Raw genomic sequence first — 558,635 nt, 5'->3', positions numbered from 1 at the left:
AAAATGAGTGAAAATAATGGATAGTGGTGAAAGGCCTACAGATTTGGGACTTAACATCTTAGCTCAATATATCACTGCCTTTCAATTGTATATACATACATACATGCATGTACATATCTATTTACATTTCTTAAAGGTAATCCACAGGGTCAAGTGTGATTCACTGCAGATATATAAAACTGACTATTCAAAAATTAAGGTAATCCATCACATCATCAAGACAAACAGAAAAACACATAGTTACAACAAAGCATACATAAAGCATACACGATAAAATCCAATGTCCATTCATGATGAGCAAAAGTCTCAAGCAATTAGGAATAGAGTGGAACACTCTTGATTTGGCAAGGTTATCTGGAGAAAAGTAAACAGCCAACATACTTAATGGTAGGAAGTTAGAACACGATTCTGAAGTTTATATACAGATTCAGAATATCTAAAACAGCTAACACAATATTAAAGGATAAAAACACAGCTGAATGAGGTTTACTTCAAGACTCATTCTAAAGCTGCAGTTCAAAAGAAAAATGTGGGTTTGGTAAAAGAGTAGACAAATAGATCAGAGGAGCAGAGGAGAGCCCAGAAACAGAACAATATAAATACAGACAACTGATCCTGGACAAATAACTAAAGCAGTACAACAAAGCAAAGATCATGTTTTAAATACCTGTACTAGAGCAGTCTGTGCAAAAAGGAATCTAGACAGAGATATTTTATAGTTTCCAAAAGGGCATTGACAAATAGCTATAGGCTTAAATAAAACACAAAGCTGTTAAGGTCTTAGATTGTAGAAGAAAACCTAAATGATCTCAGGAATATCAATAACTTTTTAAACATAAAAGCAAAGTCACAGTCCATGTAAAGAATATTGGAATATTAGGCTGAACTTTATTAAAATTACAAACATCTGCCCTATATAAAATAATATAAGAAGCTGACAAGAACAATAAAAGGCTAAACTCAGGTTTGAAGTAAATAATTTCAAAAGAAGTACATAATAAAGGACCATTATCTAAATATAGAAAGGTCTTTTTTTCAGAGTCACCCCAATATAAAGTGGATTTATGGAGTGCTTTTGTTAGCAGACAAATTATTACAATTTAGGACAAGGAATATCATTGATAGCAGCTATCCTGAGATATCTATGATTATAAATTCTTTAATTTTATTTTTTATTAGATATATTTCTTTAATTACATTTCAAATGTTATTCCCTTTCCAGGTTTCCTATCCATAAACCTCCATCCCCTCCCCTCCCCCATAAAGGTGTTCCCCCATCCACCTCCCTAACCCCCCCTCCAACATTCCCCTGCACTGGGGATCCAACCTTGGCAGGACCGAGGACTTCCCCTAGAAAAGTTTTAAAGCAATAAGAGACTACAGATTTTCTTAAAAGGCCAGATATTCCAAACCGAAGAATACATACAAGTGGCAATCAGGTACACAAAATCATGCATCATATGTCATCATGGAAGTAGAAATTAACAATAGAGTAGTAGTAACAATGAGATATCAGTATAGAAGCCAAAATTTGGAACATTGACAAGGATGTGAAGCAACAGAAGTTCTCATTCATTTTTTATGGGCCTCTAAAATTATAGAGCCACTTTGAAAGACAGTTTGGTGGGTTTTTATAAAAATAGAAACATAACTATACAGGAAGGCAATTGTAGTCCCTGGTATTTACCTGAAGGAAATGAAAACATGGTTACAAAAACAACTGCAAACAGATATTGGTAGCACCTTTATTCACTATTGACAAAGCCTGTAAGCAACCAAGGTGTCCTTCAGTAGGCAGATGGAGAAATAAACTGTTATACATTGAAACTAGAATATTACTCAGAACTAAAAAATATAAGCTACCAGGCAAAAGAAAGATAATGAGGATGGTTAAATGTGCATTACTAAGTAAAGTCAATGTGAAAAGGCTACACACTATATAATTCCAATTCTGAACCATTCTCAAAAGACAAAACTATAAACATAGTAAAAAGATCAGAGATGGCAGGAGAGTGAAAAAGGATTAATTTGAGGAACACCACAAGTTACTCTAAATATGAATATATATATATATCTAAATCCAGAAAAAATATATCTAAGTTGGCCCTAATATCGATTATAAATTTGGGGATCCTTAAAAAGATTAATAAAATAGAAATGCATTAAATAATTCAATAAATAATGTAAGATTCTTTCATGTAATTGACTGTGTGCAATTTTCCCACTCTACATTTACATATATTAATATCAGATTCATAAATGTCCATCTACTCCCTGCTTTCAACAACCTGCAAGTGATAGCATTTGCATTTCTTAAATACATATCTGTACATATGAATGCATATACGTACAGACTTTCTATGTACAGAGAGAAATACAACATCATAAGTTTCCATTTTTAGCAGAAAAGAGGAGATACTATATGCATTGTTCTATCTTCTTCAACTACATAATTTGTCCTGGTTATCATTCATTTCAGAACAAAGAGACTGTCTTAAATAGCAGCACAATATTCCACTCTATAGTTGTTATTATGGCCTTTTAAATATCTAATAAACTTCATTATTGTTAGAATAATTTCATGTTTTGTATTTCTGATTTACAGATGCTTTGTTCAACACATTTATTAGAAATTCAAAGTTGAAATGCAATAATTACAGGATGAGTTTACGATTTCTTGAACACAATTTCTGAAATGTCAGGACTCTTAATTTAAAAAAAAATTCAAAAATGTCAAAGTCTTCTTGATGGAAAATACCAAGAGTAACAAACTACAGATTACCATTTCTACTAACAGAAATGAAATAAGCTCATGCCAGTGAGCACCCACAACACATCAACAAATATGTCATGTTCTTGTGTGCTTGGGCTTTAAACCTTTCCCTAGGCTAATGTCAAATCACATAAAGCACACTCTTGCATTTCATTTTCTGTTAAAATTCTAGGTGTATGGCTTCAGTTTCTATGGGTATTTTGGGTCATATTTTCTTTTGTTTCTATCCATCCCAGGGCACCATCTGGAATTGGATTCATGACTATTCAAACTCTTCCTTTGGTAAGATCAAATTCTCTGCTTTTCAAAAACTTAAAGGTTTTAAAAATCATACCCAGCTAAAACCCTTATTCTTTTTGATGATTAAATCATAAGTATAGTTTGGTCTCTAATAAATTGCAGCCATTATTATAAGTATTTTAGTCATCAATTGCCTGACAAATTTCACCAACATGTATCACTTCAAGACAAAGATTTTATTTTCCTCACAGTTTTGTGGAAGGAGAACTTAGGAAAGGCTTCGCACAGAAGCTCCTCTGTGATCCACATGATAACATGATATTAATAAGGGAACAGGAAGAACTGAGGATCTATATTAGTAAGAAGGTCTGTGCATCCAGGAAGCTCTGGATACATCCTTAACATAAAAAAAATTAAAAAACTTCAAGGGAGGAAGGTCAAAAACTGTGCATCTAAAATACTTTCATTCGTATCTGGAAGCTTTAATTTCCCATGTAGCCTATGCTTCTCAGCATGGCAGTATATAAGTGAAAAAGTTTCTTCAGTGGCAGCTCATACAGCAGTGTTCTTGGGCAGGATACAAAACATGCTCTATCCTTTAGTATAGAGCCCACCTCTTGATAGAGATACAAAGTAGATATAATCTATTTTTGTCGTATAAATATTTGCTGCCCTTCACAGTTATGCTTAGAAATAAAACATCTTCATCAAACTTAGTTGGGTTGCAAGATGGTTTTATTCATTTACACATGTCTATACAATAACAAGCTGTAAGGAGCAGTCTTATGTGCTTATGGATTTACCTCAATCACATAGCAGGGCATGCACATTCAGTGTCTCAAAATGAAATCCTAGCATGATATTCAAACATTCCAGATTGGAGAAATAATAATGGTAAAAGATAAAATAGCATAACATGAAGTAACTTTAAGAAATTAGCAAACTTTAAGAAGTTATGTTTATGATAACTTCAGCAAAGTGGCTGGGTATAAAATTAACTCAAATAAATCAGTAACCTTCCTCTACACAAAAGAGAAACAAACCGAGAAAGAAATTAGGGAAACAACACACTTCATAATAGTCCCCAAAAATATAAAGTACCTCGGTGTGACTTTAACCAAGCAAGTAAAAAATCTGTACAATAAGAACTTCAAGCCTCTGAAGAAAGAAATTGAAGAAGACCTCAGAAGATGGAAAGATCTCCCATGCTCATGGATTGGCAGGATTAATATAATAAAAATGGCCATTTTACCAAAAGCGATCTACAGATTCAATGCAACCCCCATCAAAATACCAATCCAATTCTTCAAAGAGTTAGACAGAACAATTTGCAAACTCATCCCGGTATAACAAAAACCCAGGATAGCTAAAACTATCCTCAACAATAAAAGGACTTCTCAGGAAATCACTTGGTCCTGCTAAGACTGAACCCCCAGTGAATGTGATTGTTGTGGGGAGGGTGGTAATGGGGGGAGGATGGGGAGGGGAACACTCATATAGAAGGGGAGGGGGAAGGGTTAGGGGGATGTTGGCCAGGAAACCGAGAAAGGGAATAACAATCGAAATGTAAATAAGAAATACTCAAGTTAATAAAGAAATAAAAAGAAGTTAGGTTTAAGAAAACCCATGTAGCAATTTTACAATTTGGAGACTGAAAGTAGGAAAGGATAATGCTCTGTTCTACTAGTCATTCAAGTTTGGAAAACTGAAGGACATTCTTTTAGGTTCTTCAATAACCCTTTAAGTCTACCTTGGCTGCTGACATTCAGCTGTCAGAAGAGAGAATAGAATAAAGGATCTTATAATATAAGTCAGTTCCAGCTATAATCATTTCCATTGACTAATAACCCCATTAAGATACCAAGGTATCTGTGAAATGTGACCTTTGGCTTGAAAGACACTTTCCAGTAACTCTCCATTAGGAAATGGAATTCACAATTAGCTGGTGAACAACTAACATGTCTACCATGATCCATAGTAACCTTTACAATGTAGTACAATGTCTTCCACACCACCACCACCGCCACCACCACTGCCACCATCACGCCACTGAGTGAAGCCAATAGGTCAGATCACTCCAGGCTATGCCTTCTGTCATACCTGATTGTACCATGACACTTGAATCTCAACTTTAAAACCTTGAACTTAATCCTCAATAGCTTCTTAGCTATTAATAAAATGAATTCTTCCTAGTCAATTTAGAATGATCCAGAATCTTTACTGAGAAGGTCAAAGATAAAGTGAGGAAGAATGATTTAAGGACAAAACAGGCCTTTGATTTGCAGGTAATTTAGAGGAAGCCAAGAGTTTTCTTTTTCTTTTTTTCTTTTTATTGGATATTTTTTAAATTTATATTTCTCGGTTTCCGGGACATAAGCCCCCTATCCCAATCTCCCTCTCCTTCTTCTCTAAGGGTGTTCTCCCTCCCCATCCACCCCTCCTTCCCGTCCCCACCCCCCCCCCCGACATTCCCTTTCGAAGACATTTTCCCAACTGATACTGAAAACTGTTAGAGGAGATTAGCACTAGTGATTCAAAGTATGACTGAAATAATATCTAGGTTTCAAACTTCAGACTTACAGATTTATTTGAGTAAGTAGAATAAACAGAATATTTTTGAAATCCAGATGTATTATTATATATTATTGAGGAAAACCTTCTGTCTGTATTTGTAATAATAACTTTATTTTCATGTTTTGTAGGAGATTCTGGGTCATTATACATCAAGGGGTCTGTACATATGTTGAGTTTATGTGCAAATATAAGTAGATCTTTAGCTTCTGGTGAGTAAAGGCCAAATATCCTGCTAAACACTGTACAAATCAGCCCCTCTACAAGTAACAACAAGCACATCTGAAATAACAATATCAAGGTTGAAAAACCTTGCATTAGATATACTTTCTGACTATGACAGTGTCTCTCCAATAGGTTGAAAATTTCAGCACCTCAGCTCCATTCCCTGTACCTGACTCTGTATGAACGATACACATATTCTTTCCTGATTTTAGATCCCTTAAAAAGAAAACCTGAGACAAAGCTTGTGACACAGTGTACACTCAGGAAAGTGACCCAGAGAGATTAAAATTTGGGGTATGAGAAAAAAGGAAAGAGAAGGATATAAAGGGCACACTATTAAGCTATCATTTCTGTGGACAATTGGAATTCAATCTTCTGAAAAATCCCCTGAGGGATAATGCAGAAGGTGCCTCACAATTATCTGCTCTAGGGACCAATTTGTATCTACTGACTGTCATTCCCAGTGGTCAGGAGTTTCCCATGGGTGTTAAATCCCTTTGGGTTCAAATGTACACTCAGAACACATAAACTGCAGGGAATCCATGGATCAGATTATTAGTGTAGCTAAGGGAAATGTTTAGTTTCCACCTGCACACAGCTGGTTGCCATCACAAGGAGGTTGGTAGGCCATAGCCTGCAAGATATGTTCAATCCATTTAGTCTACCTATTCACTTTGTATCAGACATTGAATTCTCTCCATGAATGCCTTTAATTGAGATGATCAAATCAAGTGATCAAATTTCCAGCATTTTATCTATCAGTAGTGAGTGAAATACTAGTCTACAGAGAGCATGAATTCCTCTTCTTGTAATGTACCCTTGCTAATATCATTTTTTTTTCAAAGATCCCCTAAGTAACATTCAGGGTGCCCATAGCTTCCCACATAATCACACTGTGGTATCACACTTTCTTTTTTTCCATATTCCTTAACACTCAGGTCTCTAAGAGCCTGGGAAGAGGGTATGGGCTGAGAGCTGGTGTATGCATACCTGACACTACCCTTCAGTACCCAAGACTCTAATCCCATAGTGAGCCCACCACTCTATAACCTCCAATAGAGAAATTTTCAACTCCTGGTCATATTGTGATATATAAGAAACTATGAGAACACTGGCCATTCTGGAGTTAAAGACCTGGCTCAGCTTTTCAGTGGCTATGGTGATGAGACCACCCAAATAAACTTGTTCTCCTGTAGATTGTATATCTTTTCCCCCAGAGGAAATATTATTTTCATCTATAAGTGGCCCACTGTACAATAGAAATTTCTTTCATTTAATATACAAAGTTGAAACATTTGTTGTCATCACTCCTATGTTAAAGGGCTTCAAATAAATTCCACAATATTACCTTACATAAAAAAAGAAATTTACTAGGCCAGGGTATTGAGAGCAAAGAAGGCATACATGTCCCAGGATCTCATTGGCTTCGTGAAGAAGCATCTCAGGGCCCAGCCAGGAGTGGGAGTTTAATATAAGAAATCTCTGCTCCTTTCACTCTCAGTCTTAGAACAAATGCAATTTATAAGTGACTATCCATTCCTGGGCACCAAGGTACTATGATCTCAGTCCTATTTAGGCATAAGCGCAGCCTTGGAAATCCCAGCTGGCTGTTTTATGGAACCCAAGAAAAACTAAGCTTAGATACAATGTTCCTATTTGGGAAAAACGGCACTGACTAGATTGACTAAATCTTCATATTTAATAAGATGATAGCCAGTCCAAAGTGGCCCTTTCTCATTTCTGAGAAATATAATTACTTATTTTATATGTTCTATGCCCTGTTCTTTTCCTAGTTATACTGTTAAGAGACATATAAGTTGGTTTTTCTTTGATGGCACTTTAGTTACCTCCACTATTTAAGGAATGTTATAACCAATTTGCTCTTTAACATACTAGATGACATGATTGGATTTATGTCTCCAAAATTATCTTATAAGTAAAGATAAAGAATAAATGACCAAGCATATAATGTACACCTGGTGAAAGAAAAAGAGCATACCTGTCCAGGGGTATCATTTTTCTGGGTCGTTATTGTGCAATCTAGTTTTCTACACCCCAGAACCATTACCAAACACTATTATGTTAGCAATGTCTCGGTGCACAATTTCAGCAAATAGTTCTAATCCTACTGCTAGGAACTCACTCAAACTAATATGTACCATTCATATCTTCTGCTTAAAGTATTTTTCCTTGTTCTGTACACACAAGCACAAACACACAGAGATACACCAACACAGACACAAAGACACAAACATGCACACATACACACACACACAAACACACACACACAAACACACACACAAACATACACACACACACACACACACACACACACACACACACACACACACCAGTTAAAACATTCAGCTAACTGCACTGATTCATGAATGGAATGTAAGCATTGAGGACACACATTTTTTAAGAAACTGTATGAGCATGCAGCCCCTTAAAAATAATTTCAAGTCTAAGTAATTAGATAAGAGAGATTTGTCATCATTGCAAGTAAGTGTTTGCTTTTTGTTGCTACAATACAACCTAGAGGAATCAGAAGGGTCTAATGCTGACTTTTCATACTGTGCTGTGAATCAAGGAGGATATACTGACAAGGAAAACATTGCCTCTGTCCACATTTGCTCTCTAGCCACTACACTGTGTCTATTAATTTTCTGCCCAGATGACAGCAGGCCTCCTAATGTTTGTCTTGCCACTTCTATTTTTCCAAATCAGTTACAGCAATCTCCTCGAAAAAGGAAAGGGAAAACAAATGCTCAGAAAGGAAAACACAAACAAAGCTTCATTGATCTAGACAGACATGTGCCATCATCAGCTTTGACAGCATCCTTAGAAGAGGCAGAGCCAAAATCTTTTCCCCTCTACTCCTCAGACACAAGAAATAGAGGGGAATGGTAGAAGAAGGAGACCAGGAAGGAAAAAAGAGGAATATAGGAAGGGAGGGTCAGAGAGAGGGTGTGAGTGGAGGAGGGAGTAAGAGTATATGAATAACAATGAATAAAATCATAATGCATATTGGGGAGTTTTTTTCCAAATAAAGGATGAAGTAACAAAAAAATTCATTGTTTTTAAACACAATTGATTCCCAGTATGTTTATAACACACACACAAAAAAAAAACAAACATGAAGAACTGCAGGGGAACAAAACTGCATATGTCATTTAGTCCAGAAGGATGATGCACCCAAACAGTCCATAGCGAGAATCAGTAATCACGTTTTCTTTCAGCCTGTGGTTAACAAATCAGATAGACACACAGGGCTCTCTAGGTATAATGGTGTGCTAAAAATAATCTCCTTGCCTCTTTATGTAACCCAAAGGCAATCTCATTCAGTTCCTATATTTAGAGCCCTCAGCAAAGGCCAGTCTGGTGGGGAAGTGGCTGGTGGTGCCAGTTAGCAGAATGACTCATAGCTCTCAGCTAATAAAAATTAAATTTATCTCTCCCTGGAATAATGTATGAAGGGATACAGGTATAGGAAGCAGTTTTAAGAGCCCTAAATAAGATAAAGAGAGTTTCACTTTTGTAATCAGGGCAAGAGAGGATGAAAGGGGGCCACTTAGACTCAAATTATCTTGTAATAGAAACAAAAATTATGTTATATTTATCTGCTAATCTTATGAGGTAGAAATCTGAGAGCCTCAACAAAGCCACAGCAGGCGCACTGTTTCTATGTGTGCATAAAGAATTGAAGATGGAGTGACAATTTCTGAAGCCAAAACAAGATTTACTGGCTTTGAAGTTTTCCATTAAACAGACACAAGCTTTTCCTCCTCTGACTCATTCTGCTTCCCATCTCCTATACCAGCTCTCACATCTAGTTTATAGAAGAAATTGCATGTGTAGAGACACATACCACACAATTATCCCTCCCTCATAACTCACTGGGATGACTAAACAATAAAGCTATCTTTGTTTGTAATCTCTAATCAAACTATTATTTGCTCTGATACTATTTCCATTCGTATAACATACACGGTAACAAAATAATGAGCAGAATTGTTTTTCAGTAATATCTTGCAATAAGAATTGCTGACAATAGTGGTCGAAATGTTATACTTTTCAGAAGTTTTCTTTGAATTCTGAGACTTTTATGATCAAGGTGAAGACTGATTGTGAATAGGAGCTAAGAAGAAAACTGGAACTGACTGCAAATATTCTGCGATCTACCTCACCAGAATTCACTTAAGTATTTTAAGCCCTTACCTGTAAAATGACACTGGAAAGTACACACACACACACACACACACACACACACATCAGAACAAAATACTGCATATTTCAACTGAAATAGTATATACCAAAGTACTTCGGAAATTATATCCTACAAAATTGTTTGACATTTTTTAATCTGCAAAAATTAGGTTGATATAATATTTATCAGTGTAACCCTTTTTCAAGAGAACAAATATATTTAGGAAATATTTATTAAAGAGGCTAAGTATTCTTACACTTAAAAATTAAACTAGAACAGATATTTGATTTTTTTGAAAATGCTTCACTATCTTTAACACATGGACAAACCACTAGAATCATTGAGAAATTTAAGATTAAGTAAGTGAATTGCCTATTTTTTTAAATCACTTCCTACATGCCACTAATAAAATGGACAAGAACCCCAGATAAATATGTTTAATAATCACATATTTTTATTTTCTAAGAAAATCTAGTCCTCATGTCAAATAGCCTGTCTTCTTGCCAATGAATGCTGGCTACTCTATAGTAAATTTCAGCATGTAAGGCATCTTGACCAATGATGACACTGCAGACACTCAATGGCTGGCTCATTCTAATATGCTCTGATTAAAAACAGCAAATCCTCACATGAGTAAGTTTTAAAAATGTACATTTGCAATCACAATGCTCTTCTTTTATGTATGCATCATTTATCTGGAGCTCGTCAAGGAGGTAATTTCCATCTTTGCTAATTATGTTTTCTTTGGGAAAGAACACTTAATGTGAGGCCCACTGTGTTACATTGTTCAAGTGCACAATACAGTATGACGAACTATAGACACTATGCTGTAGAACAGACCTCTAAACTTACCTATCAGCATGACTGAAGCATAATACCTGGTTTAAAAAAAAAACAAGTTCCCATTTACCTTTCCCAAGCCCCTAGTAACTACAACTCTATTCTTTTTTTCTGTGAGATGAACAGTTTTATATCTCTTAGATAAATAGAATCACAAAAGGTATGTTGCCAGTACTTACTTAATTCATGTAATTGAATGAAAACAAATTTGGAAATGCATCCACAAGGAAAAAAACATTAATCAAATTCACAACTTGAACTTTGATTTATGTACCCATTCTCAAAGCTAATTATTTATTCTAATATAAGCATCTTCCATAACTAGGACCTGCACGTAAATATGCTAGGAAAGAAGGAAACTAGAGAATAACAGTTAAAACTGATATCTCCCTTGCATTATAGCAAGTGTCATTCTGTACAAATATCAAAGCACTAAATCTTCCTAGCATCACTCTGAGTAAGGACTATAATTTCCATTTTACGGATGGAAAATTGCAGTGCTGAAAGGTTAAAAGCAAATTTTCTAAAGCTTGGCAGTCTCTGTTCTGCAGATGAGAAAATCAAACCGGCCCTGAATCTACACTATGTGGTCTGAACCCTCAATTTTCTTTTTTATCACAGGGAGACTATCCATAGGCTGCTAACCTTAGCTTAATCCTCCATACAGAGTTGTTCTAGATGTTTATTTTTTCTATTAAGGGTAAGTATGACTTATGGAAAATCTTCCTGGATGGTCATACAACCAATGGTAGAGTATTCATGTATAACAGAAAATGAAGTTCTACTAGGTGAATAAGACCATCTTTGTTTAAAAACCAAATATAACACAGGATACTCTACTCAAGTGTCCTGCACTGATGCTTTTCTTTTCTACCTATGTCCCCTAATTTTATGAAGCTTTTGGTCTCCAAGTAAATACATCAGGATTTTTTTCAGTTTGGTGAATGTGAGTCTACTACCATTCTGAGTTGACGAGAAATCATCACCCTCACGTCTTCCTAAATTTTACAAGTATTTTTCTTTCTCCACATCACTTGAAAATTCTACGAGCCTAAAAATCCTAAGGAAAAGCCAATATGAATAATATGCAAAAATACTAGATAGCAAAACCAATCTGGAATGTGATTCTGTCTTGTCTCTATCACTAACTAGGGCTTGGAAGTAATGGCTCATTTAGCTTCAGAACTCCTGCATCACCATCACTAAACTATGTTCATTGAAGAATTCAAGAGACTTTTATATCAAACATGGCACATCTAAAAACTCAATCTTTACTAAAACAAATGAATCAAATAGTAGAAATATGTACATGAGAGAGAGCATGATCATTCCTTTCGTTTCAATCAACATTACTCAAAAACAATACACTTCCTCAAAGATCCTCTGGTCCTCAAGGAAAACAGAGCCCAGAAACACATTGAGAAAGTCTGCCATAATAACCACCTTTAATGTGTAACGGCCAGTATACTAAGGGGCATTTGTGACTGTTTCTTGCCCTAGTTTCCCGTACTGTCTCAGCAAGAGTCACAGAAGTAGCTCATTCAGTGAAGTATGTCAGGCAAGTACTGGTGAGCATTAAGGCTTAAAGACATTTATTTGTTTTGATTTTTGTTTTTTGTTCTTTTTGGGGGGGTTGGAGAAAAAGAGTGACAGAAAGAAAGAGAGAAACAGTAAGAAACAGAATATGAGACAGATGGAAAGCAAGAACATGAAAGAGGATAGGTAGGGAGGTGGGAGGATCTGGAAAGAGTGGGATTAGGGGAAAGAATATGAACAAAATATATTGTATAAATACATTTTAAAATCACAATAAAAATACAAAGAACAACCTCCTCCCCCAAAATAGAGAAAGAAGTACAGTAAAGACACAAACATAGAAATATCAGAAAATGGTACTAACAAATCCAGTTGCAGTAGGACTAGATGCATCCTCTTTCATTGAGACTAGAGGAGACAGCCCAGTAGGAGGAAAGTCTCGGAAATGCAGGAAACAGCATCAGAGATAGCTCTGCTCCCATTTTAGGAGTCCCACATGAAGACCAAGCTACACAATTGTGACATGTGTATAGAGGGCTTAGGTCTATCCCATGCATATTCCCTGGTTGGCAGTTTCATCTTTATGAACACTATAGGCCCAATTAAGTTGATTCTATAGATTTTATTGTGGTGTCCTTTACCCCTCTGGCTCCTAAAATTTTTCCTTCCCCTCTTCCTCAAGATTTCCCAGGCTCTGCCTAATGTTTGGCTATGGGTTTCTGCATCTGTTTTCATCTGCTACTGTGTGAAGCTTCTCAGATAACGGTTATGCTAGATTCCTGACTACAAGAACAAAAGCATATCATTAGCAGTATGAGAGGTGGGCTTTCTTTCATAGCATGGATCTCAAGCTGGACCAGTCTTTGGTTAGCCACTCCCTCAATTTCTGTTTCACCTTTATCCCCCCACATCTTATAGGCAGGAAAAAATGGTGGGTAAAAGGTCTTGTGGTCAGGTTGGTGTCCCAATGCCTCGATTGGAAGTCTTGCCTAGTTACAGGAACAGAATTTGTATATTCTAACTTTACCTGCTATTCCAATGACCCCCCACCCCTACCCCCCTCAAAAAAATGAAAAAAGTTTTAAATGGAGAATGAACGAGCAGAAACAGGCACAATGACAGGAGTATACACACAAAGTTTAAAGGGAAAACTCAAGTAGTACTCAAAGACAGACATGATAATGTCCTGGCAGGTCTCAAACCAATGCTATTTAATACTCTTTCACTGCATTCAGTGGAATTTGGAAACTCAGCCAAACCTATTGCTATTAGTGATGACCATAAATCATCTGAAACATTTCCACTGCATTCAAGGTTCAGAAGTAAAAAAGTTAAAAAGGAGGGGGATACGTTATTAAATATTCCTATCAAATAATTAAAATAAGTGAAATGTTAAGATGTATACAATCTATCTGTAAATGGAAACTTTTTAACCAGATCAAATAATTTCTTTATAACACATGCCCATATACATACATACTGGTTCATAATCTTAAGAGTGCTTGCAACGTTGAATATCCTAGTAAGATCATCAATGTAAGGGGAAGCCCTGGGTCCTGCTAAGACTGAACGTGATTGTTGGGGGGAGGGCGGCAATGGGGGGAGGATGGGGAGGTGAACACCCATAAAGAAGGGGAGGGGGAGGGACTAGGGGGATGTTGGCCCGTAAACCGGGAAAGGGAATAACACTCGAAATGTAAATAAGAAATACTCAAGTTAAAAAATAAAATAAAATAAAAAATTTAAAAAAAAGAGTGCTTGCAACGCACCATACTAAAAGCTTGAAGCAATGCCATGTAAATTAAGATATTTTTGAAAAAATATAAGAAAGGGCTTAGGAGTTGCTTTTTAGGTCACAAATGAGAGAGGAGTGAGAAAGACATTTATAGTTAGAACAAATTATCATTTTAGATATAAAATCCCTAAAGTGGTGATAACATTATCTAAGCTTTGAAATCCAAATCAAATACCTTATCACATGTGAAGAGATGCTATCTCCAAATCTCTGAAATTTAAATCTCTGGACAGCTTTGCTTTTGATTTTTGAAGATTGTAGCATCCACATCTAAGTTTTCAAGGGATGCTTAAAAGCCTCTGGAAAACTGTAATAATCTATAAAAATCCAATTCCACTGTGTTTCAATGAAGTGAAATCTCATGTGGAATGCCTGCTGTTATACAAGCACCTTTAAAGGTGAGTGATGACAGACAGGAGCTTTGGGGGGTACAGGGCCTGCCTGAACAAATCTTCCTTCTCACTTCAACCTGGACACAAAGTACCAAGAAATGTGATGCATTTTTCTGCAGCCAGCTCTAGGAAGTTCAACACACACACACACACACACACACACACACACACACACACACACACACACACACAAAGTTGAGTTCAATGTAAAGATGTTCTTTAGTTCCTCTAGAGATTCAGAATACCTATTCAAATACTGTCTAAGCAGAAACAGAACTGAGTTTTCTTTTGCTTGCCTTTGTATAGAAATGCTTTCCATCCAGTAGGAGATAGAAAAAATTACCAATATGACCAGGCACAAGTACTTCTTCCCTTCCTTCTTTTTGCTTTTTACTTTCCTTCTTTCTTTCTCTGGTATCTATACTATCTGTACAGGGTTGAATGTACAGCACGATTTCCCTCCCAACTATACTGAATTACAAGTTGGAATAAGGCAATGGAAATTCCCCTTACAGAAATCCCTACTGTCAAACACTATCTCTTACTGAGTCATTTGCTCCTCTAACTGCCTAGAAAATGGCCTCTTCCAGTGAACTAAATGGCATCTTAAGTTGCTTGAGAAATCTAATGCACCTCCTTCTACCACGCAATCTGTTCTCTTTTCATATGTAGCATTAGGCCCATTATCCTTAATTCTACACCCACACAGGCTGCTACCTAGGCAACAGCATCCCCAGATAACATTTTGGTCAAACCAAAAATTTATCCATCTTTGTGAGTCAAATGGGTGGCTAGTATAATCAAAGGTATTAAAATTGACTCTCAAAAAAAGCTATACATGAAAATTTGCAAAAATAGCTAGAACCTCAGTCAGTGTTCAGAAGGTAGGCAATGCATGTGTAGGGAGATGTTTTGTCAGCTGTCAAACCATTATGAGAAGATCTCCATATGCCAGTTTTGTCTATCCTCACAATTCAAGCAGCAACTGAAAGGTTCCAGAGGATTTTTCTGTTCTTTAGAAGAAATGTCAGTTTGGGATCTCCCAAAAACAGATACCAAATTATGGATTTGGATACAATTTGTTTGGTAAATGGCCCTGGGGTCCTGGAAAGAATTCTAAGAGTAAAGGAAGGAAGACATGAGACATTGATGGGGGTTGGAGTGGGGACTTAACAGTGCACAGTACATTAATTAGCTCTTTATTGCTGTGAACAACTGGGACATAATCCCACTGGTTATCCTCTAAAACAGTGTGCATCACAGCTTAAAATTGTCTGACTAATAGTGGGGAAAAGTCTTCCTATTCCTAACATGAAGGTTGAGGGTCATTATCATGGCCTTAATGTCAGACATTTGTGGCCTGTCATTCAAAGGAGAGAGAGAGAGAGAGAGAGAGAGAGAGAGAGAGAGAGAGAGAGAGATCCTCCCTGAGCAGAGAAATACAAAAAAAACCTCCAATCAGCTACTGGAGCCATTTGCAGTGACCTCCAGAGCCTCTACTGCAGTACTGAAGGCAACTAGAAATATAATGAAATTCCCAACCAATTTCAACACTGATCAATAAAATTTGCAAGAGTTTCCAACGTGCAGCCAAAAGAACATGACTTGAGATGGGACAAATGGGAAAAAAAGAGTACAGAGGTTTTATCAGAGCCTATACTAAGTATATTGACTTTTTTAACAGCTCAGGAAAAACTATAATTTATTCTCTAGGGTGACATTTTGACAATAGCAATGTATGTACTTTATGTTTTTACAGATCACAAAAGTGGGTGGTATATTAAGAGGAAAAAGAAGCTACCACATCAACAAAAAGTCAAAAGAAGGTTCGCCCTACCAGACTTCCACTCAAGAAAGGCAGAAACCTCTACTTTTCCCCATTGAGATGATCTCTGTCATCTGGGTACTAAATGGTTGCCAAAAATAACAACAGTGAAGAAGAGATACAATGTACCAAAGATGGAAAGAAGATGATTCTAGGGTATTGTCCAGACGAGGTAAGCATGTGACTCAACATCTGACCTAACAAGACTATTGGTAAGCTTTCCCCCATTAACTTTATTTACCCTTACTTGATTTGGCCTACATAGCAGAGTGACTCTGAAGAACACGATAATGTGAAAGGAAGACTGTGGTCACCCCAAGTTGTGGAAAGCAGAAATATAGTCAGAGGATGCAGAGACTGATGGAAGAGAAGATAAATGATAACCTGACTAAAGCACAAGATTTTGAGTAAGACTTTCCTTGCTTTCAGCAAGTTTCCTAACTTTTCTGTGCTTTACTTGTACATCAATAAAATGAGGATAACACTAACACCTACCTCAAAACGTTTACAAATTAAATGAACTGATATTTATAATGCTTTCAGTGCTACATCCAGCATAGTATATAGTAGCTTTGGAAGAGCTGGGGAATTAGGCCTTGTGAAGATCTGAAGACAGACACTGTAATGGATGTGAAGAGTGAGATGTTGAAAACCAATATCCTAGACAGAAAGGAAAGAGGTAGTATAAGTAATCAAACACAATCTCTAGAAATTCTGTTTAACAATTTCTAATGATGATGTAAATTATTATATCAGGATTGCTTGCATAAGTGTGAATTCTCTACTAGACTCTACAGTCCTTTATGAACCTATTCTTGGTGAGCTCAACCTATGTGTCAGGCACTGTTCTAGGCACTAAAGTAGAACATGTAACATAGGGTTTTTGTTACAGAGAAGGGTTATACAGAAAGACACAGACAAATGTAATGCAAGAAAAGTGGTCATGAATGCAAGTGGAAAATCTTAAGCAGTAAAAATAAATAAGAATGTGGGGATGACCTGGGAAGGCTTTACTAACAGTGATATTTGAATTCAGGTCACATGAACGTGGAAGACTGCATAGTGAAAGGAGCAGCTTTGACAGCATAATCACTAAGAGTATCAAGAAGAATGCAGGGGCCAGTGGGACTGGAGGATGAAGAGTTAAGCAAAGAGGGAAAGTGTATCAGGCAAACCCCAGGACATAACACATTCACCTGGCAAGCTTTGCAAAGGACAAATTCCAGGCTACAACACTATGAAGTTTAATCTGCATCTGAAGATGAGACCCAGACAGAAGGAATGTCTTACAGATTCCTCAGATGATAGACAAGAAGCAAAATATAAGAAACACTGACCTCGGGTTTTCAAGGTCATTTAAGAATACTGGCATTTTGTGAGATGAGACACAACAGAATGTTTTGAACAGAGAAAGAACATGATTTGTAGTTTCTAAAGCTCTCCGGCTGCTACATACAGAATGGGCTAGCTGAGAGGAATGACACAGCAAAACCAGTTAGGAAGCAAAACAATGTCATTGATTTTTCTCTAGTCTCAGCACTGAGCACATTTACAGCCATAAAATTAATATCCCAAAGACAATCCCTATGCCTGAAACCTCCAGATCTGTGAATTGTTTAGCACTGCGGTTCCTTCAGAGAGTTGCCACATGAAGTCAAGGATGTTCAGTGAAATTCAAATTATAGATTGAAAACTCAGCAGTCTCAGCATTGCCAGATAGACATAAACTAAAACATGTTTGATTCCAATTCAAGTCTCTCTCTCTCTCTCTCTCTCTCTCTCTCTCTCTCTCTCTCTCTCTCTGTGTGTGTGTGTGTGTGTGTGTGTGTGTGTGTGTGTGTGTGTGTGTGTGTGTGTGTTTTGACTGGAACCTGCTTTTGTTTTCTGTATCTGGCATTCCTACCTCCAAGTCTTACTTAGAGGAGGATTTTCCCCCTACTTATTAGATGCAGAATAAAGCACTGTTTTTTATGGATCTCTATCAGGTTTATCCTACATTATATTTAAGTGTCCAATGCCTAGGACTATATACACTGACGCATCCTTTTCCTGTCTCAGAGGCTAGCATGGGACCAGAAGAACAGGAATTATTTGACCATCACTCTGTTACCTACACTCCTGCAACAACACAGCGTTCATGCTCAGCAAATATCCATGGCAGGAAGGAAGGAGGACATAAGCATGCTTGGGAGGGAGAGAGGAAATGAATCAATACTGCATAGGAAGAAAATGAGAAAAAAAGCGATGACAAGACAGATGGTTTCTGCAGAAGGAAAAGAAGTTTAGAAAGCTCAATTCTGAGGGGTTTTTCCACCCTCAGGGCTTAGGAATGCAGGTGATACTCCTAAAACTGTAGGAGATAGAACTGGGCAGAAATTTCAATGAGAAGGAAGAACCTTTAGAAAGGTCAGAATTGTAAACAGGGAGCATAAGTAAACAGTGGAGGGAAAATTGTTGACAAGCACGATTAGGAAGGAGGCTCACTTGGGTGAACTTGCAATTATCTCGAAGCAGGTTCAGTATCTGGGGATGGCAGGCAGTTTGGGTAAGGGGCTAGGGCTGAAAGTGGCAAAGGATGTAGGAACCCAGAAATTGATTCCGAATTCAAGATAACTGCAGATTCAGGCTTTATTAGAAGATAAGAGTATCTAGGGGGTAAAGTATTAGATTTATCCCTTGAAGAACAAGCTAAAAACTGAATCTCAGTGCAGAAGGCTATAAAGGAAAAAATATTTCAGTCAGAGAAAAAAATTGAGAGTTCAAGTCATTGGAAAGGGTGAAGTGGTATCATAGCAGTTAAATTCCCATCTCTGAGGCAAATCCATCCGTTTGGATGCCACCCGTGACATTTAATAACTGTAATTATGGTCAAGTTGCTTAAAATTTCTGTGCTTCGGTTCCCACATCTGTTAAAGCAGATCAATAACTTTACTTAGCACATAAATTATGCTAAAGTATGTATAGAACTTACATCGGGGTATATTGGGTAGTTGATGTCCACTTATGGGCCTCGATTTTTAAGTGAAAGTGAGCATGATAGAAGCAGAAAATAAAACAAACAAACAACAACTACAACAACAAAAATCACATATGTTTCCTTGTAAGCAACATACCATAAAAAAATCCAATGAAAAACTGGAAGTGAAACAAACTTATAGAACACAAACAAAACACTATTGCTGATGCCAAGAAGTGCTTGCTGACAGGAGCCTGATATGGATGTCTCCTGAGAGGCTCTGCCAGAGCCCTCCTGATACAGATGAGGATGGTTGCAGCCAACCATTAGACTGAACAAGGGAACCCCAATGGAGGAGTTAGAGAAAAGACTGAAGGAGTACAAGGGGTTTGCAACCCCATAGGAAGAACAACAATATCAACCAACCAGACCCCCAGAGCTCCCAGGGACCAACCAATGGGTACACATAAAGGGACCCATGACTCCAGTCACATATGTGGAAGAGCATGGTATTGTCCAGTATCAATGGAAGGAAAATCCTTTGATCCTGTGAAGACTTGTTTCCCCAATGTAGGGGAATGCCAGGGCGTTGAGGTTGGAGTGGGTGGGTGGGAATGGGAGCATCCTCATAGAAGAAGGGGGAGGGGTGCTGGGAGGGGGAAAGGGGATAACATTTAAAATGTAAATACATAAAATATCCAAGGAAAATAAAATTATTTTTAAAAAGAACACAAACAAAATCTTTTTGAACAGAACTGATTAATACGTATTTTAGAATATCAGCAATTCTATTTTCAAAGATAAATTTTTAAATAACACTGCTTATAAAGCACCAGATAGTTACTGATCATAGTAAATTATTGTTTTGACACAAGGTCTACAGACTCGCCTGTGGCTGGCTCCTTCTAGTCTTTTAGTATGTATGTTTGTGATGTTTGTGCCTGTGTTTACATTTATAAGTATGGGTATAGATACACACGTACCATGGTGTACTTATGGTGGTTGTAAAATAACTTGGGGTGACAGCCCTCACCTTCTACCTTGTTTGAGACAGTGTGTCTGTTGCTGTTCACTACTAGGTACACCAGGATAGCAAGCTTTGGACTTTTATAAATTCTCCTGTATGTACCTCTCTCATCTTGCCTTAGTAGTGCTAGGATTACAGATGTGCAGCAATGTCTGGCTTTACATGGATTCTATGGATCTGAACATAGGTCCTTACACTTGCTCAGCAAGTACCTAACACACCTTTTCATCTCCTCAGACTGCTTCAAAGAACTCTTTTTTTTTTGCATGATCATACTGGTTTACTGATTTTTTTTTAAAGATCTATTTTTTTTTTTGAGGTTCTTTTTTTTTTATTAACTTGAGTATTTCTTATATACATTTCGAGTGTTATTCCCTTTCCCGGTTTCCGGGCAAACATCACCCTCCCCCCTCCCCTTCTTTATATGTGTTCCCCTCCCCATCCTCCCCCCTTGCCGCCCTCCCCCCAACAATCTAGTTCACTGGGGGTTCAGTCTTAGCAGGACCCAGGGCTTCCCCTTCCACTGGTGCTCTTACTAGGATATTCAATGCTACCTATGGGGTCAGAGTCCAGGGTCAGTCCATATATAGTCTTTAGGTAGTGGCTTAGTCCCTGGAAGCTCTGGTTGCTTGGCATTGTTGTACATATGGGGTCTCGAGCCCCTTCAAGCTCTTCCAGTTCTTTCTCTGATTCCTTCAACGGGAGTCCTATTCTCAATTCAGTGGTTTGCTGCTGGCATTCGCCTCTGTGTTTGCTGTATTCTGGCTGTGTCTCTCTGGAGAGAACTACATCTGGCTCCTGTCGGTCTGCACTTCTTTGCTTCATCCATCTTGTCTAATTGGATGGCTGTATATGCATGGGCCACATGTTGGGCAGGCTCTGAATGGGTGTTCCTTCTGTTTCTGTTTTAATCTTTGCCTCTCCCTTCCCTGCCAAGGGTATTCTTGTTCCCCTTTTAAAGAAGGAGTGAAGCATTCACATTTTGATCATCTGTCTTGAGTTTCATTTGTTCTAGGCATCTAGGGTAATTCAAGCATTTGGGCTAATAGCCACTTATCAGTGAGTGCATACCATGTGTGTCTTTCTGTGTTTGGGTTAGCTCACTCAGGATGATATTTTCCAGTTCCAACCATTTGCCTACGAATTTCATAAAGTCGTTGTTTTTGATAGCTGAGTAATATTCCATTGTGTAGATGTACCACATTTTCTGTATCCATTCTGCTGTTGAAGGGCATCTGGGTTCTTTCCAGCTTCTGGCTATTATAAATAAGGCTGCAATGAACATAGTGGAGCACGTGTCTTTTTTATATGTTGGGGCATCTTTTGGGTATATGCCCAAGAGAGGTATAGCTGGATCCTCAGGCAGTTCAATGTCCAGTTTTCTGAGGAACCTCAAGAGTGATTTCCAGAATGGTTGTACCAGTCTGCAATCCCACCAACAATGGAGGAGTGTTCCTCTTTCTCCGCATCCTCTCCAGCATCTGCTGTCATCTGAGTATTTGATCTTAGCCATTCTCACTGGTGTGAGGTGAAATCTCAGGGTTGTTTTGATTTGCATTTCCCTTATGACTAAAGATGTTGAACATTTCTTTAGGTGTTTCTCAGCCATTCGGCATTCCTCAGCTGTGAATTCTTTGTTTAGCTCTGAACCCCATTTTTTAATAGGGTTATTTGTTTCCCTGCGGTCTATCTTCTTGGGTTCTTTGTATATTTTGGATATAAGGCCTCTATCTGGTGTAGGATTGGTAAGATCTTTTCCCAATCTGTTGGTTGCCATTTTGTCCTAATAACAGTGTCCTTTGCCTTACAGGAGCTTTGCAGTTTTATGAGATCCCATTTGTCGATTCTTGATCTTACAGCATAAGCCATTGGTGTTTTGTTCAGGAAATTTTTTCCAGTGCCCATGTGTTCCAGATGCTTCCCTAGTTTTTCTTCTATTAGTTTGAGTGTATCTGGTTTGATGTGGAGGTCCTTGATCCACTTGGACTTAAGCTTTGTACAGGGTCATAAGCATGGATCGATCTGCATTCTTCTACATGTTGACCTCCAGTTGAACCAGCACCATTTGCTGAAAATGCTATCTTTTTTCCATTTGATGGTTTGCTTCAAAGAACTCTTAATCTTCCTTTCTCAGCTTCTGGATTGCTAGAACTATAAACTTCTACTCTCAAATCTTCTAAAGTATTATAATTATAGATGAGCTTCTAGCAAATAATGGTTTTAAATCTTAGTATTAGTTGTGTATTATAGTAGCAACTCATTAAATATTTCTCAGATAAATGGGTAAAATAAGAAAATATCAAGGATATTTATAGCCTTTAGTGTTTATTGTTTATCAAATAGAATTTATTTTGATAATATGTATATACCCTGTTCATATGACCAAAGAATTTATTTTTAATAAGATATATATGCATATATATGCATCTTGTGCACAGGAATATAGGTGCACATGAGCGTAGGTACTCATGAATGCCAAAAGTGAGCATCATATCCCCTGGGGCTGGATTTACAAGTGGTTTTAAGCTGATATGGATTCTGGGAAGAGATCTAAGGTCATCTGCAAGAGCAATACATGCTACCCGTGCAAAAATAGGCTGAGTACAAGCTTGTTGCTAGGAAGCAGAGAAGCAATCAGAATTTTGAAGTTTTAGGAGCCCATTGAAAAGGTCCAGTGATCTGAATCTTCTACTTAACAGGTTTTCCTCCCATCCCATTTGCTGAATTCTGATGCTACACAGGACAAGAAACTAAAAAGGAAGCCTATGAATGGCAGAAGGATCAATTTGACCAGATTTCCATGGTGAAGAGTTTACAATTTGAAATGTACCACAGTAGAGGAGCATCACACGATATCACAAATTCTCAGCTAGAACCCTTGGAGAACCATTTTAGAAACATTTAATAAAACAATACAAAAATAGATACTTAAGAAACATAGCCCACAACCTAATTTTAACTGCATTTTCCCAGTTACATTGGTAATCATCCCCCTTTATCCACTTTGAAGAGTAGAAAATGAAATCTCTGAGAAAAAAAGCAGAATTACTTGGACCTTCTAAAACTTCTCATGTGCAGTATCTGAAATTTAATCAAATACTATCAGACATAAAAAGCCCTGTGTGTGTGTGTGTGTGTGTGTGTGTGTGTGTGTGTGTGTGTGTGTGTGTGTTGTACTTGTTACTTTTTTCTGATTCATTTGAGGGTGGTTTTTTGGTTCTTTTTTTTTAAGAGAGAGTGTGTGATAAGTAATAAATAAAAAAATAACAACTCATACATTTAAATATCTTAGTATACTCCAAAAATACAAAAGACAAAGAAAAATCAAAGCTGTATACATAATAGTAAAACTTGCAAAAATCAAAGACAAATAGAAAACCTTTAAAAACCACACATGGAAAACTACATGAAGGTCATATATTATGACCTACAGCTAACTTTTCCAAGGAAGTGATAGATCCCAGAAGGTAATGGAATGGCTCTTCTAAAGTGCCCAGAGAAAAGAACTGCCAACTTCAAAGGCAAATCAAAGTAAAATATTCATTAAATGTGGGTGAAATAAATATGTCTACTGGCAAAAACTGAAAAATATCCATCACCAGAAGGTCTACTATTCAGAAAACACTAAAAATAAATTATCTTAAAAAAGGAAAATAGTTTCAAGAAGAAATGTGGAATACAGTACAGAATAAAACAATGTAACTCTAAATGAGTTCTGAAAAAATATATATGTAATGAAAAATAAATTCTGTGTTCATATGCATAGAATGCATATATGTATATACCTAATTAAAATAAATTTGATTTTATAAATGATAATATAGATTCATATATTATATGTAGAATAAATAAATATATATAAAACAACATAAATACTTTCTTGAGTTTAATGTATATGGATTATTAGATTGTGTAATAATACTCTGAAAGACAAAAAGAAAGAAAACAAATGTTTAATTATTCTATGATCCTAGCACTGTCAAAAGTAGGCAAAATATAACACATTTTAAACTATTTAAATCAAGGAAGCATGCTGTAGATTTTACAGTACAAAAATCATTAAGCAAATAGTAAAATTGCCAACTAGCTTGCTAATTGCAAAGGAGAAATTATATAAAGTAATATAGAAAGAATATAAATCCAAATGTATCAATAATGACATCATGGTTTAAAAGAATAAATCCCTAATATATGCTGCTGACAAAGTAAATGCATCTAAAGGTTATGGTTGAAATTATGTAGAAAACAAATACCACAGAACTAAAGAAAAGGAGTATTAATATACTGAGATCAGATTAAGTATATATTAAGGTAAAATAATATTTGAGATTAAGAAAGATTTTTATATCAATAATAAGGGTAATATTCCAGGATGGCATTAAAGGAAACCAATAGCACAGCTTCAAAATATGCCAAATAAAAATTTACAGAACTAAAAGAGAAATAGACAAAGACATAATATTAAGAGAACTAGACTTAATTAGTCATTTGTACAGTAGAAAGTTAAACTTTTCTTTTTTAATTTTAATCTTTTTTTTACAGTCCAGTGGTTATCCTCTTCCCAGTCTGCTCTCTGACAGTTCCACATCTCATTCCTCATCCCCTGTCTCCAAGAGGATGTCCCCACTCCCCACCCCCACTCCACCAGACCTCCCCACTCCCTGAGTCCTCAAGACTCTCCAGGCTTAGCTGCATCTGCTCTCAGTGAAGCCAAACCAGGCAGTCCTCTCTTGTATATGTGTCAGAGGCCACATGTAATAGTCTACTTGAAAAATTTCCCCAGTCCATTGGTTTTTATTTACTGTGTATATTTGCTGTATGTATTCCATTCATTTAAGGCTGCATGTCAAGTGTTTTACAAGCAACAAATTAAACAGAACTGCAATTAACAGTGCCATAATAAACAGGAAAAAATAAAATATAATCAACTTAAATCAAATGGTGAAATGAGGTAAGAAAGGAAACCAATAAATCTTTCTTAAAATAAAAGATTAATAGTTTCTTTCTGATGAAATATTACATTTAGAAACATCATGTAAAATTTATAATTATAGAGCAAGCTACAAAACAAGCACATGAACATGTCTAATTATGAGAACACACAAGAAAAACAGTAGAGAAACTTTAATAATATGTAAACCAAACAAGTTAATTATAACTCAACATAAGATTAGTAGACTTCTGCCAACAACAAAATATTAATTTTGATAGATTCTTCCCATAATAATCACTAGGAAAAGATTACATAAATGTTTCTTAGTTTTTATTGTTTTAATATGGTCTCATTGTTACCTCAAACTCACAGCAATCCTTCTATCTCAAGTTTCCAGAGTGCTAAAATCACAGGATGTCACTACAAATATTTTTTTAGTCTGTGTAAAGGTTTCATTTTCTTTCGGAGCTGGGGACCGAACCCAGGGCCTTGCGCTTCCTAGGCAAGCGCTCTGCCACTGAGCCAAATCCCCCAAATGTTGGCAAGTATTACCCGAGCAAAATTCAGGTGAGAATGGATGTCCTCTGAAATGAATCCTGTATTTAGAGCCTATATTATAAGAAATAAATGACAGTGCTGATAGGAGAAGCTGAATCGTAATTCATTAAACCTAGTGAAGGTGAATGAACAGACAATGACATATAGATCATCTATGAAGTCCAGGGTGGAGTTAAGGAAATACCAATTAACCTTCTTCACTGTGTTATTCATCTCTACTATGATTAGCATGAATGGGAACATATAGGCTCTTCCATGGACATCTTCTAATCCACTCAATCTCTGAAACTAAACTGCCATGATTTTCACTGCTAGTGGCTCTAAGCATCTGACTAAAGCAAAGAAGAATCTTCTCTAGAGGAAATAATATTATCTTGGATCTAAGATTACTTCTACCAACATTTTTTCCCAAATAAGTTGTCTAATATGCATGCAGAAGCAGGCAGGCCAAAGACAAGGCAACATGAATTAAGATGAACGAGAGGAAGAGAATAACAAGGAAAGATATTAGAGTTATCAAACAAACATTTTGAAGTAAAAAAAAAGTATGCCATGTTTGGAGAATTGTTGAATACAAGTATAAGCTAGGCAAAAGAATCAAAGTTCTTCTCTATACATCAAAAGTTGATGTGTCAAATCCAAAATTGTGGACAATCTCTGAACATTGATATGTAAAGTTATCAATTCATTTTTGTAATAGGCATATACTATTTACTTTTTTCTATATAAGCTATAATTAGAAGGAAGATGGGAAGATAAATTAGACATTGACTCTCTGTTATCAGGGAGTATATGGTTTGTAGCCACATTCATCACAGAAATTATTCTCGTCAAAAAAGCTCTAATTGGAAATGCCTCAAGGCTTTCCTTATTGTCTTCTAAAGGGTGAAAAAATAGAAGTAAGTTGTGATGCTAAAATCATATGCTCCTAAATCAGTTCTGGAAGATAGTTGCTAAAGATGGATGGATGGGAAAGAGAGCATCATTACTATAGATAAGACTCAAGACAGTGCTATTTTCCTCCAGAGAGAATTCTCATGAGTGCAAGAGGTGGTCACCTTAATCTTGAATGCCAAGAGTAGAGGCACAATCATTCAACCCCCAGAGCACTATAGCTTTAATGTAAGTACTGTGAACACCTAGCACTTCAGGTCAGTACCATTCTTCAGCCTACAAAAAACACATTAGAAACATGGTCCCAAGTACATTTGAAGCTGTATTGATTTGGGGACTGTGAGAGCACTATTCTTCTTTTCAATTTTTTTTAAAATGAAAAACTGCCTGAAAAATCCTCAGATAAAATAACCCAGTATGAATACTGAGTAGATGGTTGACTTAAAGTATAAGTTACTTAATGCCCAACATAAATATTCTTTCTAGCATTTGGAACTTGGAAAGGAACAGTTATTTCTCAGAATCATGAACTTCTCTAAGAAACATTCATGAACAAAGAGGCTAAAAGCTAGTCTGTAAAAAGAAAACTTGCATTATATATTCTTGTCATTTGTTCCAAATATACTACAGTCATGTTGTTTATAAAGGAGCAGGAGGGGCTAGCAATGTGACTCACAGGCATGTCACTTGTCTTATCATGCATGAAAATTCACATTCAGTTTGAAGTATTGCATAGAAAGTAAAGGGGGAAAGTACCCAGAAAGAGTAATCCTGAGCCCACAGTCTTTCCCTGGGGCCAGGGCAGAAATGCATGCACCATCTACAATTATTGACCTATTTTCAGATACTGAAGGAGTCAGCTAAGGTTTGGGAAATAATCACTGATGAACTAATATCATATTCCCATGGCATATCTGTGGCCTGCAAGCATGACCAAGATGTATCACATGCTGAGCCAACATCCAAGAGTGGATTAGGATTAGCCTACTTCAACCAACCACAAGCAATGCTAGATGATTTTAGCTAGAATCAAACTCTATATACTAGAGCTATTCCAGAACTTCATGACATGCCTAGGTATAGGCATTGTCTTAGTTATGGTTTCTATTGCTATGAAGAGACACCATGACCATGGCAACTCTTAGAAGAAACACATTTAATTGGGACTGGCTTACAATTCAGAGGTTTAATACATAATCATCATGGCAGGAAACATGCTGGCATGCAGGCAGAAATGGTGCTGAAGAGGAAGCTGAGGGTTCTACGTCTTGATTAGCAAGCATCAGGAAAAGAAGAACTACTGAACCTGGGCTTGAGATTTTGAAACCTTAAATCCCACTCCCTAATAATGTACATCCTCCAACAAAACCACACCTATGTCAACAAGGCCACACCTCCTTATAGTGCCACTCTCTACGGACATATAGGGACATTTTTATTCAAATCACCACAGGGAAGTTAGCATATGCCCAGATTTTACCAGCCTGAAATTAAATTCTAAGGTCTTAGAGTTATGATTCAGTACTATTCCCATTTAGTAGGAGCTGTATACCATGCTATACTGCCTGATATTGTAGTACTGTTGGTAAAGGCAGGCCTGTGTCTTCATAGACCAATATTGAACTAGATTATCTCTTAATCTCACAGACACAGGGACCTGCACAACTTCAGGGCACATTGAGGTCCATGACACAGTTATCAGTGAAGCAGCCTAAATGTGAGTCTGCTTATTGGAGTACAGATCTTTGCCTAGTACAGGAGTTGATCTGGAACTCCGGTTATGAGCCTTGGCTCCTGTGTTGCAGCTACAGATGTGATACACTTGGTTAGAGAACAGGAAGTGGAGACAGCCAGGTCACCAAAGCTGATAATAAGCTGGGTTGCACAGCCACAGGAGGCAGTATGGTATATGAAAAGAGTTAGAAGTTCTCCAGGCTTACTCCAAGGATAGATATGATTCAGGGTGAAACACGTGTTTAGTCCACAGAGTGCAAGTTTCAGGCTACTTCTGGGGCTTGTCAGGAGCTCCCTGAGCCTTGGCTTGCATCTGGGGTCTTCACATTATACTGAATGCTTGGTCTCATCATAATGGGCTCTGTACTGGGACTTTAGGCAAAGTCATGTGTTAGATTTTGTGTGCTACTCTTCAGAAGGTGAAATCATGAGCCTCACTCCACCACTGAGGTTGAAGAAGGGATTGTTCAGGCAGTTTCTTATTGTCCCCAGGCCTAAGACAATTCCGGATTCTTAGTCTATACATACACATTGACCTAGTAGGAGAGACTTCTCGCTTTGCTCATCTCTGAAATTTATTGTTGCAGTCATAGTACTTGATTTTAAGTCTAAAGCCTAAATTTACATCTCCTTCCCTTCCTCATAGGAAGGTATCTCTCTATTTGGGGCTTATTGAGGTAAAAATTATGTAGACAATATTTTCATTTCTACCTTCTTTTATGCCACCTTTTTGTTTTGTTTAGTCAATTGATAAGGATTAAATTGAAGGTAAAATCCCTTAGAATTTGGTTGGATGCAATGTGGATATATATAGTACTATCAGACTAAATCAACAACCTCAATAGCTCATAAAATTCTGCAAGTAATAGTAATCTGGGCTGTCATATTTCCTCTAATCCATATGGAAAGTAAGGCCAGAATTAAGGCAGAAGAACAAAAACAATGAGAACAAGAAGACCAAAAGGAGGAGGAGGTAAAGATAGAATGTCTAGGTGTGATAATTGGGAAAGGGTTTGGTGAGAATAGAAGTTTGACAAAATACATGTAAAAATATCTGCATTAAGTCAAATATTTTTATGATAAATATATGCTTTAAAACATTTTAAATTGTCCCCAGAACCAGAACACATAATGTACTGTCTTAATATCATATATGTGGTTAAGAATTGTGAATCTTATGCTAACTTTGCCAAGTTTTTACTCAAAAATAATCTTCCATCTATTAAAACCACAATACTTACTCTTTTCAACATGCTTAAACTAAAAGGATTTTTCTGGCTAATTCCAATGGAAAAGGTGCAATTTACCTGGTCTTTCCATTTTATGGAAAATGACTAGAAATATCAAATGCTCATAGCTAATAAATGTTGCCTTCCTTAAAGATATATTAGGATATCTTTCAGCTTAGCTTTAAAAAGACTTTTTAAATTCAGTATTTATTTTATAGTACAGAAGAAACTCAACTTGATTAATGCTTAAGAATATTACATAAAGAGCTATATATAGAGATATAGAACATACATACCCACAGAAAGATTCAGCAGGGTTAAATGGATAAAACCATCACTAAGGGATACAAAAGAAAGTGTATTCAAGTTGAAATTTACTCTAACTCATCATGTTACTGGATCAGTATCTACAAATATATTTCTATATTGACCAATGCAGGTCCAATCAGATCCTGCTGGACTGGCTCTTCCCTTCTATCAGAGGTGACATATTTTGCATTTGAATATAAACAAATGGTGCTGGTTCCACTAGAGGTCAACATGTAAAAGAATGCAAATCAACACATTCTTATCGCCCTATACAAAGCTTAAGTTCAAGTGGATCAAGGATCTCCACATCAAACCAGGTATACTCAAACTATGGAAGAAAAAAAATGAGGAAGAGCCTCAAAAATGCAGGCACCAGGGAATATTACCTGAACAAAACACCAATGGCTTATGCTCTAAGACATAGAATCGATAAATGGGACCTCATAAAACTGCAAAGCTTCCGTAAGGCAAAGGACATTGTCATTAAGACAAAAACAACAACCAACAGATCAGGGAAAATAATCTTTACCAATACTACATCTGATAGAGGGCTAATATCCAATATATACAAAGGAATCAAGAAGTTAGACTCCAGAGACCCAAATAACCCTACTAAAAATGGGGTACAGAGCTAAACAAAGAATGGTCAGATGAGAAATATCAAGTGGCTGAGAAGTAACCTAAAGAAATGTTCATCCAAATAGATTAGAAGAGAAAAGAAACTCCTCCCATCACATAATGGTCAAAACACCAAATGCACAAAACAAAGAAAGAATATTAAAAGGAATAAGGGAAAAAGGTCAAGTAACATATAAAGGCAGACCTATCAGAATCACACCAGACTTCACACCAGAGACTATGAAAGCCAGAAGATCCTGGAAAGATGTCATATAGAAACTAACAGAACACAAATGCCAGCCCAGGTTACTGTATCCAGCAAAAATCTCAATTAACATACATGGAGAAACCAAGATATTCCATGACAAAACCAAATTTACACAATATCTTCCTACAAATTCAGAGCTACAAAGGATAATAAATGGTAAAGCCCAACGTAAGGAGGCAAGTTACACCCTAGAAAAAGCAAGAAACTAATTGTCTTGGCAACAAAACAAAAAGAGGAAAAGCACACAAACATAACCTCACATCCAAATATGAATATAACAGGAAGCAATAATCACTATTCCTTAATATCTCTTAACATGAATGGTCTCAACTCCCCAATAAAAAGACATAGATTAACAAACTGGATCGCAATGAGAACCTTGCATTCTGCTGCCTACAGGAAACACACCTCAGACACAAAGACAGACACTACCTCAGAGTGAAAGGCTGGAAAACAACTTTCCAAGCAAGTGCTCGGAAGAAGCAAGCTAGAGTAGCCATTCTAATATCAAATAAAATCAATTTTCAGGGGAGAGCTACACCTTCAGAGAGGCAGACACGCCTGGGAAACCAGAAGAGACTGCACTCTGCACACACATCTCGGACGCCAGTGGAAAACACCAAACGCCATCTGGAACCCTGGTGCATTGAAGCTCCCGGAAACGGCTGCACAGATCTTCCTGGTTGCTGCTGCTGCAGAGAGCTCGAGGGCAGCACCCCGCAAGCAAACTTGAGCTTCGGGACCACAGGTAAGACCAACTTTTCTGCTGCAAGAGACCTGCCTGGTGAACTCGGGACACACAGAGGCAGAAATCCTCTAGGACCGGGCACCTCCTGTGTTTACCGGGAGTCCCACAACCGCGGATCTCGGCCCGCAGCAGCTCTCTGCTCCCAGACCCCGTGGGAGAGAGACCCAACCACCTGGTCAGGTGGGCACTCCTGAGGCTGAAGAGTGGAAGAGACCACCAACACTGCCCACCCCTACCCACATGCCTGGCCCAAGAGGAAACTGTATAAGGCCTCTGGGTTCCCGTGGGGGAGGGCCCAGGAGTGGCAGGACCCCTGTGCCTGAGACACCACCAGAACATGAAGGAACGAACCGGATAAACAGTTCTATGCACCCAAAACCCGTGGGAGGGAGAGCTAAACCTTCAGAGAGGCAGAGACGCCTGGGAAACCAGAAGAGACTGCACTCTGCACACATCTCGGACACCAGAGGAAAACACCAAATGCCATCTGGAAACCTGGTGCACTGAATCTCCCAGAAACGGCGGCACAGATCTTCCTGGTTGCTGCCGCCACAGAGAGCTCAAGGGCAGCACCCCGCGAGCGAACTTGAGCCTCGGGACCACAGGTAAGACCAACTTTTCTGCAGCAAGTGACCTGACTGGTGAACTCAAGACACAGGCACACAGGAACAGCTGAAGACCTGTAGAAAGGAAAAACTGCAGGCCCGAAAGCAGAACACTCTGTCCCCATAACTGGCTGAAAGAAAACAGGAAAACAGGTTTACAGCACTCCTGACACACAGGCATATAGGACAGTTTAGCCACTGTCAAAAATAGCAGAACAAAGTAACACTAGAGATAACACTGATGGCGAGAGGCAAGCGCAGGAACCCAAGCAACAAAAACCAAGACTACACGGCATCATCGGAGCCCAATTCTCCCATCAAAACAAACATGGAATATCCAAACACACCAGAAAAGCAAGATCGAGTTTCAAAATCATATTTGATCATGATGCTGGAGGACTTCAAGAAAGATGTGAAGAACGCCCTTAGACAACAAGTAGAAGCCTACAGAGAGGAATCACAAAAATCCCTGAAAGAAATCCAGGAAATCATAAATAAACAAGTAGAAGCCCATAGAGAGGAGTCACAAAAATCCCTGAAAGAATTCCAGGAAATCATAAATAAACAAGTAGAAGCCGGTAGAGAGGAGACACAAAAATCCCTGAAAGAATTCCAGGAAAACACAATCAAACAGTTGAAGGAATTAAAAATGGAAATAGAAGCAATCAAGAAAGAACACATGGAAACAACCCAGGATATAGAAAACCAAAAGAATAGACAAGGAGCTGTAGATACAAGCTTCACCAACAGAATACAAGAGATGGAAGAGAGAATCTCAGGAGCAGAAGATTCCATAGAAATCATTGACTCAACTGTCAAAGATAATGTAAAGCAGAAAAAGCTACTGGTCCAAAACATACAGGAAATCCAGGATTCAATGAGAAGATCAAACCTAAGGATAATAGGTATAGAAGAAAGTGAAGACTCCCAGCTCAAAGGACCAGTAAATATCTTCAACAAAATCATAGAAGAAAACTTCCCTAACCTAAAAAAAGAGATACCCATAGGCATACAAGAAGCCTACAGAACTCCAAATAGATTGAACCAGAAAAGAAACACCTCCCGTCACATAATAGTCAAAACACCAAACGCAAAAAATAAAGAATATTAAAAGCAGTAAGGGAAAAAGGTCAATTAACATATAAAGGCAGACCTATCAGAATCACACCAGACTTCTGGCCAGAAATTATGAAGGCCAGAAGACCCTGGACAGATGTCATACAGACCCTAAGAGAACACAAATGCCAGCCCAGGTTACTGTATCCTACAAAACACTCAATTAACATTGATGGAGAATCCAAGATATTCCATGACAAAACCAAATTTACACAATATCTTTCTACAAATCCAGCACTACAAAGGATAATAAATGGTAAAGCCCAACATAAGGAGGCAAGCTATACCCTAGAAGAAGCAAGAAACTAATCGTCTTGGCAACAAAACAAAGAGAAGAAAAGCACACAAACATAACCTCACATCCAAACATGAATATAACAGTAAGCAATAATCACTATTGCTTAATATCTCTCAACATCAATGGCCTCAACTCCCCAATAAAAAGACATAGATTAACAAACTGGATACGCAACGAGGACCCTGCATTCTGCTGCCTACAAGAAACACACCTCAGAGACAAAGACAGACACTACCTCAGAGTGAAAGGCTGGAAAACAACTTTCCAAGCAAATGGTCAGAAGAAGCAAGCTGGAGTAGCCATTCTAATATCAAATAAAATCAATTTTCAACTAAAAGTCATCAAAAAAGATAAGGAAGGAAACTTCATATTCATCAAAGGAAAAATCCACCAAGATGAACTCTCAATCCTAAATATCTATGCCCCAAATACAAGGGCACCTACATACGTAAAAGAAACCTTACTAAAGCTCAAAACACACATTGCACCTCACATAATAATAGTAGGAGATTTCAACACCCCACTCTCATCAATGGATAGATCATGGAAACAGAAATTAAACAGAGAAGTAGACAGACTAAGAGAAGTCATGAGCCAAATGGACTTAACAGATATTTATAGAACATTCTATCCTAAAGCAAAAGTATATACATTCTTCTCAGCTCCTCATGGTACTTTCTCCAAAATTGACCATATAATTGGTCAAAAAACGGGCCTCAACGGGTACAGAAAGATAGAAATAATCCCATGCATGCTATCAGAACACCACGGCCTAAAACTGGTCTTCAATAACAATAAGGGAAGAATGCTCACATATACGTGGAAATTGAACAATGCTCTACTCAATGATAACCTGGTCAAGGAAGAAACAAAGAAAGAAATGAAAAACTTTTTAGAATTTAATGAAAATTAAGGTACAACATACCCAATGTTATGGGACACGATGAAAGCTGTGTTAAGAGGAAAACTCGAGTCCCACACCCGCGGATCCCGGCCCGCAGCAGCTCTCTGCTCCCAGACCCGGTGAGAGAGAGACCCAACCGCCTGGTCAGGTGGGCACTCCTGAGGCTGCAGAGCGGAAGAGACCACCAACACTGCTCACCCCTGCCCACATCCCTGGCCCAAGAGGAAACTGTATAAGGCCTCTGGGCTCCCGTGGGGGAGGGCCCAGGAGCGGCAGGACACCAGCCTGAGACACCGCCAGACCCTGAAGGAAACAGACCGGATAAACAGTTCTCTGCACCCAAATCCCGTGGGAGGGAGAGCTAAACCTTCAGAGAGGCAGACAGGCCTGGGAAACCAGAAGAGACTGCTCCCTGCACACACATCTCGGACGCCAGAGGAAAAAGCCAAAGACCATCTGGAACCCTGGTGCACTGAAGCTCCCGGAAGGGGCGGCACAGGTCTTCCTGGTTGCTGCCGCTGCAGAGAGCCCCTGGACAGCACCCCACGAGCAAACCTGAGCCTCGGGACCACAGGTAAGACCAAATTTTCTGCTGCAAGAAAGCTGCCTGGTGAACTCAAGACACAGGCCCACAGGAACAGCTGAAGACCTGTAGAGAGGAAAAACTACACGCCCGAAAGCAGAACACTCTGTCCCCATAACTGACTGAAAGAGAGGAAAACAGGTCTACAGCACTCCTGACACACAGGCTTATAGGACAGTCTAGCCACTGTCAGAAATAGCAGAACAAAGTAACACTAGAGATAATCTGATGGCGAGAGGCAAGCGCAGGAACCCAAGCAACAGAAACCAAGACTACATGCCATCATCAGAGCCCAATTCTCCCACCAAAACAAACATGGAATATCCAAACACACCAGAAAAGCAAGATCTAGTTTCAAAATCATATTTGATCATGATGCTGGAGGACTTCAGGAAAGACCTGAACACACTTAGGGAAGCACAGGAAAACATTAATAAACAAGTAAAAGCCTACAGAGAGGAATCGCAAAAATCCCTGAAAGAATTCCAGGAAAACACAATCAAACAGTTGAAGGAATTAAAAATGGAAATAGAAGCAATCAAGAAAGAACACATGGAAACAACCCTGGATATAGAAATCCAAAAGAAGAGACAAGGAGCTGTAGATACAAGCTTCACCAACAGAATACAAGAGATGGAAGAGAGAATCTCAGGAGCAGAAGATTCCATAGAAATCAATGACTCAACTGTCAAAGATAATGTAAAGCGGAAAAAGCTACTGGTCCAAAACATACAGGAAATCCAGGACTCAATGAGAAGATCAAACCTAAGGATAATAGGTATAGAAGAGAGTGAAGACTCCCAGCTCAAAGGACCAGTAAATATCTTCAACAAAATCATAGAAGAAAACTTCCCTAACCTAAAAAAAGAGATACCCATAGACATACAGGAAGCCTACAGAACTCCAAATAGATTAGACCAGAAAAGAAACACCTCCCGTCACATAATTGTCAAAACACCAAACGCACAAAATAAAGAAAGAATATTAAAAGCAGTAAGGGAAAAAGGTCAAGTAACATATAAAGGGAGACCTATCAGAATCACACCAGACTTCTCGCCAGAAACTATGAAGGCCAGAAGATCCTAGACTGATGTTATACAGACCCTAAGAGAACACAAATGCCAGCCCAGATTACTGTATCCAGCAAAACTCTCAATTAACATTGATGGAGAATCCAAGATATTCCATGACAAAACCAAATTTACACAATATCTTTCTACAAATCCAGCACTACAAAGGATAATAAATGGTAAAGCCCAACATAAGGAGGCAAGCTATACCCTAGAAGAAGCAAGAAACTAATCGTCTTGGCAACAAAACAAAGAGAATGAAAGCACACAAACATAACCTCACATCAAATATGAATATAACGGGAAGCAATAATCACTATTCCTTAATATCTCTCAATATCAATGGCCTCAACTCCCCAATAAAAAGACATAGATTAACAAACTGGATACGCAACGAGGACCCTGCATTCTGCTGCCTACAGGAAACACACCTCAGAGACAAAGACAGACACTACCTCAGAGTGAAAGGCTGGAAAACAACTTTCCAAGCAAATGGTCAGAAGAAGCAAGCTGGAGTAGCCATTCTAATATCAAATAAAATCAATTTCCAACTAAAAGTCATCAAAAAATAAGGAAGGACACTTCATATTCATCAAAGGAAAAATCCACCAAGATGAACTCTCAATCCTAAATATCTATGCCCCAAATAAAAGGGCACCTACATACGTAAAAGAAACCTTACTAAAGCTCAAAACACACATTGCACCTCACACAATAATAGTGGGAGATTTCAACACCCCACTCTCATCAATGGACAGATCATGGAAACAGAAATTAAACAGTGATGTCGACAGACTAAGAGAAGTCATGAGCCAAATGGACTTAACGGATATTTATAGAACATTCTATCCTAAAGCAAAAGGATATACCTTCTTCTCAGCTCCTCATGGTACTTTCTCCAAAGTTGACCATATAATTGGTCAAAAAACGGGCCTCAACAGGTACAGAAAGATAGAAATAATCCCATGCGTGCTATCGGACCACCACGGCCTAAAACTGGTCTTCAATAACAATAAGGGAAGAATGCCCACATATACGTGGAAATTGAACAATGCTCTACTCAATGATAACCTGGTCAAGGAAGAAATAAAGAAAGAAATTAAAAACTTTTTAGAATTTAATGAAAATGAAGATACAACATACTCAAACTTATGGGACACAATGAAAGCTGTGCTAAGAGGAAAACTCATAGCGCTGAGTGCCTGCAGAAAGAAACAGGAAAGAGCATATGTCAGCAGCTTGACAGCACACCTAAAAGCTCTAGAACAAAAAGAAGCAAATACACCCAGGAGGAGTAGAAGGCAGGAAATAATCAAACTCAGAGCTGAAATCAACCAAGTAGAAACAAAAAGGACCATAGAAAGAATCAACAGAACCAAAAGTTGGTTCTTTGAGAAAATCAACAAGATAGATAAACCCTTAGCCAGACTAACGAGAGGACACAGAGAGTGTGTCCAAATTAACAAAATCAGAAATGAAAAGGGAGACATAACTACAGATTCGGAGGAAATTCAAAAAATCATCAGATCTTACTATAAAAACCTATATTCAACAAAATTTGAAAATCTTCAGGAAATGGACAATTTCCTAGACAGATACCAGGTATCGAAGTTAAATCAGGAACAGATAAACCAGTTAAACAACCCCATAACTCCTAAGGAAATAGAAGCAGTCATTAAAGGTCTCCCAACCAAAAAGAGCCCAGGTCCAGACGGGTTTAGTGCAGAATTCTATCAAACCTTCATAGAAGACCTCATACCAATATTATCCAAACTATTCCACAAAATTGAAACAGATGGAGCCCTACCGAATTCCTTCTATGAAGCCACAATTACTCTTATACCTAAACCACACAAAGACACAACAAAGAAAGAGAACTTCAGACCAATTTCCCTTATGAATATCGACGCAAAAATACTCAATAAAATTCTGGCAAACCGAATTCAAGAGCACATCAAAACAATCATCCACCATGATCAAGTAGGCTTCATCCCAGGCATGCAGGGATGGTTTAATATACGGAAAACCATCAACGTGATCCATTATATAAACAAACTGAAAGAACAGAACCACATGATCATTTCATTAGATGCTGAGAAAGCATTTGACAAAATTCAACACCCCTTCATGATAAAAGTCCTGGAAAGAATAGGAATTCAAGGCCCATACCTAAACATAGTAAAAGCCATATACAGCAAACCAGTTGCTAACATTAAACTAAATGGAGAGAAACTTGAAGCAATCCCACTAAAATCAGGGACTAGACAAGGCTGCCCACTCTCTCCCTACTTATTCAATATAGTTCTTGAAGTTCTAGCCAGAGCAATCAGACAACAAAAGGAGATCAAAGGGATACAGATCGGAAAAGAAGACGTCAAAATATCACTATTTGCAGATGACATGATAGTATATTTAAGTGATCCCAAAAGTTCCACCAGAGAACTACTAAAGCTGATAAACAACTTCAGCAAAGTGGCTGGGTATAAAATTAACTCAAATAAATCAGTTGCCTTCCTCTATACAAAAGAGAAACAAGCCGAGAAAGAAATTAGTGAAACGACACCCTTCATAATAGACCCAAATAATATAAAGTACCTCGGTGTGACTTTAACCAAGCAAGTAAAAGATCTGTACAATAAGAACTTCAAGACACTGAGGAAAGAAATTGAAGAAGACCTCAGAAGATGGAAAGATCTCCCATGCTCATGGATTGGCAGGATTAATATGGTAAAAATGGCCATTTTACCAAAAGCAATCTACAGATTCAATGCAATCCCCATCAAAATACCAATCCAATTCTTCAAAGAGTTAGACAGAACAATTTGCAAATTCATCTGGAATAACAAAAAACCCAGGATAGCTAAAGCTATCCTCAACAATAAAAGGACTTCAGGGGGAATCACTATCCCTGAACTCAAGCAGTATTACAGAGCAATAGTGATAAAAACTGCATGGTATTGGTACAGAGACAGACAGATAGACCAATGGAATAGAATTGAAGACCCAGAAATGAACCCACACACCTATGGTCACTTGATTTTTGACAAAGGAGCCAAAACCATCCAATGGAAAAAAGATAGCATTTTCAGCAAATGGTGCTGGTTCAACTGGAGGGCAACATGTAGAAGAATGCAGATCGATCCATCCTTATCACCCTGTACAAAGCTTAAGTCCAAGTGGATCAAGGACCTCCACATCAAACCAGACACACTCAAACTAATAGAAGAAAAACTAGGGAAGCATCTGGAACACATGGGCACTGGAAAAAATTTCCTGAACAAAACACCAATGGCTTATGCTCTAAGACCAAGAATCGACAAATGGGATCTCATAAAACTGCAAAGCTTCTGTAAGGCAAAGGACACTGTGGTTAGGACAAAACGGCAACCAACAGATTGGGAAAAGATCTTTACCAATCCTACAACAGATAGAGGCCTTATATCCAAAATATACAAAGAACTCAAGAAGTTAGACCGCAGGGAAACAAATAACCCTATTAAAAAATGGGGTTCAGAGCTAAACAAAGAATTCACAGCTGAGGAATGCCGAATGGCTGAGAAACACCTAAAGAAATGTTCAACATCTTTAGTCATAAGGGAAATGCAAATCAAAACAACTCTGAGATTTCACATCACACCAGTGCGATTGGCTAAGATCAAAAACTCAGGTGACAGCAGATGCTGGCGAGGATGTGGAGAAAGAGGAACACTCCTCCATTGTTGGTGGGATTGCAGACTGGTAAAACCATTCTGGAAATCAGTCTGGAGGTTCCTCAGAAAATTGGACATTGAACTGCCTGAGGATCCAGCTATACCTCTCTTGGGCATATACCCAAAAGATGCCTCAACATATAAAAGAGACACGTGCTCCACTATGTTCATCGCAGCCTTATTTATAATAGCCAGAAAATGGAAAGAACCCAGATGCCCTTCAACAGCAGAATGGATACAGAAAATGTGGTACATCTACACAATGGAATATTACTCAGCTATCAAAAACAACGAGTTTATGAAATTCGTAGGCAAATGGTTGGAACTGGAAAATATCATCCTGAGTGAGCTAACCCAATCACAGAAAGACATACATGGTATGCACTCATTGATAAGTGGCTATTAGCCCAAATGCTTGAATTACCCTAGATCCCTAGAACAAACGAAACTCAAGACGGATGATCAAAATGTGAATGCTTCACTCCTTCTTTAAATGAGGAAAAAGAATACCCTTGGCAGGGAAGGGAGAGGCAAAGATTAAAACAGAGACTGAAGGAACACCCATTCAGAGCCTGCCCCACATGTGGCCCATACATATACAGCCACCCAATTAGACAAGATGGATGAAGCAAAGAAGTGCAGACCGACAGGAGCCGGATGTAGATCGCTCCTGAGAGACACAGCCAGAATACAGCAAATATAGAGGCGAATGCCAGCAGCAAACCACTGAACTGAGAATAGGTCCCCTATTGAAGGAATCAGAGAAAGAACTGGAAGAGCTTGAAGGGACTCGAGACCCCAAAAGTACAACAATGCCAAGCAACCAGAGCTTCCAGGGACTAAGCCACTACCTAAAGACTATACATGGACTGACCCTGGACTCTGACCCCATAGGTAGCAATGAATATCCTAGTAAGAGCACCAGTGGAAGGGGAAGCCCTGGGTCCTGCTAAGACTGAACCCCCAGTGAACTAGTCTATGGGGGGAGGGCGGCAATGGGGGGAGGGTTGGGAGGGGAACACCCATAAGGAAGGGGAGGGGGGAGGGGGATGTTTGCCCGGAAACCGGGAAAGGGAATAACACCCGAAATGTATATAAGAAATACTCAAGTAAATAAAAAAAAAAAAAAAAAAAAAGAGGAAAACTCATAGAACTGAGTGCCTGCAGAAAGAAACAGGAAAGAGCATATGTCAGCAGCTTAACAGCACACCTAAAAGCTCTAGAAAAAAAAGACGCAAATACACCCAGGAGGAGTAGAAGGCAGGAAATAATCAAACTCAGAGCTGAAATCTACCAAGTAGAAACAAAAAGGACCATAGAAAGAATCAACAGAACCAAAACTTGGTTCTTTGAGAAAGTCAACAAGATAGATAAACCCTTAGCCAGACTAACGAGAGGACACAGAGAGTATGTCCAAATTAACAAAATCAGAAATGAAAAGGGAGCCATAACTACAGATTCAGAGGAAATTAAAAAAATCATCAGATCATATTAAAAAGCATATATTCAACAAAACTTGAAAATCTACAGGAAATGGACAATTTCCTAGACAGATAACAGGTACCGAAGTTAAATCAGCAACAGATAAACCAGTTAAACAACCCCATAACTCCTAAGGAAGTAGAAGCATTCATTAAAGGTCTCACAACCAAAGAGAGCCCAGTTCCAGACGGGTTTAGTGCAGAATTCTATCAGACCTTCATAGAAGACCTCATACCAATATTATCCAAACAATTCCACAAAATTGAAACAGATGGAGCACGACCGAATTTCCTTCTATGAAGCCACAATTACTCTTATACCCAAACCACACAAAGACACAACAAAGAAAGAGAACTTCAGACCAATTTCCCTTATGAATATCGACGCAAAAATACTCAATAAAATTCTGGCAAACCGAATCCGAGAGCACATCGAAACAATCATCCAACATGATCAAGTAGGCTTCATCCCAGGGATGCAGGGATTGTTTAATATACAGAAAATCATCAACGTGATCCCTTATATAAACAAACTGAAAGAACAAAACCACATGATCATTTCATTAGATGCTGAGAAAGCATTTGACAAAATTCAACACCCCTTCATGATAAAAGTCCTGGAAAGAATGGAAATTCAAGGCCCATACCTAAACATAGTAAAAGCCATATACAGCAAACCAGTTGCTAACATTAAACTAAATGGAGAGAAACTTGAAGCAATCCCACTAAAATCAGGGACTAGACAAGGCTGCCCACTCTCTCCCTACTTATTCAATATAGTTCTTGAAGTTCTAGCCAGAGCAATCAGGCAACAAAAGGAGGTCAAGGGGATACAGATCGGAAAAGAAGAAGTCAAAATATCACTACTTGTAGATGATATGATAGTGTATTTAAGTGATCCCAAAAGCTCCACCAGAGAACTACTAAAGCTGATAAACAACTTCAGCAAAGTGGCTGGGTATAAAATTAACTCAAATAAATCAGTAGCCTTCCTCTACACAAAAGAGAAACAAGCCGAGAAAGAAATTAGGGAAACGACACCCTTCATAATAGACCGAAATAATATAAAGTACCTCGGTGTGACTTTAGCCAAGCAAGTAAAAGATCTGTACAATAAGAACTTCAAGCCTCTGGAGAAAGAAATTGAAGAAGACCTCAGAAGATGGAAAGATCTCCCATGCTCATGGATTGGCAGGATTAATATAGTAAAAATGGCCATTTTACCAAAAGCGATCTACAGATTCAATGCAATCCCAATCAAAATACCAATCCAATTCTTCAAAGAGTTAGACAGAACAATTTGCAAATTCATCTGGAATAACAAAAAACCCAGGATAGCTAAAACTATCCTCAACAATAAAAGGACTTCAGGGGGAATCACTATCCCTGAACTCAAGCAGTATTACAGAGCAATAGTGATAAAAACTGCCTGGTATTGGTACAGGGACAGACAGATAGACCAATAAAATAGAATTGAAGACCCAGAAATGAACGCACACACCTATGGTCACTTGATTTTTGACAAAGGAGCCAAAACCATCCAATGGAAAAAAGATAGCATTTTCAGCAAATGGTGCTGGTTCAACTGGAGGTCAACATGTAGAAGAATGCAGATCGATCCATGCTTATTACCCTGTACAAAGCTTAAGTCCAAGTGGATCAAGGACCTCCACACCAAACCAGACACACTCAGAATAATAGAAGAAAAACTAGGGAAGCATCTGGAACACTTGGGCACTGGAAAAAATTTCCTGAACAAAACACCAATGGCTTATGCTCTAAGATCAAGAATCGACAAATGGGATCTCATAAAACTGCAAAGCTCCTCTAAGGCAAAGGACACTGTGGTTAGGACAAAACAGCAACTAACAGATTGGGGAAAGATCTTTACCAATCCTACAACAGATAGAGGCCTTATATCCAAAATATACAAAGAACTCAAGAAGTTAGACCACCGGGAGACAAATAACCCTATTAAAAAATGGGGTTCAGAACTAAACAAAGAATTCACAGCTGAGGAATACCGAATGGCTGAAAAACACCTAAAGAAATGTTCAACATCTTTAGTCATAAGGGAAATGCAAATCAAAACAACCCTGAGATTTCACCTCACACCAGTGCGATTGGCTAAGATCAAAAACTCAGGTGACAGCAGATGCTGGCGAGGATGCGTTAAAAGAGGAACACTCCTCCATTGTTGGTGGGATTGCAGACTGGTACAACCATTCTGGAAATCAGTCTGGAGGTTCCTCAGAAAATTGGACATTGAACTGCCTGAGGATCCAGGTATACTGCTCTTGGGCATATACCCACAAGATGCCCCAACATATAAAAAACACACGTGCTCCACTATGTTCATCGCAGCCTTATTTATAATAGCCAGAAGCTGGAAAGAACCCAGATGCCCTTCAACAGCAGAATGGATACAGAAAATATGGTACATCTACACAATGGAATATTACTCAGCTATCAAAAACAATGACTTTATGAAATTCGTAGGCAAATGTTTGGAACTGGAAAATATCATCCTAAGTGAGGTAACCCAATCACAGAAAAACACACATGGTATGCACTCATTGATAAGTGGCTATTAGCCCAAATGCTTGAATTACCCTAGATGCCTAGAACAAATGAACCCCAAGACGGATGATCAAAATGTGAATGCTTCACTCCTTCTTTAAAAGGGAACAAGAATACCCTTGGCAGTGAATAGAGAGGCAACGATTAAAACAGACACAGAAGGAACACCCATTCAGAGCCTGCCCCACATGTGGTCCACACATATACAGCCATCCAATTAGACAAGATAGATGAAGCAAAGAAGTGCAGGCCAACAGGAGCTGGATGTAGATCGCTCCTGAGAGACACAGCCAGAATACAGCAAATACAGAGGCGAATGCCAGCAGCAAACCACTGAACTGAGAATAGGACCCCCGTTGAAGGAATAAGAGAAAGAACTGGAAGAGCTTGAAGGGGCTCGAGACCCCCTATGAACAACAATGCCAAGCAACCAGAGCTTCCAGGGACTAAGCCACTACCTAAAGACTATACATGGACTGACCCTGGACTCTGACCTCATAGGTAGCAATGAATATTCTAGTAAGATCACGACTGGAAGGGGAAGCCCTTGATCCTGCTAAGACTGAACCCCCAGTGAACTAGATTGTTGGGGGGAGGGCAGCAATGGGGGGAGGATGTGGAGGGGAACACCCATAAAGAAGGGGAGGGGGAGGGATTAGGGCGATGTTTGCCCGGAAACCGGGAAAGGGAATAACACTCGAAATGTATAAAAGAAATACTCAAGTTAATAAAAAAATAAAGCAATAATAATAATAATAATAATAATAATAATAATAATAATAATAAAGAACATTCCCCTTACCTTTTCCACCCTACTTTCTCGACCACATTATTCCAATCCAGCAAGGTAATAATCATATTAAAAGCAACGATAACATTTTAAACTGAAGAACTAATGGAAAAAGGAAAGCTATAAAGTCAACCTCTTAATTACACTTCAATAGTTTGGGGGAGGAAAGGTATCTAATGAAGACACAGCTATTAATCACACCTGTCTTAAAATGATTTTAAACCTTGATTTAGGGACTTACTTCAAGATCTATGCTGTAATATGGATAAATGTTTTAATTGAATGGATCTCTATTTGAAGAACTTCGTTCCACTCTTGTGGAACATTGACTTACAGGTGGTCTTCTTGGATAAGATTTTTTAAAAATAAATTTGTATTGTTACATCTTCAAAAGCATTTTTTCAGAAAATTCTCTTTTATTAATATAATATCAGTGGGGGAGGGAAACTGGGCGTAGCCACTAGAAAGTCCCAGATGCCAGGGACCCAAGAGGTTCCCAGGACCCAATGTGAAAGACTTTAGCCAAAATACTCAATGAAGGGGAGATAGAACCTGTAGAGACCATGTCCAGGGGATAGGCACGGCCTCCCATTTGAGGGATGGGGCCACCCACTCACCTCAAAAATATTAATCAGAATTCCTCTTATCAAAAGGAAATGCAGGGACAAAGAATGGAGCAGAGAGTGAAGAAAAAACCATCCAGAGACTGCCCCACCTGGAGATGCATCCCATATGCAGAATCAAACCCAGACACTATTGCTGATGCCAAGAAAAGCTTACTGACAGGAGCCTGGTATAGCTGTCCCCTGAGAGGCTCTGCCAGAGCTGGACCAATACAGATATTAATGCACACAGCCAAACATTGGACTGAGCATGAGGACCCCAACGGGGAAGTTAGGGCAAGGACTATAGGAGCTGAAGGGGTTTGCAACCTCATAGGAAGAACAACAACATCAACTAACCAGACCACCCCAGACCTCCCAGGAACTAAACTCCAACCAAAGAGTATACAGGGGGTACTGGTCAAACATTTCAACAAAGCTCTGGCTTTCCAAAAAAGCAAATCAATTACTGTATTTTTAAGGGAACTACATTTTGTTCATTTCTATAAAAGGATGTTATTTTAGTATAGTAGTAAAAATGCCAACTTAATGTGAATTTAAGCATAATCACACGCTGGTTTTCTTGAAACTGTGTTTTACCTCTAACTTTGGGAACAAAGAACAGTAAGATCTTAGAAGTTGAAATTTTCTAGAATGTACTGGAAGGTGAACAGCTAAATGGTAGAGAATTATCTGACATGTTAGGAACCAAGTATATAATGCTTGGATCTGTTTTCATTTTCACTAAGCTCCAGAATTACCAAATTATGTGGAAGTTCCTGTACTGCGACAGATTTATGTTGTGATGGTAAAAGGAATTACTAAATCACTTTAAATGATATGTCCAGAGTCATTGACCCTGGGGGCTTCAAGCTGGTGGGAATGCTGTTATGTGTTGATGACTTTTAATAGAATGACTGGAATCATCTAATGAAAGTCATTTATTACTTTTAAGTAACATTTTCTATATTAGTGTTAAATGGTGACATTTAGATGAGATGTGTCCTACTCTGCTCTTTGTCTTAAGCTGGATATTTAAGGTTAAAAGAGTTTGTTGTTATTTTTCCTTTCACAGTACAGAGTGATCCTCTTCTTTTTTATTGGGGTTAAAAGTGCAATTTGAATGTCATGGAGGAATTTGGATAATATATTAATGAGGGAGCAGTCATACAGTCAGAAATCCATACTTGATTATGTTCTATTGTTGTAAAATAAAAATTATTTTTTCTGGTGTTGAATTAGGAAATGTTCTTCTTCATTTGTTTTGTTGGTTAAACAATTTAAACTTGGAACAATAATTATAAAGTTAACTTAAGGGCTACTACATCATTTCTTATTTAAAAAGTGAAAATAATGCCTAAATTATAAGTTTCCTTGTATGGTGGTTTTAATAGATATGATCCCACTATAGATTCATGTGTTTGAATGTTAGGCCATAGGGAGTGGCACTATCAGGAGGTGTGAACCCATTGGAGAAGGTGTGGCCTTATTCAAGAAAGTGCATTACTATGTAGGTGGGCTTTGAGGTCTCCTATCTACAGGCTCCTTGTAGTGTGGAATCTAGTCTCCTCCTGGCTTCCTACTGGCTCCCTGTGGAAGCCAATCTCCTTTTGCCTTCAAATTAAGATGTAGAACTCTCAGCTTCTTCACCAGGACTGAGTCTGTCTGGATGCAGTCATACTTACCACCATGGTGATGATGGACTAACCCTTGGAAACTATAAGCCAGTCTCAATTAAATGTTTTCTTTATAAGAGTTGTCTTGGTCATGGTGTCTCTTCACAGTTGTCGAGTCTTAGGGGTCTTATTTTTATAGAACTAAGTATAGCACATATACTTATATGCAGAATTCACAGGTACTAGTTAATATTTTGCAGTGATAAATACTTTAATAAATCCTAAGGAGTTGTACCTTTTGCTGAATGGTTTGCAATATGAATATAAAATACTTAGATATAGATAATATTTTCTAGTTTCCAGTGTATAAATTTAGAACTTTTTTTTTTTTGCAAAAAATGAACTGATTACTAATTTGTCACTTTATTGTCAGGTTCAACCAAATTAAATTGTAGTCTCATTCATAGATATGAATATATCTGTGAACTTGGAACTCAAGTTAGAGAAAAACTATAAATAACCATTTAACCTAGACACGTCTATTAGTTATTTTAAATCACTCAGAATAACTAATAGACTTTAAGTAATCAATTTTGTATACCTATTAATTTACGTTTGCACTGTTAATGCAATATATCCAATGAGAAAACATTGTTATTAGAAAAGTGGAGTGTGGTAGTAGAAGTTGCCAGTGGTAAATGTTTCTACTACATTGTTGTTTTTAGACCGATGAACACATCATTTCTTCCTTTGAGCCTGGTTAGGAGACACTGCTATCATACTACAATAACATTCTTTGTGTTTTGTAATAAAACTTATTCACCATTTTAAAATTTATTCATTTATTTAATATGTGCAACTCTACACATATACGGGCCATAGTGTGTATAGTCATTTATTTTCCTCTACCATGTGGACCACAGGTATAAACCTCAGATCATTAAACTTGGTAGGAAATGCTTTTACCTCACAAGCTATCTCATTTGTGCCTTATTTATCCTTTGTAAGAAAATTACTAGCATTCAGTGTTGTACGAAACCACTTAGGTAATGGATTGGACAAAAATATCACTATTATCATGAAATTTCACATGTTCAAATAAAGATGACTCAAAATGCCTTATATTTCATTAGCTTTAAGAGGTGCATGATATAGTAAAGCAGATCAGATGAGTACGTTGTAGGAGACAGATATATATTTAAATATCACATATGGCCTAACTTAGTTATTGTCTATAGGATGGTGATGAGTAGAAAAATTAAATTAGTATTAGAATTTCTTAAAGGGAAAAATAATGTAATCCCTGCCTTATACCAGAGAAGTCATAATTACATGTATGTAATTGTGTTAAAGATTAATTCTTTGAAAACATATTTTGTTATTTTTAGTTATATGTATTTTTATTTGGGGTGCATGCAGATGAGTGCCAGTTCCTATGGAGGTCAGAAGAGGAGGTGTCTGATATTCTGGAACTAGAGTTACAGGGTGCTGTGGGCCACAGACATGACAGCTGAGGGCCTAACTCAGAACCTCTGACAGAACACTAAGAACTCTTAACTACCCACTCATCTCTCCAACCCTTGCACATTAATTCTTTAAAACAAGAAGTCGAATGTGTAAATAATGAAAAAGTTGAGAATCAGAAAAAGGGAAATGACTTGATATAAATAAAAAATTGAGCCCTAGTTGAAGTTAAAACCAAAGAAATGTCTGAGGTGCTTAGACATGCTTTGATTGATATTAATGGTGGATGAATTGGGTTAAACATAGGGTGGATGAAACAATATCCATTTCAGGGAGAGTGTAAGTATCACATTGAACATAAATTCTCCTGTGTGTCATTGTAAGATGCTCAGTATATCGTTTAAGGTTGTAGTTCCTGATCCTGTCCTGAAGGAACCCCTTGGAGAATCTGTCCTTTTCACATAAGATTCACAATCAGTTATATTTGGAATATTTAGCAATTCTGTAAGCACCTTTAGGTGATCTGGATACAAGTGCCTCTCAATTGAATCAGCTTCCATTCTTGGTGGCTTGCTATCCATTCTGGATGCAGTAACAACCAAGGAAATTATTTCAAAACATAATTAACCCTTAAATTTTTGATTGTATTCCTTTTTCATGACTATATAAGATTAGATTCCTGATAATTTTCCAAGTTCATGATCTATATTCCCTTTCCTGTCTCTGGAATCTAGCCATAGGCTTTCAGATATATGTATATATGCATGCATATGTATATGCATACACATACACATATGTTTCAACTGTCTTCCCACAGACCTTTCTAAAACTGGCTCTGCTGCTACATGTTTGCTAAAATGCTGTCTCTTGCTACTGTGTATAAAACAATACCTTATTTCACCCCTACATTTGTTTCTCTTTAGGCTTTATTACTGCCTATTATTATGTCATTATTTGTTTTTTATTTTTGTTTCTCCATGAGAGGTGTCTTTGTATTTGTTCATTAGAGAAGGAGGAAGAGTAGTGTGTAATTTTAAGCCAAATTTGTTTCCTGTTTTTTTTCTTCATTTAAACACATTATTCTGCTTGATGTGAAAACTTGGGACATCTCATGGCTTTTCTTCATACTCTTAGATAACTAGAAAGTCCTCGAGACTGTTAATTAAAATGTCCTATTCTCTGTGATGCTCAAAATATGGGATTTATTTAGGGATGATACTTTTCTCTGCTTCCCTAACTATGGCTAATTGAAGAGGTTAAAGAGAATGTTGGGGCCAATATTATTTAATTGGCTCCCTAGAATTCAAGTGCAAGTTATTAGAGGAAGAAAGGAGAAGTAAAGATTTTACTTGATTAGTACTATATGAAACTGGGTTACTACTTCTAGGCCTGACTGAAGATTGTAAGAATTGATTCTTTCATCAGTGTTTTTATGGTTGGTAAGAAATGTTTTCATTGATCTCTATCTCTGTCTGTACAGTTTCCTTGATGAAAATAAATATATCACTCTTCCAAAGTGATTTTCTATCCCTTCCTGAGCCCAGAGAAGGTGGCAATAACTACAGCTGCTCTCTGCTGAGTAGTTCATTCCTCCAGGTGGCCCTCTGAAACAAGACCTAAGTAAGATGGCCAAAGTTGCTTCCTCTAGGGAGGGGCAATATCTGTTTTACAGGAAGCATACCTTCTCATTTAGAAACTCTAGATTTAATGGCATAGATATTACCAACTCCAATTTCCTCAGTGATCAGAGAAATTACTCAGCTTGTATTTGGTAGCTTACTTTTTTTTTTTTCGGATAGTATCAGTGCCCCTAATGTTTCAGAGGACACATATTTAGCCCACTATGTGGTTTCATTAAAGCACATCCCTTCTCTTATAACTTGCACTATAGCAAAAGTCAAGGTCAGGCTGTGTTCTTACTGGTCAGTGTCCCTGCTTTTTGGGTTAAAATTTCATTATTTCTTGGCATCAACCTACGATCATTTTGGGGAGGGGACAATTTATGTATTTCTTATTTATTTCTAAATATTTTCACTTTTTTACTTTTATGATTATATACTTTCCCTTTTCTCTTTTCTCCCTATAAACTCTCCTATATACCCTTCCTTGCTTTCTTTCAAATTCATGGACTCTTTTTTTCATTAATTATATATATATATATGTTTATATATATACACACATATATAATATTGTATATAATATCCTTCTCAGCTCATGTGACATTACATCTACAATATAACTCTTGCACCTAAGACTTGGGGATCCTTTCAGAAGAAGGGCAGGAAGATTCTAAGAGCAAAGAAAACAGAACTTTTGTCTCTTAGTCATGTCACAAGTTGCTAACTACTACTACCACCACCATTATTATTTTATTGGATATTTTCTTTACTTATATTTCAAATGTGATCCCCTTTCCTGATTTCCCCTCTGGAATCCCCCTATCCCTTCCTGCCTTCCCTGCCTTTATGAGTGTTCCCCCACCCACCCACCCACAATTATTATTTTTTTAAATTGAAGGTACTCATACCTGTGTTCAATGTATCACACTATGCTGCAGTGAGAGCTTGTTCTGTAGCTTGCATGGGGCGGTCAAAGGAGGTAGCCTCAGACATTGGGCCCTACCATCTACTTTTCGGGGGTCAGGGTCTCTTGTTTTTGTTTTGCTGCATATGCCAGACCAAACAGCTTGAAAATTTCCAAGGATTCTCCTGCCTCTGCCTCCATCTTGCCAGATGAACACTGAAAATATGGATGGCCCTACTGGTGTCTGGTTTTACTGCAGGTTCTAGGGATTCAGAGTTGGGGTTTTAAGTTTCTGTATCAAGTGTTTACACACTGAGTCATCTTCCCACCTCTCAGTCCAACTACTCTTGATATTCAAATCTGGAGTCCCTGATTGGAAAATGTAGAATTCTTGAATTGTATCTACAAAAAGAAAAGAAGATAAATAATTAGGGCATTAAATGGATAACTGAGAAAAAATTTTCAAGTATTAGAATTTTCTTGCCAAAGTTTTAGTATCTGAATCACCCTGAAAAGTGTCAGAATTTGGCACATCTAATGATAGTTCCAACCGCGTTAGGCTATGTAAAACAATACATGTTTATGTGTATGTAGTATTTTCATTATGCATGTTGCAGACTGGTTGTAATGTTAACCTTAAGTTTTCATCTCTTCATGGATCCTGTTTTAAATGTACAGAGGTCTCTTTTCTCACCTACTTGAATGTGACCTGGCCTTATGATTTGCTTTTGGCCAACAGAATATGGTAGATGTGTCCAAACTTAAAATTATGTGTCTTGTCAAACCGTGAGAATACTGCCATTCTGAACAAATTTGGCCTTCCTTTCTGAAATACTGAGGAGATGTCCTTTCCCCCATCAAGCACTCACCTGTAGTCTAAGTATATCAAGAAGACACAGGTAGGATTAGAGTAAATATTCACAGAACACAAAGTTGACTGAAAACTCACGGCATGAGTTCTGAAAGCAATAATATAAATATAGAGAGTTTTAAGACCCTGCATTTTTATTTTATTTTATTTTTTATTTTTTTATTTTTTTATTAACTTGAGTATTTCTTATTTACATTTGGAGTGTTATTCCCTTTCCCAGTTTCCGGGCAAACATCCCCCTAATCTCTCCCCCTCCCCTTCTTTATGGGTGTTCCCCTCCCCACCCTCCCCCCATTGCCGCCCTCCCCCCAGCAATCTAGGTCACTGGGGGTTCAGTCTCAGCAGGACCCAGGGCTTCCTCTTCCACTGGTGCTCTTACTAGGATATTCATTGCTACCTATGGGGTCAGAGTCCAGGGTCAGTCCATGTATAGTCTTTAGGTAGTGGCTTAGTCCCTGGAAGCTCTGGTTGCTTGGCATTGTTGTACTTTTGGGGTCTCGAGCACCTTCAAGCTCTTCCAGTTCTTTCTCTGATTCCTTCAACGGGGGACCTATTCTCAGTTCAGTGGTTTGCTGCTGGCATTCGCCTCTGTATTTGCTGTATTCTGGCTGTGTCTCTCAGGAGCGATCTACATCTGGCTCCTGTCGGTCTGCACTTCTTTGCTTCATCCATCTTGTCTAATTGGATGGCTGTATATGTATGGGCCACATGTGGGGCAGGCTCTGAATGGATGTTCCTTAAGTCTCTGTTTTAATCTTTGCCTCTCCCTTCCCTGCCAAGGGTATTCTTTTTCCTCATTTAAAGAAGGAGTGAAGCATTCACATTTTGATCATTCGTCTTGAGTTTCGTTTGTTCTAGGGATCTAGGGTAATTCAAGCATTTGGGCTAATAGCCACTTATCAATGAGTGCATACCATGTATGTCTTTCTGTGATTGGGTTAGCTCACTCAGGATGATATTTTCCAGTTCCAACCATTTGCCTACGAATTTCAAAAACTCGTTGTTTTTGATAGCTGAGTAATATTCCATTGTGTAGATGTACAATATTTTCTGTATCCATTCCTCTGTTGAAGGGCATCTGGGTTCTTTCCATTTTCTGGCTATTATAAATAAGGCTGCGATGAACATAGTGGAGCACGTGTCTCTTTTATATGTTGAGGCATCTTTTGGGTATATGCCCAAGAGAGGTATAGCTGGATCCTCAGGCAGTTCAATGTCCAATTTTCTGAGGAACCTCCAGACTGATTTCCAGAATGGTTGTACCAGTCTGCAATCCCACCAACAATGGAGGAGTGTTCCTCTTTCTCCACATCCTCGCCAGCGTCTACTGTCACCTGAGTTTTTGATCTTAGCCAATCGCACTGGTGTGAGGTGAAATCTCAGGGTTGTTTTGATTTGTATTTCCCTTATGACTAAAGATGTTGAACATTTCTTTAGGTGTTTCTCAGCCTTTCGGCATTCCTCGGCTGTGAATTCTTTGTTTAGCTCTGAACCCCATTTTTTAATAGGGTTATTTGTTTCCCTGCGGTCTAACTTCTTGAGTTCTTTGTGTATTTTGGATATAAGGCCTCTATCTGTTGTAGGATTGGTAAAGATCTTTTCCCAATCTGTTGGTTGCCGTTTTGTCCTAACCACAGTGTCCTTTGCCTTACAGAAGCTTTGCAGTTTTATGAGATCCCATTTGTCGATTCTTGATCTTAGAGCATAAGCCATTGGTGTTTTGTTCAGGAAACTTTTTCCAGTGCCCATGTGTTCCAGATGTTTCCCTAGTTTTTCTTCTATTAGTTTGAGTGTGTCTGGTTTGATGTGGAGGTCCTTGATCCACTTGGACTTAAGCTTTGTACAGGGTGATAAGCATGGATCGATCTGCATTCTTCTACATGTTGCCCTCCAGTTGAACCAGCACCATTTGCTGAAAATGCTCTTTTTTCCATTGGATGGTTTTGGCTCCTTTGTCAAAAATCAAGTGACCATAGGTGTGTGGGTTCATTTCTGGGTCTTCAATTCTATTCCATTGGTCTATCTGTCTGTCTCTGTACCAATACCATGCAGTTTTTATCACTATTGCTCTGTAATACTGCTTGAGTTCAGGGATAGTGATTCCCCCTGAAGTCCTTTTATTGTTGAGGATAGCTTTAGCTATCCTGGGTTTTTTATTATTCTAGATGAATTTGCAAATTGTTCTGTCTAATTCTTTGAAGAATTGGATTGGTATTTTGATGGGGATTGCATTGAATCTGTAGATTGCTTTTGGTAAAATGGCCATTTTTACTATATTAATCCTGCCAATCCATGAGCATGGGAGATCTTTCCATCTTCTGAGGTCTTCTTCAATTTCTTTCCTCAGTGTCTTGAAGTTCTTATTGTACAGATCTTTTACTTGCTTGGTTAAAGTCACACCGAGGTACTTTATATTATTTGGGTCTATTATGAAGGGTGTCGTTTCCCTAATTTCTTTCTCGGCTTGTTTCTCTTTTGTATAGAGGAAGGCAACTGATTTATTTGAGTTAATTTTATACCCAGCCACTTTGCTGAAGTTGTTTATCAGCTTTAGTAGTTCTCTGGTGGAACTTTTGGGATCACTTAAATATACTATCATATCATCTGCAAATACTGATATTTTGACCTCTTCTTTTCCGATCTGTATCCCTTTGATCTCCTTTTGTTGTTTGATTGCTCTGGCTAGAACTTCAAGAACTCTATTGAATAAGTAGGGAGAGAGTGGGCAGCATTGTCTAGTCCCTGATTTTAGTGGGATTGCTTCAAGTTTCTCTCCATTTAGTTTAATGTTAGCAACTGGTTTGCTGTATATGGCTTTTACTATGTTTAGGTATGGGCCTTGAATTCCTACTCTTTCCAGGACTTTTATCATGAAGGGGTGTTGAATTTTGTCAAATGCTTTCTCAGCATCTAATGAAATGATCATGTGGTTCTGTTCTTTCAGTTTGTTTATATAATGGATCACGTTGATGGTTTTCCGTATATTAAACCATCCCTGCATGCCTGGGATGAAGCCTACTTGATCATGGTGGATGATTGTTTTGATGTGCTGTTGAATTCGGTTTGCCAGAATTTTATTGAGTATTTTTGCGTCGATATTCATAAGGGAAATTGGTCTAAAGTTCTCTTTCTTTCTTGTGTCTTTGTATGGTTTAGGTATAAGAGTAATTGTGGCTTCGTAGAAGGAATTCGGTAGGGCTCCATCTGTTTCAATTTTGTGGATTAGTTTGGATAATATTGGTATGAGATCTTCTATGAAGGTTTGATAGAATTCTGCACTAAACCCGTCTGGACCTGGGCTCTTTTTGGTTGGGAGACCTTTAATGACTGCTTCTATTTCCTTAGGAGTTATGGGGTTGTTTAACTGGTTTATCTGTTCCTGATTTAACTTCGATACCTGGTATCTGTCTAGGAAATTGTCCATTTCCTGAAGATTTTCAAATTTTGTTGAATATAGGTTTTTACAGTAAGATCTGATGATTTTTTGAATTTCCTCTGAATCTGTAGTTATGTCTCCCTTTTCATTTCTGATTTTGTTAATATGGACGCACTCTCTGTGTCCTCTCGTTAGTCTGGCTAAGGGTTTATCTATCTTGTTGATTTTCTCAAAGAACCAACTTTTGGATCTGTTGATTCTTTCTATGGTCCTTTTTGTTTCTACTTGGTTGATTTCAGCTCTGAGTTTGATTATTTCCTGCCTTCTACTCCTCCTGCGTGTATTTGCTTCTTTTTGTTCTAGAGCTTTTAGGTGTGCTGTCAAGCTGCTGACATATGCTCTTTCCTGCTTCTTTCTGCAGGCACTCAGCGCTATGAGTTTTCCTCTTAGCACAGCTTTCATTGTGTCCCATAAGTTTGAGTATGTTGTATCTTCATTTTCATTAAATTCTAAAAAGTTTTTAATTTCTTTCTTTATTTCTTCCTTGACCAGGTTATCATTGAGTAGAGCATTGTTCAATTTCCACGTATATGTGGGCATTCTTCCCTTATTGTTATTGAAGACCAGTTTTAGGCCGTGGTGGTCCGATAGCACGCATGGGATTATTTCTATCTTTCTGTACCTGTTGAGGCCCGTTTTTTGACCAATTATATGGTCAACTTTGGAGAAAGTACCATGAGGAGCTGAGAAGAAGGTATATCCTTTTGCTTTAGGATAGAATGTTCTATAAATATCCGTTAAGTCCATTTGGCTCATGACTTCTCTTAGTCTGTCGACATCACTGTTTAATTTCTGTTTCCATGATCTGTCCATTGATGAGAGTGGGGTGTTGAAATCTCCCACTATTATTGTGTGAGGTGCAATGTGTGTTTTGAGCTTTAGTAAGGTTTCTTTTACGTATGTAGGTGCCCTTTTATTTGGGGCATAGATATTTAGGATTGAGAGTTCATCTTGGTGGATTTTTCCTTTGATGAATATGAAGTGTCCTTCCTTATTTTTTGATGACTTTTAGTTGGAAATTGATTTTATTTGATATTAGAATGGCTACTCCAGCTTGCTTCTTCTGACCATTTGCTTGGAAAGTTGTTTTCCAGCCTTTCACTCTGAGGTAGTGTCTGTCTTTGTCTCTGAGGTGTGTTTCCTGTAGGCAGCAGAATGCAGGGTCCTCGTTGCGTATCCAGTTTGTTAATCTATGCCTTTTTATTGGGGAGTTGAGGCCATTGATATTGAGAGATATTAAGGAATAGTGATTATTGTTTCCCTTTATATTCATATTTGGATGTGAGGTTATGTTTGTGTGCTTTCATTCTCTTTGTTTTGTTGCCAAGACGATTAGTTTCTTGCTTCTTCTAGGGTATAGCTTGCCTCCTTATTTTGGGCTTTACCATTTATTATCCTTTGTAGTGCTGGATTTGTAGAAAGATATTGTGTAAATTTGGTTTTGTCATGGAATATCTTGGTTTCTCCATCAATGTTAATTGAGAGTTTTGCTGGATACAGTAACCTGGGCTGGCATTTGTGTTCTCTTAGGGTCTGTATGACATCAGTCCAGGATCTTCTGGCCTTCATAGTTTCTGGCGAGAAGTCTGGTGTGATTCTGATAGGTTTCCCTTTATATGTTACTTGACCTTTTTCCCTTACTGCTTTTAATATTCTTTCTTTATTTTGTGCGTTTGGTGTTTTGACTATTATGTGACGGGAGGTGTTTCTTTTCTGGTCCAATCTATTTGGAGTTCTGTAGGCTTCTTGTATGCCTATGGGTATCTCTTTTTTTAGGTTAGGGAAGTTTTCTTCTATGATTTTGTTGAAGATATTTACTGGTCCTTTGAGCTGGGAGTCTTCACTCTCTTCTATACCTATTATCCTTAGGTTTGATCATCTCATTGAGTCCTGGATTTCCTGTATGTTTTGGACCAGTAGCTTTTTCCGCTTTACATTATCTTTGACAGTTGAGTCAATGATTTCTATGGAATCTTCTGCTCCTGAGATTCTCTCTTCCATCTCTTGTATTCTGTTGGTGAAGCTTGTATCTACAGCTCCTTGTCTCTTCTTTTGGTTCTCTATATACAGGGTTGTTTCCATGTGTTCTTTCTTGATTGCTTCTATTTCCATTTTTAATTCCTCCAACTGTTTGATTGTGTTTTCCTGGAATTCTTTCAGGGATTTTTGCGTTTCCTCTCTGTAGGCTTCTACTTGTTTATTAATGTTTTCCTGTGTTTCCCTAAGTGTGTTCTTGTCTTTCTTGAAGTCCTCCAGCATCATGATCAAATATGATTTTGAAACTAGATCTTGCTTTTCTGGTGTGTTTGGATATTCCATGTTTGTTTTGGTGGGAGAATTGGGCTCCGATGATGCCATGTACTCTTGGTTTCTGTTGCTTGGGTTCCTACGCTTGCCTCTCGCCATCAGATTATCTCTAGTGTTACTTTGTTCTGCTATTTCTGACAGTGGCTAGACTGTCCTATAAGCCTGTGTGTCAGGAGTGCTGTAGACCTGTTTTCCTCTCTTTCAGTCAGTTATGGGGACAGAGTGTTCTGGTTTCGGGCGTGTAGTTTTTCCTCTCTACAGGTCTTCAGCTGTTCCTGTGGGCCTGTGTCTTGAGTTCACCAGGCAGCTTTCTTGCAGCAGAAAATTTGGTCTTACCTGTGGTCCCGAGGCTCAGGTTCGCTCCTGGGGTGCTGCCCAGGGGCTCTCTGCAGCGGCAGCAACCAGGAAGACCTGTGCCGCCCCTTCCGGGAGCTTCAGTGCACCAGGGTTCCAGATGGTCTTTGGCTTTTTCCTGTGGCGTCCGAGATGTGTGTGCAGGGAGCAGTCTCTTCTGGTTTCCCAGGCTTGTCTGCCTCTCTGAAGGTTTAGCTCTCCCTCCCACGGGATTTGGGTGCAGGGAACTGTTTATCTGGTCTGTTTCTTTCAGGTTCCGGCGGTGTCTCAGGCAGGTGTCCTGCCGCTCCTGGGCCCTCCCCCACGGGAGCCCAGAGGCCTTATACAGTTTCCTCTTGGGCCAGGGATGTGGGCAGGGGTGAGCAGTGTTGGTGGTCTCTTCCGCTCTGCAGCCTCAGGAGTGCCCACCTGACCAGGCGGTTGGGTCTCTCTCTCACCGGGTCTGGGAGCAGAGAGCTGCTGCGGGCCGGGATCCGCGGGTGTCTTTCCAGGACTTTTATCATGAAGGGGTGTTGAATTTTGTCAAATGCTTTCTCAGCATCTAATGAAATGATCATGTGGTTTTGTTCTTTCAGTTTGTTTATATAATGGATCACGTTGATGGTTTTCCGTATATTAAACCATCCCTGCATGCCTGGGATGAAGCCTACTTGATCATGGTGGATGATTGTTTTGATGTGCTCTTGGATTCGGTTTGCCAGAATTTTATTGAGTATTTTTACGTCGATATTCATAAGGGAAATTGGTCTGAAGTTCTCTTTCTTTGTTGGGTCTTTGTATGGTTTAGGTTTAAGAGTAATTGTGGCTTCATAGAAGGAATTCGGTAGTGCTCCATCTGTTTCAATTTTGTGGAATAATTTGGAAAATATTGGTATGAGGTCTTCTATGAAGGTGTGATAGAATTCTGCACTAAACCCATCTGGACCTGGGCTCTTTTTGGTTGGGAGACCTTTAATGACTGCTTCTATTTCCTTAGGAATTATGGGGTTGTTTAACTGGTTTATCTGTTCCTGATTTAACTTCGGTACCTGGTATCTGTCTAGGAAATTGTCCATTTCCTGTAGATTTTCAAGTTTTGTTGAATATATGCTTTTTAATATGATCTGATGATTTTTTTAATTTCCTCTGAATCTGTTGTTATGGCTCCCTTTTCATTTCTGATTTTGTTAATTTGGACACACTCTCTGTGTCCTCTCGTTAGTCTGGCTAAGGTTTTATCTATCTTGTTGATTTTCTCAAAGAACTAACTTTTGGTTCTGTTGATTCTTTCTATGGTCCTTTTTGTTTCTACTCGGTTGATTTCAGCTTGAGTTTGATTATTTCCTGCCTTCTGCTCCTCCTGGGTGTATTTGCTTCTTTTTGTTCTAGAGCTTTTAGGTATGCTGTCAAGCTGCTGACATATGCTCTTTCCTGCTTCTTTCTGCAGGCACTCAGCGCTATGAGTTTTCCTCTTAGCACAGCTTTCATTGTGTCCCATAAGTTTGGGTATGTTGTACCTTCATTTTCATTAAATTCTAAAAAGTCTTTAATTTCTTTCTTTATTTCTTCCTTGACCAGGTTTTCATTGAGTAGAGCATTGTTCAATTTCCACGTATATTTGGCCATTCTTCCCTTATTGTTATTGAAGAACAGCTGTAGGCCGTGGTGGTCTGATAGCACGCATGGGATTATTTGTACCTTTCTGTACCTGTTGAGGCCTGTTTTTTGGCCAATTATATGGTCAATTTTGGAGAAAATACCATGAGAAACTGAGAAGAAGGTAAATCCTTTTGCTTTAGGATAGAATGTTCTATAAATATCTGTTAAATCCATTTGGCTCATGACTTCTCTTAGTCTGTCTACATCTCTGTTTAATTTCTGTTTCTATGATCTGTCCATTAATGAGAGTGGGGTGTTGAAATCTCCTACTATTATTGTGTGAGGTGCAATGTGTGTTTTGAGCTTTAGTAAGGTTTCTTTTATGTATGTAGTTGCCCTTGTATTTGGGGCATAGATATTTAGGATTGAGAGTTCATCTTGGTGGATTTTTCCTTTGATGAATATGAAGTGTCCTTCCTTATCTTTTTTGATGACTTTCAGTTGAAAATTGATTTTATTTGATATTAGAATGGCTACTCCAGCTTGCTTCTTCTGACCATTTGCTTGGAAAGTTGTTTTCCAGCCTTTTACTCTGAGGTAGTGTCTGTCTTTGTCTCTGAGGTGTGTTTCCTGTAGGCAGCAGAATGCAGGGTCCTCGTTGCGTATCCAGTTTGTTAATCTATGTCTTTTTATTGGGGAGTTGAGGCCATTGATGTTGAGAGATATTAAGGAATAGTGATTATTGCTTCCTGTTATATTCATATTTGGATGTGAGGTTATGTTTGTGTGCTTTTCTTCTCTTTGTTTTGTTGCCAAGACTATTAGTTTGTTGCTTCTTCGAGGGTATAGCTTGCTTCCTTATGTTGGGCTTTACCATTTATTATCCTTTGTAGTGCTGGATTTGTAGAAAGATATTGTGTAAATTTGGTTTTGTCATGGAATATCTTGGTTTCTCCATCTATGCTAATTGAGAGTTTTGCAGGATACAGTTACCTGGGCTGGCATTTGTGTTCCCTTAGGGTCTGTATGACATCACTCCAAGATCTTCTGGCCTTCATAGTTTCTGGCGAAAAGTCTGGTGTGATTCTGTTAGGTCTGCCTTTATATGTTACTTGACCTTTTTCCCTTACTGCTTTTAATATTCTTTCTTTATTTTGTGCGTTTGGTGTTTTGACTATTATGTGACGGGAGGTGTTTCTTTTCTGGTCCAATCTATTTGGAGTTCTGTAGGCTTCTTGTATGCCTATGGGTATCTCTTTTTTTAGGTTAGAGAAGTTTTCTTCTATGATTTTGTTGAAGATATTTACTGGTCCTTTGAGCTGGGAGTCTTCACTCTCTTCTATACCTATTATCCTTAGGTATGATCTTCTCATTGAGTCCTGGATTTCCTGTATGTTTTGGACCAGTAGCTTTTTCCGCTTTACATTATCTTTGACAGTTGAGTCAATGATTTCTATGGAATCTTCTACTCCTGAGATTCTCTCTTCCATCTCTTGTATTCTGTTGGTGAAGCTTGTATCTACAGCTCCTTGTCTCTTCTTTTGGTTTTCTATATCCAGGGTTGTTTCCATGTGTTCTTTCTTGATTGCTACTATTTCCATTTTTAATTCCTTCAACTGTTTGATTGTGTTTTCCTGGAATTCTTTCAGGGATTTTTGTGTCTCCTCTCTATGGGTTTCTACTTGTTTATTTATGTTTTCCTGGAATTCTTTCAGGGATTTTTGTGTCTCCTCTCTATGGGCTTCTACTTGTGTATTTATGTTTTCCTGGAATTCTTTCAGGCATTTTTGCGATTCTTCTCTGTAGGCTTCTACTTTTCATTAATGTTTTCCTATGTTTCTCTAAGGGAGTTCTTCATGTCTTTCTTGAAGTCCTCCAGCATCGTGATCAAATATGATTTTGAAACTAGATCTTGCTTTTCTGGTGTGTTTGGATATTCCATGTTTGTTTTGATGGGAGAATTGGGCTCCGATGATGCCATGTAGTCTTGGTTTCTGTTGCTTGGGTTCCTGCGCTTGCCTCTCGCCATCAGATTATCTCTAGTGTTACTTTGTTCTGCTATTTCTGACAGTGGCTAGACTGCCCTATAAGCCTGTGTTTCAGGAGTGCTGTAGACCTGTTTTCCTCTTTTCTTTCAGCCAGTTATGGGGACAGAGTGTTCTGCTTTCGGGCGTGCAGTTTTTCCTCTCTACAGGTCTTCAGCTGTTCCTGTGGGCCTGTGTCTTGAGTTCACCAGGCAGGTCTCTTGCAGCAGAAAAGTTGGTCTTACCTGTGGTCCCGAGGCTCAAGTTCGCTCGCGCTGTGCTGCACACTAGCTCTCTGCGGAGGCAGCAACCAGGAAGATCTGCGCCGCCGTTTCTGGGAGCTTCAGTGCACCAGGGTTCCTCATGGAGTTTGGTGTTTTCCTCTGGCGTCCGAGATGTGTGTGCAGAGTGCAGTCTCTTCTGGTTTCCCAGGCGTGTCTGCCTCTCTGAAGGTTTAGCTCTCCCTTTCACGGGATTTGGGTGCAGAGAACTGTTTATCCGGTCTGTTTCCTTCAGGTTCCGGCGGTGTCTCAGGCGCAGGGGTCCTGCCGCTCCTGGGCCCTCCCCCACGGGAACCCAGAGGCCTTATACAGTTTCCTCTTGGGCCAGGGATGTGGGCAGGGGTGGGCAGTGTTGGTGGTCTCTTCTGCTCTGCAGCCTCAGGAGTGCCCACCTGACCAGGCGGTGGGGTCTCTCTCGGGGAATGTTCTTTTAATACAGGCTTTATGTTAGGACTTACTACATCTTCTTGTCTAAATGGATGGCTCAGTTTCCTAATCATCCTTCAATGGGTGTTAGAAAATTTATAGTGGTAAAGAGTAAATGCACTTCCATATGAATCACCATTTTTATATCAGTGATGTCCTGGAGAATAACTCACATGATGTCCTGGAGCATAACTCACATAAGGTAATATCACCTGGGCATGAATAATATTGAAGAAAATATGTTATCATGTGTTTATATGGTAAACCAGATATTATGGGCAAAGGTGGTCTTTTGGGCCATAAAACAATAGACACCTGAATCCTCAGGAGAATATGTCATACGGTGCCTTCCTGGCCATAGAGAAGATAAGAGTGATGATAATATTGCTTTTTATACCACTAATAAATAGAATAGAGTGTGATAACATTTGTTCACTTTGGTATGCAAAATGCTGACAAGAGAGTGATTGGGCAGGAGGAAATTGTTCTCTAGTACCCACATTAGAGCAACCTTCAATAAGAGCAAAATAAAATTCCTATATGCTGTTGAGGAAATCAGAGTTGTTTCTGCTGAACTAAATGATGCAGATTTATACATACTTCTGCTGAAGGAGTATCAGTGTATCCCCAGGAAACTGACAATACTTGTACCTGTACAGCAAATGTCCCATAGATTGAAATGGTATCATGGGGAGGTTCTTTCATGGAATGTAACATTTATGACACTATTTGTGTTGCCACCTTTTAGACTTTAAGGCAATTGTAGTTGGTTGAGAAGCTTTATGGTAACAAATTTCTTCATTCGTACTGTATTTGACAACTGTTTTATGGTGATAGTTGATATAAAACTTAAGAGACTTTATGGTGATAGTTGATAGAAAACTTAGTCTCTTGTATCCCTGACCTGTGCAACAGATAAAGATAGAACTCTATGTATACTCAATTCTAAGCATAGGATTTCTATAGCCTCTACATACCTTACCTCCATGGTTTTCATATGAAGTCACACCATCACAGCAAAAAAGAAAAAAAAATAGTGGGACAGGATCCTCCCGGTCTCCATCTGTGCCCTCCATACCCAAATCCTGCCTGGAGAGAGCTGGTCTCCCAGGAGTGCTTTCACTCCTAAGCACACAGTGAGACCACCACTTTCCCTCCACTAACTATTCAAGGAGGGAACGCCTAGGAGCGCACAGAGCACAGGAAGTGCAGAGTATCTTTGTCCAAAGCTAAGGCTGTCCCACAGCCCTCTGAACCCAAATCCTGCCCCAAGAGTGCTGGTCTCCCAGGATGTAAATACATAAAATATCCAATAAAAATGCAAAAGAAAAGAAATGTGATTTCATAGAATTGTTTATCCATAGATTTTAATGAGCAATCGACATTTATCACAGAAATTAACAGTAAGCCATCCTTTCCCAAACTCTGTCTTATACTCCTCCCAAAGGTGTCCAGGAGTTCATTTCACCCTCAATGGTTTATTTCCTTTATAGTCACATCATCTTTCATTGTGTTCTTTTACAAACAGGCATCTCATTCAGTTCTTGGAGTCTTCGTGTTGCTGGGGTTTTTTCTGCCTTTCTCAGAAATGAGCTTTGAAATTTTTTATTTGTGCATTCTAAGCCGCCCAACAGTCCAGAACCATGAGCACCTGACAACCATTATAGTGTCAGCACTATAGCTATTGGTGAACATATGCCAGATCTTCATGAACCCAGGGCAAGGCAGTCAAGTCAGTAAAGTCATCGCTCCAGTGACGTGTTTTTACACTCTAGAGTTTCAACTCTTTTCACCTGCTCTAACCTACAACTATAGAAAAAAGTCAGAAGAGAGGAAGTGAATGTGTTTAATTTACTAAGGCTTCTCTTCAGTGCTATAAAGGGAAATAAGTCACTAGCTGCTGAAAAAGATGAAAGGGAACTGTGAATAAATTCTCTGAAAGCAGTTCAGAATGGTACTAAGAGAGTGACTTACTTTTAAACTATCACAGACAATTAAATGGCCTTAAGTCTTTCATTGTAATGGGATGCCATAGTGTGTCTATCAATGTACACACACACATACACACACACACACACACATACACACACCACACACACACACACACACACACACACACACACACACACACACATAAAAACATAAATACATATATCTCCTTAAGGTTGTTATTTCATAGTAGAGTCAATTTTAATTCACCTTTGTCTGCAGGAAAAGAGAATCCATCACCTAAAAATTAGTGGATATGGTACCTGTATTGAACTAGACATTTGCTGGTTCTTGCTTAGTTTAAAGAATAGTTAGGGAGTTGGGGAGGGGAACCACAATCAGCATATATTGTATGAGGGAAATCTATTAAAAAGGGGGAAAAAAGGTTGGGTGCATCAAGATTACTCAGTAGGTAGACACTTGCCACCAATCCTAAAAACCCCAGCTTGATCTGTAGAGCCTATATAGTAGAAGGATAGAAACTGATTCCTGTAGGGTGTCATCAGATGTCCACCTATCTGCTCCCCATACACAGAAACTAAAGATTAATTAGGATTAAGTAGAAGCATTTATGTCACATCTCTAAGCCTGCCTTGCCTGCAAAGAGAAACTAACTCTCAAAACTAGCAACACATCAGGTTGTTTTGGCTCCTGGTATCTCTAGTCCTAAGAGAACAGCCCCTGAATATGCTAATTTACCCACTTGTCTGTCATCTATTATGCTCTGCAACGAAAGGAAGGAAGAAGGGAGAGAGGAAGCTATCAACACATTGATCAATCAACAAACTTTTAGGTTTCCAGAGATAGGCGTGAACTTAATACTTAATAGAGTTTAAGTATTGTCTCAGAGGAGAATAGCAAGGTAGGACATTAGAAACTAGGACAGGTGATCTTAGGTCATGTCTTGATGAGACGGCCATCTAATTTGGATCATGTAGATTTTATGATATGATATCTATAGACTGGTGAGCACAGGGAGTTTAAAAGTGAAGTGAGTTTCAACAAGGAATATTACTCTTGTTAAATAAACTCTTAATTGGCTTGGGCTTTATTTTCATGAAAGTATTTCCTAGAACAAGTAGAAATTTAACCTCACAATTGGTTAACATAGAAACAGAAAATTATTCCCAGTTGCATTATTGTTTTAGATGGTGACAAAGAATTATATTGGTTTCAGCACTCAGTTACCATGTTGAATGATCATTCTTTTATTTTGGATCTTGCATACTAAATTGATTTTGGACTACACTGATAGTAAAAACACAACAACATTCAGAAAGCAACTTATCAATAATCATCAATGGCCAACTTCTGCTGCACTAGAAAAGCCACAATACATTCTGAAATTATTACTACATCTAAGAAGATGAATGGATTTTTCTTCTTGTTTTATTTTACTTCATTATATGATCTACAGAGAACTCCAAAGCTATATTTCCCAGCACATTAAAGATTTTTTTCTGAAATAGTTCTTTTAAATTTTACTTACTCTTGGGTTCTGCTAGCACATAATGGTTGCTGATTTAAGTTTAATTAAACAATGTCACATTTTTAATACCCTCTCCCACTTCATGAACCATTTCAAGTATCTAAACAATGCTATTCTCTTGGGGTTTTATTAATCCATTGGTGGCATATCCTTCTCACATGCAGATCAATCAGTATGAGCATCTCAGTTCATCAGAAACACATCTAACCTATTTACACACCAACAAATGCACATTTTCCTCTCAAACCACACACCTCTGAGAAAGTATGAAAGGTTTATGTTATTTGGAATTCTGCTGGCTTAAAAAGGTTATATTTTAACATTTTAATTAATATATTAATTGTTCATCACTATGGGACATGATGTGTTTTTTCAGTACATACGTGTATTGATCAACTCAAATAAATTAGGTTGCACATCATCTCAAGCATCTGTAATTTCTTCATGATGAGACTCTTCTACAGTCTAATTCTTTTATAGCTATCATGAATTCTATGACACAGTATTTATTACTAACTCTAATCACTGTCCAATAAAATCTCGGAGCATATTCCTACTTTCTGACTGTGACTTTGTAACCATTAAAAAAGTGATTCCCATTCTACTTCTTTCCCTGCCCTCTGGTAATTACTCTCTTCTCTTCTCTGCTTCTATGGCCTTGACATTTTATTTTATTTTTAATTTTTCATACACATGTTTTGAACATATCCTTTTCCTCTCCCAACTCCTCCCAGATACCTTTTCCTATTCACCCAACGTTATGTTATTTCTTCTCTCAAAACAAAAAAATCAAAGCAATCTAAAACAAAAAAAATGAGCAAAAAATGGAGTCTGTTTTATGTCTATTTCAAATTTCATAGGCATAGTATAAGTGAAGATTTAGATTATCATTTATTAATTATGTGTAAAAATGGATTTCACTTTAACATTTCACACACATACATATATGATATTTACCCTAATATCCTACCTTTTTGTAATGTGGTATATGTGTTTTCATATATGGGCAGGTATACGTTTCAAAGTGTGGGTATGTTTGTGCATAGGCTTGACTGTTTCCACTTTAGTTTATTGAAATTGGGTTTCTCAATGAAGGTAGAGCTCACCAATCCTAGTTAGTCCATCTAGTCAGCTTGCTCCCTCTACCCAGGGATCTCATTTTTGTCCCCACAACACTAGCTTATAGGAAGCTACCATGCCTGCCCAGGATTTCCATGGGTTCTAGAGATCTGAACTCTGGTCTTCATGCTTCCATGGCAAGTACTAAGCTACTCAACCATCTCCCAATTCCTCCATTAGTCTCTCTTGTCTAGTTCACACTACCACTGATCCCATCCCACTTCCTAACATGCCTCCATATTAAATTGTTCTGTCTGTCTCTCTGTCTTCCTCTCTATCTCTGTCTCTTTGTCTTTCTCTCTACCTCTCTGTATGTCTCTGTCTCTCTCTCTCTTTGTGTGTGTGTGTGTGTGTGTGTGTGTGTGTGTGTGTGTGTGTGTGTGTGTATCACAACTAGCTTAATCAAGGTTGCTTAGAGAAGATGGGTGAGAGGTTATTTATGGGAGCATGGGCAATTAACCAGTGGCTAAAGAATATGTCTCTCCTTCCCTCAGCTACCAATAACTGCCCACAGACCCTTAAGGAAAGGTAAGTATTCCTTTCCCTCCACTCCCCAACAATATCAACTGCCTATAAAGTCTCAAGGAGAGGCAGAGTCTTATCAGCCCCTTCTCTCATCCATGATAGATCTTTGAAGGGCCAATTCTTGTGAAGGACTTTTGCAGGTAATCACAGTTCCTGTGCAATAATAATGTCATGCTCCAGAGACAACATACCACACCCCCACCCCCAACTTCCCCTCGTTCCTTGACTTTCATGTTCTTTCCATCACCACTCTTCCACTATGTTCTATAAGCTCTGGAAGGTTTTATTTACTTTTTGAGACAAGATCTTATGGCACCATGGCTGCCCTCAAAATCTTTTTCTAAATCAATGAATTTATGAATTTTATTAAACCAAACTGATGAAAATTTTGAAGTATTGGTATGACAACATGTAGTATTTCAAGGTACACATTTTGTCATTTCTGATCTTTGTCCAATTGTACCTTGTGTTAGCATTAATTTAGTAATTTTCTGTTTGTGCCTCTCTTTGACAATAAGGTGGTTTTTTATTTGTTTTGCTTTTTCCATTTTTATTAAATTGGTTATTTCTCATTTACATTTCAAATATTATTCCCTTTCCTGGTTTCCAGGCCAACATCCCCTTAACCCTTCCACCTCCCCTTCTATATGGGTGTTCCCCTTCCCATCCTCCCCCCATTACCAACCTCTCCCCAACAATCACGTTCACTGGGGGTTCAGTCTTGGCAGGACCAAGGGCTTCCCCTTCTACTGGTGCTCTTACTAGGCTATTCATTGCTACCTATGCAGTTGGAGCCCAGGGTCAGTCCATGTATAGTCTTTGGATAGTGGCTTAGTCCCTGGAAGCTCTGGTTGGTTGGCAATGTTGTTCATATGGGGTCTCAAGCCCCTTCTGCTCTTTCAGTCCTTTCTCTGATTCCTTCAACGGGGGTCCCGTTCTCAGTTCAGTGGTTTGCTGTTGGCATTCGCCTACGTATTTGCCATATTCTGACTGTGTCTCTCAGGAGAGATCTACATCCGGTTCCTGTCAGCCTGCACTTTTTTGCTTCATCCATCTTATATAGTTTGGTGGCTGTATATGTGTGGGCCACATGTTGGTCAGGCTTTGAATGGGCGTTCCTTCAGCCTCTGTTCTAAACTTTGCCTCCCTATCCCCTCCCAAGGGTATTCTTGTTCCCCTTTTAAAGAAGGAGTGAAGCATCCCCATTTTGGTCATCCTCTTGAATTTCATGTAGTCTGTGCATCTTGGGTACCTCAAAATCTTTATGACCTTCAACTCATGCTCTTCCTGCCTCTACCTCCCAAGTGTTAGAATTTTAAACTCTATCACCATCCATGGCTTATGCATTGTAGGAAATAGAATCCAGTATGTAGTACAAGCTAGCAAGCCCTCTAACAAATGAGCTACAACTTTATTCTATCTTTTGCTGTTAAGTAATGGAAATATAGCTATTACAGATAACTGATAGCAGCTTCTAGTTCAGAAATCCCACCTTCTGGAAACATCCTCTGTCTTAGTTAGAGTTTCTGTCTTTGCACCAAAACACTACCATGACCAAAAAGCAAGTTGGGAATGAAATGTTTTATTTGGCTTACACTTTTACATTGTAGTCTATCATTGAATGAAATCAGTACAGGAACTCAAACAGTAGGAATCTGGAGGCAGGAGCTGATACAGAGGTCATGGAGAAGTGCTGTCTACTGGCGTGCTTCATATGGCTTGCTCAGCCTGCTTTTTATAGAACCCAGGACCACCAGTCCAGAAATGTAACCACCCACAATGGACCAGACCCTCCCCCGTCAATCACTAATTAAGAAAATGCCTTACAGCCAGATTATTTTTTACATTTTGTTCCACATCCTTTTTTCTTCTTTTTTTAATTTTACTTTTCTTGGATATTTTATGTATGTAAATTTCAAATGTTTTCCACTTTCCCCCTTTCCCAGAACCCCTCTCTCCTCCCCCTGCTTCTTTTTTTTATTACTTTTTTTTATTAACTTAAGTATTTCTTATTTACATTTCAAGTGTAAAACCCTTTCCCGGTTTCCGCTCCCCCTGCTTCTGTGAGGATGCTCCAACTCCCACCCACCCACTCAAACCTCAATGCCCTGGCATTACCCTACATTGGGGAAATGAATCTTCACAGAATGAAGAGCTTTTCCTCCTATTGATGCTGGGCAATGCCATCCTCGGCTACATATGCAGCTGGAGCCATGGGTCCCTCCATGTGTATTTTTTGGTTGATGGTTTAGTCCCTGGGAGCTCTGAAGTTTGGTTGGTTGATATTGTTCTTCCTATGGGGTTGCAAAACCCTTCAGCTCCTTCAGTCCTTTCTCTAACACTTCCATTGGGGTCCCCATGCTCATTTCAATGGTTAGCTATAACCATCCTCCTCTGTATCAGCAGGGCTCTGGCAGAGTCTTTCAGGAGACAACCATATCTGGCTCATGTCAGCAAGCACTTCTTGACATCAGCAATAGTGACTGGGTTTGGTTGCAGCATTATGTGAAGGATCCCCGGGTGGAACAGTCTCTGGATGGCCTTTCCTTCAGTCTCTTTGTCCCTGTATTTCTTCCCATGAGTATTTTGTTCTCCCTTCTAAGAAGGACTGAAGCATCCACATTTTGGTCTTCCTTCTTCTTGGTCTTCATATGAAGCTTACAGCCAGATCTTATGGAAGCATTTTCTCAGTTGAAGTTCCCTCCTTTCAGATAACTCAAGTTGACATCCAGCACACCCTCCATAGTCACAGTGAATGTCTCTGGTTGGAGAATTTGCTTGTTTTTAGTGGTGAAATCTAACATGAAAGCCCTTTGTAATTATTATTGGGTGAAATTTTTGATAAGACTAAAGGCATTAACCTTACATTTATCCTCTGTTTAAGAAGGCATCGTGCTATGCTTGAAAAGCTGTCTTTACGATTAATCTTTATTTGGTGCCTTTAAACAAACAAACAAAAAATTAAATTGGTTTCCATTCAGATATCTCTATTAGGGCATAGTGATTCTATCCTTCAATCCCACTGCTCTTAAAAATTGCAAGACCTAACATTTGATTGTCAAAAGGGAGATTCGGTATCTGTCAGGCTGTAACAGTGATTGGATAGAAAAGGGTTTAGGTTTGGAGATTTAAGGAGATGAACCTTTTGAAATTGCTTGGATTTATGGATGTCTGTTAGACTGTGGCTGCTTCTTAAAACAAAAGAATAAAATCTAAATGGAACTGACAATGAAGAGCTACATAATGCACAATGAAGGAGTATCAACATGCACAATTAATAGCAAGAAACAGGCTGAAACATCCCCCTTTAAGCCACATGCCATCTGGCTCAGAAGCAGTCATTCTACGAGACTGACACCAAAGGTCGATAGGAGCGAGAGCCGTATGTCCCGCTGCCAGGCTCCTGGATTTTATTTCTCATTTAAGGGAATCTGATCTGTCATTCCTCTGGCTCCTGTGGGCTTTAAATTCACATAATCAACATATCACTGCCAGAGACTTAGTAATAGCTGAGGCAGTTTAAAGGTGAGTGGAGAATAATCATACTCCCATGCCAGATGCCTTCAGTTCTGCAAAGAAATAAAATGTCCATCTCTGGCTCCAAAAGTAAGGCAAATTAGCCTGTGTGAAGGAGCTCGTTCCTCTCTTTTCAAATGAGCTAGTAGCTATATTTTACTTCCTGGGAGGGCTGGCCCTTCACAGAAGGTTAGAGCAGTTGTTCTCCAAATGTGGTTCTTGGGCCTCTGAGGGTGCTTAAGGCCCTTCCTAAGGGACCTAAAGGTCATAATTATTTTAATAATAATGCATCCATTTGCCTGTTTCACTGTTTGACATTTGCAGGGTGATCTGAATGTGAAGATCAGTAGAGTGTGAGTCAAAGCAGCAATATCAAGTTATATGGGTAGAAGCTACACAGGGAAAGGGGAACAAACACCAGTTTGTTTAAGGATATTCTTGATGGGGCTGTAAAGATTGTTTATTTCCTTATATCTGAATACTGAATTATATATCCTGTTCATAGTTTGTGTTCATTTCTCTTCTCAAATGAGCTAGTAGCTATATTCAGTTCCTTGGAGAAGTAAATACACAATGCTCTTTCACTACATGCTACGTGGTGACTTTATACTTCTATTTTTTATTTGTGTTTGAGTTTTCAGAATTTTTATCTTTTTATTACTTTATTTATCTACATAAATAATCCATCCTCTCTTCCCAGTCCCTCCCTCTCACCTTCCCACTCCCTATGCCTCCTCCCTTTCTCCTACAGTAAGGGAAGACCTCCCATGGATTAGTAATAATGGTTATTTTAGGGAAAAGGATTTTATGTTGTCATTTTAGTTGGAATGAAAGTTATCTGTCTTTTTCAAGGATACTACTTTTATTTGAAGTAATTGAGAAATTATGACTAGACAAAATTAAGTGCATTTCAAAAATAAACTAAGGCCAGCTGGTAGTAGTGCATACCTTGAATCCCAGCACCAGGAGGCAGAGGCAGATAGATCTCTGAGTAAAAGACCAGCCTGGTTTACAGATGGATTTCCAGGACAGCCAGAGCTACACAGAGAAAGCATGTCTTGAAACAACAACAAAAACAAAACAAAAAACTAAGTAATTCAGTCACTTGAAAAAATAATCAACAGTATTTGTTGCCAAGATTAAAATTAAAGTTTTCCAATAAAAATTGGAATTTTGATAATTTTGTACCTGCAATCATGAGTGTGACAGCTTCCAAGCACTAACAATTCATCTGATAAGGTGAGTGATGATGAATAATGAGCTCAATTCTTTTTAAATTTTATGGTAAAATGTGCTAATGTTTGGAAGATCTGTATAAAGCAAACAACCAATATTTTCCCCATGTGCATTTACTTGGTGTTAGAAAAACAGGAAGAATTACATTACCCATTTTAGGCCAAAAATAGTAACACAAAATGAGAATTCTGATATTATATTTCAAAGTCCATATTGAAACTTACCATGTTGCATCTTGGTAGGTTTTTTTTAAGATTTATTCATTTTAGTTATATGAATATAATGTTGCTATCTTTAGAGACACTTAAAGAGGGCATCAGATCCAATTACAGGTGGTGAGCCACTATGTGGTTGTGGGGAATTGAACTCAGGACCTCTGGAGGAGCAGACATTGCTCTTAGCCACTGAACCATCTTAATATCCAGTTACCCAAAAGATTAGTCAAATATCCTTCCTTCTCCTTTTCCAATAATATATCAATACAAACTTGGTTTTTCTTGCTCTATTTCACCAAACATTAATGTTTGATGCCCCCAGAGAAAGGGGATGCCTGAAGGAGCACTCTCTCAGAGGTGAAGGCGAGGGGGGGATATGGTGAAGAACTCGAGAGGGGGGACAAAGAGGGGACATTTGGGACATAAATAAACAAAATAATTCATTTTAAAAATATTTTAAAAGACATTAAATTCAGAAGCAGGTATGAGAATCCAACCATCTTCTATTGAACACGAAAGAAATTAGAAAATAATTAAACCAGGATGTCTCTGGAAGCACATAATCCCAACTATCAGGGAGGCTGAGGTAGGAGGACCACAAGTTCAAGGCATGCTAAGATTATATAGTGAGTTCAAGGCCAGCCTGAGAAAGTGAGACCCTATCTCAAAATATCTACTAGTATAGCTACATGGCAGAGTTCTTACCTTGCATGAGTGAAGCCCTAAGTTCAGTGCGCAATACCACAGAACTGTAAAAATAAATAAATAAATAAATAAATAAATAAATAAATAAATAAATAAATGAATAAATAAATAAATAAATAAATAAAATAGAAGGAGGTAAAAGGTTCAGTGAGTAAAGTTTATTCCCTGGAATCCATAGGTTGTCTTCAGACCTCCACACATATACAGGCTTAGTAAATTCATAAAAGCTTTTGAACATTATAATAGTTTTAAAAATTCTTTCAATAAACAACATGCATACAATTTCTTTATTTTCTCTCTTATGGAAACAATCTATTTTCTTGTATTTTCACATATACATAACACAGAAAACAGTAGAGTTTGTCATTTTGTTTTAGTTAAAAAAACACTAACATAGATGCAACACAAATCACAGTACAATGTGCATTTCTGTGTATTCCTCAGTTCTAGTAACCAGAGAGTGTTGTGCTTAGTTTTCCCATATACAATTAGCTTTAAATGTCTTAGGCGGTAAAAGGTGTATATTTAAGAAGAGCTCATAAAAGTTTCATGCAATATCTGTCATCTTCAAAATTTTGACAATAAAAAGATAACAAAGTGATCCTCAACTTGAAATGTACTGAGAAGCACTGCACAGTTTAATATAAACAATATAAACTATAACTATTGCAAACTCAGTGCCTTCAGAATGGATGCTGTGTGGAATAATACTTTTAACCCTATAGGCCCACCATGACCATCAAAATATTTAAAGTAAAACTCTAATAACTAATGTCTTTTAAGAGCTCATGAGGCAGGAAAGATGGCTTAGCAGTTACAAGATGCATACTACTCTGCAGAGGACTGGAGTTCAGTTGCCAGAACCCATGTAAATTGACAACTACCTGTAACTCCAGTTCCAGGGAATCTGAGGTGTCCATGGGCACAAACTCATATGCATACCCATGCATAGACCAACATACATAATTTAAAGGAGTAAATTAAATCTTAAAAAAACTTGATAACCTGGTATATAGTACTAGTTCAATGAGAGAACACAAAAGAAAATTTTATGAGACCTCTAGGGAAGACGTGGACCCTGCTATGCAATCATTCTATGAATGCACTAAACACCAGGTCAGTGGATCTGCATCTTGTATACTCTTGTGTTAGAGATCAAATCCAGAGTCTGGCACATGGGACCAAGCAAACAGTTTAACAATGAGCCAAGGTCACCCCTTGGATCTACATTCTTAAATAAAATGTAAATGAGCAGAGAGGAGAGCAACTAGTCTTCTAGATCAAGGAAACAACACTAACAAACACACATGGAAAGGGCAATGCACTAGATACAGGAAAAGGCTCAAGGAACCTGTGAGATACACTTAAGAAAGGGATTTTAGAGCCAAAGGTTAAAGGGGTGGATGGATTAAGAAGGATTGTAAGTTTTTGCAAACAGCAATTCATAACCATTGAGTAAGAAACAAAAAAGAGCAGCAGACAGATCTTCCTGGTTGCTGCCGCCGCGGACAGCTCGTGGGCAGCACCCCACGGGCAAACTTGAGCCTCGGGAACAGAGGTAAGACCAACTTTTCTGCTGCAAGAGACCTGCCTGGTGAACTCAGGACACACAGAGTCAGAATTCCTCTAGGACCAGGCACCTACTGTGTTTACCCGGAGCCCACAACCCTGGATCCGGGCCCACAGCAGCTCTCTGCTCCCAGACCCCGTGGGAGAGAGACCCCAACGCAGGATTTGGGTATGGAGGGCACAGATGGAGACCAGAAGGATCCTGTCCCACTATTTTTTTTCTTTTTTGCTGTGATGGTGTGACTTCATATGAAAACCATGGAGGTAAGGTATGTAGAGGCTATAGAAATCCTATGCTTAGAATTGAGTATACATAGAGTTCTATCTTTATCTGTTGCACAGGTCAGGGATACAAGAGACTAAGTTTTCTATCAACTATCACCATAAAGTCTCTTAAGTTTTATATCAACTATCACCATAAAACAGTTGTCAAATACAGTACGAATGAAGAAATTTGTTACCATAAAGCTTCTCAACCAACTACAATTGCCTTAAAGTCTAAAAGGTGGCAACACAAATAGTGTCATAAATGTTACATTCCATGAAAGAACCTCCCCATGATACCATTTCAATCTATGGGACATTTGCTGTACAGGTACAAGTATTGTCAGTTTCCTGGGGATACACTGATACTCCTTCAGCAGAAGTATGTATAAATCTGCATCATTTAGTTCAGCAGAAACAACTCTGATTTCCTCAACAGCATATAGGAATTTTATTTTGCTCTTATTGAAGGTTGCTCTAATGTGGGTACTAGAGAACAATTTCCTCCTGCCCAATCACTCTCTTGTCAGCATTTTGCATACCAAAGTGAACAAATGTTATCACACTCTATTCTATTTATTAGTGGTATAAAAAGCAATATTATCATCACTCTTATCTTCTCTATGGCCAGGAAGGCACCGTATGACATATTCTCCTGAGGATTCAGGTGTCTATTGTTTTATGGCCCAAAAGACCACCTTTGCCCATAATATCTGGTTTACCATATAAACACATGATAACATATTTTCTTCAATATTATTCATGCCCAGGTGATATTACCTTATGTGAGTTATGCTCCAGGACATCATGTGAGTTATTCTCCAGGACATCACTGATATAAAAATGGTGATTCATATGGAAGTGCATTTACTCTTTACCACTATAAATTTTCTAACACCCATTGAAGGATGATTAGGAAACTGAGCCATCCATTTAGACAAGAAGATGTAGTAAGTCCTAACATAAAGCCTGTATTAAAAGAACATTCCCCGAGAGAGACCCCACCGCCTGGTCAGGTGGGCACTCCTGAGGCTGCAGAGCAGAAGAGACCACCAACACTGCCCACCCCTGCCCACATCCCTGGCCCAAGAGGAAACTGTATAAGGCCTCTGGGTTCCCGTGGGGGAGGGCCCAGGAGCGGCAGGACCCCTGCGCCTGAGACACCGCCAGAACCTGAAGGAAACAGACCGGATAAACAGTTCTCTGCACCCAAATCCCGTGAAAGGGAGAGCTAAACCTTCAGAGAGGCAGACACGCCTGGGAAACCAGAAGAGACTGCACTCTGCACACACATCTCGGACGCCAGAGGAAAACACCAAACTCCATGAGGAACCCTGGTGCACTGAAGCTCCCAGAAACGGCGGCGCAGATCTTCCTGGTTGCTGCCTCTGCAGAGAGCTAGTGTGCAGCACAGCGCGAGCGAACTTGAGCCTCGGGACCACAGGTAAGACCAACTTTTCTGCTGCAAGAGACCTGCCTGGTGAACTCAAGACACAGGCCCACAGGAACAGCTGAAGACCTGTAGAGAGGAAAAACTGCACGCCCGAAAGCAGAACACTCTGTCCCCATAACTGGCTGAAAGAAAACAGGAAAACAGGTTTACAGCACTCCTGAAACACAGGCTTATAGGGCAGTCTAGCCACTGTCAGAAATAGCAGAACAAAGTAACACTAGAGATAATCTGATGGCGAGAGGCAAGCGCAGGAACCCAAGCAACAGAAACCAAGAGTACATGGCATCATCGGAGCCCAATTCTCCCATCAAAACAAACATGGAATATCCAAACACACCAGAAAAGCAAGATCTAGTTTCAAAATCATATTTGATCACGATGCTGGAGGACTTCAAGAAAGACATGAAAACTCCCTTAGAGAAACATAGGAAAACATTAATGAAAAGTAGAAGCCTACAGAGAAGAATCGCAAAAATGCCTGAAAGAATTCCAGGAAAACATAAATAAACAAGTAGAAGCCCATAGAGAGGAGACACAAAAATCCCTGAAAGAATTCCAGGAAAACACAATCAAACAGTTGAAGGAATTAAAAATGGAAATAGTAGCAATCAAGAAAGAACACATGGAAAAAACCCTGGATATAGAAAACCAAAAAAGAGACAAGGAGCTGTAGATACAAGCTTCACCAACAGAATACAAGAGATGGAAGAGAGAATCTCAGGAGTAGAAGATTCCATAGAAATCACTGACTCAACTGTCAAAGATAATGTAAAGCAGAAAAAGCTACTGGTCCAAAACATACAGGAAATCCAGGACTCAATGAGAAGATCAAACCTAAGGATAATAGGTATAGAAGAGAGTGAAGACTCCCAGCTCAAAGGACCAGTAAATATCTTCAACAAAATCATAGAAGAAAACTGCCCTAACTTAAAAAAGAGATACCCATAGGCATACAAGAAGCCTACAGAACTCCAAATAGATTGGACCAGAAAACAAAGACCTCCCGTCACATAATAGTCAAAACACCAAACGGACAAAATAAAAAAAGAATATTAAAAGCAGTAAGGGGAAAAGGTCAAGTAACATAAAGGCAGAACTATCAGAATCACACCAGACTTCTCGCCAGAAACTATGAAGGCCAGAAGATCCTGGACTGATGTCATACAGACCCTAAGAGAACACAAATGCCAGCCCAGGTTACTGTATCCTGCAAAACTCTCAATTAACATAGATGGAGAAACCAAGATATTCCATGACAAAACCAAATTTACACAATATCTTTCTACAAATCCAGCACTACAAAGGATAATAAATGGTAAAGCCCAACATAAGGAGGCAAGCTATACCGTTGAAGAAGCAAGGAACTAATCGTCTTGGCAACAAAACAAAGAGAATGAAAGCACACAAACATAACCTCACATCCAAATATGAATATAACGGGAAGCAATAATCACTATTCCTTAATATCTCTCAACATCAATGGCCTCAACTCCCCAATAAAAAGACATAGATTAACAAACTGGATATGCAACGAGGACCGTGCATTCTGCTGCCTACAGGAAACACACCTCACAGACAAAGACAGACATTACCTCAGAGTGAAAGGCTGGAAAACAATTTTCCAAGCAAATAGTCAGAAGAAGCAGGCTGGAGTAGCCATTCTAATATCAAATAAAATCAATTTTCAACTAAAAGTCATCAAAAAAGATAAGGAAGGAGACTTCATATTCATCAAAGGAAAAATCCACCAAGATGAACTCTCAATCCTAAATATCTATGCCCCAAATACAAGGGCACCTACATATGTAAAAGAAACCTTACTAAAGCTCAAAACACACATTGCACCTCACACAATAATAGTGGGAGATTTCAACACCCCACTCTCATCAATGGGCAGATCATGGAAACAGAAATTAAACAGAGATGTAGACAGACTAAGAGAAGTCATGAGCCAAATGGACTTAACGGCTATTTATAGAACATTCTATCCTAAAGCAAAAGGATATACTTTCTTCTCAGCTCCTCATGGTACTTTCTCCAAAAATCGACCATATAGTTGGTCAAAAAACGGGCCTCAACAGGTACAGAAAGATAGAAATAATCCCATGCGTGCTATCGGACCACCACGGCCTAAAACTGGTCTTCAATAACAATAAGGGAAGAATGCCCACATATACTTGGAAATTGAAAAATGTTCTACTCAATGATAACCTGGTCAAGGAAGAAATAAAGAAAGAAATTAAAAACTTTTTAGAATTTAATGAAAATGAAGGTACAACATACCCAAACTTATGGGACACAATGAAAGCTGTACTAAGAGGAAAACTCATAGCGCTGAGTGCCTGCAGAAAGAAACAGGAAAGAGCATATGTCAGCAGCTTGACAGCACACCTAAAAGCTCTAGAACAAAAAGAAACAAATACACTCAGGAGGAGTAGAAGGCAGGAAATAATCAAACTCAGAGCTGAAATCAAACAAGTAGAAACAAAAAGGACCATAAAAAGTATCAACAGAACCAAAAGTTGGTTCTTTGAGAAAATCAACAAGATAGATAAACCCTTAGCCAGACTAACGAGAGGACACAGAGAGTGTGTCCAAATTAACAAAATCAGAAATGAAAAGGGAGACATAACAACAGATTCAGAAGAAATTCAAAAAATCATCAGATCTTACTATAAAAACCTATATTCAACAAAACTTGAAAATCTGCAGGAAATGGACAATTTCCTAGACAGATACCAGGTACCGAAGTTAAATCAGGAACAGATAAACCAGTTAAACAACCCCATAACTCCTAAGTAAATAGAAGCAGTCATTAAAGGTCTCCCAACCAAAAAGAGCCCAGGTCCAGATGGGTTTAGTGCAGAATTCTATTAAACCTTCATAGAAGACCTCATACCAATATTATCCAAACTATTCCACAAAATTGAAACAGATGGACCACTACCGAATACCTTCTATGAAGCCACAATTACTCTTATACCTAAACCACACAAAGACACAACAAAGAAAGAGAACTTCAGACCAATTTCCCTTATGAATATCGATGCAAAAATACTCAAAAAAATTCTGGCAAACCGAATCCAAAAGCACATCAAAACAATCATCCGCCATGACCAAGTAGGCTTCATCCCAGGCATGCAGGGATGGTTTAATATACGGAAAACCATCAACGTGATCCATTATATAAACAAACTGAAAGAACAAATCCACATGATCATTTCATTAGATGCTGAGAAAGCATTTGACAAAATTCAACACACCTTCATGATAAAAGTCCTGGAAAGAATAGGAGTTCAAGGCCCATACCTGAACATAGTAAAAGCCATATACAGCAAACCAGTTGCTAACATTAAACTAAATGGAGAGAAACTTGAAGCAATCCCACTAAAATCAGGGACTAGACAAGGCTGCCCCCTCTCTCCCTACTTATTCAATATAGTTCTTGAAGTTCTAGCCAGAGAAATCAGACAACAAAAGGAGGTCAAGGGGATACAGATCAGAAAAGAAGAAGTCAAAATATCACTATTTGCAGATGATATGATAGTATATTTAAGTGATCCCAAAAGTTCCACCAGAGAACTACTAAAGCTGATAAACAACTTCAGCAAAGTGGCTGGGTATAAAATTAACTCAAATAAATAAGTTGCCTTCCTCTATACAAAAGAGAAAGAAGCCGAGAAAGAATTTAGGGAAACGACACCCTTCATAATAGACCCAAATAATATAAAGTACCTCGGTGTGACTTTAACAAAGCAAGTAAAAGATCTGTACAATAAGAACTTCAAGACAATGAAGAAGGAAATTGAAGAAGACCTCAGAAGATGGAAAGATCTCCCATACTCATGGATTGGCAGGATTAATATAGTAAAAATGGCCATTTTACCAAAAGCGATCTACAGATTCAATGCAATCCCCATCAAAATACCAATCCAATTCTTCAAAGAGTTAGACAGAACAATTTGCAAATTCATCTGGAATAACAAAAAACCCAGGATAGCTAAAGCTATCCTCAACAATAAAAGGACTTCAGGGGGAATCACTATCCCTGAACTCAAGCAGTATTACAGAGCAATAGTGATAAAAACTGCATGGTATTGGTACAGAGACAGACAGATAGACCAATGGAATAGAATTGAAGACCCAGAAATGAACCCACACACCTAAGGTCACTTGATTTTTGACAAAGGAGCCAGAACCATCCAATGGAAAAAAGATAGCATTTTCAGCAAATGGTGCTGGTTCAACTGGAGGTCAACATGTAGAAGAATGCAGATCGATCCATGCTTATCACCCTGTACAAAGCTTAAGTTCAAGTGGATCAAGGACCTCCACATCAAACCAGACACACTCAAACTAATAGAAGAAAATCTAGGGAAGCATCTGGAACACTTGGGCACTGGAAAAAATTTCCTAAACAAAACAACAATGCCTTACGCTCTAAGATCAAGAATCGACAAATGGGATCTCATAAAACTGCAAAGCTTCTGTAAGGCAAAGGACACTGTGGTTAGGACAAAACGGCAACCAACAGATTGGGAAAAGATCTTTACCAATCCTACAACAGATAGAGGCCTTATATCCAAAATATACAAAGAACTCAAAAAGTTAGACCGCAGGGAAACAAATAACCCTATTAAAAAATGGGGTTCAGAGCTAAACAAAGAATTCACAGCTGAGGAATGCCGAAAGGCTGAGAAACACCTAAAGAAATGTTCAACATCTTTAGTCATAAGGAAAATGCAAATCAAAACAACCCTGAGATTTCACCTCACACCAGTGAGAATGGCTATGATCAAAAACTCAGGGGACAACAGATGCTGCCGAGGATGTGGAGAAAGAGGAACACTCCTCCATTGTTGGTGGGATTGCATACTGGTACAACCATTCTGGAAATCAGTCTGGAGGATCCTCAGAAAATTGGACATTGAACTGCCTGAGGATCCAGCTATACCTCTCTTGGGCATATACCCAAAAGATGCCCCAACATATAAAAAAGACACGTACTCCAATATGTTCATTGCAGCCTTATTTATAATAGCCAGAAGATGGAAAGAACCCAGATGTCCTTCAACAGAGGAATGGATACAGAAAATGTGGTACATCTACACAATGGAATATTACTCACCTATCAAAAACAACGACTATATGAAATTCGTAGGCAAATGGTTGGAACTGGAAAATATCATACTGAGTAAGCTAACCCAATCACAGAAAGACATACATGGTATGCACTCACTGATAAGTGGCTATTAGTCCAAATGCTTGAATTACCCTAGATGCCTAGAACAAATGAAACTCAAGACGGATGATCAAAATGTGAATGCTTCACTCCTTCTTTAAAAGGGGAACAAGAATACCCTTGGCAGGGAAGAGAGAGGCAAAGATTAAAACAGAGACTGAAGGAACACTCATTCAGAGCCTGCCCCACATGTGGCCCATACATATACAGCCACCCAATTAGACAAGATGGATGAAGCAAAGAAGTGCAGACCGACAGGAGCTGGATGTAGATCTCTCCTGAGAGACACAGCCAGAATACAGCAAATACAGAGGCGAATGCCAGCAGCAAACCACTGAACTGAGAATAGGACCCCCGTTGAAGGAATCAGAGAAAGAACTGGAAGTGTTTGAGGGGCTCGAGACCCCATATGTACAACAATGCCAAGCAATCAGAGCTTCCAGGGACTAAGCCACTACCTAAAGACTATACATGGACTGACCCTGGACTCTGACCTCATAGGTAGCAATGAATATCCTAGTAAGAGCACCAGTGTAAGGGGAAGCCCTGGGTCCTGCTAAGACTGAACCCCCAGTGAACTAGACTGTTGGGGGGAGGGCGGCAATGGGGGAAGGATGGGGAGGGGAACACCTATAGGGAATGGGAGGGGGGAGGGGGATGTTTGCCCGGATACCGGGAAAGGGAATAACACTCGAAATGTATTTAAGAAATACTCAAGTTAATAAAAAAAAAAAAGAAACCTTACTAAAGCTCAAAACACACGTTACACCTCAGACAATAATAGTAGGAGATTTCAACACCCCACTCTCATCAATGGACAGATCATGGAAACAGAAATGAAACAGAGACATAGACAGACTAAGAGAAGTCATGAGCCAAATAGACTTAACAGATATTTATAGAACATTCTATTCTAAAGCAAAAGGATATACCTTTTTCTAAGCTCCTCATGGTACTTTCTCCAAAATTGACCATATAATTGGTCAAAAAACGGGCCTCAACTGGTACAGAAAGTTAGAAATAATCCCATGCGTGCTATCAGACCACCATGGCCTAAAACTGGTCTTCAATAACAATAAGGGAAGAATGCCCACATATACGTGGAAATTGTACAATGTTCTACTGAATGATAACCTGCTCAAGGAAGAAATAAAGAAAGAAATTAAAGACTTTTTAGAATTTAATGAAAATGAAGGTACAACATACCCAAACTGATGGGACACAATGAAAGCTGTGCTAAGAGGAAAATTCGTAGCACTGAGTGCCCGCAGAAAGAAAGAGGAAAGAGCATATGTCAGCAGCTTGACAGCACACCTAAAAGCTCTAGAACAAAAAGAAGCAAATACACCCAGGAGGAGCAGAAGGCAGGAAATAATCAAACTCAGAGCTGAAATCAACCAAGTAGAAACAAAAAGGACCATAGAAAGAATCAACAGAACCAAAAGTTGGTTCTTTGAGAAAATCAACAAGATAGATAAACCCTTAGCCAGACTAATGAGAGGACACACAGAGTGTGTCCAAATTAACAAAATCAGAAATGAAAAGGGAGACATAACTACAGATTCAGAGGAAATTCACAAAATCATCAGATCTTACTATAAAAGCCTATATTCGACCCGCGGATCCCGGCCCGCAGCAGCTCTCTGCTCCCAGACCCGGTGAGAGAGAGACCCAACCGCCTGGTCAGGTGGGCACTCCTGAGGCTGCAGAGCGGAAGAGACCACCAACACTGCTCACCCCTGCCCACATCCCTGGCCCAAGAGGAAACTGTATAAGGCCTCTGGGCTCCCGTGGGGGAGGGCCCAGGAGCGGCAGGACACCAGCCTGAGACACCGCCAGACCCTGAAGGAAACAGACCGGATAAACAGTTCTCTGCACCCAAATCCCGTGGGAGGGAGAGCTAAACCTTCAGAGAGGCAGACAGGCCTGGGAAACCAGAAGAGACTGCTCCCTGCACACACATCTCGGACGCCAGAGGAAAAAGCCAAAGACCATCTGGAACCCTGGTGCACTGAAGCTCCCGGAAGGGGCGGCACAGGTCTTCCTGGTTGCTGCCGCTGCACAGAGCCCCTGGACAGCACCCCACGAGCAAACCTGAGCCTCGGGACCACAGGTAAGACCAAATTTTCTGCTGCAAGAAAGCTGCCTGGTGAACTCAAGACACAGGCCCACAGGAACAGCTGAAGACCTGTAGAGAGGAAAAACTACACGCCCGAAAGCAGAACACTCTGTCCCCATAACTGACTGAAAGAGAGGAAAACAGGTCTACAGCACTCCTGACACACAGGCTTATAGGACAGTCTAGCCACTGTCAGAAATAGCAGAACAAAGTAACACTAGAGATAATCTGATGGCGAGAGGCAAGCGCAGGAACCCAAGCAACAGAAACCAAGACTACATGCCATCATCAGAGCCCAATTCTCCCACCAAAACAAACATGGAATATCCAAACACACCAGAAAAGCAAGATCTAGTTTCAAAATCATATTTGATCATGATGCTGGAGGACTTCAGGAAAGACCTGAACACACTTAGGGAAGCACAGGAAAACATTAATAAACAAGTAAAAGCCTACAGAGAGGAATCGCAAAAATCCCTGAAAGAATTTCAGGAAAACACAATCAAACAGTTGAAGGAATTAAAAATGGAAATAGAAGCAATCAAGAAAGAACACATGGAAACAACCCTGGATATAGAAAACCAAAAGAAGAGACAAGGAGCTGTAGATACAAGCTTCACCAACAGAATACAAGAGATGGAAGAGAGAATCTCAGGAGCAGAAGATTCCATAGAAATCATTGACTCAACTGTCAAAGATAATGTAAAGCGGAAAAAGCTACTGGTCCAAAACATACAGGAAATCCAGGACTCAATGAGAAGATCAAACCTAAGGATAATAGGTATAGAAGAGAGTGAAGACTCCCAGCTCAAAGGACCAGTAAATATCTTCAACAAAATCATAGAAGAAAACTTCCCTAACCTAAAAAAAGAGATACCCATAGACATACAGGAAGCCTACAGAACTCCAAATAGATTAGACCAGAAAAGAAACACCTCCCGTCACATAATTGTCAAAACACCAAACGCACAAAATAAAGAAAGAATATTAAAAGCAGTAAGGGAAAAAGGTCAAGTAACATATAAAGGGAGACCTATCAGAATCACACCAGACTTCTCGCCAGAAACTATGAAGGCCAGAAGATCCTAGACTGATGTTATACAGACCCTAAGAGAACACAAATGCCAGCCCAGATTACTGTATCCAGCAAAACTCTCAATTAACATTGATGGAGAAACCAAGATATTCCATGACAAAACCAAATTTACACAATATCTTTCTACAAATCCAGCACTACAAAGGATAATAAATGGTAAAGCCCAACATAAGGAGGCAAGCTATACCCTAGAAGAAGCAAGAAACTAATCGTCTTGGCAACAAAACAAAGAGAATGAAAGCACACAAACATAACCTCACATCAAATATGAATATAACGGGAAGCAATAATCACTATTCCTTAATATCTCTCAATATCAATGGCCTCAACTCCCCAATAAAAAGACATAGATTAACAAACTGGATACGCAACGAGGACCCTGCATTCTGCTGCCTACAGGAAACACACCTCAGAGACAAAGACAGACACTACCTCAGAGTGAAAGGCTGGAAAACAACTTTCCAAGCAAATGGTCAGAAGAAGCAAGCTGGAGTAGCCATTCTAATATCAAATAAAATCAATTTCCAACTAAAAGTCATCAAAAAAGATAAGGAAGGACACTTCATATTCATCAAAGGAAAAATCAACCAAGATGAACTCTCAATCCTAAATATCTATGCCCCAAATACAAGGGCACCTACATATGTAAAAGAAACCTTACTAAAGCTCAAAACACACATTGCACTTCACACAATAATAGTGGGAGATTTCAACACCCCACTCTCATCAATGGACAGATCATGGAAACAGAAATTAAACAGTGATGTAGACAGACTAAGAGAAGTCATGAGCCAAATGGACTTAACGGATATTTATAGAACATTCTATCCTAAAGCAAAAGGATATACCTTCTTCTCAGCTCCTCATGGTACTTTCTCCAAAATTGACCATATAATTGGTCAAAAAACGGGCCTCAACAGGTACAGAAAGATAGAAATAATCCCATGCGTGCTATCGGACCACCACGGCCTAAAACTGGTCTTCAATAACAATAAGGGAAGAATGCCCACATATACGTGGAAATTGAACAATGCTCTACTCAATGATAACCTGGTCAAGGAAGAAATAAAGAAAGAAATTAAAAACTTTTTAGAATTTAATGAAAATGAAGATACAACATACTCAAACTTATGGGACACAATGAAAGCTGTGCTAAGAGGAAAACTCATAGCGCTGAGTGCCTGCAGAAAGAAACAGGAAAGAGCATATGTCAGCAGCTTGACAGCACACCTAAAAGCTCTAGAACAAAAAGAAGCAAATACACCCAGGAGGAGTAGAAGGCAGGAAATAATCAAACTCAGAGCTGAAATCAACCAAGTAGAAACAAAAAGGACCATAGAAAGAATCAACAGAACCAAAAGTTGGTTCTTTGAGAAAATCAACAAGATAGATAAACCCTTAGCCAGACTAACGAGAGGACACAGAGAGTGTGTCCAAATTAACAAAATCAGAAATGAAAAGGGAGACATAACTACAGATTCGGAGGAAATTCAAAAAATCATCAGATCTTACTATAAAAACCTATATTCAACAAAATTTGAAAATCTTCAGGAAATGGACAATTTCCTAGACAGATACCAGGTATCGAAGTTAAATCAGGAACAGATAAACCAGTTAAACAACCCCATAACTCCTAAGGAAATAGAAGCAGTCATTAAAGGTCTCCCAACCAAAAAGAGCCCAGGTCCAGACGGGTTTAGTGCAGAATTCTATCAAACCTTCATAGAAGACCTCATACCAATATTATCCAAACTATTCCACAAAATTGAAACAGATGGAGCCCTACCGAATTCCTTCTATGAAGCCACAATTACTCTTATACCTAAACCACACAAAGACACAACAAAGAAAGAGAACTTCAGACCAATTTCCCTTATGAATATCGACGCAAAAATACTCAATAAAATTCTGGCAAACCGAATTCAAGAGCACATCAAAACAATCATCCACCATGATCAAGTAGGCTTCATCCCAGGCATGCAGGGATGGTTTAATATACGGAAAACCATCAACGTGATCCATTATATAAACAAACTGAAAGAACAGAACCACATGATCATTTCATTAGATGCTGAGAAAGCATTTGACAAAATTCAACACCCCTTCATGATAAAAGTCCTGGAAAGAATAGGAATTCAAGGCCCATACCTAAACATAGTAAAAGCCATATACAGCAAACCAGTTGCTAACATTAAACTAAATGGAGAGAAACTTGAAGCAATCCCACTAAAATCAGGGACTAGACAAGGCTGCCCACTCTCTCCCTACTTATTCAATATAGTTCTTGAAGTTCTAGCCAGAGCAATCAGACAACAAAAGGAGATCAAAGGGATACAGATCGGAAAAGAAGAGGTCAAAATATCACTATTTGCAGATGACATGATAGTATATTTAAGTGATCCCAAAAGTTCCACCAGAGAACTACTAAAGCTGATAAACAACTTCAGCAAAGTGGCTGGGTATAAAATTAACTCAAATAAATCAGTTGCCTTCCTCTATACAAAAGAGAAACAAGCCGAGAAAGAAATTAGGGAAACGACACCCTTCATAATAGACCCAAATAATATAAAGTACCTCGGTGTGACTTTAACCAAGCAAGTAAAAGATCTGTACAATAAGAACTTCAAGACACTGAGGAAAGAAATTGAAGAAGACCTCAGAAGATGGAAAGATCTCCCATGCTCATGGATTGGCAGGATTAATATGGTAAAAATGGCCATCTTACCAAAAGCAATCTACAGATTCAATGCAATCCCCATCAAAATACCAATCCAATTCTTCAAAGAGTTAGACAGAACAATTTGCAAATTCATCTGGAATAACAAAAAACCCAGGATAGCTAAAGCTATCCTCAACAATAAAAGGACTTCAGGGGGAATCACTATCCCTGAACTCAAGCAGTATTACAGAGCAATAGTGATAAAAACTGCATGGTATTGGTACAGAGACAGACAGATAGACCAATGGAATAGAATTGAAGACCCAGAAATGAACCCACACACCTATGGTCACTTGATTTTTGACAAAGGAGCCAAAACCATCCAATGGAAAAAAGATAGTATTTTCAGCAATTGGTGCTGGTTCAACTGGAGGGCAACATGTAGAAGAATGCAGATCGATCCATCCTTATCACCCTGTACAAAGCTTAAGTCCAAGTGGATCAAGGACCTCCACATCAAACCAGACACACTCAAACTTATAGAAGAAAAACTAGGGAAGCATCTGGAACACTTGGGCACTGGAAAAAATTTCCTGAACAAAACACCAATGGCTTATGCTCTAAGATCAAGAATCGACAAATGGGATCTCATAAAACTGCAAAGCTTCTGTAAGGCAAAGGACACTGTGGTTAGGACAAAACGGCAACCAACAGATTGGGAAAAGATCTTTACCAATCCTACAACAGATAGAGGCCTTATTTCCAAAATATACAAAGAACTCAAGAAGTTAGACCGCAGGGAAACAAATAACCCTATTAAAAAATGGGGTTCAGAGCTAAACAAAGAATTCACAGCTGAGGAATGCCGAATGGCTGAGAAACACCTAAAGAAATGTTCAACATCTTTAGTCATAAGGGAAATGCAAATCAAAACAACCCTGAGATTTCACCTCACACCAGTGCGATTGGCTAAGATCAAAAACTCAGGTGACAGCAGATGCTGGCGAGGATGTGGAGAAAGAGGAACACTCCTCCATTGTTGGTGGGATTGCAGACTGGTAAAACCATTCTGGAAATCAGTCTGGAGGTTCCTCAGAAAATTGGACATTGAACTGCCTGATGATCCAGCTATACCTCTCTTGGGCATATACCCAAAAGATGCCTCAACATATAAAAGAGACACGTGCTCCACTATGTTCATCGCAGCCTTATTTATAATAGCCAGAAGCTGGAAAGAACCCAGATGCCCTTCAACAGAGGAATGGATACAGAAAATGTGGTACATCTACACAATGGAATATTACTCAGCTATCAAAAACAACGAGTTTATGAAATTCGTAGGCAAATGGTTGGAACTGGAAAATATCATCCTGAGTGAGCTAACCCAATCACAGAAAGACATACATGGTATGCACTCATTGATAAGTGGCTATTAGTCCAAATGCTTGAATTACCCTAGATCCCTAGAACAAACGAAACTCAAGACGGATGATCAAAATGTGAATGCTTCACTCCTTCTTTAAATGAGGAAAAAGAATACCCTTGGCAGGGAAGGGAGAGGCAAAGATTAAAACAGAGACTGAAGGAACACCCATTCAGAGCCTGCCCCACATGTGGCCCATACATATACAGCCACCCAATTAGACAAGATGGATGAAGCAAAGAAGTGCAGACCGACAGGAGCCGGATGTAGATCGCTCCTGAGAGACACAGCCAGAATACAGCAAATATAGAGGCGAATGCCAGCAGCAAACCACTGAACTGAGAATAGGTCCCCTATTGAAGGAATCAGAGAAAGAACTGGAAGACCTTGAAGGGGCTCGAGACCCCAAAAGTACAACAATGCCAAGCAACCAGAGCTTCCAGGGACTAAGCCACTACCTAAAGACTATACATGGACTGACCCTGGACTCTGACCCCATAGGTAGCAATGAATATCCTAGTAAGAGCACCAGTGGAAGGGGAAGCCCTGGGTCCTGCTAAGACTGAACCCACAGTGAACTAGTCTATGGGGGGAGGGCGGCAATGGGGGGAGGGTTGGGAGGGGAACACCCATAAGGAAGGGGAGGGGGGAGGGGGATGTTTGCCCGGAAACCGGGAAAGGGAATAACACTCGAAATGTATATAAGAAATACTCAAGTTAATTAAAAAAAAAAATAAAATAAAAGTGTATGCCTCCAGCAAAAAAAAAATAAATAAATAAAATAAAATAAAATAAAATAAAAAATAAAAAAATAAAAAGCCTATATTCAACAAAATTTGAAAATCTGCAGGAAATGGACAATTTCCTAGACAGATACCAGGTACCGAAGTTAATTCAGGAACAGATAAACCAGTTAAACAACCCCATAACTCCTAAGGAAATAGAAGCAGTCATTAAAGGTCTCCCAACCAAAAAGAGCCCAGGTCCAGATGGGTTTAGTGCAGAATTCTATCAGACCTTCATAGAAGACCTCATACCAATATTATCCAAATTATTCCACAAAATTGAAACAGATGGAGCACTACCAAATTCCTTCTATGAAGCCACAATTACTCTTAAACCTAAACCATACAAAGACCCAACAAAGAAAGAGAACTTCAGACCAATTTCCCTTATGAATATCGACGTAAAAATACTCAATAAAATTCTGGCAAACCAAATCCAAGAGCACATCAAAACAATCATCCACCATGATCAAGTAGGCTTCATCCCAGGCATGCAGGGATGGTTTAATATACGGAAAACCATCAACGTGATCCATTATATAAACAAACTGAAAGAACAAAACCACATGATCATTTCATTAGATGCTGAGAAAGCATTTGATAAATTTCAACACCCCTTCATGATAAAAGTCCTGGAAAGAATAGGAATTCAAGGCCCATACCTAAACATAGGAAAGCCATATACAGCAAACCAGTTGCTAACATTAAACTAAATGGAGAGAAACTTGAAGCAATCCCACTAAAATCAGGGACTAGACAAGGCTGCCCACTCTCTCCCTACTTATTCAATATAGTTTTTGAAGTTCTAGCCAGAGCAATCAGACAACAAAAGGAGGTCAAGGGGATACTGATCGGAAAAGAAGAAATCAAAATATCACTATTTGCAGATGATATGATAGTATATTTAAGTGATCCCAAAAGTTCCACCAGAAAACTACTAAAGCTGATAAACAACTTCAGCAAAGTGGCTGCGTATAAAATTAACTCAAATAAATCATTAGCCTTCCTCTACACAAAAGAGAAACAAGCCGAGAAAGAAATTAGGGAAACAATACCCTTCATAATAGACCCAAATAATATAAAGTACGTCGGTGTGAATTTAACCAAGCAAGTAAAAGATTTGTACAATAAGAACTTCAAGACACTGAAGAAAGAAATTGAAGAAGACCTCAGAAGATGGAAAGATCTCCCATGCTCATGGATTGGCAGGATTACTATAGTAAAAATGGCCATTCTACCAAAAGCGATCTACAGATTCAATGCAATCCCCATCAAAATACCAGTCCAATTCTTCAAAGAGTTAGACAGAACAATTTGCAAATTCATCTGGAATAACAAAAAACCCAGGATAGCTAAAACTATTCTCAACAATAAAAGGACTTCAGGGGGAATCACTATCCCTGAACTCAAGCAGTATTACAGAGCAATAGTGATAAAAACTGCATGGTATTGGTACAGAGACAGACAGATAGACCAATGGAATAGAATTGAAGACCCAGAAATGAACCCACACACCTATGGTCACTTGATTTTTGACAAAGGAGCCAAAACCATCCAATGGAAAAAAGATAGCATTTTCAGCAAATGGTGCTGGTTCAACTGGAGGTCAATATGTAGAAGAATGCAGATCGATCCATGCTGATCACCCTGTACAAAGCTTAAGTCCAAGCGGATAAAGGACCTCCACATCAAACCAGACACACTCAAACTAATAGAAGAAAAACTAGGGAAACATCTGGAACACATGGGCACTGGAAAAAATTTCCTGAACAAAACACCAATGGCTTACGCTCTAAGATCAAGAATTGACAAATGGGATCTCATAAAACTGCAAAGCTTCTGTAAGGCAAAGGACACTGTGGTTAGGACAAAACGGCAACCAACAGATTGGGAAAAGATCTTTACCAATCCTACAACAGATAGAGGCCTTATATCCAAAATATACAAAGAACTCAAGAAGTTAGACCGCAGCGAGACAAATAACCCTATTAAAAAATGGGGTTCAGAGCTAAACAAAGAATTCACAGCTGAGGAATGCCGAATGGCCGAGAAACACCTAAAGAAATGTTCAACATCTTTAGTCATAAGGGAAATGCAAATCAAAACAACCCTGAGATTTCACCTCACACCAGTGAGAATGGCTAAGATCAAAAACTCAGGTGACAGCAGATGCTGGCGAGGATGTGGAGAAAGAGGAACACTCCTCCATTGTTGGTGGGATTGCAGACTGGTAAAACCATTCTGGAAATCAGTCTGGAGGTTCCTCAGAAAATTGGACATTGAACTGCCTGAGGATCCAGCTATACCTCTCTTGGGCATATACCCAAAAGATGCCTCAACATATAAAAGAGACACGTGCTCCACTATGTTCATAGCAGCCTTATTTATAATAGCCAGAAACTGGAAAGAACCCAGATGCCCCTCAACAGAGGAATGGATACAGAAAATGTGGTACATCTACACAATGGAATATTACTCAGCTATCAAAAACAACGAGTTTATGAAATTCGTAGGCAAATGGTTGGAACTGGAAAATATCATCCTGAGTGAGCTAACCCAATCACAGAAAGACATACATGGTATGCACTCATTGATAAGTGGCTATTAGCCCAAATGCTTGAATTACCCTAGATCCCTCGAACAAACGAAACTCAAAACGGATGATCAAAATGTGAATGCTTCACTCCTTCTTTAAATGAGGAAAAAGAATACCCTTGGCAGGGAAGGGAGAGGCAAAGATTAAAACAGAGACTGAAGGAACACCCATTCAGAGCCTGCCCCACAGGTGGCCCATACATATACAGCCACCCAATTAGACAAGATGGATGAAGCAAAGAAGTGCAGACCGACAGGAGCCGGATGTAGATCTCTCCTGAGAGACACAGCCAGAATACAGCAAATACAGAGGCGAATGCCAGCAGCAAACCACTGAACTGAGAATAGGTCCCCTATTGAAGGAATCAGAAAAAGAACTGGAAGAGCTTGAAGGGGCTCGAGACCCCAAAAGTACAACAATGCCAAGCAATCAGAGCTTCCAGTGACTAAGCCACTACCTAAGGACTATACATGGACTGACCCTGGACTCTGACCCCATAGATAGCAATGAATATCCTAGTAAGAGCACCAGTGGAAGGGGAAGCCCTGGGTCCTGCTAAGACTGAACCCCCAGTGAACTAGACTGTTGGGGGGAGGGCGGCAATGGGGGGAGGGTTGGGAGGGGAACACCCATAAGGAAGGGGAGGGGGAGGGGTACGTTTGCCCGGAAACCGGGAAAGGGAATAACTCTCGAAATGTATATAAGGAATACTCAAGTTAATAAAAAAAAAAAAAAAGAGCAGCAGAGAATAAAATGAGGAGTAGATTGGTAACCTAGGGCAGGTATCAGAAAGTTCTATTAGGAAGCACAATCTAAGACTGAGATTGTTCAGAATTGGCTAAGAGATGCAATGAAGGGTCATAGTTTGGTAATCAAGGCAATTGAGAGACAGGAAAGACAAAATTCCAAAACTTGAAGTCCAGAAGGGTCACCTAATACAAGTACATAGGAACCATTTGTTCTAGGGTGAACTACTTACTCTGTATCCTCCTTCATTTGGTGCTGATCCACTGGAAGAAAAATGAACTGGGTTTCCTGTTGTGGAGAAATTTTGACTGTACTGGCCAGTGTAGAGCAACATACTGAATTTACCACTGGCCGGTTCTTCAACTGTTTGCAAGATTTTTGCTTCATTTTTAACATAGGGCTGAAAAACCTGAGTTTCTGTTCTTTTTTTTAAACTTCTTTTAGAATTTGCTTTTTCATTGGATTTTTTTATTTACATTTCAAATAATATCCCCTTTCCTGGTTTCCCATCTATAAACCCCTATCCTGTCTCCCCTACTCAAGCTTCTATGAGGGTGTTACTCCTCATACACCCATCCCTTCCTGCCTCCCTGCCTGACATTCTCTTACACTGAGGGGTCCAACCTTGGCAGAACCAAGGATGTCTCCTCTTATTGGTGCCCAACAAGGCCATCCTCTGCTACATATGCAGCTGGAGCCATGGCTCTGTCCATGTGTACTCTCTGGATGGTAGTTTAGTCACTGAGAGCTCTGGTTGGTTGGCATTGTTGTTCTTATGCAGTTCTTCAGCTCCTTCAAACCTTTTTCTGACTCCTCCAATGGGGACTCCGATCTCAGTTCAATAGTTTGCTGCTAGCGTTCACCTCTGTATTTGTCGTGCTCTGGCAGAACCTCTCAGGAAATAGCTATATCAGACTCCTGTCAGCATGCACTTCTTGGCATCAGCAATATTGTCTGGGTTTGGTGTCTGTTATGTTTACGGGCTGGATCCCAAGTTGGGGCATGCTATGGATAGCCATTCCTTCAATCTCTGCTCCAAACTTTGTCTCCTTATTTCCTGCTATGAATATTTTTGTGGCCCCTTTTAAGAAGGACTGAAGCATCTGCACTTAGGTCATCCTTTTTCTTGAGATTCATGTGGTCTGTGAATTTTATCTTGGGTATTCCCAGCTTTTGGGCTAATATCCACTTATAAGTGAGTGCATACCATGTGTGTGTGTGTGTGTGTGTGTGTGTTTGTGTGTGTGTGTGTGTGTGCGTGTGTGTGCATGTGTGTGTGTGTGTTTTTTTTTAAGATTGGGTTACCTAACTCACGATATTTTCTAGTTCCATCCATTTGCCTACAAATTTCATGAAGTCGTTGTTTCTGATAGCTGAGTTGTACTCCATTAAGGAGATGTACCACATTTTGAGTATCCATTCCTCTATTGAAGGACATCTGGGTTCTTTCTAGCTTCTGGGTATTATAAATAAGGCTGCTACGAACATAGTGGAGCAGGTGTCTTTGTTGTATGTTGGAGCATCATTTGAGTATATGCCCAGGAGTGGTATAGCTGGGTCCTCAGTAAGTACTATATCCAATTTTCTGAGGAACCTCCAGACTAATTTCCAGAGTGGTTGTAGCAGCTTGGAATCCCACCAACAATGGAGGAGTGTTCCTCTTTCTCCACATCCTCGCCAGCATCTGTTGTCACCTGAGTTTTTGACCTTAGCAATTCTGACTGGTATAAGTTGAAATGTCAGGGTTGTTTTGATTTGCATTTCTCTGATGACTAAGAATGCTGAACATTTCTTTATGTACTTCTCAGCTATTCCATATCCCTCAGCTGAAAATTCATTCTTTAAAGCTTGGTACCCCATTTTTCAATAGAGTTATTTGATTCATTGGAGTCTAACTTCTTAAGTTCTTTGTATATATTGGATATTAGCCCTCTATCTGATGTAGGATTGATAAAGACCTTTTCCCAATCTGTTGGTTGCCATTTTGTCTTAATGACAGTCTCCTTTGCCTCATAGAAGCTTTGAAATTTTATGAGGGCCAATTTGTCTATTCTTGATTTTAGAGCATAAGTCACTGGTGTTCTGCTCAGAAAAATTTCCCTAGTGCCCATGTGTTCGAGGCTCTTCCCCACTTTTTATTCTAATAGTTTGAATGCACCTGGTTTTATGTGGAGGTCCTTTATCCACTTGGACTTGAGCTTTATACAGGGCAAAAAAATGCATCAATTTTCATTCTACTACATACTAACCTTCTCAAGTTGAAACATGACCATTTGTTGAAAATACTATCTTTTTTTCCAATGGATGGTTTTAGCTCCTTTGTCAAAGATCAAGTGACCATAGGTGTGTGGATTCATTTCTGGGTCTTCAATTCTTTTCCATTGATCTACCTGCCTGTCTCTGTACCAATACCATACAGCTTTTATCACTATTACTCTGTAATATAGTTTGAGGTTGGCAATGGTGATTTCCCCGGAAATTCTTTTATTGTTGAGGATAGTTTTCACTATCCTGGGTTTTTTATTAGTCCAAATGAATTTGCAAATTACACTTTCTAACTCTATGAAGAATTTAGTTGGAATTTTGGTGGGGATTGCATTGAATCTGTAGATTGCTTTTGGCAAAATAGCCATTTTTACTATATTAATCCTGCCCATCTGTGAGCATGGGAGATCTTTCCATCTTCTTTGTTCTTCTTCAATTTCTTTTTTCAGAGACTTGAAGTTCTTGTCATACAGATCTTCCACTTTCTTGGTTTGAGTCACAGTGAGGTACATTATATTATTTGTGACTATTGTGAAGGGTTTCATTTCCCTAATTTCTTTCTCAACCTCTTTATCCTCTGAGTAGAGGAAGGCTACTGATTTGTTTGTGTTAATTTTAAATCCAACCACTTTGCTGAAGTTGTTTATGAGGCTTAGTAGTTCTCTGGTGGAACTTTTCAGGTCTCTTCTGTATACTATCATGTCATCTGCAAATGGTGATATTTTAACTTCTTCCTTTCCAATTTGTATCCCTCTGACCTCTTTTTGTTGTCTGATTTCTCTGGCTGGGAATTAGAGTACTATATTGTATAAGAAGAGAGAAACTGGGCAGTCTTGTCTAGTGGGATTTTAGTGGGATTGCTTCAGGTTTTTCTCCATATAGTTGGATGTTGGCTACTGGTTAGTCATATGTTGCTTTTACTATGTTTAGGTATGGGCCTTGCATTCCTGATCTTTCCAAGACTTTTAAAATGAATGGGTTTTGAATTTTGTAAAATGCTTTCTCAACATCTTATGAGATGACTGTGTGGTTTTTTCCTTGAGTTTGTTTCTATAGTGGATTACATTGATGGATTTCCATATATTGAACTGTCCCTGAATCCCTGGGATGAAGCCTCCTTGATCATGATGGATGATAGTTTTGATGTGTCCTTGTATTCAGTTTAAGAGAATTTTATTGAGTATTTTTGCATCAATATTCAAGAAGAAAATTGTTCTGAAGTTCCCTTTCTTTGTTAGGTCTTTGTGTAGTTTAGATATAAGCATAATTTTGTCTTCATAAAAGGAATTTGGTAATGTTCCTTCTGTTTCTATCTTGTGGAAGACAGTATTGGTATGAGGTCTTCTACAATGGTCTGATAGAATTCTGCATTAAACCCATATGATCCTGGGCTTTTTTTGGTTGACATTCTTTTAATAACTGCTTATATTTCTTAAGGAGTTATGGGATTGTTTAGATAGTTTATCTGATCCTGATTTAACTTTGGTACCTAATATCTGCCTAAAAAATTGTACATTACATCCAAATTTTCCATTTATGTTGAATATAGGCTTTTGTAGTAGGATCTGATGACTTTTTGAATTTAGTCAGATTTTGTCGTTAGGTCTTCCTTTTCATTTCTGATGTTAATTTGGATACTCTCTTTGTGTCCTCTGGTTAGTCTGGCCAATGGCTTATCTATCTTGATGGTTTTCTCAAAGAATTGGCTCCTGGTTAGGTTGATTCTTTGTTTAGTTCTTTTTGTTTCTACATGGTTGATTTTAGCCCTGAGTTTTATTATTTCACGCAGTCTACACTAGTCTCTTGGGTATATTTGCTTCTTTTTGTTCTAGAGCCTTTAGGTATACTGTCAAGCTGCTAGTGTGTGCTCTCTCCAGTTTCTTTTCAGAGGCGCTCAGAGCTTTGAGTTTTCCTCTTAGCACTGCTTTCATTGTGTCCCATCCTTTTGGGTATATTGTGTCTTCATTTTCATCAAATTCTAAGAAGTGCTTAATTTCTGTCTTTATGTCTTTCTTCACCAAGTTATCGTTAACTAGAGCATTGTTCAGCTTCCATGTGTATGTGGGCTTTCTGTTGGCTTTGTTGTTATTGAAGACCAGTCTTTGTCTATGGTCATCTGATAGGATGCATGGGATTATTTCAATTTTCTTGTATTTGTGGAGGCCTGTTTTGTGACTGGGTATATGGTCAATTTTGGAGAAGGTACCATGAGGTTCTGAGAAGAAGTTATACTCTTTTATTCTAAAATATTCTATAAATATCTGTTAAACCTATTTGATGGATAATTTCTGTTAGTTTCTCTATGTCTCCGTTTAATTTCTGTTTCCATGATCTGGTCATTGATGAGACTGGGGTGTTGAAGTCTCCCACTATTATTGTGTGAGGTGCAAGTGTGCTTTGAGCTTTAGTAAGGTTTCTTTTATGTATGTAGGTGCCCTTGTATTTGGGGCACAGATATTCAGGATTGAGAGTTCATCTTGGTAGATTTTTCCTTTGATGAATATAAAATGTCCTTCCTTATCTCTGGTTGTCTCTGGTGTTAGCTATTCTTACTGTCTCTGACAGTGGCTTGACCCACTGTAAACCTTTTTGTCACCACTCGTGGGGACAGACTTTTTTTCAATGGGATCTGTGTACAGATAGCTGTGTCATAGGGTCAGCTCTGGGTTCAGGCAGGGACCAGAAGGATCCTATCCCAGACTGCTCCTGGTTTCCTGGTTCCTGAGGGCTTTAGGTGTGTCCCTTGGAGCAGAAGTTGTGGTCTTACCTCTGCTGTTAGGTGTGTCAGAGGTCCTGTCGACTGGCTTCTAGCTCTGGGCACAGACAGAGACCAGAAACAAGACCGAAGTTTCTTTATAAGATGGAAGTTGCTTACTTCAAGCCCTCATCCAAGTGTCTCCCATCACTGTAGTTCTTCTGCTGCCTTCTTCCGGAGTTTTAAACTGGCAATGTATTTGTGCATGGATTTTATTGTTAAGACTATTACATTGCATGCCAGGACTACACATTCTGACCTAATTGTCATCAGCTTTACTCCACAACTATAGACCATCAGTGCCTGCTTTCAATCTCCCTGTGGCTTTTTTAGATTGCTCAAATCTAAGTTGTCCCATTTGGAGAGACAGAACAGAGAGCTTCTTTTTTATAGCATTAAGGCCAGTTAAGAAAAGGTGTTAGCAGTAAATAAAAGGAAAAGAAGGTTTAAAAGTGAGAAGGCTGAAGGAATCAGAGAAAGAACTCGAAGAGCTTGAAGGGGCTCGAGACCCCATATGTACAACAATGCCAAGCAACCAGAGCTTCCAGGGACTAAGCCACTACCTAAAGACTATACATGGACTGACCCTGGACTCTGTCCCCATAGGTAGCAATGAATATCCTAGTAAGAGCACCAGTGGAAGGGGAAGCCCTGGGTCCTGCTAAGACTGAACCCCCAGTGAACCAGATTGTTGGGGGGAGGGCGGTAATGGGGGGAGGATGGGGAGGGGAACACCCATAAGGAAGGGGAGGGGGAGGGATTAGGGGGATGTTGGCCTGGAAACTGGGAAAGGGAATAACACTCGAAATGTAAATAAGAAATACTCAAGTTAATATAAAAAACTCATATTTAAAGTTCATAAAGTATATAAGATACTTCTGCCTTTCAATTTCCAATTGCTCGTGACTAGACTACTAAATTAAAGTGCATTTTGTATATTAAAAAAAAGTGAGAAGGCCTAAGGGAATTATTAAATGGCAAAATGTTTGCCAAGGAAGCCTGTGGCTGAAAAGCTGGACATGGTGGTGCACTTATAATCTCAATGCTGGTAAATTAGAGACAAGTGAATAGTTGGGGCTTACTGGCCTGCTGAGCCTAGCCAAACTGTGAGCACTGGGTACCAATGAAAGAACCTGGCTCAAAAACCAAAATGGAAGACTCCCCAGGAATAACAACCAGAGAGAGAGAGAGAGAGAGAGAGAGAGAGAGAGAGAGAGAGAGAGAGAGAGAGAGGTGGGGAGAGGGAAGGGAAGAGAGAGAGCACTCAAAAGTACATATGTGCACATGCTTGTATGTGTGAACACACACACACACACACACACACACACACACACACACACACACACACACAGAGTCAAGAAGTTGGTGCCCTGAATGGTGAACACTTTCAGCCTGGAGAACAGGAGGTTGGGATAATTGTCATTAGTTACAGAAAGGACTCTGCTGGAGAGAGGAAGCCTGGTTGTCCTCCCATCTGTCCAAAGGCAGACCAAGGGCTTTGTTACAGCAGTGGAGTTTTACATAACATCAAAGGACTTCTTGAACAAATATAGAAATGAGTTTCAGAGGGTTTTCATGTAATTGCCTTTTCAGAAGATGGCTAAAAATAGTATAGTTTCTCAACAGCCAGAAGACCAGGAGGTATTCTATGGACAAGTAGGAAATAAGCTTTGCTTGTCACTCATCCAAAGCCCCAATCTTCACTCTTTTCACATTCTTGGATCCCATGGAAGAGCTCTTAACCCTTCTACAGAGCAAGGCTTCTTAGACAATTTCATACACATACATATATATATACATATATTATATAATATATATACATATATATGCATATATGTATATATATATATATATATTAAACACACACACACACACACATCAGTGATGAACTCTATTGACCCAATGACCACCAGCACACGTAGAGCTATAATAATTCCAAAAGTCATAGAGGCAATTTATAACAAAATGATATACTAGGCAGTCTCAAAATTGTTTCTTTAAATGAAGGGTTGCATGGATGGTTTTTAATTAGGATGGATTAATGCAGTGTTCTCATCTATAGAAACCTAAATTGAAAGGAAGGAAAACCAATGAGGTAATTTGTAAGGGGAAGTAGCCTCTTCACCTTCTGATTTCTAAATATAACTCTGAGAAAGAAGGAAATTTGTATTAAAAATTGTCATTCATTACAAACCCTAATAATTCGTGTATTTAAAACCTCAAAGATGTCACAAACTTTACAGTGTTTGTATACATATATATCATGTACATGTATGTTTATAACCATGCACATGCACACATTTATATGAATATATATATATATATATATATATCCCCTGCTTTTTCAGTTTCCACAATGTCATTAACAGAGGACTAGTCAGATAAATTATCTCTATCTTCCTTCTGCTTCATTTGGCAAAAGCAGGAAGCTTGCACATTAATATATAAGATAACATTCATAATGCTACACTATAAATTTTGTCCTTGGATTTTTATTCTAAGAAGCAAGAAGAAGCAATTGGAAGTTTATTTTCTTTGTCACAGTATCATCCTTTGATGTATCCAACTGTGGTAAAACATTAAAGAAGAAAAAACAGAAAGAAAACTAAATGTTTTTCATCATCAAAGAAGAGCCCTACCATCTCTTATTGGAAAAAAATATGACCATGCCCACATATCAATTCTAGACCCATCAATTACCAACTCTTGTCAGAACAATTCTGTCTTGATGATTCTCACATCTGGCAAGATGATCCTCACTTGTCTCTCCCAAACCATCATCATATCCTATCTCCAAAGCATTATTCTAACAGCCTCCTAGCTGAGCCCCCAGCCTTTAGCCTCCTCTCACTCCAACTATTCTCTCACACACAACCATCAACAAATGTGGTTTAAACAAAAACCAAATCATGTAAACAATTCAATTTAAATCATTCAGTTGTTCACAGATGCTTACAAGAACCAAAGTTCAGCATTTTAGCATTTGCTAGCTAGTTAGAAATTAAACCACTTCCCAAAGACTATACATGGACTGACTCATGGCTCCAGCTGCATATGTAACAGAGGGTGGCCTTTTTGGGCACCAGTGGAAGGAGAAGCCCTTGGTCCTGCCAAGGCTGGATCCCCCCAGTTTAGAGGAATGTCAGGGGACAGGAATGGGGGTGGTTAGGGAAGGGGTAGGGATAGGAGGCTTATGTCCAGGAAACCAGGAAAGGGAATAATATATGAAAAGTAAATAAAAAATAATCCAATAAAAAAGGTGTTAAAGGAGCCAAAACCATCAAATGGAAAAAAGATAGCATTTTCAGCAAATGGTGCTGGTTCAACTGGAGGTCAATATGTAGAAGAATGCAGATCGATCCATGCTTATCACCCTGTACAAAGCTTAAGTCCAAGTGGATCAAGGACCTCCACATCAAACCAGACACACTCAAACTAATAGAAGAAAAACTAGGGCACCATCTGGAACACATGGGCACTGGAAAAAATTTCCTGAACAAAACACCAATGGCTTACGCTCTAAGATCAAGAATCAACAAATGGGATCTCATAAAACTGCAAAGCTTCTGTAAGGCAAAGGACACTGTGGTTAGGACAAAACGGCAACCAACAGATTGGGAAAAGATCTTTACCAATCCTACAACAGATACAGGCCTTATATCGAAAAAATATACAAAGAACTCAAGAAGTTAGACCTCAGGGAGACAAATAACCCTATTAAAAAATGGGATTCACACTATCCCTGAACTCAAGCAGTATTACAGAGCAATAGTGATAAAAACTGCATGGTGTTGGTACAGAGACAGACAGATAGACCAATGGAATAGAATTGAAGACCCAGAAATGAACCCACACACCTATGGTCACTTGATTTTTGACAAAGGAGCCAAAACCATCCAATGGAAAAAAGATAGCATTTTCAGCAAATGGTGCTGGTTCAACTGGAGATCAACATGTAGAAGAATGCAGATTGATCCATGCTTATCACCCTGTACAAAGCTTAAGTCCAAGTGGATCAAGGACCTCTACATCAAACCTGATACACTCAAACTAATAGAAGAAAACCTAGGGAAACATCTGGAACACATGGGCACTGGAAAAAATTTCCTGAACAAAACACCAATGGCTTATGCTCTAAGATCAAGAATCGACAAATGGGATCTCATAAAACTGCAAAGCTTCTGTAAGGCAAAGGACACTGTGGTTAGGACAAAACGGCAACCAACAGATTGGGAAAAGATCTTTACCAATCCTACAACAGATAGAGGCCTTATATCCAAAATATACAAAGAATTCAAGAAGTTAGACCGCAGAGAGACAAATAACCCTATTAAAAAATGGGGTTCAGAGCTAAACAAAGAATTCACAGCTGAGGAATGCCGAATGGCTGAGAAACACCTAAAGAAATGTTCAATATCTTTAGTCATAAGGGAAATGCAAATCAAAACAACCCTGAGATTTCGCCTCACACCAGTGAGAATGGCTAAGATCAAAATCTCAGGTGACAGCAGATGCTGGCGAGGATATGGAGAAAGAGGAACACTCCTCCATTGTTGGTGGGATTGCAGACTGCTACAACCATTCTGGAAATCAGTCTGGAGGTTCCTCAGAAAATTGGACATTGAACTGCCTGAGGATCCAGCTATACCTCTCTTGGGCATATACCCAAAAGATGCCCCAACATATAAAAAAGGCACGTGCTCCACTATGTTCATCGCAGCCTTATTTATAATAGCCAGAAGTTGGAAAGAACCCAGATGCCCTTCAACAGAGGAATGGATACAGAAAATGTGGTACATCTACACAATGGAATATTACTCAGCTATCAAAAACAACGGCTTTATGAAATTCGTAGGCAAATGGTTGGAACTGGAAAATATCATCCTGAGTGAGCTAACCCAATCACAGAAAGACACATAAAGAAGACACATAAAGAAGGGGAGGGGGAGGGACTAGGGGGATGTTTGCCCGGAAACCAGGAAAGGGAATAACACTCTAAATGTAAATAAGAAACACTCAAGTTAATAAAAAAAAAATTTAAGATGAAAGGGTTGCCCCATCTCCCAACCAGGGGCCATGCCTAACCTCTGGAAATGGTCTCTACAGGGCCTCTCTCCTCTTCGTTGGGTATTTTAGCTAATGTCATCCCTGTTGTGTCCTGGGAGCATCTTGCTTACCTGGCATCTGGGACTTTCTAGTGGCTACCCCCACCCCCAGTGCCACCTCTCCCACTGCCGCACAGCTCTGTTCAATTTCCTGACCCTCTGTACATTACCGTCTCCTCCCATACCTGATTCTGACATCTTTTCCCCTTGCCCCTTCTCTCTCCCTCTTGGGTCCCTCCCCACTCTACCTCCTGTGATTATTTTGTTCTCCCTTCTAAGTAGGACCGAAGCACCCACACTTTGATCTTCTTTCTTCTCGAGCTTCATATGGACTATGAATTGTATCATTGGTATTCCTAGCTTTTTGGCTAATATCCACTTATCAATGAGTACATACCATGTGTGTTCTCTGAGGTAACCCAGTCACAATTAATCTTTTATTGTTAGTCATTCTTAATTTCATCTTCCTCTTGATATAATATAGAGATAAATATTTTAGTGTATAAGGTTTCTCCTCTTTCTTCTTTTATTTAGAATAGGTAATAATGAAGTTACTTGACCATAGGAGACCTCCGTATACTTTACTGTGCTAAAAATAGCATCCTAGTAAAACTGTATTGAGCTGTATTGAGTTGTAACCTAGTGGTCTATCATGTGGAAGGCTCTGGATTCCAACCTTAGCAACACACAAACACACACACACACACACACACACACACACACAGAGAGAGAGAGAGAGAGAGAGAGAGAGAGAGAGACAGAGAGAGAGAGAGAGAGAAAGAGAGAGAGAGAAGTAAAAACAATTTTATGTATAAAGAAACCTGTCTTGTATTAGAACAATACCCAAAATAGAACCTGTCTGTAGGAAAGTAAAAATATAAAAATATGGTGGGAACTCACATGTATAAATCAACTGCTACATTATAAAGTACAATAAAAAAATAAAAGAAGTACCACAATTATACAGCCTTAAATGTTTCAGTTTTAGTAATATTTGCTTCTGTTAAACATCTAGGAATGTAGCAGGCTAATTTTATTAATGACATTTATTAGTTCTTACCTCTCTGGTATAAATTATATTATCGATGTTCTTTGCCCAGTACAGTATTAAGATACAAAAAGAATCTTAAGTCTTTCTTTACAATTATATTTATTTTTACACTTTATATTCACTTACTTTCAGGGACAACTTCTACCATTGTCTATCTCTCAACTATGTACAGTTGTGACTACTGTCATTCTCTTGTGACAAAGTAGGGCAGGGGAAGAGTGCTCTGCTTCATTCCATTTGCAATGCTGGAATAAGCATCATACAAATGAATAGCATCATACAAAAATAGAGTTCACACAAATTTAGAATATAATGTAAAACACATTTCAGTAAACTGGACAAATATTTATTGATCATTTTAGATATTAAACTGGAGTTATGAGTACAGAGGTGAACAGTACTTGTAGTTCTCAATTATTTAACGACCCCAAAATTATTTAGTAATTTGAAGGAGATATGTAAATAAAACTTCAGTATTGTAATATATAATTGAGTAGAGTCAAATACACAGTTCTTTGGGGGATAGAACTGAATCAAAATATTTATAGATCTAAGCAATGAAAGAATTATGATGCCTTCAACTGTGAAATCAAAATAGTAATAAAAATGAATGAGACAGTGAGCCAATACAGAGTTGGGCAAATGACTTAAGATTCTCTATAGAAGATATGCAAATTATGAAGATGTGTAATGTACTCAGCTTCACTAGTCCTTAAGGAAGCACAAATGATGGTCACAGTGTGATCCAGTTATACTCACCTTCCTCCTCAGAAGGACTGAGACAAACACAACACTTATCTATTAAAGGTGGGAGTACAAGTTGGTATTGTAACTTGGAAAACTATTTTGTTAGGTAGATATTTTATAATTCTCAGGCTTGAAGGCTATTGAGGATGGGTACTTCTCTCACAGTCATCTTTGAGACCTTCCTCCTGTGTTCTTGGTAACACAGATTGTGAAAGTGAAAACGAGGAAGGGAAAATTATCATAACTGCCCATCTTTAGAATTTAAAATATTCAATAAGAGAAGGGGCAAGCACTATACAGTTGCCTTTAGTTTAAAGTGACATCTGAAATGATAAATGTTAGAGAAAACAAGGGGAAGGAAGGAGAATGTAGCAGGACTTTCTTGAGCTCCATTATGGGAAGGCTTCATGGAAAAGAGGGAATATTTTTATAGATTTCTTTTTGTATTTTTCTTTCTTTAAAAATCTGCTCTGTGATATGATTTTTGGCCAAAACAATGAGTTGTGAGTTATATTTCTGGCTTTAGATTAAGGTATGACTTTCTGTATTGCCAAAGATTATAAAGTTGTTATATAGCAGGGGTCTTCCTAGTCAAGAACAAAGACAAATCATTGTCTTGTTCCTTAAGGGTGAATCTAGTGAGTGGATAATAGCTCAGTGGTTAAGAAGACTTGCTACTCTTACAGAGGCCCAGAATAAAGTTCCCAGGACCTATGTTAGATGGTTAACAATACATGTAACTCCAGCTCCCGGGGATCTGATGCCCTCTTCTGGCCTCTGAGGACACATACATATTCTCTCTCTCTCTCTCTCTCTCTCTCTCTCTCTCTCTCTCTCTCTCTCTCGCTTTCATGACTGCCCTCCCCCACACACATGGGAGGGAAGGTGGGGAAAGAGGAAAGGAGGGAGAGAGAAGAGAGAAGAGAGAAGAGAGAAGAGAGAAGAGAGAAGAGAAAACCTTTAAAAGAGTTAATCCAGATGGGCCTGTCAATCACCTGAATGACAAATCTGTTCCCAGCCTTTGAGAGAAATAGTATAAGGACTCACTATTTATGTCAGGGCAATGATTTCTTTGGCCATTGTCTACTCTCACCCTTGAGGATGTTTTCCTCCTTTGCAATGGCCCCATTGATCACCACCTACTCTAATTCTTAAGAGTGCCTCATGTTATGTAATAAGATATCTTCAACATTAAATTCTGCATCTTGTTTGAATTCCTCTGATAAAGCTTATAAGGAGGCCAGAGAGAAAACCAGCAACATATTTGGCAATATCTCCAATGCAGAATTTACATGCATGCTATGATTCTGCTATTCCATTTCCAGTTGTCATTTTACTAGGTCAAAAAAAGGTTGAATATGTCAAATTTTTATTGTTCTACCTAATATATGCCTGAATGAAATGTATGTTTATCATTGTCACAAATATAGAAGCACCAATTGTTAGAGCTTAAAATTAGGAAGGATCCAAATGCCTATCATCATCCGAATAAGCAAATAAGGAATATGTAATTAACAAATTAGAGTTGTATGCAGCATTATGTTTCTCACAAACATAAACAAAACAACAGAACATACGTCATGATCCCACTTACATATAAAACTATGCACTGTGTGACTTTTCTTGTGAGAACTGTAAAGATATGTATCTATTCTCTCCAGTCAAAAAGTGTACCAACAGACCAAAGAAAGGATTCTGTCCAGGTCCACATTGATGAAGCAATGAGCTTTTCATGAACACTCACAAGATCATGGGCACCTTAAAAGTAGTTATACCATCAGTAAGTCCATCCCCAGCATATCTGACTAGAGGAAACCTGCATCAGCCAAAATTTTCCACCTTCCACCTCTTATACAGGAAAACTGTGGACATGAAAGAATGGTGACTGGTGTGTTGGATCCCAACTCTTTCCCTAGGGAATGTTAATAGTCTCAATTCCTTTACCGTAGACTTAGCTGCCCACTGAATTGAATGATAAAGTTCTGTATTCACCACCACATCTCTGTTTCATGATGGTGATTGTTATGTCAAGCTAGGAGAAAATAGCTACTCTACAGTATATTTCACCAACAATATTTCTTAAAAATGAGAAGAAATGGGATTAATATGGTAAAAATGGAGAAAACAATCTACAGATTCAATGTAATCCCCATCAAAATTCCTACTCACTTCTTTGTAGAGATAGAAAGAGCAATGTGCAAATTCATTTGGAATAACAAAAAACCCAGGATAGTGAAAACTATACTCAATAAAAAAAAGAACTTCTGGGGAAATCACCACTCCTGACTTCAAGCAGTATTACAGAACAATAGTCATAAAAACTGTATGGTATTGGTACAGAGACAGACAGATAGATCAGTGGAACAGAATTGAAGACACAGAAATGAACCCACACACCTATGGTCACTTGATCTTTGATAAAGGAGTTAAAGCCATCCACTGGAAGAAAGATAGCATTTTCAACAAATGATGCTGGTTCAACTGGAGGGCAGCATGTAGAAGAATGCAGATCGATCCATTCTTATCACCCTGCACTTAAGTACAAGTGGATCCAGGACGTCCACATCAAATCAGATACACTCAAACTAATAGAAGAAAAAGTAGGGAAGAGTCTCGAACACATGGGTACTGGGGAAATTTTTCTGAACAAAACACCAATGGCTTATGCTCTAAGATCATAAACCGACAAATGGGACTTCATAAAACTGCAAAGCTTCTGTAAGGAAAAAGACACTGTCATTAGGACAATACAGCAACCAACAGATTGGGAAAAGATCTTTACTAATCCTACATCTAATAGAGGGCTAATATCCAAAATATACAAAGATCTCAAGAAGTTAGACTCCAGAGAGCCAAATAACCTTATTAAAAATGGGGTACAGAGCTAAACAAAACATTCTCAGCTGAGGATTATCGAATGGCCAAAAAGCACCTAAAGAAATGTTCAACATCCTTAGTCATCAGGGAAATGCAAATCAAAGCAACCCTGAGATTCCACCTCACACCAGTCAGAATGGCTAAGGTAAAAAACTCAGGTGACAGAAGATGCTGGTGAGGGTGTGGAGAAAGAGTAGTAACACTCCTCCATTTTTGGTGGGATTGCAAACTGGTACAACCACTCTGGAAAATCAATCTGGAGGTTCCTCAGAAAATTGGACATCTCCTGGGCATATACCCAAAAGACACTCCAACATACAACAAAGACACATGCTCTACTATGTTCATAGCAGCCTTATTTATAATAGCCAGAAGCTGGAAAGAACCCAGATGCCTTTCAACAGAGGAATGGATTAAAAAATATGGTACATATACACAATGGAGTACTACTCAGCTATCAAAACCAATGACTTCATGAAATTCATAGGCAAATGGAATCAACTAGAAAATATCATCCTGAGTGAGGTAACACAATCACAGAAAAATACACTTGGTATGTACTCATTGATAAGTGGATATTAGCCCAAAAGCTCGAGTTACCCAAGATGGAATCCACAGACCACAGGAAGCTCAAGAAAAAGAATGACCAAAATGTGGATTCTCCCACTCCTTCTTAAAAGGGGAAAATATCCATAGGAGGCAATATGGAAGCAAAGTTTAGAGCAGCGACTCAAGGAATGGCCATGCAGAGCCTGACCCACATGTCGCCCATATATATACAGCCACCAAAACTAGATAAGATTGATGAAGCTAGAAAATGCATGCTGAAAGGGCCTGGATATAGATCTCTCCTGAGAGACACATCCAGAGCATGTCCAATACAGAGGTCAATGCTTGCAGCAAACCAATGAACTGAGAACAGGACCACCACGGGGTGAATTAGAGGAAGGATTGAAAGAGTTGAAGGAGCTTGCAACCCCATAGGAACAGGAATGCTAACAAACCAGAGCTTCCAGGGACTAAACCACTACTGAAAGACTATACATGGACTGACCCAGGGCTCCAACTGCATGTGTAGCAGACAATAGCCTTGTAGGTGCACCAGTGGAAGGGGAAGCCCTTGGTCCTGCCCAGGTTGGACCCCTAGTGCAGTGGAATATGGGGGGGGGCAGTAAGGGGGATGGAATAGGGAATACCTGTATGGGGGAGGGAGAGGAGATGGGGGCTTATGGACAGGAAACCGGGAAAGGGAATACCATTTGAAATGTATGTAAAGAAATATATCTAATTAAAAGAAAGAAAGAAAAAAATGAGCAAAAACACAAACTCCAAGTAATTTCTGATTTTTTGTTCCAAATAGTAACTTCTTAGATACTTTTAAAGATAATAATGAATGTTGAATTCAATTCTTTCCAGAATATTTTCTTTCTCATTTGGGCACTAATTTTGTTGATATTCTTAGGCAGTCTCACATTTGTTAATGAAATGCAGGTAAGAATCTAGACTTGGTGTGAGGGCCTTGGTTTTCTTGAAAACATGAAAGAGAACATTAATGTTTTCTTTGTTTCTATGCTGCTGGGATGAAACCACAGGACTTTGTCTATATTAAACAAGCACTTCAGTGCTCAGTCACCTGTATCCTTAGAGCAGAGTTTTATAGCATGAATGGTAGGTAGCCAGGAAAACAAGTAGAGAGCTGACAGTTGGGCAAATAGTTCAGCCTTGCAGAAAGCCACAGAAGTATAGTTGGAAAAACAACACAAACCAAAATAACAGAACTGGGAAACTGAAGTGAGAGTTTGAAGAGTGGCAGAGAAGTGGCTAGTGATAAGGAAGAGTTTGGCAGATGTCTGATAGGAATGGTCCTGAAGTGCCACTGTTTCTGAGATCACACTCTGGATTCTCAGTCCTCTGATCCTTGTAATTTCTGTTAAATGATTTCAGACAGGTGCAGTGTAGAAGCCATTTGGGCTGATTACATAATGAAATGAGACATGTTCAAAGTGTGAAGATGGGCAATGACTGAAAGGACCATTTATTGCAAAGGAGGAAAACATCCTCATGGGGTAACTTACTTTCAGAGAGACCATTGTGCTGACCTATATGCTTAGTTGGATTTCATCCTGTTTTCCCAAGAGCTCTAGAACAGATAGGTTTCCTGAGGGGTACTTTCTGCTTCAGGTGATTTACAGGTTTATTTGGATGATGTCTTAAGGAAGGAGTCAATTCTATGGCTTTGTTCTTTACCAGAAAGCCTCCCATAGTTAGATAATAATCTTAGGATATCTTAAGTTTAGAATCTCATGTCTGAACCCAGAAACCCAGGGCCAACTTCTTGACTCTGTGTGTGTGTGTGTGTGTGTGTGTGTGTGTGTGTGTGTGTGTGTGTTTGTGTGTGTGCACGCATGTGCATGCATGTGCAAACATGTACATGTGCACTTATATGAGTGCTTTCTCTCTTCCCTTTCTACTCCCCACCTCCTCTCTCTCCCTCTCTCACACACAGGTACATGCCAAAGGATAGCCTTGGTTGTTATTCCTGGGAAGTCTTCCATTTTGGTTTTTGCGCCAGGTTCTTTCTTTGGTACCCAGTGCTCACAGTTTTGGCTAGGCTAAAAATCCTGACATAACCCACGTCCTGTTTTGATCAAAATCATATAGCAAAGTTAAAAAGAATTAAATAAAAGATAAAATAAAAACAACCATATTTACCAGGAGAAAAATATCCATTTTTAAAAAAAAAATATGAGGATGAAGAGGTGGCTTGGCAGTTAAGAGTATTTTCAATTCTTGCATAGGGCTGGGGTTCTGTTCACATGGTGACTCATAACCATCTATAATTTCAGTTTCAGGGGATGTGATACCTTCTTCTATCCTCCACAGTCAGCAGAGATACATGTGTACATATATGTACACATATTCAGTCAAACACTCACACACATAAAATAAATCTTTAAAAAATGTTCATTTAGTGTGTGTGTATGGGCATGCTTGTCTGATTGTAGAGGCCAAAGAATAGCTTTTGGGAGTTGGTTCTTATTTTTCACCTTGTAGCAAGGTCTTTCTTGTTTCAGCTACTACTCTGCAAACTTTAGGCTAGCTGGTCTGTGTGCTTCTGGCCCATTATCCCACCTCCTGTCTTGATGAAGGAGTTGTAGAATTACAGATGAATGTCATTTTCTCTGGCTTTTTTTTACTTGTGTTGTATAAACTCTGGCCAGGTTAGTAGACTTAACTCGTTCCTCCTTTCATATGATATTTAAAATTGTAAAACGGGTCAATTGAGATACTTCCCCTTTCTTAAATTAATGTGCTATCCATGGTGCAGGAGGTGGGACCCAAAACTGATTAGGAAGGAAGGGTCACACATTAACAATCTGTGAATCTAATTTCTTTTTTTAACACTTTTTTTTATTAACTTGAGTATTTCTTATATACGTTTCGAGTATTATTCCCTTTCCCGGTTTACGGGCCAACATCACCTAACACCTCCCCCTCCCCTTCTTTATGGGTGTTCCCCTCCGCATCCTTCCCCCATTGCCGCCCTCCCCCCAACAATCACGCTCACTGGGGGTTCAGTCTTAGCAGGACCCAGGGCTTCCCCTTCCACTGGTGATCTTACTAGGATATTCATTGCTACCTATGAGGTCAGAGTCCAGGGTCAGTCCATGTATAGTCCTTAGGTAGTGGCTTAGTCCCTGGAAGCTCTGGTTGTTTGGCATTGTTGTTCATAAGGGGTCTCGAGCTCCTTCAAGCTCTTCGAGTTCTTTCTCTGATTCCTTCAACGGGGGTCCCGTTCTCAGTTCAGTGGTTTGCTGCTGGCATTCGCCTCTGTATTTGCTGTATTCTGGCTGTGTCTCTCAGGAGAGATCTACATCCGGCTCCTGTCGGCCTGCACTTCTTTGCTTCATCCATTTTGTCTAATTGGATGGCTGTATATGTATGGGCCACATGTGGGGCGGGCTCTGAATGGGTGTTCCTTCTGTGTCTGTTTTAATCTTTGCCTCTCTCTTCCCTGCCAAGGGTATTCTTGTTCCCCTTTTAAAGAAGGAGTGAAGCATTCACATTTTGATCATCCGTCTTGAGTTTCATTTGTTCTAGGCATCTAGGGTAATTCAAGCATTTGGGCTAATAGCCACTTATCAATGAGTGCATACCATGTGTGTTTTTCTGTGATTGGGTTACCTCACTCAGGATGATATTTTCCAGTTCCAACCATTTGCCTACGAATTTCATAAAGGCATTGTTTTTGACAGCTGAGTAATATTCCATTGTGTAGATGTACCACATTTTCTGTATCCATTCCTCTGTTGAAGGGCATCTTAAAATTTTTAACCCAGAACTGCCCCTGTCTAAAGGAAATGCAGGGACAGAGTGAAGCAGAAACTGAAGGAAAGGCCATCGAGAGACTGCCCCACATGAGGATCCATCCCATCTGTACACACTAAAGTATCGTTTAGTAATCTAAATGACCATGAGTCCTCCTCACACCAGCTCATGTTTTATTCTTCCAGATCCTCTGACCACCCTTAGCAGACTTGCTCTTATGCAAAAGGCTTAGGGCCATTTCTACTCCAAGCTATTTGTACTGAGTTCTACCTCCATTTTGGAGGCTCTTGTCTGAGAGATCATCTTTGTTCAAATATTGTCCTATCTACTCTGTTTAAATTTCCAGTGCCCCAACCTACATACATTATAACTTCCTTCCACTGTTCCCTATGATAATAATTGCCATCAATCAAATCATCTTTTCACTCATTTCTTGTTTTCCTTTACCAGGTTAAGGCCTTTTAACTATTTTGTCTGTTACAATTTTCTCAGCACCTAAATTATAAAGCACACAATAATGACAAATAAATTGACTCAGCATATGTTCAAGGACATTTAACATGTTAGACACTATTCTAATTGCTAGAAATAATAGTAGCAAACAAGACAACTATCCACTTTATGAATCTTACAAGATAGTAGAGGAAAACAAATAGGAAGGAAGAGAGGGAGGGGGATACTAAGAAAAAGGGGATTAAAAGGCAAACAGAATTCTGTCAGCATGTACTTCTTGGCTTCGTCAATATTGTCTAGGTTTGGTGGCTGTGTATATATGGGCTAGATCCCCAGGTGGGGCATGACAAATATAGACACGTATGCTCACAGAAAACCACTGAACTGAGAACAGGGTCCCCATTGGAGGAGTTAGAGAAAGGATTGAAGGAGTTGAAGGGGTTTGCAGCCCCATAAGAACAACAGTAGAACCAACTAGAGCTCCCAGGGACAAACCACTACCCAAAGAGTACACATGGACAGACCCATGGCTCCAGCTGCATATGTAGTAGAGGATGGCCTTGTTGGGCACGAATGGGAGAAGTCTATGGTTCGGCCAAGACTGGAACCCCCCAATATAGGGGAATGTCAGGGCAGGAACTGGAGGTGGTTGGGGAGGGGAAACACCCTCATAGAAGAAGGGGGAAGGGGGATGGGATAGGGGGCTTTTGGATGGGAAACCAGGAAAGGGAATAACATTTGAAATGTAAATAAAAAATATACAATAAAAAGATACAAAAAAAGGCAAAGAGAGAAGAGGGAGAAGAGGGAGGAGAAAGAGAATGTACCAACTGTGGTTAGATCCAGGAAGTGGTTAGATCCAAGTAAAGTGACAGACATTCAAGGTAAGAGCCTTGAAATGAATGGGCAGTCACATTAAAAAACACAAGGAAAATTTCAAGCACAGCAACAAAGTCCCTGAGATTAAGAAGACAGAAAAAGGTTTCATAATGTAAGAGAGGCAGAAAAACACTTCAAGGAAAGAGAACTGTTTTGAATTTTATTGTAAATTCAATAAAAAGAACACTGAAGGGTTTTCAGGTAAAGCAATGACAGTGCCATTATAAAACTTTTGTTTTGGAAGTTGGAATCCAAAAGTCATCAATGTACTGGATTAATCAACATCGAGTACAGCAATTAGCACAGTGTCTCATACGTTGGTGGGCAGACATTAAATGATGGATAATTTCCCTTTATTCTTTAACAACCTTCATACATATTACCAATTGTCTAGGTTAAGCAGAGTGGGTTTGTTTTGTGGAATAATCTTAATATGCTAAATGCCTTGAAATGTTTTTCAGTCAATGATTACAATAAAATTGTCACACTGAGTGTTCTAAAGAACAATTTGTTCTTTTTAATTTACATTTTACTTATTCATTTTACATCCCACTCACTGCCCCCCTCGTCCACCCCTTCCTGAAATCTTTCCCCCATCCCCATCCCCTTCTCCTCTGAGCAGGTGGGGCCCCTCTGAGTATCCTCCTCCCTGGCACTTCAAGTCTCATGAGGCTGGGCATATTCTCTTCCACTGAGGCCAGACAAGACAGCCTAGCTAGAAGAACATATCCCACATACAGTCACCAGCTTTTGGGAAAGCCTCCACTTCAGTTGGTCAGTACCCACATGAAGAGTCAGCTGCACATCTGCTACATATGTGTAGGGAGGCTTTGGTCCAGCCCCTACATGTTCTTTGGCTGGTGGTTCAGTCTCTGAGAGTCCCAAGGTTCCAGGTTAGTTGATTCTGTTGGTCTTCCTGTCGAGTTCCTATCCTCTTAAGGGCCTGCAGTTCTTCCTCCTGTTCTTCCATAAGAGTTCCAAAGCTCCATCTACTGAACAATTTGTTCTTAAAAAGACGTTTGATTGATTTCTTTGCAACAAGCTATGTGAATCTAAATCAAACTCAATCGGCACCAGAGTCTATATAAACACACAAATGAGAGTTGAAATGTTACTCTCTGAGGACTGAGCTTGGCCTTTGTTGATAAGTAAAACTTTCCTCTAGAGCATTCATGACAAATCTACTCTACCATTCCCCTGTATGTGCTCCATGCAGTCGTGGAAGGTGGACAGACACATTTTTTCCATCTAAAATAAATTCTCCATGGGGTTATCTTCCATATGTCTTCAGGAGAAGCAACAACAAAAAGTTTATTCATGTTTTTATTAAAATAACTAAAAATAGGTCAACATATATATATATATATTACAATGTTCAACAATTTTAAGGTATCTTTTAAATCCTAAGAGATGGTGCTAGATAAAAGCCATCAATTAGTATAGACTATTTCCTACAGAAGCAATTCCTTTAAAAAATAAAATATATACTTATAGTTAAATGTAGGGGACAAATATAGATCTCCTTTCCTTCCCATAAAATGATTATGGATTTATGGGTGGGTATGTGGGTGTGTTTGTGAAGAAAAAATAGAGAGAGAGATTTTCAGAAGAAAGTGTAGGTCCCTCATGGACAAATAATAGACCAGAAGGCCTTGGAACTCAGAAACTTATTAACAGTCCTGATCAGAATGCTTGATAGGGATTAAAAAGAAGCCCCTCAAATACCCCCAGGCAGTATTTTAAAGTTTTGTTCTCTGGCTAAAATAACTTGGAGATAGTATGAATGTGTGAGACTAAGCTGGAGGCAATCACAGGGCTGGATGCATGTAGATTTGAGGAACAACATTGAGGGTATACCCCGACTGGTAAATCTTATGTAGTGTAATTAAGGCACTCAGTTTAAATGCAGCATGTAGTACGTGCTCAATAAACAATTGCAAGTATTATCACTATGAAGCAACTTCTCACTTCCTTCTTGAAGAATTCAAGGTGGAAACTATCATTAAATACAAAATACCATAAACTTACTCCATTATTTTTAACAGAATATTATAAAAATATAACCTATAATCTTGAATAAGTCACAAAATTATGGTTGTTAACATCCTTCAATGTCCAATACGGTATTAGAGAACAGACTCTGGAACTGAATAAAACTGACTAGTTCTGCCTCCTCCAATTGCTAGCATGGATGGTCTTAGCAAGTCCCAGATGTATCCTTCCACTATGCAGTGAGAATATTAACTATGTGCATGATTGCTGTGAAAACTCGCTCTAGCAGAGTACTATAATGTGAGTCAACAAGCAGAGGCTCTTTTCATTATGATTATTAGGCAAAAAGAAATCAACAAACACCCATTGAAATGCACTCAATTTGGGAATAGGTAGGTTCTGGGATGATTTTGTTACAGATCAGATGCCATGGTGATTTAATGGTTGTCTCTTAGCTATGTCCTGATTCTATTTGCCTCCAAAACACTTTGTACATTAATCCAATACACTTTTGGAGTGACAAACTATGCTTTTCTTTTTCTCAGAACATTTGCTGATAGTTAGTCAAGTTCTAGTGTACATATTATACAATATTTAAGATAGCTTTAATTATTCATTCTTTTTTTCAGACAGTGTTTCACATAGCCTAGAGTGGTTCCTAATGCTTCCTAATGCTGCTACTCTTCATACAATTCTTCAGGTTGTGGTGACCCCCAAACATAAAATATTATTTTTGTTACTAATTCATAACTGTAATTTTGCTACTGTTATGAATCACAATATAAATACCTGATATACAGAATGTCTGATATGTGACCCTATAAAAGGGTTCTTTGAGCCCAACAAGAGTCGTAACTCATAGGTTGAGAACCACTGGCCTAAGCTGTCCTTAAACTCACTATGTAACCAAGGAAAAAGTTAAATTTCTGATCCCTGTCTGCCTCCTGAGTACTGGTATTATAAGTCTTTGCTACCACACCCAATTTATGCAGTGCTTGGGATTGAACCCAGAACTTCCTGCATGCAAGCAAGTGTTATACCAACAGACATACAGCCATGACCACCAAATTGTGGGCTTTTACCTGACTGGTACTTTCTCTATGAAAACAAGAGTCTCAATTCAGAATTGATTAGAAAACAATGTTTGTGGCCTATAAATGAACAATCACCTTTCTAGGACACATTCAGGGGAGGAATCATGAAAACAGAATAGGCTGAGTAACATATTTCATAATAGATAAATGCAAATGATTTTATATATGTTTTCTTTAAGAAATGGAAAATACTGTATTGTTTCAGCAATATTTTACTTCCTAGTATAGTTCCATTCTCAATTGGATATACTTTAAAAGCATAGAACTTATCTGTAAATCGATGACTTAACCACAGATTCTTATATTCAGTTACCTTTTAAATTGATCCAATTAACAAAACAAAATACACATTTAAATTAAACATGCATCTAAACCATTGAGGAATAATTAAAATTATAGATCAGGTTTTCTTTCACTGATCAGAAATTATTATAATGCTTCTGTGGTGCTTAGTTCCAGGCTCACTTTGGTGTGTTATTAAAGCATAGGATTGTCAGATCACAGGGAGTAGCTCATTTTCATGTTCATATCTTCAATTCTAAAGGGGATTAAATTATCCAATTAAGCTGTTAATTAAAAAGACTCCTACAGAAGAAACTGCAGGCTACCAATAGCATTTTCAATTTTCATTGTGGTGTATTCAAAAGCAATTTTCTAACTTCAAAAGAGCACAAAGTTACTGCCCTAGATTACACTTCCAAAGGTATACCTGCTATCAGCTGAGAGCCCAACCCACTTCCTCTTTTTTTCTTGGCACATGCCTGGACTATGTGATTCACCCACCCCAAAGACTGGGTTGAGCCACATGACTTTTATCCAGTGGAATAGAAACAGAAGTAATGTAAGCCACGCCCCAGAAACAGAACAAATCTTACATTTCATATATTCTGTGGCCATTTCTCTCCTATCAGTCTATTGTTTATGAGCATGGCTTAAATCATGTCTTGAAAATTGTATAAACACAGTACTGAAGCCTGGGTTGCCAAGTCACCAAATGGAGGAGAGATGTTAAATGGCCATTAATACCCATCGTGCATGTAATGAAAACAAAATAAACTGAAGTTGAGCTAAGCCTTCAAGATTGTCTATTTCTATAGCTAACATGGTCTTAATTACTAAAAAAACAAAAACAAAAACAAAAACAATCAAGTAAATTGGAAAGGCATGAAATATTTCTTAACTAACTGAACACGTCAGCCTGAAAACATTCATATTTTGATAGGTCTACTTAGATATGTACCTGAAAATCTAAGCAAACTTAGTACCCCTTAGGTCTCTTGAAATCTAAGTTACTTAAACCATTGTAAGGGAGATTCTGTATCTCTTACCTCTGTCTGCCACTACAATGTCTCTCATTCCTGCCCATAACCTAGAGCTAATTCTAGGACAAACTCTTGTCATTTATAGTCATCTTTCCTTCTAAACATGATCACACCCAGACAGGCATATGCACACACACACACACACACACACACACACACACACACACACACACACACATATTTTGTGGATATGTTCACAAAATAGAAACTCACCCAATGGGGGACTGATCAGGCCATGTCCAACCACTTATTACCCACTAACTCTAGAGCATCTCACTTCAATATCAAATACAGGATGTTATGACACAGTAGAATGACTTAGGACCCTGTTGACCAATACATTACCAGATTTTAGCATATACATGCTAGGAATTCATTTTAAGGTAATTAATGGGCAATTCTATTAGCATTATCAGCCTGATCCCAACAGGCTCCGGTGAGAAATTACTGTGAACTGTATGGTATGGCTATAGATTTGTTTGGATTCAGGCAAAGTTGTCAACCTTTCAGATTCCTATATAACTCAGTTATTGTACCAGAGTTACCAGGAAATTACAGTTCACTGAAAGTGGATTGGACAAAGAGGCCCCAAGTGCATGAAGGTATGTATCTAGAAGGCCATAACCAATTAGAAACAAAGGTACACAAAAGGTAAGTTAGGGCTTCTTGTCAAAAAAACTTGGGATCTTGGAAAAGAGTAGACTGATAATGAACATCATAGAAGAGCCAAATAATTTTTCCATGTGTACCAAACCACACTCTAATGTACTCACATATCAGATATGACTCAGTAGTATAGTTATACCCATTTACAATATCCATCTCTCATGTTAAACTAAACAGCTCACTGAAGCCAGAGACTGTATATTGTCTTCCTAAATATATCTGGCTTGAGTTCAATAATAGTAGATGCTCAGTTACCATGTGCTGAGTGAATGACTATAAATTGACTGTATTGTTAAGGCACAGTAACAGCGCATGGAAATTCGCTGCTTCAATAGGAATGGCCTTGTACATTATCACTTTCATGAGACCAGCCCTACCACAGTAGATAATTTTCTCAGAGGCATCTCTTTCCCTCAGCAGGAATATTATTACAAAGGTAATAAAACCACATCTGCTGACTTATATTCTAGAAGGAATGTAATAACCAGATTGCAAATCTATCATTGTCCACAGAAAAAGTTTCTGCATCTAAGTCTTACTTTCCTGAAGCAAGACATCTAGTTTGTTGTAGTGGCTTGCACCATTTTCTGGCAAATATATTTTAAAGCAGACCTGAATGTTCACATATATAATAGATTGGGGTTGTTTGAAAAAAAGGAGAGCAACAGAAAACCTTCAACAAATGTTTTATTGTCCTTAAAATGATGATTGTCCTTGTTTCACAAAGGAAAAAAATCACAACCAAACCAGTCTGATAGTAGCAACATAGATTGTTTTTAAACTGCAAATCCAAGGACATCTTTCTTAAAACCAGTAAGGCACTGCCACTAGTGATAAAGATGTTATTACATGAAACAATCATGCAGTTTTCCATAATTTAAGGTGTACTGTGACATTATGTTAAAAAATATCAAAGGCAGTGGCTACCAAATGATAAGTAACTTTAGAAATACTGGTGGAATAAACATATCAGAAAAGAAGATCTTCTAAGAGATGCAAGTTAATTCAAAGGTCAGTAGCCCAAAGCACAAAACCTGTCTTCCCATGCTCTGAGATATTTGATAAGCAATTCTAAGCCTTCCCATTCCTCTTGGCATGAGCACCCTCTGTCTGGTGAGCCTTGGTTCCTAGTTTCGTCTTAGTGATGCTCCAGGGCTAAATAAGATAAAATTTATGGGCTATGCTTTAAGCTCCATTGAGGTAAGGCACTAAATAAGCTCAGGGATAATTTATGAATTCTCATTTTACAGCAGTCGTGTACCAATCCATCTCATAAAAGGGAGTGAGTCAGGAATAGGAGGCCTATGCTTAGTGAAAAACTCAGCAAACTTTGGACAATGGTAGTAAGGCCAAACAACACAGCTTTAGATATACCAAATCTCTGACTCACGAAAGAGAATTTCCCACACATTAAAAAGAACTAAAAACTCCTTCAAAGGCCCAGTTAATAATCCACTTGCAGAACAGCTGTTATATGAGTCAGAGCAGTGTGTTGCTGCAGCCCTAGTCTGAGATCCAATATTTAATTTCCTTTTGATTTACCATAATTATTTTTAAAAACTTTCTGACTTTCCTCCAGTGAACATGTATATCAAGGAAGACCAAGATCCTGTCTTGTTTCCTTAGGCCAGCTCCCCCTGCTTGCCACACTTCCATTCCTCCACTCATGTCTGACCTTCTCTATCATTTAATCGGTGTCTCTTTAAGAAACCAAGTCACACAGAGAACAGTATTGTGATTTGAAAGGTTTAACAGAAACACTTAAAAAGTTAGTACTTGTAGAAGATGTATGTGGCTACAAGAAGAATTTAGTATCTCTTGAAAATCTTAAGTTGATCAAGATACTTAGTTACTAATCTTGTCATCCAGAAACTGGGAGAACTCTAACTGATCACTAACCAGCTGTCCTTAACCAATAAACCAATACCATTTCCAAAGTCATAAGTCTGTAGTTTTATCAAACACTCTCTCTGACCTGCAGGAATGTGTTTCTTTGGAATTGTTAAAAAAGGAAACCTAGAAGGAACCCACTATTTATATAAGCATAGCAAACTTCAGTGTTCAGGAGTAAAATGAGGATTATCAAATCAGAATGGTTACACCAGAGAAAAGGCACACATATTTCTAACATCTCACATAATGCTGTTTGTTATTAGAAATACAAACCAAGGTCACATTAAACCATGGTTAAGCGGAGGAAAAGGCTGCTGCCCTTCAGAAGTGTATCCATTCGGAGAGGAGGAAGTCAAGGGGAAAATCACTCTCCTCAGACTAATGCAGTGTAATTGTTTTCCTCATGATGGTGCCCTTCCATTTTTCTCTCTTTGGAAGTTCCCATGGTTACAAAAGGATATGGTTCACACTTACTTTTTTTTTTTTTTTTGCAAAAGAATGACAAGTCACAAGGATGCAAAATGAAGTCCTGCGGTTCATCTGATTTTGTCATTTTGCTTTTGAAGTTTTTCTATTGGCCCACTTAACCCAGCACCCCATGTATAATGAATTATGTAATGGGGGGGTAGAAAAATGGCTATACTAATTTTTAAAACAATAGAAAAAAACAGGAAATACTCACCACTTCAATGCCATTATAATTTTATCCTACATACACTCTTAAATGTGATAACAGTTATCCTACATAAATACACACTAATACTGTTAATTAATTAACACTATAGGTGATGATTACAAAAATAATGCTCTAAAGATCAAAATACAGTACTGTTTTTAGAAAAATTAAACCCTTCATAAGACTTGAAGAGTAAAGTTATGTCCTTTAGATCTAGACAGGATTGCTTAAATTGGATTCATATATACCAAAATGCTTTCTTTCTAGAAACTTTTGCAAAAATTTTCTTTTAAGGAGAGGTAACATAAAGTGGCTGAGAAGGAAGAGGCTTTTTACTCCATCCTCAGTGTGGTGATTATATCATCATGCTGAAAGGAAATGAAAAGCATATGTTCCTGACATGGAAACAGAATATTATTTCCTCAATATCTACTCAGTTCAGTCAGGATATCTGAGCAGAACAAAACAAAATCAGAACTGCTCCATGATTGTTATCCGTCAGATAGATGTCCACTGATGTATGGAGGGACTGGATCAACGTTTGCAGATTTCATTTCCTATTATCTTTATTGTTGTGTGATTAGTTGTTATTGTGGTGGTTAATAGTTTTTAATACTGCTGGCAGTTAAAGATGTGTTCTTTTTCCCTATTTTATAGACCCAAATCCTTTACCAAATTGACTGTATGCCATCTTTGTTCATGATTACTTAAACAGGGCAGTTAGCTACATCTGAAGAAAGTTCTGAGATAATTGTCCAATAGACTCCAAACCTGAAGAGAAAAACTTTATCATAAACTGTAAAATGAAGGTCCAACGTATTTCTAATTTAACCACCTTAGAATTAAGAAATGTTGTATAATCACTGTACACCAAAGGGCACACAACTTTATCACTGAGGGTGACAATTTTCATTGACTGATCCTTTCTATGGATACACTCTCCTCAGGCCCCCTGCAGAGCTATAGATTGAAATGTTAGGTACCACCTAGCCGTGGCTAACATAAAGGGATGATAGGGGAGATCAGCCAAGAGCAGTTTAACCAAATAGCCTTGACACTTGTTTTCATTGGTTTGGCTTACTTTAAAAAGATGTATTTCCCTCAGTTCTTGCATTCCTTTTATAAACCCAATGACTTTGAACAGATACTGTTTAGATCCAAGCAAATCATCTACCCAAATAATAGAAATGCATTAAAAATAAAAGTCTTCGACAAAATATAGGCAAAAAGCAGTAGGTGCTGAGTATGTGAGTGCCTCCTCTACCGGCACTCCTCAGCTCTGTCAGGATGGCAGAAACCAGCACTCCAGCTACCAGAGTCGGCAGGAATCTGCACCTCTGTTCATGGTGGAATTTGCCGGACAGTTAAAAGCTTTCTGAAATTCTTCAAAGTTGCTAATGGCACCATTGACTCTGAAAAAAGATGACAAAGAACATGTCATTCAATATCTACATGTCCACAGGCTCCAGATGGAACAATCCATTGCTACAAAGGGGTCTTGCATTCACCTAGTCTGTTTACAGGGAAGACACCTAAAGCTCTTAGATAATTAAGGAAAGAAATTAATGTCGTTGAGAACAAAAACCAGCATTTCTTCAAAGGCCACCCCGGGCTCTAGTACTCTTCCAAGAGTCTACAAATTCCTGTACAAGTGTATCACCCCCAAGACTTTGTTTTTCTAACTTTTGAAAAAGATACTTCCAGCAAGTGTAAAGATAGAAGAATATAGGCAATAATCAAAAAGTACACTATGTAAATTATTAACAAAAAGATCCAACATTTCAAGCAACTCGTTAATAAAATGACATTAGTTTCTAAGACTTACATAGTTGGCACAAAGGGCACAAATCATAAGTGTAGAAACCACTATTTTTTTTTTAACATGTGTTCCTGTTACTGCCATTCTGTGATCAAGACAAAGCTTTTCAAGCTCTCCGAAGTTTCCTTTGTCTTCCCCGTCCAAACCTCCAAAACTAATTACTACTGAACCACCATAGAACCAGCTGCCTTTGAACTTGATGTGAATGGAATGTCCACTACACATAATTTTGTCTTTAGCTTCTTTCTCACTCACACTATTATAATATTGTAAAAGTCAATGCTCTTGCTGCATTTCCAATTAGTTTTTAACACTTCAATTGATGTACCAAAATACTTTCTCTAAAATCCTACCAATTATGATATGCACATCTACCTAGAATTTGGCTAATGTAAGAATCAACTAGCTGATGGACAGATGCTACCCGTTACAGATGAGTCATTCTGCACTGGATTTTTAGCTTCAGAATCTGCGACAGTCACAAGTTCCTGACTGCAATGAAGACTGCAGATTCCTACTCAGCACTTTCATTGGAGATGCCTTTTGCAAGCGATGTTCCCACGGTGTGATTTCTCTCTGCACTCAAAATCTATGCTGACCACAGATATCAATAACAAATCAGGCAAAATCCTATCCATCATCAGTTTCTTACTCAACTGAACATTCAAAGGGGGGCTCACTAAAAACTGCATTCTCAGTCACTATTTCTTCCCTAATGATTGTGTTACCTCTGGGCATTTGAATGAATGGTATGGCCTGGATCCAGCAAATCCCCATAAACTCTTGGGTTTAGTTGGGATGTTTGGACAGGGATTGATATATCACAGTGTGATTCACCTTAGGCAAGAATTCAAGGTGGAATATAGATGAAAATCAGTAAGTATACTCTGCAAATTATTAGCAGAAAAAAATCCAACAGTTCAGGCAACTAGTTAGTAAAATACAATTAGGTACTAAAACTTATCTGTTGATTAATTAATCTACTGTGTGACTTCATCTGCTCCATTTGTCTGTGAGATCACATTTTAGTCCATTAGAAACTGTCGGCCTTCATGACAGTTCAGCCCAGTGGGGGAGAATTTCCAACACAGTGATTAGATTTTTATGCTAGTGGGTAATTTATAGTCATTTTTGAAGCATTTCTAAGGCAAGGTTTTAGGAATAAGATTTTAAAATATAGAGGAAATCCTAGATGACTTTCTTATGATATGCTAATGGATTCATTTAAATATTAAACATAAAGATATTCAGGTATAATATGTTCTAAGCAAAGAATAACTATAAATTACCATGACTTCTTGAATTTCTCTGTATAATTAACTGTCCTCTACTGTAGGAAATTTTCTTAAGCCATAGAACCTAGTCTAAAATAAGTAATATCAACATTAATTTTGTTTTTATTTAATATTTTATGCATTTAGAAAATTACAGTTGTTAATCCTTTCCCCTTCATATATATAAGCCATTGTTTCAAAGAGTGTTTACAAGAAGAAAACCAAAATGCACTCTCTCTGACTCCAGATATGAATCGTAATTACTAAAGATAGCCATATATCTTACGTTGTGTTCAGGAAGGGGACAATTGTTTATGTTGGTTAGTTTTCAGTGTGTGGGAAACAACAAGAGATATTACACAGAATACTCCTAAACAGAAAACAGACCAGAATAAACTGGAGTTCTTGAAGCTTAAAAACAGAATAGTATATCCGATCACATCCTCTTCTGATATAGTAAAATCCATTTTAAATTTTTTCTTTTGCCTAGACCTTCCTGCTAAAATAGATAGCAAGACAATTCAATATTCTCATTATTAAGCATGGATCTAACATACTAATGGCATCCATCACTATTGCCCTCCAAAAGCAGTTATTATTCTGTATAATACATAATTCTTTTTATTTTATATGTATGAATGTTTGACTATATGTATGTGTACCATGTGCATTGGAGACTGCAAGAGGAACTCAGATCCCCTAGTATTTGAGTTTCAGGTAGTTATGAGCTCTTATGTGGGTGCTGAAAACTGAACCTGAATTCTTTACAAGAACAACAATGCTCTTAGCCATTGAACCATCTCTCTGGTCCCAAGCAGTTCTAATTCTATACCTGAAATTTAATACTAAAACTGTGATTTGTATTGCAATTACTTTTGAAGCCTCACCAGTCTCTTGATGCAATACTAAGCAGAAATTGAGTTAAAAAGACACTGAGAAGATCACCTTGGTACAATGAAACAAGAGATGCTTGTTGTCTGCTTGGCTAAAGTTCTGTTTTCTACAAAACAGAGAATATAAATTTCATTGTGTAGACTCTTGTTCATATCTCCCATCTGGCAGCACATTGGTATGGCTGGGGGCACGAAGTAGAGAGATGCAGAATTAAAACCTAGGGTCACCCATTCACTCATTTACCTAAATTGTGGAGGACTGTGAGCACCAATTTGGACTTGTTCTCTGGCAGCTTCCGGTCTGTAGGAATTGCACCTCACCTAAAAGGTAAAGACACCCCAGTAAATACACTTCTACTCCAATTATACATTTTCTAGTTTCTTAACTCATCCAAGTTGGACTGTAAAATAATTGTGGGATTCATAGAGAGCAAGAAGTTTTAGTGAATCAGATATAACTTTGAACAACAGCAATATCTATTATTCAAGTCCCCAGAGCAGAAAGTTTTATCAATGTGAATTACACAATTTGAGTAAATTAGGAAAGTTTTCAGGCAAATGATTTAAATCAAGAGAATTATATGTAGCCAGGAATTAGTGAAGGTGTTCATCTTATTAAGTTAGTGTTTTAAAGAACCTTTATCAAATTTAACCATATACATTTCAATGAAAAAATAAATAAGACATATCAAGGTTTAGTACAATCAGGAGATTTACTGATTATAGATGTGCCTGGGTGTCTTTCTTGCCTCATCCTAGACTGGACTTGGAAAAGGAATACATGTCTCTATTTTCTTTGACGTTAGACATGACTACCTAACTTTTTCTGACCAATAAACATAAGAGTTATATATTCTATTTACCAATAAAAGTTTAAGAAAATTTAGCATCAATTTTAATAATTTTAAGAGTAATGTAAGATGCTACATTAACAGTCAATGGGGCTGAGTAGATGGCTCAATCTGAAACTTGCCTGGAACAAGCCTGGGGGCCTGAATTTAGATCCCTAAAAGCCTCATTAAAAATCTGGGCATGATGGCATGTACCTGTGCCCCAAAGCAGGGCAGAACATAGGAGTGGTAGTAGAAAAAAAGTGGAGTTCATTAGCAAGACTAATTGATGATGTTTAGATTCAGTGAAAGACCATTTATCAAAAAATAAAGATGAAGAACAACAAAGGAAAGACACCTGACAACAACTTCTGGCCTCCACACACACATGCATACATCTATATTAACAAGTACACACACCAACATAGAAATACACTCACAACAAATAAGAAGTATTGTTTTGTGTCCACAAAATTGAAATGATGAAATACTCCAAATGAAATACTGTCAAGAAGAACTCTTCAAAGCCCAATTCCTTCAGTAAAAACTATGGTCAGAGCCCCACTGATGATATATGCCAAACATGGTGCAAAGACAAGAAATACACTCCTCTGTTATTTGTTTATGATGTATAACCTACTTAATACTCATTTGAAATATTTCTTGAAATATGATATAAGCTTGAAGTATGAATACCTCTAGGATACATGAATATATAGGAAAGCATTTGAAATTGAAAGGAAAATTATAAATGATTGAGAGATGGGGAAAACGTTCAGCTTGGTTGAGCATCAGAGTGCAAATGCCCAGGGAAAGTAAAGCTCATGTCAGATTTCTGAAGTACTGATCATCAAGCTTAAGTTATAACTAGGTTTAAACAGTGTTCTTGAACAGAAAAATAAAACCATATTTTTGAAGGATTTACCTGGCAGAAGTATATAGGGGAAAAAAGGAAGTAAAGACTATATTTAAAATCTATTAATGTCTATTAAATAAGTAGAAATAGGCCTTGAAAGAACCAGAAGGATAAAAATGCATGGAAAAATACATGAGAAACAAATTTAGCAGGTCATAGCAACTACAGGTATAGAGAGGGCAAGAAAGCTAATGGTTTACTGTTATTTTGATATTGATATATCATCTCATATCATATTTATGGATATGACTTACAGATGTTTTTATAATGTGAGTCCTTAATTTTCTCAAAAGCTAGGCCATGGTAGCATGTGGTGGTTTGAATAATGATGATTGGCCCTCATAGACTCATGTGTTTGAATACTTGGTATAGGGAAATGGTAGTATTAGGAGGCGTGGCCTCAAGAAGGTGTGCTACTTGGAGGAAATGTGCTACTGTAGGAGTGAGCTTTGAGAGCTCAGATGCTCAAGCCAGTTTACTATCTTGTTGTCTGCCTATCAGGATGTAGAATTCTCAACTCCTTCTCCAGCATGTCTGCCTGTATGCTACCATGCTTCCTGGTATGGCAATAACAGGCTAAAATCCTGAAACTGTAAGCAAGCCTCAGTTAAATGTTCTCTGTTATAAGAGTTGCTGTGGTCATGGTGTCTCATCACAGCAATAGAATCCCTAAGATAGACCTCATTTTTTCCTGTTCAACCTTATATCTTAGGTTATTTTGTCATATATATTGGGCTTGCATTATTATGTAGCATTGATTATGTTTCATAAGATATTTCAGAGAATCCTGAACATTAAGGTTGTTACTGTTTTCTAGTACATTTCCAGGATAGAAAAATAATATGTACCATGTAAACAGAATTCCTCCAATGCACAAAAGAGTAAAAATATCCTCATTCTGTAAGATTGGGGGATGCTTGAAGAGAAATTTCTCAACGGAAATTTTTAGAAAACAGAATTATTCTTTTACCACCAAATTTCTTTAGTTTGACAAAAATGTTGTATTTAAAGATGACATAAAATTTAAATGACAAAATCTCTCTCCATTAGTTTATTTCATTTACAAAGAGTTGTTATTTTGGACTAAAATGTAATAGTAGGAATAGATAGATCCTTGTATTTTATCTTCCAGATCAGAGCTCAGAAATCTCCTTCTAGAAAAAGATAGATTTGAACATTTGAAAACCATAAGATACCTGTTTCAATTATTCAGTTCTGCCATTGTAACAGAAACCTAACCACAGATAACATGTAAGTGACAGAGTATAGCCTTTTTCCAATCAAAATATTATTTATTACTTTTAAATAAAAAAATTATTTGGTCCTGTTTGTCCATTCTAACAGGAAATACTATTTTGTGGGTATGCTTTTTTGGTACATATTCTTATATCTGATACAAAATTAAATGTTGACTATAGTCAAAGTCATACCAGTGAGGTTTTCCACCAAATCTTTGATTAAAGCCACAAGTTAATGGCATACATTTTCCCCCTTGGTGCCCTATCCTCAGTTTACTCACGTGAGCATAACTCAGGAAGAAGAGCTGATTGTTGGTGAATGTGATGCCTGGTAGGAGGGGCTCTTCAACTCCCTGTCTTCTATCATTTATCCATTTCCTGTAAGCCTAGTGACAAAAGCAGAACAGCTCATCATCATCAATAATAGCCTTTCTCTTTTCCAAATCCACACAAAAGTACTAAACACATATTCCTGCCATGTGTAAAATGCACTGTGTTGTTTTCCTTTAAGAAAATAAGCACCTGGAAATGCAACCAAGTGTCACTTCATCTAATAGTAAAACAGATGCATCTTCAAAAGAACTTTACACCTTATGCTGCTATCCAGGCATGGTGATCTATCAGCCTAGCATTTGGGAGGCTGTGGCAGGACCACTTCCATAAGGTTGAGATTAATCTGAACTACAGAATGAGATTGCCTCAAAAACGAAAAAAGAATTCAAACTGACAAATAAGGAACCTTATACTCTATAAATAACAAAGCAATTGAACCACAGTAATCAGATATTAAGCAGCTCTTTAAAAGGTGTCCCTCCCATTCCAAGGAGGAACAAAATAATTTAATACCATGCACAACTGCTTCAGCAATAAATTTGAGTGGGATCAACATATTGTTCTTTTAATCAACAAGAAAAGGTATTATCTTTTTATCATCACTTAATAAAACAAAATATGTTTTAACCAGAATATAAAGAAAGATAACATTTAGAATTAATCTGGTTTTTTAAAGTGAACATATTCAATTTTATGCAAATCTTTCTATGTTTTTCCTATGTTTATTTTTTAACTATACACTGAGAGATTATGCAAATACTTTTATAGACTCTCACTGGCCCAATATATGAGAATGAACAGCCTCTAGCCATAAGTTTGAAATATAAGGCCTTAAGATAAAATGATAAAGAAGGATAAAGATAAATCTTTACTTCAAGAAAATTCACATGAATTTAGTCCCAAGAAGAGTTCTATAGCATTCTTTAATATGATTCTGAGTACATTGTCTGAAAACTCTATTTTAAATATATAATTCTTAATAACCATTATTATTTAGGATGACTTAATATTCCAAAAAAGAAAAAACTACAACTCTGTCTATTAGAGTATAACAAAGTTCATGTAGAAACACAAACATATCTTAGTGAATCAAAAACATCAAAGTACTCAACACTGAGTTGGTACTGTACACTGAGTTGCAGCCATGCATGCTTTCACAACTTTTAAAGCCCAGTAAATGTAATGGTAAGTACCCTAAAAGCTTCTCGAAGACCTCCATTATCAGCAATATTTTCTCCCAAGGTCCTTTTCCCCTTCACCTAAGAAAAAGGAAAAAAGAAAGTGTTTCACAGTCAAGTACCATTCAGCAAAAGACATGTAAATATTATAGGAAGCAAATGTCATATTTTAAGGAGAAAATTACATGCAATAAAGAAAACATAGACATGATGAGTTTTGAGATGGCAAACTAGTCCCAGCAAGAATCTTCTGAATGTGGTCATTTTTATCTTGATCGTTTCTGCATTACATTCTCAGCCACCTCTTTATTCACACTAATTGAGCCGGCTCCAATAAAACATTAACAATGTTCTCAATGGCTCTGGTTTAATGGGAAAAATAGAAATGTCAATATCCAGATGACTGTCTTTGATTGACTCACATAATTTGACTGTTTTTCCCATTGTCTCTCTGTCTCTAAAAACTTGCCATCTATACAGGAACAAGATTTTAGAACCAATCATTATCATTTTACCTTCAGCTCTTTCTATGAAACATTGAAAGGAAAGTTGTTCTCTTGGGGAACAAAAATGAAATAGAAGTAGTACAGACTACAAGGTCAAGGTTTGAAATATGTATGACACCCAGCGAAGCATGGGGAGACATTCTTCTTAGCTGTTTCTTAAAACTGTAAATGAGCTAGGATGGAAATAGTCTAAGTTTATACACCCCCAGCCAAAGCTAACCTGCCATTTGCTTTTGTCTAGACAGGATTTTCCACTTGTCAGTGACTGAAGGAAAATCAAAAGAACCATATTTTGTGGCATATAGAAATTATATGAAATTCAAATCAGTATCTATAAATCAACTTTTATTAGATCATAGCCAAGCCCTCTAACATACACAGTCTGTGTTCCCTCGCTACAAGAACAGTTTAGTATTTGCTATCTAGCTTAAGGGTATGCTAACCCAGTATAGTAGGCAGAATTATGGCTTCTTAAAGACATCTGCATCAAAATCTCCAGGCTTTCAGGAATCAAGTTACCCTACAATGGCAAAATTGACTTTTAAAATGTGAATAAGTCCATATCATAATTATAAGTGTTCTTATAAAAGGAAAAGGAAAACAAGAGTATCAGTGGTCATTGTTGGCTTTTAAGAAGAAAAGTATCTTAGTTACTCTTCTATTGGTGTAACAAGATACTATGACCACAGCAACTCTTATAAATGAAAGCATTACAGTTCAGAGGTTTTGTCCATTATGTCATAATGGGATGCACAGTGGCATGCAGGCAGATACAGTGCTAGAAAGGTAGTTGAGAGTTCTACATTTGACTCAGTGGGTAGCAGGAAGAGAGAAAGAGACAGTGGGCCTGGCTTGAACTTCTGAAAACTCAGTCAATGCCCCAGTGGCATATTTCCTCCAACAAAGCCACTCCAACAAGACCACACCTCTTAATAGTGCTACTCCATATGAGTTTATGAGGGTCATTTTCATTTAAACCAGCACAGAAGGGGTCATAAGCCAAGAAATATTGATATCCTCAAAAACACAGAAAACATAAGAGATGGACTCTTCCCTAGTACCCTCTACAAAGGAAGACATCCATTCTGATGTCTTTCTTTTAGGCTACAGAGACTTAAGTCACACTTTTGAAATACAGAATCTTGTGAGAATAAATTTCTGTTGTTTTAAGCAACTCAGTTCATAGTAATTTGCTATATCAGCAAGAGAAAACTAGTATACCCTACTCCCAATCCAGGAACCCTACCAAAAACTATCTTTTAAGTTAGCCCAACTACTAATTTACCAAGCAGTGTAATAAAGATGGAGAAAAAAAAGAAAACAAGATTCAAAGTGATCACCTAGAACCCCTATCACCCTTGGCTTTACTCTCCTAAAGTTAACAATTTGGCTCTGCTTGTATTCTTTTCTACAGTCCAATTAGGTAAGAACTATGGTCAACACTTTTGTTTAACAAACAAGCATTTGAAACTCAAAGCAGTCCATGTATTCAAAAAAACTAAAATATAGTTGCATCATAAGCTTTTTCTCCTTCCAGCCCTCCCTATGCATCCCCCTCTTAGCTGCCTCTCAAATTCTTAGCCTCTGCTTCTCTAATTGCCAATTCATAGAAAGTTACTTGTATGCATATGATTTCAGAGCCACCCAGAGCTTTCCCTTCTCTACCAAGAATTTGCAACCACCTTAGCCTATGGAAGTAGCATAGCTCACCTTCCAATGACTGACAGATGTGATGGTAGAGCTTCCCAGCCCTTTGTTCCTGAGCTGAACAACTTCTGGGGTACATTCTCTAGTATCTTACTTAGTATCAAGAGTGACACTCAGTTTTCCTAAGAGCCAAGTAACCCCTTCTTGGATTTTGCTTATAAAGAAGTTGCTCTAAGACAGAATGATTAAGAAAAATACTCATATTAATCAGGCATTCAAACCCAAGTAGACCTCTGTCTCTGGAGCTTTTGTTGTATAACATATCCCTTCTCAAGTCTCATTTATTTTTTATTTATATCTATGTACACACATGCTTGAATCCATCTCCTTCCTTTTCATTCTAAACTTTACATCTAAATTACAGAATTCTGGAGTGGCCTCATCCCTCTAAATGCCTGACATTCTGAACCACTGCAGTAGAGCACAGGAGACCAGGCTTGACCTCTACATTGTACACTGTGGTGAATCAACTAAGTTGCTCCCTAGTCACTGCAAAGAAAAATCAGGCACAGAGAACAGACTCATACAAATAAAACCTGAAAATAAAGCCTGGACATTTATGTCTACAAAAGAATCACATACACATAAACACACACACAGGCACACCCAAGCACGCACACCCACACACATACCCACACAGGCATTTACATTTAATTCCTTCTATGGGAATGAGACTGAAGCAGTTTTCTGATAATTGAATGAATTTGTATTGATACAGATATGCTTTTATGATCATTGTCCCATTTTCAAAATTACATCTCTATATCTGACACTTTGAGCAAACAAACAGAAGCTGAAGTACATAATAAATATATATTTGATTATGTAATCATATATATGGATAAACATAAAATAAGTGAATGAGAGCATGCTACAGTCATGTGTGAGTATGACTCTGAAGTCATACAGTTCTAAACTCTAACACAGACTCTACAGTGAGTTATATTAAATTCCACAAAAAATAAAACTCTCATTCATAAAGATTTAAATACAAAATATCAGAACAATTTATAAAGCTTTCCTGGGAGGAAATAAGCATCTCCTAAGATGGTTTGAATACGCTTACATACTTGAATACTTGATGGAACTATTTAGGAAGGGCTGGGAAGTATGACCTTGTTGTAGGAGATAGGTCATCAAGGGATGGACTTTCAGGTTTCAAAAGCCCATGCCATTCCCAATTCCCAGTTAGTTCTCTCTCTCTCTCTCTCTCTCTCTCTCTCTCTCTCTCTCTCTCTCTCTCTCTCTCTCTCTCTCTCTCCTCTCTCTCTCTCTCTCTCTCTCTCTCTCTCTCTCTCTCTCTCTCTCTCTCTCTCTCTCTCTCTCCCCCTATTGTTGTCTCAACATGTAAACTCTCAACTATGGTTCCACTATCCCTGCTGCCATGCTCCCCATCTTGATAGCCATGTGCTGTGATAGTCTGGACTGCAATGCCCAAATTAAATTCGTTCTTTTCTATAAGTTGTCTTTATTGTAATGTCTTATCAAAGCAAGAGAAAAGGAACTAAGTAACTTCCTATCCAATCTGAGTAGAGGAGACATTTTCATAGGCCTGAACACAAAGACAAAGGTAATTTTAAGAGAGATTAAGTATCTTGGAATTTTTTAAATGTTTTGATTTTGTGTGTCAAAAGATAGTACAGAAAAAGAAATTTTAAAGGATGAGTAATACACTTGAGGGAGATACATATAATGTGAACAACAGAAGTTTAAGAGCCCTATTATTTTAAAGGTTCTCATAACTGACAAAAAAAGGTAAAGTTCCATAGATAATATATTATTTCATCCATCACTGGTGAAAATATGAAATTTTATTCTAGTGACAATAGAAATGAATCCCACAGGAAAAAAGCATATGCCTAATAAAGTATTTATTGCATCAGCATTTCTAACTGAAAATTGTCCCTTTGGGTAAGAGGTTACTTGACTAGGTTATGGTATTCACACCAGGAATTCTTAGACCATTGCCAGAAGCAATTAACTGAAGCTGCATGTGTCTGAACACTGGAGAAAGTATATCAGGGTTATTAACACTGACTATTGTCAGGGTAGATAAGAGAGAAAAGGAAAGGAGACAAAGATAAAGGCAAAAAAGAAAGGAATAAAATTTTACATCCTCAAAATATGGATAAAATTTCATTTTGTCATCATGGAAGACTATATACATACATATGACACAAAATGAACATTTCAAAAGTACATTTCTTTTGTTCAAATTTTTATAAATAAATGCTTGATTCTCAGACCCTTTGGTTCAAAATGAGGCATTATTTCAGTTAATTAAGCCTAAGAATGGTTTACATAGAAGCTTTTTACAATATGAAGTGGGAGATTTTTAAGAATGTTATTGTTTATTTGTGCTAGGGGCTTTGTGATGTCATTAATGTATAGGCCTGTGATCCTCCAAATTCAAAGTCTGTAAGAACTACCTGAGCCATTGTGAAAGACTCCCAGACTATAAGGCCCCACCCCTAGAGATTGAGCAGGTCTGGGCAGGAATCTTCAGCTGACGCCCCCATGTTTGTGATGGGTGTGAATCACGAGAAATATGACAACTCCCTCAAGATTGTCAGCAATGCATCCTGCACCACCAACTGCTTAGCCCCCCTGGCTAAAGTCATCCATGACAACTTTGGCATCGTGGAAGGGCTCATGACCACAGTCCATGCCTTCACTCCCACTCAGAAGACTGTGAATGGCCCCTCTGGAAAGCTGTGGCGTGATGGCCGTGGGGCAGCCCAGAACATCATCCCTGCATCCACTGGTGCTACCAAGGCTGTAGGCAAGGTCATCCCAGAGTTGAATGGGAAACTCACAGGCATGGCCTTCCATGTTCCTACCCCCAATGTATCCATTGTGGATCAGACATGACGCCTGGAGAAACCTGCCAAGTATGATGACATCAGGAAGGTGGTGAAGCAGGCATCTGAGGGCCCACTAAAGGGCATCCTGGGCTACACTGAGGACCAGGTTGTCTCCTGCGACTTCAACAGCAACTCCCACTCTGCCACCTTTGATGCTGGGGCTGGCATTGCTCTTTGTAAAGCTCATTTCCTGGTATGACAGTGAATACAGCTACAGCAACAGGGTGGTGGACCTCATGGCCTATATGGCCTCCAAGGAGTAAGAAACCCTGGACCACCCACCCCAGCCCAGCAAGGATACTGAGAGCAAGAGAGAGGCCCTCAGTTGCTGAGGAGTTCCTGCCCAACTCAGCCCCCAACACTGAGCATCTCCTTCACAATTCCATCCCAGAACCCATAATAACAGGAGAGGCCTAGGTAGCCCTCCCTTCTCTCTTGAATACCATCAATAAAGTTCGCTGCACCACCCCCCCAAAAAAAAGAATTTGTATTTTTCACAAGTACTCAGGGAAGGCAGATGTTGTGGATCCCAGAAGCCTGCTTGGAAAACCAATGGAGTAAAAAAAGCTAATGTCTAAATGAAGAAAAATGGCCCACAATGTTTCCCCCACGCATGCACACAACCACAGCTGTACTCACATTTAAGCCGGCTTTCTTCCAATAATAGTTGCTATACTGGTTAATCATGCATTTTGTTTTTTCCTTAAACTTTTCTTCAGAGTCCACAGACCACCACGGATCAAGGTTTCCATTTTTATCATATTTTCTACCTAACATAAAGGAAGGTTACAAGAAATCTGTGTTACTTCATAGAAGCTGAAATCATCAACTTTCCTTTTCATTACCTCAACATACTTTCCAAACCAGTCCTGACACCACAGGATGCTGTCCCTGAGATTAACTCCCACAACATCTCCAATGTCATGGATTAATTTAATTGTAAAAAACAGAGAAAGGAAGCAAAGAATTGAAAGAGTTCTTGCCTTGAAACGAACAAAGGACATTTTTAAAATGAGATTCATCAATTTAACATATACACCAGTCTTCTCCAATCTTGGCTTCCTTTTTTCATCTCCTCTGACCTGAAATGTTCTCTGGCAAGCAAAATTAGTTTCCTTCATTCAAAAAGCAGAGGTAACTGAAGAACCGCTACCAGTGAAATTCCAAAAAATCCATAGGAACAGCCCTAGTGAGTCATCCAAACCATAGGGCCACGGAACCTGACTCAGCCCTATAGCAACCTGCTTCCTCTAAGTTGCCAGGAGCCAAGAGACACATAACCCTCTGTTATGAATCATTCCACAGTCATCAATGTGGATAGAAGACCCATCTGTCCTGCTTGGATGAGGAATGTTGCTTTAAAATGAGAACTTGGAATAGGGATGGAAATCTCCAAAATGTAACAGGGGTAGGGGTGGGGTGTTCTATGTGGTCTCTCGTTCTTCATCTTCTCTATACTTCCAGAACAATGATTCTGGTTTAAGTCTCCTATTTTGAAGGACACTACTAGAATCAAAGGCGTGATTTGAGTTTAATTTCACAAAGAGTTCCCCACCTAAGAGTCTCCAAAGAAAAAGACTGTAAGAAAAAAAATACATGAAAGACCCCCTAAGCAAAAGTGTTCATTGAAACAGTCCAAAGTTCTTCAGCAAGGTTGCTTGCTATTAACACTACACTACCCCCAGGAATAGAGTTACTGTCCTCCACCCACTAACACATCAGTTGTCAGTTACTAGGCTTGTATTCATACGTGCAATACATTGTAGTAAGCACTGTTGATAGGATGAAACCACCACCATTAGATTCTATCGTGAGGGAAGACCCAAAAGAAAGGTCCAGAACTAATTGAGCACCACGTGCCTTTGTTTCTTAGTTAAGCATCTTCTCTTAGAAAAAAACTAAATACTCAATTGCAAAAAGGCTGGCTCTGAGAACTCTGGTGATTACAAGGCAGCTACACTTTAACAGGGAGAAGACCAGAGGAGCATGGGGAAGTGAGACAAAGAGGGGATTAAGGAAGAGTTGGTGAGGATATAAGAAGAATTATTCAGAAGAAAAAGAAGCCAATTTCTCTCTTATCCCAGAATGGGTATCCAGGAAAGGTTGTTGGAGATTACCTTGGTCTTGCTAGGTTTTTAAAGCTGTCTACAAATCATTGTATTAGTCTGAATTCTATTTCAGGTCAAAGGGGGAAAAGGGAGGGAGAGAGGGACAGAGAGAGAGTGTGAGAGAGGGGTTGTTCTGTAATACTCTGAAAATTAAGAAAAAAATTGATGATTTAAAATAACAACTCTTGGCCTAGTAAGATGAGTCAGCAGGTAAAGCCACTTACCACTATACCTAGTGACTTGATTTCAATACCCTGAATACACATGGGAAGGAAGAACTAATCCTGCAAGTTGTCCCTTGATACACACACACACACACACACACACACACACACGCACATACACACATACATGCACAGGCAAGCATGCACACACACATGCACATGCACACACACAAAGTGTGTCATTAAAACTTTAAAAGAGATGACAACTCCCAAAGGAGATACTTTGGGTTGTTGTTATCTCGCCTTTCCCTTTTGCTGAAACAACACCAGGATACAGAGCACATTTGTATGTTTTAATTGTGAATATGTGCCGATATAAAGAAAAACAGAAAAGAAGCACTTGAAATTATACAAAGCAATCAGGCAGCCGAGTTCCCAAGGCCAACTTCCTAATTAAGCAGCACATATAATCATCTCAGGGGCAGAGCTCACACCTCCAGGGAAAACATCCTAAGATGGCAGAGAGGAAAAAACAAAGAGGGAAAGCTACAGTATCATTCCTGGAGCTGCTGCAGCAGCCCCAGCAATACTGTTCTGAATGCAAAGGGGCTTTTATGGAAACTACAGTCTTTCTCTATTTTCTTTTTCTTTTTTTTTTTTCATTTTACCCTGATCACCAACTGGAATAGTTATTTATTGCAAGCTATCACAGCAAACATGAGAAAAGTTTGCAATCAGCAATCATATTTCTTGGGATAATCGTCAATCTATGATGATGCCACTACAGAAAGATAATAACAACAATTAACACCATACAATCAACATTATTATAAAAGGGAACAGCTTATGAAAGGAACTAGTACTTACCATTATTATCAAATCCATGTGTAAATTCGTGCCCCACAATTACTCCTATAGCACCGTAACTCAGAGATCTATGTCATGAATAAACAATTTGGAAAAATTATAGGTATGAATTTGACAGCATAATCCTTTAATTTTTTTAGTGAAAAACCAAGATTATAAACAGTTTTTAGTAATGTTAACAAAAATATCTAACAATCATGTACAAAAATGTATAAAGCAATTTTTCTAAACATATCCTTCTAATCAAAACAAAGAAGTATAAATTCTAACTTTGTCACAGTGACCGTACGTGGGCCTTAGTGTCCTGCTCCATGAAATGAGGAATGTGAAAAACATTTCTAAAGTCCTTTCTAGTCTCAAGATGTCTGTGGTTCTATATCTGTTGCAGTGGTATTTTGTATTTGAATACCTAAAACAGGACTTGAAATATAAATAATATAAATATACTATTTATTTTTTCCTGAAAACTTGCTGCAAAGTCACTATTATCTTAGAAGTTAAATTGTTTTCTAAACATAGTCATAAAAAAAGGAATAGAGTGGAGCTTAAAAGGGATCTATCTGTTTGGAAATTAGTCACGTTCCTCTGTTTCTGTGGCAGACAAGCTGACAGCTGAATAGCAAAGACTGTGAAGTCTTAATCAGATTTGGGGAAAGTGTTATATTATTTCTCTTCACTTCTGAGGAAGCATGTGGTAGATTATCTATAAGTATAGCCACCAACAACATCACCTACCCTTAAGTACAAATGTCCCCTCTTCTAGCAAAAAGTGATCTATTTCCTGGCCCTTCAATCTGGACTGGCCATGAGATGTGTGACCAATAAACTATATAGTATAAGGGGCCAAGGAGGCTTCTGGAACTAGACCTTAAGACACTTGGCACTTTTCACCTACAGCCTTTCTTTAAGTTAGCAATAATGTAAAGAAATGTGACTGCCTGATTGAAGGGCAAGAGACCTGATAAAGCAATGGAGAAATTCTGAGATGTAAGGGACTCTCTCTCTCTCTCTCTCTCTCTCTCTCTCTCTCTCACACACACACACACACACACACACACACACACACACACACACAAAGAACCAGAAAGGCCCTTCTGGGCCCCACCCATCAGAAGGGGCAAGAAGGAATGGAAGCAATCTAAATGGTCTAGCCCAGTGGAGCAGGCCCAGACCAAACAATAGAATTGGAGAGCCAGTAAATGGCTGTTTGGTGGTAGTGATAGTTTGAATATGTTTGGCTTCCATAGCTTCATGTGTTTGAATGCCTGACCCATAGGGTGTGCCCTTGTTGGAGTAAATGTGGCCGAGTTGGAGAAAGTATGCCACTGTGGGTGGGCACTGAGGTTTCAGAAGCTCAAGGCAGGCCCAGTAGTGTGGTCTTTTTCTGCTGCTTGCTGATACAGATGTAGAACTCTCAGCTTCTTCTCCAGCACTGTGTAGGGTTTTGTGCTGCCATTCATCTCACCGTGATAATGGACTGAACCTCTGAACTGTAAGCCAACCCCAATTAAATGTCCTTTATAAGAGTTACCATTACCATGGTGTCTCTTCACAGCAAATAAAATCCTAAGACAGTAGTGCTTTATTATACAGCATAGATAATTGGAGCAAAGTACAAACAGAAAAATTGAGCAAATCAATGAACTTTCCAGATGCATGTGTCTAGAATTTTCTAATATAATCTCCATGAAGACCAAATCCTCATCTTATTCATCCACCACTAAATTCTCTGTTCCTAGTAAAACAATAAAAACATTAACAATGATTTAATTCATAATTAATTAGCCTTACCATGTCATGTAAGGGACACATGTGTCTTATATAGAAACTATTTAAGTCAGTTAACCTATAGGTAAGAATTACAGACAATTTAGAATCTTTATTGTAAGATTTGTAATTATGCCAAAAATATATCACAGTTGGTCCCTGGCATGCAACATCAAAGTCATTCAGCAAACAGATAGGACAAAAGTTATAAAGAACAGAATTTTTTGAAGTAACATGTTATTACAGGACGTAATGATCCTTAACATGCTAATTGTTTGTCTCAACTGTACCCAAGGAAGTGCTGTAAGATTTAATTTTTCCCCTTGGTGGCAATTCTTTCCTTTGTTATTTCTTTCCTGCAAGGTAATTTGCATTTGAAAAAATGTTTCCTACTGTTTTTCCATCATTACAAACCTTCATTAAAGAAGTAAGAGTAAAATTAGACATTTCAATCATAGAGCTATCATAGCCTATGTGGGACAAACTTGTAATTTCACATGGTGCTAATTTTTTTTGCAGCAGTAGCTAGCACTGTGTGACCTACAATATTTTGATTTCCCAGATTTCTCAGTTTTCCACACACCCTCGGTCAATGCTATTGATTGGGTAAATTTAAGGGATGGACAATGGGAACATATAGAAAGTACTCGGCGACAAATATCCCTTGAAAAGGACTACTCCAACAAGCTTTTTATTTGCAAAGGATAATAGGGAATTCAAAAATGATTGAATCATTGTAAATCTCAATTCTCAGTCACAAAATCACAATCCTTTAGAAAAGAGACAAAGAAAAAGTAATTTTGTATGACCAAACCTTATAATGATAATGTTTTATAGTATTACATTGATATTCTGTACTTTTTCCAATGCACATTATTTAAATTAGCATGCCATAAAAAAATCAATTCATGTGTCTCTTAGAATACAACTGGTTGCGCAGAAACTGGAGGGCTTCCTGCATTAAAAATCGAGCTCTCCAAAGGAGATAGGAACAGCGTTACTTTACTACCTATTCAGTTTCTCTTTTATTATCATCTGAGGCCTTTAACAGATACACAAGATTTGTTTCAATTACAAAACAATTATACTGCTGTCTGGATTCACTGTGACCTCAGGCTGTTATCAAGTAAGGGTTACCCTATTCCTGTATCAGAAAATCATAAAAAAAAAAAACCTCTGAGATGAAAGTAGTTATAAAATCCTGCTCAAGTCCCTACCAGAAACTTGGGAAGCAGAGATAATAAGATAAAAAGTTAGAGGCCAATCTGGACAACTTAGTAACATCTTATTTCAAAAACAGTTTTTAAGCTGGAGCATAGGAACACACACCTATAATCCTAATCCTAGCACTGCATTTGAGAGACTAATAGGGTCGTAAGACCTGCCAGGGCTATATAGTGAGCCTGTTGCATAAATAAATAAATAAATAAATAAACCGGTAAAACAATCAAAAAGTACTAAGAGACCTGCTTTTCTTTACAATGACTAGTAGCTCACTTGTCTGATGTGACCCATTATGTCTTAGCATAGTTCCAAAAAAATTCCTTCCACATATTTATCTAAAACTGAACTGTGCTTTCAAAATCAATAAAGTTGCTAGCTGAGCACTGGCTGACTTCCCTGAACACAGAAAACCATTCTGCCACTTAATTTTCCTTCCAAAGGATAAAAACACATCATGTCTATAACCCCATCATTTAAGGGGAAAGGACAAGAAGGTTTCAAGTTCAAGGCCAGTCTTACCTATGTAAAATTTCCCACATCACCAATTTTGAGGCTGCCAAAAAAATGCCAAACCCCATCTCTAAATTTTGGCAAGTTCTTTGTAATATTTATTTTATCTGTATGAGTGTTTTGACTGTGTATATGTATGTGTACCATGTGTTTACCTGGTACCCACAGAGCGCATTGGATCCTTGGGATCTAGAGTTAGAGATGATTGTGAGTACCATGTAGGGGTTAAGAATTGAACCCAGATCTTCTAGAAAAACAACCAAGTATTCTGAACAGCTAAGTCATCTTATAGCCCTCTTTCATGTTCTTGTGCTTCAGGCATGGACTAGAGAACAGCATTTCCCACAAAAACATAGAAAGAGTCATCAAGCCTTGATGTTAAATATAGCAAATAAGTTTCTTATAGAACTTGAGGAATGAGGATAATGGAAGAGAAGGGAAGATATCATCAGTTTCATGACACTTTTAGATTGTGTTGTTTAAGGTTATTTACATCCCTGACTCTTTCCCTTTGAAGTAATTTGGCTTGTTTCTGTCCTCAAAACTAGACAAAACTCTCACATGTACACCACACTGACCCACCTGGGCAAAAAGATATCTATTCCTTTGATTCTCATGGCATTTTATCAATTAAGACAAAATAGATGACTATCTGGGAAGCCAACTCACTGAAGAAATTTCTACCATTTCTATATTCCAATACAAAGTAGTCAAACAATGCTTAACATCTATCAACTGAAGTGATTCATTAAAAGAAAATGGAGCACTCAAGTATCAACTATGTCTCCACCTAAGTTAATACTAACAAACGCTAACAAGAATTCTTAAGTTTTTGATTTTTATGTTTCTATAAAAATCTCATGCCCATGGACCAAATAAACAAATCACTAAATCAATAATTTCCAAACATAAGCAGACCATTTCCAAGTCTTCAGTTATAGTTATATAACAATAGAAAACTCCATTAAATTGTCTGGGATAAGCAGAATCAAAGAATGCCAGGATTTTTTCAGATTAAAGAACCCTTACAGAATTACTTAGACTTTTAATTTTATAAACTAAGTGCGCATGATTCTAACCTAATTAACTATGGGGAAAAAATGAATCCAAATTCCTGAATACTGAAGAAAGCTATTCAGCTAAGGACCAGGATGCTACTAATAGATTTGATTAGATGCTAGCCTAAGATTTTGCATTTACACTAATAATAGTATTTCCTTGTAGTAGCCTCTATTGATACTACCTAAGTTCTCTCAGCATAGAGCATGTCTCATTGCACTGATCACACTGCTTCTGAGGGCCAACTTAATACTAGTTGTCTAGCAAGTTTCTCCAGCCATCAGAGATTATTTCACATAGGAAGGCCACTGATAGAATGTGAGGTAGAGAATAAATAACCTTTATCTTGAAGCATGCTCTGTAATTTACCAGCAAGATTGATTTCCAGTTGCCCATGATGTCACGTTAGCTTTGTAACACACATATGGCTTCCCCAAGATTCCCTATTGCTAACTCCTGGAACCTGTGAATGTGTTATGTCATGTGGCAAAGAGGAATTAAGGTTGCAGACAGAATTAATGTTGCTAGCCAGTTGACCTTAAAAGAGAGCAACTACCCTGACTTAGCTATGTGGGCCCAGAGTAACCACAAGTGTCTTTAAAAACAAAAGAAACAAAAGATAAGATGTCAAAGGAAATACTACACTGACATTTTTAAGATGGAAAAAGAAGGCCATAGGGAAAGTAATGTGCCCCCCCTCTAAAAGTCAGAAAATCTAAGATAGTAATTTATTCCCTACAACTTCAAAAAAAGGATCACACAAAAATAAGCTAACTTGTTTGGATAGTTTTAGTGGTAATTCATTTTTACCAGGCATAGAAGACTCATAGAACACAACATATCATTTTCCTTTGAACTATGCTCCAAACTACTTACATCCTTATGGCAAGAACAGCTTCTGAAGAAGCCTAATCAGACAAAAACTATTATATTTCTCTGAATTTTAACTGTATGAGATATTGTCTAATTTTACCTACATAATTATATAGAAGTTCTTATATACCCAAATGTAAATACAAGTAACACCTTCTGAAATCATGACTACATTTCCCATGCATTAATAGATCACAACCATATAAAGGCATATAAAGAAGTAAAAGGGCCAAATTGGAATCCATCTCAAGAGGAAGCGCCAAGGTTGGACACTATTACTGATGCTATGGAGTGCTTACAGACAGGAGCCTAGCATGGCTGCCCTCCAGAGGCCCAACAAGCAGCTCAAAGAGTCAGATACACATATTTACACCCAACTAATGCACAGAAGCTACAGCCCCCTGTAGCTTCTGTTGAATTAGAGAAAAGCTGGAAGAAGCTGAGGAGGAGGGCCCTATAGGGAGACCAGCAGTCTCAACTAACCTGGATCTCTGGGGTCTCTCAGACACTGAGTCACTAACCAGGCAGCATACACCAACTGACATGAGGCTCCCAATACATATACAGCAGAGGACTGCCAGGTCTGGACTCAGAGAAGATGCACCTAACCCTCAAGAGACTTGGAGCCTCAGGGAGTGGGGAGGTTTGGTGGGATGGGGATAGAGGGTGGGGACATCATCATGGAGACTGGGGGAAGGAGGTGTGGAATGTGGAACAGTTGGAGGGTAGACCGGGGGGGCGGGAGGGATAAAGTCTGGACTGTAAAAAAAAAAAAAGAAAATAAATAAAAAATAAAAAAGTGGGGGAGGAGAAAGCTGGACTCTCAGAAGTGCAGACAATCCTGAGAGCTCAGGGGAGACCACCACTTCTGCTCACATTCCTGGCCCAAGAGGAACCTACCTAGTGCCCTCTGGATATAGGAACCTAGGAGAAGAGAGGACCCTTCCTATTTCTGCCTCAGCCCAGAGCTGAAAGCCAGTCACCTGGAGGACTGACACATCAGAGAGCAGAGGTAAGACCAACTCTTCTGCTCCAAGCCACCCACCTCAAGGCTTCAGGACACACAAACCCAGGAGCAGCTCTCTGTTTCCAGATCCAGCTGAAATAAAACAGGTCTACAGGAGAGCTGACACACAAGCTTAAAGAGAGTCAAGCCACTGTCAGAGACAGCAAGACAAGCTAACACCGAGACAACCTTATGGTGAGAGGCAAGCACAGGAACCCGAGCAACAGAAACCAAGACTACTTGGCATCATCAGAGCCCAGTTCTCCCATCAAAGCAAATACTGAATGTCTGAAAACACCGGAGCAGGGGGGGTGGGGTTAGGGTGATGTTGGCCCGGAAACCGGGAAGAGGAATAACAATCGAAATGTAAATAAGAAATACTCAAGTTAATAAAGATGGAAAAAAATCACATCTCATGATCATGATAGAGGACTTTAAGAAGGACATGAATAACTCCCTTAAAGAAATACAAGACAACACAGGTAAACAAGTAGAAACCCTTAAAGAGAAAATAAAATATCTCTGAAAGAATTATAGGAAAACACAACCAAACAGGTGAAAAAACTGAACAAAACCATCGAGGATTTAAAACTGGATATAAAAACAATAAAGAAAGCTCAAAGAGAGACAACCCTGGAGATAGAAAACCTAGGAAAGAGATCAGAAGGTGTTGCATGCATCACCAACAGAATACAAGAGATAGAAGAGAGAATCTCAGGGGCAGTAGATACCATAGAAATCATTGACACAGTTACCCTGTACAAAGCTCAAGTCAAGTGGATCAAGGAAGTCCACATCAAACCAGATACACTCAAACAAATAGAAGAAAAAGTGGGAAAAGAGTCTTGAACACATGTGCACTGGGGAAAATTTCATGAACAAAACACCAACGGCTTATGTTCTAAGATTAAGAATCAACAAATGGGACCTCATAAAACTGCAAAGCTTCTGTAAGGCAAAGGACACTGTCATTAAGACAAAACGGCAACCAACAGATTGGGAAAAGATCTTTACCAATCCTACAACTGATAGAGGGCTAATATCCAAAATATACAAAGAACTCAAGAAGTTAGATTCCAGAGAGGCAAATAACCCTATTAAAAATGGGGTACGGAACTAAACAAAGAATTCTCAGCTGAGGAATATTGAATGGCTGAGAAGAGCCTAAAGAAATGTTCAGCATCCTTAGTCATCAGAGAAATGCAAATCAAAGCAACCTGAGATTTCACCTCATACCAGTCAGAATGGCTAAGATCAAATACTCAGGTAACAACAGATGCTGGCAAGGATGTGGAGAAAGAGAAACAATCATCCATTGTTTGTGAGATTGCAAATTGGTACAACCACTCTGGAAATCAGTCTGGAGGTTCCTCAGAAAATTGGACATTGAACTACCTGAGGACACAGCTATACATCTCCTGGGCATATACCCAAATGATTCTCCAACATACAACAAAGACACACGCTCCACTATGTTCATAGCAGCCTTATGTATAATAGCCAGAAGCTGGAAAGATCCCAGATGCCCTTCAACAGAGGAATGGATACAGAAAATGTGGTACATCTACACAATGGAATACTACCCAGCTATCAAAAACAATGACTTCATGAAATTCATAGGCAAATGGATGGAACTAGAAAATATCATCCTGAGTGAGTTAAACCAATCACGAAAAACCACACATGCTATGCACTCACTGATAAGTGGATATTAGCCCAAAACCTCGAATTGCCCAAGATACAATCCACAAACCACATGAAGTTCAAGAAGAAGGAGGACCAAAGTGTGGATTCTTCACTCCTTCTTAAAAGAGGGAACAAAAATATTCATAGGAAGTGATAAGGAGACAAAGTTTTGATCAGAGACTTAAGGAATAGCCATTCAGAGCCTGTCCCATCTGGGGATTCAGCCCATATACATACAGTCACCAAAACTAGACAATATTGATGAAGCTAAGAAGTGCATGCTGACAGGATCCTGATATACCTGTCTCCTGAGAGGCTCAGCCAGAACATGTCAAATACAGAAAATGGTGAATGCTATCAGCAAACACTGAATTGAGAATGGGGTCCACATTAGAGGAGTTAGAGAAAAAATTGAAGGAGCTGAAGAGACTTGCAACCCCAGAAGAACAACAATACCAACCAACCAGGGCTCCCAGGGACTAAACCACCATCCAAAGTGTACACATGGACAGACCCATGGCTCCAGCTGCATATGTAGCAAAGGATGTTCTTGTTGGGCACCAATGGGAGGAGAAGCCCTTGGTCCTGCCAGGGTGGACCCACTAGTACAGGGGAATGTCAGGGGAGAGACTGGACAGAGGGATGGTTGGGAAGGGGAAACACACTTATAGAAGAAGAGGAGGGAGATGGGATAGGGAGCTTATGGCTGGGAAACCGGGAAAGGGAATAATAACATTTGAAATGTAAATAAAAAATACCAAATAAAATTTTAAAAAGTAAAGAAGTGGTGAAAAGATCAGTTAAATAAAATAAATCTGGAAACTCTATAAAAATTATATTTACAATATTTAATTATCATGTTAAATTAGTAAAAAAACAAATATTCTTAAACAAAAATATTGAATATTTTGAGAAACTACATTATGTATAGAAATTATGACTTATATTCACCTACAATCTGTTTGTAAACAGCTGTCCTTAAGTCCAGATCTGTCAATTTTGACCGATATATAGTTATATGGTTATATTTCTAATGACACTTTTAATTATCTCATTTCATAAACTTCAGCATTTTGTTTTAAATTTCCTTGTTTGACATTCAGAACACTCCAAAATCAAACTAAAATCATTATAACTTCTCCTTGTATATTTCTCAACCAAGCTACCCTCTGTCATTCCATAAATTATAAATGTGTAAAAAATAAAATTCCATGTAGAAATTAGTTTTGCCACCTAATCAATCAAATAGTCTGATAACAAGGATCTAAAAACAAATACCTACCCAAAACTACAAAGATCTATAATCCTTTCTTTCTGCTGAATAACCATTGACTTGGAATTGACTCTTTAAGAACCTGCCATGAGGGCTGGAGTGATGGCTCAGTGGTTAAGAGCACCCGACTGCTCTTCCAGAGGTCATGAGTTCAATTCCCAGCAACCACGTGGTAGCTCACAACCATCTGTAATGTGATCTGATGACCTCTTCTGGTGTGTCTGAAAACAGCTACAGTGTACTTATATATAATAAATAAATAAATCTTCAAAAGAAAAAAAAGAAAGAAAGAAACTGCCATGAGTCTCAGAAAGAGACTTTGGATTTTGAATTTTTAAACGCCATTGAGACTGTGACTGACATGTGGACTTTTAAAGTTTGACTAAATGCATTTTGCATTATGATATGGCTACAGGCCAATGGGGGACAGGGAGTAGAATGCAGTGGTTTGAATGAAAATATCCTGCATAGGCTCACAGAGAATGGCACTATTAAAAGGGGTGGCTTTGTTGAAGTAAGCATTATTGGAGGAAGCATGTCACCAGGTTTGGGTTTTGAGGTCTCAGATGCTCAAGCAAGGCCCAGTGTCACTCTCTCTTCCTGCTGTCTGCTAATCTGAATGTAGAGCTCTCTCAACTAGTTACCTTTCAAGCACCACATCTGCCTGTGTGCTGCCATGCTTCCCACCTTGATGGCAATGGACTAAAGCTCTGAACTGTAAGCCAGCCCCAATTAAATGTTTTCCTTTATAAGAGTTGCTGCAGTCACAGTATCTTAGAACTTTAACTAAGACAGTCTAGATATTCTGTTCTTGGCCAAAGTGGCAAGTTCTTCTCCGCTAACTTGACAAGGAATGGTTTCTTTTCTGACTTACTCACCGAGGGTATTCTGTTCCCCAAAAGAAAGGCTTCTGCAGCTCTCCAGCAGGAAATCCTGAGAGGATGGCAAGCAAACAAAAAATATTAAGGACATGGAGATGATCAATATCCAAACTCAGTTCCAGTTACAGCCCAAAGCTTCTAGATGCTTATCCAAACTACAAATGCAGTTACAGATCCAAGAGATCTATCTGAAGGTGTCATAAATTCACTGATTTTGAAATAAGTCCTTGAAATCATTTCAAGGAGAGTTTGTACAGATATACTATTGGCAGAGTCCAGCTCCTTCATATACAATATGCCCTGGAAGTTGCAGGATAGCCAGCAGGTTCCAAGATGCACATTGATCTCACCTTCTTAGGTACCCACTGTTGCAGGCACACATGTGATACATAAAGAATGGTTATGTATTTGATACTGTTATTGCTTTGTGTTTCTTTGTAACTAAATCTTTGATCTTGCATATTATATGTGGGTTCAAAAGAGGTCTTGACACATGTGTGTGAAAAGAAGAGATGTGTACAATATGCATGTCAGCTGTTCCCAGTTGCCCTTTGCACACCCAGTAATTATCCTGTCCAAGGATTACAGAATTACAGCTGTTCACACATGGGGGAGTATAACAAGATACAGCTCAGCTATCATAGTTTCATGTTACTCTGAACTCAACAGTTCTAGACTTGGACAGCTCGAAGAGGCCTTGCTTTCCCTCTTAACTAGGATTTGCTTAGATTACTAAAAGAAGCTAATAGTAGTCTAAGAAATAGAATGATTCACGTTCTCTGTTTCATCGTCTCTTCATTCTTCCCTATATTAACCAACCTTTAAAACTGAAATTGGTAACACAGAAGGAAAAGGAAATGAGGGAAATCTATCATTTCTTTACCTTCCAGTCTCTCCTTATTCGTCACTAAGGAAAAGGTGGACACGGTTGGTAGATGGGTAATTAAGAAGTAAAAGGCTGAGGCTATAGCTCGACAGTAGAGCACTTGCATAGTGTTTTTGGGGCCAGCACTAACACCAACAAAAAAGTAAATTAGAAGAAGTAGAAGTAGTAGTAGTAATAGTAGTAGTAGTAGTAGTAGTAGTAGTAGTAGTAGTAGTAGTAACAGCAGTAGTAGAAAAATAGCTAAATTAGTTCCTTGCAGCATTTCTACCTTGCTGGTGAGAAACATCTGTATATGCATATACATGCTACAAAACACAAAGTGTGTCATTTTAGAAATTCCATGCACAAGTTAAAGCCTTCTTATTCACTTTTGAGACTTGCATTGTAGCATAAAAAGATAGAAGGAAAAACTCATAGTAGTGGCATAAGTTTTTAGTTTTCCAAAGAAGCAGTAAATAGCAGACAAAAGAAAAATCACAGTTGACGAGTCAGAAGTAAAGATAATGTTTTCCATGCTAGCATTTGTGATGGCATTTGTTCCGCTTCCTGCATGAGAGGCCTTGCATCTTCATTTCACACTGAACCATACAAATTAGTTAGCAAGCCTTGGATCTACGTGAATACAAGAAACACTTGGCTTTGCTCTTCCAAGTCCACTAAATTTTGTACCCTGAGCTGATCCTGGGAGTTGTGATTAATAGTCATTACAGCTGGGAATTCAAAGCAACAAGAGACAGAATGGGAGAGGGAGAAAAGGGAAAGAGGGAAAGAGATCTTCTGAAATGTCCTTGTCTCCTTGAGAGCAGCTGCTCTAGGCCCCATGAGACTGAATGTTCTTTTATGAATTAAAATGTTCTTCTACTCTCTGCTTAACTTTCTATCTCCCCTCTATGCCAGGACACTTTGAGGGGAAATGAAGGCAGGAAAGCAAGCCTTGAATTTAGAGATGAAGTATTCATTTCATAAGACCCTCATATTCTATGTCTTTTATTATAATATCAGAGTTGGGGATTTCAAGGTACAAAAACCTAATTGCAAAGCAGAGATGAAGCCAGTTAGTGCTTCTCTCTTCCTGCTGCTTTCAGATAAAGAAAGCACAACTAATGTGATTGAATTTCAAGACACAATGTTTCTTTAATCTTCATAATTTCTACATTTTCTTAAACATCTTTGGCATCTTTACATTGATAGTTCATCCCTTTTTGTGTGATTTGATTTTAGCAAATCATTCTGATTTAGATATATATGCAAATATATATTACATATAAATGCAAATCACAGTGTTTATATGAAAATCCTATTTCACACAATAAATCACCCTAAAGCAATGATATTTTCTAATAAGAACAATGATCATAAGCCAATGTGATTTAATTATTCAATCATTATGACTTCCCTGCCTGGTAATGTGCCCAGCTGGAAGCAGTTATGTCCACTGCCAACCTTGTCACAGAAAAACATCTGACACCTGCATAAGCCTCCACTGCTGCAGCTTTTGCTGTTTCTAGGGGCCCCAGACTCCAGTGCTGAAGTCATCACATCACCCTGATCATCTATATCTTCTCAGCTTGTCAGGGCCTTGAAACCCAATAGTGATAAACTGAAGAATCTGATGCCCTTAGGCATGTTTTGCTGAAGTGAATGGATTAACAGTGTAAGCTGCATTTTTAGAGGTGTCAACTAGCAAGAATGAAAGATGGAAATCCCAACAAGGTCAATTCAATATCTTATCTCATAAAGTGGATAAGTTGTATTAGCAAAGGTGGAAGTGAGAAATAAATAAATGGGAAGGGAATTCTGTCTCCCTTTTCAATAGGTATCTGTTATGTTTTCTCACCAACTCATTTTATTTCAGTGTTTCCCCACTGCAGAATCATTCGTTGCTTGCTCCAGACGTTAAAAGCTTTGTTTTTTACCTTTATATTTATGGGAATCATTCCTCACAGTATGGTGTGTATGTGAGAGGAAGGGAGGGAGGGAAGGACGGAGGGAGGGGGAGAGAGGGGGGTGAGGAGGAGAATTTAACTATTGAGTTGGCAATAATTAATGATTTTGTAGGAAGTATGGTAGGAGGGTAAGCTATTGCGACCATGTTTTAAAGGACTAAGTTATGATAACCTGGTCAAGGAAGAAATAAAGAAAGAAATTAAAAACTTTTTACAATTTAATGAAAATGAAGATACAACATACTCAAACTTATGGGACACAATGAAAGCTGTGCTAAGAGGAAAACTCATAGCGCTGAGTGCCTGCAGAAAGAAACAGGAAAGAGCATATGTCAGCAGCTTGACAGCACACCTAAAAGCTCTAGAACAAAAAGAAGCAAATACACCCAGGAGGAGTAGAAGGCAGGAAATAATCAAACTCAGAGCTGAAATCAACCAAGTAGAAACAAAAAGGACCATAGAAAGAATCAACAGAACCAAAAGTTGGTTCTTTGAGAAAATCAACAAGATAGATAAACCCTTAGCCAGACTAACGAGAGGACACAGAGAGTGCGTCCAAATTAACAAAATCAGAAATGAAAAGGGAGACATAACTACAGATTCAGAGGAAATTCAAAAAATCATCAGATCTTACTATAAAAACCTATATTCAACAAAACTTGAAAATCTTCAGGAAATGGACAATTTCCTAGACAGATACCAGGTATCGAAGTTAAATCAGGAACAGATAAACCAGTTAAACAACCCCATAACTCCTAAGGAAATAGAAGCAGTAATTAAAGGTCTCCCAACCAAAAAGAGCCCAGGTCCAGACGGGTTTAGTGCAGAATTCTATCAAACCTTCATAGAAGACCTCATACCAACATTATCCAAACTATTCCACAGAATTGAAACAGATGGAGCACTACCGAATACCTTCTACGAAGCCACAATTACTCTTATACCTAAACCACACAAAGACACAACAAAGAAAGAGAACTTCAGACCAATTTCCCTTATGAATATCGACGCAAAAATACTCAATAAAATTCTGGCAAACCGAATTCAAGAGCACATCAAAACAATCATCCACCATGATCAAGTAGGCTTCATCCCAGGCATGCAGGGATGGTTTAATATACGGAAAACCATCAACGTGATCCATTATATAAACAAACTGAAAGAACAGAACCACATGATCATTTCATTAGATGCTGAGAAAGCATTTGACAAAATTCAACACCCCTTCATGATAAAAGTCCTGGAAAGAATAGGAATTCAAGGCCCATACCTAAACATAGTAAAAGCCATATACAGCAAACCAGTTGCTAACATTAAACTAAATGGAGAGAAACTTGAAGCAATCCCACTAAAATCAGGGACTAGACAAGGCTGCCCACTCTCTCCCTACTTATTCAATATAGTTCTTGAAGTTCTAGCCAGAGCAATCAGACAACAAAAGGAGATCAAAGGGATACAGATCGGAAAAGAAGAGGTCAAAATATCACTATTTGCAGATGATATGATAGGATATTTAAGTGATCCCAAAAGTTCCACCAGAGAACTACTAAAGCTGATAAACAACTTCAGCAAAGTGGCTGGGTATAAAATTAACTCAAATAAATCAGTTGCCTTCCTCTATACAAAAGAGAAACAAGCCGAGAAAGAAATTAGGGAAACGACACCCTTCATAATAGACCCAAATAATATAAAGTACCTCGGTGTGACTTTAACCAAGCAAGTAAAAGATCTGTACAATAAGAACTTCAAGACACTGAGGAAAGAAATTGAAGAAGACCTCAGAAGATGGAAAGATCTCCCATGCTCATGGATTGGCAGGATTAATATAGTAAAAATGGCCATTCTACCAAAAGCGATCTACAGATTCAATGCAATCCCCATCAAAATACCAATCCAATTCTTCAAAGAATTAGACAGAAAAATTAGCAAATTCATCTGGAATAATAAAAAACCCAGGATAGCTAAAGCTATCCTCAACAATAAAAGGACTTCAGGGGGAATCACTATCCCTGAACTCAAGCAGTATTACAGAGCAATAGTGATAAAAACTGCATGGTATTGGTACAGAGACAGACAGATAGACCAATGGAACAGAATTGAAGGCCCAGAAATGAACCCACACACCTATGGTCACTTTATTTTTGACAAAGGAGCCAAAACCATCCAATGGAAAAAAGATAGCATTTTCAGCAAATGGTGCTGGTTCAACTGGAGGTCAACATGTAGAAGAATGCAGATGGATCCATGCTTATCACCCTGTACAAAGCTTAAGTCCAAGTCCAAGCTTACCTCCACATCAAACCAGATACACTCAAACTAATAGAAGAAAAACTAGGGCAGCATCTCGAACACATGGGCACTGGAAAAAATTTCCTGAACAAAACACCAGTGGCTTATGCTCTAAGATCATGAATCGACAAATGGGATCTCATAAAACTGCAAAGCTTCTGGAAGGCAAAGGACACTGTGGTTAGGACAAAACGGCAACCAACAGATTGGGAAAAGATCTTTACCAATCCTACAACAGATAGAGGCCTTATATCCAAAATATACAAAGAACTCAAGAAGTTAGACCGCAGGGAAACAAATAACCCTATTAAAAAATGGGGTTCAGAGCTAAACAAAGAATTCACAGCTGAGGAATGCCGAATGGCTGAGAAACACCTAAAGAAATGTTCAACATCTTTAGTCATAAGGGAAATGCAAATCAAAACAACCCTGAGATTTCACCTCACACCAGTGCGATTGGCTAAGATCAAAAACTCAGGTGACAGCAGATGCTGGCGAGGATGTGGAGAAAGAGGAACACTCCTCCATTGTTGGTGGGATTGCAGACTGGTAAAACCATTCTGGAAATCAGTCTGGAGGTTCCTCAGAAAATTGGACATTGAACTGCCTGAGGATCCAGCTATACCTCTCTTGGGCATATACCCAAAAGATGCCTCAACATATAAAAGAGACACGTGCTCCACTATGTTCATCGCAGCCTTATTTATAATAGCCAGAAAATGGAAAGAACCCAGATGCCCTTCAACAGAGGAATGGATACAGAAAATGTGGTACATCTACACAATGGAATATTACTCAGCTATCAAAAACATCGAGTTTATGAAATTCGTAGGCAAATGGTTGGAACTGGAAAATATCATCCTGAGTGAGCTAACCCAATCACAGAAAGACATACATGGTATGCACTCATTGATAAGTGGCTATTAGCCCAAATGCTTGAATTACCCTAGATCCCTAGAACAAACGAAACTCAAGACAGATGATCAAAATGTGAATGCTTCACTCCTTCTTTAAATGAGGAAAAAGAATACCCTTGGCAGGGAAGGGAGAGGCAAAGATTAAAACAGAGACTGAAGGAACACCCACCCATTCAGAGCCTGCCCCACATGTGGCCCATACATATACAGCCACCCAATTAGACAAGATGGATGAAGCAAAGAAGTGCAGACCGACAGGAGCCGGATGTAGATCGCTCCTGAGAGACACAGCCAGAATACAGCAAATACAGAGGCGAATGCCAGCAGCAAACCACTGAACTGAGAATAGGTCCCCTATTGAAGGAATCAGAGAAAGAACTGGAAGAGCTTGAAGGGGCTCGAGACCCCAAAAGTACAACAATGCCAAGCAACCAGAGCTTCCAGGGACTAAGCCACTACCTAAAGACTATACATGGACTGACCCTGGACTCTGACCCCATAGGTAGCAATGAATATCCTAGTAAGAGCACCAGTGGAAGGGGAAGCCCTGGGTCCTGCTAAGACTGAACCCCCAGTGAACTAGTCTATGGGGGGAGGGCGGCAATGGGGGGAGGGTTGGGAGGGGAACACCCATAAGGAAGGGGAGGGGGGAGAGGGATGTTTGCCCGGAAACCGGGAAAGGGAATAACACTCGAAATGTATATAAGAAATACTCAAGTTAATAAAAAAAAACATATTAAAAAAATAAATAAATAAAGGACTAAGTTTCTGTGTGGCGATATGAAAGAAGCTCTAAGAAATAATACATTAAGTAAAAACATGACATTTGGTGCAGTTCATGGAGTTTTTGTACAATATATGTGTGGATATATACATGCACATATGTATTCAATTCTATACTACCAGACTGTGTTCTTTTACATAAAAGAAAAGACAAATTTCTTCCAACACAACAGATACAGAGGAGACTCTGGGACAAAACTCCAGTTTTGAATTTTTGCTTATACTAACTGCCATTGATGAGCAAAGCAAAAACCACCTATACTGAGTCCCATGTGACTAGACAAGTTGCTCATATGCATACATCTCAGCATCATCAACTACTTCGTATCACTTTGTGCTTTACAAGCCACACCTATCACATCTGATATCAAAACTACTAACTTCATTTCCCTGTAATCTCTGTGACTTTTAATACATAATTTTGTATACTGCCGTGAGCTTACAAATTCATTTCATGGTATATCGTGGATTTGTACACACACACCAGTTGTTCTCAACTGTCATGAAGTATAAGAATCAGATCTTGCTTAGGTACAGTTTGCCAACTAGTTACTGGTTAACTTGGAATAGGTCATCAAACATCCGTCTCTATGACTGCATGTGTTAGTCTAGGTACCATACTATGAAAACTACTGCAAGGTTGTCCAAAAGTTCAGTGTTGCACTGGGTATAATTAAGACCACAATAAAGACTGATATGTTGCAAATAAAAACGTAAAGGACCAGTATTAAAATTCTAGCATGGAAGTAATTTTGCAAGATCTGCTTTTGGACTAAAGTGAGGTATAAACATAAATTGATAAACAGTAATTTAATGACTCTCCTATATACTCAAAATAAGTACCTGTAAAATACATACAAATTGGTTGTAGTAAATCACCCTTGGAGAAAATTGGTATGCTAGGTGGTAGGTGGTCAAAAAAAGCATTGAACACTAATGGTTCACATTTTGATTAGGCAAAAGAGCTTTAAACATTAATGGTTTACATTTTGATTAATCAAAGGTAAAGTTAGGTCTTTTAGAAGTATGTGTTTTACCGAAAAGCCTTCTAAAATCTATCAAATATTGGTTAACTAAGCTTATGTAGTGTTATTTTGCTCTTGTGCTGCTAACACTAACAAATCCCATTCCTATTTCAAGCAAAAATTAAGCCTTGTTATAATTTCAATGACTACAATTATAGCAGAATAAAATATTGGCATCTCTAAGTTGCAATCACGGCATTGTTTATTGTAATAATTTCTCTTTTTCTAATTTGCACACTGGAAAGCCACAGAGACCTGCTTTTAGTTTCTACCTGGGTTGACATTTCATTTTGACTGAGCTTTCTCATTATAACTCTCCTATCACTGAGCACTGACTAACTTAATTGGAGCTCAAAGAAATGCTGACCATAGAATGCAGACAGCTCCTATTTCTAGCCTTATTGCCAAAGAACTCATCACATTTAGTGGGTAATTACCCCAAGTTCAACTATCTGATTTCTATATTCATGAAGACATAGCCTGACTGTAGCTACAGTTTTCGAGGACAAGTTAAATGTCTCAATATTTCTGAGTTTCAGTAGCCATTATTGTAAAAACCACTAAATTTTCTAAAGTACAGCACATATAAAGAAGGAAATTAACCAATTATCTCATCACTCGGAGATTAAGAAAGCAAATGAATATAATTCAAATGTATAGAGATAAATCAAACAGTAGTAATTGCCCTCCGTCTCCACCAATATTTGTCTAACTTTGGTCTATTTTTCTCCCACTATCTGCAAGCCTTATTTCAGGTATTTGCTCAAATGTCACTTTATCCTCTAGTACCATGGCTCTCAGCATTTCTAATGCTGTGACCCTTTAACACAGTTCCTCATGTTGTGATGACACTCAACCATAAAATTACATTTGTTGCTACTTCATAACAGTAATTCTGCTGTTATGACTCATAATATAAATATTTGATATGCAGAAACCCAAAGGGACCATGACCATGATATATTTAGTACTGCCATTGCATTATTTCTTGACGCTTTCATCCTCAATGCCAAATCTGCAATATATTACATTACTTTGACTTGCATTTTCTTTGTAAATGAGAGATGTGTTGGTTCCTTGCTCTTGCTATGATGGCAGAACTAGTACAGTTTTGAAGCCAACACAGGGTCCATCAAAATGCAGTATGAGGTATATGAAGATGGCTCGGTAGATAGAAGGCTTTCCATACAAGAATGAAGGCTTAAGTTTAGGTCCTCAGCACCCAAGTAAAATGCAAGGTGTGATGATATGTGGCCTGTAATAACAGTGCAATCAAAACAACCCTGAGATTTCACCTCACACCAGTGAGAATGGCTAAGATCAAAAACTCAGGTGACAGCAGATGCTGGTGAGGATGCGGAGAAAGAGGAACACTCCTCCATTGTTGGTGGGATTGCAGACTGGTACAACCATTCTGGAAATCAGTCTGGAGGTTCCTTAGAAAATTGGACATTGAACTACCTGAGGACCCAGTAGATGTACCATGTTTTCTGTATCCATTCGTCTGTTGATGGACATCTGGGTTCTTTCCAGCTTTTAGGTATTATACATAAGGCTGCTATGAACATAGTGGAGCATGTGTCCTTGTTATATTTGGAGCATCTTTTGGGTATATGCCCAATGGAGGAGTTAGAGAAAAGACTGAAGGAGCTGAAGGAGTTTGCAACCCCATAGGAAGAACAATATCAACATGCCAAACCCCACCAGAGCTCTCAGAGACTAAACCACCAAACAATGAGTACACATGGAGGGACCCATGACTCCAGCCACATATGTAGCAGAGGATGGCACTCACTGTCCAGCATCAATAGGAGGAAAGCCTTTGGTCCTGTGAAGGCTTGTTTCCTCAATGTAGGGGAATGCCAGGGCATTGGGGTATGACTGGGTAGGTGGGAATGGAAGCATCCTCATAGAAGCAGGGGGAGGGGTATAAGAGAGGGTGGAAAGTGCATAACATTTGAAATGTAAATACATAAAATATCCAAGAAAACTAATTTTTAAAAAATAATCAATTGGTTTTTGAGGCAGAAAATGTTAGTAAACTTGTTCTCAAAATGTGGTCTGCTGACCAGCAACATCGGCATCATTTAGGTAGTTGTGAGAGATGCCAACATTACGCCCATCCCAAACTTGCTGAGTCAAGAACACTGGGAATGGACTTCTGAGTTTCAACCAACCATTCAGGTAACTGAGGCCCACAAGCTAACATCAGAATAATCTTTACCCCAACTGCAAATGAGAATTCCTACTCAAATCTACTGAGATTCAATGTCTATCATGTTGTCCACTTGTACTTGGTTATACAAAAAGTAAAGAATTGATCATTTTTAAACTATCCATAAGTCAGCCCTCCTGGTTTAGTCTATTCACTCCATCTGCTGTATCACACATTTGTGATACAATATTTTTATTTGAATTTTCCTCAGACGATAGTTTCTACAATTAATCTTTATAGGATCTTTCAAATTTGATTGTAGTAAAGGACAAATATACATTTAATTGTAATACCTTACACATTCCAGGAAGAACGCTAAAGCGAATGAGTATACTGGATTAGTTCTGACTATAGGATAACCTAGATAGCATTCTTCTAGAAATTAGGGGTCGGGGCATGCGTTGAGACATGCAAATTCCTGCACTTACAAAGTACTTTTGGTTATGTCTTTTGTTGCTGTTGTGATAAAAGGCTTTCGTTGTCACTCCTGCTAAGATTAATAATAATTAATAGTGGACTTTTATCCAAGTTGGCATCTTACAATATTTTGGTGCATGCCAAACTTCCTATTTCCAGAAAGTATTGCATTCTAACAGCTGTGATTCCTGTCAGAGGATTCAGCAAGATGTCTTAGCCATCTGCTGGCTTCCTGCAGGTAACCTCCTGCCACCAGATCTAGCAGCCTAGAGCAGACAAGCAGAAAGCAGCTTCTGAAATCTGCCTCCATCTTGTAGCTTTCTTTGATGACCGTTCTATTCTATTTCTTCCATAATTACTTTTAGGTCACAACAAACACCATCTCTTCCATTTACCAGAGTTGTCAACCATCACTACTTTCCCATGACTAAAGAGACACTTAGAATGCAGGATTTTTCAGTAGTAAAGCTGCAATGGGCCCATGGAAAATGAGAAGAAATGAAAAGCACTGCTTTCACCCACTAGGTCTGACTCTTCTTTTATACTGGCAGCATTTTGATGACTCAATAGTTCTCAACATTCAGCATCAATCAAAGACAATTTGTGATTAAAATCTTACTAAGATCCAAGCCTAGGGCTGGAGAGATGGCTGAGCGGTTAAGAGCACCCGACTACTCTTCCAGAGGTCCTGAGTTCAATTCCCAGCAACCACATGGTGGCTCACAAGCATCTGTAAAGAGATCCGATGCCCTCTTCTGGTGTGTCTGAAGACAGCTACAGTGTACTCATATATAATAAATGAATAAATCTTTAAAAAAATCCATTTGTCACAAGTAGTGGTGATATTACTGGTCCCCAATAAACACACTTTGAGAAGTTCAAATTCTGAAATAGAGAAAACACTAATCCCCACCTCCATACCAGTATGAAGCTCTATTTGGTCCTTTCATACAAGCAATTACTGCCCTGTGCATTAAAACTAGCATCAGTAGTGCTCAGCCTAGTTGTGGGAAATATATACTAAAGAATGCCTGTGTGTTTCACTGAAGCTATAATGTTTATTTGATAATGATTTTATCAATGACACATGACTATAACTCTACCATATTAGTTATACTTAGTCTCTTCCAATACCATCCTTTAAGATGCAAATTTATCAATATATGTGTCTGCTGATGGTGGAGACATAAATTGGAAAAAGAAAACAGGACCAGGGATATAGCTTAGTGTCCATGTTCTTCCTAACTGTGTGAGTTCCTAGATTCAAGATGCAACATTGCAAAACAAACACAGGGACACACACCTCTTTGGTAGCTAATAATTTTCTTTCAATTCTATGACTTCCTTTAGGGTATATACCAAGAAGTAGAAGAGTTGCTGCATTGAATGATATTTCACAAAGTAAAAGACGATTGTAAAAAAAAAAAAATAAGGTGAGGGACAAGTGAGATTGGGAGCATCAGGACAGATTAGTGAGACTGACCCTGACTTCCTGTCTACCTGTGTTGTATTCCAGGATTTTGATGCTCACATTGTAGTTCAGCAGCCAAGTAGCTCTCCTCCAATGGCCCACTCACGCCTTCATTCAAATCAGAGCGATCCTAACAACCATTTCATGCTTTTTATTACCAACCCCACAGTGACTATTCCCAGTCCACTAAAACAGAAACAACATTCACAGATACCTCACAGACAGAAGACTGAGGCCATACAGGCATCAGTCCCAAATCTCACTCGCTAATGGGATTCTAGGAGACAGTGGGCTTACTAGTTAAGGATGCTTTGGTTTACTCATGAAGACTTCACAGAGCATTGTTCTCAGCTGTCTCCCGGGTCAGACCTCAAAGACAGACAATCTTAAAATGCTTACAGCAGGTGCTTTTAAGCATACCATCTGTCAATTTTGCAAACTGTTGCAAGTTTGTTCATGACTTAACTTTATCTGTCTCAATAAACTTTGTAAATCTCATTGTAAATTTTTGTGAAACAATCACTTTCTGGGGAAAACACTTCAGTATTCTTTATAAGGCATCTTACAGTATCTGTCTGTCAAGTAATCTAACTTCAATTCCCCAATAGGCAATGCTAAAGGACCAAGAAAATAGTGGACTTAAATACGGGGCTTGCGGTGAGCAGCATGCTTAGGGTTAGGAAAAATGAAGTGCCTTCTTCATTTTCATAGTGCTTTAATGGACATAGGATCAGTAGAAGATGGATCCTACCTAACTTTGTGATATTCGCCTACCTCCCAGCTGATCTCATATCCTATGGAGTCTTGCCATATCAAAAGGTAAAGAAGCCCTCACTAGTAGGATTTGTGTGTGTGTGTGTGTGTGTGTGTGTGTGTGTGTGTATGAATATTTGACAATATCTTGGTATATACTCATTGTGTAGCTCATATAATTCCCACATTTCTTATCCAGTGTTGAATACTATAGTATATAGGTTGAAAGAGTACCAGCAATAAACTAGGTTACACTCCCAGACCCGCTGTGATAGTTAATCTTGGTTGTCAACTTCATTGGATCTGAAATCTACTAAGCTCTGTATAGATAAGCTATTTCCTGGTTTGGATTCAGTGATGAGAGAGGACTCTCACACAGAGTAGGGTTTACTCTTCAGCAGCAGTCCAGTTTCAGATGGTCCAAGGGGAAAGCTATTGCTTTTTACCTGCCCAGCTTCACTCCTTGCTGATGAGAGCACTTACTTTATTGTTGCTGCTGCTGCTGTTGCTACCATCCTTCATTAATATTAAAGCCAAGCTTCTTTAGCTTTCAACATGAACTGAAGACCAGTGACTCTCTAGGAATCCTCCAGGCCTTCAGTGACATACTGAAAAAACTGAAGCATCTAGCCTCATGCACTGAGCAGTCTCAGTCTCTCCATTGTGAAGAAAGTAATTGCTGGGCTACTCAGTCTGTCATGTAAGTCAATCTAATGAATTCATTGCATTAGATTCATTTATTATATTGATTCTGTTCCTTTAGAGAACCCTGACTAATGAACCCGCAGTTTACTAGTGTTGCAGTTTTTAGCCAAGTTATTTTCTCTTCTAAAAGATGGGCATATAGTACAAAGTATATAGAGCTCTTAAGAGGACTAGACATTCAAGTAGTAGGCACACTAATGGTTCCCCAACATAGCGGAATGCACAGTACCATCACTATAGCCACTTGATAGGAGTTTATTAAGAAGAAATGGAAATGGTTGAAAACTGTATTATATATTATCATTTTTTCAGTTACTAGAACTCTTCCTCTTATTAATGACAACCCATAGTTGGGTCCTCCATCTTTCTTTTGGGCATATACAAAACACCAGCTTTTCCAAGTTTACTTCCTTTCCCCTTCTTTGAGCCATTTTCTTTAAGAATAAAACTAAGAAAATAAAATTGATTTTTTTTACTTCCCAGAAAAAAGTACACTAATGCCCTGTTCTTTGGCATGATCTATAACATCTACAAATCATGTCATAGCCTTTGTTTTCTCAAGCACCCAGGCTGCCTCTGCTCCAACGGTCATTCTCACAGTCCATTACTGCACCAGATGAAGCTCAGAGTGCTACCTTTGCAGCAGTCACCTCTTCCTACTTGTCATAGCATTTCTTCTCCACCTAAAGAGCTTTGTTTTCCTGCCAAAGTCTTCTCAATCATCACATTCACCAATCATCCAATCATAGCTCACTCAGATTAAAATCCTCCTTTGTAGTGACTCCCACAATACACTGAATACTCACTACAATGTCCTATAAGCTTGAACCTATCCAGGTAACAAGCTTCTCACCCATCTCATCAGAAGCAAGTACTAATAGCTTGCTAGGATTTATCTACTAACTCTATAGTATAGTTATATAACCTCCATTTTATTTTTAAAAATTAACGAAGTATTAAACATGTTAAGAAACTTGGCCAAGATTGTAAGTTACTAGTGACCAAGTCAAGATGGAAAATCAAACTGTCCCACTTGAGAACACATAGAATTAACTACTATTATCCTATGATGCTATATGTCCCAGTTTAAGTTTGCTATCTGTCATGTTATAATGCTATACAACAAATCATCTCCAAATTTTTTAAAACTATAAACACTATTTCACAGTTTCTCTGTGCCAGGAATTTAGAAGCAGCTATTGGGGGGATGGTCTGTCTGAAGGTATCTTGGGAGACTGCAGTGAAAAGGAAGGACTTTGTTGCATTGACCCAAATGCTTAGACTGAAGGATCTGCTTGGTGCTAGAAATGGGAAAAGTCCTCTGGAGTCTCACTTGTGGGCCCCTCCACAATCTGCTTGAGTGCCCTAATGTTGTGTTGATTGGCTTCTCCCAAAGTGATAAATCAAGAAAGAAAGATGAAAGTCATAATGTCTCTCATTACCTAGCCTCAGAATTCATATTCTGTTATGTATATAAAATCCCACTGGGTATACATCTAAGCTTTAACTTAGTCTGAGAAGGAGCTTCAGAGATCTTTGGATATCAAGAAATAAAGATTATTCAAATTTCCTAAAACATTAAGTGAGAATATGTTCTAGATCTAGGCTTCTTAATCTTTTCCATTCACAGCACCTTTGCAACAAAGAAATGCTAATTTGACTCTTGGCATATGTATGTGTATATCTCTGTATATAAAACAGGTATTCCTGATCATAAATATTAAAGACATTTTTACAAACAACTATTTGGTATACATATACATTTACTATTTATTAAAAATGAAATATCTAGTGCAGGCCAACAGGAACCAGATGTAGATCTCTCCTGAGAGACACAGCCAGAATACAGCAAATACATAGGGGAATGCCATCATTAAACCACTGAACTGAGAATGGAACCTCCGTTGAAAGAATCAGAGAAAGGACTGAAAGAGCTTGAAGTGCTCGAGACCCCATATGAACAACAATGCCAACCAACCAGAGCTTCCAGGGACTAAGCTACTACCCAAAGACTATACATGGACTGACCCTGGACTCTGACCTCATAGGTAGCAATGAATATCCTAGTAAGAGCAGCAGTGGAAGGGGAAGCCCTTGGTCCTGCCAAGACTGAACCCCCAGTGAACATGATTGGTGGGGGGAGGGCGGTAATGGGGGGAGGATGGGGAGGGGAACACCCATAGAGAAGGGGAGGGGGAGAGGTTATGGGGATGTTGGCCGAGAAACCAGGAAAGGGAATAGCAATCGAAATTTAAATAAGAAATACCCAAGTTAATAAAGATGAAAAAAATGAAATACCTGATGCTAATGAGATGGGTTGTTCTTATTTATTTTTACATACAGATTAAATCTTGGGTGAATATTTACACAGGATATAAAACATCTTCAGCATTTTTCAGAATTTTCAATTGTTGTGTAAAATGTATTCATTTTATGTGTATGTCTGTATATCAGGGAACTAAAGGCATGCAAGTGTCTGTGGAACCTTGAAAAGACACCGGTTACCCTTCAACTCAAGTTAATATACATAACATACAAATCAGGTGGTAAAAATGTTTCTTTTACATAACTAAAATCTTATGTTTCCATAATAGGAATATAACATAACAAACACTGTCAGAAACACCTCAGACTTATTACACATTTAATACTGAATTAATTAATTTTTGTCAATGTACAGAACTCTTGTACTGTTCCATGGTCTTGCAACACATTTAAATACACAAGCAATAGGTAAGTTGTGTTCTGGATAATGAAAATTTTGTGTTAATCCCTGACATACCTCCACAGCTCCATAATTATGGAACATTGTTCCTAAATTCTGGATGTTTGCCTTGTTTCCTCATGTCTCCAAATGGAACATTAAACAAATTCAAGACTTTAGTTCCATTAAATCCCAGTAGAAGCTACAGGTGAATATTACTAACTTGGCTTCCATTCTCTAGTTTTTAGCAGATGTAACAAAGAATGATAACTTCTCTCAGTTTGAAATAGTTATGTCCTTAACAGGGAAACACATTTATGTTTGATTTCAGGATTAACTCTATGGTGAAATGTCAGTATAAACCCAGCCTCTGGACAAAGGTTTATTATCTTTTTTAGCTCAACATCGGTAATTAAACCGGGACAACAAAATCTCTTGGGTAAAAAAGTAAATATAATAAAACCGTTTGGTTTAGCCCTCAGGCCAGGATTGTTTTCAAGCCAAGATTGTATTTGCTTAAAATAATTGTTTAATATGATTTTGGATATACAAATATAAAAAGTTAATACTGGAATGAGGCATACAACAAATTCACAGTGACATGAACACATATAACAAGCTTTATTCTGAAGACAAATCCATATTACTAGAAATAAAAAAAATGGATCTGAGCTGCACACTCTTCCAGACATTGCTACCACATGACTAGATTCACAGAACCATAGAAGCTAGATTAGATTTTTCTTGGTAGCTCCCAGAAGCCAATCCTCACATAGGCTTTACTACAACTATAGTCCATGCATTGATCCAATATGCTGTCTGTTCTGTAAATAAAGTTTGATTGAAGCCCAGCCATGCTCACTTAGCTTATAGATTATCTGTAGCTACAATTGCAGTGTTCAGAAGTTGACGTATGTGGCAAATTTGAAAACATTTGTGTTCTGGTAATGTACAGTACATGTTTTCTTGATTTGTACCTCTGAAGACTTGACCTTAGGCAACCTATTAGAAGGCCAAGATATCTGTTTCTACTAAATGATATTCCAAATACCTTTATGGAAGAAAGGGAAAGAAACTGCTACTCACATCAAGGTATTACTTACACAGAGTGAAGGCAAAATATTTTGTATGTGGTTCTGGGACTGGAACTCAGAGATACACACATGCTAGGTAAGCATCTTGACACTAAGCTATACCCACAGCTCAGTCAAGGGATAAGCTGTAACATACATCACCCATACAACCATTGATCAGGTTAAGACAGAGACTATCTTTTGTATTTCCTCAGTCAATACCCCGAAGAAAGATTGCTACTATTTTAATTTCTATCATATGAATGAATTTCCCTACTCCTGATTTTATATGCATGGAATGAAATACATACTTCCTCTTGTGCCTGGCTTCTTTCGTTCAACATTATGTCACTGGCAAATATATGGTACTCATACCATTGCATTTTCTTCCGCATTGCTGTGTGAGCAACATTCAGTTGCAAAAATAAAGCATGATGTATTAACCTATTCTTCTGTTGGTGACCATTATGGCCCATCCAAGGGCTGCCTGATATACTAGTTTGGGAAATACAAGTTTTGACGTTGGCTATGTGTTGGCAGTTACAAATCTATCATCTGAGACACTTCCTGAACACTCTATAGGCTGCCTATCATGCAGCAACCAGGACAGTAAGGGCCAAAAAGGTTGACTCCATCATGCCACGTAATTATACTCAAACTCTCCCACTGAGGCTTTTACTTTGTCCCTTTGAAAGAGGAACACTCCTCCATTGTTGGTGGGATTGCAGACTGGTACAACCATTCTGGAAATCAGTCTGGAGGTTCCTCAGAAAATTGGACATTGAACTGCCTGAGGATCCAGCTATACCTCTCTTGGGCATATACCCAAAAGATGCCCCAACATATAAAAAAGACACATGCTCCACTATGTTCATAGCAGCCTGATTTATTTTTTTTAAAGATTTATTCATTTATTATATATAAATACACTGTAGCTGCTCAAACACAGCAGAAGAGGAGGGCATCGGATCTCTTTACAGATGGTTGTGAGCCACCATGTGGTTGCTGGGAATTGAACTCAGGACCTCTGGAAGAGCAGTCAGTGCTCTTAACCGCTGAGCCATCTCTCCAGCCCCGCAGCCTTATTTATAATAGCCAGAAGCTGGAAAGAACCCAGATGCCCTTCAACAGAGGAATGGATACAGAAAATGTGGTACATCTACACAATGGAATATTACTCAGCTATCAAAAACAATGACTTTATGAAATTCGTAGACAAATGGTTGGAACTGGAAAATATCATCCTGAGTGAGGTAACCCAATCACAGAAAAACACACATGGTATGCACTCATTGATAAGTGGCTATTAGCCCAAATGCTTGAATTACCCTAGATGCCTAGAACAAATGAAACTCAAGATGGATGATCAAAATGTGAATGCTTCACTCCTTCTTTAAAAGGGGAACAAGAATACCCTTGGCAGGGAATAGAGAGGCAAAGATTAAAACAGACACAGAAGGAACACCCATTCAGAGCCTGCCCCACATGTGGCCCATACATATACAGCCATCCAATTAGACAAGATGGATGAAGCAAAGAAGTGCAGGCCGACAGGAGCCGGATGTAGATCTCTCCTGAGAGACACAGCCAGAATACAGCAAATACAGAGGCGAATGCCAGCAGCAAACCACTGAACTGAGAATGGGACCCCCGTTAAAGGAATCAGAGAAAGAACTCGAAGAGCTTGAAGGAGCTCGAGACCCCTTATGAGCAACAATGCCAAGCAACCAGAGCTTCCAGGGACTAAGCCATTACCTAAGGATTATACATGGACTGACCCTGGACTCTGACCTCATAGGTAGCAATGAATATTCTAGTAAGATCACCAGTGGAAGGGGAAGCCCTTGGTCCTGCTAAGACTGAATCCCCAGTGAACGTGATTGTTGTGGGGAGGGATTAGGGGGATGTTTGCCCGGAAATTGGGAAAGGGAATAACACTCGAAATGTAAATAAGAAACACTCAAGTTAAAAAAAAAAAGAAAAAAAGAAAAAGAAAAGAGAGATGATACATAAAGAAGTGGGGGAGGGATTAGGGGTATGTTTGCCCGGAAACCGGGAAAAGGAATAACACTCGAAATGTAAATAAGAAATACTCAAGTTAATAATAATAAAAAAACACAAAAAAAGAAAAGAAAAGAGGGATGATAAGTTTAGCAGTTGTCACAAAGTTAGGAAAGCACAGACTGGGGTGCTAATGACCTCAGCTCTTGCTCTTCTACTGAACTACCTATTGAAATGTAATTAAGAGTGGTGATAGCTCTTTCCTGCAATGCCCAATGCAACAGATTCAAATCACTAAAACTTCACACTACACTCTGTGTCTGAAGACATGACCTTGACAAGAGCAGAAAATAAGCTTTAACCACTCTGCAAAAATAACTGAACATCAAAAGATGGCTCCAATCTCGGGTTCTGCACAAAAGCATGGGTTGGGAAAGCATAACAAGTCTACAGGTTTTCCTGTTTTCTGCTCAAGTCTTTACTGTATGTAGCAGCAGACTTAGTGGCATAAATCAGAAAATGATAATGAGACATGAAGGAAATTCTCATAAATCACGTTACTAAGTATAGTTACATCGTAGATGTGGAACCCAATTAAACAGATGGCCACATGCTGTCAGAATTAGCCCCTAATCAATAAAGATGTTCATTTTAGAAAATCACCTCAATTTTTCACTTCTTCAGTGAAGCACAGAGGAGGCAGTTGGGAGGGGATGGGAGAGTACCAGGAAACTCAATGGGGAGATGTGTAAGAAGAAATTCCACCTGTCTTAATTTGTAGTCCAGAAAATCAGAAATGAAAGAGCAGGGAAAGTCACCCAAAGGATTCGTTGTCATCTTGCCTGGTAATGTAATTTACAATGAGAGCAAGCACTGGTCATTAGGAAAATAGAAACAGCTTGAATCTCTTAATTAAAATACCGCTTCAAATTGTTCATTTTAAAACCCCTCTGCCCATGAGCTTTCTAGAACCCATTGGGTTACCCTGAAATGACTACTTCCTCAGAAAAGTTCTGATCGGGTCAGCCCTTCCCAGTCAAGAAAAAGGCAGAGCAGTTGGAAACCCTGAAGACAGAACTATTGTTAGACACATTTAATTCCCCAAAGGAGCAGTAAGCCTTTAGTGACATTTGAAAGAAATGGAAACACCAGTGGAGAGACAATCTCATCACCCTTTTCTTGCATAAGAGCTGACCTATTACACTCACTAGACTGATGACAATTAAGTTTGTAAATACCAAGAGTTGATGAAAGAGAGGAACAAAAGAAACTCTGTTGGATTTAGAATACCCCCTTTAAAAGCATCTGGCGATATCTAGTAGAAAACTTGTCAATTCTCCCCGCAAGGAGTTCTGCCATGAGGAATATCATCCTGATTGACTTCAGAAGACAATGCACAAGACTATTCGGAGAAGCCCCATTCCTAGGAGTGAATTTACAAGGGTTGGGGGTGGAGAGAGAGAACAGATAATCTGGGTGTGTGGTCAGACAAGTGAATACTATACAGCAATGTATAGTAAAGTGAAAAAAATGCATGCTGCCACATGCTCCATACACACACACACACACACACACACACACACACACACACACACATATATATATATATATATATATATATATATATATATATATGCCTTAAAATAATAGGGATAGAGAAGTAGCTCAGTAGTTAATAGCACTGGCTGATCTTCTAGAGGATCCAAGTTAGATTCCCAGCATCCAAATGGCAGCGCACAACTATCTATAACTCTAATACCAGGGGATCTGATGCCATTTACTGGCTTTTGCAGGTACCAGTCAAGCATAGGGACACAGACACACTTCTAATTAAAGCACCCATATGCATAAAACAAAAATTAAAAATAATGATGTTGATTGAAGATTCACAACTCTGAAGACTATCTATAGTATGATAATTTTTATTATTTTGAAAACAGTATCATTAATGCTGCCTGCAAAAACTGCTAACATTTTAGATTTTAGAAAATAAACATAGCCCAGCACAGTAGTGTATTTTTAATCCCAGTATAAGAGAGGGGGGGATCTCTATGTGTTCTAGACCAGCATGGTCTTTATAACAAGTACTAAGCCAGCCAGAGTTGTATGGTGAACCCCCCCCCAACAAAAGATAAATCTAAAAAGAAGTATGCTGGTTACCTCTGTGATAATGGGGAAAAGTAGGACAAAAGGCAAACACTGGTAGGGTTTCAGCTCTTCACTGAGTCACACTTTAATAACACATGTTGATGTGCACATATATTTCAAACTGAATGTGGACCAGCATGCTACATAGATTCTTTAGAATCTGCCAAATATTGTATAATTCAAAAAGCCCTATTAAACTTTAATATTACTTCAGTATCCCAAAGACAGACTTGCAGGGAGTTCCCTGACCTAATTGTCCCTCTTCCCAATGTTGCTATATTCAATAAATGTTTTTCTGCTTATCACTAGTAATATGGCTCTTTTCGTAGACATATTATATACGAGTGACTGAACATGGCTTAGATCCCCAGCTGTGAATGCCCAAGTTCAGTAATAATGTCGCAACCACAAAGGGACAAAAGATACATTTGGGGTCTCTGGCACTCCCAGCAAGCTGACCCCAAATGGAGAGGAAAAATGAAAGATCCCAGCCATGGCTGGCATCACTTTACTCTGAGGACATTTTCCCATCTTTCTACTTCAGTGGTCATCAGCTGCCTTTTATTTCTACTTGGTCAAGCAGAAAAATGAGTATTTGGACATTGTTTTGGATTCTCAAGAAAGTTTGAACTTTGTAGCTATGAGAAAAGTGGGAGGAAAGAGAGAAAGAAACAGTGAGACAGACAGAGACAGAGAGGGGGACAGAGATAGACAGAGAGAGAGACAGAAAGAAAGATAGGAAGAGAGGGGGAGAGGGGGAGGGGGAGAGGGGGAGAGGGGGAGAGAGGGAGAGGGGGAGAGGGGGAGAGGGGGAGAGGGGGAGAGGGGGAGAGGGGGAGAGGGGGAGAGGGGAGGGAGAGAGAGAGTGCAATATCTATAAACATAGAAGCACAAGTTCTGACAAAATAACGTGAACATTTTTGAGATATTAAGCGATTCCTCACAGGAAGTGCAGAATAGACTTCATAATTCCTCCAGAGCTGCTCTGCCAGATAAAGAGCCATTCATCATTTGGGCTCAGCTCATTTCTTTCTGAAGTTCTCCTGATCAGGTTGGCCCAGTTTGTTCTTCTCTAAGACACTCCCATGGCATCAGTGCTTCTACTCTCACAACCATATCTAGAAAGCAGAACACCACCAAACAAGTATAGAGATTCCTTCAAAGTGCAAACATGAGCTTCCAAAGAAATAATTGTTGCTCAACTTCCCTTGTCTACTACGAATGAAAAGCAGAAAATACCTTCAGCAATATAACCTTAAGCACCAGAACAATCAGAAAATCATTGGATAAATGAGTCTCATAAGAACACATGAAGGACCCAGCTATACTTCTCCTGGGCATATACCCAAAAGATGCCCCAACATATAACATGGACACATGCCTCATTATGTTCATCGCAGCCTTATTTATAATAGCCAGATGCTGGAAAGAACCCAGATGCCCTTCAATAGAGGAACAGATACAGAAAATGTGGTACATTTATACAATGGAGTACTACTCAGCTATCAAAAACAATGACTTCATGAAATTCATAGGCAAATGGAATGAACTAGAAAATATTTGGTGGAGGGGGGCCATCCTCTTGAAGACGGGGTGGGAAGAAATGGAATGAGGTACTATAAGAGGGTATATGGGGTGGGGGCAATGACTGGACTGTAAAAAATAAAAGTAATAATAAAAAAAGAACAAAATATCATCCTGAGTGAGGTAACACAATCACAGAAAAATACACATGCTATGCACTCACTAATAAGTGAATATTAGCCCAAAAGCTCGAATTACCCAAGATACAATCCACAGACCACATGAAGCTCAAGAAGAAAGATGACCCAGAAGCCTGATATAGCTGTCTCCTGAGAGGTTCAGCCAGAGCATATAAAATACATAGGATAATGCTAGCAACAAACTATTGAAGTGAGAACGGGGTCCCTGTTGGATGAATTAGAGAAAGTATTAAAGGAGTTGAAGGGACTTGCAACCCCATAAGAACAACAATGCCAACCAACCAGAGCTCCCCAGGGACTAAACCACTACCCAAAGACTACACATGGACTGAACCATGGCTCCAGCTGCATATGTAGCAGAGGATGGCCTTGTTGGGCACCAATGGGAGAAGTCCATGGTCCTGCCAAGGCTGGACCCCCCCCCCAGTGTAGGGGAATGTCAGGAAGGGGTGGGTGAATGGGGGGAACATTATAGAAGAAGGGGAGGGGGATAGAAGAGGGGGCTTCTGTCTGGGAAACTGGGAAAGAGAATAACATTTGAAATGTAAATAAAAAGTATCCAATAAAAAAAAAACACATGAAGGTGCCCATGTGCCCATGGCTCAAAACTGCATATGTAGTAAAAGACTGCCTTATCTGGCATCAGTGGGAGGGGAGACCCTTGGACCTGTGGAGTCTCAATGACCCAGTGTAGGGGAATACTAGGGCACTGGGTTTGGGGACATGGCAGGGATAGGAGTTTTGTGAAGAGGAAACTGGGAAAAAGGATATTTGAAATGTAAAGAAATAAAATAACCACTAAAAAATAAAAGCAAAAGAAAGACCTTACCTTTCTGCCTCTCCTACGGTAGGTATATAACCTTTACCACAAACTCATCTGGGGACATGTGCCTAAGTAATGTAAGTTTCTTCAGTAAAAAATTTCTATCAAAATAAACAGTCTCAGTCAGTGAAATGGCTCAGAGGACAAAGGTGCTTGCTACCAAGCCTGAGTTCATTCTTCACTAGGTGGAAAGAGGAGCCTGACTCCTGCCAAGTTGTCCTCTCACTTCCATAATGCCCCCCACACATACATAAATAAAAATGTTAGTAAAACTAATAGAATGAAAAATTCAATCTGTACTCTATTGTTCAATGGACATTTTACATATGATGAATTTAGATAAATACTATACATTTTAATTGTACTTGAGATCTCAAATCAAAAATCACAAAGTCACCCTGTAACATATGCAGCTTGGAACCTTGGACCTCAAGAAAGCAACAGCATTTTCAGCATAATCAATATTTACATACTAAGAAGTGGCACTCAAAATATTTAACAACTTCTTTGGTTATATTAATTCGTGTAGAAATCAAAAATTAGCACCATCTGCTTGGTTTCCTTTTGCTCATTACTCTCAAGACCAATCCTGAAGATTACCACTTCCAACAGTAGCCACGAGAGGATGACTCTAGTAGTAAGCACAATCCCCCAACTGCTATACACATGTAATCCCAGAAGGTCGGGGGTGGAGGCAGAAGTATCAAAACTTCGAGGCCAATCCTCAGCTACATGGTAGTTTGAGGCCAGCCTGGGATTCATGAGACCTTACCAAAAAAAAAAAAATTGCAGGCTTATTGGTCACTGCAAGCAATTCTTAAGCTCAGTGAGATGAACTATGGATAGGATTTGAAGACCAGTGTGATTTGATATAACTATAAACAGAGCAGTCCAGAGGAAATGAGGGCAGAAACAGAAAGATCAGTGAGAAAGTTCTTCCTGTCATCCAGTTAGGAGACAGGTGGTCACAAGAGCAAGGAGGGCGAATCTTGCAATTTCTTTCCTGTGTTCACCAATTTAGAATCTTGTGGCTATTTATGCCACAAGATTAGATGTGATCACTAGAGGAGTGAGCAAAGATGGAGAACAGGGACAAACATAACAGGAATCAGGACTAGGCCCTAAGGCTCAGTCATCATGGAGAGGTAGAGGATTACATGTGTACAGCAGTTGGAGGAAAACCAAAGAGTTTAACCTGGAGCAGTCAGCACTCCCCACAAGACATCACACCATCAACCTGAATTTGATATCTGCCCTTCTCATGAATGCTTTTTACTACAAATGGACATGACTGTAAACAACCTATAGGATTATTCTGTATAATTTTCAACTTTATTAATGTAGTACCATAGTCCATATATTTTCTCAAGTTTCTGATTGGGTGTACAACCTAATTATTATGGAAACCTATGTTTGTAGGTGTCATAATAGACTATCTAACTTGCACTTTTGTGTGCTATTCCTTTGGATGAATTTGCCACATTCGCTTATTTCCATGCACAGGCACACATAAGCTATTTCCCTTCCCTGCTATCAATATTCTGCCACATGAATTCTCACATGGGCTTCTTTTTGCCTTGCTTTGTGTTCTGTGGGGAAAGTTTCTCAGTAGTATTCAGTAGAAACAATTGGAAATTGAAAGTTTTATTAAAACCAGTTTCTGAGCCCCACATCTGGTTTTGTATATCAGCTATAGCCCGAGAAGTTGCACTTCTAACAAGTTCCCCCATGGTGTATTTTTGCTGATGGCCCAAAGATGACACTATAAATCAAAATCCTCGGCTAGATCGAGCATGCAGATGATGCTCACAGATATGCAGGCATGTCTCTGGCTTTCCTATATATTGCCAACTTCCCTTGCAATGTGAGTGGCCTAAGTTATGTTTCTACCAGTGGCAGGATCTTTAATACCAATGCTGGATGCTGCCAGATTTTTTATATTATAACTATACTGAACCTTGACAATTTTAAAAATTAATCACAGCATTTGTTCTATAATCCTGTAATAGATAACTTTACCAAAAGCAACTTTGTGGTGGGGTAATGTTTGATTTACATTTACCATAGTCCATCATTGAGGAAAGGCAAGGCAGGAACTTGAAGGTCAGTCTGCTTGACTTTCCACACAAGATTACTTCTGACAGAGGAACTCACTTCACAGCTAATGAGGTCTAGAAGGAACCATGGAAGATGCTGTTTCCTACCAGACATGAAGGCTCCAAGACTATTTTCTTGTGGTGTTCAAGACCACCTGCCTACGAATGATGCTGCCCAAAGTGGGCTAGTCTGAGCTCTCTGTCTCTCTCTGTCTCTGTCGCTCTGTCTCCCTGTGTGTGTCTCCCTTGTCCCTCTCTGTGCCTATCTGTCTGTCTGACTGTCTGTCTGTCCTTCCTTCTCTCTGTATTTCTCTCTCTCCCTCACTATCTTTCATATACATATGTAATTCCTCAGTGGGGGACTATCCTCTCAGATGACTCGAAGCTGTAAGCTGACATTTAAACCTAACCATGGCAGCATATATAGCCAACATACAGAGATAAACATACTACAGACAATTTATCCTAGAGTTAATCAAAACACATTCAAGCTTCTTTTTTCATAAAATTGCCCCCAGTTAACTGTCATTTTTCCCATCAATGCTAGGACAGTGTGTAGAAGATAATCAAGATGGTTATGATAAAAAATGTATTCCTTTTCATGGAAAACTTCACTGTGGTTATGTTTACTGTAGTTTTAATAGCCAATGTAACATAAAATTCTTCTTATGCAGTAATAAGTAGAAAGAAAGCGAAAGTTCCTTACATTAAAAACACTAAAGAAATTGAAAAAAAACACTAGGAGATGGAAAGATTTGAAATTAATATTGTGAAGATGGCCAATCTACCAAAAGCAAACTACAGGATCAATGCAATGCTCCTCCATGGTCTGGTACTCACGTATCTGGTTGGTAGATGCACTGTAAAAGGCATTGACCGTTGTTGGGTTTGTAAACCACCTGCAGAAAGAGACAAATGCCAGAGGGTAGCCATCATTATCCAGATAGGAAAACAGTAACCATAAAATAACATGGATATTGGCACAAGGGAAAATTATTGCCTCATTTAGGGCTCCAACTCTGTTGAATGAATGAACAATCTTATCAGAATGTAAGCACAGTTTGGCAAGACTATATTATCAGGGCTGGAGAGATGGCTCAGTGATTAAACATACTGACTGCTCTTCCAGAGGTCCTGAGTTCAATTCCCAGAACACACATGGTAATTAGTTAACAATCATCTATGACTCTAGTTCCAGGGAATCTATGGTGCACAGACATACATCCAGGTAAAACACCTATACATATAAAATAAAAATAAACATAACTTAACAAAAGAATCTTAGCATGCCTAGCTTTTCATTAACAACAATAAACAAATAAAAAATCAACATGAGTGCATCTGAAAAACCTTAACAAGAAGTTCTATAATCAGAGGTGCTCCCTCTGAAGATGGAAACACAGCAGAAAGCTTATGTTTGCCAGGTTCTGTTCACATGATCCAGCTACCTCTCTAGCATACATTAGTCCTGACCTGTCCACAAAGCCATTTTAGACTGATAATAACACAGATCCATTTAAAGGTAGATGAATAATATAACACCATGCTACTAGAGTGTGCAACTGCTCCAGCAAAAAGTTTACTGATTTAAGTTGCAAATGCCTGAACTATCTCTATAAACAACTGAGTTTTATTGGATTGGTCACCAATCTTTTCTGGAGTTTTAGCTGAAAAGTGAAGGTACTGGACTGCCAGGATGACTCATCAGATAAAGTGTTTCCATGCAATTCTGGTGAATCCCTTACAACCCACAGTAGGAGAAAACCCACTTCTGCATCACAGAATGTGCACATGTGTACAAGTAATGATTGATGAAATTCAATATAATTGTTGAATTAAATAATAAAAAAGGGATGCACCATCCCACACCATGCTGGGTACCAGCAGGCCTCTGGGCACTAGCAGGCCACATAGCACCAGCCGGGTATTCTTATCTCTGCTGGGTCTCTGACCCTCTGCTCTAAAATCTCTCCACCTGACTCAGTAAGATCCCATGGCAGGTCACTACCATGCCAGCCCCACACAGCAAATTCTGTGTCTGGCTTGGGTGCCTTGCCACTTGGGTGCCACTTTCTCTGGAACTCAGTTGAGTCACCGCATGAAGGAAAACACCACACAATCTTAATTTAAAATCCACAGGTAACTCAATCACTGGACGCAACTACTAACATCCTAATTAGTAAGCCATACTAGATTAAATGATCTGGTTGTGGATCCTAGCGGATCTGCCATCTAACCGGGGGCCTCTAGTTCATTACATCTTCTACCCCAAAATCTCTCTCCGTTCAAAAAGCCACAGGTCTCTTTTTCCCTCCTCTCTTTCCTGCTCCGACCAGGAAGTCCCGCCTACTCCTCACCCAATGATTGGTCCCCTGAAATCTTTATTCATTAGAGGAAGATCCTTGCCACATATAATAATCAATAAGTATAATTTTTATTCATGAAATGACAATTCTTTTGAGGTGGGATATTGTTTTGATTAACTGTGATTCAACTTATGGTTTGCCATCATCAGACCAGTTTCAAATGTTTATCTCTAAAAATCACTCTTGGTCCACGGGCTATGTGATAGGTACCACATGATATCAATCCTAGTCACCACTTTTTATGATTAAACTCAATGTCTTTTAAGCTAAATTGCTAAAATTAAACTTAAAAAGTATGAGTGTTTAGCTTAGTGGTACAACATATCCTTAGCATTCATGAGGCTCTGGATTCAAATCCCAAGATGAAAAAAAAGATGTGCATAATTGCATAAATCCATTTTCAAAACAATTATTTTATTATTCGATATCTAATAGAAATGTCAGAGTAATAAATTAATGTATATCAGGCTAACATAAAACTGGTAGGAACCCAACTCTTGATTGTTATTGGTCCATTCAAAGCTTCTCCTTACTTGTGGAAAACCTATGAATATACCATCCTATCATTGGGACTATTAGCTGGCAGTCACTTAGCATTTTACCTTGTTCTTAGCACTTTATCATTAGCTCATCTAGAGATGAAGACAAAGTCTGGCCTTTCAAATTTCAAAGTAGTTCTATTAGGCTTTGCATTATTCTAGAGGCAATTGCAAGAATCAAGACAGTACCTTGGCTTTTGTCAAATCAAGGTAAGTGCTTCAATTAGACACTGATATTTATCAAAACATTCCCTACTTTGTTGAGAAAACAAGTAGAGGAGAGAGTATCTTTTGTTGACCCCAACTTTCTATCTGTAGTGAGTAGCCTAATACCTGAGATCCTGCCATTATACAGCAAAAAGAACTTTCAGATGTAATTAAGGTTAAGACTCTGAAAAGACAGAGCTTATCCTAGATTATCCAGGTAGACTGATCTAATCACATGTACCCTTAAGGGCAGGCAACTTTTTTAAGCTAGAATCAAATAGATGCAACAGAGGACTAGAGGTCAGAAAAGATGCTTGCAGATGGGAACTCAGATTGAAAGGGTGAAAAGGAAATCACAGAGTGCTACTGGCTCTTAGATGAAGAGGCCAATATTCAAAGAAGTCAGAAATTCAGACATGTAACCACAGGAAATGAGTTAGACCATAGTATGCGTGCATACGTGTGTGTGTGCATGTGTGTGTGTGCATGTGTGTGTGTGTGTGTGTGCATGTGCATGTGAGCATGCGCACGCAGATAATTGTAATAATGCACATTCCTACAGACTGTCCCTTCTCATCGGTTCTCACTCTCTGCCTGTTCATGAAAAAGTAAACTTTCATGAGTGACAACCATGCAGTAACACATTCTAACTACTGATAGACAAAGGCACAAAAAACAAAGAGATAAATAAGCGCCAGCTGGGGGCCATTACAGCGAGACTTCTAAAGCTTCAGCAAGAATTGATAAAAACATCCTACCTCACATATATAACCTTCTCAGTCCTGACCCTTATCCACCCCTCAGAGATGCTATTTATTCTTGGGTCCATTTGGAACCTTAAGAGTCTCTGGAGCTGATGCTAAGTATCTGCACCAGCAGGTCCTATCAGTTATTGATGCTTTTGTTTCTTCTGTTTGTTTAGGAATGATGCCAATACATCTGTGAAATACTTTGTACATCTCCTTTATTATATCCAAGTTTGTTATATATTTAGTTTTACTATTCTCAGATGCAAACTTTTAATATCTGTTTACAAAATAGTTTATTCTTCCCTCATTAAGATATGAAATCTAAATTCCTTTCCTCTTCATAATGGACTAATCCTGCTGACTCATTGCTAAAGAAAAAGATGAAATGAATCTGGGAAGGAGCTGGTAGAGTACTTGAAGAAAACACTGGCTACTATCCATACCTCTGCATAGACTGGCCATGATAGCACAGACTTATAATCCTAGCACTTAGAAAGTAGACCCCGGGGGAGAAACCTCAACTACATATCAAGTTTGATGTCAGGCTGAAATACATGAGACCATGTCTCAAAATTTTTTTTAAAGAGTAATACAGTTTTTTTAAACAGTTTGGATTTTCCAAGGGCAATACACTGATGCACAAAAGAACAGCCTCTCTCCTTTCTTCCCTCTCCTCTCTCAAGAAACCTGCTATTTAAGATTTTTGATCAACCAGCATTCTGTTAAATTCCACATACAGATAGGCCATACATAGGTGTTCTAATCAATTAGCACCAATTAGTAGGAAATGTATCAATGAGTACGGAAAGGACCAACATAAGAGAAGGGGCCCAGTCTCTATCTCACTACAACTAAATGAAAGACCTGAGCAAGAACCCCAGACCTAAGTCTACTGACCATGCCTAGAATCAGAATATGTACAAGTTAAATAATTATCATTGTTTTCAGCCCCTAATTTTGGGGATGGTTTGATATGCAAAAGCAAATAAGTAGAATGTGGAAAAGTTGACTCTGTACAGATTAAGACCTACCTAACAGTTTGAATTTTCCCAGAAAACAGTTTTATTTGCCAATATGATGGGTCTTAAAAAAAATAAGTTAGAATTCCTTAAAGACAAGGCAGGAAACACTAATTCTTTTAATTGTTCACACTTGTCAAAGTGGCCCATTTCTTAAATGGTGGGGCCCTGAAGGCATTCTAGATGGCAGCACTTTACCTCCTAGGATGATTTATGGGCTAAGACAATTGTCCAAATAGCAGGTTCTGAGCAGGAGATCATTAAATCTATTGTTAAATATACATTTATGTTAATAAACAAAAATACCATTCAAATACTTTAGATTCTTCCTACTATGTCTGTGGGGTGCTCCTGCAGTCTGTATTGATGGAAGAAAACAATAGATAATGGAGAAGAGAGAAGTCGTATAAAAACTTTAAATCTCAATCAATATGGGACAGAGGTATAGTTAAAAGGAATGTAATACCAAAATGCACTGATCTGAAATGTGCTGGTATTCTAATTTCCTTTTACTATCTAGCCCAATAGATACAATCGGGCTAAAACTTCACATTTTATTTATCAACTCTAGTAGTCCAGGGAATATGAAAATAATAAAAAACTGAATATATGATACTTCCTTACCAATACCCTGCGATATTAGTCACATTCAGTGATATAAATAATGCTTTTGCAAACAAAAACTCTGAGCAAGACTATAATTTGCATATATGTTTAATATGGCTTTTGCAAATTTTTAGAAGTTAGAGAATAGAACCCAGACATGTTTTGTCACAGTAGAATGAGAGTGAGATAATAAGGAAGCTGGCTTAGAATCACTTCTGTCAAATAAGAAGATCCTGAGGGAAAGAAATTACTTCTGACTCAAGCCAAGCAGTAAAGAAAATCCAGTATTTTTTTAAGCAAACTGATGAAGTGACAATTCTGAGAACCAGTCCCTAAATATGTACCTTAAGGGATGATCACCCAATTAATTTCATTCTTACTGATATTTCCCATTGCCTTAGAAACTTCTTAATGCATATTAGTGCAGCTAAAATGGATTCTATGAGAAAAAAAAGATGATAAAGGATATTTATCTCCCAGCCCCACAAAGAAGTAAAATGTTATTCTGGGCCTTTTGGGAATGATAGTCATGATATGCTTTTAAAGTAAACTAGGACAGAGGAGCTACTCCAGCATCCTCCACAGTTGATTAACTCATGAATTTTCAGACGTAAAAGATGTCAATTAAAGTCCATGGGTTTCATGAAGGTAAAATTCCATACAATGCTTGAAATACACTACACAGATATTTCCTAAAAATTTTTTTGAGTCGTCACTTTGCCATGGAAAGAAGACCTTAAACTTTTTCAGAGAAATATTCTTTTCTCTGAAATAGACACATACATTGATGAAGTAAGGATTACAAGTACTACATTTATTTTTAATGTTAAAAGATGTTTGTCAAACACTGATCAATTTAATACATTTGTGAAGTAGATACAGACAGCACTGTGTATCTACAGCTTAGGGGAAAATGTATCTGTACTTGACACACATCTTATTATTCCCCAAATGATAAAGAGTACCAACAGTCTCAAGCATTTTAATCTGTGGTCTTGTTAGAGGAAGTAATAGTACTAGGGGGACAACTTTGGGATTCCATAAAACTCACACTACTTCAAGTTAGCTCTCCCTGCTTCCTGTTTTAGATGTAACCTCTTGCCTCTTGTCTGTTGTGTGGTAGCATACACTCGGAACAGTAGGCCATGCACCTCACCTACGTGGCACATTAGACCTGTCTCTGGTGGTAATGGGTGCAGGTGAGCTGGCCCAATGTTCTAAGGGCTGAAGAGCTGACCCTGCCCCCTGTGGGCAGCAGCATTGGGTAGGCTAGCCAAGGCAGTGCTGGTGGTGCAGACCCAGGTGAGCTGACAGGCTGATCAATTCAGTTTCAAGGCTTAAAGTTGGCCCACCCTAACACCTACCACATCTATGATATGCTGGAGCTTATAAAAGGACCAGTGCTAAATATCATAAGCTGTAGAATGTCCATGACACAGGCAACAGCATATCTGAGAGGAGTTCCTGAAAGGATTCAGTATAGATGGTGTGGCAGAAGCCAGAGGCCTCAAATCAGACCAATGAATTACTGCAATATACATCTGCACATAAAGATGTGTAGACAATCTATTGATTGCCATATTGTCTTATTGAATGTATCCTTTGCTTACAGAAGCTTTGCCTTTTTATGAGGTCCCATTTGTCTATTGTTGGTTTTAGAGCTTAAGCCACTGGTGTTCTGTTCAGGAAATTTTCCCCTGTGCCCAAGTGTTCAAGGTTCTTCCCAACATTTTCTTCTATTAGATTCAGTGTTTGTTTTTATGTGGAGGTCCTTCATCCACTTGGACTTGAGCTTTGTACAAGAAAATAAGAATGGATTGATTTCAGATTCTGCATGGGCCCAGAGCAAACCCTGTGCCATAGCCCTGTGTACCCAGATCACCCTGGGAGAGAGCTGGTCTCCCAGTAGTGATAACACACAGATTTACAAGAGGGTCAAGCCACTGTCAGAGACAGAAAGACCAACTAACACCAGAAATAAGCAGATGGCGAGTGGCAATGGCAAGAAATTTAGCAACAGAAACCAAGGCCACTTGGTATCTTCAAAACACAGTTCTCCCACCATAGCAATTCCTGGATACCCCAGCACACCAGAAAAGCAAGATTTTGATTTAAAATCACAATATATGATGCTATTAGAGGATTTTAAGAAAGACAAAAATAACTCCCTTAAAGAAATACAGGACCCAATCACAGAAAAACACACATGGTATGCACTCATTGTTAAGTGGACATTAGCCCAAATGCTTGAATTATCCTAGATGTACAGAACACATGAAACTCAAGAAGGATGACCAAAATGTGAATGCTTCACTCCTTCTTTAAAAGGGGAACAAGAAAACCCTTGGCAGGGAATAGGGAGGCAAAGTTTAGAACAGAGGCAGAAGGAACACCCATTCAGAGCCTGCCCCACATGTGGCCCATACATATACAGCCACCAAACTAGATAAGATGGATGAAGCAAAGAAGTGCAGGCTGACAGGAACCGGATGTGGATCTCTCCTGAGAGACACAGCCAAAATACAGCAAATACATAGGCAAATGCCATCATTAAACCACTGAACTGAGAATGGGACCCCCTTTAAAGAATCTTACAGAGGACTGAAAGAGCTTGAAGGGGCTTGAGACCTCATATGAACAACAATGCCAAGCAACCAGAGCTTCCAGGGACTAAGCCACTACCCAAAGACTATACATGGACTGACCTTGGGCTCCAACCTCATAGGTAGCAATGAATAACCTAGTGAGAGCACCAGTGGAAGGGGAAGCCCTTGGTCCTGCCAAGACTGAACCCCCAGTGAACGTGACTGTTGAGGGGAGGGTGGTAATGGGGGAGGATGGGGAGGGGAACACTCATATAGAAGGAGAGGGGGAGGGGCTAGGGGGATGTTGGCCCGAAAACCGGGAAGGGGAATAACAATCGAAATGTAAATAAGAAATACTCAAGTTAATAAAGATAAAAAAAAAAAGACAGACTAGGCAGATGTTTGTGGGAAGCACAAACTTATATCTGTTCAGAAAGGAATTCCCTGGGGATAAATTCACCCTCCTGTTTATGTTCAAAACAAGTTATAGATCCTCTGAGACTGCATCTTACCTTTTATTCTAAAGCCCATCAAAAAATGAAATATCAGTTATGATTGATGTTTCCCTTCCTCTTCTCAGTACCTTGGTGTTTTGGGATAGCAGATGAGTATTTCTTTTAAATTTCAAGTAAAAAACAAAAAGATAAATATAAACCATGGTATCTGCTGGAGAGTATAAGATTCTGAGTTTTGTGGGTGATTTCATGATGAGGTGAAACAATGAAGCCACTTGTTGTGACCTGTTTATAATTCACATGTATGAAGGACAGCAAATACTAGGGTTTTGTGGATGAGTGTTGTTTATGAAATTCCCCTTCTTTTCACATTCTCCATGCAATATGGTTTTAGAAGTTTGCTGAGTAGACGATATTATCTAGAACGAATCCAGAATGATTTTGTAATTTCTTTTGACCAATATATAACAAACCAGGAATTGTGTCTCTTCAATGAATGTGGTCAGGATAGGCTAGTAAAGGCCTGCACATGTATGGCCAACTACCAGTTAGTGGTTTGTTTTTGTTATATCATAATATTTTAAAAAAGAATGTAAATATATAAAAGGTAAAATAAAAAAGAAGGAATGATCCATTATAAAGAAAAAGCAAGCACCAAAAAAAAAATACCCAAGTTAATAAAGATGAAAAAGAAATACAGGACAACACAGGTAAACAAGTAGAAGCCCTTAAAGAGGAAAGACAAAAAAAAACATACTGAAATAGGTGAAAAAATAAAATAGGTGAAGTAATAAAACAAAATGATCCAGAATCTAAAAATGGAAATAGAAACAATAAGGAAATCACAAATAGAGACAAACTTAAATTAGAAAACCTAGGAAAGATATCAGGAGTCATAGAATCAAGCCAACAGAATACAAGAAATAGAAGAGAGAATCTCAGGAGTAGAAGATACCAGAGAAAACATTAACACAACAGTCAAAGAAAATGAAAAATGCAAAAAGATCCTAGCCCAAAACATCCACAAAATCCAGGACAAAATGAGAAGATCAAACCTAAGGATAAAAGGTATAGAAGAAAGCAAAGATTCCAAAAATTAAAGGGCCAGTAAATATCTTCAACAAAATCATAGAAGAAAACTTTCCTAACCTAAAGAAAGAGATGCCCATAAACATACAAGAAGCCTACAGAACTCCAAATAGATTGGACCATAATAGAAATTCCTCCTGTCACATAATAGTCAAAACACCAAATGCACAAAACAAAGAAGGAATATTAAAAGCAGTAAAGGAAAAAGGTCAAGTGACATATAAATGCAGACCTATCAGAATTACACCAGACTTCACACCAGAGACTATGAAAGCCAGAAGATCCTGGGCAGATGTCATACAGACCCTAAGAGAACACAAATGACAGCCCAGGCTACTATATCCAGTAAAATCCTCAATTAACATAAATGGAGAAACCAAGATATTCCATCACAAAACCAAATTTACACAATATCTTTCCACAAATCCAGCCCTACAAAGGATAAAGATGGAAAACTCCAACACAAGGAGAGAAACTAAACCCTAGTAAAAGCAAAAACATAATCTAATTTCAACTAACCCAAAGAAAGATAGACACATAAACTTAATTGCACCTCTAACAACAAAATTAAGAAGAAACAGCATTTTACTGCATATAGGAAACACACTTCAGTGACAAAGACAGACACTAACTCAAAGTAAAAGGTTGGAAAACAATTTTCAAAGCCAATGGTCCCAAAATAGAAGCTGCAGTAGCCATTCTAATATCGAATAAAATCAACTTTCAACCAAAAGTTATCAAAAAAGATAAGGAAGGACACTTCATATTCATCAAAGGAAAAAATTGACCAAGATGAACTCTCAATTCTGAATATCTATGCTCCAAATGCAAGGGCACCTATATTCATAAAAGAATCCTTACTAAAACTGAAAGTACACATTGTACCTCACATAATAATAGTGGAAGACTTCAACACCCCACTCTCAGCAATAGACAGATCATGGAAACAAAACAGAGACACAGAGAAACTAACAGAAGTTATGAAGCAAATGAATTTAACAGATATCTATAGAACATTTCATGCTAAAACAAAAGAATATACCTCCTTCTAAGCACCTCATGGAAACTTCTCCAAAATTGACCATATAATCAGTCACAAAACAGGCCTCAACAGAAACAAGAAGACTGAAAGAATCCCATGCATCCTGTCAGATCACCATGGACTAAGATCATCATCATACTGGTCTTCAATAACAACAAAAACAACAGAAAGCCCACATGTACATGGAAGCTGAACAAACCTCTACTCAATGATAACTTGGTCAAGGAAGAAATAAATAAAGAAATTAAAGACTTTTTAAATTTAATGAAAATGAAGGTACATCATACCCAAACTTATGGGACACAATGAAAGCAATGCTAAGAGGAAAACTCATAACTCTGAGTGCCTCCAAAAAGAAACTAGAGAGGATATATTAGCAGTTTGAGAGCAAACCTAAATGCTCTAGAACAAAAAGAAGCAAATACACCCAAGAGGAGTAGAAGGCAGGAAATAATCAAACTCAGAGCTGAAGTCAACCAAGAAGAAACAAAAAGAAGTATACAAAGAATCAACAAAACCAGGAGCTGTTTGTATGAGAAAATCAACATGATCAATAAACCCTTGGCCAGATTAACCAGAGGGCACTAAGAGAGTATCTAACTAACAAAATCAGAAATGAAAAGGGAGACAGACATAACAACAGAATCTGAGGAAGTTCAAAAAAATCATCAGATCCTACTACAAAAGCCTATACTTAACAACACTGGAAAATCTGGATGAAATGGACAATTTTCTAGACAGATACCAGGTACCAAAATTAAATCAGGAACAGATAAACCATCTATACACTCCCATAACTCCGAAAGAAATGGGAGCAGTCATTAAAATCCCCCAACCAAATAAGTCCAGGACCAGATGGGTTTAGTGCAGAATTCTATCAGACCTTCAGAGAAGACCTCATACCAATACTGTACTAACTATTCCACAAAACAGAAATATAAGGAGCACTACCCAATTCCTTCTATGAAGTCACAATTACACTTATACCTAAACCACAAAAAGACACAACAAAGAAAGAGAACTTCAGACTAATTTCCCTTATGAATATCAATGCAAAAATACTCAATAATATTGTCACAAACCGAATCCAAGAACACATCAAAACGATCATCCATCATGATCAAGTAGGCTTCAACCCAGGTATGCAGGGATGGTTCGATATATAGAAACCCATCAACATAATCCACTATATAAATAAACTTAAAAAAATGATCATCTCCTTAGACAAAGAGAAAGCATTTGACAAAATTCAAAACCCCTTCATTTTAAAAGTCTTGGAAAGATCAGGAATTCAAGGCCCATACCTTTTACATAGTAAAAGCAATATAACAGCAAACCAGTAGCTAACATTAAACTAAATCGAGAGAAGCTTGAAGCAATCCCTATAAAATCAGGGAATAGACAAGGCTGTCCACTTTCTCCCTACTTATTCAATATAGTACTTGAAGTCCTAGCCAGAGCAATGAGAGAACAAAAGGAGGTCAAAGGATACAAATTGGGAAGGAAGAAGTCAAAATATCACTATTTGCAGATGATATTGTAGTATACTTAAGCGACCCCAAAAATTCCACCAGAGAAATTCTTTTTTTTTTTTGGTTCTTTTTTTTTTTTTAATTTAGAGAATACTTTATTAGTTTTTGTAATCAAACCCACGTATATAAGACCTTACATATTTTTTTTTATTTTTTTTTATTAACTTGAGTATTTCTTATATACATTTCGAGTGTTATTCCCTTTCCCGGTTTCCGGGCAAACATCCCCCTCCCCCCTCCCCTTCCTTATGGGTGTTCCCTTCCCAACCCTCCCCCCATTGCCGCCCTCCCCCCATAGACTAGTTCACTGGGGGTTCAGTCTTAGCAGGACCCAGGGCTTCCCCTTCCACTGGTGCTCTTACTAGGATATTCATTGCTACCTATGGGGTCAGAGTCCAGGGTCAGTCCATGTATAGTCTTTAGGTAGTGGCTTAGTCCCTGGAAGCTCTGGTTGCTTGGCATTGTTGTACTTTTGGGGTCTCGAGCCCCTTCAAGCTCTTCCAGTTCTTTCTCTGATTCCTTCAATAGGGGACCTATTCTCAGTTCAGTGGTTTGCTGCTGGCATTCGCCTCTGTATTTGCTGTATTCTGGCTGTGTCTCTCAGGAGCGATCTACATCCGGCTCCTGTCGGTCTGCACTTCTTTGCTTCATCCATCTTGTCTAATTGGGTGGCTGTATATGTATGGGCCACATGTGGGGCAGGCTCTGAATGGGTGTTCCTTCAGTCTCTGTTTTAATCTTTGCCTCTCCCTTCCCTGCCAAGGGTATTCTTTTTCCTCATTTAAAGAAGGAGTGAAGCATTCACATTTTGATCATCTGTCTTGAGTTTCGTTTGTTCTAGGGATCTAGGGTAATTCAAGCATTTGGGCTAATAGCCACTTATCAATGAGTGCATACCATGTATGTCTTTCTGTGATTGGGTTAGCTCACTCAGGATGATATTTTCCAGTTCCAACCATTTGCCTACGAATTTCATAACCTCGTTGTTTTTGATAGCTGAGTAATATTCCATTGTGTAGATGTACCACATTTTCTGTATCCATTCCTCTGTTGAAGGGCATCTGGGTTCTTTCCATTTTCTGGCTATTATAAATAAGGCTGCGATGAACATAGTGGAGCACGTGTCTCTTTTATATGTTGAGGCATCTTTTGGGTATATGCCCAAGAGAGGTATAGCTGGATCCTCAGGCAGTTCAATGTCCAATTTTCTGAGGAACCTCCAGACTGATTTCCAGAATGGTTTTACCAGTCTGCAATCCCACCAACAATGGAGGAGTGTTCCTCTTTCTCCACATCCTCGCCAGCATCTGCTGTCACCTGAGTTTTTGATCTTAGCCAATCGCACTGGTGTGAGGTGAAATCTCAGGGTTGTTTTGATTTGCATTTCCCTTATGACTAAAGATGTTGAACATTTCTTTAGGTGTTTCTCAGCCATTCGGCATTCCTCAGCTGTGAATTCTTTGTTTAGCTCTGAACCCCATTTTCTAATAGGGTTATTTGTTTCCCTGCGGTCTAACTTCTTGAGTTCTTTGTATATTTTGGATATAAGGCCTCTATCTGTTGTAGGATTGGTAAAGATCTTTTCCCAATCTGTTGGTTGCCGTTTTGTCCTAACCACAGTGTCCTTTGCCTTACAGAAGCTTTGCAGTTTTATGAGATCCCATTTGTCGATTCTTGATCTTAGAGCATACGCCATTGGTGTTTTGTTCAGGAAATTTTTTCCAGTGCCCATGTGTTCCAGATGCTTCCCTAGTTTTTCTTCTATTAGTTTGAGTGTGTCTGGTTTGATGTGGAGGTCCTTGATCCACTTGGACTTAAGCTTTGTACAGGGTGATAGGCATGGATCGATCTGCATTCTTCTACATGTTGCCCTCCAGTTGAACCAGCACCATTTGCTGAAAATGCTATCTTTTTTCCATTGGATGGTTTTGGCTCCTTTGTCAAAAATCAAGTGACCATAGGTGTGTGGGTTCATTTCTGGGTCTTCAATTCTATTCCATTGGTCTATCTGTCTGTCTCTGTACCAATACCATGCAGTTTTTATCACTATTGCTCTGTAATACTGCTTGAGTTCAGGGATAGTGATTCCCCCTGAAGTCCTTTTATTGTTGAGGATAGCTTTAGCTATCCTGGGTTTTTTGTTATTCCAGATGAATTTGCAAATTGTTCTGTCTAACTCTTTGAAGAATTGGATTGGTATTTTGATTGGGATTGCATTGAATCTGTAGATCGCTTTTGGTAAAATGGCCATTTTTACTATATTAATCCTGCCAATCCATGAGCATGGGAGATCTTTCCATCTTCTGAGGTCTTCTTCAATTTCTTTCCTCAGTGTCTTGAAGTTCTTATTGTACAGATCTTTTACTTGCTTGGTTAAAGTCACACCGAGGTACTTTATATTATTTGGGTCTATTATGAAGGGTGTCGTTTCCCTAATTTCTTTCTCGGCTTGTTTCTCTTTTGTATAGAGGAAGGCAACTGATTTATTTGAGTTAATTTTATACCCAGCCACTTTGCTGAAGTTCCACCAGAGAAATTCTTAACATGATAAACAACTTCAGGAAAGTGGCTGGATATAAAATTAACACAAACAAATCAGTAGCCTTCCTCTACTCAAAGTATAAACAGGATAAGAAAGAAAAAAGGGAAATGACACCCTTCATAAATAGTCCCAAATAATATAAAATACCTCAGCATTACTTTAACCAAGTAAATGAAAGGTCTGTATGACAAGAAATTCAAGTATCTGAAGAAAGAAATTGAAGAAGATCTCAGAAGTTGGAAAGACCTCCCCTGCTCATGGATTGGCAGGATCACTATTGGAAAAATGGCCATCTTACTAAGCCACTACCCAAAGACTATACATGGACTGACCCTGGGCTCCAACCACATAGGTAGCAATGAATAGCCTAGTAAGAGCACCATGGGAAGGGGAAGCCCTGGGTCCTGCCAAGACTGAACACCTAGTGAACGGGATTGTTGGGGGGAGTGCGGTAATGAGGGGAGGATGGGGAGGGGAAGCCCATATAGAAGGGGAGAGGGAAAGTTTAGGGGGATGTTGGCTGGGAAACCGGGAAGGGGAATAATAATTGAAATGTAAATAAGAAATACTCAAGTTAATAAAGATAAAAAATGGCCATCTTACCAAAAGCAATCTACAGATTCAATGTAAGCCCCACTGAAATTCCAACTAAATTCTTCATAGAGTTAGAGAGAACAATTTGAAAATTCATTTGAAATCACAAAAAAAAAAAACCAAAAAATCCAGGATATCGAAAACTATCCTCAACAATAAAAGGACTTCTGGGGAAATCACCATCCCTGACCTCCAGCAGTATTACATAGCAATAGTCGTAAAAACTGTATGGTATTTATACAGAAACAAGCAGGTAGATCAGTGGAATAGAATTGAAGACCCAGAAATGAACCCACGCACCTATGGTCCATTGATCTTTGACAAAGGAACTAAAACCATCCAATGGAAAAAAAAGGTAGCATTTTCAACAAATGGTGCTGGTTCAACTGGAGGTCAGCATGTAGAAGAAAGCAAATTGATCCATTCTTACTGCCCTATACAAAGCTCAAGTCTGAGTGGATCAAGGATCTCCACATGAAACAAGATACATTCAAATTAATAGTAGAAAAATGTGGGGGAAAGCCTTGAACACATGGACATTGGGGAAAATTTCCTGAACAGAACACCAATGGCTTATGTTCTAAGATCAAAAATAGACAAATGGGACTTCATAAAATGACATCGCTTCATTAAGGCAAAGGACACTGTCCTTAGGACAAAGCAGCAACCAACAAATTGGGAAAAGATCTTTACCAATCTGATAGAGGGCTAATATCCAATACACACCAAGAACTCAAGAAGTTAGACTCCAGAAAATCAAAAAGCCCTATTACAAAATGGGGTGCATAGCTAAACAAAGAATTCTCAACCTAGGAATATGGAATGGTGGAGACACACCTAAAGAAATGTTCAATATCCTTAGTCATCAGGGAAATACAAATCTAAACAACCCTGGGAATCTACCTCACATCAGTCAGAATGACTAAGACTAAAAAACTCAGGTGAAAACCGATGCTGGAGAGGATGTGGAGAAAGAGGAACACTTCTCCATTGTTGGTGGGATTGCAAGCTGGTACAACCACTCTGGAAATCAGTCTGTCAGCTCCTCAGAAAATTGGACATACTGAGGGCCCACCTGTACCACTCCTGGAAATTTATCCAAAAGATGCTCCAACATATAACAAGGACACATGCTCCACTCTGTTCATAGCAGTCTTATTTATAATAGCCAGAAGCTGGAAAGAACCCAGATGTCCTTCAACAGAGGAATGGATAGAGAAAATGTGGCATATCGACATAATGGAATACTACTCAGCTATCAAAAACGAGTTCATGAAATTCATAGGCAAATGGATTGAACTAGAAAATATCATCCTGAGTGAGGTAACCCAATCACAGAAAAACACACATGGTATGCACTCACTGATAAGTGGATATTAGCCCACAAGCTCAGGTTACCCAAGATACAATCCACGAAGTTCAAGAAGAAGGATGACCAAAGTGAGGATGCCTCAGTCCTTCTTAGAAGGGGGAACAAAAATATTCATAGGAGGAAATATGGAGACAAAATTTGGAGCAGTGACTGAAGGAAAGGCCATCCACAGACTGCCCCACCTGGGGATCCAGCCCATATACATACATCAGTCAAACCCAGACAATATTGCTGATGCCAAGACACACATGCTGACAGAAGCCTGATAAAGCTGTCTCCTGGGAGGCTCTGCCAGAACATGGCAAATACAGAGGCGAATGCTTGCAACAAACCATTGAACTGAGAACAGGTCCTCAATGGAGGAGTTAGAGAAAGGATTGAAGGAGCTGAAGGGGTTTACGGCACCATAAGAAGAACACCACCTACTAACCAGAGCTCTCAGGGACTAAACCACCATCCAAAAAGTACACATGGACAGAACCATGGCTCCAGCTGCATATGTAACAGAGGATGGCCTTATTTGGCACCAATAGGTGGAGAATCTCTTGGTCCTGCCAAGGCTCGATGCCCCAGTGTACGGGAATGTCAGGGCAGGGAGGTGGGAAGGGGTGGGTGGGTGCATGAGAGAACACCCTCATAGAAGGAGGGGTATGGGGATGGGACATGGGGGTTATGGATTACAAAACTGGGAACGAGTTTAACATTTGAAATGTAAATAAAAATATCTAATATAAAAAAGAAGGCTTAAAAAGAAGACTGGATTGATTTGCATTCTTCTATATGCTAACCACCAGTTGAACCCACCAGTTGAACCCCCCAGTTGAACCAGGACTATTTATGGATGCTTCAGTCCTTCTTAGAAGGGGGGAAATACTCACAGAAGGAAATATAGAGACAAAATGTAGAGCATAGACTGAAGGAAAGGCTATCCCAAGACTGCCCAACCTGGGGATCCATCCCATATACAGACACCAAATCCAGATAATATTGCTGATGCCAACAATTACATGCTGACAGGAGCCTGATTTAGCTATCTCCTGAGAGGCTCTGCCAGAGCATGACAAATACAGAGGCAGATGCTCACAGTCAACCATTGGACTGAGAACAGGTCCTCAGTGAAGGAGTTAGAGAAAGGACTGAAGGAGCTAAAGGAGTTTGCAACCCCATAGGAAAAACAATATCAATCAACAAACGCCCAACCCCCAACCACCATGACCTCGCAGGGATTAAACCACCAACCGAAGAGTACACTCAGAACAGCCCATGGCTCCAGCCACATATGTAGAGGAGAATGGCCTTGTCAGGCATCAATGAGAGAAGAACTTCTTGGTCCTGACAAGTCTTGATGCCCCAGTGTAGGGGTATGCCAGGGCGGAGAGGCGAAAGGGAATGGGTAGGTGGGGGATCACCCTCATAGAAGCAGGGAGGCAGGATGCGTAAGAGGGTTTCTGGAGGTGAACCAGGAAAGGGGATAAATTTGAAATGTAAATAAAGAAAGTATCCAATAAAAGAAAAAAAGAAAAGAAAAAGAACCATCAGTAAAATAGGTTTAGAAAAAAAAAAGATGTGTAGACAAAAGTATATACTGTGTGACACACTACAGCTTCTATCGCAATATTATTGTTGTTATGTCTTATTTCCTTTTCTTTTGGGGAAGTTTTCAAGGGTTAAGAGCAGATACAAAGAAGCAAGGGAGATGAGTGAGAATGGGGTGTATAATGTGAAATCCACAAAGAATCAATGATGTTTTTTTAAAAAAAAGATGTGCCTTCTTTAAAAGGGGAACAAGAATACACTTGGCAGGGAATAGAGAGGCAAAGATTAAAACAGACACAGAAGGAACACCCATTCAGAGCCTGCCCCACATGTGGCCCATACATATACAGCCATCCAATTAGACAAGATGGATGAAGCAAAGAAGTGCAGGCCAACAGGAGCCGGATGTAGATCGCTCCTGAGAGACACAGCCAGAATACAGCAAATACAGAGGCGAATGCCAGCAGCAAACCACTGAACTGAGAATAGGACCCCCGTTGAAGGAATCAAAAAAAGAACTGGAAGAGCTCGAAGGGGCTCAAGACCCCATATGAACAACAATGCCAAGCAACCAGAGCTTCCAGGGACTAAGCCACTACCCAAAGACTATACATGGACTGACCCTGGACTCTGACCTCATAGGAAGCAATGAATATCCTAGTAAGAGCACCAGTGGAAGGGGAAGCCCTGGGTCCTGCTAAGACTGAACCCCCAGTGAACTAGATTATTGGGGGGAGGGAGGCAATGGGGGGAAGATGGGGAGGGGAACACCCATAAGCAAGGGGAGGGGGAGGGATTAGGGGGATGTTTGCCCGGAAACCGGGAAAGGGAATAACACTTGAAATGTAAATAAGAAATACTCGAGATCTTCCTGGTTGCGGCCACCGAGGAGAGCTCATAAGCAACACCCCATGAGAAAACCTGAGCCTCGGGACCACAGTTAAGACCAACTTTTCTGCTGAAAGCGACCTGCCTGGTGAACTCAAGACACAGGCCCACAGGAACAGCTGAAGACCTGTAGATAGGAAAAACTACACGCCCGAAAGCAGAACACTCTGTTCACATAACTGGCTGAAAGAAAACAGGAAAACAGGTCTACAGCACTCCTGACACACAGGCTTATAGGACAGTCTAGCCACTGTCAGAAATAGCAGAACAAAGTAACACTAGAGATAATCTGATGGCGGGAGGCAAGCGCAGGAACCCAAGCAACAGAAACCAAGACTACATGGCACCATCAGAGCCCAATTCTCCCACCAAAATAAACATGGAATATCCAAACACAACAGAAAAGCAAGATCTAGTTTCAAAATCATATTTGATCATGATGCTGGAGGACTTCAAGAAAGACGTGAAGAACTCCCTTAGGGAAACACAGGAAAACATTAATAAACAAGTAGAAGCCTACAGAGAGGAATCGCAAAAATCCCTGAAAGAATTCCAGGAAAACACAATAAAACATTTGAAGGAATTAAAAAAGGAAATAGAAGCAATCAAGAAAGAACACATGGAAACAACCCTGGATACAGAAAACCAAAAGAAGACACAAGTAGCTGTAGATACGAGCTTCACCAACAGAATACAAGAGATGGAAGAGAGAATCTCAGGAGAAGAAGATTCCATAGAAATCATCGACTCAGAAACCAGAAGAGACTGCTCTCTGTACATACATCTCGGACGCCAGAGGAAAACACCAAAGGCCATCTGGAACCCTGGTGCACTGAAGCTCCCGGAAGGGGCGGCACAGGTCTTCCTGGTTGCTGCCGCCCCAGAGAGCCCGTGGGCAGCACCCCGCGAGCAAACTTGAGCCTCGGGACCACAGGTAAGACCAACTTGTCTGTTGCAAGAAAGCTGCCTGGTGAAATCGGGACACAAAGAGGCAGAATTCCTCTAGGACCGGGCACGTCCTGTATTTGCCGGAAGTCCCACACCCGCGGATCCCAGCCCCCAGCAGGTCTCTGCTCCCAGACCCCGTGGGAAAGAGACCTCTCCGCCTGGTCAGGTGGGCACTCCTGAGGCTGCAGAGCGGAAGAGACCACCAACACTGCCCACCCCTGCCCACATCCCTGGCCCAAGAGAAAACTGTATAAGGCCTCTGGGCTCCCGTGGGGGAGGGCCCAGGAGCAGCAGGACCCCTGCCTGAGACACCACCAGAACCTGAAGGAAACAGACCGGATAAACAGTTCTCTGCACCCAAATCCCGTGGGAGGGAGAGCTAAACCTTCAGAGAGGCAGACAAGCCTGGGAAACCAGAAGAGACTGCTCGCTGCACATACATCTCCGACGCCAGAGGAAAACACCAAAGGCCATCTGGAACCCTGGTGCACTGAAGCTCCCGGAAGGGGCGGCGCATATCTTCCTGGTTGCTGCCGCTGCAGAGAGACCATGGGCAGCACCCCACGAGCGAACTTGAGCCTTGGGACCAAAGGTAAGACCAACTTTTCTGCTGCAAGAAAGCTGCCTGGTGAACTCAAGACACAGGCCCACAGGAACAGCTGAAGACCTGTAGAGAGGAAAAACTACACGCCCGAAAGCAGAACACTCTGTCCCCATAACTGACTGAAAGAGAGGAAAACAGTTCTACAGCACTCCTGACACACAAGCTTATAGGACAGTCTAGCCACTGTCAGAAATAGCAGAACAAAGTAACACTAGAGATAATCTGATGGCGAGAGGCAAGCGCAGGAACCCAAGTAACAGAAACCAAGACTACATGGCATCATCGGAGCCCAATTCTCCCACCAAAACAAACATGGAATATCCAAACACACCAGAAAAGCAAGATCTAGTTTCAAAATCATATTTCATCATGATGCTGGAGGACTTCAAGAAAGACGTGAAGAACTCCCTTAGGGAAACACAGGAAAACATTAATAAACAAGTAGAAGCCTACAGAGAGGAATCGCAAAAATCCCTGAAAGAATCGCAAAAATCCCTGAAAGAATTCCAGGAAAACACAATCAAACAGTTGAAGGAATTAAAAGTGGAAATAGAAGCAATCAAGAAAGAACACATGGAAACAACCCTGGATATAGAAAACCAAAAGAAGAGACAAGGAGCTGTAGATACAAGCTTCAGCAACAGAATACAAGAGATGGAAGAGAGAATCTCAGGAGCAGAAGATTCCATAGAAATCATTTACTCAACTGTCAAAGATAATGTAAAGCAGAAAAAGCTACTGGTCCAAAACATACAGGAAATCCAGGACTCAATGAGAAGATCAAACCTAAGGATAATAGGTATAGAAGAGAATGAAGACTCCCAGCTCAAAGGACCAGTAAATATCTTCAACAAAATCATAGAAGAAAACTTGCCTAACCTAAAAAAAGAGATACCCATAGACATACAAGAAGCCTACATAACTCCAAATAGATTGGACCAGAAAAGAAACACCACCCGTCACATAATTGTCAAAACACCAAACGCAAAAAATAAAGAAAGAATATTAAAAGCAGTAAGGGAAAAAGGTCAAGTAACATATAAAGGCCGACCTATCAGAATCACACCAGATTTCTCGCCAGAAACTATGAAGGCCAGAAGATCCTGGATTGATGTCATACAGACCCTAAGAGAACACAAATGCCAGCCCAGGTTACTGTATCCTGCAAAACTCTCAATTAACATAGATGGAGAAACCAAGATATTCCATGACAAAAACAAATTTACACAATATCTTTCTACAAATCCAGCACTACAAAGGATAATAAATGGTAAAGCCCAACATAAGGAGGCAAGCTATACCCTAGAAGAAGCAAGAAACTAATCGTCTTGGCAACAAAACAAAGAGAATGAAAGCACACAAACATAACCTCACATCCAAATATGAATATAACGGGAAGCAATAATAACTATTCCTTAATATCTCTCAACATCAATGGCCTCAACTCCCCAATAAAAAGACATAGATTAACAAACTGGATACGCAACGAGGACCCTGCATTCTGCTGCCTACAGGAAACACACCTCAGAGACAAAGACAGACATTACCTCAGGGTGAAAGGCTGGAAAACAACTTTCCAAGCAAATGGTCAGAAGAAGCAAGCTGGAGTAGCCATTCTAATATCAAATAAAATCAATTTTCAACTAAAAGTCATCAAAAAAGATAAGGAAGGAAACTTCATATTCATCAAAGGAAAAATCCACCAAGATGAACTCTCAATCCTAAATATCTATGCCCCAAATACAAGGGCACCTACATACATAAAAGAAACCTTACTAAAGCTCAAAACACACATTGCACCTCACACAATAATAGTGGGAGATTTCAACACCCCACTCTCATCAATGGACAGATCATGGAAACAGAAATTAAACAGAGATGCAGACAGACTAAGAGAAGTCATGAGCCAAATGGACTTAACGGATATTTATAGAACATTCTATCCTAAAGCAAAAGGATATACCTTCTTCTCAGCTCCTCATGGTACTTTCTCCAAAATTGACCATATAATTGGTCAAAAAACGGGCCTCAACAGGTACAGAAAGATAGACATAATCCCATGCGTGCTATCGGACCACCACGGCCTAAAACTGGTCTTCAATAACAATAGGGAAGAATGCCCACATATACGTGGAAATTGAACAATGCTCTACTCAATGATAACCTGGTCAAGGAAGAAATAAAGAAAGAAATTAAAAACTTTTTAGAATTTAATGAAAATGAAGGTACAACATACCCAAACTTATGGGACACAATGAAAGCTGTGCTAAGAGGAAAACTCATAGCGCTGAGTGCCTGCAGAAAGAAGCAGGAAAGAGCATATGTCAGCAGCTTGACAGCACACCTAAAAGCTCTAGAACAAAAAGAAGCAAATACACCCAGGAGGAGTAGAAGGCAGGAAATAATCAAACTCAGAGCTGAAATCAACCAAGTAGAAACAAAAAGGACCATAGAAAGAATCAACAGAACCAAAAGTTGGTTCTTTGAGAAAATCAACAAGATAGATAGACCCTTAGCCAGACTAACGAGAGGACACAGAGAGTGCGTCCAAATTAACAAAATCAGAAATGAAAAGGGAGACATAACTACAGATTCAGAGGAAATTCAAAAAATCATCAGATCTTACTATAAAAGCCTATATTCAACAAAACTTGAAAATCTGCAGGAAATGGACAATTTCCTAGACAGATACCAGGTACCGAAGTTAAATCAGGAACAGATAAACCAATTAAACAACGCCATAACATCTAAGGAAATAGAAGCAGTCATTAAAGGTCTCCCAACCAAAAAGAGCCCAGGTCCAGACGGGTTTAGTGCAGAATTCTATCAGACCTTCATAGAAGACCTCGTACCAATATTATCCAAACTATTCCACAAAATTGAAACAGATGGAGCACTACCGAATTCCTTCTATGAAGCCACAATTACTCTTATACCTAAACCACACAAAGACACAACAAAGAAAGAGAACTTCAGACCAATTTCCCCTTATGAATATCGATGCAAAAATACTCAATAAAATTCTGGCAAACCGAATCCAAGAGCACATCAAAACAATCATCCACCATGACCAAGTAGGCTTCATCCCATGCATGCAGGGATGGTTTAATATACGTAAAACCATCAACGTGATCCATTATATAAACAAACTGAAAGAACAAAACCACATGATCATTTCATTAGACGCTAAGAAAGCATTTGACAAAATTCAACACCCCTTCATGATAAAAGTCCTGGAAAGAATAGGAATTCAAGGCCCATACCTAAACATAGTAAAAGCCATATACAGCAAACCAGTTGCTAACATTAAACTAAATGGAGAGAAACTTGAAGCAATCCCACTAAAATCAGGGACTAGACAAGGCTGCCCACTCTCTCCCTACTTATTCAATATAGTTCTTGAAGTTCTAGCCAGAGCAATCAGACAACAAAAGGAGGTCAAGGGGATACAGATCGGAAAAGAAGAAGTCAAAATATCACTATTTGCAGATGATATGATAGTATATTTAAGTGATCCCAAAAGTTCCACCAGAGAACTACTAAAGCTGATAAACAACTTCAGCAAAGTGGCTGGGTATAAAATTAACTCAAATAAATCAGTAGCCTTCCTCTACACAAAAGAGAAACAAGCCGAGAAAGAAATTAGGGAAACGACACCCTTCATAATAGACCCAAATAATATAAAGTACCTCGGTGTGACTTTAACCAAGCAAGTAAAAGATCTGTACAATAAGAACTTCAAGACTCTGAAGAAAGAAATTGAAGAAGACCTCAGAAGATGGAAAGATCTCCCATGCTCATGGATTGGCAGGATTAATATAGTAAAAATGGCCATTTTACCAAAAGCGATCTACAGATTCAATGCAATCCCCATCAAAATACAAATCCAATTCTTCAAAGAATTAGTCAGAACAATTTGCAAATTCATCTGGAGTAACAAAAAACCCAGGATAGCTAAAAATATCCTCAATAATAAAAGGACTTCAGGGGGAATCACTATCCCTGAACTCAAGCAGTATTACAGAGCAATAGTGATAAAAACTGCATGGTATTTGTACAGAGACAGACAGATAGACCAATGGAACAGAATTGAAGACAAAAAACCCAGGATAGCTAAAACTATCCTCAACAATAAAAGGACTTCAGGGGGAATCACTATCCCTGAACTCAAGCATGTATTACAGAGCAATAGTGATAAAAACTGCATGGTATTGGTACAGAAACAGACAGATAGACCAATGGAACAGAATTGAAGACACAGAAATGAACCCACACACCTATGGGCACTTGATTTTTGACAAAGGAGCCAAAACCATCAAATGCAAAAAAGATAGCATTTTCAGCAAATGGTGCTGGTTCAACTGGAGGTCAACATGTAGAAGAATGCAGATCGATCCATGCTTATCACGCTGTACAAAGCTTAAGTCCAAGTCCAAGCTTACCTCCACATCAAACCAGATACACTCAAACTAATAGAAGAAAAACTAGGGCAGCATCTCGAACACATGGGCACTGGAAAAAATTTCCTGAACAAAACACCAGTGGCTTATGCTCTAAGATCATGAATCGACAAATGGGATCTCATAAAACTGCAAAGCTTCTGTAAGGCAAAGGACACTGTGGTTAGGACAAAACGGCAACCAACAGATTGGGAAAAGATCTTTACCAATTCTACAACAGATAGAGAGCTTATATCCAAAATATACAAAGAACTCAAGAAGTTAGACCGCAGGGAGACAAATAACCCTATTAGAAAATGGGGTTCAGAGCTAAACAAAGAATTCACAGCTGAGGAATGCCAAATGGCTGAGAAACACCTAAAGAAATGTTTAACATCTTTAGTCATAAGGGAAATGCAAATCAAAACAACCCTGAGATTTCACCTCACAGCAGTGAGAATGGCTAAGATCAAAACTCAGGTGACAGCAAATGCTGGCGAGGATGTGGAGAAAGAGGAACACTCCTCCATTGTTGGTGGGATTGCAGACTGGTAAAACCATTCTGGAAATCAGTCTGGAGGTTGCTCAGAAAATTGGACATTGAACTGCCTGAGGATCCAGCTATACCTCTCTTGGGCATATACCCATAAGATGCCCCAACATATAAAAAAGACACGTGCTCCACTATGTTCATAGAAGCCTTATTTACAATAGCCAGAAGGTGGAAAGAACCCAGATGCCCTTCAACAGAGGAATGGATACAGAAAATGTGGTACATCTACACAATGGAATATTACTCAGCTATCAAAAACAATGACTTTATGAAATTCGTAGACAAATGGTTGGAACTGGAAAATATCATCCTGAGTGAGGTAACCCAATCACAGAAAAACACACATGGTATGCACTCATTGATAAGTGGCTATTAGCCCAAATGCTTGAATTACCCTAGATGCCTAGAACAAATGAAACTCAAGACGGATGATCAAAATGTGAATGCTTCGCTCCTTCTTTAAAAGGGGAACAAGAATACACTTGGCAGGGAATAGAGAGGCAAAGATTAAAACAGACACAGAAGGAACACCCATTCAGAGCCTGCCCCACATGTGGCCCATACATATACAGCCATCCAATTAGACAAGATGGATGAAGCAAAGAAGTGCAGGCCAACAGGAGCCGGATGTAGATCGCTCCTGAGAGACACAGCCAGAATACAGCAAATACAGAGGCGAATGCCAGCAGCAAACCACTGAACTGAGAATAGGACCCCCATTGAAGGAATCAGAGAAAGAACTGGAAGAGCTCGAAGGGGCTCGTGACCCCTTATGAACAACAATGCCAAGCAACCAGAGCTTCCAGGGACTAAGCCACTACCTAAAGACTATACATGGACTGACCCTGGACTCTGACCTCATAGGAAGCAATGAATATCCTAGTAAGAGCACCAGTGGAAGGGGAAGCCCTGGGTCCTGCTAAGACTGAACCCCCAGTGAACTAGATTATTGGGGGGAGGGAGGCAATGGGGGGAGGATGGGGAGGGGAACACCCATAAGGAAGGGGAGGGTGAAGGATTAGGGGGATGTTTGCCCGGAAACCGGGAAAGGGAATAACACTCGAAATTTAAATAAGAAATACTCAAGTTAATAGTAAAAAAAAAGAAAAAGAAAGAAATACTCAAGTTAATTTAAAAAAAAGAAAGAAAATATATCAAATTAAAAAAAATAAAAAATATGTGTTGGTGATGAACAGCAATGTGGAAGTTTAAGCTAAATAAACTCTTTCCTCCCCACCGCACCCCCCAAAAACGATGTGAACTCTCAGTTTCTGCTTTATCCAACATACCTGCTTCTTGCTGTCTGGCTACCCTGTCACAGTGGACTCTTATCCCTATGTAACCATAAGTCCAAAATAAATCATTCCTTCTATAAGTAGCCTCAGTCATAGTGTTTTAGGACAGCAATAGAAAAATAACTAGACAATTAGGTTTTATAAATAAAGATGATTGAACCTATACAGGTAGGTGTATATAGATTAAGTGCAAAGACTGTACCATTTTGTATAAGGCACTTAAGCTTCCTCACATTTTGGTTTCTTCCATATGTCCCATTACCAATGCCTCATGAATATAGAGCAATACCTTATATTCGTGTTCCACTAACAAAGTAAAGGAGAGAACTATACAAATTAATGTCACCTAGAATTTTTCCAAGGCATGAATAAAATGTTAAGAATAACTAATACCATCAGAATATGACAGTCGATCAATATTAAAAGATAATGTTGAAAATGGTCCATTTGGTAATTTTCCCACTGGCAACCTAGACATTCTACATGACCAAATAAATAACATTTTCACATTGAATAATTAACCTGGTAGCACCAATAACAGAGGTGGCTTAGTTGGTGACATAGTTTCTTAGCGAGTATGAGTATTTAAGTTTGAATCTTCAGGGCCCGTGTGAAAACCAGGTGTGGTGACACATCCCTATAATCCCAGTGGTGGGAGAGATAAGATACCAGGTCATGGTGTCTAGCTCTTCTAGCTGCATTAGTGAGCCCTAGGCACAATAAAATACTCTGTCTCACAAAATAAGAGGGAGGAGGTACAGAAGAAGACTCCATACATACAGTATACCTGCACATATCTGTGAAAGCATCTAACACACACACACACACACACACACACACGCACACGCACACGCACGCGCGCGCGCGCGCGCGCGAGAGAGAGAGAGAGAGAGAGAGAGAGAGAGAGAGAGAGAGAAAAGTTTTTCAAGTTTGAACTAGAGATCCCTTCTGCATAACATTCAACCTCTTCACCCACTAGCTCTTCCATATCCTTCCGTAGGGTGTACCCCTTTGAGTCTTACTTCCACTTTCTATCCATGCCTTCTCCCCAGTCAGCCAGATCTAGTCCAGGTCCCATATCCAGTGCCTATGCAGTACCCAACCTCTAGACTTCCTACAGGACTTACCCTATGTACCATCACCCACAGATCACTTCTGTACCACATCCAAATATCCCACATCTTTCTACAGGGTTTAATCTGGCAGGTCACTCTGACCTTCCCCATCCATGCATGCTCCCCAACCCACCTGGCTTCAAGTGCCTGCACCAAAAATGATGTCTAAGCTTCAGCCAGGACCCTTCTGACCTGTCCTCCCAACCTATAGTGAATACCGTAGCATGTACTAAGATCCATACCACAGTAAACCTTTTAATCCAAACAGATCTACCCCAACAATTAAGACTTGAACCAGGACATACATCTTGCATACTAGACCAATACCTTTGGTCTACCTAACATGATTCCGCCCAGGCCATTTCCAATATCTAGATGCAAACCACCCACAACATCCTCTCTTCTACGTCAATATGATCAATCTGTAACAGACCCAGAAGTAACAAACAGGTTTGCGCATATATATATATATATATATATATATATATATATATATATATATAATTGCAAAAATGCCAACAATATTAAAGCCAATATCTTCTCAATAAATGATGCCAGTCCTATAGAAATGCTTTCTGTTTAGAATTACCTAGATGAATTCTGGGACACAGAGTTGAAAGAACTGTAAACTTCATCAAAGAATCTAAGGAATTGAAAGAAAACATAAAGAAACAGCCCAAGGTAATTAGGGATAAAAATTTTAAGGAGAATAAACAACTGGGTGATGCCCAAGAAAACACAGAGTGATGAAAATGATGAAGACAATCTAGAACTTGAGACTGGAATTCAATAAGGCAATAGAAACACGAAGAGGATTCAAAATGAGATGATGATGGGACTGAAAAACTCAGTAATGCATCTAGGAAACTTAATGGAAGTCTCACAAGTAGAATGAATGAAGTATAGAGTATCAAGACTCAAGCAAAGAGTAGAATATCTAAATGAAACACACAAGGAATATGAAAAATATTTTAAACACAAGAACATACATATAAACATAGGTAAGAGAGAAGATTCCCAAGTCACTGGCATAGAACAGACTTCAGCAAAATCACAGAAGACTTCCTCAGACTAAGACAAGACACACCCATAAAGATATAAGAAACACAGAAATCAAATAGGGCCTGAAAAGGAAATACCCATGGCATAGCACAGTTAAAATACTAAATACACAAAACCAAACAAAGCTGTGAGAGGAAAAAGTCACATCTGATGGAAACATCAGTAAAATAACAGTTGGTTTTCCAATGGAAATTTGGAAGCCAGAGGAAGAGCCTGTGGAAATGCATCCCAAGTCCTAAAAGATGATGACAGCAGCCTAGACTAATGTGTCCAGCAAAACTACCCACCAGAACTGAAAGAGAGAAAAAGATTCCAGGATATAACAGCCTTAGAAGAACATTCCAGGATAAAAATCCTCAAAAATTATATCCAGTAAACAAAGCCTGAAAAAAAAATACAGAAAACGGTATTTTAGGCTGAAGAGAGGACCATGTTTAGCAAAGATACTATGTAAGGAAATAAAAGACCACAACTGTTAAAATACAAAGTTCCACTGAGAACACAAAGAACATCAACAACATGATGACTGCAGTTAACATGAATGTTTTAATAAATAACTTTAACAATGGCCTTAGTATTACAATTAAAAGATGGAGACTGACTGAATAGAGAAAATCTACCTACCTGCTGTCTAAAGAAACATACCTCAGCTTTAAAGACAGGCACTTCCCTCAAGTAAAAGGGTGGATAAAAGTACAACAATCAACTGGAACCAGGAAGCAAAAAAGACTTCAAATGAAAACTAATCAGGGGATATAAAAAGGGACAGCTCATTCTAACCAAGGGAACAGTTAATCAAGAAAACATTATTATCCTAAATATATATGCACCAAATTCAGGGGCACCCAATTTCAATTAAAAGTATCTACTACTGGAATTAAAGAAACAGATTAACATCAATCCATTAATAGTAGGTGATTTCAACATCCCATTTTCTCCAATAGGCAGGTCAGCTGAAGGAAAAAATAAATAGAGAAATATCAGAATCAATTTGCATCATACATCCACCTCTTCCTCATCAAGGAAACTTCTCTTTGCAAATGTTGGAGAGCACTACAGAAAATTACAACCAGTCAAAATGTAGAGTTATGCAGCCCAAGCACAATGGACTATGAAACATTTCTTTCACTTGAGACTCAGGGAACACTGCAAAAGAGAAAGCAGAAAGATTATGAGAGCCTGGTAATCAGAGTTTGCCGTGAGACTTTACCTCCTAATATATCAGAAGCTAAAGTCTCCCCAACATGACTTCCTAAACATGACTCAAACAAGGGCAACAAGAAGCACGCCAATAGAGGAAAGACCATGAGGCCTCAATCCTACACAAATAACTATACACAACTAAAAAATGCTGACTGTGGCAGAAATAGTCTTTTCCAGGGAAGAGCATATCAGTTGGTTACTCAATACCAAATGGTAAGCCCTGAAAACATATTTGTAAGTAAATATAGACTGAACAGATTATATTTAGAAATAATATATTGATATTGTATTTTTTTAAAGTTTGAACTGTTATGAATAAGACTTAAAAGGGAAGGATCACTTACATAGCTCTATGACTATCCTACTACATGAACATGGTCATAGAGATATTGAATATCCTTTGCTGAAGTCATCTGCTTTGAGTCATCAGATTTTACAGACCTAAATCTAGAATGCCTATGAATAATTTAGACTGAGAATGGAATGGAATAGACAGGCTGAGAAATAACATGATAAGAGCAGAAAAGCAAGGACAGTGGAGCAGATGGCTACAGATTATTATCTGTCATTAGCAAGAAGTTGTAAAACCATCTGTTTATTTTTTCATTTGTTCTTACTTTTGAGTAAAATCAGGAATATACCCAAGACTGATTAATCTTTGATCTGCTATTCCTTAAAGCTAATAACTTACAAAATGATTGTACATATGTGTTCCATAACAGTTTGATAGAGTCAAGACTGTGCACATAAAAGCCTCAAAGAGGAATGGTGATATTCATGGTTTAAGGGAAGACACAAGGGTCTAGCGTTTCTAGAATCCAGAAGAACATGGGGTGTGCTGAAAAGAATTGCAACAAAGAGACCAATATATCATATAAACTTCCAACCAAAGTCATGGAAATGAGAAGCTTGTCTCCCAGGAGTGCTGACACACCTGAGAATACAGGTGAGACCACTCCCTCTGCTCAGAGGGATCTGCTTGGACCCCTCAGGACACAGGAACCCAGGAGCAGTCTTGGACAGGATCCTTCCAGTTTCTGCCTGCACCCGGAGCTGACCTAGTCCCACAGTTCTTTGTACCCAAATCCCGTGGGAGAGAGAGCTGAACTGTCAGAAGTGTAGACAATCATGAGAGCTCAGGGGAGACCTCCACTTCGGCTCACATTCTTGGCCCAAGAGGAACCTGCCTAGAGCCCTCTGGGCAAAGGAACATAGGAGCACTAAGGGACAGGGTCCTTCTGGTCTCTGCCAGTGCTCAAAGCTGAATGCCAGTCTCCAGGAGCACTGACGTACCTGAGAGCAGAGGTAAAACCACCACTTCTGCTCAGAGGGACCTTCTTGAACCCCTCAGGACACAGGAACCCAGGAGCAGTTTGGGATAGGATTCTTCTGGTTTCCTCCTGTGCCTAGAGCTAACCCTGTGCCACAGCTCTCAGTACCCAGATCCCTCAGGGAAAGAGTAGATCTCCAAGGAGTGCTGACACACAGGCTTATAGGAGAGTCAAGCCACTGTCAGGGACAGCAAGACAAGTTAACACCAGAGACAGCCTGATGGCGAAAGGCAAATGCAGGAACTTAAGCAACAGAAACGAAGACCACTTGGCATCATCAGAGCCCAGTTTTCCCACCAAAGCAAGCCCTGGATACCCCAACACACTGGAAAAGCAAGATTTTGATTTAAAATCACAACTCATGATGATATTAAAGGACTTTAAGAAAGACATAAATAGGGGTTGGGGATTTAGCTCAGTGGTAGAGCGCTTGCCTAGCAAGCGCAAGGCCCTGAGTTCGGTCCCCAGCTCGAAAAAAAAAAAGAAAAAAAAAGACATAAATAACTCCCTTAAAGAAATACAGGACAACACAGGTAAACAGATAGAAGCGCTTAAAGAGGACACACAAAAATCCCTTAAAGAACTACAGGAAAACACAATCAAACAGGTAAAGGAATTGAACAAAACCATCCATAAGAAGAACTACAATATCGGGGCTGGGGATTTAGCTCAGTGGTAGAGCGCTTACCTAGGAAGCGCAAGGCCCTGGGTTCGGTCCCCAGCTCCGAAAAAAAGAACAAAAAAAAAAAGAAGAACTACAATATCAACCAAACTCCCCAGAGCTCCCAGGGACTGAACCACCATCGCAAGAGTACACAGGGATGGACCTCTAGTTCCAGCCACATAAGTATCAGAGGATCGTGTTGTTGGGCATCAGTGGGAGGAGAGGCCCTTGGTCATGTGAAGGCTCGATGTCCCAGTGTACAGGAATGTCAGGACAGGGAGGTGGGAGGGAGTGAGTGGATGGGTAAGGGAGCACCCTCATAGAAGCAGGGGGTGGGGAATGGGATGTAGATGTTCTGGGGGGGTTAAACCAGGAAAGGGGATATAACATTTGAAATGTAAATAAATAAAATACCCAATTAAAAATGTAAAAAAATACAAATATAGAAAAAGAAATGCTGTAGTTGAAAGCACAAAAATAGAAATGATCTGATGTAAGAAGATTTTTAAAGCATTGAAAAAGTGATCATAGCAAAAGCTTTGTGAAATGGGGACATAGTATGTACACCTCCAAGAATAGACATTATGAGAAAATTAAGAATTGTAAAGCACAGACTGGGTAGATGGGCAATGGAAAAAGCACTTGTTCTTAAAGATGAATGACCTGAATCCAGGTTCCTAGCACCTACATGAAAGCCAAGCATGACTACTCATGCCAGGAATCTACCATTGAGGAGGAGGCAGGTGGATCCCAGAAGTTTATTGACTAGCCAGCCTAGCTGATACAAAATTAGTGGCAAGTTCAATGAAGGACATGTCCCCAAAATAAGGTCAGTAATGGTAGAAGAAAGTATTTAATGTCCTCCTCCGGCTTTCTTGAGAATATTCAGTCACAAACAGCCCCCAGAAACACATACATATGGATGCATCATGCAAAGACACACATAAATTGAAAAGCACCACATATTGTAGATAAAAAATATTAGCTGCTATCATCATCAACAGCATTACTAAGATGAACACCAAGATTTTCTTTCCTAAGGGAAAATACAGTGGCTTAATGGGCATGGGCTTATAAATATTAAGGATACTTTCCTATGTGTAGGACAATTTCCTAGAGCAGATAGGAAAAAGATAAATAAACCGTAATGACTACTGGTTCAAAATGATACAGCTTTCAGTTCTTCGATGTGGACTACTTCAGTAAATACCTTATACTTCAGTGGTTCTCAACCTCCCTAATGTTTCAACCCTTAAATACGGTTCCCCGGGATGTGGTGACCCCAAGCCATAAAATTATTTCACTGCAACTTCATAACTATAGTTTTGCTACTGTTATGAATCATAATGCAAATATATGATATGCAGGATAACTGATATGTGGTCCCTATGAAAAGGTCATTTGACACCCCCCAAATGGTTGTGACACACAGGATGGAATCATTGTTCTCGTTGCTTCTTAATTATACAAATTCTTCTACATATCTACTCACACTTAGTGCTAAAGTATTCATTCTTAAACATCTTCAAGTCTTTCTACCTGAGTATGAAAATGTAGAGAAATGTATATAGAAATATTATCTCTATATGTATTTATAACCACAGCTAGAAGTAGCTTCAACACTTGCATCCTAATGCTCATTCTTCCGATATATGTTGATGCTAAGACTTGGAGGTCTGTAATAGATGGAAGATCTGTACCACATAATATCAGAAAAGAGAGCTGGCAATTCACGGCACAAATTTTGCTACAACAAAATAACTGGCAAGCTGGCTACCCTGAGTTGAGTCGAATTACAGAGTTTAATCTAAAGAGATTCCACTTCCCACCAATGTATTTATCTATTTCACTTTTTAAAAATACTCACTCTGTTTTGGGAACAGCTTTTCTTAGCCAGAAGAAATCAGACTGTGCTAAATACTTGCGGGTTTGCAGTACGTTGCCAAAGTAGTCCGATTCTGAAAATTTGATCTGCATAAAACAAACCACATCATTATTGTTCTAAATGCAGATAAGAGATGGTTTTAAAAATAGACTCCAGCCCACCAAGGAGCAGCCAGAAGAGAAGCTATGGCCCTCACAACATCACTCAGCAATAACTCAAGATTCACAAAGCCATGAAATTTAATCTCAGTGATTTTCTTTTAACATAAAAAAGCTCAAAAATCAATATGGTCATTTCTGGATCACAGGGAAGAAAACAAGAAAAGCTTCGGTTATTTACGATGTGTTCCATTTACTTTATAATTGAAAAATCCACTTTAAACTTTGCCAAACATATCTTAGATCTGAAATTTCTTGGCTCATGAGTTCTTGATCCTTTCTAAATTTATTTGTCACATAAGATCCTTCTAATCACATTCAGAGTATTCAGCTGAAATCTTATTTAGCTTATAGTTGACAATTTAGTCAAAAGTTAAAATCTAATTTACTGTAATTGGCATTTGTTTATAAAGGAGAAAATGAAATTAATTCACAAACCTATTTTCCACCCTAAGTGCAATAGAGTCACCTAAATAATGTAATTATTAACAAGATTTATCTATTAACACTAATATAGGATCTGATTACCAAAAAGCAAAATTACAGAGACAAGTCACAGATTATAGACTGCATGGGACTAAGGGGAAATGAGGAGTCACAACAGTGTTGTATACTAAGATAATAGTTTATATTTAGTTAGGTTTTTTTCCCCTGGAACAAGAGTAACAAACACTTTCAATTCTACTGCATTTCCATCCAAAACTAGCACTGCTTCACACATGTATTATATTGGTATTTGTAATATGGTAAAAGCAATAGTTTGTAGTGATCTTGAAAGCATTGCTTCTAAAATCTCTTATTGGCATAATAAATTTAAAAGTGGAATAGATATGTAACTGCCATTAATAAGAAAAGTCTATGTGAGTAAGTAAGCAACCAGGAATAAATTCCTTTCTAAAAGTGCTCACTCTATTTGGCTATAATAATTGCACAAGAGAGTAGGATTCACTGACACTATCTTACATGTATACAAGGCTTGATCATATTTTCTCACCCTATTATCTGTCTACACTTATTTCTTTCCTATTCCTACTGGTCCTTTTCCTACTCTATGTTATCTCCCACTTCTCCTGCTATATTTTTCCTTCCCACAAATAAGAGAAAGTATGTCATATTTGTCTTCCCAAACTCTTAACATTCTGCTCTCTAGATCTTTTTACTTTTACCTTGCCCTTCTAATGAACACCCACTGTGCAGTGCCAAGAAAGCTACAAAAAGGCTGGATTTCAGGAAAAGAATACTATGTGCAAATGTGATTTTTTAATTTTTTATTGAAATTTTTATACAGGTATATAATGTGCCCTGGTCATATCCATCTCCTACTCCCTCCCTTCAGCTCCCTCAACCACTTTGACAGATTTCCCATCTTCCTTCCAACTTCATTTATTCTTATCTTTATAACATACTAAATTCAATAAATGTTTCCCATAGGTATATGGGGGGGTGTTATATAATGAGAATCTTATTTTTAAATTGACAGAATGCTGATTATGCACCATTCTTTTTTATTTAGTTTTGGTTAGTTGGGTGGGTGGGTGGGTGGGTGGTTTTTCAAGACAGGGTATCTCTGTGTAGCTCTGGCTGTCCTAGAGATTTGCCTGCCTCTCCCTCCTGAATGCTGAGATTAAAGGCATGTGCTGCCACTGCCCTGCATACAACTCCCATTCTTTTAAAGGCTGAAAAAGAAAACATCCTAAGCTACTCAATTTAAAAAAAAAACCTTACTGAGTCTAAAACTCAAAAACAATATCTTACTAGCTATGGCTTTTTTGATAACTTTAAACCACAATTTATATTACTTTGTATGTATATGTATGCGTACCTTAGCATGTAGATATATGTGTACACCATATTCATGCATGCCCCACAGAGGCAATAGAGGGCCTCAGATCTCTTGGAACTGGAGTTCCAGGTGGATGTTACCCACCTAGTGTAGGTGCTAAGAACCAAACCCAGGTCCTCTTCAAGAACAGCAAATACTCTGAACTGCTGAGCCAATGCTGTAGTTCTTTTTAAAGTAAAAAGGAACTAAATACAGCCAGTGAAAATGGTTGAAACCCACAGACATTGCATTATAAACAATATGATGGTTAAAGCCTTAGTAGATAACCTGGTTGTTAGCCAAGGTCTATCTCACATTTATCTGATCCCAAACATAGAATAGATATTATGTCTCAGAAGAAACTTTTTGTAAAGTGTCTCAGATAGGTTTTACTTCTGTGAGCAGACACCAAGTCCAAGGAACCTCTTACAAAGAACAACATTTAATTGGGGCTGTCTTACTGATTGAGAAGTTCAGCCCATTATCATCAAGGTGGCATGGCAGCATCCAGGTAGGCATGGTACAGGAGGAGCTGAGAGTTCAACACCTTCATCTGAAGGCTGCAAGCAGAATACTCACTTCCAGGGAGCTAGGATAAATGGTCTTCAAGCCCACACCCATAGTGACATCCTTACTCCAACAAGGTCTCACCTCCTAATAGTGCCACTCCCTGGGTCAAGCATATACACACCATCACAATGAGTCATGTCAATCTTCCCAAAAGACAAGGCAAAAATATTAAGCCAGGGATAAAACAGCTGAATACACACTGAGAATGAAGGAAATGAAAATATGGATTCCTGGCAACAGTGCCATTTTGCTTGACCAAAATATTTAAGAAAGTGACTCCAAAATGTCCCTTCTTAAAACTACTTAGACTGGAGAGACAGGGCTGATAAATGAAGTACAACATGGTTGCATAATAGAAAGCAGTACAGAAGTTTAGATGAATGTCCTATGTGCATGAACTTTAAATATTCTCAAAAACAAGGTTAATAATGTAAGTCATATGTATGAGAAAATGTTTTCATGAAAAAGCATCAGGACGTGGAGAAGTTGTAGGAGGAGTTGGGAAGATCAAATATATTATATTATGATTGAAACATTGTATTGAAATGTATATTAAAACACTTCTCAGTCTTTTGTCTAATATCAAGTGTATAACATGGAAAACAATATTACATTATTGTTTGTGCACCATTTATGAATCAAAAGGTTATGCCAATAAGATTAAATTTAAGACAGTGTTTATATTTTGAAGAAGATAAAAATGGGGAAAAGAGTTTAAATCAGAAATCATGATATATAGAACTTAAAATGTACCTACTTTATTCATTGAACATTTATGTGTATGCCAGGCAGTGAAATACACCTGTCATCTAGGTGCCTAAGATGCTAAAGCAGGAGGATTACTCAAGCCTAGAACTTTGAGGATATCCAGAGCAACATAATGCAACCATCATTTCTTAATAATAATAATTATTATTGTTTTTATTTAAATAATAATACATATGAAAATGCATGTATAAAATTAGTTTGATAATATTTGTTTAATATAAACCCTTAACCTATTTTACATATGATAATACTAAAATGTTTCATAATTGAAAGAAATATTAGTATTGATTCTATTTTAAGATAGAGAATTTCTCTTAGCCTAAAATAAAAACAGAAAGCATGTTTTAGGAAGCCATATTAATTAGCAATCCTAAGACATCTCTGGGCCATAGAGCTAAAGGATATGTCCAGGACCTTCGGAATATGATTATAACTAATAGAAAATTCAGATATGTTCTTGAGTTCAGATTATCCTTTCATACACATTATTAATTTTGTCATATCAGTGAAGTCATTTTTTAATGTTTTTAAATGATTTATTCATTCTTATGTACTTCTGCCTGGTGGTGCACACAGAGGTTATCAGAACCCCTGGAACTGGAATTACAGACAGTTGTGAGCTGTCATGTGGGTGTTGGGAATTGAACCCAGTTCCTTTGGTGGAACAACCAGAGTTCTTAACCTCTGAGCCATCTCTCCAGCCCCTGGAGTCCATTTTTTACTGAGTTTGCTAACTTCACTACATTCCTGTTACATCTATAAAACCAAAAACTAACATTTAAGTTGGTTCAGAGGCTTTAGAGAGAGAACCATTCCCAAACTTCCTAGGCATGTAGTGCCATGTACCTGTAATCACAGCACTTGGCAGGCTGAGATAGGAGGATTGGGACTTGAAAGCTTAGTTTGTCTACCTTCCAAATAATACTTTTGTATTGTTTTATTTACTAAGCTGAAAATATTTATAAATTCTTAAACTGGCTTAATTGAACTACCACAATTAATGGTGTTACACCATTCACAAGAACACAACTTGGTTTTTTGGTGGTGGTGGTGGTGGTGGTGGTGGTGGTGGTGGTGGTGGTGGTGGTGAAGTGTAGAGAGCAGACCATCATTTGTGGTATCTGATAGGCAGAAACTAGAGAGTGTAGAACCAGATAAGCTACACATTCTAAACTATTTGGCTCCTAATTTAGTGTTATTCTTTTTGGTTCAAATAGGAAAACTCAGTGATTCAACAAAGAGAGAGAACAACAAAAGAAAAGGTAAGAATCAATTGGTTCTTATATGGAAGAAGGGAGTGGGCATCTTTCTTGGTGTGATATAGTAGATCTGTTAAAAGAATATAAGCAAAGGTCTATGGAGACAGTGACAACACAAAATGTTAACTGTAAAGGAAAAGCATAAACTGTGTGTTAACACAAATGACAGCTATAGAGAAACAGAAAATAATAATGGACTCTAACAGAATTATATTGAAGTACAAATATTGTAGGTGGCTTTTGTTCCTTTCCTCTGCCTCTAAAATGCTCTACCCTCTGATACTTTGATAATTTAAATTTTCTCATACAGCATATTGGTGAGAAAAACTTGGAAGTCCAGCAACCTTTGAGAAAGTTTTCTTTGTTGTACAGGCAGAAGCAAAAGTGAATGCTCACAAACATTCTAAAAGTGTTAAAGCTCTACAAGGGACAAATTGGGTCAAAGGCCTCTTGTCCTTTCAGTTACTAAAGAAAATCAAGGTCAAGTTGATAATGACTTTCAATCAATTCCATTTTGGTCTTTCAACTGAATGACCTTTGTGGAACTAGTTGGGATTCTTGTGGCACTATGTTGGAACCGTTATCCAGATTGTTAAAATGGATCCAAGATTCCCCTTCTTGGAGATGCTACCCTAGATGCAAAGTACCAATTCCCACCAGTTAAATAGAAGAATAAAGTTATCATTTCCCTCTTCTCCACTACTCAACTTAGGTGAAGGACCTGCAATACAAGGAGAACAAGAAAATATGTTCATGGATTTTTAGGTTTTTGTTTTGTTCTTGTTTGTTTGTTTGGTAGAAAAGTAAGGCTATGTTTATAAGACACTGCCTATGCCAACAGAAGCAGAGATCTCCCATTTACTCAAATCTACTTAAGGATGCTCAGAAATATGTCAAGTATCTGTATGACTTTATGAACCCGAAGACATTTTTGAATATTAATTGAGTCTATATTTCAAATTTATATTTCCCTTCTTTAAATAATGGATGAAAATAAAAGATAGATGTGCTCATGTGAAGTGAATGAGACGCATCTGTCTCTGTCTCTCTATTTCTCTGTGTCTCTGTCTCTCTCTGTCTCTTCCCCCCCACCCACACACATACACACACACACACACGGGTATAAACATATATGTATACAAACAGGGATGTGTTTCAAAATGTTTAACCGTCTACATATATAATATAACATAGAAATTTCCCATAAGTAGGCATGTAGTGATGACCAAGAGTCTCAGCCAATACACCATAAAGTCCTCAACACATGTCCTGCCTGTATGGTAGGTTGGGAGAGCAGCACTTTATCTGCTCTTGCCAGTAAAGTACTGCAGATGAAAGCTACTGTGTGAGAGATGAAGAGACCTGGTTAGAAGACTGAAGGTACCAAGGCATTCCATGTTCTGTGCCTATTCTTAGCTCTACAATGCCATGGTAACTATGAGTTACTTCAGATAGCTAAGAACAACATTCTTTTTTTTTAACCAAAGGATGAATAATTACCATAATATTTTAATGGAGTATTTTACCCAAAAATCATCACAGTGTTTCAGTGACGCTATTATTCACACACACACACACACAAAGACAAACAGAGACAGAGACAGACTTTGGCTAGAAGAGAGAAAAATCTTGAGTTACTAATGTCTGGCTTACCTCAACTTCCCTTTCTCCCCCACCTTCCAACCTATTTCCTCTGATTGAAATACCCAGTGTAAGTTTTTTTTTTCTCTTTTAAAACTGGTAAAAACTCACTTTTCAGTCTACTTCCATTAAGCATCAGTGAAATAGAATATATACTAATAAGACTAATTTGAACACTGATTGACACTTCCCTTCTTCATACTGATGTCATTTCAAACGAAGGGTAGATCATTTCTCCTTGCTCTTAACAAAGACTGCAGAAAAACTGTTGTTGTTCACAAACGAATGGCACGGTGTCTCAATTTGCCTTGTCATTCTCAGAGGGGAAATGATATTCTCTGATTCTTTTTCATTTGCCTCTCAACTCTTTTCATTTCTTCTTATCTTCACATGAGCTCAACTACAATTTGAACCCTTTCTCCCTGACCTCCCTCTGATCCATCTCCTAATCGCTCTCCTCTTTCCTTTTTTATGTGTGCCTGATGAATCCTATCTTCTTCACCTGGGTCATATTGAGCAAGCTGCTTTTCATTTCTAACAGCTCCTTATGTTCAGAGTTTGTACTAGCATGAATTGTTCACAGGCTCTCTAATAATCCTTATCTACATGTTTATTAAAACTGAAAACACAGTCCTACTGTGTATGCAGGATATTTCAGTCATTTTTCGATTAACCTCAGTGGCATGATTTACAATTGCATCATCCCTTAAACTCTTTTCTTGTTGGGCTAATTCATTTTTCTCTATCAGTTTCTAAACACAAATGTATTTTGATTTTGTTCACCACTGGCTTTTTCAACTGGCAGAAATGCTTGGATATAATTTCAATTTGTTTTGGCAATGAGTCAGATGCAAATTTCTTTACAAAAGTGCTTTAAAATCTTGGTAGCTGATGGCTGCAATTGAGACCCTGGAAAAGTGTATACTGTTTGATATCTGCTTTCTTTTCACAAAAGATATAGTGTTCGGTGAAGCCTTAAATCTGGGACTCTCAATTTGGACAGCAGCAGACTGCCAAGAAAACCTGATCAACAAGCAAGCTCTGAATGCTGCCTGATTGGATTAAGGCTTGGGCCAGTTCCATCTATATAGCCTTTTAAATCAATTTGAGGGACCTGGATACTGCATGCATTAATTCATGATGACTTTGACTTTTCCAGACCAAAAACAAATGAACAAAAAAAAAAACCTACCACTATCGTAACTGCAAATTGAAGATGTCATAGCTAATGCTCATGTTCGTGTTTATGTGCCTGTGCAGGCTCTGAATATTTTATTTCATCCTTATAACAGTCCTGTATAGGAGCGATTACTAGCATTCATTTTGCAGATGATGAAATTGAGGCACAGAGAAGACACATAATCTGTGTCAAGTCCCACAGGTAGTAAATGAAAGCCTGAGAATTTTAAGCATTTGATTCCTAGGTTCATGCTCATAACCACTACCTTCCCATATCCATACTTGGAATACTTACCAATGTCACATAATCATCTAGGTAAGTCTCCTGGATCTCCTTCTAGAGTACTATGTAGCCTACAGATGCTATTCTCAATCACAAAAGTTCTCATTTTGACCCACAGGACTTCCTTTTAAAAATGTTATATATACAGGTGTTTGGTCTACTTGTATGTATGTATGTATGTATGTATGTATGTATGTATGTATGTTTGTATGTGTGTGTTCATGTCAGAGAAAGCCAGAAGAGGGTGCCAGAGACACCCTGGAGCTAGAAGTACAGGTTTTTGTAAGCATTTGACTCATGGAACCCAATCCTCTGACAGAGCACCAGTGATCTTGAACACTGAGCCACCTGCCAGCCCCCATGAGATTATCTTTTATAGGGAACCTACTATATGACACACATTGGGTCACATAGATGCTTTTAAATTCATACAATCTCTTCTTCACAAACCCCTCCCCTCAGAGCTTATGGAACCTCATGAAAGAGGAGGTAGAAAGGATAGAGGAGAGAGAAGGGATGGAGAACAAAACAACAAGGCCCTCTAAATCAACATGAGCAAAGCCTATATGAATTTAAAGACTAAAGCAGCATGCACAGGGTCAGCATGGCTCAGCACCAGGTCATATGTACTATAATTTCAGTGTTTTTTATGGGATTCCTGAATTTCTTCAAGAATTCTCTAATTTCTTATACCTTCTCTAGGGTTCTTTTCCTTCTGCTTGTCTTATTCAACTCCAATGTGATAGTTTTTGTTTGATCTTATTAAATGGAGGAATAAAGACAGACAGACAGACAGACAGACAGACAGACAGACAGACAGACAGATAGATAGATAGATAGATAGATAGATAGATAGATAGATAGATAGATAGAAAAAACCTGCATACTACTAGAGTACTGCTTAACAACTGAACTGTCATTTATACCTCTCTAAGAGAGGGAAAATCAGATTTCTCCAATGGAGTGGACCTGAGTATGTCAACCACTCCAGGACAGAATTCATGCCCAGGAGTAGTAGACCAACATATAATGGATTCCACATTTTTATGTGCTTTTATTTGATTACAGTTTAATGGGTTTTGCTTGTTTCTTTCTTCCTTTCCTTTCAAGTGATATTTTATTTTGGTTTTTTTTGTTTTTGTTTTTGTTTTTGGGGGGTGTTGTATTGGGTTCTGGGTTTTGTTAAAGAACTTAAAGTTGGGGAGAAGATCTGGAATGACTTGGAGGAGAGCAAACATATGATTAAAATATATGTAAACTTAAAAACTATGTTAAATAATAAAAGATATCATTTTTAAAATGCATACATAAAAATAGCCAAGGAGAACATGAATCTACACCAGATCAAATAAATAGGAAGTGTAAAAGGCAGAATTCAAACCTAAGGCCACTACTCCAGAAAACATGCTGTAAACCTCTAGTATTCTCTCCCTTCTGTTTCTTTCCTTCCCACCAACTCTGTCTGGTAAATGCCCCCTCCAAGTCTTCAAAATTGACTCCTTTATTCTGTCAGCACAGCTTCCTGATCAGATATCCTTAAGATTCCCCCTATTCAGATTGCAGCCAGTGCTTCCTGTTCCCAGAATCCAGCCCTGATCTGACACTCTGTGTGGCACTGAAAAGAATATCGAACTTATTTGACTCTTTCCATCCTTCTCTACAAGAAGTTCATCAATTCCCTGACTTCAGAGGGTCAATGAACACATGGATAACAATATCATGTAGTCAGTGTGCTAAGTTTCAACATTTAATTGTCATAGTAATAAAATGTTCAGAATCATCAAAACAGTGTAAAAGATAAGCTACCTGAGAATTAAGATGCTAGAAAATTTAGCTGCTTTCTTCCAGATCTATATATGAAGTTTAGGGAAGTCATAATTGAAGCCAAATGGAGAAAGTTCTTTCCTACCCCATGGAGATACAATGTTTTTCCTACCTAGAAAATAATTTAGGAGCATGAACACAAAAAAGAAAATATTGCATCAGACTGTTTCAGTGTGTTCTATAACCTTCAATTCACTGAGCTTTTTAAAAAGTTCTACAAATATTTGTATATTAGAAAGATTTATTTTTATAATTTCCACACTAACTCCTGTTTTTAATATGCAATAAATGGTATAAACTATTTGTTCCTTTAATGGTGCTTTAACCACTGGCATCTAATGATAAAAGCAGAATGTAAGGCGACAATCTTCCAGACTGATCCTGAGATATGGTAAATACTATTTCTACCTGAGGGTTAAGTTAATATCAATCCTGATCAGAAGCAGGAAATTGCTCCTCGGAACATGGAAAAACGAGAGTAAAAATAGTGCTCAATTTAATCAACAAAATTAACACCTTCATGACTGAAATGTATAAAGCATTAAATTCAAGTTTTATCTCTTGTGTAAAAAGTCTTATAAAATTCTAATAGTCACCCACAAAGCTAGGACTGTCTACAGATAGGCCACATATGAAACCATAATTTTAGCAAAGAGCTAGACCTATGTGTCATAGTTATTAAAAGTATTTAAAGGCTACATTTTAAAGAACATACAATTCTGGGGGTGGAGAGATGGCTTGGTGGTTCAGAGCACTGGCTGTTCTTCCTCACAACCTGGGTTTGATTCCCAGCGCACACATTAGGCAGCTGATAACCATCTGTAACTCCAGTTCTAGGAGACACAATACCCTCTTCTGGCCTCTGTGGTGCCAGGCAAACATGCAGTGCACTGAAATACATGCATACAAACTCCCTATACACATAAAATACTATTTTTTAAAAGTTCAGTGAATTTTGAAAGCAGGGATGGCTTTTCTGTAAAGAAGGAAAAAATGTCTTCAGAACTATTTATGGGAAAGGAAATAGCAGTAGTAGTTGTGATTATAAAGGGTTATAATTAAAAATATTATCGCAGAACACCAGAATAAAAAAGAATTATTACCATTCCTCATCACTAACTTACTGCCAATATACCGCCCAATGCATAATAAACTATAGAGTCAGACATATATGCACTTAATTTGCCAAAACAGTCATAAAGTTTAATGAAGTTAACTCTCAGCAGGCAGATTTATGTCTGTCCATTTAATATGAATGAAAAATAAAAAAATTAACAACAAACATGATGCATTCACCATTAGAACATGTCCGCTAACTGTAAAATACTCAATTTGGTGAATTATTTCCATTTGCTTTACGATGTCCACTCAGCTTTTTGACACTTCCTGTATTTGGAATCTGCACTAAATCTTGAAATAGGCCTGGCAAACTCGAGTTCCTATATAGCCAAGGAATTAATCAAAAGTTGGTACTTTCTGGCACCACCAGATTTAATTGCTTGGATTTGGGTTAGTTAATAGGCATAAGGCCAGTAAAACCTGCCAAAAAAATAAATACAGTAAATTTAGCACTTACTGCCTTGAGGTCTTCATTAACATAAGTATCATTCATTATAAACTCTGGATAGCCAACTTTTGCCAAAACAGCTCTTGCCTATAAAAAGAAAAATGAGAAATATGATGTCAGAGTTTCTTCACTTAAATCATTAATAATCATTGGCTATAGGACTTCAGTCTTCATCTGAAAAGTCCATTGAATGAATGTCTTCTATATGCAAGGCACTGTAAAGGACAAACAGAAAGATTTACTACCTGTATTCAATGTGCTACAAATGGAGTGGCTGCAGCAAGTAACTTTTATAAAGATAAAGATTTTAATGGAAATGGATAGCACTGCTATTAAAATCTGAAAGAGGTACTATTTTCTCATGGGGAAAACACACATCTGAGAGAATAGTTACCGTTTCAAAAGTACAGAGCAGAGGGCAAGGAGAATCTGAAATGGAAATAATGAACAGACACTAACAGACTGCAAGCATAGCTGATAAACGTGAATGTCTGAAATCCATTTTAAAAAATCTAAATGTCTCAACAGCAAAAAACAAGCTTTTTAAAGAACTTGAAAAACTGTTTCTCATACATACATGTGCAGCCGGTGTGTTAAAGGGAATATTTTAACATCACTAATTACTGGGGAAATGCAAACTAAAACCAAAAGAAAATATTATCTGGCACATGGTAAGCTGGCTATTATAAAGAAGAGTTGGTGGGGATCTGGAGAACTAAAGGACACTTACCTTCATATTGTGGATGCAGCCACCATGGAAAATTGACTGCTCAAAAGACTAAAACAAAAATTACTGTGAGATCCAGCAATTCCTCTACTGGTTAGAGCCATAGATAATAGGTACACAAAGAAAATGAAATCAGTACATCAAAGAGCCATTTGCACTCCTGTGTTCATTGCAGCACTATGTGCAACAGCCAAGAAATAGAAATGACCTAGTGATTGATGAATATGGATAAAGTGTAGTATACACAAACATACATACACACAGTGGGATAACATTCAAGCACAAAAGACTTATAAAGTCAGAAGTCATTGTGGAAATGGAAATAAATTAGAAATAGAAAGACAAGTACTGCTTAAAGACTGAAAGGAATGCGATAAAGCAGACTGTAGATGACTTGGGGCCTGCTGCAAATCTCAAAAGTTCATGTTTATAGACAAACCCCAAGTCCACATTGACCCACATGGTCAGTTGACTATTCAGATTTTTAATGTTTTCACCACCGAAGTGTTTAACATGTAAAGTAATGTATATGTCCATTGATTTCAATTAGCCATTCTACATGCATACCTAGTCAAAACATCCTGGTGTGCTTCATGAATATGTAAAAAGTTATCCCGCAATTTAAATAAATTAGTATGAAAGACTGGTATATAGGAAATTCATGATTATTTACAAAAGCTCCCCAGTACCTTGCTAAACAGGTGCTGTGTTGTTGTTGTTGTTGTTGTTGTTGTTGTTGTTGTTGTTATTGTTATTCAGATAAGTGAGGGTTAAATATTTCCAAGGGGAGTGAAAAGAGATGAGTCATGCCGCAAGATAATTATCCATACAGCTCTGTGAGTGATGGCCAGAACACCAGAAAGATCAAAGGCAGGGGGTCTGAAATAATTCAAGATGCATCTCCTCTCCTCATAGTCATCCACTTGATAGACAGAGGTACTAATGATTACCTTCTTTGTTTTGCAGCATGCAGGGAATAGATAAAGGAAAAATCAGTGTGAGTGCCAGTCTAGAGCAACGATTGGCAAACTGTGGCTCCAGGACCAATTCAGCTCTCCTATTCTACTTGTTTTCACAAATAAAATTATGCTGGAACACAGCCACACTCGTTCATTTACCTAGCATCTATAACTGCCTCTGTGCTACAACTTCTGAGCTGAGTCACTGAAAGAAAAACTCTGGACCCACAAAGTCTCAAATATTTTATCTGGACCTTTGGAAGAGTTTCCCAACCCTTGCTCTACAGCAGATTTGTAGCTCCATGTGAAACCCTCTTTCCCCATGTCCCCAGATTTTGGATTTCAATAAATAAAATTAAAAAATAAAATAAGCAACCTTCAACAGTGTTGTAATTACATTGTCTGGGCTCTACCCACATTCCCTGGAATACCTTTTATTACTTGGATGTAGATACCCCTCCCCAGATTCTTTTCTTTATAACTATTGTTAACTGAAGTAGAATTATATCATTTTCCTCCCCCCCTTTCTTCACTCCAGCCCTTCCCTGAGGCCTTCCCTTGAACTCCCTCCATCTTCTCATACTTCCCACACTCTCACGTTGATAACCTCATTTTGATCATTATTGCTACATATACACACACACACACACACACAGACGGGGGGGAGGAGGGAGGGAGAGAGGGAGAGAGAGAGAGAGAGAGAGAGAGAGAGAGAGAGAGAGAGAGAGAGAGAGAGATTGGGGGAGAGAATCCAGACATGTCCATTTTTAGTGGTTTAAAGGCTGACCATGCCTCATTGGACAAGCAGTAAGGGGGTTTATCACTTGGAGAGGCTAATTCTCCTTCCAGCAGACATTAGTTGTCTTAGATCTTTGTCTAAGGGTTGGACCCTGCAAACATTTTCCCTTCCATCTTGACATTACTGTTATTCTGGTCTTGCTTTCCAGCTATTTCTACAACCCTGTCTTTTCTAATTGCCAGCACCAGAGACTCTGAAGGGCTACATATAACCACAGCTTGTTGTGAGCTGTTGATCTGTCTTCTGTCATTCTGACCTCTCCCTCCATACAAGCAACTCTTAGCCAATGACTATGGCAGGATCATAAAAGCCAAGCATCTTTCCTTCAACTCAGGATCCAATGGCCTTTTCTGATGTGTCTGAAGACAGCACCACTATACTCATATACATAAAATAAATATATCTTTAAAAAAAGAAGAGGAAATGTCTTCTGAAATTTCTTCTACCCCTCAGCTCATCTCTGTCTTGGTCTAGTTTCTTCCATTCCTCTGCTGTCTTTACTTGCAAGTATTTGGTAAATAAATCACTTGCGTGTGAGTCTGTATCTCCAGGTCTGCCTTCAGATGAGCCATCTAACGCCCAGGCAACTCCAGCACCATTAGCTGTATTCTAGCAAAGCCTCAATAAAAACCAGTGATTTCCCACACTGTTCTGGCTAATGACATATCTTTTATAGTCCCATCCAAACCACCTTACTCAAGGGATAGGGTAAGATAGTACATTTCCTGTATGTTCTTTGAGATGATATAAATATTAAATATCAGAGACTTTTAAGTCAAGATTTAGGATTTTACAAGTGCTGCAGGCTACAGTCCTAATAGGTTTTGCTGTTCCAGGGACTCAAATCTAATACAGAGCAAATTCTGCCTTCAAAAAAGCCTGTGAGCTATATACTAAAACCTTAATATAATAACAGGATGTTGCAGCTCTCCCAAGACCACAAAACAATATGATTTTAGGTTACCTCTTTCTGAAAGTGTTTACTTTCCTAGTTATAGCTAATTTCTTGGTATAATTTAGTGACTCACCACAAGTCATATGCATCATTTTAGCAAATAAAGAATTGTAGATAGTTTTCTCCAGCACACACCCCCAAAAATATACAAGACAAGCTGAGTCATGCACAGTTGTTTCTGAACACTGGCCTTTCCAAAGTGGATCAGTGAATTATGCATTCTTTTTCAAACCTCATGCTCTGGGACCTCACTGCACCACAGAGTTTCACAGAATACATTAACTCCTGTACTGTATATGTATAGCATTGAATTCTTATTTATTTAGAATCACTGTAACTTGAAGAGAATCAGAAAAGAAATACAAAGAATCCAGAGTTCCCTACCAGGGGTACACAAATAAAGTGAACTAAGAGCGGACAGCTAACAGCTCAGTAGACTTTATTTTTCAAAATGAATATGGATATCTGTATTCTGACACAAATGCTCCTTCTTCCACAGTTTGCTAATTCCATACCATTCCAATCCATCCCACTTTATGCCACCACCACCACCACCACCACCACCACCACCACCACCACTCCCGAAAAGCTTTAGAACTGCATTGTTCAGAAACACACTGGACATGACTCTAGACCAAATTGTCAACAAGAAATACTCAATAGGGCTTTGGAAGGGGAAAGAAATGTAGATGTCATTTACACACTATGGCACATTAGTGAGGCCCATGAGCATCTGCAGACAGTAGATACAACATTTAACCATCAACTTCCAAACATTCTCCTAGGAAACACCCTTTGGGGTACAGGCAGCAGTGACAAATCTTTACTTCCCAGCCCCAAAATGGTTACATAACCCCTCTAATCATTCACATTAAACATTTTCTTGCTTGGTACTCTTAGAAATCAGTCTGCTTACTTGCATACAGAATAAGGCAAATAGTGACACTTCGCTTCCTGACACATTCAGAATGAGAACCATGATCCACCAATAGTTGGATGGTTTGTTGAAGGGTAGAGTATAAGTTAGATGTGTCTTAAATCAATTATCCCACTGGTTATGGCAAGATGAAGAAGCAAGTCACCAGACAAATACTGAGGAAATAATGGGACGAATATTTAACGAATGGTATACAATATCTAGTGAGAAACATTTTCTGGCCTATGTGAGACTGATAAAAGAAACTCAAGGCTTTTCTATGTCTAGATATTTCCTCCATTATTCCATGCATACATCTAGGAAGAAGCTGCATTTGACAGCTGGTCATCCCTCCCCTGTGGAAGAGACATAGGCAAAAGATGATCTTCATTATCTCTGTGTCTGCAGGCAATTACTTCTCTTCTAAAGTCAAACCCACTTAGTTTCTAATATAAATTGATCTAGCCTACCATCATTCTCTTATAGTAGACCCAGTGGTGCTAAGGAGGACAATAAGTTAAACCAAAAATATATGGACTCAGCCACAGACTCCCTAACAACTGGATTTGATTATAGGAAAAAATTTAGGCTAATGGCATATAAATTAAAATGTTTTGTCCATTTCTGAACATTTATTTTAAAAGAGAATATATCTGGCTGGAATAGGCTCCCTGCCTTTAATCTAGGGCTTTCCAACTTCAGAAGTATTGACATCAGGGCCAAAAAAACTTGTGAGGGGTTTTCCTGTAGGTTCTTAGATATCTTAAGGCACCATTGCCTTGAACTAACTAAATGCCAGAAGCAAATTCCACATAAGCTGTGACAACCAAAACTGTAGACAAGTCAGATACCAGTGGGAGGAGTGACAAAGCACTGTCAGTTAAGAATATCTGCAGTGCTCACGCAACACCAGTGGTAGAACAGCTAGCTTTCAAACACAAGGCATCAAACAGGATGAAGAAAGCTACATGTCAAACATGGCAGCATACAAAGCAGATAGTATGTGTCAGCTAATCTATTAGCTGTCACCGGGCTTCAAAAATGCATGATAAAGTGTGTGACTAATACCAATTCAATATTAAACTTGAAAATAGCTACATTTACCATGCCTGGATTGCTCCTTGCCCCCTCCACAACATGAAGCATTACATCCCATGTTTTCCACTATCAGTAGTAGAATGTAATCCCCACACCCTTCCCTTTTTATCAGGTACAGTTTGAGAAAAAGGAAAATAGTCCCTCCCTCGAGATGCTGTCTGTAAGAGTTCAATAATGGTGTTATACAGAAGACTGATTTTGGATCCCTTCGTCCAAAGAACATAATGAACAAATGCTCATATATATTGGTTGTTATGAAAACATGACTTCTTCCATGGATTAATCATTGTCTGAGCATCTTTTAGGGAGTGTAAGATACCCCTGAACCAAATATCTTAAATCCCCTGTAAAACAATGTCACTCCTTTTGGACACAGGTTTCAAGGAACCATACTTGGGATGAAAGAAAATGGAACCAGAAGAAAGTCTGTGGCCTATGAATGGAGCCATGCACCTACGACGAGCTTCCTGAACCATGGCAGATTTCCCTAGCGAAGTCAAAGACTGCACATTTGCCAGAAAAGGAAAAAGCAGGCTTTTCAATCCTGCTTCCAAGCCAGAAGATTTCTTTAAGGGTTATTACAGGTGTGCCTCTGAAAAGAGAGGTAAGGCATACTATAAAACTAACTCCAGAAAAAATAAAAGAGGTTTATTTCTCTACCTAGAAAAGCAACTGTTACAGCTGTTCTCTCGTTTGTGGATATTATATTTTATACATACACAAAAATTTATGTATGTGTGCAACATAAAAGTAGAAATGAGGGCTGGAGAAATGGCTCAGTGGTCAAGAGCACTGACTGCTCTTCCAAAGGTCCTGAATTCAATTCCCAGAAACTACATGGTGGCTCACAACAATCTGTAATGGGATCTGATGCCCTCTGCAGGTGTGTCTGAGGACTGAGACAGCGTACTCACATATATAAAATAAATACATGAAAAAAAAAAAAAGCATGAGTGTCTTAAGGTTGCCATTAGCATTCACCATCACGGCTCCCACATTCTCACTCTCTCTCTTTCCCATTCCTCCCAACAACTCTCACTCCCTGGGTGTTCATACCACTTGTTCTCCTCGCATTACCCACATTAGCCTTTCTTTAGTAACGTTCTATGCTCCAGAGTCTTCTCATCTTTCCCTATTCATCCATCAAAACTATTATTCCTTCAAAACACTAACCCATTAGCTATTACTAGGTTCTCAAAGCAATTTATACTAAGGTGTGAGTGACTAACAGCAACCTAATGCATTCACCCTGAGAAAGAGCTGTGTTTAAAAGAGCAGTTTATGGGGCTGGAGAGATGGCTCAGTGGTTAAGAGCACCGACTGCTCTTCCTGAGGTCCTGAGTTCAAATCCCAGCAACCACGTGATGGCTCACAGCCATCTATAATGGGATCTGATGCCTTCTTCTGGTGTGTCTGAAGACAGCTACAGTTTACTCATATATAATAAATAAATAAAATAAAAAAAAGAGTAGTTTATTAGCCAAATGCATGAATCCAATCTTAAGGGAAGTTTTGTTAGAGAGAACTTTCTTGCTGTTAAGAATCAAATTAAGACACCAGCGGATCCCGGCCCGCAGCAGCTCTCTGCTCCCAGACCCCTTGGGAAGGAGACCTCACCGCCTGGTCAGGTGGGCACTCCTGAGGCTGCAGAGCGGAAGAGACCACCAACACTGCCCACCACTGCCCACATCCCTGGCCCAAGAGGAAACTGTATAAGGCCTCTGGGCTCCCGTGGGGAAGCCCAGGAGCGGCAGGACCCCTGCCTGAGACACCGCTGGAACCTGAAGGAAACAGACCGGATAAACAGTTCTCTGCACCCAAATCCCATGGGAGGGAGAGCTAAACCTTCAGAGAGGCAAACAAGCCTGAGAAACCAGAAGAGACTGCTCTCTGTACATACATCTCGGCCGCCAGAGGAAAACACCAAAGGCCATCTGGAACCCTCTTGCACTGAAGCTCCCGGAAGGGGCGGCGCATATCTTCCTGGTTGCTGCCGCTGCAGAGAACCCGTGGGCAGCACCCCACGAGCGAACTTGAGCCTCGGGACCACAGGTAAGACCAACTTTTCTGCTGCAAGAAAGCTGCCTGGTGAACTCAAGACACAGGCCCACAGGAACAGCTGAAGACCTGTAGAGAGGAAAAACTACACGCCCGAAAGCAGAACACTCTGTCCCCATAACTGACTGAAAGAGAGGAAAACAGGTCTACAGCACTCCTGACACACAGGCTTATAAGACAGTCTAGCCACTGTCAGAAATAGCAGAACAAAGTAACACTAGAGATAATCTGATGGCGAGAGGCAAGCGCAGGAACCCAAGTAACAGAAACCAAGACTACATGGCATCATCGGAGCCCAATTCTCCCACCAAAACAAACATGGAATATCCAAACACACCAGAAAAGCAAGATCTAGTTTCAAAATCATATTTCATCATGATGCTGGAGGACTTCAAGAAAGACGTGAAGAACTCCCTTAGGGAAACACAGGAAAACATTAATAAACAAGTAGAAGCCTACAGAGAGGAATCGCAAAAATCCCTGAAAGAATTGCAAAAATCCCTGAAAGAATTCCAGGAAAACACAATCAAACAGTTGAAGGAATTAAAAATGGAAATAGAAGCAATCAAGAAAGAACACATGGAAACAACCCTGGATATAGAAAACCAAAAGAAGAGACAAGGAGCGATAGGCACAAGCTTCACCAACAGAATACAAGAGATGGAAGAGAGAATCTCAGGAGCAGAAGATTCCATAGAAATCATTGACTCAACTGTCAAAGATAATGTAAAGCAGAAAAAGCTACTGGTCCAAAACATACAGGAAATCCAGGACTCAATGAGAAGATCAAACCTAAGGATAATAGGTATAGAAGAGAGTGAAGACTCCCAGCTCAAAGGACCAGTAAATATCTTCAACAAAATCATAGAAGAAAACTTCCCTAACCTAAAAAAAGAGATACCCATAGGCATACAAGAAGCCTACAGAAATCCAAATAGATTGGACCAGAAAAGAAACACCTCCCGTCACATAATAGTCAAAACACCAAATGCACAAAATAAAGAAAGAATATTAAAAGCAGTAAGGGAAAAAGGTCAAGTAACATATATAGGCAGACCTATCAGAATCACACCAGACTTCTCGCCAGAAACTATGAAGGCCAGAAGATCCTGGACTGATGTCATACAGACCCTAAGGGAACACAAATGCCAGCCCAGGTTACTGTGTCATGCAAAACTCTCAATTAACATAGATGGAGAAAGCAAGATATTCCATGACAAAACCAAATTTACACAATATCTTTCTACAAATCCAGCACTACAAAGGATAATAAATGGGAAAGCCCAACATAAGGAGGCAAGCTATACCCTAGAAGAAGCAAGAAACTAATCGTCTTGGCAACAAAACAAAGAGAATGAAAGCACACAAACATAACCTCACATCCAAATATGAATATAACGGGAAGCAATAATCACTATTCCTTAATATCTCTCAACATCAATGGCCTCAACTCTCCAATAAAAAGACATAGATTAACAAACTGGATACGCAACGAGGACCCTGCATTCTGCTGCCTACAGGAAACACACCTCAGAGACAAAGACAGACATTACCTCAGAGTGAAAGGCTGGAAAACAATTTTCCAAGCAAATGGTCAGAAGAAGCAAGCTGGAGTAGCCATTCTAATATCAAATAAAATCAATTTTCAACTAAAAGTCATCAAAAAAGATAAGGAAGGACACTTCATATTCATCAAAGGAAAAATCCACCAAGATGAACTCTCAATCCTAAATATCTATGCCCCAAATACAAGGGCACCTACATACATAAAAGAAACCTTACTAAAGCTCAAAACACACATTGCACCTCACACAATAATAGTGGGAGATTTCAACACCCCACTCTCATCAATGGACAGATCATGGAAACAGAAATTAAACAGAGATGCAGACAGACTAAGAGAAGTCATGAGCCAAATGGACTTAACGGATATTTATAGAACATTCTATCCTAAAGTAAAAGGATATACCTTCTTCTCAGCTCCTCATGGTACTTTCTCCAAAATTGACCATATAATTGGTCAAAAAACGGGCCTCAACAGGTACAGAAAGATAGAAATAATCCCATGCGTGCTATCGGACCACCACGGCCTAAAACTGGTCTTCAATAACAATCAAGGAAGAATGCCCACATATACTTGGAAATTGAACAATGCTCTACTCAATGATAACCTGGTCAAGGAAGAAATAAAGAAAGAAATTAAAAACTTTTTAGAATTTAATGAAAATGAAGGTACAACATACCCAAACTTATGGGACACAATGAAAGCTGTGCTAAGAGGAAAACTCATAGCGCTGAGTGCCTGCAGAAAGAAACAGGAAAAAGCATATGTCAGCAGCTTGACAGCACACCTAAAAGCTCTAGAACAAAAAGAAGCAAATACACCCAGGAGGAGTAGAAGGCAGGAAATAATCAAACTCAGAGCAGAAATCAACCAAGTAGAAACAAAAAGGACCATAGAAAGAATCAACAGAACCAAAAGTTGGTTCTTTGAGAAAATCCACAATAGATAAACCCTTAGCCAGACTAACGAGAGGACACAGAGAGTGCGTCCAAATTAACAAAATCAGAAATGAAAAGGGAGACATAACAACAGATTCAGAGGAAATTCAAAAAATCATCAGATCTTACTATAAAAACCTATATTCAACAAACCTTGAAAATCTTCAGGAAATGGACAATTTCCTAGACAGATACCAGGTACCGAAGTTAAATCAGGAACAGATAAACCAGTTAAACAACCCCATAACTCCTAAGGAAATAGAAGCAGTCATTAAAGGTCTCCCAACCAAAAAGAGCCCAGGTCCAGACCGGTTTAGTGCAGAATTCTATCAGACCTTCATAGAAGACCTCGTACCAATATTATCCAAACTATTCCACAAAATTGAAACAGATGGATCACTACCGAATACCTTCTACGAAGCCACAATTACTCTTATACCTAAACCACACAAAGACACAACAAAAAAGAGAACTTCAGACCAATTTCCCTTATGAATATCGACGCAAAAATACTCAACAAAATTCTGGCAAACCGAATCCAAGAGCACATCAAAACAATCATCCACCATGACCAAGTAGGCTTCATCCCAGGCATGCAGGGATGGTTTAATATACGGAAACCATCAACGTGATCCATTATATAAACAAACTGAAAGAACAAAACCACATGATCATTTCATTAGATGCTGAGAAAGCATTTGACAAAATTCAACACCCCTTCATGATAAAAGTCCTGGAAAGAATAGGAGTTCAAGGCCCATACCTGAACATAGTAAAAGCCATATACAGCAAACCAGTTGCTAACATTAAACTAAATGGAGAGAAACTTGAAGCAATCCCACTAAAATCAGGGACTAGACAAGGCTGCCCACTCTCTCCCTACTTATTCAATATAGTTCTTGAAGTTCTAGCCAGAGCAATCAGACAAAAAAAGGAGGTCAAGGGGATACAGATCGGAAAAGAAGAAGTCAAAATATCACTATTTCCAGATGATATGATAGTATATTTAAGTGATCCCAAAAGTTCCACCAGAGAACTACTAAAGCTGATAAACAACTTCAGCAAAGTGGCTGGGTATAAAATTAACTCAAATAAATCAGTTGCCTTCCTCTATACAAAAGAGAAACAAGCCGAGAAAGAAATCAGGGAAACGACACCCTTCATAATAGACCCAAATAACATAAAGTACCTCGATATGACTTTAACCAAGCAAGTAAAAGATCTGTACAATAAGAACTTCAAGACAATGAAGAAGGAAATTGAAGAAGACCTCAGAAGATGGAAAGATCTCCCATGCTCATGGATTGGCAGGAATAATATAGTAAAAATGGCCATTTTACCAAAAGCAATCTACAGATTCAATGCAATCCCCATCAAAATACCAATCCAATTCTTCAAAGAGTTAGACAGAACAATTTGCAAATTCATCTGGAATAACAAAAAAACCCAGGATAGCTAAAGCTATCCTCAACAATAAAAGGACTTCAGGGGGAATCACTATCCCTGAACTCAAGCAGTATTACAGAGCAATAGTGATAAAAACTGCATGGTATTGGTACAGAGACAGAAAGATAGACCAATGGAATAGAATTGAAGACCCAGAAATGAACCCACACACCTATGGTCACTTGATTTTTGACAAAGGAGCCAAAACCGTCAAATGGAAAAAAGATAGCATTTTCAGCAAATGGTGCTGGTTCAACTGGAGGTCAACATGTAGAAGAATGCAGATCGATCCATGCTTATCACCCTGTACAAAACTTAAGTCCAAGTGGATCAAGGACCTCCACATCAAACCAGACACACTCAAACTAATAGAAGAAAAACTAGGGAAGCATCTGGAACACATGGGCACTGGAAAAAATTTCCTGAACAAAACACCAATGGCGTATGCTCTAAGATCAAGAATCGACAAATGGGATCTCATAAAACTGCAAAGCTTCTGTAAGGCAAAGGACACTGTGGTTAGGACAAAACGGCAACCAACAGATTGGGAAAAGATCTTTACCAATCCTACAACAGATAGAGGCCTTATATCCAAAATATACAAAGAACTCAAGAAGTTAGACCGCAGGGAAACAAATAACCCTATTAAAAAATGGGGTTCAGAGCTAAACAAAGAATTCACAGCTGAGGAATGCCGAATGGCTGAGAAACACCTAAAGAAATGTTCAACATCTTTAGTCATAAGGGAAATGCAAATCAAAACAACCCTGAGATTTCACCTCACACCAGTGAGAATGGCTAAGATCAAAAACTCAGGTGACAGCAGATGCTGGCGAGGATGTGGAGAAAGAGGAACACTCCTCCATTGTTGGTGGGATTGCAGACTGGTAAAACCATTCTGGAAATCAGTCTGGAGGTTCCTCAGAAAATTGGACATTGAACTGCCTGAGGATCCAGCTATACCTCTCTTGGGCATATACCCAAAAAATGCCTCAACATATAAAAGAGACACGTGCTCCACTATGTTCATCGCAGCCTTATTTATAATAGCCAGAAAATGGAAAGAACCCAGATGCCCTTCAACAGAGGAATGGATACAGAAAATGTGGTACATCTACACAATGGAATATTACTCAGCTATCAAAAACAACGAGTTTATGAAATTCGTAGGCAAATGGTTGGAACTGGAAAATATCATCCTGAGTGAGCTAACCCAATCACAGAAAGACATACATGGTATGCACTCATTGATAAGTGGCTATTAGCCCAAATGCTTGAATTACCCTAGATCCCTAGAACAAACGAAACTCAAGACGGATGATCAAAATGTGAATGCTTCACTCCTTCTTTAAATGAGGAAAAAGAATACCCTTGGCAGGGAAGGGAGAGGCAAAGATTAAAACAGAGACTGAAGGAACACCCATTCAGAGCCTGCCCCACATGTGGCCCATACATATACAGCCACCCAATTAGACAAGATGGATGAAGCAAAGAAGTGCAGACCGACAGGAGCCGGATGTAGATAACTCCTGAGAGACACAGCCAGAATACAGCAAATACAGAGGCGAATGCCAGCAGCAAACCACTGAACTGAGAATAGGTCCCCTATTGAAGGAATCAGAGAAAGAACTGGAAGAGCTTGAAGGGGCTCGAGACCCCAAAAGTACAACAATGCCAAGCAACCAGAGCTTCCAGGGACTAAGCCACTACCTAAAGACTATACATGGACTGACCCTGGACTCTGACCCCATAGGTAGCAATGAATATCCTAGTAAGAGCACCAGTGGAAGGGGAAGCCCTGGGTCCTGCTAAGACTGAACCCCCAGTGAACTAGTCTATGGGGGGAGGGCGGCAATGGGGGGAGGGTTGGGAGGGGAACACCCATAAGGAAGGGGAGGGGGGAGGGGGATGTTTGCCCGGAAACCGGGAAAGGGAATAACACTCGAAATGTATATAAGAAATACTCAAGTTAATAAAAAAAAAATGGGGTTCAGAGCTAAACAAAGTATTCACAGCTGAGGAATGCCGAATGGCTGAGAAACACCTAAAGAAATGTTCAACATCTTTAGTCATAAGGGAAATGCAAATCAAAACAACCCTGAGATTTCACCTCACACCAGTGAGAATGGCTAAGATCAAAAACTCAGGGGACAACAGATGCTGGCGAGGATATGGAGAAAGAGGAACACTACTCCATTGTTGGTGGGATTGCAGACTGGTACAACCATGCTGGAAATCAGTCTGGAGGATCCTCAGAAAATTGGACATTGAACTGCCTGAGGATCCAGCTATACCTCTCTTGGGCATATACCCAAAAGATGCCCCAACATATAAAAAAGACACGTGCTCCACTATGTTCATTGCAGCCTTATTTATAATTGCCAGAAGCTGGAAAGAACCCAGATGCCCTTCAACAGAGGAATGGATACAGAAAATGTGGTACATCTACACAATGGAATATTACTCAGCTATCAAAAACAACGACTTTATGAAATTCGTAGGGAAATGGTCGGAACTGGAAAATATCATCCTGAGTGAGCTAACCCAATCACAGAAAGACATACATGGTATGCACTCATTGATAAGTGGCTATTAGCCCAAATGCTTGAATTACCCTAGATGCCTAGAACAAATGAAACTCAAGATGGATGATCAAAATGTGAATGCTTCACTCCTTCTTTAAAAGGGGAACAAGAATACCCTTGGCAGGGAAGAGAGAGGCAAAGATTAAAACAGAGACTGAAGGAACACACATTCAGAGCCTGCCCCACATGTGGCCCATACATATACAGCCACCCAATTAGACAAGATGGATGAAGCAAAGAAGTGCAGACCCACAGGAGCCGGATGTAGATCGCTCCTGAGAGACACAGCCAGAATACAGCAAATACAGAGGTGAATGCCAGCAGCAAACCACTGAACTGAGAATAGGACCCCCGTTGAAGGAATCAGAGAAAGAACTGGAAGAGCTTGAAGGGACTCGAGACCCCATATGAACAACAATGCCAAGCAACCAGAGCTTCCAGGGACTAAGCCACTACCTAAAGACTATACATGGACTGACCCTGGACTCTGACCCCATAGGTAGCAATGAATATCCTAGTAAGAGCACCAGTGGAAGGGGAAGCCCTGGGTCCTGCGAAGACTGAACCCCCAGTGAACTAGACTGGTAGGGGGAGGGCGGCAATGGGGGGAGGGTTGGGAGGGGAACACCCATAAGGAAGGGGAGGGGGGAGGGGAATGTTTGCCCGGATACCGGGAAAGGGAATAACACTCGAAATGTATATAAGAAATACTCAAGTTAATAAAAAAAAAAGAAAGAAAAAAAAAAGAATCAAATTAAATCCATAGCTTGTTCAACCTAATCACCATGGTGTTCCAAAGTGGAACGCAATGTCAAGCACAGAGCAAGATACCTATGTCTAATAAATACTGATTCATATTATGAGTAATTTAGCTAAGAAATTCGCTCTAACCAGCATCATCAACAATATCAGAGAATGTTACGTAAAATGCTATATCCTATTTTTAACCTTTAAATAAGAAAGATGCAATATTTGATCAAGAACATAGTTCAGTGCTGTTTACATCAAGGCCTTCTTCCATATTAACTAATTTTAATTTTACCACTGGAGAAAAACATTATGGATCTTTATGAGAGACTAAAGAGCAATCTAGAAGATGAAGTAAGGTGAGAATTCATGGCAGCTCACTCCTGGTGACAAAACCATAATTTTCATGTGTAAAACACATGGATGATTGACTTTTTATGGTATCTGTTACATGAAATCAAGTAGTTTCCAAAATATTAATGAAAAATACCAGAAACAAGAAAGTCCTAAGTTTTAAATCAGATGTTGTTCTGAATAGCATGATAAAACCTTGCATTGTCATACTTGCATATATTGCAAGTATGTCAAAGCTGACACACATAGTCACACCAGAGATACAAACCATCCTTTACCCAGTCTTCCTTCCTTACACTGGTTTTGTTAAGTTATTTTATCACAGCAATGAGATCCAGTAACACAATGTGTGTGTGTGTGTGTGTGTGTTGTTGTTGTTGTTGTTGTTGTTTACATGTACAGCTTAGTTACTAAGTTTGGTTTTGCTCTTTGTTATAACTACCATGTACATTCACCAAGTCATAATTGCTTGGGATTTTGCTCCTTGCACTAAAATCTTAAGGCTACAGCTTTAAAAAATCACAAGTACTTTCTGTGAAGACAACAGGGCGTTCATAAACGGATTATTATTTCTTTAAGGCAGATACAATGGCAATCACAAATGAAAGCCAATGGACGTAGAAAATGTAATACACAGCATGATTTAAAACTCTCAAGCCACCCCCTGCCTTCCCAGAATTTCCATGAGACACTACAACTTGATAATGCTGGAGGGAAGAACATAACCAAGTATAACCCTGCAGTAGGTGGCTGAGAGCTCTGCAATAGCATGTAATTTTGACACACATGACCAAACTGATTTAAAGATTGGTCAGATTGACTTCCTTACTCCTGAATTTGCCAAGGCACTTAGTATTAAGCTAAGCCACAGAAAGCAAGACGGCAAAGCTCATTTGTTCTAATCCCTACAGACTTGGCTATGGAGGAAAGTCACGAACATTCTCAAATGTTCTGCATGTCTTACATCAAAGAGATCACCTTAATCACTTAATTAAACAGCTTTGGTTTTGGTCTACATGCTTAAGTCTCTTCACATATTTTTTTGTCTTTTCTATTAATTTAACTAACATAAAATATGGGACAACTGCTTACTGCCCTTCTATAAACAATTTCTAGAGCAACTTTCTTAAGCTTGCGGTAGCTTTGAAAGCTTCAGTCAGGCTTAACCATGCCAAGACCTCATTTTCTCTGATGAGTTCTGTAATAACTATTAAACATCAATCAAAATGCTTAGCTGTAAACACCCGGAAGTTTAAGAAACTGTGCAAGAATTACACTATTCTTCAAAATAAAGACAGTTTCTACAATGCCAGACAGATGATTGGCTCAAGCACATATCTTGCCTGGAAATCTTATCCTGTGCAAAGCTAATGGTATTGGTGAAAATTGGCCTGGGAAACAGCTTTAATATCCTCTGGGGCTATCAGTATCTCACAAATAATAACAATGCAGTAATCTGACAAATCAAATTTTGTCCTTTGATAAGAATGGCACTGATTTATTATGAGTTTTCAAAAGCTGTAATTCTGAGAATTGGTTTGGGGTTGGGTTCACAAGCTAATGCATCACGCTAGGGTGGAGGAGAACTAAACATTGCCATGAATCAGACAGGAATGTTCTGATTTCAGGCTCTCCATCCTTAATCCTGCATGGCTAATGCCCTACATAGTAGATACTCACTGTCCCCTACTTTCTAATACGGATAATGCTCTAGGAATGCAAGTTTCAAATTGAAAATGAGCACATTGAACCAAAAATATGAACTCCATAGTATCTTGGAAGTGAGTAGTTTCTCCAACCAGAAAAAAAATACCACTCAGTCACAAATAATCAGAATTTAGCCAAACTGCCACCCAATAAATTCCTTGGTATCTCTGTGATATTCTGGTGACATATGTTATCTCTGTATCCCAACAGAGATAAAGACACTCTTCTTAGTAAATGGTTGTAACAGTTAGTAAAATCAAAAGTCAGAACCCAAATCTCCCTAGTATTAATTCACAAAAGAGCACATATCTCCTTCTGCTGAATGTTGGGGTAATATTACTTTAAAGAGAAAGACAAACTCATTAATTTTCTTTAAAATTGAACAAAATAGTGGTCACAAAATATAGCTTTTGAATCTATGTTTTTGTTCATTTTAAATTCATTTGTGGAGTTTTTGTAACTAGTCCAGCTACAATACCTGTTCACATGAAAAACCTAAATCTCCATGAGGGCAAACGTCACTTATCCAGACAGAGCCAAAATAGTACAACCAAAGGCTTAAGAAAACCCTCTATCATGGTTAGGTTTTGAACGAGCCAAAGTAAATTATGCTTTCTACTTTTCCCTCATCATAGGACTCTACATCAAAAGGTCATCAAACTATAGTCCACAGGCCCAAAACAGCCTAGAACTTGATTTTTGTGAAGACAGGTTTTTGTTAGACTAGGCCACTGTGGAAAGGGATTATTTTGAGCTGAAGCATCTAAGAATCAGGGGAAGCAGTAAGAAGCCTTCTGTGTTCTCCTTATCTACCTAAAAGCAGAGCTTTCCAAAACAATTCAACTGTCACAAATCCCCCACTCCTTCTAAGAAAGGCAGCTTCTTGTTGCCAAGAAGAAAGGAGACCCCCCATCTTCTAACATGGAAAGTTGATGCCAGATTAACAGGATGAAAAGAACCACAGTAACCTTACTTTCTATTAGGGTCTCCCATATATTTCTTAGTCATCTTCCATTTGTGTAAACCCACTCTCATTCTTCTGTGTGTGTGAGTGTGTGTGTGTGTGAGGGAGAGAGAGAGAGAGAGAGAGAGAGAGAGAGAGAGAGACAGAGAGACAGAGACACAGACAGAGACAGAGACAGAGACAGAGACAGAGACAGAAACAGAAACAGAGAGAAAAAGAGAGATGGTGAGGAGATGATGATTGGGCCCTAGACTGTATGCATGACAGGCAAATGCTGTGAAACCAACCTACACTTTCAACCCTTCCTTTCTCATTCTTAACATAGTATGAAATCTCCAAATTCTAATCATTTTTATGGACTACACTGTCTGGAAGATATCTTGCTTATCCATATTATAAACAGTATTATAGTGAGTAAAATTCACAGACCCCAACACCACCAAATGCTAAACCAAAAGGGGGAAGAATAGAAAAAGGTTTTTCTCCCTGGCAACAGCCCACTCTTCCACATATGGCCTATGGCCACTTGTAAGCTACAAAAGTAAGTTGAGTAGGCGTTACAGAGACCATATGGTCTACACAAACTTCAAACATTTACTATTTCCCTCTTTACAGAAAAAAGTTTTTGCCAACCCTCTTCCATATAAAAGCTTACAAAAATTTCAAGAGCTAGTAGTAAAGATTGCAATATAAGATATAAATTTATTGTTTAGAGATTCAATGTGATTTGATAGCAATTATTTCAGTAACTTTATAATTTACTACAATACCCATTCATATTTTATTGGGGTAAACACCTGTGTTTTAAAACAGAGAAAATATGTAGATATTAAACAAAAATGGAAAGAAATGTCATGGAAAAACATGCATGCACTTTGGAGGGAGAAGGAAAAATAAACAATTAAAAAGCATTTTCAAATGTCAAGATACAAAGAGCTTAGAAATGCATCTGCAATACCTAGGACCTAGCCCTGATCATGACTCTAAAAAATTTAATCAGCTACTTAATCCTCCTCCAATCATTAAATTACCTATTTAAACAGAAGGCAAGTTGGAGATTAACTTAAGTAAATACATCCCCTTCTCTCATCAGCAGTTCAACAGAATGGAAATTACTTCCATTCTATTCTCTGGTTAAATTTAGCTCTGATAGGAGCAATCCTTTACTGTCTGAAAAATGTCTGGGGACACCTAGATATCTCAATGGGAAAGACACTTCACCTGTCACTCAAGTAGATGGCCTAAGTTCAGTTCCCAGGACCAACTGTAGAAGGAGAAAAATAACTCCTGAACTTTGTCCTCCATACACACACACACACACACACACACACACACACACACACACACACACACACACACACACAAATAGTAAGCATTCTTCTAAACAATCTTCCTTAGTAGGTAGGGGGAGTGAAAATGAAACCATTTTGGTGAATTATTAAATCAGACAAGTGTAATTTGTTTTGTTGGTGCACAGCTATGATCCTAAGTGCTCAGAGGCAGGGGGATATCAATTTCAAGATTAGTCTCTGCAGCAAGATCCTATCCTAAAATATATAAGCAAATAAAATACTTAATACCACATAACTTTTAAAATATTTTTGAGATTATAATAAAATTATATCATTTCCTCCCTTCCCTCCAAACTCTCCCATGTACACCATTCTATCCTATTTTATCTAGTCTAAATTTATCATTTCTTTATCTCCCTCTCCTACTCCCTCTCTCCCTTCCCCTCCCTCTCCCTGGCCCTCCCCCTTCCCCTCTCTATATTATACTATATATTCTTAAATATATTTGTAGATCTTTTTAAACATAAAGGGATGTCAGTTTTCTTAAATAATATGACCCTTGGTAAACTAACCACAGAGCAGGGTAGGCCCAAAACCCCAAAACTAGCTGGGCAACACAAACTGGACTAGAAAAAGAAGGAGGAGGAAGAGGAAGAAAAGGAGGAAGAGGAGGAAGAAGAGGAGGAATCTAGAAATTGGGTGGGTAGAACATGGGAAGAAGTTGGAAAAGTGACAAGGAACATTCTATGGCTTTGGGGCTTTTGCTTAGGATCCCTGACTCTGTATTATCCATTCATAAGAAGGAGACTCATCTGCCTCTTCAGATTCTGGAAGGAATTCTCTAGTAACCACCACTATTATGCCATTATGAGTGCTTTATGGAGAAAATACTACCATATCCCCCCAGCTTTAATATACCTCAGAAATTTTTGATTCAACCAGTTTCTGGACAACACCCATTAAATCCTAGAGTGACAAAAGACAAAGACTCAACAATCAACAAGTGAATATCAGAGATGTTTCAACTAAAAATTTTAACAACTTTTTTCTAAGTAACTTGGCAAAATCCATTTTTAGGGTTTTTTAGGCATCTGAAAAGCCACACTAATACAATTACAGTTCACTGAAAAATTATCGTGCAATCTAGTTTGAAAGCTAAAATCAGTCATAGCAGGGTAATATTCCATTTAATTATAAAGATTAATTCAACCTTCATTTATTTGTGCATGTGTTTGGTCTTTCCATTTTTCACAGAACACCCAAGATTCAAATGCCATCTGGTAGAATTGCTGCACAGTGTCGGTAGCATCTATTAGAGTTGCAGATTTCATCTCAAAGTAAAATTGATGGACAAAGGGAAAGTGAAAAGGGAGGAGTGGCAGTAACCAAACTTTACTTTTAAAGCCAAGATATTCCACCAATCTGGTATGACTGTATCCTACTCACTACATTTACCCCCTGACATCACACCTATCAAACTGTCCCAAATTACAAGGCTTCCCGTCACCCTTTTTTAAACAGGCAAGGATTCAAGCAATTTTGCAAGCAATAGTAAGAATTGTATGAATTATGTCCACTGTGGCTTTCAAAATACATGTTATGCCTTCCTTAAAAGTTAACCTTAGCCACATGGTAAGATTGATGATCTTTTTTTATCATTTCATTCAATTTGATGCTTATCTCTTCTTAAGTGACTACTTAAGACAAAATAAACCTTACGAGCTAGAAGAAGAAATCTTACTTGTTTTTACTGAGTTACAATTGGTACAGAGTGCTTAAGTGTGAAGGGAACAAATCTGATTTTCTCTATCACATATACACAACTGAGTTTGTGATCTAAAGAGCTTCAAAACCTGGAAGACTCACCTAGGCATCTTTCCAGGCAGTAAAAATAACCACTACTCTGGCCACTCTTTATAGATTAATTTTTGCTGCTCTTGAATGTCCCTAAATTTCTAGATTCTTTTTATTTCACTTTGTTCACTAAACAGTACATCTATAGAATTCACTTATGTTATGTATAGCAAGAATAGACACAGTTTAATTATGCTATATAGTTAAGAAGTTCATGATGGGAAATGAAAGTGAATAGAAGAATGTAGAGGATAGAATGGAGTGCAGTGATAAAGATAAGGTCTTGGGAAAAGGTCATTAGCAAAGACATATCAGAGCCAAACAGAAACAGTAAAAGAAGGAACATTGTTTGCCTCCCCCCTCCCGTGTGTGTGTGTGAGAGAGAGAGAGAAAGGCAGAGACAGAGACAGAAAGATGGAGATGTGCAGGTGTCTGTAGAAGCCAGAAAAGGATGTCAGATGAGTGGTTGTGAACCACTCAGCATGTGTACTGGGAACTAAATCCAGGTCCTCTGAAAGAACAGCAAGTAAATACCATTTCCCTCACCTCAATTTTGTTATTTTCATAATAACATAAGTAATAATCTTCCCTGGTGATCTACTGTGGTAGTTTGAATGAGATGATCCCCATAGGTTCATGTTTGAATACGTGGTCCCCATTGGTGGAACTTTCTGAGAAGACTGGAAAGTGAGACTTTCTTGGAGGAGGTGGGACATGGTGGGACAGTCTTAGAAGTTTCAAAAAGACTCCTGCCATTCCCGGTGTAGAAGGCAGTAACAGTACCTGCCTCCTCCTCTCTGCTTTCTACTTTCCTGTTTTCAGATCAAGATGATCTAGTATTTCTGCCAGCATACCTTTGCTCTGCCATCATGTGCTGTAACCCAATTAAATACTTTCTCTTATAAAACTTGCCTTTGTCATAGAAGTAGAAAGATAACTAATACACCTACCATGTAGCAGATAACATATTGAGAGTGTCCTTTCATCATTCAATCGAAGTCTTACCTATGATCCACAAGGCAGCATCATATCATTTTCATGTCACAGTTGCTAAGCCAACATGAATAAATGGGGAAAAACTCACCCAAATCACACAGAGACCAAAGCAACTTCTCAACTAAATTTATTTAGTCTTAATCTGACTGCAAAGTCCATGCTTTTTCTGATATCTACTATGCTTAAAGGGTAGAGAATAATTTTCTATTATATAAGTGTTATTATTACTGAATTATAATATATTAACTGAATAATATATAAGGCCCAGACAATCCTTGCATCAGTATCCATATTTAACACACCAAGCCAAATATTTTCAGCTATAAGACTAGCAAAACACATGAAAATAGAGTTTTAAGTAAACTTAGTAATTTCCTCATCTCTCTTCCCTAATAATCATGATATTAAACTTTTGATTTTGTCATGATTGCATTAATGTTATTAAAATTCTGATTAAGATTTGACCAAGAAACAAGTTCAAACCAAGAAATGCAATGGAGTAAGAGACAAGAGGTAAAAAGCAGAAAGGCATTCTATCTCCAGTTTGAGAAGATCAGAAAGGCTCTGTTGTGGTCAACGTAACACACCAAACTGAATTTGAGCAACAGAGAGAATGAACTTTAGCGAGTGGGCTTCAGGGAGAAAAGTCTCAATTTCTCTGTACAGGTCCACTGGCAAATACTGCCCTGTGAAATGGAATCTTTCTTGGATACCCTTTGCCCAAGTATCTCTAACCCTTAATTCCCTGTTTCAAAAGTGGAATTGTACCTTTCTTTTAGAATCCTAGCACTGTTATAAAGACAAATGCGTGTGAATTTCAGTTTAGAACCAACAAACCTCAAAACTCTACTGAAACCCAGGCCTGACTCATGGTGGGTTTAAAAGACAGGAACACCTAAGTATAACACCAAATACCTTAGGTCTTACAACTTATGATTGTAACATAGCTCTTCTGAGCTTTATGTTCTTAATTCCAGATACTGTCTCTCTAAACTTTGAAAAATGGTTCTCACTTTATCTGCTTGCATGAATACATTGTTAGCTGGGTGTGGTGACATGTACCTTTAATCCTAACACTGAGAAGACAGAGACAGATGGATCTCTGTGAACTCAAGGCCATCCTGGTCTACACAGTGAGTTTCATGACAGCAAGGGATATGTAGCAAAACTCCATTTCAAGACACACACACACACACAGATTGAGAGAGAGAGAGAGAGAGAGAGAGAGAGAGAGAGAGAGAGAGAGAGAGAGAGAGACAGAAACTATTTTAGTCCTGGACCCTAAAACCAGAAGGATCTTTTTATTATATGATGATCATGGGTCAAGATGTCTTCTTCTTTTCTCATCACAATTAGGTTTACTCTAATACTCCAACAGTTAATGTATATATTAACTGAGCAAAATAATAACTATAATTATTATGAAATTCATAAATTACCAGCTGCATTTTATTCTGTGCTACCATCCTAACCATATCTATGATATGACGTGGTTCAATGTGAATCACATGGCCCTGGGGACCTGGCCACTCTCCACTTCTCCAATAGCCATGCAACCAGCCCTCAGACTCCCCTACAGATCAAAGAATTGCATCTGGAGATCACCCCTGCCTCCACAGTTCAAACCCAGTGATTCATTCTGAGACACTTGTGTACTGCATTTTAAAACAAGTCTCCAGTTCTGCTTTGATTCATCTCTGCAAAAGCATTTGAGATTGAGAAATCAAAAAGGCACTTATACTAAAGGCAAAATAACAAGCTGCAGCCAAGGGACACACATGGGCTGTTTATAAACAGCAGCATAAATGTCATCATCAATTATTCATCATTCAATAAAACTACTGAGTAACCTCTTGCAAAATCACTTCATTCTTACATGAGATTCAGTCAACAAGGGAAGGAAGAGCCAGTTTTTGGATTAAATACTTGAGACAAGAAGGCCCAAGACCAAATTGGCAAGCCATGGCCTACAGGTCAAATTCAGGCTGCTGCCTAGTTCTGTAAATCAACTTTAATATGCATTCCACTTGTCTGCATATTACCTATAGCTGCTTTAGTACTGTCCAACAGATCTGAGTAACTGCCTCTGTACCGACATTGTTTGCAAAGCTCAAGATATTTTCGTATTGCTTTAGTCATTTTTACCGAATACTGTTGGCCTAAGTCAAAGGTGGAAATGGACTTGTAGAAGCTTTGCTGTTCCTCTTCAGGCTATGTGCAACCCACATTGTCCTTGCTTTCTATCGATCCAAGAGGAGAAACTCAAATCATCAACCAATAGTTAAGGAGGGCTTGGGAAGGGGCAAATAGAGACTTTCTCCTTTCTCGGATTTCCTTTCACCCTGTCAAGTTTTCTCGTTTTAAATGTACTATCTGCTAAGCTTATTTTGGATTGGGATCAGATTTTGGAAATGGCTCAGAATAACTCATAGGACCTCATTAAAACATGACTCACGTGATCTATTACAAATCAGTTTGCCAAACCTTAACTTTCATTTTCAAAAGCCTGGAAGAACAAACGAAATGGCTCCATAAACTTGGAAATTAGCTTTATAACCTAACATTGGAACTGAAAAAAGGATCTAGTCTGGGGCCCTAAAGGACATCACCTTACTGCTGTCCTTGGCTTTACTCTGCTCAGGACAGGTTCGTTGTGCTCATTAGCTCTAATCCTTACAAATCATTGTCTGGAGGCTCTCATTCACTTGCCCTATAACTGCCAGTGCTGGGAGCACAGGGCTACACCAAAAGCTGCAAGCTCACTCCTCTTCTTTCTAGTTAAGCAAGAACACAGTGTAACATGACCTTTTTCCTATACTGACAGGCTTTGTGTATAAAATAGAGGTGCCAGTCAGTGATGGGTATACTGAAATTTAGCTTTATTTCCTAAGGACCTAAAATGGAAATTTGGATAAATAAGTGATCTACTAAAATGAGGTCAGCCACTAAGGACTATTCTAGGTGTGGATCCTAAAACCAGAAGGATATTTTTATTGTATGATCCTCATGGGTCTGGAGGATGCCTCTTTCCTCATCATAATTCAGCAATAACTAGATTTAATCCAATACTCTGACAGTTAATGTATACATTGGCTGAGATAATAATAATAATAATAATAATAATAATAATAATAATAATAAATTCATTTGATGGTGAAAATATGACAGACAAACAAGAACTTAAGAAAGAAATTCCAGGTAAAATGAGCCAAACACAGAAAGACAAGTATTCTATAATCCTCCTTACATAAAGACTCTAAAAAATTGATCTCCTATAAACACAGAAGAGAAAGATTGCTGCTAAAAGCTGAGGAGGCGGGAAACATTTACATCAGAGGATTCAAAGGGTCCATTAGGCTAGAGGAGTAGAAGGTATGGTGATGGCAGTCACAGATATTTCAAAATTGCTAAGAGAATAGATTTGGGATGAAAGTAAATATAGAAGATGGGTGAAAGAGAATAAAGGGGAATAGTTGAGTATGAGTGATCTGATTGGGGAAATAAGAAATGGAGGGCTCCTTTGGAGAGGGATGGGGATGGTAAATACAGAAAAGGATGGTAAAAGAACAATAAGGACATCTTAAAAAGTCATAAGGAGTCATACTATTTACTATTTATCTTTTCCAAAAACATAATACATATGTATATAAATACAGATATAGCTTAAATTAATTTTTCTAGTTTGGGCTGACAAATCTTCCTCCGAGAGCCAAAGACCACCTTAAAAAAAATACCAGACATGAGAATCCCTCTTTAGAGTCGTTGGTCAGAGTTGTCCAAGCGACTCCCAAAACATACATCATATTTTTACTGTCCCTGGTTGCCTCCTAAAGGTGGAAAGTAAATCCCTATTTCTAAATACACCATGCACTTCAGAATCAGGGATCAGAGATGCCAGAGAGGGAACTGACCGAAATGCCTCATCCCTGGGAACTAGATTTCATGGTACCAGATGGCAGCATGGAAGCTCCAAAGGGTGAAGGTAATCTATAGTCCTACCAGCAATGATACCTATGAGGCATAACAAGGACTGGCATGGCAAGAGAGCCTTTAGGGTACAGTAGTGGAATGCCTATCTTGGAGGTAACCAACATCTTCCAATTGGGAAACAAGAGGGAAACCATACCTGCTACTGGAAACCTAGCCAACTACCCACGGCTATTGAAAGCATGGTCATTGGAGGAGAAACCATAACTGCCACGTTAAAAAACAGTATGATACCTAACAACAATGCAAACATTTGTCCTTATACCACAAATAAGTGTAGTTCCCATCCCTCATCAAGGAAACCTCTCTTTGCAATAGATGGAAACCATTACAAAAAAGCAAGCAATTAAAATGCAGAGCTGTAGATCACAGTCCCAATGAATACATCTAAAAAATATTCCCTGTACGTGAAGCTTAGGGAATATTGTGGGAGAGAGGACAGAAAGATTGTAAAGGTCTGAGGGTCAGAGAATTTGTCATGAGAATGTGTCTCCTAGTAATGCCAGAAGCTACACACATAATGTCTCACCATCAGAACTGCCTAAATCTGAGCTGAACAGGGACAACAGCAATAGATATGGCAAGGTGATCAGGGCAAAGTCCATGAGACTTCGACCCTAAACAAGGAACCACGTGCAACTGAAGAATGCTGAAAGCAGGAGAAATAGTCTTCTCCTGGGAAAAGCATACCAATTGATTATTCAATATCAAATGGACAATCCTAAAAATATGCATACAAGCAACATACTTTAAAGTGAGTTAGAAATATATATATATATATATATATATATATACATACATACATACATACATACATACATACATTCATGTAACAGCAGCGAATGAAAAAATAGGCCAGGAATTTGCAAAAAGCAAGGGAAGATATGTGGGAGGGCTTAGAGGGCAGAAAGAGAAGGGAAATAGTCTAATTAAATTATAATATCATAAAATAGAGGAAACCTGGAAAGGGAATAACAATTGAAATGTAAATAAGAAATACCCAAGTTAATAAAGATGGAGAAAATAAAAGAAAGCAGGCTGAGTAAGCAGGCCATGATGAGAAAGCCAGTAAGCAGCACCACTCCATGGAGTCTGCATAGGCTCCTGCAGCTAGGTTTGTGCCTTGTTTGAGTTCCTGTCCTGACTGTCTTCGTGATAAACTGTAATATGAAAGTGTGAGCCAATTAAACCCTTTCTTCCCCCCAACAATTATAATATCATAAAATATATTATATATGTAATATATTATATATATGCTAATTATTATAGTTAATATGTTATATATAATAAAAGAAAGTATGATTATAAAAAGAATAGATTATTTAATGTTCTTAACTGAAAAACGTAACATGGTAGAATGCCATATATATTAAGTGGGCCGATTCTTTATATCATGTATATATAAATCAAAATCAGTTATATCCCATATATGTAATTATTTTCAATTAAAAATAATTACAACCTTTAAATTTTTTCAACGTTTATTATTTTATTTACATTCCCATTGTTGCCCCCCTCTCAGGCCCCCCACCCACCCAGGGAGCTCCCAGAGACTGAGCCATCAACCAGGGGCATACACAGGCCAGTCCGAGGCCCCTGGAACAAAACATTTAAAATTTTTAATGATATTCACTGAGCAGTTGCCAAAGGGAGATGGTAAACTTAGTTCATAATTCTCTAAAACAGTTAAGAAAAAACTAAATATAAAGAAGAGATGGAAAGAACGCAAAAATGTAAGTTAGTCTTTCCAATGAGAGTACCAACACCTTCTGTCCTTTCTGTGTGATCCTGCTCCTCTTCACACCAAGAGATTCAATCTTTTTCAGCTTGTTTTGATTAAGAGGTAGCCCTGTAGTTGACTTTAACCAAGAGAAGGTATCATAAGAAATATTTAGGGACTTCTGAGCTCAGACTTTAAGAGGACTCACAGCATGTCCGCCCTCCTTTTTGCTCCCCTAACTACCCTGTGGAGAAAGACATAATGAACAAAGAGATGTACGTGAAGTTGCCCCAATGGACTTTCATCCACAATTGTCATCTGACTTCACCTACATGAGAGACTCATGATAAGACCAATAGAAGAGCCTCCCCGCTGATCCCAGCTAACAAACAGATTGGAGAGAAGTAATACAATACAGTTGACATGGTTTGTAAGGAAACAAACAATAGCCAAGAGATAGACAACTGTAGTAGCTGAGTTGTTCCACATTAAGGGTTCATCTATTCCTTTTCATCATTGACTAACCCATAACCAAAACACCAACTCGCTAAAATAAGGAATTAATTCTTCCATAAACACACACTTCTTATAAAAAGGAATATCATCCATTTGAAACATTAAGAATGACGATATTTGGGCTGGAGAGATGGCTCAGTGGTTAAGAGCACTGAGTGCTCCTCCAGAGGTCCTGAGTTCAATTCCCAGCAACCACATGGTGGCTCACAACCATCTTGTAACAGGATCCGATACCCTCTTCTGGTGTGTCAACAGTGAACATATATACAATAAATAAATAAATAGATAAATAAATAAATAATATCTATAAATACATAAATAAATAAATCCAAAATGGAATGATAATATTTAAAGTCAACACAAAATCTATTTTGGCAAAGTTGTCAGTGCTCTTGTCCGAATAGTTTGATTACATTGTTCCTTCCTAGCATGGCTTTTTGGGACCTTTCCAACTCTAAATCTTGACTTCTGGCCTAAGTCCCTTCATTCATTCTTCTTTTGCTATCAGGCTGCTTCTCCCTTTCATATGTGAGTTTCTGTCAGAAATGGATTTGCTGTCACACTCTCAGTCTGCCGTTAGCCAGATATGCTGGAATCTAGAAAATGACAACTCAGAAGACAGGTTAAATAAAATTTCTCTCTCTTCACCCATTTTCCACTATCTGCTTGCCTGGCCCTTGGGTTATTAATGGAACTGACATTCCTGTACAACTGACTGAGCAGGACCAGCAGCTAGATAACAAGGGAGCAGCCGACAGCAGCAGCCTTAGAGATAGCAGATAAACAGATGCATCGTGGGCTATTAGTTTCATCCTGGGCTAAAGGGAAGGAATGCCACAAAATCTAAACTCAAAACATTTCTAACGACTTTTTTCCCATGAAATTAAAACTCAAAACATCAAATCTGATTCTATTAGTAAGCCCAACCAAATTCAACATGTATTTTTAAATTGTCACTTAGTCAACTTGAATCTGGACCAATAGAAAAAAAAAAACTTTTAAGTCATCAAGCTCCCCTGCCCATATGACTAAGAAAAGTAATAAAATTCTACAAAATTATGAAAAAGCAGCCCTCTGCTTTAACCTCTAAAATGATACCTAAGGCAATTGTAGCATATCTCAACCCTTTCAAAGTCCTATAACCAACCAGTTCCTCAATCCAAAATAATCTCCAATATACACTAAAACCTAAATGCTTTTTACAGTACACATTTAAACCAGTGGTGCTTGCTTATCTGGTGTGGTTAAAATTTTAAGTACTTACTAGTCCATGTTTCATTTTTTTTTAAGATCTCAACTTTTTATTGGTTCTTTGTGAATTTCACGCCATGCACCCAATCCCTTTCATCCCCTCTCCCCTTGTACTAGCCTTCCACTTTTACAACCTCCCCCTTAACAGAGAAAAAAATTATCATTGCGTAAACAGTATTGTGGTACAGTGTGCCCACAGTACAACCTTTTTCCACACTTCTTTGCTTGCAAATGTTTATTGCAAAAACTATACCACCAGATCATGGGCATAGCTGGCTAACAGCAGAATGAGAGTGTGACAGCAAATCCATTTCTGACAGAAACTCACATATGAAAGGGAAAAGCAGCCTGATAGCAAAAGAAGAATGAATGAAGGGACTTAGGCCAGAAGTCAAGATTTAGACTTTGGAATGAAGCCTCTTCTACTCTATCAATACTGGAACCTCACTGCAACTCCTCTTAGATATCCTGTTGGTACCCTGAGTCATGAAGATTCTGTAGTACTGAGTCTGTAGGACCCACTCCTTCATGGACTCCAGTAGTTTATAGATGGCGTAGATGTTGGGGTGGACTAATTCAAAGCCCTGGTCTGGGCCTGAAGGACCAGAGACGGTCAAGGATGCTAGCTATCACACTTTCATGCCCTTGGGGCTGGCTCACCAGCAATACCTGCTACCAGTGTCAGCTCTACCCTGCTACCCAGGTAAGGTGCAGGGCCCACTCTGCCAAGTGTTACAGCAGATGAAGGACATAGCCAGTCTCCCACTCTCATGACCCCAGGGCCAGCTCTCCTGCTTGCCATAGATGGCTAAAGACAAGAGAGAGGAGGAGGGTGTCTCCCTCATTTGTGCCACAGCCCAGCAGACAAAAGGCAAGGCTGGCTGTCCCACACTCATAGCCAGCTTACCAGCAACACCCACATCCAGAGCCAGTTCTATTGTGATGTCCAGGCGAGGCATAGGGCATGCTCTCTCATATGCTGCAGCAAGTGAGGAACAGGGACAGCTCTCCTTTTCCCATGCCCCCAAAGCCAGCTATCCCATGATGGCCAGGTGAGGAGTGGAGCCAGTTCTGCACAGCCTTTACACATCAGCATGTCCCTGAGTAGTACCCCAGATCAGGGGCATCTGACTGACTTTTTATGGTAATAGACCCCTGCTGTTGCAGGACGACAGACCCAGATCTAGCCCCCATGTCAGCACATGCTAGGACCCCACCATGGTCCCAGCTGGCATCACCACCTACTCACATCAGGCTGTTCCTTACTACCAGTGAGTCTCCAGTTCTGCCTCTCTTCATTGTGCCCACATCCTTCAGTTTCTGTTTCTCTTTCATTTCTCCACCACTTACTTGATCCTTAGTTGGTTTCTGCTGTCTCTGAGTGTCTACGATCATGTCAGGAGTGGTTTCATAACTGCTATGCCCTGCTCCTGCATTGTGGCTTGGGGAAGGGGCAATCTAGAATATGCTCTGCTCCACTCCACCTCTAGGGCCTATGTGATAGCAGACTGGTGGTTGTCTGAGGTTAGTCCCCTGCCAAGGCCCCATGGCATCAGTCTGGGGGTCATCTCAGGCTACCTCCTCACTCTGCCTCCCCAAGTGTCCCCATGCAAGGGTTGTCTGTCATGGGTTCACAACCCACCTGGGGCCCTCAGTCCCAGGTGGGGTTCTTCTAGCCTCTGTCTTGCTCCCAGTTCTACTAGCCATCCATACCTGCACAGTGCCAGACTAATGGTCACAGGCCAGCTCCCTGTCCAAACCTCCAGTACCAGACTGGTGATCATCTCAGGTTCCCCTTTTTCAGGGAATGTTGAGCTACTAATCATTCAGATGTGCATAGGTCAGAACACTGAGAATACTCATAGCCTCTCTTCTCTCTGTCACCTATTGACACACATGTGATGCAGCAGCCACATCTGCAATGATTCTAGGGGTGGGTTATGTTTCATCTTTTAATAGTATCTTTGCTCCACATATTTCAACACTGCAAATTACTATCATGTTGTTGTTGTTGTCGTTGTTGTTGTTGTTATTGTTGTTGTTGTTTCCTATGCTAGTGATCCAAAGTGTTATACAGTCTGGGCAGGTACTCTACTGCTGAGACATAGCCTAAGGTTGACACTAGGATTCTTTTTTTTTTAAATATATGACATGATCAAACACTAGTTAACTTATTTATATTTTTGTGTGCCTGTGTTTTGTAGGAGTAGCATATATGTACACAGGAGAGGGTTCAAGCATATACACATGTAAGTGTATACGTCCATTTGTACACATGTGGGGCCAGGAGAAGATTTGAGAGTCTTCCTCTATTGCTTTCTGCAATATTGCCTTGACAGGGTCTTTCATTAAACCAGAAGCTCACTGTTGCAACTAGTGAACTACCTGTTTCTGTCTGACTCCATCCCACAATGCTGGAGTTACAGGCATATGCAAACATATGCAAACATGCCTATAGCCATACAGCTTTTATATGGGTGCTTCAGATCTGAATTCAGGTCCTCATGCTTTCACAAGAAGTTCTGTTGGTACTTTCTCAGCCCCTAATATTCATCTTTAAAAGATACATCCATTCTTATTTCTGAGTATTGTGTTTATGAATACTTGCATGCCTGGCACTGAAGAAGAATGTCAGAACAAGGTAGTAGAACTCCTGGAACAAGAGTTACAGACAGCTGTAAGCCTCCATGTGAGTGCTGGGAACTGAATCTGACTCTTCTGAAAAAGTAACGAATGCTCTTAATCTCTAAACTACTGCTTCAGTCCCCTTTATTTATATTCTTAATCATCAGTATTAAGAATGTGACATTACAAAAAGAAGGAAAATTCAACAATATGTGAGTTTTCAAAATCCATTAACTATGTGTGCCCATTGATATGAGAGCACTTTTTAAACAAAAAGATAATTCAAATCACTTATCAAACTGTTTTTGCAATTTCGCTAATTAGTGGAATTCTGAATTTCCAGTTAGAATGGAACTTTTACTACCACCCCCACCACGCAGAAGTCAACATATTGCTCATTGCAAAAGAATTGATTGAGACACTAATTTAATAGAAATTTAATATTAACAAGGATATCTTGTCACGCCAGGAAGGAAAGATGCAGTCTAAAATATTTGGGGTCATAACAAAATTCCCTAAAGGAACAGTCACAAGTTGGCTCAATGTGAACTTCAAAAAGAATTGTAATAAATTTAAGCATACCAAATACATTTTAAAATTCCTGAGTTTATAACGATGCTAGGGGGGTAAATGCTTTTATACCTCTGGAGCTTTCCAGGGCACAACTTGTAAAAATTAATCACGGGAAAGACAGACCTTCATGCAGATTTTCTGTATGTCAGGCTAATCAAGTGATTAACAAAGGGGAAAAAACCTTTTTAGAGAAAGATTCTAGCTAATAAATTCAGAGTGATAGAGTTTAAAAATCACCAGTTGCAAACCTTAACATAATCACATATCTAATAATGTTATTAATACCCACTAAAATGCCTACCCATGATTTTCAATAGCACTTGTCTATTTGTTGCTCTTGATAACTTTAGAAAATGGTAAGATCTTGAGCTGGGGGATGGTTCTGTTGGTTACATGTTTGCAAGCATGGGGACCTGAGTTTGGATCCTCAGAACACAAGTAAAAGCCAGGAGGGGTTATATATGCCTGTAATCCAAGCACTAGGATGGATAAAGACAGACAGGTACTTAGCCAGACAGTCTACCCAATTTTTACATTCCAGGTTCAATAGAGTACAGTGTTTAAAAGAAATAAGGCAATTCGATATTGAGGAAAGTACCCAACAGTAACCTCTGACTGCCATATGCAAAGACTAGGCAGATAGATAGATAGATAGATAGATAGATAGATAGATAGATAGATAGATAGATAGATAGATAGATAGATAGATAGATAGATGGATAGATAGATGGATAGATAGATGGATAGATGGATGGATGGGTGATTGGGTGGGTGGACAGATGGACAGACGGAGGGACAGACAGACAGACAGACATCACAAAGTATTGTTTTCAGTACTGGTGATAGAACCCAAGGCCTCAAGCAAGCTAGGCAAGCATTGTACTGCTAATCTATATTCCTAATCCTTGTTTACTTTGAGACAAAGTCTTACTATATATCCTAGACTGGCCTTGGCCCTGCCATACTCCTAAGCAGTTACAATTACACACATAAGCTAGCAGTCCTGGCTAAAAGCCTTTTTTACGTCACTAGATAAACCTGGAAGGGAGTGCCTAAAAGTATGAGTAAATGGGTTGATTACAATTACCTTTTGTGATCATACCCATTGTAACCCAGAACACCAATATAACCAAAAATGCATATTTATCATTTTTGCTAAATAATCAAGAATAGATAAATGGAACTTATAGTTGATACACTGAGTGATATACTTGAGATTTTTAAAGATCGAATTCTAAAGGACTAATTCTGGGAGCTAGGACTTGCTGTGCATGCCTGTGATCCCAGCACACTAGTGGTAGAAGAATGATCAAGAATTCAACGATGGCCTTGCTAGATAGCAAGTTCAAGTCTAGCATGCTCCACAGATGAAAAAATAAAAGTTCTAGGGTTAAAACAATATACAAAACATGTTCATTACCACACAATTGGAAGTACTCTACTACAATCCACTACAGAAACATTTTTAAGTCACATATACAGATACCAGGGGAATACATTGATTTCTATATGAAACTATTTGGTAAAGATTGTATTATATTAGTAAAAATACAACGTAAATATTAGAAGAAAATAAATGAATCAAATTTACATATACAACCTTGTTCAAGAACGTCTTTTAAAGCCTACATATAGGTGATAAATCAAAGTAATATATCAAGAAGGTCGCAGTGGTCATGCTTGGGTAATGACAAAGCATTGATTTTTCTTCATTATCCTGTACTTCACTTTCAGTATTTTCTTTAATAAGAATAAATTTTCATAGCAAACATGATGAACATGCATATTTGGAAATTATTTTAAAAGCTAGATCAAGGAACAAAACAACTAAATAGATTTTATTAAGAATAAAAATGTGAGATTCCATGAGAAGGGACTTTCTTTAATGCTAAGTATAGGAGCAGCAGAGCTTAACGGCAGTTCCTGTGAGATTAGTTTTCTAAGACCAAGAAATTAACTGACTGTAAATTTGCTATAAGCCAACACTGACGTGCATGGCTGAAAGAAAAAGGTAGCCATAATATCAACTTCAGCTTCCTTAATATAATTTATATGCAGAGCAGATGTGGCAATAATATCCCCATTGTGGTGGATGAGTTGGAGTCTATATAGAATTACTGTGTTCAGCCTTGAACTTGAGCTTTTAAGAAAACTGTTGAAAACTGGAGCATATCCAGCAACATGAGGCATCAGGAACATAGTGTAGAGCACTGGTTTGCACACTCTTGCTGCATTAGAATCACCTGGAGGGCTGACTGCACTGTAGAGTCCTGCGTCCCTTCCCAGAGTTCCATTTCATAGATCTAATTGGGATTATGAATCTGCCTTTCTAGAAAGTACCAATGCTACTGGTTTGAAGACCACACTTAGAGATGCACTTCTATTAGGATAAAGGGGGACTATAAAGCCAAATTTTCAGAAATGGAGGTCCAACTTCTCCAGCAACCAGCTCAATGACCATGGGCAAGCATAGCATGCTTGGCATCTCTTGACTTTACATTCTTAAGCTGTATAAAGAAATGACTGTACCCCAATGTGGTAGTTATAAAACCTTTTAAACCTACAGTTTGTCATATAATAATGTCAATTTTATGTGAGAAAAACAAAATTCGTCTCATCTACATAAAAATATGTTGCTGAATCTTTAGAAATTAGGAAGACTTCTGTATGGAAAACTCCATCTGCATAGATCCAAAACAACAATGTGGAATCAAGGGCCAGAAAGGAATAATATGGAGCCTTCAGATCTCTAGAACATTCAACAGATAGTCATAGTCCTAGGAGGGTTGTGAGTGCCCCAAGAGGTACTTAACCATGAGAGATGATAGAAAGAGGAGCCTATGGAGTGTGAAAAGAAAACTCCATAAACTTCATCTAGTTCTATTAATTCAGCCTTAGTGGAAGGAAGCCGCCACCTGTGATCACCCAGCATCCCATCAGCATTAGCTTCATCTGAGGCCTCACCAGAGATGCTGATTCCGAGCAACACCTTAGATCCACTGAAACAAATTACAGTTTGTTCCAATGAGCACTCCTGGTGGTACTGACTCACACTAAAATATGAGAGATTAAGTGACTTAGGTGGGTTCAACCTTTGATGTAACATTGTTTTCTATGATATTCAACTGAGAACCACAAAACTGCATTACAATCTACGACCCTACCTCCTTCCTCTTCTTCTCTCTTCTTCTTTCTCCTCCTCCTCCTCTTCCTCTTCCTCTTCCTTCTTCTTCTCTTATAATGTTTTAAGTACATTTAAATTGTTTGTTGCCTTACATTCATAGCTACCCTGGGACACAGGTTGGCTATGCCTAAAAGCACCTCCAAACAGCATTTCCATGCGGCTCAGAATTATAACCACTCCCACAAGCTATCATACAGAATATATCAAACTTCTACTTACACAACATGTACACACATATATTACATACATATGTATGCACATGCATACATATCACACAACGATAATTGTGGAGGGAACTAGAAAGATGACTCAGCCATTAAGAGTGCTTGTTGCCTTGCAGAGGACCTGAGCTCAGTTTCCAGCAGTTCCAGAAGATGTGGTGCTCTCTTCTGACCTCTGAGGGTACCAGGTAAGCTCGTGATACACATGCATTCATGTAGGCAAACAGCCATACACATAAAACAAAATTGTTTACTTTTGACTTTCATTTTTTGTTTTTCTTTTTTGAGAGAGAGGGAGAAAGAAAACGTAAATTTGATAGATATGGAGGTGAAAATGAGTTGGAAGAGGTTGGAAATGTGAAAGAATATGTCAGAATATATTGTCTGAAAAATGTGATAAAAATATACAAACCTTTAAAAAAAACAGAGGTTAGTTCAAAATCAGAACATCTACAACACAGAGTAAAACAACCACCTCCTTTAGAATCTTTAGAATACCAACATCTTCAATCTCTGTAACTAAACTCTGAGGTGGGCACTGCTCTCACACTTTAAAAGAGGAGATGGAAAAAAAATGAAGCAATCTCCAAAAGGTCATGTAGCTCCAAGGAGGTAAAAAACAGCTTACAGTACACTCAGCCATCCATACATCTCACCCCCATACTGTCCTTCCTATGGGCAGCAGTGAAGTAAAGAGATATAAGGAAGACAAGCATCACCTTCACCTGTGTATCAGTGAGACAAAAACTGGAAGATATCTAAACGGGTGGAGATACAATGGCTGCAAGCTCATCACGGTGAGTACTAGAAGCCAGAGAAGAGCAGGAAGCCAGAACAAGGTCACAGATTGCTAGCTCTTTGTCCCTGATGAGTACTCAAAGTAGATGCAGGAAGCAGAATGACTGCATTCTTCAACATTCTGCAAATACACTGAAACCTATAACAAATCCCAGCATGAGGAGCACTGCCGGGAGCACTTGTTCCAAGTAACATATGATGAGGAGCTCAGAAGAAGCCTCGCCCCAAGAGCTAACAAGGTCATGACAGAGGAAGGGAGGAAGGGGCAGGATTAGCTCACTGATGGCCAGGCTGTTTCAGCTCCTTAAAGCTTCCCTTCCTAGGCCCCCAGGACCACTTTATGACTCACTATTAAATATCCTTGCCCTACCAGCACAGCATCCATAATACTCCTGTGTCACTCTCGGTATGTGAAAGCACATGCAGAAGCGGGACTGCAGCTGATCATCCCCTTCCAAAGTCTGCAGCTCCCAGTCCGCTTCCTGGCACATTCTTGGTGTGTTACAAATGCTTGTGGAATTGAGTTTGCCGAGAGAATGCTGGTATCCGATTCAATGAAATGAACTATTATCTTAAAGGCAAGGAAGTATGAGAAGAGGACCTAACCCAGAGTTGTATCCTCATTAGTGATCTCCTTAGGGACGGAGATGGAGACTAGGAGTAAAGCACACTGTGTTTGAAGGGGGGCGGGAGTCAAAGAAACACCAGAAGAGGTCTATAAAAGTAAGAGGGGAAAGGAAGGCAGGCAGCAAAGGGCACTGTTGCCAGGAAGCTCAAGCCCTCAGGGGAGGTCTCCAGGAATGTTTATAGAACATGAGAGAGGCAGGAGGAAGAAGGGCAGGTACCGGCCACCTTCCATCCATCTTTGGCTAATGGCCAGTGAGAAAGGATGGCACGGTGAGTCTTCTGAATGCTGTGCCACTAGCAGTAGACTCCAGAGGGACAAGAGTGCTTGGGCAGAATGAAAGGGGTTAGGCAGTTAGAAATCAGGCAGGGATGCAGCGAAGTAGTAAGGACTCACCCCACCCCTAGTCTTGAGGCAGGTGTGGGGAAATGTGCCTGGTTAACAAGCTCCTAAGTGCTTCAGATCTAAAAGCACACCCTCAGAAACATAGGCTCAGAGGGTGCTAATCAGGGTCCTAACTGGTCAGTACAGACTGTACGCTTTGCAAACTGCAGTGCCTGGGAGTTTAGTGACAAAGGCAAAGAGGTGAGGTGCACTCTACTTTGCTTTCTGCAATGGAAATCTTCCTACCTCGCTCAAAGCCTGTGCGTGGGAGTCTGGGAGTCGTATGCCTGAGGAGTTGGAAACATGCAGCCAACTTCTCTGTACCTGCTGTGGCCAAGGCCACAGCTACTCCCTCACACCACCCTCAGGACACTGCCTCCCCAGGTGTCTGCGTCTGCTATTTCTTTTCTCTGGGCATGGGCTGACAGGCTTCAACCCCAGGTGCAAAGTGCACAAGGAAACAGATCAGAGGTGGTGCAGCACTGAGCTCCGTGATGGATTCAGCTGGGGAACAAGCATGAGCCGCTCTAAAGAAGCTGCTCTTCTCATCTGCCTCAGAACTGGCCAGGGAGGCCAAAGGCGCCCGAGTCCCTTCCACAGTGACCTTGGGGGACTCCTCTGTTCTGGACACTGTAAATCCTCCAGGAGACACCCCAAATCACTCAATTACCACTATATGCCTATTCAAAGGCTCTATTAACCAGAAAAACAGCAGGGACACTTGTTCTTTGCTGAAAGAAAAAAGAGGCAATGAATTTGAAAGTAACAAAGACTATACTGGGAGGGTTTGGAGGGAGGAAAAGGGAGGGAGAAATGATGTAATTATATTATAACCTCAAAAAATAATTTTTAAGGAGCACATGCTTGCAGGAAATGTAGAATCTTAAATAAAAATGGGTGCTTATTTCCCAATATTAAATTCCCACTTGAAATAAACACAGTGAGTTTCAAAACACAAAAGTACCAATGACCTCTCTCCAGGGAGGAGCAGGAAAAGGCAGGGAGACCAAGATAACAAATTTACCCTTCAGGGAAGCAGAGACGTCCTCATTTATCTTTTACAGTGATCACCACTAGCAAAGAGGACAACAAAGCCCATTCACACACTTCTGTTTTGAGACAGGGTCACTGCCACAAAAATCAAGAGGCAAGGCCCTCGGACCACTGTGAGTATCTGAGTCTCCACATCACTCAGTTTGGTAGTTTTGGTCACAAAGGAAAGCTGAGGTCAACACATCTTAGGTGGCGCTTTAATTAGCTGTAGTCCGGAGCTTCATGGTGAGAGAAAGAAAAGCTTTAAGCCCCTCACAAATCAGAACATTTTTTTTCCGGCTTTCCCAATGGGTAGCCAAGTGACTCAGCGTCAGCCCAGTGTGGGCACTATTATTGATGAGAAATCTTCCGCCTGGGTGATATACTGCATACAGCACATGCCCAAAACACAGTGCCAAGTCATACCAGGAAGACAAGGCGAATTATTCACCTCCACTTCAAATGCAGGCAAATCCTCTCTTAATGCAGCTGCTATTCCATATCAGAAAGACAAAGCAGGGAGATAGAGATTTCCATCTAAGACTCAAGGAATTATTAGGCAGAGTCTCTTCTTTCTTGTTGACTATTAAAAAGGCAATCAAATTGAGGAAAGCAGAAGGAAAAGGAGTGGGGGGGGGTGTTTCTTTTTTTCTTTCAAAAACCGTCCCAGAGTGAAAAGCAGCACAAAAGGCTGAAGCCTCTCTCTCTCTCTCTCTCTCTCTCTCTCTCTCTCTCTCTCTCTCTCTCTCTCTCTCTCTCCCTCTCCCCTCTCCCCTCTCCCCTCTCCCCTCTCCCCTCTCCCCTCTCCCCTCTCCCCTCTCCCCTCTCCCCTCTCCCCTCTCCCCTCTCCCCTCCTCTCTCTCTCTCTCTCTCTCTCTTTCTCTCTCTCTCTCTCTCTCTCTCTCTCTCTCTCTCTCTCTCTCTCTCTCTCTCTCTCTCTCTCTCTCTCTCTCTCTCTCTCCTCTTTGTTAGTACTGTGAGCTCCACCTAGAGGTCATTTCTAGAATCGCAAGTTAATTCAAGTTAGGAAAAGAATAATCTTTGTTTTCTGGGGTTTAGGGCTAGTAGTGACTGAGAACTGCTGGAGATCCTTGGATAACACCCTATTTCTTATCTTGCATTACTGGGACTTCTCTGAACCATAATATACAATTCCTCCTCGGGGAACCTAATGAGATCCAGAAGGACGATTGCCTTTGATGTTTGTGCCTGTCGAGCTGCTACTGGAGTTCCTGGCACATTGAACTCAGCTCAAAGAAAGCAGAGTGTTCAAAGAATACTTTCGGAAGGGAAAAAAGTGGCAGTTCTGATTGAAATGAAATAAAAGACAGGTGATCAACCCAGAGGGCCAACAGGAACATGTCTAATATTAGAAGGACTGACAACAGTTTCCTTAAAGAAGGACCCATAGACCATTTGCTTAGAAGACCCAGAGACAAGACAGTCGCTAACTGAATGTCAACAAGCACTCTGACGTACTCTTAATTTCTATTTCTGAAAAGCTGGCTACAAGTACCCAAATATCCATAACTCACCCATTCATACTCTTTCTCTCTCTGTGTGTGTCTCCCTCTCCATCCTTCCTTCCATCCTTTTCCCTCTCTTTTCACACTAGTCATCCTATGAAAATCGATACTTTAGAACCCCAGACTAAAACAAAGAGCACCTAGTATACTGAGCATTCAATTGTTCAGTGCAAGATACATCCTGCCCCACACATCACAAGGTACCTTTTAAATAAACCAAGCCTTCAAGAAACAACGATGTGGTATTTGTGCCAAGAGCTTCATCTACCATATGGAGAGTGTTTCGCCACAGCCCGTATGTTCCTGTCTCCTCCAACCTGTGTTATACATGACCTAAAACAGCTTTGACAGATCTTGGATGAAGAAAAATAATTTAAAATTACTCATTGTTCTCTTCCAAGACCACCACAAATACTGTTCAAGGTCTTTCATTGTAAATATCCATCTGCTTTTTCATTCTTGTTAACTAAAATATCTATGATAAGGCATCTCAATCCTGAGAGTAGAAAAGGTTCTGCAAAAAAAAAAAAAAAAAAAACACTTTTGCCTGAAGATATGGGACTGCCCAGAAGTCCTCTTTCAACAAGGATAGAGTGAAAATCTCCTTGTTTCTTGATCCTAAGGCAAAATTGCTGGTGTAAGGAATGACTCGAAGCAATATATCTAATGATAATAGTAAGAGATGGGTATGGCTAAAATCCTAAGTACACAAGACTTCCAACCTGATACATTAAAGCAATCATTGCCAGTAAGGTGCCCACGATGCTCTTGCATGTCCATGTGCCATTGGTGACTGCTATCATCAGAAAGATGTCAAAACTTCCTCTAAAAAGAAATGTTGCTAATTTCAGAGCCTCTTACTGACAGAGTAGAATCTCAGGGGAAAACAGTAAGGGTATGCCCTGGCCCTGGCCATTTGAGTTCCAACTCCAGAAGAATATCTCCAATGCAAAGTGGACCGCCTTATTACTAGTAGACAATATAGCTGTTCAGAATGACCCTGTTGCTTTATTTTGTTGCATACCATCTGAGAAATTTTACCAAGCTTCACAAGTACCCACTTGCAGCAGAAAATACTTTCCTATTACTCTGCAATGGTCCATCTTTCATGTATACCTTAAAAGCATGCCCTTTGGGCCATTTGTAGAACACAATGGGTTATGAAGTAGATGGGCTTTACTACAGGAAAATAATTGCCTCAGGACATTTGCACACATCATGCACAAATGGAAAAGACACATGGACAATATGGGTTTTTCTTCTTTGCAACTTGAGAGCCCTTCTGCCAGCTGCTTCCCATGGTTCCCCACTGCTCTACATTCTGCCATACCCAATGATGGTTTATAGAAAAATTCACTAGGCAGTAAGCCATGTGGCTTTTACAGGCAGCAATTAGGAGGGAAGCAAAGGCTGAATTACGTGGCATTTGAAAATGCAGTTAGAGAAAGAACAAGTCAGATCTTATTTTCTGTTACTCCTGGTGATGAAATCTACGTGTTCATCCAAAAGGACACACCTACCTCTGGGGTCATTTGGAGCCAACAGCTCAGTCAATAAAAATAAATAAATAAACTGTACAGTCAATGTCAAGCATGAAAATCCATTAAATAGTAAGTGAGGTTTTTTTCTTCTATCTGAAGAATTCCTTACCTTTTCTTGAGCTTTCCTTTTTGTCCCTGCATCCATCCATTCATTTTCTTTCTCCAGCATGTCAATGAAGGCCCAGCGAACACCCTCAATCAATTCTTCCATCTATAAGAAAATAACCAAAGAAGCAGTGTTAAAGCCAGAAATTTCAGCCAAGGTTTCCTCAGCCTGAATCAGGTTGCAAGAAAACTACAAGGTTCAAAATGGGGAGAGGGGAGTCTTTCAGATAAATTTCATGCTCTGACTTTTTTGGGGAGAAGGTATCTGTAAACAGATGATGTAAGGGGTGACAGTAAACTCCCCAAAAGGTATCACTAACCAATCACATTACTGTATGTAGCTACTAAATAGCTCCATCCTCATCAACATATCAACTAATTTCAATAATTTAATAGGAGCACACACACACACACACACACACACACACACACACACAGAACCTGGGAGTGCCAAGTAACAACACAGACTGTGTTTTTTCACATAGACATGGTCAAGAAAGTGAACAACAATTGAAAGGGATGTTGTTAAAAAAAGAGAATCATGCTGGATATACAGCACCCTAAAGGAGATCATGGCAACATGAGACAAATTTATGTGAAGATCCCCAAACCTCTCTAAATTCAGTACAAGTAGTGAAACCAAATGCTTAGTCATCATCTATTACCTTTCTACTGCTCTCTCTCTCTCTCCTCCCTTGAAGCCCAGCAAAGTCTTATTCAGATCTAGAATACTGGGAACAAGGCAACATCTGTAGAATAGTTTTCTGAAAGGTCTTTCCCCAGGCATTTAAAGAATGAGATCATATCCATGTTGAGGACATATTTGCTTTGCTGACAACCCCTGCTGGACCATAACAGGAATGGGGAAAGAGAGGCATTGCTGCAAGGGTACAAGGAAACCCTGCTGTGTATGGGTGTATGCCTCATAATCCTACTCACCTGCACAGATGCGTTGACTTTCTTAATGGTATATCCAATAAAAAACAAACCCTGGAGCCTGGTTCCAGGACTATATTTACTTTTGAGATCATGAAGCTATAGATCAATTGTTAATATTCTAAATATCCCCTTTGTTCTATAAGGAATTGTCAGCATAAAACTCAGTCAAAATAATTTCTTTCTGTTTAATAAGTTTTAAGTTATGTTTTCAGTTCAATAACAGTTGCAAAGGAACCAGAGCTGTAAATCAGTGGGCTAGGTTCCATCGTATGTAAATAAGAACAAACAGCAGATGGAAAAGGGGGAGCTTCACAGCTATTTCTTCCAACTTTAGTAAAAACACTAAAAGAAAGAGAAAGCTCAACTTTGGATCCAGGCGTGACAAGAACATGAAATGATGGAAGAAAAAACAGTCTCATTAAAATAATTAAGTCATAATTTCCACTGTAATGTGCATATTGGAGTCAGGGGGCCTTATAAGTCCTGATTTTAAAATTGATTATAAATAAATAAATAAATAAATAAATAAATAAATAAATAAATAAATAATCTTGGAGCCCAGGCATCAGAACAGTAGTGTCACTTATCTAAACTTCAGCCTGGGCAGTGGGAGTTTTAAAAGCTCCACAGATGAGCCCAATGTGCAGACAAAGTTAAGTACCATGAGCATTTCAGGAAGCCACTTATTTTACACATAAGGAAGTTAGAAGTTGGTGATCTGTATAAACTCAGACAGCTAATGAAGGCCAGAGCCAGGCCTTGACCACAGAGCCTAGATGACAACTGTGAGTACAGACCTTCTAGAAGTCAAAAATGTAGTTCTCTCCATGAATCAGAGGAAAATGCCAAGGAAGTAGAAGGCAACTAAGAGTCAGGTGCAGAAGTGACCATTTCTAACAAGGAAGGAACAGAAATAACATGGAGCCTCCTAGATTCTGTTTTTTGCTTATACCTTAAATCTTGATTAACTCATCAATCTAGCGTATCACCTGCATGCAGAAAGAACAAGGCCATATTCCTTTTTTGCTTTGCTTTGGGTTTTTGTTTAGTTTAGTTTAGTTTAGTTTAGTTTAGTTTTGTTTTGTTTTGTTTTGTTTTGTTTTGTTTTGTTTTGTTTTGTTTTGTAGCATGACCCCAACCAGTTCTGAGGCTGAGGTGGGTTTATTTTTTCCCAATCTGCTTTTATACCATTTTAATTACATGCAAGTAATAAGGTCAGTTCTATGTTAGGGAACAAGCAAGGCAAAAAACAAAGTGCCTGTGATCACTGTTTAAGGGCATATCAGAAGGATGAAGATATATGAACCTACTTCCTTGTCCCAGCCCAAAGTCATACTCTTGCCTGTAGCCTACTTCTTTGTTCTAGCCCCAAATCAGATTCCTGCCTGAGCTTACTTCCCTGTCCTGGCTGGATCTCAAATTCCTGCCTGAAGTCTACTTCCTTGTCCTGGTCCAATGTCAAATTCCTGCCAAGTGGCCCCAAAAGCTCTCCATATCTCCCCCTTTTTTATTTCACAAACAAGACTGCATATGTCTTAGGTGGTTCTGACAAGAATTCCTTCCTTACCTATTGTGGAATATGCGTTATCAAAAGCAACGCACTTCTGTCTTAGGTTGGTAAGGCTCTGTGCAGGATCTTACCCATCTCTGACTGCCAGCCTGTTAAAATAATAACTCTGTCTGGGAGTCCATTTTAGTTTCAAACCATGTATTTTGGCCACCAACAGTTGATGTTGTTAAAGGCAAAATTTATCACAATAGGCAGGAATAAAAGTATTCCCAGGACAAGAAGGGTTACCATGATCAAGCTATATTTCTTGAAGCTTGATCAAGATGGAAATACTGACATCAGACCATAAATAATTTTATCAGCAATATCAGCATCATCAAAGCTCAGCAGAGCAGCATTCTGGAAATTCATAATCTCAGTATGCAAAGTTTAAACATCCAGAGAGGTGTTAGAATTATGCCAAACACTCTGCAAATGTCTTAGAACTTTCCCCCAATTATAGTGACTATCATTGTGAATTTTAGAAGTAACACAAATCCATTTACAATTGAGATGGCTTCTTATTCTCTGAACCTCCTCTCCAATGATTTAAATAGTATCATAAACAGTATCAATCTATTGTTCCAAACACCTAAGTCCTCTTGAATACTCAGAACATTAGTAACATATTTTGCAACATGATTAACAAAAGTAGCTGTCTTAACTTCTTGTAGCAAAGCAATTCTAGAAGCAGTAATGAGAGCTATTAATGCAGTGAAAGCTGCTTTAGCAGCAATAATCAAGCCCACTACCCTTTTGCTTCTGCCTAAATCCTGACTCACTTCTTCCAGTATTTGCAAGCCTTTTTCAGAATACCAAGGTCATGTAATACTCACAGACAGTAAAAAAAAAAAGCTGGTGGATAGACCACCATAACGGACATGTCAGTTTTCTATATAGTAACACAATTGGAAAGTGTACAATTAATACAACATACATTAAATACTGTGGAAGAAACAAAATTTTAACATGACAATAAAAGATTAAGAGCTTTAACACATGTGCTAACACTTGTTTGACATCCAGATCCTATCCCAATTTTATCCACTACAAATGTAACTTCATACAAGGCAACTGTCAATTTTCAAATGTCTGTGAAAATGTCCAGAACCGGCCTTCCAAATGAAGATTGTTATTACTAATATTGGATCGATTTTTAGACCAGTCCATGATTGAATCAGAATAACTGGTCACAATAAAGGAAAGATTCATTATAACTTTTCATATTTGATTAATTTTTCAAAGGCATTTTCCACAATCTCCATGTTTTCTGTCCCACAATAGTGACTGAAAAGCTGTAAGACCATATTCTAAACCAAGGAGGAATACCAGAGATTGAAAGAAGTGAATAGACAACATACTTAGTAGCCAAAGAGATGGAACTAGATAATTGTACTGGCTAGTTTTGTGTGTCAACTTGACACAAGCTGGAGTTATCACAGAAAAAGAGCCTCAGTTGTGGAAATGCCCTCATGAGACACAACTGTAAGGCATTTTCTCAAGTAGTGATCAAGTGGAGAGGACCCAGCCCATTGTGGGTGGTGGCATCCGTGGGCTGGTAGTCTTGGGTTCTATAATAAAGCAAGCTGAGCAAGCCAGGGGAAGCAAGTCAGTAAGTGACATCCCTCCATGGCCTCTGCATCAGCTCCTGCTTCCCGACCTGCTTGAGTTCCAGTCCTGACTTCCTTTGGTGATGATCAGCATGGAAGTGTAAGCTGAATAAACCCTTTCCTCCCCAACTTGCTTCTTGGCCATGATGTCTGTAGAGGAATAGAAACCCTGACTAAGACAATAACTAATGGCATATGGAAAGATGAGACAAATCAAGAAGATGACTAGTTCCCGGGATACAGGCAAGAATAATGCCATGGATGTGCTGGCATTCTCTATGAGGGAAACATTGAGAGAGAGAGAAAGCTGAACTATGGTGTGATGAAGAGTGTGTGGACTTCTAAAAAGCCAATTTGTAGAACCAGTAGAAGATACATGAAAAGGAGAAAGGAAGGAAGGAAGGAAGGAAGGAAGGAAGGAAGGAAGGAAGGAAGGAAGGAAGGAGAGATAGGGATAACCCAACCCAGGGGTCTGAGGCTTGGGACTGTACAATGTTTACTACTGATGTTTTTGTTGCTGCTAGGTATGTGAGCTCTCTGTGTTCCAATACCAATGGACTCATTGAGAAGGAAAAGACTGAAACTATGCCAAAGGCCATAAAAGATTCTGAAAGTACAGAATGGGAGATGAGATCCAAAGATTATATTGAAAGATTCATCTTAGGTGTAAGGCAGGATTATGAGAGGAAGAAAGGACAAAATGTCATAAGAATCTCCAGAGTAGAGGGCATATAATCATAGATTTTCTCTGTGAAATCTGGCTGAGATGTAAAACAAATGTTTGTCTTTTTAAAAAAAAATTCTTTACCTTCACACATGGCCATATACATCCTGGTAGGTTAAGTACTCTGGGAGGAAGGAACCTTTCACATATAACAAAAGAGAGAAATAAATGTTTTCTCTCAATACCCCAGCCAGTATGCAGTAATAATAGGGAGCATCCAAAAACTAAGCAGAAAGCTGACCATCCCCAAGGAAATAGGTTTTTTGGAGTAAGATGCATAAAAGTTAATATTTCATTATGTTTTAATCAATCAAAATGAGACAAAATAAGCACTGCCATGGCCAAAGAGATCTCAGACTATTGTTTATTGTTGTTGCTGTTCTTGTTGTTTTCAGTTTGTTTTGCTTTGTTTATTTTTTATATTCCTACCACAAATCTTGAGGTCATTTATTATCTACATATTAATAAAGTATATAGTATTTGATAAAATCCAGCTAAGCAGCTTGTTTTCATAGAAGTTGCCTTGGCCATTCCAAGGTATTATAATGGCTATCAAATATATTAAAGGCTTAAGAATAGAAATTTCCATAGTTTTTTTTCAACCTCTCTCTGCACCCTGCTGATTGGCATTCCAAGTGGAAATACACTGCAGCAATGGATTTCAGCTCATTGTCTGAATGAAGAATGACAAATAGTTTACCCATATGTAGCATTCCTCCCCAAAACACACACACACACACACACACACACACACACACACACACACACACACACACACCTCTGTCCACCCTAAATCAATTCTTTGATAACTCACTCCCTTTGTGGCTTTCATCAATGTCAAAATGTAAGCATATAACTTCACTTCTTGCCACACTTGGTCCTTCTTTGCCCTTGAGGATCCCCTTCTCTCCCCCCTCTCTTTCTTTTATGGACTTATTCTATAACATTTTCTGTGACATAGTACTGAACTACCCTAACAGACCTTCAGACCAAGAAAAATCTTTGAAAATGATTAATATCATTGGTTGGCATGCCAATGCAAAGAAGTTAATAATTTTAGCATGTTGGAAAAAGGAAGATAAATCACAGAACACTTTTGATTTTTATCGATAGACTAGTCTACAGAATCATACAATAACATTGTCTTTAATCAAATTGTATGCCCTGTGACAGCAAAAGCCTGACATAATTTTTAAATAAGGGGGGAAAGAGAAATAATATTTCCACATCAAACCTTGACCTAATGCTCCACGAGCCATCATATAGCATTAATGGAAATCACTTAAAGTAGAAGTCAGCAGGTTAAGTTATGCACACAAAATGTTTACTTAGAGTCAAAGAACAAAATGTAACATACAAGAATTAACTAAAATATTACTGTAATAAAATCTGCAACATTCAAGTTAAGGGCCCTCTAGGTTTCAATGGACTGAAAATACAGTCCATTTGATTGGTCTATAGCAGTGGTTAGTTCACTTCCTCAACAATGAGCATTTAAAAGTAGACTCTCTTCATTTGTTGCAGTCCATGAATTTGGTCACAATATCCTATATCAGACAATACAAAGTTTCACATGTATCTATATCTATGCTATTCTTCCATCATGAGCTTTTAAAAAAAAATGAGACTCTCCTATCATCTCCTTCCCACTCCCTTCTCTCTCTCTCTCTCTCTCTCTCTCTCTCTCTCTCTCTCTCTCTCTCTCTCTCTCTCTCCCCTCATCTTTTCTCCCCACACACAGATATAAGAAATTTTCCATTCATATAAGTAGGTAATGATGGTACACGGTGTTTCATTTAAATACATGACAACAGTGTTTTATGGCCTAGGGATTCAGTTCATCCCATGATTGGCTATAGTTCCCTTCTATTTTTTGCTTCTAGCTATAGAGAAATCCTACAAAATCAGTCAAAATCTTTACTCATATCCATGAATCTCATCCTGATTTTTCAATTCCTTTTTGGAGTCCCTCTCAGACTTATAATCAGTACAATATAGATATATATGATGTATTATTTGGTTTGTTTTTTCCCCTTAGGTTTACTTCTTATTCAATGTTAAATATTACAGAGTTCTTATACTGTCGGAACCATGCCTGAGAACCCAAAGAAAGAAATGGTGCAATGGACAGCCTCATCCACCCAGACAGTGTATTAAAACTTGGTTCATATGCATCTTGATAATTTCAAAATCTTAAAAAATTATAACACGACTTTTTATTTAGTCTCCCTAACAAGGTCTAGGAATGTTAAGAATAAGAACCATGACATAGACCAAATAATACTATAGATATATGTAAGAAAGCCACCAGGTATCCTGCAAATTCTATTTTCAGTAACATTTATGACTTTGTATATCATGTATGATTTTTACATGATTTTTTACATGATATATCTCATGTTCATAATACTAACATGGGGCAGATGCTTAGTAAAGACAAATTCATCACCTCATGCATTTTGAACTCTCCACTGGAAGTTTTAACTGAAGAAACTAAGCAAGAGTAAAAAACAGAAGGCATACAGACAGGAAAGAAGAAATAAAGCATCCCTGTTTATAGATTATATGATCCTGTGTACAGAAAAACCTAAAACTACATCGAATGACTCACAAAATGATAAATTCTATAATGTTACAAGATATAAAATAAATACACAAAACAACTAGCATATTATATCCCAATAAAACTGATGAGAAGGAAACTGTAAAGGCAAATCCATTCACAATAGCTAAGAATTACAATATGTAGGACTAAAGACTATACTTTCAGGGATCATTTCTATAGTTCGTTACTACAATATGTAGGACTAGATTAGCACAAGAAGTAAAAGACGTCTACAATGGAAAGAATAGTTCTGTGTTTAAGGAAAGAGGGGAGCCCAAACATTGGAAGGACTTCTCATTTTCATGAGAGGCATAATTAATATTGCTAAAATGTCCATGGTACTCAAAATGATTTGCAGATTCAAAACAATTTCTGGGTAAATATTTTTGCTTTTTACAAAACTAGCAAAAGCCATTCTGAAATTGATGCAGAGGCAAAAAAGATTCCAAACAATCTTGAAAAAAAGAGCAAAGCCGAAGGCATCACAATATCTAATTTTGAGACATACAACAAAAGCATAAGCAAAGCAGCATGGTATTGGCATGGGAACGGGCACACGAGCCAATGAAACAGAACAGGAATGCCAGAAATAAATCCATGCTTCTACAGCCAACTGATTCCCAACAAAAGGCCAAAACATACATTTTCCTCTTCAATAAAATTGTACTGAGAAGACTGGATATTCATATATGCAATATTTGAACTAGATCCTGTCTCTCAATTTGTACAATGAAGGAAGGAGAATCGATCCAATAAACTACTAGAAGGAAACAGAAAAAACAGTTCCAAATTCTGGAGTAAGCTGTAATTTTTTTTTCAATTTGGTCCTCAAAGGATAGAAAACGAAAACAAAAATACAGATTTGGAATTCATGAAACTAGAAATCCTCTGTGCTACTAAAGCAATGAAATGAAGAACCAACCTGGTAAATAAAAGAAAATATCTCTAAGCTAATCATCTGTTTAAATATTAATATCCTAACCATATAAAGTACAAAAAAAGACATAGAAAAACAAAACCCAAGGAATTCAATTTTAAAATGGGCAAATGATCTGAATAGAAATTTCTTACAAGAAGAAATACAAATGGCCAAGCAACCCCTGAAAGAAAATGTTTAGTGTTATTAGCCAATGGGGAAGTGGAGATCACAACCAGTGTCATCTCCCCCCAGCTACAATGGCTATGGTTTTTAAATAACAAATGTTAGTGATGAAAGAGTATGCTACATGTGGACGGTAAAAGTAAATAACTCAACTGAAAATCGAAGAGTAATTATTAGAGGCTGGAGCCTGGAGGGACTACTAGCACATGAGAAGCTAGATTTGATGGCTGTAGCTTGTGTACATATACTCAACCATCATACTAAGTAATCCTGTTAAAATTTTAAAAAATGCTTCGAGTAAATAGTTAACAAGGAACTGAAACTGAATCAAATGTTTTTCATGTATGCAAGTCTATAATCATCATCTTGTAATTCCAAATATAACCAAGATTTAATAATATGGAACTTTAAAAGAGGGGAAAGTACATGGTATTCCTTTTTTATATAAAGTCATTTTTTAAAATGGACCTATTCAAATTGAGTGATTCAAAACTGAATCCACCTATGGAATTCATCAATGAATAGCAAATGTCTCTAGCATGGCAATAGACTGCAATCAAATGCAAACTTTATGACAGGCAGATAACTTAATAAGTTAGCCAAGTCTACTTTTAAATTGGTGCTATCAACATTACATCTCTATCTCTCTATCTCTGTGTGTCTGTCTGTCTGTCTGTCTTCTATTTGTCTCTATCTCTATCTCTACTTCCATATACCATTGAAATAGAACAGAGTCTGTTTCCTCTACATCAAACTACTTGATTAGTGAAAAGGAAAAATGGACACCATTACTAATGTTTGTAGTTAACTGAAAAGGGAGAGAGCATATTCTCAGGAAAGGGCAATTGTCATTTTACTAGAAATTCAATCATTAAGTGAATTCATAAATATTGCATATTAATTGATTTATTAGGCTATAAATATTTATATAAATGAGTTTTTAATTAGCTTCTGATAAAAACATAGTAATGTCATTGAAATAAGTAAAAAAAAATGGACCTACAATGGAAGCAGAATAAGTGGCTAAGCCAAAAAAAAAAAACTCTAAGCACAGAAACTGCTGCAGTTTCTAGCAGCCAAATGAGCTAATAAATCATATCACAGTGTCAGGATTAGCAAACTTTCAAAGTCATTAAGCATGTAGGGAAAAAAAAAGAATATCCCATTATTTTGGCCCAAGTAATGCTATAAAGCATATTAGTCTGATGGCATAAAAGTTTAGCATGTCCTTTCATCAAAAGCCACACAGCTGTAAGACTGGGCTAGGAACAGGAAGAATATCCTTTTCATTGAATATGAATATACACGCTCTTCCCTATCTTATAATTTATCAAGTCCTGTTTGCCACTTTGCCACTCTCAGAGGGAAGGAATCAGAAACTAGAATAATTTTTACAAGTCAACTGTGTCATCCTAATGGCTCAGCTCTTGACCTTAGCTGTGATAACTACACCCTTTCCCCCAGCAAGTAACTGTGTTTGGTTACTCCCCATATTCAGATTTGATTAAGGCACAAATACTTTCTTGCAGCAAATGAGTCTCCAGTACTAGGCTTTTGCACTGCAGAGGTATGATCCAATTTGCTTGCCCAGATGGTGACCAATAAAATGTGGCAAGAGCACCACAGTCCAATGCTATCCCAAGATGGAGACAACAAATGTGAAAAGTGGGCCAAATGTGTCACAATCGTGGCAACACACTCAAGACCAAAGCCAAGAATAATGTCCACACTTACTTCAAAAGAATTCCCAATGAGCTATCTAAATTACTTCTTTCGCTGGATGTCATTTTACCAAAGATTGCATAAGTGAGTTGTCAACACTGGAGTCTGAGAATATTTACTGCAACAAGATTCAGCCAATAGAGAGTTGTGAAACCTGGATCTGTTATAAAAATTATATTTGGCTCCTTGAGTAGTTTCTTGAGATTCTCCTATGAGCCAAACTAATGTTAAATGATAGGGCAGCTTCTGGGATGTTGCCAAGCCAATGGCATTAAAAGATCTTTATTCCAGGGATGGAAAGATGGCCCATCAGTTAAGAGTGCATGCTGCTCTTGCAGAGGATCACAGTTTAGTTCTTGGTATCTACTAACAAACATTTGTAACTCCAGCTTTAGAGGATTGTACATCTTTTCCTGGCCTCCTCCCACATGCATGTGCATGTACTAACCCAGAAACACACATACATATAAATAAAAAAAATCTTTTAAAAAAAAGAAACAGGGTTTTACTCCAACTGAAAGCTCTTAAGCAGGAAACAATGGAGGCCTAGTAATGACAAAAGTGCCTGTATTTCTCTCACTTTAAGATAGATTAGAAAGAGGCAATCTGCATGCAGAAGATGCCACAGCCTGTGTCAAAACTTTCATATTATAAATGCTACCTTTCCTGTTAATGGTAGACATGACCGACAGAAGAAACATGTGCTACCATTGACTGGCTACTTGCTGTGCATGATGGATTGTGCTGACCAAACTATAAGAATTATCTCATTTAATCCTCACCCAAACCAAAAAAGGTGGGTACTATTTTATCTCTATCTGTGATAATCTGAAATCAAAGCTTTAGTTTGGCATCCTTTCTTTAACAAAGCCTTTGCTATATGGCTTTAGATCCTCTCACTAAACCCTCTAGCTCTATAAATCTGGCCCTGCCTTCAGGCTTGCTTTGGTCAACAGGAAGTATCCGTGGCATTTTTCTTAGCTACTTGTCTGGGTAATGTGATAAAATACCTGACAAAAGATAGCCAGAAGGAGGAAGGGTTGATATTGGCTCTAGTGTATCAGGTGAGGAAGACACAGTAACGGGGAATTTGGGGAAGCTGGTCACATTGTATCACAGTCAGGAAACAGAGAACAATGAGTGTTTACTTTGTTCTTAACCAGTCCAGTGAATGGTGCTGTCAATTAAGTTGAGTCTTTTGTCTTCAACTAAATCCAAATACTCTCAGAGGTGTGTTTCTATAGTGATTCTAAATCTGGTCAAGATGAAAATGAAGATGAAGCATCACAACCTTTATGCCAGGTCTAAGCCTGAGCATCGGGAGACCTCACATGTTTCTGCTTGCTCACTTGCACCTCTGCCATCACCATGGGAGCATGCCCGGGCTAGAGAGATGATAGAAGGAAGACACATGGAGCAGGGCCTAGTTGTCCCAGTCATTTCTGCCAAAACTAATGTTGATGGGCCAACCCCCAGACATTTGAGCAAGCACAGCCAAAATCAAAAGATCTGTAGAGGGGACCACCACGGACTCCAGATGCACCAGAAGTAATTGCTTATTGCTAAACGCCAGTTTGATTTTGTGAGTGATTGTTACACCGCATTCTTCTAGCAACAGATACACGTGGACAATTTATAAATACGAAAATAGGTTCAAAGCATTAACTAATTTTCCCAACTTGGTAAAAGGAGATACTGATTTTGAGATACCAATGTAACAAGGGTAATATTCTAAAACCCAAATCAGTTCATTTTCCCTACTTCGGGTCTTCAACAGAGTTTCTCTAAAAACTGACCCTATTGCTACCTGGTTCAATTTACTAGATGGACTAAGCAAGGACACATTTGGTTGTCAAAGTATTTATTCTATGCGTAATCTGTGTTCAAGAGAACCGTTTTTTTCTGGATAATGATCTTTGTGAGAGCATCTGTCATGAGCATTGCATATGTAGGGAACAAAGAACCACTAAGTATAAGGGCAGTGGTTTAATGCATGACACTGACTTTCAGGTGACTTCTGCCATCAACGTTAGAGTTACATCTCATTAACTCAACCACGGAAAGGAATGGTGAACAAGGGAATTGAAGAACTTAAAGAATATTAATGGGAGCACATCAATTCAATTATCTTCGCTCACTGATGAGGTGAGCTCCTAGTATATGGAGGTTTCAAGTTCAAACTTACCACTGCAATTGGACCCATGTGGGTATTTAAGTCTTCAACACCAGTTGAAGCAGTATGAGGTAGGAGGAGAATTCAGTTCTTAGGATAAGAGTTATACCAGAATTACTCACATAGAGAGCAACCCAGACAAATGGAAGACACTGTAGTCATCTGTAGGTCATCTACGACTTTACTAGTTGGAGGGGTGGAGTAGAAACTTCTGGAATACAAGACGAACTAAACTGTTCTAAGCAATAAGTAAAACTCATATTCTTCACCTGATAGTTTAAATATGAGGTATAAAGATTTACCCTACTTTAATTAAATTTCTGTGTATAGAATATTTTGGTATCTTATGAATCCGATTCATGTAAGAGCTGGAAAAGATTCTCCCTTTGACCAAAGTCAGTCAGTCTCCTATGAGCTCTTTTTTCAGTTAAATCTTGACACTGCCCTCCTTCCTAGTCCCCACCCCCATCCTGAGCTTACCAGACCTGCCTTGACAACGTCCTGCTCAATAGAGTTGGAAGGAATTTTCCATTTTCAAAGTCTCATCACTCTCAGTATCAAATCAAACCTTTCATTCCCTATGTTTAATATCTGATTACCTTGGCCTACCTGTGGAGAGAATAAGTTTGGTTAAATTTTCCTTCTCTCCGTGTTTCCTCTCGGGACTTTGCCATCCAAGGGCTCTCTTGTTCTGCTTACTGACTATAAACCTCTTGGTTTGTTTGCTAATAGGCATAGTTGAATGTAAGCTCTTTTTTCTATTGCAAGAGAGATGATACCTCTTGCAGTAGTCCCAAACAAAGTCTATTGTTGTGGGGCTGCAGAGATTAATTAAGCAGTTAAGAGTGCATACTGCTCTTGGGGAAGACCCAGCTTTGCTTCCTAGCACACATGTGGTGGCTCTTAACTGTCTGAAACTCTAATCCCAGGGGAACTAATGCCCTCTCTTCTAGCCCCCAACAGGTTCCTGTACACATGATACACAGACTCAAATGAGCTCACACACATACACATAAACAAAAATACATGTTTAAAAAGGAAAATAAAGAAGCCCTTACTAGTTTTAGAAGCAACAAAAACTGTGGCAGTCATTGTTATTGTTTTCTTTTAATGGGATCTGTTGTATGATTAAAAACAGAAAATGTGAAAAACAGCAAAAACCACCTCCTCATGGAGCTGCGATACACGAGTGAAGTTAGGGTGTTTGCACACATAGTGTACCTAATAAAATAAAAGGAGATATGAAGAAAGAATGAAAACAAAAACAAACACATAAACAAATTCAGCTTAGCCAAAACGTTCAGAAGGGAATTCTAACTTTACTGAATTTTCTAGAAACTAGTAAATTTTCTAGTTAAAAAAAAAAACTTTAAAAACTTCATCACAATAAACATATTATTCTTTAATATGTGTGTCCACATTTATGCTTAGTAACTATGGAATGCAAGTAATAATTTTTAAAAAAAAAGTTTTGAGAAGTACAGTCTTGCTTCACTACACCAAATATTAGAGATCACTCCTTAGAGTTGAAGATGTTGAAAACCCTGTAAATTGAGCTTGGCATGCAGACTGAACCAAAGGCATGCCTAAAGTGTAGTTTTACATCAAAGCTCTGATGCTCCTCTTGGTTCTTATTGTTTGCCTCTTCTTTGGAGAAATATATGAACACAGAGATGAAATTCAACTAGTTCCAATGCCCTTTTCTTTAAAATGTTGAAATGCTAGAAATGAAGCATTTTCTGTTTTCTGCCTCTAGAAATCTAAGGGAAATGGGTGCCTTTGCCTTTCTATCCTATTGTTAGAGTATGCTTCTAACAAGTTTCAATTAATTGAATTAAATTGAATTTTAAAAGCCAATGTGAAGTCTCTGAGTTCCCAATCCTAGAAACTGATGCTGATGCAGGTGTCTTTCAGGGAGAAGCTAGAGACTACACTGTAGTCCAGCTTTTATGTGGCCCTCAAATGTCTGTGTGCCAAAGGCTTGCCCTCAAGATGGTGCTATCCAAACAGGGTAGAGTCTTTGTATAGGCTCTAGAAGTAGTTATTTAATTCATTAGATTCCTGCCCCTTCCTATTCCCCTGTCTAAAAGGTAAGGGCTGTGTTATACAACATGCATCTCAATGAGAGGCTGTATTGTCACAGGTCAAAAAGCAGTAGGGTCACCTGATCACAGACTGGAAACACCACAACTAATGTTTCTTTTTGAGGGACTTTTGTCTTATGTACACTAATTATTTCAAAAGTTAATTATAGTTAACAGAAAATTAATTCACAATGGACCATGGGTTTATGCCAGATTAACTGGATTTAGATGTAACCTAAGCAATTTTCATGCTTTGGGGGAAATTTATGTATACTCTTCAAGCCTCAGCTTTGTCAATCTGGAAAGTGGAAACACTCATAGTAATCACAAAACCAGTAGTAAATGGCTCCACATCTGGAGTGTGCCTAGTGGCCATACAGTTAAACCCCAGTTAATCATCAAGATCTTCATCACTAGATTTAATTATCATGACTATTGAACCAAACCTCATGACAATCATTTCTATTCATTACTTTCCTAGGAATCTTCACCTGACCTCTAAGAGCATTAATCTAAGATAGTTCCCTGTACATTTAAGGCAGCAGTTACAGGCTGGAAGATGACTAGGTCGTCAAAGTGTCTAGTACGAAAGAATGAGGACCCCGAGTTCCCATCCCCAAACCACATGCAAGAAGCTGGAAGTGTCTGTGCTTAAAATTCCAGCATTCAGTAGGTGTGGCCTCCTAGTCAGGGAGTTTTACCAAGTCAGTGAGGCTCTAGGTACACTAAGGGATCCTTTCTCAGAAAACCTAACCTAAAACAGAGCACTAAAGAGGAAAACACCTGATGTCAACCGCTCCTTCTGTTTGTACATTGAAACAACAATCCTTTACATAGGATCAGGGTGCTAAAATTAAATTACTTTCACCTGCTTCTGTTCTGCTAAATTTTTATCGAACTCTGGTCTTAAGGCTTGCAGAGACAGAGCTTTACCCACTGAGTCATCTTACCAACCTATTACTTTTAATAAACATAATCCCTAGGAAATTTAAATTCATGCACAGGACCTATATCCTGGCTCTGCCGTATAGTGTTACATCAGACCACAAAGACAACAAATGTCAAAAGAGGTCTCCCATCTCCTTTCCCTCACTCCACTGGCCAGTCCCTTAGGTACCATACAAGCAAGACTCAAAGCTAACACCTCTGTCCCACTCTCTGAATGGCAGAAGATTCATTCTATCTCCCCTCTTTGGGTGGCTCCGTGTTGAAAGACTCTCTTTTTCTATATCCTGTTTGTCTCGTTGCTAATTAAATTGGCTAAAATCCAATAATTCTGTGAGTGAAGGAATAAGAACTGAGGTCAGTGTGCCTGCATCTAACTAGGTATACTTGCACTTAGAAAACCATAAAGAAACAGTAGTGTGTAATTACACACACACACACACACATACACACACACACACACACACACACACACACACACACACACACACAAAGACAGTGCTAGTAGATCAGTGGATTGGAAGAGGCAGAGAGCTATGACAGCAGACAGGGATAAGGAAGAAGTCACTTTCCCTCTAGAAAGGAAACCTTGAAATGAATCATTTGTTCCCTCTCAGCCACAAATAGATAACAGGAATGTCAGGGGCTATCAACCAGAGGCCATTAGGCCAACTCTGTGGTAGAGGTGACTCATGAAACATTAAAGAACAGGCGTTTGTCATTAAAAAGTATACTTTTTAGGGGCAAATTCAATAATGTAGGGAGTGGGGCAGGGTACAAGTCCAGAGGCCCTCTCCCAGTATCTGACACAATCTCAATCATTTAGATTTTCAGGGACTGAAAACTGAAGTATTACTCACACTATTACTGTTTGAGTAAACAAAGTGAAGTATTGCTGTCTGCGACAACTGGCCTGGCCTGGACTGACCTGCTCCAGTGAGTCACCACCGGGGCTTCTGTTTCAGGTGATAATTATTTTCTAGTGAGTGAAGTAAGGGACTTGCCGCTCCAAGTGTGGTACCTGGAACAGCAGCAGGAAAAAAAATGGCAACTTGCTAGAAATTAGGGCCTAACCTGGACCAAGTTAAAGGGAACCTTTATTAAAATGCAGTGGGTTTGCCATCTTGCAATGGATTCTGCATTGTAACAGGGCCATGTGATTTGTTCACACAGGAAGCTTTCAGTAGCACCTGAGGTTTGTGACCTCCTGATCACAGTCATTTGTTTAACAGACTCCTCCTGGTAGCTATCACAGTCTCTCAGTCTAAATTAGACTTTCTGGAATTTGCCCCAGTGTGACTTTTCTTTTTCTCTGGACTGTTCTTAATAATCCATTCTTTTTCCAGTGCATCAGTGTTTGCAGGTGGCTCTTGGGTGGGATCCCTATAATGACCCTAGAAAAAGCCAGATTTGTTTCTCTTACAAGTTTTCAACTTAACTATCCCCTGAGGCAAACCATTTGGGCATAGGGGAGGCAAATAATTTAATATGAAAAAGAACATCTATACAATTAATATACTACCCTCGTGTATATCAAAATAAATGGAGAAGGCATCCAAATCAGCTTATGTTAGAATGTCATACCGTAAGACTTGAAAAGTGGACACATGCACCAAAACAGAGAAAAATAAATTTCTTACTTTTCAGATTAGTTAAAAATGAGTGTGCTGAACCTCTCCCAATATATAGACAATTTCTATTCCTTCATTGTATTCATATTCTCTTGAGATTTTAGGTATATCCCTGTGATTCTTTAATAAGGTTTCTGTATATTTACTCTGGCCAAAGGGCAAACTAAAGCATTCAAGAATACTGAGCATTTTAAAAACAAAGCATTCATTTCTCAGTGGCCCTATTTGGAATAGGCCTGTTTATTTAAAAAATATGTTCTCAAACTTGACAGAAATTCTCCAAAGATAGTAAAGACAAATTAACAAAAGAGAATGTATTTAGATTAGTGGTATTTAAAAATAAGCTTCAGGATAGGATGCATAACACCCACCATTTGATATTATTATCACAATATAACACTAACCATTTGATATTATCATGATATAGCACCAACCATTTGAACCACCATGACTTAATAGACTCTGTGTCTTTACCCTCAAACTCAATGGTTATAAACTACCTGTGTCCAATACGCTTATATGCCTACATATAAGAATGATAAAGCAGTACTCTATCAGTGAATCACACATGGATATTTTGCTTACTAACATTGGTAGAATGTGATTTATACAGAGAAATTCACATAAAAGTAGCTAAATACAAACATGTAACTCAAAAGTGCAGTTGCAATACAAAAGTAGCAAAAATAATGACCTAACTAAATATGAACAGAAGACCTGACTAGACATTTTCCAAAGACATGCAAATAGCCAAGAGACATATGAAAATGCATTGTATGTAAGTAGTCAGAAAAGTAAAAATCCAAACCACAGTGAAATAGTACTTCATGTCTGTTAAGGTAACTACTCTGAAAATCAGAAGAGGCAAGTGCATAAATGAACAAAGAAACCGTGTACACTGCTACTTGAAATATGAATCGGCACTGCCATCGAGGTTAAACAATTTAAAAGATCCTCCAAGGCAAAGTTTAGAACAGAGGCTGAAGGAACGCCCATTCATAGCCTGCCCCACATGTGGCCCATACATATACAGCCACCAAACTAGATAAGATGGATGAATCAAAGAAGTGCAGGCTGACAGGAACCGGATGTAGATCCCTCCTGAGAGACACAGCCAGAATACAGCAAATACAAAGGCGAATGCCAGCAGCAAACCACTGAACTGAGAACGGGACCTCCGTTGAAGGAATCAGAGAAAGGACTGGAAGAGCTTGAAGGGGTTTGAGACCCCATATGAACAACAATGCCAAGCAACCAGAGCTTCCAGGGACTAAGCCACTACCCAAAGACTATACATGGACTCACCCTGGGTTCCAACCTCATAGGTAGTAATGAATAGCCTAGTAAGAGCACCAGTGGAAGGGGAAGCCCTTGGTCCTGCCAAGACTGAACCCCCAGTGAACGTGATTATTGGGGGGAGGGCGGCAATGGGGGGAGGATGGGGAGGGGAACACCCATATAGAAGGGGAGGGGTGGGGTTAGGGGGATGTTGGCCTGGAAACCGGGAAGGGGAATAACAATCAAAATGTAAATAAGAAATACTCAAGTTAATAAAGATGGAGAAAAAATATAAAAAAAGATCCTCCAAAAATTCAATAATAATAATAATAATAATAATAATAATAACCTAGCCATCCTATTCCTGGCTATATTGCCAAAGGAAATAAAACAATGTCTTCAAGAGACAGCTCAATGTCATGTTCACTGCAGCATTTTTCCTAATAACCAAGACATGGAATTACCTAAATGGTCATCAGTGAGCAAATAGGTAGAAAGTATGATGCATGTCTGTTTATTACTTAGCCATGAAACAAGGAAATCTTATCTTTTTCAATAACATAGAAAAACTTGGAGGACATAATGCTAAGTGAAATAAGCCAGACACAGAAGGAAAAATAAGATTTCTATGCAGAATCCTCCTGCAAATTTTTGGAACTCCAAAATACAGAGAATATAAACCAAAGTTGTCAGTGGCATAGTGTAGGACTGGGTGATATTAGTCAAATGGCACAGACTTTCATATAAGGAAGTTCCAGTGATTTGATGCACAGTGTGGTGACTTTAGTTTCTAACAATATACAATGTGCTGTGCGCTTCAAATTTGTGAGAGAATGTATTAAGTGTCCATATGTTGTATACCAATTTCCTTTCATTAAGATATAAGAAGTTTCTTTTCAAAATAACACACAGTGGGATTTGTTACAACTGGAAATTTTGAAGGGATGCTCCTTAGGACTCAAAAAAACAACTAGAAATCTAGAGAAGTTTTTCAAACTGACTAGGTTCACGAGGCCCCTCCCTAAGCTTACACGGGAAAGACTGGTGAGGAGACAAGAGGCCAAGCAAGCTGCTTGCAAAAGAGAAAACAGCCAAGCTGCATGGAAGAGGCACAGACCAGCTGGCTGCCCAAAAGACACTCTGGCCTGTTGAGCTGCAGGCATCGCATGCAAGAACTCCAGGGTTCTAGTCTTTGTGAGCAGTCAGCCATGCTGGAGTGGGCTTTCAGCCATCCTTTCTCCACTCTCTCAGAACCATATAGGTAACCCAGGTGAAATTCAGTGGTTCACTAAGCTGGACTTTGGTGGAGTCATTGCTTTTGTCAGTTCCCTATCCGAGGTGGTTAGACTCTTGTTCATGGCTCCCCAGAAATAGAGTCATACAATACCATCCCACAGACAAGCAGAGAGCAGTCAACATGGTGATGAATGTGCTGATTTTGGTGTGGTAATCACTTTGCAGTGTGTAAAATCATTCCATTGTACACCTTGAATATATACAATTTTATGTCAAATAAAATAAACCTCAGTAATGCTGAAAGATACATATATATTCGTGTATGAGTATATATATATTTTTTCTCTCCTTCAAAGCAGTTGAAACAGCTGGAGAAAAATGTGTAACTATAGTGACAAATATCTTTAAATTCATAGCCTCAAACCACACCTAGACTAAGATTTTTACCTGTCTCTATGCAGCCATATGTAATATCCTCAGTCACCCTCACCCACTCCTCTGGACAGCTATTGCATACATTCTGTCCTCAGACCCTCAAAATATGTTCACCGCCTCACATTTGAAGAGCTTTACTCCTGTTTCCCTAGGAAAATGCAAAGAAGTGGGAGACAATGCCTTGGATCTATACAGCCTGGATCTAAGAAGACTGCAGACTGTGGATCATTGTGTCTGTCAGATCTGCCTAGAAGACCACTCACTCTTCTTGGTGTTGGCCTTTATCATCCAGAAGGTTTCACTTACCATTTCCTTCTTATCTTCCTGGAAGTGAACATTCACAAACATTTTCCCCACAACATAAGGGAGGGCACTTTCGATAAAGTTAACACATTTGTCCCACTGAGGCAGCAGAGTTGTTGTCCCCTGGATTACCTGTGGGAAAGAACCAATATAATTTAAGCTTTAGATAAAATTTATTGCTGGGGATGAAAGAAGTCAAACCATCTACAAAACTACTTCCCACCCCCTTGAAGATATATGCCAGACAGGAAAGGCCAAGGTGAAATCAGACAGAGAAAATGAAACTGCTTGCCCCTAGTTTCTAACTACAACTAACTGAAAATACTTTGATAGTAGAAAACAATGCATTTCATCCTTATTTCAATTTTCTCCATTAAGAGAACCATATGGGCAAGGTCATAGCTTTTCTACAGCAAACGGGAACGGTCAGCAGATGCTGTTCATGGCTCTAGACAGTACTTAGTACCTATTGAGGACTGCAGTTCCACCAGGAAAATTTGGAATTGGGGGCAATCAAAGTTCTTGTTCGTAGAACATACCTCACCATGAGCAACCTAAGGAGCCCATTTATAGTGCCATAGCAGAGTGAAATACAGATGTAAGGCTTTTCCCATCTGTCTTGTTATGCCATTGTAAGAAAACATTTACAAACAAGTAAGGGACTTCCAAAGCAGGATTTGAAAGTGCCAAGGTTTACTCTTGGGATGAAAGCAGAGAAATAAATGCCATGAAAGTTTTCTCTGGAGGCTGGAATATACCGGCAGACAGTGAGGGAGAGAGACCCTGAGAATAGTGGCCTGGAATACCCCATGCACAATTTTAGAGCCAGGTTGTTGGAGTGGGGCAAAAGGGATTAAAGCTTAAATTCATTTTTCCTTCCTTTCCTTTCTGGGAACACAACCCTTCTCAGAGGTAAGGGATGAAGTTATTTTTAAAACCTCCAGAGAGAAAGATCCTACAACCTTCTTTGGCAATTCAATATTATATTTAGCACTTCATGTTCAAGAAACATCCCCTTATACCTAACCTCAAATTTTCACACACTACTTCTTGCACCTCGCTCTCTCATTTTCTTCACAGTGAGGCTGGAAAGCAGCTGGGTACCATCTTTTATGTGATCCATAGGAGTTAAAAATACACACACAGTGAAAATATCAACTTGTTTTGTATCTTAACTATTTGGGTTGACCTAAATATAAGTAATTGTTTCATGCATATCTACCCGTATAAAGTAACTTTATATTCCAGTGACTGTAAAGGGTCAAAAATTGCCCCCAAATAACTATATCCCTCTCCAAGTATAATGGTCTACTATAAATTTCTGTATTTCCCAGTTTCTCTAATAACTAAATTGGATGTTAAATAAAATAAAAGCTTATGTGACTTGACATTCACTTTGATTTAAATAGATATAAAAATAAAATACTTTTTAAAGCTACAAAATCCTTAAGTCCTCTAAGCCATGGCAGAATTAGTCACAAGCCTTGGAAATGCAGATGAAAGCAACATCTGTCTGTGTAAGTTAGGAGACAACAAAGGTGGGTGAGAAACAAAGATTCAGGGGCTTGGTAATTGGCAGGGGTGGCAAGGAATGGATTCAGGCACTTAAAGAGGATATCATGGGAGGAAATTAAAATGAGTCTAGCAGAATTAGGATAGAATCAAGATTAAATATATAAGTAAAGTTAAATATGCAACTCTAACATCAAATTAAAAATGAAGCTGCAACATCATATATAAAATTAGAGCACAAAGAAACTTTAAAAACCATAGTTACAGTGAAATAGATCATCAGACTGCATACTTCCAGTCTAATCGAAATTGTGTACCCTTTTATGCATATCTCTCTTTCCCAGCTCTCCCTCCTCCAACTTCTATTTTGTGATTTTTTTAGATCAACTATTTCATATTCTACATATATCTGATATTATGCAATGTTTATCATGCTGCATAAAGTAATCATAGTTAATGATAATTGTGTGTTTCAATTTTGATAACATAGGCCTTTGATGTTCTTTCTCAACACAGAAGTGATATGATGCTAGAATGATGTATATGTTCATTATCGTGACTGAATTTTTCTAGAGTGCATTTGTAGATCAAAGCATCACACAGAACCCCACAAATACACATAATTATCACAAGTGTTTGTCAAGGAAAAGGTAAGGAAATTAAAATAAACTTGAACTACTTTGAAAGGGATGTATCATTAAGAAACATCAAAATGGTAATTTCAGTTAAAAACACTGAAAAAAATAGAAATATGTTGTTAAGGATGGACATTTGAACAAGATTGGCTGGCCCCAAGCATCACTTTAAATTTTATTATACAGCCACCATGCAGAGCTTGGGGTACTTTTATGGAAAATAGAAATACGTAAGTAAAATGAACTAATTCGAAAAAGTTTAAAGTAGAGTTTAGATTGCAAGCTCCCCACAGCCCATTCATAAAGTTATTTTTTTTACTGGAGTAGTTAACATTGGAACTGCCCCCAACATGTAAAGTTGGTCACTGATGAAACATTTCAATATTCAGCAACTTACCCTTGAGAATTCCAGCCATCTATATTGAAAGCGCCTGCTGAGGTTTGGAATTCTGGAATAAACCATTCTCCACACCAAATAGTTGGCAATGGTTCTGTTAAAAAGAAATGAGCATTTATTATAGTTTAGGTCATACCTGGTTTCCTGAAAAACACCTTTGGAAAACTGTTGGCAAGGCTATTACAAGGTCAACGAGCACCAGCAAAGTCAGCCTAAAGGTTTCAGCCCCTTCCCCAATGCCTCCTGTGTCTGGAAATGGGAGTACCTTCACATTAGTGATTACCTTTCCAATTTATGTGTATCACTGGCCTTCAGAAACAAAACCAAAATATTCATTAACAGCAATAATCTAAATTTTCACTTTGTTTCTATAACGTTTCTAAGTACGTGAGCTCAAGAAAGTCACCTAAGTCTTCTTGATTATCTTTCCTTGTAAAAAAGTGAGGCTATTCCTTACTTCACAAGGTGATTGTGAGGTTAAAATAACAAAATAATTAACAGAGTGAACTCTTAACTCTCTGTTGACCTCTAAGCATATGAAGACTCTCACATGGTTCTGTAATACACAGATACATATTTTCAAATCTCTGTTCTATTTTAAGTGTTGCCTTTTTTTCTATAAGGAAAAGAATCACTGACCTCCGAAAGATGTATGATCCGAGTTTATTTCTAACCCATCCATGATGATGGATTTTTAATGACCCATCCCCTCTTAGATGAGCCATTACCATGGTGACTAATGAGACACATTCCTAAGATGGCTCCTGGGTCATGCAGAAATATGAGTAGCAATGTGACATGGTAATACTATCAAACCGACCAAGAACAATTCACATGCTCATTTGCATGATCTTCTGCAACCTTAGATATTCTCCAGTGAGCAAACTATTTTTTGCATATGTATAATTATAGAGATGTTTGTTTCAATTTATATAGATATTCAGATTAGCATATCAGGAACATTTTTGAGACAGGTTTTTGCTATGTAGTCCAGGCTGATCTTGAGTTCATGACCTTATGCCTCTATCTCATAAGTGTGCTGTAGTTGCAAGCATGTGCCATCATGCTTGGAGATTTGTATATTTATTTTTTTTATGTGTAAGTGTTTTGTGTGCATGTGTGTAAGTACATCACATATGTGCAGTGTCTGCAGAAGCCAAGAAAGGGTTATGATTCCCTGTAACTTGAGACTTACTGATAGTTGTGAGTTACCATGTGGGTGCTGATAACAGAACCAAGGTCCTCTGCAAGAATATCAAGTGCTCTTAACCACTGAGTTATCTCTCTAGCCCTTCAAAGAACTAATTTTAATAAATATAGAAATATAAATTTTTAAAGATAAAATGTTTAAGGACATAATTTTATGCATCATGACATTTGTACTTTAAGTCATATTATCCACATAAAATTATGTTAGTATGACTGCATATGTAAATGTGTTTCATATAGTCATTTTGAATATTTCAGAGTTTTGGCAAACCCTTGTCAGATATGGTTCAGTCACCACTGTTTTCCCCTTCTGGCTAAGATGGCATACTTGCGCAGGAAAAATGACACTTGCCATTTTGTTGTTATTAATTTGTGTTTACATTACTAATGTTTTAATTCCTGTTTCTCTAAAGGAAGGATTAGGAGGGAAAGAAAGGGAATAGAGGTAGAGAGTATGGGGAGAGATGACTGGAATAAGTGGAATAAGAGACAATGTTGAAACCTAGTGCAAGGGAAATTTCCTGTAACCTATGAAGGTAACCCTAGTTAGGTCTCTGAAGAGTGGAGGATATAGATCCTGAACCAGTCATCTTTTGTAACCAGGGTAGGCTCACAATTGTGGGTCTGGGACACCAAGTCAGCCACAAAACCTTCAACCTATCTACCCATAACTTCTCCTGCTTGCAAGATGCTCTGGGACAATGGTAGCTCAAAGCTTGTGGGTGTGACCAACCAATGACTGGTCTAACTTGAGGTCCAAGCCACAAGAGGGAGCCCATGCCCAACACTGCTTAGATGGCCAGGAACTAGAAGCTGAATGGCTTAGAGACCTAAACCATAGCACAACTGACCAAAATTTTAAAAAGTTAAAGAAATGATTCCTAGCAATATTCCGCTATACTGGTGCCCAGCCCAACTGCCATCAGAGAAGCTTCCTCCAGCACTTGATAGAAACAAATGCTCGACACACATTTGAGACTGACAGCCAAACATGCTCAACTAACCCAGAAAAGGGGGGAGAGGGAGGATTTTAGGAACCAAAGGAGTCAAAGACACCAGAAGAACACGACCCACAGAATCAACTAGGCAGACCTCATCAAGGCTCTCTGCATACATGCTGTGTTTGCATAGTTTGGGTTTTTGATAGATTCCTAACAGTAGGAAAGGGGGTGTCTCTAACTCTTTTGCCTGCTCATGGGACCCTTTTCCTCCTACTAGGTTGCCTCATCCAGCTTTGATATAAGGATTTATACCTAGTCTGTCCTGTTCAGTTGATATCACTAGGAGACCTGTTCTTTTCTGAAGAGAAACAGAAGAAGCAGGGGAAGGGGGGATACTGGGAGAAGGGGAGAAAGGAGAGACTGCAGTTGGGATGTATTATATGAGATAAGAATAAAGAAAAAATTAAGACAACAAAAACAAAAAAGAAATAAAAAACAAAATTTTTAAGCCATTTCCTGATGTGATAAAATTCATGTATCTACAAATACAGCATTGCAGCATTTTTTGATGTACTGAATGGAAACAAACTAGCAATAGTAAACACTGTGTTCCCCAAACAATGGGCCTGTGGTCAGGAATATAGTAGAGCCTTATTTATCTTAATTATTTTTTTCAATTTGTAAAATGAAAATACAGACAGTGTAAAATTTTTATCTTGAACCTAAGAGACCCTGCTGGGGTAAGCACAGGGTTTCTCAGAATCCATCATCCAAATACCTTAACTATTACCCTCAGTCATGTTGTTTCAGTCATTAAAAGGAACACACCATTTTTAGGCCTTTTCTTTTTGCCTCCATATCCCTATTCCTCAATAAGCCAAGAAATTCTCACCAAGCATTTACTGTTGACCCAGTGTGCAGGTACCATGAGGAAGGTGCCAGAATAACTCAGCATCTACAGTTGGTGTGATGGTTAAAACTGTCAACTTGACAGGATCTATAATCACTTAGAATCACAGGCCTGTGAGAGATTATCTAGATCAAATTAACAGACGTTGTAAGACCCACCCTGAATGAAGGTATCACCATTCCATAGGCAGGGTGGGGTGGAGACTGAATGAAAAGAAGATTTTCTGAACATAAGCCTTCTCTCTGCTTCATGGCTGTAGATGCAATAAGACCAACTGCCTCAAGCTCTAGTTGTCATGATTTCTCTACTATAATAGACTGACAACCCACAAACTGTGTGACAAAATAAACCCTTATTTCCTGCTTTTATCAACTATTTGGTCCTGCCAATATGAAATGGAACCGATACAGTGGAGAATGAAACATTTCAGGTTACTAGTATATTTTCTTCTTTTTTTTTTTTATAACATTTCATTTATTTATTAGGAACATAGTGTTCTGCCTGCATATATGCCTGCAAGCCAGGAGAGGGCGCCAGATACCATTATAAATGGTTGTGAGCCACCATGTGGTTGCTGGGAATTGAACTCAGGGCCTCTGGAAGTGCTATCAACCTCTGAGCCATTTCTCCAGCCCCCAGTTTTTCTTAATTGAACAGGCATACTCTGTACTATGGAAGAAACCCTTGCTTCATGAACTCGACACATTCTGAGCACCCAGGTATGTACCAATAGTTCTAGGGGCTACAGAGATGGAAAAATGAGACAAAATATTGATTCTAGCATACTGTCATGGTTTTAATATGCTTGGCCCAGGAAGTGGCACTATTTGGAGGTGTGGCCTTTTTGGAGTAGGTATATCACTGTGGGTGTGGGCTATAAGACCCTCATAATAGCTGACTGAAAGCCAATATTCTGTTATCAGCCTTCAGATGAAGATGAACTCTCAGCTCCTCCTGCACCATGCCTGCCATGTTCCTACATTGATGGTAATGGACTGAACCTCTGAACCTGTAAGTCAGCCCCAATTAAATGACTTGCCTTGGTCATGGTGTCTGTTCACAGCAGTAAAACCTAAGACAGATACTAAAGTTTTTAGCTGAATACATAGATAAGTGACACTTAGAATCATTTATTGAAATCTTTATCACACAGTCAGTGGGTTCCAAACAAGTAAACTCATCTGGAGAGTTTTGATAAGAGCAGATGTTCAGGCCACAACAGGCCAAGTAAATCATCAGCTTTAGAGTAAGGCCTAACACAAATAAACAAAGTTTACAGCAGTGACTCAAAGAACGGCCATTTAGAGCCTGCCCCACATGTGACATATATATACAGCCACCAAAACTAGATAAGATTGATGAAGCTAAAAAATACATGCGGAAAGGGACCCAATATAGATCTCTCCTGAGAGACACATCCAGAGCATGTCCAATACAGAGGTCAATGCTCGCAGCAAACCACTGAACTGAGAACAGGACCCCCTTTACAGGAATCAGTGGAAGGATTGAAAGACCTGAAGGAGCTTATAACCCCATAAGAACAACAGTGCCAACCAACCAGAGCTTCCAGGGACTAAACCACTACCCAAAGACTATACATGGACTGATCCTGGGCTCCAACTGCATATGTAGCAGAGAATAGCCTTGTTAGGGCACTAGTGGAAGGGGAAGCCCTTGGTCATGCCAAGGTTGGACCCCCAGTGCAGGGTAATATGGGGGGGCAATAAGGGAGATGTATAGAGGGAAATACCCATATGGGGGAGGGGGAGGGAATGGGGGCTTATGGACAGGAAACCGGGAAGGAGAATAACGTTTGAAATGTAAGTAAAGAAATATATCTAATAAATTTTTTTAAAAAAATAAAATGTAATGAACAAAAGAAAATTAAAAAAAAAAGAAAGAAAAAATATCTTGCCCCAACCAAGTCCTATATATAGCCAAAAAAAACCACTGCAATAAATCATGGAGGCTAGCCTAAACCCAGATTTGTCTAAAGCCTGTTTGCTTTCCCACACACCTCTTCCACTACCACTGCTGGGTGGTTGGCTAGAGGAGAACTCTTATTAAAAGAAGGTTGCAAAAAATGTATGCCTACACTAATGTGTTCTAAAATTGCTGACTTCAAAACAATATGGGGTATAGCTTCGGAGAGATAATATCACCACGACAGGAACAGAGATGGCCATAATGACTGAATCACTGCCACCTAATGATTACACGCATCAAAAACAAAACTAAACAAAACCAAAATCAGACTCAGCAACAGTCAATGAAAATTACCTGTAATATCCTTCTTTTGGTCCAAAGAGCATTTTTCAAAATACAGTAATTTCCCAAAATTATAATAAATAAAGGAAAGAAAAACATCCCAGCAAAGAGCCCACTACTAGGACAGCAATATGAAATTCTTCCCTATATCCTCTAACTCAGAAGATGTGCTGCTATCTTAAGAAACTTTTGGGCGGATCCCGGCCCGCAGCAGCTCTCTGCTCCCAAACCCCGTGGGAGAGAGACCTCACCACCTGATCAGGTGGGCACTCCTGAGGCTGCAGAGCAGAGGAGACCACCAACACTGCCCACCCCTGCCCACATCCCTGGCCCAAGAGGCAACTGTATAAGGCCTCTGGGTTCCCGTAGGGGAGGGCCCAGGAGCGGCAGGACCCCTGCGCCTGAGACAACGCCGGAACCTGAAGGAAACAGACCGGATAAACAGTTCTCTGCACCCAAATCCCGTGGGAGGGAGAGCTAAACCTTCAGAGAGGCAGACACGCCTGGGAAACCAGAAGAGACTGCACTCTGTGCACATCCAGACGCCAGAGGAAAACACCAAACGCCATCTGGAACCCTGGTGCACGGAGGCTCCCGGAAAGTGCGGCGCAGATCTTCCCGGTTGCTGCCGCCGCGGAGAGGACTTAGGCAGTACCCCACGAGCAAACTTGAGCCTTGGAACCGCAGGTAGGACCAACTTTTCCCCTGCAAGAAACCTGCCTGGTGAACTCAAGACACAGGCCCACAGGAACAGCTGAAGACCTGTAGAGAGGAAAAACTACACGCCCGAAAGCAGAACACTCTGTCCCCATAACTGGCTGAAAGAAAACAGGAAAACAGGTCTACAGCACTCCTGACACACAGGCTTATAAGACAGTCTAGCCACGGTCAGAAATAGCAGAACAAAGTAACACTAGAGATAATCTGATGGCGAGAGGCAAGCGCAGGAACCCAAGCAACAGAAACCAAGACTACATGGCATCATCGGACCCCAATGCTCCCACCAAAATAAACATGGAATATCCAAACACACCAGAAAAGCAAGATCTAGTTTCAAAATCATATTTGATCATGATGCTGGAGGACTTCAAGAAAGACGTGAAGAACTCCCTTAGAGAACAAGTAGAAGCCTACAGAGAGGAATCGCAAAAATGCCTGAAAGAATTCCAGGAAAACACAATCAAACAGTTGAAGGAATTAAAAATGGAAATAGAAGCAATCAAGAAAGAACACATGGAAACAACCCTGGACATAGAAAATCAAAAGAAGAGACAAGGAGCTGTAGATAGAAGCTTCACCAACAGAATACAACAGATGGAAGAGAGAATCTCGGGAGCAGAAGATTCCATAGAAATCATTGACTCAACTGTCAAAGATAATGTAAAGCGGAAAAAGCTACTGGTCCAAAACATACAGGAAATCCAGGACTCAATGAGAAGGTCAAACCTAAGGATAATAGGTATAGAAGACAGTGAAGACTCCCAGCTCAAAGGACCAGTAAATATCTTCAACAAAATCATAGAAGAAAACTTCCCTAACCTAAAAAAAGAGATACCCATAGGCATACAAGAAGCCTACAGAACTCCAAATAGATTGGACCAGAAAAGAAACACCTCCCGTCACATAATAGTCAAAACACCAAATGCACAAAATAAAGAAAGAATATTAAAAGCAGTAAGGGAAAAAGGTCAAGTAACATATAAAGGCAGACCTATCAGAATCACACCAGACTTTTCGCCAGAAACTATGAAGGCCAGAAGATCCTGGACTGATGTCATACAGACCCTAAGAGAACACAAATGCCAGCCCAGGTTACTGTATTCTGCAAAACTCTCAATTAACATAGATGGAGAAACCAAGATATTCCATGACAAAACCAAATTTACACAATATCTTTCTACAAATCCAGCACTACAAAGGATAATAAAGGGGAAAGCCCAACATAAGGAGGCAAGCTATACCCTAGAAGAAGCAAGAAACTAATCGTCTTGGCAACAAAACAAAGAGAAGAAAAGCACACAAACATAACCTCACATCCAAATATGAATATAACAGGAAGCAATAATCACTATTCCTTAATATCTCTCAACATCAATGGCCTCAACTCCCCAATAAAAAGACATAGATTAACAAACTGGATACGCAATGAGGACCCTGCATTCTGCTGCCTACAGGAAACACACCTCAGAGACAAAGACAGACACTACCTCAGAGTGAAAGGCTGGAAAACAACTTTCCAAGCAAATGGTCAGAAGAAGCAAGCTGGAGTAGCCATTCTAATATCAAATAAAATCAATTTTCAATTAAAAGTCATCAAAAAAGATAAGGAAGGACACTTCATATTCATCAAAGGAAAAATCCACCAAGATGAACTCTCAATCCTCATCTTCGGTTGGTTTATATACAAGTGTGCAATTTCTAGGCTTGAAAGTAAAATGATGCTATCTGGTGCTGGATAGAGGAGCCTTATTTTTTATTATGGCAGCTTGCTATTTTTGTAACATGGTGATTTGGTTGAACACAATAAAGTACAGTAGTAACTGATCTCCCCTTCTTCCTGGATGAGTGAGGAGATGATTAAATGTTGATGTCAGCATCCTTGAGCATATTCAGATGAGCTTCTGCTTCTGTTGAAAAGGATGCTGTGTTTGATTGTGGTCCGAAGCTTTGAAGCACTACTTGGCATCTCCTTCCTTGGAGGTCTCACTGTTTAAACATAACAGATTTGATAGCTTGTTGGTAAGGTGAGGTCCAGCTTGTCTCCACCAGGTCATCTTCATGTGAATCCGGTGGTTATACGGTTTTGTTCTAGGGATATTTCATTTTTTTAATAATGGTTTTAGCTGACATTCATGGAGAGAATGAATCCTTAGAACTGTGCCACTAGTGAAAGGAAATCCTGTCTAGAGTATGTTTCTTTACAAAGCTGTGTCACACCATCCTTTGGGCCCTCTGCTGGAAAAGTAGAATCAAGTCTCAAATAATGCCTTTTAAATTGTATCCTCTAGTATTATAGATGTAGGACAGTACTGTATCATACCTCTGTGGATGTAAAATAGCTTGTACCTGCTTTATGATACGTAGTAGTGACCGTGCTTTATCAGAGCTGTTTTTAATGATGTTGCTCAGAATGTTTTCTTTCCAGATGATGATTGAGAAGCTAATTTAAAAAAAAATGGTGCCAGGTACCACAAGAGTAACAGAACTGTGCTGTTTTCTCGGGTTTTGTTTTTTTACTTTTTTTTTTAATGGAGTATGCTGGATGTCTCTACAGTTTTGTTCAGATGACTGCAGAACCTGGAAAAGCTGTTGCTGCTGTTGATGCATAACACACTGCTATTATTGGTCTTTTTATATAAATATAAATATATATATACAGATATATAATTTGAATTTTTTGAAACTTTAGCTGTGCTGTCAACTTTGGAAAAAAGTATCCCCGTTTACTGTGTTGAGTTGGCACTGTACAGAAATTAACAGCCATATTGGTCTAGAAATGTTGAACTTAAGTTTTTTCCATTTGTACAGGGGTAACACACTGTATTAAATATGTAAGGTCTTATCTACGTGGGTTTGATTACAAAAACTAATAAAGTATTCTCTAAATTTAAAAAAAAAAGAAACTTTTGATACCCACCCACCTCCATGTTCTCAAGTATTAGAAGCTTGCATTTATATTATATTTAAGAGATAAAATACCTTCTGTTATAGTGTGCTGTAGGTAGCTAGTATTATCCCCATTTACATATGGTGAAAGGAAAGGTCAAAAATCAAGAGACTTTCAAAGAAGTGTGCAGTCTTTCCATTTGAATTTGCTTTTGCTCCTCCTCCTCATACACATTATCAAAGTAGTCCTTGGACCAACAAATTACACATCAAAGTAAAACTAGGTATAAAAACCCTATCCCTCCCCAGACACTGAGGTCACAAAGGCAAAACATTTAAGGACAAAATTGATGTCATTAAAAGAAATCTCAGAGAACTTTCTGTTTCTCTCTCTCACTCTCTCTCCCCCCCCCCCTCTCTCTCTCTCTCTCTCTCTCTCTCTCTCTCTCTGTCTTTTCTTCCATCTCTTGTCTCTGTCTCTCTCATACACAAAAACACACACATCACAGAAACAAATACTCTTCTCATTCATAGTCTCTTGTTCCTCAGATCAAATAATCTAATTTGGAGTAATTCTAGGACAGCCTCAAATCAGAATCAATAGGAATGATACAGCAGACAAAAGAGGAAGACGTCTACAATGCCCTTTGCCTTGTGACAGTCTGGAAATGGTTACCATCTGACTTCCAAGAAAAAATTATTTGCATCATTTGTTAGTTTTGGTGGCTTATAGAATTCCTATCACAGCTGATTTTAAGCGGTAGCTATAGGACCTGAACATGGAGTTAGGAAGAGCTGTGAGTAACCCGAAGGATGCAGCCCTCCCTACCTACTCTCTTCTCTGTCTGTACCATCACCTCTTTTTCCTACGGCAACCCTACATCCAATAGAGGGATAATGTCAAAAATATATAAAGAACTCCAGAAGATAAACTCCTCAAAGCCAAGTGACCTATTTAAAGATGGAGTTAGAGCTAAATAGAGAATTTGCAACAGAGGAATCTTGAATGTCCAAGAAACACTTAAAGAAATGTTCAATATCCTTAGTTATCAGGGAAATGCAAAACAACTCTGAGATTTCACCTCACACCAGTCAGAATGGCTAAGATAAAAAACTTAGGCGACAGCAGATGCTGTCCAGGACATAGAGAAAGCGGAACACTCTTCCATTGTTGGGATTGCAAGCTGGTACAACTACTCTGGAAATCAGTCTGTAGGTTCCTCAGAAAATTGGACATTGCACTACCTGAGGACCCAGCTATACCTCTCTTGGGCATATACCCAAAAGATGCCCCAACATATAACAAAGACACGTGCTCCACTATGTTCATAGCAGCCTTATTTATAATAGCCAGAAGCAGGAAATAACTCAGATGTCCCTCAACCAAAGACTGGATACAGAAAATGTGGTCCATTAACACAATGGAGTACTATCCAGCTGTTAAAAGCAAGGACATCATGAATTTTGCAAGTAAATGGATAGAACTAGAAAATACCCTGAGTGGGTAACCCAGACACCAAAGGACATGCATGGAATATACTCACTGATAAGTGGATATTAGCTAAAAAGTAGAGAATACCCATGATACACCCCACAGACTATAAGAAGTTTAATGAGAAGGAAGGCCCAAGTGAAGATGTTTCAATGCCACTAAGTCTAATGCCATCTAAGGATGGGGAAACAATCATGGGAGGTAGAGGAAGGGAGGGACCTGGGTGGAAGAGGGGAGGGGAAGGGGAATGGGGCGGCAGAATAAGGTATGTGGAGGTGACAGGGGAGAAGTCCAGAGAGTCAGGAGAATGAATGGAAATATACATCTGTGGGGAATGGGGGTGGGGGACCTCCAAAAAGTCCCAGTGACCTGGGATATTAGAAGATCCCAGGACTCAATGGGGATGACTAGCCGAAATGGCCCAGTGGGGAGATAGAATATGATACATAGAGCTCCCAGTGGAAGGATGGAGTTAACAAACTACCTTCAAAATTTTTGAGCCAGAATTGTTCCTGTATGAAAGAAATGCTGTGACAAGAGTGTGGCACAGATTGAAGGCCATCCTGTGACCTACCCAACTTGGGATGCATCGCATGGGTGGGCACCGAGCCCTGATACAATTACTGATGCCATATTGTGCTTGCAGACAGGAACCTAGCAATGCTGTCTGCTAAGAAGCTCTAGCAGCTGCTGACTGAGACAGATGCAGATACTCACAGCCAACCATTGGACTGAGGCCAGGGACCCCTGTGGAGTGAGTGGGTGAGGGAGGACACCCACTCAGAGGCAAAGGGGAGGGGGCAGGGGTGAAGAACTCTTGGAGGGTGGACTGGGAAGGGGGCAACATTTGGAATGTAAATAAATAAAACAATTATAAATAAATAAATAGGAAAAAAATTGTATGTCTGGAGAAAGTCTCACTTCTCCTCCAGATACTCAGATAGACTTCATTTTCCAGGCTCTCCTACTGTTATGTGTGTCACAAGACTAAGTCACATCTTACAGAATGTAGGTAGAATTGACTTATCCTACTTGAAGACCTTTTCTCAAACACTAGCCTTTACCTATTCTTTCTTCAGCCACTAGCTGAGTGGAGAGAGTACTGCAATCCTAGAAGGAAGGTCAAGATACAAGATAGAAGGATTCTACCGTATTTGGCAGGAACAGTGGGCAATCACTCTAAGAGGCATCTTTTACAGAACCTGGCACATACAGTAACTATGAGGACCCAAGAAGACCTTTCCTCAACTAGAATTTTCATACACAAGGAAGGACCAAATATGATCAGCAGAGAATGTAGTTCAGTGGCACATTTTTTTTCTCAGCACCATACAAGAACTTGGGAAATAAAGTTATGATAAAAAGGGAAGTGGAGGAAAGGATAGCAGGGGAAGAAACAAAGGTAAAACGGGGACAGAGGCGAGAAGAAAAGAAGACAGACACAATTTTTTTAAAAGATTGATCAGCAATGTGAAACATTTTTGTGGTATGCAAAGTACTGTCCATCTTTTCTAGACACATATAGTATTTTAAAATCTCATAAGTGTACATGGAACAAACACTTTTTTGTTGACTGGTTATTGAAAAGAAACTGTTTTAAACATCTGGGTTTTAGCATGATGTCTAAGCTAAATATTTTATGGACATAATGTCTACAAGTAGCCTTCCATACAAATGCTTTTCCATTATTATTGCATTCACATTTGTCTAAGTTATCAATTTAGCATGAACTAGATGTCAGTCACACTCTGGTCACAGCTTTTCCTACTGCCTGTTGTTATGAAAAGTCCCAGAGTTAAAAAATATAATCACCACCAGAATTTTATGGTTAAAATTAGGCTTTGGGGAAAATCAAATTCATATAATTTTCAAAAGTTCTTACTATTTTATAATGAAGGGCAAAGTCACCAGAAGAAACTGATTCCATAGATACCGAACAATAAATACACGGTGTGGCAAACACCTCCTTTTTGTGAAAATCAGCCTGTGAATCTAAAATGTGCTCAACTTAATGCCATATGGAGGTAGAAGAATGCTTGCATTCCATTTCATAGTACAAGTTGAGCGACCACGATCAAGTGACCTGAAACCCAAAATACTCCAAAATCTACATTTAATGCAGTAATTTTACACTATAAAAAAGTCCATACTTAACCTCCTGTGAAGAGTCTCAGTTAAAATAAGTGCATGCTACAAATATTATATAAGATTATCATAGGGTATGCATTATACATGAAACACAATAAATTTTGTATTTAAACATGGATCCCATTCCCAAGATATCTCATTAAGGACATAATCACTCTGGGCCCTAGTAGTTTGGATAAGGGAGGTTTAACCTCTATTTTAGAGCTAGATAGTACTTACAAAGTAGTCCTATAATTTTGTGATCCTTCCTACTTTCCCCACTCCACTAAGAAAAAAATCAAAAAACTATCCTGGGATGCCTATTTAAAATCCAGATTCCTAGGGCTAGCAAGATGGCTTAGTCGTTAAGAACACTGGTTACTTTTGCAGAGGACCCTAGTTTGGTTCCCAGCACCCAGGTGTCAGCTCACAACTGCCTATGCATATATAGGTGTGTGTATGAGTTTTTGTATGTATGCGTGCATGTATGTATATATGTATGTATGTATGTATGTATGTATGTATGTATGTATGTATGCAGGCAAAATGATCAAATATAAGAATAAACAAGTCTTTTACAAAATAAAATAAAATACAGACTCCTAAACCCCTCTCTGCAGACCTACTTCACCAGACTCTGTGGGGGAAGTGCGGTTTGGCATCTGTGTTTTTAGCCCTAGGGCCTAAGGAAATGTTTCAGGCGTCACTTGCCCTGTACAATACATTGGAATAGCAAGGCTTACTGCTATCGCATTTGCTTACCCACTGTCAAAGTCACCCTTCACTCAGCAAACTTCTAAAGGATCACTACTTCTCTCTAAATGGTGCATTTATTGTTTCTTCTGTGCTTTGTCTGTATGTTGTCAATGAACACAGACGATATCTTAAACAGGTGCAGCTCTTTGTGGGAATCTAGATGTTTCTATGGGGTAGAGATGGGCATTAGATGCTATATTTTATTCCTAGGACTTCTGTTGGTCCCTTTAAAAGGAAACTTAACTCCTGGCAACAGACAAAATCTGAGTGATAAAATGTTTTTTTAATCACTGCACAGCAATTAGTTTTAATAAATTATTTTTATAAGCTTGTTCACCTTTCATTTTCTGTATCAAATCTCAGTGGCCTAGTGAACATAAAAAGCGCAGGCATTTTGGAAACTTTTTTCATCGTAGTGCTAAGCTAGCAAAGCTACAATCTTAAACATTCTTTAAAATAAGAAAAATGTGGTTATCCCTAAAGTCGTTTCACCCATTCACTTTTCCTATACATGTCAAAGTAGTCTTGCCTTTTCAACACAGGAAATTTGGTCTGTTGCAAAAAAAAAATGGCTTGCTGACTAACAAATAACAAGAAAGAAGGAAAATTGCTATAAAAGACCAAGAATAAACTATGGGGAAAAACATGTATATAGAAATCTCGGGAAATAACATTATTACTAACTAGTTTCCAAAACTTAATAAACAATTTTTGTTCTGAGAAAGAACAGTACGGAGAAATAAGAATTAGGGCAAATATGGTATAAAAACATTGGTTGGTTGTTGTCATCTCAGCAAGTGAATTACCCCAGACAATGATGTGAGCCTATTTATCCTAAAGGACACTGTAATTTTCCCTATGACTGTTCTGCTGTAACTTTTTTTAAAAGCAATTTTCAACATACATGAAAAATAAAGGCCTTTCTAATTTAAAGACAAAACAAAAGTCACAGTAAAATGCACATGAAAGTTCTTACTTCTTCCTTTCAGCACCTAATATCCTAAACAAATCTTTAAAGTATTGTGGGACGCGCACCACCACATTCTCCGAGGGGCCAATGTCTTTCAAGTGTGGGTAGAGTCTGGTATCAATGACCTTCTTGATATAGCCCAGCCAGTCAAACTGAGGATAGAGAAAACAAATGAAACCTATGTTAAGGCGACAAGCAAGAGGACAGGCATTAAATAAAGTAGGCTGAGCACAAACTATTCAGCCCAAATCATTAAAGATGAAACTGCTCATCCTTTGCTTATTCAAAAACCAAAGTCAGACCATTACCTAAGGCCATCATCAAAAATGGAGCCTGTATCCTGTACCACAAATTCCAGAATAATAAATACTCTCATGTGTTAATATATGATGCATTCCCTTGGCTGTTCAAACACTCTTCTCTCTACCTTGCTCCCTTAGTCACACCCCATACCATGCCCATCTCTTCTTCTAGCTTACTTCACTCCTCTATCCCCTGCACTCCCTCCTTCAATACTCTCCCTCTAACTTTCATATCCCCCCTCTTCCCCTAAACACTAACACAGCTGCCTCAACACACCACTGGACTTCTCCTCTATGCAAACTCTCTTCTTTCAGGAGGGGAAAGGTCACAACACAATGACACATCTCCAGTCTATAGAACATCACCATGTGTCTCTAAAACAAATGCTGCTTGTTCTTTGTATTGGTTTTCCTAAAGGCCATTCTCCAACTCTTTCCCCCTTGTCTGCCTCCACTAATGAACCTGAAAACCAGTTACTTACTTGCCTAGCACCCAGTTCCCTACCCCTTGCCCAGCAGCAGGGATGGTCACATGACCCAGTTCTACTCAGAATTAAAAGCAAGCCATGTAGGAATATTCTGAAAGGTTCTTTTCTGTTTACCCTGGGAAAATAAAGTCATTGGGGTCCATGTGTTCTTTCCCCTTCTCCTTGTCCTAATGTGGAGCTACAGAGCACACTTCGTAGCCATGTTATCCAAATCAAGTGAAAAAGCCTAAGGAGGGTAAAATGTAAACATAAAGTCTGTGCACTGTTAAACAGCTGGACTGATACCAACTAGTCCCGGTGACTGTGCCATAAGAAAATGGCTTTAAGGTTTTAAGCCACTATCAGAAAACTTTCTGTATTCCCTACAACTGGGGAAATCCTATTGTACACACAAGGATATTGTATGTGATAGTTGAAAAGAATGATGATAATCAAAATGATGAATAGTAAGATTTACAAGGCCAACTTTTATACACAGCTGAAATAAAATAGCTTATAAAATAGCAGGAAACAGAATTTTTTGTGGAGAGTTTTCACCAACCTGGGGAATCATAGCACTGAGCTCTGAGATGTTCATTTTGTTATACATAGCCTCACTGGTTCGGTTCTCATGTGGAATCATTATCTGTCAAAAAGAAATTTGGGTTATTCTTTGAAATGAATCATTTATTATTGCAAGACTGCCTTTCACCCTTTCACATGTGCCAAAACATCTGTATATTATTAGCAACTTTTTCAAGACTTTGGTGTGATGCCTAGCTGTGGGGGAAAAAAATTAAAAAGTAAAGCAAAAAAGTATTTTAGGAAGGATTAAGAAAATAAAAAGAAACTTACATATTCTCCTCAATAAGAAATATTGTCCCCAGTACAAAGAGTTTACAGAATGTTCTTTTCCTCTACCAGGTAGATGGACCAAGTCCATTGCTAGCTCAGTTTTGACAATCAAGCTGAAGTTGCCCAATTAAGATCACCATTCCATGTTTACCTATAGTTTCCAGACAATGGCCTCAACTCCTTCACGTCTAGGGGAAAATGGCCAATGACCAAAAGGAAGCTATGTGCATATCAGTGGTACTTGTGACCATTTTCTCTGACCTTCAGATTTCCCACTGCCGGAAGTATAAATTTGATCACCACCTGGGTGGACATTTCACTAGCTTCTACCTCTAACATATGTATTCTAAGAACTGCAACAATGACTCTTCCTCAAGAGCCATCTTAATCACTTGCATTGCCTGATGACCATAGCTCCTTTACACATCATCATCTTGCTCCAGAACCTTCTCTCTTTCTTTTCCTTTGCATTCATTTATCTTGCCATCTCCCACCTAACCTACAACTGTCCTATCCTCATACCTCAAGTTCATTATCACCATCTCCATGGCTGGGACTGATTTAAGATTGCCTAAGGTTTATGTTCTCTAACAAGCCTTTGTAATTGAACTCCATTTGGTAACAATCACCAGTGCTACTCCATGGATGAGTCCTCTCTCTCCTTGTTTAGTGTCTCAGACAGGGCTAGAGTGGAGGAATATTCTATAGCTATTTTTACTTACTTGAATTTGATGAAGCTTTTTTTTCATCCTTAGCATCACAAACTTCCTGAAGACTATGTATCTCAGTACTCTTGGATGTGCCTAGTCACCTGAAGACTAGGGGAATGAGAGGAACATCCTAACAGGCCAAAAGTCCACACACCACAGATATTTCAAGTCAAAATCATAGGAGCTGAATGGCAGGCAATTGCCCCTCTGTTTGAAGTGTGTCAATGCCTTCATGGCTCTCCCTCACTCTCCATTGGAGAGAGACAAGTCCCTTACAGTTTCCTTGCTATTTGTGAATCCTAAATCATTGCCTCAGAGGATGTCTACATGTCTCCTCCATCTTCCTTCTCCTTTGTGAGTTCAGAGTCCCAGGTCCAGGTTGAAGGTCTTTGGTCTCACAGCTGTGTTCAGCTCTCCAGCACCTGGTCCCCTCCACACATGGATCTGTCACTTCAGTTGCTCTCTCAACCATTCTCAGTCTTGCCTAAGCCCAGTTGTTTTCAGACTTCTTTTTGGTCTAACTTCCTGGCTCAAGGCAAGGCATTCCATGCTATTTATCACACCTTCAGTTCAAATTAGTACTCTGGACCTTCCTATTTGCTTGGAAAAGGAATCCAGAATTCAGATAGCCTTTAGACATGGCTTCCAGGCATATCTATAACAGTCCTCACAACCTTCAAGTGACATGTAGTAATAAAATTTTTAATGTGATTGTTGAGGTTCATTAAGAATATGTTTTAAAATAGAGTGAAATAGAAAGTGGGGGTGGAGGGTGGGGAGAGAAATCTTAAGAAAAGGACAGGATAATACGCTCTAGAATAGACACAGACTTGATAAAAAAAACTTTTCAAAAATAAACTGGGAGGGCACACATGTGAACAGTGCATATATGTAAGTCAGAGGACAATTTTGGGCACTGGTTCTCACCTTCTACCTTGTTTGAAGCATTCTCTTTTTTGTCTGCTAATGCACTGTATATACCAGACTGGCAGGTCTATGAGCTTCCCAGAATTATCTCGTTTCCACCTCCCATCTCAAAGTAGAAGCATTAAGATTATAGACATGTACCACTACTCCTGACCCTACATAGGTTCTGGGAACCCTTCATCCCAACTCTGTACCTCAACATACCACCACCAATTTACAGAACATAAAACCAATAAATACTTGGCACTCAGAAGTTTTAGTAACTTCCATTATAAAAGATCACCAAGGTCTTCCACAAGCAAAGGTCACCATATTTATTCTCTCTAGACATGAGAATATTTAGGAATTTAATGCATTGCCTCTTCTAGAAAGCAGTCATTCTATAAACAAAACTAACTATTTAGGATTTAGCATTCTCCAACAAATTGGTTTTCACTCTCCTCCCCTTTTTATCTCTAAGGTGATTTACTCAGAATATAATACATGACACAGTGACAGTCATTAACATAATATAAAACAGAGAATGTAAGGCTAAGCACCACTGGTTGTGGTGGCACACACCTTTAATCCCAGAACTCTGGGAGGAAGAGGAAAGCAAATATCTGTGAATTCCAGGCCATTCTTACCTAACTAGCGAGTTTCAGGGTAGCTGGGGTTACATACAAACACTTTGTTTTCAAAAACAAAAACAAAAAAATGAAAGAAATATAAAAGTAAAGAAAGATAGATACAAAGTAGCACCAGCAAGGCAGCTTTCAAGCTACAATTGTCTTCATCAACTTCATATCCCATATTGATAAATCTCTCCGAGCTCAAATTTTGTCAGAGTCACTCTAAGTAAGGATGATACAAAAAAGTAGGTTGAGTTAAAATTATCCTCCATCACTGAGGCATAGCTTAGTGGTAGTGTACATCTGACTTCTATTTGGGCCATTCAAAAATTTCTCTATGAAAAGAGGTTTCCTTGCTAGCAGGCATTCTTTGACCAGAGTAGAATAGCACATAGACACTGAATAGGCTTTAAGCAGAGAGGTGGAAAGAATGAGGGGCTCTTAATTCTTGTCATGGTTCTTTTTACCTCCCAAAGAGGATGCTATTGTTATTACCTTGGATACAAAAGGTAATGTTACAGAAGGCTCATTGGTTGCAATGTATACTTTCATTCAGCATGCATTGTTTACAAAATAAGGGAAAGTAAAGGACATGGGGAAAAAAGAAAAAAGAAAAGAAAAGGTTTGCAACTAAGACTTACCTCAGCTATCTTAATTTCCAGTCTAAGCACTGACTTCATGTCATGTTCAGCTCGAGAGCTATTAGCTCCTAAAAGCACAGCAGTGTCCACCATGAATTTGTAAAGGGCATCACGATACTGTAAGAGATAAAGAAGCAAGTGTCCATGACAACAGCCTGGTAGGAAGTATGGTTTAGAGATACAGAAGAGCAGAAACAGTAGGTGGAAATAAACTTTCTTCATTTTTTCACTTTGTACTCAGAGTATGAAACCAGCATTATGCAATGCCAGCCACCTACCTGCCACTTTGAGAGGAAAAACAAAAGTGATGAGTGCATGGGTACTATTTCTATGACAGATAGAGTTGCCCAGGCATCAAACATCAAGCAAACTAGTTTTCTGGTAACTGGTGATATTATGGATAAAAGAAACATCTCCTAATGAGTCCGGAAGAGGAAGGTAAAGGTCAGGTGTCTCCTTCCCAGGCAAGTGATGCTTTAATAAAGTAACGGGAAAGAACTCTTTCTGAAAGCAGAGGACCTGATCCATGAACACTAATGCGAAGTGTGATTTATTCCCATCCAGCTCCATTTACCCAGCTTCACACTAAGAAATAAAAGATGATTGCAGTGATTGGAGTCCTGTGTCTTTTCAGTTTCAGTTTCCAGAAAGTTCTCCTCCCTGGCTCAGGGGAGAATAGGAGAAATGATAATAAGAAATCTAGCAACTATCAAATACAGAGTTTCATCTCTGAGGTACACCTTGACCCTGTAAGCTATTCTTATTGTGTGACTGACCTTAAGGCCTCTCTGTTTCTTGGTAGATAGCCAGCCTTTTAATAAATGAAATTTAGTCAGCAAGCCTTGCTCATAGTCTTAATTGGAGAGAATGTTTGCCCTTCCCAAGTCTACTGAAAAAGTGTTCAGCTAGTTTAGTACACAAGGTGGCTTGCTAAGCAAACTGGGCGTTTGATGGGGAAAGGCATACAAGTGAAAAACTAAACAATACTTGAGTCTGTTTATGTGTGCTCTAGTGAGGAAGACAAACATGTAATAGCTATAATGTGAGGCAAGCAAAAAAGGTTTCTTAATAAAGCCACTGCATTACATGAAAGCTGAAGAATTAGAGGATTCCGACCCAGAAAATGTGGAGACATATCATTTGAGGGACATGGGGTTTGGAAACAGTAAGAGAAGGGTCCTTCTGTTGGAGGAAAAACAAAAAACAGGTGAGTTGGGAGAGACAGGCTGAAAGCAAGCAATGAAGAAGCCTTGAGCTTCTTCAAATGAATTTAGACTCTTTCTTGAGAGCAAGACATACTGGGAGTGGTGGTGTGTAACACAGAATTTGCCAAGTGGTGCTAATTGTCTGTTGAAGTGATGGTGGTTGAGTGGGCAGAAATGTGATCTAGGACAGTACAGATGGAAAGGGGGAACAGGTGCTTGAAGGAAGAATTCCTTGCCCTAGGAAACTGCTCAGTGAAGTTATGATGCTTATTTCCAGGAAAGAAGCAGACATTTTAAAGCAATTGATGAACCAAACAGTAGCCAGACAAGACATGTACTTGAACATGAGTAAAACTTACAGATTTGGGTTTACCGGAAGTCCCACACCCGCGGATCCCGGCCCGCAACAGCTCTCTGCTCCCAAACCCCGTGGGAGAGAGAACTCACCGCCTGGTCAGGTGGGCACTCCTGAAGCTGCAGTGCGAAGGAGACCACCAACACTGCCCACCACTGCCCACATCCCTGGCCCAAGAGGAAACTGTATAAGGCCTCTGGGTTCCCTTAGGGGAGGGCCCAGGAGCGGCAGGACCCCTGTGCCTGAGACAACGCCGGAACGTGAAGGAAACAGACCGGATAAACAGTTCTCTGCACCCAAATCCCGTGGGAGGGAGAGCTAAAACTACAGAGAGGCAGACACGCCTGGGAAACCAGAAGAGAGTGCACTCTGCGCACATCCAGACGCCAGAGGAAAACACCAAACACCATCTGGAACCCTGGTGCACGGAGGCTCCCGGAAAGAGCGGCGCAGATCTTCTCGGTTGTTACCGCCGCGGAGAGGACTTAGGCAGTGTCCCACGAGCACACTTGAGCCTCAGAACCTCAGGTAGGACCAACTTTTCCCCTGCAAGTGACCTGCCTGGTGAACTCAAGACACAGGCCCACAGGAACAGCTGAAGACCTGTAGAGAGGAAAAACTACATGCCCGAAAGCAGAACACTCTGTCCCCATGACTGGCTGAATGAAAACAGGAAAACAGGTCTACAGCACTCCTGACACACAGGCTTATAAGACAGTCTAGCCACAGTCAGAAATAGCAGAACAAAGTAACACTAGAGATAATCTGATGGCGAGAGGCAAGCGCAGGAACCCAAGCAACAGAAACCAAGACTACATGGCATCATCGGACCCCAATGCTCCCACCAAAATAAACATGGAATATCCAAACACACCAGAAAAGCAAGATCTAGTTTCAAAATCATATTTGATCATGATGCTGGAGGACTTCAAGAAAGACGTGAAGAACTCCCTTAGAGAACAAGTAGAAGCCTACAGAGAGGAATCGCAAAAATGCCTGAAAGAATTCCAGGAAAACACAATCAAACAGTTGAAGGAATTAAAAATGGAAATAGAAGCAATCAAGAAAGAACACATGGAAACAACCCTGGACATAGAAAATCAAAAGAAGAGACAAGGAGCTGTAGATAGAAGCTTCACCAACAGAATACAACAGATGGAAGAGAGAATCTCGGGAGCAGAAGATTCCATAGAAATCATTGACTCAACTGTCAAAGATAATGTAAAGCAGAAAAAGCTACTGGTCCAAAACATACAGGAAATCCAGGACTCAATGAGAAGATCAAACCTAAGGATAATAGGTATAGAAGAGAGTGAAGACTCCCAGCTCAAAGGACCAGTAAATATCTTCAACAAAATCATAGAAGAAAACTTCCCTAACCTAAAAAAAGAGATACGCATAGGCATACAAGAAGCCTACAGAACTCCAAATAGATTGGACCAGAAAAGAAACACCTCCCGTCACATAATAGTCAAAACACCAAACGCACAAAATAAAGAAAGAATATTAAAAGCAGTAAGGGAAAAAGGTCAAGTAACATATAAAGGCAGACCTATCAGAATCACACCAGACTTTTCGCCAGAAACTATGAAGGCCAGAAGATCCTGGACAGATGTCATACAGACCCTAAGAGAACACAAATGCCAGCCCAGGTTACTGTATCCTGCAAAACTCTCAATTAACATAGATGGAGAAACCAAGATATTCCATGACAAAACCAAATTTACACAATATCTTTCTACAAATCCAGCACTACAAAGGATAATAAAGGGGAAAGCCCAACATAAGGAGGCAAGCTATACCCTAGAAGAAGCAAGAAACTAATCGTCTTGGTAACAAAACAAAGAGAAGAAAAGCACACAAACATAACCTCACATCCAAATATGAATATAACAGGAAGCAATAATCACTATTGCTTAATATCTCTCAACATCAATGGCCTCAACTCCCCAATAAAAAGACATAGATTAACAAACTGGATACGCAACGAGGACCCTGCATTCTGCTGCCTACAGGAAACACACCTCAGAGACAAAGACAGACACTACCTCAGAATGAAAGGCTGGAAAACAACTTTCCAAGCAAATGGTCAGAAGAAGCAAGCTGGAGTAGCCATTCTAATATCAAATAAAATCAATTTTCAATTAAAAGTCATCAAAAAAGATAAGGAAGGCAAACTAATAGAAGAAAAACTAGGGAAGCATCTGGAACACATGGGCACTGGAAAAAATTTCCTGAACAAAACACCAATGGCTTACGCTCTAAGATCAAGAATCGACAAATGGGATCTCATAAAACTGCAAAGCTTCTGTAAGGCAAAGGACACTGTGGTTAGGACAAAATGGCAACCAACAGATTGGGAAAAGATCTTTACCAATCCTACAACAGATAGAGGCCTTATATCCAAAATATACAAAGAACTCAAGAAGTTAGACCTCAGGGAAACAAATAACCCTATTAAAAAATGGGGTTCAGAGCTGAACAAAGAATTCACAGCTGAGGAATGCCGAATGGCTGAGAAACACCTAAAGAAATGTTCAACATCTTTAGTCATAAGGGAAATGCAAATCAAAACAACCCTGAGATTTCACCTCACACCAGTGAGAATGGCTAAGATCAAAAACTCAGGTGACAGCAGATGCTGGCGAGGATGTGGAGAAAGAGGAACACTCCTCCATTGTTGGTGGGATTGCAGACTGGTACAACCATTCTGGAAATCAGTCTGGAGGTTCCTCAGAAAATTGGACATTGAACTGCCTGAGGATCCAGCTATACCTCTCTTGGGCATATACCCAAAAGATGCCTCAACATATAAAAGAGACACGTGCTCCACTATGTTCATCGCAGCCTTATTTATAATAGCCAGAAGCTGGAAAGAACCCAGATGCCCTTCAACAGAGGAATGGACACAGAAAATGTGGTACATCTACACAATGGAATATTACTCAGCTATCAAAAACAACGAGTTTATGAAATTCGTAGGCAAATGGTTGGAACTGGAAAATATCATCCTGAGTGAGCTAACCCAATCACAGAAAGACATACATGGTATGCACTCACTGATAAGTGGCTATTAGCCCAAATGGTTGAATTACCCTAGATGCCTAGAACAAATGAAACTCAAGACGGATGATCAAAATGTCAATGCTTCACTCCTTCTTTAAAAGGGGAACTAGAATACACTTGGCAGGGAATAGAGAGGCAAAGATTAAAACAGACACAGAAGGAACACCCATTCAGAGCCTGCCCCACATGTGGCCCATACATATACAGCCACCCAATTAGACAAGATGGATGAAGCAAAGAAGTGCAGACCGACAGGAGCCGGATGTAGATCTCTCCTGAGAGACACAGCCAGAATACAGCAAATACAGAGGCGAATGCCAGCAGCAAACCACTGAACTGAGAATAGGACCCCCGTTGAAGGAATCAGAGAAAGAACTGGAAGAGCTTGAAGGGGCTCGAGACCCAAAAAGTACAACAATGCCAAGCAACCAGAGCTTCCAGGGACTAAGCCACTACCTAAAGACTATGCATGGCCTGACCCTGGACTCTGACCTCATAGGTAGCAATGAATATCCTAGTAAGAGCACCAGTGGAAGGGGAAGCCCTGGGTCCTGCTAAGACTGAACCCCCAGTGAACTAGACTGGTGGGGAGAGGGCGACAATGGGGGGAGGGTTGGGGAGGGGAACACCCATAAGGAAGGGGAGGGGGGAGGGGGATGTTTGCCCGGAAACCAAAGAATTATTATTAAGTATTAAATAAATTTAAAAAAAACTGAAAAAAAAATAAAAAATAAATAAAAAAAATAAATAAACCTTAACTTAGGATGTTGTGGAGAAAATTAAGAGGTAAGATATGTAAAATAACCTTGCATGTTATCTGTTCTGTAGTAGAGATTCAAAATGATTCTTTTCCTGCTTCATCACCTACGAGCATAAGTGTCCTTGCTCTGTGAGAGGCACCTGCTCATCCCTCTGCCAAAATCCTTGTAAACATTATCATATCTGAAATTCAATCACAGTTCAATTAAAAGAAAACTTACAGATTTGGCTTCGGTAGTGTTATCCAGAAAGTCTTCCCTCACAGCCAGGGAGAGTGTTGCTTGGTCCAACTGTTAAAACAAAACAGAAAGCATGGTATTGTTATTTTAAATTCTTATGTACCATGTTAACAGGGGTCATCAGCTCATTGGCATCCCAGCCATATTTTGAGTTTGTATCACTATCAAAATAAATAAGTTCACTCCATTCAAAACTGCATGCAAATAGGCATTTGGAGAGACCTAACGTAATAGAAACCTGCTCCTCTTCTTTTCTGATTTGTGTTTTCTGTTTTTAAGATGTTTCCAAAACTGCACAGTCCTAAGGCTACCTGAGTTGGAATAGGTATCAGCGATTAGCTGCCAAAAGCCAGGGAATTTATGATTTTTCCCAAGGTCAAATGACTGGACAGATATAGTAAAACCACCTTCTGTTACCGGATCTGCTACTCTTATCACATAGTGCTTTGGAATACCCATCTGGTTGGGCCTGATACATTAGACTTTCTACCTCCCTACCTAATAATGTATTTTTTTAACTCAAAAGAATCAACTGATGTTCTTAAATAACCTTTGTGAATTTTTTTAGAATCTTCACTGCAAAGTTAAAAATAGGTGATTGAAGCACAAATAATAATCAGATTTTTTTCTTTTTTATTGGATATTTTAAGTATTTACATTTCAAATGTTATCCCCTTTCCCAGTTTCCCCTCCAGAGCCCCCTACCCATTGGGCCTCCCCCTGCTTCTAGGAGGGTGCTCCCCCACCCACCCACTCTCACCTCCCCACCCTGACATTCCCTTACACTGGGGGGTCCAGCCTTGGCAGGACCAAGGGCTTCTCCTTCCATTGGTGCACAACAAGGCCATCCTCTGCTACATATGTGGCTGGAGCCATAGGTCCATCCCTGATTACTCTTTGGATGGTGGTTTAGTCCCTGGGAGGTCTGGGGGAGGGGGTCTGGTTGGTTGGTATTGTTGTTCTTCCTATGGGGTTGCACCCCTTCAGCTCCTTCAGTCCTTTCCCTAACTCCTCCATTGGGGTCCCCATACTCAGTCCAATGGTTGGCTTTGAGCATTCACCTCTGTATTTGTCAGGCTCTAGCAGAGCCTCTCAAAAGACAGCTCTCTCAGGCTCCTGTCAGCAAACACTTAGTAATCAGATTTTAATCTCAAGTATTTTCACTCATTTTTCATATGAAAATCTATGTAAAATTATAGTTTCCCCTGAAAATTCCCTTCACATGCAGCAAAATCTACAAAAAGCCAAGTTATAGTGGTGCTGTTATATAATTTAAGAGAATACTGGTGTTGGTTTTTATGAGAAAAGTTTATTCAAAATGTCCATGTAGCCTGTGAGTATTTTTAATTGGCCTAAGACAACAAAGTCACAAGCCATCCTGGCTTCATCCTACTGCAATTCCCAAACTGCAATTGTTTCTTCCAAAAATTAAGCCAGAATCATAAAACAAAATATTTTGATTAAGATGTTTTGGCCTTAGTTTCACAATGCCTTGAAGTGCAGGAATAGGGGCAAACCCAGGGTGTCCCTATCTACTCAGAGATGCTTTGGCTTTCAATTAAATTTTGATCATTCAGTGACTCTTGTGAGCTTCAGTCTCAGAGGAGAGGAAAATATACATATAATTTTGAGAAAGTCACAGGCTCCTCTCATATCATGAGTTTAACCCCATGTAAAGTGAAAGATTGGATAATTCAAGTGAGGTAACCAGACCTTTTATAAACCTTCAGATTGTTATGGTTTCTAGAGAATATTTTAAATAAGCTACTAATGGATTGAATAAGGTCAGTCAACCAAATTTCATTAGAAACATGCAAACTCCTGAGGCAAAGTCTTTCTCAAGAAACCCATACAAGTCCATAATATGTTTCTTATTTTTAAAGTCCTTGTTAGTATTGATATGAATATTTCCATTTCAAAAGAAAAGAAAATGTTCATTCCAGCACTTGAGAGGTACATGGACTGGCAGTTCAGACCAGTTTGGGATACAGAGTGGGTTACAGAGTGTTTTTTAAAACACAGCCTGGGCAATGTTTTTTTTAATGATTTTACAAAATCAGACACATTGAACTGAAAATATGATTTTTGTCCAGTGATAATTGATATGCCAATATCAATTAGAATAAACTATGTTAGGAGAGAAAGTAATAATACAAAGAGAAACATCTGAAAATTATGCGATAGGAAAGGAAAAACAAATAATAGAGAAACTCCATTTCTAACAGAAGTTCTGGTTAATATCACGAATTTTGCTGAAAGCCAAAAAAATGCAGGCCATGGAACAGCAATGACTTTGAGGCATCTTATACTAGGCCAGCTCTGACCTTCCGAACAGTCTATTGAGATCACACGTCCTACTATTCCATAGTCCCTTAAATCATCATTCTTACTCTCACCAGGACTAAAACAGAAATACATATAGCAAGGTGATGCTTTAGAACTTATCTTTCTGTTGTTTCTCATAATTTTATCTCCCATTGAAATCCACATCAAATCTCTATTGTCTTAACACAGGGGAACTTGGCCAAAGGCCAATGTGTGGGTCAACCTGCATATCTTGAGGATGAAAACATACCTGCCCATCAAAAGAAGTACATCTTTCTATAGTCAGATATATGCTCTTCTAATGCTAAAGTGGGTAAAAGTTCATGGTAAAAGATTAGGCTAAGGAAAATGCCTGATTCTTATACAACCAAATCATAGGCCAAACAGGCATACCAAATACTCAAATTGGAAAGAAACATTTTTCAAATGGTCCTGGACAGCTAATGGGCCATGTTTCAAGAGAAAAGAGCATTTGGTCATATGCCACTGGTGACCAGTATCTACCATAGAAACTCACAAAAATCAAGTGATCTAAAACAAATAGCAACAATGACAAGTGAATGGTAATTTAATCTTCCTTGCCCGAGGAGAAAGTGAGACTCAAGATGAGCTAACACACACAGAATGACAGGGAGCTCTCAAAGCTACACTGAAAGACTCAAGCTGCTTGACACCACACAAGTGGTTTTCAAAGTATGTATTTAGCAATTACATTTTTACATATTATTTGTTAATGTGTTTGTGTGTGTGTGTGTGTGTGTGTGTGTGTGTGTGTGTCTATACATGCACACATGGTGTACAAGTGGAAATCAGAGGACAACTTGAAGAAAAGAAGCATTCTCTCCTTCTATCAAGTGGGTTCCAGGCATTGAATGTATCACATCACCAGGCTTATCAGAAAGTACTTTTACCTGCTGAACATTTTTATGGGCTCCTAAAAACTTAAAACTTACAAAATAGCCAATACGTACACACAAGTTGTACAATTTTGGAAGCTACCAATACACAAATGTTGTTGTCATGTTTATTAGGTTCCATGCAGATCTCAGAACAAAACTGTCCCTGCACATATCTAGATGCAGTTTCATGACTATGAAAACTGTAGCTCTCTGTTGTTCTGGGGAGGAGGTTAATTCAGATGTATGAACATTCATTCATGTAATTTAGTACAAACAGGGATAGAAAATCCAATGTGAGCTGCACTCAAATGCCAAGCAGTGCTTAAGCACTTCAGTTTAGAACAAGCTGCCATATTGGCAAAAGAAAGCAATAATAAGTACACAAGTGCTTCCTCACATTTGGAAAGCATTCTATTATTGACAGTGTTTCTAGGACCAGTGTAATTGAATATAAGTGTACAAGGCAAGCTGTTACTATGGTCTTCTGTTTCCCTCATCTTTCTCTAAATTGGCATGAAAGGTGGACACAAACTAGTATTAAGGGTTTTGATTTTTGTTTCTGTGGTTTCAGCACAATGTCTTTGGTGATGATGTTTTACTCCTGACTGGTATGAGGAGGTATATGATATCTGTTTTTCTCATTTCTAGCAACACTACCATAGATAGTTGAGTTCTAGTGACATCATTGCATGAATTTCCCAAATGTTCACCTGACCATCTTAGTAGCTACTGATAGTTCCTAAATCCATTGCCTCTTCGATGATTTAAGTAGTGGTTATGTAACCCTTTATTTCTCTTGACTTTTTAATTTTGATTCCATATATATGGGATAGATATATCAGTAGCTAACAGCACATAGTGCTTGCGTTTTCAGGAAATCTAAATTCAATTCAGTTCCCAGGATCCATGTTGGTGGCTCAAAACCACTCATATCTCTAGCCTCCAAGGCATCTACGCTCACATTCTCTCTCTCTCTCTCTCTCTCTCTCTCTCTCTCTCTCTCTCTCTCTCTCTCTCTCTCTCTCACACACACACACACACACACACACACACACACACACGCACAATTAAAATACCAGAAATAATTAATAATTAATTTTTTTAACTATGAGTATACTTATGTAAGTGTATCTGTGTATAGGTAGGTATCCAAGAGTACAAACACACACAGATGCCATAAACTGGGAGTTACAGGCAGTTGGGAACCACCCCACATTGGTACGAGAAACAAACTCAGGTCTTCTGCAAGAAGAGTATGTTCTCTTTACTGAGCATCAAGTTTGTCTCGTGAATTTTCAAGCAGTGGCTCTCCTGTAAATTGAGAATTTTGTCTCACTGGTTATTCACTTACTCTGAGATCAATCTAATCCAGATTGTGGGGGAAATATATAGAAAATAGTCTAATTTCTGTGGTGAATAAATGTGGTTTTAAAGAATGGAGAATGTGGTGAGTGCTATAGTTTAAATCAGACTTTAAAAGTGCAAATGTGATCGATTCTTAATTTTAGCCTCAATCAAGATGCATCTGTTTCTGGTTGGGGTTGTTAAAGACACATTTAAAGGCCTGCCGCAATAGCTGGATAGTAGGACACTTGTTTAGAATGTATAAGGTCCTAGGTTCTATTTCCACTAGTACAAAAAGTTTAGTATAATCAGTAAAACTGAAAACTGACTGTATATTAGATGTTAAGTATGAAATAATGACTATATCCTTTTTGTTGTGGTAAAAGGCCTTCACATTAGCTCAGCAATGAAATACATTGCAAAGATGTATTTTAGATATGTTATAAAATGCCCCAGCCTCCAAAAAGAAGAAGTTTAGATAAGGCGAAAGGAGCACAATGTTGAGGGTATTAAAGTTGGGTTCATAAATACATAGGAGCTTGTTATTCTATTTTATTTTAGTTATTATTTTCATATGATAAAATGTGAAAGAAATAGGTCAACTATTTGTCTCAGTCCATAAATGGGTGAAAAATAAAATAGATACCATTTGCAATGGTGCATCATTGCATGAATCAAAATCACCCACTACTTCCCAGAGGGTGTAAATTGCATTTGAATGACAATCTCTTTCTTACTTTAAAATACCACCTAAAAAGCTTGGAGGAACATCATAATAGTTCTGCAATCGAGAATAATAGTCTTAAAATCTGGCATAAAAAAATTGAGTACTCTCAGCACATAGAACAGAGGCTGATTGGATTGTAACCATCATTGTGTCTTACATAATAGCATTACAAAATAGCTCAATACCATGTTGCTACTTCATCATCTAACACAGACACACAGCTGTCTCTGCAGCTAAAACTTTCCTTCTGAGTGAGAATTCTTTCAACAACCAAAGATTTTCTCAACACCTATCACTGTCTACACTAGAGGTCAGGAATCTATAGTCTTCAGGCCAGCTTGTCACATAGTTATCCCCATTCATTATCTAAAACTGTTTTCCAGGTACAGCGTCAATGCTCAATAGCTGAAATAGAGTCCAGATGGCTAGCAAAACCTCAAATATGTACCATCTGTCCCTTCATAGAAAACACATTGCCCACCTCTTGCTTAACTCAAAAGAGAAATTCCATGGTTTTGATTTTGGAGAGTTGGCTTATGTTGGATGAGAAAATATACTCTAATGGTTTATCCTACAGTTTTAATACTGATATATTGTTAATATGTCCTGCTTTGATGAAGGGCAGATTAGGGCAGAAATCAATGTTCAGTGGCATCATTATTATTCTTCTATGGAAGAAGAAAAACACAGCAGGGTGAACAGATAAAAATGACTTGGGAAATGTTATTTGAATTCCTACAACCTCCTTTCATTGATGAATATTTTGTGGTCTGTAATTTTCTGACAGCCTCCTAATTTCACCGACGTGATCCACCTCAGGGCACATCTACCTGATCCCTGCATTTATGCTCATTCTCCCAGTAGGAAATGTGCTTAGAATAAATTCTGCTTTACCTTTTGAAAGGGAGGAGGACAGATGCAGATTGAACTTGACAATGGAGATGTGGGCGTACATGCACTCAACTTGTTCCTGAAAGGGGAACAAGGAATCTGGCATGTGTTCTCCCTTCTGTCAGAGGAACAAGGAGGTGAGGGAAAGAGAAGAGAGAGTTCAGAAAGTCTTCTATCATCACAGAAGACCCCTAACCTTCTCTCAGCTGAAATTTACATGCTTGGAGAAGGCATCTGGGAGTGAGAGCATGGATCACTTGAAAGCCACTCACTTCCTGAAAGGCTGACAGTTTTCTGCCAATGATCTGCATTCTACAAATCTTGGAACAGGGCATAATTCTGGATCCTAAAACTCAGCTGATTTTTTACCTCATCATTTCCTTAGGCTAGCATGGGTTCCTTTCTCTAGGAAACTAGGGGTATAGCACAGTTCTCAGGGTGGTATCCTAGCATTCAAGAAGTATACTCTCCAGCACCATATAAACATTACCATATGGTGCTACAATCCTGTAATCTCAGCACTCAGGAGGTAAAGACCAGGGGACCAGGAGGCCAAAGTCATCCTCAACAAATTTGAGGCCATCCCAAGATTATATATATATATATATATATATATATATATATATATATATATATATGTGTGTGTGTGTGTGTGTGTGTGTGTGTGTGTGTGTGTGTGTGTGTGTGTGTGTGTGTGTATGGTATGTTTATGTATGTATGTATATGTGTGAGTGTACATATATGTGTGACATCCTAAATAATTAATCTTAGAATGAACACACAGCCCTGGCTATACCTTCAAGATATGCTCATTGGATGCCTTGTCGTCAGGGGACACGTACAAACGGATGAACACAGAATTGCTGTATTGACCGCGGAATGTTGCCAGTGTTTGCAGTAGACTGAATTTTCTCTCTGACCAAACCCCTTCAGGACCAATATTAGCTTCAAGCACGGGCCAGCGGAAAGGTGAATGCCTCAAGATGTGGAGCAGTGGTTTGGCATCTGCTTTTTCAATCGCTTCTGAAAGAATAGATACAAAGAGCAAGTTAGAATTGTAAACTTGAAGCCAACTGTGATAAATCCTTGCCTCTAGTCCTTGCACTTGGGAGGTAGAGGCGGGAGGATGAGAAATTCTAGGCCACCCTCAACCTCCTGGTGACTTCTCAAAGCCAACCTGGATCTAAGAGACTCTAACTCAAAACAATGACAAAAATAAATTCCAAACTGCGTCACCAAGCTAGACTGCAAATTTATCTTCTCCAAAGAAAGGTCCCATAAAGCTCTCCACTTGAAAGTTCAGCTCTAACAGCAGAGAGGGTGAGAGGAGAGTGGATTAAGAATAACTCCAGAACCAGAACTGTCCGCCACATACTTCAATGAACCTGGTGGATGTTCTCTATAAGGAAGATGGGCTTAGTGAACAGATCCCAGACAACGAAAGAAATTAAGTGGGCAGTACTTATTATTGCCACCAAGCAATAACCTTAACTAAACAATATGGTTCAGTTAAGACAAAGATGTCCCAGTGGATAGGTGTTTCTAGCATATCAAACGATATCCCCAAATCATAAATCAGTTAATATACATTTTAGCAACACTGACTTTTAACTCTGCTATGGCCTTGAGAGACCAGCTTGAGGCCATTGTGTCTCAAAAAGCATGCTAGTTCCATGACAAATTAGCCTGACATGCCTGGGAATCTAAATGTCACTAGGTTCCAGTATTTTCTATAGAACATAGTTCTCATATGTATATGTCATCTTGAGCTTTATCTTGGGCCAGAACTAGCCTGGATATGGATTCAGATTTTTGTACTAGATATTACAAGATTTTTCCTGCTGCCCTATCTAAATTTCTTATGTAGTAACTGATACCAAATATCCAGTCCTAGAAATAAGGTTATTTTCTTGTGGCTAGAGAGATGGCACAGTTGTTAAGAGCACAGTGTGTCCTTGCAGAGGACCTACGTTCAGTTTTCCACACTGAAATTGAGCAATACGCAACATCATGTAACTCCAGTTCCAAGGGTTCCTACAATCTTATCTGACCTCCACAGCCCACCAATGCTCAAGCACTCACATGCATGTAGCCGCACATGTGAATACCTAATTAGAAACATAAAACAACAAAATCAAAATGTCTTTACAAGATTATTTTCATCACTACAAAAGCCACATATTAACTAAAACACACACACACACACACAAATTTCAGTGTTTGAGAAATTTTATTGCCTAAATAACACCTTGAAACAGTAATGGAATTTTAGTTCTCTCTTCCTTAACAATACCATTAAACATTAATAGGACTCTGAAGTCTAAGAATCATAAATATTTTATTTTTTTTCTTTCTTACTCACTCTCATTCATGCAGGATGAATAAAGGATTTTGGCTTTCTGTACAGCTTCAGTGTCCCGCCTTCGACTGACTGATTTCTCCAGAAGTGCTAGAAAGGTGAAAACAGGATTCATTAGCATCCTCCCATATGTGATGTCAAATTGAAGGTCAGCCTCCAGAAAATTAAATGCAAAGACAGACAACTCTGGAAAATACAAGGCGTGCAGGCAGCAGGAAAGATTCCAAGCTGCTTGAGATGCAAATAAAAACAATAAATGTTCTCTTATCCAAGGTTCACCTAACTCAAAAGAAACCCAAGGTTCAACCTCCATCTGAGACTAGATTTTCTGCAGGGGTTAATTTCTTCCACCACCTACACAAAAGGAAGCAGACTTCATTTATTAAAGAACCAAAAATAACTGGATTCAGTCTGTTGTTTCTGGACCAAGTAATACTCTCAATGGAAGTAATTTCATCAGGGTCAAGTTTCTTAAGATTTTTTTTTTCATAACAGCCTCTCAGGGAGGTCACCAAGAAAAGAATTTCCCATTACAAGTTTTATTTGGTGTTGCTTAAACATGCCATAGACATTAAAAAAACAAGTCGTTGCAGGAGGAAATAAAGAAGCAAGGTTGGAAAGACTACCCAAATTGTCGGAAAAGTGGCTGCTTATACATGCAAAGTTCTGAATATTGAATTAAAGTCATGAACAAAACGACGTTTGCCAGATCTTTTTAGAAATTTATTTTCTATTTATACAATCACTGATAAGAATGTTAGAAGGTTAAAAAAGCACATGGTTGTTATCACTCTTTTTTCAAGTAAGGAAAGAAGAAAGCTAGAAAACAGTGGAAACAAACTTCTTCAAAGGAAACAAAGGAAGGGAAGGAGATGCAAGGAAGTGGGGGAGGGAAGAAGGATTCACTTTGAATTGGCCTTGAGTGTTAATTTATCAACCTGAAGCCAAGTGATGGATCCCTATGGTGACTGTAGCCCCTTCGGTAAGGCCTATTTCCACTATGTAAAAGTGCTGCTGCTGGGAAGCACTTGGCAGCCTCCAAAATCACACTGGAATCCTTTAGCTCTTTGAAGAGCTTTAAGGCACAATGTTTAATACTAATCAATTTGACAAATAATTACATATTCTCAGAACAGACTTCTAAACTACAAGTTTTACATTTCAAAAACTGAAAGCCAAAGCTCTTGTTCAGTTTTTCTTTTTAAGGTTTATTTTAGTATGTGTCTGCATGTTTGTCTTTGTGTCCGTGCATGTGCTTGTTTGCAAATGCCAACAAAGGCCAGAAGAGGGTGCTACATCCTCTGGAGCTACAGTTACAGGCTCTTGAGAGCTGTCCAATGTGAGTACTGGTCCTTGACTTATTTTTATAAGCGCTTGCACCTTAAAAAAGCCCATGATACTACATAGATTCTAGCAAACTAATAACTTGTTTGATATGAACATTTTAAATTACATGTTTGGCATTTCTTATGTATCATCACAACGAAAGTTAAACAACCTGCTCCAAAAATAAAGGAGGTTTGGTTTTTGTTTTTTAATCCACAACACTCTCAAACCATATCCATACCTACTTCCATTCAAGCCATTTACATGCCTTTCTGCTACATTGCATATGCAGGTTATAGTCATTAGACTATTCAAAAGACACATTTGGAAGTCAGTATCCAAATTTCATATTGGGTTCTGATGATATTCCAATGTTACAAACACCCTGCAGGCTGCACACATGAGTGCCTGAAAGATGAAGAAATAAGCCACAGGAGCAAAAGAAGCACATGTCTGCATACTTCCCTGTTTGTGTTTCCAGTGCATATTGTAGATCACAAGAAAAAGAGGAAACATATTTATATATGGAACAAATTGATCCTAAAATTCTAGCCATTCAAAAATATCAACAAATACAATATTCAAAATTCTGGTTTCTGGACCAGAATATGGCATTTCAAAAACTATTTTGCTAATGGTCTCTTCTTTAGCACATCCTTTCCCTGCTCCTCTCCCCTTTCTCTCTGTATCAAAGCAGGCAGGAAAGCATTGCTGTGCAGATTGGGACAAGGCAATCCGTTCCCAACAACACTTTCTTTGTCTCTGCATGTGCATTTGTGAGAAAAGAAATAAGACGAAGCCTGGAGAGTCATTAATAAGCAGAAAATAATACCCACCTGTCACAGGCAATTACTCAAGTTAGTAAAATGTCTTCAAAATGGGAAGGACTCATAGGTCACCCATACAAGACTTTCCCTGCATAGCCAGTGTTGTTAGATTTTTGATCTTTCCTCCTCTAGGGAAAGGCTGGAAGAAGCTGAGGAAGAAGGCGACCCCATAGGAAGATCAGCAACCTCAACTAACCTTGACTCCTGAAATCTCTGAGACACTGAACCACCAACCAGGCAGAATACATGAGCTAGTCTGAGGCTCCCTGACACATATACAGCAGAGGACTGCCTGGTCTAGCCTCAGTGGGAGAAGTTGGGCCTAACCCTCGAGAGACTTGAGGTTCCAAGGTGTGGGGAGGCCTGGCAGGAGGAATGGGAGGTTGGGTGGGGGGTCGTGGAGACATCCTCTTGGAGACAGGGAGGTGGGGGTAGAAATGGAATGAGGAAATGTCAGAGGGCAGTCAGGGGGTAACAACTGGACTGTAAAAAAATAAAAGTACTAAAAAAAGAAGAAAGAAAACACCAATTCATAAAAATCATAAACCAGACTACCTCAAGCTTCAAAATTGGCTGAAGAAATTGTTCCCCTCAAAGTATCTTAAAACTGCATACAGTAGAGCCAAGCATGGTGGTGTACTCCTTTAATCCCAGCACTCATGAGATAAGTGGATCTCTGTGAGTTCGAAGCCATTATGGTCTACAGAGCCACTTCCAGGACAGCTAATGACTGTTACACAGAGAAACCCTGTCTCTAGAAAACAAAAAAACAAAACAACAACAACAAAAAAAAACTACACAGAGTAAGTAGTTTTCTCCTTACTAAGCTCAAGTAAAACTGGTTTAAAACAATAAGGCAGCCAAATGTGGGAGCTCATCGTTGTCATTCCAGCCCTAGGAAAGCTAAGGCAAGAGGAGCCCTATGAACTTCAAGCCAGTTCGAGCTAAAGAGATGCACCCCAGAAAAGAAAAAGAGTGAAAGAAAACATGTCAAGAAGGGGGACAATTTGCTGTCACCTCCTAGCTAGAATGGAGGAAGTTATATAATCTCTCAACGTTTTGGGTTTTTTATCTGCATTACCAACTTGGTTTACTATATAGTAAACCTGGGATTTGATGATGACTTTGAAACTTTAATGCAGTTAAAACTTCTCACCCAGAGCTTAGGCACATGATAAAATAAGTGGCTGGGGCTGTGGCTGGGGCACAATTGGTACATGTGCCTGGCATGAAAGAAACCCTAGGTTTGGTACCATCACTGAATAAATTGGGTGGCACATGCCTATTGTCCCAGCACTCAGGTGGTGGGGATAGGAAGATGGAAACGTCAAGGTCATCCACAGGCGCATAACAAGCAATCTGAGATACATGAGAGCCTATCTCCCAAGCAAAGCAAAACAAACAACTGAAAAAGTGGTAGCATAGTCTGGACGATGGACCAAGTTTACCATATACAAAACTGGATGGTTATCAGTCTTCCCAATGTTTCCTCAAAAACTGCTTCTACTCTCTCCCTCCTGTTTCAGGTGTGGATAGTTATCAAGATACTCCCACTATAGGCACTGGATTATTGCCCCAAGGACCCTGCTCTAACCACTTTGCAGAGTTCTGCAATTCTCTATGCTTCCTCTGTTTCCATAACACAGGTAATGCTAGATGATGAGACCCATCTCATCTCAAAGTGGGAATCTCAAAGTTGCTTTGCTTATGTTCTTCATCCTGGATAGCAAGGCTTTAAATAAAAAGAACATCTTTGATCAAAGTATAATATTCATTCCACAGAAAAATGAACGGATCATAATTTGAAATGATTCCACAAAGTGAACATACAGAAATCAGCAAAATCATTACCCAAATCCCAGCAGTCCCAAGGTCGCTCCATTTTCATTACTTCCTCCAATCAAAATTATCATTTTTGATATGTGTGTTTGGTTTTGGGACCTTTCATTGAACCTGTATATGCTGAGCAAAAACTCTACTACTGACCCTTACCTCTAAGTCCAGTGTTTAATCAAGTCTGCTTAACATACTTGCATAGAATAACCTTTTTCTTTTGATTTACAGAAGATCCTCAGTCTCCACAACTTTTTGAAGATTTGCACTTTGAAACCTTCTCTCATTCCATAGTTCTCATTCCCTTACCCGTAACTGGTGATAAACTAAAATTCTGAATCTTTTAATGTAGTTCAATTTGTCTATTTCTCCTCTATGATTAATATTATCTGATATCTTTAATCTACCCAAAATCCTGACCGTGGCCTTTGTACTCATCTAGAATCTCCATTGCTTCACATTTATATCTATGTACAGCTCATCTAGAATTTCTTTTTGCTCGTGGTATGGAACACCAAAATTGGCCTTACCAGGGATGACTCATAAGAATAATTTAATAAGATATATTGGTCATTTCATCTTCAATTATATCACCAAATATATTCTGCATGAAAAAATTGGCATTGACACTCTTGGTGTGGATCCAGCTTAGCTCTTTCCCACTGACCCTCTCAGCCTTTCCTTCTAGCCCATCTCCATTCCTTTGTGTCAGCTGCCTATCCCCAGAAACACCTCTTTCCCATTAGATATTTGTTTATTGGCAGTGGGCTGGAAGGGATGGCAGAGTTAGCATTCACAGACAGCACAACACACAAGTCATGAGGGCAGCAAGAGTGATGGGAAAGAGCCTGAGGCCCCTCTTCAATAGCAAGTGGGTAGACAGCCGCCCTGGAGTGTTGACAGAACAGCCTTAGAACATCTCTGGTTAGTAGGCATGCATAGAGATGAAGAGAGATTCACTGGCTGTGACTCCAGACTGACCACTTGGGGTACACTTTCCTTGACAAATGAGGCTGTTATCCAGGGCTCACTGGATGTACTCCTCCTCAGCAGTCTTCACATTCCCCTTCTTCCTGCCCCAGGCCTTTAGAGCAGATGTCTGCAGAGCTTAGCCATAGGAGAAAGTCAAGGCCCATAGCTTCAGCAGGGGACACTTATTGGCAGCATTGAGGTTGATGGATCCCTCTTCCTCACTCTGCCCTCCAGACAGGAAAGTGACCCCAGGGGACAGCAGGGGACACTGTACTACAGAAGTACTGTGAAAGTCACCATGACAATCTTCTCATTGCAAAATTTCTGGGTATAACCAGGGCCTTGGATGACCATGTTTGGCTTCAGCAGTGTGCTTCCCAAATAGATATGGTGGTTACTCAGAGCCTTGTAGATAGCAGTCAGTACCCTCTCTGTTACATACTGACACTGCTTCAAGATATTGTCTCCATCAGGGAGGATTTCAGGCTCCACAATGGGTGCAATGCCATTCTGCTGGCAGATGCTGGCTTAACAGGCCAGAACCTTGGCATTTTCCATGATGGCAAGGGCTGAGGGAGTATATTTACCAATCTTTAGCATAAAATGCCACTTGGTAAAGTCAGTTTCATTCTTCTTATACTGGGTAGAGCATAAAGACAACCCATCCAGCTGGATGTGGGTAGGACATGGTGCCAGCGGCAGCACGTTTCTGGTACAGGAGGGTGTAGGTCGGCTGGGTAAGGTAGTGGGTGGGCGAAAGGAGTGAGGAGCAAATGTGGTGCCTAGGGTAATTAGAACCTTGTTCTACTGCACCTTCCAAGAGAATGAAGCCTATTCATTTGGGGTGAGAGGCCCAAAAATCACGTTTTACTAGGGAACTCCAGTGTCCACGCTGGGCCTTAACTCAAGTAGGCTATTCTCACTATCTTTCCTGTCATCCCTTTTATTTCCAGAGTAACTCTTAACCCTATAGCAGTCTGTTTGCAGGACCCTGCCTCCCACCACACCTCCATTCCCAGGAGACTCTAATTCTTGTTTCTGAACAACACCCCTAGCAAATTCCATTATATCTTTTTAGTTTTTCCTCTGGCCCATGTACATCCCTTTCTTTTACCCACTGATCCATAAAAGCAACCACCATACAAAGACAAAATCAGTGGGTTGGAGAGATGGCTCAGTGGTTAAGAGCATATGAGTGCTCTTCCTAGAGTACCTGGGTTCAATTCCCAGTACCCACACAGCAGATCATACCTGTCTCTAAGGCCTAACATCCTCACACAGACATAATAATGCAGACAAAACACCAATGCACATAAGATAAAATAAGTAAATTTTTACAAAGTCAACATCAGATATTAAAACCAAGAACCACCACAAGTATCATAACTCCAAATGCCATGAGTTCAATGTACCTGAAGTACAAGACAGGAATTTTATACCAATTACAAAAATGACCAAAGATCTTAAAGTTTATATTAATAAATCCCTTAATGAAGTTTGTGGAAACATAAATGGTTGAATGAAATAATGAAAAACAATTCAAGACATGCAAGTAGAATTTAAGAAAGAAATAGAATCACCAAGGGAAGACTAAACTGAAATGAAACTGGAAATTACAGTGTAGGCAGTGAAATATCTCAGAGGTATTCTTTACCCTCAGACAGACTACAAGACATAGAAGAGAGAGTTTAAGGCATTGAACATTGAAGATAAGGTAGAAGAAATGGATAGCTCAGTCAAATGAAATGTCAAATCTAAAAACAAAACTATGCATGAAACATTCAGGAAATCTGGAACACTAGGAAAAAAACAAATCTTTGAACAACAGGAATAGTGGAAGAAGAAAACCCAGGGCAAAGTTATAGAAAACATTTAACATAGAAGAAAATTTCTCCAACCTAAAGAAGGAGTGCCTTTCAAGGTACAAGAAGCTTACAAAATACCAAATAGAATGAGCCAAAAAAGGAAATCCTCTCGCCATATAATAGTCAAATCACTAGATGTACAGAACAAAGAAAGAATATGAAAAGCTGCAAGGGGAAAAGGCCAAGTAATATATAAAGACAGACTTATTAGAATTACACCTGACACTACAACAGAAACGCTAAAAGCCAAAAAGGTCTGGAGAGATGTGTTGTAGACTCTAAGAGACTAGAGATGTTAGCACAGACTACTACACCCAGGAAAACTTTAGTCACCATAGATGGTAAAAGCAAAATAGTCCGTGAAAAAGTAAAATTTAAACAATATTTATCAACTAATCCATCTCAACAGAAGGAATTAGGAAGAAAAAGCCCTTAAGTCTGAAGAGATGAACCACAACCAAGAAGACACAAAGAATAGTCTCAGACCCAAAACTCAAGAGAGAGAAAATGCAAACCAAAACAACAAAACAAAAATCAATAAGTTAGACACCACTTATTGATAACTCTGAATAAAAATGATCTCAAATCTCCAATAAGAAGACACATACAGACTGGATTAGAACACAGAGTTCACAGTTCTGTATCCAAATAGCACACCTCACCATCCTTACAAAAACTAAACAGAGAAATGATGGAGTTAAATAAGGTCAAAAGTCAAATGGGTCTAGCAGATATAGAACATGTCACCCAAACACAAAAGAATGCATTTTTTTTCTCAGCAGCTCATAGAACTTTGTAAAATGGACCACATACTTGGATACAAAGCAAGTCTCAACACACATAAGATGGCCTTAAATTTGTGTTCTTATGAGTCTCTGGATTCCTTCATTGTCTGTTGTAATGCCACAATTTTCATCTCTAATTTTATTAATTTGTATCTTCTTCTCTCTGTCTTTTAATTGTTTTTGTTAAAAGTTTCCATTATTTTAAATGGGGGAGTATGTATTTCTCATGGTTTTTTCCCTTATTTTTGATTTTTGATTATTTGTTAAAGACAGAGAAGCACAAAGGCTGAGGAGGTAGGGAGGATTGGAAGAAGTTGTGGAGAAGAAAATCATAATCAGAATACTGTATGATTTTTTCAATTAAAAATATACTTACTATAAAAGTGAAAAGTTCAACTGGGTGGTGGAGGCACACACCTTTACTCCCGGCCCTTAAAAGGAGGGAGAGGCAGGTGGATCTCTGAGTTTGAGGTCAGCCTTGTCTACAGAGTGAGTTCCAGGGGTTGGGGATTTAGTTCAGTGGTAGAGCGCTTGCCTAGCAAGTGCAAAGCCCTGGGTTCGGTACTCAGCTCCGGGGAAAAAAGAAAAAAAAAAACAAACAAAAAAACAAAAAACAGTGAGTTCCAGGACAGCCAAGGCTACACAGAGAAACCCTGCCTTGAAAGCAAAGCAAAAAGTAAAACATTGGTATTGACAATGATTATTATCCATTAGATTGAATACTCTTTTAAACAAGGACTAGTCACAATCAAGTCTGAAGATCCAAGGCCTACAGCTTGGCATGCAAAACTAGTGTTTAGCAAACACTGGCTGAGGTAAAATTTTGAGACAACGAGAATTTTTTATCCAATTGCATAGGAAGCGTGAATTGTTAAGCTGACTCCTTCATCAATTCTTTTTATCATGAACAATATCCTAGCCATGCTAGCATTATAATTTCTGGTTTTGTTCACATTCCAGTCTGTATCATCGAAGACTTTATTCAGCTGTCTTCATGGGTACTGGTTTAATTTTACCAGTTGCCTCAGCTTAATCACCTATTTTCAAAGCTCTGTTCTTAAGTACTGGGAAGAAAATATTCATTTTTTTTTAATTTCGCAATCCATAGAAGACTATCAATCCTGTTCCCTTGATTCACTCCTCCTACTCAAAAGGCATTTATCAAACTTTGTAGAACTAAGAAGAAAATTTCAAAGCATGATGAGATTCCTGAGAACGTCACAGTACCCTTGTGAATCATAAGTTCATGGCAGCCACCGCCAGTTAAAGTCAGTCACTTGAAGCTTGCAACACTTAGGAAGTGAATAGTGAATATAGTTTTAAATTTCCCATGTGTTATGCACTCGTTGATAAGTGGCTATTAGCCCAAATGCTTGAATTACCCTAGATGCCTAGAACAAATGAAACTCAAGACGGATGATCAAAATGTGGATGCTTCACTCCTTCTTTAAAAGGGGAACAAGAATACCCTTGGCAGGGAAGGGAGAGGCAAAGATTAAAACAGAGACTGAAGGAACACCCATTCAGAGCCTGCCCCACATGTGGCCCATACATATACAGCCATCCAATTAGACAAGATGGATGAAGCAAAGAAGTGCAGGCCGACAGGAGCCGGATGTAGATCGCTCCTGAGAGACACAGCCAGAATACAGCAAATACAGAGGCGAAATCCAGCGGCAAACCACTGAACTGAGAACAGGACCCCCGTTGAAGGAATCAGAGAAAGAACTGGAAAGCTTGAAGGAGCTCGAGACCCCATATGTACAACAATGTCAAGCAACCAGAGCTTCCAGGGACTAAGCCACTACCTAAAGACTATACATGGACTAACCCTGGACTCTGACCTCATAGGTAGCAATGAATATCCTAGTAAGAGCACCAGTGGAAGGAGAAGCCCTGGGTCCTGCTAAGACTGAACCCCCAGTGAACGTGATTGTTGGGGGGGAGGGCGGCAATGTGGGGAGGATGGGGAGGAGAACGCCCATAAAGAAGGGGAGGTGGAGGGATTAGGGGGATGTTTGCCCAGAAACCGGGAAAGGGAATAACACTCGAAATGTAAATAAGAAACACTTAAGTTAATAATCAAAAAAAAAGAAATTTAAAAAAAGGGGAGATTTTCTAATGGCTAAAAGGTACAAAGTTTTAGTTGAGTTTTGAAGTCTAGTATACAGCATAACTAGTTAAGAATTATTCATTGCATATTTCAAAACTTCTAACAAATGAGTCTGTCGATTGTACCCATTTAATCTGTCTATGCCATGTCATGTGTATATATGTTATATATACCAAATATAAACATTATGCCCTGTCATAATAATCATAAAAAAAATTTCCCATGTGTGCAAAGTGTCAGGGATATGATTAAATTTCTACCAAGAACCTGGTACTGGGCAGACACCATCGAGAGCTTTACAAGGCCCCTCCTTTTCTGTTTTTTCCCCAGCTCCTATGAGATTCCTGAGGTTTCCCTGTGCTTCATATGTTCACTCTGAAAGGAATCCTCTGGCGGTTAAGAGACCAGTGGATGTTGGAGCTATTTACTCAATTTGCTTAATTGCACTTGAAGATTTTCACATCAACTTCACTGGTGTAAATTCTGGATTTCATTTAAATTATACCAACACTTCTCCTTCGGAAATCAAAGGGAGTATCTTCTTAATTCTTGTGAGAGAAAGAACATAAACATTCAGAATTTCAGAACACCAAATCTGTACTGGAAGTTTTCACACCTACATAATGAACAGAATGTATGAATATATGTATGCACACACAGAGACAGACAGACAGACAGACAGACAGACAGACAGACAGACACACACACACACACACACACACACACACACACACACACACACACACGGCCTGGTCTCTCTCTGGGAGATGCTTAAAAGCCACCTTTACATGGTCCATGATTAAATGCTGCCTATAATCTTACTATTTTTAGTTCTTGTTGATTTTCCAGGCTGCAGACTTCAAACAAAGTCTGCTTTCAAGACCCCTTGCTTATTTATTATACTGAATTTTTCATCTTCCCAGCTCATAACAGCATGGATATTAAAGCTTTATACAGTTGAACATAGAGACTTAAAATCTGCCTTCAAAGTCTAATATTATTCCCTTAAAAAATAAAATTCCAGTTACCAAAGTCATGGTCCATGGATCCTATGGCCCTCCTATTTTACCAAATGGCACAACACTCAGCTTTACAGTTCCTTAGCCCTGCAGCCAGTCAAGCAGGAGATTAACTGAGTCTGTTTGACATACTGAAAAGACAATAAAAAGCGATATTTCTCACTCTTCTAGAAAACTCCTGCCTACATATAGAGAGAAACTGTCAGAATGATTTTCTCTGTTCATTTTTATGATAATCTTAAAAGTAATAATTGTTGGTTAGTCTCAACTTAAGTGAAAGGGGCAAGTATTATTTTACGACGATTAGAAACTTTTGACTCATTAATCTAAATCATAGGTTACCAAGTAACACAAAATACCAACTTTTAACACAAAAAAGCCTCTTTGTCCAGAAGAAAATCAATTTTAACAAAACTTCCAGATACTACAAAACTCTGATGGAAAGTAATTCTTTTATTATGTTCACTTATAAGTGAATTAATTTATAAGGATTATTATTTATCAAGGTTACACTTAAAGTAATTTAAATTTTAGCATTGCTCCTTGATAGAACAGTGTTACAATGGATTTGCCAATATGATATTTAAACTAAGAAAATAACTTCCATATTCCAATAATTCATTCTAAAGCCTGCTCTGAAATTGAAGCCATTAAAATCCACCTTCAACTTCACTTACAATAAAAATTCTAATTATCTTTTTCCTCCTGCCTCCTTTTACAACCTTAGGCAAAGGCCATGCATGGTTACATATTCCCTTCAGTGGTCCTTCCTAAGTAGTCCTGAGATAGCCAAGGAAGCAATAATAGTACTGTTGTTTATTAAGTACCTGTATTTGTGCCATGTCTATGTGTTTATGTCTATGATTGACTAGAGTTAACCTCCAAGCAACCTGAAGAGACATGTATCATTAATCGCACTCTGCAAGTTGAAAAAAAACTCTTAAGAGTTTATTCAAGGAGATTCAACTACTGAAACTCAAAATTTGGGCCTGGACTCAATTCTGGAACTCTTGTTCAACTGTCCATCAGATACCCAGCAAAGTTCCACAAATTACTTTCCTGTGAGATGACTAGTCCTTCCACTGCTAGAGCAGATGCACCAGTGCCAGTGTAGAATTTCCCAAAAGATCCTTCAACCATAACTTGTTATATACAGTCTTGCTTTTACAATGATAAGATGACTTCATGCTCAGCCTTCCCTTTGCCCTGTAATTCTATTTTGTGACCAGAAACATAGGTTCTTGGGGCACCTAGTCAGAGATGGGAGAGTTGGAGAGTTTGAAGAAGAACCATGTTAGCATATGCTCAGCTTCTTCCCTCACATCATGATCTAATCCAAGCCAATGGTATCCAAATTTGAGTGGGCACCACCATTAGGAGAGACTAAGGCAAAGATAGTTGAGTCCTTTCAGAGTATCTGATTCAGTAGGCCTGGGGTAGGTTCTGTAAATTTACACTTCTAATGAACTCCAAGGTAATGGTGATATTTTGGGTCCAGAGAATACACCTTGAGTACAACGACTTTAAAACAGCAAATTTTACTACTATTTCTTGATATCTAGAACCCTATGCCACCCAAGATCAAGTAAGAAGTAAGGCAGCTTTAGCTTTGCTTCCTCAACTTACAACTCCATTTCTTTATTGACTTTGTTCTCTCTCTCTCTCTCTCTCTCTCTCTCTCTCTCTCTCTCTCTCTCTCTCTCTCTCTCTCTCTCTCTCTCCCCTTGCCCCCTCCCCCTCCCCTTCCTCTCCCCCCTCTCCCCTTTCCCCTCTCCCCTCTCCCCTCTTCACCTTTTGTGAGTATGTGTCTGTGTGTGTATGTGTGCATGCGCACTCACACAGCATTGTACAAATGTGGAAGTGAGAAGGCAACACTGAGTATCAGTGTTTGCCTTCCACCCTGTTTTTCTATATTGCTTATTCCAGTTTACTTGGCTCATGGACTTCTAAAGATTCTCCTGACTCTACCTTCCACCTTGCCATAAGTGCACTAAGATCACAGACATGTCCTACTATATCTGTCCATTTCCCCATAGTATCTCAATTACTTTTCTATTACTATTACACAGAATTATGACCAAATCAGCTTATAGAAAAAAAAAGTTTATCGAGGCTTACAGTTTCAGAGGGTGAGTCCATGATCATCATACCAGGGATTATGGTAGCAGGCAGACTGGCATGCTGCTAGAGCAGTAAATGAGAATTTAGATTTTTAAGGCACAACCATGAGGAACAAATAGAGCTATGTGGGAATGGAGTGGGCTTTTGAACCCTCAAAGACTACCCTCAGTGATCTTCCAACAAGACCACACCTCCAAATTCTAAATAATAGTTCTACCGACTGGGGCAAAGTTTTCAAATATAGAAGTCCACAGGGGGCCATTCTCATTCAAACCACACACTGGATCTGAACTCAGGCCCTTAAATTTGCATGGCCAGTGCTCTTTCCAGGCCACCCCTCCCTTTTTGAGACAGGCTCTCTCACTGTCTTAGAACTTGACAAGTAAGTTAGGCTGGCTGGACAGCAAACCCCATGAATCTGTTTCACTCCCAGTATTAGATGGATTCTAGGGATAGAATTCAAAGCATGAATTTTACCAAATGAGCTATACATATCCCCCTTTTTTCTTCTGCCTTTTTTTAGGTGTGTGAGGAAGGAATTGTTTATTTGAGTATTTGAGGCAGGATCTATAGTTTCAAGTTCTCTATGTAGCCAAGGAGGACCTTGAACTTCTGATCCTTCTGCCTTCTGCCTTCTGCCTTCTGCCTTCTGCCTCCACCTCCTGGTTACATAGGATTATGTGTGTGCACTACCTGGCCAGGTTTTACACAGTACTGAGGATTAAATTCCAGGCTTTGTGTATTCTATACAAGTATTCCACTGAGCTACACCCTGAGCCCTTCAACTCCACATTAATTTAATGTTCTCTAAAGATAGCATTAGTTTATTTTGTCTTAGGAAGTGTCTCTTTGAATTTGGATTTTAGTTCTTCAGATTTGCCAACCCCATATTTAGAAAGTTCCTTTCTTTAGAGTAAAGGGAAATAGGGTTTTGAGGTGAAAGCTTGGGTGGGGGTGATCTATGATCTTCCAGGAAGATTTCCAAAGTAGGAAAAAAAAATTACATAGGACATTTGTTTTCAATTCTAGCTTTTATGACACCCTATAGAGGAAAATAGGGGATAAATATTGTATCCCTTAAATCCTAAAAAGTCTGAGCTTCAGACTTTGTGATTCCTCTCTCATCTAGGAACGCAGCATCAAAACACTGTAAAGCTAGGTTTCAAAACCACATCCTAACTAACCCCTGCTTTGACTTCCACCTAACATGTGGAGGTGAGAGGTGGACGTGTTCTATTTCTGGCTTTTCAAACCACAATGTCTGGTCCAGTGAGACTATCTCCTGAAAACTGGGTTGCTGACAGTAGATCAGGGGCTATACTCCTTTTGTTTCTCTGTCCAGACTCTTCTCCCAGGAAAGAGAAGAAGCAATAGGCCCTTTAGCATTACCAGAGAACCTGCAAAGGTCTGAAATGATGTATTCTAAATACCATACCCACCAGGTGCTATTACGGCTTCCCTGTCAGATGCTGCCCCTGACTGAGAGCACTTGGGACCATCTGGTCATAGCAACCAGAGACAACGAAGGGGAAAAATGACACTTCCTGCTGACTTAAGGGAAAATAGAGAAAAAGCAATCAATATGCTTCAGAGTTTCCTGCAACTAAATCTCCCTATATTTGGATGGCCACGATGGGGTCTGGTGAACTGGTGTCCAATACATCAGCCTCTGCCTCCAAGCTACTCTCTACAGGCAGCCAGTATGCTTCAGCTGAACACATCACTCATCAGGTCCTGCAACATGACATTTACAAATGGCTTCCCACTGCCTTAGGATAATGTCTAAGATCTTTACACAGCCTACAAGGCCTGTGTGCTCTGGCCCCTGGCCTCTTCTTCTGTTTTTGTCTTCTGGCCCTCTTCTCTTCCGAGTCAGAGCTCTAAAGCACACTGAGCTTCTTACATTTCCTCAAAGGCACCAGCTGGACAGAGCCTCCACTCCTGCAGCTCTTTCCGCCTGGGTTAAAATCGGAGACATTTGAAATGGTAGACCCATAATCTGTGGGGGACAAATTATATGGCTGGATTGGTTTGGGCAAGTCACATAATTTCCCTGACCTTCACTTCATCGGATGTAGGGCAAAGACAGAAATAAGCAATGATGGCTGCCGACATCCCAGAATTAGACTGAGGACTGATGGCAAAATAAATCTCTAAAAGAATAAACAGTATAAAAAATTCTGGGGCCTTTGGAAAATGAATCATGAATTTAGAATGGAGCAGCAGGTAGTAGAAGCAGAACTCTCTGCAGTTAGTAACATAGGCAAAATTATAAATTAGCATGTATTTGTATGTTTGAGAATTTTTCTCTGTCACAAATGTCTGTTCCTGCACCTATCCTCACTGTTCATTTTTAAAGTCTCATTTATTCTTAAAGACGTATTTATTATTTTTTTCTCGTATATGTGTGTGAAGCCGTGTGAGTTTATAGGCACCACATGACTGCAGACAGTCAGAGGGCATCAGACTCCCTGGAACCAGAGTTTACAGAAGGTTATGAGTTACCTGATGCAGATGCTGGGAACTGAACTCAAGTCCTCTGCAGGAGTAGGCTCATCTTTCTAGCACCTTCTATCTCATTTTGTTTTTAAAAAGAAAAAAAAATCTATAAATCTTTTGAAAGTGACTCCCAACAACACCATCAACACCAATGAAGCTTTCCAAACGAACTTATCTTATTTGTGACAAACTATTATCCAAATAATACAATTAATTTTTCTTTTCTGGAAAGTGCCTTTTTACAGTGTTCTATTGACATGTCAAAGCAAATAGTCCATCATTACTAATTCATTAAGCATCCACATAGATGCTATTAATCGTGATGAACTAATGTAGTATTAATGGGTAGGTTGTATATCTGCAATTGCATGTAAATAGATTTCCTAATAAATTCAAGTTTTCCATTTTTTTGAGGAGGGAAGGAAAAGAAAACAAAAGGAAAGAAAAGTCTTTCAGAAAGAAATTAAGGGAAAGAAGTTTCTCTCCTTGTATGGCAAGAGCAAAATTCTTGTTTTCTTTTTTATACCGTAAAAAAAAAATCTTTGTATTTACACAGCACAATGATATTTGTAACATGCAGGTTTTCATTTAAATGATATGAAGGAAAAAATATCAAACACCCACGCATCCTGGAGAGGTACCGAATTTTTCCATAGCAAGCTGTTTTCTTTGATGTGCTGAAGCCCAGCTAGCTACTCAGTACACTGCTACCCACAGTAGTGGAGTGGGCAGCGTCTTAGTGTTGCCAGCACTGTACCCTCTCAGGTTTCGTCTCAGATCAACTGAGTCAGGTAACGTGCCTAGCTGTGCGGGTCTGTAATCCCAGCTACTTGGAAGGTCAGGCACTCACTGAACTACAGATAAAGTTCAAGTGCAGCTAAGCAACTTAGTGAAACTCTACCTCAAAATAAAAAGTGAGAGTAGGGACTGAGGCTGTAACTTGGTGGTAACTTAGTGGTAAAGTGCTTGGCTAACATGTATGAGTCCCTGGGTAAAATCCTCAGTACTAAGAAACAGTTTTAAAGTACATAGCTTATCTTTTATATTTCATCGATTCCAACAGTGAACCCTTGAACATAGCCATTCTCTGAACTGTCCTTGAAATGACATGGATGCAAGGATGGGAAGATGTCACTTAATAGGTCCTCAGAAAGATTTCAGCACAACTTGAAAATGAAATGAAAGTTTACTGCACACACTAGAAGGCTACGCTGGTGGAAAATTCCTGAGATGACTGACTAGGGATGAATCCTAAAGAAATGTTGAATCACTGTTGTCCTCCATGAACAAGATGGCATTTTGTAGCAAAACAAAGATGATGATTCAAAATCTAAAGGACACTGTAAACAAGTTTTAGTAACGCATGAGTCAATTTTTTTAACTTGCAATTTCCTTTTTTAATAGGCATAAAAGAAGATTTTGGGATAAAAATTACCATCTAGGTAAGCCTAAAAGAATGTCCAGGAACATAATATGGAAATCCCAAGGGACAAGAACACATTGAATTATAGTTTACTTTACCTTGGCACATAATAAATAATGCTTCATGTTACAGTTGCCAATACTTTTGACTCAATGGAATATGTTATTAATTTTGTGATGGCTGTGGAAGACCACAGTGTTTGTGCATTCACTGGCTTAATTTTAAGTCAAATAAATAGAACTTACAATACTGCACACAGCTAAAAAGTTACCACCTCAGAAGAACAAATGTTTTAATTCTGAAAGAAATAAATCCATCAGTAATACAAAAGCAATAAGGAGACACACACACACACACACACACACACACACACACACACACACACACACACAAATCCAAACACACTGTTCCATACAACTGCAAAGACACTTTAAGGACAATTGAGACACCTCCTCCTCCTCCTCCTCCTCCTCCTCCTCCTCCTCCTCCTCCTCCTCCTCCTCCTCCTCCTCCTCCTCCTCCTCTTCCTCCTCTTCCTCCTCCCCCTCCTCCTCTTCCTCTTCCTCTTCCTCTCCCTCTCTCCCCCCTCCTCCTCCTCCTCCTCCTCAAGAGATGAGAGGTTTTAATTCCTGAATATTGGGTTTCACATCCAGGTCTGTAGGACAGAAATACAAGCTTGGCCCCAGTGAGGATCGGGGCATGAGGTTGCTGGCAAGAGCAGCTTTATGAAAATTGTGAGACACGGCGAGATGTGCAGCCTTCAGACCTCAGCAGGAACCACAATTGCCTCTTTTCCTCACCCAGAGCCTCCCACACATCCCCATGAGTTATGTTTCATTCTGGCAATGGCTCAGCTTGCAGCTTCCAACACCCCCTTCTCACCCGCCAGCTTCTTCTCCGCAGTTCAGATATCCCAAAATGAAAGCAACCCTTGACCTCAATTAGCAGAGCAGCATCTTACATCTTAATATACTTTCACTGGTGTGTAGCCAATGCAAATTGTATCTTGGTGGGGGTGTCTTTTGTCTTCTTAAATCATTCCAGGGTCTTGGGCAAAATATAAGGAAGTGCAAGTTGACACAAATTAGTAAATGAGCAGGAGTGTTTCTTGGCATTTTTCAATGTCAACTAGCAAAGCATACCAATAGACTAGACACATCAAATGGTTCTCATAACACAAAACTCACAAAACCATCTCCAATGGAGTTTAGACAGTTTAAAAAGGGGAAGTAAGGGTACTATCAAATGATATCATCTCTATGAAGTTCGTGGTCCTGGTAGGACCTTTTCCTGTGCAAGGTATTGATTCTCACACTGTAAAGATGCATTGACCTAGCTACACCTTCAGTCACAAATGAAAATTTCTCATAATTAAGCTATTCAGAGAATCCAGAAATATAGTTAGGAAATTTGCAACTCGTTTCCACCATGCACTTGTGAACATACCATTTTACTATTTCTTATTCCTTTCTCTTGTCCTTGACCAAGAGAAACATTGTAGAAGTAACAAATTCCTCTTCTAATCTACAGCCAAGGAAATCCGAGTTCTCTGCTTCTGCCATAATGTCTGGATGCCCTTAGAAATTATCACCAAAAATCCTACATTTTCACTCCATGTTCCAACCAACAGCAGAAACCTGTGACTACTTGGAGGACGTTCAGCAACGGAAGCCACCCAAGATCATGAGTATGCCTTCCAGCTGTTACAACCAAAGCCATCCAGGGGTCTTCTACACCTGCCAAATAGTCCTCCTGTTTCGGGAAGTGGTTTTTTAAAAGTACACCAACTCTTCAGTGGAAAAGAAAAATTCAGTGGTACACACTAACTGTGGAAAACAAGACCTGGGTGTGGGCAGGTAAAGAGGTGGCATTGTGGGAGTGCAAAGCTTTCTTTCTCGGGACACACATATCCTATGTCATCAGCATGCCAAAGGACGTGTATTTAGTTGAAAGAATCTAAATTTAGTCAATGATCTCCTAGAGTAAAATGTTTCCTTCCTCCTCCAATTTTTGAGTTCACAGGAAACTTTTCATAATGTGTTAGAATACTTACACAACCAAAATGCCCTCTTGTCTGCCCTCCCACTCTTTTATTTTACTTCAATAATTCCATGCAAAGAATTTGAGACTGTTGTTCTCAGAAACCTCAGCATTCTCTGTCTTATGTTAAAGAAAAAAAAAAACAGAAACGAAGAAAGAACAAATGGAAGAAAGAAAAAGGGAGGGAGGGAGGGAGAGAGGGAGGGGAGGGGAGAGAGGAAGGGAAGATTCCAAAAGCTTCATCCACCCACCTTACTCCTGTTATCTCTTCCCTACTTACCCTTTCCTTCTAACAAAGTTACAGGTCTTGTCTTTGGTGTCTGGCTTCAAGCACCTCCAGATGTATAATTTCCTTACCCTACCATAACCCCTGACTTCAAGCTCACCAAATGGTCTGTGTTTTCAAGACTGGACAGGCCAGATCTTCCTTACACCTTACATCATGTACTGTTATATTTATGGACATACATCCTATTTAGTGTGTTGACTTCTCTATCATTAGTACAATTCATAAATATTTCTAACTACTTCATGACAGATCTACATCACCTAGAATTGAGAGTTTGTCTTTAAATCTTAGATTCAACACGTAGTAGCACTTAGTAAGTTCAACTGAAAATATACTCCTTCCATGGCCTGGAAAACTCTTTCATGAGTTCAAGTTACAATTGGCACAAACCTCTAAACACAAACGTCCAGTTTCACCAAGCATCCTGAGAAACACACATTAACTTCCAGTAATGTGCTCATTATCAAAAAAGTCTAGACAGTGGCCTTTTGAAAGAGCTTTGTAAACATAGGTTTCAAAGGAAACCAGGTATTCCTAAACACAGTTAAGAAAACCTTTTTGGACTTACCATGTGATTCACAATATACAGCTACTTCATTAACTCATTAAATGACAAGACCTAACCTATGGTATAAAAACTGCTATGATTTGAATGATGACACAAGCAGATATCTATGTGCAACATCTGTAATAACTTAGGAAAATAGCCACAAATGAAAGTCACAAACGCTGCTGTATTCTAGCAGAGATTACTGTGAGTATATATTCATTTTATTCCTCATTTAAGTCCTTGCATTCTGTCAGTGGTCTTCTTGGGGGCCGGTGGAACTTTGTTAAAGATCCCTTACAAATGAAGAGAGAAAAGAAAAAAGTGATGGGGAAAAATATGTAAAACAGCACCTAGAGAGGAACTAGACCAGGAAAGGCAAGTAATCTACCAATAACCTATATCCTAGTCCCAAGGTGGGACATTTAAAACTGTGATTAGGCCACAAGGATTTTACTGCCATAAGTCAATCAATGGTGTCATTTGGGGAACCAGGTCACTCCCATTCCCTCTGATTTATGTGCTTGCTTGCCCAGTCTCTGTGTTATGATGCAGTATGAAGACCTTCACTGGAGGCCAACACCAACCTCTGTCAGCCTGAAGAAACATGAATTAAATAAACTTGTACTGTTTATAAATGGCCATATCTGTGCTATATTCTTTTTTTTTTTTTTGATGTAATAAGCAAAGGCGAGGTTTATTACGGAGATCTATTACAGGGATCTCCGGGTCGACACGTATCCTGCGCAGGAGACAGAGGTGTCGACCCCGAAGCTCAAAAGTCAGGGGTTTATATAGGGAAGGCTAGGGGGTTTGGTGTGGTTACACACAATTGGCTAATTTCTGGCGCAGCTATAAGTGATTGGCTCATTTAAATATGGCAGTGAGATTACAGCACAGCAGGAGAGTACGTATTGACTGGAGCATACAGGATTTTAGGAGCTAGGGGCGTATCAGGGTTTGAAGGACATCTGGTTAAGGTGTGACTCTGAGTAAGCTGGGGTCCTGATAACTCAGGCTGGTTCCTGCATTCCTTTTCTTTATCTTTATGGTCTGTTAGTCTTAGTGGCAGGGCGAGGCTGCCTGGACTTGCTTTTCACAATGTTTAGCCCTGAGTCTGAATTTTGAAACTTATTCTTTCAACTTCATATTTTTAAACCTTAAATCTGTATAATTTTCCTTTCATTCCCCTCTTCTTCTACTAAGCAATTCTAATCTTAGCTGTGCTATATTCTTATAGTATCACAAAGCAGACCAAGACATAGTCTAATTTGTCATGTTTACTCTCAGACTTGTCTCTCTCAGGATCATTCTCCTCATATAGAGATTTTGAAGAAGTAGTAGACTACAGTATTCCATTTCAATAGTGTTAAAATGATGGAATCAATAAGAGGGACCTTTACTTCTTCAGTGTGCACTATGTGTAAAAGACTTTTAAACATTCTTTTAATCATTATGAAACTAACAATAATCATAGATTCCAATTACTTAATCCTATGCAAAAGAATTTCCATGCATCTTATTGAATTCACTAACAGGATCATCAGATAGGTAATTAAGGTTCACAGAGAAGCAGCTTCCTGAGGCTCACATGGTTTACAAGTAGTAGTTGCAGTTCTTTTCAGAGCCCAAACTTGAACCTCACATTGTCAGTTCTTATTATACTCATCAATATCTTTTGTAAGATTTTCTGTATACTACAAAGGAGTCTTGGAAAGGACTATGTCTGTCTAATAGTCCATGTTCCTTCCAGTCCTACCTTCCTAAGGCCAAGAAATTAAATGAACCGTAATAGACAATTTCTCTTCCAATCCTATTGTGAGCAAACTCCAGTTGCATCTCAGGACTCTTCTGGACCTATGTCCAGGGCCCCAGGAACAGATAAAAGAAGTAAAGATAACTCTACTTGTTCCCAGTAATCCATGACCACTGCTGCATCCATCTGCACACAAAGGAACATTTCTTCTCTCCTTTGTTCAGCAAATATTTACTGAGCATCTCTATTCAATTATATACTATGTCATGCTTCTAAGCCTGTTGGTCTGAAAGATTGTTCTAATATCAACTAGATTCTTTGTTCATTTTTGTGATTGTATTTTAATTACTTTGTACTTTTATATTTACACTATCCACAAATGTTATGTTAGCATAGGAGATAAAGAAGTACAATGATTAATGTACCCCCTAAAGTTATCCTCACAGAATATTTGATCTTTCCACATAATGAAATATTCAGAATAGAGAGAAAAGGGAAAGTTCCTTTAATGACATGGTTCAGCTGTTAAATCGACTATTACCTGGACTCTACAATTCTGACATAAATGAGTGTAGTAGCAATCCCTGCCAATTGTGAGGGTAGGGGTGGGTGCAATGTGCCGAGGTCCTCAGAAGATCTATATAGTCACATTGCTGGCCTGCCTTCCTCGTTCAATTACCTTGGCTATGTTTGTATCTGTCAACCTGGATTCACAGATAGGAGCCTAGCATAACTCTTCCCTGAGAGGCACCGCCCAGCAGCTGACCGAAACAGGTACAGAGACCCACAGCCAAACATTAGATGGAGCTCTTGCAAAGTCTTGTGAGAGAGTTGGGGGAAGGATTGAGGAATCTGAAGAGGACAGGGACTCCACAAGAAGGTCAACAGAGTCTTGGGGGCTCTCAGAGACTAAACCATCAACCAAAGAGCATACACAGCTGGACCTAGGACCCGCTCACATATGTAGCAGATGTGCAGCTTAGTCTTCATAGAGGTCGCCCAACAACTAGAACAGGGGCTTACTTTGACTCTGTTACCAGCCTGTGAATTCTGCTCCCCTAACTAGACTGTCATTTCCTGCCTCAATGGAAAATAATGTACCTAGTCCTGCAGTGACTTGAAATACCAGGGTGGGTTATCCCAGGCACTTTCCTTCCCTTTCTTAGAGGGGAGGGTTTTGAGAAGGGGCTATGTGAGGAGAGACTGGGAAGAGGAAAAGAAGCTGCAATCAGAACGTAAAGTGGATGGATGGATGGATGAATGGATGAGAAAAATCAGTGCACTTTCTGGCTAGATGTACCAGTACATTTTATTCTTAGGCCACTTGGAATTGAATTTCTGCTATTTGTAAATCAGTTCATACCAGGAAAAACTGTGAATGCTCAGTAGATAGTCTTGAGTACACAGATCACTCATTACAATTCTTCCACACGAAGAGTAATCTACAATAGCCACACTTTCAGTATTGAATGTTTGAGTTTATTACGTATTAAGTAAAAAAGGTACAAGAATAAATAGCAGTTTGTCCAGGCGATTCATGCAAAATAATTAGGGCTGAATTTTCCCTAGGAATAAAATGGCCATATCTGAGTTCACCCTGAACTACACAGTGAGGTCCAGTCTACAGAATAACCTGGGCTACAGAGTAAGACATAGTCTCAGAAGAAAGAAAAGGGGGATGTGGAAGATAAAAGAAAAGAAAAAGGCCATAAAATAGATGGTTGATTCATAGTAGTCCCTTATTCCATCCTAACTTTCACCAGCCTGATGTCATTTCTCCCAACAAACCTAAGGAAATCAAGGCTCAAGTTGATACATCATTATTCTATGCCTTATGGTGTGAGGAAAATAACACATTTCACCATCACATCTCCAACAATCTAAACCTTCTCATGAGGAGGCTTAACTGAAGTTTCTATTACCTATGAAACATTACTTAGCTAGGATCATTTATGGGAAAGGCAAGATTATAAAGGCCATAGGTTTTTGCACATAAATAATTGGCCTACACTACAGTCAACATTACTTTTATCTGAGCATGCACATGTAGTCTCAATTTCATCTCACTGTTCTGCTACAGTGTTTGAAAATAATACTGTATTTCTTTGCAAAAGATTGGCCAAAATAGCTATCCCATAAGAAAAATGGTTTGGCCCAACCTTGAGTCATCTGTCTTCTGACTGACACAAGTGATCTAGTTCACTCATTGCCTTGTGACTTAGAGGCGCTCCTTAGCTCAATCTCTGTCTGCTCACACACAAACAATACATGCCATTCCACCTTTAAGGTCACATGAAGTCACACTGGGAAGGGTTAGAATAAGGAAATTTTAGGTAACCACATCATTACATTAGGTCTTTTCCCCTCCACAAAACAACCTTGCTTCTTGGAGACAGCAAGAAATAAACTTATTTTCTAAGTAGAAATCCAAGTCATATATATCATTTAAGGTAAAACTTCACAAAGGCTGGTTGCTGCCTTCAATAGAGGGCAATTTTTCATCAGCTAGGTCTGTCAGATTCATTTTATTTCACAAATTGGACAGCCAAATCTGTGTTCTCTCTCGGCCATAAGAAAATGGTATTCTTTTGGCTGGCAGTATTGGGCTTTATTTTTGGACATTCTTTATATCAAAGATGAGGGAAAATACCTTGACAGTATTCAACATTTTCAAAAGTACATGATATTTATAAAGGATAAGGCCAGCACAAAACTTAAAACATTTGGTAGATATTACTTCATGAACCTTAGACTGCCTTTGAAATAAATCAGAGATGTAAAACACAAATATTTGTTGAGAACTTGCCATGTACCAAGAGCTAAAGTGGATAATGTCTATCAATCACCTTTTTCAGTCCTTACTAAAGCCTCTATGCTGATGCTTTTATGCCATTTTAAAGGTGAGAAAACTGAGCTAAAAAGAAATCAGTCGTTGTCCCAAGTTTACACAGATAGCAAATTAAAAGAAACCAGGATGCAAACCCTGTCCACCAAAGCTCAAAATATCATATTCTTGAGTGACATACAATGAAGAACATGATTTGCAATACTGGAAAGAAGAGTCCCATGATCTCTTAATATATTTGCCAGTTATAAAGCTTGACAAAGGAGAGCTTTGAATTGTCTTTTCCAGAATTTAGAAATATACAAGAAGCCTGCTACTTTGTTTTGCAAGGCAAAAAAAAATCTTTGTAACTGAATCAGACAAAACTACCATACAAAAGGCACAGAAACATATAAATCATAATCATAGACACAAATGCCTGGAACAAAATACTAACTGACTGGATTCTAGTCATGCCTTAAAAATAAAGTATCCTTAGGTAAGTTTTATTTCAAAATTATGAGTTTAGTTCAGCATGAGGGAACCTAAAGAAGACAAAGACACTCCAAGTCCATTAAATGACAAAAAGTTAGTTTCCTGAAGCATGCCTTTTGTATATGAGTAAACAACAAGAAATATTAGCATAATTATACATATTCACACACATCAGGGGATAAAAACTTGATCCATTACTACTCAAGGAATAATTAATAAAAGGTATACCTATTATCACTGCTTTTACTTAAAACCATTCTGGAGATTCTAACGAAGAGAGAAGCAGGGAGGGAGAGAGGAAAATATTTAAACCTCTCTTAACCTAAAATACTTTCATAGAAGCTACCCAAAACCTTTGACAAGTGTAAACAGATCTAGTATAACTATAACAAAGCTTGCTTTTGTTATCAAGAGTTGCCAGTCTTTGTCCATAAATATCAGAGTGTAAATACCTCAGGCTGTGCTGGCCATATGGTTTCTCTAGCAACTACTCAATTTTACCACCACTGCACAAAGGCAGTCATTGACTATTTGTGTCTGAATAAAGGTAGTTATGCTCCAGTAAAACTGTGTTCACAAAAACAGGAAGTAGGATGGATATCTCTCTCTCTCTCTCTCACCTCTCTCTCTCTCTCTCTCTCTCTCTCTCTCTCTCTCTCTCTCTCTCTCTCTCTCTCTCATACATGCAAACACACAGACAGACAGACAGACACAGAGATACAGAGATACAGCAAGAGACAAAAGACAGAGAAATAGACAAAGAGATGAGATATAAGAGTAATTTCAAACATCAAACAAATATAAAAGCCTAAAAGTAAACCCTCCAAAAGATACTTTGAATATATGAGTCAAAACTTAATTATAAATATTCTTCAATCCAAAAACTTCCATTTCTGAGGATTTATTCTAAGAATACAGTTAGATAAGAACATAGAGATGTGTATACAGGGTACTTATTAATATGTTATCTATCAATGTTATCCATATCTTGTTTGTTAAAAATAAGTTCTATTTACATGCATGATATCAGGCATCCTTTTAAAAATATGAGTATGCATAAGTTTTGCATATGGGCTCACTTGTGTCTAAAGGTAGAGTTATGAGCAACTTTCTAGTATTTTTTTTAATTCAGCTAAATAAAAACAAGATTTGAAACTGAGGAGATGGCTAAGTGATTAAAGCATGTGACAATCCAGCATAATGACAGGGATTCAAATGCCCAGAATTCACATAAATACCCAATGAGCATGGCAGTCTTCCTGTAATTCTAGCCCTTAGAAGATGAGAGAGACCATCCCCACTATAACAAACTAGCTAGCCAGGCTAGCCAGACTAGCATACTGGCATCTCAGCATTCAATTGAGAGAGTGTGCCTCAATGAGTAAGGTGGTAATTGCCAAGTAAGACTCCCATTGTCACCAACCTTGTTCTTACACACACGCACACACACACACGCACACACACACACGCACACACACATTTGCATCAATGTAACCATGCACATACAAACACATAAGCACACACCCTACATATACATGAGGAAAAAATCAAATTTTTCAGTTTTTAAGAAAAATGAGCACAGTAACCATGCTATGCAATTATTTCTATGAATTCTGATACAGCTCACAGACATTATTCTCCTCAAACAAATCATATCAACACAGATTATAATTTTTACATTAAGACACCACAACAAAATTCTTTAAATTATTATAACTACTTCATAACCTAATGGTATGAATTTCTCATTATAACTAACATAAAAAAGAAAACTATCAAGAATTCTCATACTTTTCTTATTCAATGGTAGTCCTGCAGGTACGAGCATGTGTATATGTATATGAGCATGTGTACATATGTGTACACTCATCTGTCTGCCAAGAAAGAAAGGCCGTAAAAAAGAAATAGAAAGTAGTCAATGATGATAGATGAAGGACCATAATAAATTAATATGGCCCAAAATGGGGCTGGAGAGATGAGTGGTGATTAAGAACACTTGTTATTCTTGCAGAGGACCAGGGTTTAATTCCCAGCACCCACATGGTGGCCCACAAGCATCCTTAGCTCAAGTTCCAGGGAATGAAATGCTTCTTCCAACTTCTGCAGACACCAGGAAAGCATGTGCTGCACATACATACATGCAGGCAAAACACCCATATACATATAAGAAAGAAATGACTTTTTAAAATGTCTTACAGAAAAATAAGTATTAGTCTACAAATTCACTGCTCAGGGTGTCAATTATAGCTCTGCAGCACAGATGTCTGTCAGGTTAGAGGAAACCCCTAACATTTTTACAAAAGCTCATTCATAATTTATCAAGACTAAATTTTAGCCTAGCAATAAAAATTGTAAACTTATGTGATTTATATCTATTTGTGAAAATATATTTTTCACAGTTACAATAGGTCTCTAATTATTTGGCCAATGATTTCACTTCATACATAATGTATAAGTTGGCATATATTTAATATCCATCCACTTAAAATCTTGAAAAAATAGACATGGGAAAGAAAGAAATATGATTCTTCTCACTTCCTCAAAATTCTTTGTGTTACTGAATGAAAGTTACAAGACATACTTCACAGTTGTCAAAAAAGGAAAAATACTATTTTTATCTTCTAAAAACAATTCCCTTATCTAGTTTTGATATCTTCCTAATTTCCTCCTGAAAGAGCTTGCTCAAACAGGTTAACATAAAAGTCAGACTCAATACAAACACAGTCTTGTTCGGCAACAGATATTTCCAACTTTTGGCAGGAGTACACAAGCACAAATGAAAATGTGTATGTGCACATGTGAGTATGTGTGTGTGAGTTTGTCATTGCTCCAAAGGTTATGGGAGAAAGGTGAGTGTCCCAAAACTTTGGATAACAGGAACAGCATGAAAACCATGGGTCATCCAGAGTTCTCAAAATGATGTCAAAAGACGATAAGGTGTTAAATACATTCTATAAACCATAAAAATCCAGAAGACAGTAAAAGAGAAATGAGGCTTACCTTGAACAGAGTAGACAAATAAGTTTCTTGATGTGGCATGCTAGTTGTTAACTATCTTTGTGCTCCCTAACTCTATCAAGGGCTATTTATTCTACAATAAAGTTTGCCGTTGCATTATCAAGCAAAAACTTAACAACCTACAATGGGCTTGTGTTAAAGAAAATAGGGAAATTGAAATTTAGAAAACTACCTTCTACTAAAACAAATTTTGGAAATGAATTTAATATAGTTTCAAAAAAAAGTCAAACAATGAACTATTTTTCTTCTCAAATATTATTCTGGAAACAGTACTACCAAACTTTTGTAGAAACTTACCCTTCAACTTGAGGTCAACATTGTGTCTCAGCCAAGGATAAACCCCATAGCTTGGCATATCTTCAGGAATTGGGTTATTGCTTATCCAGCCATCACAAGCAAACCGGAAAAAATTCTCACAAGGATCCACAGAAAGATTTACTTTGCTCATGATGGCAGCAGCTATTTCAAAAAGAAAAAAACACAGGATTAAAAACTACTAATGACAAGCACTAGATGTTGTGCACTGTTCTCTTCCAAATTCAACAAAACATTTCATATTAACCATTTCCCAAACCTTGGCTTCAACATTTCTCTTCAAATGTCTCCCTGGATGAGCTTCACTATATAAAAATGATGGTCTTCAAAGTATATAGAAGAATGCCAAGTGTATAGGAGAATGGTGCGTGAAATTACTGTTACTATTTTTTTTTCAGATTGTCCCTAACATCTTTGGAGTGTGCAACAAGAATATAAATGGAGTATGAGATCCATTGTTGGCCTTTCTTCAATCCCACATGTTCCCCTGCAAACAAACTTGGCTATGCTTCCTATGAAACAACAAAGACCATTTGCCCAGTATCAAGTGATGCTGGACTCGCTTTCTCACTTTATTTGGTCAACATAAGTGGCAGGGATGGCTTCTTGTGATTTTTCAGGGTAAGTATTTAAGAAGTCTGGTACCCTCTCTGCTAGATCCCTTCAAATGGAACCTTGGGACCAGCCTCTGAAGAGATCTCCTAGAGCATAAGAGGCCATGTTAAGGAAATATAATTCCATACTCAAACCCTGACTGGCCTCAAACTCATAACCATCTTCCTGCTTCAGCCTTCCAAGTCCTAGGATTACAGGTATGAACCACTACACTTGGCTGTACCTATGAGTTTAAAAATAACTATTACAAAATGAGAAAAAGAGAAGGTTCCAATATCCTTAATTCCCACATCTAACCATCTTCCAGCTGCAATACAATTGCTGGCTGCAAAGACGTGCACCAACTGATTTTTAAAAGACTGTCAATATTTTAATGACATTGGAAAGATGACATTCTGTTCAATTTTCATACCTCAGTTAATGCGAGAATACATTTCTAGCATTCATAATGCTAGAATGGCTTTCATTGAAATAATGGAAATCCAATGAGTTATCAGGTAAATTAGAATGAACCTCCCATCCCTGTACAATCTACATGCAGATGTGTGTTTTGGTTATGTGTGCAATTTCTCCAGGTTAAAAAAAAAGGCAGTTAGACGTTTCTCTACTTCTTATGGAAAAGGCAGTTCTCAGTACCTGTGAGATGACCCAAGGAGACTGAAAGGAGACATTTAAGACTTGGGAGCAGCGGAGCCTTTGAAATAAATATACATACGCCCTAACTTTTTGTTTTATTTTTGTATTTTGGACACTATTTAATCCTACCTGGCCTAGAACTCAATGTGCAAACTAGGCTGGCCTCTAACTCATGACAATTCTCCTGCCTCTACCTGCTCAATGCTCGGATTACAGGCATGAGCCACCATGCCCTCACCATTTTCAACCACTCTTTAAAATAAACAGAGAGGAAAACACTTGATTCCGAGGTACGGTGCATTTCAAACTGGCTTAATTTTTTTCCTTTTTTCAAGAAAAAAATTCACTGTTGCTAACTATACTTTTACTTTACTGACACTATTTTATCATTATAATTTGATACTCAAAAGTGCTAGGGCACACAAAAATCTTATTCTGCCTTATAAATATAAGTCTGTGCAGCCACAGATGGATTCTGCTATATAACACCTCAAGGACATAGATCACACAAGTCTCAGTCCCACACAATCTTTACAGTCACACAGGGGAGCCTTCACACGCACTTTGACTCACATAAGCTCATTGCTTTCTGGCTTCCTTCCCCAACTTCCCCTGCCCCCAACTCTTAAATGCCTCTTCTCTATCTCCTTGAGTATTCTCACAGGTACTGAGGAAAACTGCAAAATCAGCTCTGACCTCAGCCCTGATGGAAAACTGAATTTGGAAAGAAGCCTGTAGAGGGAAAAAAGTCTTCCCTCTGCCTTGCAACTAATCATCCCCCATTCACAGTTAGAAACAGGGCTGGCCTTCCTGTGGGGAACTGTGACTTCAAATTGTAAGAGACCATAGCTATCCAGACACCAAAATTCTGTTCCCCTATTCAGCTCCATGGCGAAAACTGAGGATCTTGTTTTAATAAAAAGAAATTTGATTATGAGTTAAAGCACAAACTGCCACCATCTCAATTAACGTCATGAGGTTAATTTTTGGCTGGGCTCCCACTAGTCTATATGGTATAGAGGAAAGCATTCCACCACATGTACCCTCAGAGATGTTAGTCTCAATCAGGGCTCAAAGGAGCATTTTATAAAGACTTACATATTAATATTTCTATGTAATAATCAAATCACTCCCATTATATAGTTCCTCTGTACCTGGAAATATATGTGTGATGGTTTGCATAGGCTTTGCCCAGGGAGTGGCACTATTAGAAGGTGTGACCTTGTTGGAGGAAGTGTGTCACTGTGGGGGTGGGCTTGGAGACCCTCCTCCTAGCTGCCTGAGGATGCTCAGTCTGATCCTGGCTTCCTTCGGGTATAGATGTAGAACTCAGCTCCTCCTGCACCATGCCTGCCTAAATGCTGCCAAGCTTCTGCCTTGATGATAATGGATTGAACTCTGAACCTGTAAGCCAGCCCCAATTAAATGTTGTCCTTTATAAAACTTACATTGATCATGGTATCTGTTCACAGCAATAAAACCTTAACTAAGACAGAAATTGGTACCAGGAGTGTGGTATTGCTGTGATAGGCCTGACCATGCTTTTGTTTGGAAGAATGTGGATTTTGGAACTTTGGATTTGGAAAGCAGTGGAATGCTTTAAATGGGGCTTAATGGGCTATCTTAGTAGGAATGTGGAAGTCTTTGTTACTCACAGTTATTTTAATTGTGCAGGCTGGCCCAAGAGGTTTCAGAGGAGAAGAATCTCAGTATATGATGTAAAGACTGCTTTTGTTGTATTTTGGTGAAGAATGTGGCTAGAGTTGGTAATGTGTAAGAGTCACCCAGGTGGTACTGGTTTTGAAGCCATGAAAGAGTCATGAAAAACAGCTGAAGCTGGGCACTGTGAGAGGCCATGGAAGGCCACTGGTGAAGGTGCAGCCTCAGTTGCAATTGATGGACCAGGACTGAAGGGGTCATGCGAAGGAGTTGAGGCTTGGCACCATGAAAAGAGGCTGTGAAAGGCTACTGGTGGAAGCCTAGTTGCATCAGAAGACCCCAGTGTACTGGAGATGTCAGTACCATGGGATGATCACCAAGAACAGCTGAGGCAGTTCAGATCAACATGAGTGTTACAGAGAGAAGAGCTAGAGAAGCCAGCCCTTTGAAAGATCATATGTGGATCCAAGACAAGCTGCCTTGGAGACCCAAAGATGTTAAAGATGCCAGAGCCACAGGCTATCTGCTGAGAAAAGCTGCTAACAGGGAGTGGAACCAGCTCAGGAGAAAGAAGTTTGTTGCAGTCAACAAAGATGAAAAAGGAATCGAAGATCTGAAGAGCGCTTTGACGTCAGACATGGAGATGGCAGAGTGTGGAGTTTGCCCAGCTGGTTGCCTGTCTTAATTCAGGGATTACAGTTAAGTGACTGGATGGATCTCAGAAGATACTTTGAACTTTTAACATGGTTGATACTGCTATAGACTATGGAGACTTTGAAAGTCGGACTAAATGTACTTTTTAATTATACTATGTTTTGGTTTGGCCCCATAGACTCATGTGTTTGAACAAGCCTATGGAGGCCAGGGAGTGAAATGTGATGGTTTGCATATGCTTGGCCCAGGGAGTGGCACTATTAGAAGGTGTCCTTGTTGGAGGAAGTGTGTCACTGTGGGTGCGGGCTTGGAGACCCTCCTCTTAGCTGCCTGGTGATATTCAGTATGTTCCTGGTTTCCTTCGGGTATAGATATAGAACTCTCAGCTCCTCCTGCACCATGCCTGCCTGGATGCTGCCATGCTTCTGCCTTGATGATAATGCATTGAACCTCTGAACCTGTAAGCCAGCCCCAGTTAAATGTTGTCCTTATAAGGCTTGCATTGATCATGGTGTCTGTTCACACCAATAAAACCCTAACTAAGACAATGTACTAAACTCTTTTGAGCAATAAAGTCTTTTTACTAACTCTAGAGTGAGGCTGCTTGGGTTGGAATGACAGCAACACTATGCAAGAGCTAAATAATTGCCTCAGGTTTCTATTGTTGCAGTAAAACACCGTGACCAAAAGCAACTTTCAGTAGAAAGGCTTTATTTGGTTTACAGGTTACATAGTCCATCATGAGGAAAAAGTCGAGACAGGAACTGAAGCAGATACCAAGAAGGGTTGCTGCTTACTAGCTTGTTCCTCAGGCTCATGTTCATCTACCCTTCTTGAACCTCCCCAGGAGTGGCACTGCATACAAGGGGTCTGGTCACTCCACATGAATCCTTCATCAAGAAAATGCCCCCATAGACTTGCCCACAGGCTATCTGATGGCGGCATTATCTCATTTGAGTTTGTATAGACATAGTTATCTAAACCCAGAGCTATCCACATACACTTAAGCATTTTAGAATAAAATTCCATAAGCAGTCTAAAACTTAATGCTAGACTTCCAGAGCTTGCAGATTTTCAAATTTTGGGAAAGAAACACAGCATGTATAGCTAGAGATGATCTGACAGTTCAACAGTGGCTGGATTGGTACCACTCAAGCAAGCACATTAGTATTCCTAGAGGGAAATAAATGCATACTCTCATAAGTGGAAATAATGTCTTGCATGACTTCACATTAGTTTCCTTTGCTAATGGACCATTTTGTGAAAGAAACTGAGATCCAGTTTGATGTTATAAGGAGGTTTTGATGCAGGGATACCATTACTGTTTTTATTTTCTTTGATTCTCAACAGCTCATATGAAATTTCAAAAGTCTAGACCCATTTCACAGGTGATGAGACTGCAGCTCAAGATGGTCATGAACATAAACCAGATCGTGTGGTTTATAAGTAACTAGATTATGTTCCAAACCCATCAGCCCGCCTACACTTAGGTACTATCATTAGCCAACCCATTCATTGTTTCTCTGTAGTCTTTCTCTACAGTGTTTGCTGTCAGAGAGGAATCAGAACAACAGATCGTGGAGACAAGAAAAATGTGGAAAGTTGTAGAGAGGAAGGTTCTAAGAAATAACTTGCTCAGAGAAGGAACACAAGTTAGTCAGACATGTCTATCCCTGGGAATATCACCAACAGCACATGTGTCCACATACCCTTTTCCAACCAGAACACAAACTCTTGCATAAAGCCAAGCTTGGCTTCAATTCTCATGCCACATGTACTCACTGGCTATTCCCCAGATCCCTGAGCATGCTGAGGCTCACACTGCATTAGGAAAGGCTGAGGTCTTGGGTGAGCTGACACTACAGAAACAGAAAAATCAGCATTTTTCCTAACATCAGGAAGCTATTTCCTGATGTGAAAATTAAAAACAGGCCAGCAAGGCAAAACACACTAGGTGGCAGAAGGTGATATCACAAAACATCACTGCCCATTTTTACTCTGGTGCTATTATGATTTGCAATAAATGAAATTCGTGAAGTAAGTGGCCTTCCATGCCTAAATTTGTCTAAAAATAAAACTGAACACTTAAGGCTTGAATATTTTAATTTCTCACACCTGCAAAAGTTCTACCACAGCTAAAGAACCAAGTGGCTTGAAATTTACAACCTGTCATCTGAATATAAAACCTGGTCTCTCGCCTTAGTCCATCAAATACTCTCTCCCGTTGCTAAGCCTACAGACCAACTCCTCAAGTTTGAAACAGAAAAAGGGCATAGGAATTCCACAATATTCCAAAGTGAAAAACCACACCTTTCCAGGGACAACACTAAGAAGCAGAAAGGGTTGTCTAATCACTAGACCCTTGAGTGACTCTAGTGCCATGAAAGAAAAAAAAAAGACAGAAAGTCTTTGCGCAGTTACTTGGCTTGGCACAAAGGAAAGGATGGGGAGGGGCCAGATGCAAACTTGAAGGCTACTTCTGCCCCTAATTCACAATGTGACCCTGAAAAAGTTTGCCTTGAGCGGAAGAATACATTCTCTGATCAGTAAGAGCTTCATAGCGTTCTTACGAGATTTCAGGAAATGACAAGTGGGAGTCATTCAGAACATTGTTTGGTTGAAAAATATCGATCACTTAAGAATGGGGCCAAAAGGTGACTTAATACAACAATCTACAGGTGTTGCTGTGGCCCTGGTGACCAGACTCTCAGGATCACAGCTCCAATTTTATCCATTCAAGCCACTCCTCCCAATATGAGAGGAATGAAGTTCAGAGCAACCATGAGTCTTAGCAAAGCTGTTTACATAGTCATCAAAGTGATTTCTCAGTTTTGACCCAACTTGCATTTTGACTATGTTAATACCGAGAAGCATGACCTGATAGTGGAAGGCAGAGGTTGGCCTCTGTATGTGAAATAGCAACAGGGTCTCATTATATAGCACAGGCTATATATATAAACCTGGCTGGCCTTGAACTCACAGCCATGTACTTGTCTACCTCCTGAGTGCTGAGATTAAAGGTGCCTACCACCATAACCAGCAGTTTACAAATTCTTTCACCTAGGTCTCCCCAATCTCAAATAATGTCACTGCTGTACACATAAGCATCACCCTAAACTCCTGCCTTTTTCCATAATACATCTTAATCCCACCATGTCCACAATGCCTTCAGCAATCTTCTCAGTTCCTAAATCTGCAATCTTCATCTCAAATTCAAGGCGACATCTTCTCTCACCTGGCCTATTAGTTGTATCCTCCTTTATGATTTTCTTTCTTCCCAAAGTTAGGTTCTCTACAGGAAGACAGGGTCTTTCCATACCTCTGCAAGCTGGTCTTGAACTCTTGGTCCTTCTACCTCTACCTTCAGAATACTGGGATTACAGCCATGTATCATCATGACTAATTCATGTGTGCTGTTTGAATTCCGAGCTTCATATGAATGATAGGCAACTACTTTACCAATTAAGCAACATCCCCTCCATGTATGTGTGTGTGTGTGTGTGTGTGTGTGTGTGTGTGTGTGTGTGTGTGTGTGTGTGGTTTTTGTTTGTTTGTTTGTTTTCTCCTTCTACCTAGTTCTTGGATATATAAATCCCTGGTATGAATAATAAATATTTGGTGTATTCGCTAATTAATCTCTTCTCTTCCATTCAAGACAAAAGCCCATATGTTTAATTGCCCTATGACTTCCTCTTTTGAAAAGTCCCTTGGTTCCTGCCCACTTGAAGGATGGAGGTTGGTAGAGACAGGGATTTAGCATCTTCAAATCTAGGCCCCAAATGAATTATGGGGATGTGAGCAAGATTTAATAGCTGTGCCACAATTAAGGCAACGTGAAGCATGAATATTTTTGCCTTACTGTCCTCACTGATACATGGTCATGTCACCTCCAAAGAAGTCCAACTTGCATCACAGAACAGATAGACAGACCCAAGAAGGTTCCAGCAGAGGTAGAGAGTTCCACAGGGTCTCTGCTTAGAACCAAACAGGCTATGTCCACTCTCCCAGAAGCTGTACCAAGTCTGCTTAAGATAAAGAGGAATCTGGCCTCAGTGGAGCCATAGGAAACTCAGCACAGTCTCTGGTCTCTGTGTTTTAAAAGAGGGCACCTTGCTTTCCTAACCCTTTCCTGAGTTGCTTACCATAAGGGTTGAAATATTGAACAGCTCGGTGTCTGCGAAGAAAACTGGAAAGCTAAACTCCATTGCATCACACCAAACCTTGAGAGTCAACTTGAAACGTCTTCAGAATTAGATTCTGTATTTGGTCAACCTCAAGCAAACAGAGTACTAAAAATACTACCTGTTTTCTCTTCTACTCCCCAAGGTACCCAAATTATAACTTGACACAGGGTGGAAAACAGACTTACCGGCTTCAATGCATTCTGGCTTCAGGCAGTACTCCTGTTTAGCTTGGAAACTTAGGAGACCTTGACTCACTAAAAGGAAAAAAAAACCAGACCAAAATAAATGATTGATTTGTAGCAGACCACCACCGAGTAAAATACATTTGGACACATATGCAAGACATTTGCTATCAGTTCATATTTCTCAGTATTGACATGGCAGTCAAAAACCAAGTTGGCTCAAAGCCGAGGAACTGCTTTGATAAATATGTAAACAGCCTTGCTAGGACTCATGGTTATTCTGAGATTCTTTCCTCTTGTATGGGGGAGGGGTAGATTGAGTGAGTAAAACTGGAGCCATGTTAAGGACTCACCAGAGCCACAGCAGCACCTAGAAGCTTACGAGAGTGTACATTTTCACTCCAGATCTGTGGATTCAGAAATTCTAGAGGTGGGGAACAGCCATCTTGTGTGCCTTGAATTTGGTGACAGATATTGAACCCAGAGCCTCTCAAAAAATGAGCAGTGTGTACCCTGGAGATACACACACACACACACACACACACACACACACACACACACACACACACACACATATGCACGCACACACACACAGACACACAACTTTTTGTACAGTTGAAATAGTTTTCAGCAATACTTTCAGTTGGTGGCAACAACACCTATTAGGAATGTTCAGTCCTTTCACATGACAGTGTCTTTAACAAAATTCATGCTTAAGAATCATGCAATGAAGTCACAAAAAAAGCTTTTTTTAAAAAAAAACTCATAGTCTAAGTAAGTTAAGATTTTGTGTTGGGCCACATTCATAGCTGCCTTCGACAGGTTAGACACGAGTGTTTTTTCAAAAGCAAAGAAGAATGCACTGGCTTTGAACTTCAGTTAGCATCTGAGCATTAGCAATGTGAGCCTAAAATTAAAACCTTTTTGAAAAAATATATGCTTTGTTTCTGTAGCTGGAGGAGTTATGAGGCACTCATTATTGTTGCGCTCTGTGAGTAAAAACAAGGAATCTTTGAAGATATGGCCATGAGGAAATGGACCATGGGGACCGAGAAATGCAGTCTGGAAGCCTTCGCTTCTGCTCGAGATGCAGACCTGAAGATCACCCGTCAGTCTGGCATGCCTTATTATTTATGAACCCCCATCCTAAGAGGAGCCTGCTTTGTCTTTGTTCTTGTTCTCTTCCCCTCCTCCAAACTGCCTTTTTATCTGTCTTACATTATAGATTCAAGAAACCTGCCTACAGAACCGCTCAGGCCCATTTTCAAAAGAAGTTTTATAACATAAAAGGAGTGTTTTGATTTTTTTTTGCAAGGGAAAAATAGGTAAAAACATATAGACAGCAAAAAAAAGACCAGTGTGGGACATTTCAGTGTACCTCAAAGGTGGAACTATGGTGAGCTCTTCATTGTAGTCAGTTTTTACATGTTTACCAAATGTACTTCAATGGTGTTCTTTTATGAGGGAAACATAAATTTTACTAGAAATAATAATAATAATTTTATTATTATTGATAATAGTTTTATTTTCAAATCTTATGAAATAAAAAAAAGTTATTCTTTTTCAAAACTTTGAGGAAAGCAGCAGGATAATCAGCAGTTTCAGGGCAAACTTGGCTACACTGTAACTTCCGAGCCAGCCTGGGCTACATGAGGAGCTGTCTCAAAGTTCTCCAAAACTAGCCTTAATTCTTTCATTAAAAAGAAATGATTATTAACACAGATGTGTAAAAAAAATCAAATAATACCACTTCTTTTTATCTTACAGTGTGTGTAAGGAAAGTGTCTATCCCCAAGACAGAAGAACTTAATAAAAGTAGGAGAAAAAAACTCCAAAAGGCTGGGGTCATTATCACCCTAGTAGAGACTGAAATTCACAAACCAAATCGAGGCGACTGCCTGCTTCTATTTCTGTGAAAGGCTTTGATATTTTTAATAATTGGGGGAGAGGGATTCAAGGGAGAATAATATCTCATAATATATAAAAAGTATATGAAACTGAAGCTTCACAATGCAGAAAACAGGTCTTCCTGGCTCCCATTCATGCTCACGTTGTCTGTGGACACTTGAGTGCTACAATGAAACAGAACCCTGAGACAAGGAATGTGAGGCAGTGAAGCCAAAACTATTTACTATCATCTGGCCTCACAGGAAACGCTCCCAGAGCCTTGCATCTGAGAAACAGATTTCAGGGGGAAAGGAGAGGGAAGAAGTAAAGAACACTTGAAAATAAATTGATTATGGGTATCTTGTTATACTCGATATTTTTAAGTCACCTAAGTTCTCAGATCCCACCTCAGACCACTGTAGAAGAGAAAGGCAAAAGAGAGGTAAGCGAGGATGCTAGACATTGCAGACATGACTGAACTTAAACACGCAGTGCATATACTGCAAAGTCAACCAGGAAGCACCTTTTGGAGAAGATGCCAACTAGAAGATTGTCATGAAGAACATTGTTTTGCAGGCATTTAGCAAACTAGATGCAGAGTGTGTCTGGGGCAGACAGTAAAGAAAGATGCTAGTAATGGGTAGTGCTGAAATAGTTTACAAAAATATAAAGGTCTCTGGGAGGGTATGGTGGTACAGGCGTGTATAATCCAGGCATTTGAGAGGCAGAGGCAGAAATATCCCAGGAAATTCAAGGTCAATCTAATCTATCTAGTGAGTTCTAGGCCAGAAAAGGATACATAGTGACTGTTCATAGACAGACATACAGACAGACATCCTGAGTGTAGACCCTCAGATAGATATGCTCTGAAGCAGTGTTTCACTTGCACATGCTATTGTAGCCTCCTTCTCGTGTCTTGTGAAAATGCAGACTGTGAGTCTGTAGACCTGGGAGCCAAGCTCAAGGTTTGAAGTGATGCAGGTGGTGGAGTAGAAAAAAAAAAATCGGGGTTGGGGATTTAGCTCAGTGGTAGAGTGCTTGCCTAGGAAGCGCAAGGCCCTGGGTTCGGTCCCCAGCTCCGGGAAAAAAAAAAAAAAGAACCAAAAAAAAAAAAAAAAGAAAAAAGAAAAATATAGAATACGGCAAGACCATTAGCTGGTCCTATTTACTGTCAATTATCATGAGACCTCCTCCCGAAGATTCAAGGTGAGAGCCAGGTTACTAGACCTACTGGGAGGTTATCTTTTTTCATCCAAATCACTGTCCCTCCCATCCCCCCCTCACAGAGTCCCTCCCCCACTTCTTCCCCTTATCCTTAAATCAGGCCTCCTCATAATAGCAATGCTTGGTTTAATGAACTCTACCTAAAAATTTTAGTGCTTGTGTCAGCAAATCATTTTCTCACAAAAAAAAAAAATTGCAATCACTGACCATCTTCTGGAATGCCTTGATCTCCCAGTGTAATGATCATAAAAGTAGAATTGAAAGGGGTTGCAAAATACTATTGACATCACTGAAAAGAGGATATATTTTGACTTACATGATGACCACTTGGATTTGTAAGTCTGGGGGTACTTGTAAGCCTAACCTCTTAGACACATTCCACATGGTCTGTAGTTCCTAGCATGCCCATAACATTTCTCCTCCGCTTTTAAACTTCAGCAAGTTGATCATCTAAAGCCAGCTTTGGAGAAACCTCACAACGATTTTCAAGAACCACAGATTCAGCCACAGGAGTGGGAGGTCTAGCTTCACCCGAAAGTGATACACTGATCCAATTTCCTAAGTCTTTAGCCACAGAAAACATGGAAAGGTGGATTGCTCTTTTTAGCAGGGTTCTCAACCACACAAGCCTAACTCTTTTAAAAGTTAATTACTGGCTTTCTCCTGCCAAAATAAACAGGGCCTCCTGCATCCTGCATATGCCAGAGGATGTTTCCAGGACTGGTGCATTTCAAAGTACACCTAGAATGTCTTAAGTATAGGGCTTGTTTCTAGGTGACCTTCAAGCCAATGAAATACTATGAGTTATATAAGAAAACTGTTACAAGGGAGAATAGCCAGGGGTTTGGAAAGTCTAAACTTTTGAGCATCCCCTGTCTCTTTCTAACAGAGTTCATCTTTTGTTTCCCCCTAGGAATATGCTTTTGTCTCCGTATTCTCTCTGAGAACATCATTCTTACAGGAGTTGTTACAATAATTGAATCACAATGCTTTTCACATCTTAAGAGGAAAACCTCTGTTTCCTTCACATTCATTTTTAAATCTATTAGAAAGGTGAAGTTAACCATTTTGCATCCATCAAAATCACTGGATTTAAAAAGACTCAAAGAATCCTATTTAAGGACTGATTTATCTTTTGTGAATTGCACTTTGTAGCGTGTTCAACTGAACAAAAGTCAAACAAAAAGAAATTCTGGTATGGTTGTTCCCCCACAAAACAAATGCAAGCAAAATAAATACAACTATGAATTTGTAAACACTCAATTTGTGAAATGTAATAAATACATAGACTTTTCCCTCAGTGCAACCGAATCCCCCAGCCATTCCAAACCACTTTCTAATCCAGTTTGCATTCTAGACTATATATTTAATACTAAAGAAAAGCTTCCTTTTTTTATTGACATAGCTGATTGAAACTGAGGTACATCTCTATTTTTGAACATAAGCAAACAGCCTGCATTTATGACAAGAGTTTCTAAAATAAAGAATTAGAGTCTCCATTGATGCCCAGCTCAGTCCCCTGGCCTCTGGAGTTCCACTTACCTAGAAAGAGCAGTGTGCCCAGCACCAGGGTGCCAGTAATGAACAGGGCCAGTGCAATCCGAATGCCTCGGTTGGTCCCCTTTCCAGTCTCCATGGTGCTCCCTGCTTCTGCTTCCATCAGAAGGGCCGAAGAGAAGACTCAGAAAGTCACTTTTCGTGGTTTGGTGGCTGGTCTCAAGAGTTTGTCAGGCGTTTGACATTCAAGACTCTCTTGCTCGTCTGCTAATAGACAGCTTTAAAAATTCCTGTCAGGAAACTTCCCCTCGACACACTTTCTCAAATAATCCTTCACAAATGAAATAAAAGAAACACAAAATATTGGTTGCCTTGGCTCTCTCTTGACTAGACAAAACAAACAGCAGTTGCTTTATCTCGGTGCTCTCCCTCAGCAAAGTTCCTCTCAAGCGATTGTTTGGCAGGCTTTTTGCTCAAGCATTCCGATTATAATGTTTTACTAGGTTGCTGCACAGATGTTTTAGCAATTTAAACGTATAGTCACTTGGGGAGGAAAAAAATGTCTTTATCACAAGTGGATTCTCAACCTCCCCCTAAGCATGATAAGTTAGGTGGCAAGGACAGTCCGCATCCACTTCAGGATCCCAACTAGTTACAGATTTCTGCTATGAGAGTCATTCTCCTTGTCTGAACTGTCATCGTCAAAAGTTACTCTTTCAGTGTGTTAGTCCCCTTTTAAAGTCTTCTAAGAGTTCCTGGGATAGCCTGAAGCATTTTATTTTGGGAACGTTGTGTGTGATAGCATGTGCCAAAAATCAGTCATAGTCCACTGCAGTGCAAAGTAGCAATTAAGACAACCTACAGAGGCGATGGTTTGGACTGGAACTTTTTTTTTAGGAAGAAGAAAAGTATCTTTGTGGTGCTAAGAATTGTACAAAAGACAGTTAAGTATATGAATTAAGCTTATTATCAACCACAAACGATATAGTAAAAAGTCTTTTTTCCCCTGTGTGTTTTGATGAGCACAGCACCCTTGTATTTTGTTCTCTAGCTCCTCCCAGGCAGCCAGCCTCTGCTTAGCAAGTTTTTGTGTTTCCCTAAAGTGGTTATTTCAGCAGCTTCCTGAGAATTAATTCAGACTTATCTGGGCCCACAAGAAAGATTGATTAATCACATTCATTGTTTACGATCAAATTCAAATTAGGAAAAGCTGCTTTCTTCCTGGGGAAGGGCAATTGACATTTCAATAATACTGAAAGGATTTGGACTTTTATTACTTAATGATACAGGTACTGCTAATTCACAGGACAGTGAATAGATACTCACTTGTGCCTATCTAGGCAGAGGTCAGAAGATGGTGGGAGTATGGGAGGATGATTCAGGAACCTGTGTAAACCAGAATAACAAAATCTGTGCACATAGCTTTGGCAGTGACACCAGACCTCAGCCGATACCAATAAAGGAGGTACAACATGACTACCCAATCAGCACTTAATCCCACAGCATGGGGTTTCCCAGGTTTAAAATTTTATTCCGGCTGGGAGGTGGTGGGGCATGCTTTTCATCCTAGCATTTGGGAGGCAAAGGCAGACAGATCTCTAAATTCAAGGCCAGCATGGTCTACAGAGTGAGTTGCAGGACAGTTAAGGCTATTACATAGAGAAACCCTCTCTAAAACAACAACAACTACTACAAAATATTCTCTAACATATCTTGACCATACTTTCTGCTTGTTTCATTTCACCCCAAACTCAGGCAGATATTTAATCCTTTCAGCAAGCTAGCAATATCACAACATGGTGAAGCCCTTCTGTGTCCATTGGCTATCAGTGTTACTTCATTGCTGACAGATGTTTCCCAAGGTTTGTTCTTGGTTTCATAACACATCTTAAGTGTGTGAGCTTCATGGGTCCAAGGACAGTCCCTGTAATTTTCAGTGCTATAGCCCCAACAACAACAGTTCCTGGCCTAACACAGTGAAAGAGAAGAGAAAAGCAAGGAAAATGACCCAAGTTAAAAATGACCAAGTTATCCCTAGTTAAAAAGCAGCCACAGTAACCAGTCTCTTCACTTCTTTAGAAGGGGGCGGGGCTTCTAAATACTCTACTGATAATGGTACTTCGGGTGGACAGAGTGCTTTTGGTTTTAATCTCACATGAAACAAATATATATGACAGCAAATGCGTTTGTAACTCCAACATGGAAGCATTGCCTCAGGTAGCACAGGGCCTCAGGTGGCAAGGTGGTGATGGGATCATTGTGATCATACTGCATTTCAGCAGGTGACCATGTTCTCTGTGCACAGGGGAGAGAAAAGCCACTCAAGGACCACACAAGGGAATCATTTCCTGCCTCTTCCTTTCTCTTCCCACTCTCCTTGTACCTCAAAAGTCCTATCTGGTTTGGAATGGTGACTGAGGGTTACCAGTTGAAGTAGCCTTCACCTACCTTAGACTGGTAAATCCCCAGAAGTGAGAGAGATTTGGAAGTTCCATTGAAGTTCCACCCACTAGTCATTTGCAGACAGGACTTCATTCCTGAACGTTTAATATCTGAGAAAAAAAAGAAAGAAGGAAGAAAGAAAGAAAGAAAGAAAGAAAGAAAGAAAGAGAGAGAGAGAGAGAGAGAAAGAAAAGGACACCAATACAATAAACACACTTCCAATGATAGTAATAGAAAACTTGATGCTTTCCGTTCCAAACTTAGACGTGTGTAGAAAAGAATGCACTTGATTCATGAAAATAACTCTATGGAAGTAAAAACACAGCTCTCAAGTTGTTAAAAATAGTTTGCTGAATATAATGTAATGTAATGTAGGCTCCTTTTACTCACCAAAGAAATTAAAGGAACATTTGAGAGTGGGTGCGATTGACGGAGGACAGGGTGTGGGTGTATCATTCCTTATAAGGCGCATTCTTCATTATGTGTCATTTTCTGCATTAATTTCTCAGCCTTTTGGGAGATCGTGATTATCTTGTACTGAAAATAAAGGCACTTAAAAACAAATTAGGATGACAAAATACCTTAGGCCAAAAGAAATAAGTTCAAGGTACAGCTGAATAATGAGTGTTCACAAAAGGTCAAAGAAGAGGGCTGTAAAAGAAAGTACATTATCAGCCCAATCTGGTTTATTCTCTGTTTCGGTTAATGGTTTTGTCAGATCACTTATGGCTCCATTCATGCTACATGGTCAAAGGTTCTATGGTTCTGTGGCAAACATTTTTCTCTGTGAAGCTTAGAATGTTTTACTCTCCAGCCCATTAGGGGACAAAAAAAAAAAATAAAGAGAGAGAGAGAGAGAGAGAGACAGAGAGAGAGAGAGAGAGAGAGAGAGAGAGAGAGAGAGAGAGAGAGAGAGAGAGAGAGAAAAATGCTACCTCTTCAAATGACATACAAAACCCATGCTGACCTGCAACTCAAAATTGCTCCAATCTATGCTCGTGGAATAGAAACCATTGTGTCAAGGAAATTGAAGAATGGATCTTTATCTGAAACTACAATAATGAGACTCTAGAATATTACCCTGTGTGTTGGAGAATGGAAAGTCATTATTCACAGGAAGGGGATTGTCCAAAAAAGACTACTCCTACAGAGCCATGAAAATGAGTTAACTGGCGATTTCTGCAGGGTAAATTTGTTGACAGCATGATATACATGCACTTGTTTCAAATAAAAACATTCCAAACCAGGTTGGGTCTTAAATGCAATTAATTAGCAAATCAAAGAAGTCTCTTGACACTTTCTCAGTTCGTGGCCACATGCAAAAACTCATGAAAAAAAAAAAAACAAGAAGTAAAACTAGAAATTCAATAATGGTCAACTGGCCTCAGGTATACTTGAGGCACACATCTCTGATGCCAGAGGAAAACACCAAACGCCATCTGGAACCCTGGTGCACGGAGGCTCCAGGAAAGGGCAACGCAGATCTTCCTGATTGCTGCCACCGCAGAGAGCTCGTAGGCAGCACCCCACGAGCAAATTTGAGCCTCGGGATCACAGGTAAGACCAACTTTTCTGCTGCAAGAGACCTGCCTGGTGAACTCAGGATACACAGAGGCAAAATTCCTCTAGGACCAGGCACTTCCTGTGTTTACCAGGAGTCCCAAACCTGCGGATCCCGGCCCGCAGCAGCTCTCTGCTCCCAAACCCCGTGGGAGAGAGACCTCACCGCCTGGTCAGGTGGGCACTCCTGAGGCTGCAGAGCGGAAGAGACCACCAACACTGCCCACCCATGCCCACATCCCTGGCCCAAGAGGAAACTGTATAAGGCCTCTGGGTTCCCGTGGGGGAGGTCCAAGGAGCGGCAGGACCCCTGCGCCTGAGACACCGCCAGAACCTGAAGAGAGCTACCGGATAAACAGTTCTCTGTACCCAAATCCCATGGGAGGGAGAGCTAAACCTACAGAGAGGCAGACACGCCTGGGAAACCAGAAGAGATTGTACTCTGCACACATCTCTGACGCCAGAGGAAAACACCAAACGCCATCTGGAACCCTGGTGCACGGAGGCTCCCGGAAAGGGTGGCGCAGATCTTCCTGGTTGCTGCTGCTGCGGAGAGCTCATAGGGAGCACCCCACGAGCAAACTTGAGCCTCGGGACCACAGGTAAGACCAACTTTTCTGCTGCAAGTGACCTGCCTGGTGAACACCAGACACAGGCCCACAGGAACAGCTGAAGGCCTGTAGATAGGAAAAACTACACTCCCGAAAGCGGAACACTCTGTCCCCATAACTGGCTGAAAGAAAACAGGAAAACAGGTCTACAGCACTCCTGACACACAGGCTTATAGGACAGTCTAGCCACTGTCAGAAATAGCAGAACAAAGTAACACTAGAGATAATCTGATGGCGAGAGGCAATCGCAGGAACCCAAGCAACAGTAACAAAGACTACATGGCATCATCGGACCCCAATTCTCCCACCAAAGCAAACATGGAATATCCAAACACACCAGAAAAGCAAGATCTAGTTTCAAAATCATATTTGATCATGATGCTGGAGGACTTCAAGAAAGACGTGAAGAACTCCCTTAGAGAACAAGTAGAAGCCAACAGAGAGGAATCACAAAAATCCCTGAAAGAATTCCAGGAAATCATAAATAAACAAGTAGAAGCCCATAGAGAGGAGTCACAAAAATCCCTGAAAGAATTCCAGGAAAACACAATCAAACAGTTGAAGGAATTAAAAATGGAAATAGAAGCAATCAAGAAAGAACACATGGAAACAACCCTGGATATAGAAAACCAAAAGAGGAGACAAGGAGCTGTAAATACGAGCTTCACCAACAGAATACAAGAGATGGAAGAGAGAATCTCAGGAGCAGAAGATTCCATAGAAATCATTGACTCAACTGTCAAAGATAATGTAAAGCGGAAAAAGCTACTGGTCCAAAACATACAGGAAATCCAGGACTCAATGAGAAGATCAAACCTAAGGATAATAGGTATAGAAGAGAGTGAAGACTCCCAGCTCAAAGGACCAGTAAATATCTTCAACAAAATCATAGAAGAAAATATCCCTAACCTAAAAAAAGAGATACGCATAGGCATACAAGAAGCCTACAGAACTCCAAATAGATTGGACCAGAAAAGAAACACCTCCCGTCACATAATTGTCAAAACACCAAACGCACAACATAAAGAAAGAATATTAAAAGCAGTAAGGGAAAAAGGTCAAGTAACATATATAGGCAGACCTATCAGAATTACACCAGACTTTTCGCCAGGAACTATGAAAGCCAGAAGATCCTGGACAGATGTCATACAGACCCTAAGAGAACACAAATGCCAGCCCAGGTTACTGTATCCTGCAAAACTCTCAATTAACATAGATGGAGAAACCAAGATATTCCATGACAAAAACAAATTTACACAATATCTTTCTACAAATCCAGCACTACAAAGGATAATAAATGGTAAAGCCCAACATAAGGAGTCAAGCTATACCCTAGAAGAAGCAAGAAACTAATCGTCTTGGCAACAAAACAAAGAGAAGAAAAGCACACAAACATAACCTCACATCCAAAAATGAATATAACAGGAAGCAATAATCGCTATTCCTTAATATCTCTCAACATCAATGGCCTCAATTCCCCAATAAAAAGACATAGATTAACAAACTGGATACGCAATGAGGACCCTGCATTCTGCTGCCTACAGGAAACACACCTCAGAGACAAAGACAGACACTACCTCAGAGTGAAAGGCTGGAAAACAACTTTCCAAGAAAATGGTCTGAAGAAGCAAGCAGGAGTAGCCATTCTAATATCAAATAAAATCAATTTTCAACTAAAAGTCATCAAAAAAGATAAGGAAGGACACTTCATATTCATCAAAGGAAATAGACCACCAAAATGAACTCTCAATCCTAAATATCTATGCCCCAAATACAAGGGCACCTACATATGTAAAAGAAACCTTACTAAAGCTCAAAAGACACGTTGCACCTCACACAATAATAGTAGGAGACTTCAACACCCCACTCTCATCAATGGACAGATCATGGAAACAGAAATTAAACAGAGACGTAGACAGACTAAGAGAAGTCATGAGCCAAATGGACTTAACAGATATTTATAGAACATTCTACCCTAAAGCAAAAGGATATACCTTTTTCTCAGCTCCTCATGGTACTTTCTCCAAAATTGACCATATAATTGGTCAAAAACCGGGCGTCAACAGGTACAGAAAGATAGAAATAATCCCATGCGTGCTATCGGACCACCACGGCCTAAAACTGGTCTTCAATAACAATAAGGGAAGAATGCCCACATATACGTGGAAATTATGGTCAAGGAAGAAATAAAGAAAGAAATTAAAAACTTTTTAGAATTTAATGAAAATGAAGGTACAACATACCCAAACTTATGGGACACAATGAAAGCTGTGCTAAGAGGAAAACTCACAGCGCTGAGTGCCTGCAGAAGAAACAGGAAAGAGCATATGACAGCAGCTTGACAGCACACCTCAAAGCTCTAGAACAAAAAGAAGCAAATACACCCAGGAGGAGTAGAAGGCAGGAAATAACCAAATCAGAGCTGAAATCAACCAAGTACAAACAAAAACCATAGAAAGAATCAACAGAACCAAAAGTTGGTTCTTTGAGAAAATCAACAAGATAGATAAACCCCTAGCCAGACTAACGAGAGGACCCAGACAGTGTGTCCAAATTAACAAAATCAGAAATGAAAAGGGAGACATAACTACAGATTCAGAGGAAATTCAAAAAATCATCAGATCTTACTATAAAAGCCTATATTCAACAAAACTTGAAAATCTGCAGGAAATGGACAATTTCCTAGACAGGTACCAGGTACCGAAGTTAAATCAGGAACAGATAAACCAGCTAAACAACCCCATAACTCCTAAGGAAATAGAAGCAGTCATTAAAGGTCTCCCAACCAAAAAGAGCCCAGGTCCAGACGGGTTTAGTGCAGAATTCTATCAGACCTTCATAGAAGACCTCATACCAACACTATCCAAACTATTCCACAAAATTGAAACAGATGGAGCACTCCCGAATTCCTTCTATGAAGCCACAATTACTCTAATACCTAAACCACAGAAAGACCCAACAAAGAGAGAGAACTTCAGACCAATTTCCCTTATGAATATCGACGCAAAAATACTCAATAAAATTCTGGCAAACCGAATTCAAGAGCACATCAAAACAATCATCCACCATGATCAAGTAGGCTTCGTCTCAGGCATGCAGGGATGGTTTAATATACGGAAAACCATCAACGTGATCCATTATATAAACAAACTGAAAGAACAGAACCACATGATCATTTCATTAGATGCTGAGAGAGCATTTGACAGAATTCGACACCCCTTCATGATAAAAGTCCTGGAAAGAATAGGAATTCAAGGCCCATACCTAAACATAGTAAAAGCCATATACAGCAAACCAGTTGCTAACATTAAACTAAATGGAGAGAAACTTGAAGCAATCCCACTAGGGTCGGGGACTAGACAAGGCTGCCCACTCTCTCCCTACTTATTCAGTATAGTTCTTGAAGTTCTAGCCAGAGCAATCAGACAACAAAAGGAGATCAAGGGGATACAGATCGGAAAAGAAGAGGTCAAAATATCACTATTTGCAGATGACATGATAGTATATTTAAGTGATCCCAAAAGTTCCACCAGAGAACTATTAAAGCTGATAAACAACTTCAGCAAAGTGGCTGGGTATAAAATTAACTCAAATAAATCAGTTGCCTTCCTCAATACAAAAGAAAAACAAGCCGAGAAAGAAATTAGGGAAACGACACCCTTCATAATAGACCCAAATAATATAAAGTACCTCGGTGTGACTTTAACCAAGCAAGTAAAAGATCTGTACAATAAGAACTTCAAGACACTGAGGAAAGAAATTGAAGAAGACCTCAAAAGATGGAAAGATCTCCCATGCTCATGGATTGGCATGATTAATATAGTAAAAATGGCCATTTTACCAAAAGCAATCTACAGATTCAATGCAATCCCCATCAAAATACCAATCCAATTCTTCAAAGAGTTAGACAGAACAATTTGCAAATTCATCTGGAATAACAAAAAACCCAGGATAGGTAAAGCTATCCTCAACAATAAAAGGACTTCAGGGGGAATCACTATCCCTGAACTCAAGCAGTATTACAGAGCAATAGTGATAAAAACTGCATGGTATTGGTACAGAGACAGACAGATAGACCAATGGAATAGAATTGAAGACCCAGAAATGAACCCACACACCTATGGTCACTTGATTTTTGACAAAGGAGCCAAAACCATCCAATGGAAAAAAGATAGCATTTTCAGCAAACGGTGCTGTTTCAACTGGAGGGCAACATGTAGAAGAATGCAGATCGATCCATGCTTATCACCCTGTACAAAGCATAAGTCCAAGTGGATCAAGGACCTCCACATCAAAGCAGACACACTCAAACTAATAGAAGAAAAACTAGGGAAGCATCTGGAACACATGGGCACTGGAAAAAATTTCCTGAACAAAACACCAATGGCTTATGCTCTAAGATCAAGAATCGACAAATGGGATCTCATAAAACTGCAAAGCTTCTGTAAGGCAAAGGACACTGTGATTAGGACAAAACGTCAACCAACAGATTGGGAAAAGATCTTTACCAATCTTACAACAGATAGAGGCCTTATATCCAAAATATACAAAGAACTCAAGAAGTTAGACCGCAGGGAAACAAATAACCCTATTAAAAAATGGGGTTCAGAGCTAAACAGAGAATTCACAGCTGAGGAATGCCGAATGGCTGAGAAACACCTAAAGAAATGTTCAACATCTTTAGTCATAAGGGAAATGCAAATCAAAACAACCCTGAGATTTCACCTCACACCAGTGAGAATGGCTAAGATCAAAAACTCAGGTGACAGCAGATGCTGGCGAGGATGTGGAGAAAGAGGAACACTCCTCCATTGTTGGTGGGATTGCAGACTGGTAAAACCATTCTGGAAATCAGTCTGGAGGTTCCTCAGAAAATTGGACATTGAACTGCCTGAGGATCCAGCTATACCTCTCTTGGGCATATACCCAAAAGATGCCTCAACATATAAAAGAGACACGTGCTCCACTATGTTCATCGCAGCCTTATTTATAATAGCCAGAAAATGGAAAGAACCCAGATGCCCTTCAACAGAGGAATGGATACAGAAAATGTGGTACATCTACACAATGGAATATTACTCAGCTATCAAAAACAACGAGTTTATGAAATTCGTAGGCAAATGGTTGGAACTGGAAAATATCATCCTGAGTGAGCTAACCCAACCACGGAAAGACATACATGGTATGCACTCATTGATAAGTGGCTATTAGCCCAAATGCTTGAATTACCCTAGATCCCTAGAACAAACGAAACTCAAGACGGATGATCAAAATGTGAATGCTTCACTCCTTCTTTAAATGAGGAAAAAGAATACCCTTGGCAGGGAAGGGAGAGGCAAAGATTAAAACAGAGACTGAAGGAACACCCATTCAAAGCCTGCCCCACATGTGGCCCATACATATACAGCCACCCAATTAGACAAGATGGATGAAGCAAAGAAGTGCAGACCGACAGGAGCCGGATGTAGATCGCTCCTGAGAGACACAGCCAGAATACAGCAAATACAGAGGCGAATGCCAGCAGCAAACCACTGAACTGAGAATAGGTCCCCCGTTGAAGGAATCAGAGAAAGAACTGGAAGAGCTTGAAGGGGCTCGAGACCCAAAAAGTACAACAATGCCAAGCAACCAGAGCTTCCAGGGACTAAGACACTACCTAAAGACTATACATGGACTGACCCTGGACTCTGACCCCATAGGTAGCAATGAATATCCTAGTGGGAGCACCAGTGGAGGGGGAAGCCCTGGATCCTGCTAAGACTGAACCCCCAGTGAACTAGACTATGGGGGGAGGGCGGCAATGGGGGGAGGGTTGGGAGGGGAACACCCATAAGGAAGGGGAGGCGGGAGGGGGATGTTTGCCCGGAAACCGGGAAAGGGAATAACACTTGAAATGTATATAAGAAATACTCAAGTTAATAAAAAAAAAAAAATTGGCAAACCGAATCCAAGAGCACATCAAAACAATCATCCACCATGATCAAGTAGGCTTCATCCCAGGCATGCAGGGATGGTTTAATATACAGAAAACCATCAACGTGATCCATTATATAAACAAACTGAAAGAACAAAACCACATGATCGCTGAGAAAGCATTTGACAAAATTCAACACCCCTTCATGATAAAAGTCCTGGAAAGAATGGGAATTCAAGGCCCATACCTAAACATAGTAAAAGCCATATACAGCAAACCAGTTGCTAACATTAAACTAAATGGAGAGAAACTTGAAGCAATCCCACTAAAATAAGGGACTAGAAAAGGCTGCCCACTCTCTCCCTACTTATTCAATATAGTTCTTGAAGTTCTAGCCAGAGCAATCAGACAACAAAAGGAGGTCCAGGGGGTACAGATCGGAAAAGAAGAAGTCAAAATATCACTATTTGTAGATGATATGATAGTATATTTAAGTGATCCCAAAAGTTCCACCAGAGAACTACTAAAGCTGATAAACAACTTCAGCAAAGTGGCTGGGTATAAAATTGACTCAAATAAATCAGTAGCCTTCCTCTACACAAAAGAGAAACAAGCCGAGAAAGAAATTAGGGAAACGACACCCTTCATAATAGACCCAAATAATATAAAGTACCTTGGTGTGACTTTAACCAAGCAAGTAAAAGATCTGTACAATAAGAACTTCAAGACTCTGAAGAAAGAAATTGAAGAAGTCCTCAGAAGATGGAAAGATCTCCCATGCTCATGGATTGGCAGGATTAATATAGTAAAAATGGCCATTTAACCAAGAGCGATCTACAGATTCAATGCAATCCCCATCAAAATACCAATCCAATTCTTCAAAGAGTTAGACAGAACAATTTGCAAATTCATCTGGAATAACAAAAAACCCAGGATAGCTAAAACTATCCTCAACAATAAAAGGACCTCAGGGGGAATCACTATCCCTGAACTCAAGCAGTATTACAGAGCAATAGTGATAAAAACTGCATGGTATTGGTACAGAGACAGACAGATAGACCAATGGAATAGAATTGAAGACCCAGAAATGAACCCACACACCTATGGTCACTTGATTTTTGACAAAGGAGCCAAAACCATCCAATGGAAAAAAGATAGCATTTTCAGCAAATGGTGCTGGTTCAACTGGAGGGCAACATGTAGAAGAATGCAGATCGATCCATGCTTATCACCCTGTACAAAGCTTAAGTCCAAGTGGATCAAGGACCTCCACATCAAACCAGACACACTCAAACTAATAGAAGAAAAACTAGGGAAGCATCTGGAACACATGGGCACTGGAAAAAATTTCCTGAACAAAACACCAATGGCTTATGCTCTAAGATCAAGAATCGACAAATGGGATCGCATAAAACTGCAAAGCTTCTGTAAGGCAAAGGACACTGTGGTTAGGACAGAACGGCAACCAACAGATTGGGAAAAGATCTTTACCAATCCTACAACAGATAGAGGCCTTATATCCAAAATATACAAAGAACTCAAGAAGTTAGACCGCAGGGAAACAAATAACCCTATTAAAAAATGGGGTTCAGAGCTAAACAAAGAATTCACAGCTGAGGAATGCCGAATGGCTGAGAAACACCTAAAGAAATGTTCAACATCTTTAGTCATAAGGGAAATGCAAATCAAAACAACCCTGAGATTTCACCTCACACCAGTGCGATTGGCTAAGATCAAAAACTCAGGTGACAGCAGATGCTGTCGAGGATGTGGAGAAAGAGGAACACTCCTCCATTGTTGGTGGGATTGCAGACTGGTAAAACCATTCTGGAAATCAGTCTGGAGGTTCCTCAGAAAATTGGACATTGAACTGCCTGAGGATCCAGCTATACCTCTCTTGGGCATATACCCAAAAGATGCCTCAACATATAAAAGAGACACGTGCTCCACTATGTTCATCGCAGCCTTATTTATAATAGCCAGAAGCTGGAAAGAACCCAGATGCCCTTCAACAGAGGAATGGATACAGAAAATATCGTACATCTACACAATGGAATATTACTCGGCTATCAAAAACAACGAGTTTATGAAATTCGTAGGCAAATGGTTGGAACTGGAAAATATCATCCTGAGTGAGCTAACCCAATCACAGAAAGACATACATGGTATGCACTCATTGATACGTGGCTATTAGCCCAAATGCTTGAATTACCCTAGATGCCTAGAACAAACGAAACTCAAGACGGATGATCAAAATGTGAATGCTTCACTCCTTCTTTAAATGAGGAAAAAGAATACCCTTGGCAGGGAAGGGAGAGGCAAAGATTAAAACAGAGACTGAAGGAACACCCATTCAGAGCCTGCCCCACATGTGGCCCATACATATACAGCCACCCAATTAGACAAGATGGATGAAGCAAAGAAGTGCAGACCGACAGGAGCCGGATGTAGATCGCTCCTGAGAGACACAGCCAGAATACAGCAAATACAGAGGCGAATGCCAGCAGCAAACCACTGAACTGAGAATAGGTCCCCTATTGAAGGAATCAGAGAAAGAACTGGAAGAGCTTGAAGGGGCTCGAGACCCCAAAAGTACAACAATGCAAAGCAACCAGAGCTTCCAGGGACTAAGCCACTACCTAAAGACTATACATGGACTGACCCCGGACTCTGATCTCATAGGTAGCAGTGAATATCCTAGTAAGAGCACCAGTGGAAGGGGAAGCCCTGGGTCCTGCTAAGACTGAACCCCCAGTGAACTAGTCTATGGGGGGAGGGCGGCAATGGGGGGAGTGTTGGGAGGGGAACACCCATAAGGAAGGGAAGGGGGGAGGGGGATGTCTGCCCGGAAACCGGGAAAGGGAATAACACTCGAAATGTATATAAGAAATACTCAAGTTAATAAAAAAAAAAAAAAAGACACGTGCTCCACTATGTTCATCGCATCCTTATTTATAATAGCCAGAAGCTGGGAAGAACCCAGATGCCCTTCAACAGAGGAATGGATACAGAAAATGTGGTACATCTACACAATGGAATATTACTCAGCTATCAAAAACAATGACTTTATGCAATTCGTAGGCAAATGTTCGGAACTGGAAAATATCATCCTGAGTGAGGTAACCCAATCACAGAAAAACACACATGGTATGTACTCATTGATAAGTGGCTATTAGCCCAAATGCTTGAATTACCCTAGACGCCTAGAACAAATGAAACTCAAGACGGATGATCAAAATGTCAATGCTTCACTCCTTCTTTAAAAGGGGAACTAGAATACACTTGGCAGGGAATAGAGAGGCAAAGATTAAAACAGACACAGAAGGAACACCCATTCAGAGCCTGCCCCACATGTGGCCCATGCATATACAGTCATCCAATTAGACAAGATGGATGAAGCAAAGAAGTGCAGGCTGACAGGAGCCGGATGTAGATCTCTCCCGAGAGACACAGCCAGAATACAGCAAACACAGAGGCGTATGCCAGCAGCAAACCACTGAATTGAGAATAGGACCCCCATTGAAGGAATTAGAGAAAGAACTGAAGAGCTTGAAGGGGCTCGAGACCCCATATGTACAACAATGCCAAGCAACCAGAGCTTCCAGGGACTAAGCCACTACCTAAAGACTATACATTGACTGACCCTGGACTCTGAACTCTGACCTCATAGGTGGCAATGAATATCCCAGTAAGAGCACCAGTGGAAGGGGAAGCCCTGGGTCCTGCTAAGACTGAACCCCCAGTGAACTAGACTATGGGGGGAGGGCGGCTATGGGGGAGGATGGGGAGGGGAACACCCATAAAGAAGTGGAGGGGGGAGGGGGATGTTTGCCCGGAAACCGGGAAAGGGAATAACACTCGAAATGTATATAAGAAATACTCAAGTTAATAAAAAAAAAGAAAAAAAGAAAAAGAAAATACTTGAAATCTTTGGCAACTTCAGCACAAAACTCTCCCTAGAGCACGCAAGCCTAATCAGAATGGCAGTGTCTTAAGCAGAAATCTGAGTGAGATTTCTCAAGATTTCCAGTACAAGGACCTGAGAGAATTAGAAGCTTGACACCATAAATCTGTGATCCTTAACTTCCCTAATGCTGAGACCCTTTAATAGAGTTCCTCATGCTGTAATGACCCCTGACCATAACATTATTTTTGTTGGTACTCCATAACTACAACTTTGCTACTGTTATGAATCATAATGTAAATATTTCTGAAGATAGAGGTTTGGAAAGGGGTCAGGGCTCACAGGGTTGAGAAACAGTGATATAAAGGAAGGTTTCTATATGAGCCAAGGTCTGCCTTGAGGTCAGACTTACTTGATCACTGCTCACTTGCTCTGGAAGATGCACAAGTGAGATTTTCTTAGCCATGCATGATGGCGGTAGCCAGTAATCCCAGCACTCAGGAAGTAGAAGCAAGAAAGTGAGAGAGAGAGAGAGAGAGAGAGAGAGAGAGAGAGAGAGAGAGAGAGAGAGAGAGAGAGAGAGAGAGAGAGGCGCCAAAATGACCGGGTTGCCAGCTGAAACCCATCTTTGTGCTAGACAGAAATACATCCAGTGATTGTACATGTACATGTGCGGGGGTCTTTAATTTCAAGCTATAAAATCAGTGAGGAAGAAGGAAATTATTCAAATCCTGAACTCGAACTTCATCCAGTCACTCGAAAAAGGATGGTGCAGGAGACAAAGAACAAGCTAGGCAGGAAAGCTAACTAGTGAAAATGCCACCTAGGGACTGTGTGTAAGACCTGGTCATTTGTTGGCTTCAGACTAGCCAAGTTCAAATTTCCTGCCTCCTACTAATGAGCTACATTACTTACTTTACTCTGCTTTCTTGGAACATCTTTCCTAATTAGATCTTCTTATCTCCTTTTTACAGATAAAGAAATTGAAGTTTAGAACTATTAAGTGATTTGCTGAAGGTCACAGGACCACATTTGTCGGAAGGCCAACATGGTTTCAAATTCCAAATTCTTGCTCTCTCCCCTATTGCCTGATAAGTTTGCTTATCAGGTAATTAGCAAAGGTAGGCATAGCGTGTCAAAGTGACACTTGAGCTGTGGCGAAGGGATAAACTATGCTCCCTTTAATTCTCTTGTTTACAAGACTAATTATCAGATGTCAGTCCCTTAACAGGGACAGCAGCCATCATTTAATGTGGAGCGGGGAAGGGGATGTTTTCAGTTGGAGAACATACAGAGCAGTGCAGTTCCTGCTGTGCTGCTGTTGCTAATTGAACATTAGGAGAGATATATAAATCTGAACAGCGATTTAATTCCTGCGCCGTACTTGGTCATGTTTGAGCCAAGAGGGTATATTTTCACTCGGTGACTTTTTTCCTTTTACATTTGAAATAGTTCACAAAGTATCAGGTATCCTATGAATCTTCCTACATATTTCATTGTGGTTGATGGTGTCCTGCATATGCCCGATTCTCCTCATCTCCCTAACACTACCCTGCTTTTAACCTTTCCATCCCCGTGTTACCTCTTCCTCATTCAGATCTCATGTGTTCTACTTGATTCCATGATTTTCTTAGCACCTTGGACATACAACTGTGTATTCGGGTCGCATTCACTCTATGCATATTATATTGACTGTTCTGCTGTGTTCTCTAGGTGAAGTTGCTAAAGCTGGCTGGAGGAAATGAAAGTAATATGATGGGTAAATGACAGAACCTAATGGAGATTCAAGTCTGTCTAATATGCACTTGGATTTTCTCTTCTAAGACTATGGTTAGACAACAAACACAGAGGCAGTCTCTGAAAGAAGTTTATTAGTTCCAAAAGGGGTCATATACAAATGGAACTGGACCACGTTAGCTAGTATGCAGAAGAGGGGAGGGGAAACCACAAACATGGGGAAAGTAAGGTAAAGAGCCGAATGGGCTTCAGAGCAAGTGGTGCAAATAATTCCAGCAGGTTCTAGTCAACAGGAACAATGTATAGTCCACTAGGTCCCCATGCACTGGGTGACCGAGGACAACAAAGCAGTGTACCGAACTGTGCTATCTTCAAAAGAGGAGAAGATGCAGATATGAGTTCAGGAGTCATAGGTTTGTCTATCAAAGGCCCAGGCAAATCCTTTATTATCTCTGTAAATCTGTTTTCTGTGGAAAAGATAGACTTTCTAGTGCTCTGGACCATTACAAGATGTTAAGCATTAGGGCTAGGGATTTAGCTCAGTGGTAGAGCGCTTGCCTAGCAACCGCAAGGCCCTGGGTTCGGTCCCCAGCTCCGGAAAAAAAGAAACAAAAAAAAAAAAGATGTTAAGCATTATAAAAACTTTAATGTGTGTGTGTGTGTGTGTGTGTATGTGTGTGTGTGTGTGTGTGTGTAAAACAGATGCAGATCTCAACACATACCATTTCCAATGCATCCCACTACACAGCACTTTTTAAAATTTTAGCTAACTTTTTATCCAATTAGCCTGTACGTACTACATCTTCAGACTGAGCAATCCTGTACCCTCACTTATACCACTAACCTAAGGAAGACTGATTTCTTTAAACTTTACTTAATAAGAGTTAACTATCTAAGGGGCATATATTTAGATGCTTATGAAAGCAAGAAACTCTGAGGAATGAATGGATCTCAAGTTGGAGAGGACTGGTTAAAACACACACCACTGGGCTCTAGCCTTGGAGTTTCTGATTCAGTAGAGCATGGGTGATTGATATTTGCATTTCTAACCACTTTCCAGATAATGATGTTGCTGCTGGTCTAGAGACCACATATTGAAAACCACTGACTTAGAACAGTCATCATTTTTTTTTTACAGTGCAGTAAAGTGAGCTCAAGAACCAACAAAGCTAAGCACTAATCTGGTGTTGGAAAACCAGCCAGTTTAATGTTTAACAGCCAGTGTGCATGACACTGTTTTAGGGTAAATGTCCCTCAAAGTGCCATGTGCTGAAGGCTTGGCTCCTAGCCCATGGCACTTTGGGCAGGAGGCAGAACCTTTAAGAGGTACAGCCTAGTATGTTTTCACCCACACCTTGGCATGGTCGTGGAATGTTTTGGGATTTTGACCCTTTTCTCTCCCTCTTTTTGGCATCCTAGCCATGAGATAATTTCATCATCCACTACTGCCTCACCACAGGCTTATAGTGGCAGAGCGAAGTGAGCATGGGCAAAAAGTCCTGAAACTGTGAACCAAAACAAATCATTTTCTCTTCTCGAGTGTATTGCTTGAGGAATTTTTTTGTTCCATTTTGGAAAGCTGATGAACATTCCAAAGGACTGGGTCCAATTTCAGTGGCCCTGCTGTACTTGGCACCACTGCTCAGTTGCTGGATCTGGAGGGTCACAAAATAAACTGGCATGCATCAGACTGTAGGAGCCAGAGCTTAGAAGGAGGCATCTCAACAGCTGTAGCCAAACTGGTAGCAACCAAATGAGGTACAGTCCTGAGTCAAAATTCAAACAGACTTTTTATTTGGTTGGTTGGTTGGTTGGTTGGTTAGTTGGTTTCTTGCTTGCTTGCTTGCTTGCTTGCTTGCTTGCTTGCTTGCTTGCTTGCTTGCTTGCTTGCTTGCTTGCTTACTTGCTTGCTTGCTTGTTTTTCAATACAGCATTTCTCTGTGTAGCCCCTGTTGTCCTGGAACTCATTCTGTAGACCAGGCTGGCATCATACTCAGCAATTCACCTGTCTCTGCCTCCTGAGTGCTAGGACTAAAGGTTTGTGACGCCACCACCCAACTTCAAATAGGTTTTACCTGGCGAGTGAAAGCCTTCAGTGGTTGGCTGTTGTTAGCACTTAGGAACAGTATCAAAATCCTTGCACATGCAATACACTCTGAGCTCATATGTGGATGGCTCAATTTACATCCTACACATCAGCAATTCTGAGCTCTTCCACATAGTTAAATGTAGTAGACTAGCTAAGGATTTTTTACCCTTTGTGAAAAAAATATCCTCTTTTGCCTGGAAAACTAGTTCCTCAGGAAACTCAGACTCATACTTAAGAATCAACTCGAATTTACTTGGAAAGATCATTTTTCTTCTCAGACCATTTTTCTTCCCATTGTCACACTTAGAAAAGTATTGTAATAGTGTCTTGGTAGAAAGTGTCCCCAATTACAGGGCTAGAGAGATGGCTCAGTGGTTAAGTGCTTGTGGTTCAAGATGCAAGCTCTCAGCTACTGTTCCAGCATCATGCTGGCCTGTCTGCTGCCATACTCCAGGTCATGATGGTCATGGACTCTCACCCTCTAAAACTGAAAAGCTCAAATAAATTCTTTGTTCTGTAAGTTCCTTGGTCAAGGTACCTTATCGCAGCAATAGGAAAGTAACAAAGACAGGCTCCATGAAGGTTATACTTTGGCTTGCAACCCATTCTGTAGTATACTCAATGAATGTTTCCCAGATAAAAGTCCTCAAACCTCCATTTTCCGGGCACCACTGCCAGCTATATCTCTGGTAAAGTCTATCAGTAAGAGTCTGATGGGAGACTAGGAAACAGGAAGAATCAGAAACCAGGTTTCACTTTTCTTTCCTGTTCCCACCTTTATCCAGGGATCCAGAAAGTGAGTAGGAACACCCACAAAGGCAGCAGCCGCTGCTGCTGCAAATGTGACACAGCAGAGCAGTCTGACTCCAGCAGCCACAGAAACTGTGGTATCTGAGGCCCAACTCTGCAGCAATGATATTATGCCCAAATGCCCCAGAGTCTGGGTCACACTCCCTCCCTCATTTTGCTACCTCAGCCTTAACATTAGCAGTCTTTATGTTCTAAGTAAGTGCATCTCTTCAGTTCTCCCATTCCCTCTGTAACCAATTCCTCACACTAAATCTACCGTCTAAAATACCGAGAGTGGTTTCTGCATTCACGGCTGAATACTCATGACTATCCTTCCCTTTTCTTGAAATTCCTAGCTGCTCCATTCATGATGATGTATGTGACTATGCTGCCAGGCAGAATAGCACAATGCTGGCATTAGGGAAGGACATGGTTCCTGGGAGCAAACTGGTTGGTTTCTAGCACTGCTACTTAGTGCTGTGTGACCTTAGTGAAATCACCTGGGCACTCACAGTCCCAATACGACAAACGTAGACAGCAATGATTTCTACCCAATAGGGTTACTATAAGATGAATGGCTAAACACTAAACACGGTGGTTAAGAGTGTGACTGGTATTATAATTGCTGTGCTTAATGTTTTATATCTTATCATCTACAGATATACTTGTTAATGTTTCCCATTTTTTTTTATTTTTATTCAGAACTATCTAGGCATATGTGAAGTATTCAGTACAGGAATAGCAAGGTGGCTCAGCAGGTAAAATAACCAAGCCTAAAGACCTGCGTTCAATCCCTGGGATCCCCGTGGTAGATGGAGCAAACCAACTCTAGCAGGCTGTCTTCATACCCAAACATACAGAGGCATTCATTAATGTGTATGGGCGCACAGAGAAAAAGAAACAGAGTTCGAAAAAATTTAAATGAATATTCAGTCCAGACCTGGATAAGAAGAAAGGAGGAATGAAGAGGAAATGATGACATTGGAGAGGAATAGAGGGAAGGGGATATTTTATAGCCACAAATTTGGTGCAGAATATTTGGTTGATTTTTGTTTTCATTGTCTGTTTGCTTCCTTTTAGAGTCTCACTCCATAGCTTACACTGACCTCAAACATATTGACCAAGCTGGCCTCAGATTTCTTGGAATCCTCCTGCCTCCTGAGTGATTTTATGTGCAATGCCAAGCCTGGTCACAATGATTTTTTTAATGTCACCTCATCTCTTATCCCATTGTTTGCTCTTCATTGCAAACACTAGTCACCATCCAGCCTTCACTCCCCGGCAGTAATAAAGACAATCAACTGTGAACACACACACATGGCTTCTTCCTATTCTATAAGCATCTTTGGATTTGGGATAATCATTTGAACATGTTTGGCAGCTCTGGGATCTGATAGGGAAGGTATGTGACTTTGTAGGATGAATGTACTTGAAATCTCAAGAAGATTACAGAAGTCAGCCTGACAAGGCAAAGTCCACAATGTAAATTTTGTAGCCAGGAGAAAGACAGCAATGCTTTGTTTTGTTTTAAAACCTAGAACAGTTGTCATAATCAAGGCTCTCTTCATGGTTCCAAGGCTCAACTCCTTTGCATGACTTCTTCAGTCCTGGGCTATCAACTGCAACTGAGGCTGCACCTTCACCAATGGCCTTCCATGGCCTCTCTTCCATGGCCAAGCTTCAGCTGTTCTTATGATTCCTTCAGGCCTTCAAAACCAGTACCACATAACTCTTTCACATTACCAAGTACAACTACAGCATGAAGAAAACATTGGTTATCTCTGGAACACAGCTTCTTTTTTAAGTACACTGTAGCTGTCTTCAGACAGACCATGAGAAGGCATCAGATCCCATTACAGATGGTTGTGAGCCACCATGTGGTTGCTGGGATTTGAACTCAGGACCTCTGCAAGAGCAGTCAGTGCTCTTAACCACTGAGCCATCTCCCCAGTCCCCAGGAATGTGTTTCTTTCAAGGCAGTAGTCATCGATTATTGTCCATATGTGTCATGAGTTATCATAATAACTTACCTTTAGAATACTTAATGTCAAATGACAAATGCTCTTTGACATACCAAGTTTTGTTTTGTTTAAATCAAGACATATATCTCTCTTCTCTGGAAGCTTCATATAATAGAATATTTGGGGGGTGGTGATGTCCATAAAATAAGAAAAGGAAACTGTCTTAGGGTTTCTAGGGTTAGGATGTTGTGAAGAGACACCATAACCACAACAGCTCTTATAAAAGAAAATATTTACTTAGAACTAGCTTACAATTTCAGACGTTTAGTTCATGGGCAGACATAGTGCTGGAAAAGGAGCAGAGGGTTCTACATCTGGATTCACAGGCAGCAGGAGAGTGTCACACTGGGTGTAGCTTGAGCATACATGAGACCTCAAAGCCTGCCTCCACAGGACACACCCTATGATCTAAGTATTGAAACACAGGAGTCTATAGAGTCCATAGCTATTCAAATCACCACAGAAACAAATATTTCTAAATTTTAATTGTTAAATTTCCATTTTGTTATAGACATGAAAGTTTTCAACTCTAAAAGAGTTGAATTAACACCATGTAATGGTTGTCATTATTCTTCTAAGTATAGCTCAACAAGTATTCACTAGTCATACAGTTTGGCAATATACGGAACCAACTCCAATACTGTTCATATTTAAAAAACACTATAATATAGCTCCTTAATCCAATCCTTACATTAAAGGTCTGATAAAAAAAACACATACCAAGTAGTAGTCCAGTCCCATGCCATTTAAGACTATAAATCATGCTGCCAGCTATGAAATCAAATACGTTCTATCCTCCCTTCATTACAAATATATCCCATGCCCACCTGGCAGGCCAGATCATAATTCAGAATTCTCAGATTCCATAGAATCCTAGGTAGAAATATAGTGATGAGTTGGCGCTGGACATCAGCCCACCCCTTCGCTACACAAACCCAATGTCCTAGACAACGGGTACTGGAATGAAAAACTGAGAAAGAAAACCTAATGGCCACTCAAAGTACAAGCTGCTTTTAAGCAAATTTTGATATGATATTTTGAGTTCTGTAAATACAGTTATGTGTTTTAGCGGGAGTACACAAGTGTGTCCCACTAGCAAGGAAGGCCCTTCGTTCCATGGCAAGGATATCTCATGGCTCAAGGATAGCCAGTGTAGAGCATTGCTGAAGCCAGGACCCAGTGCAAAGACCTCTTGCCCAGAGCCCAGGGCTGGACCATAGTCCTCATCCAACACACCAAAGTAGACAGAAACTACAAGAGTATTTTTCAAGCAGAGAAATCAGATTCTAAATGCCAGAAATGAACTATCAAGAGCCCTGACATCTGAAGGAGAAAGGAAAACACCTCGGTTATGGGTTCTTCAAGTCATTTATGCAAGCTCATGTCTTTAAGCAGACAATGTTTTTCGATATGTCAAATCCTAGGAATATTTTATCACATTATTATTATATAAAGTATACCAGGTGATGTACGAATCTTGAAAGTGCAATACATTATGCAAATAGAAAAATATCATTTGTCTTTCTAAGTAGGTGAGCAACAATATATTGCACAATAAGCTGCTTTGCTTGAATTCTAAGCCATGAATGCATCTGAACTTTACTGTTAAGGCTCCAAAACCTAGCATTATTTCATGGCAATAACTCCCAATCATAAGCACTCAGATGGTCAATTCCATCTAATCACTCACATTCCTTTAATGGTGAAAAAGCTGCAGTATTTTTGTTTGAAGCCAACACACCAAGTCCCATGGTATACTATAATTAAGAACGACTGTTTACTTTTTCTTAAATACCCTGCACCCCCACCTCAAAAGCTAGACATTAAAGTACTAAATATAATGATCTTGGTAAGCCAAATTGCTATGTTCCTAGCAGCCGTTCCCTGCTGCTTCCCTTAAACATTTCTATCTGAAATGATAGAAAAAGAAAAAAAAAATAGAAACCTGGGAAATATACAGCTATGTACTTTGACCATATCTTCCACCTAACTACCAGTGTTTCCATTTGAGCACTTAAAAACATTCACTGCTCTCTCTATATCTTTTGTTCTGTCTTAAGCAATTTTGTTTTCATGCATATTGTTTTAATGTTTATGTATACACCTTGCGGGACCATGAAACACTGCCCAAAGAGTCAGTCTCCCTGGTAGATGGGCAGATGATGGGATCTATTTCAAATTTTTCAGTCTTGTTGGTTCCTTTAGTAAATATGTAAAAAGATCCATGATGCTATTAAATGATCACCTCATTTATGTAAACTATGTAATACAAATTAAACATTCTGAATCCAGAAAATTTTGAGTGATATAACACCAGAGGGAAAATTCCATACTTGATAAGACACAGGTAAAAATGAAGATAGGGTAAAAAAAATCTTATACAAAGTTACGTTTAAGCTATGTATATAACGTGTGTGTGTGTGTGTGTGTGTGTGTGTGTGTGTGTGTGTGTGTGTGTGTGTATGAAGCATTACTTTTTAAATGTAGTTCGTAGGACCTGGACTAATGTATTAACATATTATATTAGTCTGTTTTTAACTGCTATGGCAAACTAGCTTTAGACTGAACACTTTAAAAAGAAAACAGGTTCATGAGCACAATACTTTTGCTCAGCCCTGTTGAGTCCCTTCTATGTCACAACATGGCAAATGGTATAACAGCAGAAGTATATGCAATGAGAGAGATTAGGTGGCAAAACAGGAAGGTAAGACATGAAGGCTCACTCACTTATTTTACACACACACATACGCGCGCGCGCGCGCGCGCACACACACACACACACACACACACACACACACATATATATATATATATATATATATGTTTAAAAAAAAACAGATCTCTGTGAAACCCTGGATATCCTGGAATTTGCTCTATAGACCAAACTGGCCTTGAACTCATAGAGATCTGCCTGCCTCTGCCTCCAAAATGCTGGGATTAAAGGTATGTGCCACCACCACTCAGCTGCCTCAGTCTTTTATAACAACCCATTCCCTCAAGAACAAATTCATTCCAGAAGACAGTGTCTGGCAACACAATCACCTAATTACATATTAGTAAGTCCACCTCTTAAAGGATTCTCTGACTTTATATTTCCACACACAAGCTCTTGAGGAAAAAAAGCACCATCCAAACCACAACATCCATTTCTTTATATTTAGCTGTGTGTGGGTGGATTCCATATGCTGAAATATTCAATCCATAAATCTCAGAACCTTAGCTATAACTGTAATATTTGATAAAATGTATCATTCAAAGCATCTTTACTAATTTAATGTGATGTGACTGCTTAGCATGATTCCACATAACTTAATACTAATTTAATATTTAAAGTTAATGATTAAAAATAAATTATATAGGGAGGGGGATGTTTGCCGGGAAACCGGGATACATCAAATAACACTCGAAATGTATATAAGAAATACTCAAGTTAATAAAAAAATAAAATAAAATAAATAAATTATATAATGTAGCTCATTATATATGCCAAGTGGGACAGGGTAGCAACCCCTTGTAATTCCAGCACTCAAAAAATAAAGAAGGATCAGGAATTCAAGGAAAGCCTTGGCTACATAACTCCAAACCCAGCCTAGGCTACATGAGATCTTTTCTTAAGGGAGGGAGGAAGGAAGGGAGGAAGGAAGGAAAGAAAGAAAGAAAAAATGGAGGAATGGAGAAAGGGAGGGAGGGAGGAAGGAAGGAGAAAATGGAGGAAGGGAGAGCAGGAGGGAGGGAGGGAAGGATAAAAATTCCAGCTATATTATGATCAATTTTTCCCTTTCAGAGATATTTTAATACAAAATATTATCCATTGACATTCTGTAGCCACATCTATATCTTTTTTTTTTTTTTTGGTGTAGACATATCAACTGTTACTTTCTCAAAGTCCAAAGCAACTGAAAAAAACCCAAACACATGTCCATGAAAAAAAAGGTTGTGATTTTGTTTTGGAGGTTTTTTTTTTTTCAGGGGAAGAGAGGCTTGCAGTGCTGGAAATGAAAACCAGAGCATTGGACATACTGTGTAAGCATGGGCCTATATCCCCAGCCACAAATGAAAACAAATGGATCTTAATCATGAAATGGATAATTTAGCCAAATGTCTTGGGATTAGTGGCATGCACAATAGAAAAAGAATGTTTTAACAGCTCAAGCAACACTATCTTTGCTCACAGCTTACATTTTTAAAAGAAGAAGAAACACAGAGAATTGAAAGACCCAATTATAAAATGCATGAGTTTAAGACACTGAATATTATGAAAAATCAATCTAGGGAATAGTTTCTAAAATAAGACACAACAAATACAAAGCAAAAGAAACACAGTGACAAGTTTGACTACATCAAAATAGGGTTAAAAACGAAAAGACAGCTACAAACTAAAAGGAGACATGCCAAAGTATAGACAAAAAAGGAGTAGTTGGGGCTGAGGAGATGGCTCAGTCAACAAAGCACTTGCTAAGCAAGCATGAAGACTTGAGTTTGGATCCCCAGAACACACATAAAAATCAGCAATGACCTGCCCCTAGTGGTGTTACAGGTATGGGCCACTGTGTCACATGTGCATCATCAGGTGGCAGAGGAGAGAGATTTTGCCAATGCTCAGTGTTCTGACCTATGGACATCTGAATTATTAGTACCCTAACGTTCCCTGAAAAAGTGAACCTGAGATGACCATCAGTGCAGTACTGAGAAGGCCCGGACAGGCTCCTAAGGCAGGTAGTGAGGTGAAGATGCCCCTGACAGGAGTGAGTCTCAGACAGATGAGGCCAGGTGGGCAGGCCCAGGTGAGGAGCAAGCCCAAGGTGACCAACCGCCAGTCCAGCACCATGGGGCCCTATCAGGGAGCCAGTGAGATGACCACCAGTTTGGTGCTATGCAAGCTTGGGGGACAGAGTGGGAGGGAGGCAGACCATACCAAAGATAACCCTTGCCCAGTGACACAATGCATAGCACCCCTGAGATGACCTCAAATACTCAGAGACCCCAGGCTCCACTAAGAGGAAAAATGCAAGAGAAAGAGAAACAGAAGGATATGGGCACGTTGAAGAGACACAACTGGAGACTCAGGGGTAGTAAGGAACAGTCTGATTCAAGTAGCTGGTGATGCCACATGGGACCATGGTGAGGCCTGCCACCAGAGGCCACATTCTGGGTCCATTGTCTTGCATCAGCAGGAATCTGTTATCACCAAAGGCCAGGCAGATGGCATCTGGTCTGGGCTGCTACCTGGGGACGTGTTGATATTTGAGGGCTATGCAATAGTGACCAAGCCCTCTCTTGGGCATTATGGGAGAGCTGGCCCTGGGGGCAGGAGAGCTCACCTGCTCCACCATTAGAGAGCTGCAGTACTCAGGAGGGCAGATCTGCTCATCACCCGGGAAGCAGAGTAGAGCTGGCCCTGGTTGCAGGAGTTGCAGGTGAGCTGGCTCCCAATGTATGAGCATGAGAGAATTGGCCCTGCCACTGGTCTCCCGTGCAGTGGCATGGAAGAGGGAGAGATACCATCCTCCCCCCTTACTCCCTTGCCACCTGTGACAGTTGGGAGTTCTGGCCCTGGGGGCAAGAGAACAGGAGAGCTGTCCTTGCCCCTCACCAGCTGTAGCACAGTACAGGTGATCCTGAGACCAGGAACACAGGCAAGATGGCTCTGCCACTTGTCTACTGTGTGGTAATATAGACAAGGGAGTGATGACCCCTCTTTCCCCTTGACACCTACAGCAGGCAGGAGAACTGGCCCTACCCTCACCTACTGCACCACTCGGGAGAGCATGTCCTGTACTTTACCTGGGCAGCACAGTAGACCTGACCCTGCTTGTGGGAGTTAGAGGTGAGCTGGCCCTGCCACTTGTCTGCCTTGTGGTGGCAAGGGTGATGGTGAGATATGCCCCTGCCCTTACCCCTTGACACCTATGGCATGCAGGAGACATGGCCCTGAAGTCGAGGGGGGGGGGAGGAAGGGAGGGAGGGAAAGAGGAAGGGAGGGAGAGCTGTCTCTGCCCCTTGCTAGCAGTGGCACTGGACAGTCCAGCTGGGGCAGGGTAGGGGAGCTTGCCCTGAAGGTGTGGGTACAGGAAAGTTGGTGGGCTGGCCACCTCAGATACCTATCAGGCTCAGATACAGGCCCACACAACATCTATTCCATCAATGAACTGATGGAGTGTGTGAAGGAGCCAGTCCTAAAGATCCAACCTCAGGATCTCCATGACACAGGGCACCAACAGGATATCCCAGAGGAGTCCCAGTGAGGTTTCTGTATTTCTAGTATAGTAGAAGCCAAGGCCTTGTACCAAGACAAGTCATTGTAATGAACATTTGCAAGCAAGAAGTGTGGTAAAAAGGATATACTGTGGGAGGCACTGGGACACACTAGTTTCCATAAGATGCTTTTTTTCCTCTGTTGGGGAGGAGGTTGTAAGGGTGGAGGGCGGTTATGAAGGTGGAGGTGGAACTAGGGTGCATAATGTGAAGTTCACAAAGAACCAATAAAAAATATTTTTCTTAAGGTTGTATTGAAGAATCACAGTGCTGGGAAAGTGGAGAAAGGAGAGTCCTGAGGCTTACTACCCAATAAGTCATGTCTAATCAGTCAGTTCCAGCTTTAGTAAAACTCTGTCTCAAAACTAATGGGAAGAGAAATTGAGAAAGTTACCTGGCATAGGCAGCGACTCTGCAGACACATGTGAATGGACATCCACATACATCCAAACATAATATTATCCAACCGATTTAAAGGAAAGAATATCAAACAATAAGAGAAAGTAAATCCAAGGCAGGAATGACACCCTGTGAGCTGAGGCAAGGATGAGTTCTAGTCCAGAGAAAGGGAAGGAAGTACAAGGATAGACATGTAGGTAGCCTCTGCTGATTTTGCCAAGCGCTGTGATCATGGGTGAGGTTTATCTGCTTTTCTTGTGAGATGTGAATATTCTCTAACTTCTCATTGCTAAAATTTCGACCCAGGAGTGGGAACATAAACATCTACCCTACCCTTCCTCCTAAGGTCCCAATGACAAACCAAGGTACATTCTATCAAGTTCACTGAGGAACTAATGAATTTATTGGGCTTCCTTGCGGCACAGAATGTTGGTGCTCCCTCCCTGCCAAAGGTCACATTGGGACTTCTCTACACATCAGAAATGATGACTTTCTAATAACCACATTGATGAGCCTTCCTCCTCTAGGTTTCCCCAACCTATATAGTCTAGTCCTTCCCTAAGGCCACGTGTAGTTAGGGCAGTGTTGCACACAACAAGTAAGGAGGTGCTGAAACTGAGTTGAGGGTCTCATGATCTGTCATTTTCCTCTATGAGGAAGTGTAAACAGTCAACAAACCCAGTTGGAATGACCTTTTCTAAGTGAACTCCCAAAGATGGCAGTTGCTTGGCTTGGAGGATAGTTCTACACAGTGCTTCCCCATTGCTATTTTCCCAGTAATGTTATTGTAGGAAACTAGTTTTTCCATGAAGATGTTTACATTAATCATCTAAAGTTTGAAAGCTTTTGCATTTAGGCTTGATTAAATGCCTTTGTTCCAGCAAACAGAAAACCATCTATCCATTTAGTCGTTCCTTTCCTTCTTGATGGCAGTGACCAATTGAAACATAAATTGCTCATTATTCTTACTGTTAGCTTGAACAGCCTGCTAAGCCAGTTACTGGGTCTTACATAGGTAAATCTTTAGACATATCTATATTTTAATACATCCCAACAGCAGCCTCCCCCCTACTGCTTTCAGTGCCCCCTACCTCCCCTCTCCCCCAGATCCTTGCTATTGACTACTAACACTATGCCTGCCAACACCAGATGATATGAAGGTCAATGAGGCATGATCTTGAGTTTCTAAGAGCTCCCACTGCTTTTTAATATAAATATCTAACCTTAACCAATTTTATCGTACAAATGGAAGACTCCCCCGCTTTCCCTTCAAGGAGCCCTTCCTGGACAGTCAAGATATCTACCATCTTTACTGCTTTCATTTAGTTATATTTTAACAGCCTATTAACTTGGTGATGTGGAGAAACTAAAGGAAAAAAACGGCATTTCGGGGAAATGAAAGTAACAGGTCAGTGATTGTGAAGTCTTAAGACTTTGTGAATGGTATTCTTTGAATGCTACTGCTTGATTTCTGGTATAAGTTGATTTCCCATAAGTAAATTTAAAAATCTAATACTTGCTAATAATAAAAAATAGTATCTCTAAGCAATCACTTTATGCCAAGCATCAACTGAAGCATGGATTGTGACACTGGACTGAAAAAAAATCCAGACAGAAATGTCTGTCATTCCTCCCCTGTGGATACACATACAGAGAGCCAAGGTCTGACCAGAGCCATCAGAGGCAGGATTCAGACCAGCAGTCTGGGTCAGAAGCTTCTGCTTAAAACTGCTTTCACACCCTACATCCCAGGAAGTCTTTGCAGGAGTTGATATTGCAGGACATGACTGCAGTGCGTATGTGGAGTGCTTTTGGTTTGGGGCTGACTGTCAAATTTTCATACACATATGTAAAATGTAAATTTTAATACATTTACCCCTCATTGCTCCCTCGTCTTCCTTTCCTTTCCACGGATGAGTGTGGGGAAGAGAGATGTGGGATGGCCCTACTGATGGATGTAAACTGAAGAAAAAGGAGCAGAGGGGTATAAACTGAGGCAGCACTATGGAAATTTGTATGAAGGGTCCTCAAAAAAAAACCCTAAAAACTAAAAATGGAAGTATTATATGATCCAGTTCTATCACCTCTGACAATATCCCCAAAAACTATTAAGTCAGCATGCCATAAAGACACCTTGATCCATGCTTACCAAGGCAATATTCCCAATAGCCAGGTTATGGAACTAGCCCATGTACAGAGAAAGGAATATACTGTCTTCACTCCATTTGTTAGCAACAAGCTAGTTTACTGGCATATACGCCTGAAAGATATTGTTTTCCTCATTCCCTTCAACATAGTTTTTTAGTTGAAAACACTAAGCATTGCTTAGATTTTTAGATAAAATTCTCGTGTAAAATGTGGTGAGTTTAATTTGTTTTCCCAACTCTTCCATCCCCTAACATGCATATTCTTGCTATGACCTCATGACTGGCAGAGAATTCTGTTGCTTGACCTTGGGTTTGTTCAAACAGAGCAGTAGGACATTAGCATGTGTGGCACAAATCAAGGATGGACAATGACTTCCATTATGTGCTTGCCCTCTTGCCTGTCAGCAGATGTCTCAGGTAGCCACACTGTTCTAAGGAGAACAAGAGACACATGGAACAGACCTAGCTCCAATCCACGGCTTAGAACAGAACTCAGCCAGGCCCACCCTATCTTAGCCCTAGCCCACAGCAAGTTGAGAAAGAAACCAACACTAGTTGCTATAAAGCAGCTGAAATGTCAAGTTTGCTTGTTATAAAATAGTAAACACCTGATAAATAAAATTTTCTCCACTGGCTATGTATAAGTTATCTTTATATTGTCATAATGAAATAACCAAGGAAATTCACTTATGAAGGAAGGTTTATTTGGGCACATAGTCCTGAAGTTTCTACTCCACAATCAGGTAGTCACTTTGGGCTTCTAGAGAGGATGACCCATCATAGCAAGATGTGTAACAGGGCAACTCGTTGATATTATGAGCCAAAAAGCAGAGAGCAGGCTAATGAATCGAATCCCACAACCTCTTTAAGGGCACAGCCCCGCCACACAGAGGACGTCCCAGTAGGCCCTACCTTTCGTAGGTCCACAGAACTTTCCCAGCAGCGCCACCCCAAGGAACACACCTCTAACACAAAATCTTAGGACACACTCGTCAAAACCACAGCAAGCCTTCTAAAAGACCTTAGCATTGATTTCTTAGAAATGTTCTAAAAATAGACCATAAACTGGGTCACTTCAATAACAGAAAAATTATTTTCTCATAGCTTGGGAGGTTAGAAGTCTAAAATCAAAGTGGTGGAAAGGCTTCCTGCTTCTAGAAACTATGAGTAAGGGTCAGTTTGATGTGTTCCTTCAGGCATTCCTCAGCTTGCAAAACAGCCTTCTCATATCCTCACAAGCCTCAACACTCCCTTTTTACTAAGACCATCAGCCACATCAAGTAAAAGGTCCACCCAAACATCTCCATCTTATCATCTACAAAGACACCAGTTCTAAATAACATTGTATTTGTAGGCAGGGTGACCAGAGTGCCTCAACACTTTGAAAGAGAACACAATTCAACCCAGAACACCATCCAGGGTCTTTTGGGGAGGGTGGGGATGAAAATAACACTGGAAGGCTATGAAAGCTTTTTGGCAGTAGGAAACTGATGAATTCATCTTTCTATATAACTACAATGGGTTATAGAATATACTAGGTTTGCTATGGCTTCTAAATATTAAGCACTTAAAATTTATGGCATTTTCATTTAGTATGTAATACACATTGTGTGTGTGTGTGTGTGTGTGTGTGTGTGTGTGTGTGTGTGTGTGTGTGTGTGTGTGAAAATACTGGAAACATGTTCCAATCCTCATGTAGAGGTCAGAGGTCAAGTTGTGGGAGTCAGCTCTCACCTTCTACCAGGAGTCCTGGAGTTCAAACTGAGATCAAGCTTGGCAGAATGCAGCTACTCCTGCTAAGCCACCTCACCAGCCCCCGTGTTAAACACTGTATCATGCACACACAGCAAATGCTTTGTCCCTGAACATCCCTTAAACTGTAAGAGGGGTACTTTCTTTATAGCTTTCACTGTATTAAGCCTACACTTCCCTTCATGCTTCCATTCCCAGCAGTTCCCCTAATGCCCTGTTACTGTGGGCTGGTGTATTACACTTACTTTTCTTTGCTTCTAAAGACACTGCCTACACATTCTTTCCTTTCCATGGTCCCTGACTAGACTCAACACTTGTCTCCTTTGACCCTCTACCCAGCAGCAGTGCTTTAATAAGTGCTGCAGAGAGCTGTTCTAGTATGTCAGAATGGAACTGTGTGACCTCTAACCTTTTCCTTTATTACTCTTTGTATTTTCAATAAGCCTGCAAAGGACCTGCTCATAAATTGAAATTTGTTCCAGTTTGACAGAAATAAGCGTACTCACCTAAATCCATAAAAATCAAAGCACTATCCAGGGTTCTGTAAATTGCATGTTTAGTTGGGTCAAGAATACAATCCTTTATCCTATGTTTAGAACTCTCAGTGTACGATGTTTGAACACAGAACAGGGTTCCCAGTCCTTTCCTAATCAAATGAATTTGAAATGCCTGCACTGCTCAGTCTCCATTTCTGGGACTCTACACACCACCATTGTCTGGTGATTTTGCATGGGTGGGGAGAAGGGCACCGTACTCTTCAGAGACACCTTGGGAGCTTAGATAGGAACATCAGATTAGTGGTTTATCAGGTTACCTTTCAGTTTTTAGTATAGGGATTGGACCGGAGCCCTCGCACGTGCTGGCCAAGCATGTGTACTAACCAGCCTCACTGCTGGGCCTGCACTCAAATAAGATTCACAACAACATTACTAATTATTAGAAATGAGTTAGGAACTGATGTTAGAAGTTACTATAGCAACACCTACTACTACTTTGTAAGTCTGCATATAATAATGCATCACCATTGATATTTTCTTTTCTTTTTTTTGTAAAATGTGGCATATACACATGAACAATGCCCATGAAAAAAGCCAGAAGATGGTACACAGCCGGAGTTACAGTTGGTTATGAGCAACCTGACATGGGTCCCCTGCAAAAGTACTACAAGCTCTTCGCCACTGAGTCATATCTCCAGCCCCCCTGGCTTTACTTAATAGCTTATTTGGAAAGTTATTTCAAATATAAGCAGCATCAGCACAGAAACACCTATACTAAAACTACTGCCTATTCTAATGTATCAATTGACAACTTGGCAGCGTTTCTCCTCCAATATAGGACTTAGTTCACACCAGGAATGACATTAAGTCATCTGATCTACTGAGCCTCTTTAAATCTGTAGCCTTTCACAGCCTGATTCTATTAACATTACTACTTTGAAGACTTTTTATTTTTCATGTATGTGTGTCTACATGTATGTATGTATACTATGTGCATGTCTAGTGCAGTCAGAGGACACAAGGGGGACTCACGTCGCCTGAAGCTGAAGTTACAGGTAGTTTGAAGCTACATGCTATGAACGGGTACTAGAAACTGAACCTGGGTCCTTGGAAACAGCAAGTACTTTTATCCACAGAGCCATCTCTCCAGGCTCACATCAATACTTTTATTAACATGGTCAAGATTACAATAGGCCAGGAACAGCAGTTACCTAGCAATGTGAACTCCCTGCCTACACTCAGAGTACATAAAGCCTTTAGGGTCTAAAAGTGTTCATGGTTAGGTTCAGGTAATACATTCTCATTCTTAGCCAAGTACTGTATAGGTGAAAATCTAAGACTATAACATCTGGAGGCACACAATGTCCACTTGTCCCTTTGGTAAACTGATTTGAGTCACCTGGTCAAGGTTGTGCCCAACTTCTCCACTTTTCCCTCACAATGTGTAACAAGATAATGTGCCTGTCCTGGATAATCATGTGTAGATCCTAGTCCTCAGAACTTTACACAAATGCTGCTTCATATGGCAAAGTGGACTCTGTAGATGTGCAAGCCAGACTAGTCATCTGGGTAAAACTCAATGTAATCCCAGGAGGTCCTACAAGAGAGACACAAAAGGAAAAACAACATGACAATACCTACACTGAAGGTTTGGAAACTAGAAGGAACTAAGAGCCAAGAAATGCAGAGCACCTCAAGGAACTGAAGTGGTAGCCAATGTATTCCTTCAGAAGAAACCAGCTTTGTCAGTAACTGAGAATTTTAGATATAGAAGACTCAGTTCAGACTTTTTGAAGCCCAAAATGGTGTCAAGAAAGTACATTAGCACAAATTCGCTAATGGAATAACAACAGGAAATTAGCTTTCTAAAGCCTCATAAATAAGCTCCTGTCCAGATTGTTCTTGCTGTATCACTAATGGATGGGCCCTGCCTGTCTTCACTGATTACCAAAGGTTACATTTTCACTTCAGGCTCTACTACTTTAACACACACTCAGCACCCCAAAGTAAGAGCCTATCTGTGAAGTTATGTCCTTTCTATATTGTCCATACACACTCAAGATTTCAGGACTCTAAAGATCTTATTATTTATAGTGTATGTGTGGGGGTGTATGCATATGTGGGTACCTGTGGAGGTCAATTATAGCATCTGATCCCTTGAGGTTGAAGTTAAAGGTGACTATGCATGCTAGAAGCCGAATAATCAAGAGTTCAGAGACAGTCTCACACTATAAACAAGGAACCGGGATGAGCTCTGAGCCCTGCCCTTTAAACTGTGGTCTGGCTGGCATTAAAACTTGAGCCAAGAAAGCCCTCCCCATGCTGGTCAGGAGACAAGGGGACACTAGGTACACGGAATCCTCTTAGTATTGGTACAATGGAGATACCTAAGGATCAGGTCAATGAACAGCAAATAGGGGTGAGGGGGATGTGGTCACAGAGGTGGCCACCTGCAGATCTGATATAAAATTCCATCTTTCTAGCCTATTTTTACATACCTTCCCCGGTTTCTAGGCTCCTTGGTTACATGAAGAATGAATCGAGCTAGGAAGGACTGGGCTTGGAAGTTTCCTTTCACACATTGGGACTGTACTCTTGTTCCGAGCAGGCCACACTACACACTTAACACCAGATTGCTTGGATTCTTGAACAAGCCTAAATTTGAGTCAGTCCTTCAAGCCACCCTTCTTTTTCCATGGTCTAACTAGAAAAAACTATTCTAAATAATTTAGCCATTAAAGTGCACTCCAAAGTCAAAACTATCTGCTATGTGCACTGAAATTTCTTCATGTGCCTCATCACTTTTTAAGAAAAATGTCCAGTAATGAGTGGCAGAATTAGAACCCAGATCCTGGTGTGCCTATTCCTTTTCACCAAGACACTATCACTGCACACTTGAAACACTCAAGTAGCTATGGACAAAAGATACAAGATATGTAGATTGTATAGCACAGTTGTAGAGACAATTTGAAATAAATATTGAATACAATGGGGTCAAGCAAAACATGAAATAGTTTCACAGCTCTCCTTAACATTGAAAGGAAAAAGATGGGAGAGTTACAGTAGCTATTTAAACTCAGGAGACAGAAGTTGTATCTAGAAAAGTGGATACTGGAGCTCAAGAGATTAATCAGAAGTTGAGAGTGATTGCTGCTTTCCAAGGGATGAAGTGGGGAGGAGATGGGGAGGGGGAGGAGGGGAACGAGAGAAGAGAGACAGGGAGAAGGGTTAAGAGCACTTATTGCTCTTCTAAGACCCAAATTTGGCTTCCAGTATCCATATCAACAAGCTCACAATTGCCTCTAACTCCAGCTTCAGGGAGTGCACTAACATGCACATCAATGTAGACACATACAATAAATATACATATAAATAATAATCTTTTGTAAAATAGAGGATGTGAAATGTGCTAGGGCTACATATGTAGTCAGACTCAATCAGTGTGAATCTAAGCTACCACCATAACTCTTAACTGTGAAATGTGAAAGTATTATAGAGCAAAGTCAAGAAAATTATCTCTTAGAAAAATTAATTCCAGGGTCAAAGCCAACTCTTTTACTATCGGGGGCTTTCTATCTCTGAGGAAAGGGGTGGAGCACGTTTCTTGTGCTCTTTCTGGGAGACTGGAGACCTTCAGTCAACAGGCTGCCTCCTTACCCAAGAGAGATCTCAATTTGCTTATTCTTTTACATTCCTGAGCCAAGTCGCAGAGAGAGGGCCTACTCCCTAATGCTTCATCATGAAGGAATTGCTCTCTGGAATGATTAGAGTTGGTCATTTCACAGAAAAACAGCCTGCATTAGTGAGCCAGCCTAAGCATGCCGGAGACCTACAGATGCATGAGATTAAGTATACCTGCCCAGTCACATTAATCATCTATTTCCCAGGGAAATCACAACAGAGAGTATTCGAAAAGCTTTCCAAAAGCACTGGGCTATTTCTTGCTGGTGTTCTATTTCTCATTTTTGAAATGAGTAAAGCAGAAATCAGTGGAATGGCTGCATCAGGTAATTGAGATTTTAAATGGTTTTGGCTGAGGAAAACTAGCCTGCCAGAGTTGATTTGCAGTTCGGAGAGAGGAATGAAGGGAGCATGAAGGACAGTGGTCCTTACGCAGGGTCTGCAATGAATTCTGCTCAGTCAGAAACCTTCATGGGAAAACAATCTGTATCTCCCTCTTCACTGCATTCTCACTGAAATTTAACCATTCCCTCAAGTATGAATGAAGGTGAAAAAAAAACATGTTATTACTGGCAGTTTCTATGACTTTGTCAACAAGAGAAATCAACACCTTATCACATTTCAGTACAGATCTTATAAATGTTTATCCTTATCACTACATCAAAATTATATTACTCAATGCACCACTCTACCCAGCAATGTAACAAGTTAATAAACCAACACAAACATTAAACCATAAATTTTTGAAAGCTAATATTTCCAGCTAATCTTATCTACTGGATATATTTTAAAAATGTTTCCAAGAAGGGAATCACTTTTCACTCAACCACCCTCAAAGCAATCCAAGGTACAAGAAGTGTTAAGAAATCCTGACAGGGGCTAGAGATTGCTCAGTGGTTAAGAGCATTAGTTGCTCTTCCTTCCAGAGGACCTATGAACTTATGGCAGCTCACAACTATCTAGAAACTCCAGTTCTATAGGGCCCAACACCCTGTTCTAACCTACAAAGGCATCAGCCACACAAGTGTAGACATATGTGTTTGGAAAACATCCATACACATAAAAAATTAAAGCAGTTTAAAGAAAAACCCTCGGGGAAGCCAGTAGTGGTACAAATACTCAGGAAATTAGAGCAGGAGGATCACAAGTTCGGGACGTCCTGAGCTATCAGAATTTAAGGTTTAGCCTGGCCAAACTTCGTGACACCCTGCTCAAATCAAAAGAAAAAGAAAACTAAGGATATAGCTCAGTGATCGAGTACTTGTCTATTATACATAAGGATCTAGGTTCAATCACCAGTACCAGTCCTGGAGTTGCACCCTGAAGAATCTTCCGCCTACTGAAACCTAAGTTTAAATTGCAGTCCTAAAAACAATCCTGGAGATGTATGTCTATAATCGTAGCCCCCAAGACGTAAAGGCAGGAGAATCTGAAATTTGAGGTCATCCTCAAGCTAAATTTAAGGCTACTCTGGGATATATAAGACCAAAAAAAAAAAAAGTATCTGGCTATGGAATCCTCAGGCAAATTTACCTTTTGACTGCTGGTTAGCCTAGTCAATGATATCAACATCTCATTCGGAACATAGTTTTGAGACTTAGCAAAACAGAAATGAATGTGGTTTATTAACTAAAAACATTTTAATATTAGTATTTGATAGAAAAATACTAGGCAGGGAGCTGAAGTGATGGCTGATCAATTAAGAACACTCATTGCTCTTCTATCCACTTGGCCCAGGGCATTGGGAGTAGGTGTGTCACTGTGGGCATGGGCTTTAAGACCCTCGTCCTAGCTGCCTGGAAGCCAGTCTTCTGCTAGCTGCCTTCAGAACAAGACATGGAACTCTTGGCTCCTCCAGCCCCAAGTCTGCCTGGATGCTGCCATGCTCCTGCCTTGATGATAACTGACTGAACCTGTAAGCCAGCCCCAACTAAATGTCATCCTCAAGAGGTGCCTTTGGTTATGGTGTCTGTTCACACAGCAGTAAAACCCTATGACACTGGGATTAGTTCCTAGCACCCATAAAGCAACACAGGGCTGCCTATAACTCTAGTTGCAGGGAATTTGCCTCCTTCTTCTGGCTTACCTAGGTACATAAGTGATTTTACACACACACACACACACACACACACACACACACACAAAAGGAATGCTTTAAGAAAAGACACTAGGCAACCAGGTGATCAGAGCACAGGTACTTCATGGTGCTTCATGGCCACATAGCAGTTCCTATGTGAAAACAACATACCAAACACTGCTGACCAATTGGCTTCTGGAATAGTATGCACCACCAAAAAACGCTGTCAGAGGGATGTTAAGTAGCTAGTGCCACAATGAAACAACTACTGTTGCCTTTTCTGAGCAAGTCTTGCCAGAGAGAACTCCTTCAGTGGCAATAAAGTGCTTTATAATCAGAGCTGTTGCCAGGTGGTGGTACACGCCTGTCATCCTAGCACTCAGGAGGCAGAGGCAGGTGTGTCCCTGTGAGTTTGAGGCCAGTCTGGTCTACAGAGCGAGTTCCAAGAAAGTTGGGGTTACACAGAGAGCCCCTGTCTGAAAACAAGCCAAAAGAAAGAAAGAAAGAAAGAAAGAGAGAGAGAGAGAGAGAGAGAGAAAACAGAGCTAGCAGATGAACCACACTGTTAGCAGCTAACATAGAATATAACACATACTTTCCTTCCCTCTCCCAGGCATAATAGAGACAGAATGAAATTGATTAATTTATTGATAGATGACAGTCAGAAATACAAACTCTTGTGTCAGCAATAGTTAGTTAGGGAAAGCAAGGACATGACTATTCAAAGTCTACAGGAAGGAACAGCACATTTCTTCTTTATTTAGATAGTAATGCTCTAGCCCATTAAAAACACCACCAACCCAGCCTTCCACTGGCCCAGTTGGATCTGTTTTATAAATATTCAATCACATTTCCAAGAGAAAGCAGCTTTTCATGTCTTAATAAATCAATTCTTAGTATCTGCTGTGTTGAACAGAATTTAAACTCTATCCATATTTGTTTTGTCTTTCATTTAAAAAAAAGCAGGACACCATAATATATTCCACTGTTAAAGGAAACTTTCACACTACATAACACTACAGTTATTAAGAAAAATAACATTGCTGGATCGATTAGCATTTTTTAAGAGGCAGCCAAAGCGAAGGTGGGTTTTAGTACAGCACAGGGCCGGGAGGGTGTTGGTTCAGTTTGCATGCTTCTGTGTTAAAATAACAAGGGCTCAAAACTGAGATCCTCCTTCAGCAAATACAAAGAAATTAGTCACATCTGAATTCACTATTATCACTCAAGATAAAAAAAAAATCCTTTCTTCCTCCTCTCCTTAACACCACTTCCTTCATTTTCCCAAGTGTATCTCCCAAGTAGCCTTGCATAACCTTATCCTCTTCATTTCTACCACCTGGTGCTTAGCAGGACCTGAGTCACCAGAATTATGAGTGGATCTGTGGTTATGGCCTCAAGTTACTCTTCAAGCATCAAGCAGGTCAGGCCTCGCATTAATATTATCCCAACAGCGGACGAATATACTTCTTCTCTTTACTAAAGTGGAAAACAAGAATTAAGCTGTGTGATGGTACAAGCTCAGTTCTTGCAAGTTTCCAGGCAAGCCTGGGCTCCATGAAGAGCTCCAGGTTAGACTGGGCTACATACATACTGCAACTTTGTCTCAAAAGTTCTAGGAAGAATAATGGTACAGTGGGTGAGGGGCACTTGGCTTTAACTAATATTCTACCTGTAGCAGTACATTTGCTCTCAGTTCTCCACAATTGGCCAGGAATTTGGACGGGGATGTATCTACTTGGCTGTTGTTTTTAACCTATCCATGCACAAAAAATCTTGATAAGGATATCTAAGGTGAATGACTATCAGCTCCTTTTATTCTCTAGTGTTTCTTCCTCCATGGCAATCTAATATAAATGGCAAAGGTCTGCACTCACTTTTAAAGACCATTTGTCAGTGTCAGTGAAACTTTTTCGGTATTGAGCCTGATTCCATTAGAAAAATTTCAATGTTTTACTTACTGTATAAAGAATACCAGTATACTGATATAGTATAAATATTTCACACAAACAGTAGGATAGACAATTTGATGATCCACAATACAATGCCAAGTTGATATGCACATGTGCTTTCTGAAGAGCTGTTTTGCCACAGGACCACCTGAAGTCTAGTGTGCACTTGCACATCCTACAGTCTTCTCAAAGGCCTTTGTATTTCCATCTAATTCAGTGAGTGCGCTAACAGAAATCGTCTTTGACTTTCACCATTTTCAGTCAGGCAAAACCTTTGCTATCCTCGGCACACCTTTATAGTGCACAGGTGGCAAATAAAATAGGTTGTGGGTAATTCACCAGTGTGATAAATGGAGTCATTCCTACAATCCTCAAAGGCTTGGAGGCCTTTTACAAATACATTAGGCCAACTACTATTACAGAACAGTCTAGAATACACCTTCACCCTAGGCCATCAGCAGTTAAGAAAGAGGAACAGGGGCTGAAATAAAGGGACAAAACACATGAGAGGTCTCCTTTGTCACTTTAATTGAAGCACTGCCAATCACTCTTCTTAAACCTTTAAAAGCACCAAATTTTAATATCTAAGTCAATTTGGGGGTGAGAGGGGAGAAACACTATCAGGAACTTCTCTCCAGAACAAAACAATGATGTTCATTCCTCCACGTGTCCAAATTAAAGGTCTACTAAAACCAAAACAAAAACCCAAACCCCACACAGAGAAAAAATAAAGATACTAAAATCACATTCTAGGGGGTCAGTGCATTCCGTAGTCTTTGCAGGGCTGTCTAATTGTCCTCCGGCTGACTTTCAAAAATTAACACCCTAACTCATCAAAATATACATTTTTCCCATTGGCTTTTTTAAATTAAAAATAATAATTAAAAAGAAAACCACTTGAAGGAATTCATGAACAGTTGCCTGACTCATGTGATGGCATATACAGCATATGGAGGTCAGGAAGGTGGCTTGCAGAACACATCATTCAGGGGATGCTCATCTTTAAGGCTTAGCTTTCTTCCAAACAGTGTAAAATACCCACCTGGACAGGAAGTTAAGGAATAAGGAAGGCTATTCAAAGAGGAACAGGTACCACTTAACGTGTACGTAGGCCTACAAATTGAAAGGCGGAACCAGATTTATGGGCTTAGGTAGAACGCTGTGGGGGAAAGCCCAGTTTCTTAAACAAGAGCACTCTGTAGCACAGGGCAGTGCTCCACCAAATGGAACATCTGAAAGGGAGAGTAAGGGAACAAGGACTAAAGGAGTGCACTCAGTTTCTCAGGTAACACCTGCTCCGAAGGTTTCCAAAAGGTTTGAAGAGTCAGTATAAAGGAAGAAAACAGAAGGATAGGAGGAAATGAAAAGGGCAAAGGGAGAGGGGCAGGAAACTGTGAAAAGGTAGAACAGAAGGAAAAGGGAGTCTAAGGCTCAGAAGCTCTCTCCCACATTATCCCTGTTTCTCAAAGCTCTAAGCACAAAAAAGAACATGCAAGCAGTGGAGAGGTTAAATCTCCTCAGGCCATTGAAGGACATGGCTGCCTGCCCAGCTAGAAGGAGCCCCAGCCACAGAGCCAGCAGGACTGTGAGATCTCCCTGATAGCAAAAGAAACTGCCAACCTGCAAACCTGGCCTCAGCTTGCAGCTACGGAAGCTGCTGACTAGAGATGAGCACAAACATAGCTAGTCTTGATAGGTACCTTATTATGGGAATCCCCCACTTTCCCTTTCAGGTGTTGAAGTTACAGGTAACAAGCAGTTATGTGAGTTTCTGGGAATTCAAACATCTCTCAAATTTCAGGTACACATCAGTCAACAAGAGGGCTGAGGAAGCAGTCATGGGGCCCCATCTCTCCCATTTCCAATTCGGAAGGGTGACAATCAAAGAATTTGCATAACTAGTTCCCAGGTGATGCACCTGGCAAGGGCCGGGCCTGTCTTTAACAATCATTGTTTCTATTTTAGATCAGTGAGACTTGATTCTTAAAGGTCCCTGGGAAGCTATGACAGGGGATACGCCCGTCTCTAAGATCTAGATATAAAGGCCCCCACCCTCCCCTTTTTTCAATTTCCCAGGAGGAGTCCCAGTTAAGTTTGAGACTCAGGGTTGATACACTAAGGAGCTAATTCTGCTAGATGTTAGGATTAATAACAACGGATTAATAACAACGGCAGCATATGATGTACTTAGATGCTCTGAAAAGGGAGCACACAAATCCATGGTCAAAGGATACAATTCCAAGTATGAAGGGACACAGACAATCTCTTTTGAGAATTCCACAGGACAATACAGGCGCCCCAGCTGTTCTTCATAGAGCGACAGGGCTTCAGTCAAGTTGACACAGTTCCCCTAAATCAGAGAGAAAAGCAAACATTGGGATTTCTAAGTCATACTCATTTGAAGGTCTCTAATAAAGGTAGAACAATTGGACCTTGAGATAAAAATTCATCTTTAGAAATGAGATGAGGCCTCTTCACTTCCACGAGTTGCAATGAATTCTATTTATGAACTCGATTAGTTCATTTTCTTTCTACCTCATTTACGGAGCTATTTCAAATTATTGAAGTATGAAGCAATAGGAAGCAGCGAGACCAATTTCTCATTAGTGACACAGTTCATTGTATCCACACCATGCAATTTAGAAGATTCATCCACATAACCCACTCAGAGCAAACTTTTGGTCAGTAACGATCACAACTGTGTTGAAACTGACCTATCAAAATGATAATGCTCTTGCTTTCCATGATGATTTAAACTACATTCTAAAAGGCCACAGCTCGACACAGAACTGTATCCACACCTCATCCCTTTCTCAAATTCTAATTTTTTACAGTTTATTATTGTGTGTAGGCATGGCATATGCATGTGCTATGCTATGAGTGTAGCAGTCTGGGAACAATTTTGTGGAATCGGTTCTCTCCTTCTACCTTTTTGTGCAGCTTTTGGGAATCAAACTCAGGTTGCTAGGCTTTCATCCATTGAGCCACTACATTAGCCCTCTGTGACTAATTTTTAAGGAATGTGTCAATACAAGTTTGTTCGGAAACTTGTTTGTTGTAAGGAAAGCCTCAATTGTGAATACTTCTGAGACTATGGCATGCACACATTGATACCATTCATTTGCTTCCAAACAGCAAGGAACAATGTAAGATGAAAACTTCTTACCATGTCAAATACAGAGACGAATGCTAGCAGGCAAACCATTGAACTGAGAACAGGATCCCCATTGGAGGAATTAGAGAAAGGATTGAAGGAGCTGAAGGGGCTTGCAACCCCATAAGAACAACAATACCAACCAACCAGAGCTCCCAGGGACTAAACCACTACCCAAAGACTATACATGGATTGACCCAGGGCTCCAACTGCATATGTAGCAGAGGATGGCCTTGTTGGGGCACCAATGGAAGGAGAAGCCCTTGGTCCTACCAAGGCTGGACCTTCCAGTGTAGAGGAAGGTAGGGGGATACAAAGGGGGGGGGATGGGGAGGTGAACACCCTTATAGAAGAATGGGGGTGGGGTAGGATAGGGGGCTTATGTCCTGGAAACTGGGAAACCGGGAAAAGGAATAACATTAGAAATGTAAATAAAAAAATATCCAATAAAAGAAAAAGATAAAAAAATTTAAAAATCTTAAAAAAAAAAAAAAACTCCTTGCAAAGGCAGCCTATGATGTCAGAACCTCTGAGAAGAGCTTTTTAAAACCAAGCAGCCAGCCAACCAGGAAAAGGGAGTTCGAACTATTCCAAGAGATGGCCTTGGTGGTTTTAACTTAGCACATTCACTTAGCACAACGTCATCCTTTAGTGCCAGCCTGTTTAATAACCCATCATCTAGGGTCCTGCAGTGGGATTTAGCCAACGTGCCCTTCACCAGCATATAATTTGGTTTCAACATCAAGTTCACCATGAGAGCATATAAACACCACACATGTAATTTACAATTCGTAAATAGAAAACACTGAGCAGTTTTTTTTTAGAACACATCACCACTGGGGAAGCTATATAGAATGGAAATGCCACCAAGGTGTACAGCTGAAAGGTTTTCTGCCATCTTAAAACTGACACCCTGCTATGTGTTTATAGAGGACATTTGGGAGGGCCAGAACCTCCTTACTGACAATGTGGTGCACAAACTGCAAAGCTCCAATTTGCTCTTTCCCAACATTGTCAAGAAGCAGTTTTTCAAAAGAAAACAGAAAGAAGAAACTCTACAAATATAGACCTACCTAAAAAAGGAACATTATAAATTTCACTTTCCTGCCTACATAAATAGAACCTTTTTTTTTCTTTTTAGAAAGATGCATGGGAGTTCCAAAACAAGGCCTAACAGCAAAAAATAATCACCCATTAATTCAGCAACCTTGGTCCTAGAAAATTCTCCTTGTTTCATATTAGACTTAAATAATACTTGCTTTTTTTAGTTCATAGACTTCTGAATTGTCAACATTTTTAACTTTACATTAGTTTGTATTATTTTTGTAACAGTCTGCTTGTCTGAGCCTTTCTTTTAAGTTCAAGAGTATGCAAACCCAGGTGGGTGTGGTGGCACACACACCTTAAATCCAAGCATTGAGGAAGCAGAGGCAGGTGGACCTCTGTAAGGTAAAGGCTAGCTTGTTCCACAGAGGCAGTTTCAGGCCAGCCAATGCTGCATAGTGAGGCTATCTCCAAAAGGGGTGTGGGATGGGGCTAGTAGAGATGACTCAGTGACTAAGAACACTCACTGCTCTTCTAGAAGACCCATGTTTAGTTCTCAGCATCCACACTGGACACCGAAAACTGCCTGTTAACTCTAGCTACAGGGTAACCCAATACCACTAGTCTCCCAGGTTACCTGGATTCTCACTCACATACCCCCCCTTCCACCACACACCCACACATATATACACATTATTAAAATTAACAATTTTTTTCAAAGTCAGCAAAACTAAAATTAAATCGCACTCATGTAAACTGCAGAATGTACATTTTTTGGGACTTGACGCTTAAAGGGCAGAAAAGATGGCTCAGTGGTTAAGACCACTTACTGCTCTTGCAGGACCTAAGCTCAGATTCTAGCACCCCTGGTGGACAGCTCACAACCACAGGTAAATCCAGTTCCAGGGGATCTGGCCTCAGTGCCCTTAGAGGAGGATATACTTGCACGCACATGCACATACACATTCAATTTTGTTTTAGTTTTTGTTTTGTTTCAAGAGCATCTTTCTGTGTAGTCCTGGCTATCCTGAAACTCTGCACATAGACCAGCCCAGACTCAGATTCAGACATCTACCTGCTTTTTGCCTCCTAAGCACTGAGATTGAAGGTCTGTCAGCTTTTAAAAACTAAGTAAAAAGAAAAAAAATGACAGCAAAGGGGCTGGAGAGACAACTCAGTCCCTAGTTAAGTGTGGTTAAGAATCCACACTAGGAGTACAGGAGACCCAGAGTCCAGTTTCCAACCCTCCTGTCAGGCAGCTCACACACGCTTATAACTCCAGCTCCAGATAATTCAATATCCTCCTTTGGACTCCACATGCACCCACACTCACACATACATAATTTAAAAACTAAAGGGCTGGAGAGATGGCTCAGAAGTTAAGAGCACTGACTGCTCTTCCAGGGGTCCTGAGTTCAAATCCCAGCAACCACATGGTGGCTCACAGCCATCTGTTATGAGGTCTGATGTCCTCTTCTGGTGTGTCTGAAGACAGTGACAGTGTACTCCCATACATAAACTAAATAAATCTTGAAAAAAATAAGAAAAATAAAAAAAAATAAAATCAAGAAAATTTTCAAATGCTGCTAATGGTGGATTGTTTCCAGAAAGCAATACATTTCAGTGTGGATTATAGATGTCTGAAAGGTACTAATAATGAACAGTTTGAAAATACTTGAATGGTCAAGAGTTTGCTCCATTTTTCACTGTAGTTTCTGTGTTACACCCCCCCCCATTTTTGTATGTAACAGTTTTTTTTTTTAAGTAGGGGATTAGAGACAGAAGGGAGGTGGTTCAAATCCCAGGACCTCACTTCTACTCTCAAAAATGCCAACTCCCAAGTTCTAGGACATAACAAAGCTGCCCTTCAAGCCCACAGGATGATAGCTGTGTTGTCACAAACTTGCCACTATGACATAAGCAATGTGTGGTGGGAAGATTCAGTTTTTACAAGTCACCACATAACATCCTCATCCCTTTATTAATTAACCTTCTCTATTCTTCTGTTACACACTCCAGAGAAGGGCAGAAGAGAGAGGAAAGAATCAAGAGTTATCACCTGTGCATGTCACCAGGCAGTGACAAAAACATAGCCATAATATAAGAGTATAAAAAGTCAGAGGTAGAACTCTTGTCTAGCATGCAGGAAGTCACCATAAAAATGAACAAACGAACAAATGAATGGGTGGTGACTGGTTTCCTGGAAGGCCTATGCTCCTTAGCCTATGGGAATTTCAGTGTATGATATATATTCAACAAACACAAGACAAATTCCAAGGGTATCACAAAACAGTATCACTTTCTATCACCAATTATAGTGAATGAGAAGACAGAATTATGCAGCGGTCTTCTGAATAATTGTTAACCAAGAACACAGCCTTGGACTTGTGATCTAGGGCGTTAAGAAAGAGACAGTTCATAAAAGCACATTGTCAAAGTTTGAGTCATTAGTATTTGCACATGCTATATTCTCATGAAACACACTTCTATTAGTTGCCCACACTAAGACACGAGTTCCCCACTGCAGGCAAAGAACAAAACGACTACACTTTCTAATGCCACCTCTCATATATTCTAAAATGACTGGCTCACAGAGGATCCATACTTAAATCCCTTGCCTCAGCCTCCCACATAGTTGGGATTATAGGCAAATGCCACCATGCCCAGTTTTCTTCAGTCTCTGTATTGGAGCAGAGGAAGGCCTGCATGAGTGAAGTTCTGGGTAAATGAGTATTGTTGACATGGGCAGGCCTTGCTCCCATGCGAATGGAATAGCCTTTCCCCAGGTCAGATTCAGAGATGGAAACATATTCTTCAGGGGTCTGAGTGCTAGTGACTGATTAATGTGTACAAAATTAGCAACAACATCTTCCTCCCAGATGTTTTGCAACCTGAAACTGCTTGCCTACCAAGCAGAAACTTCCTAAGACTAGCTGACTTCTCTCCCATCTGCTGCACATAATAAAGCACGATGAGGTTCCAGACAGACTGCTTGCAGTAATTGGCTCAACTTTGTTAGAATGCCCTCAGCCAGTCCTGGCAAGTCTCTATTTGGTTGTAGACCCTCATGTTGCCTCAATTAAACTGCATGAGGCTTTCTTCTAGTTGTGAAAATTGAGAGGAATCTACAGTAAATGCGCTCCCCAAAGACCAAGTCTCTGAGTAAACCTGCACTGCCTTGTTTAAGCAAGTTTCACCATCAACATCCTATATAAAAGAGGCCTGGAAACGTCCTCTGCTAAACGGGCCAGACAGATCACATTTTAGACAGCACAGATGGGGAGGTCTCCTTAGCAATCCTCACTGCTGCTGGAGCACAAAATGAACCGGTGTGGCAGCTTATTAAGACATTCCTAACAGAACAGGCAAACACATTTGGAATTGTGTATATACCCCATTTTAAGCTACAAAATGTACACGGGCTTAACAGGCAGGGGGAAGGGGAGGAAAACAGGACAAGCTGGAGCTTTAGGTGTCTCGGTATTTTAAGCTCTCTCCAGCATTAGTCTCAGATACCATGAAATAGACAGACTAAAATAGAGTCTGCATGTAAACACTTCCTCAGAAAAAGGGCCTCTTCCTGTTCTAGATATTTACATATACAGATAATCATTAAAGGTAGTTCAGCATAGGTCCTAAGGAACAGTTGGATAGAAATAAGTTGTGACATGAAATGACACAGTATAGGGTGACTGTGGCTAACGATTGTAGTGTAGACTTCAAAATGTTTTAAGAAATCGAGTGTTTTCTCCACAAACACATTGATATACACTTAAGAGGATATATGTACTTAACCTGATTAAACACTAGATAATGTATATATGTAGATGAATATTACAGGATAACTCTTTGAATGTTTTGTGTTTTGATAGATCAGCAAAAAATTAAATTCAAGTTAAAAATTTACACTAGCCTAATTGATACATCTGCAATACATCTCCTGAACATAGGTTCAGGGAATGTCACAAAATAGAAAGTATAGAAAGATTTTACAAGACAGATGAACAAGAAATGTGTTGTGACATTGTGTCTCCTAGAAATGCTAGGGAAGCTACAGCCATGATACCTCAACAATATGGCTGCTGAAACAACATCTAAATGAGGATGACACTAATAGACACGATAATGTGAAGGGGGGAAATGACGATTGGGGCCCCAATGACAGAACTACAAACAATTAAGAAATAATGAAAGTTGGAAACAGTCTTACATAGGAAAGAAAACACCAATTGGGTCTCCAATAACAAATGTTCAGCCCTAAAAACATATATCTAAGTAACATTATACAGCCTGAGCAGGTTGTGTTTATATGTGTGTGTACGTATGTATGTGTATATATACACATATATGTATGTATAAGCATGTTATCTCTGTGTATGTTAGATAGGTATCTAACAAGAAAGAAAGATAGACCATGAACTTGGGAGAAAGCGAGTGGGGAGTACATGAGAGGAGTTGGAGGAAAAGGGGAAATGAGTAATTATGATTTACTAAAAATTTTTACGTTAAATTGTACCAGAGCTATAGAGATGTCTCAGCAGTTCAAATCACTTGCTGCTCTTCCAAGGGAATGAAGCTCAGTTCCCAGTACCCAGTTCAGGACTCTCACAACCACCTATAACTCTGGCTCTAGGAAATCTGAAACTTCTGGCCTCTCCAGGCAACTACACTCACATATCCACAGAAACACATATACATAACTAAAAGTAAATCTTTTAAAATAAAAGTAGAATATACTATTTAGCAAAATTAATGAAATGAACTAACTACTAAGAAATTGATAATATATAAGACTGGTCGTAAGATAAAGTCTTCTTAGGTTATGGGGATTATAGACACAGGACAGAGAACAGAATTCTGCTTATGATGGTTCATAATCAAAATAATAAAGTTATTTTCATTTAAAAGTGGAGGTTAGAGTTTATGTGTTCCTGAGGAATATTCTGAAGAAAACTCAGAAGAATTCAGAGACCAGATTGTAAGAGCTGAACATGGTTATTAAGTTCTTTTTGTGCCAAGTAATGAGACTGGATTAACAACTAGTGGTCTTTTGTCACATTTTAAGAAGAAATACAATATTCTTTGTATCTACCTATTTTATAGAGATACCAAAGACAAACTTATACCCTAATGAATGAAAAGAAGTATAAAGCAACAATTTGCTTCTATGTGATGCCTGCAGCTCACATTACTCTGATGTGGAAAAGCTGCTTTTCAAGAGTGTGCTGCAAAACGGGCTTTTCCCTAGTGATGTGCCTAATGAAGGGGAAAGGAGGGAAGAACAAAGACAAACCAAACACAACCCCACAATAAACCACAGTCTGTGTCTCCACCTGCTGGTGCAATCTCATACTGCAGCCAGGGCCAACAAAATCAGGATAATCTTGTTTTCTTGGTTAATGCACTCTCAAAAGATGAACAGATTAGATACTTAATGCTTGAACAAATACAATTCAAAGATATTCTTTTGGCATATGTAAAATTCAAGAACATACAGTCAAATATACAAATATTGATTCTTATTGACAGTTCAGGAAGAGAGGTCTACCTGTGTGAAATATTTTCCATCCTGTTTCAGAACCTTCATTGACAGGTCAAGAATCAGTCTGAGAAACTCCCATGTGGAATCTGGATGTGGAAAATATTAAGTTTCGTAAATACGACTTGCATGTATCAAGTATTCACTCACAGTAAGTAATAAAAAAGAGATCCCAGTGTGGGTACATCCTGGCACTTTTAGAGGATCAGGATTTGAAGACATTTTGGCAACATAGAGGTCACCTTGTACTACATGAGACTCTTAACTGAAAAAATAAGAATTAAAATACAAAAAATATCTAAAGAAGCATGATCTTGAAAGTTTGTTTATGAATAATAATGTACAAGCTGGTTTGTACACATACCAACAAAAACACCAAGATCAAAATCAAATGCACATCTATTTAGAACAGTTATAATACCACCACTAAAGACTTAAAACAGAGGTCTGGAAGTGGAGCTCAGTGGTTTCCAGCTTGCGTGAATGCAAGAGATTCTAGGTTCCATCCCCAGTACCAATCTCAGATAAAGAACAAAAACTGCATACAATAGCAGAGCTCAAATTCTTTCAAAAGAAAAAAAAGGCTGCCTGAAGGAGGGAGAATCTAGCTTCAACCAATGCAAAAGGTAAGATGGTTTCCAAATTCTACAGCAGAGTTTGTCCTGCTTTACTGTGTTCACCAATGTTGTCACCAATGCATCTGAAAAGATCCTTGATTTGTAACTTTCTTTTCTTCTACCACGAGACTGTTACCACACTGGAATAAAGTATCATGCTATCCTGAATCCATATTCCCTGACCATAGCTGCTCATATTTCATTCCAGAAAAAAAATCTTATACCTTTTGAGGTGTAAGTTGTGTTTTCAGAGTAGTAGCAGGAAAGAAATTAAAGCCACATTAAAATCCCCCTACCTTTCTAAGAGGATCTGAGAAGACAGCTTGATGAGGAATGTGCCTGTGGTGATTTGAATAGGTATGGTCCCCATAGACTCATGTATTTAAATGCTTGGCCTAGAGGGAGTAGCACTATTACTACTAGGAGGTATGACCTTGTTGGAGGAAGTGTGTCACTGTAGAGGCAGGCTTTGAGGTGTCTTATATATGTTCAAACTCTCCCCAGTCTGGAATCCAGTCCCCTCTTTGGGACTCTTGGCTCACCCAGCACCATGTCTGCCCATACACTGCCATATTTCCCATGATGACAATAGACCGAATGTCTGAAACAGTAAGCCAGCCCCAATTAAATGTTGTCCTTTATAAGAGTTGCCTTAGTTATAGTGTCTGTTCACAGCAGTAAAAGCCAAACTAAGACAGTCCTTTCCATGAAAACACGAGAATCTGAATTTTGATGACCAGCACCTACACACAAGCTGGGCACGGTTATAAGGTGCCTCTGCATTCCCAGCTATGGGGAAGCAGAAACAGCAATGCTTACCTGATTAAAGTTCTAGGCTCAATAGGAAACCCTTTCTCAAAAACAGAAGGGGAAATATAATTTAAGACATTCAATGATGACCACTGGCTTCTATATATACACATACATGTATATACACACAGACACACATGTGCTCAGATATAAAAGTGTTAAAAACATAAAACACAATGTACCTTCTTCTGGAGATGTAGAGATAGGGACAGCTGTCAAATCATTAATCACATAATCAAACTCTCTCCCTTCTTTGGCGTACCTCTTCAGTACTGGAATACAGTCTTCTATAAGAACCTTTCAGAGAAAACAGGATCAGACACATGAGTCAACAGAAATGGTTGGCATTAAAAAACTTATAAGAGGAAAATGCAAGCTAGGTTTTAAATTCATAGAACCAGCCCCATGAGCAAAAAGAGACCTTCATCCCTGTCTGTTAATAGCAAAAAAAATAAAAAAAACTGTTTCAAAAACTAAGGTCATGGCTTGAGATCAACAACATAGAAAAAGTTCACTTGACATTCTCACAATCAACATAACTCTATTCTTTCTTTTTTTTCCCAGAGGACCAAACCCAGGGCTCTACCACTGAGCTAAATCTCCAACCCCACAACTCTATTTTCTGATCATGGACAGAAAATTACTCCACGTTCTACTCCTGTCTTCAATATTCCTCCATAAGCACAATCATATTAAACCCCCTCAATTCCCATTTTAAAAGACAATTTTCCTTTTATATCTTAATTTTTATGTCTAGGGTTTAAGTTTACTGAAATTTACTTTTCTATTTTTTAAGAATTATTTATTTATTATATATAAGTACACTGTAGCTGTCTTCAGACACACCAGAAGAAGACATCAGATCTCATTACAGATGGTTGTGAGCCACCATGTGGTTGCTGGGAATTGAACTCAGGACCTCTAGAAGAGCAGTCAGTGCTCCTAACCAATAAGCTGTCTCTCAAGCCCGAAATTTATTTCTCAATGGTTTCTAGGGTTAGCTGATTTATCATACAAGTGGATGGCCCGGTTAAGACAGCTTTGCTTACAAAATCTTTGCCCAAGTAAAATAAAAAGAATATTGGATCATGTTAGCAGTGTGCTGGAACACATACTTACTACAAATTCAAGTTCCCAAAAACCCCTCTCATCTGTCTATAGTCTGTGTCCGACTTCCTATTTGATTACAGGGCCTGTAGCAAATTAGCAATCAAAAGGAAAAGTCTCTCTCCACAATGATTATTCTCAGAGGTTCTCTTGGCTACTCTTAGATATTCATTTTAATGAAACCAACCTTGAACATCATCAGTTGGTCTCACTCCCTTGGGGTTCTGATGAGAATTAGAAAGATAAATGAGAAGCCACTGAAACTGTTCTGCTATCACATGCACAAGACATACCTCTCCACCTACTCATGTCATTCTATGTCTCAGTAAAACATTCCCATAATGCACATCAGTCTCATAATACCTCTTGCTAAGTTTATCTCTAAGTATTTAGTAGATTACTTTGAGTAGGATTTCCTGTCACACAACCCCTAATTTCCTGTCAAACTGTTCTGCACTCAGAGAGAGAAATAATCTTTCCTAAATCAATTAAATCTTTAATCACTGAACCAATTTCTCAGAAGTCCAAGAAATTGTCATGGTAAATTTCTTGGATGTTTCTAACCATTTCTTATCTCTGTAATTATTTCATTATTTTTATGACATCCAATTCCTATCTTACTATACATATTAGTGGCTTTAAAATTAAGGATAAACTCAGATACACAACACTTATAATTTAATTCCTACTTCCAATGAAAATGACTTGAGACATACTCCAAGTTTTACTTTATCATTTACTACTATAATTGTCTCTGATACTTTCTATTATATTTGGGTGGATTACCTTTATTATAATGTCTTTTGTTATGGATGTTCAAGTGTATGTGTGCATGCATGTGTCAACCGGAGGTCAAACTGGAATGTGATAGGGTCTCTCATTAGCCTGAGGCACTTCTATTAAAACTGGATGGAGTGGCCTGGGGACCCACCTGTCTCTGCCTCCCCACTATGCTGAGATTATAATCACAGACCACTACACCACACTCCCACATCAACATTTCTATGTAACTGTTGGGGTTGAACTCAGGTTTTCATGTTTACATAAGCAAGCACATGACCAACTGAGCTGTTTCCATAGCTACTAAAGAAATTATTGTTCTTAATGACTGATAAACATTCTAACTAACACTAGTTATCCTTCTCCTTTAAATTACTTATGTAATATAACAGACCTGTTTTATCGTCCTGTGCCTGTGTGCATGTGTGCATGTGAAGAGGATAACTTGCCCAAGTATGTTCTCTCCCTCCACTGGTGAGTTTTACTGATTAAACTGCCTTTACCCACTAAACCATCTCAATAGTCTAATAACAGATTCTTAAAATTCTCCTCGTTAATTTATTAAGCTAAATCCTATTTAACTATAATATTAAAAAATAATTTGTTGAGCTGGAGCCCGAACCTCGCTGATCCTGGCCCAAAGCTCCCTGCTCCAAAACCCCGGGGGAGAGAGAGCTGATCAACCAGAAAGGTGGGTACTCCTGAGTCTGCAGGGCAGGAGACACCGCCACTTCTGCCCACTCTTGGCCACATCCCTGGCCCAAGAGGAAACTGTATGAGGCCTCTGAGAAGAGGAAGATAGAGACACTCAAGCTGCAGGAACATTGCAGTCCAGACCGCGCCCGGATTTGAAGGGACCAGGTCAAAGAGCTCCCTGCACCCAAATCCCATGGGAGGAAGAGCTAGACCTTCAGAGGGGCAGACACACCTGGGATGCCAGAGAAGACTACTGTCTGCCCACATTTCTGACTCTAGAAGAAAACGTCTAGCGCCATCTGGGTCCCTTGTGAACAGGGACCCAGGAGAAAGCAGGGCAGTTGCTTCTGGTTGCTACCCTCCCGGAAAGCTGAAACGCAGCCCCGAAGTGTGTCTTCAGGCCCCAGACCAAAGGGAAGTCCAACTTTTCTGCTCCAAGTGGACCTGCCTGGTGGACTCAGGACACACGCCACAGGAACAGCTGAAGACCAGTAGACAGGAAAAACTACACCCCCGAAAGCAGAACACTCTGTTCCAGTAACTGGCTGAAAGAAAACAGGAAAACAGTCTCCAGCACTCCTGACACACAGGCTTATAGGACAGTCTAGCCACTGTCAGAAATAGCAGAACAAAGTAACACTAGAGATAATCTGATGGCGAGAGGCAAGCGCAGGAACCCAAGCAACAGAAACCAAGACTACATGGCATCATCAGAGCCCAATTCTCCCACCAAAGCAAACACTGAATATCCAAACACACCAGAAAAGCAAGATCTAGACTTAAAAATCACAATTTATCATGATGATGGAGGACTTCAAGAAACACATAAAGAACTCCCTTAGAGAAATGCAGGAAAACACAAATAAACAAGCAGAAGCCTATAGAAGGGAAACAAAAATCCCTGAAACAATTACAGAAAAACACAATAAAACAGGTGAAGGAATTAAAAATGGAAATAGAAGCAATAAAGAAAGAGCAAAGAGAGACAACCCTGGATATAGAAAACCAAAGGAAGAGACAAGGAGCCGTAGATACAAGCATCACCAACAGAATACAAGAGATGGAAGAGAGAATCTCAGGAGCAGAAGATTCCATAGAAATCATCGACACAACTGTCAAAGAAAATGGAAAACGGAAAAAGCTACTGGCCCAAAACATACAGGAAATCCAGAACACAATGAGAAGATCAAACCTAAGGATAATAAGTATAGAAGAGAGTGAAGAATCCCAACTCAAAGGACCAGTAAATATCTTCAACAAAATCATAGAAGAACACTTCCCTAACCTAAAGAAAGAGATACCCATAAACATACAAGAAGCCTACAGAACTCCAAATAGATTGGTCCAGAAAAGAAACTCCTCCCGTCACCTAATAGTCAAAACATCAAATGCACAAAACAAAGAAAGAATATTAAAAACAGTAAGGGGAAAAGGTCAAGTAACATATATAGGCAGACCTACCAGAATTACACCGGACTTCTCACCAGAGACTGCACAGATGTCATACAGACCCTAAGAGAACACAAATGCCAGCCCAGGTTACTGTATCCAGCAAAACTCTCAATGAACATAGATGGAGAAACCAAGATATTCCATGACAAAACCAAATTTACACAATATCTTTCTACAAATTCAGTCCTACAAAGGTTAAGAAATGGTAAAGACCAACACAAGGAGGCGAGCTACACCCTAGAAAATGAAAGAAACTAATCGTTTAGCAACAAAACAAAGAGAAGAAAAGCACACAAACATCATCTCACATCCAAATACGAATATAACAGGAATCAACAATCACTTTTCCTCAATATCAATAGACTCAATACCCCAATAAAAAGACACCGATTGAGAGAGACCTCACCGCCTGATCAGGTGGGCACTCCTGAGGCTGCAGAGCGGAGGAGACCACCAACACTGCCCACCCCTGCCCACATCCCTGGCCCAAGAGGCAACTGTATAAGGCCTCTGGGTTCCCGTAGGGGAGGGCCCGGGAGCGGCAGGACCCCTGCGCCTGAGACACTGCCGGAACCTGAAGGAAACAGACCGGATAAACAGTTCTCTGCACCCAAATCCCGTGGGAGGGAGAGCTGAACCTTCAGAGAGGCGGACACGCCTGGGAAACCAGAAGAGACTGCACTCTGTGCACATCCAGGCGCCAGAGGAAAACACCAAACGTCATCTGAAACCCTGGTGCACGGAGGCTCCCGGAAGGAGCGGCGCAGATTTTCCCGGATGCTGCCACAGCGGAGAGGACTTGGGCAGTACCCCACGAGCAAACTTGAGCCTTGGAACCACAGGTAGGACCAACTTTTCCCCTGCAAGAAACCTGCCTGGTGAACTCAAGACACAGGCCCACAGGAACAGCTGAAGACCTGTAGAGAGGAAAAACTACACGCCCGAAAGCAGAACACTCTGTCCCCATAACTGGCTGAAAGAAAACAGGAAAACAGGTCTACAGCACTCCTGACACACAGGTTATAGGACAGTCTAGCCACTGTCAGAAATAGCAGAACAAAGTAACACTAGAGATAATCTGATGGCGAGAGGCAAGCGCAGGAACCCAAGCAACAGAAACCAAGACTACATGCCATCATCGGAGCCCAATTCTCCCACCAAAGCAAACACGGAATATCCAAACACACCAGAAAAGCAAGACCTAGTTTCAAAATCATATTTGATCATGATGCTGGAGGACTTCAAGAAGGACATAAAGAACTTCCTTAGAGAACAAGTAGAAGCCTACAGAGAGGAATCGCAAAAATCCCTGAAAGAATTCCAGGAAAACACAATCAAACAGTTGAAGGAATTAAAAATGGAAATAGAAGCAATCAAGAAAGAACACATGGAAACAACCCTGGACATAGAAAATCAAAAGAAAAGACAAGGAGCTGTAGATACAAGCTTCACCAACAGAATTCAAGAGATGGAAGAGAGAATCTCGGGAGCAGAAGATTCCATAGAAATCATTGACTCAACTGTCAAAGATAATGTAAAGCAGAAAAAGCTACTGGTCCAAAACATACAGGAAATCCAGGACTCAATGAGAAGATCAAACCTAAGGATAATAGGTATAGAAGAGAGTGAAGACTCCCAGCTCAAAGGACCAGTAAATATCTTCAACAAAATCATAGAAGAAAACTTCCCTAACCTAAAAAAAGAGATACCCATAGGCATACAAGAAGCCTACAGAACTCCAAATAGATTGGACCAGAAAAGAAACACCTCCCGTCACATAATTGTCAAAACACCAAACGCACAAAATAAAGAAAGAATATTAAAAGCAGTAAGGGAAAAAGGTCATGTAACATATAAAGGCAGACCTATCAGAATCACACCAAACTTTTCGCCAGAAACTATGAAGGCCAGAAGATCCTGGACAGATGTCATACAGACCCTAAGAGAACACAAATGCCAGCCCAGGTTACTGTATCCTGCAAAACTCTCAATTAACATTGATGGAGAAACCAAGATATTCCATGACAAAACCAAATTTACACAATATCTTTCTACAAGTCCAGCACTACAAAGGATAATAAAGGGTAAAGCCCAACATAAGGAGGCAAGCTATACCCTAGAAGAAGCAAGAAACTAATCATCTTGGCAACAAAACAAAGAGAATGAAAGCACACAAACATAACCTCACTTCCAAATATGAATATAACGGGAAGCAATAATCACTATTCCTTAATATCTCTCAATATCAATGGCCTCAACTCCCCAATAAAAAGACATAGATTAACAAACTGGATACGCAACGAGGACCCTGCATTCTGCTGCCTACAGGAAACACACCTCAGAGACAAAGACAGACATTACCTCAGAGTGAAAGGCTGGAAAACAATTTTCCAAGCAAATGGTCAGAAGAAGCAAGCTGGAGTAGCAATTCTAATATCAAATAAAATCAATTTTCAACTAAAAGTCATCAAAAAAGATAAGGAAGGACACTTCATATTCATCAAAGGAAAAATCCACCAAGATGAACTCGCAATCCTAAATATCTATGCCCCAAATACAAGGGCACCTACATATGTAAAAGAAACCTTACTAAAGCTCAAAACACACATTGCACCTCACACAATAATAGTGGGAGATTTCAACACCCCACTCTCATCAATGGACAGATCATGGAAACAGAAATTAAACAGAGATGTAGACAGACTAAGAGAAGACATGAGCCAAATGGACTTAACGGATATTTATAGAACTTTCTATCCTAAAGCAAAAGGATATACCTTCTTCTCAGCTCCTCATGGTACTTTCTCCAAAATTGACCATATAATTTGTCAAAAAACGGGCCTCAACAGGTACAGAAAGATAGAAATAATCCCATGCGTGCTATCGGACCACCACGGCCGAAAACTGGTCTTCAATAACAATAAGGGAAGAATGCCCACATATACGTGGAAATTGAACAATGCTCTACTCAATGATAACCTGGTCAAGGAAGAAATAAAGAAATTAAAAACTTTTTAGAATTTAATGAAAATGAAGGTACAACATACCCAAACTTATGGGACACAATGAAAGCTGTGCTAAGAGGAAAACTCATAGCGCTGAGTGCCTGCAGAAAGAAACAGGAAAGAGCATATGTCAGCAGCTTGACAGCACACCTAAAAGCTCTAGAACAAAAAGAAGCAAATACACCCAGGAGGAGTAGAAGGCAGGAAATAATCAAACTCAGAGCTGAAATCAACCAAGTAGAAACAAAAAGGACCATAGAAAGAATCAACAGAACCAAAAGTTGGTTCTTTGAGAAAATCAACAAGATAGATAAACCCTTAGCCAGACTAACGAGAGGACACAGAGAGTGCGTCCAAATTAACAAAATCAGAAATGAAAAGGGAGACATAACTACAGATTCAGAGGAAATTCAAAAAATCATCAGATCTTACTATAAAAACCTATATTCAACAAAACTTGAAAATCTTCAGGAAATGGACAATTTCCTAGACAGATACCAGGTATCGAAGTTAAATCAGGAACAGATAAACCAGTTAAACAACCCCATAACTCCTAAGGAAATAGAAGCAGTCATTAAAGGTCTCCCAACCAAAAAGAGCCCAGGTCCAGACGGGTTTAGTGCAGAATTCTATCAAACCTTCATAGAAGACCTTATACCAATATTATCCAAACTATTCCACAAAATTGAAACAGATGGAGCCCTACCGAATTCCTTCTATGAAGCCACAATTACTCTTATACCTAAACCACACAAAAACCCAACAAAGAAAGAGAACTTCAGAACAATTTCCCTTATGAATATCGACGCAAAAATACTCAATAAAATTCTGGCAAACCGAATTCAAGAGCACATCAAAACAATCATCCACCATGATCAAGTAGGCTTCATCCCAGGCATGCAGGGATGGTTTAATATGAGGAAAACCATCAACGCGATCCATCATATAAACAAACTGAAAGAACAGAACCACATGATCATTTCATTAGATGCTGAGAAAGCATTTGACAAAATTCAACACCACTTCATGATAAAAGTCCTGGAAAGAATAGGTATTCAAGGCCCATACCTAAACATAGTAAAAGCCATATACAGCAAACCAGTTGCTAACATTAAACTAAATGGAGAGAAACTTGAAGCAATCCCACTAAAATCAGGGACTAGACAAGGCTGCCCACTCTCTCCTTACTTATTCAATATAGTTCTTGAAGTTCTAGCCAGAGCAATCAGACAACAAAAGGAGATCAAGGGGATACAGATCGGAAAAGAAGAGGTCAAAATATCACTATTTGCAGACGACATGATAGTATATTTAAGTGATCCCAAAAGTTCCACCAGAGAACTACTAAAGCTGATAAACAACTTCAGCAAAGTGGCTGGGTATAAAATTCACTCAAATAAATCAGTTGCCTTCCTCTATACAAAAGAGAAACAAGCCGAGAAAGAAATTAGGGAAACGACACCCTTCATAATAGACCCAAATAATATAAAGTACCTCGGTGTGACTTTAACCAAGCAAGTAAAAGATCTGTACAATAAGAACTTCAAGACACTGAGGAAAGAAATTGAAGAAGACCTCAGAAGATGGAAAGATCTCCCATGCTCATGGATTGGCAGGATTAATATAGTAAAAATGGCCATTTTACCAAAAGCAATCTACAGATTCAATGCAATCCCCATCAAAATACCAATCCAATTCTTCAAAGAGTTAGACAGAACAATTTGCAAATTCATCTGGAATAACAAAAAACCCAGGATAGCTAAAGCTATCCTCAACAATAAGAGGACTTCAGGGGGAATCACTATCCCTGAACTCAAGCAGTATTACAGAGCAATAGTGATAAAAACTGCATGGTATTGGTACAGAGACAGACAGATAGACCAATGGAATAGAATTGAAGACCCAGAAATGAACCCACACACCTATGGTCACTTGATTTTTGACAAAGGAGCCAAAACCATCCAATGGAAAAAAGATAGCATTTTCAGCAAATGGTGCTGGTTCAACTGGAGGGCAACATGTAGAAGAATGCAGATCGATCCATGCTTATCACCCTGTACAAAGCTTAAGTCCAAGTGGATCAAGGACCTCCACATCAAACCAGACACACTCAAACTAATAGAAGAAAAACTAGGGAAGCATCTGGAACACATGGGCACTGGAAAAAATTTCCTGAACAAAACACCAATGGCTTATGCTCTAAGATCAAGAATCGACAAATGGGATCTCATAAAACTGCAAAGCTTCTGTAAGGCAAAGGACACTGTGGTTAGGACAAAACTACAACCAACAGATTGGGAAAAGATCTTTACCAATCCTATAACAGATAGAGGCCTTATATCCAAAATATACAAAGAACTCAAGAAGTTAGACCGCAGGGACACAAATAACCCTATTAAAAAATGGGGTTCAGAGCTGAACAAAGAATTCACAGCTGAGGAATGCCGAATGGCTGAGAAACACCTAAAGAAATGTTCAACATCTTTAGTCATAAGGGAAATGCAAATCAAAACAACCCTGAGATTTCACCTCACACCAGTGAGAATGGCTAAGATCAAAAACTCAGGTGACAGCAGATGCTGGCGAGGATGTGGAGAAAGAGGAACACTCCTCCATTGTTGGTGGGATTGCAGACTGGTAAAACCATTCTGGAAATCAGTCTGGAGGTTCCTCAGAAAATTGGACATTGAACTGCCTGAGGATCCAGCCATACCTCTCTTGGGCATATACCCAAAAGATGCCTCAACATATAAAAGAGACACGTGCTCCACTATGTTCATCGCAGCCTTATTTATAATAGCCAGAAGCTGGAAAGAACCCAGATGCCCTTCAACAGAGGAATGGATACAGAAAATGTGGTACATCTACACAATGGAATATTACTCAGCTATCAAAAACAACGAGTTTATGAAATTCGTAGGCAAATGGTTGGAACTGGAAAATATCATCCTGAGTGAGCTAACCCACTCACAGAAAGACATACATGGTATGCACTCATTGATAAGTGGCTATTAGCCCAAATGCTTGAATTACCCTAGATCCCTAGAACAAAGGAAACTCAAGACGGATGATCAAAATGTGAATGCTTCACTCCTTCTTTAAATGAGGAAAAAGAATACCCTTGGCAGGGAAGGGAGAGGCAAAGATTAAAACAGAGACTGAAGGAACACCCATTCAGAGCCTGCCCCACAGGTGGCCCATACATATACAGCCACCCAATTAGACAAGATGGATGAAGCAAAGAAGTGCAGACTGACAGGAGCCGGATGTAGATCGCTCCCGAGAGACACAGCCAGAATACAGCAAATACAGAGGCGAATGCCAGCAGCAAACCACTGAACTGAGAATAGGTCCCCCGTTGAAGGAATCAGAGAAAGAACTGGAAGAGCTTGAAGGTGCTCGAGACCCCAAAAGTACAACAATGTCAAGCAACCAGAGCTTCCAGGGACTAAGCCACTACCTAAAGACTATACATGGACTGACCCTGGACTCTGACCTCATAGGTAGCAATGAATATCCTAGTAAGAGCACCAGTGGAAGGGGAAGCCCTTGATCCTGCCAAGGCTGGACCTCCCAGTGATCGGGATTGTTGGGGGAAGGGAGGTAATGGGAGTAGGATGAGGAGGGGACCACCCATATAGAAGGGGAGGGAGAGGGGTTAGGGGTATGTTGGCCTAGAATCTGGGAAAGGGAATAATTGAAATGTAAATAAGAAATATCAAATTTAATAAAGATGGAGAAAAAAGGTATCATGCAAAAAAAGTTGTTAAATTTAATTTATTTTACTTGATAACTTTGTATTAAGTTTGCTGTCATTATAAAAGAAATGGTTTTATTTGTTTCTTTGTTTTCTGAAAGCAATGTTAACCTGAGTAATTGTTTAAACACATGTAAAACATATGCCTTTCTGAAAGCAACATTTTAATGACTTGCTTGCCTTTGGCACAGTGCTCAGGTGGGTCTGTGTTCTCCCAGACAGCAAGGCTCTCACCCTGCTTGAGTGCTTCAGAATGAGAGAGAGAGAGAGAGAGAGAGAGAGAGAGAGAGAGAGAGAGAGAGAGAGAGAGAGAGAGAGAGAGAGACAGAGACAGACAGAGACAGACAGAGAGACAGAGAGGCAGAGACAGAGAGGCAGAGACAGAGACAGAGACAGGAGGAAGGAAGAAAAAGAAGGAACGCCCCTAGCTCCTAAAATCCTGTATGCTCCAGTCAATACGTACTCTCCTGCTGTGCTGTAATCTCACTGCCATGTTTAAATGAGCCAATCACTTATAGCCGCGCCAGAAATTAGCCAATCGTGTGTAACCGCGCCAAACCCCCTAGCTTTCCCTATATAAACCCCTGACTTTTGAGTTTCGGGGTCGTTTCCTCTGTCTCCTGTGTGAGATACGTGTCGACCCGGGATCCCGCTAAGACCCGGGATCTCGTTAATAAAGCTACCTCGTGCTTTTACATCAAAAAAAAAAAAAAAAAAAAGGAACAAAAAGAAAAAAAATTCCAGGCTCCCCCTGGTGGTTGGTCTAGAACACCAAACACTGCCACCCTCAAGATCCATTGAGTAGAAAAAAATATGATTTATTATTCTAAATTCCTATACCAGGTGCCTTTAACACTGCTTAGTAACATATCATTTCAGTACATGCCGACTGCACACCAAAAGTCCCATGAAATACAGTCTTTTACCCTTGCTGCACACATCTGAACACCTGGCTCACAGCTGGCTCATGGGACCACCTATGTGTGCCCTAAGGGTCACATATTCCATTTTAAGAGACTACTGAACTGGTCAATCTCCCATTTCCACCATACCCCCGTTAACATCTACATTGTCCTGCTGCTCCAGGTTTCTGCTTCTTGTCACTCATTAATCTTTACAAGACATCCATACATCAAAACCAGGGTGACAGGATTCTGCACCCCCTTCACCCTTGAATTCATTTTGAATTCATTATGAATTCACTTTGAATACATTTTCTTTAAACTATCTAAGGTTCAGCTCTTCTCAGTATAAGAGAAAAGCATGTACTAATTATGGGGTGGGAATTTAGTGTAGCAGGAGGGGGTCTGGACCATTATTTGTCAGCCCTGGTAACTTTGAATTCAGTGTGAAACAGTTCAGTCAATGTTCTGCAGAGCTCAATTCCACCCTCCCCTTTAAAGCTATGCAACAGGATTCGCTCATTTTAATCTCTCTTGCCCTTTGGCCCAGGAAACAATCACAACTGCATTTTAAAGCGGATAGAATTCCTGCACCAAATTAACATGCATGTAACACAAACTCAAATTTAAATGCACATACATTTGGGAGGACAGAAGTGCTAGATAATTGACATCCCAAAGTACAGCACTCATCCAAATTGCATATAAATCTAGAGATGCACATTTCAGAGTCTGTTCAATTAAGTGTTTGCTTGGGCATCTTGCTCTAACAAGCTCTCATGTCTATCACAATGAATTATATGCATCTGCTCAACTTTCAAGGACAATACAACTTGGGACAGAAACAAATCGCTTATTTGCAATATTTTAATCAACTACACCTACCAATTAAAAATCTAAATTCTGTCTAAAAGACCAAGACTTCAAGATTTTTTTTTTCAGGGTAGCATTCAGAAGCAAGAGATGTCATTTAAAAAGTACATGACATCTTTTATACCAGGATTAATGTAGACCATTCAGTGGTAGTGGGTGCCTAGCATACAGAATGGCCAAGTTTAATCCTCAATAACAAAAAAAAAAGTACCTGATAAAATCTATACTAGGGGCTACTTTCAGTATCTGTATTACTGTCTACTCTAGATATGAATAGATACTGAATTCACAGAGACTGTCTTCTTAACTAATTATAGCAAAAGGAACAAGTCCAATTGGTTAATTATGTAACTCTATTTTCAGTCAATTTAACAGTATGCTACGAAGTAAAAATAATTACCTGATAGCAATCTCCTTTAAGATTGTCTAAGACATCTCCACATGTTCTGCGCATGTATTTCTTACATCCATCAATTACCATCTGGTCAATGTCCGAAACAGGTTAAGGAGAATTTGAATGTACCAAAGGACTCTGAAAGAGTAAGTCTTCTCTAAAACACAGAGGTTCACACAAAGGTTTTACTGTAGCCATCTGAAGATCAAGTTAAAACATGGATGTTATGGTGACTACTTTTTCACTAAGGACATTCAAATTAAAGGAGATTTTTCCCCAGTTTGACAACCACTGAGCAGCAGATGGGGCACCCAGTATGGATGCTCTCTAATCCACAATTATCTCTTCTTCTCTATTAGCAGACACACACAAGCTACTAGCTGTAAATTTAAATGTTTATAACATGTCTGCCTTGAGTCTGCAGAAATACTCACAGGAGTCTGGAAATGCTAAAGGAAAGACCAAAGAAATGCACTTGCCTTTCTTTCTTTCTTTCTTTCTTTCTTTCTTTCTTTTTCTATCATCTATCATCTATCCATCCATCTATCTATCATGTGCTTTCTCATTTTTTAAAAGAAATTATATGTATGAATGTGTTCGTGCTATTATGAACGTGCACTACATGGCATGCCTGCTGCTCAAGAGAAAGCTAAAAGGCATCATCAGATACACTGAACTGGAGTTACAGACAGTTGTTGGTCACCAAGTAAATACTTGAAAGCAAACCAGGTCCTCTGTTGAAGCAGAAGTGCTCTGCGCCCTGTCTCTAGTCACTGCAGTTGTTCTCTTGTACAGTAAAGGATATCTCTACCATAGTGACCATCTTTGGTTTCAGTTTGACAATTTCACATAATATGCCTCCATCGCCGCCTCCCAGAATCAGTACATCTTTGCCAGTGTAGTCTTCTTTACCATTGCCCATGATGGCCCTGGTATATGCCAAGTCACTCTCTGCCAAATCTAGGGAGGAAAAAGAGACCCAGATGATGACTCTGCCCAAACATATAAATGACTTGACCTGCTAGAATCTAGCTTGTAGTGAAAATCTTCCAACTTTTAAAAACTGTGCAATGGTTTTTTGGACTGAGTAGTTTTCACGGAATTTAACGAATCTGACACATAGGACAAAATAAGAACTAAGTTACTTAGATTGAAAATACAATCTTGGGCTAGTGAGATGTCTCAGTGGTTAAGAGCACTGACTGCTCTTCCAGAGGTCCCGAGTTCAATTCCCAGCCACCACAGGGTGGCTCACACCCATCTGTAATGGTATCCAGTGCCCTCTTCTGGTGTGTCTGAACACAGCTACAGTGTACTCACATACATAAAATAAACCAATCTTATTTAAAAAAAAATCAAAAGAAAATATAATCTTAAGAATGTGCAGATATTCCGAGTAATTAAGAGAAAGGATACCTTTTAAGATGACAATATATGCCATCTGGGAGCTGCTTTCAAGATAACAGTACAAACAGAATGCAGTAGGGTTAGATGAATACTCACTGGTATTATCAAGGTTCTATGGTGAGTACCCGTGGGCTCACTGCACCAGTCTGTGTACCTCGGTTGGAATTTGTCGACACAAAGTGCCTGCTGTTTCTAAACAAGCAACTGTACTTTCTACTGAAAAACAATCCAAATCTATTTCAAGACAGTTTAAACAAAAATCCAAACAAACCACAGGTCCATACAATTCCGTGAGGCTTAAAAGATAGCAGTGTCAGACTTAAGGTCAGACAAATCCCTAACAGTGGCATTTGTCAGAAAAGCAGTGGCTGCCAACGCACCACCACCTTCGTGAGGCAATCAGGGTGGGAATGGAATACTTACTAACATCCCCGCTGAGGATGAGAATATTCCCAAACTGCTTTGAGTGAAGAATTTTAATGTTCTGATAAGGTGAGTCTTCGTCATACACCACTTCATCTATGTCATACTCAACCAGGCGCCCGTCAGCAGTAGGCCAGTATCTGTCAATGGCCCCTCCTCGAACTATGGGTGGTAATCTGGAGGAGAAGACAGGAATGAGCCTTTGGAGAGCACTGCCTTACAAAAACAGCCCTGAGAACATACAGAAGACCATGAGGGACAAGAGAGATGGCTCGGTGCTCGGAGTGTACTGCTCCTGCACAACACTCAAGCTCGGTTTCTGGCTAGTGGCTTGCCACTGCTGGTAACTCCAACTCCAGGGAAATATGTGGATCTCATCATCCAGTATCTACACTCACACGTACACACCCACAATTAAAAAGAAAAAAGAAGGTACCCATGTGTTTGTTCTAGACAGACTCTTTAAATGTGCAAAACAATCCAAAGCTTGGACATTTACAATCAGACTACAAACTGCAACACTTGCACAAAGCCATTTCTCTAAAAGGAAAAAAATGAAGACTGTTCTGGCATGTTTTTTTAAAGACATATTTATTTATTAGTACACTGTCGCTGTCTTCAGACACACCAGAAGAGGGCATCAGATCTCATTACAGATGGTTGTGAGCCACCATGTGGTTGCTGGGAATTGAACTCAGGACCTCTGGAAGAGCAGCTCTGTCATGTTTTAAAATTATTTTTCCTAATGAAATCTTCAAGAGGAAAATGGACAGCAGATATCACATTTTTCACTACATATCACTGAAGATGTGCTAAACCACATGGGCATTACTGCAGTTCCAAGTTCCATTATCTAGTGCAGAATCAATCTTGAAGTGCCCTGAATAGTCCTGATTATGTCCTCCATGGCGGTTTTGCTTTTGAATAAAATTTCAAGCACTACATTTTCCTTTCCCTCATTTCACTTAAGGCATTCTTGTTATTCTTCTCTGTCTCATTTCTCTCTTAAGCGTCCAGATCAGACAGCTGGCAGTCCTATTTCCTGTTGATTTAGCTGAAACCTTCCTGATTTGGGTCAGGCTGGCAAACAACATCCAGACATCCCAATGGGAACATAAGGAGACTTGTACCCTTGCTGACAGTAGTAACTGCTGTAACTCTTGCCAAAATGTCCCTTTCCCCCTTTGACACAACTAAATGGGCGGTTCTGTGGTCCTCAGAAACAGGGTAAATATACCAGAACCTACCAGCAGAGGGCGCTAAAGGACAAGGAAAAAAAAAACCCTCCAAAGGTGGGCTTGGTAAATCTAACCCTAAGACAATGAGAACACACTGCACAGTCAACAGTGAAGTGGTTCTATGTACAACTATGCATATAGGTCAATAATGCAAACAAACAACCTCTGCTCACTTCCCAGTCTCCTCTCACCTGCTTCCAACAGTAACAATCTGCTAACAAGTGAAGAAAACTTCCTCAGAAACACAGCCACACATACATGCATAATATATACTCACAACACACACTGACACACACACACGTACACACACAACCTGTAAACTGCTCCAGAGCCAAAGTAATTTCTCACAAACTCCTTTAATCCTAACAACTCCAGGTTTAGTCGCTTCATCTTGCCAGTTTATAAATTCCTCTTTCAGAATGTTAGGCAGAGCAGAGGTATTCCTCATATTATATAATGGCCTGGTTAGAGAAGAACCAGACAGCTGATGAACAAGACTTGGAGAAGCCTCTTCCACCCCTAGCTGGGCTAAAGTGAGTAGAAGGAGCCTGGTGACTTTGGTGACTTTGACCAATCTCACTTAGAAAAGAGCTATTTCACATTAATAATACTGAAACAACAACAATAAAAAAAAAAAAAAAAACCCGGGCTGGAGAGATGGCTCAGTGGTTAAGAGCACTGACTGCTCTTCCAGAGGTCCTGAGTTCAAATCCCAGCAACCACATGGTGGCTCCCAACCATCTGTAATGGGATCTGATGCCCTCTTCTGGTGTGTCTGAAAACACAAACCAAAAAAAAAAAAAAAAAAAAAAAAAACCACCATCCTAGTTGACAGCCAGTTCTAACCAGGTATAAACAATGTCTACTCTCGACTGTTTCAACATTGCCTAGGTTAATATAAAGAGCTCTCTTCTCTAGATCTTTAAAGCCTGGCAAAGAAAAAAAAAGTAGATCTCTAACAAGATGTGGAAGCCACAAGAGTTCAAGGCAGCACAGAAGGGTGACTCCCTGCAGAGGGCTACCAGGAGAACCCATGCAACCCCACAAAACCAACCTTCCTTGGCTCAAATCAAACCTGGATTGTAAGTCATGTCCATGTGTTCTTGGCCTCAAGTACTCTGTATACATTGTGACAATTTTCCCCAGACTGAAACTTTAGATGAGGATTATTTCCTTGTTCCTTCTCACTTGAAAACACAAAATTTAAGTCTTCCTATGAATCCCATGGCTTTTTAGTCAAACTTCATATGGAATACCCATTACTCAAAAGGAAATAGTCATTTCAGATAATATTCCCAAGTTATCTGCTTTTAACTTAATCTCTGACAGTATCATTTCCGAGACAGAAACATGTGACAATCCTTATCCTCTCATGAGGATACAAGGTAATCACAGCTTCCCATTCTTTCTACCCTTACCGTATAAAGACATATAAAATATATAACATTTCCATGTTTAGATATAAAAATCTAAAGCTTTTGACCAGTCTCACCTAGCAAACGCCTCTACCAAACAAAGGGTTCTTACTGAAGCTCAGAAATGCATACTTTTTCTGAACATGCGTGCATGTATGCAGGGTAGAGAGGTCAGAAGGCAACCTGAACAAATTGGTTTTTGCGCAACTTAGTTTTCTACTTCTACCCCATGGGTCCCAGGTTTTCAACTCAAACTTGACAGCAAATGTTTTTATTCACTGAACCAGTTCCTCAGTCACAGAAATACATTCAATTTACTCACACAAAGAAGCAAGGCCGGTAAAAATCAGAGTGCATTTAGTGTGGACCAATTCATTTTCCCGGAGTGGGAACTTATTCAATTCAAATGGATGTAGGTAAGGAAAATTGCAAGCAGGAAAAAGTGTCGAGAAAGCAGTGTGAGTGTGGACAGAGCCAAGGACTACTAAATTGAAGCTTCGTGGATTTTTTTAAAAAATTGTATGCTCAGACCCCAGATGTGGGCAAGTTTCAAATGGGGGTCCTTTCCGGTACTCAGTCTACCCTTTGCTCTTTCCTCCCTGACCACCTACAGGAGGCTAAATAATTACCTAGTTATCCTACATCTGCCCTGGAGCTTTCCTATGGGCTGATCAAAGAAAGCAGTGTGAGCCATTAAGTGCCAACATCCTACCGTTGCCAATAAGGATTTCCCTATTTTGAAATGTACTGTGAGACAGAGAAAATGGTATTCTATTCTGATCAGGACATCAGTGATCTGGGTAAATCACCTCCAGGTCTGTCTGTGCCTGGTTTTCTGCTTTACATAAGCTCCAGCTCGTTGGAATTAGTATCAACTATCTGCCTCCTCATTATAGTCAGCCCCCTGCATCAGGTCTGTTTTGATATGTTTGAAGTGGGGTAAGAGGATGGTTTAGCTCACCATGTACATACACAGTAGCAAGCACTGACTGTGATCTTCACCATATCATCTGCAGACACTAAGAGCAGCATTTTCTGATTCCTTTCCCAATTAAACAAATATTAAGAGACGTTCGTGAGTAGGTAGACTTACCGCTTCACCCGACCAGTACTGTCTTGACTCAATTCTTTCATTTTTTCTTCTATTTTATTCAAAAGCTACAATTAAAAGAAATCAGTGGGCTTAGAGTATAAACTGCACAGTACACAGAGGCATAAGGCTATGCTGACCACAGTGTGATGCTGGCCTATACACGTGCCCCAACATCATCCCTACTGGGACTTCCTGCCCTAGCCAAATTCCATACTCCCACACTACCCCTCCCTCATAGTGCTTCCCGAACCACGATTTGAATTTTTGCAAGAGAATAAATAACTGGGAAGAAAGCTAATGGATATTGCAGATGCAAAACTGTACATGAAGTTTCTACATTCCCTCCAGTAGGAAGTGAAACCACTCCTTTCATTCAGGAAATTAAAAGGAAAGCTGACAGTCATGTTTCCAAACCAACTAAGGATTACTTCTTCTGACAAACTATTTACATATAAAGAGACAAGTCTGAATGTCGGCTAACTTGAACGTGAACATCATTAAAATAACAAGACTTTAAGAACCTTAAATCTAGGGATATAAGATATGCAACATTTTGAAAAGGGAAAGAAAAAGTAAAAAAAAAAAAAAAAAAAAAAAAAAACCAACGCAGTCAGTTTCTTGTTTGCCTTGCACATCACTGTCGTAACTCTGAAGGTCCAGCAACACCAATCCATGTGGATAAATTCTCAAATTGGCAAAGCTACAAAAGAAAAGTAGTTTTACTATTAAAAATTGTTATCAGGACACTTCAAAGTGAAAAGAGGCAGCCTCACTCATGACTAAAACACACAGTTCTTTTTCTCCTTCACTGACAGAGTTAATTCTCTGGCTTTCTTTTCAATTCCAGTTTGAAGGTGAGAGGTTGGACATGGTCGCTTGTGGAATATTTAGAGGAGAGGGCCAAGCTCTAAGGTTACTGACACTACTACTGCTTAGGCCCTGAAATTGATCTGTCTATGACTGATTCACATTATCTAGGTCTATAAATTGATTCACGGTCTGACCTTGTGCAGGTGCATCAGTGGGGAGGTGATATGCATAGGACAGAAGCCTCAGGTCACCTCCCAAGTACGGAAATTTTAAGCACATGACACCCTGCTTTGCTACACGGGTATTGAGGGAGGACACAGATCTTCACAAGGCAAACACTTTATTACATGGGCTATCTCCTCACCCAGCTCGAGCATGTGATTTTTAGTTTGGGTTTTTGGTTTTCCTGAGCATGAGGCTGGCCATGGAGTGTGGTTAATATACCCAGTGTCACTCAATCAAAACACTAATTTTCCTTCTCCCAGCAGGTATTAATTGCAAATAGCTCCTTGGCTAGTTAGGGTGAGATTTGAGCCCATTTACCATTCTCCAGTGCTGGACTTTTGTCTGGCTTGAACTTCTGATGCTTGATTTTTACAAAGGATCCCCAGGTGGTTCTCCCAAGTTTAGTTAACCAAGATGGGGAAAGGCACACTAGGCTGTCCTAGCTAACCTTCAATGTTCTGAAGAAAGCCCAGCCATCCTGACTGGAAGGCTAAGAATGGTGAACATTTTGAAGGAGCTGTTTAAGTAAGAAGGGGAAGAAAGTGTGATAGATAGCAACAGCCTGTGTATGTTTAATCTCAAAACTTCCTTTGCACAGCAGTCTCTCTTTTTTCCATTGGCCTCAGGAAGTGACCTGAAGTTATTAGTTAGTCCTGAAGCACAATTCTCCCACCCTCCCACACATGCTTTCACTTTTATTCATTTTGCTTTCAGAAGCAATCTCGGAACAATTCTTGTCATTCAAAAGCTCCTTCCTCAAAAAAGAGTAACTCTAAGTGCTATGTATACAACTGGAATTGTGGCTGGAAAGATAGCACAGCAGGAGAGAGGACTATTCGCTCCTCCAGAGGCCCTGTGTTCAATTTCCAACACTAACAGGGCAGCTCACAACCATCTTAGCCTCCACTGCAGGCAGAACTACCTGACACGTGACATGTAAGCATGTAAAGTGCCAAACCTATAGAAATAAAACCTTTTTGAAATAAAAACTGCAGCAGGTGAAGCCCGGTTGCAGAAGCTCTTAGGAGATGGCTAGATGAGGAATTTTTCACCTCTGGGTGAAGGAGCCTATCAGTTCGTAGTGTTTGATGGCAAAGAATGGACCATAGCAAAAACAGAGTGCCAGTAACAGAGAGAGCAGTAACAGAGACAGAATGAATATAAGTCTACATGAGACACTGGGCTGGAAGGCAGCTGAGGGCCCTCTGCTTCTGGAAGCCTCTTAAGTAACTGAGGCAGAGCACAGGAGAGAGATGAAAAGGGCTGGTGATCCTGTTGAATTTAGACCACCCTTAAGGAAAAAGTTATCACCTTTGATATATCTAAACACACACATGAAGTTGGCCACAGAGGCAGAATACAAGTCTAGGTTTGTCCTATCTTTAAGAGATACCCCATCCCCACCCCCAAGTAGTTCTCTCTTCTGCTTTCTTGTGGCATGTATTCTATTACCCCATTTCCCACCTCCTTTAGAATCTCTTCCTCCTTTCCCATAATCCCCTTTCTAGTTTCATGACTGACAAACATAAATACACACACATGTAATTTTAAATGCAGTTTCCGCATGAAAGAAAACACACAGTTTTCATCCTGTGTTTTACTATAGATTTTAGTGAAAGAAAATCACTCCTAACAATGCTTGAGCCAGCAGCAATGCAACCAGGGGATTTTTGAAAGTGCAACAGGAGAAGATGGGACTCTGAGTCAGGCCCATCACAACAGAAACTCTTCTTTGTGTGTGTACTGGGAGAGTGGGGCTCCAAAAGTCTATTTTATCCAACTCCAGATCATTGCCTGCCAGTGTCACACTGCTTCTGTTGCCAAGGGTCTTACTTGGTCCTAGCCACACAGAAGAAACATTGGAGCTTTAAAGAAAACTGATGTCCAGGTCTAGTTGCCTTTTACTCTGGGGGAAATGCCTGAATTCTAGCCACTAGATGTCAGAGAACCATCACCAACAACAAAAAACCAGGCATGTACAAGGTCTTGAGTTCAATCCCTGGCACCACATAAATCACCCATGTTCCACCATGCCTGTCATCTCAGCACTCAGGAGTTCAAGGTCTTCCTGGGTCTATCTAGTGAGAAAGCTAGGCTGAGCTACAGGTACCTTGTCAAAAAAGAAAAAGAAAAAAAGAATACTGTAGCCAAACAGTGGTGTTGCACGCCTTTTATCCCAGCACTTGGAAGGCAGAGACAAGCATATCTCTGTGAGTTTGAGGCGAACTAGTTTCAGAATAGTCAAGACTACACAAAGAAATACTGTCTCAAAGAAAAAAATCTTAGCTATCCTCCCTATTCCCGGCTGTGTTCCCATCTAAAGCCCATGAGGTTGTCTTACCTGCCATTCTTGTTCGTGTAGGTTGCTAAATACCCATGGTCCTGCCAGGTGTGCACCGACTCTGCCATCCCCTGCTCCTGAAAGATGGACTGAAGGCCTTTCAGAATGGCCTCACCATCAGCTGCAAGACAGAAAATAAGGGAAGGAGGTTAGGAAAAAGACATGCAGAAGAAAAGCTAAGGGCTGAGGTGTAGAGTTTCGTAGAAAACTTCCCTCTAAAATGGTCTGGAACTCGGGTTCTATCCCTAGTAACCAGAAAAAATTAAAATTAAATAAAAAATAAAAAAGCTAGTGTGACACAATTGGATGACTGAAATGTATAAGAATATCTAAATATCCTCCATCCTGTATGGAAAAGCTAAACTGACTACCCAGTAAGAACACAGGAACTGACCACAAATAGGTATATATGGCAAAGATACAGAGCAATAACCATTCAACGAAACCGGATATTTCAAAAGAATGAGATTTCATTTTAGGCTAAATAAATTAAAGGGAACACACTGTCCTAGCAAGGGAATGTGTACAGGGTATTGATAAATCTCAGTAATAACTTGGGAATTTTCATTTTATTGTTTAAATGTTTACAAAATGCTTCGTTTATATACGGATATATAAATGAAAAATAGAAATTGAAAATTACACTGAGTGACATACTTGAAAACAGCAAAAATCTGAACCACAAAAAGAACTAGTGGATTGTACTTTCCCCTCTCCATCCTGCCCCACCTCACAATTTGTCCCTCAAAGTAAAGCTTGAGGTCATGGCCATCTGGTCATACATGCTGGCTCTGGAGGCTAAGACAAGATGATCTGCTAGGAGATCACACCAGCCTGGGCTACACTGTAAGTTAGCCCTGTCTCAATGAAACAAATCAGCATTCATTAACCTCTAACAGGCTCAGGCAAAGTAAGAATCTTCAAGAACATGGCAACTACTTAAAGAGTAAAATTCAGTTTATCTTTCTGCAATTATACCTACAAAGGAGCCATTTCCTGATAAGGGTAAATGAAGAACCAATTCCATGGACTGGTTCCTCATAAAGGAACAAGAGAAAAAAGAAAAAGAAATAGGCCTTTCCAAAGTCCTAGCAGGTATAATTGAATTACGTATCACAAGATAAGAGCGTCTAGACTAAATGGGCCTTAAACCCAGTAACAGGTGTCCTTTTAAGAGACAGATGACAGGGAGAAAGAAGGGCTAAGTAACTTGAAAACCAAACTGCAAAACTGACCTCACCTCTTATCAGGCCCAGAATCCACTGCATACACCCATCACAGCAAAGCAGCTGGGAATACAAGCAGCAGCCCAATGAATCAATGAATTCTCTTCCTAGCAAAACCATACCATTGGCAAACCCATTTGGCAGGAAATAATCCAGCTTACTTTGCTGGTCTGAAATTGGTTTTAGGAAATTACAACAGAAGGCCTGAATTTCGTCTTCAGAACTACAGCATTTAAGACAACTCACCTGCCTAAAAAGTACTTCTGGGGGCTGGAGAGATGGCTCCGTGGCTGTTCTTACAGAGGACCTGAGTTCAATTCCCAGTATTCACAAGGTGGCTCACAACCATCTGTAACTCCAGCTCAAGGTGGGAACTGATACTCTCTTCTGGCCCCTGTGCGCACTGCATGCACCATGATGCACAGTCATGCAGGCAAAGCACCCATACACAGAAAAAAAATTTAAAAAGGGGGGAAAAGTAGTTTATTTGTAAACTTATCACATAAACTAAACCTGTCAAGTTCAGTTTGTTTTTTGGCACTGTAGCCTGTTAGATCAGTCCACTGTGCAGGTGACTGAGCACAGAGCAGGAAGGAAAAGAACACCCAGAATGACAGAAGCTACCTTAAATGTGGAAACCACTGTCATCATGCAGTCTTCCTTGGATAGACCAGATTTTTTTTGTTTTGAAAGTTTATAAAAGGAATAATCATTCGTGGTAAATGGCCTTAAGGTTCTGTTCTTGCTGGCATGCTACAAAATAAAACAAATAAAGGGGGAAATCCAGCTTTATCTTGAATGTGGTGGGCCAGAAACCTGGCCTGGAGAGCAAGTATAAACTCAGCATGGTGGCCATCCCTTTTTCTCAATGGCACAATTAGCAGAAAGGCACCATACGGACTAAAAGCAGCACTCTGGCCAGTTTCAAGATAAATGCCAAAGGGTAAAAAAGAAATACAATTTGAAATGTTCCTGGTTTCTACACTATGGGCATACCCTCTAATTCAGTAAATCGAGGCAGGTCAGAATGACTTTCTGGCAGGCCAATTGTTCACATGCCCAGTGTGTTTGTGTGGCTACTGATTCCTGTCTCTGAGTGTCTGAGTGTGCCAGCCCTGCCAGGAAGGTGTCTGTAGGGGGCTTATAGGATTATTCTATTTGCTTTACTGCCCACTTCACATTCATTTTCTTCCTGATCTGGGGCCTCTCATGTTGTCCATGCTGCTACTAGGCCCTAAAGACTGGGGGGAGGGTTGTGGCTAAATGAGCCCTCTGGTATTTCCTTATAAAAATCTCAGGGTTTAAGGGAAAAACTAAAAGCTAGAGCTCTGAGCTCCAGTTCACTTAAAGTTATCTGGAGGCTTGTCTTAATCTCGGGTGCTTAATAGATGTTGTGCAGATATGTTTAGCCAGAATTGTGGCTCTGCATAGTTTCTAAACCATCTACATAAGTAGTATTCAATCCTAAATGTACATTATAATCACCTGGAGAGTCATTAAAATTTCCAATGCCATCTGTTTGACCAATTAAATAAAAACCTAGAAACCAGGTACCCATATTTTTTAAGGTTCCCTGGGAATTTCCAAAGTGTGGTCTATTCAAACCATTGCACACACAAAAGAAAGAAAAGGGCTCAGGTATATATGGCCTTTACCATGTGAGGCCCTGAGTTCTCACCCTAGTACTAAGAAATAAAGAACCTCCACCCTGCATTTACATACTAGATAGACTCAAGTTCAAAAGGTTATAGAACATACTCAGGGTGTGGATTTGATTAAAACATTATTTACACATTTGAAATTCTCAATCACGAAATATAAAAAAGAAAATAAAGCCTACCATTAGTCCCACCACTAGGGAGGTAAGTCTGAGGGCAGTCACAGCCATTGAGATTCTATCTCAAAAGAACATTTTTTTTTTTCAAAAAAAGTCCAAACTCAACTAATTGACATGATTAAGTAACCCGTGAAATACTCTAAAAAATGCTTTACAATTATTGAAAACCTAATCTTCATCTCTGTCTAGTACACAAAATGTAACTTGAACCTCAAAAGGGTTTGCTCTATCAGCATTCCTCAATACTCAAACTAGGGATGGGAGTGACAATGTGTGAAGGGTTAACTTGCCCATTTTTCAGGACTTTAGTCCTAACAGATGTTAAGGATGCACTTCCCCTTGTCCAAGCAAAAAGTGCCCAGCTGGCCCGAGTTCAAAAAGTGGGAGAAAGAGGAGTAACCCTTTTGAGAACTACTAGGTACTCTATACATGGTTAAATGAGATGGAAGTGTACCCAAACTTAACAAAACAAAATAGGAGAAAATGTTAAGAAGATCTGAGAGCTAAGAGATAAATGTACTTTTTGTTTGTTTTGTTTTAAGGCAGGGTTTCTCTGTGTAGCCCTGAGTGTGCTGGAACTTACTCTTCAGACCACCAGGCTGGCCTTTGGACTCATAGATCGCTCTGCCTCTGCCTCCCAAATGCTGGAATTAATGGTATATGCTACCAACGGGCTTAAGACTTTTTCTTTCTTTTGTTTGTTTGCTTCTTTGCTTTCTTTTTTGTTTTTGTTTTTCAAGACAGGGTTTCTCTGTGTGACCCTAGCTATTCTGGATACAGCTCCATAGAACCAAGCTGGCCTCAAACTCAGAGATGGAGATCCACCTGTCTCTGCCTCCCTACTACTTTCTTACAGTGTGGCAGAGATCCAAGCGTTTTATGAGAAACTCCACCAAATAATGTTATAAATCTGCAGAGTGCTAGGATTAAAAGCATGTACCATCACCCCCTGACTGATAGATGTACTTTGAAGTAGACAAAGTAATCCAAAGTAGGCCAGTAAACTGCTCCTCGGCAATTCTTAGAAAACTCATTGTGGGGAATGTTGAGACAGCTCAGGGGTTAAGAGTTACTGTTCTTGCAGAGGACCCAGGTTCAACTCCCAGCTCCCACATAACCATCTGTATGTAACCCTAATTCCAGGGGATCTGATACCCTCTTCTAGTCTATAGGCACCTTGAAGGTACATGTGCAAGCAAAACATTTATACACAAAAGCAATTAAAAAATAAAATGTTAACAAAAAAGAAAAAGAAAACTCATTGCAATGGCTGGGCAAGAAAGTAGGGATATATAATACCCCTGAATTATGGCTAAGGAGCTTTCGAAGGCACCAAAATGCAGTGACCATTACCAGGGTAAAATGTGTCCTTTGTCTAATGAACAATGCAATGCCCCATTTCCAAGTTGCTACCTGAATTTACTTGACAATAACTTACAGTGAATCACATGGTCCACGTACACCATCACTACCAAAAAAAAAGAAAAAGAGGAGGAGAGAGGGAGGGAGGGAGGGAGGGAGGGAGGGAGGGAGGAAGGAAGGAAGGGAAGAAGGAAGGAAGGGAGGAAGGAAAAAGGGGTAACAGCACAATAGGAATGGAGGAGAGAAAGGAATAGAGGCCTAGATGCTTATATGTCAGTGTCAGGCTAGGGAGAGAACTCAGTTATATAGTTGCCTGCTATACAAGAATGAGTACAGTTGGAGCTGGGGATTTAGCTCAGTGGTAGAGCGCTTACCTAGGAAGCGCAAGGCCCTGGGTTCGGTCCCCAGCTCCGAAAAAAAAGAACCAAAAAAAAAAAATGAGTACAGTCCCCAGAACCAATGTTTAAAAATAAAAGTTAGGCATGGAGGAACACACTTAAAATCACAGTGCTGGGGGTAAAGGTAGAGCTAGGAAGATAATTGGGGCTCACCAGCCAATCAGCCTAACATGAGCCCCAGGCCAGTGACAGACTGTCTCAAAAAGAAAGGAAAAAAAAAAAGGAACACAACCTGAAGAATGACATATATTAATTACAAGGGTAACCGCTGGCCTTCACACATACATGTATGTACACACGTATGTATATAGTCTTGGGAATCGAGAAGGGGCTGTCATCTCTCCCTGCCTCATTTTCTACCAGGCATCCATTTACAGGACTCTCTTTAAGAACCTCCTCCTCTGACCCTCGCTCCAGATGACTGAAGGCCAAACCTATCTGTGCTACTGGACTCCACCTCCTGGACAACTCTCCACATAGTTCCAATCTGAAGTCACAATCAGGCTCATGACATGTCTTCTCCTTACGCAGGATGAGGCTCTGTAATCTCTAAATCTAATATTCAAACTCTTCCAAAATGGGACAGTTTTAGAGCACTGACATGACACTAACAAGCAGATGTTTCAGCATTTGACCTCAGGTGACAGGTCAAACTTTAAGTATTCTCAAAATATTTTATGAAATTATACTACTAAATTCAGGCTGTATGTAAACTGTATATGAAACACAAATAAGGAAATAGCTATAGGACCATATATAAATATTGTACTTAAACTTGTATCCCATTAGCAAATACGTAAATTTAAAAAATAAGAAAAAACATTTCAGGTATAATCTGAAACACTTCTGAACTCAAATATTTCTAGTAAGGGATACCACTGACCATTTTAAGATGTTTCCAAAATGGTCCCCCACCAACCTTTTCCAACAAACCTCCAGACAGCCTCTGCCCCAGGCAAACTCCCATCTTACTTAAAAACCTAACTTCCTGAACCATAAAAAAGATCAGCTGCTTGAGCTGCCATAGGGTAAGCTACAGGTTAGCTCTAGACCTTTGGAGCCTAAAGAGACATAATGACGAAAAACCCAAGATGCTGATAAAGACAGGAAACGTTACAGACCTGGTTCTCCTTTACCTTTTATGGACAAAATAGGTCTTATCAAATTTGAGTCTATTGGATGCCTGCCCTGGGGAATTTGGTGATTCTAACACATGGTGGAGAGGAGCCTATTCCTATTCCGCTATTTGGGACTTGATGTATGGCTCTAAACTTTAAGTTCAGAGAGTACTCTTAGGAAAACTATAGCCATGGACACATTGAATGACATGAGAAATATCTAAAGGTGTAAAATTCCAACTGTGTCTTGTGAACAAATCCTGTTAGTCATGCAGAGGCATGGAAATCCTCAGCCAACTGAGTCATCACCCTATGGGCAGTCTTACAAGTCTCCTCTGTAAGAGGAAGGAATTGGATCTTTTCTTTTTGTCTGCAGTTTTCGGCTCTGATATTCACACAGCATCTGGCTTCTGAAATGGGGTGGTGGTGGTGACTTTCTATTCTGGACAAGCATATTTTTGGTTATGAAGCCTTGGGATTGCACACCACCAAAAAAACTGCTCTCCAACAGGAGGGTTCAAGCCATTTAAGCTCCATGAAATGGAACTGAACTGGAGTTCTCTGGGAAACCAGCAAGGGCTGAACTCGCTTGCATGTGTGTAAACTTCTCCCCCACCAACAGCTGCATGACACTTAATCACCCCAAACAGGGACAGATATGAATATTTGATGCAACATGACTCGTAATAGCCAAAAGCAGAGAAACAACTCAAATGTCCACCAAGTTATTAGTGGATAAGCAAAGTTATAAACGAACAAGTATGCTATGTCTATACTGAGGGCTGTTTTCAGCCATAAATGAAACAAAGTACAGATACATGCTACATTCAACATGGATGGATCTCAAAAGCGTACTGAAAGAAAGAAACCAGATACAAGGGACTACAGAGCATACCATTCTATTTATATAAAGTGGTCATAAAGGCTCACTCCAAAAGACAGAAAGTATATTAGCAGCTACCAGAGGCTGGGAGGAATGAATGATAAAGGAGGAACTGGGATGATGGCTAAAAAGTAACTGGTTTCTTTCTAAGGCAATGGAAATGTTCTAAAACTGACCACCGTGATGGTCACAGAACTCTGTGAATATTCTATTGAAAACTACCATATAGTCAGAAAGCCATATATCAAGTTACAACTGGAGATTTAATGGGAGCAAAGACACTTGACCCAAGCAATTCCAACAGGCTAAGCTTGGCCTACAAGGCCTTATTGTTCTAATAATCTAGGGTAACCGCAGGCTTACATCAGTGGCTCTCCACAGCCTTAAAGGGGCATGGATAGGATAGGTAGACAGATACTCCTTAGTGATTACCATGCCTTAGCAGAATAAAGCAGGAGTCTTACCTAAAGTTAAAAAAAAATCCAGGACACAAAATGAAGACAGCAGTGCTAGGCTTTCATCTTGTTTTTAGTTATCTTGTGGGCCCATGTGAAGACTAACTACCTATTCTATGCTGGAAAGATAGCCCAGTGCTTAAGATCATCTGTTGATACTCTTCCAGATGACCTGGATTTAGTTCCCAGCACCCACATCAAGCAACTTACCATCACTATATAATTCTAGCTTCAAGGGATTCCTATGCCTCCTTCTGTTACCATGTGACTCATAACTTAATAAAAGAGGTCAGTCATAATAAACCCAGAGAAATGAGCTGAGCCTTCCTATTCCTGTTTACTTGGAGAGAATGAAGGTAAGACCTACAAAGTCCGTCTAACACAAATCCCCATTAGGTTCTGGCACCAGACAGACACCAGGTAAAGAGCCTACAGCGTAGGTAGTGTTCTACCCCATCCCTTTTCCTCATGCAACAGTAAATGGCAGTCTGCTGAGCTCTGCGGACAGTGTGAAGGGACCACAGGGCTGTTGACACTGTAGACGCTCCTGTAGCCACAGTTTTAGGCTACTGTTTATCAGAGAGGAGATGTATGGCTTATAAAATGCAGACCAGGACAATGAGATCAGCACTTTTAGGTCAGGCTTACTTCGTATTATGGTTTCTGATGTTCATAAAGAACACAACCAAGAACAATTAACTTCGGAAAGAAAAAAAAAAAAAAGACACACTGAAATCAGACTAACAGTCATGCAATACCAACACAGAAATAACACCCAGACACCTTTTAAGCAAGCACGAATTAAGAATGGCCAGATGGAAAGTTTTGAAGTACCAGCGACAATGGCTATTTCTTAAAATTCACAACACAACAAGCTATAACATAACAGAAATGGCTGATAATTTCTCTGCCTGGCTGTCCCATTTCTATTACAACAGGAAACAGTTAAAGGGACATTTCCAAGGAAACATGAGCCCAGCTCCTATTACTTTCCCATAATATACCTACCTTAGAAGGTAAGAAATATATAATTTAGCACACAATTCTAAGGTCTCTTTGGTTTGGAAACACACACACACACACACACACACACACACACACACACACACACACACTTAAAAATGTAAAAATTACTTTTTATTTTTAAATAAATTTTGAGATTATAATTAAGCCATTTCCCTCTCCCCCTTCCTTTCCCTAAGCCCTCCCATGAAGTCCTCCATCTTGTCCATGGCTCTCTTGTAAATTCTTGACTTCTTTCCTTATTTATTATTACATCCATACAGACAGACACACACCCCTAAAAAGTAAAACCTGCTCAGTCTGTATGATGTTATTTGTATATTTGTATGGATGCTTTCAGGGCTAACCATTTGGTACTGGATAACCAATTGGTGTGCTCTTCTCTGGGGAAAACTATTTCTCCTGCTCTCATAATTCCTTAGTTATGTATAGTTCCTTATCTAGGGTTAGCACCTCTGATCTTTTATTTCCCATACACATTAGTACATCTATGGTGTTATGCTTGAAATTGTTTTAATTCTTAAAAAGTCTGGGGGTGGGTGGAGAAATAAGACCTGGGGTTTAGTTCCCAGTAACCATGTGACAGCTATAGGCTATAACTATAACTTCAGTTCCAGAGTTGCAGAGTTCTTGAGGCCACATCTAGAAATTGGGCAGGGATTTGATATTGGGCTAGGACCCAGAAGCAGGCTCAAGACCTTGATCATCTTGACAAGACCCTGAATACTTTCCTTATTGCCTAGTTTGTTCCTTGACTATTTGTTTATCATACTGTTGTTCCTTGACCTAGAACTGACTTTATTCTTTGCATGTACCTAGAATGGTATAAAAGCAGACTGGAGAAAAATAAGCCCGCTTCAGCTTCAGAACTGCCTGAGGTCGTGCTACCCTGTTGCCTAATTGTCTTTTTCTTTTTAATCCTTGCTCCCTCCCTGGAGAACCCATTTAATGACTGGGCTGGCTTGGTAACCAGGGGATCAAATGTCCTCATCTGGCCTCTCAGAGCACTGCAAGCATACATTGCACAGATATAAAATGCAGGTGGAAACAACCATATTTGTTTTAAAAAAAAAAGTGAACTTTTTATAAAAAGAATACGAATGGAGATTTTGGTAAAACCTGCTATTCATTTTGTGGTAAGACAAATAGTTGGTATGAGTTATTAGAGCAGTGCTTCTCAACCTTCCTAATGATACAACCCTTTAATGCAGTTCCTCATGCTGTAGTGACCCTACAACCATAAAATTTTTTTGTTGAGACTTCGTGACTATATTTTGCTACTGTTATAAATCACGTTACTATGTGATATGCAGGATATCTAATATGCAATCCCTGTGAAAGGTTTGTTTGACAACCAAAGAAGGAGACCCACTTGCTGAGAACCACTAGTGTAAGGGTAAAAGACGCTTGCTGCTGCCTAGCTTGATAATTTGAGTTGTTCCCAGAATCCACATGGTAAAAGACAACAGATTTCCTGGAGGGCTCCGCTGGTCTTGATATACATTCTACACATGCCAAGACACAGTTCTGCCCTCATACATAAAAATAAATACAATGTGTTTTAGAGCCCACCTACTTATTTATGTCTGAATCGTCAATCTACCACTCACTAACTGCTTTACCTTATGAAAGCTGTTAGCCTCTGTGTGCCTTGCTGAACAGACTACTTCATTGCTGGGTTTGCTGGCAGTGATGAGAATGTTATGCCTTACTCCCCTTAAGGGAATCGATTCACTCTTTGCTGCCAAGTAGTCTTTGTAGATGCCCTTTAATGAGTTGAAGAAGTTAGCTTCATTTCTCTATCCTTTCATCTTCAATAGGTGTAAAATTTTATCAAATTACTTTTTTTGCCCTCATTCAGTATGATTGTGAAGTTTTCTTTTGGCCTATCAATATAGTGGATCAGATTTCTTGTTACTGATAGTTTCTTTTTTGAATTATTGAAGCATTCTTATATACCTAGATGACCATGTAATTGTTTTTCTAAATTGCTGAATATTATTTGTTAAGGATTTGCCTACCAGTTTTGGAGTATCTTTTTCTGCTTTTGGTATTAGAATATTGCTGGCTTCATAAATTTGTGAGGCCTTCTCTTCTCTGCTGTCTTCTAAAAGAGAATATGGCAACTGTTAGTTTTCTTTGAATGTCTGTTAGAACTCTTTAGTGAGTCCTTGAAGCTTCAAGATTTCCTTGGTATTCTTAAAAATAGTTTTAAATTACATTTATCTATGTATTTATGTCAGAGGGGGATAAGCACATGCAGAGGTCAAAAGACAATATCTTGGAACTGTTTTCTACTATGTGATTCCTCAGGAATGGAAGATGGGTATTCAGGCTTGGTGGCAAATGACTTCACTTGCTGGGCCATCTCATCTGCCCTTGGAATTTTCACACTACAAATTAAGTTTTCCTTAGTTGTACAGTTAAGATAATGAATGGCCTTTTCAGACTGAGTAAGCTGTGAGTTAGTGTTGCTGGAATATGTCCATTTCTTCTGTAAGCTGTCAGATGTGTATCAGGTAGTATTTCCCTATTATAGTGCCTGTGGGGACTTCTATGTTTTTTGTTGGTAGGTTGATTGGTTTCCTTTTACCTAGTACTTTCCTAGTGTAGGCTTTCTGACTTTTCTTTGCCACCCTTGTTGGTCTGTCATTTCCCTAATTTATTTTTTTACTGAAGCAGCTTTTTAAAAATTTCCTCCCAGCCTATCGTTTTTTTTTTCCGTAAAGTGGGAAAAATTGGTGATTTAAGACTTTAAAATGGAAACCGTTCCCCGTAAATATTCTCTATCATGAGATGGTTTTCACTAGTTGCAAGTGTTACTTCTACATACTCCATAAAAAGCAAGCATCTTAGGTGACTGATGTTTTCCTACAGCATTTAATTAATAAGTTGCTGACTTAAATACAGGAAATTATGGTTGTGTTATTTGAGGCTTAAGTTCTAAGAAGTCACTTCTAGAAATTCAGAACTGTCAAATTAGAGCTAAATGTCCTTGTTGATTAAGACTTTGGAGCTAGAAAAGACCTTAGACCCAGAGGTCAGCAAATTAAAGTCCTTGGGCCAAATCCTGCTTAGCTGCTCTGCTCTAATCTGACCGTCCAGCTAAGCATTTTTAAAGAGTTATAAATTGTGGGTAAAGGTGCTTTGAGAACCTGGAACTTGGGGCCTGAGTGGCCTGCACCACCTGAACGCTTTACTATATGGCCCCTTACAGAAAATGTTCCCATATTCCTCTACCTTGAGGTCCCAGAGAACCAGTAAGGTTGTTTGATTCATCTGGAAACATTTTGAAGTTCAGGTTCTCAGGCCCCCTCACATGGCCCTTTTCCCATCTGGAATTTGTCACAGCATATGGCTCTGTTTATGTTTAGACTGTTTTGACTTGTTGTGTCCTTTGTCTTCTCTCTACTGTTCTCCCACGGCATTTGCATTTCCCTAGCCTTCTAAGCTCTGAGGAAGGCACTTGGAGGTCCACTGTGAAGGACCGCACCCAAATGTGAATTTTGCTAATTGTGCTGTAGAGGAGGTTTCCTAAGGGACAGTTTCAAAAATAAAGATTTTTGCCATCACACAGATATGTTTGTGAGTAGGCTCACTTGTAGACATGAGAGGACGATTTGAGGGAGCTGATTCTCTCCTATCATGTGGGTTTCAGGGATTGTACCAGCTCAGCCATCTCACCAACCCAGTTATTTTGTTAAATCTTACCATATTTTTATACCTCATACCAAAAGGAGTTTTAAGTTGATGGCAAGCTCTTTCTTGTAACACCAAAGCCACCAAAGCTTCAGACTAGACAAACCAGAGCTGGAAACAGCACACATTTGTACAGGAAGGCCTCCGATCCCCATTGCCAACACCTCAAAACCAAAACTGAGGCACTTAAGCTTTAGTATGATGCTTTTCAAAGCTTCAACATTAAGTGCCATTATAAAACATGCTGCTTAATAAAAGGTAGTTTCCAAAAGGCTGATCCAAGGCATCAGTCCTGAAAATATTTTTAAAGGTTTTTATTATTATTTTTTATTGAACTACATTTCAGAAACCTTTACATTCAACTCTATTTTCTAAGGCCAATAGAAAAATCTGGAAGGCCCGTGCACAGGCACATCACTAAGCCTTGTTTGAACACTAAGACCTATCTGTATTCCTGGAAGACAGAATTGAATATAAGTAAAGCAACACCAGGACATGTCTCAGGATTCTAACTAGAGAATTTCCACTCTAGGGTAAAAATAATTTGGTCATAAAAACACTAACTATGTTAACCAAAAGCATGGGACAGGGGCTTTAAATAAAGACCTGGGTTCAACTCACAAGCCAACTTACTCCGTTGCCAGAACTTTCCAAATCTCTTGAGTAAGCTAAATTTGTAATTTCTTTATCTACCTGAGAGCCTTTAACAGCTGGCACAGTTCCAAAGTATTTAGTCCTAAATATTGTAATTAGTGTGAAGTATTTTATGTATAACTTGACACCCTTCCAAGCATTTTATTGATTATCCCACCCAACAGCACAATATTGTGCGATTTTGATATCATTAATGCTCTTATAGAGAGGAAAGCATTAAAGATGCATTTGTTAAACTACCCAGTTAAGCCATCTCAGTGAATCTAGAAAAGCTATTGGTCCCTTTGGGTTCGGGGCTTGATTACTAGTATCAAGCCTCTTCCTTAGTGACTTCTCCAAGAAGACAGATGACACTATTGTTTTAATGAAATCCAGGAGGCCCATCACACTGCAAGGCAGCAGAATTGTTTTCCTGAGATCTGGGAAATTGCCTAGTTGTTGAGGAATTAAAAGAGCATTTGTGCATGGTTTACATACCTGGTTTGCACTATGAAGAGTTTCCTTCACTTTTTATAAGAAGCAAGCTTGTAATTGACTACCATGAAATGGTGGTTAGAGCTGGACAGCTCACCAACAGGTTTGGGTTACCATTGTAGTGAAATGGTGGATTAAACACCCAGGATAATTATTGACTCCAAAAAGTCAATTCACTAATAGCCATATTTATTGGACAAATTTTTTAAACACACAACCACAGGACAGTATTTTTTAATGATGTCTTGCTATTTAGGCCAGTCCTGACATGAACTTGGGATCCTCCTACCTCAGAATCTCCACTGTCTGCAAATCACAGGTATATGCCACCACACTCTTGCAATGTCCAATAATTTAATAAATGAAGTCTTAGCTACAAAGGTTAGTGTAGACTGGTTAGGGAGTTGCAATTAAATTAAAGTTTGGCATCACTAATCTTCAAGATAGCAAGTCCAAAAACAAAAGTACCAAGGATCAAAGCTTCTAAAGGCCTCAGGGCCATAGCCTCAACTCCTAAGGAAGGAGCTGCCAATTCAAATACAGATTTAATTGTATGCAGAGGAGATGAGAAGATTCCAAACTGGTAATTCCTCCAACGCAAAAACCAGCACTGGCTCTCTTTTCTCAAAACAAACAAGACAAATTGCTTACCAGTTATTCGACTGGAAACTCCTCTCCTAATGGCTCACACTAGGCTTCAGTCACTTGAAAAAGTGCCTTTCCTCTATTGAGAGTAGAAGAGGAGGCTGTCAGTGCCTTGGTTATATACTTTCCACAGCAAGTGATCCCCTCAAAGCATTTAAAACTAGAGAAAAGCATCCAATGAAAGCTAATAGGTGTCTTCATATAAAGTACAAATTAACTTCACCATATGCTACTTCCATCAGTTCAAAGAAATAGAGACCATGTAAGAACCACGCTATATAGAAGCATTATGGTTTACACATTTTTTAAATTTTCATACAATATATTTTGATCAAAATTTTAATTGCAGGCCCACAAAATAAATTTCCAGCAATGGTATTATTTTGCCTGGAGTCATCTTGAGCATGATCAATGCAATGAAGAATCTTCCACAAATCCAGAAGAGAGAAGCAGATTTAAAAAAAAAAAATGCAACAAAGCAAGTCAAATGGGCATGCCAAAGAAAGGCAGACTCTAATCATGGCCTTCTTCCAAGCAGTCTATAAAAATTCACTTATGGTAGAAAACCTAGCGAAGTAGAATCAATGTCTTCCTCCAAAGCTGTTTAAATCTGATACCCAAACCATTAAGGCAAAGTCAAAGGCTAGGGGGGCAGGGACTGTGGTAAGAGCAATAACTGGATAGGAATGGATCTTTTGGGATGAGTTTATGTTTATCCACAAGGTACTGAGAACCCAGGAATGTTTTGTAAATGAGAAAAGGAATCAAATGATCCAGTCTTTCTGCCAATGGAGACAAATGGTGAGACTGTGGCCAAGAAACAGAAGCCTGAAAACAGATGAACAGTGAATTGAGTGCACTGAGCAGGTGCTCTCAGGAAGAGTCAAGGACAAGGCAGAGGAGCTTGTTGGGACAGAGTGTCAGAGTATTCTGATACAGTTGGGAGGGGGGATGTCTTTTGTTTAGTGTTGGGTTCTTTTATATCATCATCTTCTTCACCATCCTCGCTCTCATCCCATGTCTTTACAGACATTGGCCAGAAGGGGGAGTCAGATCCCCTAGAGTTGGAGTTCTAGGCAATTGCAAGCTGCCTGACTGCATCTCTTAAAAAAGCAGTAAGAACTCTTTTATTCATTTTTCTGTTTTCTTTTTGTTTGTTTGTTTGCTTTTCAAGACAGGATTTTCCAGTCTCTGTGTAACATCCCTGGCTATCCTAGACCCAACTCTATAGACCAGGTTGGCCCTGAATTCCAGAGATCCACTAGTTTCTGCCTCGGTGTGCTGGAATTAAGCTTCATTTCTACTTTTTATCAGCATCAGAAGTAACCAAAGGAAGATGTTTATAATGCCAAATTAAGAAACACCATTTAAGAAATTTCAGTGCAGGGTGGAACGACCAAAGCTTTCTTGCCCATTCATCCGTCCCCCAAGGCTCCAAGGTTAAAACCAAAAGGCACAGATCCTTTGTGAAAGAGAAAATGTAAAGCATGAGGGGACAATGAGATGCTGGTGAATCAGAAAATAGATAAATACAATCCAAAGTGGCTAAAGCTTTACAATTTTAAAAAAGAAGGCATGGTTCCTTCACAAAGTAGTTCCAGGGCAAATTAGGAGAGCCACAGATTTACATAGGCTGGACCAGAGGTAATCCCCAAGCACTAAACAACCAGCACCTTGGGGGAAGGCGGAGCCTTCTGTAGCAATTTACATGCAAAATAAAAGGGCCAGAAGAGTTTTGCTGATAGCTTATCTCACGAATAATTGAAATGCCTTTAGCCAGAACTTAGGCCAATTACTTGTATGGGCAATACTGCCATTTTGGGTTGTAGCAGGCCTTTTTAGCTATCTTTAACATGTTTATCAGAGTAGCTAGAGCATATCTACAGCCTTGTTATTTTGAGACTGGATCTCCCGTATCCCAGGCTGAACTCACAATGTCGTAAAAGATGGCTTTTAAAGTCTAATCTTCTTGCTCCACCAACGAAGTATTGGGATTACAGGCCCAGTGGAAGTAATCAACACAAGGATTCATGTATGCTAGGTAAACTGAAGTCTCCAGTCCTGTTTCCTCAGAAACCACCAAATTTCCCTCACACTGTGGGGCACGGAAAAAATACCAATTGGCAATCACTACCTTAAAAATTAAGGGGTTTGGCAATTAGAACAGCAGCAAAGGCCTTGTAATAAGATAGGTAATCTCATAGGAAGGTTGAAAATTTCAAAAAAGATAGATGAGTCATCCCCATCATTCAATATATTGGGTTCAAGGCCAGCCTCCACTGCATGAGCCCCTCCTCCCTCCCAAAATCTGGAAACCTCAATGGGCCTAATTTAATAATACTTCAAATGTGGACTAGGCCTGCCAAAGTCACACAAGCATGCTTCAAAAGCATACTTTAAAGCAGAACCTGGACCTTGTAGAGGCCACTGTAAGTAAAATAAAGGTGTGGGCGGATTCCACACTCTATTATTGGCATCTAGGGATTCACAAGGGACCAGTAAATCCAACCCAAAGTGCCTTTCAATTTGAATGGGGAAAAATACATATCTATATTTTTTTTCAAAAACTGAAAATCAACACTTCCTCCCACTTATGTCGACTACCCACTCCTACCTGTTATAACTAATGAAATCATTTTTTTATGTCAAACAAAAAAATAGGGATTTTGTTCTGCCATAGTCTAAAATTCTCCATGTTTACCAATCCTGTTGCTCATGTTAGGCCCAGTTGGTTGGTGATCACACCTTTAATCCCGGCACTCAGGAGGTAGAGGCAGGCAGATCCCTGTCCTACATAGTGCATTCCAAGACAACCAGGGCTACATGAAGAAATTCTGTTTCCAAAAACCAAAACAGAGAAAGGGGTGGGGAGAAGAAGCACATGTTATTTTGGGTAGGGTGTTTTGAAAATTGCAATTTAAGTAATCCCTATTTTCAGCTCAAGTATATGGCATAAAATGATTTCATTGGTTATAATGGGTAGGAGTCAGTAGTTAACACAAACTGGAGAAAGTACTGATTTTCAGTTATTGAAAAAATATAGGTATGCATTTTCCCCATTCAAATGCATTAATTCATTCATTTAAAATGTTTGTTATGGGCTGGATATGTGGCTCAGTGACACAGGGTTGATTCACATACATAAGACCCTATGTCTCGGTTCCATAAGGCCCTAGGTTTCATCCCTAACACCACACTAAAAAGTGATGCAAAAACGACACCAAATCATTTCAGCTAAGACTATTAAGCAGTCTTCTATTCATATTAACCAAGGATTCTGTTACAAAAGGAAAGTGTAAGTCAGTCTGAATGACACACGCCTTTCTAGTTCCCTACAAAAAAACCATTATCAATGGTCTCAAAGACAAAATGAATGGCATCAAGTATATTTCCAAAATCACAACCCAGCTTCATAACTATAAAGGAAAGCTGTGCCTGGCTCCCATATAAGCATTTATCACAAAATTATTATTAGCATTTATCCACCAGACCTATGTATGTCCAAGACAGATCATTCAACCTCCCAGATATATTCAAGAGAAGACAAAAAGAACCATAAGTAACAGAAGTCTTTAGAGCTAACTGACTAGCAAGACACTGCTCCAATAAGGAGAAAACATAAAACCCTACACTCTACTCAATACACCCAGAGTCTTGATTAGGGGCTGGGACCTGAACAAGAGTATGCCTTCCACCAGTCCCAAGATACCTAACTACACCATGGGACTAATTTATTCTAGTTGAGTTTGAGCTGAAAAAAAGAATTCCATGTTTCCTGAGATCAACACTCCTCAGAGTTCAACACTTCACTTACAGGATGACCAAAGAGGAGATTTGTCTTAGCAAAAACAATTTTCTGGGTTTCTTCGTCAGTCACAATGATAAATGCTATCTAAGTGGTTGAGTTGCAGGTAGTTTGCATTGGTAACTAGGTTAGATGGAAGTGAAACAATAACATTGCTAAGGAGTTCAAGTTGAATCCCACTAAAATCACATCATGGAACTGCTCCATTCGAAAGGATTACTGACAAACAAGAGGGGGAGAACATGCATCCAAGCTCCACAGCCATTTGACTCACCGTTGAGTCACATCCAATACTTCCATGCCAAGAGTAATGCCTTTTGACTCACTATCAACAATGCAAATAAATGTTTTTAGAGACCTCACACATGGATTCCTTACCAAGCATTCCTTTATTGGAGAGGAAAGGAATTTAAAAACCCTTGTGATGTGGTCAAATCACCCCATTTCCAAAATGTGGATCTGAATAAGAAGGACATCTCTATCTTCATTTAACGACAGGACACTTTAAGAATTCCAGATCTTACATACATAAACATATATACATACACATATACCTGAACACGGTGTCTTTTTTTCCAAGATTGTTCACTGTATCATCAAAGCTTTCCTTTGTAAAATTAGGTTTTTGAGATAAGATCTCAGTCTATAGTCCAGGCTGGCCTTGAACGCTCTAGAACACTCAGGCCTCTGCCTCTGCCTCTGCCTCTGCCTCCAGGGTATTGGGATCACAGGCCTGTGCCACCTCATGTCCAACTCCTCACAGCTTCCTTCTTTGTTTTGAGAAAGGATCCAACCAGATTATACTAGACTCAGCTATCATAAAATCCAATTCAACTGTCTCTGCCTCTGGGTGCGGAGATTAAAGGTCTGCCAGTACGCCTGACTCCAGTTTTCTTATTTTTAATTAGGAGCAAAGTGTGAGTTAAAACATTAACAGCTAATGCTTGTCTCTTTTAGAGGAGGGGCGGGTCGAAACAGAGTTTCTTTATGCAGCCCTGTCTGTCCAGGAACTCGATCTGCAGACAAAGCTGGCCTCGGACTCAAAAAGATCCACTTACCCTCTCAAGAGCCTTCCTTCGAGCTTTAAGTGTGCACTCACCCTTTATTCTCAATGTTTAAACTAAGCTGAAGAAGGTTTACTCTTCGGTGCAAGGGCTAGAATTTTTCGGAACCCAAGCTGAGCTCACCATCCATCCCTCAAGCCTACTGGAGAAGGGATGCAGGAGATAAAGAGTCCCTGTGGAGATTACTTGAAGAACACATCCCCAAAATTCACACCTTTCCAGCAGGAGGCCTTGTTGTTTCTTCACATCCCTCACAGCTAAACTCAAGGTGCTAGAACTCCCATTAACCAATCAGCCCTGAAAGCTGCCGAGCTAACAGAACCTTTGTGATCTTTTCACACTCCTCCAGCTCCGCCGCCTTATCTAGAGATTCTCTCCCAGCAGTCTCCCTTGTTCCATGCTCACCTAAGTGCGAAGCAAGCGAAGTGAACGGTGATGCTTTTATTTTTTCAACCCTATTCCGACCACCCAAGCACACTGGCTTACCTAACAATCCTCTAGTTCACTAGCACACAGTAAATGCCCTATGAAGTGTGCACTGTCCTTTGCTTTCTTTTTTCTCCCCCAAAAAAGATGAGGCTCCAAAACGTTAAGAGATAAACCCCAAATGACCACCCACAGAACAGAATCAATTAGAAAAGGCAGACTGAAATCCAGGTTTTGCTCCAAATCCCCAGATTTTTTTTTTTTTTTTTTGTCTTTACATTTACTGACCTTGTGCTCTCCGGGATCTTTTAGGATTGGAGGAAAAACTACAAAGTGTGTGCTCAGAAGTTCAGAAAGCGATTAAGTCAGGGTTAAAAAATCCTGACGGAAAAGTCAGACTGAAAACCAAGTGTTCCATTAACGGAGAAACCAAAGAAAATGCGAGACTGGGGCAACACACTACATGTGGGATTATCTGGTGAAAGTCTGCCGCAGTCGCACGTTTAAAGGCCCAATCATTCCCGCCCACTGCGCCCATGCTCGATTCTCTCAAAGAAAGAAGCCAGCAAGCAGTGCACCGCTACCCTCCAAAATTCCATCACGCAATAAATCCCAACCATTTCTGCTGGGACCAGGCTCGAATATTTGAGCCTCCCGAATTAAGGGTGCTGGTGATGGTGGTGGCTCTAGTTCCCGCGCCCAAATCTCATCCCTCCCCACCCCCCAATAATAATAATCGTTTCCTTTCTCTGTCCGCTGGGTCCCTTTTCAGAGGATTCTTCGTCTTCCTAGATGGACTAAGAACCTTGCAAGCGCTGAGTGGTCCTGGTCTTTCTTCAGCCCTCGTTGCCCTTAAGGGGAACCCCCCGACACACACACACCCAAGAGGGAAATTCAGCAGCCTGCCAACAACAGGAAAAGGTGGCTTGGGCAGCAGTCCCGCGCCGCGCACACCCCTCGCTCGGGCCTTTCTTGCCAGTCCTGCCTCGAACGAAGGAGCCAAGGCACTCCGGTACCCGCCCCCACCGGGGATCCGCCGCGCCCCACAGCCTGAAAGGGATCCCCCCAACAGCGGGGCGTGGAGGGCGGCAAGCCCGCGTGGACCGACGCTCCAGGCCCGGAAGGGCGGTGCGGCTGGCACACACCGACGCGGCTCTCCCAGGCCCCGCAGTGCGGTCAGGCTCAGCGGAGGACCAAACGCGGAGGGGACCGTGGGGGGCGCGGCGCGGCGCGGCCTCTGTTGGTGCACGAGGGCCGGCAGCATGCTCAGCAGAGTAGCGGGGAAGACGCAGGCGCCGCGCGGCCGCCCGCATTGTTCAGCCTGCCGCGCGCGCCCCGGAGGAGCCTGGCCCTGTGGCCTCAAGCCCCGCTGGCGCAGAGGGAACGGTCGCGGCACTGCCTCTGCCGCCACCGCCGCCGCGGCGCCCCATGCAGGTGGCGAGCGGAGCCCTCACCTTTGGCGCCGAGCGTGAAGTCGAGCGTGCTGTGCCTTGCTGCTGCCATAGTGTGGCGAGGCCCTGTGCCATGCCTGGGGAGGCGATCGCGGGAGACTGAGGGACCGCGCGGCGTGTCAGGCTGCGGGCAGGCGGGGAGTGCGCTGCGCCGGGGGAGGCCAGGAGCAGGAGGTGGGCGGGGCCGCGAGCAAGCGACCCGGGGCGCAGGGGCGGGGCGGACCCGCCTCTTAGAGGAGGAAGCAGGGACGCCTCCAGCCCCGAACTTGAAATGCTGGGTGTGAGGCCTCGCTAATGGTGGAATCGCGGGCGCCAGCTCCCTGGCATGCGTCACCAATGGCCGCGCCCTGTGCTAAAGCTCTGGCCATGCTCTCCCGCCATTCGCCATCCGTTAGGAGGTCACCTCAGCTTTAAACTGCTCAGCGCGACTTCCGGGGGGCCTCCCTATACACTTCCCTATATGCCTACCCCTCCTTCCCAAGCAAAAACCCCAGTTGCTTCCTGACCATTTGAAGAAAATAAAATGCTACCACCCCTGTAGTCTAAAAGTACAAGCCAGACTTTTTCTTTAAAAGCACGTGAACCCCAGTGGGGTTATTAGCATTGTTTCTATTGCTAAGGGGTAGTATTTGAGAACAGAATGGAAAGCTCGGGACATTCAAGTAGCCTACATTTTCATGCAAATTATGGAAAAGAATCAAGGACTAAGGCTGAAGAGGGAGGTTGCAGATTTGAGAGCCTCTTCCACAGGACTTCCCCCTCCCCGGTGCCTCTATTTTGTCAATGGCCTACAGCCTTGGTCTTATTTTTGACCATTAGTAGTATTCAACAAGATGAGACAAAAGAGAACTAAACTGCCTGTGGAATAAAGCCATCCTTTATTGCAGGAGCAAAATTCCAGGACAAATTGGCTCCATTATTGTATGCGTTCCTGTGTCCCTCCTGATACCAGGAATTGCTGTGATGGTTGTTAAATTTGAGATTAGTGAACGCTGTGTCTCCTCAACAACACAAAAATATTAAGTTTAGCTTTCTCTTAGACCATTTCTAGTGGTGGTTTGGTTTACTTTTGGTTTATTGGAGGATTTTTATGCTTTTTATTTGTTCATTTGTTTGTTTTGCTGAGTTTGTCCCTGTTCTGCAAAAAATGTAACACTGACTTCATAACTGTTCTTCAACAACTGTATCTCTTTTCAGTGTGGTCCTAATTTGTTCCTATCCATAGTCATCTGTTTTTATTTCCTTCTCTAGAGACCAAGACCTCGGTTTTGTAACCTAATTTGCACTCTCCTCCATCAGTCCCAGTGTATCAACCCCAAGCTCCTCTTTCTCCCTTTCTCCGGGAGTCAAGTCACTGGAACATAGCTGTCCTCCTGAGTGTTGCAAGGGTAGTGAAGCTTCACATGCAAGACATGTGCTTCATTCCATGCCAGCATTGGGGTAAGCCACCTGCCTTCACTTGGCTTCACTGTCTGCTGCCACCCTCTTGAATTTCTTGAGAATTTCTGAACAGAAGCTGTTGAGGTTTGGCTGAAAAGTATGTAGCTGGTCTTGCTCAGTAGATTGTGGGGAGCAGTGCAGATGACCATGGGCTCCCAGCTGAAACAGATCCTCCCGAGAACTTGCACTTCACCTTGCAAAATGCAAAATAAGGACAGTAAAGAACTTTGAGACACTTTAATAAAGTGATGTAAAAAGAGAGCTATGAAGAGAATAGGATGTTAGATATAGGATCAGTATTGTCAGGATGATATTAGCGGTTTACTACAAGGGTCTTCCCACTAATCTACATAACCCTGGCAAGACTATTAAAGATAAGAAATGGGAGCCTGACCACAGTGGCACACATCTTTGATCCCAGAACTTGAGAGGTAAAGGCAGGCAGATATGTCTATAGAAAGCAGCACTATTAGGAGATGTGGTCTTGTTGGAGGAATGCATCAATGTGGGCGGCAGGCTTTGAGATCTTCAATGCTCAAGCTATGCCCAGTATGGAATACCTTCTACTTCTGCTGCCTGCCGATCAAGATGTAGAACTCTTGTATGCATGTTTCCTGCCATGATGATAAGGAACTAAACCTCTAAATTGTAAGCCACCCCCAAGTAAATGTTTTCCTTTATAAGAGATGCTGTGGTCATGGTGTCTCTTCACAGCAATAAAACCCTAAGACAGTGGCAGAAAACAAAGGCCTCTATAAACATCTCCAACTGGGCTGTGACTACCTATTTGGATTTTGAAACATGTTCTCATTGCCTGAGTTTTGGCAATCTAGGCCCCAAACTGCAAGGATTGTTTCAAAATTATTCATTTAGGTTATGCCTAACAATTGTATTATAGTTGACCCATTAAATGTTATTGTTGTTAAAACATTGAAGATCTCTACCGATCATCTTGCAACAGAAGATGCAAAAAGAATCCCTAAAGTTATGTTTTGACCTTTGTGGTGGTTTGAATGAGAATGGCCCCCAAAGGTTCATATGTTTGAATATTGGGTCCCCGGTTGGCAGAACTATTTCAGAAGGATTAGGAGCTGTGGCCTCGTTGGAGGAGATGTGTTACTGGGAGTAGACTTTGAGGTTTCAAATGACCAAGTCATGCCCAATTTGATCTCTCTGACTCATGCTTGTGAATCAAGGTGGAGCTCTCAGCTACTTCTCCAGTTCCATGTCTGTCTACCTATTGCCATTCCCCCTGCCATGATGGTCAGAGACCCAACCTCTGAAACTGTAAGCCCAGAATAAACTTTCTACTAAATGTTGCCTTAGTTCTTGGTATCTTAGCACAGCAATAGAAAAGTAACTAAGACAAATATGGCATGCCCCCTCACACACACATAAATTAAAGGCCTGGTCCTCAGATGGTGACACTCTTTGTCACCAAAGGTAATAGAAACTTTAGAAGGCCTACCTAGCTAAAGGAAGTAGGTCACTGTGGGTGTGTCTACGGAGCTATCTTGTTCCTTTTGCCATTGTTCTCTGGTTCGTGGTGGTTTCTGAAACCCTTATACAATCAAGTTCATCCACCCCATGGCCCAAAAACAATGGAGCCAGCTACCCATGATGGAAAGCATGAACCAAAAGAAACTTCTCACCCCTTTTTTGAGTTGTTTATGTCAAGTACTGTGTCAGAGCAATGATAAACTGACCCATTAACCATATCCTACATTTTGAAACAACTTCTCGGTTCACAAATTTTTCCAATGGCGAAAATGTGGGTAGGGTGGATTATTCATGTACACCAGGCTGCCCTCTGCTGCCCTTGACCAAAATGGAAGAATAGAAATGGAAAATAGGCCTTACCTTCCAGGAACTAGTCATATGCTCATGGACAAAGGTGTGCTATGAGAAACCAACTCCCCCAACATTAAAATCCACTAAACCAGTCAGCAACTAGCCAGGACAAGGCACAAACAAAGCTACTCCATAATCATGTCTCCACATGGGAAAAACATGGACATTGTCCAAACCACAAATATGACCAGACATTTCCCAATCTTGCTAATAGTGATGCCTGCTCCTTCTCTACCAACCCTAAGTTTACCCTGGCTCTTGTTTGCCCACTTCTAGTGACATTTGCTTAGATACTCAGTCATAGACATAGCCCTGGTAGCAGTCAAACCTGATTGCCTAAAGTGTTTCCCAAACCACCTGATGCAAATCCCCTAAGTCAGTATCTCTCTCACTCTCTAGCTTAGATGTCCCAGAGTCCCCAAGGGGTATGTTCTCCCACAAACAAGATGAAAACAGCTTGTTGAACTGCAGAGGTATTCCTGAGAGTGTATTGCTGGAGAGTGGTGAAAAGGTAGGTAATAAGATGACATCATAGCTTAAAAGTAAAAAATAAAAATGAAATAAAAACACAGGAGGCCTGCTTACCAAATCCTACTTAACATTAGGCCTTAGTTCTACCCAAAAGTCACTTTCAAAATGGGCACACTTGCTCATTAGCCTTTGGGCTGTATTGGATATGAGCAACTGAGTTTTTGAAAAGTCAGAAGAGCTACAGTTTGCACACTTAGCAACAGAAACTACTTGGAAGAAAGAACTTAAAAGCAGAAAAGTGCCCCCATTTGAAAAGCAGAATGTGGTGGTAATGGAGGTGATGTTGATAGTGACAATCGTCACAGTAGAGGTACTTAGCTGAAAACATCCAAAGGCTATAATAAGAGCCACTGGAAAGTCATCCATCCTGTTCCTGTCCTAAACCTTCTTCGTGAAAGGTGATAGGTAGCGAGTGGGAGCAAGAGGCCTTAGAAGCCCTTAGAAGCTGCCCCAAATACCAAGGGTAGTAACTTTCCATTTTACTGTTGGAATTTCTGTCTGCTTTTTCACCATTTTGCAAAGGACCCTTGGAGACATTGCAAGCACACTCACACAGACACAAACACACAGACACACACACACACACACACACCTGCCTCCAATGTGCAGCTGAGGTGAAATCACTTCCTTTCTTCAAGTTTGGCATTCACTATTAGGCTTAGAATGGCTGTTAAAAATCTGGATCGCTCCCTCATCGTTTTTCCCAGATGAATGTGGGACTGGTCCAGCTATTTAAACACAACAGTATTTAAAATACTGATTAAAAACTGTGTAACTGAAAGAGGGATTTGGATCATTGACACGCTGATTCATAATTTCATCTGCACACTGGAACCACATGGGACTTGAAACACATGGCTGCTGCCTGGGCCCCAGGCCTAGCACTTTATTGAATTGGTTTGAGACCTCCTAGCCATTGCATTGGAATTATTTAAAAGTAAATAAACAACACCCAAAAGAGTCCCATGCAAAACCAAAAATACCACTGCCAAATCCTAAAGCAGGTTATGTCATAATAGGTATCACTCCAGTTCACATCCACACAGATAGCCAGAATAAACAAATTCGAAAAGATGCAAAATAAGGAGTGTAGGAGTTAAGGGAAACTGAAACTTTTGTGGTTTACTGTGCAGAATGTAACAAGATGTATCCATCCTCCATTAAAAAAAAAAAAGAGTTTGGCTTAGTACTGTTGCTCAATGGTAAACTGCTTGCTTAGCATGCTTGAGGTCCTAGGCTCCATCCCCAGCACTTAAGAAAGGAGGGGTAGGATGATGAGATAATTATCATATGATTCAAATACTCCACTCTGGGTATAAATACACTAAACAGTTGAAACTAGGTGTTCATGAGAATGAATGTTTATGGAAGGATTATTCACAGTACCCTCAAAGTGGAAACAATCCAAATGCCCACCTATAGGTGATAAATAGGTGGTATATTCATGCAATGAGACATTTACTATTTGGTTGTAAAAAAAAAAAAAAAGTGTGCGAGGTGTCCTGAGAAGTGGAAACCTCTACTTTCTTTGGAAAGTTATGTCAAATGATGTTTTGCTGGGGTTCACAGGTGAAAGGATGTTTTGCTGGAGCAGACACAGGAAAGAATGTTTTCCTGAAGCAGACACAGTTGAAAGGATGTTTTGATGTAGCAGACACATGAAAGGACCCGGGATGAAGGAGTATAAATATGACCCCACAGACTGTAGGAGACAAGCACTACAGCTTCTGATATCTGCCTGGTGTCTGCCTGCCTAGAGGACTGGTCAGCAGCTGCTGAATCATATTCGGTGTTTGCTACGGACTGAACCCTGTCAAAGAAGATCAAGCTCGCCCCCAAAGAACTATTGCTGAACAGGTCCATTTCCCCCCATCCTAGTAACTTTTCTTTTCCACTACCTCTGCTGGGTGGTAGGTTAGAGGAGAGATTGAACCCTTATTAAAAGTAGGTTACCGGGGGGGGGGGGGGGGGGGGGGGGGGTTGGGGATTTAGCTCAGTGGTAGAGCGCTTGCCTAGGAAGCGCAAGGCCCTGGGTTCGGTCCCCAGCTCCGGGGGGGGGGCGGGGGGGGGAAGGGGAGTAGGTTACCTAGCAAAAAATGTATGCATATAGTATTGATAAAACAAAACAAAACAAAACAAAAAACAAGGTATCATGATGAGTGAAAAAGCTACAGAAGACCACCTATTTTTGTGAAATGTTCACAATAAGTAAGGCCAAACAGACAAAAGGGTGTTAAGTGGGAAAGTCTTTACAGTGTTATAGGTACAATTTCCTTTAAGGGTTATGTCTTGAAACTAAATAGGGCCAGCAAGATAGCTCAGTATTGTAATGGTAAGGATGCCTGCTGCCAAGCCTGACAACTCAAAACCTGAAGAGTAGAAGAGAACTGACTTCCACAAGTGTGTTCTCTGACCCACACACTCATGCTGTGTCATGGATGCAAGTCCAGGTTCTTTGAACACACACACACACACACACACACACACACACACACACACCATACTTTTACCCACAATACAATAAATACAACCATGCACACACCACACACACATAATACAAATAATAAAATTGTTAAATGTTAAAATCTTAATAGAACTGGGCATAGTGATACAAGCCTTTTTAAAAATTGAAAATAGTTTTTCCATATAATATATTCTGATTATGTTTTCCTTCCTCTAACTTCTCCCAGATCCTCCCCCACCTCCAGACCCAACCAAATCCATATCTTTTCTTGCTCTTTCCCATTAGAAAATGAACATACCTCAATAATAATAATAATAATAATAATAATAATAATAATAAACATAAAATAAAAACAAATAGGAAAAAATGAACCAATGAACATAAAAAAGCAAAAGGAAACACACATGAAAAATATATAGATGCAGAGACACACACATTTGCACACATAGAAAGCACATAAAAACACAAAACCATAATACATAAGCAAAGCACCTATAAACTAAAGCACGTGTTCAAGGATATTAAATTGAATTAAGGGAATAGTGACTTTGAAGCAAGTTTCCACCCAGCTAAATTTAGGTCCAGGCATGGTAATATCCCAGGAGGCAAAGACAACCAGATTTCTGAGTTCAAGGCCAACCTAGAACAGAGCAAATTCTAGATGAAGAAAAACTTAAATCTAGGTTTAGGAGACCACACCGTTAATCCCAGTGCTTAAGAGATAGCCATGCAGGTCTCTGAGTTCAAAGTCAGTCTACCAAGTAAGTTCCAGGACAGCCAAGCTTAGGCAGTGAAGGAGTTGGAAAGAAAAAAGCTGGTGATAATGTAATAGAACAGAGAGCCATGTTCCAGCTCCTGCAAGCAGCAGAACTTGGCAGCTTTGGCCATGTAGCTCTGGCTTTAGAGTCCAGAGTAAAAATGGATTACTGGGACAATTGTTGCTGGTTAGCTAGAGCTAAGAAATTAGTGGTGATTAAGAGGAGACCAGCATCACTGAGGTGAAATCTTCTGGAAGTGTTTTCTGAGAGCACAAAGAAGCTGTGTTCCAGAGACAGCCAAGATTGTACCTCCTGCAGCAGCTTTATTTGGTAACGTGTCACCCAGTTGGTACTGGTTTTGAAGGCATGGAGTGGTCATGAAGAGCAGCTGAGGCTTGGCATCACAAGAGGCTATGGAAGGCCATTGGTGAAGGTGCACCCTTAGTTGCCGTTGATGTCCCAGGATTGAAGGAGTTATACAAAGGAGTTGAGTCTTGGCACCATGAAGACAGCCTTTGAGAGGCTATTGGTGAAGAAAAGTTGCAGCGGAAAACCCCAACATGCTGGAGATGCCAGAACCATGGGATGATTACCAAGAACAGCAACAGCAGTGGAGTGGGTCAACCTGAGCTTAGAGTGCTACAAAGTTAGTAGCATTTCTATTCTGCCCTGTTGCTTCTGTTCAGACTTAAGAAATGAAAGGAGGGAAAAAAAAAACAAGCCCTGAATGTTTCATTTAATATTACAATAAATATTCTTCTTCCTGTTATTGGATCTCATTGCAGCTCCTTCAAAGCAAGGGAATTTATGCATGTTGACACAAACTTCATTTTTAAAATCTTTGTTGGCTCCATTTTCCACTTCTTCCTTTTGGCACAATCAGTTGCATGACTCGCCTCTCTCAGTCCCTTGAGGGTCTGTCTAAAATCCTGATGCAACCAATACTCCTAGGATTCACTCCACAAAGGACAGTTGATTCTCCTCTGAGTCCAAAGTTTCTTCTAACTATATGGTGTATTGCGTGAGATCTTAATGTATTTATCATACAAGTGCTGGGCTTTACAGATATTTTAACATTAATATGTTAAAATGTATTCATCATATCTAGAGCTTAGTCCTTTGAAACCTAAAAATCTCAATTTTTCAAAATTTTAAACAAATATATATTCTTTTCACTTTCATCTGAAAATAGCACTTATTTCAAATGGTAACATTAGCCCTCTACAAGTAAAAATACATATTATTTTAAACTTGCTTCCCAGATAGGCACAATGGTACACACCTTTAGTCCCAGTACTTGGTAGGCTGAGGCAGGAGGAGCTTTATGAGGTCCAGGACAGCCTGGTATACATAGCAAATTCCAGGCCAGTCATATCCTGTTTCTACTTACTTACTTACTTACTTACTTACTTACTTACTTACTTACTTACTTACTTACTTATTTAAACTTGCTTCCTTAAGAAAATTGTAAGTGGGGCTGAAGAAATAGCTTAGTGGTTAAGACCACTTGCTGCTCTCACAGAGAACCTTGGTTCAGTTCCCAGCACCCAGATGGCAGCTCAAAATGACGTGTAGTTCCAGTCCTAGGGGACCCAATACCCTCTTCTGTCTCTTTTGAGTAGCCAATATATACATGGTACACATACATGCATGGAGGAACTCACACATATAACATAGAATAAATATTTTAAACATCTAGATTGATGCACTTTAGTTATTTGTAACAAATTAAAATGAATATAAATGTGATGGCACATGCCTTTTAGTACCAACTACTTGGGAGGCCAAGGTAGTTAAATTCCCAGAGTCTGGGATTGAGGCCAAGCTGGCCAGCACAGAGAAATCCAGTCTCAAAAAATAACTTTAAATAATTATGATAATAATTTAGAAACTTCAGGTTGTCATACTTATGCTAGGAAAAAAAAATGTCTCTGCAATGCAAAATACCTGCTGAATGGGAAAAAAATCCAAAAAACCCCTCTGCTATAGCAAAGCATCAGTCTAACCAATGGACATTGTACATTTTCTGCTGTGATGTATTAAGAAGGACCCAGCCTCCTTTCTTTGCTCTTCTTGGCAAAAATTCACAACATGGGCTATGGAGATGATCCAGCAGATCAGAATCCCTACGAAGTAGAAAGAGAGACCTGACTGTAAATTGTCCTTCAATCCCCACAAACACTATGCTAGTTGCACGCAATAAAGAAGTAGATGTAAAAAAAATTTTTAAATGTGTAACTTAACTCTAGGCATGATGGAACATCAAAAAATGTAAGTTACCATCCATAAATTGAATAGCCTATACTTTTGCAAGAAAAAAGAAAGTCAAAGTCAAGAAACACAAAGACAGGCCAACAAACCATTCCAGATGAAGAGATTAAAGAACGATTACAGATGAATTGTAGCACATGATTCAGAATTGCATCTTAGATCTGGAAAGCAAAAGAACCATAAATGTTCTTATCAGGACATCTGAGCAAAGTGGGGCAAGGAATGTGGGTAGACAATAGTTGTGTCGTTTCGAGGTTCCCAGGCTTTGATCACCATACTTTGATTAAAGAAGAAAATATTCTTGTTTAGAAATTATACTGAACTGTTTTGGTAAAGGGATATAGCATCACTAATTCACTCTCACAGAGGATGGAAACCATATGAGCATGTACAAATTACAACCTCAAGCAGTGCTTCTCGACCTGAGAGGTTGCCCTAAGATCGTGGAAAAACACAGATATTTATATCACTATTCATAGCAGTAGCAAGATTACAGTTGTGAAGTAGCAATGAAATAGTTTGATGGTTGGAGTCACCATAACATGAGGAACTGTATTAAAGGGTAAAAGCATTAGGAAGGTTGAGGACCACTGACCTAGAGAAATATTAATAAAGTGAAAAAAGCAAAATGTCCATTGTTGAAACTAGGTAGAGGATATATAAGATTTTAACATCTCTTTTTGTACATGTATTTAAAATGATGTGGGTGAAAAATCAAAGGCTATATAGCCAGGAGTTGGGGCACACACCTGTAATCCCAGTCCTTGGGAGGTGGACAGAATCAGGAGTTCAAGGTCAACAACCTTGGCGGCAGGCTGAGTTCCAGGCAAGCCTGAACTACAGAAGACTGTCTCTAAAAGGTGGGTGGGTGAGGGAGGGAGAGATATGGTTTAGCATTTTCAAGCACTGGCTGTTCTTCCAGAGCAACAGATTTCAGTTCCCTGTACCTAAATAGTGGTGGCCCACAACCCCAGTCCAGGAGGTCTAAAGCGTTTTGCCCTCCATGGATACCTGCAGACACATGACATATAAACAAAGACGCGGACAGATACACCTAAATAAAAAAAAGTAAAATGAAAGATAAAAGCATATATGCAATGTAAAATATCACAGCTGGACATGTTGACATATTCCTTTAATTCCAGCACTAAGGAGGCAAAGGTAGACTGATCTCTGTGAGTTTAAGGCCAGCTTGTTTATATGTTGGAGCTACGCAGTGAAACTTGTCTTTAAAAAAAATAGTAGCACAAAAAGTAATGTTCCTAAAGTGTATACAACAAAGCAGTTCCTAAGACATTCTGAAATGCCTAAGCAAACCAGACTTAGGAAGAACATTCTGCTTCTTAGGGTGTAACACTGTTGAAAAAAAAAAAGCAAACAAAACCAGGAAACGTTGGATTCTCTCAGTGCATTGTTCATTGATTTTATTGAAGAACTCAGCACTTCCTTCCTCAGGCAGTTCATGCCTTCAGCTTACTCATATCACTTACATGACCCTGGTGACAAATGCATGGCTTCAACACTTGCCTCCATTCTAGAATCTGGGCATCTTTGAAAATCATGCAGATCACCCCAATTCTGCTCCTTGGTCTTCTCCACTCCGGTCATTCTTGAAACATTGGTAGAACAGAGACACAGGGAGTAAGAGGAGAAGGTAGCTCAGAAAGGGCCTCTCAGAATATGAGGGCCATGTCCCTCCTTGGCCCTTCAGTCATCTATTCATCATTCATGGTGTGTGTGTGTGTGTGTGTGTGTGTGTGTGTGTGTGTGTGTGTGTGTGTGTGTGTGTTGCTGGGAGCGTGCACATGCTAGGCAAGGGCTGCACCAACGAGCTACATGCCCAGCTCCAGTCATCTCAAAGTTGGCACATTTCCATGTTTGTAAATAGGGGATGAAAACAGAATCTGCCCCACTGCCTCTGTTGCTAACCACAACCAGACATGTTGGACTCCTTTTTCAGCTCCTTCCTCTCACTCACCACATTCTATCAGTCATTAAATCTTCCTTAAAGCCCATTTTATACCCCCCCATCGCTTCTTTTCACTAACCTGAATCCAGGATTTTCTTTATGATTTCTAGCCTGTACAGTAATAATCGCCTCCCTGAAATTCAAGGCCCACCTACCTGTTTCAATAGTTCCAGAATACAAATCTAATGATGCAACAATTCCCTTGCTAAAACCCAAAGGCTGCCAACTGCCTTGAGAACAAAGACTAAATGCTATATATGGCTTAATGACTTTTTGTGGTCTGGCTTTAGGCTGCCTTTCCTCACTCAATTAATATTATTCCTCTGTAGACAGAGGGTTCTGAGGCTGCTTATTTACTACAAGTCTCAGACACAGTGTGGTCTTTTATGAGCTAATAATGTAAAGAAAAACCACCCAACATTTAGAAATAAGATTGCTTAGTAAGTAGTAAGAAGATAATTCCATATTTTCTCCCTGCCTCCTTGGAATGTTATGTAAGTAAAATTGCATTGTCTGAGGCAAACCAGTGTGGTCCAGTAGAGCCATATATGCAATTTAAATTTTCCTAGTGGACACATTAAAAAATAAGTAAAGGGGTTGGAGAGAGCTGGAGAGATGGCTCAGTGGTTAAGAGCACTGACTGCTTTTCCGGAGGACCTGAGTTCAAATCCCAGCAACCACATGGTGGCTCACAACCATCTGTAATGAGAACTGATACCCTCTTCTGGTGTGTCTGAAGACAGGTACAGTGCACTCATATAAATAAAGGGGTTGGAGAGAAATGGCTCAGCAGTTAGGAGTACTTGTTCCTTTTGCAGAGGACTGGGATTCGATTCCCATCACTCATATATGGTGGTTCACACCCATCTGTAACTCCAGTTCCACAGTATGCTGATTAGACTTATGTTGGCTTGACACATGCTAGAGCCATCTAGGAGAGAAACTACTGAGAAAATGCTTTCAATATGATGGGGCTGTAGATAAGCCTATAGGGCATTTTCTTAATTAGTGATTGATGTGGGTGGCCAGGCCATTGTGGGTGGTGCCATCCCTGGGCTCTTGGTCCTGAGTTCTATAAGAAGGCAGGCTGAGTGAGCCATGAGAAACAAACCAGTAAGCAGCACTTCTCTTTGGCCTCTGAAGCAGCTCCTGCCTCCTGCCTGAGTTCCTATCCTGACTGCCTTTGATGATAGACTGTGATTCAGAAGAATAAGCAAAAGAAAACCTTTATTTCCAAGTTGCTTTTGGCCATGGTGTTTCATCATAGCAATAGAAACTCTAAGTCACAGGGTAACTGATGCCCTCTTCTGACCTCTGCAGACACTGCACACACATGTTGCCATACATACATACATACATACATACATACATACATACATACATTCATACAGGCAAAACATCTATACACATAATATTTTAAAAAAAAATCTTGGCCACCCAGGAAGTGTCAGGTGTAGGCTTCCTCTCAGGTTGTGGTCCTCAATTTGAACCAGTCACTGGCTGGGACTCCCACAAGTTCTGCACCACCATTACCTACCTCAGCACATCTTGCAGGCAGAACAAATTGCAGGTTGAAGATTTTGTGGCTGGGTTGATGTCCCAGTCCCTCCACTGGAAGCCTTGCCTAGTAACAGAAGATGATTAGTTCACACTCCTTACCCACCATGACTAGGAGTCTTCACTATGTTCATCCTTATAGATTTCGGAGTTTCCATTGCACTAGGTTTCCACATCACCAGAGTCCTACAAGAACACCAACTACAGACCCATAATGCATATGCAGAGGACCTAGCTCAGACCCATGCTCCGTCCATGATTTTTACTTCAGTTTCTGGGAGCCTTTATGAGTACTGCTTAGTTGATTTGGGGGATCATGCTCTTGTGGTGCCCTTGACTTCTCTGGCTGCTATTATCCTTCTTCTTCTTCTGCAGAATTCCCCAAGCCCTACCTAATATTTGGCTGTGGGTCTCTGCATCTCCTACCATCAGCTGCTGATGACACCTCTCTGATGACAATTGGGCTAGGCACAATCTATGAGTATAGCATCATGGGGATCGCTTCGTTGACTTTGTTTGACAGTCATATTTGGTTCTTTCCTGGGTCTCTAGGCTTCCCAGCCTCTGGTTGCATCCTACTCTTTGTCTGAAGGGAAAAGGAGGAGGAGTGCATCTGGGTGAAAGGGGAGGTGGGAGGGGAACTGGGAAGAGTAGAGGGAAAGGAAACCCGTTGGGGTGTAATGTGTGAGAGAAGAATAAACAAAATCTTTAAGAAAAGGAGTAAAATTGCTTCTTAATTTCTCAACCAAGATCAAAAGTTAAAAAGAAGTAAAAGAAAGCTAAGAGGGTCAGTAGGTGGTTCAGTGGTTAAAATCCAGATGTGGTGGCTTACATCTGTAATCTCATCTCTCCTACACTGAGAGGATAGGACAGGAGAATTGGAGAGAAACTCAAAGGCCAGTTAGCCTCAAATCCACCGTGAAGTGGAAACAAGAAAGAGCTGTTAAACAAAGTGAAAGGTGAAGATAACCCGCAAGAGCTGCCCTCTGACCTTCACATGCGTGCCAGGACAAGTATGTTTCCAAACACACACACACACACACACAGAAAGAGAGAGACAGAGACAGAGACAGAGACAGAGACAGTCAGAGACACACGTGCTCGCAAAACTGGAGAGGTTAATGTTAATATATATTATTATATCTAGCATATCCATTATATTAGCCTTTCAATAAATTTTCAATTTTATTTTTGCTATAAGCCTTTGAAATTATATGTGTATTTCATACTTTGATCATATCTTTGAATGCTAGTGTTTCATAAGAATTATTTTATCTGTAGTTATTCTTTATACAGTCTTCGCTGGGAAGAACAATGCAGATTCACATGCTTTAATATACCTAATTTTTTCCAAAAACTGAGTTAGGTAGCCAAAATAATTTTTCTTTTAAAAATGGATTTATTTATTTTAGTTATAGGACTAAACTGTTCAGGAAGAGGGCATCAGATCTCATTACAGATGGTTGTGAGCCACCATGTGGTTGCAGGGAATTGAACTCAAGACCTCTGGAAGAGGAATCAGTTCTCTTAACCACTGAGTCATCTCTCCAGCCCCCTGTTTTTGAAAGAATTGATTTGGCTTTGAAGCATAAGGATATCTACCCTTTAAGGCAAAAAGAGGTGAGTCCTTTTTCTGTCCATCATAAAGACCCATGGTCAGTGCTCTTATAACAAAAGACAGGTTAACCAGAAAAGAACAGTAAATTTATTTGCTCATAGGTGAGCTTTAAAACCCAAAGGATGAGCTTAAACTATCCGATTTATTTGTTTATTCAAGAAAGGGTCTCATGTAGCCCAGGCTACCCTCAAACTTTCTGTATAGAGAAGGATGATCTTAAAACTTTTGATCCTCTTAGCTTTACATACCTCCTAAGTGCTGGAATTATATGTGTGCATTGACAAGCCTGGTTTTATGCAGCACTGGAGATCACGTGTGCTAGGTGAGTACCATCCTAGTTCTATCCCTTCCTTGAATTAGTTTATTTAACTTTTATTGGTTCTTAGTGAACTTCATATAATGCACCCCAATCCCACTTATCTCCCTCTTCCCTCATACCCATCCTCCACCCTTGGAACCTCCCCCAATAGAGAAAAAACTCTCTGTGGAAGCTGTAGTGTGTCACAGTATGTCCTTTTGTCCACACTTCTTTGCTTGCAAATGTTCACTGCAATGACTTGTTGGTTTGGTATGAGGCCTTTGGCTTCTGCTACTTTATCAATACTGGAACCTCGCTGGGACTCATACCTCTTGGATATTCAGTTGTTGCCCTATGTCATGGAGATCTTGTAGTTTTGGATCTGTAGGACTTGCCCCTTCATGCACCCCAGCAGTCCATCGATGGGGTAGCTGTTGGGGTGGGCCAATTGAAAGCCCTGAATCTGGGCCCTGAATCTGAGCTGGTCAGCTTTCCCTGAATCTGAGCTGGTCAGCTTTCCTGCTCTCATGTCCTTGGAGCCAGCTGACCAACAATTCCCACCACCAGGACCAGCTCTACTGTGCTGCCCAGGTGAGATACTGGGCCTGCTCTCCTGAATGCCGCAGCAGGTGAGGGGGTAGGACCAGCTCACCGAGTCTGATGACAAGCCTTGTGTAACTTTATTTTTTTTCAAAGTCTATTTTTAATGATGGTTCTTAAGTGCCTGAACTTCCCTTCTAGCCTACAACCCACCAGAGGTAGTGGAAAAGAAAGGAAACTGGGGTGGGGGTGGGGTGGAGTGGAGTCTGGGAAGTGGACCTGTTCAGAAATTTTCTTTCGAGCAAATCCTATCTGCGTTGTCAGGAATTCAGCAGTTCCTGTCACAGGTGGTCAGCAGCAGCCGCAGCTTGATCCACTCACAAATATTTCATGGCTACACCAGCAGTCCAGGTCAGTAGTGTCAAGATAGCAGCAGAGATAGTACAACCTAACAGAAACAGCCAGGCCTCAGCCTCAGCATGAGTCAGCAGGAGAGACCAGAGCTGGCAGGAACACCAGAACTTCTCAGCTGTGTCTCTCTCAGCTAGCTCTACAAGGAAGGCCTAGCTCAGCCTCTGTCACTGTTGAGTCCTATTTATATTCCTCCAAACGTCACGTGTCCTCCTCGGGTCTTGCCTCACCACATGTCTCAGCTGACATCATTGGCCAACTCCAAGGAAGCAGCGAGAAACTGCAGCACACCACCAGAAAATTTTTTATGTGTTTCTCTCTATGGAGTTCTGACAAATGCAATGTAAGGTGGACCAATACATGCGTGTTGTTAGCAAAGAATCCTTCATCATGTGTCCTCTCATGAGCTTGCTTTAGCAGAACATCCTTTCTTCTGTGTCACTTCAACTAAATGTTCTTTCACGTGTTTACCCCAGCAAACCACCATACAATACAACTGACTTTCAAAAAACCCTTAAGTTTCTATTTCATCCTTGAAATTTTTTTAAGATCTATTTTATTATTTATTTTTATGTATGTGAATTCACTGTCACCCTCTTCAGACACACCAGAAGAGGGCATCAGATTCCATTACAGATGGTTGTAAAACACCATGTGGTTGCTGGGATTTGAACTCATGAGCTCTGGAAGAGCAGTCAGTGCTCTTAACTGCTGAGCCATTGCTCCAGCCCCTTGAATTATTTTTATGGATAACAAAACTATGCTTTGACATAAAGGATGTAACTGAAAATAGACTGAGGCAGAAGAAATCCACCAAAGCCTGTTTCTTCAGATTCTCTGTGGCCTATTAATTAAAGCATTTCTGTTTCCTAGGTATTTCTTCTTGTTATAGAATTGGGTATCATGATTGGCTGTCACCAAAAAAAATCAGAGAATTTTTTTCTGACCAGCTCTTCAAATGAAAAGTGTGAGCAGGTAAGAAAAAAATTAAATTTTTGACTGGCTTTTGGGAAAAGACATTCTAGCTTCTGTGACCTATCTTGGGCTAAAGGAAATGTAGTTTCTCTGGCTTGCTCCAGGGAAAAATAAAGAATAAGACAGGCAGGAGGGAGGAGCTCAGAAATAGTTTTCCTGTGAGGCTAGTTCTGAAGTTTCCAAACCACACTTTGGAGTGTGGTTTCTGAGCATGAACCTGTCTCCATCTGTATCTGTTCAAAAATTCAGCAACTCACTAATCTGTGTTAGCTCACTATTATTCACCTTGTGTTGAAGGGTATATTTCATGATTGCAGAGCAATTCCAAATTTATTAACTTCTCTTCCCACTTCTACAATTTGATAGTAGTGATTATTAATTAAAACTTTCAGAATATTTTATTCTTGCTAGAAAAGTGCCCAAGCCTGTCAGCATTGATTTTTATTGTCAAAAATATTTAAATTCCCATAAATCCTTAGACCTATCTAGTTAGGTGAGGAATAAGCTTTTTGTTTCATTGGAGCTTCAAATTATTTTGCTCATATATCCTGTTGCTCTATCTGCTTTGATTATTGGATATTTATAGTATGCATTCTTTTTGTCTCAAGAAAAATCTTGAATTGGAGTTAATAGCCCAGTAAAACCTTGTAAAACTCTTTATGGTTCAACAATCAAGCATTGGCAATGAACACAGGATTAAATTCATTGTTTATTCTTTTCAACAGTTACATAAACTGGTGAGGCATTACATCATTTGCACATAGGCTGAACACTTTTAACAACTATGTCCACGATGCTTTTCATACAGTATACTGCTGAGAACTGAAGCCAAATATTTTCAGTATGCATTTTGCAGCTATATGAAGTCACCAGAAAATACCACCCACAATAAAACTTAATCTGGAACTCCACCCATTTTCATTATATATAATGGAAATTTTTCTTTGGCAGACAGAAAAGACTTTAAAAGATCTGTGCTATAGGATTTTAAGGCTATGAATAGGCATTCTTTGTGAATAAGGAAGCTCTTTTGAGTCAAAACATACCCAGATTAGCTCAGTGGTCTCATACATCACATGAATCATCTATAGCTGAAGAAAAAATATAAGTTTTTTTTTTAAAAAAAATCATTCAATAATTATTTTAGGTGTACAAGTGTTTTATCTGTGAAGTTTGGACAGAGTATAAGTAGAACTCCTCGGACAGTGACAGAGGTGGAGGTAGGCTGCTTATAGAGCTAGCCCTGCTATGACTGTGGGTCTTGCACCTTCGCTGATCTTCTTTTTGCTGAGAGAGGCATAGCCTAGAACTTTTCTTGACATTCCTGTTGGCCCTGGTCCCTCCTGCTGCTGGCTTGTGCTGAGGCTGAGGCCTTTCTGTTCTGCCAGGTAGTCCCACTGCTGCTGATTCGCGTTTGCTATCCTGACTCTACAGAACTGGACTGCTGGTCTACCCATAAAGTGTTTGTGAGTAGATCAAGCTGCTGCTCCTAACCTGTGAACTGAGCTGCTGGTTTCTGGAGAACACAAACAGGAGTGCTCTAAAAAACCATTTCTAAACAGGTCCACTTCCCCTGTATTCATTCTTTTCCACTATGACTGGTGGGTGGTGAGCTAGAAAAGAGGTTAAAGTGAATAAGAACCAACATTACAACTCAAGACGGATGATCAAAATGTGAATGCTTCACTCCTTCTCTAAAAGGGGAACAAGAATACCCTTGGCAGGGAAGGGAGAGGCAAAGATTAAAACAGAGACTGAAGGAACACCCATTCAGAGCCTGCCCCACATGTGGCCCATACATATACAGCCATCCAATTAGACAAGATGGATGAAGCAAAGAAGTGCAGACCGACAGGAGCCGGATGTAGATCTCTCCTGAGAGACACAGCCAGAATACAGCAAATACAGAGGCGAATGCCAGCAGCAAACCACTGAACTGAGAATAGGACCCCCGTTGAAGGAATCAGAGAAAGAACTGGAAGAGCTTGAAGGGGCTCGAGACCCCATATGTACAACAATGCCAAGCAACCAGAGCTTCCAGGGACTAAGCCACTACCTAAAGACTATGCATGGACTGACCCTGGACTCTGACCTCATAGGTAGCAATGAATATCCTAGTAAGAGCACCAGTGGAAGGGGAAGCCCTGGGTCCTGTTAAGACTGAACCCCCAGTGAACTAGACTGTTGGGGGGAGGGCGGCAATGGGGGGAGGGTTGGGAGGGGAACACCCATAAGGAAGGGGAGGGGGGAGGGGGATGTTTGCCCGGAAACCAAAGAATTATTATTAAGTATTAAATAAATTAAAAAAAAAAGAAAGTAAGAGGAAAAGTAAAAAAAAAAAAAAAAAGAACCAACATTACAAATAGGCGTTGAACACTAAATAAGTATTGATCTCTAGTCAGGAAACTTACAATTTTTTTGCAAAGGCAATTTAAAATTTGAAACTACCTTAATGCATTCTAGGGTTTGAGCAAATAGGTAAATAAATATATTGTGGATCTGGGGGTCCAAGTTTAAAGAGAGCAGTTAAAATTATGAACAGGGAAGTGAAGATAGCTGGAATAGTGTATTCTCTACTCTTACAACCTCTCCCTAAGTATGGTGTTGTGTTAATTGAATTGTTTTGGGTTATTATCTCTTGTTGCTCTGTGTGTTGACTTGGATCAGTTGAACACTCATGCTTAGGGTCATGTCATGTCATGTGCCTTAGTGATGACAGCTTGGACTGGAGAAAGTTGAAGACTCGACTGGATTGCACACTTAAGATGGCTCAACCATTTTATGGTAATCCCCCTGTGTGTTTCACATGACTGTTCTTCCTCAGGTGCTGTGGACTCTTTATCTTCAGTCATGATCTTTCACTGGAACCTAGCATTCACTGATTAGGCTAGGTTAACCAGCCAGCAAGTCCCTAGGATCCTGTCTTTACAGCCTTGCACTGGGATTATGAGTGTGCACCACTAAGTCTAACTGGTTGTATGGCTTGCAGGAATAAATTCAGGTCTTCATACTGATTGAGCTACATCCCCGGTCCTGCTCTTCTTTTTCTTTTTCTTTTTCCTTTTTTTTTTTCCGGGGCTGGGGACCGAACCCAGGACCTTGAGCTTCCTAGGCAAGCGCTCTACCACTGAGCCAAATCCCCAACCCCATGCTCTTCTTTTTCTTAAGACAGTGTCTCCTGTAGACCAGGCAAGCTTCGGAGTTGCTGTATAGGTGAGAATGGCTGTGGACTCCTGCTTTTCCTGCCTCCGGTTCCTGAGTGTTGAGATTATAGATATGTACTACCTCTCAGAGTTTATATAGTGCTATGCACTGAAGTCAGAGCAAATTAATAAAAAAATCTGTGGTGTGTATGGGAGAATTGACTTAGTGGTTAAGAGTACATGTGGCAGGGCTGGAGAGATGGCTCAGAGGTTAAGAGCACTGACTGCTCTTCCAGAGGTCTTGAGTTCAATTCCCAGCAACCACATGGTGGCTTACAACCATCTATAATCAGGTCTGGTGCCCTCTTCTGGCCTGCAGGTGCATACATGCAGGCAGAAAGCTGTATGATATGTACATAATAAATAAATAAATGTTTAAAATAAAAGAGTACATGTGGCTCTTCCAGAAGACCTTACCAGCACCCACACATAGCAGTTCACAACCAGTTGCAACTCCACCTCCAGGAGATCCAATATCCTATTCTTGTCCCCATGGCTACTCTGAGAGAGAGAGAGAGAGAGAGAGAGAGAGAGAGAGAGAGAGAGAGAGAGAGAGAGAGAATGAATTAAAACCTGTGCTATTGGACACATATAAGGGTGGGTAGAAAGAACAGACATGGGGAAGGGTGCATGCATAGAGGATCATGGAGGCTTCCTGGCCACCACCTAGTTCAGATTCAGTGAGAGACCCTCCCTCAAGGGAATAAGATGGAGAGTGTTAGAGCACAATGTGGGTCTTCCTCCTCCTGGCCTCGAATCCCAAATGCCATTGTACTTTTATTAATAAAATGCAAAATATAAAGATTTATATTTAGTAATAAAATGAACATCTTTATAAAAGAAAAACTTCAAGCAATCATAGTAGGGTTTATAACTTGTCACTAATAAAAAAAAATACCAGACCAGGGAAATGGCTCAGAGAGTAAAAATGCCCAGAAGGTGGAGGGAGAGAACTAAATCCCATAAAGACTCCCACATGGAGAGAGGAGAAAACCAACTCGCACAAGTTGTCATCTGATCAATACATACACAATACTTACTGAAAAATTGTTCATTTCACCTCATTAAGGGCTGCTGTTTCCTGGGGACAGAAGTATTTTCCTTGTTGATGACAGTACCACTTTAACGGGTAGCAGTTGCTATACATCAGGGAAATGACTCAAGACTTTAGTTTTGGGTAAAAGAATCGAGTAAACTTTAGTCTGTGGTGATCTGAGAGGATGCATGGGATTATTTCAATCTTATATCTGTTGAGGCCTGTTTTGTGACAGATTAGGTGGTCAATTTTGGAGAAGGTACCATGAGGTGCTGAGAAGAAGGTATTTTTTGTTTGTTTTAGGATGAAATGGTCTATAAATATCTATTAAATCCATTTGGTTCATAATTTCTGTTAGTTTCTCTGTCTCTGCTTAATTTCTGTTTCCCTGATCTGTCCACTGATGAGAGTAGGGTGTTGAAATCTCCCACTATTATTGTGTGAGGTGCAATGTGTGCTTTGAGCTTTAGTAAGGTTTCTTTTAAGAATGTAGGTGCCCTTGCATTTGGAGCATAGATATTTAGGATTGAGCATTTGTGCCCTTTTGTAAGAAGTCATTTAAAATATGCTACATCATATTTACAGCACTCTACCTTCTGTTCAGGTTGAAGGCAAAAAATAACTGTTCATGGAACTCAGTGATGGCACAGTGCCTAAGGAGTAACAAGTTGCTGATATGCTGAAGTGATGGAGGTTGTTCTTGATTCTTGTGATGCATGTTTTTGTAGGGTGGGGACTTGTAGGATAGCTATTAGAATTGATAAATAAATGTTTACACGGTTCTTTTAATATAAAACAGGACAAACAAGATGGCTTATCAGGTAAAGGATCCTGAGGGCCTGAGTTTGATTCCTGGCATCTACAGTGAAAGGATAGAACTGACATCCACATGTAAACCATGGCATGTAAGTGCCCCTCACATATATACATACAGGCAAAATATTAACAATCAAAGTTTATGTAAATGTAATTCAAAAGGGAGGCCAAGTTCCATCCCCAGCAAGCAGATAAACTTGGCAGCATTAGCTACATGGTTTTAGAGACAAGAAGAATATGGGAGCAAAAGGGTTGTGAATTCTTCCTCCAAGGTTAAAGTAAGCCACTATATCAAGCCATGTGAGTCCCTGGAAGAGACCATCCTGTGAAGCTGTGAAAGTGAAGGCTGAATTGAGTTAGGGACCACAAGATGCTGAGATACCAGAGCTTTGGGATACCTACTAAGAATTAACCCAAGAGAAGTGTTACAGTCAGCAAAGCTAGAGGGAATGGGAGATCTCAAGATCTCAAGCCCCTTGACATTAGACATAGAACTACGGGACTAGGAATTTTCCTTGCTGGTTTCAGTCTTGATTTGGTCCTGTATTTCTTCATTTTTCTCTCTTTCCCCCCTTTTGGAGCAGTAATATATATTGTGTGCCACTGTATATTGGAAGTATTTAACTTGCTTTTTGCTTTTGTTTTCATGTGGGGTTACACTTAACAGATTACCTGGAATCTCAGAAGAAACTTTGGGCTTTTAAATAGTCTTGAGACTGAAAGACTGTGGAGACTTTTGAAGTTTATTAAATACATTTTGCATTATGATGTGGCTACAAGCCTATGAGGGCCAGGGAGTAGAATGTGGTGTTTATTTTAATAACAATGGCTCACATAAGCTCATGTTTGAATGCCTGGTTCTAGTTCGTAGAACTGTTTTAGGAAAGATTAGGAGTTGTGCCCTCTTTGGGGGAGGTGTGCCATTGGGGCAGGCCTTTGAGGTTTCAAAAGCCCATGCCTGACCCAGTCTCAGAATCCCCACCTCCCCACACTTGTAGATTAGATTAGATGCTACTGCTCCAACATCATGCCTGCCTGCCATCATGTTTCTCAGGTGACCATGAACGTAACTTAGTGAAGCTGTTGGACTAACCCCTGAAACTTTAAGAATGTCCCCAATGAAATGTTACCTTTTAGGAGTTCATTTGACCATGGTATTTCTTCATAGCAATCGAAAAATAAGTAAAGCACACACAAAATTAAAAAAAAATGAAAACGTAACCATGAATGTTTAGCAATTGGGGCTGTCAAGTCTGACCATACGTCATTGTGATAAGAGTGAGGGTTTTCCAATCACAGAAAGACATACATGGTATGCACTCATTGATAAGTGGCTATTAGCCCAAATGCTTGAATTACCCTAGATGCCTAGAGCAAATGAAACTCAAGACGGATGATCAAAATGTGAATGCTTCACTCCTTCTTTAAAAGGGGAACAAGAATACCCTTGGCAGGGAAGAGAGAGGCAAAGATTAAAACAGAGACTGAAGGAACACCCATTCAGAGCCTGCCCCACATGTGGCCCATACATATACAGCCACCCAATTAGACAAGATGGATGAAGCAAAGAAGTGCAGACCGACAGGAGCCGGATGTAGATCGCTCCTAAGAGACACAGCCAGAATACAGCAAATACAGAGGCGAATGCCAGCAGCAAACCACTGAACTGAGAATAGGACCCCCGTTGAAGGAATCAGAGAAAGAACTGGAAGAGCTTGAAGGGGCTCGAGACTCCATATGAACAACAATGCCAAGCAACCAGAGCTTCCAGGGACTAAGCCCCTACCCAAAGACTATACATGGACTGACCCTGGACTCTGACCTCATAGGTAGCAATGCATATCCTAGTAAGAGCACCAGTGGAAGGGGAAGCCCTGGGTCCTGCTAAGACTGAACCCCCAGTGAACTAGACTGGTGGGGGGAGGGCGGCAATGGGGGGAGGGTTGGGAGGGGAACACCCATAAGGAAGGGGAGGGGGGAGGGGGATGTTTGCCCGGATACCGGGAAAGGGAATAACACTTGAAATGTATATAAGAAATACTCAAGTTAATAAAAAAAAAAAAAAGAGTGAGGGTTTTCCCCTCAAGGGGGAAGATGCATATCTTAAGCAAAATTCAACTTGCAGTTTCGAAATAAAATAAAATAAAAGGAATGAAAGGAAAACAGCCCAATTGCTGTGGAACAGGCAGCATGACTTTATTGTATTTCAGTGCAACATTGGAAAATGAAATATATTTCAATGTTTTAGGGTCTGGGGAAATGGCTCAGGAGCAGTTAAGAGTACATACTGATCTCACTAATCACTTGAGCACCCGTGTGGGTTGGTTCCCAAGTATGTGTAACTCCAGCTTCATGGAATCTGTCGCTGTCTTCTGGCCTCCCAGCATGCTGCATAACCCTTGCACAACATTCATACATACATTTAGACAGACATAACTGAAAGGGAAAAATAAAAATTTAAGAAATTAAATTGTTTATATTCCCAAGTGAGTGAAGATTTATTTTGGAGTTTAGTTGATTTTATCCAAACTATATCGAACTTGTTTTTATTATAGAAGAATACTTTGTTTTTTTTAATTGGGTATTTCTTATTTACATTACAATTGTTATTCCCTTTCCTGGTTTGCAGGCAAACCCCTCCGCCTCCCCTTTTATATGGGTGTTCCCCTCATCATCATCCCCCCATTGCCGCCCTCGCCCCAACAATCCTGTTCACTGAGGGTTCATTCTTAGCAGGACCAAGGGCTTCCCCTTCCACTGGTGCTCTTACTAGGCTATTCATTGCTACCTATGAGGTCAGAGTCCAGGGTCAGTCCATGTATAGTCTTTGGGTAGTGGCTTAGTCCCTGGAAGCTCTGGTTGGCAGGCATTGTTGTTCATATGGTGTCTCAAGCCCCTTCAGCTCTTTCAGTCCTTTCTCTGATTCCTTCAATGGGAGTCCCATTCTCAGTTCAGTGGTTTGCTGCTGGCATTCGCCAATGTATTTGCCATATTCTGACTGTGTCTCTCAGGAGAGATCTACATCTGGTTCCTGTCAGCCTACACTTCTTTGCTTCATCCATCTTACCTAGTTTGGTGGCTGTATACGTATGGACCACATGTGGGGCAGGCTATGAATGGGTGTTCCTTCAGACTCTGTTCTAAACTTTGCCTCCCTATTCCCTTCCAAGGGTATTCTTGTTTCCCTTCTAAAGAAGGAGTGAGGCAACCACATTTTGGTCATCCTTCTTGAGTTTCATGTGTTCTATGAATCTAGAGTAATTCAAGCATTTGGCCTAATATCCACTAATCAATGAGTGCATACCATGTGTGTTTTTCTGTGATTGGGTTACCTCACTCAGGATGATCTTTTCTAGTTCCATCCATTTGCCTATGAATTTCATAAAGTCATTGTTTTTGATAGCTGATTAATATTCCATTGTGTAGATGTACCACATTTTCTGTATTCATTCCTCTGTTGAAGGGCATCTGGGATCTTTCCAGCTTCTGGCTATTATAAATAAGGCTGCTATGAACAGAGTGGAGCATATGTCATTGTTATTTGTTGGAGCATCTTTTGGGTATATGCCCAAGAGAGGTATAGCTGGGTCCTCAGGTAGTGCAATGTCCAATTTTCTGAGGAACCCCCAGACTGATTTCCAGAGTGGTTGTACCAGTCTGCAATCCCACAAAAATGGAGGAGTGTTCCTCTTTCTCCACATCCTGGCCAGCATCTGCTGTCGCTGGAGTTTTTGATCTTAGCCATTCTGACTGGTGTGAGGTGGAATATCAGGGTTGTTTTGATTTGCATTTCCCTTATGACTAAAGATGTTGAACATTTCTTTAGGTGTTTCTCAGCCATTCGGCATTCCTCAGCTGTGAATTCTTTGTTTAGCTCTGAACCCCATTTTTTAATAGGGTTATTTGTCTCCCTGCGGTCTAACTTCTTGAGTTCTTTGTATATTTTGGATATAAGGCCTCTATCTGTTATAGGATTGGTAAAGATCTTTTCCCAATCTGTTGGTTGCCGTTTTGTCCTACGAACAGTGTCCTTTGCCTTACAGAAGCTTTGTAGTTTTATGAGATCCCATTTGTCAATTCTTGATCTTAGAGCATAAGCCATTGGTGTTTTGTTCAGGAAATGTTCTCCAGTGTCCATGTGTTCGAGATTCTTCCCCACTTTTTCTTCTATTAGTTTGAGTGTATCTGGTTTGATGTGGAGGTCCTTGATCCACTTGGACTTGATCTTTGTACCGGGTGATAAGAATGGATCAATCTGCATTCTTCTACATGCTGATCTCCAGTTGAACCAGCACCATTTGCTGAAAATGCTATCATTTTTCCATTGGATTGTTTTGGCTCCTTTGTCAAAAATCAATTGACCATAGGTGTGTGGGTTCATTTCTGGATCTTCAATTCTATTCCATTGGTCTATCTGCCTGTCTCTGTACCAATACCATCCAGTTTTTATCACTAGTGCTCTGTAATACTGCTTAAATTCAGGAATAGTGATTCCCCTGGAAGTCCTTTTATTGTTGAGGATAATTTTAGCTATCCTGGAATTTTTGTTATTCCAGATGAATTTGCAAATTGTTCTGTCTAGCTCTCTGAAGAATTGGATTGGAATTTTGATGGTGATTGCATTGAATCTGTAGATCGCTTTTGGTAAAATGGCCATTTTTACTATATTAATCCTGCCAATCCATGAGCATGGGAGATCTTTCCATCTTCTGAGATCTTCTTCAATTTCTCTCTTCAGAGGCTTGAAGTTCTTATCATACAGATCTTTCCCTTGCTTGGTTAAAGTCACACCAAGGTATTTTATATTATTTGGGACTATTATGAAGGGTGTCATTTCCCTAATTTCTTTCTTGGCTTGTTTCCTTTTTGTGTAGAGGAAGGCTACTGATTTACTTGAGTTAATTTTATACCCAGCCACTTTGGTGAAGGTGTTTATCAGCTTTAGTAGTTCTCTGGTGGAACTTTTGGGATCACTTAAATATACTGTCATATCATCTGCAAATCGTGATATTTTGACTACTTCTTTTCCGATCTGTATCCCCTTGACCTCCTTTTGTTGTCTGATTGCTCTGGCTAGAACTTCAAGAACTATGTTGAATAAGTAGGGAGAGAGTGGGCAGCCTTGTCTAGTTCCTGATTTTAGTGGGATTGCTTCAAGTTTCTCTCCATTTAGTTTAATATTAGCTACTGGTTTGCTGTATATGGCTGTTACTATGTTTGGGTATGGGCCTTGAATTCCTGTTCTTTCCAGGACTTTTATCATGAAGGGGTGCTGAATTTTGTCAAATGCTTTCTCAACATCTAATGAAATGATCATATGTTTTTTAATCTTTCAGTTTGTTTATATAGTGGATTGCGTTGATGGTTTTCCGTATATTAAACCATCCCTGCATACCTGGGATGAGCCTACTTGATCATGGTGGATGATTGTTTTGATGTGCTCTTGGATTCGGTTTGCCCGAATTTTATTGAGTATTTTTGCATCGATATTCATAAGGGAAATTGGTCTGAAGTTCTCTTTCTTTGTTGGGTCTTTATGTGGTTTAGGTACAAGAGTAATTGTGGCTTCATAGAAGGAATTCGGTAGCACTCCATCTGTTTCAATTTTGTGGAATAGTTTGGATAGTATTGGTATGAGGTCATCTATGAAGGTCTGATAGAATGCTGCACTGAACCCATCTGGACGTGGGCTCTTTTTGGTTGGAGACCTTTAATGACTGTTTCTATTTCGTTAGGAGTTACGGGGTTGTTTAAATGGTTTATCTCTTCCTGTATTGGAAAAAAAATCCATCTATAGTAATGCCCCTACAGGTGTTCTTTCATTATCCCACTGAAGTGTATAGGATATGTATATAGTGATTGAATTTATAAATAAATTTGTTTATTCAACAAAAATACTTTCATATCATATAACAATTGTTATAAATATGTTGAAATACTATTTATTTGTGCTTATTACTGCTTCAAAATTAGACTCCTACTAGACATTTTTGTAGTGGTGGGGATCAAACCCAGAGTCTCCTATATGATAGGCAAATGCTCTAACAATGAGCAGTGTCCCCTGGCCCTCCTCAAGATGATTATATTAGCTAGTAGATTGAATAAATGAGCATGTGTAATAATGTCATATATTTAAGATTTTTAATATTTTTAAAGTCTCTCTCTCTCTCTCTCTCTCTCTCTCTCTGTGTGTGTGTGTGTGTGTGTGTGTGTGTGTGTGTGCGTGCGTGCACATGAGTGCAGTGATCGTAGAGGCCGAGGGAATATCATATCCTTGAAACTGGAGTTACAGGAAGTTGACAGGCCGTTGTGTGAGTTAGCATTGGGAGCAGAACTGTTGTCTGCTACAAGAGTAGCAAGTGCTCCTACCTACTGAGTGATCCATCTCTGCAGCCCCTAGGATTGCTTTTGTTTGCTTCTTTTTGTCTTTTGTTTAGACAGAGTCTCATGATATCACCCTAGATGGCCTCAAACTCACAGAGACCTGCTGCTTCTGCTTTCCAAGTATTGGAATTAAAGGCATATATCACAAGGCCCATCCAATCAATGGTCTATAATTTTTATTTTTATAATTATAATTATAATTTTTATAATTGTTATTCCTAGCTGTCAACTTAACTATATCTGTAATGAACTACAATCCAGAATTGGAGGGCTTACCTGTGATCCAGCTCTTGAGGCTGAGAGACACAGGTTTCTCACCTACATCTTGGCATGGAGATCTTGAGGCATAGTGACTGTGAAAAGCTTAGGGCAAGGCAAGGTTTTATATGCCTTTAATCCCAGGAGACTGAGGCAGAGGGATCTCTGAGTTCAAGATCAGCCTGGAACAAAAACAAGTCCCAGATCCAGGCATGGTGGAACACACCTTTAATCTGGGCCACACCTTCTGCTGGAGACCTACATAAGGACATTGGAAGAAGGAAGGTTTGCTGTTCACCTCTTGTATTTACTTTCCACCACATCCGTGGGAATCTATTTCTATGGAAGTCCAGCAGAAACAACTAGCCTTGTGGGACTGAGCAATTACTAGGTCCTTGGACTTCCAATTCACAGCTGACCATTGTTGGGGAGTTAGACTACAGACTAACAGTCATTAAAAATTCCCTCAATATAGAAAGACATTCCATATGTTCTGTGACTCTAGAGAACCCTAATACAGCCCACATTGATGTATATACTAATTTTTTTCAGTGTTGGAGATGGAACCCAGAACCTGCACATTCTATGCAGATGCTCTACTCCAAGCTCAGACCTCATGCATACAATTTCAATTTAGACTATGACTCAGAACCTAGATAGTCATCAATGACAAGGTCACAGTGACATTTTAATCATTTGATATCTCGTTTGAAATGCAACCTTTTTGGCAAGCTGAAACATCCACACCTTCAACTTTCCAAATAAATTCTTTTTTTTAAAAAGACAAGATTTATTTAGGGCTGGAGAAATGGCTCATTAGTTAAGAGCACTGGCTGTTCTTCTCAAAGAGTTCGCTTCGATTCCCAGCGCCAACAGGGCAGTTCATTACTTTGCCTATAACTCCAGTTCCAGAAGATCCAACACCCTCACCCAGACTACATGCAAGCAAAACACCAATGCACACAAAATAAAAAATAAATCATTTTAAAAAGATTTATTTTTAAAGTTTTTTTTAAAAAAAGATTTATTTATTTATTATATATAAGTACACTGTAGCTGTCTTCAGACACACCAGAAGAGGGCATCATCTCATTACAGATGGTTGTGAGCCACCATGTGGTTGCTGAAATCTGAACTCAGGATGTCTGAAAGAACAGTCAGTGCTCTTGACACTGAGCCAGCTCTCCAGCTGCAAAAGATTTATTTTTGTTTTATAATTGTCATTATTTTTACTCTAATTGTTTTTGTGTGTAGTTGGGCACTATGTATACCAGGCGAAGATAAAGGTGGTCTTGTGCATGTCCTCCTTGGGGTACAGCCAGTTCAGTTTGGCCAGCTGTAGCGGCACCCAGTGCAAGGAACGAACACATCCACCTTCCAGTTGATCATGTCCTTTTTGACAATGCTCTCCTCCTCCAGATTCTTCCCAAGCATCCGCAGGTTCCCAGTGTCCTTTTTGGCCTGGAAGAGTGGCATGACAGCTATCCCGGGTTCCATATCCTTGATCAGCAACTCCAGGAATTATGATTCCATTTGATCATGTTCTAATATTAGAAAAGCAATGTCTGGATGCCTATAGCACACATGCCCAATAGTCCTTGGCATGGCAAGCCTACTTATAGTGGATGATCTGCCACTCTCTGTCCTGAATCACTTTCAAGGCTACCCCAAGCTTGCAGGAGCCCTTATTTTGCTTTGAATTGTGTGCATTTGTGTATATGTGGTATGTACATGTGTGTGCGGTTGCCCTCAGAGACCACCTTTGCCTCTCCTACATGGTTCCTAACAACAAATCCCCTAGAGCTGTCGTTCTTACTGTTCTTAATGGCGGTCTAAAATTTGATTCCTAGCATCCACATCAGGTTCCTCACAACTTCTAACAACCCTAGCTCCACGTGAGATGACAGCCACGTCTAGTCTCTGAGGGCAACTATAACACACATGCATTTACACAGACATACAGCCATAGACATATTTTTAATCCTAAAAATTATTTTCTATCCAGGAAGTGGTAGTGCAGTCTTTAATCCCAGCACTTAGGAGGCAGAGGCAGATGGATCTTTGTTAGTTCGAGGCCGGCCTGGTCTACAGAGTGAGTCCTAGGACATCCATGGCTACACAGAAAATCTGTGTCTCAAAAAAAGAACAAAATAAAATATATTTTCTAATGGACTTGCAGAAAAGTGGAGGATAAGTAGCACCAGCAACGCCATAGCTTACTTACATGTCTGCTGTTTGATACTGAGACAGTAGTCATTTAATGTGCCAGATCCCCATCTAGAGGCACATTTAGTTCCCTTTCCAGCAGCAAAAGTCTACACGTCTAAAATTTTCTGCCTTTCTTCTGAGTATGTTCTTAGGAATTATGTCCTTAGTATTATATCAGTCAGTCATTGACTTTTATTTATTAAATACTGACATGAGAATGGATGTAAGCGAATAAGGAAGGGAGTTGTGGGGAGCTATTTGACCGACTTGTACTTAATGTGAGCTTTGAAAGTTGAGTATGTGCTGTTAAAACGAAGAAAGAAGAATATTCCAGGCGAGAAGACATAGCCTGTAAGATTCAGTGTGCTTAGGGACCACAGTGCACTGAAGGACTTAATACACATATATAAATAAGATGCCATGGTTGTCCTGAGTCTGGGCTTCTTAGTGTAAAAGAAATCACAGAGTGACTTGGTCATGTTTGTGCTTTGTACAAAGAGCACTGGGAGCAGCAGAAGGCATGAGGGAGATGCTTAGCAACCAAGCTCCTATCTGCAACCAAAATCTAACTCTGTTGCCATCACCTCTCTTAGGAGCAAATGCACTGAATCTATTTTAAGTGCTTATTCACCACTAAAACCAAAACATCCACGACAGATCATAGGTATAAAAACAATTAGCTTTATATCTTCTTTCATAACTCGTTTCCACTGCCTGCATTCAGTCTGAATATAGTGAAATATATTCCATATGGAAAGTCTAAAACCTAATATGAAACTCTACAGTTTCCATTCTAAATGTCTATTCTAACTATATAGAATTTCAATGATTTTTATAGACTTCAAATCTGGTTAATTTTTTTTGTGTGATATTTTTATTTACTTTAGAGGGCTTTTTAAAAAAAGAATAAAGTTTATACATTTTTAAATTTTATTTTACTTATTCACTTTATAACCCACCCACTACCCCCTCCCAGTTACCTCCTCCCACAATTCTTCACCTCTACCCCAATCCTCTTCTCTTCTGAGTGAGTGGGGGGCCTCCCTGGGTAGTCCCCTACCCCTGGCATATCAAGTCTCTCTGAGGCTAGGTGCAACCTCTCCCACTGAGGCCAGACAAGGCAGAAGAACACATCCCAAGTACAGGGAACAGCTTTTTTGAGAGCTCCCGCTCCAGTTGTTCGGGACTCACATAAAGACCAAGCTGCACTTATGCTGTGAGGGAGGCTTAGGTTTAGCCTGTGTGTGCTCTTCGGTTTGTAGTTCAGACTCTGAGAGCCCTGAGGGTCCAGGCTAGTTGATTCTGTTGGTCTTCCTGTGGAGTTCTTGTCCCATTCGGGGTCACCATCCTTCCTCCTATTCTTCCATAAGAATCCCCAAGCTCCATCCACTGTTTGGCTGTGGGTGTCTGTATCAGTCTGAGTCAGCTGCTGCATAGAGCCTCTCAGAGGACAGCCATGCTAGACTCCTGTCTACAAGCACTACAGAGTATCATTAATAGTGTCAGGGATTGATGCTTGCCCATGGGGTGGGTCTCAAGTTGAGCCAGTTATTGGTTGGCCATTCCCTCCCTCCGTCTTCGATAGCTTTGTCCCTGCATTTTTTGTAGACAGGATAAATTTGGAGTCGAGGTTTTGTGGGTAAGTTGATGTCTCTATTATTGCTCCATTGCTCAACTATGTTCATAGCAGCTTTATTTGTAATAGCCAGAAACTGGAAACAGCTCAGAAGTCCATCAACTGAAGAATGGACAAATGAAAATGTGATATGTTTATGCAACAGAATACTATTCGGGTATTTAAAACAAAGACATTATGAATTTTGCAGGCAAATGGATGGAACTTGAGAATATCATCCTGAGTAAGGTAACCCAGTCCCCAAAGGACATGCATGGTATGTGCTTTTACAAGTGGATATTAGTCATAAAATACAGGATACCCACACTATAGTACCCAGACCCAAAGGAGCTAGACAGGAAGGAAGGCCCAAGCAAGGATACTTGAATCACACTTAGAAGGGGGAATAAAATAGTCATAAGAGGCAGATAGAGGGAGGGAACTGGGTGGGAGAGGGGATGGGGAGGAGAATGGGGCAAGGGCAGGATCAGGTATGGGGAGAGACAGGAGAGGTGGCCAGATAGCCTTGAGAATGAATGGAAATCTGCAACTGACAGGGGTGGGGAGGTGGGGGGCATCTCTAGGATGTGACAGAGACCTGGTATAAGGGAGACATCTAAGAATCAGTTGGAGTGACTATAGCTGTGAAACACACCATAAGTGATATGGAGCCTGAAGAGGCCACTTCCTGTAGCCAGGCAGGAAATTTATACATTTTAAAAGGAGTAATATTTTTTACTCCTTTTTATTTTTTCTTGGGAAGTTTTAAAATGCTGTCTTCTAAAAATATTTTCCTACATCCATAGGACTCACCTGGGTCCCCATCCCCTTCACACTGATCTCTGTCTTTCCAAGTAACCCTCCTTCTACTCTTATGGATTTACTTTTTTATCCCTTTTTGGTGATGCAGTGAGTCCAACAGGGGTTGCTTAAATGAGCAAGGGTGTGAGGTCACGTATTAGAGCACAGGCAACTTGCCAGAGGCTATATTACATCGCAATGTATGTTTTGAGAAGCCAATGGCAGGCACTTCCAATAGACTTAAATGAAAAGTTTAAGATAGAAGGTACTTAGCTAGGCAGTGGTCATACATGTCTTTAATCCCAGCACTCAGGAGGTAGAGGCAGGCAGATCTCTGTGAATTGGAGGCCAGACTAGTCTATAGAGGAAGTTCTCAGACAGTCAGAGCAACACAATGAAACTTTGTCTCAACCCACTCCCCTCCCCCCACCCCACCCCCAAAAAAGAGCAGGCAAATCTGCCTTTCACACTGTCTGGAGCATGGTCTAGGCAGCAGAATACACATTCCTGTGTAGCCATGACACAGGTTATTTACATTTCTGGGCTTTGGCCATGCTCTTGAGTTGTTATGCTTCCCCAAATGTTTGTCTGTGCCTTCTTGTAGAAAACAAAGTAAGAGAGAACACAGTGTTTTAGATCTCCCTCCCCCAACGTTAACCTTGACATGGAAGTGTGCTCCGGTGTTTTCCTTAGCTGAATAACCTTGACATGAAAATACACTCAAGTTACACACTAGGGCCTTTGATAGAAAGTTTCAGAGAATTTGAGCTTTTTAATCAGATGATTCTGCTTTCTACTCAGAAAATACAATTCCATGAGCACCTTGCTATTCAGAGCATGCTTTGTTCTATCATAATATTTGTTTTCTTTTATTTCTTTCTGTCCAAGAGGCGACTGCAAAAAGACTCTGAGTACAGAGGATGGCATTACAAGGGAGCTGTTAAGAGATTTTTTGTTTTTTTTTTCTTTGTTTGTTTGTTTTAAAAGCTCACATCTATTTTGAAAACTGCTCTTGGGAGCCCAGCCAACTGAATATGTGCTGTTAGTGCAGCTGTCTGCCGTTTCAGTAATCTAATAGGCTGGCATTCATTTCATGGGCCATGGTAACCTCAATCACAATAAAAAAATAACAACCACATGCTTTGTGGTTTCATTTAACCTGATGAACCTGCTCCGGCCATGGAACTGTTAGCTCAAGTTGGTTTATTGTATTTAATAAGTCTAAAGAAGAGTTATCATAAATATCCTTATCATCATCTATAAGTTGAGATCAAAATCCTGAAACTGAAGGTTCATTTGGTGGCCCCTTTCTCCAAAGCCTGTGCAAGGATTATTCAGATCTCTGTGTAAATGAGCTATTGCTTGCCTAAGGCTCAGACACATTAACTTGGAGGAGTTGGCCCAGTGGAGATGGAAATGATATCTGTGCAGCAGAAGCGATAGCCCCAAAGGGAACAACTTGATTACAGTTTTTGCCTTTCATTTAGCAAACTTATTTCAGCATTCTGTTCCTTTTGAATTTTCTTTTGAACTAGATTTTTACTGTATTATTATTTTTCTCATTAAGGCATAATGCCTGAGACATGTGGTAATTCTAAATTGAGTCATATATCAATAGATATAGATGTACATATAGGTTAGTTTCTTTTGTTTTTTTTTTTTTTTTTTGAGATGGGATCTCATTAGCACTGGATAGATTTGAGTTTACTATGTAGTCAAGGATGGCATTGATCTGATTTTTCTCTGTTTCCATCCCCAAATGCTGAAATCACTACCATGCTAGGTTCAGAATCATATTTTTAAAAATGATATTTTCTCTGAATAAAGAAAACTGATTTCACAAGATATCCCAAGATCTCCTAAGTGATTTAGGTTTGACTTAATCTAATCTCACTTCTCTAGGGAACTCACCTGTAAGAATTTAATCAATGTGAGCCGAAGAGATCTCAGCAGCTAAGAGCTGCTCTTGCAGAGAACCCAAGTTCAGTCACCAGCACCCACATAGCTGCTTACAACCATCTGTAACTCCAGTTCCAAGGCATCAGATGCCTCTTTTGGCCTCCATGTACACCAGGCACACAGACATATATTCAGGCAAAAACCTCATACACATAAAAAATAAAAACAGGGCAGAGTGGTGGTGGCCAATAAACAAGCAAATAAATAGAATTTAACCAATGCATAAGATGAGATTTCCCACTTATGAGTTCCATTTTCTGGAAGTATTCTGATAGTTTCATCAAGTTTACTGTCCCAGAAAATAAAAGAACAGATAGCTGCTGCTTACAACACAGAGTTTATTCACTGGTTTTGAAATTCAAAGCTAATTTTCTTGATGTCTTTTCAGTATGATGCTGTACATAAAGCCTAGCCTTTTTCAATTAAAAAGATTACAGTTTGCTTTGTAATATGCAGGTCTTGTGGGTAGGCTAGAAAGGAGGTGCCCCCTGTCGTAAAAAGGATAAAAAGACACTCCTTATCCCCTTTCTCTCCAGTCTAGTGAAAGGGGGGTAAAATGGGAGTGTGGGGCATAAAGTTGTAGAGAAAGAGGCTGCAGTCTGGGAGACAGGTCCCAAATTCCAAATATCCTAATCTCCTTGCTCCACTTTGAAATCCTAGGGCAAGAAGTATGTGTAGTGACAATTTTGGGATTTTGATTTCTTAAAAACAATATGGAAACATTATAAGAATATTTATGTTTTAATCTCAGTTGTGGGGATACAGGACTGCTTCAGACTGTCTGCAGCATCTGACATGATTTGCCTTGTGCTCTAGGAGAGGCATGGTTTTGCCAGTTGCAGATAGTTTCTGTTACTGTGTGACATTTGTAATTCTGAAATCTTTTCAGAGGGTATATAAATGCTAGGACCCCAAAAGGAGTTGTTGGTGGTTCTGTGGTGATGGTGGTTAATAGTCATGCTCAAAGAAGAAACAAAAAGAAAGAAAAATTAAATTCAGGAATCTCTCTTTCTCCCTTCCTCCCTCTTTCTTTCCCTCCTTCCCTCCCTCCCTCCATCCCTCCTTCTATCCCTCCATCCCTCCTTCTATCCCTCCATCCCTCCTTTTATGTTTCTGTCCTAACTAGTGATAGGGAGTGAAGGGGGAGATAAAGAAAAACACACAGTGTAGCAAAAGTCGGCTCCAAGTTTGGTCACTGCATTGCTGAGAAAGCAAAGGACTGGAGGAGGGGGTTCTGGATCCAGCTCTTTTGTGTGGAAGAAGGAAGATCAACATATGTAGTTTGCTACCAGGTCATAGAAGCCAATCCCCTTTATGGTCTGCCTGATGCCATCTTGCACAGGTGCAGAAAGAAGAATGGAAGTCTTCCTGGGTTGAGCACTTAACTAAGCCATCCAATTACATTATAAACCCAGGAAGAGGTTTTAAACCACGGATCCAACTGAGGTTAATAAATTGGACTCTATGTTATTGAGGACTTCCTCCCTTCTTCTATAGAGAGGGCAGAAGCCTAGAAGAAAATTAGAGCAGAAGGAAAGGAGAAAAAGCGAGCAACCTTTTCTCTAGACAGCTGAATGCATCCAGAGGAAATCAGAAATGCAGTACACTGTGTACGTATGTGCCTCCATTCTCTTTCTGCCTCAGCAAAGACATTGCTAGCATCTTTTTTCCTTTATTGGATTTTTAATTTACATTTTAAATGTTATCGCCTTTTCCGTTTTTCCCTCCAGAAACCTGCTATCCCATCTCCCCTCCCCCTGCTCTTACCCCCATTCCCTCCCACCTCCCTACCCTGATATTCCCCTACACTGGGGCATTGAGGCTTGACAGGACCAAGGACTTCTCCCATTGATGCCCAACAAGGCCATCCTCTGCTACATATGTGGCTGGAGTCACAGGTTCATCCTTGTGTACTCTTGGGATGGTGATTTAGTCCGTGAGAGTTCTGGGGCGTCTGGTTGGTTGATGTTGTTCTTCCTATGGGGTTGCAAACCCCTTCAGCTCCTTTAGTCCTTTCTCTAACTCCTCCATTGGGGACCCCATTCTCAGTCCAATGGTTGGCTGTGAGCATCCGCTTCTGTATTAGGCCCTGGCAGAGCCTAACAAGAAATTGCTAGCTTCTGGTTCCACAAAAATTCAAGTTCTTGTGTGTTTGTAACTTCTGGTCTCCATTAGACACATCCATGTGTTTTTTACAATCTTTGCATCTACACAGTTAAAAGTGGCTGTATCCCGGAGTAGCAAGTGCCAGGAATATGGCCACTGTGATTATAGGTTTGGTACTCTCTCCTTATACTTCTTCCAATATTTGCTTACTGTATTCTGAATGCTACTTGTCATTCAACAAATAAAATGTGTTCTGTTTACATTCTGGCTCCCTTATGTTGGTGTTATAACTAATTGTGGCCGTTGTATAAGTGTAAGTTTTAGGTGGAAACGTTTAATTGATGTTGAATTTTCCTTCTAGTGTGGCAGATGGCAAAGTGTGACATAGTGGTTGAGCTACAGACTCAGTTTCTAGATCACTCTGGCGGGCAGGGCTGAAAGATAAACTCGAAAACAGACAAATATGGTATGAGAGGGAAATCCATCTTTGTGGTTTGGGCTTGTCTAATATGGCAACACAATCTGGTCCAGCCTATATAGGACAGGTGTTTTAAAGAAAGAACATGACTGAATTGAGAAGATATTCTGTGTTTGTGTGTTTCTGTCTCTGTGTCTCTCTGTCTCTGTTTCTCTCTCTGTGTGCCTCTTTGTCTTTGTCTCTGTCTCTCTGTCCCTCTCCCTCTCTCCCCGTCTTTCCTCCCTCATCCTTCTCTTAAAACAGGGTCTTGCTATGTAGCTTTGCCTAGCCTGGGACTCACAGACCTCAGCGATACCTGCCTCTGCCTCTCGAGTCATGGGAGAAAACCAGCTGGATGGTGTTTTAATAGCTCATTCTCTTTTTAAAAAATTGGTTATTTTATTAATATACATTTCTAATGTTATCCCCCTTCCCAGTTTCCCCTCCACAAACCTCCATCCCCTCCCCGCTTCCCTGCCTTTATGAGGGTGCTCCCCCACCTGCCCACCCACTCCTGCCTCAGTGTATGAGCATTTCTCTACCCTGGGTGTGGGTCATGAGCCTCCAGAGGACCCTCCCATTGATGCCAGATAAGGCAACCCTCTGCTACATATCCAGTTGGGGTCATGGATGTCTATATATATATATATAGACATCAGGCTCTAGCTGAGCCTCTCAGGGGACAGCTATACCAGGCTCCTGTCAGCAAGATTTTCTTGGCATCAGCAAGTGTCTGGGTTTTGTGTCTGCAGACGGCATGGATTCCTAGGTGGGGCAGTCTCTGGATGACCCTTCCTTCAGACTCTGCACCCCTCTTTGTCCCTGCATTTCCTTTACACAGGAGGAATTCTGGATTATTTTTGAGGTGGGTGGGTAGCCCCTTCCCTCAACTGGGGGCAGTGCCTATCCCCTGGATACGGTCTCTACAGGTTCTATCTTGCCTGTTGGATATTTTGGCTAATGTTCTCTCTGTTGAGTCCTGGGAACTTCTTCGGTCCCTGGCATCTGAGACTTTCTAATGGCTAGCCCCAGCTCCCCCTCCTCCATTGCTATACACCTTTCAAATTCCTGACTCTCTGTACTTCCCCCAATTCCCCCCAATCAAAACCGGCCCCCCTTTTCCCTCACCCTCCTCTCTCCCTCCCAGATCCCTCTCTCCCTCTCCCTCCCAAGATTATTTTCTTCCTCCTTCTGAGTAGGACTGTAGCATTCACACTTTGGTGTGATCTTTCTTTTTGGGTTTCATATGGTCTGTGAGCTGTATTGTGGGTATTGCGAGTCTTCGTTTTTCCCCTTTGGCTAATATCCACTTATCAATGAGTGTATACCATGTGTGTTCTTTTGTGACTGGGTTGCCTCATTCAGGATGATATTTTCTTTTCATTTTAAAAAATTGATTTACTTATTTTTACTTATTTTTTTTTCTTTTTTCCGGAGCTGGGGACTGAACCCGGGGCCTTGCGCTTGCCTAGCAAGCGCTCTACCACTGAGCTAAATCTCCAACCCCGATTTACTTATCTTTATTGGATATTTTATGTATTTACATTTCAAATGTTATCCCCTTCCCCACCTCCTATCCACCCTCCCTCTGCTTCTATGAGGATGCTCCCCCTCGCTCCCACCTACTCCCACCTCAACACCCTAGCATTCCCCTACTCTGGGGAAATGAGCCTTCACAGGACCAAGGGCTTCTCTTCCTATTGATACCCAGACAATGCCATCCTCTGCTACATATGTGGCTGGAGTCATGGGTCACTCTGTGTGTACACTTTGGTTGGTAGTTTAGTCCCTGGGAGCTCTGGGGGTTTGGTTGGTTGATATTGTTGTTCTTCCTATGGATTGCAAACCCCTTCAGCTCCTTCAGTCCTTCCTCTAACTCCTCCATTGTGGTCCCCATGATCAGTCTGATGGTTACCTGTGAGCATCCTCATCTGTGTCAGTAGGGCTCTGGCAGAGCCTCTCAGGAGACAGCCATATCAGGCTCCTGTTAGCAAGCACTTCTTGGCATTAGCAATAGTGACTGGGTTTGGTGGCTGCATATGGGATGGATCCCCAGGTGGGGCAGTCTATGGATGGCCTTTTCTTTAGTCCCTGCTCCACTCTTTGTCCCTGTATTTCCTCCTGTGGGTATTTTGTTTTCCTTTCTAAGAAGAACTGAAACATCCACATTCTGGTTTTCCTCCTTTAGCATATTATGGTCTGTGAATTGTTTCTTGGGTATTCTGAGTTTTTGGGTTAATATCTACTTATCAGTGAGTGCATACCATGTGTGTTTTTCTGTGATTGGATTATCTCACTCAGGATGATATTTTCCAGTTCCATCCATTTGCCTATGAATTTCATAAAGTCATTGTTTTTGATAGCTGAGTAGTTTCCATTGTGTAGATGTACCACATTTTCTATATCTATTCCTCTGTTGAAGGGCATCTGGGTTCTTTCCAGCTTCTGGCTATTATAAATAAGGCTGCTATGAACAGAGTGGAGCACGTGTCTCTTTATATGTTGGGACATCTTTTGGGTATATGCCCAAGAGAGGTATAGCTGGATCCTCAGGCAGTTCAATGTCCAATTTTCTGAGGATCCTCCAGACTGATTTCCAGAATGGTTGTACCAGTCTGCAATCCCACCAACAATGGAGGAGTGTTCCTCTTTCTCCACATCCTCGCCAGCGTCTGCTGTCACCTGAGTTTTTGATCTTAGCCATTCTCACTGTTGTGAGGTGGAAGCTAATTCTCCTTTTAAGTAAAAGAAGTTACCACAACTAGGAACATGAAGGAAGTAAAATGTAAGAAAATTAGATCCGTGGGGTTATTGGAAACATTTTGAAATATTTTCAGTTTGAAGCCCCAAGTAACTCACCTTTCTTGAAATATTAAAAAAAAATAAGCAAAATCAAAATGAATCTAAAATCTTCCTATGAGAAACCCTTTTTTTCCCACATGGAAAGGTTTAATGAAAGAAGAGTAGAAGAAGAGAGGAAAGGCTGGCCATGGGCATGTGGGGGGAAAGGGGGTATGGGGAGAGAAGGTACAAGGTGAAGAGCAGGGAAGAGGAGAGAACAAAGAGCAAGAGAGAGCAAAAGAAGAGAGCAAGAGGGGGAGGAGGGGGCAAGCAGCCCCCTTTATAGTCAGGCACAGCTGGCCGTTGCCAGGCAACTGTGGGGGAGAAAACCCTTTCAAATTGCTATTTACATAATATATTAATTACTTTTCCATTGCTGGAATAAGAACTCCATAGCCAAAGGCAATTAAGGAAGAAAGTTTATTTGAGTTTATGATTCCAATAGGATAAAATCCATCACGACAAGAAAATATGGCAGGCACAGTGATAGGAGCAGGAAACTGAGAGTCACATCACAGATCACAAAAAAAAAAAAAAAAAGAAGCAGAGAGAGTGAGAATGAATAGGAAACAGGGCCAGGATATGATTTCTCAAAGCTCACCCCAAGTGATGTATTTCTTCCAGAAAGGCTGTATGTACCCCTTCTTCTAACCTCCCAAACACCAACAACAATTGTATCAAAATGCTTCAACATCTGGGCCTATGACAGACATTCTCATTCAAACTATCACATTCTACTCCCTGGCTCTACAGGCTTATAACCACATCCTAATGCAAACTGCATTTAATCCAACCTTAAGTCTTCATAGTCCTTTACAGTTTCAATACTGTCAAAAAAAGTCCAAACGCTCTTCTGAGAATCAAGACAATCTCTTAAATGTATCTTCCTGTAAAATCAAAAGGTGATTTGCATCCTTCCAATACAACACAAAATAGACATTAGCATTTCAAATAGGGTCATAATGAGTGAATACTGGATCAAAGCAAGACCAAGATACATCAGGGCAAGTACCAAGTCCTGGAGCTTCCTCCATGTCTGGTGTCTGGAATTTCAATTTTAATGCATTTAAATGTCTCTGCCTCTCTGGTTTTTAACATATAATTTTCTCATGAACTCCTTACACTTACTATGTGCAACTTGCTTTGGAAGATACTACACAACTTTGGCATCTCCAACATCTTTCATACAATGGCCTCTCATGGACTCCTTCTCTCTCAGGATCTTTATGCAGTGATTTCTGGGCCAAACACTGCCTAGTCTCAGTGGATCTCTTAAACCACAATGGAAGAATCCATGATCCCTTTCCACATGCATCCTTCCTATCACCAACATGTATACCCTTACCTTGGTTGCACTGCAGAGGCCCCTCCTTAACTGTGCTAACTTCCTAAGCAGTTACAACCTTTTTAGCATATGCTTTTGCTGGAACATTAATCTTCCTACTGTTCCGTTTTTCCTCCAAATTACACATTTTGTATTTTTTCTACCACATTTCCTACTTTTCATTATAGGCCAGCATATGTTATTACTAATAACCATACCATAGATTCAAAGCACCACACATATATGGACAGTCTTAATTCTTCTTTCAAGGGACTTTTATCATGCCCACTTGTTTTTCTTTTCTTGTGCTGAACCCACAGTGTCATGCAAATTGAACAAATACTCTAGCACTGAAGTACATTCCCAGCACAAATCTGCATTTTTTATTCATTTTCTATTTTTATGTATGTGTGCCTGAGTATGCATGTTTGCATGTCTATGGGTTCATATGTATGTGAATGTGCCTGCATGTGTAGGCCCGGATGGATGTTGAGAATCACTAGCAATTGCTCTTTCACTTTATTTGTTGACAGGGGTGTCTCGCTTCAACCCAGAGCTTGTTGATAGCGCTAGTCTTGCTAGCCAACCTGTTCTAGGGAATCCCCCATCTCTGGGGCTGGGATTACAGGCGGGCTGCTTCATCCACTTGGCATGGACAACCTCCAACTCACAGTCTTTTACCCTCTCTTCTAAGGTGCTCTTAGAGGGAGCTTGGGCCTTGGAGGGAGCAATATAGATGATCTATTTAGGGCTGAGCACTCAAGTCAGCATTATGAAATTAAATGTCTCTGCTTTCACCATTTACTACTGCAAAAAGAAACTTTTCTTACCAGGGTCGGGGGCGGCATTAGTCTATGAGTACAAATATAAATACTTCGAAGGTACTTGAACTACAAGTCCATTTAGCAAAACATCAGTATCAGATTTCACCTTAGAGTCTGTGACCTCCCAAGCAGGCTTTGACTAGGTTTCTGGTGCCAGACATGTATTTCCTCCCTTGGAGCCGATCTCAAATCCAATAGGAAAGTGATAGGTTACTGTGATGGCTATTCTTGGTTGTCAACTTGACCACATTTTTATCAGTATGTTTGAGGTAGGAAAACATTGCTTTAATCCAGGTCTTTTGAGCTAGAAAAAGACGAGCCTTTATTCCAGATCCTGAGAAGGGAAGATACACCGTTAATCCAGATCCAATTTGGTCCACACCTTCTGTTGGAAGCCTATATAAGGACTTGAAGGAAGGAAGCTTTTGCTTTGCCTGCTTGTTCTCACTGGCAAGTTCATTCATTCACTAGCATTAGAGCGTCCTTCAGGATTCCAGCATTGAAGACCAGCTGAGACATCCAGTCTGGCAGACTGAGCAAGTACTGCATTCTTGGACTCTCCACTCATAGCCAGCCACTGTTGGGTTAATCGGATGGACCACAGACTGTAAGTCATTCTATGAAAATCCCTTTTGGTATGGAGAGATTCTTTTTATTGATTACTTTACTTATTTATATTTCAACCCTCCCATCCCATTCCCCTCCCCCTGCCTCTATGGCTCACCCACCAACCCACCCACTTACTCCTCACCCCTAGCATTCCCCTACACGGGAACACTGACCTTCCACAGGTCTAAGGGCCTTCCCTTCCTTTGCTACATATGTAGTTAGAGCCATGTGTTCCTGCCATGTGTACTCTTTGGTTGGTGGCTTAGTCCTTGGGAGCTCGGGGGGGGGGGGGGGTCTGCTTAAGTTGATATTGTTCTTCCTATGGGGTTGCAATCCCCTTCAGCTCCTTCAGTCCTTTCCCTAACTCTTCCTTTGTGGTCCCAGGCTCCGTCGAATGGTTGGCTGTGAGTATCCACATCTGTATTGGTCAGGCACTGGCAGAGCCTCTCAGGAGACAGCTATATCAGGCTCCTGTCAGCAAGGAAATAAATGCAGGGACAAAGAGTGGAGCAGAGACCAAAGGAAAGGCTATCCAGAGACTGCCCCACCCAGGGATCCATTCCATTTGCAGACACCAAACCTAGACACTATTGCTGATGCCTAGAGATCGATTCTATATGTTCTGCTACTCTGGAGAACCCTGACTAATAGTTACCCCCAGAATATTCTTGCCGTATTACACTAGTGGGCATGTCTTGCCTATGAAAGACCCCAGCTTAGCAGCAGTAACGCCATTTTGCAAGGCTGTACTTAAGATGACTGGTTCAGAGAAAGGTTAGAACACTGAGTACACAGCGGCTGCCAAGCAAGATGTGTTTGGTTGAAAGCCTGGCAGGCAACAGGACGACTGCGGTTGAGCACCTGACAATGAGAAAAGCCCCGGGAGAGGTCCCACACCCTGGTGGTGGGGGGCCGACTGCCCCCGGGCTGAACCCTTGGGAGGCCGAGCAGTCCTTATGTTTCAGGAAGGTAGCTAGGAAACTTGCCCCCGGGCTAAACCCTTGCCATATTAGAATCCACCAATTATATCCCTGTAACCATGCATCTGCTTCTGTATGCTTGCTTCTGCTCCCCAAAATCCTATAAAAAGCCCATCCTTGGTTCCGTGGGGCGCGCCAGTCCCCCGAGTGACTGAAGCGCCCGCAGGTGCCTGTGCCTGTGTATCCCGACAATAAACCAAATCCTCTTGCTGATTGCATCCTGTGGTGTCTCGGTCTGGTCTTTGGCGTTGGAGGGTCTGCATCCCGAGGGAAAGTTCTCCCTGAGAGCTTTTCACCTACTATGCTCAGGGTCTACAGCTGGGAAAGACTGCTGATAATGTACTTTTCTTTCCAAAAGACTGCATAGCATCTTCCAGTGCTATGAACGTTAGCCTTCAGGCAGTAATTTTTACCTTGATTTCCCTATGCCCTACATCCAAAGAGTGTCCACCTATCTTTTTGATACAGGATGTTTTACTGAAGCCCGAGCTTCACCTTTACCTCTAGCCTGGCTGGGTGGTGAGCCTCCAAAATCTGCCAGCCTTTCTCCCCTAATGCTGGGGCCACAGGCGTACATTACCATGCACAGTGTAGTTTTACATGTGTATCAAGCAAAGCACTTGAATTACTGAGCCACCTCCATAACTCTTTTGTACTTTTTACTCAAAGTATTTCTGCATGTTATCTAATAAGAGTCCCTTTATGTAAATATAATGCTAGTTTAAATTAACCAAGTTAGTCTTTCATATTACTGTTTTGGTAGTTGTACAGGTAAGTTTCCAGTTACTCACTTCATACAAATTCTAGTTAAATTTAGCATTATTATTTTCACATACATTATCACAAAAGGATTACATTCAATAAACATGGGCTTTTTTTCAGGTGACATATTGATAAATTGTTTTCCAAATTCGTCATGTCAGTCCACATTGTAAAGTGTCATTTAATTTATTTTATTTTTATTTATGTATATGTTTTTTTGCATCTCTGTATAGGTACTCTTAGACGTCAAAAGTGGGCACTGGATCTGTTATTGTGAGGCACCTGATATGGTTGCTGGGAACCAAATTTAAGTCCTCCCAAAGATCAGGAAGTGTTCTCAACTGATAAGCTATCTCTCCAACTCCATGTCATATTTTACCATGACAAATTACAGGCTAAGATAGTAAAAAACTTTCCTCAGAAATCTCTTCTCTGTGTTCCAGGTCAGATTGTAAAGACATAAATGATTATTAACTCTAAAAATAATTAAATTCCAGGGAGGGCAATGTGAACTTGGTGTTCTTCTGTTTTTGTTTTTAAAGATAGGTTTCTCTCTCTAGCTCTGGCCATCCTGGAAACTCGGTGGCCTTTTCACTTGCTTCTGCCTCCTGAGTGCTGGGATTAAAGGTGTGTGTCACCATTCTGGGCTAACTTGGTGTTCTTTGCCAACTTTCTTAGATCAGATCTTATGTTTAGTTGGTGACTTTTTTCTCTTCATGAAGTATGAATAGGGAAGGACTGAGATATAAGTTAAATTTGTGTGTGTGTGTGTGTGTGTGTGTGTGTGTGTATGTATGTGCGTGTGTACACATACGTATGTACATGTACATGTACATGTTCATGTACACAGGTGGAGTGGCCAAATACTGACGTCAGATGTTTGGTTGCTTACTTTATTTTCTGAGATGGGGTCTCTCGCTGAGCTTGTAGAACACTGATCCGTTGTCCTGGCTGGCCAGTGAACTCTGGGGATCTGCTTGTCTCTATCCCCTCTATGTCTGCAGTCCTAGGGTTACAGACACTTACCACTACCATGCCTTGTTTTTGTATTGGTGGTGAGGATCCAATAGTCCTCAGTTTGTTCAGTGTTAGGTTCAGAGACTTGAATCTGACTAGGATGGGAGCAGGGGAATGAAGAAAAAAGGGAGTGGGAAATACAGACATACGGTCATAAAGCTACGATCAAGTAGTCTGAGCTCTTGCCTTGAACGGAAGTACACCATAATAACCTCAGGATATTCAGTATATGCAGCTGGACAGAAAGGAGGGTTATTGGATACACCTGGTCAAGGAGGCTTGAGTTATTACATACAGATAAACAAGGTAATCTAGGCAGGAAAAGTCTCTGTAGGGGAGCACTATTCAGGTTGTAAATATTCACAGAGAGAAAGCTATGATGGAAATTTTCTGCACACACTATCAACATCCTTACTTGGACCAGAGAAAGACTGTCATTCCTCTATAGATCTAAAGCTCTTGGGGGCTTTGACATGGCTGCCACCTGTCAACACATACATTTACTCAGGAATTCATTTATTCAGGGCTTTCTCCACTCCCTTCAGTGCAGCAAGCACTTTACCCACAGAGCCATCTCCTTAGCTGTGCAATCCAAGTTTATAAAGAGACTTTCTTTTAGTTATATAATTTATATTGAATTTATATCTAAAGCTTGGGTTTAAAGAAGGACTTTTGTCATTTTTAGTAAAGAAAATGTTCACCTTAAAACAGATACAAAATAATTTCTGAGAATGGGCAGCAGAAAAGAAGGTTTTATCTAAGTTCCATCTCTGCATAAAAATATAATATTAAAAGAAGAAATTTCTTCTATAGAACAAATAGTCTATAGGCTGGCTCATAGAGATGGCTCAGCAGTTAAGAGTGCTTTTTGCTTTTGTAGAGGACTAGAGTTTGGTTCCAAGCATCCTTGTCTGGCACCTTATAGCCACCAGGAACTCCAAATCTAAGGGATCTGACATGCCATCAGGGTTATCAACAAGCACCTTTATCCACTGGTCTTATTCTTAAAATAATGCACAAGGGGCAGGGATGTTAGAGAAATGGCTCAGAGGTTCTTGCTGCATAACCCTGAGGACTGGTGTTCAGATCCCAGCACAATGTGTGACAAATGGCTGACAACATGTCTTGTTTTAGTTACTTTTCTATTGCTGTGAAGACCAAGGCAAGATATAAAAGAAAGCATTTAAATGGGATCTTGCTTACAGTTTCAGGGGTAAGTCCATGACCATAATGGCAGGAAGCAAGGAAGCAAGCAGGCAGGCATAGTTCTGGAAGCACTAGCTGAGAGCTTACATCTGATCTGCAAGTTGGAGCAAAGAAAGAGAGCTAACTGGGAATTGCATGGGCATTTGAAATCTCAAGTCCCACCCTTAGTGGCACACTCCTCCAAAAAAGCCATACCTTCTAACCCTTCCAAAACAGTTCCTTCAAGTGGGGACCAAGCATTCAAATATATGAGCCAATGGGGTCGATTCTTTTTCAAATGAACACATGTTTGCAACCCTAGTTTTGAGGAAAGGAGAGGTTGGTGGAGGTTGGGGCTATTGGCTTTTAGTCTAGTTGAAAACCACCAACCGAGGGTTCAGAGAGAGAGAGAGAGAGAGAGAGAGAGAGAGAGAGAGAGAGAGAGAGAGAGAGAGAGAGAGGCAGGCAGAGAGACAGAGAGACCCTGCCTCAAAAGAATAGGCAGAGAATGATAGAGGAAGACACTTAATGCTCTCTCTTCTAGCCTCTGTGCATATATACACACCCAAATAAAAATTTAAATGTTACATAAATTATTTGTTCAGAAAAGTTTCTACAAAGGAAGTAACATTATTCCAGAAAGTCACACTAGGGCTGGAGATGATGATGATTCAATCAGTAAAGTGCTTGCCCTATATGCATAAGGACCTCAGCTGGATCCCTAGAAACAATTTAAAAAGCTGGCCATTGTTAGCAACATCCCTGACTTCTCTTTATGAATGCCTAAGGGACCACTACCTCAAATTGTGACAATATGGATCAAAAGGGAGATGATTCCCATAATGGCTACTCCTGGCTGTCAACTTGACTATATCTGGAATGAACTACAATGCAGAACTGGAGGGCTCACCTGTGATCCATATCTTAAGGCTGGGAGATACAAGTTTCTGACCTGGCTCATGGCATGGAGATCTTGAGCATAGTGACTATGAAAAGCTTAGATCCAGGCAAGGTAGTACACACCTTTAATCTCAAGAGACTGAAGCAAGGAGATCTCTGAGTTCAACATCAGCCTGGAACAAAAACAAGTCCCAGATCCAGGCATGGTGGAACACACCTTTAATCTGGGCCACACCTTTTGCTGGAGACCTACATAAGGACATTTGCTGTTCACCTCTTGCATATACTTCCCACATCTGTCTATGGAAGACCAGCTGAAACAACTAGCCTTGTGGGACTGAGCAACTACTAGGTCCTTGGACTTCCAATTCACAGCTGACCATTGTTAGGGAGTTAGACTACAGACTATAAGTCACCATAATAAATTCCCTCAATATAGACAGACATTCCATATGTTCTGTGACTCTAGAGAACCCTAATACAATCCCTTTTGTGCCTAGCATAAAAAAAAAACAAGGATGACAACCATAACAAAATGGACTAATAAGGGGAAATCATTAACACGTTAATTTAGCCAGTTTCAAAATGTGACACAAGAATCTTCTGACTGAAGATCCAAAGACATCGGGTGAACCATCCATACTTGTAAGGTTTGTCAACGCACACCTTTAACCACTGAGCCATCCTACCGGCCTTGTGTTTAAAACACTGTACAAAGGGCAGGGAATGTTAGAGAAATGGCTCAGAAGTGTTTGCTGCACAATCAAACAAGGTAGGCTAGACCATTTCTTTATGGACAGCTCTTAACAGAAAAATAGTGAGATTTAGAGCAAACCTTTAGCTATTATGGTTGGCGTGGGGGAAGGGAAATAGGTTCTGTTTCTACCATATGTTTTGGGGGAAAACTGTTTCTAATAATTTTAGCAGTAAGTTTTGAGAAAATTTTCTCAATTTCATTTTTTTTTTTGAAATAGGGTCTCACTATGTAGCCCTGGATGGCCTAGAACTCAGTATAGACCAGGTTGGCTCAAACTCAGAGATCTACCTGCCTCTGCCTTCTGAGGGATAGGATTAAAGGCATGTGCTACCGTAGCTCCCAAAATTCTTTTTTTTTTTTTTTGGTTCTTTTTTTTCAGAGCTGGGGACTGAACCCAGGGCCTTGCGCTTCCTAGACAAGCGCTCTGCCACGGAGCCAAATCCCCAACCCCCAAAATTCTTAATCTATATATTTTGATCTTTTAAGTGATTTATGTGTGTGAATGTTTTGCTTACATATATGAATGTTTACCATGTGCATGACTAGTGCTAGAGGTCAGAAAAGGGAACTGGATGGAGTTAGGGATGGTTTTGAGACTCCATGTGAGTGATGAGAATTGGATGTGGGTCCTCTTCAAGTACAAGTAATGAAGCACTGAACCATCCCTGTAGACCCTATAATTTCACTCGAGTTTCACCATGTCTTTCCTCCTACCATGACAACAAGTCCTTGACTCTGCCACACTTGAAGCTTAAAGCAAAACCCTGCAAGGTGGCAGACATTTAACCTAGCACACTCCTTTCAATGTAGGATTTTCTTATATGCTTATGCTTAAAAACATACTACACCAACATCTGAGGAAAAGCAATAAGAAGGTGGTGTGAAACCTTTCCCTCTCTCATTCTATTTCGGCTATGAATACCAGTATCCAACTAAAAAGGGCATATTCAACAAGAGGTTCAGTTGTCCAACCTAAAAAGACTACAAGTCCATAGTCCTCGTCTAAACGGTGTTATCAGCCACCAGGCTCTTTACATTCCTGAATTTTGCCACCTTAAACAATTGCTTTTGTCCATTGTCTGAATGATGCAATGTGCCTCACAGGAAAAGGAGCAGGCTGGGCATATGGCTCAATTGATACAGCGTTTGTTCCACACAACTCCCTGGACACCCCTCACCCCATCCTGTATTTGTGAGCACAGACACATATGTGACACAGGACAAGTATAGAGGTTGGATGACAACACTGCATGATGGTTCTAAACTTCCACCTTGTTTCAGACAGTTGTTAGCTACTATATACACCAGACTATCTGGTCAAAGATTGCAGGGATTGTCCTGTATCTTTTTCCTATCATCTGTAAGTGTACTGTATTACTGGTGAATTGTACTGCATGCTCCCAGGTATACGTGTGTACTGGAGATGCAAACTCAGGTTTTCATTCTTGCACTGAAAGCACTTTACCTGTTGAGCCATCTCCTGTGCCAGCCCTGCACAGAATAGGTCTTATTTAAATCAACACAGAAAAAATCTTCTTAGAAGACTCTAGGAAGAATGCTCCCCAAAAGCTAATTTGGCAAGATGGATTACATGGGTAGTCCTACCTGCAGGGTTGCAGGGAGAAAGAAAATAAAATAGTTGGGATTTTACATTTCTTTCACAGGAAGCATATACTGTAGAAAAGAAGGAGAAGACTAGTTTTTCTGTGTGCTGATTCATATTTTGCAAGACTGTTTCACAGTTTACAAAAATAACTGTAAATTGGAATGGTTGTTGATGGCACACCACTGTAATCCCAGCAGTTGGGAGGCTGAGGCAGGAGGACTACCTTCAGTCTAGTCAAGCTGGCCTACATAAAAGAATCTCCAAGAGAAACAGAACCAAACCAAACTACAATTTAGCGTATGTGTGTTTGTGTGTGTGTGTGTGTGTGTGTGTGTGTGTGTGTGTGAGAGAGAGAGAGAGAGAGAGAGAGACAGAGAGAGACAGAGAGAGAGACAGAGAAAGAGAGAGGGGGGGGAGGGTGGGGGGAGGTGAGTATCAAAGTCCATAGAGACCAGAGGAACATGTTGGACCCCTCTGAGTGGGAATTACAGATGGTTGTGACTTATCTAACATAGATGTTCAGAATAAAACTCGGGAGTTCTAGAAGAGTAGCATTGGTTCTTAACTACTTAGCAATCTCTCTTGACCCCTAAAAATTAATTTAAAAAAATTTCAAACAGGGTTTTGCTATGTAGAAAAAGCTAGCCTTGAACTGAGTGATCTGCCTGCCACAGGAGTGCTAGGGTTAAGGGCATGCATCACTACACACACAGCTAATAACGAATAATTAATCTTTAAAGGCTAATATTAAACAGTTCACAAATAGAGGTATTAAAAAAGATTTGAAATATAAGAAGAAAATTATTTCCATTAAGAAGCTAATGGAAGGAATACTTCTCAATCACTGCATATGATATGAAGAATCTCAAGTCTGCTAAATTGTACAGTTTAAGAAACACTATTCTTATAAAAATATTTAAAGATAAAGGTAAGTACTCTATTTAGTCGAAACATATATATATATATATAATTATTTTACTATATTACTGAATCAAAAAAGAAAAGTTACTACCTATGCAAATAACAAATATTTTCTCTAAATAAGAGGGAAGACATTACTAATATTTATTCTCTCCACAAAACTAATGATACGCATTTTTATAGATGATGTATTTTTTCCTCATATGTATTAGTTCTTTGCACATTTCATACAGTGCATTATCATATTTACCCCCTTCCATACCTTTTCTAACCCACTTCTATTTTATACCCACCAAATTTTGTGACCTCTCTTTAAAATATAGATTACAATTTGTGCTGCCCATATACACTGTGTCCCAGCTTGATTTCCTCATGTTCCATGATTCAAATATTCAGTATCTTCAGTAATAGGATGTGACCTTCTGGGTGTGGATAGGTCCACATCCTTAAGGAAAACTGACTCTCTTCTCCCAACAGATATCAACTGCCAATAAGTCCTTACTGGGGGTGGGACTTCATTCTCACCTCCCCTTTCCATTCCGGGATTTTGCTTGGCTTGAGCCTGTGTAGGTCATCTGTATGTTGTCACAACTGTTGTGAATTCACATGTGCAACTTTAGGTGTCTGGAAAAATGTTTCCTTGTAAATAAGGTTCACAGCTAGGTAAGATTGATGTTTACTTTTTCTCCTATGGTAGAGCCTTATAGTACTATGAAATCCAGTTTGTGGGGAATGAAACTTCCAGGAATGTACCAGTCTGATCTCATGTTCTATGATTCAAGTATTTAGTATCTTCAGTAATATGGTCTTACTTTCAAGTTCTGGGGTGTAATCAAGTGTTGGGAATAGCCTGTGATTTTTTGGGGGGAGGTGTCTATGGGAGTTCATTGGCAATCAACTTCAAAAGTGGTAAAGCATTTATGGCATTGAACTTTTCATCTGTTAGCCTGTGGTCCTAGTAGGGGCATTCTGTCCCATTATATAAGGTGACTGATTGCAACTGTTTCTGTATATGTGTATGTATATATTTTAGGAAGCTTCTACCATAGATTTCCCTATGACTTCTTTAAAATGCCTTTATTTTGTTATCCTTCCCATGTTCCCTTCTCTACTTTGCCTTCTCAGCCTCCCCTCCTTTTAACCCTTCCTGTTTCATTATTTCACTTTGACCCTTCATACCACTTTGTTCTTGCAGCCTTTCTTTAAAACCAGATTAACTGATGAATGAAACAGAATTGAACATTTGCACACACACACATAAGCACACACTATGATAGCCATCCAATTAACCAAAAAAGCTAAAAGTACATACTGGAGAAAAGACAGCATCTTCAATAAACAGTGCTGGTCAAACTGGGTCACTATATGTAGAAGAATGAAACTTGATCTTTATCTTCCACCCTATAAAAAAACTCAACTCCAAATGGATCAAGGAACTCAACATGAAACCCGGTACCATGAATCAGATAGAGGCATAGGAAAGGACTTCCTGAGCAGGTCCCCAATAGCACAAATATAATACATGTTGGTTAAACAATTAAAAAAATTAAATCATAAAATTGTTAAAATAAGATGTATTAATAAAATCTTGGAATAGGGAAGACTTTCAAAACAGAATCATCAAATGTGAAAAAGATACAGGCATAGCAGACAATGGTGTACAGTGACATATATAATATATTACTATATTATATATATATAAAACATACACAACATTATATTACATACATATATGTGTGCGTATAAAATGATACACATTGTACTAAAATGAAGTTGAAGAAAAGGGATAAAAGCTAATCCCTCCCATGAAAAATGGGGAAAGGGGTCTGGGGACATTGTTCAATGGTTATAGCGCTTACAACATAACATTGTTCAATGGTTAAATCACAACACAAGCAGCAGGCATGTGATTGGATTTATAATCCCCACTGAGTGGACATGGCACCTGCGCTTGGGAACCTTTGTGAAGCTGGCTAGCTATTGGCAAGCTCTAAGTTCAACTGGAAGACCTTGCTTCGATTGACTTCTGAGATCAGTCCCAGGCCATTATATACATGAGAACACATGTGCTTACACATCTGCACATATATAAACCACCAATATGTAACTGAATGAATGTGAGTGTGTGTGTGTGTATGTATATTATACACAATATTACAAAAATATACTTCAAAAATAAAAATGAGAAAAGGATATGTTTAAACAAAATATACTGACAGGTAAACACATTTTGAAATGTTGATTTTTTCTTAATCAAAAATGCAAATTAAAGATGCCATTCTGCAAATCTGCCTAACATAAAAATTCAATTTAACAGTGTGTATATATAAAACTGTGGTCAGACTTCAAGACACCCATGTTTCCTCTAGAATTTTACCAACATGTAATCATATAATCATAGATATAAACAAATATTTCAAGTATATTTTAATGCCTTTATGTATTGTATTGGCTAACTTTATGTCAGCTTGACAAAATGTAAAGTCATCTAGGAGGGTGGACCCTCAATTAAGCAAACATCTCCATAAGATGGGGCTGTAGGCAGGCTTGTAGGGCATTTTCTTAATTAGTGATCAATAGAGGAGGACACAGCTCATTGTGGGTAGTGCCATTCCTGGACTGGTGGTCTTGGGGTCTATAAGAAAGCAGACTGAGCAAACCATGGGGAAGAAGCCAGTGAGTAGCACCCTCCGTGGCCTCTGCATCAGCTCCTACCTCCAGGTTCCTGCCCTATGTTAGTTCCTGACCTCCTTCAGTGATGAACAATGATATGGTAGTACAAACAAAAGAAACCCTTTCTTCCTCAATGTTTTAATAACAGGAATTGTTTAAATTATGTCATATTTAACTGAGCCATATGACATTACCAGTGAAGTAACATTAGAATATTAATAACTACCAAGTTGAAAGCATAGCTTATGAGTTTATACATATACTTTTTCAATAAATTGCTATTTTCATTAACCTCTTTTATATAATGAACTATATCTCTGTTTTTAGTGTGAGAATATTTTCCTACAAGTCTCCCAAATAACATAAATCTATTTTGTTCCACTTGTATAGTTGCCCAACAAACTCCTGGTTACTAACCTTTTTGCTAAGTATTTCCATAAAAGAAAAGATGTGGCCTGTATTGGCGAAGTGCATGAAATTTACACAGTGTTCCCTGCATTGTAGCTGTCTGGTGATATATAAAACCTAAAAAGAAATATTAGAAGCCATTAAAGTTATAAAATAAAGTGGTTGAAAGGTAAGAAAGGAATGCTATGAATGAGGTCTAAAACTTAGGGACCTAGAAAAGAGAATAAATTAGACTTGCTGGGAGTAGTGGTACACACTTTTACTCCTAGCGCATGGTGGCTGAGACAGGCAGATCTCTGAGTTCTAGGACAAGTATAAGGCCTTTGTGAAAATGTGAATCCAGGTAGGGGAGGGATGAAGCTCAGGACTAGAGTACTTGCTTAAATATGCATGAGGACCTTGGGTTGGATCTCCAGGCCCACTGTACCCCCCAAAAAATTTAATCCTGAAGAAAAGCAGTAAGCTATTACTACATAGTACAGGTGGAATAAGAAAACCTTGTTTCTTTTTTCTACCACTCTTCTCTTTTCAGATGGGTTCTCAGGTAGCTCAAGCTGATTCCTGATTCTTCTGCCTCTACTTTCCAAGCACTGAGATTACAGGCAGGTGCCACCACTAGCAAACTACTAAATGCTTTCTTACAAGAATTCCTGGGCTGGAGAGATGGCTCAGTGGTTAGGAGCACTGACTGCTCTTCCAGAGGTCCTGAGTTCAATTCCCAGCAACCACATGGTGGCTCACAACCATCTGTAATGGGATCTAATGCCCTCTTCTGGTGTTTCTGAAGACAGCTATAGTATATTTATATATATAAAATAAATCTTTAAAAAGGTATTCCTATAAGCACAAATAAACTTGGAGAATTGTGCCAAACACTAATGATGGGCTGGAGAGATGACTCTGTAGGTTAAAGCAGTTTCTATGGAAGCACAGGATCCGACCTCAGGCTCTGCCTGCCACCTAAGTTAAAAAATTGGATATGACTGTGTATAGCTACTATAACTCAAATGCTTGTTGAGGGTGCAGACAAGGAGTATCTTTGGGGATTGCTGGCTACCAGCTTGGCTCCAGACTGAGTGAGAGTCTCAGGGAATAAGGTGAAGAGTCATACAGAAGGCTATCCGATGTCTACACGCACATGTAGCCTCCTTCCACATACATACTTTTGTAATACTATGATGTAAATATATTAATATAATAATATTAACACACACCAGACAGACAGACAGATGCACACACCACTAATGAAATGTGGTAGTTCTCTTTCCTTAAAGCAAACATTTCCAAAATGAAAAACAAAGGCACCTCACTTAAAAGAGTTCTTTCTAAAGCCCGTAACAACTGTCATATACAAATAATATAAATGGAAATTGAAGGTCACTTTTAGAATTGAGATCTTACTTATTCTATGTAAGTTGGACACTTCTACAGAGAAAAAAGGACACTAAAAAAGAAAATTGCTTCTTCACCTTTTGGCTAAGGTCAAGTATAAAATATATGATACAGAAGATGATAAACGTAAAATGCTGGTTTACATTTGTTCTTTTATTGCTGAACATCACATTCTGACAATTATAAAATCAAATTAAAGCCTTAAAAAGGATTACAGCTCAATCAAAAGAGTTGTTGAAAAAACTATCTGTGTGGATGCTCAATAAATACCAAGGACACAACTATGACAGAAAGCCACATCACTATGAAGCATATGGTTACAATTCGCTGTTAGCAGACAATGACCTACACGTTTTTATCAAAAAAGTCAAGTTTAACTGTATGTCTCTTCAAATTGAGATGTTAAAAATAATATGTACATTTTTTACACTCATGGATGATTAAAATAAAAACCTTAAGAATGTAAACAATGCAGAATAGGGACACTGAGCATAAAGTTTTACTGTGGAACAAAGAGACAACCCACAAAGTTACTTCTTCAAATCACCAACATAATTATTTTTTCCAATATAATTCATTTTTCTAATGGCTCTACAGAGAACAAAATGAATTTTTTTCCATAAAGATGATAATACAGCAGGGACATAAGACATTCTGAGCTTACTATGTCCACGTATATTTACAGTAAATAGTCAACAATCCTTTTTACAGCTTAAATAGAAGCATGCTTTTCTATCCATAAATAACACTAATCATCCATTCAAGCACATTAAGCACTTCTGATATCTCATGCACTAGGCAGGGAGGCAACAAGTCCACAGTGAAGCTGAAGAGACAATATGTAACATCTCCTTTCTTTAGTAATGAGGCCATCTGCATACAATTCTGCTGGACTTCCAGAAGAGAAGCTCCCAAACCCAGGTCCTAAAGATTAGCTGGCAGAGATGTTCAGCAGCTAATATGAAATGAGGTTTTTATTGTTGTTGCCTTCACTCAGAAAATGAAGTTAGTGGATAGAATTTCCTCTTATTAAAGTATTTTCATGCTCTATGGATAACAGTTTAGTGGTAGAACACTTGCGAGCATGTGTGAGGTCCTGGGCTGTAGAAGTACCACACCAAATATTGTTTTCCTCAGTATTGAAAAAAAAAGACTTAAACACAAACATTTGCATTAGTAAACTGCTAAACGCATGCAATGAAGTTAATTATGTGAGTATTCCACGGCATTCTCTAAGCTTTACCTGAAAAGGTCTGTGCATTTTTAGAATACAGATACATTTTGGTCCTGAGTGATCTTAGAAGACAACAATGCCATATTTTCTGAGATAAAAGTTAGCAATTTGTATGACTTTAGTACTAATAGTAACTAATGGCCCATCATTAATAAAATCTCAAAATGATATTCACTGTATGATTCCTATTGAAGAATGAAGGCAAATTTGTAATAAAGTCTAAAAAATTTCTAAAAATTGATTTAAAAGATTTAGGCGCTTAAGAGAACTAATGTTCTGAAAAAGGTAACCTTATGCAGTACCTTACTTCAGGAGGGAGGTATATATCTGGCTATTAATGAATGAATCATTGCCTTGTGTTACCTCTAATGTGTGTGTTTCATGAAATATTCTTTTTTCATGACAGAAACAGTATGTGCATATATATTCTTAAGACTAAAGCTTCACATCAGTCAGCTGGCTTTCTGAATTTCCCAGGGCTGAACTGCTACCCCACAAGACCAACTATGGTTCTTTAGAGCTCAAAAGTCTCTTTCTAAATTCTGGGAAATCTTTGTTTGTGCAGCCATTCTCACTAGACTACCAAGTTGTTTGTGTACTCAAGAGGTAGCTTAGGGGGAGATGGAAAGCAAAGATTATTAGGTGTTTAATCCTGCCAACAGAGAGAAACATACTAGGTGCTGGTGAGGACAGAGTATGGCTCAGGGTTGAATGTTCTTGCAGCATAAAGGAAGAGGTCTACCCTGGAAGAGTTCTAAGCTGCAAAGCTCTAGGAAGTAGGAAGTAGATTTGCTGAAGTTCTGTGGTGATCTGTTAGAGGACTTAGTTTAGTTCTCAAGTTCACCTCTAACTGCCTGAGCTCACATGCTGCTATGGGAGATTTTTCCTGCAGCATACTCTATATAACAAGGCTAGGATGTTGTAAGGGTGTGGACCTACACTATGAAAAAGGTAATACTTGTGCAGCAAACTGTCTTATTACAACGCAGGCCTTATCTACTGTTCATTTACTTGGTATCACTTCTTTTTGCTTCTATGTTAGCAGATAGTTTCATAGAATTGTAATCAGAGTGTAGAATAACACCATTAAACTTTAAAATACTTTTCAAACAAGATAAAAACAAGAGTTATAAAACCAAGAGCACTTGCTCTATATTCCATTTAACCAAGGTCTAGCCTCCCTCAATCACTGATGAGTGTGTGTGTGTGTGTGTGTGTGTGTGTGTGTGTGTGTGTGTGTGTGTCTGCGCGCGCATGCCTGCCTACAAGCGTGTGCGACAGGGTCTTGCTATGTGGCCAGTGCTGGTCTGTAACCCAACTATATAGCTAAAGATGACGGCCTTGAATTCATGATCTTTTAAGTAGCCTACCAAACACATACAGTAAAGTATTGGAATTATAGGTGTGCACCACCACATCATCTTAATTGCACTTTTCAGTACATTTTACCTGGGATAGGCAAGCTGGTTTCAAATACTAGTAGAACACATGCACGCACGCATATATGCGTGCACACACGTTTTCTGCTTTTCCTTTTACTACTTCAAAATGCTATATAGTCACACAAAATGGTATTGCATGAATGAATTTTCACTTGTTTACAAATTATTCAACAGACATTCAGAGTTTTCACATTCAATCTTTCAGAGTAGAATGTAGTCAGGAATTATGTTTTTCATTTCCTCCATTTGTCTTTTACAGAGTTTTTGGATTCTCTAGATATTAGGAGCTCAAAGAGGTTGGCCAAGATGTTTTAAGGAAACACTTTACATTTCATACCTAGTAAGAATTTCAATGGCAACAGATATTACCATGTAGCTATACTTTTTAATTCTGTTGGATAAGAGCAAATATTACCGTGCTGTAACCATCCAGAGTCCCAGTGTCACATTGGCAGCCAAAAGTACACTGCCACCAAGCAGGATGAAAAATCCTATTAGATCTTTGACATCGTTGTCTCCAATCACTGAAGTCAGGGTAGCATCCAGGAAAGAGTTTAAAATCCATTGACCGTCCAAGGCAAAGCAGGGCACTGCATTAACAATAGCCAGGGCTCCAGAAAGAGAAATCAGGTATCTGGGTAACAATCAGTTAAGGAGCTAGCTCTGAGATACAAGTGGAAATCATCTTTTAAGAAGTCAGAAGACAGTGGACCAGTAGGCGAAATTACTGTAGGTTTCTCTATTTTAAGTCTGTAACATTCTTTCTTATACCCTTCCCCCAATAAAAAACCAAAAACTAAACAATGCAACAACAACAACAACAACAACAACAACAACAACAACAGAAGAAACCCAAAGCAAACCAAAAGAAAACACTTAAAGCTGGGCAGTGTTGGCCTTTAATCCCAGCACTCAGGAGGCAGAGGCATTTAGAGACCAGCCTGGTCTGCAGATCTAATTACGGGACAGCCAGGGCTACACAGAAAAGCCATTGTTTCCAAAAACAAAACAAAACACCCACCACTACCACCACCAAAAAACCAAAACATGAGAAGCCAAACAAAAACAAAATCCAAAACAACATTCTTTCTTTTTTTTTTTTTTTCCGGAGCTGGGGACCAAACCCAGGGCCTTGCACTTGATAGGCAAGCGCTCTACCGCTGAGCTAAATCCCTAACTCCCAAAACATTCTTTCTTATACCTCGATTTTTAAAACTTTCAGTAGAAAAGCAAACTACAAAAAGACAGACTAACAAATCTACAATGGATTCCTAAGAAGTTATGCTTTTGTAATCCTTTAATGATACAACTAAGAAAGGAATGCGAAGGACTAAAAAATAAAGGAAAAAAGTGCCCAAATCTTAGGTTTTTGTGCACACCAGGCAATGTTCTTGCACTGAACTATAATACTAGCCCCCAAATTAGTATTTTAAATTTTGAGACTGGGTCTTGCTGCACAGGCTGGTGATAATCTTGTTTTCAGCCTCCCAAGTGATAGGATTATAAGCATGCACCAATACACCAGTCCAAAATTTACTTCAAACATATTTATTTTTATTTATTTGTATATATGTGCCTGTGTAAATGTGCACCAAATGCGTGCAGAAACCCATGGAGGTCAGAACAGATGTTGGATACACTGGAACTGGCATTCCAGGGAGTTGTAAGCCACTATGGGAATGCTGGAAGTAGAACCTGGGTCCTCTGGGAGAGCAGTTAGTGCTCTTGATTGCTGAGCCATCTCTTCAGTACCCAAAACTTACTTCTTAAAAAGGTATTTATTCTATTATTTATTTTGTGTGTGTGCATGTATATGTATGTGGGTACCTGTGTAGGCCAGATCTTCTGGAGCTGGAATTATAGGGACTGTGAACTACTCAATGTAGGTGTTGGAAACCAAATTCAGATCCTGTGAAAGAACAGCAAGTGCTTTTAAATAAGGAGTCATCTCTCCAACCCACAAAATTACTTTTGATAGCACATTTTATTTTATATTAAGTAATAACATTTTTTGACTCTTGGGCTTTGTTGAATTTTACTATAATCTATAAGATTTTCTGTGACAAAGTCACAAACTCCAAGGTACAATCTTGATTACACATACTGTTCAGTAACTGATCATTTATTTTGTTGGAAATAGGGAAAAAAATAATGGTAAAGACCAAAGAAGTGTTTTTCTTTTAGTTTGCTCTTTTATAATGGAAATTGGGGCTGCAGAGATGGCTTAGTGGTTAAGAATACCGGGTGCTCTTCCAGAGGTCCTGAGTTCAATTCCCAGCCACCACATCTTTACGGCCATCTTTAATGGGATCTGATACCTACTCTTCTACTGAGTCTGAAAACAGCTACAATGTACTTATATATAATAAATAAATAACATCTTTCAAAAAATGGAAATTGATTTGTTCTTCCTTAGGCAGTCCTCCCTCAGAACAGTCCAGTGGGTTTCTGTGTGTGTGAGACTTACCCTTCAGTTGCTGAGATTTTTTTAATAAGCTTAAGTTGGGCAGAATCTATCACCTCACAATTTAACTGAAACCTCACCATTTATAAACTTCTTATAAATTAAATTTTCAAGTTTTAAAAATTTCAAATTTTTAAATTAAATTTCAACTGGTTTCTCTTGCAGAGGATCTGGGTTCGATTCAAGTACCCACATGACAGCTCACAATCATATGTGGGTACTTCATGCACATGGCAAGCAGACATACTTGAGGTGCATTGGCAGAAGACTGCCCCTTGGAATTCTGAGGAAGCTGGCAGAGCAGTGGAGACAGTGCTTCTGTGTGTGCTTCAGGCACTTCCAGGCAGCCAGGCCATTGTGATGCCAGCTGCTCTTCCTCCAAGATCCTCCTCTCTGTATCCTAATCTTTGTCTATAGCTGATGGAGTTTTCTTCACTGACTTTCCCCTCATATGTAAAACCTGACCTCTTTCATCCTTTATGCCTCTTTTTTGGTTGTAAGCAATTAAACGATAAGGCCCTCTGTAATTCTCTATTCGTGGTAAAAAGGATAAAGCTACAAACAGCATACTTCTAAAGCATTTTTCAAACCATAAAGGATACTTGACAAATGTCTCCACAATTACTGGCAGATCTATGCTTAGAAAGTTGAAACGTGGGATAAAACTTGTAATGCTCACTAAAAATGAAAAACAAGGAATAAATATTATTTATAGCACAATAAGCAACAACATTATACATTCACCATATAGTCAAAAATTGTACGAGTCTATTAAAATGGCTGAGCAAACCTTTCCAACATACATGCAAGGATGCTATCTACCAAATAACAGGCCTTTAATTCCATTACCTGGAGGGCAGAGGCAAAAGGATGTTTGTGAGTCTAGCCTGATCTACACAGCAAGTTCTAGGCCAGCCAGAGCTATATAGCAAGACATGTCAAAACAAAAAAGAGGGAGTGAGGAAAGAAGAGAAGCAGTTATCATCAAACATACACTAAAAATAATATAATGAAAAAACTCATGTCTTAATGTACACTTGCATTTTGAGGTTATAAGATAAAGCAGACTACATACTAATTAAACTACCAAATACAACACGTGACTTGAAAATATAAGTTATATCAAAAACATTCTTATCCTTTCAAAGAAATGTATCCTAAAAATCGCATTTGTTCCAATTATTATGCTATTTAACGATTGCTTCCTTATTGCTAAGATAAAGATTAACATGAGTTAAACTCCCTGAACTCTGTGGACTCCATAACCCTGTTTTGGTTCAAAGTATCTAAAATGTATCCTGTCATTAGGTAAAACTCATAGTCCACATTGCTAAATTAAACCCAACCAGAACCATCTTTGCATTTATGGAGATTTTACTCAATAGCTCCATCCCGGAGTTACACTTACCATCCAGCAAACCAATAGACAAGGAAAATGATGCAGGTGGCTTGCACTACCTAGTTAGAAAGCAAGCCGCCATGCTGGGACACCTTTAATCCCACCACCTGGGAGGCAGAGGCAGAGGCAGAGGCAGGTGGAACTTGAGTTAGAGGCCAGGGTGATCTACAAAGTGAGTTCCAAGATAGCTAGGGCTACACAGTGAGACCATGTCTTGACAAACAAACAACCCCAAAACTATATTTATTGTGTGGTAGTGTGTGCCTGTAGTCCTGACACTCAGGAGTCAGCCACAGGCATATCTCTATGAGTTTGAGGTAAGCCAAGTGTCTATAGCATGTTCCAGGCCAGCCAGGGCTACACGGTGAGTTTCTGTCTAAAAGCAAAGGCAAAATAAATACAGAGCAATGCTTTTTAATAAGATACAAATATTCATCTACTGATAAATGAAAAAGGAAACTATGGTCAGCCATGGATAAACCTTGAAAATATTATGTTACATGAAATAAGCAACTTGTAAATATTCAATTTATATGAAATTAGGGAATAGACACATTGGTAAAACAGCCTATAAGTGGCTGCCATGGGCAAGGGATGTTGGGGAGACATAGCGAGTGATACTTACGTACCTCTGGATATACTAAAAAGTACCAAATTATATACTTTAAGTAAGCATATGTTACTTTTGAAAAATAGCAACCCAATTTTCAAAAGTAACATGGAATACTGTACAATAAAAGGAGTTGGACCATATAATAATTCAGTATGTGGAGAAGTTATGTATTTAGAACAATCAACATGTCACTATGAAATGATTATAAAATTATTCATATTGGGCTGAGGATAAAGCTCAGGTGGTAGAGTGGTTGCCTGAGATGCATGACGCCCTAGATTTTATCTCCAGGAATATATAAAACAGGGAGTGGTGGTGTAACCCCTATAACCCCAGCTTTCAAACAGGAGGCTCAGTAGGTCAAGACTGTCTGCAGTAGTACAGAGTTTCAGGCCAGTCTTGGCTACATGAGACCCTCTCTCAAAAGATAAAACATACATGTGCACTTTTATATATTCTGGTAATGACAAGAGCACACCACACTTCCCACTGTCTTGGAGAAGTTCGATACAATCTGTGAGCTCTTGGAAAATATCTGAGAGATTATCTATCTGACTTGAGCAAAAATTATAGGGAAGAAAAAAGAAGTGTCATTTTCCATAGGCTGATTATTTTTCTTTTACTTTACTTCCACTTAATGCTTAAGAACAAGTTAATGAAATGTTGATAAGTGACCAAATTTATAATAAATGAAATCAAAGCAACTGAGCCTATATGTGATCCTAATGACATCTGCAGAACTACCCCAGTAATACTCACCTGTGTAGTGAAGGTGCAGTGGGTGCCCTACATAGAGCATATCAATCTGTGGGGGGTGTTTCACCTTTATTAACCGAGTGTGAGTTTCCAAGGATGGCACTATACAGAAGCTTGAGCTTGAGCTGCTTTTGCAATCTTTATTGCTTCTACAAACTTGAGTGGCTTCAACTGCTTTCCGGGCAGGTAGACATGTATGCTAAAAATACATTATTAGTCAATGTGAAAAAGTAGTTATTAACAAGAAAAATCTAGCTTGTATTCCTTCATGCTTTTCTTGTCACCTAGCAGATTAGGAATGACCTTGATATTAAAACATGCTATTAATGTGTACCTACTATAAGTAAAATTTCAATACTCCATGTTCTGCTATATAGGATATCCTACTACTATGCATTTGTAGATTCTCAGATAAAATGTGGCATCTGAAACATGGAGGTTTTAATTCAGTACACAAAGTAGATAGAGTAAAGACAGAAGTTATTATAGCCTTTGTTTTAGCTTTATATATTTATTGCAATAATATCAGACAAGTAAGATTGTCTTTGGAATAACTTACCAAACGTTTATTAAAATTATTTCTGTAGGAAAAGCACACATCTGTGAGGCTGTGATTGTTACAGCATTCAGTAGAACCATCTAGTCGTTTGTATGCTAAAGAGAAACACAGTGCTTAGCATCAATTACATAGAAGTACACTTGTAATAAAAACTATTTTAAAAGACAAAAACAGGGCTGGGGATTTAGCTCAGTGGTAGAGCGCTTGCCTAGCAAGCGCAAGGCCCTGGGTTCGGTCCCCAGCTCCGAAAAAAAAGAAAAAAAAAAAAAGACAAAAACAATAAGTAGAATTTGAAAGCAACTGATAATGCAGTATCTACTTACATAGCTACAGACTATAGTCTGGTTTTATAATACTAAAAGGGTACCCAATTTGAAACAAGAAGTTGCACTTTGATGCTTGGTGTTGGTATAGCTTAGTTGTTACAGTATTTCTGCAACACACATAGAACTGTGGGGTTGAACACTGGCATCCAATAAGCCAGGCAAGTTGGCATACACACATGTTTAGGGGATTGATTTGATTCAGGATTTCACCCAACACATAGGAGGTGAAGCAAAGGCAGAAGGACCAGATGTTTAAGGTCATCTTCAACTATGTAATGAGTTCAAGGCAAATTTGGACTACATGAGATCCTATCCAAAAAAAAAAAAAAAAAAAAAAAAAAAGGAATAAGAAAAAAAAAAACAAAACAAAAGAATAAGAAGAACATATCCTGCTAAAAGAGAATTGTGGGAGGGGGTGACTGGGAGGGAAGCAGTGAGAGGGATATAAAGTGAGTAAGTAAGATTAAAAAAAAAAATCCAACAAAAACAAAAAGGAAAGAACAAAGCAGCGGAACTTAGTAGAGGTTAGTAGTTTTCTTCATTAACTGACCCACCCACAAAACTAAAGCTAGAGTGAGTTTTAGGTTCTGTGATAGTAACTCAAGCCTCTTCCTGAAATACAGTGAAGAAGGGTCTAGCTAATTCTCAAAAGTGACCTTTGAGAATAAGCAACTCTGACAAATGTTTCAACCTTAAAGAATCAGATTGGTAATAAAATAATAATAATATTTAATTTAATTAATAATAATAAGTATTATTATTTTTTCTTGACATTTTTTTATCTTTATTAACTTATTTCTTATTTACATTTTGATTATTATTCCCCTTCCCGGTTTCCAGGCCAACATCACCCTAACCCTTCCCCCTCCCCTTCTACATGGGCTTCCCCTCCCCATCCTCTCCCCATTACCACTCTCCCCCCAACAATCACATTCACTGGGGGTTCAGTCTTGGCAGGACCAAGGGCTTCCCCTTCCACTGGTGCTCTTACTAGGATATTCATTTCTACCTATGAGGTCAGAGTCCAGGGTCAGTCCATGTATAGTCTTTGGGTAGTGGCTTAGTCCCTGGAAGCTCTGGTTGCTTGGCATTGTTGTTCATATGAGGTCTCAAGCCCCTTCAAGCTCTTTCAGTCCTTTCTAAGATTCCTTCAACGGGGGTCCCGTTCTCAGTTCAGTGGTTTGCTGCTGGCATTCGCCTCTGTATTTGCTGTATTCTGGCTGTGTCTCTCAGGAGAGATCTACATCCAGTTCCTGTCAGCCTGCACTTCTTTGCTTCATCCATCTTATCTAACTGGGTGGCTGTATATGTATATGTAAATTATTATTATTTAACAGAACACTAGATATCTAACATCTCCTAGTCATACAAAACAAAGTACCAAGCATTACCTGTGAAATATCTTGAAGGAGGGAAGGAAAGGGGGTGAAAAGAAAAAGAGAGACAGACAGGGAAAAGGAAGAGAGTGGGAGGGATGGAGAAGCCAAAGAAGGTATGAAGGAAGGTGAAATAATGAATCAAACCAAGCCTCTAAATTTGAAAACGACAGACTATGTAAAGTTTGAGAAAACAAGTGACTCAGTTTCAATAAACACATGACATTTAAAAAACGACAGGGATTGTGAGAAGTTGTAGAGATTTAAAAAGCATAACACCACAATAAAAAAACCCCTAAAGTCTAAAAACTTTGGGTGGCGACTGGTGAAACAGCTCAGAGGGTAAAGATGCTTATCACTCTACTACCAGAGCCTGATGGTCTGTGCTCCATCCCCAGAACCGACAGAAAGTTGGAAGGAGAGACACAACTTCACATGTGTGCAATACTCCCCCAACACACACAGACATATACATGCACACAATAAAGGAATGTAGAAATAAAGAAAATGTCTTATAATAAAAGACTCATGGATATATGGAAGGTTAAATCTGAACAGAATTTGGGAGGCAACCTTTGCAAAGTTAAATAAATGTAGCAGGTTCTCAGAAGAAACTTGCTTCAGCCATTTCAACTGCTGTACAGGAAAACAAACTCAATTCTCAGGTCTTTTTAGAAGTCAAGGTAACCTCCCTGGATTTCTGCTATATAAAATACACTAAAGAACACTATCCCACATAGGTTTGGACATGTTAATATCCACACATAACTACTAGAACTGCTTCTGTTAACGTATATTTTAGCAAAAAAGGGGAAGGGATTCTTCTAAATGTGCAGAGGGCCTTTCGTTTCCCAATATCCTTTATTTTAAATAAAAATCTGTATTAAAGGACTGGAGAGATGGCTCAGTGGTTAAGAGCACTGACTGTTCTTCCAGAGGTCCTGAGTTCAATTCCCAGCAACCACATGGTGGCTCACAATCATCTGTATGGGATGTGATGCCCTCTTCTGGTGTGTCTGAACACAGCTACAGTGGTAATCATATACATTAAATAAATCTTTTAAAAAAATGGATCTCAGGTCTTTGTACACATTATGTAAATCTTCTGCCACTGAGTTATACACTCAGCCTAAACAAACCTGTTTTGAGAGCAGAAAGAATTAGATAGTAGAATTCTAAAAGTAAAATATAATATAGAAAAATTAGTTCAACAATTTATAATAAAGGAAACAAATATCCAACATACTAAGAAGAATATCTATTAATTTGCACCTATTTACTTTAGTTACTTGCTTTAAAGGAACAAAATAAATCATAGATATCTCAGGGTCAGTAATGGAAGGAACTAGTACTTGAAGCATTGTGTTATATCAAGTATATGCACACACCTCTAACTGGGAAGCTTAATTGTTGTAACGTTGATGCACTTATACAGTACCCAATTTGGGGCTCATATGCAATGGTGTCTAAACATTCGTTCCAATCTTGCACATTAGTAACGGGACAATCCTGTAGATGAGTAACAAGGTCTCCCACAAAAAGGCCTCTGGGTCCAATGGCAGGTGAGTCCTTGGAAGGAAAATCAAAGCAGACAATGTATAATAGCAAGGTATAAACAATTTATATTAGCCCAGTAATAGACACTTCACTAATTAAAAGTCAAATACTTTTAAACAGTTTTATAATTTTTTTGACAATTTCACACAATGTATTAACTTATTCATCTCCCACCTCCCTCTAACTACCCTCTCCATGCCTCCATTCCTTACCATTCAGATTGGAGTTTTCTTCAAAGCATAATATTTTGACTAATGCATAAAATAACCCATCTCTAAATCCAAAATTTATAGCAAAACAGCTGGAATTGCATTCCCCAGTTTACCATGGTTATGAAGTTTTCACAACTTCAAAAGAAAAAAAAAACCCTGTTTGTTGATTATTAATATTCAAATAATAAAGCAGCAGGGTATACAAGACAGGCTTAGTATGAACCGGGTCCTGAGTTTGATCCCCTGCAGCATAAAAGGATGAAGATCAAAAGCAGTATGAGGGACTGGAGAGATAACTCTGTTTATTTCATTACCAGCACACACACAGTGGCTCACACCAGTCAGGAAATCCAATCCACTCGTCTGTCCTCCATGGGTGATAATCACACAATGGTACACAGACACCCATGCTGGCAAAACCCCCAAACATGCACATAAAGTGAAATTTAAAAGTAAAACAAACAGAGAAAAAACCCAAACTCTAATGGAAGAAAAAATAAGACCAACAAACTACTCTCCAATGGATGGCCCCACATCCAGAAGTAGCTAGTCAGCACAAATTAGAGCCCATGGGTTAGCAAATTAAAAGGAAAAAAGGGAACATGAAGTTGTAGATGACAGGGAGGTTGGGGTAGATCTGGGAAGAGTTAAAGGGAAGAGTAAATATGATCAAAATATACTATATAAACTTCTCAAAGAATAATATTTTTAAAATTAAAACAAAAAACCAACCAACCAACCAACCAAACAAACAAAAACAGGGTCTGAAGAGATGGCTCAGCAGTTAATAGCACCAGTTGCTCTTCCAGAGGTCCTGAGTTCAATTCCCACTAATCACATGGCGGTTCACAACCATCTGTAATGGGATCTGATGCCTTCTTCTGGGACAGAAGCATTCTGGACAGAGCATTCAGGTACATAAAATATATACATAAATAAATCTTTAAAATTAAACTGAATAAATATGTACCCAATGAATATAAACAAATGCTGTCATTTTAAACATAAATAAATCAGCTGGGTGAGGTGACATACCCCCGTAGTTTTAGCACTGAGGAAGCACAGGCAGGTAGACCTCTGTGAGTCTGAGAGTAGCTAGGGCTAAATAGTCAGACCTTGTCTCAAAATAATTTTTTAAAAGAAAAAAATCTGTGTAAGCCTTGATGGAAAAAACAAAATGAAACAGAACAGATCCAAAATTTACAGAAACAAGCTAGGGAGGCAGCGGTTGGTCAATGCTTGCTGAACATGAGGACCTGATTTTGGATCTCAAGATTCCCCCTTCCCCAACACACACACACTAGTAACATATCTGTATTCCTAATACCTAAGAGGCAGAGACAATTAGATCCCTGGGGCTTTCTCACCAGTTATCATAAATTGGTGATCTTCAGGTTCAGTAAGAGGCCCTATCTTAAAAATTAAGGAGGAGGACTAGAAAGATGGCTTCGTGGTTTAGAGCACAGGCTGGAAAGGCAGGATTTTATTCCCAGTACCCATACAATGACTTACAACTCTTTGTAACTCTAATTCCAGGGGATCCAAAACCCTTTTCTGGGTTCCATGGGCAATAGTCAGGTACATGATATAGGCAAAACATCCATACACATAAAATATTACAATTTTTAAAAGTAGGTAAAGGTATGATTGTGTAAACCCAGCATTGAGGAGGCAAAGGCAGGAGGATCTCTATGAGTTCCTCTATGAGTTCTCTATGAATTCAAGGCAAATCTACTCTACATACTGAGTTTCAGGACATCTAGGTATACATGTGAGACCCTGTCTCACAAATGAATAAGTATTATTTTTATTGAGAGCACTGAGGAAAACATGTGATGTCAACCTCTGGCCTCCACATGTATCAACATGCACATGCATTCGCACCTACATACATGTATGGACCCACATGAACACGGACTATAAACATGCACAAAATAATTGCTAATTAAAATTTAAGAGAGGTAGCTCAGCAGTTAGAAGCTGTTCTTGCAAAGGACCTGAGTCTGGTTCACAGCACCTAGGTCAGGTAGCTCTCAAGCAGCTCTAACTCAGCTTCAGGGAATCAAACACCTTCCTCTAGAAGGCCTTTGCTGGCACCCACATATATAAACATCAAATAAAATTTTTACAAATTCAAGATTTTTACAAGTTCAATTTACTTTATCCTTAGTGGACAAAAACCAAAAGATAAGTTTTTATAGAAACACAGTCCCAAATGTACAGACAAAGGTAGTTTTCCCCTTGAAATGATCTTAACACAGACTTGATAACATAGTAGCAAAGAAAATACGGAACTGGCAACAATTTAAAACTCCTACAAAATGTTTTGGATGGGCAGCCTATCACTCTTAGTAGTGCAGAAAATCAGACATAAAATAAACAGTAAAGATAAATAATGCATTTTACTAATAATCTACCTCTTTGGTATAGAACAACAACAACAATAACAAAAAACAACTTTCATCACATTAAAAAAAACCAACACTGTTTGCAGTTGAAAGGATTGTAAATGTTACAGTAGAACATCTGAAAGAACACCTTAGGCGATTCATTATTTACCTCTGCGACTTCAGTGATAAGTACCCCAACTCCAGTGTAGTAAAAAGGCAAGAGGATTACTGGGAGGAGAACAAGAGCTAAAATACCAAGGAGAGCAAGGACAAAATTATGCCATATACCTGAAAAGAGAGAGAGCAACTGTTAAGTTCAACAGTGACAAGAATATAATAGAATTTGCTGGACTTCCTAACACATGGGAATCCTGCTAAGATCATAAATGGACCAGGAGTTGTGAGACAGATGGATCTACTTACTGCAGCAGACAGATGCTCACTAAGAGTCTGCCTTCTTTTCAGATATTAAAATCTGAAATGCATTTAATACTATAATTATGAGGACTATGTGATTATGGTTTAATACAAATAGAATCAACACCTTCTAACTATGCCTCCTTTATAGAATACACACGCAGTATATCTCATTAATTCAAACATATTCATGTTCTTTGACAGAAACCTCAAATTAGAAGGCAAAGTTCTTAGAGCTGGGGAAATGGTTCAGTAGGTAAAACGTTTGCAATGCAAGCATATGATCCCAAACTGAGACCTCTAGAATCTGCATAACAGTCACACACAGGATCACCTATGTGTAATTTCAGCACGGAGGGTGTGTGTGTGTGTGGTGAAGACAGACATATCCTAGTGGTTCACTAGCTAGCCATTCTAAAACCATGAGCTCTAAGTTCAGTGAAAGACAGTCTCACCAAGGTGGGAGGGGGGAAGATGTGGACATTTCTGGTCTCCACAGTGCATGCTTGGGTAAATGCATGCATGTATACATTGCGCGAGCACACACACACACACACACACACACACACACACACACACACACACACACGCCCCTCTACAAAGTTTTTAATTTTGGTATAAAAAAGACGTTTAATTTTAATAATGAAATCATCATGGAGAGTAACATCAGGATAATTGGTACCTTATATCATAGAACACAAAAGAACAAATCATGAAGAATTTTTTTTGCATGTAAATATGTGGATACATGTACATGTGTGTGCATGAGTGTGGAGGTAATGAGTTGATATCAGCTATTTTCTTTAATCATTTTCCACCTTTCCCCCATTCCCTTCATATTTTGAGATAGTCTCTTGCTGAACTTGGACCTCACATATTCAGCTGTCTTCATGGCCTTTTCTGTGGGTGCTGAAGATCTGAATGCAAATTGTCATGTTTATGGAACTAATACTTTACCAATTAGGCCAAATTCCCAATTCCAGGTTTAAAAGTTAAAATTTGGGGTTGGGGATTTAGCTCAGTGGTAGAGCGCTTGCCTAGCAAGCGCAAGGCCCTGAGTTCGGTCCCCAGCTCCGAAAAAAAGAATAAAAAAAAAAAAAGTTAAAATTTATGTGGTCAGATCCAGCAATCTTTTAACATCTAATTTAGAGTAATTATATATAATAATGTGTATCATGGTGCTATTTTCATACATGTATGTAATGTATTTTGATCAACTAAGATGACTCTGGGTGAAAGTGTTTTCTGCATAAACCCGAGGACCTAAATTCAGCACTGGGATCCCATGGTGGGATCCTAAAAACTGACTTCTGTAAATTGTCCTCTGACTCACAGCTCCCATGTATGTGTTCCTGCATATACACAAAGAAATTTGAAAGATTTTGAAAACTCTATTATCAATTTAAAATTTTAAATATTATTTTAGTATGTGTACACATGCTCATCTGTGCTGTAGTGTACAAGTGGAAGTCAAAGGGCAACTTGTTAAGAGAAGGTTTTTGCCTTCTCCCATGAGGCATCTGATGTCTTAGGTCATGACATGAGGCTTGGCAGCAAAAATCTTTATCCACCAAGTTGTCCAATGCCTCAGTATCAAATTGTTTATCAACAATAGTTTGATCACTTTTGATATTTTTCCATATTTAGTGTCTCATCTATGTCATGTTTTAGATCTGACACACATGAATTATACATCTATCATTTAAAATCTTTTAATTAGCCAGGTAGTGGTGATGAACAACATGGAATCCAGCACTCAGGAGGTAGAAGCAGGCAGATCTGAGTTTGAGGCCAGCTTGGTCTATAGAGTGAGTTTCAGGATAACCAGGGCTACACAGGGAAACTCAAACAAACAAAACGCTTTTAATTATTTAATGTGTATGAACGAACCTGTGGAAGCCAGATATATGGGATCTCCTGAAGCTAGAACTACAGGCAGTTGCATGTGGGTGCTGGGAACTGAATTCACATCTAGAAGAATACATGCTCTTAAGGGCTCAGCCATTTCTCCTGTCTGTAAACCTATTTGTTTATAAAGTTTCCTATTAATGATTGCTTAAGCTGTTTTTAACAGGTTTGTGATAAACAGCGTGCTTTTACTGTTTGTGTAGAGGATCTTTTTTTTTTATTTTTTATTTTTTTTGGTTCTTTTTTTCGGAGCTGGGGACCGAACCCAGGGCCTTGCGCTTCCTAGGTAAGCGCTCTACCACTGAGCTAAATCCCCAACCCCGTGTAGAGGATCTTAAGCAAGAATGCATGTGTGAGAGCAGTGCAGAGCAGACCTTAGGAAAGTGGCCTCTGCTGTAGAAAAAAAGCTCAAGCATTTCTCCACCAGGGAGCGGTGACTGCTCCTGCCAATGTTTATCCAGAAGCCAAGATGGATCTCAAAGGATTGTGGGTGAGGTAGTACTGGGGTGATTATTCATCAGACAAAAAGTGCAAACAAAAGGGAAGAAGGGAGCAAAGGACAAACACGCTGAAGTGGTTGACAAAGAAACTAAAAGATCTACCTGCAGAAAACCAAGAGACAGAAACTGAGGTTCCAGCCTCTGAAGTATAAAAAAAAGAGGCCATGTCTAATAAACCATGCATCATGTCTGTCTCTGTCTTTGTAAAATTCAGAGAATTTTGAAGATAGGGTTTCTCTGTGTAGTACTGGTTGTCCTGGAACTCCTTCTGTAGACCAGGCTTCAAACTTCAGATACCCACGTGCCTCTGCCTCCTAATATTGGGATAAAAAGCATGTGCCTCCACCTGTGCCACCACTGCCCAGTTTTCCAGAGGGTTATTTTTGTCAATTATTTTGTAAATGCAGTGTTCTAGTAGCTCTAGAAACAGCTATTAAAAAGGGGAAAATTCTACCTTATCGTATTTTTAAGTTTAAAGTATTTTTTATGCGATAAAATCGGGGATTTTTTTTTGTTGTTTTGTTTGTTTTGGTACAAACAGAGTAAAGTGGGATACTGAACCAGGGAAGGTTATAACTATCTTGGGGGAGGGGATAAATGTAAGAGTGTATACAGAAGGGGGCTAGTTTTTGTGCATTTCTGTCAGGAGTATTTTAAACTACTTTGAAGTGTCATGTTTTTAGTAGAACATGTTTCTCAAAGACCTGCCATATTGTGTGCTTTCTGAACATCTCTAGTCATAGCTCTCTGGCTATACAGTTTCCCTAACAATTCTGATAATATGCTGTGGAAAGTGGAAAATGTGAGCATGGTACCTGTCATGTAAAATTGTGAGTAAGTGGAAATGAAGATTATGACAGTGTTGTGGTAGGTCCTCTTAAGGAAAATTTGCCACCAAGTTTGAAGCTGGTATGTTACTGGAATAACTGCTTTAAAAGAAACACAATACTGGGCTCTAGATTTTTGGTACATGGGTCAAGAATTGTGAACAAGCTGAAATGTCTATCTAGTGATCCTCAACCAGTAAAATCTGCCATAAAATGGGGCACACAAAGAATTCATGTATAAGGGAATGAAAAATAATTTACATGGTTCTTCTTCCCCAAATAATATCCCATCAATTGTAAGTTTAGTCTTTGATGACAAAAAAGTTTTCCTGCATAACCCAAGCTGGCCTTGAACTCCGAACAGAAACCAGGATATGGTTAATTGGCCCTGTTGAAGTAAATATTTCCCATTTTATAATATTACATGTTTTCTTATAGTACTTTCAAAGCTTCAAACAAAACAAAACAAAAAACCAAAACAAACAAAAAAAAAAACCCACAGGGCCAATGATATTTCTAAACTGCTTAAGTGTTCTTGCTCCCAAGCCCGATGACCTGAGTGACATCCCCAGGTCCCATATGATAGAACAGAACAGATTCCTGTAAATTATCTTCTGATCTTTGCATTTATGCCATGGCATTCACACACACGGCCATACCCATATCTCCCCTAACTTCACTAAATAGACTATTTTAGAAAAAAAGAAAAAAAAATCCATCTCAATATGGTGGGTCATGCCTATAATCCCAACACCTGGGAAGCTGACGTAGAATTGCTGCAAGTTACAAGCCAGCTTGGACTACATTGTGAATTTAAACCCAGCTTAGGCTACAGAGTAAGACCTTGTCTAAAACAGAACAATCAAAACCCATGAAAACCTCTAATTCATCATGCACTAAAATTTCCTTTGGACGAACTAATTCACAACACTGTCCTTCCCTATCCCTGTCACTAGTAACAGAAATATGGAATGGACAAGCCAAGTGGAGTCACATAATAGCACCGGTTTCTTGACCTTACAGATGACCTTTCCAATTGTCTTCCAGGCTTGCAGTTAGTACTGCTACCCCTCTAAATTCTGAATTTACTAATGAAGACTAACTAGGTGAAGCAGACATATTTCATTTATCTAAATAAATATTAATGATCCTGGCTGTTACTGAACGGATACTAGCAGCAGTTTTCCTTTGCCTTATTTTTTAGCTACCATTCACACAAGCAAGCTATTTTTAATTCTTCAAACAGTTTTATTTTTGCTTTTTCTATAACACAAAAGTATATATCAAACATGCAATCAATTAGAAGATAAGGTTTTATGTAATCAAGCACTACTCTTAATTAATTAAAGAAATTACACTCCACAACAGCACTCTAAATAGTATTTTTAGGGGATAGAATAAAATAACTAAAAGGTGTTTAAACTGGCTAATAAAATTATGTCATCTAACGTTCTATACTGTATAATACAGATAAAAGAAACTTATACAAAATGTCTTGGTATCAAAGAATACTGCCAAACTTAAGACAGCAAACAAACCTATAAAGTTTCTTTATCAGAATTATATGAACGCATAAAACTGTCAATTCTTTAAAGACTTATAAACACCAACTCCACAGAAATCAGATATATAATTACTAAACATATTCCTAAAAGTATAAACATGAGCAGTTAGAACATACAATTTTAAAAAAAGAACACACAATTTTAAAACATAGTAAACTTCATATTTATGAGAATGCAAAGTCCCATTTTCACAAAGTTGTATAAAGAAATGTAATTTGACATGAATTTCATGAATTATTCTCCTGTCAAAACCATATTTCACAGAAAAAAAAACATTGCAAAGTAAGACAGGACATCTTAACAAAAATATGGAGCTCATGAATTAAGTCTCCTGTTGAAACCAAACTTCAAAAAACACCACTACAGAGTAAAACAGAGCATATTAGCAACATTACGTTTTGAGATTCATGAGTTCTTCTCATGTAAAAATCAACTTTACAATAACACTACTGCAGAGTAATACAGGGCACTTTAGGAAAATGAAGTTTGTTGAAAGCAAGTTTCATAAAAATACCATTTTAACATATGAAGTTCGTGAAATTGTCTCTTGTTGAAACCAAACTTCAAAAAAACACCATTGCAGAAGATAGGATACCTGAGCAATATGAAGTTTGTGATTTAGTCCCCTGTTGAAACCAAACTTCACAAAAAGTCACTTCGCAGAATAACATAGAACATCTAGGAACAACAGGGCTTGTAATTTAGTCTCCTGTTGAAATCTCAAACTTCAGTGCAAAATAGCACAGATCATTTTTAGAAACAATGTGGTTCATAAATTAGTCCATCAAAAGCAAGTTTCATAAAATACCACTGCAGAATAAAACAGGTCATCTTGGGATATCTAGTTCTTGAAATAGTCTCTTGTTGAAACCAAGTTTCATAAAATTACCACTGTAGAAGATAGAGTATCTTAGGAATATGAGGTTCATAGTTTAGTCTCTTGTTGAAACCATGTATCTCAAAAAACTCCAGCTTAAAAAGAACTCAGGCCAACTTTAGCAATATGAGGCTTGTGAATTAGTTCCCTGTTGAAACGAAATTCCCCCAAAACACCACTATAGTATAAAATACAGCATCTTATCAACATAAAACTTTTAACTTAACTTTTGCTCTATCAAAACATAAACCTCAGATATGCATAATTCATTTGCAATAACTTTCCTAGAAACTGTTCAAACAAGGGTCATATTATTCCCAGGCACATTACTGTAAAATACTTCCCAGGCTTCAAAAGGATCTTCTGACTTCTTTTTACTGGTCATTCTTGTTCTTTACATGTGTTAAGATATGCGATTTCAGGTTTGTCGACTGGGCAAACTTCTTGTTGCAGGCATCAAATGGGCACACAAAAGGTTTGTCTCCAGTATGGATTCGCACATGTGTGCGCAAATTGAAATCGAGGGAAAAGCGTCTCCCACAGCCTTCAAAGGTACACTGGTAGGGCTTCTCTCCAGTGTGAACCAGCTGATGACGTTTCAGCTTCGAACTCTCAACAAAAGCTTTGCCACATTCTGCACAGACATGTACTCTAGGCCCATGGATGTGCAGGTGCTTTCTCATAGCAGAATTATCTTTGAACATCTTCCCACAGCCTTTATGAGAGCATGCTACCGGTCTTGGAAAGTCTCCTTTTGGCTTTTTGGGTTTCATGCTAGTAAATTCTGCCAGTTGTTTGGGATCAGAAAGATCGATGCCAGGTATTCCTTCAGGAGGAAATTTCTTTCCTGTCATATACTCAGAATAATCGGGGGTTGACTCACCAGCCTCTTCTTCAGCCACGGGATCTTCTTTTAAATTATTATCCTCCCACATGGCGAAGGGAAATTCTCCATCAAGACCATCGATTTGTATCTGCTTCTGCTCCCACTGTTTGTCACCCAGGTCAGGGTTCACGCCTTCTTCTGCACCGGCCTCGATAATGGTCGTCAAACCACAGAGATTCCCTCCATAGGGGCTGAGCTCATCTTGACCATTCTCTGCCGCCATGAAGCCAGAAAAAGTGGCAGTGGTCGGCTGGAGATAGTCGTCTTCATTAACTGGCAAAACCATCTGGCTTTCAAATTCAGTACCGAGTAGTAGGTTGTCTGAGTCTTGGTAGTCCACCACCTCCTCTCGTGTCTGCACGATAATCATTTCCTGATCATGATCTCCATTACTCAGGTTGCTGCCCGCAAGTGGCTGCAGAGCAATAAGAGGAGAGTGGTAGTGGCCACCATGCGCCCAATCAACACCTACATCTCCATACACTTCGATGGTTTGGCTTACATTGGTTTCCAAAGAAACCGTCTCGATTTCATCGAGCGGCTGCAGCTCCACAAAATCAGCGGGAATCTCTGCGTTTTCTGTGGTGAGACACATAAGTTTCTCTGTATCTGAGGCCATGGCGGAGACCTGCGTACCGGTCCTGGGTAGCAAGCAGGTGGGAGACAGCTGTGGAGTAGAAAAAAAATCAGGGAAGAAAAAGCACGCGTTTGCGTGCTAAACAAAACAAAGCCAAAACAAGAAAAACCCCAACCAACAAAACTACAACAACCAAAAAAATCCAAAAAACAAAAACAAACCCGAGAGAGCGTGACGAAAACCGTGCGCTTCTGAAAAAAGCAGGCCGTCGTCTGAGACACTAAGGCGTTTCCGGAGACGCTTATAGGTGTTTCCGGAGGACAAGACGCATGCGTTGGGCGTGTCACTGGACATTTCACTGGGCATGCCACTGGATACGCCACTGGATGCGTCACTAAACTGCGACAGACCAATCAAGAAAGCTTCTTTTGCGCATGCCTACATGATTGCGGAACTTCCTGCACGAGTTGCAGAACCTTCGCTGGGTTTCTCCAGTCCAGTTACTGACTGACTGGAGAAGTTTCCCATCTAGGTTTTCTAGAATTTTCTATATTTTACTTAAGTTGATTTCTTACCTACCCTCAGCCAGGCTTATGTCAGATCTAGGAAAAAAGAAAGTCTATTCCTTTTAAATTTTATACTTTATGTCAGATCTAGGAAAAAAAGAAAGTCTATTTCCTTTAAATTTTATACTTTGTGTCTGAATAGTATACAAATATTCTACCACTGAGCTACATATTGTCAAGCCCATTATAATTGTTTCTTTCCCCTTACTTAATCACAATACATACTTAAGTATAGTTTTTAAAATATTAATATATGTTAGTTTTTAGTCTTAACATGTTAGATAAGGAAAATTTCCTGAAAATAAACTTTTTTTTCAAAAATTTCCAATATTAATTCTCCCTTGCCTTGAAATATACCATATTTTGTGCTTTATTGCAATATATAATATATAATATATAATTTTTATTGTATAAATATGTTTATATAAAATAAAAAATAAATATATTATAAATTATATAGTTCACATATGACAATATATAAAACATAATATATATTTATATATAAATATACATAATATTCTGTATTATATATAACAATTATGATATATGCTATATAATCTATAATGTGAAATATATATTATATCTCTATTATATATATTTATATACATATAAATTTATATTATATATACATCTGTGCTATATTTTCTTAATAAAACAAAACTTAATTTCTACTAGGTATTAGAGGGCATATGTCTACTTGATCAATTCTAAAGGTGGCGGCAGAAAGAACTGGTGTTCAAGATGAGCCTAGACTATATACTGAGACCATGTGCAAAAGAAAACAACAACAACAAAAATCCAAACCCTACACAAAAATCTATCTACAACAAACAAAAGAATGAAAAGATACTTAGAGACTTTCTGTATATGATTTTGAAAAGTTTATGCTAAGATTTTCTTTTCTGACTCTACTTGTGATCAAATGCATATATATATATATATATATATATATGGAATAAAATGTGGAGAAACAACTGAGAATATTTTCTGAGTATTATGCATGCAGTATGAAGGCATTAGTATAAAAGTAAACTTTTCAAATTATGATAGTACTTCTTTTCAAATTATGATAGTACTTCGAAAAGTTAACATTATAAAAGATATCCTAACTGTTGTGTGTATCTAAGCAGTTGCCTCAATATAAACATTACCAGACAAGAGTTATTGTATAAATAAGCATGGGGTTAACTATGTATTATGAGTGCATTGTACTATAATATCAAAGGAAAAGAGCTACTACAATGACATTCAGCAATTATTTAATGTTTAAAATGTGCTTTACATGACGGGTACAATTTTGACTACTATGGCATGCATCATCACACTTTATAATCTTTTCTTAAGAAAACAATTTATTGAAGATTTTGAATTATTCTATCTATAAAACTTTAAGGGGATTCTTTATCAATTTTTATAATTTCTCCTCTTTGCATTTAATAGCCTGATTAGTTAATTTCAGCTATTTTCCCATTCTTATATTCTGTTTTCTAAAAACACTTTTCATAGATGAATAAAAAACACTAACGATTGATAAAAATTTCAGTATGCCAGATATTATTCACCAATGTGAATACAGATTCTGTCAATAGCTACAATTTCCTATTTATCAGATATTATTCACCAATCTAAATATAAATCCTATCAGTAACTGTTTCTTCCTATTCTTTAACATTTTAGTTTTTCCAAATAACTCAAGATTTATCATTCTGGTTCTATAATTTTTTATATTTTGATTCTATATTTATTAATTATCCCATTATTTCTTTTTAAAAAAGATTTATTTTGCATGTGTGATTATTTTCTCTGATTATATGTACATGCATGTGTGATATTTTTGTAGGTCAAAAGATTCCCTGGACCTGGAGTTAAGGATGGTTGTAAACTGCCACGTGAGTGCAGGTCCTTTGTAAGAGCAGCAAGTACTTTTTACATTTAACCTTTGAACTATCTCTGCACTCCCTACCCCATTATTCCTACCTATTTTGTACTTGCTTTCACATTTCTTAAGTTTATTGCCTTACTGACTTATTTCCATTTCTAATTGTACAACTGGATGAGGCATTGAACTTTTAGTAAAGCTTTATATTTACTAAATATATTTATTATATATTAGTAAGATCATTATTATTTATGGATAATGAATTACAACTCATACAATCAAGTTATGATTAATTATTAAAACTTAATAATGGATTATAATTAAATGGATCCAATTTGTGACTAAGGCAAATTTTTAAATTTCTCTCTCTCTCTCGCGCTCTCTCTCTCTCTCTCTCTCTTTTTCTTTTTTTTTTTCCGGAGCTGGGGACCAAACCCAGGGCCTTGAGATTGCTAGGCAAGCTCTCTACCACTGAGCTAAATCCCCAACCCCTTAAATTTTCTTATTACTTAAGATTTGAGATTCGTGAACATATGAATTTCTTTATCAATTTCATGGATATTTAAAAAGAAATTATCTGTGTTCATAATATACAATATGACTTACCTATTTTTATAAAACTAATTATAAGATCCCATGCTCTTACTTAAAATTCCATTTATAGATAAATACAGTATATTTATAATTCTCTTTGTACTTGTTCTATTTCATTTGGTGAATTGTTATTTCACAGAATAAGAGTAATATTATTTTTGGTTGTGAGCCTAGCTTTTAACAGCTGAGCCATCTCTCCAGCCCATAGGAAGAACAGCAATATCAACCAACCATACCCGGCCAGACCCACCAGAGCTCCTGGGGACTAAACCACCAACCAAAGAGTACACATGGACAGACCCATGGCTCCAGCCACATATGTAGTAGAGAAAGGCAGTGTCTGATATCAATAGGAGGAGAAGCCCTTGGTCCTGTGAAGGATCATTGTCTTAAGTATAGGGGAATGTCAGGGTGTTGAGGTAGGAGTGGATGGGTGGGAGTGGGAGCATCCTCACAGAAGCAGGGAGGGAGGGAGTATGGGAGAGGGGGGAAAGGAGATAACATTTGAAATGTAAATACATAAAATATCCAATTAAAATGTATTATAAACAAAAAAGTCATTAGTTTTAATGTATATTATATTCCTTATTATTAGCTGATATATTATTTGCATAGAATAGAATATTCTGCATTTTTATTTTCCAATTATTAGAGTAATTTTTAGATAGAATTTTCTAAACATCACAAGTGTGATAGTTTTAAAATCTAAAGTAAGGGCTTTTTCTTTTTATAGTGCTAGGGATCAAACCCAGGGTCTCATAGATGCTATACAAGCACCCTACAGTGTATATGTATGTATATATATGTATATGTATATGTATATGTATATGTATATGTATATGTATATGTATATGTATATGTATATCTCGACCTGACATTTTAACAGTAGAGTTGATCTCATTTGTGTTTGGGGTAATTTATAATAATATAAGAAAAAATATTTTGGTTTTTTTAAGTTGGCTTATATTTTTTACTTGATAGGTCTTTTTTCTTTTGTGTGCTTCATGCTTTCATTCAATATGATCACTTGAAATGTCTATTTTTTCATATCACTTACTGTATACTATGACACTCAAACCATAATTTCTGACTTAATCTCAAGTATAGTCATCACATTCACTCTATAAGAAAGTAAGGGAATCTAGATTGAAGACTTGTGGCTTTTTACTTTACCCAATCCCATTTTTTTAAAGAAAAAAAATTGAGTCATTTATATGTATGAATGTTTTGCCTACATAGCCTGTGGAGAGCAGTATATTGAATCCCCTGGGCTGTGAACCATCATGTGGGTACTGAGAACCAAATTTATGTCCTCTTCAAGAGTATCAAGAGCTCTTTACTGCTGAGCTTTCTCTAGCCCCTAATGTAAATTTTATTACATTCCATTTATTTTGTGCATGTATACATCATAGCATAAACACAGAACTCAAAGGACAACTTGTAGATGTTGGTTCTCTCCCTCCTGCCATGTAGGACCTAGGAATTGAACTGAGGTCATTAGGCTTGGCAGCAAATGTCTTTACTTACTGAACCATGTTGTTGGCCCCACCTCAATTCTTTTTTGACTCCATGTTAGTTATCTTATACCACAGTCTCCTGTTCAAAAATTCTACTTCCATACTTGCTTAGCCTTAGTTATTCCATTTAAGGAGATGTAGGATTATGGTAGACTTGACTTCTGTTCCTTTAGCTGAGATGGATCTGTTTTTCCCACAATTTCTCCCCTCCATAATTGTATATCTGTGGGTGAGTCTTTTTGTCTGATTGAACTCCAACATCAATACTTGCACACCATCTTTTTCTTCATTCTTGAATTATGGTTTATCACATGACTGGCTTTTCACGCTCTCTCTTGACTTTTGGACATTTCTTTGTATATTTCAGCTAACTTGACATTCTTCATAGTTGTGGTTTCAGGTTTTGATCATGCCTTTGCTTCAGTAAATATGAAGTGTTCCCTTCTGATTTTAATTTAAATTTTTAGTAATTTATATTGTTTTTTAAAAATTGCTTATGAGATGCTCTAATAAGCTGAATTTATTAACTAAATGTTATTTTTCATGAGACTACTACAGTGAAACCACAGAAAATCAAAACTCAAATAACACATAAACATTTAAAATAATGAAGTCTTTTTATTACCTGCACAAAATATCCTTAGCTGCTGGACTGGTGATATAAGTTGCAAATGGGTGGTGAACAGATCAACAAATGCTCCAGGATAAATAATGAAGAGGAAAATTCCAAAGCCATTAAATCGAACTTGTTCCCTAAGAAAACATGTAAAAAAAAAAATCACATTAAGAAAAAGGAATTTACTAATATTATTATATTTGTCAAGTTAATAATGATGCAATCTTAAAATATGCTATAATCCAAACCTTTAAAAATAATCTTCTTGGAGAGATAAGATATATAGAATAAAAACTAATAATAATAACTTTAAAAGTGTAATACAGATTTGGCCTAGGTTCTAGAGAATTTCTGAAGAATACACTTAAAATGCCAAAACTTTAGGATTTTCTTGAATATATAGTTTGAAATTTGATTTATATAGAGAAATAGCTAATAATTCTATGAGAAATCAATGATAGAAAGTTACAGTGTACTATTAACTATTTTCAGAGGACAAAGGGGAATATATAACTCAAATATATGATCCAAACACATTCATTTGCCTTAGTTAATATGAATAAGGCTAAAGATTTATGTAAGTATATTTCTGTTCAGCAAATACTAAGATAAGTACATTTAAAAAGAGTTAATGGTAAGATAGCCCTACCACTTCATTTCTATAAATACATATTACAGATTTAATAGTTTCCTAGGATCTAACAGATACTATAAGAAAAACATTACCTTAATAGTAAATATATAAGACAACTATATAATTCACTCTTTGTTGGTAAGGATATATAAAAAATTCATAGTTCATAATGGCAGATGGTACTGTGCAGTCTGCTAGAAAATGTGATCAGTGGTTTTAGCAGCTGTAAATCTTGTGAACTATAACAGTAACCAGTCTGCCAAGATTGTTATGTGGATAACTATATTTCTGATTGGATTCAGTCCTGCTCTACAGGAGGCATCATCTCGTGCTTGCTAAATCTAGGCAAAACCCTGTAGTTTGGGAAGTGTGGTGGTTTAATAAGAATGAACACCATAAGCTCATAAATTTAAGTGCTTAGTCACCAGGGAGTAGAACTGTTTAAAAGGATTAGAAGGACTACGGGGTGTTGGGGTAGGTGTTGATTAGCTGGAGGAAGTGTGTCACTGGGAATAGACTTAAAGGTTTCAAAAACCCATGCTGGGCCCAGTCTCTTTTTCTCTGCCTGCCTACCTGCTGATCAGGATAAAAAGTTCTCAGCTACTGGTCCAGTTCCATGCCTGTTGGCATGTTCCGTGCCATGATGATAACAGACTAAATCTCTGAAACTGTAAGCAAGCCCCCAATTAAATGCTTTCTTCTATAAGAGTTGCTTTGGTCATGGTCTCTTCAAAGCAATAGAACAGTGACTATGGCAGGAGGTCATACACCATAGGGGAGAATCTACTATTATTGTTTTGCTAAATACACATAGAATTAACCTGCTTTCTAAATAATTATCTTTATATCCATATATTAGTGATGCTTCATCCATTATCAAAGAAGCTTGCTATTCATTTTTTTTTGGGGGGGGGCAGCGGATGGCACTTAATACAGAGATTCACAACTGGTCAAAGTACAGAGAATAAGTAACTATGGAGTGTTCACCCATATATGGGGCATCTCACACACCCATTTCCTTGAGGCTCAGAGAAACATTGTGGAAGAGGAGGCAGAAAGATTTAAGAGTCAGTTTGGGAAGGACTGCTGCAAAACACTGTCTTTCAGACGTAACTTGGCCAGTACAATCGTGAACTCACAACAGCTATGGCTGCCTGCAGAAGGCCATAAGATCAAATCAGTCAACAGTATACCATGGATGGGGGAGAAGTGCTTGAGGCATTTCCCCAATTTAGAAGTTACTGGGAGCTGAGGGTTTCTGGGAGATTGCCAGTGCTCCAGTGGATGACACTACATTCATGCAGATCGCAGATAGCACTAACTTGACTTAGAGGGTTGCTAAGTGGTGAGGGGAGAACTTGAAAGGGAGATATGAGGATCTGAAAGGAATTGGAGGCAAGGAATAGGGAACAGATATGATCAAAATACATTATATACATAGGTAAAACTCAAAGAATAAATAGAAAGTATTAAAAAGTTATCTAATTATTTCACAAACATACTATAAAATATGAAAATACAAATAATGTTTGTAGAACAAAACCTTAAAGGTTACATGTGAAGGCAAAACTGTTTTTGATTTTTATAAAAGGTAACTGGGGTTGGTGAGATTGCTCATTTAATAAAGATGCTTCCTAGAATCGAACTTAGGATCTGACATCCTAAGTTCGATTCTAGCAAGACACTTGATAGGAGAGAAATGATTCCTGAAAATTGTTCTCTAACCTCCACATGTGTGGCACATGTATACATCCTCTTACATGTGCATACACATGCCAGATTTTTAAAAGGTAACTGCCTCTTTAAACTAGTAGTGTACACATCAAATATGCTGTGTTACAATGAATGTCTACTTGCTGTAGCTAAATTTGTTCATATGCAACTGGAAAGTGATGATTAATCTTCTCCAGAACAGTGATTTGCCTTCTCCCTGGTCCATGCACACAAAAGATAAAATATCCCTGTCTGTATGTTTCTGATTATTGCAGACTTGTTATGGGGTATCGGGGAAGCAGGGACCACACTTGCCTTCTTCAAGTAGAAAGATACATTCAGGTGTCAACCACCAACACAGCACAGCACAACACAGCACAGCAAAGTAAGTCCTTGGTCTCATCTTCTTAATCTCCCACCTGGGATTCTAGGTAGGCTTAGATATCACTGAACCCAGCACTTCTAGGTTTTTTCTGTTCTACCCAATATAGGACAAGACCAGAAGCAGGAAATTGTTTCAGCTGGATAAGATAAGGCCATGCATAGTGGCACATGCTTTATTACCTAATACTTGGAAGACTGAGGCAGGAAGACCCTGAGTATGAGGTTAGCCTGGGTTAGAGAACTCTTTCTTTCCTACTACTCGCTCCCCCCAAAAACATTTTGAGGCAGTGGCAAAGGGTTAAATTCAGGGGACGCTAGAGGATGGGGCAGTCGATAAAGAAACTTTCTATCAATCATATGACCTGAGTTTGATCTCTGGGACCCACATGGTGGAAGGAGAAAAAACAACTCCAACAAGTTCTCTGACTTCCACAAGTATGCAACATCATGTGTGTGCACATGCATGCATGCACAAACATACACACACATACATAATTAAATAATGTAACTTTTAAAATAAAAAGACTAGAGGAAAACCTTGAGGCACTGGGGTTATAATCATGCTGGCATAAAGCAAAGGACAGAAAGACATAGAATACAAATGACTACATCACTACAAGGGCATATCAGTGATATATTGATTTTTTTAAAAGAGAAGCTTCCTCAACATAATAAATGGTGGATATACATTGAATAATATCTATAGAAGATAAAAAAAAACTCATCAAAACACAGGATTTTAGTCCTCTTAAATGAAAAGCTTCTTAGAATGTAGTAAAAAAGAAAAAGTTAAGTCTAATTACCTAATGGCTGCTATACCGTGTCCAATTTCATGTACAACACCACTAATGAGGACTGCAGCGAAGAAGTAAGTCAGCTGATTGACAGGTAAATTTATACCAGGAACCTGTTTATAGACATAATATAGCAATGATTATCAGTGTGGGTACAGCAGAGTCCCATTTGTATACCAAGAGGCATGATCTTCACTGTCTTAAAGCTGAAACCTCTAAACTTAGTATTCTATGATCTAAAAAGTATTATGACCATTAATGATCAAATTTTACTTCTACCTCAATTAAAGGAAAAGCAATGCTTTGTTTTAACCTATGCAATTTCTGTAAATCAGACATGCTATCAGTTTAAAGGAAAGAGAAAGAACTATATTAAAAACTTACATCTCTAGAGTCCCAAGAACTTGGCCATGGGAAAGAATGAGGGTGCCCTGAGTGTCAGAGAAAGCAGGGAGATGACATTGATCTGTCCTTAATTTAAGGGTTGGAGTCTCAATTTGAGAACTCTCAAAATCATTAGTCCTAGCTAGCAGTAGTGGTGCACACCTTTAATATCAGCATTCAGGTGGCAGAAACAGGTAGATCTCCAAGTTTGAGGCCAGACTGCTCTATAAAGTGAGTTAGTTATAGGACAGCCAGGGACACAGAGAGACCCTGTACAAGAGTTCTTAGTCCTATCTCTAAACTGTTATTACAAGATTTCAAAAGCTCATACTGAGTCATAAGGCAAATGAGTGAGGCTATCTTTAATACTCACAACTTATTAAGAGGTAATAAAATGTAATGGAAGCTGTTCGAACAAAATGCCTGGTCAGTGTTGGCACACCATGCCCTTCATTCCTCTTACCCTATCAATTTATTTCTCAGAAAAATAGAAGTGAAGATGCACACATTAATGCAATATAGACACCTGGACATATGAAGAAGCAAGAGTAGTTCTTGTATTCTAAAAATGTTGTGCATACAGATATCAGTGCATGCATAAGGAAAGAATTCTCTTATCCAACCTGACCAGTAAAACTTTGATAGCCAAGAGAGCCCTATAAGGTAAATTATTTGTCAAGGTGGGAACCTGAACACATGTGTCTTGGAGTTTTACTGCTGTGAACAGACACCATGACCAAGGCAACTCTTATAAGAACAACATTTAATTGGGGCTGGCTTAGAGGTTCAGAGATTCAGTCAGGTATCAAGGTAGAAGCATGGCAGCATCCAGGCAGGCATGGTGCAGGAGAAGCTGAGAGTTCTACATCTTTATCTGCAGGCCTCTTAGAGAAGACTGACTTCCAGGGAGCTAGGACTAGGGTATTAAAGTCCATGTCCAAAGTGACACACCTAGTCCAACAAGGCCGCATATCCTAATAGTGTGACTCCCTAGTCCAAGAATATGCAAACCATTACATTCCACTCCCTGGCCCCCATAGGCTTGTTCAAACCTGAGTCTATGGGGGCCAAACCAAAACATAGCATAATTCAAAATGCATTTAGTCCAACTTCAAAAGTCCCCATACTCTATATAGTAGTCTCAAAAATGTTAAGTCCAAAGTTCAAGGTCTCTTCTGAGATTCATCCAATCACTTAACTATAATCCCCAAAGCAAGACAGGAAACCAGCTGGGCAGACTCCAAACTGCTGCATCTCCATGTCTGATGTCAAAAGCTGTCTTCAGATATCTAACTCCTTGAATGCAGCAAACTTCTTTCTCCTGGGCTGGTTCCACTCCGTTAACAGCTTTCCTTAGCAGCAGACCATGGCTCTGGCATTTAGAATATTTTGTAGTCTCCAAGGCAGCTTCAATGTTACAGCTTCTTGTTTCAATGTAGGCAACTTCAATGCTACAGCTTCTTGTTTCAATGTAGGCAACTTCAATGCTACAGCTTCTTGTTTCAATGTAGGCAACTTCAATGCTACAGCTTCTTGTTTCAATGTAGGCAACTTCAATGTTACAGCTTCTTGTTTCAATGTAGGCAACTTCAATGTTACAGCTTCTTGTTTCAATGTAGGCAACTTCAATGTTACAGCTTGTTTCAAATGTAGGCAAATCCAATGTTACAGCTTCTTGTTTCAATGTAGGCAACTTCAATGTTACAGCTTCCTATTTTAATGTCTGGGATCCACACATGCTCTTCTGGGCTACTCCAAAGGACTGACATCAGTTCTCTAGCTCTGCCCTCTGTAGCACTCTAAGCTCGGGTTGATCTACTCAAGTGCTGCTGCTATTCTTGGTGATCTTACCATGGTACTGGCATCTCTAGTACAATGGGGCCTTCTGCTGCAAACAGGCTTCACCAATAGCCTTTCATAGGCTCTCTTCATGGTTCCAAGCCTCAACTCCTTTTCGTGACTCCTTCAGTCCTGGGCTGTCAACTGCAACTGAGGCTGCACCTTCACCAATGGCCTTCCATGGCCTCTCACAGTGCCAAGCTTCTGCTGTTCTTTTTTTTTTTTTTAAGTATTTATTTAATATATATCAGTACAGTGTAGCTTGTCATCAGATATACCAGAAGAAGACATCAGATACCATTACAGATGGTTGTGAGCCACCATGTGGTTGCTGGGAATTGAACTCAGGACCTCTGGAAGAGCAGTTGGTGCCCTTAACCGCTGAGCCATCTCTCCAGCCCGCTTCTGCTGTTCTTCATGATGCCTTCAGGCCTTCAAAACCTGTACCACCTGGGGTAACTCACATTACCAAGTACAACTACAGCATGAAGAACAACCTTGGTTATCTCTGGAACACAGCTTCTTTTTTAAGCACACTGTAGCTGTCTTCAGATACACCAGAAGAAGGCATCAGATCCCATTACAGATGGTTGGGAGCCATCATGTGGTTGCTGGTATTTGAACTCAGAACCCCTCTGGAAGAAACAGTCAGTGCTCTTAACCACTGAGGGCCATCCAGCCCTGGAACCCAGCTTCTCTGTGCTCTCAGAAAACAATCCCCAAAAGATTTCACCTCAGTGATGTTGGTCTCTTCTTAATCACTGTTAATTTCTTAGCTCCAGTAACCAGAATCAACTGTCCCAGTAGTCCCTTCTATTTTTCACTCTTAAGCCAGAGCCACGTGGCTGAAGCTTCTGAGTTCTGCTACTTCCTGGGCCTGGAACACGTCCCCCTTGTTCTATTACATTATCACTAGCTTTCTGTTTTCCAACTCCTTCACTGCCTAAGCTTTGTGGTCCTGGATCTTGCTCTGTAGATTAACCTTGAACTCAGAGATATGCATGCATGCCTCCTGGGATTAAAAGTGTATACCACCATACCTGGATTTAAGCTTTTCTTCACCTAGAAATTGCTCATTCCCAGGCTGGCCTTGGACCATCCTGGTCTACGTATTGAGTATTGCTAGTCACCAGTTCTACAAAGTGAGACTCTCCAAATCAAAAAACAGATACTTGTATACATAAGTCCAAATATTTGAGAGAATAAATTCTTAGGTAAGCACAGTAATTATTGGAGGTCCAGCTCTGTTGTTAACTAGCTAAATAACCTTGAGGAAGCTGGTATATTATCTCTCCAGTACTTCAACCTCATCTTAGAATAGAAATAATCATATTTACATAAAATATAATTTTGAGGATAAAATAAGTTAATTTTTGTCCATTACCATTATGCCCTAGAGAAGGTAATAATGTTCTTAGAAGATTTTGATACTGTTTTGTTAGGGTTTCTATTTCTATGATGAAACCCAATGACCAAAAAGAAAGCTGGGGAGGAAAAGAGTTTTGCTTACACTTCCATATCACTGTTCCTTATCAAGGGAAGTCAGGGCAGGAATACAAACAATGGCAGGATCCTGGAGGCTGCTTATTAGCTTGCTTCTCATGGCTTACTCAGTCTACTCTTTTATAGAACCCAGGACAACAAGCCCAGGGAAAGCACCACACACAATGGGCTGGGCCCTCCCCTATCAATCACTAATTCAGAAAATGTCTTTCAGCTGGATCTCATGGAGGCATTTTCTCAACTGAGGCTCCTTCCTCTTTGAGGACCCCAGTTTATGACAAGTTCACACACACACAGAGCCAGCACGACTGACCCCTTGTCATCATGACACAAATCCGTCACTATTAAGGCACAACTTTTCCTTTCTTATTCATCTCCATGATCTCACATTAAAATCATAAATAACTTTAAAAGTCTCACAATTTTTATAAAAACAAACATTAAAATTTCAGTCTCTTTAAAATATTCAATCTCTCTCAAAATCTGAAATCTCTTTTAAAAGTCCAAAGACTTTCAGCTGTGGACTCCTATAAAAGTCAAAATTAAACTAAATACTGTCTTCATCAGGGAAGAATCAAGGCACAGTTAAAATCAAATGAAAGCCAAACAAAAGCCTGAATGCATGAACAATAGTGTCCAATGTTGGATCCACTCATGATCTTCTGGGCTCATCCAGAGACTTGGGTCAGTACCTCTGCTCCGCCCACTGAGGCACACACAGCTTGTCTTCTGGGCTCTGGCTGGCTCCACACTGCTACTGCTCCTGGTGGTCATCTCGGTGGTAGTGGAATCTCTAAAACTGCGGGGATCCTCTGCTGCAACTGCGCTGCATTTTCATGAATAGCGTCTTACACGCTCTCTTCATGGTGCCAAGCCTCAAATTCTCTGTATGACTCCATCAAGCCTGGGCCTTCAACTGTCATGGAAGCTGCACCTTCACCAAAGGCTTCTCACAGTGCCAAGTCTCAGCTGCTCTCCATGAACCTTTCATGCCTTCGAAGCCAGATCTACCTGGGTGCCTTACACTATACCAGGCTCAACTGCCAGTGCAAGGTACAAGATTGGTCATCTCTGGAATACAGCTTCTGTCTGCTGACTCTCAGGAAACAGCTCCCAGAGGATTTCACCTCAGCAATGCTAGTCTCTTCTTATTCAATGCCAAATTCTCAGCTCCAGCATAGTAGCATCAAGTATCCGAGGAATGCAAAAGGTTTCACACTAGTAGTGCTGGTATCTTGTTAACAACAGCTAATTCAGCCCCAGCTAATCAGAACCACAGGATTTTAAATTAAAATAGCAAACAGCCTGATAGTCTTTAAACTTCCCTCTGTTATTTCACAAGCCATCCTCTGTATTGTTCTCTTAACACTCTTATCTTCCAAGCTTCTAAAGAACTGAGTTCTCAACACTCAGTGGCTTTTTTTTAGCTCAAAGTTCCAAAGTCCTTCCACAATCCCAAAAACACGGTTGGCTCTGTCACAGCAATACTCCCACAATCCTGGTACCTTTGTCTTAGGGTTTCTATTGCTATAATGAAGCACCATGACCAAAAAGCAAGTTGAGGATGGAAGGGGTTTTTTTGGCTTATATATTCAGATCACTGCTCATCACACGCAAGGAAGTTAGGACAGGAACTCAAGCAGGGCAGGAACCTGGAGGTAGGAACTGATGCAGAGGCCATGGAGAGATGCTGCTTACTGGCTCACTCCCCTGGCTTGCCCAGCCTACTTTCCCATAAAACTCAGGATGGGCTGGACCCTCTTCCAATGATGACTAGTTGATACAATGATTTATAACTGGTTCTCATTGAGGCATTTTCTCAATTAAGGTTCCCTCCTTTCAGATAACTCCTGCTTGTGTCAAGTTAACATAAGACTAGTCAGCACAGATAAATCTTATCAAGCTGCTCTCTTAAAAACAGATAGCTATACCTTTAGGCAAGCTCATTTTATTCAAATCTACAATCTGAGTAGTCTTTTCATGGATTTTTCTTGATATACTGACATATTTGTTATTTTATTTGAAATAGGCTGATATGTAAGTTGGTAAGGAGACTAGCTTGATGTTAAAGTTACAGTGATCCTCTTGCTTCTGCCTCCCGAGTACTGGGACTATAGACATGCACTACCATGTGCAGCCGAATTTCTCTTTCTCAATAACCTGTTAACTATAATTCAAACACTAGCAGTGCATGTCACTGGTCCTTTGTAATGCATCTGAGAAATGTGTCCTCCAGTTTATTTGCCATATCATCTTACTTTGCTTTTAGTTTTTTTTTCCCCACAATGTCAGGATTTATTTTATAATAACAAATGTACATGGTATGGCCATTTTAATGGCAGAAATTTGCCATATATTCTTGTTTTCCTTGCTAACTTGCCTAGGCAAGCAAATGTGTTTTTATTTCATTCTTTTTTCCCATTTTTTAAAAAAATTGGATATTTTATGTATTTACATTTCAAATGTTATCCCCTCTCCCAGTTTCCCATCTGGAAACCCCCTATCCCATCTCTCCATCCCATGCTTCTATGAGGGTGCTCACCCACCTCCCTGCTCTGCCATTCCCCTATAGTTGGGAATTGAGCCTTCACAGGACCAAGGGCCTCTCCTCCTACTGATGCTGGACAATGCCATCCTCTACTACATATGTGGCTGGAGCCATGAGTGGCTCCATGTGTATCCTTTGGTTGGTGGTTTAGGACCTGGGAGCTCTGGGTGTGTCTGGTTGGTTGATATTGTTGTTCTTCCTACAGAGCTGCAAACCCCTTCAGCTCCTTCAGTCCTTTCTTTAACTCCTCTACTGGGGACCCTGTTCTCAATTCAATGGTTGGCTGTGAGCATCTGCCTCTAGCAGAGCCTCTCAGAAGACAGCTATATCAGGCTCTTGTCAGCATGTACTCTTAGGGGTATCAAATCTATGAATATTCAACATTTCCTAGAACAACAAGACTGCATGTAACTGTAAACCATGGACCCTGGGTGATGATGGTCCATTAGCTTAGATTTACCATCAGTAACAAGTGGATCAGTTTAGTTGGGAGTAGCTGTGTTTTGTGAGAAGTACATAGTAAATCTCTGTATTTCCTCTCAATATTGCTATAAACTTAAACCTGCTCTAAAAATAACATACTCAAAAATCAAAATAAGAACAAAGACATGCTGTTTACCCTTACATAAAAACATTCTATAGTTTTGATGTTAATTTTATGTCTTCTTCATTCCATGCTCATGTAAATTAACAACCTATGTTTTCTTTTTCTTTCAAGAACCTTTGCAAACTAAAGTTTCAGACTACGGTTTTGGACTCCACAGGAGATGAGCTTCACTTTTTAAGCCTCACAATCAAAGAGAGATCTCAGTTATTTTCTACATTCCAATGATTCTGAGTGTCCATTCTCTGATTATGAGACTCATTTTCATGATCAACATTTTAAATGTCTCTGTGATATCTTGTTATCTGAATTCTCTTTATTCAGACTTTACTGAGCAACTTTTTTCTTCCACAAATATCAGTGTCCCATTTCTCCTTCCGCATGCTGGGTAAAATACCTGTTCGGTTTAGTTCTTCCTTTTCCTGATACCTCTTTAAATGTATTCCCTTATGATTAGCTCTCATCTTGATGTGCCAGTGTGGGGGGGATACCCAGGACCGCCTCCACTCTCTCAGAGGAAAAGGTGAGGGGAGAACGGTAGGGACTGGTGGGATAGGAGGGGGCTGAGAGCAAGGACAGGGATCAGGATGCAATGTGAATTAAAAAAAGACTAGCTCTCAAACATGTCATCTAGTTCACAAAGCAACCTGCACTAAAGCACAGTTCACTTTATTTCAAATAACTCACATAATTTTATGTAACCAGCTCTTTGTTCTTTCTCTACACTGTCTTCTGGATACACAATAAAGAAGGAAAAAAGGTAAGAGTCTGAGTTTGTGACTGACTATAGTCACAGATGGCAGGTCTTATTGGCTGGCAACAGTACAAGATGACCATCTGTCTCTGACATGATTGCAAAGTATTAGATGTACCAGAACACTGAATGCAGAACACTCTTTCAACCACACACAGCGCCAGGGTTATGGGAATTAATATGCAATAAGGCCGCAGGAAATTAGAGACTAAACCAGAAGTATGTTCCTTAAGCTCTGAGGGTTTATATCAAAGGCAAAAGCCAAGGCATTCTTAAAATTATACACAAATACACATAGTAGTAGACTATGGGGCTTCTGGCCTTAATTCTGGGCACAAGTCACCTAGTATTTTTATGAATAGTAAGCAAACTGAGAAGAAAAGAGAAGAATAATTTGTCTACATGACAATTTACAGTTAGAACTTGATCAGGCAGACAGGCTAATAATGATCAGATTTTCTAAAAATGGGCTTCCTTCCCTCTTCTTTCTTGAAAACAACTACTTGTAGAACCAAGAGTCATCCTTAAACTCTCCCTGTACCCTGAAGCTTCACATTAAATCAATCACTATCTGAGAAGCATAATGGAAAACCATGCGCCTCATTCTGTTTTTCCCAGTTTGAAACTGAGAACTTCATCTGCACAGACACTGTGTTTTGATCAAATCCTCCAACTCCCTCTTTATCCCACTACCACTTTTCCCTCTCAACTCCATCTGTTCTTCTGTTAATCCATCAAATCTTAGTGTTGCCACTGAGTGCATGGTGTACACAATCTTCTTTGTGGGTAGCCTCTCAGGAGCCTCCATTCTCTGACACAAACCTAGTTTAGATCCTTATTACTTCTAACAAGAATCATTCCATCTGAACTCTTAAATGATCTCCCCATCTTTCACCTAACTAACTTTGGTCCATTTTGCATAGAATTCTAATCCATAGGTAAAACAGAATCTTTCTACAAAGGTCTTTCATGGCCTAGATTCTACGAATATCTCCCATTTCCTACTTGTCATACTGTTCTCTTATAATATGCCTACCTCTTAAACTTTCACCATATTCCTCATAGGAATGGGCCAAAATTATGTATACTTCCTTGAATGAACCTTCTACACTCACCTCCCTCCTTCCTTTCCCCTCTTCTCTCTCTCCATCCCTCACCATCAAATTGAACCTAGGGCCTAATGCATGCTAGCCAAGTGCTCTATCATAAAGTTATGCTTCCCAATACCTTCTTTTCCCTTTGGTAAGTTTCTCACTAAGTTGTCCATGTTGACCTTGAACTTGCTTTGTAGCTAAGGTAAGCCTTCAACTTATTCCTCTCTCAATCTCCCTAGTAGTTGGGATTATAAGCTTGTACCACTAGGCCTGGTTTTTCTTTGCCATTCTAAAGGAGTAAAACATAATTTATATAGATTGTATTCAGTAATGATGAATACACTATTTACTAACTGTGGTCCTGGGCAAATAATGTAATATCTTTGGGCCTTTGCTTTCTTATCTGTAAGCTGGGGAGAACAAAATAAACTTTGTGACTCTATCCTGCACTTTGGCCATTTGATGAGAGAACAAAATAAAATACATACAGAAACCTCACATGGGAAACACCGCCTATGTTCCCTAGGAATTTATGATTATTAGGATACTTCTTATTATGCTCCATGTATCAGTGGTCCCTCTATTCCTGAAATGCTCAGTTTTCCTCAAGTCTCATCTTCCATTTCGAGGCTGTGTAAACTGCCCTCATCCTGCTCTCTCTTCCTTTCCTAGGACCAGGTACACCTTATACTTCTTTGGTTACCACAGCACTTTATTTAATGTCCAATCAAATAAAAATCATGGCATCTCATCTTCTAGACTGAAAATTCCATGAATATGAGCACTGGGTTTTGTTATCCAGGTAACTGGGACCCTGCGCATGGCCAGTAGGCAGGACACACTCATGAAATGTTTACTGAAGAAATAAATCCTGTCTTATGCAGGAGCTTCACCTAACAAATCATCTCAACCTCTAAGAAAGAGGTGTGACCATCCTTTATTACTCTCGATAAATCACTTGTAAGGTTTTCCATATTTGCCCAACTTAGCAGAAGTCATAAAGGTATCAGATACACTCAAACTAATAGAAGAAAAACTAGGGAAGCATTTCGAACACATGGGCACTAGAGAAAATGTCCTGAACAAAACACAAATGGCTTATGCTCTAAGATCAAGGATCGACAAGTGGGATCTCATAAAACTGCAAAGCTTCTGTAAGGCAAATGACACTGTGGTTAGGACAAAACGGCAACCAACAGATTGGGAAAAGATCTTTACCAATCCTACAACACATAGAGGCCTTATATCCAAAATATACAAAGAACTCAAGAAGTTAGACTGCAGGGAGACAAATAACCCTATTAAAAATGGGGTTCAGAGCTAAACAAAGAATTCACAGCTGAGGAATGCCGAATGGCTGAGAAACACCTAAAGAAATGTTCAACATCTTTAGTCATAAGGGAAATGCAAATCAAAACAACCCTGAGATTCCACCTCACACCAGTAAGAATGGCTAAGATCAAAAACTCAGGTGACAGCAGATGCTGGTGAGGATGTGGAGAAAGAGGAACACTCCATTGTTGGTGGGATTGCAGACTGGTAAAACCATTCTGGAAATCAGTCAGGAGGTTCCTCAGAAAATTGGACATTGAACTGCCTGAGGACCCAGCTATACCTCTCTTGGGCATATACCCAAAAGATGCCCCAACATATAACAAAGACACATGCTCCACTATGTTCAAAGCAGCCTTATTTATAATAGCCAGAAGATGCAAAGAACCCAGATGCCCCTCAACAGAGGAATGGATACAAAAAATGTGGTACATCTACACAATAGAATATTAATCAGCTATCAAAAACAATGACTTTATGAAATTCATAGGCAAATGGACAGAACTGGAAAATATCATCCTGAGTGAGGTAACCCAATCACAGAAAAACACACATGGTATGCACTCATTGATAAGTGGCTATTAGCCCAAATGCTAGAACTACCCTAGATGCACAGAACACATGAAACTCAAGAAGGATGATCAAAATGCGAATGCTTCACTCCTTCTTTAAAAGGGGAACAAGAATACCTTTGGCAGGGAATAGGGAGGCAAAGTTTGGAACAGAGGCAGAAGGAACACCCATTCAAAGCCTGCCGAACATGTGGCCCATACATATCCAGCCACCAAACTAGATAAGATGGATGAAGCAAAGAAGTGCAGGCTGACAGGAACCAGATGTAGATCTCTCCTGAGAGACACAGCCAGAATACAGCAAATACAGAGGCGAATGCCAGCAGCAATCCACTGAACTGAGAATGGGACCTCCGTTGAAGGAATCAGAGAAAGGACTGAAAGATCTTGAAGGGGCTCGAGACCCCATATGAACAACAATGCCAAGCAACCAGAGCTTCCAGGGACTAAGCCACTACCTAAAGACTATACATGGACTGACCCTGGGCTCCAACTGCATAGGTAGCAATGAATAGCCTAGTAAGAGTACAAGTGGAAGGGGAAGCCCTTGGTCCTGCCAAGACTGAACCCCCAGTGTACGTGATTGTTGGGGGGAGGGCGGCAATGGGGGGAGGATGGGGAGGGGAAGCCCATATAGAAGGGGAAGGGGATGTTGGCCCGGAAACTGGGAAGGGGAATAACAATCAAAGTGTAAATAAGAAATACTCAAGTTAATAAAGATTAAAAAAAAAAAGAAAAAAATCTGTTCCTAACCATTTGAATGTCCTCTAAATAAGAACATTATTAAAAACAACACTCATATCTCATGGGACAGAAACTACAAGTATAAAGATGTGAAGTAGAAATAAATCAATAAAAGTTGAAAATTTTTGAAGCAAAAGTGAGCCAATGTCGGGCACTCTTGCAAACTGAAGATGTAGGGGCTGGAGCTCAGGAGTAGAGCACTTGGCTAACATGCATGATGTTGTACTTTCAGGTTCCAGGACTGCCAAAAAATAAGATATAAGCCCACACACGTGCTTTAAAGGAAGAATTACTATAAAAGCTTACAACCAAAGGAATAAATCCTAGCATATTTTTTTTTTTACATTACATCACAAGGTGGAGACTAGAGAGACAGATCAGTAGTTAAGAACACTTACTGCTTTTGCAGAGGACCCAGATTTGGTTCCCAGCATCCATATGGTGGCATATAACTGTCTGCAACTACAGTTCTAGGGAATTCAGTGCCCCCTTTTGACTCTTGTGGATCCCACACATAGACATAGTGCACATATAAGCAGGTAAAACAATCACAAAAAAAAATCTTAAAAAAAAATCACAATGTGGATGTAGTGACTCATATCTGAGATCTCAGCAGGTTTGAGACTAAGGTACGGCAATCTCAATGATGAGGACAGACTAGGCTACATACCAAATACTAGGCTATCCCAGCTTATAGAGTGAGATCCAGTTTCAAAGGAATCCCAGTGATCATTCAAAAATGGCTTATACTTTTAGCTCCTAACATCAGCCTTATACTTTTAACTAAAAGAAGATTAAATTCTGAACCATGAAAAGGACAGGGGAGTATTGCATATGGTTAAGATGTACTCTTACATGTAACAGAGATTTGAGGTCACCATCCTTACTCTTTGAAAGAAATACATTACATATCTCAAGAAGACAACTTGAGCTAAGGGGGATTGGTCATGACTGCCATCCATTTATTCTCTGCTCCAGTTATTACCACTGCCATCAAATATTGTGACAATTTCTATCAATCTTGTATTAAAGGTTTCTGATTTAGTGTGTAATCTGAAAAATTATGAGGCATTTTACTTTAATGTCTAATTTATGCATCTTAGCTATACTAGTCAGAAAAATATTTGTGTTTGAGCAGTTGTTTAAGGCAAAAAAGAGTGTACTTACCACAACTTGCAACACCTGATCATTGTGAAGAGAGGAGGAGGAGGAAGAAGAAGAGGAAGAGGAAGAGGAAGAGGAAGAGGAAGAAGAGGAAGAATAAGGAGAGGGAGAGTCAGCCATCATTTGTGCCAAAGTCTGCATCAGTGTTTTTCCAAGGAGAAAAAAAGAGCTGAACATGGCAATCACACCAAACACCATTCCAAAATTGAACCTGGCAACAAGAACAAAAACAAGCATGTAAGTATACAGTTCTTCACAATGCATGGACTAAGTAAGCATTCTGTAGCTTTTAAACAATTGGTAAAAAAGACCAATAGCTCAGCCTTGTTTCCCTACCTAAACTGATTGACTCAGGCAATTCTACCAAACTATATACTCTGACACCCGTAAAAGCTAAATATCATTGCCAATTTTTCAAAAGGGGCTGAGGGGCGAGGGGTTCCTCTCTGTTTGCGCATGTATTGTAGCCCTGCTTTCCTTGTGTTTAATGTAGTTAGGAATGCTCTTCACGTTAGGGCACTCACTTATTTTACATCCATTCTACTATGTGCATCTTATTTATCTCACTTTAGCTTTGTGATAAATTAGTTTAAATATCAAAGGAGGCAAATGGAATAGTTTGGTTACTCTGTTGTTTCAATAATTAAAATTACTCTTATGGCTGGGACTGTCTGTTATTTTTTTCATAAAGTTCTGCTGTGAAATTTAAGGTAGTAGAACTGTTTGTAATAATCTTTTTCGTTCTAATGTTCATAGAATTAAGTAATACCTTATTTTCAATTTTTAGTTATTTTTTTCATTCAATTTTATTAGTCTTTTCAAAGAACCAAATTTTAGGTTTGCCTATTTTTATTACTGTATCCTTTCTGGCTTTTTGATTATTTAATTGTTTACATTTAGCTTAAATACATTTGGAGCTTGCTTTACATTTATGTGTGAGTTCACATATGTACTTTTAAAACTCTTACAATGTTTCTTTAATTCTGAATTATAATTTTGTCTCCATTTATAATGTTAAAATTGATAACACAACTCCAACCGAAAATCTAGAAAATATTTAGAAAGCAGAAAGATAATTCAGAGGATGTTAAAGTATCAACTGTGTCATATTTCCAAGGCAATCAACGGATGTCACTGAAAGCAGACATTTTCCATATTTTGGACTTTCAGATGAAAAGTTCTAAAAGAGAAAATGAAAAGTTGTAAAAGTAGCCACAGGATCTGAAGTGCCTTTTCTGTTTTGCATTTTTCTTTTCTTCTCTTTATTATTTTATTTAATTAATATATACATTGAGACAAGTCTCTTTATGTAACCGAGTGGCCCAGAACTTGCTATGTTGTCCAAGTTTCCCTTAAATTATCAATGTTCCTGCCTCAGACTTCAGAGTGCTGGGATCCTTAGAGGAATGTGCTGTTGCTCCTACTTGGAGCTTCATTTTTTAACAAAAAGTAGTTTAGAGCACATTCCTCGCTAGCCGAAAATTCTCAGTTAAGAACCTGTTATGAGGAGTTGGAGATATGGCTCAGAGGTTAAGAGTACTGGCTGCTCTTGCAGAGGCCCAGATTCAGTCCCTAATACCACATATTGGTTCACAACTGCCACTCTAGCTTCAGGGGGATTTGATACCTTCCTGGTGCCTGAGAGCATTGCATGCAGGTGGTGCAAATTTAGCAAAACAAAATGAGAAAATAAAAATAAATGCATCTTTTAAAACAGAAATTGTTGTTCGGTCCCCAGCTCCGAAAAAAAGAAAAAAGAAAAAAACAAAACAAAACAAAACAGAAACTGTTAGGATACTAGGTGTCCCAAAGACCATGGAAAATATAAAAGCATAAATTTTCATAAGTGTCTCATTCATTCATGCATGCATTCATTCATTCACTCAATTTAGACTTTCAGTCCTCTAGAAGAATAGCAAATTCTCTTAACTGCTGAACCATCTTTCCAGTCTCCCTCATTTTATTTTTTGTTCGATTGAGATGAGGTTCTCATGTAGCTCAGACTGGCCTCAAACTTGAAATCTAGCTTAGAATGGCTTTAAAACTCCTGGTACTTCTGGGACAACAGATGTGTACCACTATGCTCAGGTGCCATCGTTTTTAATGTATGAAAAAGCACAATGATACAATTCCATATATATATGTGTATATATACATATATATGCTCAATAGATCCAAAATGATGGAAATTGTTAATAAGCTATCTCTGATGATTATAATTTAATTTCTAATTTAGCCCAAAATTGAAGATGAAAAGTACCATTGGTAAAGCATCCTTGCTTTCCGCCGTCCCCAACTGTAAAAGGCACGATTAAAAATTGAAGTTTGCCATCTTATATGAAAAGGAGAGATGCTCAATCCATTGTTTTCCAGCCAGTCTTCATAAGAATGTTTAAAATACACAGATGACTAAGAGAAAGAAAAGTTCAGCATCACTCAAATTTGAAGAGCAGACTTATAACATAAGAAAACAAAGAAATAAATAAAATAAAGAAAATAAAGACTTTCTAAAAGAAATCAAGATGTTAGTGGTGCAAATGTTTATAATATTTTTTGAGATAGTTTCACATAACCCAGGCTGGCCTCCAGCTTTCACATAGCAGAGGATGAGCTTGAACTTATCATCCTAACTCCACCTCCCAAGTACTGAGATTACAGGCATTTGACACTATGTCCACTTTATGCAGCGCTGAGGGTTCATCCCAGGACTTCGTGTATGCTCGGCAAGCACTCCACAAACTGAGCTACAATTCTAGTCCCACCCAAATGTTTGGAACCTAACCCAGCCTACCCAGTTAGTTAGAGACCTTTAATACTTTGCAGGGATAAAAAGTGAGGCTTTAAGATTGTAAACATTTGATCTATAACCCAAAAGTGAAATCTGGCTTATATCCTCTAATTTACGAATAGGTTTTAAAATTTTAAGGGATGATTTAAAAAAAAAAACAACAACAACTGCTGGGGATACTGGTTATGATGGTTACTTGCCTAGATACTGTGACAAAACGGCAGCTTTGGGAAAGATTTCATTTCACTCACTCACAGTTCCAGCGTATACCCCATCATGGAGCAGAAGATACTGCACTGGAGCTTGAGGAGGTAGGTGGTTGAGCCAGCTGGGTCACATTATATCCATAGTCAAGAGGCAGAGGAAAATGAAAGCTCGTGTTAAGTCCTTTCTCTTTTTTTTTTATCTAGTTCAGGGCCTCACCCCATAGAAATAGTACCTCCCACATTTAGCGTGGGTTTTCTCCCTCAATTATCTTAAACTAGATAATCCCTTGCAGCCACATAGACAGAGAATTGTTTCCATGGTGATTCTAAATCCCAGTAAATCCACAATCAAAAGTAGCCAGCACAGTGGAGTATGCCTGTAATCCTACCACTACGCAGTAGTGATGGAGAAGGAAAAAAGGCACAAGTAGCTCTGCAAGTTTACAGCCAGCATATTTGGCACGGCGGGGTCTGGGCCAGCCAGACACACACAGAGAAATGCTATCACCCTGCCTTCTCCAAATAGGAAACAAAACCGAAGAATATGTGACAAAGATCCTGTGACCCATAAAGCTTAAAATACTTACTATTCAATAGAGAAGAGCATTGAGAGAAAGGAGGTCCAGTGACAGGCCCAAACTGGGATTCAGCTCAAGCGGAGGCCCGGGGCCCTGACACTGTTACTGATGCTGTGGTGTACTTGCAGACAGGAGCCTAGCATGGCTGCCCTCTGAGAGGCCCAACAACCAGCTGAAAGACCCAGATACACGTACTAGCACCCAACTAATGGACAGAAGATGGGGACCCCTGTGGTTGAATTGGGGAAAAGCTGGAAGAAGCTGAGGAGGATGGCAGTTACATGGGAAGACCAGCAGTCTCAACTGACCTGGACCCCAGAGATCTCTCAGACACGGAGAGCCACCAACCAGGCAGCATACACCAGCTGATATGAGGTCCCCTGACACATATACAGCAGAAGACTGCCTGGTCTGGACTCAGTCAGAGAAGATGCACCTAACCTTCGAGAGACTTGAGGCCCAAGGGAGTGGGGGAGGTCTGGTGGGGTGGGGGTGGTGGGGTGGGGGTGGTGAGGTGGGGGCATCCTCTTGGAGATGGGGGGGGGGTATGGGATGGGAAGCAGTAGGGGAGCAGACCAGGAGGGGGATGAAGTCTGGACTGTAAAAAAATTAAAGAAAAATACATAAATTAAAAAAAATACAATTCCAACCCTTAAAAAAATCCTGACCTTGACAGGTGGTGGAGACACACACCTTTAAAGCCAGCATTTTGGGAGGTAGAGGCAGGCAGATCTCTGAGTTCAAGGCTAGCCTGGTCTACAGAGTGAGTTCCAGGGCAGCCAGGAACCCTATCTCAAAAAACCCCAAACCACCACCACCACCACCAATCCTGACCTCTGCTTAGAATCATAAAACCCCTAAGAAACATGTATATCAAAACTTCAAGACACATATAATTTTAAACTGTCTAGTAGCCAACTTTTAAAAAGGAAAGATTCATTTTCATATCTGCGTAATCTGCAAATATCCAAGCTATCATTTTAATGGGTAATCAATGTAAGAACATTGAGACATTTATTTCTAGTATTCTTTGAAATGTGGTATCAAAATTATACTCATAGCACATCTCTGTTCAGACAAGCTTTTGTAAATGCTAGATAGCCATAGACATCTAATAACTACCACAGTGGGTGGCACAGCTTATTTCATTGCCACAGACAGGAAATGGGTCTTTTGAGATAATTTTTAGACTCTGAGTGGACTCAACAGAAGAGGTACTTTACTTTCAATCAATATTTTCTACTTTTAACTAAGCAAGCCTCAACTTAAACTAGACAAAACTAGAAAATTTACCTAATGTCCTCTCCGTCTCAGTAGAAGCTCTTAAATTTCCCCAAGGGTTACAGTGATGGCTGCTTATAAACAGTCACAAAGCTTTTAGAGTTGAAGTCCTTGGCTAAAGTAGATCTATAAATAACAAGGGAGTTACAGAAAGCACTGAAGTACTGTCATAACTAATAGCCATCTGTATGAAAAACGCATTTGTCCTAGAAGGCTATTTGAGGTCTTTTCCATCAAAAAGAAATGGCCTCAGTCTGAATGCCAGTGTCCACAATTGTCTCTACTGTCTTCGGATGGCACTTTAAGCCTGCCTGTTTTCTAGGACTTGAAAAGGCGACTGACACACCTGTGCAGCAGAGGTTTACTGGGCTACAAAAACCAAGGGTAAGACAGCAGACCAAGAGAAGGGGAAGGTTCTGAAAAGTCAAGATCTCAGGCACTAGAGAGAGGGCTCAGCCAGTAAAAACAGTGGCTTTTCTTCCAGAGGACCCAGGTTTAAATCCCAGCACTCACATGGTGGCTAAGAACCATTTGTAATTCCAGTTCCAGGGGACCCTAAGACCTCTGCTGGCCCCTGAGGGCACTGAATGCATGTAGTGTGCATGTACATAGAAGCAGACAAAACAGTCATATATTCCACCATTCTCAGTGCTATTACTCAGGAATTGGTGCTTTTATGAAGACAGAGGAGGCTCCAGAAATTAAAGTCATATCCTTATCACTCACTTACTTGACCTGAGACTGACTGTACGAGTTTGATGAGTTCTATTTATCTGGGATTTTTTTAACATAAGAAACAGGAAGAAATCATGTGGCTTTTTCTTTTGAGCCCAATCACCAAATCACTGCGGCCTGTGCTGCTAAGCACTAAAATCAAGTCCACTGCACTAGTGATTCTCAAACAAATGTGCACGGAAATGATCAGGGGACCTTGTTAAGCTGCCTACTGTGATTCTACAGGTCAGAGGTGAGACCTGAGAGTCTGCCATTCTAAGAAGTGTCCAGATCATCCAAGAGTTGTTGGTCCTTGAACCTCAGATACAGTATATTATGTGGATAAATAATATAACCCTCTCCGTAAATTCAGGTGATCCTTCCAGTTGTTATCCCTATTTAAAGACAAGAAATGGAGGCACAGGTAGCAATCTGCCTAAGGTCACAAAGGTTAGGAAGTGGCAGAGCCTAGCTCTCCTAAAGACTACACTTCATAGTCTGGCATTCCAATGTTTAAATATGACAAAGAAGTCCAGGCGCCATTTGATTTTATTGTTTTCTAAGACAAAATGTCATGAGGTATTTGGTTTAAAAGACATGAAGGTTTGACTATTTATGATTGTGATTTTCAAACCCTTGGGAATTTCTAGGCTCGTATTCCCCACCCCCATTCCCGTCTAAGGGTGTCTGAAACATGTGCTCAGACAACTCTTGAAATTTCTTCTTACAATTCCCAATTCCAACACCCACAACACTCAAATAAACGCATCGTATGCCCAGGGTGTGTGTAGTCACTGTGGAAAAGGAAGTGTAGGGTGTAAATAGAACTTGAGTAACAGAAAATGTGGCTAAATTCTCGCTACTTAAGCATGCTACTTTAAAGCGTGGTCTACAGGTCAGCACGATCTGCAGGACTGAGGGACTAGCTGGAAATACAGAATCTTAGCTTTCTTCCCAGACCTGACGAAATCAGAATCTGAATTTAAACCGGAACCACGGATGCTCCTGTGTACTTTCGAATTTGACACCAGTGATTTAAGTTACGATTTGATTTCGAGTTACCATAATACTAGCAGCGTCTCACGGGCCCTAACCTTAGAGCAAATAAGGAAAACAACGCCTTTTCTTAAGCGGATATTTTAGTTTCTTCCCTCCTTCGAGCCGTGCCTCCCAAGCCCGCCAGACTCCTCCCGGAAAGGAGCCAAAAGCTGCAGGGACCCGGTGCCCGCAATGCGGCGGTGGCACGGGCCGCCACACCCCTCCCGCAGCCTGCCCTACTTTATTTACTCCGCCGGACGGATGCGCCACGCGGTAGAGTGCACGTAGACACCAAGGACGGAGCGGGTTGCAGCCCGCCGAGTTAACTCGGCCGGGGAAGAGAAAAGGCCTTGGGCAACACAGGACCATGCGCACCAGCCCTGGACTCCACCGGCTGGGGCCTTAGGCCTGAGGCCCTCACCTTCAACACCAAGTCGGCCAGGTAGACGGCAGTCCAACCACCCACCACCACCACCACCAGCGACACCGGAATCATAGTAGCAGCGGATGGACGGCGGGCCCCAGCGTCCTCCTTCTGCGATCCACAATCAGCCGCCTGCACGGAGCCTTACAGCTCCAGCATCCGCTCAGGAACCAAATTGCTACCGGGTTCTTTGTTCCGGTAGTTACGTTTTGCTCCGGACTCTTCCGGTGAGGACACTCCCACAGTTTGTGCATGCCGGAAAATGCGCGCGGGTTTCTTTACCTAGGACACCCGGGCTTCGTCGTGTTAGAAGCTCCTGGCGTTCGGCCGTCAGGGTTCTAGTGGTTCTTTAACTTTGACCCTCTCTGCGGTCTGCTTTCCTTTCTCACTGATTTTCATCTCCGGTTTGTTGTGTATTTCATATAGCAGGGGTTTGGGGTGATTAGAAGTACCGAAACATACCCACATTTAAATTAGTCATGTCTCTTTCTAACTTGTGTTTATAACGCAACATCGTAATAAAGGCCTCAGTTGTTCGTTTTGGTGTTTTGATAACTAAATCTCTGTCTGTACCTTAATCGAAACACATAACATTTCTTTTCTTTCTTTCTTTTTTTTTTTTTTTTTCGGAGCTGGGGACCGAACTCAGGGCCTTGCACTTGCTAGGCAAGTGCTGTACCACTGAGCTAAATCCCCAACCCCCTGAAACACATACACAAACACAAACACCGGGAATTTCTTCCTGGTTTCCTTTCCTAGTCATTTCCGTCCCCCCCCCCCCGCCCCTCGTGTGTGTGTGTGTGTGTGTGTGTGTGTGTGTGTGTGTGTGTGTGTGTGTTGAATTTTGCGTAAATAGAATCACACCTTTTAAATCTGGATTATTTCGTGGGACATTTTGTTTTGTAAGATTTGTCTATATTACAAAGATTTGTTTTTAAGACAGCATCTCAGGAATGCAGCCTGGCATTCACTATGTGGACTAAGCTGGCCTTGAATTCTCAGAGAGCCACCTGCACTTAAGAGTTGTGCATCACAACACCTAGCTGTTGATTAATTTTTTAAAAAACCTTTTCATCAGAAACTTGGTTTGCGCTGTTGTTTCATATTGGAATTCTAGGGCTGGAAAAATGGCCTATCAGGTAAAGACACTTGCTTCCTAGCCTGACTACCTAAGATCATTTCCTGGGTGACAACGTGATAGGAGAGAACCAGCCCTTGCAGGTTTTCCTTTGATCTACTCGCCTATAAAATAAGTTAGATGAAACTTTCAAATATTGAAGTACTGACGTCTGTCCAGTGAACTAAAGTTCTCAGCTTTGGTTGCATATTAACTTCACCAGGGGCCTTTAAAATCCCGGGTGCTTGTTGTGTAGCCTGGACCAATTAAGTCAGAAGCTCTGTGAAACAGACCCAAGACTGTATCATTTTAAATGCAGTCATGTCTCTGT

General features: G+C 39.6%; 4 protein-coding genes, 1 long non-coding RNA gene, 2 other non-coding genes and 2 pseudogenes across 13 annotated transcripts; 2 read left to right on the top strand and 7 right to left on the bottom strand.

Annotated features, from left to right (window-relative positions):
- Positions 1-120,946: 120,946 nt before the first annotated feature.
- On the bottom strand, positions 120,947-358,522 carry Phex (phosphate regulating endopeptidase X-linked). Its single transcript, NM_013004.2, is given in 22 exon segments — positions 120,947-122,560; positions 125,379-125,455; positions 128,400-128,504; positions 129,645-129,710; positions 135,346-135,476; positions 137,846-137,913; positions 148,122-148,176; positions 174,941-174,999; positions 208,303-208,406; positions 219,401-219,478; positions 261,443-261,544; positions 281,778-281,906; positions 284,319-284,412; positions 298,604-298,749; positions 299,929-300,012; positions 303,111-303,227; positions 308,717-308,785; positions 315,717-315,943; positions 317,283-317,369; positions 345,329-345,490; positions 353,280-353,348; positions 357,930-358,522. Coding segments are annotated over 22 exon segments (2,250 nt in total). The 5' UTR covers positions 358,048-358,522; the 3' UTR covers positions 120,947-122,457.
- On the bottom strand, positions 250,631-250,762 carry LOC120099492 (small nucleolar RNA SNORA17). The gene has a single exon (XR_015647226.1). It is a non-coding gene; the product is annotated as a small nucleolar RNA SNORA17 (small nucleolar RNA).
- Positions 269,015-269,096, top strand: LOC120099546 (small nucleolar RNA U3; annotated as a pseudogene).
- Positions 322,191-323,302, bottom strand: LOC103694483 (fructose-bisphosphate aldolase A pseudogene; annotated as a pseudogene).
- A 24,944-nt stretch (positions 358,523-383,466) lies between the features above and the next one.
- LOC120099497 (small nucleolar RNA SNORA17) lies at positions 383,467-383,597 on the top strand. Its single transcript, XR_015647232.1, has one exon. It is a non-coding gene; the product is annotated as a small nucleolar RNA SNORA17 (small nucleolar RNA).
- A 14,625-nt stretch (positions 383,598-398,222) lies between these two features.
- On the bottom strand, positions 398,223-451,458 carry Sms (spermine synthase). 4 transcript variants are annotated; one of them, XM_087600318.1, is made up of 12 exons: positions 451,317-451,458; positions 444,574-444,646; positions 430,794-430,914; positions 428,024-428,117; positions 427,418-427,482; positions 423,672-423,847; positions 422,647-422,801; positions 421,848-421,937; positions 409,058-409,172; positions 407,458-407,537; positions 399,946-400,061; positions 398,223-398,753 (listed from the first exon to the last, which is right to left on the bottom strand). In XM_087600318.1, the coding sequence occupies exons 3-12, from the start codon at positions 430,859-430,861 to the stop codon at positions 398,714-398,716; spliced, it is 999 nt and encodes a 332-aa protein (XP_087456444.1). In that variant the 5' UTR covers positions 430,862-430,914; positions 444,574-444,646; positions 451,317-451,458; the 3' UTR covers positions 398,223-398,713.
- Positions 451,459-492,082: 40,624 nt separating this feature from the next.
- On the bottom strand, positions 492,083-498,632 carry LOC147998215 (uncharacterized). Its single transcript, XR_015646543.1, has 2 exons — positions 498,400-498,632; positions 492,083-494,405 (listed from the first exon to the last, which is right to left on the bottom strand). It is a non-coding gene; the product is annotated as an uncharacterized LOC147998215 (long non-coding RNA).
- An 8,538-nt stretch (positions 498,633-507,170) lies between these two features.
- Mbtps2 (membrane-bound transcription factor peptidase, site 2) lies at positions 507,171-557,380 on the bottom strand. 4 transcript variants are annotated; one of them, NM_001035007.2, is given in 11 exon segments: positions 507,171-510,348; positions 512,781-512,856; positions 514,950-515,145; positions 515,506-515,600; positions 518,596-518,776; positions 521,536-521,654; positions 534,105-534,232; positions 537,630-537,733; positions 550,162-550,369; positions 552,419-552,567; positions 557,185-557,380. In NM_001035007.2, coding segments are annotated over 11 exon segments (1,554 nt in total). In that variant the 5' UTR covers positions 557,260-557,380; the 3' UTR covers positions 507,171-510,125.
- Positions 526,246-529,867, bottom strand: Yy2 (YY2 transcription factor). The gene is given in 2 exon segments (NM_001377233.1): positions 526,246-529,013; positions 529,145-529,867. A coding segment is annotated over 1 exon segment (1,131 nt). The 5' UTR covers positions 528,966-529,013; positions 529,145-529,867; the 3' UTR covers positions 526,246-527,834.
- Positions 557,381-558,635: the final 1,255 nt, after the last annotated feature.

This window comes from Rattus norvegicus, chromosome X (assembly GCF_021556685.1).
Source record: "Rattus norvegicus strain SHRSP/BbbUtx chromosome X, alternate assembly SHRSP_T2T, whole genome shotgun sequence".
Classification (NCBI taxonomy): domain Eukaryota; kingdom Metazoa; phylum Chordata; class Mammalia; order Rodentia; family Muridae; genus Rattus; species Rattus norvegicus.
This window is presented reverse-complemented; position numbering and strand designations above follow the sequence as displayed.

Bases quoted from the DNA above. Each gene is read 5' to 3' on its own strand.
- Sms (XM_087600318.1), bottom strand. From the start codon at position 430,861: ATGGCAGAGTCGGTGCACACCTGGCAGGACCATGGGTATTTAGCAACC. The intron at 427,483-428,023 runs GTTGGTTTTTTT...TTTTAATTGTAG, and splicing joins GCAAACAAGAAACTGACTGC to CTTTTGAATAAAATAGAAGA. The intron at 409,173-421,847 runs GTAATTATTTTT...TTTCTCTGAAAG, and splicing joins TTAAAGGAGATTGCTATCAG to GTTCTTATAGAAGACTGTAT.
- Mbtps2 (XM_087599624.1), bottom strand. From the start codon at position 550,356: ATGGTGTTTGGTGTGATTGCCATGTTCAGCTCTTTTTTTCTCCTTGGA. The intron at 534,233-537,629 runs GTAATTAGACTT...ATGTTTTCTTAG, and splicing joins CACGGTATAGCAGCCATTAG to GGAACAAGTTCGATTTAATG. The intron at 518,777-521,535 runs GTAAATAATGAA...TTTCCTTCCAAG, and splicing joins TTATCACTGAAGTCGCAGAG to GACTCACCTGCCATTGGACC.